This window comes from Antechinus flavipes, chromosome 2, assembly GCF_016432865.1.
Source record: "Antechinus flavipes isolate AdamAnt ecotype Samford, QLD, Australia chromosome 2, AdamAnt_v2, whole genome shotgun sequence".
NCBI lineage: Eukaryota > Metazoa > Chordata > Mammalia > Dasyuromorphia > Dasyuridae > Antechinus > Antechinus flavipes.
This window is the reverse complement of record NC_067399.1, coordinates 228,951,440-229,513,812: the sequence shown is the minus strand read 5'-3', so window position 1 is coordinate 229,513,812 and position 562,373 is coordinate 228,951,440. Positions and strand designations below refer to the sequence as shown.

The following is a 562,373-nucleotide window of genomic DNA, read 5'->3' as shown; positions in this document are numbered from 1 at the left end:
AGACCCTGAAAAATGAAGAAATAAGAATCCACAATCAGATTCACTAGTTGAAGAGATCATTTGAGTTTCATGGTCCTAGATCATTACCACCTCGCACACTACAGTCCTATACTTTTATTCTTCCTGTATTGCTTGGCATTTATTAGTTATGAATCATGGGATACAAGGCAGCTTAGTGTAAAGAACCTTAGATTTGGAGTCAGAAAACCTAGGTTGGAATTTCCAGCTCAGCTACTTAATGGCTGTATGACAATAGCTAGGCAAGTCACTTAGCTTCTCTGAAACTCAAGTTTCTTCATTTGTAAAACAGGGCTAATGACTCCACTACCTCTCCCCACAACTGCTATGAAGAGTGGGTTTTTATAAGCATAAAATGCCATGTAATTGTGAATAATGATAAAACTGTACTAGTAATACTGCTGAAGTGATCAATGGGCTTGGGGGGAAGGGGGGTCCTATGTTAGGGTGTGTATTCTGGATAAGACACTATTTAGATTGGAAACCCTGAGTGGTTCCAAAAAAGTGTGGTAGGAAATATAAGCTGGATAACTATTTTACAGGAATGTACTTTGGGAAGAAAACTGTCTTGTTAGGAAATGTTTGCTCATTGTTAAAATAATATAAACAAAATAATTGTTAAGACATCCATTTAAAAAAGATATGACCAGCTGGAGAAGATAGCAAAATTCTGCGAACCACAAATTTCATCTGCTACAACTGAATGACCATTGTGATTGGACACTCTTGGTTTTTTACTCACTGCCATCTATGTATGTAACAACATGCATATCACAGGATATGTTCGGATTCTGGTCAAACAAATTAATTCTCTAGGACCAGTGAAGAGACTCCTAGAAAATCCTGAATGGACCTTTGGTCCTTCTTGTCATGACAGCAAGGAGAAAGGATGCTGAATCAGCGCAAAGAAACTGCCAGCTTTTCTTGCCTTGACTTTTCCTGTAAAGCAACTAGTGAGCTTATTCTCAACTGTCTATGAGGTATTGTGTGGAGAAGGGATGTGTGCTTTCCTCCTATACACACATGGAAAATGAACTCAAGTAGGAGAGCTTTTATCTGGACCTTTGGCTGATTGGTATTTGCTTTTTCGAAAAAGGTAAATTATCAACCTCTGTTGCTGGGATTTAAAATCTGGGTAAATATCACCAAATTGCCTATTAGAAGTGTGTATCAGTAAATTGTAATCCCTTTCTCCCATCAGATTGCTTCTTGGCTGATCATGAAATCCCATTGGATTGCTTCTATTACATGATCAGCCAAGAAGCAATCTGATGGGAGAAAGGGGTCACAATTGGGGAGAATAGAGTTTTATGTAGCTAGGACTACTGATATCCTCTGAAGAAGCGAAATATGTTCTTGTCTGGCCTATGGATCCCTTGCCTCCAGGCACAGTAGGCTTGACCATTTCATCTCTTGAAAATGCTGATAAAACAGTGTTCATCCATACACTGATGTGGGAAACTGGGGAAATGTGTAGCTAATATCCCAGTCACTAACACAGGCAATGTGTGACATTAGCCAGGACAAGTAGTAGCATCAGGTTTACTGGTAAACACACTCCTGATACGCAATTTGGTGATATTTGTTCAGATTTTGACTCCCAGCAAACCTCAAGGTAGAAATATTGAGGCTTGAAGCCAACCTTGAGCCTAAGAGGTCTGGGTTCATTAAGTAAACTACCCGACTGCAAGGGGACTCTTATCAAAGATGACAAAACCATTATTGAGTCCATTTTTACCAGATGTTATACTGGGAGTGTCCAGACCACTTACATATGTCCAAAGTACCTCAGAGTGGAGAAGGGAGTGGGTAAAGTGTGCCAATCTCTATAGGCCCCAAAGGAGTTCCTTATGGTTAGAGAAGTCATTTTTCTCTTAATCTGATTCCCCCAGAAAAACTATAAGAGAATATTAGGGGCTTAATATGTAAGATTATCTAATATTAGTAGGAATTTAAAATGTCATTACCCACAGACTTTAAAGAATCCATCAGTTTTTTGGAGATGGTAACTCTGGGTCCACTACTAACTCCTTCCTCTTATACCAGCCTCCAGATCTGCCTCTTTGTTCTTATCTCTTGTACCTGGACATTAGCCCGTGTTTCCTTCTTGATTTCCTTAATTATGATCTCCACCCCTTCTTAGAAGCATCTTGGAATAGACCTTTACAGGCTGAATACTTATATGAAGCAAGGTTACCTTCATTATATTATATCCGGAGGACTTGCCTCCAAATACACAACTTGTAAATTGTCTTAAGAAAGTCTTTCACCTGACCCTGGATTCCTTATCCAAAGATATGGTGTTCCTGGGATTATATTCAGAATTGGAGGATTAAGCTCTATATTTCCCAAAGCTGGCAAATGACTAAGCCAAGATTAATTACAGAACCAGAGTTAAAAATGTGCATCTTCTCACTCCAGATCCAGAGCCATGCAAAGATCAGAATGTTGGAAAGACTTTGGTGGAATGTTAGAATTGCAAAGGACCTTAGAGATCTTCTGTTGTTCAGTCATGTCTGAGTCTTCATGCCAAAGATATTGGAGTGTTTTGCCATTTCCAGCTAATTTTACAGATGAGACTGAAGCAAACAGGGTTCAGTGATTTGCCCAGGGTCACATAGGAAGGATCTGAGGCTAGATTTGAAATTGGGAAGATGAGTCTCCCTGATTCCAGGCCTGATACTCTATCCACTGGTCACCTACCTGCCCCAGATATGTTCTGGTATAAGTCATTCATCCATCTTACAAACAAGGAAACTGAGCCCCAAAGAGGGAGGGATGGTGACTTGTCTGAGTCACAGAGATAGTACACAGCAGAAATGGGGACCTGAAACCAAATCTTCTGATTCCAAACCCGTGCCAATTATATCATCTGTCTCCTCTCCATCTTGAGTATAATCCTGTTTCCAATCATGCTAATACTTAATTACCCAACGGATCCAGAATACCTGTCCTGTCACTGGGAATAGAATTAATAAAAGAAAGAATCCATCTGTTTTTCTGAGAATGTTTGTCCCTTGAACTTTCAGAGTTCAGAAGGATTTCAAACCCAATGAGATTTATACAGATGTTTCATTTTTATTCCCAATCAAAAATAAATTCCATATCTTGTTTAGCAAATATCACCAGCTTTGTGACAAAAGACACAGACTCAAAATGAAACAGCAAAACTTCCCGAGAGTCAAAGTTATAACAATGGCAAAAAAAAAAAAAAAAAAATCACAAAAATATACAAATTAAAATCTCGCACAAAATAAATAGGAGTTATTTGCAAAGTTGGATATGACCTGTCTATTGCATTTGGATGCTGTCTATGAAGGTCGCTTTCAGTTTGTGGGAAGAAGCAAAAAAAAAAAAGGACAATTCCAGTATGTAATTCAGGCCCAGGAATAAAGCGCATAGAAGAAAAGGCAAGGTCAGGTTGTGGGAAGTTGGAAAGTTCCTCCTTCCTCCAGTAGAAGGAGGAAGTTTTTGGACCAGAAACATTTGGGAATGCTGCCTGACCATCAGCAGGAATATATTGTCCAGAAGTTGGGAGTAAGGAGCATCTGTTGGCAGTAACCATATGTTTAAAAAGAGGTAGGTGTGGAAGTATGTGTGATCTGCCTCGTTCTATTCAACACACATCCATTTGGTTCAGACCAATGAATTTTGCTTACCCTGGCTATACCATAGGATTCCCTTGCATTTTTAACAGGTCTCACAAGAACTCAAGTCTTATCACTTCCTGATTGAGGATGGTCACAGTTGCTCCTGGAGAATTAAGGTAGTATTTTCCCACAAAAGGTCTGGTGACTGCCAATCTATGGAGGTAATTTACTCTAGTAGGACAATGAATGATGCAAAACTGGGGAAAACCATGCCCCCTTTGTTTTCAGATGACCCAAAAAGGGGCAGGCATCCGTTGACACAAGATATTTCTTGGTCCCAAGAGATGGGATTCTTTAGGCATCTGGAGATCAGAGTACCTGAGGGTAGGACTCTGTTGGTTGGGAAAAAAAATAACACCTCAAAGAAACCGTTTCTATTTTTCATATGGTTGTTGGGCCCTGGTTCTTTGTTCCTCTTGAACAATAGGTAATGAGCAACTTGGTCCCAAGGCATCCTCAATAAGAAAATCTAGAGTTCTAGGACAGGGCCAAAAAAAAGAGACCTGCAGAGAGTTTTGGGGAAAGACTTGAACTTCAGGGTTACAGTACCATTAATAACATCCATAGAATTCAGGATGATTGTCTTAGAGCAGGAATATCCAGACAGGGCTTTGTAGATGGTACAATTAATTCCCTCCCTGAAAGAAATGCAGAAGCTGTTGAGCAAGGAAGAGCATTCAGCCTTCTGTTGCAGTGTAACCAAAAAGGGGAGCTCATCCATCTCACAGTTCTCATCTCCAATCCTTAGAGGGAAGGCTGGGGGGGTTTGCCCTGGTAGAAGGATAAAACTGGATTGAAAATAGGGAATATTGAAATTTTAGATGGCTTCTCCCAGGTCAGGAGTCTGTCTTTGACTTGGCTTCTAAAGAACTTGTTGTCAGCAACACAAATACCCCTGAACAATCTCTGTTCTTCCCATTAGGGCCATGACTTTGGTTCAAGAAAGGAAAGGGGCGGATATTAATGACTCTGGACCCTAATACTTTTCAGTTCTCATCGTAACGGGGTCAGAGTAAAGGGTAGTTGCAGGGGAGCTATATAATCAAAAGGCATGAAAGTTATGACCCAGTTTACTAAATATACCATGGAGCCATTCTGCACAACTCAAGGAGTTCTGGATTCAGGAAGATTCTGGACCCTGACTTTATAGAAGCTCCCCTCCATAGCTTCATTTAATGCATCCTTGATCAAAAATGCAATCAGATGCCAAATGTTGACCATTCAGAAGCACTCATCTTCCCCAGTTCTCAGGAGTAATCCCTCAGTCACATGCCTAGGTAATTCTATCTAAAGATATTAAGTTTCTTGCCTGATATATAGGGTATTATCTCCTTTCTCTAGCAAGCCCTCTAGGATGTGATTCATCAAGAAGGCCTGGGCAGGAGGCAGGTGGGGGTCCCTGAGTCAGGGAAAATAAGCTAGAAGCTCAAGCTAAAGGGAAGGGGATTATGGCTATTGCTTCCTGGGGGAGATACCTCAGGTGAGGCAGTACCCCAACTTTTTCTTTAAAAAAATTTAATAAAAACTCCTAACCCCATTATTAACCCAAGCCTATCCCACCCTCTCCCCAAAGTGAAATTTAGAAAGAGCAGCAATGAGCTTTCTTTAGAAATCCTCTCAGTTTAAAAAACAAAATCCTTGCCCCTTCCTAATTGTTCCAGGGATCTGCCCCTGGGCAGTACTACCCAGGCAATCCTACAGAAATTCCAGGAAACTGCTATTCCCTGGAAATTCTGCTAAGGCTCCCTGTGGAAAGGCAAAGCCTCCTCCCTGCCTAAAACAAGCTGGGGAACATCTGTTTGGAGAGCCAGACAGGTTATCAAAGGGGTGGCTGGGGCCATGGTCCCCTGTCTGCTCTGCTCCCTCTGTGGATGTGGGCCCACTAGGGAGGCCCCCAAGGGATTGATAGGGGGCCCCGGGCCCCCCTGTCACATGGGGCTCTCATGGGAGTTTTGAAAGGTTTTGTTCTGGAGAGAATTTTGCTCATGGAGAAGGCTTGTAGTCTCATCAGTCATCTGTAGCTCCACCTTCTCTAACAATATGCCTTCAGAAGTGAGGTTGTCTATAGGAGTCTGGGGGCTGCTCTCCATTCTTGAGGCCATCAATCCATTCTGGTACTGCTGCCGTGTGATCTGCAAGGGGAAAGAGTCAGAGTCATGGAAAGCAGAGATCTAGCTGATAGAACAGATGGGTAGATTTCAAGGGAAAATGAGGGATGGAAAAGCTAATCAAGAATGAAGTATAGTCATTTAATAGAAAAAAATAACATCTTGAGACTAGAAAAGGACAACATAGACAAAGAAATCCACGTAGCCTGATCTAGCTGGGCAGGGGAAGGAGGAAGCCCAAGGAGATATGCACGAAGTGCTAGACTGCATGGTCCTTACCTTAACATACTGCAGATCTGTAAGAGCCCGGACACTGAAGTCTGAGACATACTGGGTTCCTGAGTTGCTGGTGGCAGCGGGGGACACACTGGTAATCAAATTATCTGTGCGCTCTTGATAGTTGACAGAAGGTGAACGGCTGAGGCTATTTGGGTAGGACGCGGAACGGTCTGTAAGCAGAGTTAGAAACATCAAGACCAGGATTTTCTCTTATCTCCCAATCTTATTGTTAGCAGACAAGAAAGCAATGTCAATTTTGTCTACCCCAAGGAATTCAACTCTTCCATGTCCATGGGACTCATTGCTAAAAATCTCCCATAATTACCACATATATTTGTCTTCCCAAAATGAACAGGATAGAGTTCTCCAAATCAGACAAAAAGCATCTGGAAGGTCTATTATCTTTGCAGAAAGTCCCCAAGGTGGATTGATATAACTATAGATTCCACAGTATGCACTCTGGCCTCTAATGATAAGTATAGAAAGCCCACTTTTCCTTTAAGCACAAAGCTCTAAGGACAGACAACAAAAACCAGTCTAACCGTGAATCCCCCAGTCCTTCTAGAGAGTCACATTGAAAGAACCTAGAGAAATGAACAAAATCACTTCAGCAACATGGTCTAGCTAAGTGTCCTTCTGACCACCAGCTCATACCAGTATGATCTATGAGGCAAAAACAAATATCTCAGATTTGTGGGATCTCAGCCATCATCTCTCCAGAGCAAAACACGTTATGGAGGGATGGAGGCTTTGGAAATGCCTCATTTTATACATAGGGAAAATGAGACTCATAAAGGTTGAGTGGCTCAACCAAAATCATACAACTAAGAAGTAGCAGCCACAGGATCAAAACCTATCTAGACCTTTGTTTTATATGTATTACAGCTTATAATGGGAAATGAGTAGCATTAACTAATCAATTTAAATCTGGTTGAATTGGTTAATTCAATCTCTATTTCTGCATGCCCAGGTTATAACAATTACTGACATTTATACAAAGCAAAGTTTGCAAAGTGCTTGACATAAATTACTTCATTTGAATGTCACAACAAGCCTGAAAAGTAGGCATTATTCCCTTTTTACAAACTGCGGCTCAAAGGTTGATTGCTTGGCCCAAGTTAGTAAAAGAGATGAGGTGTAAACTCAGAGCTTCTTGATGCCAAGTTCAATGGTCTGTCCTCTAGGCTAGTAGTTAAAGTGTGACTTCTTTCATGGATAGCTACAGAAGAACTACCAGAGCTTTTAGCTTTCAAATCACTGGATGAGAAAGTGAAAACTACTTTTCCTACTACCTGTTTCTACCCTTTTATTGATCCAACTTAGTTCTACCCCTTTCCCAGAAACCATCCTTTTATTCATTCTCTAGGATCAGCCAGACTGCATTATAGATAAGAGTTCTGGGTCTGGAGTTGGGAAAGCCTAAGTTCAAATCCAGCTTCGACACTCATTATCTCAGTGTCCCTGGGCAAGTCGCTTCATCCTGTTTGCTTCAGCTCCTCATCTGTAAAATGAGCTGGAGAAGGAAATACTAAACCACTTTGGTATTTGGTATCTTTGCCAGGGAAACCCTAAATGAGGTCACAAAGAGTCATACTGAAATAACAAACAATAACAACAATTCATTCCCTATTATTTCTCTTACTCAGAAACAAATCTCCTATGCTGTAACTTCCCCAGGCTCCTTTGGAACTCGCCTTCCTCCTAGACATCTTCCTCATGTCTTTTCTATCTTGAGCTGTCTTTTTCTGCAAGGGATCACACACATCTTAAAGATATCCCTGGTTCTCTTCTCTAGCACTAGTTGGACAGTTCTCATGGCCCCAGAGACACCAGGCCTAGATGCTGAGGTAGCATGGGGAGGCAGTGTGAGGCTCTTATTAGCTGTATGATTCTGAGTAAATCACTTTTCTCTCTCTGTCTCAATTCCTTTCTCTGTAAAATGATGTGATTAAGATCCAATAGCCCCTTCTAGCTAGAAATCTAGCTATAAATATGTAATCCTATTATCTTCCCCTCAACTACCATCTCTTAGCAACTTCTTTGATGTTCACTCCATCAGTACACTCTACATCATCCTAATCAAATCCTTGTTGCTGTCACCTATCAGATAACCTGGGTATTCTTCCTTGCCTCTCAAGGTGCTCAATACATGCCCCCATAATTTCCTCCCTTCATCTCAGCTCCTACTGGCTTACAAACTTCACAATATACATAATGCTAGCCTCTCCGACATCTTGGCCTTCAAGTTCATCATTCCCTTCAGCATCAAGGGATGAAAAGTTTAAGATAAACTTTTACCCAATCTCAGTTACTCAAAGTTAGGCATAACTTAAATTTCAGCATTTCCCATCATTGTGACATCTCCATGATTTTAAACTCTGTATTTCTATTCTCTAGTCATAATCTCCTATATTTTAATTTCTCTATTACATTCCTTGTTTTCACAGAATCTATAATCTTAAACTGTTCCTCGTCTCCTAGCCTTGATCTTATATTTAAAAACTACTTAAACTATGCAATGTTATTGTCCTTTGTTCTGGACTCCCTTGCACCCTTGACCTACTCCATCCCACCTGCTGCCACTTGCCATCCACACTCTCATCAAATTCCTGAACTCCTCATGAAGGAAGTCATATCAACTAGCACCACTATGCTACTAAGATCCACTACAAATTCAAGTTATTAGATCTCAAATGGATACTTAAATTTGCATGACAACTCTTTTGCTCTTGCTGACCAACCTTCTAACACCCTCTCCATCTCACTGGTTCCAAACCTCTTCTTTCTTCAATTTTTCAAAGTGAAAACATTTCCTCTGATTCCTTTTGAACTATCATCACAAACAAGCTCAACTCTGGTCTTTTTCAGCGTCCTTTCCTTTACCCTCCTGCCCATTTGTGATCTCTGGAATGCACTCTGTTATTAAACAAATAAAAAATATTTCTTTCCATATTCTTTCCATCATCTGACATTTATAGATTCTCTCTGGACTGTATCCTTACCTAGCCTCACTCCATCTCCCTAGCTCCTCTGTCTCAATACTCTGGACCACCTTGCTATCTATCTATCCATTATTATCCTATTCAGATCCTGGCTACTATTATCTTGATCAAATTCTTCCTCTCCATTCCAGTCTCTGTCCTAATATTGAGGGAGTTTAGCATATATTACACATGCCCTTGAAAACATTCTGGAGTCCAACCTCATCAGTTTTCTCAATTCATTTGACCATAGCTACTCATAGGGATGGTCAAACCCTAAATTTCACTATCATAAATAAGTGTACTGCCTTTAGGGATAATCCTGGACTCTGAAATTCATCTCTGGTCATCACTTCCTATCCTTCATCTCTTCTGCCACGTTTCCCCAAAATGTATTCCTCAATTCACTGTGCAGGGCTCCCTGTTGTTCTAAGTCACTCCTACTTGCTTTTGGGTCCACTTCCTTGCTTCAGTGCGACCTTCAGTGCACAAACCTGTGCTTTAAGCCTTTGGCAGTTGTGTGGAAGACAGACTGAAAAGGAGATCCTTTAAGCAATTCCAAGGCTATTGTAGTAGTACAGGTAAGAAGGGAAGAAGGTCTCTCTTAGTATAGTAATCATATGAATGGGAAAAAGAGTATGGATCTAATAGAAGCTGTAGAAGTAGAATCAATAAGACCTGGCAAGTGATGGATTTTATGGGGTGAGGGCGATTGGGTAATCAGGAATGACCTGCTTGTTGCAAAGCTGAATGCCTGGAAAGAGAGGGGTGTTCTTGGCAGAAATTGGGAAATTCTAGTACAGGGCTCAGTTCTAGGGTAGGATTCCTAGAAAAAAAAAAAAAGCTACTTATGCCAATTTTTTATAAGAAATGAAGGCAGATTGAAAAGGATTTTGAGAATTGAGTGAGAAAAGAGGAACTAGAAATTAGCATAAGTAGCTTTTTAAAGGAATTTGGCTGTAAAGGTAGAAAAAGAAGTTTTGGAGACTTTTGTAAAAGATAATCAAATAAGGAGGAATAAAAGAATGGTCTTGGCACAGTGGGAGTACATTTGGGCTATCTAATGACTGTCTGTAGAATGTCTAGTTCTGTCTGAGATTTCTCAAGGCATGATGATCATCAGTAGGAGAAGGGGCAGGCGATCCATGAGTTGAATTGGTTAACTATAGAGTCACGATTGATTGAGAAGGGAAGAAAGAGGAACAAGAGAAAGATAATAATAGTTTGGAAGAGTATTGAAGAATTAAGAGACTTGAGTCAATGAAAGAGATAAAATGCAAAATAGGAAGAGATGGAAGAATGGAAAGTTATGATTAGATAGAAGAATTTCATAAGTCTTTGTCACGGTCAACTTGGTCAACTCTTAGTTGAGTGGAACATCAAGAGTGAGACTGTCTCTGTGTGTGGCTGTGATTCCAGAAGTAGGACATGTGGGGTAAGGAGATTGTAGAATTAGGAGGTCTGGGTATCTAAGGAAATAGTAATATGCTGTAGTCTCCTAGTATCTGGACAGAATTTGGGGCAGAGAAGAAAACTGTGAGCCAGGTAATGAATTTAAGAGAAAAGAAAAGAATGTCTTGAGAGTCAGGGTATGACTGCTACCTGGATGTGTGCTGGATGACATATTTAGATAGACTGAATCTTAGAGAAGGGGCAGTTGCTGAGTGATGGAAGCAGAAGGAAAGTCTGGAAAAAAGCAATAGGAAGCAAGGAATACTGCAACTCTCAATTCAGTAAAGGTTAAACTTGAATTGGAAATTAGTGGAAATACTCAATTATATACTATTCTCTGTTCTTGTACCCCTTTGTCCCATCAGCTACCATGCATTACTAAATTATACCTTGGGTTATTCCCATCATCACCCTTCTTTGTTCTTACTGGAAAGTTACAAAACAAAGTTGGACAAAGTTAGGCAACCATGCCAAATAGGCCTATTTCACATTATTTAATCTCAAAGAAGTCCTCACTACTATACAGCAATTCTTTTTATTCTTTGCTGATTAAGTCTCCTACTTCCCTTGCAATAATTGTAGAGATTTCTTTCTTTGCTGTGACCTTATATTATGCCTACCATGAGGGCAGCTATCTACAGAAGGGACGGTAACAGTAAAGAGATCGGCTATCTTTCTGACCATGTATCTGGAAAGTAAGAGAACCTTCCAACACTTATCAAACCTGATGACTACCATACATTTCTGGTGATTCACTTGGCAATACATCACAGCAACACAAGTAACCCAGAAAGCAACTCTTTGGATTAAGTTCTGAAAGAAATTGAAGACCATATGGGTACAGATAGTATTTTAACTACTACCAACTGAAGTTAGGCACTTCTAAGAAAAGAGCAGATTTGGGAAAATGAAGAGCTGGTTAAGAGGATAGTATCTGAGACCTGGAGACTATATGGCCAACAATCATAAAAAGGACAAATAAATTATAATATGTGACCATAAAGGAGTATTTGTACCACAGGAATTACAAAAGTGAAGAATTCCAAGAAATATGAAAAGACATTTATTAAGGGATACAGAGTGACTAGAAAAGATGAAAAAGAACAACATACACACTAATTACAATATTGGAGGTAACAGTGATTATTAGAACATTCAGTATAATAAAAACGTATTTGCCTAAAATCTTGAAAATACAATCTAGAGGGTTTTAAACTGAAAAAGAAGGGAAAGATAACTGCTTACAGCTAAGTATCAAAGTAGATAAATATCTACAACACAAGAAGAATAAAGATGTCCAATTATTTTTAGAGACAGAACTTATAAATAAACAACTATGACTGGAATAGAATACATAATCAAAGAAGGAACTGAGAAAACCACAAAAGATAAAATACTTTTGGTAATGACGTATTGAAAGGCTTTTGCATGAACAAAATCAATACAACTAGAATAAGAAAATGTCAAATAGAAAAAGAACAATCTTTGCATCAAATACCTCATGAGAAGGAAAAGGGAAAAAGACTGATGTGGAAACTCTTCAACCAATTCAGGGATAAAAAACCTTTGTAATACAAGATGGAAGCAAAGGAAGGTAATATAGGATGAATATAAAAATATGGTATGATCCTATAAAAAGTGTCAGGTATACTGAAAGTCAGTATAATCTGAGCCTGGAGGAAAATATCAAGGAAAAGAAAATATAACTTAAAAAAACCCTTTTGGGGAAAAAAAAAAGAGAGGATCAAAGAAAGGATACTGCATAAAGTAAATGAGTCAATGATAATAAAATATAAGCAACTTGAGAGACAGGGCTATTTAATATCTTTGTATCACTGGTGCCTCATACAGTGCCTGGTGTACAGCAGCTCATTTAATAAATATTGTTGAATTGAATAGTAATTGATGATGTTCAGCTCAACTACTTAACTATTATCTTGCTTCTGTTTTCTCTGAAAAATGGAATAATACTTGAAAGGACAGAACAAAAATCAAGAATGAGTTGGAATCCAAAATAGGCCACGAAAGTACCTAGTTGGCCTTGATGAGTTTAAGTTCCAAGGTCCAAATGAACTAATCTGACTCTTTCTAAGGGTCATAGTGTTCTATGATTCATAGTTACATAGTAGAACCAGAAATACATCACTGCTCAGAAGATAACTTTGGTATGGAGTAAATTGAGTGTTGTTGCTAGAGGAACTGTGAAATTTCCCAATGCAATCACCATCACTCTCTCTGTTATGCCTCCTGGGCTCAGTTCACAGCCAGTTAGCAAGGCCCAAACCTGAAGCAGGAACTGATGGATCAATTTAAGGATTATATAGTCAACTATATGTAATTAACTAAGCAATATGGATTCTTTACTGTCTTGGATCTTTTCTCCATAGATTGCTAGGTTAATTTCTTCAAAGGACATGAATCTCACAGAAAAGATCCAAAAGTGGTTTGATTGATGCAATTAGTACAGTATCATTTGCAAATGTGAGTAAGTAAAATACCTGACCATGTTTTCAAGAATCTCTCTTCTATTCAGTCTGCACAGGACATCTTCCATTACCTTAACATTAGTGAGCACTTTTTAATCAGGTACACTTCTCTATTTTATGCCTTAAATAATATTTTTTTGGTAATCAAAAGATGATTAAACAATTTTCTCTATGATTACCATCATGGAAAGTTGTATGATTTTAAGACATAAAAAGGCCAAACCTTAAAATACATATATATATAGGTCTTTATATCTGTGTGGTTTGCTACTGAATCAAACTTTTCTGTAATCAACAAATTATAACCACAGAGGAGGTCTTGCATTCAAAGTGGCTTATCTTAACAGAAAGGAAGTGATTGTTCACAAATGTTGAAGTCATTTCCAAATTGGTTTATCCACAAGAAGTCAGACCAGAAGGGTCAAAATCAGTACCAAATTACACTGGTAAAAATGAAAAAAACACTATATGTAATTACTAACTAAAACATGATCCATGTCTGCTTTCTCATCTCATTGGTCTAGGTACATATTGAAGATATCCTTAAACAAAGTATAAAAAGGGAATAAGCTTCCTACAGATCACTTTCTACAATAAATCACATCTTCAACAAAAGCATTCTTTGTATAATTACTTTAACTCTAATAGTAACAGTTTTCAATCTAAATCAAACTTCAAATCTAAAATATCTACATTCTCTAGTTAGCTCAAGAAGGAAACTCTAGGTGAGTAAATGGCTTAGGGGATGGGAATAGAATGAAGAAAAAGAGGAACTTGAGAGTATTTGAGATTACTTTTGAACCTTACTATGTCCTCTGTATTATCTATTGCTCCAAGCTTTATGTCATCTGCAAATTTGCTAAGACAAATTTGTAGTTTCCATGAAAGCTTATTTTAAACATTTCCTATATGAGGCCTTTCTTGATCCCCGCCTGTAATTATTAGTGTATCCATCTCCACCTACCAAGATCTTGTAACTCTGTCCACCAGTGAATATAAGGCTGAAGGACTGGTCCTGAGTCACAAACAGTACTTGAAGCCCGGTCTTCCTGGGTTTAGGAATAGCTGTCTAACTGCTACACCATAACACATCTCCATTTACTTTGTATAGACATGGCTGTGCATTTTATCTCTACCTAAAGAATATAAACTCCTTGAGGGCAGGATCTATTTCATTTGCATCTTATATCCCAGCACTTAGCACAATGTTCAGAACCTATCTGGTGCTATGATCAACTGAGCAACCTGCAAATTTGATAAGCATCATTCATGCTTTCATCCTGCACTGATCCCTATAATACCTCACTATATATGTACCTGTCTCCAACTTGGCATCCAAGCATTAATTATATTATTTCCTAGACCATATTACTTTTCTTTGTCCACATAATTTGATGAATGACTTTGTCAAATGTTTTGCTGAGATCTAGGTAAGCTAGCTCTATAGAAATATAATAAGCCTGTCCAAAAAAAAAAGAAAGAAAATAAGTTTAGTCTGTCATGATCAGTTCTTAATTTTCAAAGATCACTGAGCAAGATGATCTTTGAAAATATCACAGGCAGGGGCAGCTAGGTGGCACAGTGAATAGAGCATCAGCCCTGAAGTCAGGAGGACTTCAGTTCAAATCTGGCCTCACACATTTTTAACATTTCCTAGCTATGTGACCCTAGGCAAGTCATTTAACCCCAATTGCCTCAGCAAAACAAAACAAAACAAAACAAAAAACCCAAAAAACAGAAACAAAAAATAGACCAAGTCTTACATATTCAATCTTATTAAGGTCAGGAGGACCTGAGTTCAAATCTGGGTTCACACACTTAACACTTCCTAGCTATGTGACCCTGGGCAAGTCACTTAGCCCCAGTTGCCTCAGCCAAAAAAAAAAAAAAAAAAAAAAGGAAAAAGAAAAAAGAAAAAAGAAAAGAAAATATTACAGGCAACGGCCTAATGACTATCTATGTTTGTTCTTTCAAGACCCAATGATATGTTTCATAGTTATCATGGACAGCATCAACTCCCCATGAGCCATTTTACTTCCATCTTATTCTATCTTAAGATCTTTTTTCTTGTCAGAAAATATAAACGCAATATCACATCTGAGAGTTGTGCCTTCAATCAGTCATCTACTCCAAAAAGCTGTCCTATGCCCTCTCTATCCACCATTTTTCTCCAATATTTTATAGCTTAAAAAAAAATTTCTGTTCATCTCAGATTTCTTTTCCATTCTCAGCTCATTCTGTATTTTAGCACTCCTGACAATTTAATAGGACCATGGCAGGCTTTTGTATTCATTCTTGTCAGTCCTTGGTCTCATCTTTTGTGCATGGCTTTTACACATCTAAATTGGCTGATGAGTTCCTCTACATTTATACCAGTCTCTTAAAATCATCAATTCCTTTTCTTCCATATGAGAATTGTTTCTTTCTCTGTCTTCAGAATTTCATTCACGAGAATTTTCCATCCTTCCTGAACAGACTTTCCCTGTAGGATTTTAGGTAGAATTTAGGTTAAGCTATCTCTGGGTCCTTTGTAATCCACTTTTCCAAAATCTAGGGTTCATGTCAGACTGCCCAACTCTTCTTCTGTATCACAAACTCTTTAAAACAGATTAGTCACTTACCCCTGAGGTTCCCATCATTTCCACCCAAGCAACCAGTTCTTTCTTGTAGGTCTGAATCAGGTCCAGAATAGAAGTTTCCCTTGATGATTTCTCCACCTTTTGAAGGATGAAAGCATCGTTAAAGAAAGTCAAGAAATTATTAGTGGCTCAGCTTTTGGCAGAAGAAGACAGCTCCGACAGATTTCTGGGTAACTGAAGTCCCCTGTCACTGCCACCATGACAAGCTTGTGATCTGTACCACTGATTCCTCATCCTTTTTCCTTCTGCTGTATAGGTAGACTGTAGGATCAATACTTCAATGTTATCACTTCTGCTCTGCTTCCCCCACTCTTCATCCAAAAGCTACCATACTTCCTTCTTTGGTTCCTAGATTTCCTCATGTAAGTATACTTAATATAGAATGCTAGTCTGTATTACTACCACCTTGAGTACCATGTCTCCTCAGATCTTGATGGTATCAAGATCCTGGATCCAAGAGCACTGGGAATAGTGGTGTACCCCAAACTACCCGACCTGCTTCTTTTCTAGGCCCTGTAGACATCAGTGAGGAATCTTTCTCACTGCCTCCAACAACAATTTCTGACCAATTGCTACTAATAGACAAATAGGCACAACAGCCCTGGGAATGGCAGCTCCTCAGACTGCCAATCCTGCTTCCAGCCAAGCTCCCACAGCTAGTAGCTGAAAGCTGGCTCTTCTGCCATTCACATGGCAGGTAAATCAGCCTAGCTGAAGGAGTAAGGCATCCTGAGAGACAGAAAGCAACACGTACCAGGCAGGTCAAATCACCACCAAAACTTGAACCATCATTTCTAATGGAAACACACCAGGGACCCTGAACCAAAGGGTCTTTGGAATAGCAATGCCTCTAACTCAGACCTTCTGCTGTCATCCTAGGAAACATCTGTACAGTAGCCTAGCAACAGTTCTCTTTATGCTACAGCCATCTACTAAAGACCCAGAAAAGAGAGTTCCTATTACTGAAGACCTGGGTACTTTCATATGATTGAGCATCAGGAACTGATAGAATTTTTTCAGTGGAAATGACATTAAAGAAGCAGCCTTACCACCTGCTTTGCTCCAGAATCCTAAGGACCACTGGCCTTTTCTATAAAAATTGCAGCCTGTTAGAATATAAGCTGATAGCAAAATAACGGTTTGGTCATGTATTCTTATTGTGTATCTAATTTATACTGTAATATATTTAACATCTACTGGTCATCCTGCCATCTAGGGAAGGGGGTGGGGGGAAGGAGGGGAAAAATTGGAACAAAAGGTTTGGCAATTGTCAATGCTGTAAAATTACCCATACATAATAACTTGTAAATAAAAAGCTATTAAAAAAAAAAAAATATAAGCTGATATCTCCAGGACTTAGCACAGTGCTTTATATATAGTAAGTGCTTAACAAATGCATCATTCATTAATTAATTTCACCTTGCTTCTTCCTTTCCAAACAAGGATGTGTGTGTGTGTGTGTGTGTGTGTGTACAGAGAGACACACACAAACACAACCTTTACCAGAGTCCCTATCCTACCAAATTTAAAATTTAAATGACATCTATGATATAAAAAAAAAATTTTTTTTCCATTAGGATTTTTAGTTCACCTTGTTTGTTTTATCCATCCTTTGTTTATCTGTATATAAATATTTGAGGCTATTGGTTTGGTTTTATTGCCAACTCTTTTCTTGCATTTTGTTTCCTGAGAATTTCTGGATATCTTTACTGCTATATGGAACATTTAGAGGAGCAGTTCGTTCTTTCTGATAACCTTGAGAAGGGAGAGCCATTTTTTGAATCCTTGGCTCTTTTTTCTATGTTTTTATCTACAACACACCTGATAACTGATCATCCAGGCTTTACCCAAAAATTTCCAATGAGGGTGTGATCCACTATCGTCTAAGACAACCTTTTCCTCCTTTAAGTAGCTCTAATTGTTAGCAACTGTTTTTTTACATCAAATTTAAGTCAATTTCCTTCTTTTCCCTAAGTTGTCCCCACTCCTGGGCATCAGAAGATAGCAGTGTGGCTCTTGGAATTTAGTTTGGTAATTAAACATATGTAATTTTCTCCTCCATCTCCTTTTTGATTTATAAACTTCTTTGACTAGATTTTTAAGAATCTAAGTAAATATATTCTTACGACTCATTATTAAAGTACATTCCCTCTCTACCCAAGAGTCTATCATCTCTATTTTTAACTATGGTCCATAAATTCACATCACATCCTCAGATATACCACCTTCTTAAACAGCTGCTTACTTCCCACATTTGTCTTTGTCTTCTCTTGAAGTCCTTGCCTTCAACTTGTGAGATATGATGAAAACACTATCTGTGTTCTTAAGGTCTTCAGTCCTTTGCCTGACATTTTATATATCTTGGCAATTTTATTAGATCCTTTCTGGTAGTCTTGTTTATGCTCTAGGAATCATTAGAAATCGTAGTCATCAGGTTTCATAAGTCTTGGGATGAAGCTCCATCAAGTCCAGGAAAACTGCCAGTGGACTTCTTTTTTGTTATCATTAACTCAACAGATAACTTCCCCAGCAGCCCCTGAACAGGGAGTCATCAGCCAGTACTACTTGTCTCTTCTTTGTATACTTTTTTGGATACTCTCTTACCTGATGAAACTGGATCCATGAAATTGAAGGGCAAGGAAAGATCTACTTCCTCCTCAAAGGATCAAGCTTACTCCTTTTAAGGAAGAAGTACATAGATTCTTAGATATAAGTGCAACTGGGACTATGTTTTCCAAGGTCCTTTCCAGTTCAAAAGCTATCATCCTTTGTGTCACAATTCTTCATCTTCAAGTTGCCTGGAATAAGCTAGGATTCCTTCTCTGCTTCTTCAGATATATTCTTTCTTCTCTGTTTATACATTCAAATTCTTCTTCCATTTTTTAAAAGAACACTTCATTTTTCCTGATAATCTAAAGAATAGAGAGCTATTCTTTGAGCCTCTGGGCCTCTTTTCCAGAAAGAAGATAAACCTGCACTTTAGACATAAATAGCAATCACTTAACCATTTCGAAAAGACTAACATTATGCATTCTATGTAATTCACTGCAAGACCTGCCTCTGTTTTCCATACTTTCTAGGAAGCAAGATCCTTAGTCCTTAATCATTATTGCTAGGTCAGGATATGATGTTCCAGGCTTTGTTCCTGGATCACAAGATGACTGACATAGCTCATCTTCTCCTTGTCCAATTTCCCTACCTAAAAATTAGGCAAAATGATATAGTGAAAAGAGCACTGGCCTGACATAGGAAAACTAAATTCTTGTTTGTACTAGCTCTTCCACTACTTAGCTTATATGGTGTAGGAGTTACTTCATCCTAAGGCTAGTTTACTCATTTACCAAAAGGTGGAAAGGAAGGATATTGGAGTAAATAATCTCTTTCTTTTTTTTTTTCCTCTCTTTTTTTACTGAGGCAACTGGAATCAAGTGACTTGCCCAAGGTCTCACAGCTAGGAAGTGTTAAGTACCTGAGACTAGATTTGAACTCAGGTCCTCCTTACTTCAGGCCTCGTGCTCTAACCACTGTACCACCTAGCTACCCCAGAGTGAGTAATTCCTAAGATTTACTTCTAAAACTGTTATTCTATGGGTTGGACAATGAGGCAGAAAGGCAGAATGGTAAAATTAGGGATCATAGAATTTCAGAGATGAAAGTATCTTCAGTAGCCATTTGGTATAAATGATTTTGGAAAAGTAATCCCTAATTATCTGACAATTGGTCATCTAGCCTTTACCCAAAAATCTCCAAGGAGGGGTCAATCCACCACCAACACCATAGAGTTGTCTTCTCTATTTATAAGTTTTTCCTTACATTAATTTTTTTTTAAATAGCATTTTATTTTTCCCAATTACATGTAAAAGAAATTTTTTTTTAAATTCTGAGTTTCAGGTTTTCTCCTTCTCTGAGACTGTAAGCAATTTAATATAGGTTATAGGTTGTACATGTGCAACTTTATAAAACACATTTCCTTATTAGTCACCTTACATCAACTGTGTCAATTTTCCTCTTTGCCTTAAGCTGCCCCACTCTTGGACATTAGAGGGCAGTAGAAACCCATTCTCTATTGGTTCCTTGACTTTAGATGTCTATCTAACTTGTGAAGGATAGTTAATATAGGTCCATACCCATATAGAGCTGCTATTATTTTATAAATTCTTTTTCTCCTAACATTCCTGTGAATCTTAAAGTATAAATGTTATAATCCTCAACTATAGGTGAACCAACAAACTCAGGACAAGTAGCTGGTGGTATAAAGAACCCTCAAGTCAGAAGACTTGGTTTTTAGTCCTTTGCCATTGACTCAGGGAAGTCTTAGCAAATTAATCTATTTTTATGGGCCTCAATTTCCTTGTCTGTAAAATGAGGGATTGGACTTCATGATTTCTATTCCAACTTTATATGCTAAGATTGAATAACTGGACCAAGACCACCACACAGCTAGATAAGTAAATGGGGAAGGAACATTTGTCATTATTTTGAAAATCTGGGCCCCAGTGACATGCATTCACAGCTACTTAAGAACTGAAAGAAGTTTCTGGCAAAAGAATTAGCTGTGAATTTTGAAAATTACTAGCAAATAGATTAGTAGGCATTAAATACAGAAAATGACACAGTGACCTACTTTTAAGGAAGTGAAGGGGAATTAAAAGGCAGATGGTTCTTTCCCAGTTCTATAAAGACACTAGAGCAAATCATTTTGTAACTATTTCAACACTCACAAATTACTGGGTAAAACCAATGACTGTAACCAAAGAACAGATGTTATAAACGAAGGGAAAATAACACATCTAATGCTAGACACCCAGGTTTTAGTAAAGCTTCTCTTACTCATTCCAAAATTAGACCAAGTAGGTTTTGTGTACAAAGACATATTCCCTTAACAGCTTGTTAAAGTCATCCCAAAGTGATCTGGAAGTCCAAAAGAATTACTCATTTTTTAAACTAGTGATTAATCTGATGCATTTGTTCAGCAAATTCTTATTAATAGTTCAAAAGACATCAAATGAATTGAAAATGACAAATGAGGACAGCTAGATAGCATAGTGGATAGAGGACCAGTTCTGGAGTCAGGAGGACCTGAGTTCAAATCCAGCCTCAGGCATTTAACACTTCCTAGCTGTGTGACCTTGGGCAAGTCACTTAATCCCAATTGCCTCTCAAAACAAAGACAAATGAGCAAAAATGGTCAGCTGAAGATAAAAGGAAGTTTGATAGAGTTAAAAATGAAGTAGCATATACTCCAAAGGAAGAGGCATTAATGGCATCTGTATGGACCACATGGGACAAACAAATAAGTTGGCAGAAGTGTAGCTAAAAATATATATGGGAGTAAAGCTGAATGTCAAGTTTTATACCCGAATTTTTAAAAATCAACTTCACAAGAATAAGATGCCAAGGCAAGGCGACATAATATTTCTCTGAGAAAAACTGAAAGGTTTTATGGAGCTTTAAGCTCAAAATGTGTCAATGACATGATATAGTCATGAACAACAACAACAAAAATCTGATGTGATCTTTAGCTCCATTAAATTGGGAGGTGGGGAAGAAGGGGACCTACTATATATCAATCATTTGACAAATAAATAGTATTTCATTTAATCCTCACAACTATTATTAGTCCTTTTTTACAATTAAGGAGACAGTCAGAGGTTAGATGATCTTTTAAAAGTCCTGTACATTTAATTCTGAGGCTGGATCTGAATTCAGGTCTTCCTGATCCAGGCCTCATGCTCTTTTCTTATGCCTCTGAAAGAGTTCTAGGAATAGATAGTGCTTCTGCCCAGTCAGACTAAATCTGGAATATTGCATTCAGTTATAGATGTCTTTTTTTTTTTTAGGAAAGATAATGACAAGCCTGAGACTCCCCAGAAAAGGGCAACCAGAATGGTGAGAAAGGCTTTGAGTATTTGTCACATGAGCTTCAGCTGAAAAAGTCACAGACTTTGAGGTTGGAGGGGAAGCAGGACAGTCATCTTCAAGTATCTGAAAATATTAAATTTATTTTGTTCATCTCAGAGGCAAACCAGAACCTGCCACTAGGCAGATCTAAAACTGATGTCAGGAAGTTCTTCATAGTTAGAACTGGTCCAAAAGTTCAATGAACTGCTTGGAAAGGTAGTGGGTGCCCCATCACTGGAGGTTTTTTGGCAGACGTAACATAGGGTTTTTGGGAATTTTTTCTCAATTTCAGTTGAACTAAGTAGGCTGAAGTCCCTTACTGTTCTATTATTTTTGTCATTCTGTGATCCTCAAGATGAATGTAATTCAACAATTTGCTGATATTATTTCTTGTATTTTTTTTTTAAAGTAGATGAAGTACCCAATCTATGGTCACAAAGATTTTCCAATTCTAGCTTCCATGTTTTTAATAATGATGTGGACAAATCAGAGGGGATCCTGGGAAGAACAGCCAAACAGGAATTAACAGAATGGAAAAGCAGGTAAATAAGGTGATTAAGAAACTGTAGCCAAATGTCCAGAGGGTTACCCTAAAGAAGATGACAACAAGCTGTTTTCCATCTCCATTAGAAGCAAACAAAAGCAAGCTTACACAAACTCCGGCAGCTTAGGTTTGGTGAGGAGGGAGGCTATGGTCCCTTCCTTCCCTAGAAGGGTGAAGTCAGTGAGCAGAACCAATAAAGGGAGGGAAGATGCAATTGACCTATCTGGATTTGTTTTAGCAGAGAGAACAGGGTGACCTGGATAGGGCAGGGCCAACAGAAAGCCATGCTCTTTAACCACAAACCATCCACAGAAACAACTAAGCAATAATATATTTAAGATCCCAGAAAACAGGTAATGAAGTCCACCTCCTTTTTTATGGCAAAGATGGAGAATACGTCAGCTACTGTCTTTGTACTGGATATTTTTGCTTTGCTTGTTAAAAGAGAGGGTTCAATTTCGAAGATGAGGTAGGAAATGATTGTGATATAACAACAAAAAGCTCCAATATAAAGTATGTGCTTTAAAAAAAAGATACTAACCCACTTGGCTACCTTTCATGGCTATGGCTGAGAAAGAATTCTTATAAATACAAAATACAGAGGTAATCAAAAAGGATAAACCAAATAATTGATTACATGAAAACTTTGCCACACACAAAATTATGCAAATAAGAAAGGAAAGAAAAGTTATCTACTGAGAAAAATATTTGCATCAGCTATCTCTGATAAAGTTGCTAAGATATAAAAAAAAACACAAATATATAAGATCATGAATCTTTTTGATAACTGACTCATGAACATTGAACAAGTAGTCTAAGAATATGGACACATAGTTCTAAGAATTAAAAATTGTTAACAAACGTATTAAATACTTATCTAATCACTAATAAAAATTTATTTATCCAAATGTTTTATCTCATATCCAACAAATTGACAAAGATAACAATATAAATAAGGAATAATCAAAGTTGAAGGGATTATGGAAATACAGGTATACAAAGATAATACAAAGCTGTGAATTGGTCCAACCATTCTGGAAAGCTATTTGGAATTATGCTGGTTAACGCGACTAAAAGACCCTTTGACACAGAGATCACACTGCTAGTTGAATCACCTCAAAGATATCAAAGATCAAAAAACCCTAAATACACCAAAGTATTTACAGGAGTTTTGTTTTTTTTTTTTTAATAATAACAAACTACAAATAACATAGGTACCCAATGATTGGGGAATTGCTAAATACACTGTGCAACATGAATGGAATTAAATATTACTGTGCTGTAAGAAACAATGCAAATAAAGTGAACTATATGAAACTTTTTTATGAACTGATACAAAGTGAACCAAATAAAACCAGAAAAAGAATACATTTAGTGATAACAACAGAAATGGAAACAAAAACAACTAAACTATATGAAAGGACTAATAAAGCTTGTTACTGAAGAGAGAAGAAATTGTGTCTCCTTTCCTTTTTTGCAGAGCTGGAGAACTACAAGTGTGGAATATTGCATGTACCATTAGACTTGATTAATGCATTGTTCACCTGGCTGAAATATTTGCTTTTTCCTTTTTTTTTTTTTTTTTTTTAAATTCTTTGTTACAATGAGTGGATCTTTGTGTGTGATGGTGGGGACTTTTTTTTTTTTTTTTTTTTTTTTTGCTGAGGCAATTGGGGTTAAGTGACTTGCCCAGGGTCACCCAGCTAGGAAGTGTTAAGTGTCTGAGACCAAATTTGAACTCAAGTCCTCCTGACTTCAGGACTGGTGCTCCATCCACTGTACCACCTAGCTGCCCCTGAGGGAACATTTTTAAAAGATATTAATATCCCTTCAGGTTAAATCTAGGTAAAAAGGAAGGAAATAAACCTTAAGGACCTACTATATACCATTATGTTGTACAGATTATTATCTCATTTGATCCTTACAACAACTCTAGGAGGTAGGTACTATTATTAGTCTCATTTCATGCCTCATGAGGAAATTGAAGCAAGTAGATATTAAATGACTTTATTAAGATTACATAGCTACTAAAAAGCTGTGGTAGCATTTGGACTCAAGCTTTTCTGACTCTGGATCCAGTTCTTAATCCAGTGTACCACCTTACTACCTAGTGGGGAAGTGATTGGTAAGGTTGGGGGGCAACCCCAAGAAGAAGGACTTCTTTAGCCATGCATTTTTTTTAAAGCATTAACCTTTCCCTGAAAGCAGGAAAATCAGAGGTCTGCTTGTCAGAAGGATGCCCAAGATAAGCTGAAGACACTGGCCCACAAGAGAAAGACCAGTGAACATCTGAGTACAAAAGCCATGATACAGAACTATGAGAATGGGACCTGGAGGCAGGCATAATGGTCCATAGACTATGATCAGCAGAAAAAGGAAACTCAGGGTAGAGCCAAAATTAAATTGAGTTCTGCCTAGGAAAGTATCTAAATCCCAGGGAGACTTAGTGACAAACCTCCCATTAGGTTAGGAAACAGGTAATGAGTAGTTAGAACTAGAGAAGAGTAATAGTAGCTGATAATTATAAGGCATTTTAAAATTCATAAACTGAATATTGTTTCATTTGATCTTTATGACAGTCCTGTGAGGTAAGTCCCACAGGTATTACTATTCCTGTTTTAAAGATGAGGAAACTGAGGAGATACTGAGGAATTATGTACAATATTTCAGATGCCAGATGACAAAATGCAGGGAAACTATCCTTCCTGTGTTCTGGACACTATTCCTCCAAAGTTAGTCAAAAATCACATTAACTTTTTGGTTCACTAATAATCCTTAATCTCTTTTAGATAAATTTATTGTCAGGCACACCTTCCTTCACCATCCTTTGTTAGTGGAGTTGATTTTTTTTTTTTCCCCAACTCCCTAACATCTTCTGGGAAAACCCATTATCTACCATGGTTGGTTAGTCAGTCAATAAACACAAGCATACTATTTGCTAAGCAATGGGAATACAAAAAGAGGCAAAAGGCAGTCTCTCAGACATAAAAAGGTTACATTCTAAAAATGGAGACAACAAAATTAAACAAACAGGCTACATACAGGATAAACATGAAATAATTAAGAGAGGAAAGGGTTTGGGAAAAGTCTCTTATAGAAGACGACAGGACTTAAAAGGAAGCCAGGAGGTAGAGATGAGGAAGGGAGGCACTCCAGATTATGGTTAGATAAGGAGATTTCAGAATTCTTGAACATGGAGATGGTTTTTAGATGACTAATGGCAAGATCAAGGATATGACCATCTTTGTGTGTGTGATTAATAAGTAACTAAGTGATTAGGAACTGAGTTTGAGGGCGAGTCACTATGTATGGTGAGGTCTCCTAGACTGATGTAGAAATTGGGGAGGAGAAAAAAGTGTAAGTCAGATATCAAACTCATAGAGAGAGGAAGGGGAATGACCTGGGGGTCTGTAGTCAACAACTACCAGGATTTTAACTCGGTGGTAGATACGAAAAGCATGGATCTCAGAGGACTTATGGAATGACAGAGAGAAGGAGAGAAAGGCTGTGTCCCGGGGGAGGAAGAGTCAGATTTTAGTAACAGAGGGTCAGACAGAAATCACTCTGATTGCCCCTAACAGCTTTCTCTCAGGGGACTTAAGCAGTCAAAAGGAGGTTTATCCCAAAAAAGGGAGTAAAAGAACTCAAAATTACACAATATACAAATTCCTTGAGGGCAAAGATTGCTTAATTTTTACGACCCTCTCTTTACCACCTCCCTCTGCCCTCAGCACAGTAACTGTCACTTGTAGGATACATAGATATGTAAACACCAGTCGATTAACAAAAATCCTGAAAACATCGAAGTATACCGTTAGCACCAGCAGAGGGTGCTCTTGTATGTCAAACCACTGACATGAGTTCAACAGCACCCCAACCTGATACTCCCCCAAAAGGTTAGATATTCCATGTTCTCAAAGGAACCAGAAAGTGAACTTCAAGTTAACCTTAGAGATTAATCCAATTCCTTCAGTTTTCAAGTAAGAAAATTAAGAGTCGGAGGAGTTAGGGGGTTTTCCCAAAGTTGCATGAGTTAGGAAAGTAGCCCCAGGGTCAGCTCTTTCCATAGGGTGTCCAAGACATAAGAGTACAGAAAAGAGAATGTCGGGCATGGCCCCAAGGACTGTGAAGGGAAATGGAAAGGAAGCCTGATGACTTGTTTGTGCTACCAAGTTTAACCTGCCACAACATTACCCACATCTAACTCCTTTTCTCAAATGTCTAGTTCTTTCTTCATTCCTTAATCCTTGACCACTGTATCTATGCTCTGTCACTGAGCCTTTCTAAATCCTTTGCTTCGTTTTTTGCTATGAATTTGTCTAATTTCTCCTCCTGAATTTTTATACCATTAGAATAAAATGTTAGCCATAGGAAATACCCAAGCCAACTGGAAATTGGGACTTACTCATCTTCTTGTCCATCTTGAACTATCTTAACAAACTCCTGCTCCCAATCCCATTGTCTCCATCATTACTACTTTCCTAGATACCCAGGCTTGAAACTTTAGAATCCCTTGGCTTCCTCCCTCTCAATCCCAATCAATCAATCAATACTTACTAGGCCCTTCTCTGTTTAAATCTGTGCTGTTCCAAAAGATCACCTTCCTGAGTTGTTGAGCCTCTCCTACTCTTTCATTCATTTTGTATATTGATGTTAAATCAATCTTCCTTAAATACTGCCTTTCTTATGTCACTTTTTCTGTTAAAAAAACAAAAACAAACCATCGACAACTCCCTAATTCCTTCCTAGCACATCAAGTCTAATCTAAATCCCATTTCTTGGCTTTCACGCCTCCCCATTACATTCTGATCCTCCCTGCCTATCCAACCCTCCCAATTTTGAATGTCATGCCCATTATCCAAGGATCCCACCTACTTCGTGAAAGTTTCCTTGCCTACTTTTAACTTCCATGGTTTCCCCTTTTCCTCTAAATTCCTATTACTCCTTATAATTTATACCATTCAGCTTAGTATTTAATTATATGTCACTGTGTATGCTATGCTATTGATTCATGTGTTTTTATTTCTGAACTATTAGAATGAAAACTCCTTGAGGAAAGGGCCCAACTCATATATTTTTTTCTACATATACATTAAAAACTTGTGGTTATTTAACTTGACATTCCCATATAAACCCAAGTTTGGAGTCAGCTATAATATGTCAACTCACCCATGCTAAGAGGCGTGGTAAGCGCCATGACCCCGTAGTAGGAGAATGCACCTGTCTCAAACTTCATGTTCTCCTTCCCAGCTTCCACTTCCACCTTTCCCTGAAAGGACATGGGTATGAGGGCTACAAATAAAGGAAAAAGGAAAACAAGACCAGAAAAAGAAGAAAAGCAGAAAGAAGGTAGGGTAATTTGGTTCCATCTAGCTGAGATGAAGAATAATATTTTTAGAGCCTTAAAGAATTGGGAATAAGTAGCTTTCTTAAGGATAAGAGACAATGTGACAAAGAAGGGCCTCTGTAGCATTGTGCCTTAAAGTTTTTTGTGATCAGGATGACAAAGCTCAAAAAAATGGAAGGGCAGAGTTCCGAGTTCCCTATATACACATGACCTTATTATGACAGGAGAGCAATATGCAGCACGACATTGGGGAAGAAGTAAGGTTAAAGGAGATCAAGCCCAGAGAGAAGGCAGGAAGGAATGGGAACAGGGATCATGAAGCTGCCTATGTAATAAAAGGGAGAGCTTACCTGTAATATGAGGATGAAATAGTCAGCAGCTTTGTTTCGAACATAAAGGTAATGACGGGCAGCAAATTTATGGCGTTCATCAAACTTTAGCTCTTGAATGACATCTGGGTACTTTAGCAAACGAAGGAGGATCTTCTCAGACATGATTGAGGAATTGAATAGGGGCAACTCTATGGAAGATAGGAAACAATGCTGTCATTAGAGTTCCCCTGGTAGTTGTTTACAGGAACCTTCAGAATGTGGCATCTAGTTAACAGTTTCCTTGCGTATACATTTGTAAGGAAGGGTAGTTAAAAGTTCCTGTTTAGATCCCCAACGGAGAGATCCAGATCCCTAATGTTCCATCACTATTAAGAGGAAATGCCATATATTCCTGATCTCAAAGAATTCTGCCAGGAAAACTACTGAAGGAATGATGAAGGAATCAATTTGGAGGCAGGGGGAAAGAAACTGAGAAGATGGATGGGAAGGGGAAAGCAGCACGAGGAGAGGAAGGTATTCCACATGGGGCTTCAAGTTCCCCTGACATAAGGGCAAGAAGTCAGGAATGTCTATTTTGTTAGCTCTTTCCTGAAGTAACTATAAGATAGAGGAAGTGTTAAGGGAAGCAAAACAAAGAACTACTCTTACAATATATAAGGGAGGATCATAGGTCTGGTCAAAGGCCACACAAGTATTACAAACATAACTCTATTACATGAATATGAAAACATGTATCTTGTATGCATAAGCACTAGGGTTATAAACACCTCCTCTTCCTTTTTACATGTCTTTGTATAGGGCCAAAGCCATTCATCACCAATGGACCTACACAGACCATCCCCTGCCTGATACCAACTTTCTCTCCTCCCCAGTGATCTGACCCACCCAGCACCATTTTCATTAGGGTCCCTTCAGATCTTTAACTCCTAATTCTACATTCTTGATGGAAATGTGGAATAGATCCTTGTTTATAATGCAAACAACCTACAATCCCAGGGGAAAATCAAGCTTATCCTCTCCAGAGGCAGATATACTGTCCTTAACCCTTCACATACTCTTTACATTGTGTTACTTCTTACTACAGAGTTGGCCAGAAGTTAAATGTTTGTTTGTTTGTTTTTTTAATCACCATCTCTAAATTCCTTGAAAACTTCACATTATGTTTCATAAATGAATATCCCATCCACCCTATCCCATCATTCTTTTCTCATGGGCTTACCCGTTGCCAGGAATCGATGAGCAGCCAGAAGCAGCTGAGGTGAGATTTTCACTGTCAACTCATTGTCCTTGAAAGCTGAGAAATCTCGCTTGTTCTTTTGATTGGTTACTCGTTTTCGGCTCCGGTTGTCAGCTGCAAGAGAAGGGGTATGCATTCAGTTTGGCCTGATGGTCTTGTCACCCTGAATTGTCCCAAAAAGGAAGAAATTGTTTCTCCCACGTTCTGACCCTCTCAACCTAAGCATAACAAACTCTAGGTCAGTTCATAGCGCCAAGGTTGTGGCCAATATATGAAAATAGGAGGAAATGTACAATAATGCTTTCAGTTAATTGAACATCAGGCTGTTGACAGGGCCTCCAATCCCCTTGAAAGGATGGTGGCCTTGCTGCCATGCTTTTAATCAGGATTCTTTTGGGTTTTTTAGATGTCTGTATACAAATATATTATCACAGAATCACTGATTTTTATTTAAAATCTGAAGGGACCTTAAAGTCCATCTAGTCCAATCCCCAAATTATACAAAGGAAACTGAGGCCCAGAGCATATGGGCCTTATACAAAGCTCAAATACATTATATATCTGTTCTTAGAGATTTACCTATGCCTTTATATGTATGTATTGATATGTGCATGTATTTTCTTTTCTTTTCTTTTTTTTAATTTTATAGTAACTTTTTATTGACAGAACCCATGCCAGGGTAATTTTTTTACAACATTATCCCTTGTACTCGCTTCTGTTCTGATTTTTCCCCTCCCTCCCTCCCTCCACCCCCTCCTCTAGATGGCAAGCAGTCCTATATATGTTAGATATGTTGCAGTATATCCTAGATACAATATATGTTTGCAGAACCGAACAGTTCTCTTGTTGCACAGGGAGAATTGGATTCAGAAAGTAAAAATAACCCGGAAAGAAAAACAAAAATGCAAATAGTTTACATTCATTTCCCAGTATTCTTTCTTTGGGTGTAGCTGCTTCTGTCCATCATTTATCAATTGAAACTGAGTTAGGTCTCTTTGTCAACAATATCCACTTCCATCAGAATACATCCTCATACAGTATCGTTGTTGAAGTGTATAATGACCTCCTGGTTCTGCTCATTTCACTTAGCATCAGTTCATGTAAGTCTCTCCAAGCCTCTCTGTATTCATCCTGTGCATGTGTGTGTGTGTGTGTATGTATATATATATATTATAACATATACCTATTATAGTGCCAAGAAACCAGTAGTCACATGTTTGTTGCATTCATGTAGCACAAGTTTTTTTTAATTTATTTTTTCCCCTCAATAGTATTTTATTTTTCCAAATACATGTAAAGATAAATGTAATATTCATTTTTGCAAGACTTTCTGTTCCCAAATTAGGACTAATATATTCTTTTGAAAGGTAAGAGGAAGGAGAAAATAACTTTTGGTGATCAGTTAAAAAAAAAGAAAGAAAGAAAGAAAGAAAGAAAGAAAGAAAGAAAGAAAGAAAGAAAGAAAGAAAGAAGAAAGAAAGAAAGAAAGAAAGAAAGAAAGAAAGAAAGAAAGAAAGAAAGAAAGAAAGAAAGAAAGAAAAAGAATGTGCCTTACTGTACATATCGGACTCATCCAGGATCTCCGATTTAATGATCTCTTCAATGACATCTTCCAGAGTCACCAATCCCAAGACTTCATAAAATGGGTCACCCTCACCCTCATTGTTCACCTTCTGCACGATGGCCAGATGTGACTTCCCTAGGGAAAAAGACAGTGATTCAGAGCAGAAAGAAATATCAGAGACTAAAGGTTAATCCTTCCAGTTGGAGCACAAATTTCCCTCCAACTATCTTCTTTAAGGAACATTTATTTGTATACAAGAACATGTAAGCTTAAAACAGATACAATCACCTAGAATAAAAGTTTCTGCCTTGATGAGTCAATAAGTAGTTACTTGGTACCTACTTTATATATCAATTGGAGACCATGCTAGGCACTAGGAATACAAATACAAAAGTAAGACAGACCGTAACCTCCAGGAGCTGACATTCCATTAGGAGATATATTTTACAGGAGACAGTCTACAAAAGGTCAGAGGGTATCAGGGTGAATGACATTCAGACTTATCTATGTTTTGTTCTCTTAAACATATAGAGTATACTGAGAGTTACTAATGACAGGTAGGCACCATGTCGAAAACCTTACTTATGCTTGGACATGCCCTGTGTACCTGTGTGTGTGTACACAACGTGCAGACAATCATTCATTCATTTGACAGGAATTTATTAAGCACCAACTAACTGTGCTGGGTGCTGGGAATACATTCTGGGAGTTTTCATTCTATTGGACTATATGCCCACAAATAGGGCATAAGGGTGACACACATTTCCAAATAGCTTTCATTTTTCCACAAAATTATAATTTTCCCATGACACATACATAGCCACATATCTATTGCCCACAAAATAGTTCAAGGCACATTTTCTTAGTTCTCAAAGTTATTAACAAATTAGCCCAGGCTATGATTAGACCATTCAAAGGCTGCAATTAGAGAGGGGGCTGTCCACTTCACACAAGGACAGGAGGGCATGAACTAAAAGAGCCCACAAATGACCAGAGCTATGGGAAACTGCTTAGCTTCCCAGCTTGGGCTTTGGAGAGCAGGCAGAGGCTTGTCAAAGGATTTCTCATTCATCAGACTTTCATCTGCAGAGCAGGGAAAGTTTATTTCTGACTCTCTCCCAGAACACTTGGGAGAGTAAACAGATGATAAGGACTGGCCTAATCCATAAATGGGACCATGTAAATCCTATACACATACAGACATATGGAAATATCACCAAGACAAAAGGACTTGTGAGGAAAATGTCAATTCCATGCTGGTGCCTACCTTTTGCTAAGTGTATCAGACAGAATACTATACTGTAAATCTTAAATCAAGCAGCAACAAAATTAGTGCCTATTCTTCGTCATAGGGTCCAGCTAAAAAGCCAGAGCCCTTCCATAATTTTTCCTGACATCAGGAGAATTCTAGTGTTAAGTCTACGGTAAAGACAATTTAATGACAGCAATGTAAATCTATGGTAAAGACAATTTGATGATAGCAATCTAATTATAGACTTTTTTCCCCCAAGTTTCCCAGGTCAAGAAAGACCAATCCTCCTCCCTGTCCAAGGTAGAACAAACTTGTTTAGTAGCACTTGCTACTATTTCCCCAAGATCCTCCTCCCTTCTACCCAATTCTCCTCTTTCTGTCCAGACCACCACCATTCTTGTAGTCTCTGAAGTTTATAACCTCAGCATCATACTGAATTGCTCACTCTCTTTCACTTCACAAACTGGCTAATCTTGCTATTTTTATTTGTATAGCGTCTTTTTGTCGGATCCCTCCTCTACACTTACACAAACATCACTTTCAGCTTAGGCCTACATCTTCTCTCATTGCACCACTGAAAAAGCCCCCTAGTTGGCCTCCCTGCCTCCAGCTGCTTTCTTCTCCAAGCCATTCTCTACACAGGTACCAAAATCACTTATATACACATATGTTTATTTGACCATATTCTCTATGGCTTTTTTTAAAAAGCGAACAGTTTGATCTCTTCTGTTTCATTATGCTATTATGCTGCTTCTCAAGCTGGCTAAACTCCTTTCTTTCTGATACATAACCATCCATCACTCAAGTCTGTATCTTTGGCCCAGTCATGCCCCATATCCACGAGCTCCTTCCCTCTGCCTCAATGAATCCTTCTGTTCTTTCTTTCTTTTTTTTTTTTTTTCTTTTATATTAACTTTTTATTGACAGAACCCATGCCAGGGTAATTTTTTATGGCATTATTCCTTGCACTCACTTCTGTTCCGATTTTTCCCCTCCCTCCCTTCACCCCCTCCCCTAGATGGCAAGCAGTCCTATATCTGTTAAATATGTTGCAGTATATCCTAGATACAATATATGTTTGCAGAACCAAACAGTTCTCTTGTTGCACAGGGAGAATTGGATTCAGAAGGTAAAAATAACCCAGGAAGAAAAACAAAAATGCAAATAGTTCACATTCATTTCCCAGTGTTCTTTCTTTGGGTGTAGCTGCTTCTGTCCATCATTTATCAATTGAAACTGAGTTAGGTCTCTTTGTCAAAGAAATCCACTTCCATCAGAATATATCCTCATACAGTATCGTTGTTGTATCGTTGTTGAGGTATATAATGATCTCTTGGTTCTGCTCATTTCACTCAGCATCAGTTCATGTAAGTCTCGCCAGTCCTCTCTGTATTCATCCTGCTGGTCATTCCTTACAGAACAATAATATTCCATAACATTCATATACCACAATTTACCCAACCATTCTCCAATTGATGGACATCCTTTCATTTTCCAGCTTCTAGCCACTACAAACAGGGCTGCCACAAACATTTTGGCACATACAGGTCCCTTTCCCTTCTTTAGTATCTCTTTGGGATATAAGCCCAGTAGAAACACTGCTGGATCAAAGGGTATGCACAGTTTGATAACTTTTGGGGCATAATTCCAGATTGCTCTCCAGAATGGTTGGATTCATTCACAATTCTACCAACAATGTATCAGTGTCCCAGTTTTCCCGCATCCCCTCCAACATTCATCATTATTTTTTCCTGTCATCTTAGCCAATCTGACAGGTGTGTAGTGGTATCTCAGAGTTGTCTTAATTTGCATTTCTCTGATCAATAGTGATTTGGAACACTCTTTCATATGAGTGGTAATAGTTTCAATTTCATCATCTGAAAATTGTCTGTTCATATCCTTTGCTTCTGTTCTTTCAAAATGCAACTCAAACACCATTGTCAACATGGTACTTTCCTGATCTCCCCAACTGCTCTCCTCTTTTAACTTGCATTTCCCCATGCTGCATTTCTTTCTTATTTATTCTGAATATGATTCCACATGTCTAATATTTGATGATCAATTTATACACGTGGTCTTCCACCAGAGAATATAAGTTCCTTAAAAACAGAAATTGTTACATTTGTTTTATCTTTGTAATACCAGTGCCTTGCCCATAATAGTTGCATAATAACTGCTTGTTTGGTGATAGGCAGACTTTTATATGGCACTTTTATGGTGCTCAAAATCACCCAGCAGGGCCTACAAAAAAACAGGAAAGTAAAGGGTGCCTATCGGAGATAAAAAAAAATTCCAGTATTTGAATGTAATAGAATACTACTGTGCCATAAGGAACAATGATGAGGATGATTTCAGAGAAACCTAGGAAGGCTTACTGAACTGAAAGACCTCCAAATAGAAAGAGACAAATATAAGGAAAACTCCAAGCAAATTAAGAGTGGCCTGATGGCCAGAGAAACTTGGGGCCTGAGAAGCTAGGTAGGGTAGAGAGCAGAGAAGAGTACATAATTTCTCAAGTTAGCAGACTTGAGCCTATCAACTGAAAATGAAGATCATGAGGAAGTGGGGATGCTGCTGCAATGTGTTAGGAGTCTCTTATCCCAAAGGAGATCTCAGCTCAGTTTTATTTTTTCACATATATTTTACAACTGGGAGGGTCTTCAGAGACCAACCAGTAATTTTACCCCAGGAGAAAGTGGGGCTCAGAGAAAGGTTCTACAAGGCAGCTAAAATGGCAGACCTGGGTAGCTATGTGATTAAAATCCAAGCCTCAGTCTGCTGAACATTCTTCTGTGCAACATTAGAATCCTCTTTTTTTTTTTTTTTGGTTTTGTCTTTGTGGACAATTTTCCCCCTTCCCAAATTCACTCTTCTCCCTCAGGAAGGTAGCTTTCTACTTAGTAACATGTCTCTTTAAGGGAAGGAGTGATCCTTCTTATCCCAGGGTCTCAATAATCTGAGAATACTTCATCCCACCCACAAAACCCTCAAGCCCCACAAACCCACCCCACAGGCTCTTGGGGAGACACACATCAGGACAAACAAACAATTTAAAAGTTGAGTTAGGTCTCTCTGGCTAAAGCTATGATTTCAGCTTTAATGACAGTAATTATACGTTATAGAGTTAAAATGAGCTAATTCTTTTTGTGGGATCATTTTGCTGTCCTCAGCCAAACTGTCTTCTCTTTGGTCCATGTACTATAGTAGATGGAGGCAAGAAGACTTGAGTTCAAATCCACCCTCTGACACTTATTGGCTGTGTGACCTTTCAAGCTCCTTTTTCTCTCTGTCTCAGTTTCCTCCAATGTTAAAGAAGGCCTTGGAGGTCCTTTTCAGCTCTAAATCTGTAACCCTGCATATCCTCTGGGAACCTCTTCAGTTGCGTTGGATTCCCTGTTGTCCATTCCTCCCCCTCCTCCCCTGCCCTTCACAAGAAAGAGCCAAGTCTCTCACATTTAAATTCCAAAAATCAGGGCATGGACAATGTATTGATGTGCTAGGGTCAAAGGAGAGTGTGTGCACACACACGAGCACACACACACACAAATCTCACACACACACTCACTCCCCTCTGCAGGCCCTCGTGACACCATCAGATCTCATTACGCTCAGTGTCAGAGAACATTAGAGCTATGTAATTCAATCTCCTCGTGTTCATAACAACATTGGTAATACCTGATGCCAGCCTGCCACTTACGGCGAGTGTGACGGGAGGACCTAAGTTCAAACTGCCCTCAGATGTTCATCAGCTGTGTGACCCAGGGCAAGTCACTTAACCTTGTCTGCCTCAGTTTCCTCATCTGTAAAATGAGCCAGAGAAAGAAGTGGCCAACTAGTCCTGTATCTTTGCTGAGAAAATCCCAAATGGAGTCACAGAGTCAGACACGACTGAAATGACTTAGCAACAGCAAACTGAAGCTCAGAAAGGTCACCCAGCAGACAAGTATGAAAGGTGTGGTAACCTCCAGTCTTCCCGACCTTCCTTCAGTATTCCCCACACTGCTGCTCACACCCGCCCGCTCTAAGGCCCAAAGTCACTGGCAGCAGGAGAAGCAGACAAACCAGGTAACCTGGACCTGCCTAGTCCTCTCTCTGCTACAGTACGATTATCTCCATATTCTATTACAAACATCTGGTCTGATAATGTCCCCTTGGGAGAGAAAAGTGATGAATAAAATATAACTGTGCTAAGCAGGACTATAAGAGTTCAGGATTTGTATTAATTCTGACACTGGCAAATGTTACTCAGCAAAAGTATGTCATAGATGGCATTACTCAGGACTTGGATGTTTATGATACATTAATATGAAACATAATTGTTAAGTTCTAATGATAGTAATTTTGATGAGCTCAGCCCATTTTAATTAGCTGTCTTTTATAGTTTATTTTATTGTCTTTTTATTTATTATAGTAATGGAAAAAGAATAGTTACATTTCTTTTAAAAAATTGCCTGCAACTTGGAGAAAAAACTCTTCCACCTTCTTTTCCACCTAAAAAGTGAGCTTTCATTGAACACCTTTTAAGAGCAGACCAGGAACCAGTGATGGGGCTGGGGAAAGAGATGAAGCAAGCCTCTAAGTATTAGTTAATACATTCTCCATTCCACAAATGCTGATAAAACAGCTACTGTATGACAGGCAATCTCAAGGAGTTGGAAGCCAGAAGTCATTGCTCTAACCTAGGCTCAGTGAGGGGACTTGCAGCCAGGTCACACAACAGAGGTCACAAGTGATAAACATGAAAGGCTGGTTTTCCTCTCACAGCAGCAATGCAACCCTCAGTCCTCAAATACCTTAGAAGAAGAGAAAGGATGACTTCAGAAACCAAATTGGGGAAAAGGGGAAGAGGACTTTAAGACAATGATTGCTCTGCAGTTTTTCTGCAAGCTTTACCAGGACTCCTAGCCTTAAGAGTCAGAAAGGAGCTCAGAAGCCATCTAGTCCACTCCCTCATTTTGCAGCTGAGTAAATGGAGATCCAAGGGAGGTGAAATCATTTTTCCAAGGTCACCCAAGGGTGTTAAGCATCTGAAGCTTGAACTCTGCCAGGTCTGTCCTTTATTCAAGTCCAATCTGCTGCTCTTCTCCCTGCCCTCCTCATATTTTACCCAGTGACCTCTTCTTGAAATGACCTAGTCTGCTAGTGTTCCTTTTTTTATTAGAATGGAGGGAATATAAAGGGTAAGAACTGGGGACAAATCAATAGGTTAACTCAAACATAGTTTGAGATATCCCAGCCTCCCATAAATTCAGATTCTGCAAACTCTACCCCATGGAGGAGAAAGTGTGGAGAACCATTACTGATGGTCCCTATTTCTGGGCTAGCTAAAAGTCCAAGGCCGCTTTCCCATAAAATTCTTTACAAATAGTTACAAGATACGAAGGCATAATCAGACACTGGGTTTCCAAGTCTGTAATATCTTTTGAAGAGAACCATTCACTTCCCTCTCATCTCTCCTGCATATGGAAGGAAGTGTCCTAAAACTTACTATACTTTGATCTCCCTGGCTCATCTCTACCTGATCCTAGAGACCAGTAAGAAAAAGAATTCACAAATTTCAATGGTTCCAATATCACTAAACTACCCTTCTCCACTATTAGCATCTCAGATTCCTTAGTTCAATTTCTGATTTTGTCCCCACCTAGCAAAGTCTATAAAGTAAATCCCCTTCAGGTTATTCCAATAAGGGAGGTGGGGGGAGGGGAAATAACTGATCCACCCTCTGGCATGTTTCTTTAGGGTTTGAATTCAGGAATTGTATTTTCTAAATTTTCCTTGAAGTTGAAAAGTTATTAGATGATTAATCATAAAAATTATTTTTGTGAAACTAACGAATCTTTAAAAACCAATACTGATTTTAAGAATTAACTAAAATTTCAAAGTATCAACTTCTAAATGATAACACATTGAAGATACTTATTTGGGCCTGGGCATAACTCCTGTGCCTTCACCAATGATTCCAAACCAATCTCTTGAGGGGCTGGACCAGGTCTGAGCACTTTAATTCCAAATCCCATAAGAAATAATGAACTAAAGGTTATTAATCCCTACGGTATGAAGACATGGCAACAACTCTAGCACGAGTTCAAGCAGGAGGAGGGTTCGCTCTGCCTTCCCAGGACTTTCCCCTCCTCTTCCCTACCTTCTCTCCAGCCCAAAGGAAGGATTAAACTGGCTAACTCCCTAGCTATTAATAGGTGCTGACTTCAACCAGCAAGAGGGCCTGCAGGCAAAGGAGGGCGAGGTGAGGCCCAATCCCGTAAGAAAGCCCAAGGGCGGCTCTCACTCCAAAGCAGCCCGGAGGGTGGAGGTTGCCCCAAGGAAAACCTTTGCTCTCCCTCTTTTCGAGGTTCAGTCTCTACTTTCCCGCCACTCCCGAGCTCTCAAGCACAGCTGCTCAGGTTGGTCTGGCTGTGTAAATCTGCAAACAAAGCCCAATCCATATTATCTCCAGCTTTCTGGAAAGGGCACAGTTGCTAAGGCTGAGAAGCACGGTCAAGAACCAAGGGCATCAGTTGCCAAAGAAGAGCACGATTGATTAGAATATTTTAATAAAGATTTGTTGACCGAGACAAAGTTATCCCCCTTCCCCAAGGTTCACTTCTCCCCAGAGCTCAGGAAAATCTCTTTGGGGCTGGCCTCGAGCCCCCGACCAGACATTCCCTGGATATGCAGAATTCCCAAAACAAGAACACAGACTGATGAAGAGCGACTACAGCAGGCTCCAAGGGCAGTCTAGAAGCTCAGCCAAGGAGGCTCCGGGATCTAGTGATAGCCCTGAAAGTTGGAATCAAAGGCTGGGGAGAGCCGAGGGACTACACTCTAACTGGCAAGAGCACCGGAAGGGTTACCAGCCCCTCCAGAAGTGGACCGGAACCACAGAAGCCCTAGGGCAGGCTTCTCCCACCCCTAACCAAAGATCTGAAGGAAAAATCTAGAAGATGCAAATTATCTCAGCTCTGACTCTAAAACAGGAGATTGAATCCACCCCAGGAGTCAAGGAAGGGAGTAGAAATAAGCCACTGTCTGGAGCAAAGATGGGGTGTCTGTTTTATTTTTGCATATTAAAGACCCAAACTAGCTCAGAAACTGGATGGTGCAATGGATAGAGGGCCAAGCCTGGAATGGGGAAGACTCGTCTTTGGGAGTTCAAAACTGGTCCCAGATACTTTCTAGCTGTGTGACCCTGGGCAAATCCCTTAATTCTGTTGGACTTAGTTTCCTCATCTCTAAAATGAGATGGAGAAGGAAATGAAAAACCATTCAAGTTGGAAATAAAAAAAACAAACAAAAAACTGCAAAATGAATGTTAAAAAATTGTTTTTATATGTAATTGGGAAAAATTTTAATATTATTTAAAAATTATTTTCTGTAAAAAAAAAAACTGTATTTTAAAATGTATAGCCAGTTAAGGAAAAGAGAGAAAGACAAGAAATTCCAAGGGAAAGAGAAAGAGACACAGAGAGGGAAAAGAGAAAGACAGAAACAGACTCAGATGAAGATTCACCAATAGAAAATGAAAGAGAAACAAACATCAAGCGTGCTAGAAAACACACGCAAAGAAATATACATGGAAAAACTGAGAATAATCTAATGGCCTAATTAGACTCTCAGCCTCCAATTTCTGCCTTTCAATCAATGGAACATTTATTAAGTACCTACTGTGTGCCAGGTACTAGAGCCTTCCTATCTATCCAAAATCATCTCCCTCCAAAAGCACAGATCAGACCCGATTCACTCACAGCAGGGTTCTCTCAATGCCTCCAGGCCACAAGAAAAAATGCCTCAACTTGACCCTCAGCTCTACCGGCCCCCCTCCCATTGATGTGGGAAAGATTCCTTTCTAGATTCCCATCCTCTCCTAATTAATAATGTAAATTTCCCTTTAACTCACAAATCCTGGTCCCTTTGAATTCCAATAGAAGATCTGACCTGTTCCCAGCCCCACCCGGATATGAGCCAACTTTGGGGCTACACCTGAAAGCCCCTCGAGCTAAGTCTCCTATTATAAAAAGGCCGCGCTGGGAACCCCTCTTTGCAGATTCCAAACATGGCTACCATGTGAGGACCCTCTGTCCAGTGCCCTCTTTATCTCTACCTTCTCCTATACTTTAACTTTGCTTATCTAATAATAAACCTCTTTTATCAATCTAGCTCTCTGGGCCAATAAATGCTTTTATTGGGAACTCGCGCCGCTACTAGACTCCCTTGCGCCGAATCTGTACCCCAAACCTGCCACTAGACCTTAACCCTAATTTCATTTAGGTACCCCAAAGCTAGACCTCAACACCATGACCTGGGTATCTCCCCGTTTCTCCAGCTTATCTTCATGTAACAGTCTGTTAGCTGTATCCTGAAGTTGATGCTGCGTTTATCACCTCTGAGCTCTTGGGCAGAACCAGTCCCTGCATTTCTGGAAATGCATACCTCCCTCCAATTTTTGGAATTTTCTTCCTCCAAGGCTCAAATGAGACTTGCTTCTCTGCAAAACCTTTTCTGATCTTCCCAGTTGTTGGTTCCCTTTCCTTCTTCAGATATTTCCTCTGCAATACTTGGATTACCTTCTTACCCATTCTGTCCCTAATTTATGGAGACTAAGGAAAGACTTTAGCTTCAAAAGGTCTCCCATTGCATCCAAGGTCTTCTCCAATTATCTTGATCTTTATCTGGCCACGGGACCCGATGGCTCAGGAGAGGAAAGTGAGACAGGTGACCATGCCCAGCCTTCCCTTATTTAAATCCAATTCACCTGCAAGTAACAGCATCCCTTCCCTGAAGTCCCGATCTTCTACACCAAAAGACGAACAACAACCAGCCTAACTTGTGTACTGTCTCCCTCCAGAAAGCTTTCTGATGGTGGATAGCATTTCATTTTTTGAATTGGCATCTCATGAGCACTAGCTCACAGTTGGTTGCTTAGAAAAAATTGTTAAATGGAGTTGGATTTCACAAGGTAATGTCTCCTTTCTTGTGGCCTTTTAGCCAGTGTGTGTAATGGTTAGAGCCCTGGACCTAGCAGCTTGGTTTCCAAGGCCACCAGAGATCTGGGTTGGTGACCTTAGGCAAGCCACTTAAAACTCTCACAACTTTGAGTTCCCCTCTGAAGAAACGAAAATTAGCACCACCTTCTTTCCTTCTTGGGGGGGGGGCAGCAAAAAGCAAGACAAACCTCACAAGCCATACAAAGGTAAATTACTGTCATTACTACCATCCCCAAAGGCTTTGAAAGTTTAGCAGCATTTTCGTAACTACAGGCACAAAAGGAGGAACCATAACTAGTATTTAATAAAGGCCCCAAACAAATCAAGCCAAGGGCAAAATCTAGATGAGATTTGGTCTGAATCCTAAATTTATTAATTTGGGGGCCTTCTTTTCCCCCTAACAGGATTCCTGGTCAATGACTCTAAAAGACAAACCTGACTACAATGTCTAATCTAACAATTGTCCTGCACGGTCTGATAATAGATAATCTTCCTACAGAACCCTGTTGAAAGGAAATTTATTTTTTCTTGAAAGATGTATAGCGACTATAAGCATGAGAGATTTTAGGGGAAAAAAGCTCAAGCCCTAGAAAAGGAAGAGATCATTTGCGTAGGTCCTAAACATTTTCCATCAATGTAAATCTTAAAGTAATATGAGGCTATAAGGCTTGGGACTATTTGGAGAGAACACAAGGGTGGGAGTAAAGCCTCATTCTAAATATTAGTCCTTCATGTAAAACTCAGACTAATGCAGGGATTGGGGGTAGGGACTTCCAAAGCTCAAGAGACAGTCGTTCAGAAAAGCCCTCTAGATTACAGGGGACAGTGGGTAGGTGAAGGACACAGTTTATAACATGTACAATGGGGAACTATTGAAATCTAGCCAGAGCTTGGGACTCTGCAGAAGCCTGCCTGACCTTTTTTCATTTTTTTCTTGTAACCTGTAAATAAACCCTTAGGGGAAAGGAAAACCAGACTAACTCCTCCGGAGTAAACCCTGAGGATCCAGAGTTCATTTGCACAATTTCAAACCACAGCCCAGATAGAAACTAGACGAGCCGCACCCCTTTCCCTCCAGCTCCCTTCCCTCTCCTCATTCCCACCCTCCCAAGGAAACAAAAAAAGTTGCCATTCTGGGACCAACTAGGGAAGAAAGTATTCAAATGGTTGCTTCCCAACCTCCAATCCCGGTCTGTGCCCGTGCCCCTGCACTAGCTTTAGCTTTAAGCTGCTACTGTAAGACAGGTCTCTGCTTCTGCCTGTCCCCCCCATGGAGTCTGGCCCAATTCCCAGCTATCTACCAGGGAAGAAGGCAAGGAAAAATCAGGGGAGAGCTCCCAAGAAAATAAAGTGTCTGCAGAATTTCCAACTACAACTCCTCAAATCTCTGCTAGGCTTCTAAGCAAGAATGTACTCTCCTAAAGCATATATACTAACAGGAAAGCAGACACTCATATTTGCAGGTGATCAAAAGGTAAAGAGCACGCTGCAGGTTAATTTATAATCATTTGAATCTTAGAGTTTTTAACACTTGACTTTTAATCTAATTCTAGTTAGCTTCCTCAGCTGTTAAATGGATATTGCTACAAACAACCTCTTCCTGGTTTCTTTTGCAATTCAGGAGGTGAACAAAATCAGAAAGTAGGGGTTGGTTGGTAAAGTGGCAGCCAGACTGAGAGAAGTTAAAAGGTACTATTTCTATCCTAAAGTCAAACGAACTTTTGTTATTTTATGCAGAAGAAGAAACTAAAGAATTACGTAAGGAAGAGTGAGGAAAAACCTGTGGACAGCTAGTATGTACCAGATAGCCAAGCCCTGTTCAAACAGCTCCAGGAAGGTCCCCAGCAGTTTGGGTGGATTCCTGATGGTGAATTTATGAGGGGCCCTGAATAGCACAAACCCCGAAGGGCTAAAGAAGTTGCAACCTGAATTAGTGAAGGGAGTACATAGAGAGGACCAGGTTATTATCAATTTAAAGAGGGAAAGGGACTTCAAAGGTCATTTAATTCAACCCCCAGGTTTTACAGAAGTAAGGAAAGCAGAGAAATGAGGCAACTTTTATGGGATTACATAAGTAACATAAATGAAGAATTAGGATTAGAACTCAGATTCTCTAGACTCAAAATCTAGCATTTTCTCCTATGCCAAACAAAAAAGATTAATATAATCCCTTAAATATCAATGAGAAAGTGAACAAGATGCTATTGTCTTGCTGTATACTTTCTATTACCTTAGAATAGTATTTTCCTCAAAAGGAGAAAGGGGACTGCTACCTCCAAAATGAAATGAATAGGTTTCAGGGCTCAGAGACAACACAGCTATGGTTTTAGATAACATTTATTCATCACAAATTCTTCTCTGAGTTTGTAATATTATACTTAACTGTGAATAAATTTCAGTTACCATTTTTCATTTGGGTTTCAAATCTTCTTACTATCTTAATCTTTTAGTATCTTAAGTCTTTTTTCACAAACTAAAAGTTAGAAACGTTCTTGAAAGTCATAGATTCTAAGTTCAAAGGGCTATCAAATTGTGCATACCTTTTGATCCAGCAGTGTCTCTGTTGGATCTGTACCCCAAAGAGATCACCAATAAAGAAGAAAAGACCCTTGTGCAAAAAATGTTTTTAGCAGTTCTTTTTATAGTGGCAAGGAAGTAGAAATCGAGTGGATATTCCTCAGTTGGGGAATGGCTCAGTAAGTTACGGAATATGAATGTAATGGAATATTGTTCTATGAGAAATGATCAGCAGGATGATTTCAGAAAGTCTGGAGAGACTTGCATGAACTGATGCTGAGTGAAGTGGCTCTTTTCAACAATGAGGTGATTCAAGGCAATTCCAATAGTGGAAAGTGTCATCCATATCCAAAGAGAGAATAATGGAGACTGAATGTGGTTGATCAAAACATAATATTTTCACTTTTTGTTTTTGTTGTTTGTTTGCTTGGTTTTTTCTCCTCTCCTTCTCCCCCTCACCCCCCCTCCCCTTCTGATCTGATTTTTCTGGCATAGCATGATGAATATGGAAATGTTCAGAATAATTAACACATGTTTACAGATTGCTGGTGAAAGGGGAGAGTGGAAGAAAAAATTGCAACACAAGATTTTGCAGGGGTGAATGTTGAAAACTTTGTATGTATTTGGAAAAACACTATTACTTTTTTTTAATGCTTAAAAAAAAGAAAGAAAGAAAAAAAGCATAGATCTAATCATCCACTCCTTGTAGAAATCTCTTGTCTAGCTTTACCAAAAGATGTCCTATCCAGTCTCCTATCAAGTACCTTGTTTCTGACTTCTACATAAATTAAAGTTTCCCTATCAACATGTTTATTCCTTATGTAATAGTTAAAACTATAGGGAGCCCACTACCTCTTCAAGCAGCCCATGTCATCAATGGAAGAATAGCTTTAATTATTAAAAAGAAGGGATTTCCTTTTCAGTTGGCTCTGGGGGTGTTTTCTTATGTGTAGAATAAGCAAGTTGGGAAGATCAACTCTAAGGTATCTTCCTCTAGCATTCTTGCTCAGTGTGAAAAATTTCAAGATTTCTAGCATTCTTTTTATCATTTATGCTTTCTGATATAAATATATATTAGGTGGATTAAATATAATAAACATTGTCTATTACATGCAAGGAACTGAACTAGATGTTGAGGATACAAGTGAAACAGTCCCTGCTTTTAAGGAACTTATATTCTTCTGGGGATTAAAATGTGTACATAAGATTTTAAAAAATGATACCAAATAAAATGATAGAGGAAAATGGAAAGGGAATACCTAGACAAAGTGCTCTTTAAAAACTCAAATTTAATGAAAAACACTGATTCAGGAGTTATCTGGGAAGGCTCAAATAGGAATTCTTGGGGTCTCTCTGCAGGTGGCTGTACTATTTACAATCTGAATAGCCTTAGACACTTACCTAACTTCTCTATAAAATGGAAAGGGGCAGGTTGAACAACATGAACTCTAAGGGCCCTTCTACATCTCCATGTATAGGTCTATGAATTTACTAGGACCAATGCATGGTACCTTGAGAGCTAGCAAGCAAAAAGGCACTGTGCCCAGCACTCAAAAGCTTTCTCTTTTTCATATTAAATTCCTCAATCCCTTCACTGTTTTTTGCTTTTCCAAGAACATGCTTTCCTGGTCCCACATCATCCTAAGTGCATTACTATGAATACACTTTAACCAGATCTTTAGGGTGGTGCCCAAAACTGAACACAGTATTCCAACACAATATGATACTGTTTGGTATAGCATTCACCTTTTTATTACTTTATTACACCTTAACCCCTCTTTATTATTATATAACACTGTTTTTTTTTTTGTTTGTTTGTTTTTTTTTTTTTTTTTTTTACTAATGATGCCTGACTCATCGAGACAAGAAGGTGACACTGGGTTCTTCCTCGCCTCGGCCAGAAATGTGCTGATCCAAGGACCAACCTGGCTAACTTTGCAATGTCTCATTACCAGTTTGGTAGCAGCGATAATTTTTTTCACCAAAGCTACTTTAAAAAGTCAAGCTCTCCCTGTCTTTCCCAGGCTGGCACAGAAGGGACTATTCAGTAGCCTGATCCCACTTTGACTTGCTATGTTTCACAGACAACTTGAGGACACCCCTACTCCTGGGAGGCTCTTTATATTAATGCCAAATTTGGTGGAAACATCCAATCAGTATAAGCCCATCATGGTTCAGAACTCCTGAATTCAAGAGATCTGCCAACCTCCCTCACCCAGGGAAACAGAGATTAGGCTGAGTCTCAAAGGCAGTTCTTCGAAATCACAGCTCCTTAAAGTATTATTCCATCAGTCAATAGCTCCTCTTATGCTTATACAGCTAATGACCCCAGGTCTTTTTCACATAAAACGCTGCCTCATCTTGTACTTGTGCAATTGCTCTCTGAAGTTCAATGCCACAGATACACAGGCCCACTAAATCTCATCTCACCAGGATTACAAATGACTGGGGTTCATAGATCATGGTCCAATATATCACCATGAATCTTGCTTCATTAGCTACCTCTCCCAGTTTTGACTTATGTGTAGAATATTATATATATAATAAATATTATTATTTATATAAATATATTATATTTAATATAATATATTATTAATATATAAATATATTATATTTAATATAATATATTATTATTAATATATAAATATATTATAATATGTGTAGAATATCTGAAAAGTTAACTCTGGTATCTTCATCCCAATCAATGACAGTGACCTGTAGAACTTGACCCCTGATGTTCCAAGCCAACATCTGTTGCCATTAGACAACAATCAGTTACAGGGCAAAGTTGTACAACAACCAATGAAAAATCCTGCTAATGATACTAGAAAGCAAGCCAGACTTCATTATCATGTAGCATCCCCATTTTACAGATGAAGAAACCAAGCCCTTTTCAGAGCTGCTAATCCCTCTTTGGTGTCTATCTTTCACTCAACTCCCTCAGTTGCTCTAAGTAGTTGTAGAATGCACAGCAGCCATACCCTGGTAAAACCATCTTGGCAGATGGGCTAAACCAGGCTGAGGGTAACCAACAGTCCTCATTCAGTGAGTTGGAGGAATGTCTACCCCAAGCACTTGAAGATTTCCCCAGTGGATGGATGAGAACAAGTTGTTCCAATGGCCATCCGCACCTGGGCCATCACCAATTTCTTGACTTTTGCCTTGCCCTCCACTAAGCGCCCCTCCCACCCCACCCTGCACTCTGGAAGATCCAGTGAGTTTGATGATTTTGCATAACCCTGCCTCAACTAAAATCCAATTCATGTGCAAGTTAAGATCAAACACTGCCACCCTCCTAATTCTAAGTCACCATTTAACTCAAATCTTAGACTTAAAAGAAAACTGGTCACTTTTAAACAAAGGAAAGACATTATTACCATTCCACCCTTCTTAATGGCAAAGAAAATCAAGCTTCTTTTCCTATCCTAGCCAAGATTATATACAAGTCCATGGACATTTCAGGAGGATAAAATTGGCAAATTACTACTTTGAGCAATCCTCCAATGAGAAATTTTTTGCTCAAATGGGATGCTCATCATTTTTTTTGTCCCCAGCTAATAGTTTGTGCTATTGATGATGCAGAGTTGCTCACTCATGACAAATGCCTGATGAGAAATATGGATTTAATGGGGGAAAAAAATCAAAGAGTGGGGAAAGAAGGCCACAGAGGCAAAGGAGGCACTATCCTCAATTACCAATCTTCCCTTAGAGAGGACAAAGTCCATCTAATCTCCCTCATGATTTCATAAGCAATAGCTCAACAGTCAACCTTGGAATCAGGAAAACTTGGGTTCAAGTCCTGCCTGATATATATACCTAATGACTTTGGACAAGTCACTTCACCTTTCATGCTGCAGGCAACTTTCTCATACTTTAAATTCTACCACTAGTGAATCTGCATTGGGAAGATGAGTGTTCTCACTGGGAGTCCCCTACACCAATGAAATCACAAGTTTGATTTTAAAAAAAATTTTAGTCCCAGTCTGAAAAGTAATTTTTTGGAATTTCCCAATGTCCTGCAAGACAGTTGAGGATGGGTTGCGGGATAGAACGATTACTACCAGTCTCCCAGTATACAGAAGAAGCATGGGGGTTCACAGAACTTTTTGTTTCACTGAGGATCTTCTCTCCCAGACAATGCTCAAGGCCCCGGCAGCACTAGATCCCTGGGCAAAGCATAAGCAGGATCAGGTCTGGCCAAAGGCCTTCCAGGAGAATTGGGAAAACAGTCTGATAAGTGACCTGCTTGCCTGGGTCCTGATTGTAAAACAGAGGGGAGTACTAAATCTAACAGACCTGTCATAAGATTGAATCTCTAACAAAACAGTACCCCTGGCTGTAAAAAACACTTTTTGGCCTCACTTCTTGGTTGGGATAGAATACAGTAATAAACCACAGAAAGTGTATGGCATCTATCTTTAAGGGACAAGTGTTAGAATTCTACAGCTACCCATACTTCTGACTAGAGTCTACTTCTCAGTGAAGGAGTATGAAGACCAATATAAAATCAATCCACCAAAATCACAGAGGATCCATAATATATTTAGATGTGATTGCTCTAATGGGAGTGCTGTAACTAAGAAAACTTTTTTACAAATAGGATGCCATGGAATACTGGGGCATTAAATAAAGGAAAAACTGAAGCATGAGATGAGTGTCTATCAAGTTTTATGAGGCAAATGTGAAAATCTCACAAATCTAAGTACATGGATGAAAATGGTGATGGGTGAGGATGTTTATTCTCCTAATAAACATTTTAAAAAGAGGAAGGAGAGAAAATGTTTTTTTAATAAAGCAGAATTTAGAGGCAGCTAAGTGGCACAGTGGATAGAGCACCAGCCCTGAAGTCAGGAGAACCTGAGTTCAAATCCGGTACCAGACACCTAACACTGCCTAGCTGTGTGACCCTGGGCAAGTCACTTAACCCCAACTGCCTCAGCAAAAAACAAACAAACAACAACAACAAGAAGCAGAATTTAATTCTAACTATTAATTTCTTCCCAACCTGAATTCAGCTCATTGAGCACTGTTCCTTCCTGGTAAGCAAATAAGGAGCTTACAAATCTCAGACCCTGAAAGGTAGTGTGGTACAATGTTTGCTGGACTTGAAGTTAGGCGAGGCTTGCTCAAATCCTGCCTTCAATACCTGCTAGTTATCTCAATTTCTTCATCCTAAAAATGGGGATAAAATGGGGCTTCTCACAAGGTTGTAGTGAAACTCAAGTGAAACAATGGATGTAAACAACTACATAATCCTTAATGTGCCTTATTTTTACTATCTGTTGTTATCATCATCATTGCAAGTTATCTGGTGTTTTATTCCTCTGCTAAGAAATGAGCAGATTTCAACAGCTCCTAAAGGACAATCAGTACAGTTCTACCTAGGATAAATACTGAGCCCGGGCTCATGGATAGTACTTGAGAAGCAGCCTAGTAGGAGGTGACTGCCAACTGGCATGACAATTCAAAAAACTCAGCACCTTTCCCCCTAAAGCAAACAAATCCTGAGGTTCCACTAGCCCATATATTTTTCCACAGATCCTTCCTTCTCTCTCATCTTCCACAAAGCCAATACTGCCAAATGGTGTTCATTTGGCTCCACAAAATCTCATATCAACTTCCTTCTCACTACTCATATAGCCACCAATTTTTATTAGCTCTAACTGCCTATTAATGGGCTTTCCCCCCTAGTCCATTTTACAGGTGCCAAAAAAATATTAAAATATGACAATCTATAGCTTCTCTGCTCCAAAACTTTCAGGAGCATCCCATTGCCCATAGGGTGTAGACAAGTTCCTGAGTATGGCTTTGATGGCCATTCAAAAATAGCTCTAACCTCCTCTTCTAGCTTTATTTCACATTATTAATTCTAGTTCCATTGGACTACCGATTAACCCCAGAATTTAAGATTCTACCTCTTTCCTCTGACCATAATCAACCCCCCATACCCAGAATGTGCTTTTCCTCTTCAAATGGAATTTCTCTAATTTTGTCTTCCTTCAAGGCTTCCTTGAAGCCTTCTGTAACCTCTCTCACAAGTATCAGGATTCTCTCCCTTCTCAGTTTATCTTGTTTATTCATATACAGTTTGTCCCTTCAGAATCTAAGTTCTTTGAAGGCAGATATGACATTTTTTCTTTGTGTTCCCAGAGCTTAGTGTAGTGCCTTACATATAAGAAAAGAGACTACTAGACTTGTGATTTCACTGATGTAGAGCTCTCCCAGAAGAAATTCCCTCTACTGGTGAAGATTATCTTCTGTCTCCTAGACTTAGGAGAGTTCCAAGAGTCTGACTCAAAGTCTCAGAGCCAGTAGGATTTTGAAGTGAATTCTCTTATTCACTGTGCCATACATGCACTCAATAAATGTCTTATCATTATGGAAATCTGCCATTTTCCCAATTTGTTGGTACTATTCTTCTTTATCTACATACCAGTCTCTAAGGCTATTTATCTCTCTTAACTTCTCTTCTTGATGTTCAAATAATCTGGTTTAGCCAGAAGAAAATGTCAAATGTGTATATGTTGCAGGGAAAAGGAAGAGGCTCTAAACATCAATCTTCAGTAATTGACTCTCATCTCTACCTCTAGGAGGTTGCTGAGAAAGGAATAATCCCACTATGAATAAGAAGTTTTATCTCCAATCTATTGGTCACTTAGACATCAAAGTGACTTTGGTTTTTTGTTTTGTTTTTTATAAAAATAACTTTTTATTTTTCAAAATACATACAAAGATAGTTTTCAATATTCATCCTTGCAAAACCTGTGTTCCAAATTTTCCTCTCTCTCTCCTCCTCTATGTAGCAAATAATCCAATATAGGTTAAACATGTATAATTCCTCCAAACATATTTCCACACTTCTTATACCACACAAGAAATATCATAAGAGAAAATAATTACAAAGAAAAAAACAAGCAAGCAAAGAACAACGACAAATAAGATGAAAATATTATCTAATGTGCTAAGTGAAATGAGCAGAACCAGGAGATCATTATATACCTCAACAACTATACTGTATGAGGATGTATTCTGATGGAAGTGGATCTCTTTGATAAAGAGAACTAATTCAGTTTCAATTGATCAAGGATGGACAGAAGCAGCTACACTCAAAGAAAGAACACTGGGAAACGAATATAAACTGCTTGCATTTTTGTTTTTCTTCCCAGGTTATTTATACCTTCTGAATCCAATTCTCCTTGTGCAACAAGAGAACTGTTCGGTTCTGCACACATATATATACTGTAACCTATTTAACATGTAAAGGACTGCTTGCCATCTGGAGGAGGGGGTGGAAGGAGAGAGGGGAAAAATCGGAACAGAAGTGAGTGCAAGGGATAATGTTGTAAAAAAATTACCCTGGCATGGGTTCTGTCAATAAAAAGTTATTTTAAAAAAAATTATCTAATGGTCCTCATTCAGTCCCCATAGTCCTCTCTCTGGATGCAGATGGCTCTCTCCATCACAAGTCTATCAGAATCACCTCATTGTTGAAAAGAATTAAGTCCCTCACAGTTGATTATCACATAATCTTGTTGGTGTGTACAATGTTCTCTTGCTTTTACTCACTTCACTTAGCATCAGTTCATGTATTCTATAACTTATTCAGCCATTCCTTAACTAATGGGTCAAAGTGACTTTGTTAAAGCACAGGTCTTACCGTGCCATTCCCCTACTCAATAAACTCCAGTGGCTCCCTCTCACTTCTATGATCAAATATAAAACTGACATTCAAAGCATTTCCTAACCTAGTCTCTTCCTGCCTTTCTAGTCTTCTTACAACTTGATCTCTAATACATCTTCTTTGATACAGTGACACACTGGCCTCCTGACTGGTTGCACACACACACACAAAAAAAGCTATTCCATCTTTTAGCTCCGGGAATTTTCTCTGGTTGTTCCTCCTGCCTAGAATATTCTCCTTCAACCATTTACTCAACTTCCCATATAGAATAATAATACCAAGCCTGGAGTCAGGAAGACCTTTTTTCCAGAGTTCAAATCTAACCTCAGTTCCTTACTATGCTGGGCAAGTCATTTACCCTTGTTTTCCTCAGTTTCCTCATCTCTAAAATGAGATAGAGAAGGAAATGGCAAACCGATCCAGTATCTTTGTCAAGAAAACCCTAAATGGGGTCACAGAGAATAGAACACAACTAAAAAACAACAAACACTTTCTACAGGAAACGCTTTTCAACTCCCCTTAATTCTAGTGACTTCCTTTTGTAGCAATTATTTCCTATTTATCTTGTATAGATCTTGCTTTGCCTATATTTGTTTGCATGTTGTTTCCCTCATTAGACTGTAAACTCATTGGAGGCAGAGACTGTCATTTGCCTCTTTTTGTATTCTTAGTCCTTATAGTGCAGTGCCAAGTACATTATAGTTTAATAATAATTATGAAAATTAAAAGATAATTATTATGAAAACTCCAACCTGATGGACCCTGTAAAAGGGTTTCTGGGGCCACCATCTTTCTTAAGCCACTTTAAAAACCACTGCCTTTTAGCATGTGGGGGTGAAAGCATAAGCCTTTAAAAAGCACCTTGCTCTTCCTAATGACTCAGAAAGGAAATAGGTAGGAGATATCCTGGGACTGGATTCCTGTTCTTTATAAGCAAGCTGTTTTATTAAAAAAACATTGGGAACTATATATTTCTTATTTTCATTATGCTAAAATAGAGCCAGATGTACTGAATTTCATGATGGTAAAACTGAATTTTCAGGGTTATATGAATATCAAGAAGGAACATTGTTAGAGGCCATCCAGTACAACCCTTTCATTTTATAAATGAAGAAGCTAAAACCCAGTGAAGTTAAGTGACTTTTCCAAATTTATCTACATTAAGGGTTAGAGGCAGAATTTAATCTATGACACTTCTGAGTCCAGGGTACAAAGAAGATACTCTAGGTGGGCCTCTGAATGTGCCTCAGATAAAGAAGTCCAATTTTAAACTCAACAAAGTTGTACTATAGGAAACATACAAAAGATTTTCTACAGTTTTTGTGCTTCGGAGTTCCAAAGCTAACTTTATGTGCTAATTAATAACAATAATAACTAGCATTTCTATACTTATCTCTGGTTAAGCACTTCACAAATATGATCTCACTTGATTCTTAGTGAAGTTAATAATAGCACTAATGAAATTAAGTGCTATTATTGTCTCCATTTTACATGTGAAGAACTTGAGGCAGAGAGAAAATGACTTTCCCAGTGTCAGGTCCTCCTGACTCTAGGCTCAGCATTCTATCCATTACACCCAACTAATTACCTCTCTCAGCAATAGTACCACAGAAAAAATGGTCCTTGGTAAACTATGACCGCTGCTGTTGCTGCCACTACAACTATTGCTATTATTATTACTACTACCACTACTACACTACTACTACCACTACTAAACTAGTAGTTTACTGCTAAAACATTCCTAGTCCACATCCCCATGTAGAAACTCCTTTAACCAATACAGATCAGCAACTCTGTAGTTTCTAGCTAGTCTTCAAAATTTGCCAGAGGAACACCACAATCTCACAACTAGCTTGGGTCAGGGGGAGTGCCTGAACCCAGCCAGGTCACAGTACCTTCTTGGCTGCCTCTCACAGCTTCACACACTGACATCAGCTGCATTAAGCAGGTGGTATGGCAGCTCTGGTATAGATCCAGACAAAATACATATTCAGAAAAAAAAAAAAAAAACTAGCTAGTAGGAAAAAAGTCAGAGAACAAAACCAGACAGTGAAACTGGCTACTGAAAAGATATAAGTATTTAATTTTAGTATTTGTAGGCATTTCTTTCTATTTGACCTACTCTAATTTTTTATAGGAGGCCTGGCCCAAGAAGAAAAGATAGGTCCAAGGTCACATTGTAAGTCAATGGCCCAGATGGGCAAGGGACAACAAAGTTTATACCCTGTACCATACCAGATAGGTGGGTGGAGGCAGATAAGATGGTCAAAAGACCTTACTGTCAAGGAGGGGCAAGAGTAAATTGGAAGAGAAGTAGGGTAGACTGATAAAAGCTGGAATGTGGATTTTAAAGGGAATCTAGAGCTTTATATCTCTAACAGTGCAAAGCTGAGAGGTTCATTCTACTGGTGTGCCCACAGGGCCTAGGCCCAGGTATAATCTGGAACAGAAAAAAAAAAAAATGGGAAAACAGAGTTTGGGTTGTAAACGTGAAATCTTCCTAATCTACAACACTGCAGGGAAACCCAAATTCTAACACCAGAAACTTATGCCTACAGTTAGACTCTAGCAAGAAAGATTGAAAATGTTCTCTTCATATCAATCAAAGCTAAGTACTGAGGGTATAGAAAGAGGCAAAAGAGAGTCTCTGCCCTTAATTGAGGGGATGGGGAGATAAAAAGCAAAAAATATATATATACAAACAAGCTATTTTCAGGATAAATAAGAATCGGAAAAAATCCTATAGAAGACGGGATTTTAGTTAAGATTTAAAGGAAGTCAAGGAAGCCAATGATGAAGAAGAGCATTACAGATATTATTGTTCCTATAAGAAATAATGAACAGGCTGATTTCAGAAAAGCCTGGAAAGACTTACATGAATTGATACTTAGTGAAGCAAGCAGAACCAGGAGAAAATTGTGTAACAAGATTCTGTGATGATCAACGTGATGGACCTGGCTCTTCTCAACAGTGTGGTGATTCAAGGCAATTCCGATAGACTTGGGATGGAAAATGCTATCTGCATCCAGAGAGAGAACTAGAGAGACTGAATATGGATTAAGGGATAGTATTTTCACCTTTTTATTTGTTTTTTTTTCCTAGTATTTTACCCCCCTTTGGTCTGATTTTTCTTGCACAACATTTCATGACAAATATGGAAATATGTTTAAAAGAATTGTACGTATTTACAAATATCAGATCTGCTTGCTGTCTTGGGGAGGACAGAGATAGGGGAAGAAGGGAGAAAAATGTGGAACATAAAATCTTATAAAAATAAAAGTTAAAGACTATTTGTACATGTATTTGGAAAAATAAAATACTACTGAAAAGAAAAAAACAAATGAAGAGTATTCCAGGTATGAGGGACAATGGGGAAAAATGCCCAGAGTTGGGGAATGGAATATCTTGTTTGTGGAATAGTAAAAAAGTCAGCATCACTGGATTAAAGAATATGTGGTAGGAATTAAAGTGTAAGAAGAATGGAAAAAGAGACAGGCCTAGGTTATGATGGGTTTTGAATGCCAAATACAGCATTTCATATTTAATGCTGGAAGCAATAGGGAGCCACTGGAGGTGACTTGCAAGGATGGAGAGAGACATGGTCAGACCTGTATTTTAGGAAAACCACTTTGGTGGCTGAGTAGAAACTGGAGGAAGGCAGACTCACAAACAGTCTATATTACTATAATCCAGATGGGAAGAGCTGAGGGCCTACACTAGAATAGTGATAGTATCATGGGAGAAAGAAAGTGAGACATGTTACAAAGGTGAAACTGACAACCGTGTGCTTTCATTCATGTTTGCTGATGTTGACTACTTTCTTCCCACAGATTGCAGAGTGGTCTCCCGTGCAAAACTCAATCCAAAGACCATCAACTACCTAGAATCTTTTTAAATTCCTTCCAGTGTCCACTACCTCCCCCACAAATTTACCTTCCATTTATTTCACTTATTTAAGTTATTTCTCCCAATAAATTGTAAGGGAAGGGAATGCTTCATTTCTGTCTTTTTATTACTAATATCTAGTATAGGACCAGGCACATAAATGTTTTCTGAAAGGGAGAATGGCTCTTCCAGCTTGTTCAAAACAGTTTCCAGGACATTCAGCTCAAAATGCACACACAATACTCTCCCAAGCCACATATTAGCCGCTTAATCACTAACTGGTAAACCCTTATAAAACTTCTGTTTGCTGAGGCTTCTTTTATCCCCAAATAAGAGAAACTAAGGTATAAACAGGACAAATTCCAGGACCAAAGATAGAAGCCTCTGAGTCTCACTGGTCCATTCCTGGCCCTAAATATCTCTCTAAATTTCTTCCTAATAGTTTCTCTTCTTTTCTTACAGCCAAGCTAGATATTTTTAGCCCTTGGCTGATACATGAAAAATCTGCTATAAGCATCTCCATCACAATAAATTTCCAGACTACTTGGAAAAACCTTCTAACTTTGATGTTACAGTCTGAGGCTACATCTTCCCTTTCTTCCTTTTTCCCAAGCAAGGTCCCTTCAATCTTTCCATCTTATCCCTTATATTGCTTGCTGATGAAATGACTAGGTTTTTTCCCTCCCTCAGTGTCCTCCCTGGGTTAAAAGAGTTCCAGAGGGCTAGAAGAGTTTCTAAAGTGATGGTGTGACTGCCTTCCCTATGTACATGATAGCATCACAGTTGGCCTTTCTCCTGCATGGCTGAGGTTAGAGGACTTACTACCTGTATGACTTTGGGTAGTCTGGGTTTACCCCACCTGTAAGATCAGGAGGTTGGACTAGACCACCTCTAAGATCTCTTCCAGCTCCAGATCTATGATGCTGTCATTCTTTGTACCACAGTACTCTCTCTTCAAGGTTGTGCCTAGAACACTGTGGATTCTAAGGAAGGAGAGATGAGCAATCTGACATTCTGGAAAGACTAATTCTGGCTTGTCTTTGACTTTATATCTACTAAGATTACTTCCCAGGTTGGAGAGTAGAAGGGTGGCAAGGGTTGGAAGAATTCCTGGATTTTCCTTAAGAGATTAGATCTTAGAGTTATTTGCTATTTTTTGTCACTAACCAAACTGAGATTAAGTTAAATATTCAAATTTAGTCCCTCTGAATCCAGGGACCTGGGAAAATGTGACAAGGACCAATCCAATCTAGTTAAATCTTTATCTAGAATATAAAGAGGGGGAAAGGAAGTTTTGTGAATGACTCTAGTTAGTCCCTGGGTGTTTTAAAGATAATAATGGATGAGGGATAGACTTGGGGAAAGGGAACACTGAGTCACTTTCTGGAAAATATTTTTGGTAAAGTCAAATCCTTCGAGGCTGTTGGGAGTCAGTGGATTAATAAACTGGCCTCAGTGTAAAGGAAACGTGGGCTAAGGTCCTTGCTCTGACAATAATAAGGGCTATTTAACCTTGGGCAAGTAGCTCTTTAAGACTATAAGGTCCAGAGGAAGTCCTAAACTGCATCCATAAGGATTCTCCTTACTGAGAATTCATACACCAATGAAATCATAGGTCCAGTCCAAAAAAAAATAAGTCAAATCAGCAGAAAAGGCAAGAAATCCACACATAATCATAAAATTTGTAAGATCATTGACCTGACATGACATTTGCTTGGATCTGAAGTAAGGAGGTTATAATTACAAAAAGTTAACTTGTTCGTTGCCTAACTAGTGATTTAATTATAATAATATTGAACTATAGAAATTCTGGATTCCAATCCTGATTCTGTCACAAACTGTTACAAACAGGGGAGTCTGTTAATCATTTCATCTATATAAAACTGTACTAGGTCAATTATAAATTCTTATGTACCAGAGCAAGGCTGATTTATCAAACTTGTATACTCCTCTAAAAGTTTCTCTTCAGGCTATAGGTGCTCTGGTTTCTTTCTGATGAATTTTACACCCAGGCTTCCACTTCCTCTGAGAAGTACTCCAGGAAGACAAGATCCCATTTTGCAGTGGGTGGGTCCCAGCCAGTTACTCCTTAGTTCCTCATCTTCCGTATTGCCAAATCTAAAATAGGATTATAAATCACAAATAATAGATCCAGAGACCATCTAGTTGGCAAATTACAGCCCTTGAAGGCCTCTGTGGCTGAAAAAATTTTTTATATTTTAAATGCAATAACTATATTTGGAACTTTATTTCAAAGTGTAAAAATGGTCCCCCAGGCCATACAAAAAAGCTTGCTTGCTCACCCTTCACCTAATCTAACTCTCATTTTATAGAAGTTCATGGATATGAAGAAGATTGGCAAGTCACAGTCAGTGGTTGAATCTGAATTTGAACTCAGATCCTGCCTCCAGATCCAGTGCTTTATCCACAGTACCATGAAACCTCTATCCCAATATGTGAATTTAATCTGAATAACTATATAAAAACATCCTTGGAATCAGGAAGGATTCTGAGCCTTCCTGATCATCCTGAAACTCATCCTGAGTTTTAAAAAGTCCCTTTCCAACTTTTCTAGTCTTATTATACTTCCTTCTCCATATACCCTAAAATACAGTGTTACTAGTCTCCTTGCGATTTCTGGAAAAAAAAATCAAAACATTCTATCTCCCTCCCCACTCAAAGCCTTTTTTTCTTGGCTATCCCACATGACTGGAATGCACTCTCAATGAAGTTGGGAGACATTGGCCATTATTTACATGTGGTCTCCTTTAGGGCGTAAGTTCCTAGAAGGCAGGGACTGTTTTGTCTTATCTTTGAATACTCTGACCTTCTGGAGGGCTTGGTAAACAGCAATCGCTTAATAAAAGCTTGTTGACTAACCTCAGGGAGAAAAAAAATCACTTAACCAGTTTAGAGTCAAATCTATAAGAAATCACAGTTGGGGGGCTAAAAGTGGTTTATCCTTCAGAAAAATAACAAAACAATCCTGAGAACTGCCTAATCACTACAATTCCGGAGAGCCAAGTGTTATTTGCCTGTCATTTTCAGCTCCTGCTAGTCCCCTTTTTAGCCCAACAGCAACAATCCAGTCAGTTCCCCAACTTGACTCCACTCCATGTTCCAGAAATAACTTGCCGAGTTCCACCTCCCTCCCAGTCCCAAACTAATGTTCGGAAGTCATTCCAAGGATAGTGGGTACAATTCAATCTAAGGTTACATTAGCCAAAAAGGGATTAAGTCCAAAAGCAGGTGTCCTTACCTATCAGGAATGAAACCTGGAATGAGAGACAACTGTGATTTGCAAAAAGAAGCCTCAGAAAAATCCTGCCTAATTCAGGTGAAAATTTTCTTTTCATCTCCTCCAAAAATATGTATGTTTCCTTCCCTTTCAGTCTCCTTGCTGATGAAACTCTAGGGTATGTTCCAGTACATAGATGACTCTGTGACAGTGTGGCTTGATTCAGGATGAGAGCTTTGATGGAAGAAAGGGGATGTGTATGCATTGAGTTTGAGACTGGTGAGTAAAATTCTCCTGCTGCCTTTCTAGTCAGTCTCTTGAGAGGTAGCCAAGAACTGATGAGTCGGAAAAGTACAGAGCAAGTGAAGGCCCATTAAATATGTCTAAAAGACCAATGATGAGAGGCTGGTATCTGTGGCCTATGAAGTTATGACACTACTATTCCAAACACTGAATAATCTGCCTGCATTCCACTGAATTTTTAAAGCCTCCAAAATGTTATTTGGAACCTCCCCATTCCACCACCTGAAGTAATGAAACAAGGGTTAGATTCTCCTAAATGTTTTTTTTGGTTGTTGTTCATCCCATCTGCAGTCTCTCCACTAAGAGGAGGTAACGGAGAAGAGAACACAGGTTATATACAAACAGAATCTGTCATAACAGGCCCAACTAGATCCCACAAATCAACTGAATAGATCAATGGGGCTTACCCTTCTTGAACTCCTCTAGCATGGCGTCCAGTTTGGTGTCGTGGAAGACAAAATGAACTGGATGGTTGTAGAAACGAGTGATGGTTTTCAGAGGAGTGCAGTCATCCGGGTCCACAAAGGCCAGATCCTTGACATAGAGGATATCTACAATATTGGACTGCTCCTCCTCATACACGGGGATGCGTGTGTACCCACTTTCCATAATCTCTGACATAGTGTTAAAGTCCAGGATAGCATCATTTCTGATCATGAAACAGTCGTGGAGCTGGGTCATGACATCCTCCACCGTTTTGGTCCTTAGTTCCAGGGCACCCTGAATCATATTGAGCTCCTCTTTCACCAGATCGTTGTACGGCTCGGTCACCTTTAGCATCTCCATCAGCTTTTCCCTGTTGTAGATCGTACCAATCTCCTGACCAAGAACATAATCCAAAACCTTGCTGATGGGATAGCTTAAGGGGAAAGTGATTATCATGAACAACTTAGTGACATTGAGCGTGTTGGCCCCTACGGCCAGGCCATGGCGGGAGCAGAACGCCTGGGGTACAATCTCCCCAAAAATGACAATGCCAATAGTGGAGGAGGCCACCGCCACCACTCCCGATCCGAGGAGGTTATCCAGAAGGATTGTGAGGGAGGTGTTGACCAGCACATTGCCCAGGAGCAGGGAACAGAGAAGGTAGTTACCCTTACTTCGAATGGGCTCAATCTTTCGGGCATACCTTTTCTCTTTCTCCTTGCCACAATTCTGTACAATCCTTAGCTCCATGGGATCCAAGGCCATGAGACCTAGATTGAGGCCTGAGAAGATTCCAGAGAGCACCAGCAGCACCAGTAGAAGCAAAATGTTCAGCCAGAGGGGCATTATCCTTTTCTCACCCTCCATGAGGAAGAGCAAGGTGTCCGTCCCGGGCCACCTTAGCCACTGCCCCGCAGCCCAGGTGCACAGGCCGTAAAGCCTCGAGTTCTCACTCCTCCTTAGGTACTTGCTTTCCATGAGCAGCAACATGATCGAGTTGTCTGTGCTCACGTTGATAATTTTGTGGATCAACAGGTCCCTGGAGATCCCGATGCAGACGTTGGTTTCGTAGATATCCTGCACGGTCTCCAGCTCAGTGAAGGTGATGTGGCCAAGGGAGTAGTCGTCTAAGTTGATGCCATACAGTCTCAGTCTCACCATGCTGCCCTCGGTGACGTACAGGATGCCATCTGAGTTGATCCCGCACGTACTGTTGCAGGTATCCAGCCTCATGCCAAAGATTTTGGACTGGTCTTGGCCCCAGGTACCCCGGACCCACAGCAGCAGCCCCAGCGCCGCCAGGAGGAGGCGCCCTCGGGCTCGTCCTCCCGCCGGGCCCGGGCCCAGGCCCCCGCCCCCGCTGCCCGGCGCCATGTTGCTCCTGCTGCTGCCGCCGCGCCCCAGAGCCCCCAGCCCCCCGCCGCGCGGCACCTCTCAGCGCCACCGCTGCAGCCGCTCCGCTGCCGCCGAGCCAACTGCCCGGGCCGCGGGCCTGACGTCACACCGGTGGCCCGCCCCCCCCGCCACAAGCACACGCCCAGTACCACGCCCCCTCCGCCGGGAGTCACGCCCACTCATTTGCATGATACTGCCTCCTTAAACCCCTTCCTCCTTCCTCCATCTCCTCCCTCTCTTTGGAGGTACCGGCACCTATTACCCTAGTTTAAGGGGGTCTGGGCTTTTAAGGTGGAACTGGGATGGGCTGGGATCGTACGATTTTTGAAGTTGAGATGTGAAAAGGACATTAAAGGTCATCTAGTCAGTTCTCTTTTTACAGATAAGAAAAGAGAGAGAGACCCAGAGAGAAGGGCCCAAGGTCGCACGCAGCGAGTGCCAAGGTTAAGATTTGAACTTGGGACAAGTTGGCGTCCTACTCCCGCCTCTTTTAATTTGTTCCATAGAATCATCTCAAGATTATGGAACTCTAGAACCGAGAGAGACTTTAGAAGTCCTCAGGTTCAATCTTGGACCATTGAGAGAACCTGCTGGCTGGTTTCTCTGCCTCAAGTCTCTCTCCACTCGGAGTCGTTCCCCGAATGGCCGCTAAAACACGGGGGCGACCAGATACAACCCCAAAGCAAACATACCAACAGTTGACTTCGTTATTTCCAAGATTAGATAGAAAATCCTATGTTTGATGCTCAAAATCTTCATTAGCTTTCCCCCCCTTTCCCGACCTTATACTTCATAACCTCCCGTCACATCCCCCATTCTTATCTCTCGACTCGGGGCTTTTTCACTAGTGGTGGAATTCCCTCCTTCCCTATCTCTGCCTCCAGGCTTCCCTGGCTTCTACTGGATGCCTTTTCCAATTGCCTTTCATTCTGCAGTGGTTCTCAAAGTATGGTCTAGAGACTGCTGGGGGTCTCTGAAACCCTTTTAGAGGGTCTACAAATTCAAAAACAGTTTTTATTTCCAATATGGTAAATGTCTATACATATAATCCAGATAAACAAAAACGCTTTGGAGAGATCCTCAATAATTTTTAATAGGATAAAGATACTGAAAACAAAAGTTTGAGAACCACTGTTCTAGTGCTTTCCCTCGGTTTATTATCTCTAATGTATCTTGTCTGTGTTTTGTTTGTAGACAGTTATTTGCATGTTCATGAAATCAAATTTGGCTTCAGACTTACTAGCCGTGTGACCCCGGCCAAGTCGCTTAACTCTGCCTCAGTTTCCTCATGTGTCAAATGAACTGGAGAAAGAAATGGCAAAGCCCTCCTGTCGCTTTGCCAAGAAAACTCCAAACCGGTCACAAAGTCAGATGTGAGTGAACAATAACAACATTTATGTGTTGTCTCCCTCATTGGATTACCAGAGCCTTGAGATCAGGGCATTTTTTGTTTTTTGTTTTTTGTCTGTCTTTATATCCCTGGTACATAGCCCAGTACTTAGGTAGCAGGTGCTTAATAAATGCTGATTAGCTGCCAGCTTAGGAAACTGAGATCCACCCAGAGAGGTTAAATACTTTGGCCAGGGTTATACAAGTAAGCCGAAGGAGCAGCAGGGTTTGAAATCGGTTCCTCTGATTCTACAATACTTCACCTGGATCCCAAAAGGGACACTGCTAAATCTATGATCCTACACAACTTCTTACTCAGTTTCCACATTTGTAAAATGAGGCAATCATTGATCTCTAAGGACTCTTCTGCTTTTTGTAGATGCCTGCATATACCTGAATCTGTAATAAGCAGCCATATTAGAGGGGAAAGAATGCTGAACCCGGCTTCAAATTCCAACTTTGTCACTTGATGGAGAAATGGACTAGAGTACCTATAAAGTCCTTCTTTTACAGCTAAGAGAAAAGAGAAAAGACAGATTAAATTTCGGCCACCTTACATTCAGTCCAGCACTCCATGACATTGCATTTTTTTTTGTTTCCTCATTCTTTTCATTACATTCAAAAAACATCTATTAAGCATCTGCTGTGAATACAGAAATATGTTAGGAACTAGGATAAATAAAAAAAATTGTTAATATCTGGTTGATACCCCCTTAGAAATTAGGCTATTTTTTTCTCAGCTTTTCCAAAATCCCACTGTATTTTCTACTTTACTGTCCATCATGCTGTATACCTATAACATTAATATGAACAAATCCTTCCAGAAAAGGGCCACAAATCAGAGAGACAAAAGTTAAAGTATCCCATTTATCAAGGTTCCTTTATACCTCTGCTCTAGGACTAGTTAAATTTCCAACAACTGCAGCTTACCCTCTTTTCTTTCAAAATTAATAATTCACTTTTATGTTGCTTATGTCTATCAAAAGATACATACATTTGAGGAATAACTGACAAAAGATTTTCTATTTCCACATTTTCTTTTCCACATCAAGAAAATTCCAGGAAAGCCTCACTGTGTCAAATTTATGGAAGAATATGGACAAGTCTCATAATAGCAGAAAGCATGGATGTCACCTACTTCAATGGAAGGATTAACCATATCAGTAAGACCAGAGATTATTTGGAGTAGTAAAACTGGAATTATCCCCTTTGGTTCGATAGTGTTAGAATTCAGAAAATCACATTCATTTCACTGGACTAATCCAAGGTCAAGACTAGTTTCTAATTCTAATCTTAATCAGGACTAGTGTGTGTTACTATTAGGATCACAGAATCAGATCTACAGCCAGAAGAGACTGTAGAGGCCATCTTGTGTGCTTGAGGTCACACAGATGGCAAGGTGATAAAGGGCAAAGCCTCCCTGGGAACCCAGCATTTACTAAGTACCAGTACTAGGTATTTTGGGGGGAAACTGGGATTATTAAAAAAAAAAAAAAAAAAGATTGTCTGCCCTTAAGAAATCAGCTCCCATTCATCAGAGCAAAGGGGAGTTCATTACTGGATTACTTGAGCATTAGGTACTTTGTAATTTGCAGTGTTTCATCAATAGAAGCTAACCATACTAATCCCAGTATTTGAGGAAAAGGAGTTCGGAGTGCCATTGCCTGCACCTTAACCCTATTCCCTCCTCCTTCCTCTTCCCCTTCCTCCCTCTCTCTCTCCTCCTTCTCCCTTTCTCCTTTCTCTCTTCCTCTGTCTCTCTCCTATCTTTAGACTTCCCTCTCTTTCCCTTCTTCCCTCATTTTTTCCCTTCCTTCCCCACTCTCTCCTTCCCCTCCAAATTGTATGGGGCAGCTAAAGAGCTAAAACACTTTGCAGTGAGTGGGCTGGCAGGATGAAGGATGAGAGGTGTTATTTTAGATCAGGAAAGTCAATTCCCTGAACTACCAAGATTAAACCTTTGTTCTCACAGTCTGTACATTTATATCTTGAATACTAGGCACTTTAAGTGTGAATTAAAAGTTGATCTGCCCTGATAAATTCAGTTCAAAGGAGCTCCAATACATATAAATGTAATTTCAGGAAGGCACACATACTTTTTGTCTTAAGGGCTTCCACCAAAGATATGGGTAAAAAATACATTCTATCTCCTCTACCCCCAAAATGCTGATACTTCAGTTTATTTTTTTAATCCAATTAGACATTAAAACCAACGCTTGATGGGGGGGGGGGGGAGAGCAACTATTCGTTGTCATAATATCCATGGATTAGGGAGGAGGAAGAGACAGAGAGAACTATGGATAAATGGGGAGCTGGGTCTCCATGCCCAACTCTGCATCTGGTAGGACATTATTGGATGGCCCAGAAATACAGTAGTAGCTTGTTTTTAGTGGGAGGGCCTGACCTAAGCAAATCTGTTTGACCACACTTTCCCCAGTTCTCATTTTGTTGAGCAAGAAGCTGATACCTAACTTGAGGAATGTGCATAGAGTAGACCCTGCTTGGGGGGGGAGGGGGAAGAGGAATACAAAGGAAACAGCTGGAGTAGGCAGGTATAACCTCTGACCCTCAAAGAAGTCATTCCCCTCCCCCACTCCAACAGGCTCTAACCCTGGGCCTCACAAGGGCATCTGAAGTACTGTATTCTGAGAGTAAATCCCATTCTAGAGGACCAGGCTCAATTTTAAGAGAAGATTCTCCAAGCTCACTCATTCTGAGCTATTTTGAGCAGATCTTATTTGAATGCTATTTGCCCTTTTCCTCTTTCACTATGCTTAGAAGTTTTCTAATTCTCATGATTATTTACAGTTTGGTTAAATATATATTTGTCTTTTTAAAACATGTACTATTCTAAGAGACTCCCAGATATCAGCAGTGTTTATAGGAACAAAGAGAGAAGAGAGCTGGAGTTTTGTTTTGTTTTGTTTTGTTTTTTAAGATCCTTAGGTTTAAAAAAAAAAGTTGTCATTTACTGGCAGAGGATAAATTAAATACTATTTCCTTATCACGAAAGGGCTGTGTAGGATGGGATAAGGAAAATTCAGTTTCTGTTAAAGCTCAGTCTAACAACACCCACACTCAAAGGGAAACAAATAAATAAACTTTTATTGAGTCCATTCTTGAAGAATTTGGAAAAAAGAGTTTGAAAAATCATAGCTCAGAACTGGTGGGAAACGAATTCAACACTTCATTTTACAAAAATGGAAAGCTGAAATTCAAAGATTAAATACCTTGCCTTGATTCACACAACAAGTAAGTAATGAAGTCAGTGGTGAACCCTCAGTGCTCTTTGGCATAATCCCAAGGTCAAGAAACTTCAATTTCTAGCACTTTAAGTAAACTGCCAGTCCAAACTGGGGTTAGGGTGTAGGGTAAAATATAGATAAAAGTCTCACCAGATCAGCAGATATGAATGCATTGGGAATACCTGACAGTCAATAATCATTTATTAAGTGCCAATAAGTGCCATATTACTATGTGCCAAGGGCAGTTAGGTGGTACAATATATAGAACACTGAGCTTAGAATCAGGAACACTGATTTTCCTGAATTCAAATCTGGCCTCAGACATTAGCCATATGATTTTAGTCAATTCCATTTGCCTACATTCCTCATCTGTCAGCTAGAATTGAAAAGGAAATAGCAAACCACTCTAATATCGTTGCCAAAAAAACCCAAAATGGGGTCACAAAGAGAGGCTACCAACTGAAAGGACTCAACAATTATGTGCCAAGTACTATGCTAAGCACTCTTAGGGTAAAGACTACCATTCCTTCTATGGTTTTATAATACTGTTTGAAGAGAAACTATATATAAATTCAAAAAGATAAATAACAATAGGATAGAATGATTATTAGATAAGTGGCAAAGATATGTGAATCTCAGAGAATATGATCATAGTGTTATGCCACAGTTCTTTTTAACTGTCCTGACTCAGTTTCCTTGTACAAGTTTCCCTTATCTTAGTCTCTCTAATTACTCCCCTAAGCTGTAAATCTCCCTCTGGTCCATTAAGGCTGAGGACCAATTACTCTAAGGTTATAAATTGTTAGCCCAAGCAAGATAAAAGAGAGAGTAGACCTCCTGATTCTTTTCTGTCCTCTAAAATATTCCAAGATATTTCACTGACATCTTTATCTCTGTGTATTCAGACATCCTGTCTCTGGGTTTTTTGGGGGGTTTATGGCCTTTTCCATCCTGACAGTTTTCCTGCGCTTCTCACCCCTTCCTTTGTTCAGAGAAAAGGTATTTAAGAAGTTGGGGTTCCTCCATTCATTGCTGGAGGATGGTGGCTGGCGGGTGGATGGTGGACACTGAATTCTTTGAGATGACAGTCTCCTCCAGCCCTGGGACCAACATGAATTCCTTGGTTCCAGTATATCTCTATCTCTGTCTGACTGGATAATTTGAGACGAGAGTCCTGTCCAGTCAATCTTACTCTCCCATCAATAAAATATTAAAAACTCTCTAATCTCTCTCCTGCCTCAGTTTCTCTGCCATTACAATAGGGCTGATATATTTTTGACACTTTCTATCTGGCTATCAGTGATAAAGAAACAGATATGGAGCCTCATTTCTATTCAGTTAACAAGTTTATGAAGTATTTACTACGTGTAAGCCACTATGCTAGGCACCAGGAATACAAAAACAAAGACTACAATCATCCCTGGCCACAAAGAACTTCCATTCTCTTATGGAAATTTTTAAGAATGCATCACACAAGGTCCACAACTTCTTTTTAACTAGATGGTGACCATAGTAGGGACAACAATCCTTTAATGAAAGAAAGGAATCTGGGTAAGTGAAGAAGAGGAAATAAACAGAAATAGGAAATAGAAGTATCAATTTTGGGGAACTAGCAGTTCAATATGACTACAACATTTAATTCATAAAGGGGACTAGAATGAAATAAGGCTAGAAACACAGGTGGATAACACTTTGCAAAGGGCCTCAAATGCCAGACTAAGGATATTTAGATACTTCAGTGGTTCCATGATGTAAATATTTCCTTCAACAAAATAGATTGCAGCCTGATTCAAAATACACTTTTTTTATCTCATATGTCTCTTGCTTATATCTCATGATAAATCTTCTACGGTGGGTCCATCCAGCAAGCTAGGACCTTCTTCTAGATCTCCTGATTTTTGTTGTTCAGTCATATCCAACTCACCATGACACCATTTGGGATTTTTTTTTTTTTTTTTTTTTTTTTTAGCAAAGATAGAGAGGTTTGCTTTTTCCTTCTCCATCTGAATGATATATGATAAGTAAGAGGGAAGAAAAGGAAACTTTCATTGAATGACCCAGATTTTTTTTTCCTGTAAAATATGAAGCAAGATTTTTAGCTGAGAGAGGAGGGAAAGGGGGAGACATGGAAGGTTTGAGGTAGAATGAAAAATTTTGGAAGAGACATTGTGGAGAATAAAATGATGAGTTAAGGGAGATATGGAATTGCCTAGCAGAGCAGTGAGGGCCCAATTCAAGGGACTTCTATTTTTTTGGGGGGGGTGTATAGGGGGAGTTTGTATCCTCAGTACTTAACACAATTCTCATCAAATAGTAAGCATTTAATAAATGCTTTTTCATTCATTCCCAGCAACATTGTGTGTGTGTGTGTGTGTGTGTGTGTGTGTGTGTGTGTGTAAAATAAGATTAAGAAGCAAAGCAGGTATCCATCAATCACAAAAAGGTTAAAGAAACCAAAATATTTAACACTGTAAGAAACAATATGAAGAATTTTTAGAAAAACTGGGAAAGATCTATAGGAACTGATACAGAATAAAGTACACTATGATCACAATAACGTAAGAAAATAACATTGAAAGACATCAGAACTCTGATCACCATGACCCATCTTGACTTTAGAGGAATGATGATGAAGCATCCCTCTTCTTGAAAGAGAGGTGGTAGATTATGGGTATGAGATGAAGTATATATTGTGGAAAGAGGCTAATGCAAATATTGGTTAATCATACAACAAGTATTTATTAAGCTTTTATTATGTACTATTCATTGTACTAAGTGCTGGAGATACAAAAAAAGACAAGATAGTCCCTTCCTTCAAGGAGCTCACAATCTAATGGGGGAATACAACTTGTAAACCACTACATACAAATAGTTTATATGAAGATATATTGAAAATAATCAATAAGAAGCTGTTCCTAATAGTAGAGGAGAATCACTGGGAAATGACAGCAATGTAAGAAGGAAAAATGTTTTTTAAAAATGAATTGAAGGAAGGCAGTGAGATACAGTGGAAAGAGCAATGTCTGACTCCTCATGATCTCATTTGGGTTTTTCTTGAGACTATTATTAAGTATCTGAGACTGGATTTGAATTTGGGTCTTCCTGATTCCAGGCCTTGTGCTTTATGCACTATGCCACCTAGCTGCCCCCAGAACCTGTGTAATCCTGGTCAAATCATTTAATCTTCTTAGCCTTCAGTTTCCCCATCTGTAAATTGACTAAACTGTACTATATGACATTAGCCATCCTTCCCAGCTCTAGTTCTATGATCCATTAAAATGAATTGAAGTATGTGCCAACTCAAGCATTATCTTGATTACTCCACCTAAAGTCTTTTCATTCATAAATTCTTTAGCTCTTAATACTACTTACTGCCTGAGTCTCTCTGGCTTAGCACCCAAACCTCCTTCCTACTTCACCCAATACTGTCCCTAATTTGGGATTCTTCCCATAGTTAAACTCTGACCATCCTGATCATGAGGAAGGAAAATAGTCTGGAATGTATCTGCCTCCTAGATAAATAACCTTTTCTTCCTTCTCCTACTTAATCATGATGTTCTTTGCTATCCCATTGCACCCTTCAGACTTTCCTGCTTATGTGACCCAGAGATGAAAGGAGAATTCAGAGACTGCTTTGAATTTACTCTCTGTCAATATACATTGGCCTGCCCAACAGTAATAGAATAGGATGTACTTGTAGGAAGAAGACAAAGAAAAGTACAATAGCATGAGTTGCTCAAAAGAATAGGAATAAATACTGGCTCAGTTTGGGGGCTGCAGACTAAAGAGGCAATGAAACTTAAGGAAAAGTATGTTGTACGTAGATCAGGAAGAACTTTGGTTGGGGTAGGAATAATAACTTACGAATGAAAAGCATTTATAAGCTGCATGACCCTGCATGTAAAAGTGCTTTGGAAACTTTGAAGTACTTCATAAGTTAAATGAAGTACTTCAGCTATTAAATAAGATCCATATTTCTCTTCTCCTGGAGTGGGGGAAAAAAAAGAGCAGACGAAGAAACCAAGAAGATATTCCTTATAGGATTTATTTCTGAAGTATTCTTCTCACTTAGGTTTGACTTGTCCAGAAGAAGTAATTAGTCATAGTTTCCAACATAAAAATAAAAAAAAACAACAACAAATTGATGATGATAAAACAGGACTATCTATAATTTTTGTGATAGAATACAGATCAAGCCAATCAAATATTTTAAAGTTTAATTCAATTGTTTAAAGTAGTATTTTATTTTTCCAAATACATGCAAAGATAGTTTTCAACATTCACTTTTGCAAAACCTTGTTTCAAGTTTTTCTTCCTCTCTCCCTGACTCCCCCCTTCCCTAGATAGTAAGCAATCTAATACAGTTTAAACATGTGCAATTCTTCCAAATATATTTCTATATTCATCATGCTGCCCAAGAAAAGGATCAAAAGGGGGGAAAAAAAAACAAGAGAAAGAAAAAAAGCAAATAAACAACAAAAAAAGGTGAAAATACTATGCTTTGATCCACATTCAGTTTCCATAGTTCCTTCTCTGGATAGGAATGACACTTTCCATTCTAAGTCTATTGGAATTACACTGAATCTCCTCATTGTTGAAAAGAGCCAAGTCCATCACATTTGATCATCACATAATCATCTTGCTGTGTACAATGTTCTCTTGGTTCATTTATCATCAGTTCATGCAAGTCTTTCCAAAGCCAATCAAATTCTGCCTGCTTGTCAGCTCTAGGCACAGATATCACCCATAGTCCATGCAAGCTCTCTGGGTTCATTTGGATCTGGCTTGATCCTCCTATCAACAAATAGTCCATTCTTTCTTTAACTCAATGTCTGTATGCACAAATAAAACAGAAATAAAGTTTCAAAAAATAAAGTAATAAAAACATAAAATATGAATAGAAGTTAGTTGTTGTCCATATACAGCTTTTCCCAAATAGGGTAGAGGGGTTCCTACTCCTGCATAGGTACTCATACAATATAGGGATTATATATTGTATAGTTTTTATTTCTTTCACCATAGAAAAAGCTTAAGAGCTAAAGGATTCAACAGAACACACCCAAATAGCATATTAGACTTTCTCCAATCCTGAAAGTAAAGATACTTTGTGTGATTGATGAATACTTATTTCTCATTCATCTTAGACACACACCATTTGAACAATTCATTGCAATGTCCATGATGGTTTGGCAAGGTCCATATGTCCTGCCTCCTATGTCATGGCTATAGTGTATCTATAGGATAATTGCCAAAGAAGCAGAGTTTGGAAGATCTTCTCCCTCTGGGAGACTTCCAAACTCAGGATTATCTATGAAGAAATGCCCAAGGTTGGAAATAACTTTCTCAAGATCTCTAATCTTTGACTTGTACTCAAAAAATTAAAAAAAAAAAAAAAAAAAAAAGGCAGAAAACAGTTAAGGAATTGGAGGTTCAGGAACTCCCCTTTTAGGCATGCCTGGGCAACCATAGGCTCCTGATCCTGTGTTTCTCCTGTAAATTGCCATTTTCTCTTTCTTGGGGCTAGAAAGGGTCAAATGCTCTCCTTCCTTTGCTTCAATCTGTTCTATAACTCCAAGAGAAAGAAAACTTGAGTTGAGCTTTATCATATTTTCCTCTTATCAGGGAAAGGATAACTCCTTTGATAGGCGTCTACCACCTCTGATTCTCATTCACCAATTTTTTTTAAATTTTAACTTCAATTTTTTAACATTCATTAAAATTCAAATTGTTTCCCTTCTTCCATTCTCTCCCTCTCCCCTATATACTGAGAAGACAAGTAATATGATACTCATTATACATGATTCACCAATAATCTTGGAGGCAATGGCAATCACAAGAACCAGAGTAGTTCTTTCTATCTTTTCTGCAAGGAGCTATGGCACAAATCTCTCTCCACGGGAAATGCCCTTCTAATCAAGTTTCAGGCCTGTAATCTTGTCAAGGGGACTTGGACAATTAATTTCAGCAGAGGCTTCCCTTCACTCCAGTCACAGAGATAAAATATCAGTCTATAAACCTGATTAAATTATTCTATTATTAGTTAACTCTTTCAAGTCCAGATTTGGTAATACTTTTGTAGGGGTGAGAATTTCCTATCAACTATCAAGAGATAGTATTCAGAGAGATAACTAAATATCCTAGACCATCAAACAAACAAGTCAGAGATAGGAATCTCTTCTTTGATTGTAGAATAAGTTAATCTCCAACAATCTTATTCAATACTCCTGGAATTACTTGGGCATATTTTTTAAAATAATTGATCATAAAGTGATGGGTAGTGAATATGCATATTATATTGATCTCTCAGGCATTATATATCAATTTCAAAGAAAAATGGTATCTTGGATAGAATGTTGAGCTAGAGATCAGGAAGACACAGGTTATAGGTCATAATATTTATGGCAGGCCACAGATACTTACAGGCTTTGTGATCACAAACAAGTCACTATCTTTTTATCTCAATTTCCTCACCTAAAAAAAGGGGATAATATTAATGATAGCACTTATTTCATAGAGTTGTTATCAAAAAGTAAAACATTTTGCACACCTTAATGTGTCATGTAAATGCCAGTTAGTTAATAATTATAATAAGAATTCTAGGATATTAGCTCTGGAAGAGATGTTAGAGGTTTTGTGATTACAGATGAATGAGCTGAGATCCCTGAAGAGAAGTAAAGACCTAAACCCACACAGGAAGCTGGTAATGGGCCTGTGAGGAGAACCATGGACCCCATTCTAGCATTCACAGTTTCTATCATGTTGTTTCTCATTTTGTATCTATTATGTAATGTTCCATCCACTATTCCATGGTGGTTTCTCAGTCCCTTTTAAACCTCGTGCACTCCAAACCTAAGAAGGATTGTTTGGGTAATATCTCCCTATATATCTGTAGCCATCTGGAATCAAGGTCATGGGTTCCATGTCTAGTGAGACACAGTCCTCACAGAAATACCATTAGCCTTATAGTCCTGAGGGCTGGGTAGAATACTGGAGATATATTTGGTGGATAGAAGGATGAGACCATGATCAAGTAAAGTGACCTATTTACTGGCTAGGAGGATGTAATCCCCAGCATTTACAGATTTCACCCTTGTTATTAAGTCAGAGGGAAGGGCTGGTTATATACTGTCAGAGGGAGGAAGAACTGATTATGATTTCATGGGTCAAAGGAAGAGAGTGACGTGCTTGAGGTGATCTGAAAGCGTGTGTGTGTGTGTGTGTGTGTGTGTGTGTGTGTGTGTATTTCTCATCATAGGAATGGAGTTAGAGAGATTGGTTCTTTGGCTCAAATTCCAACTCTAGTCATTCAATGGACTTTGTGGTCTCTCTTCTAAACCTCCAGGGGCAGTGACTGATATCATGGTTGCTCTAATTGATCAAGATGGGAAGCAACAGCAGTAAGTCTTAGATTGAAGAGAAATCATGTCCTTATCAGAGATTTCAGCTAAAGAAAATGAAAACTCTAATATTACTCTAGTGGAAAAGATATATTTTCTCAGAAAAGTATATCCTATAGACTAAAATGAAGTTCAGTCTCACTCAATAGACTCCAATTGTCCTCAGAAACAATTTCAATTAAACAATTCCATCAAGATTTACTAAGTGCTTATTAGGTGCCAAGTAACTGGAGAGATAAGCACAAAAATGAACATATTTCTTATCCTCAAAGAGCTTACACTTTACTGAGGGGAAACAATATGTACAAAGATATATAAATGCATATATTTTATATGTACACATACAGACATATATTACATATACATATAAACAAATGTACATATGCATACATATGTACAGCTGTGTATATGTAGAAATATTCATAAATATATGCACAGATGTATATATGCATGCATATATATATTCATATACATGTACATATGTATGTATATAGTAACCTATTCTGCCTTAAACTTCTTGCTTTTTCACTAGCCCAAGAGGGCTGGGGATACTCTATACCAATAAGGGGTCCAAATTCTGACGTCAGTCAGACATACCTGATATCTTTTTTTCTAGTTTCAATACTAGGGGAACTTGGCTTCTATATAGATGGGTCAGGCTTTTTCTTATGCACTCTTTATGTCCTCACTACTATAGAGGACCAAAGAAATCACTTAAAGTTTAGGTTTAACTCATGTCTAGAGCCTCTTAGGGAAGCAGAAAGTACTCAAACACAAATGACTCAAAAATGTACACTAACAAAGATTTAAACCCTTTTAAGATAAAAGTCTTACCTAACTGAGTTTCAATTGATAAATGACGGACAAAAGCAGCTACACCCAAAGAAAGAACACTGGGAAACGAATGTGAACTATCTGCATTTTTGTTTTTCTTCCCGGGTTATTTATACTTTCTGAATCCAATTCTCCCTATGCAACAAGAGAATTGTTTGGTTCTGCAAACATATATTGTATCTAGGATATACTGCAACATATCCAACATATAAAGGACTGCTTGCCATCTAGGGGAGGAGGTGGAGGGAAGGAGGGGAAAAAAAAATTGGAACAGAAACGAGTGCAAAGGATAATGTTGTAAAAAAAAAATTACCCTGGCATGGATTCTGTCAATATAAAGTAATTATTAAATAAAAATTAAAAAAAAAAAAGATAAAAGTCTTATAATATCCTATGAGGTTGATATTTACAACATTAAAATGTGAGACATTTAGTAGGATTGTTAAATAAATAGTTTGGCTTGGATAAATATCTTCAATGTCTGAGCAACCAACTACTTCAAGGTGAACCCATTTTGATCCCAAGTGATTCCATTTTATCCCATCTTCTTTAGCATATTATTGCCTCAATCACCCCAATCTCTTCCTGGCCATCAATCTCTCCTAGTTTGCTGGTTGTTTCCCTACTTCTTACAAATTTGCCCACTTCTCTCTAATTCTCAAAACTCCTTCACTTGATCCATCCATTCCCAACAGCAATAATTCCAAATCTCTGGGGAGGATTCTGGGAAGATAGTGGAGTAGGTTGTTAAATTTTGAGCTCTCCTGATTTCCCCCACAAATAGGACAAATTTACACCTCAGGGTGAATGTAGATTGGTGAAAAAGCAAGAAGTTTAAGGCAGAATAGGTCCTCTTGACACAACCGGAAAAGATCTGAAGAAAGACCCTAGGCTGGGGAATTACCTGTATGAAGTGTAAATACTTCCAGGCTAGCTCTGAAGAACCATCAAGTGAGGACTCCTTGGGCTAGCTGTGTGTGTCTGGAATCACAGAGACTTCACCGCTCTGACTGTTTGTGAAGTTGGGCTCTGAGTCTGGGAAGGCAAGAAGGAATCGGCATTTAGCAAGCGCAGATGAAGCAGGGAAGGAAAGCTGCTGACTTATGTGCACTTGTAGATAGGTAGAACTCTTGGTTTGGAGATCCTGGTCAGAGAGGAGAGCTGAAGGGAAGTTTGAGGCGGCATTCCCCCCACCCCATGATTAAAGGTACTTCCCACTAATATATTTTATTTTTTAAAAAATGAACTGGCAAAGAAGAAAGAACCCCACTATTGAAACATACAATGGGAACAGGGAAGACCAAAGTTCATCTTCAGAGGAGGACACTTTAGTAAAAAAAAGCTTCTACCTCAAAGAGTAATGTGAAATGGCTTCCTGCCCAGAGAAAATTTATAGAATTCAAAAAAGAATTTAAAAATCAAAGGAGAGGAATTGAGGGAAAACTAATTAAATAAATATCATGCAAGAAAAAACAAGATTATGAAAAAAAAGTTAACCAACTAAAAAAGGAGGTACAGAGTCTCAAAGATGAAAATAATTCTTTGAAAATTAGAATTGAGCAAGGGGAAGCCAGTGAAGATATGAGAAACCAAGAATTGTACAAGACTTATCAGCAGCTACACGTAGGTCCTGGAATTATATCTACTGACAATCAAAGAACTAGGCCTGCAGCCAAAAATATCAGATCCAGAAAAATTATCTATAATTTTGAATGAGAAAAAAAACGAACCTTCAATGAACTTGTAAATTTTCAGAACTTTCTGTCAACCAAATAGAAAACTTAACATATAAAAGTCAATATCAAAGGTCAAATTTAATGAATTCAACATGGACAAACTGTTTAAACATGGACAAATTTGTGGGGGTTTTTTAACATGGGAAATGTAACCTATATATTTAAAATTTATATCAACAATAGGGTAGCTCAAAAGAAAGATTGGCAGGCTCAAGGTAAGAATAGTAATCATGTTATACAGAGGAAGAATAGACACAGAGACATTAGGGGCGGGGGATAAAGGCTCACAATTCTGAAAATCTACTTACATCGGGAATGGTTCAATGGGCAACACTACATAAATATCATGAAGTATCGATATAGTACCCTCCAAAATCTATAAAGAAATAAGAGGGGAAGGATGGATGGATGAGGAAGCAAAGGATGAGGGAAGAAGACAAGGGAGGGATCCTTGGGTGGGGGAAGATTAAGTAATAGAAAGGCAAGTTATGGAGCAGAATTTAATTTCAGAACCAGAAGGTATAGGAAAGATGTATATATATGTGGAGTATGTGTGCATGTGAGTGTATGTGTATATCTATATAAATATATTTTTTTCTTAACTGTAGCTTGTGTGGGGGTGGTGGGGAATGAAAGGGGGGAAAAGAATAAAGTAGATAAGGTGTGCAGCAGAGAACCAAAGAACAATTTACAAGAAAATAAAGAAAAAAATTGGACATTCATGAAAATAATTTCTTCTACTGATATATAGATATACTTTCTTGATCTGATAATTTTTTATTATATATTTTGAATCCTCCCTGATGTTCTGCTGGGCATATGACAATGTTCTCTTTTGTTTTGCTTTATTTTGTTTTTTATTCCTTTTCTGTTTTTTTTTTTTTCTTACTTTTTTTAAAAAATAAAATAAATTTAAAAAAAAATCCCAAATCTCTCTTCTCTTTTGTGGCTAAATTCCTTGAGAAGATCTTCTATAAAATGAGCCTTTATTTCATTTTCTCTCCCTCTCTTCTTAATTCTCTGTAGCTTGACTTCATATTTCATCATTGAATTGAATTTTATATTTGATCTTGGAGGTGATAAGGGAGTCACTGGAGTTTTTGAATGTGTGTATGGGATGACAATGATCTATATGGTTAGATTATTTTGACAGCTGAGTAGAGGATAGATTAAGAAGAGACTTGTGGCAGGGAGACTGACCTATTGCAATAATCTGTGAAATGACCATGGCCTGTCTCACAGTTTTCTGGCAAGTCAGCCTAGGGTTTGGGCTCATCCTGCCATTGGAGATCATCTTTGTCCAGAAACATTGTACTAGGTGTAGAGAACATCTCTTAATTTTTTCATTTACTCTCTTCTCATGATCTACTTCTTTACCTATCTGAGCTAAACAGAGAGACGACTATACCCTTGTTATTACCCATAAATATGCCATGTTTATGTTTATGAAGTCTGAAAGTCCTATATGTCATCACAATCTGTTGTCATTTTACATCTGTTTTGCAATTCCAAATCTAATCTTTGTTCTCACCATACTTTCAGTGTTTGTATCCCTCAGTTATTTTCTTGGCCATCATTCCTCTATAAGTCACATTATCCTTCCTTACTATCTTGACCTCTTGGTAAATCACCTTTACATTGTCATCTTCTCTTGAATTCCTTGTCCTCTATCTTATCTAAAAGCTTATCCTGATATGCCTTAGTCTTGGATTACTTCTATTCCCTGCAGCTTTTTCTTCTATATACATGCTACTGAGTAAAGCTAGAAGTCAAAGAAAATCACAAAATCATTCTAACTGGGTCCATTGCAAATTTGTTACACCACCTCAGCTGAGCCCTTACTGTACAAGGTTGATGACTTTGCACAACTCTGCCTCACTCAAATCTAATTTACTTGCAAGTCAAGAGATGACGCTCCTAAAGCCATTGGTCTTCTTTGAGAAGGAAGGATCAACAACAGTTTATTTTAAAAGAGTAGTATTTTTCTAATTACATGTAAAGATGGTTTTCAACATTCTTTTTTTTAAATAATAACTTTTTATTTTCAAAATATATGCAAAGACAGTTTTTAACATTTACCTTTGCAAAACCTTGTGTTACAAACCATTCTTCCTTTCTCTCTCCAAACCCCACCTCTATACAGCAAGTAATCCAATATATTTTAAATATGTGCAATCTCTCCACACGTATCTTCACAGTTATCATGCTGCACAAGAAAAATCAGATGAAAAAGAAAAAAATGAGAAAGAAAGAAAAAAAAGGAAACAACAAAAAAGGTGAAAAACGATGTGATCCACATTCAGTCCCCACAGTTCTCCTTCTGGATGGAGATGGCTCTCTCCATCACAAATCTATTGGAATTGACCTGAATCATCTCATTCTTGAAAAGAGCCACATCCATTACAGTTCATCATATAATCTTGTTTCAGCATTCATTTTTGTAAGATTTTGAGTTCTAGATTTTTTTCTCCCCCTTTTCTCTTACTTCCCCACTCCCCATGGTAGCAAGCAATCTGATATAGGTTATATGTGTACATTCATTTTTAATATATTTCCAAATGAGTCATGTTAGGAAAGAAAAATCAAAACAAAAGTAAAAAATGACAAGAAAATAAAAGAAAAGAAAGGTGAAGAGAGTATGCTTTGATTCACATTCAGTCTCCATAGTTCTCTCTCTGGATGAAGATGGCATTTTCTGAACAAAGTTTATTGAAATTGCCTTGGATTTCTGACTTGCTGAGAAGACTTAAGTCTACCATTGTTGATTATCATACAGTCTTGCTGTTGCTATGTACAATGTTTTCCTGGCTCTGATTGCTTCATTCAGTATCAGTTCATGTAAGTCTTTTCAGACTTTTCTGAAATAAGATTTTTCATTATTTCTTATAGAATAATAGTATTCCATTACATTCATATACCATAACTTATTCAACCACTCCCAATCGATGGGCATCTACTCATTTTCCAATTCTTTATCATCACAAAAGATGCTGCTACAAACATGTTTGCATATGTCCTTTCCCATCTTTTATAATTTTGGGGGAATACAGACCTAGTAGTGGCACTGCTGGATCAAAGGGTATGCACAGTTGAATAGCCCTTTGGGCATAGTTAAATTGTTCTCCAGAATAGTTGGATCGATTCACAATTCCACCAATAGTATATTAGTGTTTCAGTTTTCCCACAACCTCCCCAACATTTATCTTCTCCCCCCCACATATTTTATTTTGTTTTTTACATGGATATTAACTTTTTAAATACACATTTCTTTACAAGTTATGTTGGAAGGGAAAAATCAAAACAAAAGGGAAAAACCATGACAGAAAACAAACAAACAAACAAAAAGTGAACATAACATGTACTGATTTACATTCAATCTCCATAATTCTCTTTTTGGATGCAGATGATGCTTTCTATACAAAGTTTATTAAGATTGCCTTGGATCATTAAACCACTGAGAGGAACCAAGTCTTTCATATTGATCAATGCACAATCTTGCTATTACTGTACACAATGTATTCCTGGTTCTACTTGTTTCACTTAGCATCAGTTCACATAAATCTTTTCAGGTCTTTCTAAAATCAGCTTGTTCATCATTTTTTAATAGAACAATAATGTTCCATAACGTTCACATATCATAACTTATTCAACCATTCTCCAATTGATGGGCATCTATTCATTTTTCCAATTCTTTGCTACCACAAAAAGAAGGGCTACAAACATTTTTGCACATGTAGGTCCTTTTCTCTTTTTTATGATTTCTTTGTGTTCTACAGAACCAGTAGAGACACTGCTGGGTCAAAGGATATGAGACAGTTTGAGAGCCCTTTGGGCATAGTTCCAAATTGCTCTCCAAACTGTTTGCATTAGTTCACAACTTCATCAACAAGGTATTAGCATCCCAGTTTTCCCTTATCCCCTCCAACCTTTATCGTTATCATTATCTTAGACAATTTGAAAGGTACATAACGGTACTTCAGAGTTGTCTTAAATTGCATTTTTCTAATCAATAGTGATTTAGATAATTTTTTAATATAACTAGAAATGGCCTTAATTTCTTCATCTGAAAATTATCTGTTCATATTTTTTGACTATTTATCAATTGGAGGTTGACTTGTCTTCTTATACATTTAACTCAGTTCTTCATATATTTTAGAAATGAGGTCTTTACCAAAAACACTGGCTACAAAAATTGTTTCCCAGTTTTTGGCTTTCCTTTTAATCTCAGTTGCATTCATTTTGTTTGTAACAAAGCATTTTTATTTTGATGTAATCAAAATCATCCATTTTGCATTTTATAATATTCTCTAGTTCTTTGGTCATAAATAGCTCCTTTCTCCAAAGATCTAATAGTTAAACTATTCCTAGCTCTCCTACTTTGCTTATATTATCATCCTTTATGTCTAAATCATATATCCATTTTGAATTTATCTTGGTATAAAGTTTTTGCCATACTATTTTCCCAGTCAATTTTATCAACTAGTGAGTTCTTATCCCAGAAGCTAGAGTCTTTGGGTTTCTTAAAGAATCGATCACTATAGGCTCTCTTCAACAATGAGATGATTCAAATCAATTCCAATTGTTTAGTGATGAAGAGAGCCAAATACACCCACAGAGAGGATTGTGGGAATTAAGTGTGGTTCATAGCACAGTATTTTCACTGTTTTTGTTGTTTGCTTGCATTTTATTTTCTCTTTTTTTTTTCTAGTTTGATCTAATTTTTCTTGTGCAGCAACATAATTGTATAAATATGTATGCATATTTTGGATTTAACACATATTTCTACCATGTTTAACATATACTGTACTACTTGCCATCTAGGGAAGGGCATGGGGGAAGGAGGAGGGAAATTGGAGCACAAGGTTGTGCAAGGGCTAATGTTGAAGAATTGTCCATGCATGTGTTTTGAAAAATAAAAAGCTTTAATAAAGGGGGAAAAAAAAAAACCTGAGAATAGATTATAATAGTCATTGACTATTGTGTAACTAACTTATTACACTGATCCATAACTTTTTTTTTTTCCTAGTACCAAATGGTTTTGATGACTGCTGCTTTATAATACAGTTTTAGGTCTGGTACCAGCAAAGCCACCATCCTCTGCATTTGTTGTTGTTGTTGTTAATTCCCTTGATATTTGTGACCTTTTGCTTTTCCAGACAAATTTTGAAATTATTTTTTCTCTCTCTATAAAATAATTTTTTGGTAGTTTGTATGTCACTGAATAAGGTATAATTTAGGTATAATTGTCATTTTTATTCTATTAACTCAGCCTACTCATGAGCAATCGCTATTTTCCTAATTGTTTAGATCTGACTTTATTTGTGTGAAAAGTATTTTGTAATTATGCATCTATAGTTCCTGTGTTTGCCTTGGCAGGCAAACTCCCAAATAGTTCATGTTTTTCACAGTTATTTTAAATGGAATTTCTCTTTCTATCTCTTGTTGTAAGCTTTGTTGATAACACAAAAATGACAATAATTTATGTAGGTTTATTTTATATCTTGTAATTTTGCTAAAATTGTTAGTTGTTTCAAGTAATTTTTAAGTTGATTCTTCAGCATTCTCTATCATCTGCAAAGAGAGATAGTTTTGTTTCCTCATTGCCTACTCTAATTCCTCCCCTTTTTTCTTCTCTTATTATTAAAGCTAACATTTCTAGTATAATATTGAATAATAATGATGATAATGGCCATCTTTTTTTTAAAATTTTATTTTATTTAATAATAACTTTGTATTGACAGAATTTTTTACAACATTATCCCTTGCACTCGCTTATGTTTCGTTTTTCCCCCCCTCCCTCCACCCCCACCCAAGATGGCAAGCAGTCTTATATATGTTAAATATGTTGCAGTATATCCTAGATATAATACATATTTGCAGAACCAAACAGTTCTCCTGTTGCACAGGGAGAATTGGATTCAGAAGGTATAAATAACTCGGGAAGAAAATCAAAAATGCAAATAGTTCACATTCGTTTCCCAGTGTTCCTTCTTTGGGTGTAGCTGTTTCTGTCCATCATTTATCCATTGAAATTCAGTTAGGTCTCTTTGTCATAGAAATCCACTTCCATCAGAATACATCCTCATACAATATCGTTGTCGAAGTGTATAATGATCTCCTGGTTCTGCTCATCTCACTTAGCATTAGTCCATGTAGGTCTCTCCAAGCCTCCCTGTATTCATCCTGCTGGTCATTTCTTACAGAACAATAATATTCCATAACATTCATATACCACAATTACCCAGCCATTCTCCAATTGATGGGCATCCATTCATTTTCCAGTTTCTAGCCACTACAAACAGGGCTGCTATCAACATTTTGGCACATACAGGTCCCTTTCCTTTTTTTAGTATCTCTTTGGGGTATAAGCCCAATAGAAACACTGCTGGATCAAAGGGTATGCACAGTTTGATAACTTTTTGGGCATAATTCCATATTGCTCTCCAGAATGGCTGGATTCGTTCACAACTCCACCAACAATGCATCAATGTCCCCGTTTTCCCGCATCCCCTCCAACATTCATCATTATTTTTTCCTGTCACCTTAGCCAATCTGACAGCTGTGTAGTGATATCTCAGAGTTGTCTTAATTTGCATTTCTCTGATCAATAGTGATTTGGAACACTCTTTCATGTGAGTGGTAATAGTTTCAATTTCTTCATCTGAAAATTGTCTGTTCATATCCTTTGACCAGATAATGGCCATCTTTAACAACAGTTTTAAGGCAATCCTTTTACATCCTATTTAACCAATTCGTTATTCCAGTCACCACATAATCTTTCCCAAACTTTTGCATCCCTCCTCAAACCTTGTACCTCTTCTTTCTGCCCCCTCAGCTGAGAACCCTACCTCATATTTCACACACACACACACACACACACACACACACACACACACACACACGTCTATTTTCTGAATTCCCTCTTGTTTTTTCTTCATCTCACATCACCCATATGCATCCTGAGGCTAATTCCTTTTATCTCACAAGAAGTGGCAGCCCCTCTCCTTCTGAAGATGAATGCATCTGATGAGGTTAGTGGCAGTGCAGAGAGTTGTGGGAACCCTTTTTTGGTTGGTGCAGGTCCAACGTGAAATAATTCATGAACCCGAAATATGAGACTGGTAAAAGGAAGTTTATTGGCATTGAGAAGTCAGCTTTTGCTAGGAGACTGACTTCTTCAGTGGCAAGGTCCTGACAGAGAGATAAAGGTCCTAGCAGAGAAATCCTGGCAGTCAGAGGTTCCTTGACAGGGCAAGGTCCTGCTTTGTGGCCTCTGCAAAGAAATGAGCCCCAAAATTGCCCTTTAAATAGGAAATCTGAGACTGAAATTTTAATTGAATAAAATTACTTCAATGTTGTCACTGCTCCTCAGGCTTAGATTTCCAGTAGAATGAGACCACTTAAGTTTGAGCTAAGTAGGAGTGGTCCTGGACTAATTTTCAGCTCAATAGAGGGTGCAGTTACTCAATAGAAATATCAGGTCCAGATCGCCAGATAAATGAGACCACTTAAGTTTGAGCTAAGTAGGGAGTGGTCCCAGACTAATCTTAATGGAACCACTTAACTGCCCCAAGGGTGGATCCCTGTCAGAGGGGAGTTTCAGGGCTCACCCCAAAAATCAAGAAGGACAGTTTTAAAGAGGACAGTTTCAGGGTTCCCCTCTTCACATCCACAGGTCAAGTCATCCCTTTTCAGCCTGTCTGCTCCAGGAGATTATTGCCTCTATTTCTCCATTCCCTCCCTGATTTTCAATCTCTCCTAGTCTACTAGCTGCTTCCCAATTGCCTGCAAATATTCTCAGGTTTCCCCATTCTCAAAAAAACTCTGATTTAATCCATCCATTCCCAATAGATATCATTCCATTACTTCCCTTTTGTAGCAAAATTTCTTGAGACAACCTTTTACAAAAGGCTTTCACTTTTCTTTCACCTACTTCTTAAATTTTCTGTCTGTCTTTCTCTATTTCTTCTTCTCTTTCCTTTCTTCCTTCCTTTTCCTTTCTTCCTTCTTTTTCTATTCTTTCCTTCCTATTCCTGTCTCTCCCTCTCTCCTTTCCTTTCTTCCCTCCTTCCTCCCTCCCTCCCTTCTTTCTTTCTTTCCTTCCTCTCACCTTCCCTCCCTCCTCCTTCCCTCTTCCCTTTGGGACCAAGGGACTGCTGAGTCATTGCCTCAGATTTTTTTCAGCCCTGAGCACATGTATTCCCTAAAGTGTCCAGGTAGTTTAATATTTACTTTATGGAAAGGTTCCTTATTGATCCATCCCATATATACTTCATGGAGTATATTTCAATTCAACCCCTGTTATATTTGCAAAATAAACATTAAGTTTATTGTGTTTATTACACCCCACAATGGGGTGAGGAAGCAGGAAAGGCTTCCTGGGAGGTGATTGGAGCTGAGTCTTGAAGGGAGCTATGCATTTCATAAGGAGGGAGAGCATTCTTGGAATGGGGAACAACCTATGCGAAAGTATGATGATTGAAGATGGAATGTTCAGTATGGGGAACTATAAGTAGGCCAATTTCATCAGAACTTAAAGTACATAAGAGGGAATAATATGTCATCATTCTGGACAGAGATTGGAGTCTGTTTATGAAAGGCTCTAATGTACCAAAAAAAAAAAAAAAAAGAGTATTTATTTTAATCCAGAGGCAGTAGGGAACTATTGAAGTTTCTAGGAAAAGAAAAAGAACAAACATTTACTAAACACCCTATATGTGCTAGATACTGAGTTAAGCACTTTACAAATATTATCTCATTTGATTCTCATAACAACCATTATTATTCTTATTTTACAGTTGAGAAAGCTAAGATAGAGTTTAAGTGACTTCCCAGATTACATAGCTAGGAAGTATCTGAGGCTATATTTGAATTCATGTTTTCTTTACTCTAGGCCTAATATTCTATTTCCTGTGCATGGATTTAGACTTGCAAGCGACCTTAGAATTAATCTAATCCTACCCCATATTCTTATTAATATAGTCCATTGTGCTTATAGTTTTCCTAATATTGAAACCAGCCCTACATGTCTGGTCTAAACGCAGCTTGGTCATAGTGTATAATCTTTGTGATATGTTGCTATAGTCTCCTTGTTAATGTTTTATTTAAAATTATTGCATCAAAATTCACATTTATAATTTTCTGTTTTGATTCTTCCTGGTTTACTTATCATGACCGTATGCAATCTTCTTACTTTATAGATGAGAAAACTGAGTCTGGTGAAATAAATTGACTTCCTTAAGGTCACACATAGGTAGTAAGTGATAGAGGCAGAATCTGTATCCAAGTCCCCTGACTTCAAAGCCAGTCCTATTTCTACTATACCATTTCTCTTGTCCAGCAGGGGAGTTATCTGACCAGAGCTTTACTTGAAAGAGAATCAGGCCATATTTTGGAGAGGAAGGATTGGGAAGGAAGTGTAACATAATAGAAATAGTAAGACATGACACTGTGAGATACAGACTCTAGTTGCTATGGATTTGTGGTTTTGGACTTTAGTGCAGCCTCTCTGGGCCTCAGTTGACCCATAAAAGTGTTTGTTTGTTTGTTTTGCCAAGTGTACATTTAGCATTAGAACAATGTGGCCAGCCCAAAAGAGATGCACTCTCTGCAGTAGGGTTGGAATATGTGGCAGTTTAGTTCAAGAACAGACCTCAGTGTTTGGTATCTTGTCCTACCAGGTGATCTTCAGAACTTCCTAAGACAATTCAAATGGAAGTGATCCAATTTCCTGGCATGTGCTAGTATGTTTTTCAGGTTTCATAGGTGTACAACAATGAGGTCTGCACAACAGCTCTGTAGACCTTCAGTCTGGTAGTCAGTCTAACACCTCTCCTCTCCCACCCTTGTTTGGAGACTCCCAAATACTGAGATACTCTGGCAAAGCCTGTGTCAATTTAATTATCAATATGGACATCCCAGGAAAGTGTATTGCCAGGGTAAGAGAACTTATCCATAACATTCAAAACTTCGTCATTTACTGTAACTCATGGTTCCACATATGGATGGCATGGTGCTGGTGATGGAGAACTGTGTTTTCTTGATGTAAATTTTTAGGCCAAAGTTTGCACAAGTAGCAGAGAATTGAGCTATACTTTGTTGCATCTCAGCTTCAGAGGCTGCATTGAGTGCATGATCATTAGCAAACAAAAAAAATCATGCACCAACACTCCCTCCACTTTAGTTGTGACTGGTAGCCTTTTCAAGTCATTTATCATCAGTGCAGTAGCTGACTTTGATTCCATGTTTATCCTCATTGAAGGCTTTTGACAATATAGCTGAAAACAACCTGCTAAAAAAGCACGGGAGCAAGCACACAGCTTGTTTCATTCCATTGGTGACAGGAAAAGCTCTAGGGCATCGTCCATTGTCCAGAACCCAGACAAACATGTCATCATGAAATTCACTATACTGATGAACTTCTCTGGGCAACCGAATTTTGACATAATTTTCCATTAGCCCTCACAATTGACAATATCAAAAGTTTTAGATCTACAAATGTTGTATACAGATCTCTGTTCTGCTCCTGGAATTTTTTCTGGAGTTGCCAAGCAGTAAAAACCATATTAACTGTTCCTTGGCCCCTTCTGAAGCCACTCTAACTCTCAGTTGACCCATTAGTAAACAATAGGAATGTTGAAGCAGATAATTTCTAGCTGATGAACAAGAGTAAGATTAGAGAAGTAAAGGGGAATGACAATCACCTGTAGAGTTGAAAGGGTCCCTCAGAGGACCATAATGGAATCCTAAACTCAAGAGGAGTGAGAACTACTTAGGTAAAAAGATAAAACCAGTTGGTATAATCTTTAAAGGGCAAGGGACCTCCTAGAGTAAATGAGAAGAGGTAAAAGGTTAGTAACAGAAGAGAGTGGGAGAGACTAACCAGCTCTTGAATAGGAAGGAAGCCTCCAGTTGGAGTTATAGGAGATAGAAGTGGGGAAGCAGAACCAAGATGTCAGAGAGCAGCAGGACTTTGCCTGAGCTCTTCCTGGCTTCTCTCAGAATCAACACTAGATCAAACCTCTGAACAGATTTTGGAGTGACAGAACACACAAATATTTGGAGTGTAACAAATTTCCAGCAGAAGATGTCTTGGAAGAACTTCAGGAAAAGTCTGACTCATTTGGACAGGGTGCAGCGCAGGGAGCCAGGCAGAAAAGTGGGAAATCTAGTGAGAGGTTCTTAATCAAAATGCAGCAATATTGGCTATTCTGTCCTGGTTCAGAAGGCCACTGGATCAGCAGGACAGCAAACTAGCTGTGAAACCTCCAATGCAACTACAGAAAGCAAACAGTGAGCTCCTGAACCCCAGCATAACAAATAAACCTCGGACAGGCCCATCCATAGGTAATGAGGAAGCCTGCAGCACCGACTCCAGTACAGTATGAATCCTATGTCACCCTATGGAACTTTGGGACATTCTCCTCTGTTCCTTAGAAGCAGACCTCAATCTTTTAAAATGAGCAAAAGTTCTGACCATAGGTAGCTATTATGGACACAGGGAAGAACAGAACTCAAACACTAAATACACTATAGGCAAAATGCCTCCAGATAAAGTTTCAAATGGGGATATAAACTGATCTCCCACTCAAACGGCTCTCTTGGAAGAATTAAAAAAAGGATCTTAAAAGAGAGAAGAAAAATAGGGAAAGGAAATGAAAGCTTTACAGGAGAGTTTGGAAAAGGAAATAGAAATTAACTGAAGAAAACAACTCCTTTAAAAATATATTTGGTGAAATTGAAAAATATATATACTGAAGAAAATCACTTCTTAAAAAACAGATTTAGCAAAATGAAAAAAGAAAACAACTTCTTGAAAAATAGAAAAAGAGAACAACTCCTTAAAAAATAGAATTGGTGAAATGGAAATAGAAGTGAAAGGAACTTTAGAGATTACAAATGCCTTTTTCTGGTTACCTACCCACTGAATGTAGAAGGAAAATGAGACCCAGAGAACCTGTCAGCCAATCAGCCAATAAAGATTTTATTAAGCTCATCCTATGTGCCAGACACTGGGCACATGACACTTCTGGAAGGTGGGGTGATGTGTGGAGAAGAAAGGTAAAGAATATTTCCTGCCCTCAAGGACCATAAAAACTAAAGGGACAAGCAACATGAGAACAACTATATACAAAGAAGCTATGTGTAGGATAAATTGGAAATAATCAATAGAAAGAAGCACATTAAGCGATCAAGAAAAACTTCCTACTGAAGGTGAGATTTTAGTTGGGACTTGAAGGAAGCTAGGAAAGTTAAAAGGCAGAGAAGGAGAACATTTCAGGTTAAGGGCAACAGCCTGGAATTTTTTGTTCGAGGAACAGCAAGGAGACACCGGTGTCACTAGATGACAGAGTATATGGTGGAAGAGGGGATAAGGTGTAAGAAGACTAGAAAAATAGGGAGGTGGTAGTTTAGGAAGGGTTTTGAACACTAAACAGGATTTTATAGTTGACCTGGAAGATGATAAGGAACCACTGGAGTATAAAGGGAGAGGAGTAACAGGAACACTGTGTTTAATAAGATCACTTTGGCAGCTGGGTAGAGAATGGAGAGGAGTGAGGCTGGTGGCAGGGAGATCAATCAAAGGCTATTGCAATAGTCTAGTTGTGAGGAAATGAGGTTCTGAATCACAGGAGTTGGTTGGTTGAGACTGACATTCCAGAACTATAGTGATCTTTCTTGGTTCATTTCCTTCTAGTATTTTTAGGAGTAATTAAAGGATTTCTCCCTCCAATCAATATTTTAATCTTTTCTGAATAGAGAAGAAGGCAAAGTCTCTTGATGAGAGGAAGTCTAATCTCTTCTGGGGATAAAAAAGGCCAGGATTTTAAAGAGAATAGAGATATTCCTTGTTAAAGATTTGGCTTCAATCAATCAACAAATATTTATTGTTAGGCACTATGAATACTACCGTGTTTCCCTGATAATAAGACCTATCCTGAAAATAAGCCCTCCCCTTACTGTGTACGATTCCTTTAAAATAAGCCCTCCCCCGAAAATAAGCCCTATTGAGATTGCTACTGTAGTGAAGGTGATCCCCTGCGCTACACACTACATTACGGTACCCTCTGTATGCACCGTCCCCCCCCCCCCCACCCTGGGTGAAACGCACGCTGCGCTCCGAGCTGCATCCAATCAGAACTGCAGCAGTGAGAGCGTCATCCTGTTCTTCCCCAGTGATTTGCTTGCTGGCGTCATTGAGAGCAGTGCCGCGGAGGAGAGCTGAGGCAGGATGACATAAAAACCCGGTATGTAAGCGGGAGTGAGGGGGCATGATGGAGGATAAAAGAAGAACTCAGGGGGCATCACGGAGGATATAAGGAGCACTCAGGGAGCATGATGGGGTTAAAACATTATTGAGGGCATGATGGAGTGAAAAGGACTGATGGTCATAATTTTATTATTCTGTCTGCACGGGTCACCTGTGTTTTGGCAATTCATTTGGATGGAAAGAAAGCCACACCTCTAATCATCAGTAAGGGCAAGAAAGATAAGATTGACCGTATATCAGGCATTTACATTCTTGAAACCAAAAAAGCCTGGTGTACACAAGCCTATAAGAAAGTGGGTTGATTTAATGCTGCCACTTGTTATGCAAGGTAATCAAAGAGGTCTGATAATCTGGGATTCAGCCAGCACTCACCGTGCTAAAGAAATGAAGAACTTCCTTGCAAAGAGAGAAGAACAGATCAAATAATGATTCCTGCAGGAATGACTGCCTATCTCCAGACCCTTGATATTGCAATAAACAAGCCATTCAAGGACCATTTGCGCATGGAAGTCAATGACTACATTGAAAATAGAATGGAAAGAAATCAGCGTGGAAACTTTGTGAAGCCGTCTGCAAGAAGTCGTGACTTGGGTGAAGAGTCATGGGATAAAATTACTGACAGCTGTGTCGCCAAGGCACTACGAGCAGGTTACCTGGACAAGACATGTTCATTTACAGAGAGCTATATTGCTGGACATGACAGATTGGGTCCACTTCTTCTGAAGGAAATAGAGGCGCAAGACATCCAGGTTGGAATTCAGGGTATGGACACTCATGACGATGTTGTTGAAGAAGATGACATGATCATTATTGAATAAAGGTACTTTTTTTTGTTCACATTTACCTGTTTATTAAAATTGCTGTCAATGTTCATTAAAATGAGCCCTCCCCTGAAAATAAGCCCTCTGGTGTTTTTCTGTCCAAAAAAAAATAATAAGACAGTGTCTTATTATTGGGAAAACACGGTATAAACAAATTAGGAGAGCAAGGGATAGTTTACCTATCAGATTTTTGGAGAAGGGAGAAATTTATTTTTTTATTAAAGCTTTTTATTTTCAAAACATGTACATGGATAATTTTTCAACATTGTCTCTTGAAAAATTTCTCCCTCAATATTATTGTTCTGTAAGAAATGACCAGCAGGATGAATACAGAGAGGACTGGCGAGACTTACATGAACTGATGCTAAGTGAAATGAGCAGAACCAGGAGATCATTATACACTTCGACAACGATATTGTATGAGGACATATTTTGATGGAAGTGGATTTCTTTGACAAAGAGACCTGAGTTTCAATTGATAAATGACGGACAAAAGCAGCTATACCCAAAGAAAGAACACTGGGAAACAAATGTGAACTATCTGCATTTTTGTTTTTCTTCCCGGGTTATTTTTACCTTCTGAATCCAATTCTCCCTATGCAACAAGAGAACTGTTCGGTTCTGCAAACATATATTGTATCTAGGATATACTGCAACATATCCAACATATAAAGGACTGCTTGCCATCTAGGGGAGGGGGTGGAGGGAGGGAGGGAAAAAAAAATCGGAACAGAAACGAGTGTCAATATAAAGTAATTATTAAATAAAAATTAAAAAAAAACAAACAAACAATGATACTGTTAAAAAAAAAAAAAAAAAAGAAAAATTTCTCCCTCCCCCATATTCCCTTCACCCTCTCCCCTAGATGGCAAGTAATCCAATATATGTTAAACATGTTAAAAATATATGTTAAATCCAATAAATGTATACATATTTATACAATTATCTTGCTGCACAAGAAAAATCAGATAAAAAAACCAAATGAGAAAGGAAACACAATGCAAGCAAACAACAACAAAAAGAGTGAAAATGCTATGTTGTAATCCATACTCGGTTCCTACAGTCCTCTGTCTGGATGTAGATGGCTCTCTTCATCACAAGACCATTAGAAGTGGCCTGAATCATCTCATTGTTGAAAAGAGTCACGTCCATTAGAATTGATCATTTTATAATCTTGTTGTTGTCATGTATAATGTATTCCAGGTTCTGCTCATTTCTTAGCATCAGTCCTGTAAGTCTCTACAAGCCTCTCCGAAACTGTCCTGTTGATTTTTTCATATAGAACAAAAATATTCCATAACATCCATGTACCATAACTTATTCAGCCATTCTCCAACTGATGGTCAACCACTCAGTTTCCAGTTTCTTTTTTTTAAGCTTTTTAATTTTCAAAATGTATGCTTAATTTTCAACATTCATCCTTGAAAAACCTTGTGTTCCAAATTTTTCTTCCTCCTTTCCCTCACCCTCTCCCTTAGATAGCAAGTAATCTAACATATATTAAACATGTGCAATTCTTCTATGTATATTTCCACAATTATTATGCTGCATAAGAAAAATCAGATCAAAAAGTTTTTTAAAAAATGCAGGCAAATAACAACAAAAAAGTGAAAATACTATGTTGTGATCCATACTCAGTTCCCACAGTCCTCTCTCTAGGTGTAGATGGCTTTCTCCATCACAAGATCATTGGGACTGGCTTGAATCACCTCACTGTTGAAAAGAGTCACATCCATCAAAATTGAGCATCATATAATTTTTTAAAATGTTAAACATGGCAGAAATTTGTTAAATCCAATATATAAATACATATTTATACAGTTATTGTGCTGCATAAGAAAAATCAAATTAAATCAGTAAGAAAAAAAAAGGAAAAAAGAAGCAGAATAAAATGCAAGCAAGCAACAACGAAAAGAATGAAAATGCTATGTTGTGAATCACATTCAGTTCCCATGGTCCTCTCTCTGGGTGTAGATGGCTCTCACCATCACTGAACAACTGGAACTGGTTTGAATCATCTCATTGTTGAAGAGAGCCACGACCATTAGAATTGATCATTGTATAATCTTGTTGTTGCCATGTATAATGATCTCCTGGTTCTGCTCATTTCACTTAGCATCAGTTCATGTAAGTCTCTCTAAGCCTCTTTGAAATCATCCTGCTGGTTGTTTCTTACAGAACAATAATATTCCATAACATTCATATACCATAATTTATTCAGCCATTCTCCAATTGATGGGCATCATTCAGTTTCCAGTTTGTTGCCACTACAAAAAGGGTTGCCACAGACATTTTTGCACATGTGGGTCCCTTTCCTTCCTTTAAGATTTCTTTGGGATATAAACCCAGTAGGAACACTGAGTATACACAGTTTTTAAGCATAGTTCCAAATTGCTCTCCAGAATGGTTGGATCCATTCACAGTTCCACTAACAATGTATCAGTGTCCAAGTTTTCCCACTTCCCTTCCAATATTCGTCATTATCTTTTCCTGTCATCTTAGCCAAACTGAGAGGTCTGTAAGTGATATCTCAGAGTTGTCTTAATTTGTATTTCTCTGACCAATAGTGATTTAATTTTGATTTTAATTTCTTCATCTAAAAATTGTTCATATCCTTTGATTATTTATCAACTAGAAAATGACTTGAATTCTTACAAATTTGAGTCAATTCTCTATATATTTTAAAAACGAGACCTTTATTTGAACCCTTGAATGTAAAAATGTTTTCCTAGTTTATTGCTTCCCTTCAAATCTAGTCTACATTAGTTTTGTTTGTACAAAAACTTTTTAACTTAATATAATAAGAATTATCTATTTTATGTTCAATAATGAACTCCAATTCTTCTTTGGCCACAAATTTCTTCCTTCTCCATACATCTGAGAGGTTAACTATCCTTTATTCTTCTAATTTGCTTATAATATCACTCTATGTCTAAATCATGAATCTATTTCAACTTTATCTTGGTATCTGGTGTTAGGTGTGGGTCAATGCCTTGTTTCTGCCATAATAATTTCCAATTTTCTCAGCAGTTTTTGTCAAAGAGTGAGTTTGTATGAAGGGAGGAATTTATGACTAAAGAGCAATTAGAGAACATTATAAAATGCAAAATGGACAGCTTTGATTACATTAAAAAGGTTTTGTACAAACAAAATTAACTGCCAAGATTAGAAAGAAAGCACAAAGTTGGGGGAAAATTTTTAGTTAGTGTTTCTGATAAAAGCCTCATTTCTAAAACATAAAGAATGGTGTCAAATTTATAAGAATACAACTCATTCCCCAATTAATAAATAGTCGGTTTTCTAAACATCTGTTCCATTTCAGCTGAAATTCTACTTTAACTCTTTAACAAAGTTTCCCCTACTCACTCTAATTTCTGGGTCGAGGAGACTTTTCTACTGAAATCAGGATCGTGTCTGTCCCACATTTGGGTGCCCAAATGTAGTGTTCTCTTCTCTAAAATATAATTGTTCTCTGGGAGCAGATTTCTTGGGAGGCTTCTGGGAGGCAGCCTTCATTTCAGTTCAGATCAATAATCACCTCAAAAGCAGCCAGGGAGTTAAAGTCCAGTCCTTTATTGTCTCTTCCAAAATAGCCCAGTTAGCTTTCTTAGAGGCCTATCTCTCTCCTTGGTTTCAAGAGCTCCTGTTGTTAGTCCTTTTGCCTCTGCCAGCTTCAGCCTCCAGCTCTCTCTAAATCCTGGCTCTGAATCTCCCTGAAGTCTCTAGTTAGCTTGTGGGAGCTCCTTATATATGATATCTTAAAGGTATGAACTCAAAGGCTGACTCCTCCTCTGAGAGTGGGATTGTGGGAGCTGTGACTTGTGAATCTCCTGGACTTGTGAATCTCCCGGACTTGTGAATCTTGTAGAACTCCAATGAGTAATAAACACATTAGTAAACCAGAGAACTGCTAAGCACAATGTTAAAATTAGACAACTGGCTTATTACTTTGTGAGAATCCTAACAATTGTTCTATAAAAAATGATGAACAAACTTACTTTAGAAAGACCTGGAAAGATTTTTTTTTTAAATTTAATTTTTATTTAATAATTACTTTATATTGACACTCGTTTCTGTTCCGATTTTTTTCCCCTCCCTCCCTCCCTCCACCCCCCTCCCCTAGATGGCAAGCAGTCCTTTATATGTTGGATATGTTGCAGTATATCCTAGATACAATATATGTTTGCAGAACTGAACAGTTCTCTTGTTGCATAGGGAGAATTGGATTCAGAAGGTATAAATAACCCGGGAAGAAAAACAAAAATGCAGATAGTTCACATTCGTTTCCCAGTGTTCTTTCTTTGGGTGTAGCTGCTTTTGTCCGTCATTTATCAATTGAAACTCAGGTCTCTTTGTCAAAGAAATCCACTTCCATCAAAATATGTCCTCATACAATATTGTTGTCGAAGTGTATAATGATCTCCTGGTTCTGCTCATTTCACTTAGCATCAGTTCATGTAAGTCTCTCCAGACCTCTCTGTATTCATCCTGCTGGTCATTTCTTACAGAACAATAATATTCCATAACATTCATATACCACAATTTACCCAGCCATTCTCCAATTGATGGGCATCCTTTCATTTTCCAGTTTCTAGCCACTACAAACAGGGCTGCTACAAACATTTTGGCACATACAGGTCGACCTGGAAAGATTTACATGAATTGATGCCGAATGAAGTAAGCAGAAGCAGGAATACATTGTATACAATAACAAGAAGAATGTCTAACTATCAACTGTGAAAGACTTGATTCTTCTCAGTGCTTTAGTGATCCAAGGCAATCCCACTAAACTTTAGATGGAAAATGCCATCTGCCAGCAGAGAGAGAACTATGGAGACAATGTAAATCAACATATATTATGCTCACTTTTTCCCCCTTTTTCTTCTGTTTTTTTTTCTTTTGCGATTTTCCCTTTTGTTTTGATTTTCTCTCCCAATACGATTCATAAGGAAACACAGACACACACACACACAACGATTGTACATGTATAATCAAAAATTAAAATAAATAAATGATTTTTAAAGTTAGGTACTTACTATGCTAAAGGCCAGAAATTAAAAAAAAAAAGGCAAAGGGCAGTTCTTTTCCTCAAGGAGTTCACAATTTAATAGGGAAGCAATATATAAACAAAAATAGACAAAGTAAGTTACATACAGGATAATTAGGAAATAATTAAAAGAGGGAAAGCATTGTAAATAAGAGATGTTAAGGACAGCTTATTATAGAAGATGGGATTTTACTTGGGGTTTAAAGGAAGTCAGAGAGGTCAGTAGTGAGAGTGAAGGAGGTAGAGAATTCCAGGCATGGGAGATTATCAGAGAGAATATCTGGGACAGAAAAATGGAATATCTTGGGCAGGGAATTAGTCAGGAGGCCATGTCACTGGATCTAATAGTATATGCTGGTGAGTAAGGTGTAAAAAGACAGGATTATGAATAAGACCCAAATAGCATTTTGTATTTGTTCCTGGAAAGAAGAGGAAAACACTGAAGTTTATTGACCAGGTGTGAGATGGGGTGAGGGGGCAGAGAAGGGTGACATGATTGGACCTACATTTTAGGAAAATTACTTTAGTGACTGAATGAAAAATGAAATGGAGTGGAGAGAGACTTGAGGCAGCAGACCCACTAGTAGGTTACTGCAATAATTAAGACATTAGATGATTAGGACCTGCCAATTCTAAAGTAGTAGCAGTGTCAGACCAGAAAAGGGGGGATGCAATTTTTACTTTCTTTACCATATTCATGTTTTTTTCCTTTTGATCTGTTTCTTCTTTCACAAGAGTACTAACATGGAAATATATTTTACATAATTATACAATATATAACCTATTTTAAATTCTTACCTTTTTAGGGAGGGAGGAAGAAAATGTGGAACTCAAAAAAATTTTCAATTGAATATTTTGAAATTGTCTTTACATGTAATTGGAAAAAATAATAAAATTATAAATATAGAAATAAATAAAAATTGTAATTAAATATATTTAATGTAAATGATAAACAAATATGTTATACTGTAATATATGATATAATGTGTTATATATAGCATAAATAAACTAAATATAAAAATGATAAAATAGAAGTTATTAAAAATGTCCCCCAAAATAAACAAAGCATCTACTATGTGTAAGGTGTTGTATTCAGCATTAGAATACAAAGAAAGGTAAAAATAAATTAAATGAATGAATGAATGAATAAAAAAGTAAATAAAACAAACCCCTCAAATTATGCCTGTTTTCAAGAAACTCACATTCTATGTGTGTGTGTGTGTGTGTGTGGTGTGTGTGTGTGTAGGGGGCAACATATAAACAACTATGTAAAAATAAGATATGAACTGGATGAATTTGATTTAATCAGCATAAGGAAGACACTATCATGGGGACTAGGAAAAACTTGCAGAAGGTGGGACTTGAGCTGAGACTGGAAGGAAGCCAGAGAATCCAGGAGAGAAACCTGAGGAGGTAGAGAGTTCTAGGAATGACTAGATTGGAAGTATAAAAAGGGGTAAAGTTATGAAGGACTTTAAGAACCAAATAGACTCTAGAGTCAAGAATACTTGAATTCAAATCTAGCCTGATATCTATTTGACCCTTGGCCAGTTCCTTAAACAAAAAACACACAAGAAGATTTTATATTTGATCCTGAAGGGTGGGGATCCATTGATTGAATGTGAGAGGGGCAACAGACATGGTCAGATCATTGTCCTAGGAAGATCAATTAGATAGCTCACTAGGGATGGACTGGAGTCAGGAGAGGCAGAGGAACCAATGAGCTGGCTATATTGCAAGAGGTAAGGACTAAGGTATTAAGAACCTTCTCCATGATGGTTGCAGATAGGTGCAAGGAGAAGGAGGCATATAGGAGAGGCAGTATGAAGGCGGAAAGTGCAAGACTTGACAACTGATTATATGGAACAGGGAGGGGTGAAAGAGAATAAAACATGGAGGATGACACTACTAGATATAAACCTAGGTAATCAGAAGGATCATAGTACCTGCAATAATAGGGAAATTAGAAAGAGGGAAATCTTGGGTATGGGGAAAGAAGATAGGGAGTTCAGATTTGGACATATTTAGTTTAAGATCAATAGAATATTGGTTAACAGAATATTGCACAGTCAGGAGGACCTGAGTTCAAATCCAGACACTTATTAGCTATGGGCAAGCCACTTAGCTTTGACTGCCTCCAAAAACAAAGTTGTCCATAGAATAATATCTAGTTTGAGATATATAATAGGCAGTTATGGTAAGATGTTAGCAGAGATGTTAGGTTTTGATAAATATATTTAAGAAGCCTCTGAATCAAGATGGTAGTTGAATCTATGGGAACTGATGAGAACACCAAGTGAAATAATATAGGAGAAGAGAAGAAAAGCAGGACAGAATGTTGGGGGATCTCCATGGTTAGCTGACATGACCTGGATGAAAATCAGTGTCCTGGAGACCAAGAAAGAAAAAACCTCCAAAGAGGGTGATCAACAATATCAAAGGTGGCAGAGAGACCAAGAGAATGACTTGGGAATAGGCTATTTGGCAATTCAGAGGCTAATCTGGTAATTAAGAGATCACAGTCAACTTTGGAGAGAGTTGTTTGGGTTAAATGATGAGGTCAGAAGTCAAATTTCAAAGACCCCAAAAGAGTACGAGGTAAGGAAGTAGAAGCATCTATTATAGAAGACCTCAAGGATCAAACCACAAAAAGAATAAGAAATTTAAGATAATAGTTCAATATAAAATCATCTGTTTGGTTTTTTAAGGCCTTTATAACCTGGATTCTTCTTATCTTTCTTGTCTTCTTATACTTAACTCCCCTTCAGGCATTTCTTGATGTTCTTGTCACAAGATATACTTATCTCCTGACTTTAACCATTTTCATTGATTGTCCCTTATGCTTGGAATTCTCTCTCTCCTCATTTCTACTTCCTAGCTTTCCTGACATCCTTTAAATCTCAACTAAAATCTTAATTTCTATAAGAATTTTTTCTGTGATTATTTCCAGCTTTCTCATGTATAGCTTGTGTATATATTGCTATTTGTATATTGTCTCTCCCATTGGATTGTTTGTGCCAGGAGAGTAAAGTCTGTTCATTGCATTTCTTTCTATTTCTAGTGCTTAACACAATGCCTGCCACAGAGAAGATGCTTTATAAATGCTTTTTGAAAAATTGAGACATAATGGAAGGTAAAAACCAGCCTAGGAATTCAGGAAAAAGGCAAACAAAGTCCAAGTTGGAGGCAATGTGAACAAAAAAGAAGTGATGAATAAAAGAGACACCATAAACGTCTCTGTGGTGTTTCATTTCACTTTATAGGTTTGTGTTACCCAGGGTAGTCCTTGTGAAGCTGTTTATTAACCATTAGTCCCTTGAGCAACAATTAAGGTAAATTGCCACCAGGTGGATGATTGACCTTTGGTTATTTATGACTCAATGGCCTAAATAGCTTGGCTTCCCATAGTTGTGTTTACCTCAATTGAGTCTCATCTACCATGCTTTTCCTTTTAATGTACTTTTAAAAAATCCAAACAAACCACTCCTTTATTTATTAAAATAGACAACAATAAATATTTTAAATATTATACTTATAAAACTAATACTATATAATGAAACAAGACAATAAAATACAAGCTCTTGCTATAGTAAATTTTGTGGATTTGTTGTTCAGGTGCTTCATTCATGTCTGACTTTTTGTGACCCCATTTGGAGTTTACTTGGCAAAGATACTGGAACAGGTTGCCATTTCCATCTCTAGATAATTTTAAAGATGAAGAAATGGAAGCAGAGTTAAGTTATATGCCCAGGGTCACATAAGTATCTGAGATCAAATTTGAACTCACGTCTTCTGAATGAGTCCATTGCTCTATTCACTAAACCACGTAGCTGCCTCCCTACTGATTTGTACTGTTTCTGTTTTCAAGGTGTAAATACTCATGCTGAAAATTTAACCATTATAGTAAGGATAAACTGAGAGTAGAATGAACAATTCTATCTTTTTCTTAGAGAACTTTTTTTTTAAAGAAGGACTTTGATGTTTCAAGGCAGACTGGCTTCAAAACATTTATTCAATAAAATATTTACTAAATTCCCATATGATGGCATTTTTATATCATTTTTTCCCATCTTTTTGGTAGTCAGAAAGATTCCAGAAGCTTACTCACAAAGGGAGAATAGAATCTTTTACGCTTTATAAGAAATCAAACTGCTCCAATATTCTTTAACAAAAAGCAAAGATTAGGAAGTAAAACTGTCTAAAGAATACTCTCGAAATGGAAAAGAAGTAATGTGAGAACAAGGAAAATTACCAGATTTGTATGGAGGCATTCAGGTCTGGGGTCCTCTTCTCCATTTACCCTTGAGTTACAGAATGTTCCAGTGGAACAAGCAGGACGTGGAAATCAATAGTCATTGCAATCATATTGAGACCTGGGATTAGGACTATTAGGTATCAGGGTCTTAGATTCAATTTATTGATGACCAGAACCAGAAAAGGAAGAGGAGTCAAGACAATAAACAGCATCTCCCAGAATTGGAAGTATCCAAATACTAAGCTAATTATAGATCAATGGGAGGCCAGATTGGTTGGGAGTGGTAGCTATTGAAATTTTGTTTGCCTGAAGCAGGAGAAAAGGCTCTTCTTTATGTGTTTTCTTCCTCCAGTAGAATTTAAAGTCATTGAAGGCAAAGACTATCTTGTTTGTTTGTTTCTTTAACTGTAAAATCAAGATAATAATAGCATCTCTATCTTGTAGAGTTGTTGTGAGGATCAAATGAAATAATATTCTTAAAAAGTGCCTTAAATATATTAAGGGCTATATAAAGGCTTTCTGCTTTATTGTGTTTATAGTACTTGACCCATTGATAACATTTTCATGATAATCTTTTTTTTTTCTTTCTTTCTTTTTTTTTTTTTTTGCTGAAGCAATTGGGGTTAAGCAACTTGCCCAGGGTCACACATATAGGAAGTGTTAAATGCCTAAGGGTAAATGTGAACTCAGGTCTTCTTGACTTCAGGGCTGATGCTCTATACACTACACCAATTAGCTGCCTCTATGATCTTTTCTCTGTGGAGTATTGGCAGTTGTGAATTAGAGCTGGTTTGAATTGCCTCAGAACTAATTGTTAAATTTTTGGTGTAAGCATTTGCAATTTGGAAATTGGCAAACTACTTGTCAGGATTTGATTTATTGTTTTGTTGATTTAAGAAAGTGATAGAGAAAATTAAGCTTACAAGTATATTTTGGATACTTCACTCAGCCAATTAAACTTTTACCACATTTCTGAGTATATAAATACTGTCCTATTGACATCTCCAACATTTTGGTAGCTAACAAGAGTATTTTCAGGATCTGTAGGGGGAGGATTACTCTGTATAGGAGTATATATACTTTCCCCATTTTTTGGTTTATATGTTAAAAATGAACAAAACAAAACTCTGTGATCGCAAGAGGTTGTGTGAATGAGAAGGCAGATAGGAGCAGTAAAGCAGTAGTACTCAACATTTGGTCCAAGTACTGGGACCCTGAGACCATTTTAAGGAGATCTGTGAGATAAAAATTATTTTTATAATAATAATAATAATATGTTTCAACCTTTAATACAATAAATATTGATAAATATAACTCAACTAAGTTCTTTGGGGCATTCTAAGAATATAGAGTTGAGATCAAAAAGTTTAAGAATTGCTGCTCTTAAAGACTACAGTCATATCACAAATTTTCTTTTAAAAAGATATTTTGAGCATTATTCTCTTCTATTTCTAATAGTATATTGTTTTTCCAATTACATGTAAAGATGATTTAAAATTTTTTTATTATACTTTTTTATTTACAAAACATATGCATGGGTAATTTTTCAACACTGACCCATGCATAAAGATCATTTTTAACATTCATTTTTGTAAGATTGTGATTTCCAAATTTTTTCTCCCCTCCTTCCTTCCTTCCTTATTCTCTTCCTATGTTAGCAATCTGATATGATTTATGTACATGCATTTTCAACATGTTTCCATATGAGTCATGTTGGGAAAGAGAAATCAGAACAAAAAGCAAAAAAAAAAAAAAAAAAAAAATCCAACAAAAAAACAAATACAAGAAAAAAAAAGAAAAAAGAAAAAAGGTAAATATCTATTATTTCTTAATGAAATTCTGGTTAGCCAGAAGCACTCAAAGAAAATCAAATATGTTACTGTAGACCTTGGGTATGCCTAAGTATTAGAAAGGAATTGAGATATCTACTGGCTCAAGGACAGTGTCACCTCAAGGACAATTCAGATGAAACTCCTTCTCTAGATAATTACTATAGTGACACACTACCTTTCTATAGTTTTAAGGAAGGTTTTTGGTTGCCTTTCCTATAAGATGAGAGAGCTGGACTAGATGGACTCAAAGAACCTTGTTAACTCTTAATATTCTGGGACTCTTTGGGTGCTCTATGGTTTATCCATGTAAAATCTTTGAACTTCTAAAAAGGTAAAAGGTAGAAATAAATGATTGTCAAATTTAAAGGACAAGAAGCTCTCCAAAGCAAAAAGATATTGACAACTAGGTGGCACAGTGGATAGCATGCCAGTCCTGGAGTGAGGAAGATTCATCTTTGTGAGTTCAAATCTGACCTCAGGCACTTGACATTAGCTGTGTGACCTTGGGCAAGTCATTTAACCCTGTTTACTTCAGTTTCCTCACCCATAAAATGAGCTAGAAAAGAAAATGACAAACTACTCCAGTATCTTTGCCAAAAAAAACCCAAAACCCAAATGGAGTCACAAAGAATTGGACATGACTGAAATGATTGAATAACAAAATAGTACTTGTGAGAAAGGAGGGAGGTAGACAAGTTTACTAATTAAGATCTACTGAGAGAAAATCAAATTCAGAGTTTGTTTCTCAATAATATTTTATTTTTCTAAATATATGTAAAGATAGTTTTTAATATTGATTTTTGTAAGATTTTTTTTTTGTTCCAAATTTTTCTTTCTTCCTCCAATACCTTCCTCCTCCCCAAGACAGCAAGCAATCTGATATAGGTTAAGCATGTGCAATTCTTTTAAACATATTTTTGTATTTTTTTCATGGATTGCAAGAAAAATCAGACCAAAAGGGAAAAATACACAATTACAGATACACACACACACACACACACACACACACACACACACACAAGCAAACAAATAAACAAAAAAGAAAATACTGTGCTTTGATCCACATTCAGTCTCCATATTTCTCTCTCTGGATATGGATGGCATTTCCCTTCCCTAGACTATTGGAATTGACTTGAATCACTGCATTGCTGAGAAAAGCCAAGTCCATCACAGTTGATCATCGCATAATCTTATTACTTTGTATGATGTTCTCCTAGTTCTGCTCACTTCACTAAGAATCAGTTCATGTAAGTCTTTCCAGGCTTTTCCGAAATCATCCTGCTGATCATTTCTTACATAACAATAATATTCCAATATATTCATATACCATAACTTATTCATCCTTTCCCCAACTGACTGGCATTCACTCAATTTCCAGTTCCTTGCTGCTACAATAAGAGCTGCCACAAACATTTTTGCACATTCTCTCTTTTATGATCAGACTCAGTAGAGACACTGCTGGATCAAAGAATATACACGGTTTGTTAGCCCTTTGGGCATATTCCAAATTGTTCTCCAGAAGGGTTGGATCATTTCACAACTCCATTAACAATGCATCAGTGTCACAATTTTCCCACATCTCCTTCAACATTTATCATTATCTTTTCCTGTCATCTTAGCCCACCAGAGAGGTGTAAAGTAGTACCTCAGAGTTGTTTTATTTTGCATTTTTAATTAGGCCATATTGGATGAAAATGCTCCTTACAACATATTTGACAAGTGATCATTTAGCCTTTGCTTGAAAAACCTTCAGTGATAAAGGCTTCATTTCCAAAATACATAGAGAACTGACTCTAATTTATAAAAAATCAAGCCATTCTCCAATTGATAAATGGTCAAAGGATATGAACAGACAATTTTCAGATGATGAAATTGAAACTATTACCACTCATATGAAAGAATGTTCCAAATCATTATTGATCAGAGAAATGCAAATTAAGACAACTCTGAGATACTACACACCTGTCAGATTGGCTAAGATGACAGGAAAAAATAATGATGAATGTTGGAGGGGATGCAGGAAAACTGGGACACTGATGCATTGTTGGTGGAGTTGTGAATGAATCTAACCATTCTGGAGAGCAATCTGGAATTATGCCCAAAAAGTTATCAAATTGTGCATACCCTTTGATCCAGCAGTGTTTCTATTGGGCTTATATCCCAAAGAAATACTAAAGAAGGGAAAAGGACCTGTATGTGCCAAAATGTTTGTGGCAGCCCTGTTTGTAGTGGCTAGAAACTGGAAAATGAATGGATGCCCATCAATTGGAAAATGGCTGGGTAAATTGTGGTATATGAATGTTATGGAATATTATTGTTCTGTAAGGAATGACCAGCGGGATGAATACAGAGAGGACTGGCGAGACTTACATGAACTGATGCTAAGTGAAATGACAGAACAGGAGATCATTATACACTTCGACAACGATATTGTATAAGGATGTATTTTGATGGAAGTGGACTTCTTTGACAAAGAGACCTGAGTTTCAATTGATAAATGATGGATAGAAGCAGCTACACCCAAAGAAAGAACACTGGGAAACGAATATGAACTATCTGCATCTTTGTTTTTCTTCCCGGGTTATTTTTACCTTCTGAATCCAATTCTCCCTGTGGAACAAGAGAACTGTTCGGTTCTGCAAACATACATTGTATCTAGGATATACTGCAACATATCTAACATATATAGGACTGCTTGCCATCTAGGGGAGGGGGTGGAGGGAGGGAGGGAAAAATCGGAACAGAAACGAGTGCAAGGGATAATGTTGTAAAAAAAAATTACTCTGGCATGGATTCTGTCAATATTATTATAAAATAAAATAAAATAAAATATTAAAAAAAAAGAAAAGAAAAACCTTCAGTGAGAGAGAACTCACTATTTCCAGAGACAGTAGATTCCATTTCGCTTTGGGATTTTTGTTTGTTGTTCAGTCATTTTTCAATCATGTCTGACTCTTTAGGACCCCATTTGAGGTTTAAGATATTCCAGTGGCTTGCCATTTCCTTCTCTTGCTCATTTTACAGATGAAGAAACTGAGGTAAACAGGTTAAGTGATTTCCCCAGGATCACACAGCTAAGAAGTATCTGAGGCCAAATTAAATTTAGGAAGAAGAGCCTCTCTGACTTGGGGTCTGACACTTTATTCACAGTGCCATGTAGCTGCCTGCATTTTGCAATAGCCTTAATTAATTCTGGCATTTAGCCTACATTTTTTCTCTTTTCAGCTTCTATCCATTATTTTTAGCTCTGTCTTTCTAGGCGAAATAAAACAAATTTGATCTCCTGAGGCCTAAGAGGCAGCTGGTAATTTGAGATTAGAGCTCTGGAGAGAAGTTAGCAGTGGGTATACAGATTTGGGAATCATCTTCACATGGATAATTTTTGAACCCATAGAAACTTTTGTAATCATCAAGGTCCTGACTGGCTGTTTTTGGGTGCTCTCTAGCTTTCTTAATTTGCTAAATTCTAGTGTCCAGAATTGAATATAATGTTTCTGATGTAGTCTGATCCAGGCAGAGTCCAGTGGGATTATCATCTCCCTGGTCTGGGGATTCTATGACTCTCCTAATGTAACCTATGATTGCATTATTATATATATTTTTGACTTTCATATTAGATGATTGACTCATTGAGCTTGTGGTTTACTAAAATCTTCAGATCTTGTTCAGACACACTGCTCTCTACCTGTAGCCCCCCTAATCTATCTTGTACTTTGGAAGTCAATTTTTTAAACTTATAACTTAGATTTTTTCCTATTTTTTTTTCAATTTGACCTATCATTTGGTAAATTTTTTTGGATCCTCCTTGATATTCAGTGTATATTTAGTTGTTATCCTAAGTTTTTTACCATCTGCAAATTTGTTAAGTAGGTCATTTTTACCTTTAAGTAATTAACATAGATATTAGATATAAATGTTCATCACTTTTCTCAGGAGCACTCCATGGGAATGTCCTTCTAAGCTAATATTATACCATTCACTATTTTCTGAATCTAGCCACTCAGTCAGTTCTGAATCCATCTAACTGGAGTATTGTCTAATCCACATCATGCCAACTTTCCCCTTGGAATAGCATGAGATTCTTCATCAAACATTTTAAAAAAATCTAGGTCAACTATATTTATTGCATTCTCCTGATCTAGTAACTTAATAAAAAAAAAGAGAATAAAGTTAGGCTGGTTACAGATACACACACACACACACACACACACACACACACACACACACACTCCCAAGCAAACAAACAAAATCATAACCTTTGCCAAAATAATGGGAATCAATCATTTAGTAAATTAATAATTATTAATTAAGTATATACTCAATGATAGGCACTATGCTAGGTGCTGGAGATACAAAGGTATAATTTAAACAGTTCCCTTTCTTGGAGGAATATATAGTCTATTAGGGGATATATATCTATGTATATAAAAAATTCATATACAAAATAAATTCAAGGTAATTTGGAGGAAGAAGCACCAGCATCTGAGGGAGATCAGGAAAGTCTCATGTAGTATGGGGCAGTTAAGATGAACTTTAAAGAAAGGAAAGTTAGGGATTCTAAATAGTGAACATAAAAAAGGAATGCATTCTAGGGATGGGAAATAGCCTATGCAAAAATTGGAGACAAGAAGCTGAATGTCAAATAACAGAAAGTAAGTCAGTTTGACTGGAGCTTAGAGTACATAAACCAGTATTATGTATAGTAAGGTTGGAAAGGTAGGTGGGAGTTGTGCTCTAAAAGGCTTTTAATGCTAAACAAAACAATTTCTATTTTTTTATTTTTTTATAGAACTCTGCTGGAGCTAGTACAGAAAAGTGACAGTGACATGGTCAAGTCCTGTACTTTAGTAACATCACTTTGGCTATTGGATAGAAGAAACTAGAAATTGAAAGGGCAACCTGGAGTCTTATTGAGATAGTCCAAACAAGACATAGAGTCTAAACTAGGATGGAAAAGTAGTCTAACCTGTTCTGGGTGAAATCATGCTGACTTTCTATAAACACTGCTTTCTTTTCTAGTTATTTGTGAAACCATTTCTTTAATAATATAGTTTACAATTTTGTCAGGAATTGACATAAAATTCACAGGTCTACAATTTGAAGTGAAGGGAATTCTCTTAACATAAGTTCTCTACAAGCATGAAAACCCAGGCCTATATACACATATAGGCATATACTTTATATATATATATGTGGCAGTGAATGATATACAAGTTTCAAAAAATCCAAAAACATTGCTCATGATGAACCAGCTTCTTGGCAGTTAGGTGATGAAGTGGGTAGTGTGCCAGACCCTAGAATAAGGAAGATTCATTTTTGTGAGTTCAAACCTGGCTTCAGATAGATACTTAGTAGCTGTGTGATCCTGAACGATTCAATTAATCCTATTTGCCTCAATTTTCTCATGTATAAAATGAGCTGAGAAGGAAATGGCAGACCTCTCCAGAATCTTTGCCAAGAAAATCCCATGTGAGGTCATGAAGACATGATCGTGACAGGTACAAAAAACAAAAAGCCAGTCTCTAGCTCTAAATTTCCACTTATAGGATAGTAACGGTTTAATTAGTTGGGACAAAGAAAGATCCTTTTCACTACAGCTCTCTTTCATCCATCCCAAATGAGGCAAAAGCAGTTCTTAAGCATATTCATATGGCCCTTCACCAGGGCCCTTGAGATTTGATTAGGGGGGAAGAAGAACAAGAATAAACGGTACTATTTTTTTAAAATTGTAACGAATGAAAAGACTTCATTCCCCAGAAGACTTTGCGGCCCCCAAGAAAATGCAAATTTAGCACAGCATTTGTACTACCACGCCTCTCCTTTGGGTTGGCAGGGCAACTGATGCCCAAGGTACCCAATCAGCGAGATGCTCACCTGTGCTGGCGGGGACACATTGACAACCAATAGCATGCGGGGCGGGTGACCCTTCGGGCCAATGGGCCAGGAGAGAGGGCGGGCGTTGGGCTAAGCGGTGTTAGCGAGGAAGATGGCGGTGGTTCCCGGAGCCTCGGGCTGGCCGTGGTGGTGGCGGTGGCGATGGCAAGGGCAGGGGGCTCCGCCTGTCCGGACAGGCTTCGGCATTTTGCTCTTGTTTCTTTTTCTGGGTTCTGGGCCGGGGCTGGGGCCGGCCAAGGCAGACCAGACCGACGAGTACCTGAAGCGGGAGCACTCGCTGTCAAAGCCGTACCAGGGTGAGGGGGCCGGTGTCGCTCCGGGAGGGTCTGGAATGCGGGGTGGACGCGGGGCGGGCCCTAGGGGGAGAGGTCATTGAGCAGAGGTCTCTGGCCAGAGGTCAGGAAAACTCAGGACTGGGGACCGGTGACTCTTCCGCATTTCTGATCGGATGTGAGCGCCCCGTGGTTGAGCAGAAGCGTCCAAGTCAGTTCGGACTGACCCCAGGTTTCTCTAGTGCCTCCTCCGAGTCAGGAGCTCTGCGGGGTCTGGAGCCGTAGTTGGCGAGCAGAAACAGCCGCAGAGGCAAATAGTTATTTGTTACATGGTATCCCTGGATGTGAAGTCAGAAGACTTTGATTCAAATCCCAGTTCTGCCACTTAACTCCCTGAGTGACCTGTTTGGCCAAGCCACTAAACCTCTCGGGACCTCATTTTTCCTCTTTAGGAGAAATAGATGGTTATACTAGATGACCTCTGGGGTCCATTTTAGCCTCAGACTTATGAGTCCAAGGACTTGATTCATTTTTCAAGGTTGGTTAGAAACTTTCCCATTCATAGGTTCTGAGTAGGCAATTCTTTCAAAGACATCCAAGCTGTAAACGACTATAAGAAAAAAAGCTCCAAATTACTAACAGAGAAATGCTAACTAAATAACTTAGATTCCACTTCATACCCATTAGATTGACAAAGATGGTAGAAAAGGGAAAATGACAAATGTTGGAGGTATTGTGGGAAAATGGACACATTATTAATGAATTGGTCCAGCCATTCTTGGAAAGCAATGTGGAACTGAGCAAAATGTCACTAAATTATGCCTGTCCTTTGACTCAGTGATATCTTTATTAGGCATACACTCCAAAGAGATCAAAGAAAGGAAAAAAGGATCCATCCGTACCTAAGTATTTATAGCAAATCTTTTTGTAAGAGGCAAAGAACTGGAAAGAGGATGCTGATCAATTGGGGAATGGTTGAACCACGTGTAGTAGAATACTGTTGTGCTGTAAGAAATTATGAAGATAGAGAAACTTGATAGAGAAACTCGGAAAGACTTATATGAAGATATGCAGAGTGAAGTGAAAATAACCAGAATAATTTGTATAATAACAATAGTATTGTAAAGAAAAAAAAAAGAAAGAATTAAGATCTCTGATCAGTATAGTGACCATCCATGTTTCTAAATCCATATTACCTCCTAACAGAGCAAGAATGGGTTCAAGATTTGAAGTGAGATGTACAATTTGGACATGGAAAATGCCAGAATTTATTGTCCTTGACTGCATATTTATAACAAGGATTTTGCTTTTATTTTTATTCTTTCATTTAAAGGGTGGGATGGAAAAGAGAAGAAAATAACACTTAATTGATCAAAAAATGAAGTCAACACTTTCCTCCTTGCCCCTCCCTCCTCTACTTTCCCAGAACATTTTGTCTGCTTCACTTCTTTGCTACCATCTTTGGTCATATTTGAGTGTAGGGAGATAATTTGATTCTAGTGCAAAGAATAATCAAGAGTATGGACCTTGGTTCTACCTAAGTAAGCTTTTAAAATTATATAGTTTTGCAGGCCTCAGTTTTTCTCAGGGGTAAATTGAGTGATTGGACTAGATAGTCCTAAATTTCCTTGCAGCTCATCTATGATCTTTCCTACTCTTCAGATTATTAAAAAGTGCTTCATGGGTAAGAGCTATCTTTTTTTCATCTCTATATGTCTAGTATCTAATAAAATATTGTGCCTCTAGGAGACACTTAATAAATCTTTGTTGAATTTAACTTCATTATCTTTGTCTTATTCAGTTACTAAAGAGTATTCAGAACTTTAATCCTAGGCCGCTAAACAATGGGAAGAGAATTGTATTTAAAGTAAGAGTACTGGTGTTCATAATTTTGACTTTTACTACTACCTTATCACTAATTCATTTTACCTCTTGGATCCAGATCCTTGTGTTCCAAATTTTCCCCTTCCCTCATCCCCCCTCCTAGATGGCAGGTAATTCACTATATGTTAAATATTAAAATATATGTTAAATACAATATATGTACACATATTTATACAGTTATCTTGCTGCACAAGAAAAATCATGTTAAAAAAAAAAAAGCTGAGAAAGAAAACAAAATGCAAACAAACAACAACAGAAAGAGTGAAAATACTATGTTGTGGTCTACACAGTTCCCACTGTCCTCTTTCTGGGTATAAATGGCTCTCTTAAACACAAGATTATCAGAACTGATCTGAATTATCTCATTATTGGAAAGAACTAGGCATTTTCTAAATAAAGATAAAAATGAAAATCAGTCCCTCAAAGAGGCTACATTAAAGCCAATGGATACAATATTTAGATATGTAAGTAAAGACAAACTAATCTAAAGAGCAAGAGAGCATCAATCCCTAGGGAGATTACAAAATCTTTGCTAAAATGTATCACCTGAGTGGAAACTTGAAGGAAGCTAAGGATTCTAAAAGGGATTGGTCAGGATGGGAGCTAGAATGCCAAGTCTGAGGAATAGCAAGTAGTCCAGATTGATTGGAATATACAGACTGAAAAGGAGCAGTCATTTTCTACACACACACACACACACACACACACACACACACACACACACACACATACACACACACATGCTTACATCTTTGTGCCCTTCCTATAGTGCATTTTCTTTCTTTTTTTTTTTTTTAATTTTTATTTAATAATAATTATATTGACAGAATCCATGCCAGGGTAATTTTTTTACATTATCCCTTGCACTCGTTTCTGTTCCGATTTTTCCCCTCCCTCCCTCCACCCCTCCCCTAGATGGCAAGCAGTCCTATATATGTTGGATATGTTGCAGTATATCCTAGATACAATATATGTTTGCAGAACCGAACAGTTCTCTTGTTGCACAGGGAGAATTGGATTCAGAAGGTATAAATAACCCGGGAAGAAAAACAAAAATGCAGATAGTTCACATTCGTTTCCCAGTGTTCTTTCTTTGGGTGTAGCTGCTTCTGTCCGTCATTTATCAATTGAAACTCAGTTAGGTCTCTTTGTCAAAGAAATCCACTTCCATCAAAATATGTCCTCATACAATATCGTTGTCGAAGTGTATAATGATCTCCTGGTTCTGCTCATTTCACTTAGCATCAGTTCATGTAAGTCTCGCCAGTCCTCTCTGTATTCATCCTGCTGGTCATTTTTTATAGAACAATAATATTCCATAACATTCATATACCACAGTTTACCCAGCCATTCTCCAATTGATGGTCATCTATTCATTTTCCAGTTTCTAGCCACCTGTAGTGCATTTTCTGAGCTTGTATTGGACATGCTGTACCATGAGCCAAACAGTGATGCCATTTTTGATACTCTTTGAAAAGGAAGGACAACAACCAACCAAATGTGTATATATAGTGAGTGTATGTATGTTGTCTATACAATTGACCATTTGGAAAATATATGATCTGAGGCATGTTATCTGCCTTTACTCATTTTTGCATCTCAATATAATATTTGCTAGTATTTAGATAATGTTTTAATATTAACCAAGTTAGTATATATTTCTTTTGATTCTCATAATCCTGAGAAGTAGGTGCTATATATTTATCTCCATTTTTCAGATGACCTCGAAAGAGCTTCAGTGACTTGTCCAGGGTCATACAACTGTTGTGTCTGAGGCAGAATTTGAATTATGTTTTCCTGATTCTGAAGTCCAGCATTTCTATCTACTTTTTCACCTAGCTTCTTTAATTATGGGCACTTTTTTTTTCTCTTATGATGCCCTGGTTTTTTTCATGTGTAAAATGGGAAGAATGATCCTGATTTCTGATCAGTGTTGGATGGATAGAATGATGAATAAATGAATAAACTAATAACTCTAAAATTCTTTGGAATCCACGGCTGAAAGGGGCAGCATGATGTTGCACAGTTAAAAAAAATTTTTTTTAAATGTATCTGTGAGATGCAGAGGTAAGTTAGTAAGAAAGTAATAGCTGCTTAGGGCAATAGGAGGCAAACAATTGATACAATAGAAAAGAAAGTGTTGATTTATGAGAACTTTTCTACTTTTTTCCCTATAGGTGTGGGCACTAGTAGTTCTTCACTGTGGACATTGATGGGTAATGCTATGGTGATGACCCAGTATATCCGTCTTACCCCAGATATGCAGAGCAAACAGGGGGCCCTGTGGAACCGGGTGGTAAGAATCTTTCTCCCTATTCTATTGGTGATCAAGCAGGCTGTCCAAGAAATTTAAAAGGTCATCCTATAGGCCATAACCCAATCCTTTATTTCTGACAATGGATCTAGGTGATCCATTTTCTGGGAGAGGATGATAGTTGTTTTGAATAACACTTGTATGGCTAAAGGAATACTATAAATATACTTTTATTCTTTCTAAATAGTCCAGTATGGATTTATCATTTGTGACATTATTTAAATCCTTGTTTGCATTTTGAATTTGTAAAACCTGTCAGGTTCGACATATTTATTACTTATCATTAAAAATAGCTACATACCAAAAAGGACATGACTTCAATTTTGTGTTAAAATTACTGCCTTTAGATTTTTAGAATTCTTTCATTATACTGACCAAGAAGTGTAATCTTATTGTTCTTTGGCATTTTTCTCACTTCATTTTGTCTTTCTTCAGAAGTGCATGCTGTATTCCTAGTGTGGACCTGATTTCATACAAATGTAACATGAGGCTACTGGTTTTTAATATGCTTTCAAATCCTTTAGGACTGTTTAGTTTCTCTGCACAATTCTTAGTATCACTTTAGATTTTCTCTTGAGCTCCTGGAACCTGAGCTTGCTTTTTCATGTCTGTGTTACAAACACTAAAGGTGATCCTCTGAGCCTGCTAATGATTTTCAGCAAAATAGATCTATTGCAACATCTCTTAGGATTTTTTGGCAGAGAAGTGAGGAAGTTCATTTACTCAAGAACTGTCTCACTAATTTAAGTTTTGATAATATTGCATCATTTTTTCCCCTCGGTCTTATTTTTAGATATAGTCAATAATAATGTAATAAGTCTTGGGAATACAGAGACCTGGCTTCTAGTTCCAGTTTTGTCATTGAATCATTGTGTGATCTTGTCAGACAAGTTATTTCTCTGTACCACAGTTTTTTCTTCTGTCAGATTGGATTCTAACTTCACAGGGCTTGTTAGGATAAAAACTATAACAGATGTCAAGAACTGTGAAAAAGTTATATTTGCTATATAGTGATGTTAGGTATTGGTATTCATATGATCATGTATGTGTCATCTACTGAAGTTTTATGAATTGTCAAGTGGCAGAATCTTAGTAGTCCTTTTGATGAGGTTTAGATTTGGGAAACCCAAGTGAAATTAGGGTTTCTGGTAGTCAGGGAGTTAAATGAGGTCTAGTGGCAGGTTCAGGGTTCAGGGAATCAAATGGAGGGGTTTGGCTCCCCTGTAACCCCTCAAGATTTGGCACAAGGGTAGGGAGTTTTGGGGAACTCCCTTCTGGCGGTGCAGAAACCCCCTGTAAAGAAATTTACAGACCCGAAAACCTAGATTGATAAAAAGAGGTTTATTAGGTTTATTATGGGTATTGGAAGTAAGGTTAAAGTCTAGTTAGGAAATAGGTGAGGGTAAAGAGAGGATAGCACTGGAAACAGTATTTCAGTGGGCAGAAGCCCTTGGTGTGCCAAGCTTAGTATAGCATGGCATTTTTGGAACCTCTGCAAAGAGAGGATTTTCGTTTGGCTCTTTTATAATAGGGGGCTTTGGCTACAAGCTGAAGGGGGCTCGTGGGTAGAGTCCCAAGTTGACTCCTAGCTAGGTTTCAGCTTGGAGCTGGAATTTGAATTGAATTCTATGAGTTTCAGGACTGAGCTGACCCCACCCAGGTAATATGGAAACTGTTTGTCCTTGGGACAGGGTCCCTCATTGAGGCAGAGTGGAAGGAAATTTTCTTCTTTAAGGATTTTCAGGTTTTCAGGGTCCCCTCTTCACTTTGACATACTCTTTAAAAATTTGATATGTTTTGGCACAATTCATTCCCATTACATATCTAAACAACCTCCCAACAAAGTACATTCCCCCAAAATAATTTGTTAATTGCTAACAGAAAGGATGTAGGTCATTATCTTTTAAAAATAAGTTTTTAGTTGGAATTTTTGTCACATCCTTTAACTTTGACTACATGACACTAATATTGTTCATTTGGACAGTTTGCCTATTCTGTTGATAGAGTACATCAGAAATGAGTTAACAAATGGTAGCTCTCCATGGTTTTTGTTGTTTACTTTGTTTTGGCTATTGTGTATATTCTTTTGACTCTATTTTCAAAATTTCTCATACACATTCTCCTATATGTCTCTGAATTCTTCATCTTTAATCCTTAAATTAATTTTAAGAAGCCTGTATTGTTAGCCTGGTGAAGTGGAAAAGGCTTTGGATCAGTAATCAGGAGCCCTGCTTTCTAGTTCTGCTTCTACCTCTAGTCAGTATATGCCTTAGGACAAGCTATTCTAAATACAAAGACTTCAGCTTCCTTACTAGAAACTGTAAAAATGAAACAAAAGACAAAACTTCAGTTGGAGAAATTAACAACATGATTTGGGATATTCCTGGATAACTGTTTATATAAAAAAGATTTAGGGGTTTTTAGTTGACTGCAAGCTTGATATAATCAATATTATCAAGTGCTTACCAAAAACCAAATGCAATTTTAGATTGCATTCATAAAAACTGCATTCCAGAATACAGGTGATTATAATAGTTTCATTGTATTCTATTCAAAGCACATCAGGTATATTGTAATATTCTGTGTTAGGTGCCACATTTTAGGAAGGATATTCATAAATTGTAGTGTGTCAAGAGGAAGATGACAAAGGTGATGAGGATACTTAAAACTATGCTGTATAAAGAGCAGTTTAAGGTATTTGCAGATATTTTCTGTTTCATGCCTTAGGAGAAAGAGACTTAAGACCAATGGTTAGAAATTGTAAGAAAGTTGATGATGTGGGGAGGAGGAGGTCTTTTATAAAAGATGAGATTCTGCAGTTACCAGACTAACTCAGCCTGGTTTCAGACATCCCTTTTTTCCAATTCAACTCTTGATTGTAGTTATTGTCATATATTTTCTGTCATACAAATTTAAAATGAAAATTAAAACTGACTTAGTATGTTATAAGAGACAAAAGCTGACCTGTGTTTTCAAATCTTCTGGGATGAATCTGGTTGGCATTTTTATTCTACTGCCTAGAGATACTTTTGTGTTATGTTATACAGTTAGGAATCAAAGGTCCCTTATTAAAAACTCATTTCCTTAATATCTATAATCATATTTATATGTGATAGCTTCTTCACAGCGACATTTTTTCTTCTAAATTTTCAGCTCCTTATTTCTATTTATTTATACAGCAGAGGCTTTTCCTATAGTAATTGTTCAGTAGTATTCTTTTCTGATACTCTTTGGGTGGGAAATGAGAAGGAGATAAAAGTAATAGAGACATGACTTGTTGATATCTGCATCTAGTTTTAGGAACTTTTATTTACTTCTCAACTAGTAAGGGACCAAGAGCTGGTTGGAGTTATTTATGTCATTTGGTAATTATTCCCCAAACCAATTCAGGAGACAAGATGTTCTCTAACTTGACTTTTTTTGGTCTTTTATGATAAGTGAAAACTTTAGCTTTCCCACTCAAAGGTTGATAGAAGAAGATGTAGGTTTGTTGAGGTCTAGCTTTGGGGTACCTAAATGAAATTAGGGTTAAGGTCTAGTGGCAGGTTTGGGGTACAGATTCGGCGCAAGGGTGTCTAGTAGCGGCGCGAGTTCCCAATAAAAGCATTTATTGGCCCAGAGAGCTAGATCGATAAAAGAGGTTTATTATTAGATAAGCAAAGTTAAAGTATAGGCGAAGGGAGAGATAAGAAGGGCACTGGACAGAGGGTCCAGTGGACAGAGGGTCCTCACATGGTAGCCATGTTTGGAATCTCTGCAAAGAGGGGTTCCCTTGGGGCATATCCGGGTGGGGCTGGGAACAGGTCAGATCTTCTATTGGAATTCAAAGGGAGCAGGATTTGTGAGTAAAAGGGCAATTTACATTATTAACTAGGAGAGGGTGGGAATCTAGAAAGGAATCTTTCCCGCATCAGGTTCTTTAGAGTATTTCAATTGAGAGAAACTGATGGAGTCACTTTGGGCTGAAAATGAATATTCAAAAAATCCTTGGTTTAGAGCTGGAATAGATTTAAGAAGCTATCTGGTCCAACCCTTCTTTTTATAGATGAGGATATGGGGTGTAACATATTTAGTGACTTGACCCATAGTTACGCAAACTTTGGATTTGAACCTAGACTCTCTGACTCCAAATCTTAACATTCTTTCTTCTTTGCCATTCTACTTACTCATCCACAGTACTAGCCTTATCTTTTCTTGATGATTGAGGGTGAAGGTGGTGAAGGCTAAATTTCCTTTTGACAGATGAGGAAGTTAAGACCCCACAAGACTGGATGACCTGTGCAAGTCATATGGTATGGTACAGAGGAAGGCATATTGAACTAAGAACCAAGAGACTTAGGTTTGAGTCCTACCTTTGACTCTTACTCCTTAGGTGACTATGAGTAAATTTGGGTTGCATTTATAGGACACATCTAAGCCAACAGGACCAATAATTTATGATAGTCTTGATTCACCCTGTTGCTTCTGCCTTGTTCCAGCCGGGGGAAAAAAAAAAACACAAAATAAGAAAAAATTAGCAGGTTTTACATGTAAGAAATGAGTGTGATCAGGCAATATAGCCAGAAATGCTTTCCTCAGTCATAGGTTTATAGAATCATAAGTTTAGAAGTAGAAGGGACCATAGAGATTATTTATTTCAACTCTCATTTGAGAGATGAAGAAACTGAAGGTCAGTGGAGTTAATGGCTTTGATGAGGATAATGCAGCCTCACCCAGAAGAGCATTTCATTCCCTGGGAAAGACTCTGTTCCCAACATTATGCACTTTTTGGATGCAAAACCTACCTTCCCTGGGAAAGACTCTGTTCCCACACTATGCACCTTTTGGATGCAAAACCTACATTCCCTGAGAAAGACTCCTTTCCCACACCCAATCTCAAGTATGTTCCTTTCGGATGTAAAACCCGAATTGTTTTGTTTCTGTATAAGAGTAAGCCCTGAGAAAATGTTTTTCGGCAATTCTTTGACATTGTCCACCAAGAGAACATCTTGGTATCTCTCTCTTTAATAAAGCCTTTTCTTATCACAGCCTTTTGTGTAGCGTTTCTCACTGCGAACCCACCCTAACTTGGTGTTATGGAGAACTAGGAGACCAACCCATTTCCCTGCCACGATCCATACCTCATCAGCTTGTCCCAGGTTCTATAGATAATAAGTTGGCAGAGCAGAATTTTGAATCTAGGTGTTTTTGACACCAAATCTGTTGCTGTTTTTATACCTTATTGTAGTCAGGTCAGTTCAGCACCTCATGGCTTTTCTGGCTCTCAACTCCCAACTTACTGTTGCTGCTTCTGTTTGGGAAACAGTCAAGTGGGAGACTCTTGAGATAGAGATAGTGGATGACAGATATTGTACCTTTTCTTGGATTACTTTGGTCCTTAAGTGAAGGGAGCATGCCATTTCTGTTATATAAAGAATCTGAAAGAATTTGTCTCCATTTAGTTGATTCTCTTCTCTTTTAACATCTTTTTTAATATAATAAAATAGGATTTCACATAAATTTAGTAAGCCTTAGATCTCAAGTTCTAGTTTTTCTATAGTGTAGTTGTTATTGTATTAACTATATGTTAATTTTCCCTTTGTATAGCTTGCTGTTGGGGAATTGAGAGCCTGAAAATTCATCCTTCTCTTGACTCTTATACTTTTTATTTTGCAGCCTTGCTATTTGAGAGACTGGGAATTGCAAGTGCATTTCAAAATCCATGGACAAGGAAAGAAAAATCTGAATGGGGATGGCTTTGCAATCTGGTATACAAAGGATCGGATGCAGCCAGGTATCAATACTTTTGTTTAGAGTCTCTGTGGGATGTGGAAAGATATGCACCTTTGCAGAAGACATAGAAGGCAGCTCTCTTTATAGAATGTGAATTACTTTGCCATTTGTATTTGTAACCAACAAGTCTCGGCCTTAGAATGGGTCTAAAATCCTGGCTAAACAAATGGGTTTGGCTTAATCTCTAAATGGCTTGTTGTTCTTTAATAGCCTCTAGGTTTTATATTGGAATGTTGGCTATTGAAAGCACAGAGAAGAAGAGCCCAACCCAATAGTGACATACCCTAAAGAATCTTAACAGAACTAAGTCATAGGGGAGAATTAGAGATTTCTGCTTATGGAACCAGAGTTACTATTGCTAATTTTTCTTTTTTTCCAATAACATTTTATTTTTCTAAATAAATATAAAGATAGTTTTCAACATTCTTTTTCCCCCGAGGCAATTGAGGTTAAGTGACTTGCTCAGGGTCACACAGCTAGGAAGAATTAAGTGTCAGACCAGATTTGAACTCAAATCTTCCTGACTTCAGGGCTGGTGCTCTATCTACTGTGTCACCTAGCTGGCCCTCAATAGTCATTTTTATAAAACTTTGTGTTCTAAGTTTTTTTCCTCTCCCCAAGTCTGCAGTCAATCTAATATTGGTTAAACATGTGCAGTCCTTTTAAACATATTTCCATATTTGTCAAGTTATGCAAGAAAAATGACCAGAAAAAAAGAAAAAAACCCATGAGAAAGAAAAAGCAAGCAAACAAAAAAAGATGAAAATACTGTGCTTTGATCCACATTCAGTCTCCGTCATTCTCTCTCTGGTTATGGATGGCATTTTCTATCCCAAGTCTATTGAATTGTCTTGAATTATTGGAATTGTCTTTTTTGCTGAGAAGAGCCAAGTCCACCATAGTTGATCATCACATAATCTTGTTATTTTGTACAAAATTCTCTTGGTTCTGCTCACTCTGCTCTGAATGCATTCATGTAAGTCTTTCCAAGCTTTTCTAAAAATCATCCTGTTGATCATTTCTTATAGAATAATATTCCATTACTTTCATATACCATAACTTATTCAGCCATTCCCCAACTGATGGGCATCTATTCAATTTCTAGTTCCTTGCCACTACAAAAACCACAGATAACAGAAACCTGGAGCTAATGTCTTTATGGCACTAGAAAAAAGAAAGGAGGGGAAATAGGATGCAAGGGTATGTTTTGATGTAAAACTTTTGTCATTTCCTTTGATCTGCAAATAAAGCCTCACTACTACCAGAATGGGAAGCAGTGACAGAATATTCAACTTAGGATCAGTAGCATCAGTTCTTGGGTTTTCAGGAATGTTTTTTGCCTCCTTTTGGATTCTGGATATCCTAAACCATGAAAACAGCTGAAGTTGCTTTAATCTTTGGTGCATAATTTCCATTTTGGAGAGTTTTAATAAGTTGTGAAGATGAGACAAGATGCTCTTGTTGCTTATTGGGATCCTTCTTTAAAGAGAGAGAGGACTTAACTTGATCTAACTTCTTAAGAATTAAAAAGCTTTGTCCCACAATTTAGAACTTTCAAATTCACCTCCATTTCTTGGGGGTGTGATCTTCACAGAGTGTTTTTGAAGCAGAAATTGGTGAAATTGGGGGTCTCTTGACAGCCAGGGTTTTATCTCAGAGAGCTTCTGTATGGTTAATGAAGTTTGGGATGATATTGTTTCTTTTTGCCTGGCTTTTCCCTCCCCTCACTTGAAATCTTACTACTCCAGAGAGAGGAGAGAGGAGAAAGAGAGAGATACAGAGAGAGATTCTTTGGAATGTTCAAAACCTTGTTTTGATTCATCTTTGTTTTTTCATTCTTTTAGGACCTGTTTTTGGGAGTAAGGACAACTTTGTAGGATTGGGAGTATTTGTAGACACCTATCCCAATGAGGAAAAACAGCAAGAGGTAAGGACAAGTGGTAAAACATACATCAACAATACTGATTTCACAATTCCTGTTTCTTAGGAAAGTTGATTTGACAAAGGTTTGGCAAGGTTATTGGATAGATTAGTTTGCCTCATTTGCCTACTCTTTTAGACTTTAGATATTGTCTTTGTTTTTTGTAAAGGGAAAAGAAGAGTTGTTAAAGATTGGGGACTTTTCTCTGGTATTAACAATTGTCTACATTTCATACGTGAACTAGTTTTCATAGTTCTCATTAATTATTGTTCATATATTTCTCACTAATTATGACGCTTCATACTTGTCTGTATTCATTTGTGCGTGCATGCACACATATATAAACTAATGTGAATGATCTTTTCTTTTCTACCGCTATCCTTATCATACCCTCAAAGTTGAGGGGCAACTATTGTCTTCCATGTGAAAGTCTAAATAGGAAACTGGTCTCAGAATCCCAGAATTCTTTTCCTTAGAGATCATGTGAGAAAACTATTGTTCTTCAGTGTTTTTCAGATCTCTTTAAATAGGCAGCAGGAGGTCGGTTGATTGTCCATTTTTGCTCTGTGGAGACTGACATTAGGAGCAAGAAAGATTATAGTGTACCTGGATTTCTTTTACTGATTAAATAAATAAAAGGGTTGTATGAAAAGAAAGACAGAGATGGTAGTAAACTAAAAGGTCATTGTAGAAACTGGAAAGGGAAGCCTGAATGGGAATGTTCATTTTGCTACATAGCAATGGGATGATTTGATATTTTTGAGTTTTAGTTTCTTTGTGCTTCATTTCTGGGATCAGTGTGTCAAAGTTATTTTATATGCCAAGAAGAGGGATTATTAGCCTTGAAAAAGGATTCTAAGATCTAGAGGTTTAATTGAATTCAATAAGCATTCTGTTAATGTGATTTACTGATTATGTCCTGAGTTTGGGAGATACAAAGGCTAAATGAAATAAAACTCTGCCTATAAGAAGCTTACATTCTACTTGGAAGATATAACATTTTACAAATGTGTGTGTGTATGAAATACACAATGATTGAGAAGGGAAAAAACAGGAACAACTTGAGTAAGTTGAATCTTGAGGAGGAGAAAGATTCTACCAAGTCAAGATAGGAAGGATGCATATTATGGATATGTGGAATAGCCTGTACGAAGATGCACAATTGGGAGGTATAATTTGTTGCTCAAGTAGTAGCATGTAGTGGGTCATTTTCATTAGAATGTGATGTCCAGGGAGCAAGATAGACCTAAGGAAATTTGCAAACTGCCATTTCTTTTTTTCTTTTTTTTTAACTGACCAATTTTCCATTTATTCTTTTTTTTTTTAATGGCTTTTTATTTTAAAAATATATGCAAAGATAGTTTTCAACATTCACCCTTGCAAAACTCTGTGTTTTAAATTTTTTCTCCCTCCCTTCCCTCATCCTCTACCCTAGGCAGAGAGTAATCTAATATAGAGTTAAATATGTGCCATTCTTCTATATATATTTTCACAATTATCATGCTGCATAAGAAAAATTAGACCAAAAAGGGAAAAAATGAGAAAGAAAACAAAAAGCAAACAAACAACAACAATAAAAGGTGAAAATACTATGCTGTGATCCATAGTCAGTCCCCACAGTTCTTCCTCTGGGTGCATATGGCTGTCTCCCATCAAAAATCTGTTGGGATTGCCCAGAATCACTTCTCTGTTGAAGAGAACCAAGCCCATCATAGTTGATTATCACATAATCTTCTTGTTGCCCTGTACCATAGTCTCCTGATTCTGCTCATTTCTCTCAGTATCAGTTCCTGTAAATCTCTCTAGGTCTCTCTGAAATCATCCTGCTGATCATTTCTTATAGAAAATAGCATTTTATAACATTCATATCCCATTACTTATTGAGCCATTCTCCAGTTGAGGGGCATCTATTCATTCACACACTGCCATTTCTTTAAAGACCATGCTGAGTGCATGGTGTTTCCTCTCACTGGACATCTCATTCTTCTAATGGTTCATTATCAGGATTCCCTTTCTCATTAGTTGGCATTTCTGTAATTTTTTCAAAGTGATCCTCAATATTTTCAATAGCCAGGTAGCACAGTTGCTGTTTCTTTTTTGGTAGAATACGCCAAAAAGAGGAGAAAAGTCGTAACATGGTAAGTGTAAAGTACACTTGGATAATCAAAATGTTGCTTAAATAAAGATTTAGCTTACACCTAAAAGATTTCAGCTAACCCGACCATTTTGAGGTAGATCTATTCCTACATATAACGTGTTGCTTTCTAACTCCTCAGGTTATTTTTCTCCATTTGGTTTTGACCTCTAGGGTTAAGATGGGGGGCGGGGAGGGGAGAAGCTTCCTCTTTGAGATTTTGAGGCTGCTTGTTTTAGACATACTGATGATTTGGTAAAAGGTTCATAGGAGTAGAGTCAGAAAGGACGTCACAATTTTCTAGTCTAGCCTCATAGTTAAGGCCCAGGAAATTTATGTGACTTGTCTGAGATCACACAAGTAATAGTCACCAGAGAAGGGATTTGAAGGTTTGCCATTTGACTTTAGGCCCTGTGTTTTTTCCACTACATGGTAATTCCCTATGTTGAGTAGATAATTGTTATCCAAACTTATATTTTATATCCATGTCTTAGAATATTATTTATCAAGCTATTAAGGTCACTTGAATTGGGAGGCTAACAACTACCTCTCCTCTTCCCTCCCCCTCCCCCCCCAACAAACAAACAAACCCCAAACCCAACCAAAATGAAAAGCAAAAACCCAGCAACCAAAAATACCCTTAGGTATTTTGTTCATGGCATGATGTACTTTCTTATACTCCACTGACAGAAGCAGAGATGGGTGAGCATGCACCAAACTTTTGGATTCTTGTGACCTTGGCTTTGCTGTACAGTAAAATGAGGCTCAGAAAAATGGTAGTGGGTGGGAAGTAGCCCTTCACTGCCATAGCACAGCACTGACTGAGGCTCCTATGTGAGAACAAGGGACTTCCTCTCTTCTCTATTTCCACGTCATGTGGTATAGTGCACATTGCAATTAATATCTCAGTTGTTCTTCACAATCCATTTTACAAATGAGGAAATTGAGGCAAATAGATGTTAAGTGACTTGCCCAGGCTCACAGAGCTAGGAAATGTCTGAGTCTCCATTTTAATTCAGGTCTTCCTAACTCCAGGCCTGACACTCTATCTACAATGCTCCCTAGCTATTTATCTGGGTAACTGGAAGCAGCTGGGAGACTAGTTCCTTCCAGGGCTAGATTTTTGATTTTATGATCTATTACCAAATCACAAATGTTTCGGAGAAAAGCCAATTCTCAGGCCTTAATAATAACAGCTCCTATCAATGAGATATGTTATGTCTAAGGCATTTTGCAAACTTTAGAATGCTATGTAAACATCTCCTATTCCTATTATGATTTTAGAGTTATAATACAAAGAAGTTGATGCTGATCAAAAACTTATGAGAAAAACACATGAAGGGTCAGTACATGCCTGGAGTTTTAAGCCTCTCCCTGGCATCACTCTTTTTCTTCCTCCAAGGCACTCACTCAAATTTCTATAACTTAATTTCTCTATCAGAGAGAAGGGTACTATTTGTTAACCATAAAGACCACGTAAAAATTGCCAGGGTCATAAAGTGCTGTGTAAATACTAATTAAATTCTTATTCTAGTTTTATCCTTCAATAATAAAACCTTCAGCTGATGGTCAGCATTTTCTCCCATGAAAGTAGGAACTTTTACTTAAAAGTTTCAGTGCATTCAAAAGTGTTCTTTCAGAGTGTGAATATAGACTTTGCTTGATGGAAAAGGCAGAAGTATAGCTCTTTATAGGATCTGATGTCTCTCTTTAAGAAACTGGGGATGGATGGATAAATGAATGAATAAAAGAAAGATCATTTATTAAATACTTACTATTTATAAAGTTATGCTAAGCTCAGGGTTTCCAGATAAAAAGGTAAGGTAGCTTTTGTTCTCAAGAAATTTATACTCCAACTGGGGGAAATCACATTTAAAAAGTATATAGTTTTTAAAAAGTATATAGTAAGTTCAACCTGAAGCTTTCAGAAGTGTCTTGTCTGTACTTCTTTCTGGTATTCCTTCTATTCTTTTCTCTGCATTTCAGTATATATATATCTTTTTAAAATGGTACCTTTAAAATATACCTTTCCTTCTTAGTTTCTAACATAACTCCTGCCTTGGAGGAAGAAAAAGAAAAAGAAAGCCTATTAACCAGTATGCATAATCAAAACAAAACAAATTCCCATATTGTTTATTTTTGAAAATATATTTTATTGCTGGCATCTTGGCATCTCTTTCAAGAGAAAAGTATGCTTCATCATTAGTCCTCTAGAATCATAATCATTTTAATGATCAAAGTCTTCAAGTCTATTAATGTTATTTTTCACAAATCTTGTACATATTTTGTCTTTTTTTTCTTTAAATTTCTGACACTATAAGCTTCATAATGGTATTGCGAGGTCAAAAGGTATGCACAAATTCTAGTGATTTTTTTGGTGTGTGCATATTTCTGAATTTACTGAATTCCAGATTAGCTGGATTGATTCACAGCTCAATTAACAGAATCTCTTTTAACATTGCTTCTCAAATTTTCTGTTTTCTTTTTTAAAAAAAAAATTTAATTTTTCGGTGACACAATGGGTATAGTGTTGGGCCTGCTATTATTAGGAAGACCTGAATTCAAATCTAGCCTCAGTCATGTACAGGTGTGTAACCTTAAGCAAGTCACTTAGTTATTGTCTTCCTCATTGTCCTTATCTGTAAAATGGGGACAGTATTGGGATCCAGTTCCTAGATTATTATAAGGATAAAATGAAATAATATTTGTAAGACATGTTATAAGCTTTAAAGCACTATATAAAGGTTAGCTTTTATGTATTTATTTTAACCTATATGATGGTTATATGATTGGTGGAACTTCAGAATTGCCTAAATACCAATCACTACTTAGTAGTCACTTGTAGCATTTTTTCTTTCTTTCTTTTAAATTAAAAAAAAAAATTATAGCTTTTTATTTACAAGATATATGCATGGGTAATTTTTTAGCATTGACCCTTGCAAAATCTTCTGTTCCAACTTTTCCCCTCCTTCCCCCCACTCCCTTCCCTAGAAGACAGGTAGACCGATACATGTTAAATATGTTAAAGTATATGTTAAATACAATATATGTATATATATCCATAGTTATTTTGTGCAGCATTTTTTCATATGGCTATTAATAGCTTAGTTGTCTTCCTTTGAAGAAACACTTTTTCCTTTGAATAAAACTGCCTGTTCATATTTGATATTTTACCTCTTAAAGAATGGTTATTTTTAACATTTTAATTGGTTATTAAGATTGAGATTTCCCCCATTACCTGTTTCCCCTTTAATTTTAGTTGCTTTCGCCTTGTTTGTGCAAAACCTTTTATTACGTTCAAAATTACTCATTTTGTCTTTTGTGATTCTCTATTATTTCTTGCATGGTCCATTTGCCCAGTTCTAGTTCTTAATGCATTATTTTCTTTAGTTAGTTTTTGTATATCTTTTTCTATTTGATTAATTCTACTTTTCAAGTTGTTGTTTTCTTCAGTGGATTATTTATGCATTTGACCAATTGTGTTTTTTAAGGAATTGCTTTCTTCAGTCAATTTTTGTCCATCCTGTTTCAAGGTGCTGACTCTCTCTTGCATACCTCTTATTTCTTTTCCGTTTTTCTTCTATCTCTTATTTGACTTTTTAAATCCTTTACGAGCACCTCCAAAAAGCCTTTTTGGGCTTGAGACCAATTCATGTCACAATTCATGTTATTATTTTGTCCTCTTCTGAGTTGGTGTTTTGGTCTTCCTGTCACCATAGTAGCTTTCTGTGGTTAAGGTTCTTTTCTGCTTCCTATTCATTTCCTTCCTTCCTTCCTTCCTTCCTTCTTTCCTTCCTTCCTTCTTTTCTTCTTTCCCTCCTTCCTTCCCTCCCTCCATTCTTCCTTCTTTCTCTCCCTCCCTCCCTCCTTCCCTTTTTTCTTCCTTCCCTCTCTCCCTCCTTCCTTTCTTCCCTTTTCTTTCTCTTTCTTTTTCTCCTTTCTTCCTTTCTTCTTTTTTCTTTCGTTCCTTCCTTCCTTCCTTTCTTTTTCTTTTTCTTTCTCTTTCTTTTTCTCCCTTCCTTCCTTTCTCTCCCCCCCTCCCTTTTTAATTTTTTTTTTCTCTTTTGTGACTTTTCCTGTTCTGCTGTAGGGTACAGAGGGGTACTGTCTCAAGCTTCTTATGCAGCTCTAAGCCTTGGCTTTAAACATAGGAGCCCCTTGTGTTTGATGTCTTGCTCACAGCAGGGGTATCTGCTTTCCCCAAGCAACAGCCTGTTTTCCCAGACTGGCAGTTTGCCTTCTGCACTGGGACTGAAGGCTTCCCCATTGGTCTGCTTTGCTACTGAGCCAGGACCTAGGCTCTCAGTTGCTGATCTGCTGTGATAAGATCTTCTCACTGGTTTTCTGGGACACAGTCTTAGCTGGACTGAACATCTCTTTCACCCCATTGATTCTGACTTTTCTTCCTTGAAGAAAATCTATCTTGAGCTAGAGAGTGGTTTCATTCCATCAGACTCTGTTCAGAGGCTTGGTTTCATGTATTTTTTGAAGGAAACTGGGAAAACTCAAGTATCTTCCTGGCTTCACTCCATCTGTCTCTGTCCCCAGAACATTTTGTCTGTTGATTTATTGAGTGGATGATGGTTTTCAGCAGTATAAGGAACTAACACCTGCGGTCTTTCTTTTTCTGCCCTCACCCAATCTTGGCAGGTGTCAGGCTTAATAGATTGTACTGTAGGGTGGTTGTAGATTTGGAACCTCTAAAATGTTGGCTTTTCAAAGCCATGTGATGAGAAATGCACACAACTATTTACTTCCTTCTGCCTACTCTGCTTTTGATTACCACATTCAAGATTGATCCTGTTGAGATAACATCCATCCATTTTCCCCCCCATATATTTCCCTCATTCAGAACTATTGTTGTAGCCTCCTAATTGATCTCCTTGCCTTTAGTTTCTTCCCTTTTTAATCTATCCTACATACAACTTCCAAATTGACATTTAAAAAAATATATATTATTATTTTTTATTAATAGCTTTTTATTTACAAGTTATATGCATGGGTAATTTTACAGCATTGACAATTGCCAAATCTTTTGTTCCAATTTTTCCCCTCCTTCCCCCCACCCCCTCCCATAGATGGCAGGATGACCAATACATGTTAAATATGTTAAAGTGTAAATTAAATACAAAATAAGTATACATGTCCAAACAGTTATTTTGCTGTACAAAAAGAATTGGCCTCTGAAATAGTGTACAATTAGCCTGTGAAGGAAATCAAAATTGCAGGCATGCAAAAATACAGGGATTGGGAATTCGATGTAATGATTCCTTGTTCCTACGTCATCCTAGAAGATCCAGAGTTCTTTTGCTGGGTGTAGCTGTCAGTTCATTACTACTCCATTGGAACTGATTTGGTTCATCTCATTGCTGAAGATGGCCAAGTCCATCAGAATTAATCATCATATAGTATTGTTGTTGAAGTATATAATGCTCTATTGGTCCTGCTCATTTCACTCAGCATCAGTTCATGTCAGTCTCTCCAGGCCTTTCTGAAATCCTCCTGCTGGTCATTTCTTTCTTTCTTTTTTTTTTTTTTTTCATAATTATAACTTTATTGACAGGACATATGCCTGGGTAATTTTTTACAACATTACCCCTTGCACTCACTTGTGTTCTGATTTTTCCCCTCCCTCCCTCCACCCCCTTCCTCCAGATGGCAAGCAGTTCTATACATGTTAAATATGGCACAGTATATCCCAGATACAATATAGGTGTACAGAACCGAACAGTTCTCTTGTTGCACAGGAAGAATTGATTTCAGAAGGTAAAAATAACCCGGGAAAAAAAAACAAAAATGCAAACAGTTTACATTCATTTCCCAGTGTTCTTTCTTTGGGTGTAGCTGCTTCTGTCCATCATTGATCAATTGAAACTGAACTAGATCTCTTTGTCAAAGAAATCCACTTCCATCAGAATACATCCTCATACAGTATTGTTGTTGAAGTGTATAATGATCTCCTGGTTCTGCTCATTTCACGTAGCATCAGTTCATGCAAGTCTCTCCAAGCCTCTCTGTATTCATCCTGCTGGTCATTTCTTACAGAAAAATAATATTCCATAACTTTCATTTACCACAATTTACCCAACCATTCTCCAATTGATGGGCATCTGTTCATTTTCCAGTTTCTAGCCACTACAAACAGGGCTGCCACAAACATTTTGGCACATACAGGTCCCTTTCCCTTCTTTAGTATCTCTTTGGGATATAAGCCCAGTAAGTAGTAACACTGCTAGATCAAAGAGTATGCACAGTTTGATAACTTTTTGAGCATAATTCCAAATTGCTCTCCAGAATGGCTGGATGTATTCACAGTTCCATCAACAGTCAACAGTGTATTAGTGTCCCTGTTTTCCCACATCCCCTCCAACCATCCGCATTATCTTTCCCTGTCATTCTAGCCAATCTGACAGGTGTGTAGTGGTATCTCAGAGTTGTCTTAATTTGCATTTCTCTGATTAATAATGACTTGGAATATCTTTCATATGGCTAGAAATAGTTTCAATTTCTTCATCTGAGAATTGTCTGTTCATATCCTTTGACCATTTATCAATTAGAGAATAGCTTGATTTCTTATAAGTTAGAATCAGTTCTCTATATATTTTGGAAATGAGGCCTTTATCAAAACCTTTAACTGTAAAAATGTTTTCCCAGTTTATTGCTTCCCTTCTAATCTTGTCTGCATTAATTTTGTTTGTACAAAAACTTTTCAATTTGACATAATCAAAATTTTCTATTTTGTAATCAATAGTGATCTCTAGTTCTTCTTTGGTCATAAATTCCTTCGTCTTCCACAGATCTGAGAGGTAAACTATGCTATGCTCTTCCAATTTATTTATAATCTCATTCTTTATGCCTAAGCCATGAACCCATTTTGACCTTATCTTGGTGTACGGTGTTAAATGTGGGTCAATACCTAGTTTCTGCCATACTAATTTCCAGTTTTCCTAGCAATTTTTGTCAAATAATGAGTTCTTATCCCAAAAACTGGGGTCTTTGGGTTTGTCAAACACTAGATTATTAAAGTTATTGGCTGTTTTGTCCTTTGAACCTAACCTATTCCATTGATCAACTAGTCTGTTTCTTAGCCAATATCAAATGGGTTTGGTAACCACTGCTTTATAATATAATTTTAGATCTGGTACAGCTAGGGCCACCTTCATTTGATTTTTTTTTTCATTAATTCCCTTGAAATTCTTGAACTTTTATTTTTTCATATGAACTTTGTTATTTTTTCTAGGTCATTAAAATAGTTTTTTGGAAATCTGATTGGTATAGCGCTAAATAAATAGATGAGGTAGTATTATCATCTTTATTATATTTGCTGGCCCAATCTAAGAACATTTAATATTTTTCAGTTGGTTAGATCAGACTTAATTTGTGTGGAAAGTGTTTTGTAGTTTTGTTCATAAAGTTTCTGATTTTCCCTTGGGAGATAGATTCCTAAATATTTTATACTATTAGTAGTTACTTTAAATGGAATTTCTCTTTGAAACTCTCTGCTGGTCATTTCTTACAGAACAATAGTATTCCATAATATTCATATTCCACAATTTATTCAGTCATTCTCCAATAGATGATCATCCACTCAGTTTCCAGTTTCTGGCCACTACAAAGAGGGCTGCTATGTGTGCTACTTTCTAAACAAACAGAACTACTTGCCATTCTCCTGTACTGTCTTGCCTAGTGCTATTATTTATGTGATTATCTCTTTCTGGAATGCCTTGGTCACTACCTGTTGAAGTCCTATCTTTTTTTAAAGATCACATATCATCTTCTAACCAACTCACTTTCTGAACTGATCTACTTTCTCCCTGGCAATTTTACCCAACTTTTTCTGAATGACCTCAGGGCTGTTCTACTGATTGGTGACCTCCCAGATGGAAACACCACTTCATGAAGGGCCTGAGCCATGCTTACTTACTAGCAATATGTCTGCTTTGTTTTGTTTTACTTTATTTTCATTTTTGACTCTTAGCACAATGCCTGATACATAATAAGCAACTGCTTTTATCTATCTATCTATCTATCTATCTATCTACACTTTTTATAAAGCCTTTCATTTTGATGACAATTTTTCCCACCTTCAGACATTATATTCTAGTTGTTTTCACTCCAATTTTTGGCTGTCACAAAAGGTGCTGCTATAAATATTTTGGAATATATGGAGAATTTTTTTCTTATTTATGGCTTCCTTAGCCCAGTAATGGAGTTTATTGTTCAGAGGGTATAGACATTTTAGTTACTTTATTTGTATAATTCCAAATTGTTTTCTAAAATAGTTGTACTATTGCAACAATCAACAATATATTAGTCTACCTGTCTTTCCACAACTCCTCTAGCATTGACTATTGCCATTTTTGGGGAGTTATTTTTTTGCCAATTTGGAATGTGTGAGGTGAAACTTCAGGATTGTGTTGATGTGCATTTCTCTTATTATTAATGATCTGGAGCATTCTTTGCTGTGGCTGTGAATAATTTACAATTTTTTTGAGGAACTGTTTCTTCATATCCTTTGAGTACTTATTTATTGAGGAATGGTTGTTAATTTTCTATGTATTTACTAAGTGTTGCTATAAATTGGATACCAAACTCTTATCAGAGAAACTTGATACAAAATCTTTTCCACATTAAATTACTTTCTTATCCTAAGTGAATTTACTTTGTCTGTATAGAAGCTTTTCTATTTCAAGTAATCCAAGTTAACTGCCGAATTGGTGTTAAGGAGATGTATTCTTAAATACTGGCAGTTTAGAGCTTTGCAGCGATGGTTCTGTGTGCCCTGAACAAACTTCTGCAGCTTGGAGCTGGATTTTTTTACAACTCTGAAAGAGGGGAGGAGGCACACAAGAGAGAAAGAGAAGGGTATAGGTTTTATTGTAAGCTTGTATCAGGCCCTTGGTAGAACAGCTTCATTGCAAGTAGCATGGGAGGTGGAGGGATGCTGAGTATTTTTTTAAACCTTTTTAATTGAAGTTTGCTTTTTCTTGGGGGCATAATTTCTGTTTTAGAGAGATTTGTGAGGTTGTGGGAATCAGTGAAAATGTCTAATCCTCCTCTTGTTACTCAGGTCATCCATCTGGTTCTTAATGTTTGCTAGAATATTTGGTGAAAGTCCTGAGTTATATTGCTTCTCACTATACCATCTTTCTACTCTTCTGTTCTTATATATTTGAATCCGTTTCCTACATATGTGGAAATATCAAAGGAATATCACAGATATATTTGTGGCAAAGATTGTTCCCTCTACTTAATTGCTTCTCCTGTTTTACTTGCATTGATTTTATTCCCACAAAGGCTTTTTAATTTAGGTAATCAGAATTTCCTATTTTATCTTTTATGATTACTTTTATCCATTAATTAAGAATTTCTCTTTCATTCTTCTCTGCTAATTTCTTAAAATGATATAACCTTTTATATTTAGGTTATATATCTGTTTTGAACTTATTGGGTTTGGCAAAAATTGTTCAGTGTGAACTTAATTTTTGCCAAATTGCTTTCCAGTGTGTTGAATAGGGAGTACTTGTCCTAGTTATATCACTGTCCCTTGAGCTTACTGCTTTTGTCTTTATTTTTGGTATCTTAATTTTTTCTAAATTAAAAACTTATCTAAATTACAATAGTTTGAAATTTTTAAAAAGTTGTGTTTATTAGATTTCAAGCCTGAATGCCTTTGTTAGCACCTTACAATCACCTTTTCTGAGACATACCTGTGAAAAAATTACTTTATCAATTTTTTCTTCTCTGCATCCATTGCATATCCCATTCCATAAGAATTCAGAGTCAAGGATTCCTTAATAATGGTTTTTTTTTTTTAAGCAAATCTAATGCTTATTTTTTTTGAGTTTATGGTCAACTGTAAATCATTCATTTACTATATTTGCACCATAATAAAACAATGTCTCTCATTTTCATGTTATTAGCAATGTCATATATTCCTTATCTGCTATTACCTAGACCTGATAGACTGTGGAATTCTTCTCTAAAAGATTTTTATTATTGTGTTATGAATAACCCACTTAATACCCATGGATTATAGATTATTCATATTATACCTATAAAAATGGACTGCTGATTTCAAGAAATGGTCTCTGCTTCTTCAGCATATATGGGGTCTCATGGGGAAAGGTGATAGAAACTATCTAAAACATTTTGCAAGCCTCCTAATATAAATCAAGCCTACTTTTTCAGGGAAACATTAGAACCTATCATAGTGTCCTGAGTTAGCAATGAACTCTTGGTTCATACAAATTAAGTAAATAATTATTTGTTAGTACATACTCTTTGTCAGTATGTTCTTAAACTAATTTGCTCCTTTGACTTTTCTAATGACTAATAATTTCTTTGTAGAAAAAGAAAAAAACTATGATCATGAGTGCCTATATAGAGAGGCATATATTATGTTCATATTATTTCTACATATTTATATACTTACTTAGATTTAGATACTTACACACATGCATGCATCCTTTATTCTCTATCATGTACACAGATGTGAATGTCTACACATTTATTCATATGCACTCGTGCTTATAAACAAACATAGTACTATTAAATTTCAATTACATGATTCCTTTGGTCTTTTGATTCTTTATCATCAACATCTCCTTTCAGACTTTTATTCTTGTTAATCAATATCTCTGTTTAAAAGGACTATGTCCCTAAACAAATGTACTCTTGCTTCCATTGGTATGATCTTATTTTTATACCTCTTTATATGGATCAGTTGCTGCATCTCACTCTAGACTTTCTGAATGCCAGTATAATGTACAGAGATCCTTAAAGTTTGATTTAAAGAATTTTTTGGAGTGACAATCTCAGCGGAAAAGTCAGATCTGTAGATACTTATGTTTAAATGACCTGAGAAAATCTCCATTTTATAGGTTTTAAATACTTTACCATCCTTCACTGGGTTTCTGAGCTCCTTAGGTCTGATATCTCTGCCCCTTAGCTAGTCTTTTCAGGGCAAATTGTCTGTCTGCACAGATTAATTTACGTGTGGACCCTTACATTCAGCTTGACCCTGTATCCTATTAACAGAGTTAAGATCAGGCTGGTTGGAACAACAGATCCAAATTACATCATGTAGAAAATCATTGGTATATGTTTTCTGTCAGACCTCCCGGCTGGTTTCAGTGAATTAAATACTATTTGACATCTTAATACTAATTCCATGATTATGAGATTAAGATAAAGTAATGAGAGTGCTAGAGTAGACTAAACCCAACCATGTAATCACAGAATCCACTTTCTAGAATTAGAGATCAGCTTTGCCAGTAGCAAAGGTTAGTGGTGATCTTTCAAGTCTTATTGTCTCTGGATGTGATAAATGTGTGACTTTGGGTCAATGGGAACTCCCAACTGGTTTTGTTGTACATAAAGGGGAATAAGATAGTGATAAGATGTTCTAACTTTGTGATCCAATTCTACACTTGTCCAGATACTTCCAGTTTTACTTCTAGTCCCATTGTTCCCACTGGAATATTCCTGTATTCATTATCTTCTGTATGGATAGTTACAAAATTGTGACCGTCTTTCTAAATTCTAACTGTAACTGTTTTTCTAAATTTGCTGTGCTGCCTTTCTCAATTTGAACTTCATCCTTGTGCAAGTGATATGGGACAGAAAATCACAGGTGTGTGCCCATAATGGTTCAGTTGGGTAAAGAACTGTCTCTTTGGCCTTAATTTGTTGATACCAGGTTTTTTTTTTTTTTTTAAACTCTTATGAAATTCTTGTGTTCTAGACAAAAGTTGGAATCCTAAGTTTGAAACAGTAGGGCAAAGAAAGGAATAAAGTTTTCAAGGTCAGAAGAATTCAGCTTGACATTAGTCTCTTTAATGTGGAAGTACTCCAAGTCTCGGTAAAGGTTTCAGACTTTCTGATCCTCTAAGATAGGAGAGGAGACTAGATTCTCTTATACTCTCTGCATGTGTTGGTGAGTCCCCTAGTCCTGTAGGGAAGGGAGGGAGGAGGTCTAAGGTTAGGGTTCTCATCCTCCAAAACTTGGCCATGCTCTTTTTGTGGCCAGTTCTTTCTTACTCTGTCTCCTGTTCTGTGCCCTCTCTTTTGTAATAACTGCTGGACCCCTCCAGGCCCAGAAGAGGAGATATTCTCCAGGACTTCAGGTACTCAGTTCTTCACACATCATTTCCATCCCTCATCCCCATTTATTTGGTCTTGTTTAGAATTTGTATTGGTGTCCTAGGTGCCACTAATCCTTCGTCTTACAAGATTAAGATAAAATAATGGCACAAACCTGCATGTTGACTTTTGACATCAAGCTTTAGCTGGGATGCTTACCAGACAAAATATAGCATGTTTTATGTTTCTGTAACCATCTCATCATCCCTGCCTCTCTCCATCTCCAGAATTGTCTTGTTCTGGAATGGGTATTCAGCTATCTCTATTCAAAGAATTGCTAATAGAAATATTTGTTGAACTATTTTGGTGTTAATAACATCTCGATTCTTTTTTTTTTTTTGAGGTCAGAAGCTGTGGAATAGATGTAAACACACATTATTTGTTAGGAACCTGGCACTGTTTAACATTTTGTGAAGGAATTTAAAAGGGATTTAGAAGACAGAATTTCTGTTAAAAAGATTGTCAAACTGGGATGTAGCTCAGCAATAGTAGTACTAGCAGGACTATCTCTAAATTGGAATCTTTTTAGTATTCCCTAGTATTGAAGTTGGAAGGAATCATCTTAAATTAAAAGTTGTCATGAATAACTAACTAATCAGTCAGATTTCAGAGGCCTTTGAATACCTACCGTTCTAGTAGACATGATTTGAGATGTCAAGAGACCATAAAATACAAGCCTTGCTCTTGAGGAGCCTAAAGTCAAATTAGGAAGACAACCATACAAATAAAAAAGACAAAGCACACCAGGACAGCATAAAATGTACTCAAAATAATGTTGGTTAAAGTGTTTTTTTCCAGAGGGAGACCCTAGTAGGATTGAGGATTTTGAGCCTCTACTGGTTCAAATCATTCCCATTTTGGTGACAAGTTGAAGTTAGTGTCATGAAGTGGGGGTGACCTTTCCCTCTCAGAGCAGGAGTCTGTACCTCAGTTGGTTGCCTAAGCATGGGAATGGGGAAATTGATTATGATGATGCCCTCTCTTGTTTGCTGCAAGGTTGTATGGCTCCTGCTTCTTCTTTCTGCATTTCCCATTCCTCTGAGTGTTTATGTGCACATGTGCCTCCTTAAAGAGCTCTGCCAATGTGGTCTTCTACTCTTTTCTGCATTGTTTTTCCAGCGGGTGTTCCCTTATGTCTCAGCCATGGTGAGCAACGGTTCCCTCAGCTATGACCATGAGCGGGATGGGAGGCCCACAGAACTGGGTGGCTGCACAGCCATGGTTCGAAATCTCAACCATGACACTTTCCTGGTGATTCGCTATGTCAAGAGGCGTCTGACGGTGAGTACCTATCCCAGACAGGTTGGCTTTGGAGAAAGTAAGTGTGGGCTGTATCTCTCCTTTTCTCCCCCATGGGAGAGGGTACGCAATTCATCCCTTTGTCTTTTTTCTAGATTATGTTGGACATTGATGGCAAACATGAATGGAAGGACTGCATTGATGTACCTGGTGTCCGCCTGCCTCGGGGCTACTTCTTTGGCACCTCTTCTGTCACTGGGGATCTCTCAGGTACATCATAAGCATTCTTTTCTCCCTAAATTTGAGTCATATCTCCATATCCAGACCTTGAATATACATTTTTTAATTTAACATTTCCCCCCATTACATGTAAAAACAGTTTTAACATTCTTTTTTCAAATTTTCCAGCCATAGTGACATTGGGAATTGTCTCAGTTATTGATATGCCAGAAATTCTAGTCTCTGGTTTAAGTATATTCCCTATTTGGTAGATTTTGATGGAATCCCTTCTATCATTATGGGGCCACACAAAAATCTGTTGTTTCTTTAAGGATTGTATCTCCAAAGGCAATATGCTTTTTAACTGTCCCATTTAAATGTTTCAATTTAACTATCCTAAGACTTAGTATCAGGCTTCTTAAAGCATTTTTTTGTGTTGGGAGATATTTTTTTTTTGCTTCTTTTATCTTCCTTGAAATGGTCTGCATCCTTTTATTTTTCCTTTACTAGATAACCATGATATCATCTCCCTGAAACTTTTTGAGCTGACAGTAGAGCGAACTCCAGAAGAGGAAAAGCTACATCGAGATGTGTTTCTGCCCTCAGTGGACAATATGAAGCTGCCTGAGGGTAAGGAAATGAGGGAAATTATATTGTGGAAGAAATGGGGTTAAAATATATGGGAATCTGGAGATGGGAGGGCTCAGGTTCCTTCCCAACTCAGTAGCACCTGCAGAGAAGCCTTTCAGCTTTTCTCCTTTCTGCAATTATTCCAATGCTGATTTCCTTCTAAGGAAACCAGAATACTTCATAAATATTATCCAGAACATCTTTACAGAGCCACTCTAGGTAGCAGAGAGGGATAGGGTGGTTATCTTTGGAGGTACCTAGAAGAGGAAAACCTGTCCCTGGATTCCTAGGACAAATTTAGGAATGAGATTAATAGTTAAATGCCCTTACTGCTATTTGACTGAGTTGTGCTATTCCTGACTGAGCTCTCTTGCTTGTGATTCCTCAGTGACACTCCCAATGGAGCCCTTAAGTGGTCTGGCCCTCTTTCTCATCGTCTTCTTCTCTCTCGTGGCTGCTGTATTTGCTCTTGTCATCGGCATCATTGTCTACAACAAATGGCAGGACCAGAGTCGAAAGCGTTTCTACTGAGCTCTCATGGCTGCCACCGCTGTGGTTATAACGCTTAGGCACTGGGTGAGAAGCATTGGCCCCAACGTGCAGCCCAAAAGGAGGACTTCTCCCGTCTTGGATATCAGAGCCCTTGACTTTGTTTTGTAATTGGAGCTTCAAACCCAGGGACACTGCCACTCATTCCCATAGGAATCTGTGGGGACATCTAACTCTGGGACAGGAACCCCATTCACAATGGGGACTGTGCTGCTGTGATGTGCCTTTCCCTGAGGTCCTACTGGCTGGGAGCCAAGAAGGGTGGGGAGAATGTACTCTTTGGGGTTTTTGTGAAATTATAATCACAGGCCAAAATTTTATAGTGCAGGATACCTTGAAGGCCAAAGCAAAAGGGAAATTGTACTTAAGCTTCTAAATCCCTAAAGCACTGAGAAATCAATAACTCCTGGATACTTTCAGCCATCCATTCACTGATCTTCATTGTGTCTTAGAATTTTTTTGTGGTGAGATTTTTCTATAAATAAATGACTCTTGCCCTGTCCCTCCCCACTTCCCTGTCATGTTCCCTCTCTCCTTTTCCCAAAGTTCTCTTCCAGCTGGAAGCAGACTGAATTGCTTCACCCTTATGGATGGCTGAAAGTCTGGAGCTGCAAGAAAGCACGGCTTTTCCTTAACATTTCCCTAAGAATCAGGAGATCGAGCATATTCTCTCCCTTTATTTCAGTGAAGGCTTACCTCAAACTTCTATCTGTTCTGTGATTATGGGTCTTTGTTGAGTTTACCTGATGGTCTGGCAGTGGGAGGCTCGCTGCCATCTACCTGTTAAAATACCTTGAACGTTTTTGCTGGGGAATGGTCACTGTGTAAATAAGCTGGCTGGAATTTAGGATACTTTTTACTTAAGTGTATAAAAAGACCCAATTGCTCCAGGTTTTTATATACAACAGTTCCTTTAGTCTGTCCTGATGCATGTTTTAGGTTTGGTTTTTGCCATAAATGTTCAAAAAGTATGAAGGCTTCCTCCCATATCCCAAGCTGGATCTCTATGGAGGATTATTTGGCCTTGTTATTGGGAGAAACAAAAGCTTCTCCAAGAAATATTGATCCAACTTAATCTCTCCTTAGAGGAGGTTTAACTATATTATCAGGAGAAATGTTCTCTGTAAACCTCCCCGTTGTCTTACCTGCTAGGGAGTCATTTGCCTCCTTGTCATTGATATGACTAATTTGATTAGTAGTCCAAAGTCCCATCTAAAGAGGGAAGCCTTCATCCTGTTCTATGTATATCATAAAGGAAATTCTTAAAGTGACTAACGGGTAAAAAATGAGATGGTGCCTCAGTGCCTTTCCACTTGGGGGTAAGTCTTGGGAGATATTTAAGCCTAAGACTCTGAATGTGTCTCATATAGAAGTAATCTCAGGATAGGAAAGGGCCTGGGATTCATCTGTAAATCCTGGCCCTTTTTGGCTTGGAGCCGTTTTCTAGTAGTCCTGGTGGTAAATGAAGCCACCATTTTTCATCAGAGGTCTATTAATAAAACCTCAGGTGGGACTGAATCTGAAGTTTGGCTACATGTACTGACTGGTACTCTTCCTTCCTATGGGTGGGTAGTTTATGCAGCTTTGGTTTCATCTCCCTTTTGCCTTGCTTTCTTTCACGTTGAGCAGGCTTTCTATGAAGGGTTAGGCTTAAATGGTTTGGAGATTTTGTCAATAACCCATAGCAACCGTATATACTTGTGAACTGTCGTCCTATTGGGTATGGTGAAAGCTAATTGCTCAAAGGTATCGGTTCTCTTCTGTGGGAGAAATTTTACCCTGCTCAAAAAAATTCCTACTGCATGGGAGCTTAGAATCTAATCCATAGTTTTAATTACACATAGCATTTAAGAAGGTAGAGTTTTAACTGGATAAAATTGTGTCCAGTTTATAATTTTTGGGTTACTTTTTAGTTTGATTAGAGATTATGGAGGAGGACATCATGGCAAAGCATATAGGTAGATTATTCTGAATTGGAACACTAAAGCAGAGATATATTTGATGGAGACCTTTGCATGTATATGTACCAGGAGTAGGCTTTTTGTAGGCTCACTTCTTCTGTCTGGGGAATTAAGAAAGCAAAGTTCTTTGGGGAGATAGTTTAATGGGCTAGCAATAGTAGCTCTGTTGTACCTATTCTTTTACCTTTTTCCTCCCCATAACTGAAATTGAACCCTTCAGATTCTACCAGAATAAGAGTTACAGGCACATAGAATACCATTTTATCACTCATCATCATTGAACAACTTGAATTTGTAATGAAATTCTCTGGCACCAGACATTTTTATTTGGGTGGGAATTTCCTGTTCAGTCTTCTCATATCACTGTCCTGCTTAAATGGGAATTTATTCCTTAGCCAAAGTAGCCAATTATGGACCACTTGGGCTATTTGCCTTTCATTTTTGAGATTTTTCCCTAAAGATGATATGAGGAAGTATCTGAATTTGATTTTTCTTAATAAGCCTAGGAATCTCAGGACTTCAAAACAATGAGAGAAAGAAAGATTTAATGATAGGAGGGATGTGGACAGGAAAGTCTCCTAGGCGAGTAGATTGCCCTCATGGGCCTAAGAGATGAGAAAAAATATTCAAGTAGTTGTTGGATTTTTTGGTGGTCAGTTTGTGTTTGTATTAGTCTCTGAGACTGACTGTAAGAGGCCTTCCAGGGTGGTTGTTGGTATCTCTTTGAAACTTTCTTCCGACAATGCAGGTAGCGGTCTAGTTAACCGAAACTCAGGTTTGATCAATTTCATAGCTAAATAGTTCTGGAAAGAATGGGGACAGGATCAGATTAAGGTACCTTGTAGGCTCTCTCCCTTTGGGAGGCAGTCACTAAGGAATTATTCCTGTGGAATCATTATAGATGGAAGATAAAGACTTTACAATTTTGTTTTTCCCTCCCTGCCCTCCACTTCCCATCACTTACAGGAGTAGAATAGATAAATATTATCACCAAGAGCAATAAGCTCATTATTAAAAGAGAGAGTGTAAATTTCCAGCGGTAGCGATTCCAACAGATGTGTTGGAAACTGAGCCACGGTGATAGGAACCATAGGAATGAGGTTTCTGGTCGTCTGTCTCCCCATTCAGGAAATACGTAAGAAGCCAGGGATGAGAGCATAGTGAAAAAAGAGACAAAAGAAATTTCAACTAGAAGAAACCTAGAGTAAAGAGGGTTTTTTAAGCATAAAATAATTGTCTCTAATCTTAGTGTTAACTGGCCAGGCTGTTCTGGGGAACGAGAAAAAGCTCTTTTTCCCTCTATAGGCTTTCCAGTACTCCCCCTATGATATTAGGTTTTTAGGCCATTAGCTAAGGATAAAGAGGAGAGGAAAGGTATTTGGGAGCTTTTGTGCCTTTTCTTTGTGTGACCCTTACATGGGTGCATGAAGCGTAGGGTATTGATTGGGTTCAGATCGGCCTCTCCCAGCTGGTCTTTCCTCAGCCTCCTTCCTTGTCAGCACTTCCAGGGTCATCTTCACTTTGCCCTGGAAACACCATAGGTAGTGATAGGGACTTAACGAGATCAGTCACCAGGAACCTCAGATTTCCCAGGACCCAGAGAAGGAAGGGGAAAAAGTGTCTCTAGTTGCTTGCAAACAAGGTACTGAAAGTGTAGCCCAACAATCCCAATATCCTATACAGTGCACTGAACAGAAAATCCCTGGGCTCCTACCGACAAACGCCATTTGTTGTCATCCAGAACCTGACAAGGCCACCAGCCAGTGAGAGTTTTCTGCCTGAAGAGGGAGACATGCTTGTGGAGGAACTTAAATGGCCACTTAGGTTTGTTTTCTATCATGTTGAGGGTGCACTCATGGGAACTCCGGGCAGGAGTTGGCATTTCACACAGGTCTAGCTCTAGAATTCCTGAGAGCAGAGAGAAAGGCCATCAGAGAAAAAGAGTCTTTGCCGTTAGGGTCCCAAGGCCCTCACCTAAACTCAGGCCCTTACCTAAAAAGTCATCAGGAAGGAACTTGTCATTGTCCCAAACCTGGATTAGAAGTCGGGGTGGGATCTTCTCCACTGTGGGGTCCAGGCTCCAGATGAATTCCTAAGTTGAGTGGGAGATGCTTTACTCAGTCAGCAAGTATTAAGTATTTACTATGTGCCAGGCACTGTGCTAAGTACTAGAAATGCAAAAATGAAATGGTACTTGAGCTTACATTCTTTTGGGGAAGACAAGGAGAGTGATCTCTCAGTTGCTGAGAGGTCAAGAATAATAAGAGGTAAGAAAAAGCCATTGGAATTGGCAGTTTAGAAAGCTTAGGTAACTTTGCAGACCTGTGACAGGGGGTTTGGGTTGTCCTGCCTGTCAGAATCCAAAAAGAGTTTCTACAACTTTATTCCTTACCTTCTTGCTCAGAATGCAGACCTGTTCTGTGGGCAGGTATTTAAAAGTGAAGATAAACCTCCAGTTGAAACTCGCAGACCCAGTAAGTGATCGATAGTGAATATCTGTCTTTTGCATGTCTTCCTCCATATCATGCATCCATCTATATCCAAAATGCACCATCCTAAGTCCACATATACTCAATCCTTCCTCCTTTATGTACCCATTGGCCCCCTAAATCCCAGTTTAAAAAAGGGTACCATTTAATACTGGGTAGGAATAAAAGGGCCAAGGTGCCATCTCCAGGACTGGGAGAACTTAGATAGCATGAGACCGACCAGAGAATTTAAGGAGAGTGGGATCCTGCTTGTAGGATCTAGGACATGTTGGGCATTGTAATTCTTAGTCATCTTCCCATCTCCTCTCCACTCCCCATGCTCTCACCCTTTGATGTAGATATCACTCATCCTCTCTCCAGTTATATTGACGTCCTGCAGGTCCACATTTCTTGTTTCCCAGATGATGCAGCGTAGTTCGTACCTATGGTCACTATATTCTGAGGCCCGGCTACTGAGCCATGACCTTGGGGAGGGACTGGCTGTTTCTCTACATGGCTCAAGATTTAGAGCATGCAGAGACAATGATGGCCTGGATTCAAGGTGAAACACTACCTTCTGAGTCTGGTGGTGGGATCTAGGGAGGATATCTCCACACATCACCAAGAGTGGAGAGAAATTTTGGGGATGGAAGGGTGACATTCAAATCCAGTGTCCAAAAGTGAGATCGGGGGCAGGGAAAATATCCCCCAAATTGCTTGTGAAATAGTATGTAATTGTATATTCTGGCCAGATGTCTATAGAGGGAAACATAACTCACCCTTTGGCCTTTCGAAGACTGATGTTTACTGCAGGCCCCGGAGGCCCAAGATGCAGGGGGAAGATGTCTACCCACAACTGCACCTTTCCCTAGAACCAAAGATAGGATTGCCAGTGGTATTTGCTATCCATATTCATAAGAGCCTTGTTTCTAAAGCCTGATTGTACCTTTTTAGAAGTCTTAGAGCCCTTGAAATTGAGTTCCTAAAATGGTAGTCAAATGTCATCTCTGAAGTCTCATTATAGATACATAAACCCAAACATGTTTGCTCATATGTGTATATACACAAATCTAGAATTCTTCCCATACATTTACTAAATAGAAGTGTCCCCTGTCCTTTTCTGATTGGTGCCTATATTTAACCCTTTTCTCTTCCATAAAATAAGAGTGTGTTCATTCACACGACCCACAACACATACCTGGTCAATACCTGGTTGGGTGTTTGAGTATAGAGTTCGAGTCTCCACATGCTCAGGCACCTGTCCCTGAGCTTGCAAGAGATACAGGGCCAGACGCTCTTTTGGAGAACCTAAGTGCTTAATGGGAGGGGTCTCTTGTTCTGAGAAGTGTGGAACAGAGAGATTACAATGGTTAGACTTAACATAGTCCTGCTTTGTTATTCCTCCTAGGAGAAATGACTTTCAGGGCCAAAATAAAGGGCCCCGGGAGCATTTCTTTGCCCTCGCAACCTCAAGTTTCATGAATGCACCATTTTTCCAGGTTGTTGTCTTGGCCATTTATGCCCATTTTGTGTACTGGTGGCTTTAGGGGCTAGACAGGGTTGGGGATGAAAGTAGTGCTTCTTACCAAAGTTTTGCAACCTGAAGATTCTCCCACTGAATATGATACAATCTTCATCGCTGAAATCAGGTGGTGGCAGCCCCTTCCTGTGGGCATACTGCTCCAGGAGGTGACTTGGTGTTAGCTGGTCCCTCCACTGAAAGGGCCCTGCCCTGGGGAGATGAGTGTGGAAGTAAAGCTGTTAGGATGTTTTAGGTTTCAGAAGTTAAGAGCAGGGTTAGGAACCCCCCCTTGGAGCTCTGGGTTGTTAATAAGAGATATCCCAGTAGGTCAGCCTAGCTAGGCCGCAGGGTTCCGGTGAATGGGACACAGTAGAAATTGTGCCATGAAGTAAAAGGAGAATTACTCCTCAACACCTCTGTTGTCTGAACTTGTCACTACTCCCTTCACCTTCCCAGAATGATAGATTCAGGGTTCTTTTCTCACAGGCAGTAGGATTTGGGAAGCCCACAACGAGCACCAAAGGTGGACAGGAGCCGATCCTCCAGGTCGATGACTGTGGACCCAATCTTGTCATCAGGTGAAATTAAGTCAAAGTCAAAAAGAGTGATTTCCAGATCTTTCTCCAGGGGAATGGTGCAGTTCATCTCAAACATCCTGGGGGTAGAGGGAGGGAGGGAGTGGAGAAGACTCAAGATTATAGAAATCTAAGTCCCAGAGCAGGAATATGTCTTTAGAAGTCATCAAGTATGTACCCCCTACTTCCAGGCAGGCCTATTATCTTTTACTTTGCAGCTAAACATATGCCTGAGTTTTCCTAGTAATCCTTGCCAGTGTCTTTGCCATTTACTGAATAGTCTGCACATCAGTACTAAACCCCCTTCATCTTGCTCTCATTAGAGATGGAGAACATCCTTGATATATGGGACATGACATCACCTTATTTTCCTTTTATCAGTGGCCTTTTCACTTTAGCCTCTAAGGGCCCAAGTATTTCTGACTGAATTAAAGCCGGAGATGGTAAGCCCTGAATCCCAGGGAAAGGCTAGTTTTGGCAACAGGGAAGAGCAGAACTTGATTAGCCAATTCAGGATTGGGGTCAGTAACAACACTAAGTTCCTGCTTCTGTGCAAGGCATTGTAAGAAAAACAGACCAGTCCGGGGTGGCCTTTGGTTGAGGATTCCAGCCCTCAAAGAACTTAAAGGTGTCTTAAAACTGTGTCAATATTGTCAGAGAATATGGCCAATTGGAGGAGGAGAGGGAAGCTTACATGCCAAAGACGGGGTCCACAGTGTTGGGTTTGTAATGGTGCCGGTTGCCCAGCATCGTCTTGCCCAATTTCAGGATCACGTAAGGGTCGCACTGGTGGGGCAGAGACAATGGCACAAAAATAGAGTTGAGTTGGTGAGCACAGCTTAGGGGACAACGAAGGAGAGGAGCTTGTCATAGCCAGAAACAGCCAGGAGGAGGAGGGGAGAAGGCTCTGAATTTGTTTCTCCCAAGGGTGGAGGGTAAAGGACTTTAGGGTGACTCACAATCGTGGGCTCCCTACAGGAAGGCGGAGTGCAGTTTACAAGAGAACTCCTATCCCCATGCCCCAGTGGGAAGGAGGGCAGACCCCAGGGAAAGGCGTGATTACCAAACCATTGTTGTCCTTCGGCTGTAGCCCAATGGCCCGGATTACATACACCCGCACGAGGCACTGCTGCGGGCAGCTCTCTTTCTCAGGTAGATTCTGGAACTGGCGTGGGGGGCTGGCTTGTTTGGGATTCTCAGGAAGTGGATAGACCCGGAAAAGGCCCTGCAGAGGGTAGGGCACAGTGTCACAGCCCAGTAGCTCCCTCTCGGGGCAGTGTCCACAAGGGAACAATTTGGGGAACAGTGGGAGGTTGAGCCGCAGTCATGAGCAAAGACCAACCCGTGGTGAGACAGAATGGTGTAAGGGAAGCTCTTGGTCACTAGTCTTAATCCAACCCTTACAATCTTTTATAGTTGCCATACTTGAATTTATCTTTGTATGAAAGTGTGCAGAATTGTAGTCAAGGGATGGAGCTGAGAATATAAGCATCCTCATTGTAGGATAATACGGAGCTGGAAGGGACTCAGGGGACATCTAGTCCAACTATCTCACTTTAAAAGAAATCTCAACCCAGAGAGGTCATGGTTAAGTGACAAAGGTGAGATTTGACCCTAGGCCCTCTAACTCCATATCCAATATTCTTTCCATAGTACCAACATTACGTGTCTGGTTAGGTTAGCCTGAATAGCTGTGTCCCCATTCTTACCGGCTACTCATTTATTTTCAGCTTGCTGTTTTCTTCCGAGAGCTTATGCTGTCATCTTTGTGGAGAAAGAAATAACTCTCTGGTGTCAGAGAAATCATAAAATGGAGTAATAAAAGAATGGGGAAGGTTAAATGGGAGTAGATGCAAAATTGATTGATCAACTTCACCTTGAATTCACCAACGATGGGGCTGTCTTTAGTCTTCTGCCCACTATAGAGGTTGAAAGTCTGGCAGAAATCCTGCAGGCCTTGGAAGTCTGGTACAGCTTCTAGCTCACAGTCATATATCTGGTGCATATGTAAGTATATGTATGTGAGGGAGGTTAAAGATTGGAATAAGATTTAGAAGGGAGGCAAGATATTCCTCCTAGGCAGGGGCCTAAATTCTATTCCTTCTCTCATTTCACAAGGACAATGTAGCTGCAAGTTCTCTATGTTTTCCTAGCTTGTTTTTAGCTACCAACTTTCAAGGCCTCTCTAGGAGGCTCACATAGGCCTAGGGTAAATCTTCTCATATAGGGCCCCCTCTGAAGACTGAAGAATTCTCTTTTACAATGCACACAGAAGATTTGGACGGAGGCATGGGGAGACTGAGCTTAGAGTCTTTTTACATTTTATGTGCCTGCTAGAAAGGGCAGAGGAGTCCATTAATCCCTTGTCCTCTTCTCCAATGGGATGCCCTGGAGAAAGGGACAAAGGGAACTTGAGGGAAACCTCATTCTCTTGATGATTCTTTTAGAGAAATTACTAGGACCTCTAAGATTCCTCATAAATCTGAATCTCCTTTGTGAAAGGAGCCAAAATGCATTAACTGAGTATTGCTAAAACCAATTAACAAAGGGGAAGGGAGTCATTTATAGGTAGATGGAGATGAGCTGTCAGAACTGGATGTGAGAGCTAATCCTAATCTTGCACCATTATGTTTTATGAGTTTTTGATTCATTTGGATCTCTTTCTCTTTTATTCATTCTCCCTCTCCCTTTCTCTCCCTTTCCTCTACACATTTTGGAAAGCAAAAAAATGTGGCATTGGAAAGAGTGATGGAGTTTGGAGGCCCTGAATTTGAAACCTGATTCTACCACTTAAGACCTCTCCCCACCCCATCCTTAGTTTCTCCATTTGTAAAATGAGGGACTTGCCCTCAGTGACCTCTAAGGCTCCTTCCAGCTTTCAATCTTTGATCCTATGACCCATAATCATATGAAATAATGCTGGGACAAGACTTTCCCTGGATTGAATTGATCACCTTCAGAGCATAGTAGTCCTTGTGGTTCCACGTCTTAGAGTTCTCTCCTGTTGCCCAGAACATTTTGCTCCACCAGTCCACTTCATGCATGTGCTCTTCCTACCAGGACAAGGGGATCTAAAGCTGGCATTGTTATCAGGGGCATCCAATACAACAACCCATGCCAAGGACAGTCCTAGAGCATTCCTTTTTAGAACCAATCTAACACTTAGCTTCTTGGGATCACCCTGTTTCTCCCCTTCTCCCCCCCATAAGGTGGGTTCCCTGGTTAATTGGCATTCCTAAAGGGTGGATCCAGGTCACCTCAGTATGGATAGACTTCAAGTGCTTTCTGTTCTTGTGATCAAAAAACTGGAGAAGAGGAGGAAAGGAGAGAGATGATATAAAACACCACCCCGCACCCTTAATTTGAAATAATTTGCATTTATTTAGCAATTTAAGGTTTGCAAATCACTTTACATTCATTATCTCAGTTTCTCAACTATGAGATGCTATTATCCCCACTTTATAGGTAAGGAAACTGAGGCCTGATCACAGAGGTTAAATAACTTGCCCAGAGCTGGCCGTGTACTAGTTATCTGAGGCAGAATTTGAACAAGTCTTTCTGACTCCCACCTCCAGTCCCCTGGATACCATATCATGCTATCTTCTTTTTTTTTTTTTTAATGGTATTTTTCCAGATACATGCAAAGAAAGCTTTCAGCATTCATCTTTGCAAAGCCTTGTGTTCCAAATTATTCTCCTTCCACCCCCCAGATAGTAAGCAATCCTATATAGGTTCTACATGTTATGCTATTTTCTAAATAGGGAAGAGATCAGTGGGGCTAGGACTTTCCTCTCTTTTCCTCTGTCTAAGATTTTCCTTTCTTTCCTGCCTGGAGAGGCTTTGCCTTTTTAGCCATAAAGACTCCATGGAAATTGGGAGGTTGTAGTGATGGTGAAAGCACAATTTTCAACACTCATGAGGGAAGTGAAGTCTTGAAGTAGAATGGACTTGCCTCCACTTCTCTAAAGGATTGTCTGGAATTGGAACCCAAATGCTCCTATTTGTTTTCTAGATCATATCCCCTTGTATGAGAGTGGTTAAACTCTGTTGAATACCACTTTTGGGCAGGGATTCTGGGTCCTGGGAAAATAGGAGCAAAGAACGCTCCCCCGATGGTTCAGAGGAAAGATGAAGTATGCAAGGATGGGGTAATGTGGCCTTCACTCACATTTCTTTTCTTCTTGAGTATAACTGTGGGACAGAAGTAGAATTGAGAATATTTAGCTTGGAAAAGAGAAGACTAATGAGGTGGGGCCACCAAGATTGCTATCACTAAGTATTTAAAGGGCTGTCACATGGAAAAAAAAGGTTTGGGCTTGGTCTCCTTGACCCCAGAAGGCAGATGTAGAGCAGTAAAGCAGCAAATGTAGGCTTGATGCCAAAACAAAAACTTCCTAACAATTAGAACTGGCCAAAAATGAATTAGCTGCTTAGGGAAATAGTGGGTTTCAATAATATGGCTCTCTAAGTAAAGCTTGGGGGCTAGCCATCGGTTATATTGTAGAAGGAGTTCTTCTCACACATGGAAAGATCTCTTTCAGCTCTGACACTGTTTGATTCTGGAGTAGGGATGACTTTACATTCCTAAGGATCCATTTTGGAATGGGAAGGAACTTCAAGGACAGGTCAGGGATTGCAGACAAAAGGGTAGCTGGGAAGAATTAGAGGGCCATAGAACCCAAAATGAAGCCAATTTCTTTCAGAGGGAAGATTGAGAAAAGGACAAAAGGGGAGAGGAGGGAAAGGAGGGAGAGGAGAGCAGTGAAAAGAAGAAAATTTCATACCAGGAAGGCGTGGAGGTACATAGTCTTCAGCCCAGGGGTCACAGAAATATGGGCGCAAGCAGTAGACAATGGCCTGGCCAATCACCATCTGGATGCCATAGTTTTGTTGGTCTACCACCTTCAGGACCAGGGGTGGGGTATACGCTTCCTCCTGAGGCAGGAACTGTGGGCCCAGACAGGAGATAGATTGGTGCCGGTTCCCAAGACTTTCATTATCCCGATTCATTTTCCTTCATGCCTTTGTCCTCAGTTCTTCTCAAAGTCCTGTCCCATTTCAGGACACCTCTTCCCCTCTTCCTGCCTCCCTCCCTCCCCATCCCTTCCTTCCTTACCACAGTTAATAGGAGGGCAGCCTGGGGAAAGTTGGGGTTGGAGTGGTAATCTTTGATCGGAGCTGTATTCAGAGTTTCCTCACCACATTCCACCACTAAGGAGGGAGAGTATGCCTTGTGTATATTTCGTAGCCCCCAAGCCAGGATCTGCCAGAGGAAGAAGGGATAAGACAGAACTAGGAAAGGGGGTGGCACTAGGAGACTGGAGTAAGGAAACAAAGATCCATGTTTTTATTGGAAGATTATCATGCTCTGGGAACTTTATATAAACCAGAAGTCAGATAGCATAAAGTGAGCTGGGTAAAAGTAGACATTACAACTTTAGCTGGGTGCTTTATTCATATGTGTGGGGAAGGGGGAAAGGACACATAGCAAGTCCTAAAACAGCTTGAACACTCCCATATCTCAGCCTTCACAGCCTAGCTCAATCCCTGCTACTTCCCTGAAGCCTTCTGGGATGTCTCTCCCTGCTCTGACCTAAGACCCCTAGTGTCTCTCCTATACATCTTCAGACCTGATGTCTCCATTATTGTATTACCATCTAATCATTTCATGTGCCTAAGTTCAAACTATTGCATGTATCTAAATTTGGACTCTGCTTCTGGGTGGCAAGCTCCTCGAGGCAGGTAGTATGTCTTTCCTTATATCATCCACTGTACCGAGAACAATGCTCAATAAATACTATACAATAAATAAATGATTAATTCATGATTAATAATAAATTAATAATCTTCTACCTTCCTCCTCTTCAACCAGTAGGTACTATTGTTGTAAAATTCAGGTGTAATACCAAAGTAACAATGCAAAAGACTTTGGATTAGAAATAGTCTCTGCCTGAGGAGGTTCCAATTTATCAACAAACATTAAGTGCCCATTGATGATACAAAGAACATATTCTCTCTCCTCAAATAAATCAGTCCCTGTGTTGGGGGAGCTTACATTCAAGAGGAGGAGACATTTATATACAGAAGTATTTTCAGAATAAATCTTTATTTTAAAAAATGGGTGGTTGGGGAAATTAGGAAAGGCCATGTGTAGAAAGTGGTACTTGAGCTGAATCTTGAAGTAAGGGGTTTATTGAATAGTGGTGACCTAGTACATTCTAGGCATAGGGAGTGGCCAATGCAGAAATAGGAGGAACAGAGAAAAGCTGGTTTGGCATGTTCATAGGGTGCAGGAAAGTCAGTAATATATAGTGATCCCATTGAGGACATTACTCTTTCCACTTTTGTCATGTATCTAGGCACATAGACTAATGTGTCCTGGAAGAGTGGACCTTGAACTCGATCCTAAATGGAATCAAGAGCCACCACATCCTAGAAGAGAGCAAGAGAATCTCCAACCCTGTTCTCTCCTTCCCCAATTCAGCTTTTATACTTCCTTTTAGACAGAAGGGCTCCAAGAAATGTGAGATAGGGAATAAGAAAGGCCAAAAGTAGTGTGTGAAGAGAAGGAAGATTCATCATTTCTGCGTGGAGTGTATCATGAGCCTTTTTTCTGGACACCTATACAAATTCCTGTTAGCATCTTTCAGGATAACCATTCCCTTTTCCCCCAGCCCTTTCACCTCAATGGCAGTTTTCTTCAAGGAAGGCTGGATGTTTTGGGGAAGGGTATAGTAGCCGTTCTTCCAGGGAATACTCATGAGTGGAGATTTCTGATTATCTGTCATCTGAAGAGTGAAGGAGAGTAACCTGTAAGGTCTCTTTTCATTTCTCTAGTTATAATTCAAGGCTCCTGAGTGTAGGACAGACATTAAGGACTCATTGGAATTGAAACCAGTTTTCCCTTCGCCTAAAGTAGGCTGTTTGGGTCCCTGGAAATTCCTTTGAGAAGGCCCTAGAATCTCCAAGCTTGAGAGCTTCCCATGTCATTCCTTTCTAAACATGGGGTTAAGGAGACAACCAGTGTTGTAACATCTAATTCTCACTTCTCACCCTCAGTCCCCTCAACACCCACCCTAATATTAGACTTGCTCTTTGTCCCTCCTATGGAAAATATTGGAAAGTTGGAAAACATGAGGCCCTTCACAACTGGTTAGACACTCTCAGTACCTCGGTCTCCAGGATAAGCTCAAAAGAGGCCAGAATCTCTCCCTCTTCTTCCCCTGTTTCTTTGCTGATGGAATGCCAGTTTAGCGGAGGTAGGGTTCGCTTTTGAAGATCTAGATAGACAACTGGTGAACACATGCTCCTTCCCCATAAGCTCCTCTTGCCCTAGAATATAGGAGGATTGAAACCTAAAAAGTTGACTAAAAAGTGAACAGGGATGACTCTTGGGGTTCTATGGATTGAGATATGTAACAAAGCAAAGGGGAAGTCATAGGCCAACACTGGCTCTTTAGGATGGGCATCTGCCTAGCATGTGCTGTCAAAGAATAAACCATGGCCAAGGCAGGATTTGCAGGAAGAGCAATGGAGACTCCCACTTAATTCATGACTGTCCACTTACCTGGGAATTTACTTGCCAGAGTTCTAGGCACATCGGGGGAGGATTTTCTTCTATATCTTGGGGTTTCTCATCCAGTAAAATATGGTCAAAGATCAATGTCTCGCTCCATGTTGGGACCAGGGAAGTCTCTAGTGTCCGGGTGCGTTGACTATAGTGTAGGAAGATCACCTGAATGAAAGAGTCTAAACAAGGAAAGGTGAGGCATGAAGGGGAAAAATAGAAAGGTGAGGGATTCTTTTAGCCCAGAGTACACATGTCGTTTATCTACTGGTTTGCCCTTTTTTCCATTTTTAAAGTAGCACTGGGGAGTTAGGACGCATCTAAGACTTCTCTGTATCTCAGAAAACTCAACTTGATGGCTTTGACACCATAGAAAGTTGCCCTAACTCATTTGTGGAAGTGGTGGCTATTTCTTGGGCAAAGCCCATAGGTCTCCAGAGAATTCCATTGTCATTAAAGCTCTGGGTTCCTTAGAAAAATGAGAGATTAGTGGGAGAGGAGGGGGCTTACCTGAGAAGGTCTGGATGTGATTAGATATCAGGTTTCTGACTTGGTAGATATAGCAGAAAAGCTGGTAGTACTGTGGTTCTGGAAGGTACACAGAAGAGCCCACAAATCTGTCCTCTTTTCCTATGTCCCTCAACCCTCAACCACTTTTCTTATGCTTTTTCAGAGTTAGTGCCCATGAGAATCTCTCCCCTCACCCCCACCCTCAGCTCCATGTCTCAGATGCTCACTGTAGATGATGTAGGAGATGAAGGGAGTACTGAGTTTTAGGGGTGCCTCCATTAAAGATTTTTTTGAAGTCATGAGATTCTTCTCTTCCTTTTTAACCTCTCCCTGTTCTTCCTCCTTTATTTTCTTCTTCTTTTTCTCCTCCTTTTCCTCTATTTCCTGTTATTCAGGATAGATTCTTACCAAAGTATCTCAGGCTTTCCCTGGATTCCCTATTTGCCTAGAATCAGGTTCAAAACTAAGGCCCACTATAGGAATCATGAAACTGTGCTACAGGAGAAAGGCAGAGGAGTTTTTGGTGGTAGATCCATGAAGATTCTCTTTTTTTATTATTGTAGCTTTTTATTTACAAGATATATGCATGGGTAATTTTTCAGCATTGACCCTTGCAAAGTCTTTTGTTCCAACTTTTCCCTTCCTTCCCCCCACCCCTTCCCCTAGATAGCAGGTAGACCCATACATGTTAAAAATGTTAAAGTATATATTAAATACAATATATGTATACATGTCCTCCATGGACTCTTAGGAGCTAGGATTGGCATTGAGTATCCTGAGTCTTTTTATGGTCTGTTTTCTACCCTATGATTTGTGCTCTGCTTTGGGCTAGAACTACAGGAGAGAAAAGGAATGGAGCAAGAAGGAACCTCGTATCTGTTGTCTTTTGCCAAGCATTCCTCCAGGAAGAAAATGGGAGACATACTGACATCCTCAGTGGGTACCATCCTACGATGCCAGCAGCGGCGGCGGAGTACACTCTCTGGCTTTGGATCTGGGTCAAATCTGAAGCCAAAGGAATCATATTCCCAGCCTTCATCTTCCCCATGTAGGTCCGGTGACTCCTGCGACTAGGCAGAGAAGAGATTCAGTCCAAGACTTGATGGGGCTTAACACAGTAGTTCAGCCTCTTTTGTCATGACCCCTGATGGTGTCTCCTCTAGGAGACACGACCCAAAGTACAGAAGAGCGGTGGGCTTGTGGGAGTGTGATGTGGGACAATGAAAAGATATGAAGACAGAAAAGAAAAGGAGAGAGGATACTAATACAGTGAACAGAAGTGGAAGGTAAAATGTCTTACACAAAATACTTTATGGTTTGCAAGGCATCTTACATACATTATTTCAGTTGATCTTTACAACAGTCCTATGAAGGAGGTTATTTTACAGATGAAGAAACAGGTTCAGAGAGATTAAGGGACTTCGCCCAGAACCAGATAGGAACTGAAGCAACATTTGGATCCAGACCATCGGTGAAACAAAACAGAATTTTTTATGGGGTTTGTGAGGTGAAGGCCCTCTTGGCTCAAGTTTTTTCCTGTTTACCCCCTTCCTTGCCCATCAGGAGGCAGATACCTTCTGTTCATCTTGCTGGTCTCCAGGGTTTTGGTATCTCTGTCTCACCCAGCGGCGGCGGCGCCAAGAATGATAGGTCTTTTCCACAGCAGTCCAAGCTTTGGGGATTTCGGAGGGAGGATTTCCCACACCGTATTCCCAGCCTGTAGGAAGCAGGACCTATAAGCCTTTCAGCTGTCTAATGCGAGTGAAGCATAGAAAACATAAAGAAGGTTTAGGAGAGGACAAGCAGGTTGATTTGAGTACCAAGAAATAGAAACCTGGGAGGTACAACTGGGCTGAACTCAGTATTCCTCAGTATGAGGAAACTTGTTTAAACTCCAGGTTTGTGATTTCACAATCTATGTGATTTTAGAAAAGTCATTTCTCCCTCCTCCCCTCCCCCCCACTCCACAAAGGTTTACAAACCAAATAAATGCAAACCTATAAGCACGTGTTAAGCGCGCACAGTGTGCAAAGCAAAAGGCATCATGGAATGATGGATAGATGGCTGGTATCAGAATTAGCAAGATCTTGGTTCCTGCCTGTGATATATGTATATTAGCTGTTTGGTTACTTAAACTATCGGTATTTCTGGCAACTTTCCAATACTGTGGAAAGAATTTCTAAACTAGATGTTCCCTATATTGATATAATCAAAGATTTGGGGGATTTGTATGTGTGTGTGTGTATATATGTATGTACATGTGGGAGGGCATAAAGGCATTTAGGTTCTGGGGATGCAAAAGCAAGATGAACGCCTGAAAATCAATCCTTGCCCTCAGGGAGTTTACATTCTACTATGGATGAGAATTTTTGTACCTGAAAAATGAGAGAGTTGCCAAAGATGAGCTCTAAATGTTCCTCTAGTGCTAACAATCTTAAGAATCTATGAAAAGCTAATGCCCTGGAGAAAAGGAGAAATGACTTAATTGTGAAGTATTTGGAGGTATAGGCGGGAGAATACAAATAACCTTCCCTCATTCTCTTCTCATTTCTGTTTCTTGGAACCCCCAGCTCCCTTAAAAGCTTAGCTCACATATCACCCACTATAGGAAACTTTCTTGATCTTCCCAGTCTTTGGAGCTTCCCCTGAAATTTCTTTACATTTACTTATTTGTGTATTCATTCTTTTCTCCTCTTCCTACACATACACACACACACACTCTGAGAGAAAGACAGAGACAGAGACAGAGTGACAGAGACAGAGACAGAGAAAGACAGAGAGAGGGACAGAGATAGAGAAAGAGAATATAAGCTCCCTGAGTCCAAGGATGCTTTAATTTTTTGTTTTGTTTTAGTTTGTTTTTTTGTGTGTGTTTCTAGTGACTAACAGTGCTTGGCTCATGGGAAGACTCTAATATTTATTGAAAGAAAACGAATGAAACAAGAAATGAATTTGAATTACAGCAGAGGAGTCTCATTTTAAAGCCTGTTAGAAAGAAACAAAAAGGAACAGGACAGAATGGAATAGAACAATACAAAACAGGTCAAGAGAGAATACAAAATAAGAGACTAGACTGGAATAATACGGTAGAATAGAGTATGGAATTTTATCTTTAGGACTCTCATCCCTCTAGCCCATTTAGTTTATATCCTTAGTCCCACAAGTAATTAGGGGCAAAATCAAGATAGATTTCCTAACTCTTAACTAACTTCAGAGACTTTCTAGAAATATTTAAGAAAAATTCCAAACCCATTGCTCTTTCTACTATAAAAGTCTCCTAGACTTAGTATCCCACTATCTAACTCTTATTAGGATGGGATGGTAGGATTGTGAGATTGTGGACTGGCTCATACTTCCCTCCTGGTCCTGACACCATCCTTCACTTGTTGGCCTGGTTTACATGCTCATAGTTAGAATTATAAGATACCTTAGGGACCATTTAAGTTTTAATAACAATAGCTTGGGAGCTGAGGCTCTTCCAGAAGGCAAATATTCCCAAAGATAACAGGACCTGCCTTCCTTATCCACTGCATCATTTAACTCCACATTCCAGTTTTCCTTGATGGACCAGCCTTCTGGGCACTCCAGTTGTTCCCTAGCCTGTACAGGCTGTCCAATCTATAGAAGGAATGAATGGGAAGAAAGTGAATTGAGAAATTTAGAGGAAGGGCAATTCAGGATTCTACCCATCTCCCACACTCCTAGCTACCTTCCTCTTTTCCATCTACACCATGGTAACCCTGATTTGTATCTTCTGCCTAGCTTTGGTTAAAGGATACTACTCTTACTCACCATATCAGTATTTGGGATGGCAGCTGGAGCCCAACTTCCCCAAATGTCCCGTGTCTGGTTTTCGTATACTTCCTCCAGAATTTGGTTTTGGTTAATGTCTGTGTCTACAAGGAATCTGGAGGGGAGAGGTTGACAGGAGAGAGCCCTTGTACTCATACTTCTTGTTTGAGTCCGTGGGTCTGGTCTCTCCCCAGCCCTTAGGCCCATATAATGTCCTTTTTGGATTTCCTCAGACATAACTAAGGTGGAGTATCCACAGTGCTTTTTTCCCAAAGTGTCACAGTACTTCACAGCCTATGCTGTGCAATATGACTCTTGCCCAACCCAGGACTGCCACTTGGGAATTGTTATTACTGGACATTTTTCTTTGGGAAATGGGCTGGGAGATGGGCCTCCCTCTTCTGATGAGATTTTATTGTCCACAGTCACAATTTCTGTGCTGCCCTCTTCCCCCATCCCCTCCCCCATTGGAGTCCCCATTGGACTATACTCTTTCTCCCTCCACCAAAAAATTTCCAAGTATAGCTTGGTATCCTGATTAGACAAGATCAGGTCTACCCCTAGCTTCAGCAGCAGGGTGGTTATCCCATGGCCATACTTTCCACCAAATTGTTAATTACATACTGTATTTCTCATAATTTTTCATTAGAGCACAGTATAGACTGATTCCATAGTGGGTCATAAAAAGGTCTGGATTAAGAAGCTGGGCAGGATTAGGGACTAAGATAGGATAAAATCAGTGGTATATATCCATGGACATTGACTTAGCCTCTCTCCCCTTACTCCCACAGTTTTCTCTGCCCCATCCTCTGTCAGACTCACTTTGTCTTGGGTTCCACAAACCAACTCCCCTGCCACTCCCATCCTTGAGGCACATGGAAGTTCTCTTTGGGGAGAATGTAGTTTCCACTGGCGTCAGAGAAATTGGGATAGTTTTTCAGCCCCTCTGGTCCCCACTTGCCCTGGAACATAGCTTGGTTCTCATACTGATAAAGGTAATAGGTACATATACAAAGAAATATTAGATTAAGTTATAAGATGCTATCCTTAGAACTAGAATGGATAGACCATAGAGACCATCTAATATAACACCCCTCTCTTTTCCCCACAATGCATCAATTTTACAGATGAGGTCAGGCTCCAGAAAGATTCAATAGCTTGCTCAAAAGTAAACAGTTAAGAAATAACAGAGCTATAGCATTCAAATCTAAATATTTTGTTTTAAAATACAATATCCTTACAATAATACTCTACTTCTCTAATTGTCCTATGCTTAACAACAACAATAACTGACATTGTCAGAACACTTTAAGGTTTATAAAGAACTTTATATGTATTTGGGGATTTCACCCACCCAATTTCCTTCTTGATTGCAGAATGAAGGAAGGCAGATAGCAGAGTCTAGGTGAGGAGAGGCCCTAGATGAACAGAATTTGAAATAGAAGACATATGCCAGATGGCAAAGTGACCAGGGGTGAGTAGGTGGTAAAGCAGGAAAGGCAAGGATGTAAAGATCTTTTTCTGGAAGTTTAAGAGGAAGAGACAGGTAAACACAAGGCTAAGGGAAGGATTCTTCATTAGAGAAGAGTCCTGAATATCATGGGAGATGACTCTATAAACGATATAGTTTGAATCAAAAGAAAGGCAAGATTTCATGAAAAGGAGGAATACTTTGTAGGGATGGCATGGACAGGAGACAAATGCACAGGTTATACTGGTGAGGAGAGCCGATGCTGGGAATGGTGGCGCTCAGGGATAGTGGGGACCTCAGGCAGTGAGGTAAGAGCAGGGAGCAGTTAGAATACACACAGATCTTGAAGTATATCAACAAAAGTCACCTGGAGTGAGTGACAGCAGTGTAGTAGATAAGGAGCCTGCCTCAGTGTCAGGACTGGCTTCAAATCTTGTGTCTGATATTCTGTCTGTCCAAGTTACCAAACTTTTGGTGCCCCAGGCATCTCTAAGATTCTAAATTATAAAGCATTTCTGGAGGGTTCCCTATACAGATTAATTCACAGGTCAGATTTTTACTCCCCCCCCCAAAAAAAAAAAATCCAAGAGAGAATTAATTAGGATAGGAAAGGCAGAAGAGAGGAAATGGTTTTGTACTGTATCTCTTCCATGTTTTACTCTATTGTCTAAGGGACTGAGTTTCCTTCCCTTGGCCTCCTACTTCATCTTATTCATGATTCCTCATTCTCTAAGAAAGATATTTCTCTCTAGGCCTTAGTTTGCTCATCTGTAAAATGTATTAGCCTCTAAAGTAAAAATTCTGTTAGTAAAAACACAGGGCACCTCATCCTCCCAGATTTCTTTCACATTCTTTTTCCTCCCTCTCTCCCTACTTTCTCCTCCTTCTTCCCCCTTCCCAGTCCCATCACCCGGTGGCTACAATTCCCAGCCAGGCTTCTTACTGTCTTTGAATAGAAGATGAAATCTTTATAGCCGATCTTCTCCAGGTCACTGCTGTCCGAGACGCTGCCTAGCCACATGCATACTCGGAGCTGAGCAGCCATTATTCCCTTCTGCTCTTGAGCCTCTAGTAAGTTCTTTTGTTTTCGTTCTTTGGAGTACTGAGCCAGAGATAAGATCCTTCTTAGAGGAGGCAATAAAATGAATGAATCTAGTTTTCTCCTCTCAATGGCTTTTAAGCCTGGCCCACTCTTATCCCAGGCTACTAAGCCTTAGTTAACTTAAAATGTTAACTTGAAGGCAGTTGAATCCAAGGCCTGCAGAGCTCTCTCTGGAATATGGTCACTTCGCACATAGTAAGGAACCAAGAGGCAGCTGGTGAGGGAGAAGCAGATGATGAATCTACTGCTTGTGTTTGAAAAAACTCCAAATGACTCATCCTTCAGCCACCATTGCCCTTTACAATGGGGCTCGTTACCTATGAACATCCTTCTCTACAGGCGCTATTATCTTTTTGTGACTTCTTTCCATTTTAAGAAATGCACCCTCTCCCCATCTTAATTTTCATTTTTTAAAAATAAATTTTTATTGACATCTTTTGTCTTCTTCCCATATCCCTTTTCTTTATCCTTCCCAGAGAGTGATCATTTATAGGATTTTTTTTTAAAGAGGAAAAGATAACCTTCCCAAAAAAACCACCAATACATAATAACTAGCATTTATATATCACTTTATGTTTTATAAAGCATTTTGTAAACATCATTTTGTTTTATCCTTACAACATCCCTGGGAGACAGGTGCTATTATTATTTCTGTTTTTATAGATGGGTAAACTGAAAAAGACAGTTTAAGAGACTGACAAAGGTTACAGAGCTAATAAATATCTGAGACTGGATTTGAATTCAGGTTTTCCTGACTTCAGGTCCAGGGCTCTATCCACTCTGATACCTAGCACCTAACTGCTCCTCCAAAAAAATAGCTCTATAAATATAGGGATGAGAATTGATGAACTCTGATTGAAACATATTTTTTCACTTTATTTGTCTTTCTTCCCTCCTCCCCAACATCGCTAAGGTAAAAATATATTTTGCATGACTTCATATATATAGTGAACATTTTATTTCCTGCCTTCTCCATGGGTTGTTGAGGAAGAGAAAGAAAATTAAATTAAAATTTTTAAAATGTATTATGGTATATTAGGTATTCCAATTAAATAAAAATTAAAAAAAATAAAAAATATAAAAATAGTATATAAATAACTATATATATACATACATATGTACATATATAGAGTGTTTCAAACCTCACATTAAGTTTTATAAAAAGTTTATGTGTATATATATACTATATATATTATATACACATATAATGATATAATGTGTATATAATGACATATACACATGCATGTATATATGTACATATTTAGTGATATATAGAGTGTTCCACACCCCACACCTTCACCTCCACAAAAGGAGAAGGGAAATGTCTTCTGTCTCCTCTTTGCACTCAAGTTTGTTGTATCATTTTTCAATATTATTAATATTTTAATATGCTTTTGACTGTATATGTAGAATGCAGGGGATAGAGTACTGTTGGACTTAGGGGTCAGGAAGATGTGAATTCAAATTCTCCCTTCTTGTATTACCTCTCTGGCAGGATTGTTGTGGGCATCTATCTGCATGAGATCAGAAGACTAATATTGACCTAGAGCTGGAAGAGATCTCAAAGGCCATGTGATCCAACCCTTTCATTTATAGATGAGGAAATTGCAATTCATTGAGATTACAGAATATAAACTGAGGTAACTCAGATAGCAGACATTGAGGCTTCATGTGAAACAAAGATCCTCTGATTTCAGGGCTGTTTTCTCTGCCTATCAGAGCATGCTGCTTCCTCAAAGATAATGCATATAAAGTACTTTATAAACTTTGAAGCCTGTAAACCAGTGCTTATTAAGGTGGGAGATCACTTGATATAGAGTCTTAGTTTGGGAGTCAAAGGACCTGTGTTCAAAGTCTACCTTTCCTACTTATACCTGTGCAACCTTAGGTTTGCCCTTTCTGAGCCTTAGTTTCCTGAGATGACTTAAACTTGATGACCTCCAAGGTCCTTTCCAGTTTGAAATCTATAACCTTCTAATCTTCTGACATGACTCTGGACAACGTACTTCCCTTTTTTAAGGCCTCAGTTTCCTTAATTGTTAAATGAGGGCACAGGGCTTGATGACTAAGGTCCTTTCCATCTCTAACTATTTAATCTTCAAATCCTTGTACTGTGTCTTCTTGGACAAATCATTTAAACTACACATCTCAAGCATCTCTGGGATTTATCTTTAATAGAATGACTTTAATAGTTGACTTGTCTAATCTGTTGAAGGGAATTCCCATACGGAGAAAATGACAGATCTTTTGGATGAAATTACCTACCTACCATTCATAATCATAGGGAGAGGGGCTCACACAATGAGATTTGTTCTCAGTCCAACTCTAATACATCTCTAGGAGCTTGCTGGGCAGAGAACATTCAGGGATGCTGTGAATCATCATAATGAACAGAAGCAGTGAATTGAGTGCTAGACCTGGAATCAGGAAGAAATTCAGATCTAACCTCAAATACTTTGCAGCTTTGTTATCCCTGGCAAGTCACTTTGCTTTAACCTCCTCACCTATAAAATAGAGATAACAATAGCATCTAATTTCCAGGGCTGCTGTTAGGATAAAATGAGATAATATTTGTAATATTTATTAAGTGCTTTGTAAAACTTAAGGCATTATATAATACTAAATCATTTATTAATAATTAGTATTATTATACCATAGGCTATATTCTAGACTCTATTCTCTAAATTTCTTTACCCTCAGTCTCTGGAGGAAGATGCCAAAGTCCTTCTCACCTTCATGAAGAGGGTCTGAGCCTTGCCACAGAATTTGCCACCATAGAAGGGCCCAGCCTGGGAGAACAGGATGGTATTGATGGGCACCCGGGTATAGGCAACACGATGTTCTTTGCACAGGAGCCAGATCACAACGTCAGGGATGCTAGATTGAGGCTGATGTGGGAAGATGATAAGGGGTGGAAGGATTGAAATGGAGAGAGAGGGGTTTGGGAAAACATGTAAGACACTCAGAAGAGATTAGGCTTCTTAATCCTCAAGATTTTTACTTAGGGCCTTTATACCTCTTACCTAGCATAGTACCTGACATATAGTAAGTACCAATGAAGAATACCATACCTCCACTAGGCCTTTACCCCCAAAGAAATCAAAGAAAGAAGAAAGGAATCTAAAGTATACAAAAATATTCATAACAATTTTTTTAGGGTGCCAAATATTGGAAACCAAAGGAATTTCCTACTGGGAAATGGCTAAATAAATTGAGATACATGAATGTAGTGGAATATTATTGTGCCATAAAAATAATGAAATGGATAATTTGAGAGGAAACCTGGAAGGAGCTTTATGAGCTGATTTAGAGGACAGTGAGAACTAGGAGAATAATTCAATACAATGACACCACCACCAAAGAGAAAAACAACTTTGAAAGACTTTTTAGAACTCTGTTCCAATGCAGTGACAAACTACAAGTCCACAAGAAGATGAAACATGTCACTCCCCTCCTGAGAGTGATAAACTTGAAGAGTGAGACAATTATATATTTCTGGACACAACTAATATAGGAATCTGTTTTGCTACACTGTGTATTGAAGGGTTTTTCTTTTTTAAATGTGGTCAATGAAGGAAGGAGTAAAGGGAGTAGCAGGTTAATAAAATTTTACAATGCTTTTTTAATTGAAAAACAAAAACCAGGGGCAGCTAGGTGGTACAGTGGATAGAGCACCAACGCTGAGGTCAGGAGAACCTGAGTTCAAATTTGACCTCAGACACTTAACACTTCCTTAGCTGTATGACCCTGGGCAAGCCACTTAACCCCAATTGCCTTGGGGGGAAAAACCCAATCAATGGAAAGAGTCTTAGTTCTGGACTAAGGACTTTTATATGAGATATCCCCTGAAAAGAGAAAAGGACCAGCAGTATTGAGGGGTCTAGCAAGTTACCCCTCTATCGCCCTCCAAGGAATATGAGAGGATGGATAACATAGCAAATGCCCTACCTCTAGAGTCACAGAGTTGAGCCGATATAACCAATTCTCAGCTGCAGGCAGCATTTCCGTGTCTTTATGATTGCTGTTCATGGCTTCATCTGCCAATTCCTGAAGGACCAGTTTTCGAAGTTTCCATAAATTCTGGTCCAAGATTGTGGAATAGAGTTGGTCTGAAATATGGGGCAAAGGCCTCCTGGGGTAGGGACAACAACAGGGAGAAGCTAGCATAACTGTTGACATCCACACCCATCTATTCTTTCCCTCTCCTCGCCTGCAACATAGTACTTCCACAAAAGCTGGAAGTTTTTTTAAAAGTTTATTTCTGGATCATACAACTTGACTTTCAAAATACTCTGAATCTATAGCTGGAAGGAACTTGAAAAATGTTTTTTGAATCTAGGATTTAAAAAAAATTTTTTTTCTCTCTAATAAATTTATTTAAAGTTTTTTTTTTTATTTTGAGTTCCAAATTCACTTTCTCCCCAACCCATTGAGAAAGCAAGCAATATGATATTAATTATATATGCAAAATATATTTTGGGAGGGACTTTAGAAGCCATTCAATTCAATCCATTCATTTAACAAGGAAAATGAGACAAAGGTAACATAGGCAAAAAATGATAGAGCCAAGATTTAAATCTAGGCTTTCTGAAGTCACCTCCATCATGGGGACTCCTACCTGTCTTATGTCATATTGAAAGCTTTATTCTTCTGCAGAAGAGCTGGTCCTTCTTAACAAAGCCAGCTCTTCTTCCCCTGTCATCTCCTCCTGTCTTCCCTAGCAGACTGCTTGTTATCATCCCTATTCTCTAAATATCATTTATTATTATTATTATAGCTTTTTATTTACAAGATATATGCATGGGTGATTTTTCAGCATTGACAATTACAAAACCTTTTGTTCCAATTTTTCCCCTCCTTCCCCCCACTCCCTCTCCCAGATGGCAAGTTGACTAATACATGTTAAATATGTTAAATACAATATATATCATCCCTATTCTCTCTTTTTATCTATTTATTTATTTATTTTTTAAAATAACTTTTTATTGATAGAACTCATGCCAGGGTAAATTTTTACAACATTATCCCTTGCATTCACTTCTGTTCCGATTTTCCCCCTCCTTCCCTCCATCCCCTCCCTGAGATGGCAAGCAATCCTTTACATGTTGAATAGGTTACAATATATCCTGGATACAATATACATGTGCAGAACCGAACAGTTTTCTTGTTGCACAGGGAGAATTGAATTCAGAGGGTATAAATAATCCGGGAAGAAAAACAAAAATGCAAGCAGTTTATATTCATCTCCCAGTGTTCTTTCTTTGGGTCTAGCTGCTTCTGCCCATCTTTGATCAATTGAAACTGAATTAGCTCTCTTTATCGAAGAGATCCAATTCCATCAGAATACATCCTCAAACAGTATCGTTGTTGAGGTATATAATGATCTCCTGTTCTGCTCATTTCACTTAGCATCAGTTCATATAAGTCTCTCCAACCCTCTCTGTATTCCTCCTATTGGTCATTTCTTACAGAACAATAATATTCCATAACGTTCATATACCACAATTTACTCAACCATTCTCCAATTGATGGGCATCCATTCATTTTCCAGCTTCTAGCCACTACAAACAGGGTTGCCACAAACATTTTGGCACATACAGGTCCCTTTCCCTTCTTTAGTATCTCTTTGAGGTATAAGCCCAGTAGAAACACTGCTGCCATCCTTATTCTCAACCTAACCTTCAGTCTCCCTCTAAATTTACTTTTTGCCATGGTTTATAAATGCGCTTTTTCTCCCAATCGATTTTTAAAAAATTCCAATAGATCCTGCTATCTCTTTTATCTGTCATCCTATCTCTCTCTTCCCCTTCCTGATCGAAGTTTTTAAAAAAGGTATCAGCACTGGGTGCTTCTCTCCATTTTTTTTTTTTTCTCTTATTCTCCTCTACAACTTAGGTCTCATTATTCAACTAAAAAATTCTCTGCCCAGAGTTGACCAATTATCTCTTAATTGTCACATCTGATGTCAGTTCTTTTGCAGTTCTCATCTCTGTTGCCCTGAACACTGTTGACCCCTTCCTCCTGAGCGCTCTCTCCTCTCTGGGTTACATCTCTATTTCACAAAGTCACTGCTTTTATTACCTCTTGCTTAGACTATACTGTAATCAGTTCCTATCTGTACTCTGTACCCCAAATATCTTTGCCAAAAGAATCAGACTTGAGGACTGATTTGATTGTGCCATTCCCCTACTTGATAAACTTCAGTGGCCAGTTACTGGTGCCCTCTAGGGTAAAATGTGAAATCCTCTGTTTTGGCATTTAAAAGTTCTCACAATCTGTCCTATTATTATCTTTCTAGTCTTTTTTCATATTACCTTTTTCTATACACCCCAGTACATATTGGACATTTCATTCTTCAGATACATCAGATATATCTCCATGTTTCTGGACTGTCTATATCTCATTTGCTTTAAGGTTATCCACTCTGTATGTATCTTATTCACGTTGATGTAGTCTCTCCCATTAGAAGGGAAGTTTCATGAGAGCAGTCACTGTTTGTATCCCCAGTACTTAGCCCAGGGCCTAAACATATAATACAAGTTTAATAAATACTTATTGATTAATTGATTGACTTTGAGTCTGACTTCCTGATTAAGTTCAGCTCATAATGGCATGTTCCTCTTGTTCCCAAATACACTACTACATTAGGTCTTTGGCTTCATCCATAGCCCAATACAACTCAACTTTCTAGATATTTCACCAAAGCCCCACACCTTCAGCTCATTTCACCTCCCCTTCCCAACACTGCCTACTTGCAATCTTCCATTAATTCCTCCAGCAATTTCTTCCACACTCTAGATAAAGCTGGGTTCTTAGGATTCTGGAATGACTTCATGGCCTCCAGGTTTGATTTCTGCTCCAGAGAGAGAGAAATAGAATCAAGTTGGTACTAAGCCATTGCAAAGCTATAGAGGTAGCTTGTCCAAAATATTATCAGCTAGTGTCTGAAAATCCTCAGATTTCCAGGAATCCTAGTGGGAACTTCAAGACTCCACGGTAGGGTTCCCTTAGACCATATATTCCAAATCTTGCATGAATAGTACTTCCCTATTCTGTCCTCTTAGCATAGGTGGCGGAAAAATGTAGAACATAAATTCTTTGAAGTCAGAAACTCTCTTTTTATCTTTGTATTCTGGGCCCCTGACACAGTAGTATAGCAACTAGGTGATACAATGGATAATAGCTTCAGGTCTGAAATCAGGAAGATCTGAGTTCAAATCCAGCCTCAGACATTTACTAGTTGAGTAACCCTGGGCAAGTCATTTAATCCTGTTTGCCTCAGTTCCTCATCTATAAAATGGAGACAACTGGAGAAGGAACTTGCAAATCACCCTAGTTATCTTTGCCAAGAAAACCTATGGACAAAGTCCATGGGGTCATATAGAGTTGGACATGACTGAATAGCAACAAGGAGTTTGATAGATGCTTATTGAATTGAATTGGGCAGCAGGAATTGCAACTAGGAATAATAATCTAGTATATGTATGTGTGTGTGTGTGTGTGTGTGTGTATGTGTGTGTGTGTATATATATATATATATATATATATATATATATATATATATACACACACATACATACATACTACTTATATAGTGCTTTAAAGTTTACAAAACACTTTGCATACATTATCATATTTGAACCTCACATCAACCTATGAGGTAAATACTAGAGAGAGACATTTTAATTCCCATTTTATAGGTGAAAAAAAATAAGGCTCGCTGTGGTTAAGCAACCTTTTGCCCAAGTAGCTAATAAATGCCAAAGGCAGGATTTGAACTCAAGATTCTCTCCAATCCAAGTCTATCTCTTTTCCTGAGTATTCTACAGCCCTTGCTCATTTATATGTTTCATGTTTTTGCCCTAACTGTTCACCATGAGCATTTGCTCATCTCTGTACCTCCAATTCTCGGAATGATTTCCCTCAAAATAAACTTAAGCATTCATGTCTGCAGGATGACTTACCTGGTCTCTTCAGCTTATTGTTACCACCTTCTCTTTTTAAGATTTTCTAATTTTTGTTTTGTAAATATACTGCATATACCTCTATGTAAACTTATTCTCTCCCCCATAAAATGTAAACTTCTCGAGAACCTACATGGTTTTAATTTTGTCTTTATATACCCACTGCTTACTTAGCATGATGTCTGGCCTGGCCTACTGGAAGGATTTAATAAATATTTTTTGACTGACAAATTTAATCCAATTTGCTCAGATGGAACATAGTGTGGTATAATGGATAGGGGACTAGATGGTTTAAGGGTGACTTGCCCTTAAATCCTATCTCTGACACTTATTAGCTGTGTGATTATGTGCAAGTCCCTTGACCTTTCTGAGACTCAGTTTCCTCATTTGTAAAACGAGGATCATCATCACCTCTATTTTGCTGGGTTGTTGTGAAAATCAAATGAGGCAATGAACATAAAAAAATTTTCAGCCCTTAAAATGTCACATAAAAATTGTCATTATTATTTTATTCTTCAGTGAGGCAGCTAACTAACTGAGCTCAGAAGCTTTTTGCCAGAACATTTAATCACAAAGAGAAGTTTGTTTTTTCTGCAGGGGAGAGGTCACTGATTTCTTCTAGTTATGCTCCCTTATCATGGGTCTCATAGATTCCCTGCCTCCATCCTACACTGTGTTCTCAGCCAAGGCACTTACCAGTCGGTCCCGGGCCACATGGAGGACATTGAGGGAATTCATCCGGAAGCTGACATCCTCCCAGGTGGAGGTCAGAGTCACTACTGGCTTGGAATTATGCCAAGGGACATAGTGGTATGAAGTATCTGGGGCACACACAAAAGAAATGGAGGAAATTCAGCATTGGTATCCTTTCACTGATTTATCACAGAATGTGTGGACTATTTCATATTTGCTAATTAAAACAGCTCAAATAGAACAACATATATGTTTATGTATAAAGCATTTTGCAAGCCTTAAAATGTTACATAGATGTTACTAATAGTAACTATAATGTTCTGGTTGGTTTTCTGGAGGTCTTGGACCAGTTTTCATTTCAGCTGAGTTATCACCCACGAGAATAGCCAGGTGATAAAGTCTTTATTGTCTCCTTCACAGTCTGTCTCCTTGCCTGGAGCCTGGGCTAGCTTTCTGGAGGTCTTTCATATGGGACTTGGTTTCAGTAGAGAAATGAAGGAGGACAGGCCAGCCACCACGGTGGTGGGAGAGGGAGTAAATGTCTCTTCTCCAGTCCATGTTGGCTCTTATATACTCTATTATAATTACATCATCATAGGTGTGAATCTTGTAGAATAGGTGTCAATCTTGTAGAACTATATTAAATATTAAGTACATGTACTGAACTAGAGAACTATTAATCACCATGCTAAACTAGATAATCATTGTCTTATCAATTCCACTGACTTAACACCTTGTTGTAAGAATTTCTCCAGAATTCTGGCCCATTACATCTCCCCTCCCCCCCTTTTTTTTTTGTTTTAGAACATAGGTGGTTATATCCTCCTTGACTTCTCTGGAAGTGGGGATGAAAACACCAGAAAGGAAGTGATCACGCTCTCCCTGATGTCTCAGGAAGGGAGATGAAAACACCAAAGGGAAATGAGGAGTCAAACCAGATTAGCGGGTTTCTGAAGGGTCTCACTTGAAACAGGTATACATAAATATATCAACATAGGAGGCATTACACAAGCACATAGCAATATATAATGATAGCAACATAAATATAATTATATTTAATAATAATGATAAACAAGAGACAACTTGGCATAGTAGTTTTGATATCAGACCTAAGTCTTGCCTCTGACACATACCAACCAATGACCATAGAGCAAGTCAGTTAAACTGAGCTTCAGGAAACTCTCCAAGACTTACCTAATTCAACAAATTCAAATCAAGGATTATTCATTTAAATTGTAGACAGGATGAGCTCTGTAGAGGAGAGGGGAGTTCCTTAACTAAAGAGATTATTGATCTTTGTTATAGTTATGGTTGCCTATTTCAATACATTTTAAATATTAATAATAATTGCTAACAGTTATATAGTGCTTATTATGTACCAGGGACTATACTAAGTGTTTTACACTTATCTCATTTGAAATTCACAGCAACTCTGTAAGGTAAGTAGTATAATTATTCCCATTTTACAGATGAGGAAATTGAGGCAAATAATGATTAAGTGACTTGCCTGGGGTCATCTCTAATGTCTGGGGCTAGATTTGAACACAAGCCTTTCTGACTCCAAGCTCAGTGGTCCATTTCCTGAACCACTTAGTTCTGAGGTGTGCTAGGCTTTAACACTGGTATGCTAGCATCTGTATATAGGATGATACAAATCTTGGCAGAAATCTCAAGCTCATGTGAAGAACAAGAAAGAGAGTGATGGAAGACAAGGATGTAAAACATTGTAAAAGTTTGGAGAGAGAATGAGGCTGGTGCTTTTTGACCTTTCTAATTATTCTGATTTTTCTAGGCCTGAAGGTTCAGGCCAATTCCGTGCCTTCAAATATAACCTCTACATAAATATATTTACATAAATGTATATGTAACAACTATGATGATATAACAGCTATATCTATATAATATATAACAATATAACAATATAACTGTTACCACAAAACAAATATAACTACCTAACAATTTGTAATTATATAACATAGAATTATATAACCATGGAATAAGTAGAACTTTATAAATATATATAATTATAACAACATAACAACTACAAATATATAACTAAATAACAAATATATCTATATAACATTTACAACTATATAGAACTATAAACAAATAGAACTATATAACTATATAACAAATATAACTATATAGCAACAACAACAAAGGTAAAAATTCTATGCTTTGATCCACATTCAATATAACTATATGAAACCATATATCAAATAAAACTTTATATAATTACATATAACTATAGACAAATAAAATTATATAATCACATAACAAATATATATACCCACATATATAACTATACCTATATAACTATACAAATACAACTACAACTATATACAAATAGAACTATTTCTTTTTTGTTCTCTCTCTCTATATATATGTATACACATGTATTTTAATACATACATACATATAAAACTCCTTAATCTATTATTTTCAGTCTAGAGCTCTCTCTTGCTCTTCAGAATGCAGTAGCCTAGAAAGCGGTACTGAATTGGAGTCGGAAGGATTGAGTTTGAATATTAGACCTGTTATTTGCAGCTAGGTAGTGCAATAAATGCTTGGCCTGGAGTCAGGAAAACCTGAGTTTAAATCTTGCTCAGACACATAATAGTTTGTGTGATCTCATATAAGTCACCTAACCTGTTTACCTTAATGTCCTCAATTGTAAAAAGTGGATATTAATAGCACCTCCCTCCAAGGGTTATTGTGAGAATCAAATGAGATAATATTTATAGAGTACCTAACATATAATAAGCACTATATAAATGCTATCATCATCATCATCAGCATTTATGTGCTTAAACAAATTACTTAATCTCCCTGGGTCTCAGTTCTATGATTTATAACATGAGACAGTTGGAGAGAGACCTTTAAGGTTCAGTAGTTCACTGGAAAGAACACTGGCTCTGGAACCTAAGGATGGGAGTGTTAAATTCTGCTTTTATTATTTTGTATGAGTTTAGGCAAGTCAATAAATCTTTTTGGGTTTCAGCTTTGTCATATGTAAAATGAGGTGATTGGACTGGATAACCACTAATGTTCATTAAAGCTATAAATCTGTAATCTTAAGAAGCTCTTCTTATCCCTGCTCTTAGGACAGTCTCAAGGACTCCTCAAGCTTAACACATGGAAAACAAGTTATCTTTTCCTCTAAACCTATGCCTCCTTATGAATTCCCTATTCCCATTAAAGGTATTACCACCCACTCATCCATTTTCAATTTCTTCTTATTCTATTCTCCTTTGCTGATTTATTATCCACATACTATTCCCTAACGATGGGTGTGACCAAGGCTCTATCCTTGATCTTATTTCCTTATTACTCCTTTCATCTGATAACCTCAGTAATTTCCCAGGATTTAATTAGTATTGGTATGCAGATTATTCCCAGACCTAAATGTTCAGGCCCTAATTTCTCTTGAGTTCTAGTTCTGTGTTACCAACATTCTACTGGATGTTTCAAACTGAATATCTCACAGATTTCAAACAACACACACAACTTAATACTTTCTCTCCAAGAAATTCACCCATTTCCCAAGCTTTCATAGGCTTTACTGAGGACTTGTCCATCCCTCTGATCTCTCAGGTCTGCACCTTTGGCATTATTGTTTTTGTTTTTTTAAATAGTATTTTATTTTTCTAAATACATGCAAAGACAATTTTCGATATTCATCTTTGCAACTTTGTGTTCCAAATTTTTCTCCCTCCCTCCAAGATAGCAATCTGATATAGGTTAAACATTTGCAATTCTTCTAAACATATTTCCATAGTCATCATGTTGCACAAGAAAATCAGATCAAAAAGGAAAAAAAAAAAGAAAAAAAGAAAACAAACAAAAAGATGAAAATACTATGCTTTGCTCCACATTCAGCCTCCATAGTTTATTCTCTCTCTCTCTCTCTCTCTCTCTCTCTCTCTCTCTCTCTCTCTCTCTCGATGCAGATGGCTCTTTCCATCCTAAGTGTATTGGAATTTCTTTGGCATTGTTCTTAACTCCTCAGTTCCCCTCATTGCACATACCTTGCACAGTTGCCAAATCTTAACATTTATAGCTTCACTATCTCTCAGGTTCAATCCTCTTTATGTACATGGCATACCCAGTCCTTACCTCCCCAAGCTTTTATCACCCTATCATCCTTGGACTATTTCAATAACCTCAGATTTGGTCTTTTTGTCTCCAATCTTTCCTCAGGCAGTTAGGTGGGTAGAGTATCAGGGCCCATTTGGAGTCAGGAAGACCTTTTCAAATCTAGCTTCAGTCGTTTATTGGCTGTGTGATCCCCTGCAAGTCACTTGATTTCTCTATGTCTCAACTTCTCAATGCTAAAATGGGGATAATAATAGTAATTATCTTCCAGGGCATGTTATCTCATAAATATGAGATAATATTTATAAAGTGCTCAGCATGGTGCCTATCACATAGTAGGCAGTATAGAGTATTCTTTCCCTCTCATTCTAATAGAGGTTCCACAAAGCCATCAAAGTAATTTTCCTAAGGCACAACGACCATGCCATTTTTCTACTCATATGTTATAGTGATTTTCTCATTGCTTTAAAGATAAAGTATAAACTCTTCTATTTTAGTAGTTAAAACCCTATCTTTGCAATCTTTATAACACTCCCCTTCAATGGATGACTATTATCCTTTAAAAGTGAGAAAGCCATGGGTTTTAAGCATGGGTTCAAGAGTTAGCAGTTCTTGTAAATTTCTCGGGCATGCAAGGAGATTTAAACTCCTAAATTTAGATTCACAGTCTAATGTTTTACATCCCAAATCCCCGTACATAACACTTATCTCCTGCCTCTGTGCATTTGCACTGGCTGTTCCACATTCCTGGAATGCCTTCCCTCACATTTCTGAATCTTAGAATCCCTTGTTTGCTTCCAGATCAAGCTGAAACACAACTTCATGATCCCCTCCTCTCCCTTCCTACTTCTGTCCCTTTAAAATTTGCCTTTTCTTTTTTTTCCCCTTCTATTTGATATATATCCTATATATACTTAAGTATATATTGTTCCTATCATACACATACCTCTCCTACTCATAAATTTGAGTTCCTCAAGGGCAGAGATTTTTTTTGTGTGTGTATTCTCAGAGTCTGGCACTTTGAGAAACTTATTGAGTTGTTTCAGTCATTTACAACTCTTCATGACCCCATTTGGAGTTTCTTTGGCAAAACAGTGGAGTGGTGTGTCATTTCTTCTGCTTATTTTACGGATGAGGAAACTTGAGTTAAACAGGGTTAAGTGACTTGCCCACAGTCACTTAGCTAATAAATTTGAACTCAGAAAACTGAATCTTCCTGACTCCAGTTCTGGTACTCTATCCTCTATGCCACCTGCCTGGCATCTAGCAGGTGTTTAATAAATTCTTACTATTGGTTGATCTTTTTTATCTTTGGCTTTTCCCTTTCCTTTATTTCTTATATCCAATGGAACATGTCCTGTCAATCCTACCACCAAAATGTCTTTCACAATTCTTATCTTTCTCATCATTGTCATTATTAAGCAATCCTTTTTCTTGTTTTCACAAGTCCAAAAGTGAAGAGAGGTTGGTCCATGAATCACATTTAGTATCCTCCAACAGTCTAGATGTTAGGACAAAAAAATAGTTTTAAAAGGATGTTAGGAGACATCTGTCCAAAGACCAGAAGGAATCCATCTCCAGTATTCTAGTTTCCTTGATAATGTCTGAAGAAGGCATGACCATGATAGCACTGCATTTGTTTTAAAAAGCTAACAATAAATACTGGAGGATTCATGAGTCAAAAAAAAAAAAATTGAAATGCTTGGTGTTTTTAGCTCCAGATTTGGGGGAGAAGGATGGAGACAGATTTAGAACTTGGAGTAGAAGGAATTGATTGGGTTCTAGTGACAGTCAGAGAGTTGTGAAAATCCCCTTTTGGTTGGAGGTGCAGGTTCATGAACCAGAAGAGTTTTAGGTGGCAAAAATGGAAATTTATTGTTGGATGAGAAGTCAGCTTTGCTAAGAGACTGACTTCACAGTGGTAAAGTCCGATTAGGGAAATGGAAGCTGGTGTTAAGAAGAGAATGTCTTCTCAGTGGGCAGGGTCCTGACAGGCAGCTATACCAAGGAACAAGACATAGTCCTGCTTTGGACATTCTGCAAAGAAATGAGCAAACAGAAAACTATTATATGAATAGATCTTGGTGGAGGTAGGGTGAGATGGGAGTTGGGGGGAAAGGGGAGGGGTGGGGTAGCTTGAGCTGATCAGACCAGGATCTCCCAAAAGAAATTGCTTTGAAGGCTTTTTCAGCCTGAATTTGAATGGAGATCCGGCTATTAATGGAGATAATTTGCCTTAGAAATGGCTCAGTTGGATGACACCACTAAACTTGTCTGGGAATATGCTTCCCAGGAGGGCCTGAGACTCCAATCTCCCTTCTTTACACAATTTTAGAGTGTTAATTTTACAGATTAAACACACAATTTCACACCTCCCCTCAGAATGAAGGGGGGTGGGGTACATAGGAAATAAGGAGAAACAAATGGGAATGAAAAGAGATAGAGTAGTGAGGAGGAGCTAGGGAAGAGTTTGGGAAACATATGCAAGGTGCCAGGTGGAGAATGAGTTAGTTAGACTAGCAAAGATGGAAGAGTGGAACATTTAGGGCATGGATCAAAGGAACAGAAGAGAATGGAACTGGGCTATTTACCGTCAACCACTGCTTGGCTGTACTGGGTGGTAGAGGTCAGCGGCTTGTAATTCAGGTCCATTTTGCTACCATAGTGGCCAAGGGTGACCTCGAAGTGAATCTGGCTCTTAAAGGCTGGCATCATGGTAGAGGAGAGGAAGATGATACACAGTCCATAGTTTTGTTGGTTCAGTTCATTCTGTTTAATGAAACACATATCACTCCCACACCCCAAATCAGTTAAGCAAGGGAATCGAAAGACTAAGGGGAAGGAAAGCAGAGAGACAAGGATGCGATGCCCATGAAGAGTTACTGGGGCATAGTTTGCCTCCCACAGGAGTCATCCTGAACTCTCTTTAGATAGTCTAAAATATTATTTTCATCATGTATTACCCTTCTTCAAAAGCCTACAATGGATTCCTATTGACAAATGGATTAAACACACATTCTTTTGTCTTTCATTTAATTTCATATTCACCTCTTACCTAAATGATCAAAACGGTATTTTAATTGGTCTTTTTGTCTCCAGTGTCTCCCTTCTCTAATCCATACTCCTCTACACAGCTGTCACTCCCTGCTCAAAAAGTTCTGATTCATTCAACTATTGATTCAGGATCAAATAAAAATTCATCAACTGGACATTTAAAGTGCTTTACCTAGACTCAAATTCACCTTTACATATTGTAGATCACTCCTCTTCATATACTCTATGATCTTAATCAAATTAAGTCTATTTGCTATGCTGTGAAATGACCTTCAGAACCCTAAATTTGCACATCTGTTCCCAAAACAGAAATGTACTCACTCCCTTTTATCTTTGGCTCTTAGAATTCCTAGTATCAAAAGGGATCGATTCAAAGCTCACCTTAAGGGCTAGCTTCTACATGAAGCTGTTCCTAAAGGTGGGAGGGAAGGAACTAACAATTGGGGAGAGCTGGCAATTTGTACTATAGAATGTGGTGCTTTACTTGAGTTTTAAAGGACCTAGAAATTCTAAGAGATAAAGGTCTGAAGAAGAGCATTCTTGGTATGAAGAACAGCCAGTAAAAAGCAGGAGACAAGTGTTACCTCTATGAAGCCCGCCAAAGTCCTAGGGGGAAGTGCTTTTGCTTTCTTATCTTGTATTCCACAGACTAGTTCCATTAAGACTCTACCTTGATAAATTAAGCCTTCCTCAGTTGAGTCAAGAAGGAACTAAGACAAAGTTGAGAGAGGTAGAGTGAAGAAAAGGTGGAAGGCTATTAAAAAATAATAATAAAAACTCCCTTAGTGCAGACTCAGTATCCCAGTTATTTCTTACCCAGAGGTGATCTAAGAAATGCATAGTGTAATTGATTCCCCACCCTCAGAAGGTAATTCTGGATGCTAGTAGACACAGGACTCGAAGAAGGGTCTAGGGCTTCAGCAGATAAACTGCTTCTAATGCCAGGATGATAGTAAAGGAGATGCAGTAGCATGTTTCTGCATCTTTCAGTATCTCTTACTGATGGTCTAAGGGTTGAGGGTTATTCCCTACCATAGTTCTCTAAAAATGGACTCACGGGTTCTTCATCAGAGAAGTTCCAGGATAATGCCTTCTCTCCCCCATGAAGAATGAGATAGCTAGGGCCAAAACAGGGCAAGAAACCTGAGAATTCTCCTGAGAACAAAGGGAGAGGAAGTGTCATTGGATTGAATGGAGGGTGGGAAGTTAAGAAAGTAGAGGGCTCTACTAGGATTACCTTTAGTAAGAGCTCCAGTAGAACAGAGATGTGTGATATTCAAACTGGCTGTCCCAATCACTTCATTGTGTTTTCTTTTGTCCCTGAGAATGAACATAGTTCCAGCTGAGCTCTAACAGACCCTCTTTTCATCTCTCACTTCATCCTGGATGAACTTCAGTCTCAAATTCATTCATTCATTTAACAAGCAACTACTATGTACCAGACATTGTGTTAGATGCTGGGGATAAAAAGACAGAAATCTGCCCTCAAGGAGCTTTCATTTTACTAGGGACTGGGGTGAGAAACAACATATATACGGATGAATAAATTTCAAAAATACACAAAATAAATCCAAGACCACTTTTTTTATTGGGGAGCATTACTGGCTGGAAAAAAAATCAAGATTATTTTCACAAAGGAGGTGCCCATGGAGATTGAGACCTGAAGGAAACTAGAAATTCTAAGAGACAAAGATGGCAATGTAGAGTATTTCAAACATGGGCAGAAGCACTGAATTGAGAGATGGAATGTTGTGTACTGGGAATGACAAATAGATATTTTGGTTATGCTACAGATACTTACCAGTCAAGAACCCTCAGCTTGATGTGGTTAGTCATGCAGGGCAACTGCAATGGGAAGTTTGGAATAATAATGGGTAACGTGCTCAAATTTTCAGGATTTCCAATCCCCTGTGGTGCCTTGGTGAATTAATCAATACTAAGGACAATACATTAGTTCAAATGAATTGGATTCCAATTTTAAACACCTACTGTGTGCAGAGTACTATCATAGGCACTGAGGGAGATACATTTTAGATATAATGTAGTCCTTACCCTCATGAAGTTTTGTGCCATGGACTGCCTTGGGAGGCAAGGAATTGCTCTTCTTTCTGAGGTATTCAAAAGTTGGATGACCACTTGATTATGTTAGAGAGAGAATTCTTTCTCAGATAAGTATTCAACTAAATGGCTGCTGAGCATCCTTCCAATCCTGTAATTCTCTCATCTTGGGATACAGACTAAGCTTTACAAAAGCCTAATGGTTCAACTCCTGATGTAGCTTATGGTATACAAAGCATCAGCATTAATTAACCAGTAATTTGGATGCTTTTCTATCCCTTGTACTCTTGGTTTCATTTCCTTCTGCTTACATTTTACCCTTGACTTCTTCCTCTTTGCCTGCATACATTCAGATGTCTTCCCATTCTAAAAATTTCCTCCAGTACTGCTAGCTTCTTAATTATAGTTCTTCCTCTGGAAGGGATGGTCTAATTGTTAATCTTCATTTTTTTCACCAACCACTTGTTCTTCATCTCCATGTAGTTTGGCTTCCATCCTCATCCTAATCTTGAAATGCCCTTTGCTAAGATCTCCTATAACCTTATAATCAAACTCAATGGGCTCTATTGAAATTTCATGGCTCTCGATTATCTAAGAATTCCTTCTCTATTCCAGTCATTGACTTGCTTTCTCTTCCCCATCTTTTTAATGATATTAGATTGAATGAAGCCAAGGGGTTCTGACTTAGCTAACTTTGTTGTTAGCACAGTAGTTTGTGTGTAATTAAGGCTTAATAAATATTTGCTAAATTTCAACTGAAGTAAGCAAATGAGAACTCTGAGCTTTCATTGTTACAAAGCTCAAACAAGAGCATTTTTTTTAGGACTGGTTGTTCTTATTCCAGAGATATTCTAACAAGTTTGATTTTTCTGGTTTTCCAATTTTAGATGGGAAGCAACAAATTAATAGAGGGGCTGGTGAAATGTAAAATTCGAAACATTTACAAAAGCAAGAAGTGATAGCTGACAGGGAACACAGAAATTTTAAAGAACAGACTCAAGTACTTATAAATTGCACTATCATGGAGTCAATTGAGCTATAGGGCCTACAATTTTTCTATTTGGAGCATTATTATCACTGTATGACCATGACTACTAATTAAGTTTGGCCTTGATTAAAAGGCAAGCTTGAGGGAGAGAGAAAAAAATTCAGAACTTAAAATCTTCTAAAAGTGAATTTGAAAACTATCTTTACATATAACCAGAAAGAATAAAATACTATTAAGTATTTGAGGGGGAAGGCAAACTTATGTTGTGATCATTTTGTTCAAGAAGTCAGAGGAGTATTTAAATTATCTTAAAGACTTTCAACAAAATGGATTTGAGAAGAGAAAGTTGTAAAGGATAAGTTTTAGTTATTTGCCAAAAGACCAGAATAATTCCTTCTTGACAGTGAGGTCTTACTCTTGCATTCTTTTAGTCAGAACCCCTAATCTCTACCTTTATTTCCTTTTCCACTCCTTTCACTCTGAGGCCCATGTGAAGAAAGAGCCAACTGCTAAATATCTCTTCTGGTTCTATTTCCAGGGCAGCATGCATGGATGGGGAGGAGGAGGGTGTCTTGTGCAGGGAAAGAACCAGATACTTTACCTGAACAGAGAAGATCAGAGTTTCGTCCCATCTGGGACTCTCCGTTTGGAGCTTCGGATTAGTTTTGAGCTGGGAGATATTCAGTGATAGAATTAGTTATTGTAACATTTCATCCTCCTGTTGTGGGTTATTCCCTTTCCTCACTTCCCCTTCCAATCTGTCACTGACTACTTCAAGGAACCTTTTCTTTCTTTTTTTGGCAAGGCAATCCAGATTAAATAACTTGCTCAAGCATCAAGGGTCTACTTTGAACTCAGATCCTCCCAACTCTAGGGAGTTGTATCTACTGTATCCTGAACCTTCCTTTTCTAGGCTTCTTGATGTATTTGTCTCAATGTCAAGCTAGGCTCAGGTATCACTATTAGGACCCTCTATTATCCTTAATGGACAGCTAAATGGCAAAGTGGATAAAGTGTTGAGCCCCGGAGTCAGGAAAATTTTGAGTCAAATCTGGCCTCAGACATGTATTATCTATGTGACTCCTACATAAGTCACTTAACTCTGTTTGCCTCAGTTTTCTCATCTGTTAAATGAGTAGGAGAAAGAAATGGCAAACCATTTACTATCTTTCCCAAGAATACCTCAAGGGGGTCACAAAGAATCTACAACGACTGAACAATAATCCAATTCAGAGAGGTTGGGTAACTTGTTTGAGGCTGTACAGGACCTAAGCTGGAGAGGCAAAGTGGTAATTCAAGTCTCATGACTTCAAATCCAGTGCCCTGTTCACTGTATCATACCACTTCTTAATAGATATGGGGAAAATAGTCCTAACTATTCTAACAGTGATCTTCACTATTATTAACAAGACTGAGGGAAAGCCAGTGTGGTGAAGTCCCATGAGGTGAAGATGGTGATGACTGGGTAGGGATAGTCTATGTGACGATAATGAACCTTGGGAGTTTAAATATAATCTAGGGTTCTCAGTTCCACACCTGGAGTGTATAGTTGATAGGATCCAGAACCTAAACAGAGGGTTGGAAGTTTAAATTCTAGGTCACTAGGTCAAGTAGAACCTCTGCCCTTTGCTAATTATTCATTTCAATTAATTAATATTAAAATTAGTAAATGGTAAATACTAAACCTTGGGCTAGGTGCTAGGGAGAAAAAAACAAAATGAAAAACAGTTTTTGGATCACAAATTTAGACTCCGGGGTCTCTTTCCATCTTGTTCAACCTCCTTATTTTATAGTCAAGAAAATTGAAGCACAGGGAGGTTAATATGCCCAAAGTCATACAAGCAGGGAGAGGGATATAATCATAAATCAAACATCTCTAAACACAGTGGTTTCAATCTTTCCTTGAGGAGGCGTCCCCCTCTCCCCTCTTCTCCTACTAATAAATGTTTAACAACTGGCTTTGGGGAGAAAAAAAGTATCAGAACTTATTTAAATTTCATCAGGATTATTATTTTGTTGTTGTTGTTGTTGTTGAGGCAATTGGGGTTAAGTGACTTGCCCAGGGTCACACGACCAAGAAGTGTTATGTGTCTGGGATCAGATTAGGTCCTCCTGATTTCAGGGCTGGTGCTCTATCTACTGTGCCATCTAGCTGCCTGAACTCATAGTTTCAAAAAGCAAATAACTAAAGGGGATGAGAGCTTATTTTAAAAAACAATCATAATATTCAAAGGCTCCTTAGATACTGTCTAGTCTAATGCCTACATTTTATAGAGGAAGAAACTGAGCCCCAAACAGTTTAAGTGATTTTTCTGAAGGTTACAAAGTTGTTAAGGAGAAAATATAGGAAAAATCTGAATCTCCTGTTATCTTGTCTATGTCTTTTTCTGCTATACTATGCTATTCCCCACCACTTAAAGTGAGAATATAGATATCACCTTCCCCTCAGAACCTATTTTTCACTTACTATTTTCCCTGCTATTTCCACCTCCAGCATAGGATTCATTGAGCTCTTTTTCTCCTTGACCACACGGGAAAAAATCCTAGAAGTCACAGTAGTTTCTGAGGAGCAAGAAATGGGGTAGTAAGAGAACTTTTACATTCTTTAATGTGATACATTAGGATTTTCCAAGCAGGCACTATCCTCCCTGGGGATAATTCTTCCCCCCAAATGGGATAAACAGGAAAAACAACAGGGAAGAGAAAATATCTTGGGATGTTCCCTGAACTAAAAAGCCCAGGGCAGACCTAGGAAGGGGGAGCCATCTAAGAAAGTCACATAAAAATCTAAACAAAGATTTATGGGAAAGTTCTCCCTTGACAACTTTCTTATTCTAAGGTTCAATGACAAAATCATAGTTGGGATGTAGGACTATGGTAATAAGATGAAGTATTGGGAATCAAGCAGATAATGAAGAACTTTACTGGTTTTACTGAAGTGCAGGTCTTCAGCAGAATAGATATAGAAACAAAAAGTAGCTAATTGGATAGGGACTATGGCTGACATAAAGAGATTCTTCTCCATTTCACCAGTCTCATGCAGATGTCCATGATCCACCTGGAAAGATCATTGAATTGATGGAGACAGGGTCTCCTCAAAAGTCTGGGTTGAAGCCAGGAGACACTGACCTCTACCCTCCCACTCATGGACCTCCATCCCCTAATGCCATCTCCTGTGTGGAAGAGGACTGAATGAGTCAAACCAAGGCCCCACAGATGTACTGCAGAAAGTGGCCCTGGCCAATCTGGGTGCATAGTCTCACCGGAGCTTCGTCTCCAGCACCGAGGACAGAAACGGTGACCTTCAGGTAGCCTCTGATCCCCAAGTAGGGTTTATTAGAATGACAGAGGCCTAGCCATTTCCTCATGAGTGTGTGTCCTGTGTGGAGAGAGAGGAATATGCTTCTATTGACAAGTTTCAGGGCTCTCCCATTTCTCCCTTGGAAGCCAGTCTGGGTATATTGGTGTAGGTCTAATTTCTTTCTGGTTCTAATTGAGTTACAGTATTAGCTTCTTCCTAAAACTTGGAAGAAAAGAGAAACCATTAATGGTGGTCCCTTCAGGCAAGATATTCTACTAAGATGGCCCCTCCAAGGAAAGCTTGTAGGAAATAGAACATTATATTAACTTTCTAGGATTGAAGGTTATTTATATTGATTACTGACACAGGCTGAATCCAAACACTTAAGATGAAATGACAAAAATAATTACATAATCCTTAAATACCATCCAATCTTTAGCTGCAAAGTTACAATGCTAGTAGAACTCAATTCTCATCATCTAATTCCAATTGAACCTTGTCTCTCCTTATCCCTCCACCTCCAATCTCAGCCTAAATTTGACCTATAACAGAGAAATTTGGACAGTTTATGATTTTTGTCTAAGGTGGAGACCCTATTTGGAGAAAAGGTACTGGAAATGTTATGTGGAATCTTCTACATTATTCCTAGTCTAAGGGATTAAACTAAACATGTGTGAATTATGTCTTCTCCATTGGAATCTAAGCTCCTTAAAGACATGGGATATTTCTCCTAAGCTTCTGTGTTCCCAACCCTTATCACAATGTCTTGACACATAATAGATGCTTAATAAATGCTTGTTGATTAACTGATTGATTTCTAGATATTTTGACTCATAGATTCACTTTTTTTCATAACAACCATAGTAATCATCACCTACCTGGAGATTGGTAGATGATCCAAATATCTATCTAAAGAAACAAAAGAGACAAATTAGGGACTTCACTCTCTATTTTAATTGTACTCATATAGCTCATGGGTTTGTCTTGGCAGGTAGATACCCAAATATTTTGTCTACAGTTATTTTAAATGGAATTTCTCTCTCTCTTGCTGCTGGACTTTGTCAGTCATATATAGAAAAGTTCATGATTTGTGATTGGTTTCTTTTATATTCTGCAACTTTTCTAAAGCAATTGTTTCAAATAAGTTTTTAGATAAATCTCTAGTTATATCATCATATCATCTAAAAAGAGTCCTGTCTCTAGGTAGAGCCCTAACTAGATAAGGAGGGGTTTTCCCCATTATCACCAGAGAGAGAATCTATTCATCACTGAAGGCTCATATGTATAAGGATGAATATGGCAGAAGTTGGTTGTCAAGGTAAACTTTGTGAAGGGATTTTGGATTTGAGTTCATTTCCTTCTAAGATAAAGACTATTAGAACACATTAACTTCATGAGATGGGCCAGAGCCATTTTCTTTCTGGTTTAGTATTCTGTCTCTGCTAGAGACACAGAGGGACATATATTAGGAAGCTAGTATCTGTCCACCTTTACATGGACCTCAAAAGTTAGGAAAGGCATCCCCAAACATCTTAAATTTCCCTTAGACATTCTGGTTTGATAATTCCATTGCTCATGTCAACCCTAGAATATTCTATATTTGGGCGCTTGGGATTTTGGTTCAACTTTCTGCTTAGATCATAAAGATGACCTTTCATGGGATGTTATTCCAAAATTTTTTGAAGAGCCTGTGGCTTTTGCATGTGAGTTTGGTTTCAGCCTTTATTACTTGCTATGAAGTTGTAATCTGCCAGTCTCTCAAACTTTAAATAAAATTAAGCCTTTCTACCTTTTGTGATTAATGGATTCTCTTACTGTATGGCGGAAAACTGTCCCTTTCCTTGAAGTTTTCTTTTCCTGATTTTCAATGACCATTCTGATTTTGTTAGTCTTAAATTTGAAATCCATAGTGTTTGAAATCCATAGTAAACACTTCATCACTGTATGGATTTTCATCCCATTTCACCTTAAGCCTTCTCCTTTCTTGATTGAAGATTCCTAATCTCTTTAGTGTGTTCTATTGCAACAAAATATCCTCTCTTCATTTGTTCACTGTTTTATTTGCTTTAATGGGCACTTTCTCTAGTTTTATTGTATTTTTTTTTAAAAAGGTACAACTACAAAAGAACTAGATACCTCCTTCTAGGCTTGGAGGGATTGTTATGTTAGTTGGTTAGGGATGATAAGCAGGGTCAGGTAGACTGCTTGAAATCAATGTAATTGATGATTCCTGAGTTGGGTTTACCAGGAAAAGTTCAGTTGTTTGAGGGCAGGGGCAGTTTTATTTTTGTCTTTATATTCCTATTACCTAAAAGTGACTAACATTGTGATTAATAAATGTCAAATGAACGAATTTGACAAGGGAATTATAGGGCAGATAGAGTGTTAAGCTACCAGAGCCTTGGGCCAGATCATTATAGTTTTCTGCAATTTCTCCTTTATCCCTTAGAGAAAAGATTCTTAATCTGGAAGAGGGTTGGAATCTATGAACTTAAAACATATCTTATTAATAACATTTCCATAAAATTGGTTTCTTTTATTATCTTTTAAGATTTTACGTATTTAAAAACATTATTCTCAGGAGTCAACAGGCTTTACCAGACTGCCACAGGGGTACATCATACAAAAAAGCTTAAGAATCTGTGATCTATCAACTCAGTTGCTACTCACCTTGCACCCCCCAATCTCTGATTTGGCTCTCCTTGCTTTGGAGTCTACCACCTGTGGAAGAAGTTTCCAGAAAGATTCAAATTCTTTGTAAATTATCTAGTCCTCAAGAAGGGCATGGGATGTGGGAGAAGTGGATAGCACAGGAGCTCCTCAATTCTTTAATTCTAGCCTTGGGTCTCTGGGGGATTGGGGTTGAGTTCCTTTCCTTCTTGGTCAGAGGAGAGGACATAAGAAATGGCTATGGGGTATAAGAAATAGGAATTTTGGAAGAGAAGAGGTAGGGGAAAGTCAGAGAAAAGATTAAGCATTCAGAGAAGCTGTATTCTAAACACCATACCTAAGCAGTGTAGAACATAGGAAACTCATGGTCTTATTTTTATACTAGTCTTAGCAAGAGAGCTGAGGCAAAGATTGTCCTTTTTATAAAAGGGGATGAAATCCAAGAGATCTCAGGCAAAGAGCTTACTGGTTCAGGTCATATACCCAGTGCATGACCATCAAAAATTAATTTCTATAGTGTCTCTTCTTCTAGTCCATGTCTCTTCCCAGTAAATTTCTGTTGCAAAGATTCTTAAACTGTGAGTCATGACACCATGGGGCTGCATAATTGAATGGGGGAGGTTGTGGAATTATGATTTATTATCAGTAAATGTTTGATTTATATAACTATTTTATATACCTATATACCTGGGGTCATGTAAAAAATTCTCAGTTGAAAAGAGGCCAAGAGTAGGAAAAAATTTAAGAATCCTTGCTCTTTTTTATATGGAGGAAAGAAGGGTCTGGGGGTGGGGATAGTGATCATTTTTCATAGACAACAGGAAAACATCCTTCCTCTTTCTCTGCAGTGCCAACTTCAAGACTGTATGGAGTACTTTCCAACATGTCTCTTAAAAGAAAATCTTTCCTAACTACTCACTCCTTATGCCTTTCTTTGATGATCTTTTCTTTCTTTGAATTCCTTTGATATTTGGAATTTGTATCCCAAATCTAACACTTCATTATATTGTTTTATATTAGTATGTAAGGAGGCAAAGAATTATAGTATATAGAGAGCTGGTCCCAAAATTCAGGAATCAGTTGATCAATCAATAGAACAATATGTATTTATTAATTATCTATTCTGTGCCAGGCACTAGGTCTTGGAAGACTGGGCTCAAGTCCTGACTTTGATACACATGGCCCAGATGACCCTGAGCAGGTCATGTAACCTCCTATAATCTTAAGTAGCTCTGAAAGACTTCAAATTCTGGATACTGAATATGGATTGAAACATGCTATTTTTGCTGGTATGCTCTGGTAGAGGGACTTTTGTCACTGGAAGTTGACTTATTCTTAAAAGAATAAGGTCTGTGTCTTTTATTCAGCATAGGTAGACCTACCTGTATCTATCTATCTAGATGTATAGGAGATATTCAATCAATACTTGTCATTTCTTTTGGGATCCTCTAATACTTAGCACAGACCTGGGTATTTAGCATAATTGGGAGAAGAGTGCCCAAACCATTAGGGTTCATAAGGAATTCTTTCCTCCAAGGCAAATAAGTATCTACTCTGCAACTTATAGAAAGTTGCCTATGCTAGTAAAAAGTCAATTGATTTCCCCAGACAGTATTTGCCAGAGGTAAGACTTGAATCTAGACCAGCTCTTCATCTATTATACCAAGATGCAGGTCATTTAACAAATGCATTCTTATGTTTCAAATTATTTGAAGATCCATTATTTCATCAATGCAGATGCTTCCTTCACTGATGCAGATTGCAGGAGTCTCTCTATACTTGGGGTGGGATTTCATGAGATATAAACAAGAAAGCTTTTTAAATAGTGGCTAACCTTAGACAAGAGACATATTGAGCTAATTATTGGAGTCACAATTTTCCAGCTTGACTTGTGCCTTCCAAAATCCAGGCATTGGTGACTTCTATGCCTTAATGAGGCAGAAGAATTTTTGTTGACTAAAATGAGATATTTATAAAGCACTTGGCACAGTGCCCAACACATAAATGTTTAATAATTTATTTTATAATTAATTCATATAATTTATATATATTAAAATTTATATAACATATAATTAATTTAATAATTAATAGTTTAATAAATGCTTTCTTCTTTCTCCTTCTCTTCTCCCTTCTTTTTCTCCAATATTACTAGATCCTCTTTGACCAGGGAACATGGATCTGTGTCAAGATCCCAGAACATTGGATCAAGTTCATGGTATATGAGTCTAGACGATCAGGTGAATGAAGGAGAAAGCACAAACTTTTATTAAACACCTACTATTTGCCAGTCACTGTGCTAAGCATTTTATATATATTATGTCATTTGATCTTTCCAACAACTCTAGAAGTTAGATATTATTATTATCATCATTCCTCATTTGATCTTCCCAACAACTCTGGAAGGTAGATACTATTATCATCATGCAGGAAATTGAAGCAAACAGATGTTAAGTTACAGAAGTTACAGAGTTAGTTATAGAGCTAGTAAATGTGTGAGATTGAATATGAACTCTATCCATTGTGTAACTTAGTTATTTGATGAAATCACAGACAACCTTGGATAAGTTAATTTCTGAGAGTGACCCCCAGAAAAGTAAGAAGGGAGGATGACAGTTTGTTCAGGAATGAGGTATGATGGGAAGTCATTCCCCACACCATCGAAGAGGGTAATAATGCTGGAGGTTAAGGAAAACTAATTGGCTTTCTCACCCGGATTGAGAGGATTTCTTCAAAAAAGTCTTGGGGATACCGATGATGGAAATTATGGAAGAATTTCTGGAACATAAAAGAGGTAGTGTTACATGTTGGGGGAGGGAGGTAATAAGAAGGTGGAGAGTAGGCAGTTGAGCGAGAATGGTTAATTCTAAAATTCACAGAATCATGAATCATAATATCATCACAGATAATAGAACCAAAAGGGGCCTCAGAGGCCCTCTAATCCAAATCCTTCTTTTTAAATTTGAGAAAACTGAGACCCAAGGAATTTAAGTTACTTGTTCAAAGTCATGTAAGTAGTGTCAGAAGTAGGATTTGAAGTTCTCATTTTCTTAAAAAAAAAAAAAAAAAAGGTTTCCTTGAATTTTCAACTTGTATTGATATACGTGGCTGCTCATCTACACCCAAAAAGAGAGGATTGTAGGAACTGCATGTAGATCACAACATAACATTCTCACTCTTTTTGTTGTTTGTTCAGTAGCATTTTGTTTTCTTACTCATTTACTTTCTTTTTTTGATCTAATTTCTCTTGTGCATCAAGAGAATTGTATAAATGTTTATATATATTGGATTTAACATATATTTTATTATGTTTAACATATATTGAATTGCTTGCCATCTAGGTGAAGAGATGGGGGAAAGGAAGGGAAAATCTGAAACACAAGGTTATGCAAGGGTCAATGTTGTCAAAAATGCATATGTTTTGAAAATAAAAAGCTTTATATAATAAGTTTTTATAAGCTTTTATAAATAAAGCTTATAAAAATCTTTTATAAAAATAAAAGTACAAAAAATACAAAATTAAAAAAAAAGATATATGTAGCTGTTCAAATATATGAACAAATAATGTTGTCACTTTCAAAAAATGTGGTGACATTATCATTTTACTTTCTCTAAAGGGGCAGGGATCAGCATCAGAAACCCAAAATTTAGAAAAATGTGCCTACCTTCCCTACCTATTTAGGAGCCTCAAGTGATAGCAGCATTTACTTTGGCCAAAAAACCTGTCTCATGATCCATTACTTTATGCTAAAAGCCTTGACTTCCTTTTCAGTCATGTCTGATCCTTTGAGACTCCATTTGGGGTTTTCTTGGAAAAGATACTGGAATGGTTTGCTATTTCCTTCTCTAGCTCAGTTTACAGATGAGGAAACTGAGGCAAGCAGGGTTAAATAGTTTGCCGAGGGTCACCTGGACAGTTAAGGGTCTGCAGTTGGATTTGAACTCAGATCTTCCTAACTTCAGGCCTGGCATTGTATCCACTGCACCACCTAACTGTCAAATAATAAAAATGATGATGATAAAGATGACAACAGAGCTCACAGAATGGAAAAGAATAGAATGGAAGGCACCTGAAGGAGAATCTAGTTGAGTCCCTTTACTTTACAGAGAGGAAGTTGAGTTTCTTTAGAAACTTCTCAAGACTAGACCTGGAAAAAATAGTAAGCCAGTGGCCCTTACTTCCCTGAGAAATCCATAGCTGATTCTCATGATCCTTCTGGGCTAGAGCTTTTATGCATTGCTGGCTATAGTTACTTCCAGGAAAAAAAAAAAAAAGAAAAAAAAAAGCCTGGTATCCAAAGCTGATTATTCCCCATCTTCCCTGTCTTTCCTTCCCCTCTCCCCATGCTTCCAAGCCAACCTCATTGAAAAAGGGGTTATTTCCCTTCTTGATCCGAGTCCGATGCTCATGTTTTCCAATTAATATCTTCACCACTGGCTCAATGTTGTTTCCGTGGAGCTGGCGGGCTTCAAATATTCTCACCTGGACCTGAGGGGAACAAGAACAGTTGTTAATAGTCTGGGCCAGATCCTAGCACCCTTGTCAGACAGGATCCTGGGAACCAGCCGTTGGCCGGTCCACTGAGTGGACATTAAGCTGTACCTTATTTTACAAAACAAAACAAAACAAAAGAGAAGCCTCTGAGAACACAAAACACACTTAAAAGGATGGATCAGGTAGGGCCTGGAAACTACAACAACTTGGGTCCTTCTTCCTGGGGATTTCTTAGCCTCCACCCTTGTTCAGGCCCTGGTTATAAGATCACAGACTTTGGGCAGGAAAGGGACATTGGTGGTGATTGAGTCCCAGACTGACTTACTCCTTTACTTGACCCCAGAGCCCATAACTGAGAACCAGAGGAGTGACCAAGACAGTGAGTGACAGGACTGAGATTCAAAATCAAAGCCTCTATAGTTACATCCAGAGCCCATGCCCTTATGTACTGGTGCTTCCTGAGCATTTTCAAATTATTTCTCTCCTCCATGTGACCAGATTAATTTTTCTGAGTTATAGCTTTCATTTGGTCACATCCCTGGTCAGAGTCTTTCAATGGTTATTATTGAAAGCAAAGTTTCTTAAATTGTGTATCGAGATCCCATATGGGGTCCTGTAAACTGAATGTAGGGGTTGTGAAAAATTTGGCAACAATAAAAAGTATCAAACATTCCATCAAGATTTAATTAATTCTTTATGTAAAAATAAACAAACATGTTCATTTTATTAGTATGTAAATTTGTTTATATCTTCAATAAATGGTAAAATTATATGTATACCAAAGAATTGTTATAAATTTCTTTATGATTTATTAGCTAGTAAATGTTTGGTATACTTATATATCTGGGGAAATGTAAAAATTTCTCAAGTGAAAAGGTATTGTAAGTAGAAAAAGTTTAAGCCCTAGTCTAAAGTCTAAATGGTCTCCTGATAGTGTTTGTTCTCCTAATCTTTCTATCTGGCCTTATCTCCTATTATTTCTCTTTATGAGCCCTCTACAAAATCTCCTTTATTGTTATTGATAAAGTGGTACGTGAAAGGATGTGTATTGTTTCCTCCATTAGACTACTAAATCCCAAAGAATAGTGGAAATTTGGTTTGTTTGGGATTTTTTGGAGGCAACTGGGATTAAGTGACTTGGTCACAGTCACACACAGCTAGTAAGTTTTAAGTGTCTGAGGTCACATTTGAACTCAAGTCCTCCTGTACCATCTAGCTGCCTATGGATTCTAGAGTATAAGGATCTTCACCTCTGGGCCACAGGGTTTATTTGCAAAATGAGCCTAGATAATTCTAAAATGAGTCAATCAGCAAGCCTTTATGTACCATGTATTTTGCTAAATCATGGTGACATAAAGAAGTCCAAACCCATGATATTAATAATTTGCTTCTTGTTCTTTGGGAAATGATGAGCAGGATGCTCTCAGAAAAAAAAAATAAAGAAAAGAAAAGAAAAGACAAACAGATCGGAATAATTTACTTCTTGGTATTCCCAACAGTGCCAAGCATTCTGCTGAGGACTCTTATTTCCTATCTTTTAAAAAAAAAATTCAATTCTTTCCCTATTTCTGGAATGCCTTCTTTCTTCTTCTAAACTAGGGCTAATTGTTAGTTGTTCAGTCATTTTTTCAATCTTCAATTCTTTGTGACCCCAATTAGGATTTTCTTGGCAAAGATACTGGAGTGGTTTGCCATTTTGCACTCCTGCTCATTTTACAGATGAGGAAACTGAGGCACACAAGGTTAAGTGACTTGTTCAAGGTCTCACAGCAGTAAATGTCTGAGGCTAGATTTTTATTCAGGAAAATCATTCTTCCTGATTTTGGCCCAGCATTCTATCCACTTTACCATCGACCTGATCATATATTTAGGGTATGTATATTTGTTTCCCTTGTAGGCAGGAATTCCTTGAAGGCAGGAATTATTTAATATAGGGTTTTATGATTTTAGAGCCTAGTTTGGAATCAGGAAGATTGGAGCTGAAATCAGTCCTTTGGCATTTACTAGCTGTGTCACCCTGGACAAGTTAATTAATCTTGTTTGCCTCCATAAAAACAAACAAACAACAACAACAAAAACAAAAACAAAGACAGGCAATCTTAAGGAGTTCACAATCTAATGTAGGAGACAACATCCGAACAACTTTGTACAAATAAACTATATACAGGATAAATTGAGGATAATCAATAAGGGGTGGCACTAATATTAAGAGAGATCAGGAAAGGTTTCTTATGAAAGGTGAGACTTTAGCACAAACTTGAAGGAAATCAGAAGCTGGAAGTGAGAAGATGAGCATTCCAGGCCTGAGGAATACCCAATGAAAATGCCCAACCAGAATCAGAAGACAGAGTATCTAATGCTAGGATGAAGAAGGACGACATTGTCATTGGATTGTATAGCAGTGGGGAGAAAGTCTGGTGTAGCAAGACTGGTAAAACAGGAAGAACTCAGGTTATGAAGAATTTTTTTCAACATATTCCTTTGGGCTTTATTTTTATACAAATAGTTTTTTTATTTTTTAAAATATGTGCAAAGCTGTTTTCAACATTCACCCTTGCGAAACCTTGTATTCCATATTTTTCTCCCTCCCCGCCATCTCCTGCCACCCCTAGATGACCAATCCAATATAAATTAAACATGTGTAATTCTTTTAAAGGTATTTCCATATTTAACATGCTGCCCCCCCAAAAAAAACAGATCAAAAAGGGAAAAAAATAAGAAAAAACAAGCAAACAACAATAAAAAAATTAAAATATTATGTTATGATCCATATTTAGTCCCCATAATATAAAGTTTTAAAAACCAAATAAAATATATTTGCTCCTAGAGGTAAGTGGGAGCCACTGGAATTAATTGCAAAAGGGATGGCTAAAGGGTCCTAACATGGTCAGATTGTGCTTTAGGAAGATCACTTTGAGAGTTGGGTGGAAAATAGAATAGGGAAGTACTTGAAGCCAGAAGACCTATCAGCAGGCTATTGCAATGTTCTAGGAATGAAGAGATGAGGGCCTGCACCAGGGTAGTGGAAATGTCAGAAAAAAGGAAATATATCAAAAATGTTGTGAAGGTAGAACCAGCAAATCTCAGTAATTGGTTGGATATGGGGGTGTGTCCGTGTTTGACAGTGATTTCCATTTTCTTGAGTATTCAAGCAGAGACTCTATGACTAATTGCAGTTCTTGTTTGAACTTTGGTTCTTCAAGTGGACCATGACATCAAGGAGATAATGAGGATTTAAATGAGATGGGGCTAGGCAAGGTCATCTGCCTCACTTTTCCCTCCAGAGTCATCTGGGTCCAATGGTAAGATATAGATCAAGACAGAGCTGGTCCTGGATGCAATGGGAGATCCTGGCATTTGTAAGGCTAAGGTCTTCAACAGTTCTCAATTTGACTGAGCTGCCCCCATTCAGTGATTAATGCTATGTAGCTATTGAAGCCAAGAATCTCCTGTTTCACTGAACCAAAAAAAAAAAAAAATCTAATAAATTTGAGAGCAGAAGACTCTCAAGGTTTCAGACTGAAGCAGAAATGATTTTATTTACATTCAACCAGAGTCAATCAGGACCCAAAAAATGACCAAAAGGGGCCCTTAATATTTTTTGATTGACTATCAATAAATATTTGAATGGTTAGTTTTCTCCCAAAGCTATAATTGCCCAGCTTTAGTTGCAGCCACCTGCAGGACAAAATTTCTTGGGCCATATTTCTGGCTGTAAATACAGAGTAATTTTCACTGGGATTCCATGGCAAGGGATCTGGGGAGATACTTGGAATAGAGCCTGGGAGGTCCCTCTGCATGTTTTCACAAGGCAACCTCTACAGAGGCAGCCTCCTGTAAGTAAGTGTAGGCTTGGAATCTCTCCATCACCTCCCAAGGAGTGCCAGCAGAGGCTCATTAGGGAAAGCTGGGACTGCTTTAACCTGAGCATTGAGACAAACAGCTGGAGCCTCCTTACCTGGAAATCCTGTGGCTTGAGGGTCAGAGGCATTCTCACATTGTGGCCAGTCGCCATGATTTCCTGCCCTTCAGCCTCCTTACAGCCCATGCCAAGGCTTTGCCAGCTTTCTGGGGAAACACAGACATCTTAGATGGGTTGGGGCAGGGAGAAGGAGTTGTTCTCTCAAAAGCAGCAACCACTAACGGGAAGGGGGAGAGATGACCATATCCTGTTCTCTACATCTCTCTGATTTCCTTCTCCCTTGAGCATCCCTGTACGATCTTTTCATCCAACTGTCTGAATTCTACCATCTTCCTCTTGTGACCACTTTCTGGGCTCTAGAATTGTGGTAAAGGTGAACCTCATAAGGGTTGGCAGTTGAAAGCTTATGAGACTTTTTTCTCTCCTTTCTTGTTCTATCTCCACTAGGATCTGGAATCAGAGACTCAGGGGGATGATCATGGGCCAGTGTGATGGCTTACCTGACTTATGTTGGGCCATCTGAGGCAAGTATGTTATTTTTAAGGTGATGGTACTCTGCAAAAGAAAAGAAAGTAAAACTATGGACAAAATGTCAAACTTCTGATACTAATTCTAAACTTAACATCATCCCATTAAGTTTATCTCTGATCTCTCCTGAATGGAACTGGTAGTGATCTAGGTGTGAGATATGATATTAGGGGTGCATTTGTGAGATCTGATGGAGAAATTTGGGGATAAGGTGAGGAATATAAATAATAGTAGTGGTAGGAATGATTATAAGAGGAAAAGGACTATATCTGAAGCAGAGTCACAGTTACTATTTTTAATGTCTGGGGCCAGCAGAATGGAGGGTGCCCTTAAGAAACTGTAATTTGTGTTGTTAAATGTATGAAAATCAGGATTATGCAATAGTTTGTATAACAATACAATAGTTTGTACAATATAGTCTAGATGATATGCTCAGTTGTTTCTATAGCTGAGGAACATGTGTTAAATTTTTGTGTCCTCTAAATTTCCAAGGTCCAGATCACCTCACCCTAATCGTAGCATTGATCTTAGATATAGAATCTGAGTGCCAGTTGATGTTAATGGTTATGACAGTGCGCCAATATTCTGCCTTAAAAAAAATGAGTTTAATTCTCCACCAGTGAGGAGAGTAATATAAATATCTAGGCTTGAGATCTGAGTTACACTTTCATTTCTCAAAAACTCTTGAGACAGACAAAAACCTTTCATTCTGGAGGTATTGAATCCTATTTTATTCTCTGAAACAGGCAACCCTCTACCTTGTCTTTCTTTCTTCCATGCACATAGTACATGCAATTCCTTCCCTTACTTACTTTTGTGGGATATGTAGTATGGCTGACTAGGGGCAGTTCAGTTAGATCCAGAGGCTCATGTGGATTTTCTGCCAGTGGCCTAAGGAATACAGTGCTTACACCAAAAGTCCTGGGGATGAAGAGAAACAGATCTAGTTAGGAAATGCCTACTTTTCACTGGAAAGAGATAAAGGAAAAGAGTTGCAGAGATCAAATCACCATTAAGGCTGAACCATATTCTATAATCTATAATTTAGGTAGGGGATATCCAGCTGACAGAAATTCCAGGAAATTCACCAGAATGTGCAAGATTTACCCACCACCCCACCCCTGGCATTCTGGGATTCCTTAAGGCTCTTATTCTAGTAACATTTATAGATGCCAATCTTGCATTAGGGTAGGGTGGGGATGTCCCATCTGCTGTTGCTAATTAAGACCTATCTTGATTGATTTTCCCACCTTTCACTTTTTTTTTGACTTATATCTCGAAGGATGACTTGCAAGAAGGAGTCAGTTTCCAAGAGCTGTGGGCCTAGATGCCATACGAGGGTCTATGGAGGAACAAGAGGAAGGTTAATACTTTACAGACATGCTTTGCATGCTACTCAGTTGTTTATTCTTGATATATTGCCATCTGCCCTGCTGCTGAAACTTCCCGGTCACCACACCTACAAGGACAGTGGCCTGACTTATATAATCCACCCAATTTATCCCTCACTCTTGACCAATGCCAACTCATCCCTAGCTGAAGTCCCATCTTTTGCAAGAAGCTTTTCCCAGCCCTTCTTAATCATAGCCCCCTGAAATTGTTTTCATTGGTTCATAGATCGTTTATTCATAGTTTATATCTTTTCTCCCACATTAGACAATACTTCCTTGAGAGAAAGAATCCTCTTTTGCCTTTTTTTGTATTACCAGTTCTTAGTAAAGTGCCTGGCACATAGTAGGCACTTAATAAATGCTTATAGACTCAACAGAAGAACTTAATCCACTTAATTTACAACTTGGGTGAGTGGGTACACCTCAAGCTATTAGTGAGCATATACTCAGAAAGCACACTATATATCTAGCCCCCAGCCAATGCTTCACATGCCTTACAACTATCCAGCTCAATTTTCTTTTTGCCATATACCCTTCTTTCCTTCCCTCATTCCATAAATCTTTAGCTCTTGCTTTGGAAATTGTAATTAAATCAATACTATCATTGATTTTTTAAGGGGCATGTTAGTCACCTTCCTTATGGCTCTGATTGCCATCCTTGTAACTTTCTAGAACAGAACACCCACTTTTAACTCCTTCTCCTCTATTGGTATTATCTTTGATAGGATAGGATATGACTCCCTTTTGTATCTATCACCAGCACTCTCAGCCCCCGTACCTGGTACTGAATAAGTGCTATTTATTCATTCAGCCCCATCCCAAACCTCCAAGGAACTTGAAAAATGAAGACTCTGGCCAGTCTTTATGACCACCAAGATTTTTCTTTTTCTGAGATGGATGGGAGGTAGGTGGTAAGTTGAGACAAACTTATCATCTTTCCAAATTGGGATGGTATTCATTTGCTATACTAAAGGTGGTAAGGTAATTCTTGCACTTTTTTTTCCCATTTTCTTTGTGCCCATAGCTTTGGAGGATCTTTCATGGGCAACTCATGTGGATAGTCCAAGGTGTGCCAGGGGTTTTGTAAGAGGGCAGAAACAGAAATGAGAGAAAAAGAGTCTTCTGAAGGTAGCCTTGCCCTTGCTTTAAGTTTCTAAACAACATCTGAGCCACACACTGGACATATTCTAGGATCAGAGACAGATTCCAAGTGGAAGATTTATGGAGGTGTGGACTCCGTATATAGCAAAGATGGTTGTTGTGGGTCTTTAGGGCATTGTAGATTCTGTGAAGACCAATGGGCGAATGCTTGGACCCATGATTTTCCTACCAGAATCGGGTCTCAAATTGGGACAGCTTGAGGTGATTATGAAACAATGCTTAGTAGCCTGCTCCTAAAGATGGCACATCTGTACCTGTTGAACGGCTAAGTAGAACTCTATTATTAGGCTAAGATCTACTAGTCTTTGGGCAAAGAGAACTGAATTTCCCCTTCCTCACAAACACACTTCACCCAGGATCTCTAGGAACATCCACCCTTCCCCAGCCCTTGGCTCTCCAGGCCTCTGGAATTGGGAGTCTTTTCTGCCCTTTGATGATTAAGCACCTCATTCCATGTGGGATTATTGTCTTCTATGACTCGAGTTTTCTTCTTGACATCTAGAGGAAGAAACCAAATAAGGGAAAATTGGTAATTGATTCATCTCTGTGCTTTAAGTTTATCCTGGCAGGTATAGCCATATATATATATATTTCAGTTTTAGCTTTTCCACTTGTTCTTCTTCTTCTCCCTATCCCTGTTCCACAGCTTAATCTGTAAATGGGAAGTGGTATTAAAGATTTCCTAGCATTGATGTGAGTGATTATGATAAAGTACCCTGGTTGTTTGTGAAACAATTAGTCAATTAACAAACATTTGCCACTATTGTAGGGACAGGTATTGAAGCACTGAACAAAATATATATAAAGAATTCAGAAAAACATGGAAAGAATTGTGTTAGCTGGTGCAGAACAAAATAGGCTGAACTAGGAGAACAATATATGCAATGACTAGAATAATGTTAATGGGGGGGAAAGGGCAACTGAATTCTGGTAAATTAAAAGAATCAATCTCAGTCCCAGAGAACAGATGATAAAACATTGCAGTGGTGGACTAAGAGTGTGGAATGCCATGCATGTGGTCAGATACAGCCCGTGTTCATTAGTTATGGTTAGCTGTTCTTTGTTATGAGGAGGAGGGTTGAAAGAGGCAGCATAGTTCAGTGGCCAAAAGACCTAGAGTTCAAATCCTGCCTCTGATAGTTCCAGCTTGTGTAACCTTAAGCAAGTCACACCCTATGCCTCAGTTTCTTCATCTGTAAAATGTGAATACTAATATTTGGAGTACTTTCATCCCAGGATTCCTGTGACACTGAAAAGAAACAGATGTACAAAAAGGAAAAAGGTAAGAATAAATAAATATTTTTTAAAAACCCAACAACAAAGGAGGGTTCAGTGATTAGGGGAATGTATAAGGAAATGATTTTTGTATACAAATGAAAGGCATCAATAAAATTAAAACAAACTAACAAATAATAAAGTATACACCAGTCCATGATCTCAAGGAACTTAGATCTAGTAAAGAAACAAGGCACAGAAGAAATATAAATTTGTCACTCTTTCTACTAGATTGTAATATCAATGTCCATCAACCTTTTCCAAAAATGTTGAAGTATTTTAGAGTTTTTTTTGTTTTTGATTTTTTTTGGTATGTATATGTATGTATGTATATGCATTGTATAGAATGGTGATTTCCAAACTTCTTTCATCATATACTCCTATTAGTAAAAATGTGAGCAGAACTTATATGCATATTTTCTTTTAAATTATATACATGTATTACTGTACAATAGTATGTTACTAAACATTCACAAAAAGAAGTCAACAAGGATGAACTAAAGATGAAATAGTTTATTTTAAAATAAGTTTTTTTTTAATTAAAGCTTTTTATTCACAAAGTATATGCATGGGTAATTTTTCCAACATTAACCCCTGTATAACTTCCTGCCACAAATTTTCCTCTTCTTCTCCCCATCCCCTACCCCACCCGATAGGCAGTCCAATACATGCCAAATATGCCAAAATACATATTTCATTTTATTTATGAGTGGCACAAAAACCTTTTTTCTCTCATCAAAAATATTAATAAAAACATTAGTGTTATTGAAACCCCACAATGTTATAGAACTCAATCTATGCTGAGGACGAAATGACAAATTGTAAAGCACTTAGCACAGAATCTGTCAGATAACAGGCATTATGCTATTTAAATGCTTATGTATATTATTATATACTTATATATAATATATCACATATATGCTTTCCCCCCCTTCCTTTCTTCTTCCTTGAAGATATTTTGTCTACTGTCAATGCAGGATCATGTGACATTCATCCTGAGGTTCCCTACGTCAAATTTATGTTAAACATTAGTGAGATTTACTTTCTTTCTATTTTTCTTCCAGAAATTTTAACATTTTCTTTTTGTACCTGCAGTTATCTTACTATACCCTTCTGGTATAGAGGAATATTGGGAGATGCTTCTTAGAAAAAGAAGTTTAAAAAAGAAAGAGTTAAAAAAAAAAAAAAAGATGTGTGTACTGAGTAGCAGAGGAGAGACTTCAACCCCCAAACTTCTTCATGTACCTGTTTTTACAGAATTGAAATGGTTTAGGAAGATAGGAGGCTCTTCTACTAATTTCTTCATTTTCCTTTTCTTTAATCCCAAATAGCTCCATAAAGAGGATTTCTCTAGGGTTCTATTATATAGCACACATCCCAAAGGTCATAAGATTTGGAAAGGGAAGAATTGATATGACTAACTAATGCACATGTGTATACATATATATGTGTATATATATTCAAATATGAGACAGAGACAAAGAGGAAAGGAGAGAAGAGAAGGAGCTTTAAAGTTTTCAAGGCATTTTACATATGCTATCTGATTTGATTCTTATTTTATAGACAAAAAAACTGAAACTGAGATTTAAGTGTTTTACACAGCTAGTAAATATATGAAGCAGGATTTTAATGTAGGTTTTCTTTACTCCAAGTACATTGCTCTTCCCACTATATTGTGCTATCTGGAGCTAAAAAGATTCTAAGAAAATGAAAAGTACTTTTAAGGGCAAGCACTAAGGGGAGAGCTAAAGCAATCAGTAAAAGTAGGAGATAATGCCTGAGCCAAATCTTGAAGTAATCTGCAGATTATTAGAACTAGATATGAGAAAAGATTAATTCTACAAATGGAGAACAGTCTTAGCAAAGAAGGCACATAGGTGGGAGATGAAATGCTGAATTAAATAAACAGCAAGTAAATCAATTTGACTAGAACACAAGAGTGCATGAGGAAAAGAAATATGAAATCTGGAAATGTGAAGTAAGTCAAGGTAATGGAAAATTAAAAAAATAAGATGGGGAAGTTATTTTTTATCCTAGAGATAATGGGGAGCCCTGAAACTTTGATCAGAAAAGTGATTTAGGGATATTTGTTAAGAGTTAGTATGACAGATGGATTGAAAAGAGGAGACATTAGAAGCAAGGAAACTATTACATGTCCAGGCAGATTATAGTATCTAAATATAGTGAAACATTGTCATAAGAAACAACTAATGGATGAATACAGAAAGCCATGGAAAAATATATAAACTAGTGCAAAGAAAAGCTATTAGAGCTAGAGAAAAAATATACACAATGCCTACAACAACATATATAAGCAGCAGCATCAAAAACTTGAAACAGAATGTTGTTGTAACCCACCTCTTCTTTTTCCAAACCTCTTTTCCATATCACTGTCAAAAAACAAACAAGTATATTACTACCCTAACCAAAGCTTCAGTGCTTCTACATTGTCTCCAGAATAAAATATAAACTGCTCAGCTTGGCATTTAAAACCTTCCAAAATCTTTCTTCCATTAACCTTTCTATACTTGGCCCCAAAGAAGCGAAATAAGAAATGGCCTGCCTCTCCAACTCCTTGGCAAAGGTGAGGGTCAACATGTGCAGAGTATTGGCTATAATATCAGACTTTTTCAATGTGTTAACTGTTTTTTCTGATTTTTTTTCTGATCTTTATTCTTTGTTCTTAGGATGACTCTCTGGGAAGACTAAGGGAGTGATGCTGGGGTAAGTATAAATGATACAAATACAAACAATATAAATAAGTTTTTTTTAAAAAAACAAGATTTACCATAGGTAACATCCTAACAGAAGTGTTGAGGACTTACCTCAGGATAATTATTGTATGACCAAAGGGGATGGATACAATAAGTTTTATAGAAAGAATTGGTAAAACTTGGGCACTGATCAGCTATAAAGAATGAGGACAACAGAAAAGCCCAGATAATTATAGAATCTAGAACTTGGGTAATAGTGGGTAGAAGGATAGTGGTTACTCTTTTAAAAAGTGGGAAATTTGGAAGTCACTGGATTTAGGAGGAAATGATAAATCCTTGGGATACAAATGCAAAAGCAAGATAGTTTCTGCCTTCCAAGAGCTTACATTCTAAGAGGAACCAAACAAATAAAGGAAAGTGAGGATCATGGAGGGACACTGTGGTCCAGAAAGTTAAAGTTATGATGAATGATCGGCATGGAGGACTATTATCTACACACAACTCAGAAATAACAGCAGGAGAGACATGATTAAGGTTTATGATATGCAAATTGGAAAGATGAGGTGGGGGAAGGGATAAGGAATGAGCTAGGAAGCAGTCCAGTTAGTAAGGCTGTTGATGAGGAGGTTGTGGAGAAGTGAAGTGAAACATGACTGGGAGTTTCCTGAAAAAGTATTGTGGGAGAGGCAGAATTTCCTCCAGGAAATGGTCTTCTATGAGGCAGTTGATGAAAAGATTGTAAAGAACATATCTGCAAAGGAGAGTAATAGTCCATTTTCAAGAGGCAAGGATAGTTTTGATTTTATTACAGTTCTTACCACAAGGGAGATGGAGAGGACAGCTAGTCATGGGGGATTCTGATTTGTGAGTCTTAGCTCCCTTCTAAACATAGGCTAGAAGTCCGTTTTAAGAGAAATGAGAAAATAAGTATTTGGAGATGCAGGCCCAGAGTTTAGAAGAAAAGTGAAAGGTGAATATATACACACAAAGATATAATTTATATTATAAATATAAACTAACAGGAGATAGAGTGATCTCTATTGGTGTAGGACCAAAATCTATCAGTTATTGCCTTCTGTCAAACATGGGTTAAGCTAGTTTTTTCCTAAAAGTTGATATACCAGAATGAAGAAAGTAGTGTAGCAAGGTATTGTGTGCGGCAGCATCTGTTATTGTGTGGCTTAAAGGGATTTTTAGCATCTTCTTCCCCCATGACTTTCATAAAAAGCAGAGATTGAGACCGGAGGTCTCAGAGAGAGGAGGGTCCCAGGCTAGAAGTATATTGATCTGTTCCCTCAAATATATTTCACCTAAGGAATATGACTGGGTTTGAGCTAACTTTTGGTCACTTTGTCATTTTGTGGAAAGAACCCTAAGTTCTATATACATAGCTTGACCCTTTCCCTGATAATAATTCCATAATGAACATACATTGCGAGTAACAAAGAATTATTTGTCCAAATTATAGCAAAACAAACATCAAAAAGGTATCCCAGCCAATTAAGAGTGAAGGAGTTCTCCCATTAGAAATGAGGTAACAACTCAAGCAAGAGAGTCTCAGATCTCATCTAAGGGGAATTTTACCTAAATCTTTTAGAGTAGCAAGGTGTAAATAGGGATATATGGTGACTTCCCTCTCTCTGATGTCTTCCCACAGTCTTTTCCTTTAGCAACCTGGAGTTGGCTCCATCCATGTTCTCTTTCAAAGTTGGAAGTCATAGGAACTTGAAGCTGCAAGAAGACTAGAATCTGACTGAAGAATCTCAGAGTGACTCCCACTTGAAGAGTGGACAATATCAACCATACTTCAGGTTGCTGAAGAGAAATAAGACTCTGCAAAGAAACTGACATGAGAGGAGTGGGCAAGTCTTTATCATGTCCCTAAATCCAATTTGCCAAACCCAATTTCACCCTTGGATGTGATGGGGGACTCTCATGGTTGAGCAGAATTAAGCTCCCAATAGTGAAAGCTCCTTCACTCTGCATTGTCTGGTATATATTTTCATATATATTCATATATATATATATATATATTCTTTAATTTCTCCTTTGCTATTGGCTTGGATAAATGGGTTTCTTTGCTACTTGCTATATTCATTCATTGTAGAATTGGAATTCAGAGAAAGAAGTCAAGCCTGGGTTCTCCTTTCCCCATTAATGGATAGCAATTAGAAATTTAGCTTGAACCTGAAAACTACATCTCTTAGACTAGCAATATTTAAGGAAACAGATAGATATAATTCTACCCCACTACCTCCTCTCTCTGAGGCAAGCAGAGTCCTCAAACCATCTTCCCTGACCCCGTTTCTCTTCTTGGCAGGAATTAAAGGAGCCCTTAGAGAAGAGTTGAGAGAAAAGAGGCTAAAAATATCTGTTTTGCCTCACTTTGAGTCACACAATAACATTCCCCATGCTACCTCTTAGGGACACCTTAGCTATATGTATTTACTTTTGCATCAAAAGACATTCTACCAATTCCTATCCCTTCTAACAATGAAAAATGACATTAAGAAGGAGGAAAACCAAAACAGTTCACATGTCAACCAAGCCTAATATATGATATATCTAAATCACTTGTGTCAGACTCAAATAGAAATGGATTCCTGTGAGTTTGACATCTTTGCTGTAGACTCAATCTGTTCCCTCTGAAAAGAATAGGGGGGAGATGCCTTTTCTCTCCTTTTCTTCCAGTTCAATTCTGATCAGCATTCAATTTTATTTTTGTTGTAAGAAAACCCTAAATGATGTCATGAAGAATCAGATACAATTGAAAAATGACTGGACAACAACAACAAATCATTGTATTTATTATTTTTTGGTTCTGCTTATTTCACTCTGTATCATTCATATAAGTATATTCACATAAGTTTTCCTATTCTTCTCTGAATTCTTCATATTTTTTCTTATGGTATAGCAATATTTCATTATATTCAATTATCACAATCTGTTTAGCCTTTCTCAATTGATGAGCATCTGTGTTGTTTCCAATTTTTTTGGTCTCTTAATGGTATTTTATTTTTCCAAATATATGCAAAGATAATTTTCAACATTCACCTTTGCAAAATCTTGTGTTCCAAATTTTTCTCCCTCTTTTTTTCCCTTCTTCCTCCTCAAAACAGCAAGCATTCTCTTTATTATAAGTTAAATGGGTGCAATTCTAAACATATTTCCATATTCATCATGCTGAGCAAAAAAAAAAGTCAGATCAAAAGGGAAAAAACATGAAAAAGGAAAAAAAAATCAAACAACAAGAGCAGAAGGTGAAAATACTATGCTTTGATCCATATTTAGTCTTCATAGTTCTTTCTCTGGATGTAGATGACATTTTCCATCATAAGTCCATTGGAATTGCCTTGAATTACCTCATTGTTGAAAAGAGCCAAATCCATCACAGTTGATCATCACATAATCTTGTTACTGTATACAGTGTTTTTTTGGTTTTGCTCACTTCACTTAGTATCAGTTCATGTAAGTCTTTTCAGGCTTTTCTGAAATCAGCTTGCTCTTCATTTCTTATAGAATAATATTCCTTGTTTCCAATTCTTTGACATAAAAATCTTACTCTAAATAGTTTAGCGTATATAAGATTTGCTTTCTATTTTTGACCTTATAGGGATATATACTTTATAATGGGATCTCTGAGCCAAAGGTGTATGGGTGGACATTTTAATCATTTTCTTAGCTTAATCCTAAATGATTTTCAGAATGGTTGGACCAATTCACAGTTCTGCCAACAGATATAAAGTGTGATGTCTTTCCATTGCTCCTCCAACACTAGTTATTCCTATCATTTGTCCTATTTAGGAAGCAATAGAGTTTTGAAATCAGAAGGATTATTTTTCAAGATATCTCAGAGAGGGGAGAAGTATCAGTTGGAATAAATCATAGGAAGTATTATGCCCTCCCAATATTGTCCAAAAGAACATCAGGAATATTCAAATGTTGTGCCTACTCTCTAAAAGAATTTTAATGAGAATGATAGATGTATGTACTGAGAGTTGCTTAATACAAACATGAAAAAAAAAAAAAAACCCTAAAGACTTTCACAGACACTTTTCTACAGCAAACCACATCTCTATAATCCTATAGAGAGTAAAGTATTGAGGATATAATATGTCACTGTATTTAGCATTTGTTGATAGTATACATGTGTGTATAGCAGGTGACCTGGAATTAGGGAACCTGGATTCCCTCCTGGATTCCCTCCTATGTATAAGACCCAAGGTCAATTATTCAATTGCTTGGAGTCTTCAGTTCTCTCTTTTGTAAAATAGGGATAGTAATATTTGCTCTACTTATTTCAAAGGGATGGTTGTGCAGAAATTACTTTGCAAACTTTGATGTGTGTATAAATGTTAATCATTTCTTGATTTTAGGTATTTAGTCATGTTTGACTCTTTGTGACTTCATTTGGGATTTTCTTGACTAAGATATTTGGAGTAGTTTGCTTTTTTCTTCTATGAGTCTTTTAATAGTTGAGGAAATTTAGGCAGAGTTAAGTGATTTGCCCAGAGTCACACAGCTAGCTAGTAAGAGTCTAAGGCTGTATTTGAAGGCATGAAGATGAATCCTGGGTAGCTAGGGGCCACCGTGAATATAGCACCGGACTTGGAATCAAAAATCATGAATTCAAATACTCAGACACTTATTGTGTGAACCTAAAAAACTTTTCCTAAAAAATTTCAAATGAGGTCACAAAGAGTTGAACTTAGAATCAACCACCAAAGGAGTTTTTCCTGACTTGTTTAGGTACTCTTTTAAATGCCCTATTATTGATTACAAAAATATTTCACTCAGTGAGTAGAATATAGATTTAAAGAGATTTTTTAACAAGGTATCTACAAAGATAGTAGAAGATTCCTTGATAGAACAGTGTTTAATGAAATTCTATCAATATTAAAGGAAACATTGATATATATATATATATATATATAGATATATATATATATATATATTCTGAGAAGGGATCCAGAGAATTACCCACATGTTAAAATTCTCCACGATACAGAAAAGTTTAAGAACACCAAGTTTTCATGTTATCTCCTCCATCCTTCTTTTCTTCCCACAATAAACTATTTGAGAAATGGGACTTTTTGCTGTCTGGTCTTTGTATTTAAAGGCTAGGCACTTAAATGTTTGTTGGATTGGAATGGATTATAGGAAATCAATAAGTGGATGTTGAATGAATGAGGATTCTGGCTCTTACCTCTGAAGTATACTGTCACACAAAAGCTTGGTGGGGGAGTTTGAGGGGGCTGGACTTTGGCCGACTCTACAATGAGCTGCAACATTTTTCTCTGACTTCTATGGAACCACAGCTCACTTGTTTGCACTCTTCTGATCCCAAGTCTTAAATAGAACTAGGATGTGCTCTTGCTAGGCAACAGAGTGATGTCATAAAAATTAGAGAGTCTTGGTTCTGCAGGATCCTTTAGGAAACAGTTCTGATGCATGGGGGAAGGAGGTAACTGAGGCAGGATGATGGAAAATCCTTTTTAAATTAATGGTAGTCTTTCTATAGAAATAATGTAGTGAGGATGCTCTCAGAACCAGGCTGGTTGCCTCTGCTCCTCTGAGTTCTAGGACATTCTAAGAGCTCTCTTTTCTGTCATAATCTTAAATCTCTATTGGTTATGTTCCTTTTACTGTTAGGTGCCAGTTATTAGCACTCTAGTTCTATTTAACTGTTTAACCTCAATTAACTTTTACAAAAGGGTATTTATTTCAAAGTTATAACAAGAATAAAAGTACAAACATTGTCCCTTAACACTTCTGGAATGCATTCTTCTTTTTCTTCTTCTTCTTTTTTTTTTTTTTTGTTAAGGCAATTGAGGTTAAGTGACTTGCCCAGGGTCAAAAGCTAGGTAATGTTAAGTGTCTGAGGTCACATTTGAACTCAGGTCCTCTTGACTCCAGGGCTAGTCCTCTATCTACCTAGCTGTCCCTTGGAGTATATTCTTTTTTTTTTTTTTCCCTGAGGCAAATGGGATTAAGTGATTTGCCCAGGGTCACACAGCTAGGAAGTATTAAGTGTCTAAGGCCAGATTTGAACTTAGGTGCTTGGAATACATTCTTTTTTATTTTTGTATTTATTTTTATTTTTTATTACAGCTTTTTATTTACAAGATATATACATGAGCAATTTTTCAGCATTGACAGTTGCAAAACCTTTTGTTCCAACTTTTCCCCTCCTTCCCCCCACCCCTTCCCCCAGATGACAGGTTGCCCAATACATGTTAAATATGTTAAAGTATAAGTTAAATACAATATATGCATACATGTCCATACTGTTATTTTGCTGTACAAAAAGAATCGAATTTTGAAATAGTGTACAATTAGTCTGTGAAGGAAATAAAAAATGCAGGCAGAAAAAAATAGAGGGATTGGGAATTCTATGTGGTGGTTCATAGTCATCTCCCAGAATTTGTTCACTGGGTGTAGCTGGTTCAATTCATTACTGCCCTATTGGAACTGATTTGGTTCATGAACTTGTTGAAGAGGGCCACGTCCATCAGAATTGATCATCATATAGCATTGTTGTTGAAGTATATAATCTCCTGGTCCTGCTCATTTCACTCAGCATCAGTTTATGTAAGTCTCTCCAGGCCTTTCTGAAATTCTCTTGCTGGTCATTTCTTAAAGAACAATAATATTCCATAATATTCATATACCACAATTTATTCAGCTGTTCTCCAATTAATGGGCATCCATTCAATTTCCAGTTTCTAGCCCAAATGAAAAGGGCTGCCACAAACATTCGTGCAAATACAGGTTTCTTTCCCTTCTTTAAGATTTCTTTGGGATATAAGCCCAGTAGTAACACTGCTGGATCAAAGGGTATGAGCAGTTTGATAACTTTTTGAGCATAATTCCAAATCATTCTTCAGAATGGCTGGATGTGTTCACAATTCCATCAACAATGTATCAGTGTCCCAGTTTTCCCACATCCCTTCCAACATTCTGCATTATCTTTCCCTGACATTTTAGCTGGTCTTAATTTGCATTTCTCTGATTAATAATGACTTGGAGTATTGGAATACATTCTTAAAGCTGCCTGTACATGAGTTCTGCCAAACCCATGTTCAAATGCAGTATAAATGTCAGATTAGTTGTTTCAACTACCTCTGAACCAGATCCCAAAAGTTGTTCCTTGCTCCTTTGGGCATTAATTCTGAACTTTCTATAAACCAGGCACTCTTAATATATTGAAACACATCAGAGGATATAGTCCTTGATCTAGAATGAAAAAAAACAAACAAACAAATTGCAAGGCAGTCAAGGGATTGTATTCACAAGGCCACATGGATGCCTTAATGGGGAGAGCCCAAGTCCCCTCCCCTTACAGCATTGTCTCTCTAGAGGTGCATCAAGGTCACAGTTAAAGACAAGATGGCCACAAAGAAGAACTGAAGAACAGTATGAAATGCAAAATGGATAATTTTGATTATATTAAGTTAAAAAAAGTTTTGTACAAACAAAACCAATGCAGCCAAGATTAGAAGGGAAATGGAAAATTGGAAAAAATTTTAAATCCAGTATTTCTGAATTTCTGGATAAAGGCATCATTTCTAAAATATATAGAGAATTGACTCAAATTTATAATGCAAGCCATTCCCCAATTGATGAGGAAACTAAGACAAACAGTGACTTGACCAGGGTCACATAGATGGTAAATATCTGGATTAGATTTGAACTAAGGAAGAAAAATCTCCCTAAATTCAAGGTCCAGCACTCTATTCACTCTATTATTTAGCTGCCCTTGGGTAAACCTGTACAGCTAAAGAAAGCCATCCTCTTTTCCATCAAAATCACATTGTATATATGTATTTTTGAAAATGTTATATCTTCCCAATCAAAAATAGACTCCTTGAGATCAGGAATTGTCTTTGCATCCTCAGAATCCAAGTACCACTCTTGCTAAGCCCCCTTTGCTGGTTAATTATGCATCAGTATCCAGCAAGCCCCTTAACTATTGTGGGTTTACCCACAATATTCTATCCTCAAAAACTCAACAAGATGTCTGAAGATATTTATTCTTTCTCTAGAATGAGAATATGAACTTCCATTTTTCTGTAAGTTCATATTCTCATTCTAGACATGTCCCAAACAGAAGTCATTTTGATTTTTTCTCCCCAAACCTGTCTTCTGAAGTTCCCTATCACTATTGAAGGATGTTAACTATATTTCTAGTCAACTCAGATTCAGAATTTTGGTGTCACAAGATTGAGTTCACAATCCCTCATATCCAATCTGAAATTATGTCAATATTATATTTAAATAGCTCTCCTACTATGGGGATTGAATGTGGATCACAACATAGTATTTTCCCCTTTTTTTGTTATTGTTGCTTACTTGCTTGCTTGGTTTTTTTTTTTTTTTTCTTTTTAAATTTCTCCCCTTTGTGATCTGATTTTTCTTGTATACCATGATAAATGGAAATATGTTTAGAAGAAGTGCATGTGTTTAATCTATTTTGGATCATTTGCTGTTTAGGGGAGGGAGAAAAATATTGAACACAGGATTTTGCAAGGTGAATGTTGAAAACTATCTTTTCATGTATTTTGAAAAATAAGAAGCTCTTATTATTTAAAAAACTAAATAAAAATGCAGGCCTAAAAAAACATAATCTCTCTCCTATTCATTCCATTTCCCTTAGTCATAAGATCATCACATTACTTCAGGCTCTTATAACCTTTCTTATACTATTTCAGTAGTCCCCTAATTGATCTTTTAGCTCTCAGTGTCTTCTCATTCATCTTTCACTTAGTTGCCAAAGAGATATTCTTTGTTTATGCCATTTTCCCACTTAAAAAGTTTCAGTGGCTTCCTATTTTATTTATAATAACATTAGGATACTGCTCTGATTTAAAGGGTGTCTTGGTGGTGACGTGAATAGAGTACTAGGCCTAGAATCAGGAAAACTTTTCTTCAAATCTGGCTTCACCTTGGGCAAGTCACTTAACTCTACCTCAGTTTCCTCAACTATAAAATGAACTAGAGAAAAAAAATGGCAGACCATTCTAATATCTTCACCAAGAAAACCCCAAATGGGTTACAAAGAACTTGGCAGGACTTAAAAATAAATGATTTTTAAAGTACTTATTCTCACCTGAATAGAAAACCTCTTTTGTACTTAATCAAATTCCAAGGAAACAAAACACTGCATTGAAATTTTTCTAAATTGATGACTTTCCTTGATTAAACCAATTAACAGTTAATCTTTTCTTGATTATTGATCAGATTAAAAAGTTTTAGGAAGATTCTATCAGATATCCCAATAATGAAGTCAGAATAACAATTCCTAGTTGGAAATATACATGTAACAAAGTCACAAGGGTTTTCTTTTAGCCAAAAGACATCTATTTAGAAGAGATTAAAGACAAAATGAAAAGATAAAATAAACACTAGCATGGTAAATATGAAATAGATTTGGGAGAGCAATTGGATTACCAAGGAAAGGAGTTTGAAAGAAACCATTACAGAAATATGTCCTGCGTTGATTAGAAGATTATATCCATTGGGAGTTTAGTAGACTAACCAGAGTTAGTTATAGTAAGGAGAAAGTAAGAAGTAGTAGTAATAGTAAGTAGTAAGGAGAAATATACCATAAATGAGAAATTGCTATATAGAGGGAGAAAATATCTCATAGCGGATTTAGTCCTGAAAAAGCTTAGTAAAGATCCTTATAAATTAACAATTTTATAGGGGAAATATAACCTTGGGGATTTCTTAAAGGAGGAGGAGAAATAAAGGCCAGGATGGGGATGCATATTGAGATGTTGAAATTGCCTTGAAGATACTAACAAAGAAAGTCTGGGGAAAATCTGGATTCTCATCATAGATATCTTAAAGATCCTAACCAAGTCAGCTTAAATATATCATAGTTGCCTTAACTATGGTAATAAGACAGTCTGGGAAACTAAGTTCCCAGGATGAATGTTTTAATATTTTATGAAAAAGGGAGAGATTTTAGGATTCATATAAATAATATTTGAAATTGTTTTGTTAAATAAATTTTAAAAAACTTAAAAAAAAATAAACATTAAGAACTCAATATGAGCCAGACACTGAGTTCAGTGCTGGGAGTACAAATTCAATTAAAAAGAAAGCAGAAAAGCAAAATCAAAGACTGTACTCTTTCAAAAAATTTTCTGTAGAATTTTTTCTTAACACTAGAAATTATACATGAAAATGATTTCTTGTAGAAAAAATTTCAGAGAATAAGGATGAAAATCTGTCCTTTGTTTTCCTTTGAACAAACATACTTGGTTAAGCAATTAATAAACTGGTCTCTGAGAACCTGTATACCAAATGAGTATTGTTTTTCTTCCAACTTATTATCTATCTCTGGGATCAACTATAAATTCCTTTCTTCTTTAAAGTGCTGGACAATCTGGTTCTAACCTACTTTTCCAATATTGTGTGAGAAATAATTCAATTGACCTTGGGACAGGTGAAGTTAAAAGTCTTTAATTTCATAACTGCAGAATTTATACGTATCCCTTTTTTAAACCTGAAAAGCAAACGTCTTTTTTGATGCCCTATTGGCTAAGTACCAAAGATCAAAATCTTATCAGCAATATAATCCCCCCACATGAATGTGAATCTCCATCCTCCATTACATCCTCCCATGGTGATTACTTTATTTGGAAATAGTTGTCTTTTCCCTGATTCCCTATTGGTTGAGTGCTATCCTATCTAAATAGTCTAATTCCCTGATTTAAGTCTAAGTCTCCTCCTCTGAGCACATACATCTGACCTCCTTTTTTACTCTCCCCTCCACTGCATATAAGTGATTCTCCACTTCTAATTCTTATTCTAATTTCCCACACTAATTACATTATCCTTTTCTTTTAAAAAATCTCCTTTCTTTTATTTGTATTTCCTTTTCCCCTGTCCTAGCTTCCCATTTCTTAGGTTTCAATTTTCTAATTTATTTCATTTCTCTGTATTTCTCTAATTCAATTTTCATAATGCTGTGGAAACTAACACTCCCCCTTTTTCCCCCCAATTCTCACACTTTGTTATACATCTCATTCTATTGTGTAGACAAATAGGCTTTCCTACTTTTTTTTCCTCATGTATCTGAGATTCTAATCCATAGCCTCTCTGATGTCTGTGCCTTTGCCATGTCCATGCTTGGAATGCATTTATTTTTTGGTTTTGCCTCTTAGAATCCCTAGCTTCCTTCAAAATTTAGCTCAAATATTATCTTGCATGTGAAGCCTTTCCTGATTTCCCCAGCTCCTAGTGTCCTTCCCAACAAATTACCTTCTACTTATCCTATATCAACCATAATTAATAAATAGATTAACCACATATATGCTATATACTGTGCTAAGTACTAAGGACAGCTCCTAACCTAAAGGAAGTTGAAAGGATTCATGATGGTGGGAACAACATGGTGAGTAGGAACAAGATATGGTGGAGAAATCAGTCAGAGACATTCCAAAGTAATGCAGCCAAGCATCAATTAACAAACTTTTAAATATTTATTAAGCCCTTCCTAAGTGCCAGCCTTTAACTAAGTATTGGGGTTTGTAAAAGTGAACACTTTTAAAAATTCTAATTTTAAGATTTAGTCATGCTGGCACAGATTTTGATACTCTCCTAAGTCTTCTAAATCCAAACCCCCTATTTTTGTAACTTCACCCTTCACCTACATCCCAGAGAAATTCAAGCTTTTTTTCTTGCAATTACTTCATTACTTTGTAAAATTTTTCTTTGACTTTATTAAGGCTCTTCATGGTGGGAGCATAGGCACTGATGGTGGTATGGTGATATAGCATTTTCATGCAAGTGGCAATTGCATTGTCATGAGCCTGTCCACTTTTTTTGATAGGCATATAAGCTTGTTGACTAAATTAGTTTTGATTGCAAAACCAACACCAGCTTCCACTCCAGAATCACCGCACTCCAGAAAACCATATAAATAAAGCTTCAACTTCACTAAATTGGCTTCCATTTTCCAGCCTTGTTTCACTCAGTGCTGCAATTTGGATGTGATGCCCCTCTGAGTGCTCTCACAAAAAGAATTATTTATAAGTGTGCATACCACACCATCCATTTGTGGAACCATTGGCTACAGCAAATGGAGAAGTTTTGAATACTGTGGATAGGTTCAATTATCTTAGCAGATACTTTCCAAGGATGTGTAAGGATGTTCACATTGATGATGCATTTGACTCGTGCATTGCCAGAGCTAACTCAGTGTTTAGGAGTTCTGAAGGAAAGTGTGGGAGAGAAGAGGTATTAGTCTGACTACCTAGCTAAAGGTCAGAGTTGCTATGCTAATCTCACTGTATGCCTATGACACCTGGACAATATACCGATGCTATGGCAGAAAACGGAATGGTTTCCATTTGAATTATCGGAAGATCACCTTGCTGGGTAAGACACCAGCCACTGAAGTCCTTTCTCCACTAAGCTGTCAAGCATTTAAACTCCACTGTGGAGAGTGGAACTCCAGTGGGCTGGGCACATTGTTTGATTGACAAATGTATCCTTGCCCAAAAGATTATTTTATGGAGAACTCACATCGGGCAAGCACTCACAAGGTGGTCAGAAAAAGTGATACAAGGACATTCTCAAGGTCTCTCTTAAGAGCTTTAGAATTGATTGGGACATGGGAAACACTCACTGGCACAGGACCACCCAGCATGCTGTGCTCTCATCAGACAAAGTGCTGTGCTCTATAACCAGAGCAGAACTGAAGTAGCTCAAAAGAAACCCGAAAATCCACCCCCATTGTTTATGCAGATTATTTGTGTCTGAGCTGTGGTAGAACATTCCGAGCTCCCGTTGGTCTGATCAGCCACAGTGAGACATACTGTACCTTGATTCTAACATAGTGATGTCACTTTCAGAAGGAAGGTCAGCAACCTACCTACCTCCATTAAGAACATAATTTTATTATGAAATGAATCTCTATATCTGTCTTGTTTCTCTTTGTAAGCTCATCCACTGTGAGAAAAACTGCATTGAATTTGGAAGGGGTGAAATTAAAAGTCTTTAATTACACAACTGCAGAAGTGGATATCCTATAGATAGGAACACTTGGAATCAATAGACTTGTCTTTTTTTCCACCCGAGATGCAAGTCCTTCCCCTGATGCCTCATTGACTGAGTATCACAGAGGTCACCACTGAGTGGTAATCCCCTCACATGAGTGTGAATCTCCAACCTTGATTACATCATTACTTCTCCCTTGGTGGTCACCTTATTTGGATGTAGTTCAGTCCTTCTGATTCCCTATTGGCTGAGTATTATAAAGGGTATGATAGGGTATGATCTATTTGGAGAGTCTAATTCCCCCACAAAAGTCTAAGTCTCTTCCTCAGATTACATCACCACATCTTTCTTCCAAATCCTCACCTCTAATTATATTTTACAATTTGTTTCTTATTCTAAGTGCCTACCTCTGGGGACCTTCTTCCTCCTTTTTCAAGTCTGAATTCTCTACCCCTGATTACATTTTCCTTTTATTAGTTTTGTTTCCTTGTCACAGCTTCCATTTTCCAGGCTTCAACCTCTCCTTTCTGATTTCAAGTTTCATATCTCTCCCCTCTCCAATTTAATTTTCATAACTCTGTGGAAACCAAACCCCTATTCAATTCTCATATCCACTACCCACTTAACTAAATATTAATGAATATTAATTCATTCAAATCTATTATAGACTACAACCTACTCTGAAGACAATCCTATCTTTTGAGGATTACTCCTGTTTCCTAAAAAGGAAATAATGGGGAAGAACTAAATTTTCCTGGCACCCAAGTCTTCATTAAAGTGTTTTATTAATCAGGGATGCCTTCCCAGTAGAGGTCCAAATAATGTTATGTCAGGTCAATCAGAAGGAAGACAACTAGATTTAAAAGTCAGCCCACTGCAAATACCTTACACATATCTGGCCAAAACAAAAAGCAAGCAAATAAAAAACAACTTCAGATACCTTTGGAACCTAAATCATGTACTTAAAAAAAGGTTTTATTGGTATATATATATATATATATTTTTGCATATCATGTTATTCTTGGTATCCCTGGGGAGAATCATCCCATGCTACAAACCAATTTTTTTTTTTTAAAGAGGGAAAAAAAATCAGATACATTGAAAAAGACCAGTAATACATGCAATGTGTAGTGCCTGTGGACCTCCCTCCTTTGCGAAGGCTTATCATGCTTTAAAATTTTGTTAAGAGTTTTGATGTATGTGTGTGTGTATAATTGTGCTTTCCGGTTTTATGGTGGTAGTTATCGTATATATTGTTTTCTTGGCTTTGATCACTTCACTCTATATTAGTGCAAATAGAAAATCCTGTGCAAATTTTTGTAAAACATGGTACATCTTCACCTTAACCTTTACTGAAAACTACCTCCCTCAAAATGATTCTGGCTCATCCCCGCGGGATGCCGCTCCGAAAACATAAAGGTCGTTCCTCCGGGTTTTCTAGCTGGCCACACAATTTTCGCTTCTTGGTTAGTATCCAGTTCCGAGTTTTGTAACTTACTCTAGCTGTAGGCAAGGGCGGTGGCGCGCATGCGTACGGCGACGGGGCCCGGGCGTTGCGCCGCTGGGCCCCGGCGCGGCTTCGGGTGAGAGTCCGGGCCTGGGCCACGGAACCGTCGAGGGGGCGGGGACGACGCTGGGGGCCGGGCCCTGGGGCCTGTGGGGCTCCGGGGACCGGCCCGAGTAGTGCCTCTGGGAGGTATCCTCGGGGGACCGGGCTTCTGGCTTTGGGCGGTGGCCTGCGCTGAGTGGAAGGGAGGCGGGGGAGGTGACTGCGAAGGTGGGGGAAGGGAGGCGGAAGGGAGCGAGGGGGGAGGGGTGGGCGGAGGCGAGCGTGTAGGGGAGGGGGTAGCGGGAACGCTGCGTTCTGTGGGGTGGGGTCGGGAAAGAGGAATAAAAGAAAGAGAGCGCAGGCCTGGAGGAGGGGAAAGGAAGGCGAGAAAGAAAGGAGTGGAATTTAAGGAAGAAGATGGCCAGGGGAACTCGTGGGAACTAACTTGGAAGTATCCCAAAATTGGAAACTGATCCCCTTAAATGGCCAGTTCGGTGTCGTAAAAAGAGCTCTGGTTCAAATCTCCACGTTGCTATTTGGGAACGTGTTGGTTTAAAAAGTTGGGAAGGTCCTGCGAGGTCTAGTCCGAGCCCCTACTTTTTTTTTTTTTTTTTTTTTTTTCCCCTCTCACGGATGAGCAAACTGAGGTTCAGACAGGTGAAGTGAATTCTTGAAGGTTCCTGAAGTTAGGGAGTAGCAAAACTGAGATTTTAATCCGCGGCCTCCGATTCCCAATTCAGCGACGCTTCCACTCTCACGTTCCTATTTGACCTTGAACAAATCACTTGTCCAGTCTTTGCCAGAAATGGTAGTGATCTCAGTTTCTTTCCGGCTCTAAATCCCTGAAATCCTAAAAGCTCTCTAAACTATGAAGTCTGAGCATTAGAGACGGAGTCTCCCTTTGGAGTGTGTGGAAAGTGGAGGGGCTGAGGTGATAGATGGTGGTTGTAAAGTCAAGCATGGGCATAGGGATGGTACTGGTTGTAGCCCCTTGGGCCATTGAAGGGTGGTGGGTGGAGGTGAGATTTCCACAGGAAAATGACTCCTGAGTTTTTAAAGCTTAAGAATTCTTTATGATTTCTTATATAATAGCTGCTTTACGTTTTACAAAAAGCTTTATATACAGTACCTTATTGAAATGCCCAGGTGAGGAAAGTGGCACGATTATTATTATCCCCATTTTATTGATTGATTCACAGTTGAAAGCGGCTTGCCCAAGGTTAAATAAATAGGTGGTGAATGGCAAAGCAGGAATTTGGATGCAGGTCTTTTGATTCTTTAAAAAAAGCAGTTATCTTTTTGCTGTAAAATGTTGGCTCTTTTCAAGATACATATAAAATTAGAAAACAACACGAGATAGGAAATAAACACTCAATTATGAAATACAGAGTATAAGTGCCAACCTTTTTCTTTTTTTTGGCAAGGTAATTAAGGTTATTTGACTTGCTTAAGGTCACACAAAATGCTAAGTGTCTGAGGACATTTTTGAACTCAGGTCCTCTATCTACTGTGCCATCTAGCTGCCCCTAGTACTAACCATTTTCTGAGAAAAAAGGACAAGATTTGAGTCATAAGTTCTACTACTGGAATTGAATTTTGCCCTCTTTCCATTGCAATTTGATCTCTTCTTGCAGCAGACTGATGGCATGCTGACTCCCAGACTCTGAGACACTGTTGCTTCTATAGAGATGTCACACCGAGGTGGTGAACGAGACTTCCAGACTTCAGCCCGGCGCATGGGCACCTCTCTGCTTTTCCAGCTGTCAGTTCATGAACGGGAGCTGGACCTGGTGTTTTTGGATCATAGCTATGCCAAGCCATGGAGTGCTCACCCAGATGCCAGCAGTGCCCGCCCAACCCGCATGCTCTTTGTCACCCCCAGGCGTCACCAGGATAGTACCATGTGAGTTTGTGGTCTTCCTCAATTAGGGTGCTGAGAATGCCTTAACAACAGGAACCATGGTTGTTGGAAGGCGTTCTAGGTTTTCTAGAGGAGGTTGGCTTGCAGGATTCAGGGATTTGAGATAATTCTGTAATGTCTAGCATATCAGATTAAGATGTAGGTGTCTAACATATGACAAAATGGGCCTGGCTAATTCAGCCTGCCTGAGATTTTTATACTTAGAATTCTGTTGTTTTAAAAAAAAAAAAAGTTTTATTGATGCCTTTTGTTTTTATATTACAGTTATTGCTAGATATACCCCCACCTCCATTGAACCTCACTTGTAATAAAGAAAATTAGTTAAGCAAAAAACAATCAACACAGCGTCTCACATCTGATATTCTGCACCTGTAGTCCCCAACTCTCTATTAAAAGGAGGGAACATCATCTGTGTTTTCTGAAACCAAGATTGGTCATTGCAGTTTCTCAACATTTGGCTTCCTTTTAGTGTTCTTTTTGTTTACATTGTAGTTGTATATATTATTTTCCTGGTTCTACTTATTTTACTCTGCATCAGTTCAAAGACATCTTACCATCTTTCTCCTTTTCATTGTTTCTGGTGCCAATAATAATCCATTATATCCAAATACCATAATTCATTCAGCCTTTTCTCAATTAGTGAGCACTCATTGTGTTCCTCTTTTTTTTTTTTTTTTTTTTGTTTGTTTTTTGCTGCTACAAAAAGCACACTAAGAATATTTTGGTATATATAACTGTTTAAAGTTTTTAAGCAAAAAAAAAAAAAAAAATTAAATGAATTACCTACCCATGAAAACTGATAAGAGTTCTGGATTTGGAATCAAAAAACCTGACTTAACTCCTTACTCTGTCACTTAATACCTATTTGATGTTGGACAAGTTACTTAGCTTCTCTGGGCCTCAGCTATCACACATTAAATGTTGAACTAGTTGATCTCTTAACCTCTAAATCTTTGATTCTAGTAGCTCCTTAGAATTTACCCAGTGAAATTTCTGGTTATATGACTAGTCTTTTTCATGAAATTTCTGAAAATCTTTTGAATCACTACCAGACAGGTTAAACCTGGATTCAGGATTCAGATATTTCACAACTGAATATATGTCATAGTTTTCAAGACTATTTCAGCCTATTAAATACAGTTTTCTCAATTAATGACTACAACTTGAATTGTAACTGAATTTTAATAGGATTGAGTGGATGAAATTGCTTTTAAACTTCAATATAAGTAGTATTTCAGCTAACTACTCAAAATCATTATGAGGAATTAAAATGGTTAATTTTTAACCACTTAAATGGTTAATTTGATTATAATTATAATCCACCATTGCTAATAGTATAAGATGCACATATACTAAGCCTATTCTAAGTATTGGAAAGACTTGGATTCCCTTGGCCTTAGTGTAAAACTTATATCTGAATTATCTTCATAAAATAGATATGTTTCTGTCAGGACCTATATTTATGTAAAACATAGTGTGGAAAACATTGATATTAGATTTTGGGCTTGGGGGAAAATGTTTGAAAGGAGAGTAAAATCATTAGATAGTTTGAAAAAAAGGGTTAGAGTTAGAATGATATAGAGAAACAGAATAGGAAGAGAAAATAATTAGTTGAGTAATAATTAGTGGTGTGTCTGCCGCAGGTCCAATATCTGGTGATGGGCTTTGTATGTTCAAGAAATCAATTTCATCAATTCCTCCAAGGGAGATAAGGTTCTGGGGGTTTCAACAAAGTACTGTTTAAGGCATCAGAATGTAATCTACAATTTGCTGTGATGGCTATATTCTTTCTGGAGTTTGCATAATCCAGAGACAACTCTTATGTTCACTTCCTCCTCCTCTTCTACTTTTTTTCTTCTCCACCCCCCAACTTCTCCATTTATCAAGGTACTTGGGGAAAACCCCAAGGAATCAGAGCAAAAGGAATTGAATAATCTTAAAGGTTGTAGAGCCATAATTACCCCTCATTTACCGTAGAATACACGAAATTTACAATTTTTGTAACCAGAATACTCATGTTTCCAGATGTATTGTCTTTTTTTCTTATCCAGTGGTGGATATACTTTACAGATTCTTACCAATTGACTTTGCTTTTCTAGAATCCTGAATATTACCACTCTTCTAACACTATTACTTTTGGCATATTATAATTTTTAGATCACAGCTGATTTTGCTTTACTTATATTTTAGTTGTCAGTGGAATTTTGAGATGGAGCAATGTGCTGGGCTGAGCCTAACTCAGTCTAATCTTTTGATAATTTAGGCCTCTTCATTAGTTAACAATAGTAGATTTGCTTAGCCATAGCAGGAAAAGGATGTTCAAGCTAAGCACTGAGAATACCTTCTGTTGATTCAGCTGAGGAAAAAGTCCCTCTCTGCTCTCCAGCCAAGCATCTGAGAACTCCTCCAATTTTTTATGACTGCTTTTTACTCAAACACTGAAAAAAGATATCGGAAATCTGAATTCTTAAATCTCTGAAACAGAATCTCAAGGAATATTTTAATACTTTCTAGTAAAAACTAGTCTTAACTTGCTTGGGGGACAGGGAGAGTGTACCACAAGGAGTTTCCTGAGATTAAGAGAACTCTTAAATATTTATCTACCATTCATATCCCTGAAAGGGAGGGAGTATTTACCATTCATTTAAAAACTGGAAATTAAAATATTCATATTTACATTTGAATAACATTTGTCATATTTCTAATTGTTTTGTTTTGAACAGCATTAAGATTTGTCTGTTGTCCTTATACATATATCTTCAAGGCAGTAGAATGTGCTGAAAATCTCCTGGATGGGAAATTTTATGTGGAAAATATACAGTTGGGTAATTGAGAACTGACTGTATAAAAAAAGATTTATAAACAACTGAGCAAACATTAAGTTCATGCATACATTGAGCAAAATAGCTGTGGTCTAAATATCCTTCGTTTATTTGTAGTGAGGCAGACATCCCTATCGATGTGGAGACTGTTACGTCTACCCCAGTGCCACTCTATGACAACCAGAAGGCACGAAGTGTGATGAATGAGTGTGAACGCCATGTCATCTTTGCCCGGACTGATGCAGATGCTCCACCCCCACCTGAGGACTGGGAAGAGCATGTTAACAGGTGGGCTGCCTCAGGAACATTGAATCCGATGGGATAATGGGCCCAGGTTCTGAAAAAATATTCATTTTTATTATTATTATCTCATTCTTGTATTCTAAAACACAAATTCAAGTTGAATTAGGCAGACACTGTCTTAGGGATATGATATGGCAGAAAACACTTGGAATCACAAGATTTGGGTGTGGTTCTAAGTCAGGCAAGACATTTAGTTTTTCTGAGCCTTACTTTTCTCTTCTGTCAAAATGGAAGTAGAGTTTACCTCACAAGATTTGAGGATCAAATGGGATAATGTATGTAAAGTTCTAATCCTCAGTTGCTTCATCTATAAAATGGGGATCAAATTTCTACTTACCTCACTGAGTTATGAGAGTCAAATGAGATAAAATGTATGTTAAATATTCTGCAAATGATAAAGCATTTTGTAAACTGCTACTAAGATAAATACACCAATTCAGATAAATATTTAGAAGACATACAGATTATAGAATAGCAAAACATTAAATTTGTATATAAATAAGTAAGATTAAGAATTTACATCATTTAGAAATCTAGGTGATAAAACAAATGAAGGGATTCCTATCTTCATACAATGTAGGTCTTCATTAAGATTGGGAAATGTATCGGCCTCTAGAATACTTTATAGGAAAGCAATTTGTAAACTTTCAGATTCTCATAGTTGGAAGGGACCTTATAGATCATCTAGTCGAACCATAAATGAACTAGAGTATCTTTTACAGCATAATCTTACTAGTGTTCATCTACTTCTTGCTTGAAAACTTCCAATGAAGGGGAATTATTCTTTCTTTCAAGGTTTCTAGGCTCAACTGCAAATTCCTCTGTTTGGCATTTAAATGATCTGGCTTGAATTTCTCTTTCCAAACTTATTATATGTGACTTTCGTTTGTGAATTCTATGTTCCAATCAAATCGGTCCACTTATGTATTGCATTCTGTTTCCTGCCTCTGTGATTTTAGGCTGTTTGTTCCCCATGCTTAGAATGTCCTTTCTCATTTTCCCCTTATATAATCCATAGCTTCTTACAAAGTCCAGCTCAAATAGTATCCTAAATAAGGCCCTTTTTCATACCTCTAGTAACTAGTATCTCTCCTTTGAAATTTAGTGTTTAATTAGTTTAATAACTAAGGATTACATGTATATTTTTATATATGTGTATCTTCATTCTATATGTTCATGTAAGAATTTTAAAGTACATTTTAATACATGTATACACATATACAATATGTATACATACATATACACATGCTTATATACACACATAAATATACATGCAAAAATGTATATATACATATTTTTTCCCTCAATAGATTAGAAACTTCTTGAGGCATTGGTTTGTTTTTGTCTTAACACAGTGCCTAGCATGGCATAGAAACTTAGTAAATATTTGTTGAATGAATATTTATTAATGATAGTCTTTTTCTTCTGCAAACTAAACATTCTCAGTTCTTTCATCTGATTCTCATATGGTATGGACTCAGGGCACTTTCCAATGTTTTGGATGCTTACCAGTTTATCAAAATTTTTCCTAAATGTGGTGCCCCAAATTTCCATATATGGTCTGATCAAGTTAGAATACAGTGATACTAATGCCTTCTTGATCCTGTTCATTATGCCTTTCAGTGAAGCCTAATGTTATATTAGATTACATAGAATTGCCATGTCACATTTGGACTCATGTTGTGCTTGTAGTGTACTAAAAACATACAAATCTTTTTTAGTAAACTGTTGGATAGTGATCTCTCCCCCATCTTATTCTTATAAAGTTAACTTTTTGAACACTAATGTCAGCCTTGTATTAAAATTACTTGAATGTCAGTTCATGTCTTATTTCATGGTAGATTTTTTCCTACATATTAACTTGCTATTCTTTCTTCCCTGAGCAGTGGTTGTACTTGATTTTAAACTTCTATTTTACTTTGTGCATTTAAAAAATGCTTCACTGGACCAATTTTTTTTGGTCACTATTGCCGCTTCCTATTATCCCTTTTCCATTAAATAAAGATATTGGGGAAGAAGGAGACTCAAATACTTAGAAGTGTTTCTTCTAAAGAAGAATAATAAATAATAAATAAGGGATCATGCAGAACAAATCCCATATTCTAAGATGTATGTCTCATTTTGCACCTTAAAGTTCATCCCATCTCAATCAGGAAGTAGGTATTCTTCATTATAGGTCCTGGGCAAACTTGATTGGGCATTGCATCAATTAGAGTTCTTAAATTTTTAAAAGTTGTTTGTCTTTGTGTTGTTATGTAAATTGTTCTCCTGATTGTGCTTCTCTGCACCTCATATAAATTTGAATTTCTTTGAAATCATTGCCTTCATCACTTCTTATAACATAGTAGGATTTCATTACATTCATATACTATAATTTGTTCAGCCATTCTTCAAGTTGATGAGCCTGTTTGTCCCCCTCCACACCCAATTTCAAATTGCCTCTACAAAAATTAACTGTTATAAATATTCTTGTACATATGGATCTTTTTCCTCTTTATTTGATGTTTTTGGAGAATAGGCCTAGTAGTGGTGTCACTGGGTTTAGTGACTTTTTTTTAGTGATACAGTTTAATGACTTTTTGGTCATAGTTCCAAAATGCTAACCAGAATAGCTAGATCAATTTACAGCTTTATTGTACTTAGCGTTCCAGTAGATATGAGCATTTGTGAACAAGCTATCTTGTCATAGAATATCTCAGTTCTTCAATACAATGTTGACACACTATAGCAGGCTGCTAATTTGTTCCTTCTATATATGAGGAAGATTTCATTTTACAAGGAAGATTCTTATATGATTATCGATCTTCAAACACTTTCTTGTTCTTGAGCTAAAATTTCTTAGTGTTTCTATTTGATGAAATCATTCAATTCCATATATTTGGAGATTATTCAGGGGTAATGTATATTGACCAGGATTATTAATAAAATAGCCTCAGTGGCATTTCATTGTTAGAAGTGGATCAAAATATAATTATTATAGCATTAAACTACATGTAAGAAGGCAGGGAATAAGCATTTATTGTCTTTAATGTGTCAGGCACTTTCTTACTTAAGAACTTTCCAGTTATTCTGTTTAATTTTCATAGCAATTCTCTGAGGTAGGTGTTGATTTTACAGTTGTGGAAACTGAAGTAGATAGTGTTTGAATGATGACTGCAGAGTGTTACATATATAGTAAATATCTGAAGTTGAAGTTGCATTTGAGCCTCTAGAACTAGTGTTCCATCCACTTAGCACCTAGTTGCTTTTAATTATAATTCATCTTATAGCTAAAGAAGAATACAGAAACTATAGAAACATCCGAAAAGCAAGAAAAATTAATAATCACTTGATACTTTATAGGTTTACTAGTTCTGTATTTACTTGAATATGTCATAGTAACAAAATCAGAATATATGCTGAACATGTTTTGCTAAGATTTCATATACCTCATTTTAATTTTGAAATACCTTAAGAATTGGGTGTATGTGTCAGAAGGATATGTTCTAAGCTATGGGTGTACCTGGATATTTATAAGGTTGAATAAATTAGAAAATATTTCATATTGAGAGGTTGAATCCTTAAGGTTACTCTCCATCACCCCCAGGAGGCTTATAATTGTTAATGTTCAAAAATAGGTGCTTTAAAATTTTCTAAGGAAGAGAGAATTATGATCATGACAGTGTCTTTGTCTCTGGATTTTAATTCTTTTAGGTATTTTCACATAAAATAGACTCTGCACGATAGGATACCAAAGGATGCACTAATTTAAGGCTTCTCCAAGACTGAGTGTGGGAATTGGCATAGGGCAGAGGTCAGCATAAACAGTCAATTCTACCTCCTCCCTTTCCCCCTACACCCCCATGAATGGCTCATTTGGGCTTACTCAAAGCTTGAGGTAGGAACCTAGTATTGCTGTCTGGTCTGAGAATTCAAGAAGAGACATTATATTCTTGTTTAAAATTGAACTGGTGGGAAACATTTGGGAAGGGAGCCAGTTCAGTTCACCACAGTCACCATCAGCAAAGCCCAGTGGGGCTTATCTGCACTATAAACTTATATTTAAAATTTCTTTAATTACATCTCTCAAGCACTGTTTATCTTGATCCTTGGGTTAGATCATATTTTTCTTGTCCCATTTTAATTTTTCAGACCTCCCATAGAGCTGACATAAAACATTGAATAGTTATTTTAGTTCTTGGAACCTGTTTGGCATGTATTCAGTAACATCCTTAAAATCTTTTCTTGGTTTTTGATATATCAGCATTGTGGCTTTTAATGTGATCTCAGCTGTCATCAGAGTATGATAGTAATTTCTAGGTAGTTGAATTTTTTTTTCTCTTTTCCAATGTCTGCATCATTTCTATCCCTTTCCAATTTGGGTTTCAGAATAAATATAGTAAAAAAAAAAAAAAAGCAAATAAGGAAAACCTCTTATCATAAAATAAATAGTAATAGTTGAAAATAATATTTTGTAGCATCTTAAAAAACAAATCAGATTCTAGATCTTGGTCTTTGAAAGAAAGTCTGTACCAAACTCAGAAATGTGAAGTGGTGTATCTATAACCTTAATCAGAAGACCTGTGTAGAAGTCTTGCCTCTGATGCACATTAGCTTATTGGCCATGTGACTGAACAGATTACTTTACTTCTCAATATCCCAAGCAATTCAGTATATGAAGTTACTGATTAATCACTAAAACAATGAACATCATCAACTCCTTTATGTCATAACTAGGCTTCATAATTTCCAGGTTTTAGCAAATCCCTATTGAAAATCAATTTCATGTTTGTCTATTTTGATAAAAATCTTAAATGAGTAGTCATCAAAAGGTTAAAAAAAATCACAAATAGTGGTAAAAATAATAAAGTGTACTTGAATACAAAATAAAAAAAGAAAATGGCATTCCAGAGTAACTGAACCAGTTCACAGATCTGTCAATAGTGTAAGAGTGTGCTTCTCCCTCATCTCCTTCAACAATTGACACTTTTCTCTTTTGTTATCTTTGCCCACCTGGTTACTATAAATGGAACTGGAGTTTTTTAAATTTGAATTTCCCTTATTTGTAATTTGGATCATTTTTTTCATATGGTAGTTTTTCTTTCTTTAAGAACTACTTGCTTATATCCTTTGATCATTTATTTCTTGGATAATGGCTCCTGTTCTTATTTTTTAAATTAGTTCCTATAGTTCTAGTATGGTAGTGGAAAAAATGTTGGTCTTGGAGCCAAAAGACCTGAGTTAGACTCTTGCCTCAGTTTCCCCATCTATAAAATTGGGAGATAATAATGATACCTAGATCACCTACTTACAAGGATTTAAAATAATAGCAATCTATAGGACAGGAATTTTGTGAAGATTAATAAATAAGATATTAAGCAATTAACACAGTTTAGTATGTAGTAGGAACTTAATCAATGCTTATTTCTTTTCATTCCATACACTCAAGAAGCTTAAATTTTATTGTGGGAAACAGCATATATAAATGTAGATAGATGTAGGCATGTACTTATAGTAATAAACTTAAATGACTAAGCTTGAAGAGTTTATGACTTTTCTCTTAATTTATGTTGTGGTAGGTAATGAGAGACTGGTGAAGTGAAAAGACTACTGTTACAGTCATAATCAGACAAACAGAAGTTCAACTCTTGACCATAGCTATTTAACTTTGGGTGAATCACTTAATCTCTGTCTTGTTTTTTTTTTTTTTTTACCATAAAAAGGATTGTAATCTCTTCATTTTATACCTCACTGGGCTATTAATAAAGAAGGGGCTTTAGGCAAATCTTAAAAAATAACTTATATATTTAAATTATAATTACTGTTATTATTCATTTACTTGTGCTGAGATTTCCTGTGGACTGAGTCAACTCAGGTTTATTGTCTTCCAACTGGCCCTCATTCTATTCTCTTGTTTCTTCTCAGCTCATCTTCTTAAATCATCCTTTTATTTTCTGTTATCTTTAATCTTTTTTCAACTTCAAGTTTAACTGTTGGCTTTTTTTTTTTTTTTATTGCTGCCAATGAACATACCCAGATCTCTCCCTTCAATTAAAAAAAACAAACCCTTAAAATGACATTTTATATCTCTTCTGCCTTTCATAGAAAAAAAAAAAAAACTTTCTACTTTCATTGCTTTTTGATTCTTCCTTTTTACTTTTTAGCCCTTTTAAACCTGGCTTCTGACCTCACCACTTCACTAAAACTACTTTTTCTAATCTCGTTTGCAAAATATAATGGCCTGTTTTCAGTTCTCATCCTTTCATATTTCTTGAATACTCTGTGGTATTTGACACTATTGACTACCTTCTCTTCATGGATGCTCTCTACCCACTAGGTTTTTATGACATTTCTCTCTGAGTTCTTGTTATATGAATCCTCTGTTATTATTGTTTTTTTTAATTGAATTATCATGTGTGTCTTTCACCCCTCCATCCCAATTATACATTTGTGTCCTGAGGCTTTGTCTTGGGCATTTTTCTCTCATATTCTCTTTCTTGATTGCTTCAGTTCCTGTAGATTCAGTTTTCATTTCTAGGGAGATAACTTCCAAAGTTACATGTCTCATATTTTCTGAGATTCATTTTCACAGCTACCAGCTGAATGGCTCGATTTGGATAACCCTGGGGGTTACAAACTCAACAAATCCAAAACCAGATCTTCTCTTTCTCTCTAAAGCAGCTAAACATATTCTTCCTCCTAACCTTCTTGTTCTCAAGAGCACCGCTATCCTTCTGATTTTTCAGCTCAAGGTCAGAATCATCCTCTATTCTCTCTCTTCAACCTCAGTCCCCATCTAATTGTTGCCTAGCCTTACTTATTTTTCTCTATAACATCTCTTGAATCCATCCCCTTCTTTCTACTTAACTTGATTACTATTTTGGTTCAGGCCCTTTATTCATTTGCTATTTCAGTTATCTCCCAATAGTTTTTTCTGTCTCAAGTCTTTTCCTTCAAAGATGTTCTCCACTCAGCTGCCAAATCAATATTTCTAAAAACACAAGACTGATTTTGTTACTCTTTCAGCTCCCTATTGTTGTGACTTACTCTCTTACCCAGTCTAAAAAAAGTTATCAAATAATTCCCAGACAATCCTAATTGCATAGAGTGATTGTGAGGAAGGAACTCTTTATCAACCCCCATCTGCTGTCCCCCAACCTCTAGGTATCTTTAAATAGCCTTTGAGATATTGATTAGCATATCTTTAGATGGGTCTAGGACTTGGTCTTCAGGTGCATTTCATCTGACGCCTTGGCCCTTCCTTCTGAGTTCCTTCCTTTACTTCTCTGGTCTCTCTGAGAAAAACCCCCAAAGCTGTATTTTCTTTATAAAAGATCTGCTTATAAAGCTAAGTTCTTTTCAGGACTAAGACCACTATGAAGTACTCTCTTTCTCTTCTTTGTAGTGCCTTCCCTTTATGGTCCCTTTTTCCTTACTTTAGCTAACTCTGGTCAGTCTAACTTGCCAATCAATAACTTTCATGGAGTATTTCCTTTCTCCTGGTTAATTGTGAGTTCCCCTGAGGAATTTTCCTTTTTCCTTGCTAACTATATGCTCTCCCAATTTTATTACACATTTGCCATTTCTGGTATTTGTTTTATCTCTTATTTTTGTCATTAACCTATTCTCCTAAATAAATCTACCTTTTTCCAAAAAGAATGGCCATCGTGAATTTGTCACATGTTTATTTTGAACTAGGAATTGCTACCTTGACTCCATCACCATTACATCTAGAATAAGATACAAACTTTTCTCTTTAGCATTTAAAGCTCACCACAGTCTGCCTTCCATCTGTCTTTCCAGACATATCTTATATTATTATCCTTTGGCTGAAATACATTATATTTATATACATTTCATCTTCTGCTGTTGTCCCTTTGCATAGACATACATCCAGCATCTTCCTATTCACCTTCACCATTTGAAATCCCTATCTTCCTTCAGGGATCAACTTCACTTATCCTGTGATAATCTTTTCTTGATCCCTTTGTTAGCTTATTCTCCTTTCTCTTCAAATTATGAATATATTTAGATTTTTTATTTTATATTTCCTCAATAGATTGTAAGTTTCTTGAAAGTAGGGACTATTTTGTTTTGTATTTATATCTCCAGTGTCCAATGTAGTATCTTATACATAGCAGGTGCTAAATAAGTGTTTGTTGAATTATATGCCATTTCTAATTATATAGTCTTATAGTAGAAATGGGTCATTAGGTTATCAGGTCATTTTTAAAGGGTGTAGAGAGATGATAGATATTTTACTTTATCTTTGCAATTTCTTCTTCAGGACTGGTTGGACAATTGCTCAGAACAAACTTTTTAACAAGATTCTCAAAGCCTTGCAATCTGACCGGCTGGCCCGGCTAGCCAATGAAGGGGTAAGTTTGAAAGATTGGTAAGCCAGTGAAGGGGTCGAGCCCTGTATATTTTAATGTCTTTCAAATACTGTTGACAATAGCTAAGGTGAAATTTTAAAAAAGCTTGGTCCTCAAAACTTGCTGAGCATATGATATTCCCATCCATACTGTATAGCCCACGCTTTTAAGATCAGTTACTAAAATGTGATGGTTCCCTTTATCGCTTCATAACTCTTAACACACATTGTTGTTTTATAGGCTTGCAATGAGCCTGTGCTGCGACGAATTGCTGTGGATAAGTGTGCAAGGAGAGTTCGGCAGGCACTGGCGAGTGTGAGTTGGGACATTAAACTTGTCCAGTGGTTGCATACAACATTGGTGGAAACCCTGAGCCTACCCATGTTAGCAGCATACCTTGATGCTTTACAGACATTGAAAGGGAAGGTAAGGATACTGATTTGGTTTGCTTCACTGTGAAGCAGAGATCACTAGTCTGATTTAAAGAGTTCACTAAAGAGTTAGGAATGGTCTCTATCCAGTTGTGCTATTTGAATGGTCATAGAATATCAGGTAAATGAAAAAAGGAAGAATTTATGTCCAGAGTAAGAAAGAAGTTGGGTAAAAAAAAAGTTTTCCCTTTATATGTTCTTCTCCTTATTTCCTTCTCTCTTCAGTGTTTTTTAATCATTTCTGCCTCTAGGATAAAGTGTAGGTGTTTGAAAAATGTCATGTGTTTTTCAGCTTTTAAAAACTGAAACTGGAGGAAGGTGAATGTGATGAAAATTACATTATTTCAGAAGAGATAAAATATTTATCAGAGAGAAATTCCAGGCAGGAAGATACTATTAAATAAGGCTTTCTGACCTTAGGCTACAATATTTAAGTATTAAAAAAAAAGATACAGTAATATTTTGCATTATCAAAGAATGTGCTAGTCTTTATGAGTTTCCATTTAACTGATCTTCCCCTTTAAGGATTCCCCTCTTGGGAAAAAAAAAAGGCAATTTTCTAAAATGTTCCATACTTCCTTGGATATATCCTTATAGATAATAAAAAAAAAAATTCAGTTTTAAAAAGTTATTTTTCAAAGATAAGGTAATTTTAGGACTTAATTTATTTAAAATAAGTTGATGCCTTTTGTCATTTCCAGATATAGCCTCACCCATTGAGACTTCCCTTATAACAAAGAAAATTAAGACAAGGAGAATGAATCAGATGTTTGTAACAGTCCTCTACCTCTACCCAAAAGGAGGGAGATGAATTTATCTATAGCTCTATATCAAAATTACTCTGCTGCCTTTTAAACATAGTTTACTGATTTTTTCCCGATGCTTTCTTTTTTTTAAATTGTAAACTTAATCTCCAAAAAAATTTTTCACATACATTGTAGAACATAGAGGATTCCATATGAAACTGCATCTGCATTTCATGTTATTTGCATTCTTTGAAAAGTAAATAATAAATTCTACTCAGTAGCTTCTTGATGCATGTTATATTTATTTAACAAACTCCAAATACTAGATGTGGGGATTATGCTAGGCTTCAGGGATTCAGAAATAAGATAGCCTTTGCCTTCAGGCAGTTTATAATCTTACAGAGGGAGACATTAGATAGCTTCAATGACAGACAGTTTCTTATAAGTAGTACAAGTATATGGTGCCAAAGGAATTGGAAGAGCTTGAAAACTTCTTAATATGGTGATCAAGGCAGACCTCATAAGAAAAGGGTAGCATTTGAATTGGGCTTAAAAGGATAAGTAGCATTTCGAGATGTAGAGATAGTGGGTTGTGTGGGGCCAAAGGACATTCTAGGTAGGGAGAATGATGTGAATAAAGGTCAAGCACTGGAAAATTGAAGGGCTCATGGAGACAATATAGATACCACTTTGGCTATGACACTAGGTTTATATAGGGAAAAAACCTGAAAGGATCATGGAAGACCTTGAATGGCCTTGATGTAGGTATCAATGATGAATCTCAGATACTTTGTGTACTGTAGTATTAGGAGGCTGTCGAGAATTGGAAACTTTTTTGTTCCTTCATTAGTTGGTGCCAGACTATAGGAAGGCTTTTTTGATTTTTACATGCCTTTTGTATTTTTTCCTATTTTTTTTCACTATTAGGCTGTCAGCTTTCAGCTTAGTTTTTGTGTTACCATACTTATTTTGGGCAAACACTTGTCTTTTGACTATGTGAACTAACAGACTATAAGGAAATATTGAGAAGCAGCATAGAGTAGTGAAGAGTTCTGAATTTGGAGTTAGGAAGACTTGGGTTCAGATGCTATATTGGCATTTACTTTCTTTGGGACCATGATAAGGTCATTTAACCTTTCTGACTCTCAGTTTCATCATTAGTGGTCTGCTACCATCTCCCTCGTAGGGTGGTTGTGAGAGTCATAGATTGAAAACCACATTCTTAGTTGAATAAGAATGAGGAATGAGGAAACAGAAGCTCAATCAGCAGGTTTTTAAAGTCCTACTATATATCCTCAACATAGGTGCTGGGGATATAAAGACAATGATAAAGCAGTTCCTATTCACAAAGAACTAATTCTAACGGGAGACAACAAGAACATATATAAGTTTATTCATATTAAATGTAAAGAGAATACATATAAACAAATAGAAAATAATTAAATACTTAGTTTGAGAAGGTGGATACTAGCAGTTGAAGTGGTCAAGAAAGGCTTGAAGATGGTACCTGAAGGAAGATAGGAATTTTGTGAATTGAAAGTGGAGAGGGATTTCTATCCAGCCCTAAAAAGACTGCCAATGCAAAAGCCCAGACATGAGTGAGCAAGTGTGTTAGTGAGGAGCCAAGAGAAGGTCAGTTTGGCTGTTTCAAAGCATGTGGGAAGGGTGATTATATACAGCAAGACTAGAAAAAGAATGCCAGATTATGAAACTAAACAGATGAGTTTATATTGATTTTGGAGATGATGGGGAGCTACTGATTGAGTCAGGGAGCAGTATGGTCAGATCTGTACTTAAGGAAAATAATTTTGTAGGATATACAAGGCTTAAAAAAGCTGAGTTAGGAAAAACAGAAGGCTGTTGCAATATTCTAGGCAAGAAGTGAGAAATCACATGAGAATATATATAAAGCATTTGACAAGCTTTAAAGCTCTATATCAGTGTCATTTACTATTACAAACTGTAATTTCAGTTTTGTCTCACTCGTCGTGACCCCATTTGGAGTTTTCATGGCCAAGATAAAGAAGTGGTTTGCTATTTCTTTCTCAGTTTATTTTACAAATGAGGCAACTAAGGCAAATAGGATTAAGTCATTTGCCCAGGGTCATACAGTTTAGTAAGTGTCTTGAGTTTGGATTTGAACTTAGATTTTTCTGACTCCAGGCCTGGTGCTTTATCTGCTGTGCCACCTAGTTGCCCTCTTTATTTTTGATAGGCAGTTTGTATATTAAAATACTTGAAATAATGCATTAAAATATTAGGAGGTTTCTTCTGGTGTCTTGGTTTTTTTTAGTATAATATATTCTTCATCAATTAGGGAGCAAAATTAGTACAATGAAAAAATCTCATGGTAAAAACTATGTATACAGTTGTATAGAAATAAAATATTTCTAAAACAATATATACATAGAAATATATTTATCTCATGTTTTTAAGAGTTATATTACACAGAACTTTTCTCACAATCTTGTGAAGCAAACATTAGTGTGTGTAGATATTTTTATAGGATCATAGATTTAGGCTTCTAATAAGATCTTAGAAGCCATTAAAATTTAGGGTTCTTCATTCCCTCCTTTTACAGAGAAACTGAAGCACAGAAATTAAATGACTTGCTTGGAGTCATACATTTAACAAGTGACCGAAGCATGATTTGAACCCCTCATTTTCCTGTTTCTGGGTCTATTACCTTTTCCATTCCACCTTTGTGCCACTTATTTTATATGAAGAATTCTAATTAAATAAAGACTTTCTGACTTATTTGTAGTCACATGGCTAGAAGATGGTAATACCAGCCGCTAGAACTCTTTGAACTTGAAAATCCAGTGCTTGTTATGCCTTCACAATGCTCCTTTTCATTTAAACTCGTTGGAATTGATTTTTATACATCAGAGCTTCTAGTCAGTTATTTCCAGTTTCATTTCCTTTGGTTTCTGCTGCCAGCCCAGTTAAAGTAATAGGTCACTGAGGACATGAAGATCTGTCTTATTTTTAAGAAGGCCTGATGGCTAAACTCTGACTGGCCTGTACTCATCCTAAGTGGCATTACTCCTTTGATCTTGTTGAATTAATCTTTTATGGGTACACTGTTTTTGATCATTTTCCTTGAGTTTTTCTTCCTTTACCTTAACCTTGTGTCAAATCATTCTCTTTTCTGTTTTCCAGTTTCTTTAGTATTTTTAAAATCTTAGTTTTCTAAAAGTTGCTTAACTTTAAAAATGTCCTATAACAATTTTCAGATGAAGAAATTAAAACCATTTTTAGTCATATGAAATGGTACTCTAAATTACTACTGATCAAAGGAATGCAAATTAAGACAACTCTGAGATACCACTACATACCCCTCAGATTGGCTAAGATGACAGGAAAAGATAATAATAATTGTTGAAAAGGTTGAGGGAAAACTGGGACACTGTTACATTGTTGGTGGAATTGTGGTGGAATTGTGAATGGATCCAGCCACTCTGGAGAGCAGAAGTTATCAAACTGTGCATACCCTTTGATGTAACAGTGTTTCTATTGGGATTACATCCCAAAGAGATCTTAAAGGAGGGAAAGAGACCCACATGCGCAAAAACATTTGTGGCAGCTCTCTTTGTGTGGTGAGAAACTGAAAACTGAGTGGATGCCCATCAGTTGAACAATGGCTGAATAAGTTATGGTATATGAATGTTATGGAATATTATTGTTCTGTAAAAAACAATCATTAGGATGATTTTAGAGAGGCCTGGAGAGACTTACATGAACTGATGCAGTTCACGTTAACAAGATTATACGATGATCAATTCTGATGGATGTGGCTCTTTCTAACAATGAAATGATTCAGACCAGTTCCAATAATCTTGTGATGAAGAGAGCCATATATACCCAGAGAGAGAACTATGCGAACTGAGTGTGGATCACAACATAGCATTTTCACTCTTTCTGTTGTGGTTTGCTTGTGTTTTGTTTTCTTTCTCGGTGTTTTTTTTCTTCTTGATTCGATTTTTCTTGTGCAGCAAGATAGCTGTATAAATATGTATACATATATTGGATTTAGCATATATTTTAATATATTTAACATATATTGGATTACCTGCCATCGAGGGTAGGGGGTGGGGGAAAGAAGGGGAAAATTTGAACACAAGGTTTTGCAAGGGTCAATGTTGAAAAATTACCCATGCATATGTTTTGTAAATAAAAAGCTTTAATTAAAAAAAAAAAAACATAAAAAAGTTAAATTGAATAGCCTTTGGGGGGAAAAATGTCCTATCTATCATGTGAATCATTGACCTTTGGTATGGAAATTATGATAGTCCTCTTTTTCATTACTGCAGATATTAGCATATTTGAAACCTACATTTAAATAGATATAAGACCACCTTTTGAGTTTATGCTAAAATGAGCTACATTTGAAATCATAATATGTATTTGACAGTAGGCTGTTTTACTATAGAAGTAACAGTGTTTTATCAGTATATATACATGCTGTAGCTGGTGGTCTATGTATTTTGTTTTTAAGAGCAGCCTAGATGCAGATGGTATTAGATTAAACTGTCTGAGAAGCTGGGGACTGTTTCAGACAACAAGAGTTCAACTTACTCTCTGCTGGTGAGAGGCTTCCCACTTCCACAATAATAGCATTTTTCTGGTCTTGTCTTTTAGATACCAACCTTGATTGACCGAATGTTGATGTCCTCCACCACAAAGACGGGTGCGGCAGGAGCTGAAGCCTTGTCTCTTCTACTTAAAAGGCCCTGGGATCCTGCTGTAGGAGTGCTTTCTCATAACAAACCAGTAAGCTGGACAAGTAGTTACTTATTTTTAAAGTTTTATTGATGTCTTTTTTTTCTTACACTGAAGTAATTTCCCATTACCTCCCCCTCTCCCCAAACCCCCAAGCCCCCATGGCCATCACTTCTTTCTCAACCCTTTTGTAACAAATAAAATAGAGAAAACTGATGCAGCAATAAAGCACTTATTTTAACTTGTAAGCTTCAGGAATTGTGCCTATTAAATAAGCCTAATGATACCATCAAATAAATTGATAACCAAAAGATTTTTTAAATCATTTTATTAAAAGGGGGAAAATGGAGACCTTGATACTTGAAAGGGCAAATTAATAACTTTCACTTATCTGTGAGTGGGTGGGGTTCTTTCTCCTTAGAGCAAACTTCCTGGATCTCCACTGATTCTCATTGCCTCCTCTGGTCCCTCAAGCTCCATGTTCCCTACCTCTCGAAGACACCGCTTTTGGCAGTCACAACTCTCCTGCTTGGGCAAGGTATGTTCTGGAAATGATGACCTTGCACATAAGATTTTTTTCCCTTGAGGCAATTGAGGTTAAATAAGCTCAGGGTCACTAAGCTAGTAAGTATTAACTGTCTGAGTTCAGATTGAATTTAGGTCCTCCTGACTTAAGGGCTGGTGCTCTATTTACTGCACCACCTAGCTGCCCCTGCACATAAGGTTTTTGAAAAATAAGGCAGAAAAAGGGGGAAGAATAATGAATAGTGCTTTTGATAGATATATTCTAGAAGTTTGTACTTTAATGAGGATATATTTTGGTTTCATGTGGAAAAAGAAATAGTCATAATGAAAGATAGTTGAGATCTGGGTTAGGAGTTAGCGAGTCTTTGAGAGGAATTGAAGAAGCATAAAAATTTGCTGTTGTGTATAGTCTTTATTATAAAGACACCCTCATCTTCTGTAGGTCATCCCAATTGCCACCCATCTCCTAAACAATGGGAGTGGAGTAGGAGTTCTTCAATGTCTTGAGCACATGATTGGGGCTGTTCGAGGCAAAGTACTAGAGGTAAGAATATTCTCTTATCTCTGTACCAAAGCAGGCTTTAAATTGGCTCTGCAATTATCTTACTCTCTTTTCTTTCTTTTTTTTTCTCCTCAAAGATTCATAATCATTTCCCCCACAAACCTATCATCTTAATTGGCTGGAATACCGGAGCCTTGGTGGCATGTCATGTAAGTAATTTTTCATCTTTTTTAAGGATCGTTCTTTAAAGATTTGGGATGATTTACAATCTTGAGGTAGAAATTTAAATGTGTGTTTTGAGATTTGTTTACTCTCCAGCAAAATTTGAATACTGGTTTAGATAGATTTTCCAGATGTGCTGAAAAGTTTTATTCCTCAGGAAGGTAAAATAAATATAATTAGTGAAGTGTATCATTTTTTAATTTGAGCTCAGTGTTTAGGAGTGATGCACCTTTTTTTATATCCTCTAATTCTAGAAGTAGTGTAAAAGAGGGAAGGAAATATTAAAGGAGTGTTCCAAAGAAAGAGGGAGTAATGGGGAGTGGTCATATATTGGATTAGAGATTGAAAGTTTTTCTTATTTGAGATAGAGAACTGTTTTTTGAAGTTGTCCTGATCTCATTTACTAACTGGGGAAGAAGTGAGCAGGCCTATTAAAAAGGGAATTAGAAGATTGTGGAATTTATAGCTTTAATATTCTTCCAGGTTCACTTCAGGGCCAGGTCTTTTAGGGTTATATGACTATTTGCAAAATGATACCCTTTATATTCTTTACTATTTAATCCAACAATAATTTATTAAACACCTACTTTATGAAAGATAATGCCCAGTGATGTCATGAATGGAAGACCTAGAGATCAGAATAATATTGTAGAAGTTAGGATTAATTAATAGATTGGATTACTTAATGAATTTTTGTCTCTTCTTGAAGAGCCCTACACCAACAATTGTATTATTTTCAGGTGTCAGTGATGGAGTATGTCACTGCAGTTGTCTGCCTTGGATTTCCTCTGCTTACAGTGGATGGGCCCAGAGGGGTAAGGATAGGATTGAAATTATGGGCTGTTTATTAGAATGGGAATGGAAAAGTCACTTATCACTACAGTCTCCCTCTTTTGCTCCATTCAACTAAAGGAATTTTCGTATATCTAAGAAATTTTCTAGTCCTACTCCCTTTTCTGTCTAGATTTCCAGTCAGCATTTACTGAATATGTGTTGTTTGGTTAATATCTTTTAAAGATTTTTCTCTTGTCAGGATGTGGATGACCCTCTCCTGGACATGAAGACTCCAGTTCTCTTTGTTATTGGCCAAAACTCCCTACAGTGTCATACTGAGGCCATGGAGGACTTTCGGGAGAAGATCCGTGCTGATAACAGCATGGTGGTAGTTGGAGGAGCTGATGACAATCTCAGGTAGGCACATTTGGGGAGTATTTGCTGCTTCTTGATGGATTGTAAAGAGTTATGCTAGAGTAGTTCAAGTGAAGTGGAAGAAAACATCCTCTAAATATGGGCTCTCTGGGTCTCAGTTTTCTCAGAAGATTGAGCAGCTAGGTGATATGGTGGCTAAAGTTATCATATCTGGAGTCACAAAGACCTATCTGGCTTTAAACACTTCCTAGCTGTGTCACCCTGGGCAAGTCACTTAACCTTGTTTGCCTCAGGTTTCCTTATCTGTAAAATGAGCTGGAGAAGAAAACGGCAAACCACTCCAGTATCTTTGTCAAGAGAAGTCCAAATGGAATCATGACCGAAAAAAAAAAAAAACCTGAACAGTGAGGAGATTGGAGGAGGTGCATTGCTAAAGATTCCTTTTAACTCTCATTCTATGATGACTATATTGGGAGGCAGTATGAAGCTCTGAGTGGACAGAGTACTTGATTAGGAATTAAGAGTCCTGCGATAGAGCTCCCAATTCTTCCACTATCACATTTCATTGTTCCTAGGTCTCGGTTTGCTCCTCTGTTAACTGATGTTGTTGATCTTGATGGTCTCTGAGGTCTTTCAGCTCTGAAATTTTGTGAGTGTGTCTTTTAGAGAGATTGGTCCTATTTTTCCTAACAAATGTTTCTTAATGTGCTCAGAAAATAAATTGACCCAGACATTCATGTCATATGGTAGATTTTTTTTAAGTGAATGATAATCTTCATATAATTTCCTTCTTCCTTTCTCTTAGAATAAGCAAAGCAAAGAAGAAGTCAGAAGGTCTGACTCAGAGCATGGTGGACAGATGTGTCCAGGTAAACATGGTTGTTTTGTTCTTTTCTTTCTGCTTATATCATATTCTGAGGGCTGTTTTATTTTTTTTTCAATCCCAAAATACTAAGTTTTTTTCTATTGGGGCTACTGGGAAATATAAGGCATAGTCTGGGGAAGAAGGAAGAAGAGAAGGAAAAAAAATAGCTTGAAGAGGAAAATAAAAATTCAGGTGGATGAAAGTGGTACAGTAGTGTCAGTTTTAGGTGCCCCTGAAGGGCCCCTCTGTTTAGTTTCAGGAGAATGACTGAGAAGATTTGTTTCACGCTTTGCATGGGAAGGGAAAAGACCTGCTCATCTTAATGTCAAAAGCAGGATGGAGTTGATACTGATTTGAAAATGTTTCTGAGATTGTATCTCAAGGGTGACACTGATTGACACTGATAGGCATTTCCTGTTTGAACCAGGATGAGATTGCAGACTTTCTGACTGGTGTGCTCACTCGTGCTGAGGGCCACAGTGGCTCAGAGCCTCGAGATCAGGATGCTGAGAAGAAGAAGAAACCGCGTGATTCAGCCCGCCGAGACTTAGCTTTTGAACTTCCTGAACGGGGAAGCAGGCCTACCTCTCCTTCTGCTAAGCTTCCTGCTTCACCTTCTGGGTCTGAGGTATTTCAGCTCCAGGATAACATATGCTTGAATCTGGGGACATTGGGAAGGGAGCTTGTTGGGAGAGAGTTAGGAGCTAAGTGTGTGTGATGAAAAGTGGAAAGAACACTGGATTTAGAGTTGGAAGACCTGATTTAAATTATGGCTTTATTACTTAGGATGTTTATTATCTTGGGCAAGTTACCTAAATACTGAAGCCTTAATTTTTTCATTTCTAAAATGAAGGACTTGTATTCTATGACCTCTGGGTTCTTTTTTAGCCTTAATCTTTTTTCTTGAATCTCCTATTGCTTCAGATTTTACATATTCATTAAAAGAAAATTCCTGCTTGTGGTCTAAGGAGTCTCCTGAAATTATGCTTCTCTCTTTATAGTACCAAATACTGTAGCTTGTTCTTGAATTTAATTATTATAGTCCAGATGACATGTTTTTCTTTATCTCTAATCCCATCCAGGATCTGTCAAGTGTGTCTAGCAGCCCCACCTCTAGTCCCAAAACCAAAATGGCTACAATGACTTCTGCTCCTAAGTCTAGCCAAATTGGCACTGCCCAGCTATTGAAGAGACATGTACAACGGACAGAAGCTGTCTTGACCCATAAACAGGCTCAAGGTACAGATTCCAGGCCTAATGCCAAATGGGTTTCTTTCCCATTTTTTTTGTAATTGTTTTTTAGAACTTAGATTTTTTAAATGACTGACCTCCTTCACCATCCCTAGAGAGGCATAATGTGGAAGATTATTTGTGTGCTCCCACTTCTCCTTTTTTAACATTTTAAAACAGGTTAAATATCAAGGGTAGTCTTGAAATGAAAAGAAGTTATAAAGAGATGTGTTTGGAGAGTGGGGAAGGATAGTCTTCTTTGCTTTGCCTTGTTAAATGGCAGAAATTTTGTGTGATGAAGCTCATCTCTTTTTTACTAGCAGAGAAAGCGATCTCCTTGCTCTTCTTACAGATACCTTCCCTGAATTATTGTTTGTAGAAAGTAGCTTTCCAGAGACTGGACTTTTCCTTTGCTCTGTGACTTAAGAGTCATGATTTTCATGGGTAGAATTTGTAACTGTCCTTACTTCACATTTGATTTGGAGAATTCTGAAATGTGGTTAAACTGAAAAAAATTTTTTGATAACAAATATTGCAAAGGAAGAGGCAAGAAGGAAAGTGTTAGAGAAGGAATTGCTTAAGGGAAGGTAATACTTTTTAAGGGAAGCTGATAATTCTGGCTTTGGTTTGTCAAAGATAGGGTTCTGGTATTATGAAAATTGATTGTTTAAATCAGAACTTTTAACATGTTCAGAATTTCCCTGAGGGATTGAGTGCCTGGAGATAACAGAATTTAATTCCTGCTGTAACTTATATTCTGAACTCAGAGACTGCCTGTCAACCAGGATTCATCTTATCTGCTTATGTACTTTATATTTCTTTATTTGGTGCTTCAGGGGCAGAACTTAAATCTTAGATTCCTTCAAAGTAGTCTAGAAAAATAGTGTTAAGAAGGAACAAAAGAGTGCCATTTCTGTGCTTGAATGTATGAGAGAAAACAAGTTCCCCAAGTTTTTGTGATAGTATTTTTGTGCTCTGTATGTGCTTGGTAGCTTTGTGTTTCATTTTGTTTTTGGCAGAAGCAAAAGTTGAGATGTTAGCTATTACTCCCATTTGGACCATCATGTAAGGCACAACAATTCAGGGAATGTTTAGAGATTGCTTCCTTATAGGCATACTATTATGACACTTATCAGTTAAGAGAATCAAAATGGGCCCTCCCTTTTGCTCAGGGTTCTGAAATGTCCTGAGTGATATTGGTAACTTTAGAACCCTATTAGCAGTGGTTTCAGTTAGCAAGAAGTAATGAGGAGACATCTTTAGGCCCCTTCCTGGTTCCCTCACCCCTTCCTGTCTTCCTTGGCCGGCTGTGATTCTGTAATTCTTTCTGATTCATTCCAGCGCAGTTTGCTGCTTTTCTGAAACAAAACATGCTGGTGAGGAAAACTCTTCCTCCCGGCACCTCCTCCTGTCTCTTTGGTGAGTATCTTTCTCTTGCTTGCCTGTTTCTTGCTTTTTCTGAATCTGCTGCTCAACTTGCTATTCTCACATACAGTCTAGTATGATTCTTTGCACAAAGTAGGTGCTTAATATTTTAGTTGAAATTGTTTGACATTTTACTCAAGTCTTTCTTCTCATTTGCCTTTTATTATATCCTCTCTTCATGTCCCCTTCTCCATAGCCCTATTTCTCATTCAATAAATTTGTCTCTTTGAAACCCTCTTGCCTTGCCATTGAAACCCTGAATTTCTTTTATTTTTTTCTTGTTCTTTCTCCTTCTGCTGCTTTTTATTCTCTTTCACTTCCTTCCCTCCCTCCATCTCATTTTCTTACTTTATCTGCATGACCCTTTTTTGTCTGAAAGCCTTTGCATATGTTGACAGGGTTGTGTTTCTGTTTTTGCTTTTATTTTCCTGTTCCCATTGTGGCCACTAAAGGAAGTAAACCATTTGCAAGCTTTCAGAGCTTTTTAAAAACCTTCCCTGTCTCTCCTCTACTCCTTCCCATTCGGGCTAGTACATCCAGGTCTTGAATGATCCATTTTACCTCTAATTGTACTGTGATAGTGATCAGGAGGAAATGCTTGTGGTTCTAAATCCTGCTGATGAGAACTGATATTCCCCTTTGTGCTTGAATTGGGAAGGAATGGAATGGGATAGTCTCCTGAGGAGTTGACAGCAAACCTAGAGGAGGAGTGAGCCAGTCTGCAGATGCCTATGTGGAAGGAACTTTGGTGAAGAGAACAAGGAAGGCTTGGCCATTCTTGTAGATATGTTTGATTTTCAACTATTCATCAATTAATGAAAATAGGGTGGTTTGTATGACAGGGAGAAGCAATTTCTGAAGAAGGTTGTATGGTTTATTGTTAATCCTGGTCCCTTTGGAACTGGAGCTTTGGGATGCATATTGGGACTCCTCTAGCTTAAGGACATAAAAAAGCCTATTTTTTGGGTTTTTTAAAAAATTTTTATTTAATAATTACTTTATATTGACAGAATCCATGCCAGGGTAATTTTTTTTTTACAACATTATCCTTTGCACTCGTTTCTGTTCCAATTTTTTTCTTGGGGGTTTTTTTAACAGTAGAATTCCTTTAGGTCTCCTACTTTAATAGAGGAAACCCCACAAATTATAGGGACTGGGCAAAACTCAATGTTTCCATGGAAATATTAATTTTTAAAGGAGGCTAGCCTTCCTTCTCTTCTTAGACAAGGGTAGTGGCCACATACTGTGTGATCCTCATCTATTACTGGGGACCTTCTTCTGGTCATGCTCATTTCTCTGCTTTGCTGTGCTCTCTGCGATATTTAATGTCCCTGAGGAAACTCTAGATTTATCATTTGAGAGACAAATGGGATGAATAGAAGGATGGAACTGTTTCAAACACTGGGAAGTATTATCTGTATATGTTCTTTTGCTGGACCCAATAATGATAAGGAGAAATTACCTCATTTTTTTCTTTCTATACCTTCACATTCTCCAGGGTCCACATTCAAGACACAACAGAAGTGTAATATGGGATTTTAGGGTCAAAGTGCTCCTGTGGGATAGAATCTGAGGTCAGGCAGGTAAAGGCAGAATTGACTTTAGTAAATATCTTGGGTGCAAGGCCTTGGACATGGGCTGATCATTCATTTTGAGTATATATGTATGTATATATGTTCTATATGTTTGTGTACTTCTTTGAGTCAGTTTCTATTGTACCTTCCTCAGTTGGAGGAGATCTCAAACAGATCATCTTCATTTTTCAGTTCCCATCTCCTCAGATCAAGCTGAGGAAGCTGACAAAGAAGACCTTCGGGGCCAGCTGAAACGTCAGCATCCTCCCAGCCCCCCTCCAGGCAGCAAGGCTTCCAAGCGAGCCAAGATCAAAGTAACCATTGTCTCTCATGGGGATGGAACTAGTGGACCAAGTCTCCCATCCCAAGGAGGAACCACAGAGGGCAAGTATCTAGGAAAGCTATTACTGTACTAATTAAACACCCAGAGAGCACAGGCTGCCCAATTTATGGCTCTTGCTTTGGGGTCTAGTCTTCATTCTACCTTATAAGAAGCCTATAGTAGAAGCAGACATAGAAGTGAAGCTGAAGAAACCAGGGATTGTCCATTGATGAGAGATTGGAGTCACAGATTTAAAATGGACTTTTAGAGAAAATTTAATTTCAGTCTCTCATTTTACTGTTGAAGAAACTAAAGCCCAAAAAAGAAAAATGACTAACTACTAATTAATGTTCCTAAAGCACAAATTTGATTATGTCATTCCACTATTCAAGAAGCTTCACTGGTTCCCTTTTGCCTCTGGGATAAAATAGGAATTTCATTTGGCATTTTTATACCTTTCAAAATTTGGGTCCAGCCTTTCTTTCTAGATTCATATCATATTACTTCCCCTCATTCATTTTATGTACCAGTCAAATTAAGCCATTTGCCATTCCTGATATGTAAAATGCCATTTCCTTTTTCTTTGTCTTTCCTCAGGCTCTCCCCCATGTTTAGAATGTTCTATTGTTTCTTAAAATATTTTATTCCCTTTGAGACTCAGGTTGCTTTCCTTTTTTAGAATGTAAATTTCTTAGAGGGCAGGGATTTAAAATTTTTTTATACTCAGTGCTTATTAGTGTTTGGCACAAGGTAAGTGCTCAGTAAATGCTCTTTGAATTATCCATGGTCACCTAGTAAAGGGTAGAATTGGAACTTGACACCAGGTCTTCTGACTCCTAGTCCAGAACCCTTATCATTAAGCCATAGTTCAGTTTGAGGTGGGAGTGGTGAGATCAGTCCAGATTTCTTGCATTTTCCCAAGGCTCTGTGATTCTGAAAGGTAGAGGCAGAAGTAGGCATGAACGTGTCAATGTATTTAGAAGCTGTTGTTGTGTAGTTTCAGGAGGAAAGCCCATTACTGTGACTCGTGGGCAAGCTGCTGTAGGTGCCAAGGAGCTAACAGGGCTGCTCACCACAACCAAGTGAGTCTATTTTTTTTTTTAATGTCATTTCTTTTGGTCTCTTCCTGATAAATCACATAAACTGTGGCCTTAGTCAAGTTCATTTTAGATAGCTTTCATGAAGCATTTCCCTGTGGGTTAGGCCTTCTTGGATTTGTATACACAAAAAGTGAAGGCTTTTTGTTTGAAGATCTTCAACCTTATTACCATTACTCATTCCCTTCTTCCTCCCCCTCAAAGGGAGATCTAAAAGTATCCTTCATATCTTAACTGATTTCTACATTTGGTTTCATGCCCTATTGGTAGAATTTGGTTTAGGATATTTGTGGGAATTGTGAGAAGTGGAGTGTCAGAAGGTCAGAGTAATATCTGTGCTGAATATCTCCTGTGCCTTACTTGACTTCCTCTTTATTCCTTAATTATCCTCATAAGTCAGTCTGCCCTGCTGAAATTTGGAACAGTACTTCAACTGTTTTCTTTTCTCTCCAGATCAAGTGCGGCTTCTGAAGCAGTGTCAGTGAACCCCGCTTCATCCTCCATTATTCCCAACAGTACTGCTCCTAGTGCCTTTCACACTCTGCAGAGTCGCTTGGTGGCCAGTGGTGGTCACTGTGTGGCAGCCTCCCCTGGCAGCACACTCCCAGGTACTTCTTGTCCCACCTTGTTCCTGTACTTTTTGGTGTGCAGTTGGGTGAATAGGAAAGGTAATGCTTTCATAGGAGAGAGATCTTATTTGGCCCAGCTTATAAGTATAGGGTTTGTGCATGATGCTGTCATTAGGAATTGGCCAAGACTTCATTCATAAGGGAATTTACTCAACTTTATTTCTTACTGTCAGTGATCCCAATCTACACTTTTGTGCTGTCTGGAGAATTTTGTGAGCTGCAGGTCGATTTTTTCCTTTAAAAAATTTTTTTATTCAATTTGAACTTAAAAATTACAAAAAAAATTTCCATGTTCATAGCATAACATAAAAAAAGACTATGAATTCCCTTTTCATAGTTTTATTTTAAAAAAAAAATTCATATTGTTTATTTTAAATAACAATCTAATAAATATTATACATCATTTTCAAAACTATCCTGCTTTTCTGTGCTTCTGAGTTTTCTTTTGTTCTCTGCTGTATACTTTTTACTTATTTTTCCTCCCTTCTACCCTACCCTGCTCAAGAAAATTAGACATTAGATACAAATAGGTATATATGTAAAACTCTGGATATGGATAGCTAACATCTTCATAAATACTTTGTAGTTGATTTGAATTTTTTTAATATTCATAAACATTTAAAGTTCTTAAGACAATATTGCTGCTACTTTCTCTTTATTGCAGTGCTTTCTTGGTTCTGCTCATTTTATTCTTCATTATTTCATGCAACTCTTTCCTTGTTTTTCTAAAATCAATCAATTCATCATTTCTTATAGCACAATAGTATTCCTTTACAATCATGTATCACAATTGGTTTAGCTATTTTCCAGTTGATGGGCATCCCCTCCATTTACAATTCTTTGCCACTACAAAAAAAGTTACTATAAATATAGAACATATACATTCTTTTCCTTTTCTTTAATCACCTTGGGAAACAAACCTAATTATTGGTATTATTGGATAAAAGGATATTCACAGTTTTCTAATTCTTTGGGCATAATTTCAGATTGTTCTCCAAAGTGATTAGATTTTAGTTCATAGTTTCACCAAGAGTGAATTTTTCCACATCCCCTCCAATGTTTGTGGTTTTCCAAAAATTTTTGCCAGTTTTATACTTGAAAGATTTCTCAAAGTTGTTTTAATTTACATTACCCTAGTCAGTGGTGATGTAGTGCATTTTTTCATATTGATTTCTTCATTGAAAACCTGTCTGTTCCCATCCTTTGACTATTTATAAATTAAAAATGATTCATATTCTCATAAATTTGACAAAATTATTTATATTTTTGATATATGAGATCTTTTTCTGAGCCCATTGAAACATTTTTACACTTAAGGAATGGAATCAGAGATATGTTCCATTAAAATGTTAGGGATTAGCAAGACTAAATGCTTTTCTTCCTTCTTTCTTAAAGAAGGTCCATTTGTCATACCAATGTGCCTCTTCTTTCAGATCTTTTCCCTCTTTCATGCTGAGATTGGTAGTAGAAAGTCTTGGCAAGGATATATATCAAGCCAGGGAAAGCTTGTAGATGGTAAGCCTTCTTTGAACTAAAGTATGAGTAGCTAAGCCTATTGTATCAGTGATGTTCCTCTCCTTCCAGGGTCCACATCTGCTAGTAGCCTCCTTCAGGGTCTCAGCTTCAGCCTGCAAGATATCAGCAGCAAAACTCCTACCCTCCCAACTAGTGCTTCCCCAGGGCCAGCGACTCAGGTAAGTGGTGAGCAGTCTAGAGGTTCTGGGATGGGAAGGTTAGGAGAGGAGTTGTCACAGTCAAGTTGGGATCAGGTCAATAATATTAATAACAATAATAATAAACATTAAATGCAGGGATGGGGAATATCTGGCCTATATGCTATATAATAAGGCCTATGGAATCATTTGCTGAGGTAATCACAGGCAATAAGGAGTTGAAATCTAGACACAACAACCTCCCATGGCTTGAGTTGATAATTTTGTATGGCCCACAAATGTGATGACCGCGTTAGCACCCTGGATACCTTAGAACAGCCAGAGTCAGGATAAGCAAAAGTCCTTGATTTTTATTCTTGGTCTTTAGAGGTAGGATTGAATTGGATGGAAGCAGAATCTACACGACCTCTCCTCTTCGTCTCCCACCCAGAAGTAACCCTGGCTAGTCTTACTTTACCCCCTAGTCCCTCCTACAATTTTCTGTATACACCAATTATCGAGCCAGCACAGCATAGGGGGAAGGGCCATTTTCTAAGCATATGCTTATAGAGTATTGTCCAATCAGTAATTAGCCTTAATTTTTTGGTTGTCCGACCTCAGTGCATCGACTCAAGAGTTTCAGCCCTTTACAAACAAATCTTATAAATAGCCAAATGGTCTTTGGCAGAAAAAAGTTTCTCTACCCCAATATAGTATTTACTATGTGCCATGCACCTTAGAATTATTTTATTTACTCTCACAATAGTTATGATGAGGATTGTGAGACTATCAATTGCTATTAGGGCTTCCCTTATCCATCTCCTCAACCTGCTGTGGTTCTTAGAAACTCAAAGAATGTCATGAAGTGATAAATGTTCTTTTAATACCTGGGCTTATATATCCCACAGACCACCAGTGTGAAGTTGCCTACTCCTATGCAGAGCCTGGGTGCCATCACCACAGGCACTGGCACCATTGTGCGTACCATTCCTGTGGCCACCACTCTCTCCTCCTTGGGTGCCACTCCTGGCGGGAAGCCTACAGCCATCCACCAATTGCTGACCAATGGGGGCCTTGCTAAATTGGCCAGTAGCCTCCCTGGCCTGGCTCAGATTTCTAATCAAGCAGCAGGTGAGTCTTGAGAGAACTTGTGGGAACTAGAGATGGCTAGCAGTATTCAACCAGAAATGGAATGAACCTGGGTCAAGTATAATGAAGAGGGAATTTTTGCTTTGGATGGGAGCTTGGACTAGATTTTTGAGGTCCCTTCCTTTGGTTCCTCCTTTAGAGATTTTGAGAACACAGGCTATTTACTGTTGCTTTTTGAACTTTGAGTAGTGCGGCACAGTTGAACTGGATAGGTGAGCAGAAAGAACCTGATCAGGAAAAAGATGGTGTTGAGAAGACCCCATTCAAATTAGTAGGTTGTGATAATAACTTGAATCCTATTTTTTCTTAGGCTTAAAGGCCCCAACTACCATTACAGTAACTCTGCGAGGACAACCCAGCCGTGTCACCACACTGAGCCCAATGGGCACAGGAGCTGCCTCCCTAGAGGAGTCCACTTCTCAGGCTCTGCCTTCTACCCCACAGGTGAGTCTTTCTAGTAAGAGGTCCCATATGATGTGGAGGACATAGACCTATGTAATAATGCTAGTGGAATACTCTAGCCATCTTTATAATCCATCACTCATCAACTATAGAGAGGAAGGCTTTGCTGAAAATATTTTTTCTTTTTCCAGTAATATTGCAGGTCAGGAGTTTATACAGACAATAACGTCCCCATTTGAGTTAAACAGAGGAAAAAATATAAATGCTTCAAGTTATACCTCTGTTGGGGGCAGCTAGGTGATGCAGTGGATAGAGCACCACCCCTGAAGGACCTGAGTTCAAATCTGGCCTCAGACACTTCCTAGTTGTGTGAGCCTGGGCAAGTCACTTAACCCCAATCACCTCAGCAAAAAAAAAAAAAAAGTTATGCCTGACTTTGCTTCAGTTCTAATGCTTTTTGTTTCTTGCTTCTTTATTTGATCTGAATCGGCTTTTGATCTGAAATCTTTAAGATCACAGAATGGAGCTCAGGAACGCTCTCCACAGATTGGCCCCCCCAGAGAAAACTGGCTTTTACTCTAATCTTGAACATACATTTGCTGGGAGCATAGTTCATATGGGGAGTATCCAATTATTGCATATGGTTCTTGGTTTGATTAGTAAATAAGCTTGGGAGTTGGTGGTTGCAAGTAGTTGGTGGTTCAGAAGCTTTTCATAGACAGCAATCCTGGTAAAAAAGCAGCATCCTTTACCCTAAGACATCAATGAGAGGCCATTCTAGGAAATGTTAATGAACTGATATAGGGAGGAGTCTTGGCACTGTCAGCCATTCAGTACATATTTAGGACCTATTGAGTGCCAAGCATGATGCTAAAATCGGGAGGTACAGACTCAAGAATGAAACATTCCCTAAGGAGCTCCCATTGTTAGTTGATACAATGTATACACATCAATAAAACTAAGTAATTTCAGGGTAAGGGCAAGAGCATTTGCAGCTAAACTGGGTAGGATCCAAAAGAGCTTAATACAGGAAGTGGCACTTGAGGTAAACTTTGGAAGATTCCAGAAATTCTAAAAGGTGAAGATGAGAGAAGAAGACCTTTTAAGTATCAGGGTATGTAAAGTCAAGGAAATGGGAACTAAAACAAGAAGAGCAGTTGGACTGGATTTTAAAATGTGTGGAGAATAATGTATAATAAGCCAAAGAGAGGCAGCTGGGAGTCAGATTAAGAAGTTTGTTAAATATTAAATAGAGACACTTGTATTTTTTATTTATTTAATTAATTAATTTATTTCTGGGGCAATTGGGGTTAAGTGACTTGCCCAGGTTCACACAGCTAGGAAGTGTTAAGTGCCTGAGGTCAAATTTGAACTCAGATCCTCCTGACTTAAGGGCTGGTGCTCTATCATTGTGCCACCTCACTGCCTTTTCCCCCCCCAAAAAAAAAAAAAAAAAATCATGTATTTTATTTATTTATTTATTTTGTGAGGATAGGTAAACATTAGAACTTTTTAAGCAAGGGAATTTTGTGATTAGAACTAAATTGTAAGAATGTCACTTTGTTATCTGTGGGAAGAATAAAGAGTAGAGAGAATGAAGGCAGGACAGGCAAATTATTGCAGTAGTTTCGGTGAGAAGTGATAAGGACCTCTGAAGTAGGGTGGTGATTATCTGAGTGTGAAGAAGGAGATGGAAGCATGAGAGATTGTGTAGAGTTGACAGGATTTGGCAACTGATTGCATATGGGGAGAGAAAAGGAGCATGAATCTAAGATTTTGAACCTTAAAGATAAGAAGTATGTTTGTGCCTTTGACAGAAATACTGGAACAGTTCCCAAGTTTAGAACTGGTGTGGATTTGGAAAAAATATGAGTTTTGTTGTGGATGTATTGTGTTTGAGATATTTATAGACTATCCATTTGAAAATGTGCAATAGCAACAGTTCATGATATATGAAGATAGCTCAATAGAAACTAGGTCTGGTTTTATAGATCTGGGACTGTCCTATGCATAGTGATCATAATTGAAACCATGAGAACTGAGAATAATTCTAAGAGAAAGAGAGAGAAAAGTGTAATGCCGGAGAAACTGAGGCAGGAGAGAGATTAGAGAGTTTTAATATTTTATTAATGGGAGAGTAAGATTGACTGGACAGGACTCTCGTCTCAGATTATCCAGTCAGACAGAGATAAAGATATACTGGGACCAAGGAATTCATGTTGGTCCCAGGGCTGGAGGAGTTTAGCATACAACTACCAGACGCCATACTCCAGCAATGAATGGAGGAACCCCAACTTCTTAAATACCTTTTTGGAGACAGAGAAAGGGAGGGAAAGTTTTTATCAGGGAGGGGAAGCCATAAAACCCTAAAAAATCCGGAGACAAAGAAGTAAAGATATCGTGGGTTATCTTGGAATATTCTAAAGGAATATTGTAAATCCTTGAGGACACAAAACAGTCAGGAATCTACTCTCTTATCTTGCTAATTTATAAGAGATTGAGACAGAACAGTTAAGGAAACTGAGACAGGGAAACTGAGTCAGGACAGTTAAAGAGAACTGTGGCATAACAAAAAGGGCTCAGGATAGTGTTGGATTATGCTCACTCTTAGGGGATTTCATATGGATATTGAACCAGAAAAGGAGAATGAGGAGTTGAACATAGGGTGAATTGGTGAAATTAGAAAGAGAGGAACAATTTTAGAAAAGGATAAATATACCAATTCTCCCTATGCAACAAGAGAACTGTTCGGTTCTGCAAACATATATTGTATCTAGGATATACTGCAACATATCCAACATATAAAGGACTGCTTGCCATCTAGGGGAGGGAGTGGAGGGAGGGAGGGGAAAAAAAATCGGAACAGAAACGAGTGTCAATATAAAGTAATTATTAAATAAAAATTAAAAAAAAAAAAAAAGAAAAGGATAAATATATTGAATGATCCTGGAGTCAGAAAAACCTGAATTCAAATTTGACCTTAGACACTTAACTAGCTCTGTGTTCTTGGCAAACCACTTTTTAACCTTTGTTTCTTCCATAAAATAGGGATAATAGTAGCAATTGCCTTACTAAAGTTGTTGTCAGGATCAGATGAGATAATCGTAAAGCACTTAGTACATTGCTTGGTATATAGTAAACACTATATATAAGTGTTAACTTAAAAAAAAAGATGTGAATCAAAAATTGAAAGTGAATCACCAAGAAAGAGCTGTTCTAAAGGCAGATGATTCTGGGAATTTTATATTTATTCTGTGAGTTAAGCTGTTGTTTTTTATAGAACTAGAGACTAAGTTAGGCATGTTTGAAAACTAAATCAGAGGAAACCCTAGGTAGCAGAACTGTGCCATGATTACATATCATTCCAGCTTGAGCCCCTTGTTTTCAGGGAACTTTTCTGATGCTTTGGATCACCTTACAGGTGGCCTAGTCTCTTGCTCTGAAAAGCTAAACTGAACATAATGCTCCAGTGACTTTGTAGCAGAGTTCTTTATGCCACATATCCTAAATTTCATGAAACCTGTTGGCCAGGAGATGCTAAGGGTTAATAAGAACTGTGAATGAAGAAAACAGTGTGGGTTCTGCTCTCTTGCTCCTTTTATCCGACTATTGTGGGCTTGGTATTTTATGTGAATTTTAATACCTGGTGACTTATGAACTTGCTATTTACAACCATGTGTAATTGGGATTTTGCAGATAGTATTTTTCTTCTTTATTGAATAAGGAAAGTAAGCATGTAGTCTTCATAGATAATAAATTTAATGTATATTGTGTGAGTGGAAATGAATGTTGACTGGCAGTCATTGAGGGAAATGGGGAAAACTGCCTTGATTAGGATATGGGTTTTAGGAAGGGTCTTGCTTCTCTGACTTGATTAGATTTTTATGATGTCTCTAAGAATGAGGATATAACTACTAACCTTGACTCCTGATCCTCCACTTTACCCTTACCTTTCTTCTTGAACTATAGGACAAAGGTTCCTTTGTATAAGTCTTGACTCTGTGCTTTCTCTTTTCCTCCTATAGCGATTGCCACCAGCTCCTTGAAGACCCATGTGTAACATTTCCATTCTCATCATCTGTGATGGCTGCCTTCCAATAAGCCCACAGGCACTCAGATTGCTTTGTGATGTTGCCTGCCTTCTTGAAGACTTCTTTTGAGACTGTTGTCCTTGTTTGCCTGCTCAATCTTCAAGGATAGGCATCTGAGTCTTATAGAGCCTCTGGGCTAGGTAACCTCACTCTTCAGCAAATGCAATACCACCCTCTGGGATCTGCAGATTTTGGCCTCCAGGCCATCTCCTCCTCCCTTTTCCTCCTTTGCCCTGACCCTAATCCCCTTTAAGGCAGCAAAGATCTATACCATTGGGGCTTGCCATTTTGTAGGCAGATTTACCACATGGGATTAGGAGCTTTGATTCTCAAAGAGAAAAAAGCTTCTTCCCCTTTAGTAGGATTACCAAGAGGAAAACAAACAAAAGGTGACATCATTAAGAAGTCCTGGCTTCCGTGATAAGATACTAGCCAAGCCATTCAGGTGACATCCAGGCTGGTCATTAGCCCTTCCCATCCACCATGACTGAACCATGAGTGCGAATGCTGCATTTTCGAGATTGTTTAATAAAGCTGTTTCTCTTTGAAGGGCTCTGTTGCCCTCTGTGGCAAGATTGGGAGGAGGCTTTGTGTGTAAGGATAAGAGGAGAGAGAGCCTAGCTTTCTGACCCTACATGTGGTCACAAAGGCAATACAACAGCTTTCTTCTCAGTACCTTAGGGTGTAGGGCAGTGAATCCAACACAGCTCTTTGAGCTAGAAGTCAAACCAGGATCCCTGAAGTCCTGAAGGCTCGTTTTCAATCCAGTTATAACGAAGGTGATGAGAACTCAGCTAAGCCCTCTAGCCCCTTTTGACTCAACCCATCTGTCTGCTAAGTAAGCAGCAGCATCTGAAGGTGAGGAGAGTGCCCTCCAAGGCCCATTTCATTTCACTGTGTATTGGTTACTTGCAGGAAATAGAGGGCTAGTGAGTCAGGAAGCACTGTAGAGAAGGAAGTAAGTGATAGAACAGTCTAAGGGAGCAGCAGGAGACAAGTTTAATCAAATTATTTTATTCTTGGGCTTAGCATCCCGTTCAACTTTACTCAAACATTGGTGTTTGTGTGAGTTGTGGGGACAGGCTATTAAACCTCAGGAATTATTTGGTCAAATGAATCAGAAAAGGGATTGTTACCAGAGGATGACAAGAAGCCAAGCTGATCTCTGCTACCTGGTGCTGTGGAGTTTAACCTAACATGCCAAATTCTGGACACCTCATGGTGTATGGGAGTCAGGAATGCCGCTCCTTATTTTCTGGGTGACTATATTTTTTATCTCATTTGGAAGTTGGATATTATTAGCTCTAGAGATAATTAAGTAGTAAGTGATGATTATCAGGTCCAGCGCAGTAAGGAGAAATGTCTCTGGGGAAGTTTCATGTTGGAAATAGAGACCATCTTCTTCCTAATTATTTGACATTGGAAAGAGATTTCGGTTTGATATCTTATCTCCTCTTCTTCTCCAACCTCCCTAACAAATTAAGGTGAACTTGGGAGTGAAGAGAACCAGGCTTTTGCTGCTCCAATCAAGCAGCCCAACCTAGTTATTTAGTGGTGGAGGAGTTTACATCTACTGGTATATTATGCCAGGTGGAGGATGGTTTTTCTTGTGCCTCTGTGCCTATTGGACTAAGAGCATGATCAACTCCACTAAATTAGGGCTCTGCTTTTCCTTTGGAAAGGAGACCTCCAGAACAGTTCTCTGTTGACTCCTCAGTGCCACAGCACATACAGAGGGCCCATTCTTTTTCAGGTTGGTAGGTAGCAAGTAGGACCTGCAGTTTTGCTTACGTTTTGTTAATCCTGTGGCTCACAGTGCTCTTTAGATGTGAGGTTGCTAAACTCCTGATAGCACTGAAATGCTGAGTCCTACAGAAGGCAAATTGTAGGAGCATTTGATGGGGAGGAGGCAGAAATTCCAGGTATACTTCTATGGGAACAAATATAAAGCAGAAGATTTAGTTGACAGTGATCCAGACTACCTAGAATTGACTTCTAAGCTAATTATCTACTCCATTCATGTCCCAGGAAAGATCTATAAATTATTGGAGACTGTTCCCTGACATATTAGGTTAGGGTACTGCTGGAGCCAAAAGGTTCAGTCAAATGATGAGCACCAGCCTGGACACTAGGGAAAACAAACTAATACATCATTTAGTCTGATTTGTCTGTACATGTTTCTTGTTGCCATAGCTTGAAAAAGATATGACAGAACTAGAGAAGAATATTATAGATTTGATAAAAAATTAAGTGGTTCTCCAGGTTGGAGAGCAAAGTTAAAAATATGGCAGTTGAAGTCTATAAAATTGTGAAGGGTGAAAATGAATTTGTTCTCCAGAATTGTTAAAACTGAAATGGAGCAATAAAAACAAGTGCCCTTTAGCATAACACAGTAAATCTTGAGGAATTTGTTACTGTCTGTAAATGGTCCTATTCACATATGTAATTGAGGATCAGGAATAGTTTAGATAAATGCATGGAAGATAGATCTGTTGTCATTAAAGAAAATAAGAAGTGCTTTGGAGGACTTCCCTCAACACTGAGGGACCATCGTTAAGAAGAACATGTACCCTGGCTGGAAATGGGGCTGACCTGATGTGGCAGTTCTTATGTTCTATTAACAATAAACTGTGGCGTGCTGCTAACTTATTTTTGGAAATTATTTCATTTTTACCTTTATAGCAACCCTGTGCTTTAGCCCGGATAGGTAGTCTCTTTTCACCATGGAAAAATAGGATCACAAAAATCTGAGAAGAAACTTTATAATATAGAGACCTTCTATACCAACCCCATATTAACCAAAAGATTCCATCTCTGTAGTTAAAATGTCTTACTCAGAAATGTATGCAGTTTACAGCACTCTACAAATGCTAGTGGTGGTTTGACTAGGGAAGAGTGTACATGTTCTGTATAGCCAAAGAAAATACTTAACTTTTTTTTATTGCTGTAGTTCCCTATTGACTCCTTTTGAATTTAGAATGTGGTAAACCCTCCAGATCTTTCAGATAAACTGTTGTCTAGTAACACTTTCCCTCTCCACAACTAGCAAAGTTGTTTTCTCCCAGCTTATACATTATTACCCATCATTAAGCTCTTGGTAATAAGAGTATTAAAATTTCCTGAGAACATTGTATCTTTTTCAACAGCAGAGGGTGCTTTTATGTCACTGTAGAAATGGGTTTAATTCTCAAGAGAAATCAGAATGAGGAGGCCAATGACATTTTGGGGGATATTTAAACTTTATGGATGAGTAAGAGACACATTGTCAGACTTGCTCCAAGTTGTAGAAATGCCAAATGATGGAACTTGAAGCTAAGAATGACTTAGAATATTAATTCAATATGAGACAAAGTGTCAAATATGCTGAGCAACCTCCTGGTGAAGATACTGTGTCTGTTCCCTATACCTTCACTTGGAGGAGAGAGTGGTGGATAGGATGAATAAGCTGAATTCAGTCTAAAAATCTAAGGGGTGAGATGATGTTTTTGTCTGTGTTTTGAGATAGTATGTATCCAGGTAAGACTAACTTTCTCATCAGATTTGTAATTCAGACTTGTGAATTAAATTTTACAAAGGAGCTTGTCCATCTCATCTTTACCCCAGTAAATTAATTTACCTTGGGTGAAGAAGATCCCAGGAAGGATTTGTCAACTGCTTTGATCTCTTGGAAAGAGGAAAGGAGAAAGAATGGGAAGGGATGGAGCTGGATGCAAAATTGAAGTAGATGTACTTTTGGTATTCTTTCCCCTTCAAAGTCTTGTAGCTAACCCAAAATTCTTCACTTCACTTCTCACTTTAATCTGCCTGTTTGCTTTTCCTTCAGTTCTTTATGCTTCAGAATTGTTTCTTGTATCTTCTTAGTGCTAAGCCCCACTTCCCTACTTTTTCCCAAAACTTCTCTACTAGTAAGTAGTTTTTTTTTAATTGTCAGATTTAGACAATCTGAATTATTGGAAGTCTGCAGTATTTTTAAAAGTTACTTTTTTGAATTATTGTTGTCTTTTGTTCTTGAAGAGGACCATGACATCAGGGAGTGATACCGTGGCATGCAAATGAGTTATATTGAAGTGAGGAGCAGCTGTACAAAGTCACAATTTCATTTGGTTCTCCAGAGTCATCAGGGTCCAGTGATCAGATTATGATCAGGACAACTGGAGATGGTCCTGGATACTGTGGAAGACCTTGGCTTTTTTGAGCAGTGGTCTTTATTAACAGGTCTCAGTTTGACTGAGCCAATGCTCAGTCAGTTATTTAGGCGAGGTAAGAATTGGCCAAGAAAACTTCCCAGAACCAAATCTGGGAAGGGAAGACCTTGAAAATTTCAGTTGCTATTTACATTCACTCTTGAGTCAGTCAGAGCCCAAACAGACTAAGTGGGCCTTGACCTGAGACTTATTGTTGACTAATCTATGAGAACCAGAATCATTTGGGATTTAAAACTTGGTCCTTAAAAAAGAAACCTATGGGTAAATCCCAAGATACCTTGGGATATTTCAGTGATCAAAGGGGAAAAAAAGTTTGGGCAGAGCACACACAGGTAAGGGTATTATTTTGGAGAAAAGCAGATTAAAGCAGCATATTCTCAGTAACATGATTATGAATTTGTGTTATTTTCCTGCTCTTCTTGTATTCAATATTTTTCTGGACATGGCATTATACTGTTTTTAGTGTCTTAATGAAAATATAATTATTTACAGTTTACTGATCTTTCACCTATTGCCCTACTGCTTCAGAAGCCTTATAGGTTTTTTATTATGTTGCTCACATTCATTTGGGAAAAATCTTACTGAACCTACTATGTATAAGTCTCTGTCAGGTGTGGTGGGGAAGGCAGAGGTAAATAAGGTGAAATTCCCACCCTTGTAGAACATCAGCCATCATTTGATTCTGGCATGAGCTTAGTAGGAGATCTGTAATTCAAGCCCTTTTGGGAAACTTGTTTAAGGAAGTTTGAAGGGAATTTCAATGCAAATCCTTTTACTATCTAGCAAATATAAAAGGGCAGGAAGGAAAACTACATGCTGGGCTGGTTTTACAAAAAGATCACTTCCAGTTAGGTTCTGAGAAGCTCATATGGAGAAAGGACTTTTTGGTAGGGAAGTGATAGCAATTGGGCAGCCAGATTTGTGGAAATTGCTTGGGGGAAGCAGGGAAACAATTTGATCAAACTCCTTACACATCTGTTTCATCACTATCTGAGAGGACACCACTCTGAAACTTAATTTTTGGGGTTGTGATAAAGGTTGTTGATAATCTATCTGTACTCATTCCTCAATTATTATCAAACTCTCACCCTGTCATATACTCCAGTGATTCTGAAGCTATGGTTGTCATTATTTAAACTTCTTTTAGACCCCCATTGCCTAATCTCTTTATTACTCTCAACCTAACACCTCTCATGTCTTACTGTAAAGTTATGCTCTTTTCACTGTGCCCTTTGGAATGCCTGCTCTATAGGTAATACGTTTATTTTTTTAATTAATCCACTATCTTCACCATTGACAATTTTCCAGGGTTTTTTTTTTTTTTAATCTTTTTCAAAATCCCAAATCTCTTAAAGCTTTCTTTCATTCTTTCCCCTCACTTGAGAATCTGGCTTATTAGTTTATTGAAAAAAAATTGAGGCTGTTTGCTAAGAGTTTACTGATCCCTGTATTCAACTTTAGCTAGCCTAATAATAGTTGGATCCAATGGGATCTGGGGTTGATGAATTTGTAAAGGGATCTAGTTCACCTTGAATATAAACTAATCTTGAAGAGGGGACCCCGAAACTAAAAATCCTTAAAAAAGAAAATCTCCTTCAACTCTGCCTCAGTGAAGGACCCCCACCTCGAGGGACAAACAGTTTCATCCTTGTTATCTAGTGGGGTTGATTCAGTCCTGAAACTCATTGAATTCTATTCAAATCCCAGCCCAAGCTGATGATCCAACTCGGGCTGTCCCAGCCTCCACTAAGACATTCGATATAAAAGAGCCAAACTAAAATCCTCTCTTTGCAGAGGTTCCAAACATACCAGCTATGCCATGCTTGGGATGCCAAGGGCCTCTGGGAATATTCTTTACCATTGCCACCCTCTCTTTACCCTCACCTATTTCCCTAACCAGACTTTATTATGCCTCTCTGTCAGAATTTCTAACCTTACTTCCCAATCCCCATAATAAACCCTTTTATCAAGCTAGGTTTTCGAGTCTGTAAATTCCTTTACAGAGAACCTCTGTGCTGCCAGAAGGGAGTCCTCAAAACTCCCTACCCTTGCACTAAATCCAAAGGGGGTTTAGGGGAACCAAACCTCTCCATTTGGTTCCCTGACCAGGAATCCCGAATATCTGGACCCTCAGAGCCAAGTTGGGTTTTGAGCTGTTGGAGGAGTATTCTCCCTGGGAGAATATCTGTATTTTCTGACAAAAGGCCTTCTTTTGTCTCAATCTCTAAAGGAAGTGGACACCCAGACCTGGTTTTGGACTGTTGGGCCCACTGGCTCAAGCAATATTCTCCAGGGGAGAATATCTGCATTTTCTGGCAAAAGGCCTACTTTTTGTCACACTCTTATTTTTAGAGATAGTGGGTCCAGGAAATCTAGAACTCTAGATAAGGTAAAAGACTTTTTTCCCCCCCTATTCTATAGTGAACACCCAAGCCACCGGGGTCAGGATTGGGTCATTGTTAGAGATCTATGCTCATGCACAATTCTTTCTCAGGGACGCCCTATGTGAATTGCTGTGGACTGACAAAAGACCTCCTTTTGTCTCACTCTCTGTCTCTAGAGACATCTAGACACACAAGAGATGCTGCAAGAATTTGGGAAAACTAAAAGCTTTTACCTTTCCACAATCTAGAAACACCTCTGCCTCTAAAGATCCTTCCTTGAGCAAAGATACTTAGCTTGAGTAAATTCCCTAGGCCTAGCTCTCCAGAGGCAAAGGGCCTTCCTTTACATTTCAAGGTACTTCTAAACTCCTTTTTCTCTCACCAGAAAGCCCTGCCCTCAGGCAGGAACTCCGAGACACTAGAGGAAGTGTCTCTTGATATAAAGAGCTGAAACTCTGAATAGATGCACTGGAATCAGACAACGGAGCACTAAAGGCTAATTACCTATTGGACAATAACTCTATTAGCATATGCTTGGAAAAATGGCCCTTCTCACTATTCTGTGCTCCAAATTTTAGTGTATACAGATAATCATGGAAGGGATTAGGGTGTGGAGTGAGACAAGCCAGAGTCACTTTGGAGGACTACGAGAAGGGAAGTTGGTGGAGAGTTTGTGGCAGTTTTGTCTATCCCCTTCACTTCTCCCTCTAAAGACCAAGAACTTTTGCTTATCCTGACTCTGATTCTGAGGTCTCCTGGGAGCTAACTTGGACTTTACATTTTGGGGTCTAAAGCCAGTACTCTCTTCTATCTGTCCTGGGGAGATAAATGGAAATATTTAAGAGAAGTCAAGTTTGAGCCCTCAAGCTTCTCCCACTCTGCTGTTAAATACAGCTCTTTGGATCTCTAATCATCAGGCTGTAGCTATGAGGAGAAAGGTCAATGAATTGCAGTGGAGCCTTGGAGACATCTCTCTACCCTTGCTTGCTACTCCCAGGAACTACAGGGGTTGAGCCAATTTCCCTAATGCCCTGTCCTCTGACAGGAGTTTGGGATTGTTCAGCTCCCCCTCCCTCAAGTTCCATCTTGGAATCGAGAGGGGAACCCTGGGGTAAGAACATTGCATTTCTTTCTCCCTCACTCTCGCTGGGCACCTCTAGTCTTTCCTCCCCCTCCTCCATAGAGTGGGGATCACTAAAGAATCAAAGCCTTTTTCAGACCTCTCCCATATGGCTTGGTAACCTGTCATTTAAATGCTCCTATCCTGTCCACTTTTTGGGATACCGTACAATGGGGAGGTTGGGGACTCAATCTTATCTTCTCAAATCTCCGGAAAAGTTTTTCATCAACTTCTAAACTAACTAACAGAAGTTTATTAGCATTCTGGACAAGCAGGCCACTCCTCCCAGAACCTCTGTCTGGCTCTTAAAGGAGCCGAAGCTTCCAGCCCCTTCAGGAAGCATGCTTGTCCTATACATTTTAAAACTGGGCTTGGTTTCCCTAATTTGGTCATCCTGCCTTAGAGCAGTGCTTCCTGTCACAGCTTTTTAACTGAAGAAGCCTCAAAACTATGCTTTTGCATGCTTATGGGGCTGTCTACAAAGATGGGGGATTCCAGACTGCTCTTGGTTTTTTTTTTTTCCTAGTTTCAGAGCACTTAAAGTGCCACTTCCTCAGCTCCTTGTGGAGAGATGAATAGCCTAGATGTGAAAAGCAGGCTATGTCCTTTCTCTCACTTTCCTACCCAACTTTTCAGGTGGGAACTTTTCACTCCTAATTTTCTCAGTCCCAAGAATTTTTGCTCTTAGCATATTCTCTCCTGTTTTTCTGGATTGGCATTCTATGTCCCTACCAACAGTTACAGGTTTCTTTCCTAAGCTCCAATCCTAGCCAGGTTGCAACTACAAGAAAGACCTTTGTAATGATGGTTGGGAAATAAAATTCCAAAGCAATTTAATTAAATTGTTAAGAGAATGAAGATAGCTTCTTTCTTTGTTTTCTCTTCTTATTCTCTGACTGCAGTGGGGCAATAAGGAGTTAAAGGGAGATAATGAAACTATTTGAAAACTCCTTAACTACTTTCAATTTGGTGCCTCTTAAAAAGGAAAAAAGGCCTTTTCTGTTGCCTTTTCTCTAGCTTTCAGAGTTCCCTTGTGGGGATTCCTGTGGTGTCTCTCTCTAGACTTGTTCTCTATTCTATAGCTAGTCCCTGACAAATTCTGCCTTGCTCTGTTGTGCCACAGTTCTCTTACTGCCTCAGTTTCCTAAATTGATCTCTATCTTGCCACAGTTTCTCTGGCATTACAGCTCAAGGAGCATTTTGTTGCTTTCCTTCTCTAGAAAAGGGCGAGGGGCTATAGAATCTGGATACTGTCTAGTATTGGGTGAGGAGCTATTGAATGAAGAACACTAAAGCTTTGTTTCCTAGAAGTTAAGGATTTCAGTCTTTCTAGTGATGTTTGATTTTCCATTTGGTGACTGTTCACAAGGTTTTTTTCAGTAAGCCACCACCCAGCCCTTTCTATAGCAAGGTGGACAGCTCGACACCCCAGGGCATGGTCTACCGCTGTCTGAAACTTCTATGCTCAGCAGAGTTTTTCCACAAGGACACTTACGGCCTAAAGCTCCTGCGAATTGACAAAAATTAAGGTTATCTTTCTCTCTTTTAGGGATGCCTATAGAAAACGGAAAAAAACCACAGAATTGGAAAGCTTGGAGCTTGGGACCTTTTCCCCTATCCCCAAAGACTCACCTTTAGGTTGTCTCTTAATGCAGAGACACTTGGCTTAAAAAATACCTCAACCTCAAAATTTGAACACTGATTAGATTAGCTGAAAGGGATCCAATCTCCCTCCACACATCAATATCTCAGTGTGCTCTTAAAAGTGCCTTCTTTTTTTCTTTCAAATCCTGGGATTGATTCTGACTTCTGCCCCAGTGGAAGTGTCTCTTTCAAAGCTGAAAAAAACTCCCAGCCTAAGGAGAAACTTGGGACTCACCCCCCCAACTTTTTCAGGGGTCCAAGGCCAATATACTAAGGCCAAAACTGGATGAGCGCATTTTGAGCCCTTGATGTTTCTCCCACTCTGCTGTTACAAACAGCTGTTTGTTTTTTTTTTTTTTTTTTTTTTTAAACTCTCACCTGAACTAAAACCCGAGATTCCCAGCTCTTTTTCTTCTCAGGGCAACTCAGGGCAGAGTTGCCTTTTTAATGCAAATCCCTTCCAGACTTAGGCTGGGAGCCCCAGAGGTTTGTCCTATAGGCCTCACGAAACCTGTCCGAAGAGACCCCAGCGTCCCGCTCTCTGCTAGGAATTTGGGATCTGGCCCTGTTTCCCCTTTTTCTCACCAGAACAGCCTGAACACCTCAGGGGATGGTAAGCTGGGTAGGTAATGCTGCTACTTTGCACTCCCTTTGGCCCCTTCCACTCCTTCCCATAAAGAGTAGGGATAGGTAGGGGAAAGGCTCAGGATCTTTGCCTAAACCATCTTGATGATTTTATGGTGAGCTTGAGGAACCAACTCTGTATTTAAAACAAACAAACAAACAAACAAACCAGCACAGACAGTTAAGCCATTTCTAAAAGCTTAAACTGCATTCTTATCTTTATCTACAGCCCTGACAAGTGGGGACACGCCCATCGCTAGACCCTGCCTCACAAAAAGATCAGCGGCTGTTTTTAATCAGCATCATATGCATATATATATATAATAGCACATATAATAATAAAAACAAAATTTTGTTTTTAATCAAAAGCCTCTTAATTGAAACGGTCTAAAAATTAACCCTGGGATAGCCATTAACCCCAGGGATTCAGAGCACTTTTTTTAAAAAGCCTATGGACATCAGTGGCTTTTAAACATAATAGGTATCAAGACCTGAGTAATCCCTGCCACCCTGACACCACCCCAGGAGAAATTAACTTTCCTGGAAATTGGAGTGAAAGGACTAAACTCTAGGCTACTTAACACTTTTTACTATAAACAATGAACTTTTTGCTCCTAACATTTTCTCCTACTTTTCTTGGGCATTAGATATTGTTAGATGGGCCATCAGCATTCTTACAGACAGCCCATAGAAGGGACCTGAGGCATTTCCTGTTAAAAGGCCCCATTCCCGAATGTGGCCATCTCAACCCCGGATGACACCCCACTTTTAATCTGCTCCTGAGATCTATTTTCCCTGGACTTCAAACTTTGGATTCTCATCTGTCCTTCAGCCTGGACAACATGGGATGACTGACCGGGACAAACACCCCTTAGATGCCCTGCTGCCATTCCCAGACCCCTCACCTCACGCATGAACCCCCAAAATCTTTACGACCCTTGCCAGCTCGAAGCAGTTACATGAAGGAGAGATCTTCACCCCTTTATCCCAATGCATTTGGAGGTGACTGCTTGAAGGAAAATGAAGAGGGGACCCCGAAACTCAAAATCCTTAAAGGAGAAAATCTCCTTCAACTCTGCCTCAGTAAAAGACACCGCCTCCAGGGACAAACAGTTTGATCCTTGTTATCTAGTGGGGTCAATTCAGTCCTGAAACTCATTGAATTCTATTCAAATCCCAACCTCAAACTGATGAGCCAATTCGGGCTGTCCCAGAGTGGGAAAAAAATTCAATATAAAAGAGCCAAACTAAAACCCTCTCTTTTCAGAGGTTCCAAACATGCCAGCTATGCCATGCTTGGGATGCCAAGGGCCTCTGTCCACTGGGATATTCTTTACTAGTGCCACCCTCTCTTTACCCTCACCTATTTCCCTAACCAGACTTTATGTCTGTCAGGATTTCTAACCTTACTTCCCAATCTCCATAATGAACCCTTTTATCAAGCTAGGTTTTCGAGTCTGTAAATTCCTTTACAGAGAACCTCTGCGCTGCCAGGAGTCCCCCAAACTCCCTACCCTTGCACTGAATCCAAAGAGGGTACAGGGGAGCCAAACCTCTCCAGTCTTATCTATAACAGCCACAAACCACTCAGAATCAGCCTGTGGTTCTAGATGTTTTCCAGAGACTATTATACAGACCATTTCCATTTCTTAGGACTCCAGGAACCTAGGTAGGGGGAGAGAAGTTCATATTTCCTTGTGCATGTCATTGTCCTACCAGTGATTTGTAATGATCAATAAACTCCATAGATTAGATTAAAAGAGTGTGAGTCAAGAGAGTAGTTGTCAAAGCTTCCTTTTAGCCATCAAATATCATTGGACTGAGATTTCTTGCTTGTGCAGGGATACTTTCTCACCTTAGTACTCCAATCATTTTAAACTTTTGATCAACTTAGTATCATATCTTTCTTATTAGACTTATTTCTTTTATCTTTTCCTTTTTTTAAAAATACCTAAGTTCTAAAAGCACTAGCCTTAGAAAAGTTCTAATTTCTCATAGTACAGAGGTAACCAGGGCCATAACTAACACAGAATAAAGATATTCTAAGTGCCTATTACAAGCCAGCCACTGTGCTAAGCAAAACAAAGAAAAGCATAGGATAATCCCTACCTTCAAGGAGCTCACAATCTAATGGGCAAACACAATACAAAAAGAAGCTGAAAGGAGGAAATTATGAGTGGTTGGTGAGGGGCAGGAGGATGGAACCCAGTGCCTGAGGGTGGGAAATTATTGGAGTACATAAGAGTTTTAGAGTTTATTTTATCTTGCAGAATGATGAGTTTCTGGAGATGATGAATTCCAGGAGAGCAACCTGGTGGGAAATGATGAAGTAAATGAATACCTGGGGTAACCTCAAACAGAATCTGGGAGAATCTCCCTGACTATCTCTCCACCCTTTTTTAATAAGAGGGAGGAAGGGACCCCAGGAACAGGTGGTACTGAGAAGATTTGGGTTTCAGAGTTGTTTTTATTTAATAAAATGATGAGTTTACAAAATGAAAGGGGGCTTTGTCCCAGGGCTCCAGAATCTTCTGGGGAAATAATGCTTTTACCCTGAGAGAGCTTAGTTTTCCATGGTGACCATTGTTTGTTTGTCTTGCTTTGTATTCCTTCACTGGCCCATACTGCCACACAGTACCATCATGGGGATTTTACCATTAAAATGCTCTTTTCCAATGCCCATCTTTACCTCCAAAGTCTCTGCAGGAATGAGGGCCAGATTTTAGCCTTCTGCCATAACTGCATCTGCTCCCTATCTTCAACTGTTTTGCCTTAAAGTTTAAAAAAAAAAAAAAGTCTGAGATCTGTAGGAAAGGCTTTAATTAAGGTCCTAATTACAAATTGTGTCTACTGCAGATCAGCCAAGATGGTGGAGTAGAAGGATGTCTGTCCCCTACAACTCTACAAAGATTTATAAAATGCATCAGAATAAGTCCTGATGGGGAAAAAACAAGAAAAAAATTATACTCCTTAAATTTCTACAGTTGCCTCATGAAGCCTAGGAAAACAAAAGTCTGAACATTGGGAATAGGGTTTATCTAGGATTAGCCACACAAGAGTCTTCCAAAATGGGGATTGAACAAAATTTTGATTGCAGTTGTGCACAAGGCTCCATAGTAGTATTTATCTGGTACAGAGGGGTCTGCCTTTGTGCAGAGATCAGGATCAGGTGCCAATTGTCTGAATCATAGATCCTAGGCAGATTAAGAACCCACATCTAAAACCAGGGAAGACATGGTAAAGCGTTTTAGGCTTGTGTCCTCAGCTAGGAGAAAGTATAGAAGCAAACAGTAACATTTGTGGCTCTAACCCTAGGAGCTGAATGGGAACTGAGATCCATTCCCTGGCCAGCTCTGAATTTTGTAGGCCAATACCCAAGTCAGGAAGTGGGATACACTAGGGGAGAAAAAGAAGAAAGGAAAATTATCTTGGGGTATATGTATAAAAGTCCATATAAACTAGGAGGAAAGTGGGGGAAGCTGTCAACATTTAAATCTCACTTTAAACTGATCAAAGGAGAGAAGAATACATGTATAATTTTGGGTAGAGAAATACATTTCACTCTGAGAAATAGAGGAGTGCTGTAAAATGGAGGATAGATTAACAGAGGGATTATTACTAAGTAAAGTAGACTCTAATCACAGAGGGGGATTATGGAAGAGAGGTTTAAAATGAAAGGATTAGAACCTATATTTGGGTTTTAGGCAAAGAATGCAATGACCAACCATGATTTCAGAAGACAAATGATGATGCATGCTATTCATTCCTGACAAATAGGTGAGGGTTTTGGGATGCAGAATGAACTGTGCATTTAAAAAAATAATAATGTATTTTAATATACTTTGCTTTATAAATCATGTTGAGCTATACATTTTTACATGGATTATATAGAAATTTGCATATTTTATAGGGTTTTCTTTTTTTCAAAGGTGGAGGTGGAAATGGAAAATAAATATTAATTAGAAATAATTTTTTAAAAATTCTATGTCTACTAAGGAACAGTCTATACATAAGCATGTGCACATACTTGGAAATATGGAAATATGGAAATATGACTAATAGAATGGTTACTAGATGGTGTATTCTTTAACCATGAAAAGTTTGAAAGAAAGAAAAATGCAAAATGGTCTTCAGTTTCATGTGATTTTTTCCTTTCCCCCCCCCCCAGTTATCAGCAGAGTTGCAAAAAAGAAATGAAGATGCTAAGAATTTCACTATTTTTCATTTGTCTATTAGCATTAAGTATGAGATCCTTCTTCAATATTCACTGAGTTGACATATTAGTATTCCTGATATAAATGAAACTAGAATACAAAGGCAAATTGCCTCTAAGTGGATCACAAGCTCTTCATTTTAACTCTGAATGGATTTTCATGTTCAAAATTTTCTTTAAACATAAAAACAAACCACCAAGGCTTTTATTTTTTATCTTCTTTTTTTTTTTTTTTCATTTTAAGTTTCAAATTCCCTCTTCCCACCCCCACCTACTGAAAAGACAAATGATATTATTGATATCAATATACAATAACTCATTAAAAACACTTCCATCTTGGGTTACAAAAAAAAAAGGCAGAAAAATAAAGTAAAAAAATATTCTTTGATTTGTACTCAGTGCTCATCAGTTCTTTATGTGGAGGTAGATAACATTTTTCATTATAGATTCTTCAGATTTATTTTGAATTATTGTGTTGATTTAGAGTAGCTAAGTCTTTCACAAATGATCAACAATACAATAGAATGTCTACTGTGTATATGTGTTCTTATACTGCTCACTTTACTTTGCATCAATTCAAAGAAATCCAGGTTTTTCAAAAAGCATTCTGCTCATCAGTTTTTTTTTTTAATTTAAAATAGTATTTTATTCAAATTACATGTAAAGATAGTTTTCTTTTTTTTTTATTTTAGTAAAGATAGTTTTCAACATTCACTTTTATAAGATTTTGAGTTACATATTTTTTCCCTTTCTCTCTTCTCCCTCTTCCCAAGATGGCAAGCAATCAGATATAGGTTAAACCTTTACAGTAATATTAAACATGTTTCAATGTTGGGCATGTTGTGAAAGAAGAATCAGAACAAAAGGGAAAAAAAACACAAAAAGAGCGAAAATAACATGCTTTAATCTGCATTCAGATTCCATAATTCTTTGATGTGGATTTTTTCTAATGGGTTTTAATTGTCTCTTATTATTGCATTGCTGAGGAGAGTTGTCTATCAGAATTACCATTGCATAATGTTGCTGTTACCACAGTGTTTGCTTATCATTTCTTCTAGCATAATAATATTCCAAAATATTCATATACCACAACTTGTTCAATCATTCCCCAACTACAGATTCAATTTCTAGTTCTTTGCTACCTCAAAAAAGAGCTGCTATAAATATATTTGAACATATAGGTCATTTTCCCTATCTCTTTGGGACACAGATGTAGTAGTAGTGGTATTGCTGACAATTTTATAGCCTTTTAGGCATAGTTTCAAATTGTTCTTCACAACTGTTGGAACAGTTAAGAACTCCACTAACGATATATTAGCATCTCTGTTTTTCTACATTTACTCCACGATTTGTCTTTTTTCCTTTTTTGTCATGTTATCCAAAGTGATAGATATGAAGTAGTTATTAACTAAACCTAATATGCTTTTCTCTAGTCAGAGGTAATGATTTGATTTCTTTATCAATTGGTAGTGACTCTTATTTATAGAATTTAGGCTCAGTTACCTAAATATTTGAAAAAGTCTTTATCAGAGAAACTTGCTTTAAAATTTCTCTGCTAATTTCCTGCTTTCCTTTTAATTTTGGCTACATTGCTTTTGTTTGTGCAAAATCTTTTAAATTTCATATAATCAAAATGATCGATTTTACTTCCCATGATCTTTTCTCTTTTTTTGGTTATAAACTCTTTATCTATAGATCTGGCAAGCAAAATTTTCTATGCTTGTGTAATTTGTTTATAATATTATTCTCTTATTTTTAACAATGTATTATTTAAATACAAAATCAAAAAAGAAAAAATATTGCCATGTGCATAGCAAAACATGAGAGGATTCAAAATATAAAACAATAAATTTACATTTTAAGAAAGCCTATATAATAGATACTGTAATGTCGGAGAAACTGAGGCAAGATAGAGATTAGAAAGTTTTTAATATTTTATTAATTGGAGAGTATAATTGACTGGATAGTTTTCTTGTCTCAAAGTATCCAGTGATGAATGGGAGAATCCCAAGTCTTTATATATCTTTTTCAAACAAAGAAAGGAAAAAAGCAGGAACTTTTTTACAGAACCATTTGGTTCTGTCAGGATGGGGGCCTTCCCCCCCTCCCCCAATTCTTACTAAATTCTTACTAAAAGCCAGAGTCAGGATGTTTGAATAAACAGAATTAAAGGTGTCAATGTGGTATCCGGGATAGTCTTATCTTTTGGAATATTTTAGAGGCGGTAGTGTCATGAATTCTTGAGGGCAGAAGGAGTTAGGAGCCAGGAAGTCTGATCTCCCCCTCATCTTGAGCCTCACATTGACAATTTATAACCTTAGAGCAAATGGTCTTCAGTCTTAATAGACCAGAGCGGGGTTTTACAACTAAAGGGGATTGAGGCAGAACAATTAAGAAAACTGAGGTAGAACAATTCAGGGAAACTCAAATCAGGACAATAAGGGAAACTAGTGCAGGGAAACTGAAGTAGAACAATTCAAAGAGACTGTGGCATAACAATACTACACATTATATTTAGATTTTTTTCTTTGCTTCCTTGTAAGTTTTCTTTTTGTTCTCTGTGTTGCCCTTTGTAGTTTATTCTTTTTCCCTCTTTCCCTCCTCCCCTAAGAAAGTTACAATAAAGCTTTGATATATACATATACACAGACATACACATACATATATGCACATACATATGCCTATAATCATACACATACACACATACATTTATATATATCTATGTAAGACTGTGCTTATTTGTCCTCTTGTTTCTCTGATGGTAGATAACATTTTCATAAGTTCCAAGTCTTTCCATATTTTTCTAAATCTACCAATGCATCTTTTCCTACACCACACCAATAATCCAACCTTAAATAGTCTAAAATAATATTGAGTAATATGGCTAACATCATATTTCTCTAATTTTCTCTTTTGATTAAATCTATTTTAACTTTAACTTTGAGATCATGATTGCTCTCCTGCTTTTTTTTTTTAAACCTAATAAATTCTACTCCTAATCTTTATTATATTTGTGTGTATTTCATTCTTTCTGACTCCTCAGCTTTATCATCTCCTCCCATCCTTCACCTTTGCCTTCTTGTTTCTATCTGAATTTGGAAAACTTTTGTGGCTTTCCAAATATATCTATATATCAATATACCTATATCTGTATCTTTATCCCATCCCCATTAATCTATATACCTTTTTATATCTTATTCCTTTACTTTTATTTATTTCTAAATGTATATGTTGCTCTCTCTTTAAATTTGATTTGAGCAAGATTCCCTCTAAAAATTATCCTCTCTTTCATCCCTATTGCCTTACCCTCTAATTTCTTTATGAATTTAGAATTTAGAAGATTTTTATACTCTTCTAGATAAGTGTATTACTCCCTCTTTAACTCATCTCAGTGAGAGTGGATTTCCAGAACTACCAGCCCTCCTCTTCCATCTAATTCTTCTGTGTCAGTTCTTCCTCTTGTACCTGGTTTGTATAATTACGTTTTATCTTTTTCTGCAGTTTTGCTTTTTAGACTCACATGGCATTCAACTCTATCCCAATTTTTCTTTTGAACTGTCTACTTACTAATGATAATTTTAGACAAAGGATTTATGTTTTCATGTATAAAAAGTAAACATTTTGTTCTTATTGAGTCTCTTGTAATTATTCTTTGATGTTTACCTTATATTTCTCTTGGATCTTATATGTCAAATTTTGTGTTATATTCAGGTCTTTTTGCAAGAAAATTCTGAAAGTCTGCCAATTCACTGAATGTTCTTTTTTGTTTAGGATTATGCTTAACTTTGTGGGGTGTGATATTTTTGGATGCAAACCTAGTTTTTTTGCTCTTCGATATATATACCTTTCTGGTGTAAGTTTTACCCACCTGAGTAGGAATGACCCAAATCCAGAACTAAATAAATTTCCAGCCTTGAATTCATCAGCTAGTCTCCTTAACTTTCTTCTTTGAATGCCAGGGTAAAATGAATAGCCAATTGGATGGGGTACACTGTGCCTGCTCAGTTCCCAGGCAAAGCAGATTTGAGAGTGCTGCCTCCACAATACCCTCTCAGAGTTGGGATGTGGTCATGCCTGAGAAATTGTCAGAGCTTTCAGACTCAGGTATATGTCTCTAGATTTTGGAACCTTTCACCCTGCCATGAGAAGCAAGTTGAGCTGAGATAAGGGTCTAGTATATCCTGGTTTATTCTCTCACAGAAGGGAATAGGTAGAATACAACACTGCAATTCTTCCCAGGAATGTTATGTTAGGAACCAAAGGATCCTGCACTTGAATTCACTCTCACATTTTTCCATATCCAAAGGGAATGGTACTATTTGGGCATGAGACAACCTGTAGACATAGAAAGTGCTTTTGGTTCAGAATCTTTGCAGAGGACTTTAACAATTCTACCCAGGCATTGGTGTCTATTGCTTAAATCCTTGACTTGATTCCAAATCTTCCTAAGAAATCTATACCTCTTACATGTATTCCTAAGTTTCTCTTTGATCTGCATTTTCTAAATGTCCAGCCATTGGAGCAAACCAAACATTATTCCAGATTGAACAGGAAGTCCCATAAAATCCTTTATCAGGACACAAGTACTTATTCAAGCCTCTATAATTCTATAATTTGACAAGCATCAACTGAATTATATTTGCAGTACCTTTTTCAGTAACATGAACTCAAATCTTAACCCAATTTCTCCAGCTTTAGTCCCAAATATTATTATAGCAGGGGAGTAGCATTAATCCTTTATAACCTCCCCTCCTCAGAGGATTGATGAACTCCTTATAGGGAATCAGACATTGGATAGTTTGGGGTCCATTTGCCAATCAGCTCAAGTTCATTCAACTAATAGGGGTCCAAATATCTTTTTTGTGGTATGGGGTGAGAGTCTCAACTTCTGAAACTACTTCTGCTGTGAATGGGTGTTTTGAGGTAGGTCCTCTTACCATCTGGAGGACTTTGAGCTGATTGAAGATCCAGTGAGTTGAGTCAGACCCCTGAAATTGGTCAAAACAGCTGTATGGTGCTCAAAACCTAAAGGAAAACAAACCTAAGACAACTTAGAGAGTGCTAAGAGCAAAACCCTCATTTTTGGGAGGAATGCTTATATCTTCCCTGAAGATTCTGTAAATAGCTAATTAAGCATCATCTCTTTTAATAGAGACTTTATTACAACATAGGCAATTTTGTGAAAGGGGGAATCCCATCAGAATAACAGAGGTATTCACAAAATCTATCCTTTACAAGTCTCATTTGCCTGTACAAACTAAGATTTTGTGATAGAGATTTAACCCAAACTTCTACAGGAGGCATATGTGAAGCCTCTCTGCAAGTTATTTATTTTTTACCCTCTTCTGAACAGGTTTCAGGAGAAGGGAATTGATTCAATGGCACTTTCAGGATTCACTTGGGCTCCTAGCTGTGAGCAGTGAAAATAGATTTCACAAGAACCTTTGTAACCTGTTGCAGGCCTAAGAAAAGTTTCCACTAGCTTGGCTCTGGGATTAGAAGCTGGCCTGAAGGTGTTTACCATTCAGATTTCTAGATTGGCCAGCAGCTTTTCATATCAAATAAGTTATTCAAAAGAAAACATATTTGTGCACAGGACACACAGAACAAATATGCTATTCCCATATTAGTAACAGATAAAATTGACTTTTCCATTGATGTAGCAAAATATTCTATAAGAATCTTTCTAAAAAAACTTGAATACACTAAAATCCTCTTCTTTAAACCACAGGAGAGATGTTTTAGCTTTAGTTTCAATAATCAATAAGATAACAGATTCTACACAATTGGATCAATTGTTCTTACATTATTTTGAAGGATCTTTTATACGACACAATATATAGTAACATCACTAGGCCAAATACTCATTTACCTAATTACTTAGGACAGGGGTCTTCAAACTACGGCCCACGGACCAGATGCGGCCCACTGATGATATTTATGCAGCCTGCTGGGTTATGGCAAAATCAAACTGGAAGTGATGTTCGACCTAAACTCACGTTAGCAACCCACACTTCTGACACTGGGCTGAGGTGGTGGAGACAGAGTGTGAGGCGATACCGAAGTGAGGTGAATTTCCAGGCTGAGGTATGTGGTGTGGGGAAGGGAGAGAGATGCAGAAGATGGAGAACTGATGGCCCATGTCCTTGTACAGTAATGGCAGCCACCACAACAGACAGCCATGGGGGATGTACAGTGCATGCTGCGCATGTCACAGCCGCTGCAGGGGGAATTCACTGCAACAGTGAAGGTCGGAAGCAGGAGCTCGAAGAGCAGGAGAGAGTGTGGGAAACGGAGGCGTCACAGCACAGAGGCAGCTTGGAGGAAGTTGGGCATTGCAGTCTGTATGTCTCTGTGTGGGCAAAGTTATTGCTGGTATAGTTTTGTAGCACTGTATATAAAAGATAAAATATCAAAACTGAAAAATACATTGACAACTCAGCAAAATACTTTTGTGAAGCAGAAGCAGCTAAATATTTCATCACTGCGAGCAAGTTTTCAAATTGCCAAGCTAATAGCATGCTCTGGCAGACCATTCATAGAGGGAGAATTTGTTAAAGAATGCCTTCTTTCTGTTGCCAAAGAGATGTGTTCAGAGAAGACCAATTTATTTAGTACAGTGAGTCTTTCAGGACCTACAATTACATGGAGGATTGAAGAAATGGGAGACAATCTGCATCAGCATTTGCAAAACTCCATAAAAAAAATTTCATATTTTTCCTTGGTACTCGAAAGCAATGATGTTTGTGATTCTGCACAACTTCTAATTTTTATTCCTGGGACGAATGATTATTTTGAAGTCATAGAAGAGCTTGTTGCACTGCAAAGCATCAAAGGAATGAGTACAGGAGAGAATATCTATGAAAAGGTTTGCCAAACTATGAATGGTTTGGAGCTGGACTGGGCTAAACTAGCCAGCGTGACAACTGATGGTCCTCCTAGCATGGTGGAGTCTAAGAAAGGAGTAATTGCTCGCATTTACCAAGAGATGGACAAACATAACCATTCACATCCAATAGCCATACACTGCCTCATCCACCAACAAGCGCTGTGTAGTAAATCACTGAAGTGGGACTCTGTTATGAAAATTGTGGTATGTTGTGTTAACTTCATTAGAGCTAATGCACTAAATCACAGACAATTTCAGGAATTTCTGTCTGAGCTAAATGTTGAGTATGAGGATGTTCTATATCACACAGAAGTCCATTGGCTGAGTCGAGGGAGAGTTCTGAAACGTCTCTATGACTTACTTCCACAGATCACAACTTTCCTGCTTCCAAAAAACAAAAAAGTACCAGAGCTCAATGATGCAGAATGGAAATGGCACCTTGCCTTTCTGACAGATGTAACAGAGCTACTCAACAATTTCAATATGCAACTTCAAGGAAAGGGGAAGCTCATCTGGGATATGCAATCACATGTCAAAGCATTTGAAGTAAAGTTAGGCCTCCTCATCAAACAAGTGAAGGAGGAAAACTTCTGCCATCTCCCCACAACTCAAAATCTGTTAGCAGAAAAACTGCTGATTGCATTCCCCAACAAAACATGTGTGGATTCACTGGAAAAATAGCAAAAGGAGTTCCAACTTAGATTTAAAGAGCTTCATCTCCATGAATAGGACATATAGCTTTTCCGTAACCCATTTTCTATTGAGATTGAAAATGTGGATACAATTTACCAAATGGAACTGGCTGAACTGCAGAATTGTGACTCTCTGAAAGACACATTCAAGTCAAGCAGCCTTCATAATTTCTATGCATCTCTCCCCTCTGAGACATATCCTTATCTCAGGAACCATGCATTCGAAATGGCAACCATCTTTGGCAGCACTTATATCTGTGAACAGACTTTTTCTAGAATGAAACATTTGAAATCTCCAAGCAGATCAAGACTAATGGATGCACACTTGCATCACTTGTTATGACTAACAGTGACAAATATGGAACCAGACCATTTACCATTTACCATCTCTTTAGACAAAAGCAGGCCCATAGTTCCCATTGAAATATTGGTAAGTTTGTTGATTTAACTTTACTTCATTTTAAATATTGTATTTGTTCCCATTTTGTTTCTTCACTTCAAAATAAAATATATGCAGCATGCATAGGAATTTGTTCATAGTTTTTGTTTTACTATAATCTGGCCCTCCAACAGTCTGAGGGACAGTGAACTGGCCCCATATTTAAAAAGTTTAAGGACCCCTGACTTAGGATATAAAGACTACATATTTTCAGATTGAAAATGACAAGATAGAATTTACTAAAATTGTTCTTGTGGCTTCTATTGACCACTTACTCTGATTATAGAAATTTACCATAAGAAGAAAAAGCAGAAGCATGATAATAATAGCCAACAATCCCATCTTAGCCAATTCGGGAATCCATTTGAGTAACAATAGTATTTCTCTCAAATAGTGGATTAGTAACTTATTCAGATAGTCATTTCCAAATTCAAAACTGAAAACAATATCAGTTTTAATTCCAAGAGATTTCATCTCAACAGCAAGTTTCACTAATCAGAGGTCTTTAGATCCTAAACTATCTATTCCATGTGCCTGCAGAGCATAGCCAAAACTATATGTAGTATTGTTGGGTTGAAATCCTGCTTTAGAAACTTCAAGAAAGCTATAGATCATATTTACTATCATATTCATTAAACATTGAAACTGTGATGCACTTAAATAATTTTGCTGATGACAGATGGAGATCTTGGTAGAAGTAATCATTTTTAAAAAACTTGTAGTTCCTAACTCTGTGATCCTGGGCAAATCACTTAACCCCAATTGCCTCATTAAAACAAACAAACAAACAAAAACCAACTTGCAGTTCTGGCAAACTTCTCTTAAAAGTTCTTTGCATTGCTAAGCAGTAGTGATGAGGTGTGGTAATGAATGAGTGAGGTTCTTTCTGCTCAGAGACCAAATTCGGAAGCAAAAGAATTCACTAACCCCAGAAGCTATGGCAAAAGAGGAGGCTTCATTGTTTAAAAAACACCAAGAGGTATTCTCTTAGCAGGCATATCTTTCTCAATGGAGAAAGATCTGCAAAGAATCAATTTCCAGAAGATCTTTTTTATGAGTAAGTCTAGGGGAAGTTTAATAATTCTCAATTGAATGTGAAATCTTTCCTGGGATTGTGACTTGATCATAATCAAGACTTGTGACAAGATCAATAGGAGTTTAATTTGCTCTTGAATGGTACAGCTTATTGAACTCTGAGAGGATGTGAGACCATTTGGAGCTATAGATCAAAGGGGACATGGTTTTTGTGATTTTACATAATTTTACAGAGTTCACTTAGGTCATACAGAGTTCACTCATGTCAGTAGAACCTTTGATACAACACCACAAATGACTTGAAAAATAAAAACAAATATTCAATTATTAACACCATGTAAACATAAGTTATTCTTTTAAACAATAGAGGCAATTGATGTTAAAGGAATTTCATTTAACCAGCTGGAGGGGACCACAGAAGGGTAGAGATTGAACATGAGTGAATATGATGAGGTATAGAGTGGTCTAGATTTCTGGTGGTCTAGAGGTTAGTGGCTATGAGATAGTTATTAAGAATCCCCATTAAATTGGCTGCAGGTTCTAGGAGTGAAAGAATTCACTTATTCCCTAATATCAGTTGCAAAATGAAAGTTTATTGTTGTATAGAAATCAGTTTAACCAGAGACTGACTTCTATAGTGGCAGATCTAGGGGAAAGAGTTTTGCACTGAGGATGCAGTTCTCAGTGGACAGAAAGTAATGGCAGCTGAGGGAGCCACCGAGGTCTATCTGCAAAGACTTTAGTTGATGGATGCTTATTATATTGGTTATCTTAGTGGGAGGTTGGGAAACCTGAGCAGATCAGAACCAGTGGAGTCTGGGAGAGCCTAAGTTGGCTCAGATCCAGTGGGGACTGGGAGAAGCCTGGATTTCCTATTGGAATTCAAAGGGATGCTTTTGACCAGGATTTGTGAATCAAAGGCTCTGGCAAGGCAACTTGTCTGGGGAAGATATGTCTCAGCCAGGAGGGCTGGGAATCTGAAAGGAATCACAGATCAATAGGAAATACAGTTTTTTAAAGGGACCCCAACCCACTTCAAATGGACTGTTTTTCTCACTTCTCTCCACCCAGGGGAAAGGGCTCAGATGCTGCAGCCACATCCAGTAGAGGAAGGATGGACTATGCACCTTCCCTAACCAACAGATCTACAATAAAAATATCATGTAAATAATTAGCATAGTTTCCAATCCTTAAATACCAAAAAATCCTAATCAAGATTTTTTTGGAAATTTAAAGATTGAGTAGATTGGAATTTTATTCTTAGATCCAAGCTTTTCCCAAACTTGACAAGTTTATGAATTAGGGGAAGAAATCCCAGAGCAGGGGCTGAGTCTGCTTCCCCTTTCTGTCTAACCCCACCTTTTCTACCCTTAGAGTTGCTGGGGCTTTCCAATACACAATAGCAATTATCAATATTAGATTTCAATATTATTACAATAACCTCAATAATTTAATTAACAATCTCACAATTTTCATAAGTGACAGCCAAATAGAAGTGGCCTATCACAAAATTGGATAGGAATCTCATGTAATTTATGGTCAAGTTTCTAATTTTAACACACTCCAATTGAAAAAGTTATTTTAAACACTGGGAAATGAATATAAACTGCTTGCATTTTCGTTTTACTTCCCGGGTTATTTATACCTTCTGAATTCAATTCTCCCTATGCAACAAGAAAACTGTTCCGTTCTGCACACATATATTGTATCTAGGATATACTGCAACCCATTCAACATGTAAAGGACTTTTGCCATCTTGGGGAAGGGGTGGAGGGAGGAAGGGGAAAAATTGGAACAGAAGTGAATGCAAGGGATAATGCTGTAAAAAATTACCCTGGCATGCGTTCTATCAATAAAAAGTTATTAAAAAAAAAAAAAAGAAAGAAAAAGTTATTTTAAAAATCAATATGTTAGTTTGTGAATCTAACTGGATGTTCCATTCAAACTTGATTACCTTAGTTGTTTCCAAATTCATATAAGCCAGGAAAAGAATCCCTTCTCAAGAATGCAGACCTTTTCCTCTTGAGATTATTACCAGAATAGCCCCACAAACCTGACTCCTGTTAATGCCAATACAAACTTCTAATTGCCCTTTTTAGTCTTAGCAGTTACTTTTACAACCAATCTTTTTGGTCCTTGTTTTTTCTTAACCATCTTTTTTTTTCAAACTTTCTATAAAATTTTGTAAACTTTACCCTTTATATATCTTTGTAAAATGGAAAAAGCAAGACAAACCTTAAGATTCAGAATGTAGGTAATATCTTTATTTAGAACAATTTTCACAAAATCTATATGATGTTCAGCAAAGTTGATAAAATTTTAAAACATAGCTCATATAATTTTTACAAATTGCCAAATATACAATTTTTAGAAAGCAGCATAGTACCTTAAATATATTTCATCTAATTAAGAATGTATCTCTTAAATAAGTTATCAGGCAATTTTTTTTGAGATAGCCCAGGCAATAAAATTCAAGACAGCCAAAGTGTTTGTAATTTAGAGACCATTTATTTACTGGCTGGGATGGACCTCTCGGTAGAGTTCCATTCCGAACAGAAGTAGGGACAATTTATAAGCATTCTTGTTTAGCCTTACTGTTATATTTGACATTAAACAGTGGCTCATCTTTCTGCTTACAGGGGAAAGATACGGGGCTTACGGGATGTAAGGAGAATGCACAAGGCAGATGTTTGACATAGATTATTTTGGAATAGATCAGGGTTATTGAACGTTGTTAGGCAGGCATCCTTATGGAATAAATATTCCTCGGAGCATTACTGAGCAAGCATTGTAGAGCAAAACACCTCTTTTAATCTAGCTGAGCAAACATTCCTCTGCGAGCCCGAGACCCTTGTGGAGGAGGGAAGGCTAGGCTAGTCCTTTGTCCATTTCACTCCCCCCTTTTTATGTTCATAGTTGTGACTCATTTGAGGCTAACGGGTAATAAGTCATCATGAGAGTGAAAAGTTTCAGGGAATGTTTGCGATCCTGAAAGTGAGAGGTGAGGCACTTAATTACGCAGGGAGCTAGGAGGAGGAAGAGGAGAAGGAACAAGAGGACTGGGCCTATAACTCCCGAGAGGAGGGTGGTCAGCCAAGGAGACCAATTACAGAGACAACTGGTCTCCCTGTCATCCAACCTCTTATGCAAGGAGGTGAGCGATTCTAAAAAAGGCAAATGTAAGGCCAGGGAAACTGAGGCAAGATAGAGCTCAGAGAGCTCCCAACATCCTATTAGAGTTTTGATTGACTGGACAGACTCTATTCTCAAAAGTATCCAGTGGTGAGTGTGAGTTTTCAATGACATGTAGCTACAGGGGTAGACCAAGGCAGTGTGTGGGTGGTGGGGTGGTGGTGGTGTCAGAACATTGAGAGTGGGAACAGACTATCAATCTGGTTCTGATAGGGTAGTGGCAGACACTGGACATTCTGATAGGAGCCAGTAAGTCTGAAATCCCCCTTATCTTGAGTTTCACATTAACAATTTATAACCTTAGAGCAAGTGACCCTCAGTCTTTAACGTACCAGAGGGGGATTTTGCAACTAAGGGGAATTGAGGCAGAACAGTTAAGGAAACTGAGACAGAATAATTTAGAAACTGAGGCAGAACCAATTAGGGAAACTGAGTCAGGACAATTAAAGAGAACTATGGCCCAACATTAACTAAAACTAGAAAAATGCAAGGACAAGTCTCTTCCTGATAACCCCAGAGTTAACAGCAGTACAAAAGATCCTTGTTGCAAGCATGTCAGGCCCTCTGTAATTGGGGCACCATCTCAGCCAGAGAATCCAGTTTGAGATGGACAGTTCACTGTGAGTTAGATGATCTGCAGTCATTTGTGCACTTAACTCAGTCTTTGCTTACAGAGCAGCAGGTCTCAAGGGCTCAAGGCTCATTCAGAGGGGCAACCCACTCCAGGGGAGAAGGGCGAAGCTGTAGTAGCTCCACCTATCCTTGCCCAGAAGAACAGACAGGGCTGCAGAAAGGATCAGATTTCTGAGCAGATTATGCACAGTTAGACTATCAAGGCAGGTAAACCCAGAACTTTTAGATGCCTGATATCAAACTACAAGGTCCTTTGAGATTGCTGAAGTACTAATTAAGGAACTGGAGTTACAGGGCTGGAAAAACAGATCAGAGAGATTGCCAGTCACAAAATAGGTGTCTGAATTCTAAAATTTTTCTTGTTTGTTTCTAAAAAATAATCCTAAGAACTGAGTCTGCCAGGGCAATTTTAACAGAATAAGGGGTTTCAAAGCTAAAGCATAATAAAAAAGAAACAAAAAAGAACTGTTTAAAAGACTTCCAAATTCAATCTCAACTAGCGAGATAGGCAGAAGTGCCTAAGGCAAAGTGAATAGGAAAATTCTTTCAGGTATTTTGAGAAAAATGTACCGGTTTCCCCAATATTCTATCTCTTCCTCCCCTGTTTTTTTTTTTTTTTCTCGTGGAAAGGAATTATCAAATGACCATTCCACATATAAATCCCAAGAGTGAATCAAAACCCATGTACATAACAGACTTGTACAGCAAGTTTCCTAAAAATCTCTCAAACATAGCAGTAATAGTTACACAGTTTTAACAAATCCCATCCTAAATCTTAAGCATACAGTAATAGATGACCCAGGCAAGGTTTAATAGTCAGTCACAAATCATTTCCAAAGTCCCTCATATCAGTCCATCAGGGGTAAAGGGATGAACTGCCTCCTGCTGAGAAATGGTCAGAGGCTCTCATTCCATGTAGAGGGTCTGTGTGCTGTGCTGACAATCAAAGCTGATCAAGATCCCAGAAGCAAGTCAATATCTGCAATTTGACCAAAATCTAAAACAAACAAAAACAAACCACAAATCTAACAAATAAAGATTAGATCTGTCTCAGATAGAAAGACTCGGTTCACCAGACTGCTGCAAAATATGGGAAGGCCAAAATAGATTGGCCACCAGCTTCCTATATGAAGAGATGAATTTGCTTTACAGGACACACTGTAGTCTCAAGTCTCAACAGCAGTTAGGTCTTACAGACCTCTGTTAATTGTCTTCTTATCATTTAAAAACCTTAAAAAAAAACCCAAAACACAAATATACAGTAACAGACAGATGACCAGGCTAAATACTTATTTGCCCAAGCATTTAGGATACAATGATTATATATAATCAGACTGAAAATAGCAAGGTATAACATAATTGAATTGCATTAACAATTTCCATTTACCATTGCTCTGATCATAGAGACCAGCTACAGGAGGAACAATTGCAAGAACATAATTACAACATAATATAAGCAGTCAAAACTCAACCTTCAGCACATACAGAATAAAATAGCTTTAATTTAGTTTTATTCCAATCAATTGTCCCCTTAACTGTCAGAGGATGGAGCCTTAAAACTCCCAAATAGCAGTAACTAATTAACTATAAACCCAAGAAATTTTGCCTCCAATAACAGATTCCATTAATCAAATTTCTGATAAATCCTACACAGATATTTACCATAACCTTATAGTGATAACAGTAAAAAAAAATCTGTCCTAATAAGTTTACAACTTAAACAATTATCATATCCAAGTAAATATTTCATAAGTGAACAAGTTTTCTTTTAAAATACCCAATACATAGGGGGAAAAAATCCCAACTTGCATATTATCCATAACAGAAACATTTTCAAAAGGACAAAGAAAAAAAAAACTATTATTTTCAGAGGCCCTTCAAATAATCTCAGGATGACCTAATACAATCAATTAAAACTTATTCAGAATGTCCAAATACCACATAAAAGAACCTGAAAGATTCTTAAAAATAGCAATTAAACTTTTAGGAATAATCCTACCAAAACATGGATCACATTTATGACCATATTCCTCAAACAAGAAAATCATTATGTATCAAAAAACAAATATTCAGTCAACCTAAAATTAAGCCTATCCCTTTAAATCACAGTTTGCTGCACTGGCAGTAACTTGATAAAAAAGACTGGCTGGAACACACTTAGAGGGGAGAAGAGGATTCCATGTGGCCACCCTTCCCCCACTCCTGCACCCTGGACAAAAATTTCCTTCAGGTACCCCACTCAATTTCCTACACGGGAATCCTTCTCAAGATTTAGCCCATCGGTTTATTTACTTTTTCCCAATATCAAGTTTCTTCCCAAGTCCACCAGTTTCCCAACAATCTTCAACAACTTTCCTAACTAGACGCTGCATTGCTAAAGTAGCAGAAAGCAGTGGAGGGTGGGTGAGTTGAATCTATACCTTGGAAGACAAAAGATCTGCTTCCCGTTTTCCTTTCCCCCTCCTCTTCTTTCTGCTTTCTCTTACTTCCTAAAACCATGCAAATCTTTAATTGCTCCTACAAGTCAATCCTTCCTAAATTACCTGCATTCCTCTTTTCTTTTTCCTTCAAAACCTGTAAGATTCACACTATATAGCAAATAGCTCAAAACTCCACAAAACCCACACATGTCCAGTGGAGATGGATTTAAAATATAACTTATGTTAACAAATAAACCGAATCAAACCAAACTTTTTACAAAAGTTTTTTTTTCTGCCTGAGTATTGTCTGACAGCAATTAACATCTCTCTCTTATCTATCTAGGCAGCTTTTATGGCCCAGCCCAGATTAAGTTTGAATTTTATTGTTCTTTCCCTTCCTCTTTAGTAATAAAGGTATTAACATTCAAACAAATTCCAAGATCTTATACTCAGAGTAAACAAATCTAGCATGCAAAGGCAATAGCAAAATTATATTTCCCATAATTTCAGAATCATCCCAATATTCCTAATCAAATGTTTTCTCCTGCCTGAGTTTTGATCAGATAAGGTTTTATTGCCCTTACTCTAGCAGTCTCTTAAAACTTCTTTAAGGGAAACACTTTCCTGTCAGTTTAAAAGTAGCCAAGTTCCATTTACTTACAAATTAGTACAACAGGTTAAAAAATTTAAAATCACAAGCAAATTTTCAAATAACCAATCCCCAAATTTCTTAATCATCGTTCTTAAAACTTAACAAAGCTTTTAAATCAGCAAAACAGACCAAGGGCTTTTTCCAGGATCCCCGCCCCCAGGGAAAAGTTTGTTTCACCTTGAAAATTCTTTCCTCCCAGAATCCAAACAGAGCTTCTCTAAACTTCCAAGCCCATTTAGTGCATTACTCTGCCTTCACAGAGAATGCCTACATATTCCATTCAAACTTCTTTTCTTTAAATGTTAGCACACTGCTCTTCTATATTTTTTAACTTTCCAAACTTTCAAATACCTTTCAATCTATGTTTTTTTTTTTTTAATTTCTTCCCTTCTCTCCCTTTTCTCCCTTTTTCCTACAAGACTGCTGCAGTCAGCCAGAAACAGAGAGAGAGAAAGATTTTTCAAACTTCTTTCCTTACCTGAGCCACTCTTGAAAGAATTACTACTCTGAATGAATTCTACTTCAAACAATTCAGCCTGATATTTTCTAAGCCTGCAATACAGAGGCTGAATTCTTATCTCTTACAAACTTGCTAACTTTTATCACAGAACAAAATGCAAAGCAAACAAACATATACACATAGACACATGCAGAGCTCTATTTTTACCTTTTATATTTTTTAAAAATTCTGTTGCTTTTGCTTATGAATTAGTGCAACAGATTAAAAGTTAGAAATCACTATTTTATACTATGCATGTTGCAATGTTGTTCTTAAAATTTTTAACAGAGGTCTTTAGCCGACAAAAACAGACAGACAAATCACATAGAACACAGAACCAGATGTGTCCACATTTATTATCTAGGACACCCAGAGTTATGCCAACTGGCACCCAGAATCAGATGTGTCTTAAGACACCCAGGACCATCACAACAGCGTCCTATGGAGGTCAGCAAGGGTGTTTAGCTTAGCCACTTGCTACAGATACAGGAATACTTACCAGACCAGACAGGTGGCTGCAGGATAGTTAGGCAGCTGCAGGGGCCTCTCAAAATCTTATTAACCAGAATTGGCATTTAGAATGCTCTATGCCAATTTTGGAGCAAATTCAAAATTTGGGTCTCATTCTCCTGGTCTGCAGAAAAGATTACTGGATACTAAGAGCTGAGGATAGTCTGTTGGTGGCCACCCGCTAGGATCCTTAACCTCCTTTGCCCTCTAGGGAGAGGCACTGGCCATCAAACTGAGCCAAAGGGTTATCTTGGTAGGACCTCCAAGTGAGATAGCCCAGGCAATAAAATTCAAAACAGCTAAGATGTTTGTAATTTAGAAGGCTTTTATTTACCAGCTGGGATGGACCTCTTAGTAGAGTTCCATCCCAAACAAAAGTAGAGATAAGTTTATAAGCATTCTTGTTTAACTTTGCTGTTACACTTGACATTAAACAGTGGCTCATCTTTCTACTTACATGGGAAAGATAGGGGGCTTACGGGATGTAAGGAGAATGAACAATGGCAGATGTTTGACATAGATTATTTTGGAATAGATCAGGGTTATTGAACATTGTTAGGCAGGCATCCTTATGGTATTTATTCCATTGGAGCATTGTTGAGCAAGCACTTTGTAGAGCAAAACACTTCCTTTAATCTAGCTGAGCAAACTTTCCTCTGCGAGTCCAAGGCCCTTGTGGAGGAGGAAAGGGGAGGCCAATCCTTTGTCAATTTCAGTTTTAATAACCAAATTTTAAAAATCAAATAAAATATAGATTTAAATTTCTAGTAGCAATACTTCAATTTTAATGCACACATATTTCTAAAATCTTGTTTCCAAATGCATCAATTGAAAGTAATTCTTTTGTATACAATTTAAATTTAACACACAAAAATTTTGGTCACATTTTTTGGAGAAAACTCCTCTTTCCCTTCAAAAACTCTACTCTTTTATACTTTCCATAATTTTTGAAATGACAGTAAACTATCTGAGACCTGAGATGAAGACACAGGCTTCTGGGAGCAAAATAGCAATGGCTCCAATTCCCCTAAATTTTATATTCAAAATCCATGTGAACAACTCATATAGGGAAAGGAGAAAGGTTTTAAAGTATAAAGGTGATTTCCCTCAATTTCTCCAACCCACATGGATAGACAACACCATTTTATAGAATCCAAAGTCCCCTGAGAAGAGTTTGGGGACTGGGGGGGAAGGAGGCAGGATTGAGGGACTAGGTGATGCAGTGCGAATGGTAGTGAAGAGGTGTGAGAATTGAGGTGGGGAATCCCCTCTGGTCTGGGAGAGTCTAATGCAAAAGAATTCACAAACCCAAAAAGTCTGAATGGCAGAAAGGGGAAGTTTAATGTTCGCTAAGAAGAAGCTCTCTTAGTGGGCAAAACTCATTAGGAATTTTGGCAAAGGTTAACACTGAGAAGAAAATATCTTCACATTGGCAGTGTCCTGGCAAGTAGCTTTGCCAAGAAGAGAGCTTCCTAGAAAAGCAAGTCAGACTTCTGCAAAAGATTTGGAGTTCAGAATTGTCTTTTTTATTAGCCATCTGGGACTTGGGCTTCCATTGAATGAGATTCCTTCAATGTTGTCAATGCCCCCAGGCTTAGATTTCCAGTTGAAAAAAGATTAATTATCTTGGAGTTTCAAGCCACTCAGGGAGATCACTAACTGAATAAAATCACTTAACTGGGAGTTTGAGCTATTGGAATAGTCCCAAGCTAATCTTCAACTTAATAGAGGATGGGACCACATATCTGGCTAAATCTCCAACTGAATGAGATCACTTAACTGCCCTGAATGGTGTGTCTCTGTCAGAGGAGAGTTTCAGGGTTCACCCCCATCTTAGGAACCCATCTAAAGAGAAAATGAGGCTGACTCCTAGAGTATGGGGTTTTGGGGCTGCCTACTGTTCTTTGGAAAAGCTGCACTGGACATAAATTCACACACAATGAATTTTCTAGCCATTCCCCAATCCCGTCTAGGGAGAGAGGCTCAAAAGCTTAAGAATAATTCGGGTAAATTTGCATTAAGATGACTGACAGGTAAACAGAGACTAAAACAAGCACTTTTAAATCTTAAAATGGCCAGATATCTTTTTCTTTGCTGAAGTTAAACTGAGTTTTTCCCATGGCTCACAAGTTCTTGCTTTCCCTAAAGAAAGGGTCGATGATGTTGTCCCAACCCTAACTCTGTGATCACCCAAGGTCACCAGTTCTTGTCCTCTAGAAGAACTCAGTAGGTCTTGTTCTTGGGTTTATGTGCAGCAATTTCCATGACCATTGTAATTTAGCCTCTCTCCTACGCGACTTCACTAGCATGATAGGAGCTCTCAAGATAGTCTCTCTTCTGGCACTTGCCTAATCAGCAGGGAGAGTTTTCATAGATGGAGTCTACAAGCCACCGGGAAGTCTCTGGTGGGCACCTGCCTTAGGACTGTTATGGAAAGACCTCCCTTCCAAAAAGGGGGATCCTGGAGAGACTCCATAACTGTAGTAAGGGTCACTGCTTATCCTTTCAATTAATCAGAGATTTGTCTCAGGAGAGGCAAAAAGTAATTTATTGGTTTCTCGTGAGAAAGGACACACCCAATGTCAAACAAAATAGCATCAGTAGGGGAGAGCAAAGCTGAGTGTTTATATAGACTCTAAAAGTGGAGTCCCTACCCACCCCCTAGCTCTTCCTTCCATTGGCTGAGCTTTAGAACTTATGCAGGATCTTTTCTCAGCAACCAGAGAAAAGAGAATGAAACAAAGGTATTTGCTCAGCTCTGAGGTGTGGGATGTGGGATGGCCTGAGAGGGAACAAGATCTGGTCAAACAGGATCTTGTGGAACCTCAGTTTTTAATCCCATTTGCCATTCATGGGAAGAATTGTTAGACAAGTGGTCTTGGAGGAGGATGAATGTTTGCAAGGACGTTCTGAATGCTTTCTGAAGGGGCTTCACTATTTAGGGATTTTACTCAGGCAGTAAGTAGCAGGGTCTTTCATCCATGTCTGGTTGAATAAAAATGGGTATTATAGCTATCTGTTCGCTCCTTTCATTTCTGATTTATCCTGGTGAGACTGGCTCAACTCTGTGTTAGTTATAGTAAGGTATATGAGAGAATAGGGAGGAAGGCAGTCAGGAACATAAATGGTCTGCCTATGTTTTCTTTAATGTCTTGTATAATACATGTACCATTTGAGAACCAGGATGCAGAATATAACAAAGAAAAGATGTAAGCACTGATGACATGAACTCAGATTTTTATCAGATATATATCTGATCCTTCATGAGAAAATTCAATCACCCATTCCTGAGGAAGAATGGCTAATGATAGGTATCTTTTTGAAAAACATTGATACTATTTAAGGTGATGAAATTTGGAGTAATCCTGGGTTAAAATCCTGGCTCTGCTACTTACTATGGATGTGACCTTTGTCAAGTATTCTTACCCTGACCTTGGTTTTTCATCTATAAAATGAAGAATTTGGACAAGAAGGTCAGTTACATTTTTATTTTTGGTGAGACTGGATCTCTCTGTCTTGTCTGGAAGCCCTTCAGCTTCTATCAGCAGTAATCTTTGACCTGTTCTGTTTCTGACCAGACTAATTCTATACTTTTGGGGGCAATCAGCTGGCTCTCTGTTCCTGCAGGGTTAGGGTTCACCAAATTGGTATTAGACTTAGTTTGGCCACTTAATTTTATTTAGTTCTATTGTAACTCAGAACTCCTGAGCTCAATCATGTTATTCTTTGAATGGGCAAGATGTTTGGGATATTCATCCTGAAACCATCTACTTGTAGGAATAAATTAGGGCCATGTCTAAGTTATTAATTTGATTTCTTTCATCAGCCCTAAATTAAAAAAAGTAATTTAAAAAGAAAAGGAAAAACTCAGAAGAAGTCAAAATCTTGGGGAGGAGTTTGGCATAAATAGCTTTCTTACAGTATGTTGGTTTCACTTCTCTTTTTCTAACTGAGGCTTTGCAACTGTGGCTACAAAATTAATATGAACTTCATGGTCCCCAATATCTGCACTCCAAGGCAAAGTAGAGTGAACCGGTTACAGTTCTTCTTGATGCTAAAGAGTGAAAAGTGAATTTTCTCTTCAGTGACGAATTGGTTAGTATTCTTCTCTATGCTTTGCTGTGCTCTATGTAAGGTTTTCTTATCGAGGGAAGAAGCAGGTAATATGAATTAAAAAGCAATGGGGCACAACAGAACTATGGGGTGGCAATCAGGAGACTGGGGTGCTAGTCTTGGTTCTTGGTTTTTCAATGAACTTGGTGTGTAAATTACAAAGAAATCATTTCATGTCTCTGGGCCCCAGGCTCCTAAATCTCTAATGAGGATATTAGGTGTGAGGCTGTACCCCATGCTTTGAAAGGCTCTTCTTTCATTGATCATTGGAATATTTAACTTTCTTTAAGGCCCAGCTCAAAGACTTTTATTGATCTCCCTAATTTTTTGAATTCTTTCCCCAACATTATTTTGTACTGACTTTGAATATAGTTTATATTTCCATATCTGCGTCCATGTTGTTTCCTCTCACTAGAATGTAAACTCTTTGAGGATAGAGGATATTTCATTTTTGCTTTTTATTCCCAAGACTTTGCACAATGCCTGGCACAGAAGAACCATTTAATAAATTCACACTGAATGAATAATAAATAAATTTATAGTCCTGCCCCTAGCTAGCTATATAATTTTGGGTAAATTATTTTATATCTTTGGGCCTCGGTTGCCTTGTTTGTAAAATGAAGAGATTAAAATATTTCTATCAAGTCCTTTTAACACTAAAGCACTAGAGGGCCAGGTAGCCTATAAGAAAAATCAACAATTGCTTTTGTATTTTCATTTGACTATATTGGGCCATGTCAAATGAGAAGGTTGCATTGTGATCCTGAATGTCTATTTTAGTTTTAAATCTGTGATCATATGATCCAAGAGCAAATTTTAAGATAAAATGGATAAAAAGTCAAAACCAAATCAACAGATAGGATGGAGAAAAGTGAAGGCAGAGAAAGGGCATTGAGGGACAAATAAACCAACCTTTTCCCCTTCAAGTCATTATTGCATATCAATGTGTATTTTGTACCACTCCCAATCACAGCACTATTTAATCCAGAGGGTTTCATTTTAAAAAATGCTATTTTCAGGTTCGGTGCTCACCAAGATAAATAAAACAATAGAGGACATAATAGTAACTGTTGACACCGGATGCTGGGTTAACCATAGTTTTATAATAGAGAAAATAAGCAACAGGGGCAGAGTCATGCATGTCTGAACATCTGGAGACAGCAATCATTTTTAAAGCAATAATTTATGACAATTTTTAGTTTCCCTAACATCGGAAGTTAGTACTTTTTACCACATTTCCACAACCATTGCTCAGGAAAAAGGTTAATCTCATGATAACTGTCCATACTAAGTGTCTCAAGGGCAGATCATGCTCAATTTGTCCCAGAGCTGGATCTTCCTTAATAGTTTTCTCCTAATAAAAGGTAAGAGAATGTGGTAACCAGCACATTTCTCTACTATCTGGCACCAAAGTAGGAAACAACTTTCATCTTGGAATTAATTTGCAGTAATTCTAAGTGGTTGTGTGATCTTTGTATTGAAAGAGGGAGAGAAGAAGAAGAAAGGTAGTGTTAATGGTGATGGAGCTAAGCATATACTCAGGCCACTTTTAATGACACATGAACTCTGGCCTCTTGCTAAAGGGTAAGTACCAAACAGAAATCTTATGTATTATGTGACTTTTATAAAGGGCTGAATCATTTAACGGTCATCTAACAGAGATAATAGGACTCAGCTCCATTATACATACATACATATATACACACATATGTATGTTTAATGGGACTGAGCTCCATTATCTCTGTTAGGCAAAAAAGAAGGAAGGAAAGAAGAAGAAAGAGGAAGGAAAGTAGGAAAAGAAGGTGACAGAAAGGAAAGGAGGAAGAGAGAGAGGGAAGAAGAAAAAAATTAATTCATCTTTGCTCTACATGACCAATGATTCCATGATACAACCTCAAAAACAATTTTTTTTTCCTTTGAGCATAATTCTTACCTATGAGTTTATGATTTCCCTAAATCACAGAACTTTAGAACTAGAAGACTTTCAAGGTGAACTATTCTAATTTTTTCATTTTATAAATAAGAGAACTGAAATTCTGAGGCTAAATGATTTTCTGCTCAAGGTCACACAATCAGTTAGTGGTGTGGTTAGTGTGAATTTACACAATCAGAATAGGTCTAAATCTTCACTTAGTGAAAAATCCTATTGCTTCCCCAAATTTTCTATATTTCATTGAATTCTACTCATACAAACAGCGTAATGGAGTTGGTCTGTCACATGAAGTCACACTTGGATGGAATCCAAGTTTGACTTTTTGCATAGATGAAATAAAAGCAGTATGTATTAGAATAACTGCCATAAGGCTGTGAATCCAAAGCTTCTCTTAGACCTAGACTATCCACAGACAGTATACAGACATGCTCAAAATCCAGGAGTTTCAGGAAAGACATGGTTCAGTCTTTTTGTCTATCTGTAGCTTCTCTTCCTGGGAGTAGGCTAAAGAATGCAGGAAAAAAGGAGGTCTCAATGTTGCATTCATAGCATCAGTGGAACAAGTAATTAAGTGACAAACTCAGGAATTCTGGATTTAGGGGCTAGCTCCTCTTTAACAGCACAAGAGATGAACTTGGAAGAGTCTTGTTATAGATGAAGCTTCTATAACTGATAACTTTCCTGTTTTATATCCTGTGGTTATCAGGGACCTTGATGGCTTTCTGTCACTAGCTTATTGCTTGGGAGCACATTGCAGGCCCAAAAGGAGGCTTTGGCTGGAAGAGCCAGTCATCTTTTCACTCTTGTGTCTTTTGGACCTGATGATTCCATTTTGGGGTGTTGATTATTATGTCAGCTTGTATTTGGGGATTAATAGTATGCCAGAGAGAGTTAGGTAGCATATTAGTTAGAGCACTGGATCTGGAATCAAGAAGATCTGAATTCATGTTTTTCCCTATTTTTTCATTTTTTTTTTTTTTTTTGTTTGATTCTTGAAGTCTTATTGGGTCATTCACTTCCATTTGTTCAATTCTAGTTTATAGTGTATTATTTTCTTCAGTTACCTTTTTTTTAGCTCCTTTTGTAATTGGCTAATTGAATTGTTTTGTTCATTGCATTTTTTTTCCATTTCACAAATTTTGTTTTTCAATGAATTGGTATCTTTTTCATATTTATTTTGTAAGGCATTATATGCTTTTTCCATTCCTTCTTGCAATGATCTCATTTCCTTTCCCCATTTTTCTTCTCTCTTTTAAGATCCTTTATACAATCTTCCAAGAACACCTTGTGAATTGGGGACCAGTTCATGTCTCCCTCTGGGGCTTCATCTGGAGTTGCTTTGCCTTTAGAAACCTCAGGATTTGAGGTCTGTTCCCTCTCTCCATAAAAGCTGACTATGATGAAAGTGCTTTTTTTTTTTTTTTTTTTTTTTTTTTTTTTTTTTAAAGGCTTGAGGTCTGCTCAATGCAAAGGAGTGACAGCTGCTTTAATTTGCCCTGGGGCATTTCTGCTGATTGCTTCCGGTGTTGAGTAATCTCAGCTAGGTCCCACATTCTTTCAGGGCTCAGTGGTTTACAATTTGCCTTTTATAGCAAATCTGCCAAACCACCTGCTTGCAACCAGGACAGAATAGCCCAAGAGACTCACAGAAAATTCCCAGGTGCGTGGAAGCTGCAACACTCCTATTCTCCACTCCAGCTACTTACCCTGTCTCCTTTCACTGTGGTCAAGTCTCATCATACTGCACCCCCCCATGTTTGAAACAGACTTGTTCTGAAGTTCTTCCAAGGTATCTTCTTCTGGAAATGTGTTGTATTCCAAATATTTGTGGTTCTTTGATTCCAAAACCAGTTTAGAGGCTTAATCTGCTGTTGGTTTGAGAGGCCAGAGGAGGTCACAGAAAGTTATGTCTGCTCTCTTCCATCCAAGAAGATCTGAATTCAGATCCAGTATTAAACACTCCTAGCTGTATAACCTTGGACAAGTGACTTAACTGCTGTCTACTTCAGTTTCCTCATCTATAAAAAACAGGAACAGTAATATCTCCCAGGTCATTGTTAAGGTAAAATGAAATAAAATTTCTAAAGTCCTTCATAAACCTTAATGTGATGAATATTATTATTATTAATGATATTGTTATTTTTTTCACATCCCTTCATAAGCTTTTACTCTCCCCAGTTTTTGAGCTTAATAAACTAGGCTTGCTTGAGCCACAAAACTTGGTGGTTCATTGAGGCAAAGATATTTAACCACATATTTCATCTAGATTAAAAAAAAAAAAACAAACCTTGATATTTCATTAGATAGCCCCAAGAACCCTGAGTAGGAAGTGAAAATCCATTACTTTTTTTTTTTTTTTTGCAGGTGATAAAATTAAGAATCATAGGAGTTTGAGAGTTGGAAGTGTTAAATTAAGAAAATAGTTTTGTCTATTGAATTTAAATTAATTTAATTTGAATGCATAAATTAAATTAAAAACCACAGAGTAAAATCCCCAGAGAGATCATGAGCAAGAAGTGTAAAACTGAGCTGTGATTTAAAAAATATATATATATTCCATTGTTCAAATGAGTTATCATGGTCTGTTGCTAGTGAAAGATGGCCAAGTCAGGTGAAGATTTGCATATTTTAGTCACTGATTTCCTGCTTCTGAGATGCTATAATGGAAACAGAAGAGCTAGACTTGAATAAGAAATCACTCTGCTCTCTGGGCTTATTCTCCCTGGCTTCCTTTTGATTGTTTAAGAAAAGCATTAGATTGTTCCCATCTCTCCTATTAATATTTTTATAATTTGTTGTTGAAATTCGAGGAGGAAAGGATTGCCCCAAATAGAGAAATCCCCTTTAATTCTATAGCTGCTCAAAGTACAGGGCCTGCATTCCTTGTCTTCCTTTCTTCCTGGGTCAATTAGTTGACTAATTCAAACATCTGATTGGCTTTAGTTTTACTTCTGCTCAGAACTTCAGAACTCATCAGTTTCAATGTCTCCAGTAGCAAAGCTGCTATGATAATTATGCCATTGTCTTTTCAAATTTCTCAGTGGTTTAAATTGATGTAATATGATATTGTGGTCCCCTGATTTTCAGGAGCCTTCTGTTCTGACAATGCCAATAATTCTAGATTTTCTGCCTCAGGAAACTCCCATGCCCAATCTGTCTGATTCTGACCAATTAATCATGCTGCAAAACCTCCCCTCCCTCTTTATCAGAATATTTGATAAGGATAAAAGATCTTATGTTTTAGAATATCAGAATGCCTCTTCTTAGGCATTATAGTCAGATAGCTTCTGGCCTTAGGAAACTCCCCCACATCAAACTCTTGAGACAATAATGAACAGACCACTCTTCAATTCATTGCTGACTGATAATCTGGTCAATGAGAACCAAATTTCTTCCTGCCTATAAGCCATAGAATTAGCATATCAGTGATTGGAAAGCTGCATAAATGTATCTTCTTGCTTTTGTTTCTCTACTAAATTCCCTTACAACAGCCTGATTTATAATGGTTTTGCTATTGCAAGAAAGCTTTGGCCTTTGGCCTGTAATGCGGGAGACTGAGGCAAAATAGAGATAGAGAATATTTAATAATTTATTAAATGGGAGAGATTTACTGGGATCAAATGGATCCATAGTTTGGTCCCAGGGCTGAATGGGACTATCATCTCCAAGAATCCAGTAAACAATGAGAGTTCTCAATGACCTATATATACATGGCTAAGTCTCAGGGGGTAAACTGAAGTGGGGGATAGTGTCAGGGTGCTGAGAGCAGAATGAGACTCTGACAATCTGGTTCTGACAGGGTGAGGGGAAATGGGGAGAGGCATCTTGATAAGAAGGTATCTGACATTCCGGTAGCTTGGGATAGGGAGAGGCATTCTGATATTCTAAAACATAAGATCTTTTATCCTTATCAAATATTCTGATAAAGAGGGAGGGGAGGTTTTGCAGCATGAGCTTTGAGCTGGTATTATAAACTGAAGCAGAGAATCTGGGTCAGGACTGAGGCAGGAAAATTATGGAAAGTGAGAACTGTGGCATAACAAGCCAAAGAGATGGGTTCAAGCCTGCAAACTCTTTTGAAACACCTTGGGATGCTGTTCTGGGACCCCAAACTTTTGGGGTTCCCCTTTTCCAACTTCAACAAAATGGTTAGTATACAGAAAATATTTTCCTAAGCACTGGGAGGATACAGAGGACATGATCCCTGCTTTCATAGACCTTATGGTCTAATAGGGTAATATAACACAAAACATAATCATAGAATGACAATTCGAAAGTTGGAAGGAGCCTCAGCAACCATCTAATTCAACCCATAAATGAAATGAATCCCACTACAATATAACTGATAAGTATTCATCTAGCTTTTGCTAAAACATCTTCAAAGACAAAGAATCTATGACCTCTTAAAGCTAAATAACTGGATCATAGATTTAGATCTGGAAAGTAGTTTAGAGGCCATTGATATCAATACCTTTATTTTTACAAATGAGGAAACTTAGATTAAGTTATTGGCTCAGAGTCCCAAAGCTTGTAGATGTCTACAGTGGTGTTTGAACTCATGACTTCTTGACACCAAGTCTAGTACTCTCTCTGCTGCACCATTCAGCCCATTTTATTTTTGTATGATTCTAATTGTTACCAAATTTTTTCTAACACCAAGAAATACATTTAATTTATTTCATTGTATTTTTGTTATTATTGTTGCATTTTTTACCTGTGTTCTAAAATAGCTAGTCTTCAAGAAAACCCCAAAAGGGAGGTTATAAAGAGTCAGGTACAACTGAAAATGGCTTAACAACAACAGTTCTAGCATCTAGCCCAGCCTATAGAGAAATAATCAAGTCAGAAAACTGAGACCAAAGAGGAATCTACAGGCCTATTTCAAACCAACAGAACCTTCTTGCTGACTGTTATGGGTGGAGTTTAGCATTCTGTATACTAGCACAGACCTAAACCCCAGATCAGGAATTTGCAAAACTCAAAAGAAAAGGATGATAATCAGACTTTATCCTGGATCAACTCCTCTGGGAGCACTGAATGCTTTCAAGTTTCCAACCTCTCCCTAAGATCCTGGAATAATACAACATTGAATATTCCAAGAAAGCAGCAAAAGAACCAGTCCAAACCTTCCTCCCAGAAATATGGCAGAATCCAGCCTTCATAATGAACAAGATGAGGTGAGATCTTTCAAGACACTTGTGAAAATTGAGTAAGACTTCATCTATTTCAGAGTTTGAGTAGGCCTGAAGGACTTTAAGCATTGAGTCAAGAGCATACTTAAGTCCCCTTCCTCCTATCCTCCTATGATATCAGTGTCTCCCTGTTTCTGTCAAATATGGGCAACTATGTACTTATCGGTCAAATTCAATTTCTTGGGTAATTCCTGCATTTAGAATGTAAGATCCTCAGCCAATAAGGATGATATTGACCCTACCCCAACGGTGCTTCCTCCCTTCGATCGTCTGCTCGATAGATGGGTCACCCTTCTCGGGAGAATGAGAATGTATGATAAACTTTGCTTTGCTTCTAGAGAACTCTCTAGCTTTTTTTATTAAATGGTGACCCCTCACCATTTCTGAACCACACAATAACAAATCCAATCAAGATACAGGCTAGAGGAACAGGAAAATAAAAAAAAGAACTGAACCTTAATGAGCTATGGAGACATGGAGACACAAATGCAAAAGAAAAGAATGACTCCCAAAATCCCTAAGCAAGAGAAATCTAAATGAGACAAGAAGCAAGAAACATCCATAAGAGAAAAACACAACGGCGACCCAAACTCAACTAGAATTTCTATAAGAAATGAAGCAAGAGTTAAGAAAAAATGTTTTAAAATGTTTTTATGTTAGTGAGACTTTTCTTTACATGTAGCATGGGGATATCATTGTGCAATGTGAAGGGAGACAGAATAGACAGCTCTAGCTTCCCCAAAATTCAAATGGATCAAATAGAACACAGTGATTTCATGAAGCAGTAAGAAATACTGAAACAAACTCAAAAGGCTGAAAAAAAAAAAGAACAAATTCATTTCACTTAACAGATTAGGAGATTAAAAGGTAGATTAAAGTGGAGGCGCAAGAAGTCCTAAACAAAACAAAGTATAGTGATCTACAAAAAGTGTTACTGGTTTTTGTTGTTGTTGTTTTGTTTTTAATAATGGCAAAGGATGGGAATCTAAGTGAGTACTCACAAACTGGGAAATGACCAATAAGACCAACATAAATATGATGTAATATTATTGTGCTGAACTCTAATAAAGTATAATCACCAACCAGGATTCCAAAGGACTAATGATGAAACATGCTACCTATCTTCTAGTAGAGAGCTGATGAAATCAATGCAGAACAAAGCAAAAAAAAAAAAAATAGTTTTTAGACATGGCTAATGTGGAAATTTGTTTTGATTGACCATGCATGTTTACATAGGTTTTGTTTTTCTTGTGCTTTTAGGAAGGAAGGTGGATTTTACCTTTTATAAATTCAAACCCAATTAACTACATTGAGATGGACTTGTAGTATAACTGGTTTGACTATTTCCTTTTCTTATGTAGATCACATGCACTTTTCATTCTGTATAATTCTTGTTTGTGTCTTTTTGTAAGTTCTTTTTGTAGAAATAGTGGAGTGCTATAGTGGAATTGGCTCTAGATTTGGAGCTTCACTTTCCTTCATTGCTAAAATGGAGATAATCTGATGAGATTAAATGATCACTTGTTGGCTATATTGTAGTAGGAATTATTTTTTTCAGAAGAGATTGGGTCAAAAGACCACTGGGTTTCCAATTCTAGGTTCTGTGATTCTGTGAACATGTAATATCTACTTACAGGGTGGTTGTGATGATCAAATGAAATAAAATGTATAAAACTCTTTGTAATAGCATTTCCACTCCTGTTTTTGATTTCTTTCTCAGATTATTTTTATCTTAATTCTAAGTCCGATTCTTCTTGTGCAGCAAAATAACTATATGGATACATATACATATATTGTGTTTTTAACATATTTAACATGTATTGGCCTACCTGTCATCTAGAGGAAGGGGTGGGGAGAAGGAAGGGAAAAGTTAGAACAGAAGGTTTTACAAGGGTCAATGCTGAAAAATTACCCATGCTTGTAAATAAAAAGCTATAATAATAAAAAAAAGAATCTTAAACTAAAAAAAAAAAAAACAAAATAAAAACCCTTTGTAAATTTCAAATATATAAATATCAGTTATCATCATCATCATAATTATTGAAAAGTCTGTCCATCTAATATAACTTTCTTCCTTTAATGATTAGACTAGGTTCTAGTCATCCATCTGTATGGAAATTTTGACAGCTGAAAATCACTAGCCAATCAGATTAGCAGGTTGTTTTTTTGTCATTTTCAAGCCCTGTTCTCAATCAATCTATAAATCTGCCAAGTATTTACCATGGATCTACATACAAGGCAATTGGCTAGTTTCTGAAGATTCAAAGACAAAGATAAAGTGTTTTTTTCATTCAATCAGACAAGACAGAATTTCAGTGAATAAAAAGATCAAGTACATTGAAGGGGCATATGTGTGTCACTAAGTTTGGTGTTATTAGGTATACAAGTCAAGACAGCAAGTGGATAAACATTTATTAAATAGTTACTACTTATGAGATTTTGTGAAAAATACTGGAATTGAAAAGAAGGAGCTCATAGTCTATCAGGAAAGACAACACTCAAATAACTATGTGTAAACAAGCTATGGATAAAATAAATTGATCCTTACCAACAAAGGAACTATTTATATATTTTTTCCTTTTTTCAAAATTTTTAAAATTAATTTTATTTGAAAAAATAGAGTAAGAAAAAAGGAAAAACAGAAAAAACAAAACAAAACAAAATAAAGCAAAACAAGAGAACATTATCATGGGCCCAGCAGATTATCAGAGAGGATTCAAAATATATTACAACAAATTATCAAATCAAGAAAATGTATATATTTATAGAAGAAATTATAATCACAAATGAGAAACTATTTTAAAGGGGATCAGGAAAGGATTCTTGAAGGTGGGAATTTAGCTGGGACTTGTAGGAAGTCAGGGAATTTAGGAATTGGATATGAAGAAAGAAAGCATTCCAGAAATAGAGGACAATCTGTAAAAATCATTTAAGTTGGGAAATGGAGTGTATTTTGTGAGAAACAGGAGGCCAATATCAGTTATACAAAAATGAATAAAATGGCATCTCCTCAAGGAGTTTCCATTCTAAATGGGGAGGCAAAATAGAAGCAAACATTAAATAATTCTTTATTCCTCCTTATAGTTCATATTGTTTTTTCTTTTTTTGTTTTTAGATCTTGTATTTTCCTGCCTAGAAAAGGTGGATCTACAGCCCAGAGGCAAGAGTCCCACTGCATGAAATGGCAGAGACTGAAGACTTTGTCAGTCAGGAACCACATTTAGGTGTCATGTGTTGTTGATGTCCCTTCTGTCCCTTCTTAAAGCTGGACCAATTTGGGGGCTGGGAATATATACTGCTGAGTAGGGACCAACTCTTGCTATGCCATCATATAAAAGTGATTGTGATGGACTTGTCTAGGTTTGATTTCATATATAATCAGTGAGGTTCCTTGCAGATCTTAGATTTTAAAATTCTGTGTTTCTTACTTCTTTATTCAGATTTATAGCTGTGGAAGGACAATACATTGAGTTGTTAGCCAAAATGGCTTAAAATTAAAGATGGGTACCTTTTAACATAACATCCTACTTTACTGATTTTTCCAGGTGAATCTTTATTTTAAAGTTGAGTCAATAATAGCTCATATTTATGTAGTGCTTTAATACATTATTTCATTTGGCCTTCATAAAACCATGTGAATTAAGTGCTATTCTTATTGCCATTTTTAGAAAAGGGTAAACCATGGCCTAGGGAAGTTAGCTAAATTGCCTAAGATCAAACAACTATTAAGTGTCTGAACAAAAAGGTATAAACTCAGGTTTTCTGATTCCAAATCTAGTATGCTAGTCATTTTATTGCATACTTCTTTGATACTTCCTTGAATTTTATATTAGCTGAGAAATAATTATCCAAACTCTTTAGATTTGCTACTGGTCTATAGAATTGAGATTAGAGATGATGAAATTTTCATCCTTGAGCCTTCATGGTGCTAAAGAGGCTAAGATATTTTAATAGCATGTCTTAAAACAATTGAGAGGATGCTTTTAATTGGCTTCTATGTTGTACATCCTCCCAATTCTACTCAGAGTAGTCATGGTAACACCTAGCACTTCTTAAGATAACTCTGAATTACTTTGGACCAATTCCTAAGTATTCTACCCTAACTAAATTGACACTCTTAAAGCACAGATCTAATTATGTCATTTCTCCTCTCAGAAACCTCCAGTTCTGCAGCTCCTTATTGCCTCTAGGGGATCAAACACAAATTTCCCAGTTTAGCTTTTAAAACTCTTCTCAATCTGAGTCCAGGCTATCTTTCCCAGATGATTACATGTAATTCGCCATTTGGCCAAATTGGCCTATTTGATATTCTTGGATCTAGTATTCCATCTCTTGCACAGGCTTTCCCCTCATTGTCTGGATGCACTCTTTCTTCATCTCTAACTCTTAAAATCTCTAGTTTCCTTCCAAGCTGATCTAAGAAGCCATCTTCTCCATGAGATTTCCTTTCATGTTCCTGCTACACAGAAAATTATATTTACTTTGTATTTATTTTACATTGATTTTTTTTTCCTGTGTACACATCATCCCCATATATATAGAATGTAAGCTCCTCCAGGCTACAGACTATTTTTGTCTTTGTATTGTAATACCAGAGAAACTGAGGCAAAACAGAGATTGGTTTTTAATCTTTAATGTGAAAAGTTTAGACTAGAAGACTGAATGGAACTCATGTTCAAAATCATATGGCCCTGAGGAACTGAGTCAGGGAACTTATATAGGGTTTTAGCTAATTAGGATTTGCAGATGGGGGGGTTATGTGTGAAGATGCTGGGAGGATTATAACTTATAGGGTCAATATAAGATAGCGAGCCAATACTCAAAAGGAGGGGGAATTATCCCAGCAAGAATTGAGTTAATGCACCTGGAGTTTATAGCACAATGGTATATAAAGTTGACCAGAACTTCAAGGTTTTTTTTTTTTTTTTTCTTCTAACTCAATTCTCCCAGTTCTAATGGCAAGGAAGTGGGGAGGGCAGCCATAATAAATTTTTTTCATGGCATAATAGTATTCTAGTCTACAGTAACTGGTGACACATAGAAGTGCTTGTTTCATGGAATAGAAGACATTCCTTTAGACTACAAATTTTTGGAGGAATTTGATTGATTCCATTCAACAGATTCCTCTACAAATTTGAAAATTTTCCTTAAGATTTGGTCTCCCCAAATGACTGTAACCTGTAGTTTAGCTTCTACTGCTCTATCTTCCCCATTGGTCTATCTTGGACCTCTACTTGGAGTTGGGGTTACTTTAGAAATTTAGGATAAGAGTGAAACTCAAAACTATTTGAAATATATCACAGAATTATACATGTAGAATTGAAAGGAACTTTAAAGATCGTCTAGTCTAACCGTTTCATTTTATAATATGTAAAGAAACTGAAGACTGCAGAGGAAAGATATGATTTGCTTAAGATCCCACAGATATTAGACATTAGAATACAATTCATGGTGGAATCTCTGAAGAGACTGGCAGGGAAGTCTTTCTAGAGAAGCTAAGTTCAAAGGTTTTTTAGTAGGATACTTCAGTGGTGTCTCAACATGGAGAATACAGGAATGTATGACCCAGGTCTTCTCTGGCCATGAGATCCTAAATACATAAAGGCTAATGTCAGAAGAACCTCAGAGACCTAATGTCCTGAAATACCTTGTAATTCTTGTCTGTTTCTGTTTAAAAAAGCTGTATTCAAAGGATCACCAAGAAAGAGGAGAAGATTAGACCAGAAGTGCAGAGTGTTTCCTCCAGCAGAACAAAGTGCTCTTAAGGAGTGTGAGTATGAAAAAAACACCTTTTAAACCTCTTTTTTCATCATGCTTTTTTCCCCTGAGAGTTTCAGGGAAGATGAATACTTGCAAATCATTTGCAAAAAGAAGTTAAGACTTGAATCAAGCTTTCTCCAGCAGGTTTGTAGGTAGAGCTGTGCCAAATACCTAAACAGTGCCACCCAAAGGAAAGGAGAGTGAACTTTATTTTAGCCTGGGAAGGTAACCCAAGAGTGGATTTAAATAGGGATAGGTTATTAATAGCTAACATTTAAGAAGCTAAAATCTTCAACTTATACTTAGGGATTTGTATTTCTTTACAATTTCTTCAGTTTTACCTTACATTTTTAATGCAAATTTTTGCTAATTTATGAGCAGCTAGGTGGTATAATGGGTAGAGAGCCAGATCTGGAGTTAGTAAGATTTGAGTTTAAATTCCACCACAGGCTGTATATCCCTGGCTTCCTTTAAGTCCCTATTAAGATCCTATCTTCTACAGGGAATCTTTCCATAGAGCAATTCCTACTAATTCCCATGTGTTCCCTCTGTTAATTATTTCCTATTTATCTTGAATATAGCTTATTTTATATATATTTGTTTGCATATTTTGTGTAGATTTGTCTTCCCCATTTGATTGTAAATTCCTTGAAGGCAGGAATCTTTTGCTTCTTTTTTTGTGTTTCTAGCTGTTAGCACTGTTCCTAAAAAGTAGGCTGAGATGTTTTTTGATTAATTGATCCAGAGCAAGTCATTTAATTTTTATTTGCCCTAGTTTCTCTTAATTATAAAATGAGATAATAATAGGACCTAACTCCCAGAAGTGTTGTGAAGATAAAATGAGGTAATATTTGTAAAGTGATTTATAAACCAAAAAGTACCATAGAAATGCTAGTTATTGTTATTATTTCAGTTTTTTATTATTTAATAGAATTACATTTTTATTTTAAAAAAATGTATTTGACTAAATCAGTTACTTAGCTAGCTACACAAATGAAAGGTCTAATAGCCACTAAGCTGTTAAAATTTATAATCTAAAACCATCAGAATAACTTTGTAGAGAAGCATTTAATTAACTCATAGTATTTACCTAACAAATCCAAATTAATCAATAGCTAATTAACAATAGATAATGATTGCGAATGAAAGATGTCAATATTAGGAAACTTCACTAAGCATTCCCAAATACTTTTGATAAACAGAGATCTAGAAAAAAGTTGTGATTCTTATTGTGTTGTGCCACAGTTCTCTTTTAATGTCCTGACCCAGTTTCCCTAATTGTCCTATTCAGTTACTCTGCCTCAGGTTATAACCATTCTCTCTTAATGTTTGATAGGATAAAGGTCTTATATCATAGACTTTAGGCTATAATCATTCCCTCTTAGTGTTTGATGGGATAAAGGTCTTTATCCATTTTCGATGTCATTAGAATATCAGGAGCCTCTCCAGTACCTCCCATTATATCATCCTAGGTGCCTCCCCCAATTAGGTCATCCCCATCCAGGTACTTCCCTCATTATGTCATTGTTCTTGTTACCGTATAAAACATACTTGTATCTGACATTCACTGATAGATTCTTTGAACCAATAATCTCGTTCATCCCTGGCACCAAACCATGGATCCATTTGGTCCCAGTATATCTCTCCATTTAATAAATTATTAAATTGTTTTCTAATCTCTATCTTGCTCTGTTTCCCCGGCATTACAATTGCACTAAAATTTAAACCATCCAGAACCCTTAGAGAATGAATCACTCAGGATAGTTAAAGGTTTACCTTTTTGAGTGCTCAAACTTTTAAAAATCATTATTCTTTTATCATTTTGTATGGGGGAACCTTTGTAAAGTAGATTTCACTAGCTTCTTTAAAAAGAGGAAACTAAACATAGACTAAGGACTGTTACCTAGTTATTAGTGTAATTAGTCTAAATTAGTCTCATTTCCCTCATTTTACAGATAAAACTGTAAAAAACTGCCCAAGGTCATGTAGATAGTAACAGAGCCAACATTTGAATCCGAGTTCTCTGGATCTAAATTCAGCACCATTTTCATAATACCACACTGTTTTTGTATTTTTCCTAACATGTAATCTCTTTGAGAAAATTCTTGTTGTATTTCCACGTCAAATTGTTTTGCTGAATGTAGTTCATTTGCATTTATTTTATTTTTATTAGTATATTGAGTCAAATCCCTTATTTTAATATGGCAGTTTTATTAGATGAGCCTCACACAGACAGAAGGTACACGTAGAGGTAATCCTGTACGTGTAGGTGAGCTTTTTGCTAACATATATGTATCACTATCACAGATTAGGATATGACATTGTGTAAAAAGGTGCTCTTAGAGACAAAGACATCGACCTCTACCCTTTACTCTGCTACTTTAGGTATTATCTTATTTATTAATTCTCTTAAAATGTACTCAAAGGTAACCAAAGATTATGTTGATATTTTCTCATAAAGACTAAAATTACATCATCCTTAATCAATTAACTAATTAGCTTATCTTTTAGTATCCAAACAGTCTTATAATAGAATTAAACATAGATACTACTGGTTATATAATTTATTAGCAATGTAACAAAAAAATTAACAATGTGACAAATATATTTAAATAATTCAATAATGTATCAACTATTTAAAAAATATCAGTCACCGCCAACCAGTTGATTTCAACTGCTGACTTTTCCTTAGCATAATAACCAGTATCTATAATAATGCAATTCTCTCAGCCTGATGGTCAAAATCTCTCAATAATTCTCCTCAGGCTTTCTTTTCTACAGCAAATCTTTTCCTTAGGCTGTTCATCCATGATCTGTCATACATGGCAATCAACAACCCCAAACTCTCACAAAATGACAGTTGACTTTTGTAGTCTTTTCACAAACTCTTCAAAGAATGACAAGCTGTCAACCTTCTTAAAATTCTACTTCCCTTTCTTTAATTATTTGTAACAATATTTGGACTTTGTGAGAAAAGCCATTTAATCTTAGAGTTACAGTAGTATTCAGGAAAGTTCATCCCCTACCTTCACTTCTAGGGAGCCAAGGTTGGGTTCTCAACTGTGTATACCAAAATTAACATATTCTCTACTTATTTCAGATGAAAAGCTGGAGTTAAGAACCAGGAGGGTTCTGAGTAACACTTACCAGAAACTTATCCAATCTGCTTTCCTGGATGATGACATCCCTGGTGGGGTCAAGTATCTCATGTGAGTCCATGTGTTTAAAACAATTGTTTGTATCTTATACAAAATTTAGAGTATGGGAATATAAGAGGGAGAAAAGAAAGAGGAGATCTTAAAACAGACACTCGGGAAGCCAGGAGGAATCAGGAAGGAATTCCTACGATATTGGTTTTGAGGTCTGGCATCTGCTGCCATTTCTTTTACTCTAGAAACCATGTTATTGTTACTACAATTTTATTTCTATGTAGATAAGACAAAGCAACAAATCACAGATGTATAAAAACTTATATTGAAAAAGCCCTCAGGGATCAAATTCAACTCAATGAAGGAGTTATTTCTATAGCACCCCTGACTGGACATTTGCTTGAATAGATTTTTTAAAAAAATTTTATTTATTTATTTTTAAAATTTTAATAGCTTTTTATTTACAAGTTATATGCATGGGTAATTTTACAGCATTGACAATTGCCAAACCTTTTGTTCCAATTTTTCCCCTCCTTCCCCCCATCCCCTCCCCTAGATGGCAGGATGACCAATGCATATTAAATATATTAGAGGATAAATTAAATACAAAATAAGTATAGATATCCAAACCATTATTTTGCCGTACAAAAAGAATCAGACTCTGAAATATTCTACAGTTAGCCTATGAAAGAAATAAAAAATGCAGGTGGACAAAAATATAAGGATTGGGAATTCGATGTAATGGTTCTTAGTCATCTCCCAGAGTTCTTTCACTGGGTGTAGCTGGTTCAGTTCATTACTGCTCCATTAGAACTGATTTGGTTCATCTCATTGCTGAAGATGGCCAGGTCCATCAGAATTGATCATCATATAGTATTGTTGTTGAAGTATATAATGATCTCCTGGTCCTGCTCATTTCACTCAGAATTAGTTCATGTCTCTTGGGCCTTTCTGAAATCATCCTGTTGGTTGTTCCTTACTGAACAATAATATTGAATAGTTTTAATAATGGAGAATTCTCTTCCTTACAATAATAATAGATTTCATTTATATAATATTTTAAAGTTTGTAAAGTGCTTTATAAATGTTTTATTTATCCTCAAAACAACCTTGGGAAGTAGGTACTATTATTATAGTTGAGTTAGATAGAGGAAAGGGAGTTGTTTGGGGTTACACAGCTAGTAAGTGTCTGAGATGTATTTGAACTCAGACCTTCCCGATTCCAGATCTAGTGCTGTATCGACTGAACTACCCAGTTACCTATCTTTTTGGCAGTTTTAATTGTTAGAAATTTCTTCTTCATATTGAGATAAAATATTCCTCTCTGCAATCTCCAACTGTTAGTTTTAGATGAGGGATTCTTGATCTCATTTGTGTCATGATGGCAGTCTGGTGAATGCTTTCTTAAAATAATGTTTTTTAAATTCATAAAATAAATACTTAGAATTTAGAAAGAAACCAATTATATTGAAGTAAAGATGTATTTTTTCCCCTTATCCTACCTCAGGGTTTCCCTGAATATTAAAAACCCTTTTAGGGGCTTCAGGAATTTTATCCTTTGGAAGTACACTGATTCAGTCCAATTCTTCTTTCAAGGGGCAGCCCTTTCAGATGGAAAAATATGAGTTCTAATTATGCAAAGAAATTGATCAAAATGTCCATGCCCTTTTGATTCAGAGATCCCATCATTAAAGATATATCACAAGAAGCTCAAAAAAATAAACAGTTCTATGTATAACATAACATTCATAACAGCATTTTTTGTAATAGTAAAGAATTGAAATCAAAGTAAATATTCATCAATTGGAGAATGGCTAGACAGACTGTGGCATATGAATACAATAAAATAATAATGTGTTGTGAGAAATTATTAATATGAAGAATTCAGAGACATGGAAAATGTTATGTGAGCTGATATATAGTTCAGTAAGCAGTACTGAAAGTATACATATACAGTGAATGAATGAAAAAGTATTTATTATGTTTTTTCTATGTGCAAAATACTGGAGCTATAAAGAGAAAAACAACACAATCCCTGTTCATCAGAAGCTCACATTTTAATGGAGGAGATAACATATATAGGAGATAGCTACAAGTCAGCTAGAAAGACCCCATGTTCCATATGGCGCAGTGCCAAAACAGATGACAAATGATCCTTATTTAATGGCATTTCCATCAATAAAACCGTATCTCCTTCTGATATTAGGTCATTTGACAGTATTAAGGACTTTGGTGGTGAAAACTTTCACGTCTTCTATAGTTTCATAATAATACTACAATAATGTAAATAGAACAGAAAAAGAAAAAAGAAAAGAGAAAAGAAAGTATTAAAATAGTTATAATTATATTAAAATTATTATTAATATAATATAATTATATAAATTCATTAATATAATAATGATATTAGTATTAAAATAGTTATAATAACCAAGTTTTGCCCCAGAGGAAATATATGAGAAATTGTATCTCCTTCCCTTCTGTATAGAGGTGGGAAAATATGGTATATATTGAATGTACTGATGTGCTAGGGAAAAAAAAAAAAAACTTGCCTTTCCCCTTTTCCTTTCTCTCTCTTTGTCTCTTTCTGTCTGTCTGTTGATTGATCTCTGTCTCTCTCAAAATCAATAACATTTAAAAAATCCATTTCTGTTTTATTCTTATAGAAATCGACTTCTTGCTCTGATTGAAAAGTCATCCTTGGATCCCTTTTATATCGGACTCTTTGGAGCAACTGGAGCAGGCAAGAGTTCTCTGCTCAATGCCATCATCCATCAGGCAATGTTTCTGCCCCTATCAGGAGACAATGTATGTACATCTTGTATAGTCCAAGTGAGCTCCAGCAGCTGTGAACAATATGAGGCCAAAATCCATCTTCTTTCTGACCAAGTAAGTAATCCACTCCCCTTCTGAGTATCAACTATTTATACTGATATCTTAAGTCTCTAAAGGAAATTAGGAGACCATCAGGACAAATGGTAGCCAGCTTTTAAATTATTATAAAGAGAGCTTGTGCCTTTTTGAATGAGAGCTATTATTACAGGAATGTAACCAATCAAAGAATCACAGCTTTAGAACTGGAAGGAAACTTAGAGGTCATGGAGTCTGATTTTCTCAATATTGAGACCTTATGGAATAGATTGAGAAGATCACATATAGAATCCCAGAACATGGACCCACACTTAACATCATATAAGATAAGATCAAAATGAGTCCATGATTTAGGCAGAAAGAACAAGATTATAAATAAATTAGAGGAACATAAGATAGTTTACTTCTCAGACTTGTGGAGGAGGAAGAAATTTGTAACCAAAGATGAACTAGAGATCATTATTGATTACAAAATAAAAAAAATTTGATTATATCAAATTAAAAAACCTTTGTACAAACAAAACTAATGCAAATAAGATTAGAAGAGAAGCAACAAACTGGGAAAACATTTTCACAGTTAAAGGTTCTGATAAAGGTCTCATTTCCGAAATATATAGAGAATTGACTCTAATTTATAAGAAATCAAGCCGTTCTCTGATTGATAAATGGTCAAAGGATATGAACAGTCAATTTTCAGATAATTAAATTGAAACTATCACCACTCATATGAAAGAGTGTTCCAAATCACTATTGATCAGAGAAATGCAAATTAAGACAACTCTGAGATACCACTACACACCTGTCAGATTGGCTAAGATAACAGGAAAAAATAATGATGAATGTTGGAGGGGATGCGGGAAAACTGGGACACTGATGCATTGTTGGTGGAGTTGTGAACGGATCCAACCATTCTGGAGAGCAATCTGGAATTATGCCCCAAAAGTTATCAAACTGTTCATACCTTTTGATCCAGCAGTGCTACTTCTTATATCCCAAAGAAATACTAAAGAAGGGAAAGGGACCTGTATGTGCCAAAATGTTTGTGGCAGCCCTGTTTGTAGTGGCTAGAAACTGGAAAATGAATGGATGCCCATCAATTGGAGAATGGTTGGGTAAATTGTGGTATATGAATATTATGGAATATTATTGTTCTGTAAGAAATGACCAGCAGGATGAATACAGAGAGGCTTGGAAAGACTTACATGAAGTGATGCTAAGTGAAATGAGCAGAACCAGGAGATCATTATACACTTCAATAACAATACTGTATGAGGATGAATTCTGATGGAAGTGGATTTCTTCGACAAAGAGAAGATCTAATTCAGTTTCACTTGCTCAATTCTGGACAGAACAGCTACACCCAGAGAAGGAACACTGGGAAATGAATGTAAACTGTTTGCATTTTAGTTTTTCTTCCCGGGTTATTTTTACCTTCTGAATCCAACTCTTCCTGTGCAACAAGAGAACTGTTCGGTTCTGCATACATATATTGTATCTAGGATATATTGCAACATATTTAACATGTATAGGACTGCTTGCCATCTAGGGGAGGGGGCAGAGGGGAGAGAGGGGAAAAGTTGGAACAGAAGTGAGTGCAAGGGATAATGTTGTAAAAAAAAAAATTACCCAGGTATGGGTTCTGTCAATAAAAAGTTATAATTATTAAAAAAAAAAAGGAACCCCAGAAAGTTCAATCTATACCTGAAAAAGGCTCCCTGGTACAATACACCGAATGATTGATTTTTTAGTGTTTGCTTCAAGACCCACACTAAAGATTTTTCCAAGACAGTCCATTCTATTTGGGGATAGTTTTAATTTTAAAGAAGTTTTTCCTGATATCAAGTCCAAAGTTACCTGTGCAACTCTCAGCTGTTGTGTTCTCTGGGGCCAAGGAGAATAAATTTTTTTTTAAATTTAATTTAATTTAATAATAACTTTGTATTGACAGAATCCATGCCAGGATAATTTTTACACAGCATTATCCCTTGCAATCACTTATGTTTCGTTTTTTCCCCTCCCTCCCCCCCCCCCCCCAAGATGTCAAGCAGTCTTATATATGTTAAATATGTTGCAGTATATCCTAGATACAATACACATTTGCAGAACCGAACAGTTCTCCTGCTGCACAGGGAGAATTGGATTCAGAAGGTAAAAATAACTCAGGAAGAAAATCAAAAATCAAATAGTTCACATTCATTTCCCAGTATTCCTTCTTTGGGTGTAGCTGTTTCTGTCCATCATTTATCCAATGAAACTCAGTTAAGTCTCTTTGTCAGAGAAATCCACTTCCATCAGAATACATCCTCATACAATATCATTGTCGAAGTGTATAATGATCTCCTGGTTCTGCTCATCTCACTTAGCATCAGTCCATATAGGTCTCTCCAAGCCTCTCTGTATTCATCCTGCTGGTCATTCCTTACAGAGCAATAATATTCCATAACATTCATATACCACAATTTACCCAGCCATTCTCAAGGAGAATAAATTTAATCCATGGTTTATATGCACTTTACATGCTTTAAATCAGTTATAATAATACCTTCAGGCTAAATACACAATTTCTTCAATATATGTTCACAGGGTATGAACTCAAGGCACTCACTATTCTAGTTGTTCTTTGCTGTACATTTTCCAGATTATCAATGTGCTTTCTAAAATGTGGCTCCCCAAATGGAACAAAGTACTTTAGATATGGTTGGATCAGGCAGAATATGGAGGGACTATCACTTCCTTATTCTTGGAATTATTGGGGTTTTTTAAATGCCATGCTGAGATCATATTACTTTTTTTTTTAAATTCAGTTTTATGTGGAAATAATAAACATAAGCATATGTTTAACATATATTGGATTACTTGCCATTCAAGGGAGGAGGGGGGAGAAGGAGGGAAAAAAATTTTGGAACACAAGGTTTTGCAATGGTGAAGGTTGAAAAGTATCTATACCTATATTTTGAAAATAAAAAGCTTTAAAAATTTTTTAAAAAAATTTCTGCAAAACGGAGTTGTGAACAAATCCAAACCATTCTGGAGAGCAATCTGGAATTATGCCCAAAAACTTATCAAACTTTGCATACCTTTTGATCCAGCAGTGCTACTACTGGGCTTATATCCCAAAAAAATACTAAAGAAGGAAAAGGGACCCACATGTGCCAAAATGTTTGTGTCAGTCCTTTTTGTAGTGGCTAGAAACTGGAAAATGAATGAATGCCCATCAATTGGAGAATAGTTGGGTAAATTGTGGTATATGAATATTATGGAATATTATTGTTCTGTAAGAAATGACCAGCAGGATGAATACAGAGAGGCTTGGAGAGACTTACATGAACTGATGGTAAGTGAAATGAGCAGAACCAGGAGATCATTATATACTTCAACAATGATACTGTATGAGGATGTATTCTGATGGAAATGGATTTCTTCGACAAAGAGAAGATCTAACCCAGTTTCAATTGATCAATGATGGATAGAAGCAGCTACACCCAAAGAAAGAACACTGGGAAATAAATGTACACTGTTTGCATTTTTGTTTTTCTTCCCAGGTTATTTTTATCTTCTGAATCCAATTCTCCTTGTGCAACAAGAAAACTGTTTGGTTCGGCACACATATATTGTATCTAATAATATATTTAACATGTACAAGACTACTTGCCATCTAGGGGAGGGGGTAGAGGGAGGGAAGGGAAAAGTCAGAACAGGAGTGAATGCAAGGGATAATGTTATAAAAAATTACCCATGCATATGTTCTGTCAATAAAAAGTTATAATAAAATAAATAAATTTCTACAAAACAAAGATTGATTAAAATGATAATCAAAAAATTTAAAAACAAAAAATTCAATTTTATTTTATTTTTAGTTCCATATTAGTTTTTTTTTTTTGAACTGACATCATGCTATTATGAAAGATGGAATAATTTACTGGATAGAGAGCTGACCTCAGATTCAGGAAGATCTGGATTTAAATCCCACCTTTGACACTCACCAATGTGACTCTGGACAAGTCACTTCTGCCAGCTACAAGTCAACTAGAAAAACCAGGATCCACAGATTTATTTCCCTCTGCTGACCTGGACTAGAAAAATGACTTTTTTCCACTTGGATTCCCCAATCAAGTCTCTGATGTATTTTCTAGACCCATTTGGAGGTGTCATGTGAGGAGTATTCTTGAGGAAATTAGAGATCATAAGCATCAATGGTGACAACTTTTACATCCTTACAAAGAAAACCTCTAAAATGTTAAGAAACAGAACAATCAGTATGGGTAGAAGGAATTTCTTTATTCAAAGCTCTCTGTACTGGTAAAGTCACAGTTCTGATTTAAAAAAAAGTTGTGCTAATTCATATTATTCTTTTACTCCCAAAAAAACCTGCTAGATTTAAAAAAAATTTTTTTTTCAATCAACAAAAATCCACCTTCTCTCTTTTCTCCATTCCCAAATGGAGGAAAATCATCCATAATAAAACAAATTCCTGCCTTGGCCATGTCCAAAAACCAGGTGATGGATTGCACATTTGAGTCTATCACATCTCTATTGGGAGGTAAGGAACAAGTTTACCAGGAGTCCTCTGGCTGATCATCTAGTTGACCAAAATTCCTGAGTCTTTAAAAGTTGTTTGCCCTTTCCTCTCCTGAAATATTGTACTCAGTTTTAATGAGTTAGTAATTCTTGGTTGTAAGCCTATATTATTTGCCTTTTGGAATATATTCCAAACTCTCTGCTCCTTTAAAGCCTCAAGTTAGAAAGTAGGGTAGAAAAACAAGTAAACAGAGAATTTCTCTCATTATGTCTTGGACAACTCTAAAACTGAAATAGTTTTTATGATGGGATTCTTTTTGTTTGTTTATTTGCTCGTTTTCCTAGACTGCATTCTAACAATGGACTTGATATAGGGGCCAGGTTCCATATACTTCTGAAGGAAAGTTCTGGACTGGTGTTGTTTCTTTTCTTTGGTAATTAACTGTTATGTTATTCTAAAATCTTAGGGATCTTAGGGATAGTTCAGACTGGAATCTACAAGCTTTCAATGATTCCAACATTGTCTGATTCAGGACAAAGTCTGATTAGTGGACCTCTGGACTGAGTTTTGCAAATTCCTCAACTAGGTTTGGATCTGAGAAAAACACCTGTGGATGTGCCTTGGTTGGAGCTCCTATAGACTGGATTCAGTTACTGTCAACAGTAGTTGAAAAACTGCTGGCTCAGTGTGATAAAAACTTGTAAGCTTCCCTTTGGTCTGGGATTCCTGACAACTTGTAAGCTTCCCTTTGCTCTGGGATTCCTGTCCTGATTATTATAAGCTGATTTTAACCTGGAATGGAATATGAAACTGAGACCGTGCTCTACTCTGGAGGTCAGAACTATATAGCTGCTGCTTAGTTCTCAGTTTTCTCCCTGTTTGGTATATAGCCTAAATACCCTCACTCACTTCTTATTTTATAGTACAGTTCTCCTCCTCCATCATTTTTTGTGTTTGTGACCCAGAATTGGATAGTGAACAACAACTGCTGTGGCATCTATTCCTGTATCCTGTACAAGGATTGGGCCACTCCTTGGTGGGTTGAAATTTCTTTTTATGCTAATTCTTTTTCTATGATGGAATTTTTTTTAGCAATTCCTGTAACCAGGGTCCACAGATTTATTTCCCTCTGTTGACCCAGACTAAAAAAATGACTTTTCCCCCTTGGATTCCCTAATCAAGACTCTGATGTATTTTCTAGACTTATTAGGAGGTGTCATGTGAGGAACTCAGTTGTACTTCTTCCCATTATTCTACCATCTTGCCTACTGCAATCAGATCTTTTTGAAATTCATATGGAGTTCTAACAGAACTTTCCAAAAGTGAGAATCAGTTGCCTCCAGAGGTGATTTGTCTTCTTCCCTGGAGGTTTTAAAGGAGAGTCTGTATGACAACTTGGTGAACATATTGTGGAGGGGATTCCTGTTCAGGTATGGATTAGACTAATTGGCTCCTGATATCTCTTCTAGCTATGATTCTTTGAGTCAGTTATATTTACATGGAGCACAGCTTAACCTAGAGTTCCTTAGAGACCTGGAAGGTCCCCTAGAAAGGAAATGAGAGTGGGAATAAGGCAGGCAGGTGATAGAGCAAGTTACGCTGTTGAGCTGAGATTGTATCCTGAAGCCTGTATTCTTGGTTCGCTTGAACAGGAGTGGAAGGAGGAGCTGCGGAATCTCACCACACTCTTACAAAGGCCAGAGGAGGAGGATGGGGAAGAGGACTCTTGGGACAGAGATAATGCAGTGGAGGAAGCTACTTGGAAATTGCAAGTGCTGTATGGAAATGGAGCAGAACGGAAGAGTTATGAGGAGTTACTGAGGGCAAAGCCCCGAGCAAAGATCCCTGCCTCTAGGATCATCACCCTCAAGGGAGAAGAGGTAACTTCCAAATTTTTTTGACTTATATATCACATATGTGCCCTTCCATCATGTAGAGTGGTTGTTGTCTCTTCAGTGGATTTTTAAAAAAAATTGAACTTATCTCATTTAGGCAGATATTTTGGATCTGCCCTTTTGCATTATAAAGTTAAAAAAAATACCAGTTTTGAAATACTGAGGATTTAAGTTAAAAGTCTAATTTTGACACTAGTTGTGTGACTCTGGAAAGGCATTTAACCTCTCTGGAACTTAGTTTCCTCATGCATAAAATGAACTTGATGATGCTTATACTACCTACTTTGTTGGGAGAAAGGGATTCATAAAGGAAGGGAAGACATAAAGCTCAAAGAAAGTTATAACTGTGAATCTTTAATAATAATTACACTTAATAATCATTTATATTTTTATAGTACTTTGAAGTTTGCACAGTACTTCACATATATTGATTGTACATGAACCTCAGCATAACCTGAGATGGATGCTATTATCATAGATCATAATAATAGCTAGCATTTATATAATGTTTTACAATTTACAAAACACTTTGCAAATATTTTCACATTTGATCTGCAAAACAATCCTGTGAGGACAATCCTGTGAAGTAATTCCTATTATTCTCACCATTTTACTGGTAAAGCACTAAGGCTCAGAGAGGTCATATGATTATAGATCTTTATATTTAGAATTGAGATGGAAATTTTGAAGCCCTTTTGTCCAAATTAAGTGACTTGCCTCCATGGTTACACAGATAGTAGTAAGAGCATGAGATTAGATTGTGGATCTTCCTGATGCCAGATTTAACCTTTATCCACTGTGCTTCTCTGTACTGAATACATGTGATAGTAAAAGGAAGGGCTTTAGGCTAGGTACAGAATGTTAGTGGATGCTGTATCAGATGCTATTTGGCTAACAGGACAAATCATTTTTGTGTTCATGCACCAGGTGGGGCAGGTACCTTTGGCTGCAGGTCAAATTCAGATATAGTTTGAGTGGTTGATGTCCTTTGTTCTGAAGAGGACCAAAGTGACATCCCTATGTTAGAGTCAAATTACAGTGTGTCTGGGCAGACCGGTATGAGTTTGGAATGCCCAGATCTGCCACAGATATATTGTCCATGTGAACATTTGAGGTGGATTCTCTAAATTTGCACATCTCTTTTTCTTTTGAGCTACTTCAATTCTGCTTTGTTCATAGAACACAGGCCCTTCTCTGATGGGGGCACACATGCTGGGATCTTGAGAGTGTCTTTATATCACTTTTTCTAACCATTTTGTGAGTGTTTTCTCTGTATGAGTTCTCCATAAAAGTCTTTTTGGCAAGTGTGTGTTTGGCATTCAAACAATGTGGCCAGCCCAACGGAGTTGTGTTCTTTGGAGTATAGTTGGAATGCTTGGCAGTTTAGTTCAAGAGAAGACCTCAGTGTCTAGTGTTTTATTCTGCCAGGTGAACTTCAGAATTTTCCTAAGTCAATTCAAATGGAAGAAATTAGGTATCCTGACATGGTATTGATATACTGTCCAAGTTTCATAGGCATACAACAATGCTCTGCAGACCTTCAGTTTGATAGTTTGTGCTTGTATAGTTTGGAGTAGCCCTGAATTGCTATCTGTGAAGGGGGAGTTTATGGGAGGCTGCCCTGGAGTTGGGCCACTTCAAGAAGATCTCTGGAAGTTTTCTTTGGTTCAAGAGCCCCTGGATCTAGGGGGAAACAGATCTGTCTGTATTTTTATGGAAGGCAGCTGGATGTGGGCAGAAAAAACCAAACCAAAACAAAAACCACTGGTCTTGGATTCAGTAGACTTAGGCACTTACCCCTTCAAATTCCAGCGCTCACTAACTATTCATTTTTGTTCATCAGCAAATACTTGTACTGCTATATAGGGATGTTGTGAGGAAAATACTTTTGGGGGGCTGGGAAGGGAGAGAGAATTTGGGTTAAGTGATTTGTCCAGGTTCACACATCTAGTTAGTATCTCAGGTCAAATTTTAACTCAGGCCTTCCTGAGTCCAGAGCCAGTGCTCTTATCTTGTATCACCTGGTTGCCTTAAAGCAACTTTTTAAACTTGAGAGTTCCAAGTAAATATGAATAGTTATAATTATAGTAGTTCAAAACTGATCTGTCTCTAGGGGATTCTTCTTCATTCAGCAGTTGCTGAATAAATTAGCTTCATAAGTACAAGATGGGGGAGATATAACTAGGAAGCTGCTCATCTGAAAAAAAGATCTAGGCATTTTAGTAGACCACAAGCTCCATATGAATCAGTGATGGGGCATCCATAAAATATTAATAATAGCTAGAATTTATATTAATTACTGTATGCCAGACCTGTCATTATCTCATTTGATTCTCACAACACTCTTGAAATATTTTTCTCCCCATTTTACAAATGAGGAAAATAAGGTAAATGAGGGTTAAATGAATTGCCCAGGAGCACAAAGCTAATAACTTTGGATTACTGGATTTAAATTTGATCTTTCTGATGTTCTACTCCTACAGTTATCTAGCTTCTAATTCTGCCATAAGCTACAGTAATGGGGCCATAGCTTCAGAGAGCAGGTAGGCAACAGTCTATTCAGATTACATCTACAAGAATGTATTCAATTCTGGGCATCACATTTTAGAAAGTATTTTGACGAGCTGGAGAGCACTTTTAAGAGAACAATAAGGGTGGTATAAACAGGAACCTCAAACTTAGGTCATGTGAGGATTTGTTTCTGGAAGTGGTCAATTCTAGCTTCAGAGTCTCCAGTATCGGTCCCCTTCCTTCTACTTATACAGACATCACCTTCGCTCATTGTTTGACTTGCTACACTAGCCTTCTACTTGGTTGGTCTCTGTCCTTCACAGCAGGGTGGAGCTACCTACTCACAACCTCCACGGAGGGTAAACTATAAGGCTGAGTTGATCTCCATTAAGCCCTTCTCTGCTTGCCTCGGGGAATAATTTTATCAGTAAGTACTCCAAGCTTTCTCTGCCAACCCCACCTAGTTACTCAGTATCTCATCACTTGTATTTTTATCTAAATTCTCCTGTAAGGCTATACATTCTTTGAGGATATCTCATTCAGTCTTTGAATCCCCTTGAGTTTTTACTTCGGTACAAACAAATATTTGCTAAATGGATGTATTAGATAAAGAATAAATGCAAACTATTGACTAGAAAAAAAAATTAGTCTGTCCTCCATACAAATTAAATGATAGGACTAAAACACAGCTCTGGCTGTGCTACCTCCCCTCTTCTATGACCTTCTGTGGTTCCCTATCGCCTATAGGACCAAATAAAATTTCCTTCATTTGGGCATTTAAAGCCATTCATAATCTGGCTCCAACTTCCCTTCCCAGGCTTATTATGCAATATTCCCCACAATGGACTCTGTGTACCCCTGTAGATACATTCTGTCTCTTCTGTTTGTGCATCTTTGCACGGAATGACTCACCATACTTGAAATGTTCTCCTTTCTTACTTTAACTTCTTCAGTTAATCAGTAAACATAAAACTAAACATCTGCCAAGTGCCAAGTACTGTGCTAAGCACTGAGGAAGCAAAAAGAGGCAAAAGGTAATCGTGCCTTGAGGAGCTTACAATCCAATGCTTCATAGAATTCCTAGTTTCTGTTTAGGTTCAGCTAAAGTGTCACCAGCTATCTAAGGTCTATTCAGATTCCTCCAATGACTAGTGTTTTCTTTCTGAAAATTGCTCTGTGTGTATATGCATATATATATTATGTGTATATATGTATATATGTTTGTGTGTATTTGTGTAGATATGTATGTGTATATACTGTAATGCCGGAGAAACTGAGGCAGGAGAGAGATTAGAGAGTTTTAATATTTTATTAATGGGAGAGTAAGATTGACTGGACAGGACTCTCGTCTCAGATTATCCAGTCAGACAGAGATAAAGATATACTGGGACCAAGGAATTCATGTTGGTCCCAGGGCTGGAGGACCCAAAGAATCCAGCGACCAGCATACAGCTGCCAGACGCCATTCTCCAGCAATGAATGGAAGAACCCCAACTTCTTAAATACCTTTTTGGAGACAAAGAAGAGAAAGGGAGGGAAAGTTTTTATCAGGGAGGGGAAGCCATAAAACCTTAAAAAATCCGGAGACAAAGAAGTAAAGATATCGTGGGTTATCTTGGAATATTCTAAAGAAATATTGTAAATCCTTGAGGACACAAAACAGTCAGGAATCTACTCTCTTATCTTGCTAATTTATAAGAGATTGAGACAGAACAGTTAAGGAAACTGAGATAGGAAACTGAGTCAGGACAGTTAAAGAGAATTGTGGCATAACAATACATAATATTTCTTCTTAATAGAATCCCTTCCTCTTTGAAGGCTATTTGTTTTGTTTTTGTTTTTATCTCCTTGGCACCTACTGTGGTACTTGATACACAGAAGAGGTTCAATATATATATATTTCCCTTCCCCCACCCCCGAGGTAATTGGGGTTAAGTGACTTGCCCAGGGTCACACAGCTAGGAAGTGTTAAGTGTCTGAGATCAGATTTGAACTCAGGTCCTCCTGACTTCAGGGTTGATGCTCTATTCACTGCACCATCTAGCTGCCCCCAATAAGTGCTTTTTTGAATAAATGTTTGAATTGGGGATATTTAACTTGGAAAAGAGAAAGTTTAGGGAAGACATATTATCTTCCTAATTTGAAGTATTGTCACACAGACAAAGGAGTAATCTTGGCCTGGAAGGAGTTAATGTATGGAAACTGAAAAGCAAATTGAGATTTAAAATAAGGAAGAATTTTCTAACATCAACAAATGTGACATAGGCAAGCCTTTATTACCTCAATATTACATGTGAAGTAACTGAAGCCCAGAGAACCTCCTAAAGCACAGATCTGATTATGTTATACTCCACTATATGATAAACCCTAGTGGCTCCCTTATCTCCTCCAAGATCAAATACAAAATCCTGTTTTTGGTGCCCTCACCTTTCCAGGCTTCTTATACCTTACACATATTGCACATTCTTCCATCTAGTGCCTCTGGCAGCTTTGATGTTTCTTGAACAAGAGACCCCATCTCTCCATTCTAGGCGTGTTCATCTTATTTCCCAACATGTACTCTTCAGTCTAGTGACACGAGTTCCTGCCTGTTCTACAACAAGACACTCCATCTCTCAACTTTGGACATTATCTCTGGCCATCTCCTATGCTTGATGCTCTCTCCTCCATGTCTCCATCTTCTGGCTATCTTGGTTTCCTTCAATATGTAGCTTGTTTGTACTTAGTAATTTTCATGTTATTTTCTCCTTGAAGGCAGGAATTGTCTTTTGTATTTCTTTGTATCCCCCTTGCTTAGCTCAGGGTCTGACAGATAGTAGATGCTTAATAAAAGCTTATTGGCTTACTAAGAAGTATAACCAAATTCTGGTCATCATTGTCATCTTAGTTACCAGAATTTTCCTATTAGCCACAGGGAAAAAGAAGAGTCTTATTATAATATCTAAATAAGTTAAGCAGTACTCTAAAGAGAATTGGGTTCAAATCTCTCTTATAATACTTTCTACTTTTCTGAAATTGGTTAAATCACTTAACTTCCCTGGGTTTCGGCTTTAAAATAAGTAGATTGGACTAGATGGTCCTTGAGGTTCCTTCCAGACTGAGTTCTATGACCCCATGATCATGGAATCATTGAATTATAGAACTTGAAAAGATTTTAGAATTGAGTTACAACAGAAAGTAGCTAATTGGATAGAGTGCCATGTGTGATGTCAGGAAGACTCATCTTCCTGAATTCAAATCTAGCCTCAAACACTTACTATCCTGGACAAATCACTTAACCCTGTTTACCTTAGTTTCCTTACCTATAAAATGAGCTGGAGAAAGAAATGGCAAACCATTCCAGTATCTTTGCCAAAGAAACCCCAAGTGAGGGGTACAAAGTGTCAGACACAGCTGAAAATGAACAACACAGACTTTCAAACTTACTCTGAGGTAATTGGGTAGAGACTGACAATTACTTTATCAGAGAGGTAGCCTTGCCCTGCTCAAAGTTGCTTTGTAATCATAGACTAAGACATCTTCCTATAAATAACTTCCCCAATTCTCTGCTTCAGATACTGGACTTCTGGGGAGGGAGAAACACAGTTACAAATGGTTTCTCCAGCATTCTTCCTGCTGGACAGAACACCAGAGAAATGACATAAAGACACTCCCATCCCAGGCTTCTCAGGGATCTAAACAAATAGGGATGTGCTAAGCCAGTTTTTACAGGCTCTCAAAATCCATTATTAAATTTTCATTGTGAGCATTCACGCCTCCAAAATCATCTATCTACAAATCAGGGTTTGAGTTATTGTTTTGTTGATTGTCAAGACTTTAAAAAAGTGATGGAAAAAATATTAACGCGGCAGATTATACTGAAAAGTGTATTGTGTATACTTTCCTCCTTGAATAGCTGGGTAGTAAACATTTACCAGCATACCACAAAATGCATCCCCGACTTCCCTGAATCTCAGAGAATTGCTTAGACCAGATTCTGCTTTCTGGAAACAACCCAAACTGATTTAGGGCCCCAATTGTGGCAAGCCTAATTATCTACAGCACCTTTCTCACTAAGTGAGTGCTCTCAACGATACACTAAATGTCACTCTGTTGCTAGATAAAAGTGATATTTCACCTGGCTCTAGAACTCTGTTGAGGTTTCCCTAATTAGAATTCTGTCAGAATTTATTTTGTTTGTACTACAGTCCTACTTTGTAGGTAAGGCTATACTAAGGCTCAGGGAGAGGATTAGCTCTTTAGATTAAGATAAGTGACTTGGGCTCCATTTATAGTGGTAAAGAAGTAGAAACTTAAGATGCCCCTCCCCTCGTTGATCAAATTAGGTTATGAATACAATGGAATATTACTTTTTTTTTTTAAATTCCAGATAGTATCCTTTTTAAAAAATTTTTATTTAATAATTACTTTATATTGACAGAATCCATGCCAGGGTAATTTTTTTACAACATTATCCCTTGCACTCGTTTCTGTTCCGATTTTTCCCCTCCCTTCCTCCACCCCCTTCCCTAGATGGCAAGCAGTTTTATATATGTTAGATATGTTGCAGTATATCCTAGATACAATATATATTTGCAGAACCAAACAGTTCTCTTGTTGCACAGGGAGAATTGGATTCAGAAGGTATAAATAACCCGGGAAGAAAAACAAAAATGCAGATAGTTCACATTTGTTTCCCAGTGTTCTTTCTTTGGGTGTAGCTGCTTCTGTCCGTCATTTATCAATTGAAACTCAGTTGAGACCAGTTGGTCTCTTTGTCAAAGAAATCCACTTCCATCAAAATATGTCCTCATACAATATCGTTGTCGTAGTGTATAATGATCTCCTGGTTCTGCTCATTTCACTTAGCATCAGTTCATGTAAGTCTCGCCAGTCCTCTCTGTATTCATCCTGCTGGTCATTTCTGACAGAACAATAATATTACAATGGAATATTACTATGCTATAAGAAATAAGAAAGGAATGGGTTCAGAGAATCTTGGAAAGACTTATATGAACTGATACCAAATGAAGTAAGCAGAACCAGGAGGACAGTTTAAATAATAACAACATTGTAAAGAGAAATAACTTTAATAATTGATCAACTCAATGACTAACCATGAAGACAAATTATGTTAGCCACCTGCTGACATGATGCAGAATGAGGCACACATTTTTGGACATGGAAATTGTAGAAATTAATTTTGCTTGTCTATGTATATATTGTTATTACAATAGTTCTCTTTTTCTTTTGAATTGGGTATGGAGTTAGGAGAGAAAATAAATGATATTTAATTAAAAAATAAAATAAAATGAATTAAAAAATTAAATGACATGGTTATGCTTATGTAGCTAGATTGGTATGAGATTTCTCATGCCTGCCTCATTTGATTATGTATGATACTTTTTTGACACACCTGGGCAGCCATCAATCCAGGAAAAGATAGGCTGTTGAAATATGAGAATATAGTTTCTCTTGAAAACTACATGAAACCAAGCCTCTGAACAGAGTCTGATGGAATGAAACCATCCTCCAGCTCAAGACAGAATGAAAAAACTTCAAGAAAGGTCAGTCTCACTGGGGTGAAAAGGGTGTTCAACCCAGCTCAGACAGACTCTAAGAAAGCCAATGAGAAGGTCTTAATCACAGAAAATGAGCAACTAAGACTCTCAATTCTGGTTCAATAGAGTCCTGCTTCAGGGGGGCATCTTTTAGTCCCAGCTCAGAAGGCAAACTCTGGGAAACCAGGCTGTTTTCTGAAAAGAGTAGCCAAACTACCCTTTACAAGCACAAGGAGCCCCTGTGCTCAAAGCCAAAGCATAGAACTGCATAGGATGCTTGGGATAGTGCCCTCCTTTACCCCAGGAGCAGAACTGAACCATTTAAGTAAAAAAAAAAAAAAAAAAAAAAAGAGGAAATACCAAAAGAAAAGGAAAGAAAATGAGCAAGAAACAGAAAAGAACCTTGACTACAGAAAGCTACTATGGTGACAGGGCAGACCAAAATACAAACTCAGATAAGGACAGAATGTCCACAGAAGAAATCTCAAAGAGTGATATGATTTGTTCTCAAGCCCAAAGAGGCTTCTTGAAAATGTTCATAAAAGACTTAAAAAGGCAAATAAAAGAGAGAGAAGAAAAAATGAGGAAGTGAGAGGTATGCATAAGAGAGTAAACAGTTTGGGAAAACAATTGTCTGAAGAAAACAACTTCTTAAATAGTGGAATTAACCAAATGGAATAAGATATATAAAAGATAACTAAAGAAAATCAAACATTAAAAACTAGAACAGGGCAAATGGAAACTAATGACTTTTTGAGACAGCAAGAATCAGTCAAACAAACTGAAAAGAATGAAAAAAAATGAAAGAAAATGTGAAATATCTTATTGGAAAAACAGCTGACCTGGAAAATAGATCCAGAAGAGACAATTGAAAAATTATTGGCCTTCTTGAAGGCCATGATTAAAAAAAGAGCTTGGATAGCATTCTCTAAGAGATCATTAAGGAAAACTGCCCCAATATTCTAGAAACAGAGGGGGAAATACTTATTGAAAGAATCTATCGATCACTTCTAGAAAGACATCCTACAAGGAAAACCTCAAAGAACATTGTTGTGAAACTCCAAAACTATAATCTCAAGGAAAAAATACTGCAAGCTGCCAGACAAAAACAATTCAGATATCAAGGAGCAACAGTCAGAATTACCCAGGATCTGGCAGTTTCTACAATAAAGGATTGGAGGGCTTGGAATACCATATTCTAGAAGGCAAAGGACCTAGGATTACAACCAAGAATTATCTACTCAGTGAGATTCAGTATCATCTTTCAGGGGAAAAGATGGAGTTTCAGTGAAATAAGAAACTTTCAGTCACTTCTATTGAAAAAAAACAGAAATAAACAGAAAATTTAATCTACAAACACAGGACAAGAAAAGCATAGAAAGGTAAACAGGGGAGGAAAAAAATATATATAATGTAAAGGTTAAACTGTTTACATCACTAGATGGGAAAATGATATCTGTAACTCTTGAGAACTGTATCTGGGGCAGAGACAGAGAGAGGGCCATCACATGGACTGAGAGTACGGTTGTTAATGGACTCTGATGTGATGACATCAGAGAAAAAGACATTAAAAGGAGGGAAAAGGCATGTATTGGAAAAAGAGGAAAGGGGAAGTATAATGGGACAATTAGTTCATATGAAGAGGTGCAAAAGACCTAATACAATCCAGAGAAAGAAGAGAGGGGGATGAGCATTGTCTGAAGCTTGATCTCATAGATTTTGGCTCTAAAAGGGAATACTTTAATCATTAAGTTGGGTATAGAAATTTATCTAAACCTATAAAGAAATAGGAAGAGGAAGAAGAAAAGAAAAGGGAGGGACGGGATAGAAGGGAAGGCAGAAAGAGTGAAGAAAAAGGTAAAAGAAGGGATAGGGATGATAGAAGATAAGGTAGTGGGTGGGGTGGGTTTAAAAAAAAGGAATAGATGGCTATTATACATCTTTCTTTGTTTTTCAGGCAAATGAACTTTCTGCAAAACTGGACCCTTACATCCAGACTCAGATGAGGAATACAGATGGGGGGCCAGTTAGGACTCAAATCTGGCCTTTGATCAAATATGTAGAAGTGACTCTTCCCAGGTCAGGAATGATTCCAGAAGGTGTGGTGCTCGTAGACATACCTGGAACAGGCGACTTTAACAGCAAAAGAGATGAAATGTGGAAAAGGGTAATTTCTCCTTATTTTTGGACTCTTTTAATCTCTTCAATCATGTCTCTTTCTTCAAACTTTAAAGGGAAATTTGCTTTATTGATGGTAGAATACTAATGTATGATCTTCTTATCCTGGTCTCTGAGTATTAAACCTGAGTTTTGATATATATTAAATATCTGAATGTTGATATATAGATAGAGATTATATACAGTAAGAGTTGGGAGCAGTAGGGGTGGACATATGCCAAGAGCCAGAGACAGAGTAGACCACAGCCAGTGGGGCAAGCTCAGCTAGTAGAGGGCAGAAGAGTTTAGGAGTTAGCAACAAGGAGGTTAAAGAGGAAGGTGGATGTTATAAGTGGTTGCCTGACCCAAAAAAAATCTAATCTTTCTTTAATCCAGGTAATCAACAAAGCAAGCTGACAATATAGAGCTGATTTCCAAGGTATAAATGCTCATATTGAAAATATAACAAAATTTATATGTTTTTTTGCTAGAATTGGCTCTAGCCCATCCTTGGCTTAGACTTAGTCCTGCACGTGGCACTAATTAGCAGTGTGAGCTTGGGTTATACCACCGTAATAACTGTTACAAAGCCCTTTGTTTTATCATACACTTTATCTTATATTCTCATATCTATATCATTGTGTATCATGTAGTGTATATCATACACTGCTGGTGTTAGAAGAAAAGCTTGAATTCAGCATTTCCTGACTTCCTAGCCAGCTCTTTATGCTGAGGGGAGTAGAGCTGCTTTTGTAGCCAGGAAGACCCAACTTCAAACTTGCCTATGACACATATCAGACGCATGATCATGGGGAAGTTCCTTAGACTCCCAGTTATCCTGGAAGCACTGTGACACCATCGGTGGCAGAGAAGTGGCAGCTGGTACTATTGGAGGGAGTGCTTTATGCTAATGAAACCATTGGTACAATTCTTATTCCTAAATCTTATATGTAGAGACATTTGTGTAGCTCTCTATCGTGTGTGTGTGTGTGTTCCCACACACATGTGCACATATATTTGGGTGCAGGTATGTATACCTAATAGTATATGTATTTTGTATATATGTGTGTGATATGTTTATATCATATTTATATGTGGCATAAGTATGTTTTCCTGGTATATATATATATAAATGTGACATATATAATACCTTTATATGTGAGATGCACACACACACATAGGTATAGGTATGTATATCTGATATTATTCTGTTAATTTTCAGTCATGTCTGACTCTTCATGACCACATTTGGGATTTTCTTAGCAAAAATACTAATGTGGTTTTCTATCTCTTTTTCTCTAGCTCAGCTTACAGGTGAGGAAACGGAGGTACCTTAAAAGACTTGCTCAGGGTCAGAGAACTTGAAAGTATCCAAGACCAAATTTTAACTCAGATCTTCCTGAATCTTGGGCACAATTCACTGGGCCACCCAGGTGCCTTCTGTTAGTCAAGAAAATGGCAAATCACTCCAAAAAACTCCAGATGGGGTCACAAGTAGTTGAACAAGACTAAACAATAACAACATTCCTGAATATCATGCGCACACACACACACACACACACACACACACACACACACACATTCTCACATTTATATATGAATTATATGGGTGTGTATATTTGGTATATATGTATATATATATATGCAAATATATATATCATGTCTATTTCTGATATATGTGTACAATTGATATTTATATAAATATCACCTTTATCTGTGGATATGTCTGATATATGATAAATATTCATATAACACCACACATATTACATATATATATATATATATATATATATATATATATATATATATATATATATATATATATATATACACACACATATATACACACACACACATACATATACATATATCTATATGTATCTATCCACAGCCACAGCCACATACATAAACACTCAAGTATATATCTATATGTATACATACCACTCTCTGTGCATGCATAAAAGTTTGTCAGATTTGTGTTTAGAGACTGCACCTGTAAAGAACTCCTGGTGAGTAACCTCCCTCCTCCAATGCAGATGAACACCTACTCTGTAACTCTGAGTCTTTAACCTACTTCTACCTGACTCTGAGAGTGATTCTTTATGATCCCCCAAGACTTTATGGCTTGGCAAGCTTGATAGCCAATGCCTCTTGGGAGGGAGGTAGTGCAGTGTAATCATATATATAATATATAAAGAAGACCCAGAATGGCTTGCTTCTCTGCTCCTCAGTTTTCTCATCTCTTAAACAAGGAGGGTAAATTGTTCATTGTCTAATGTCCCTTCTAGCTCTCAGATTCTATGATTCTGGAGCAATGGTGACATTGGCCAGTCTTTTGTTCCTTGACCATGACATTCTATCTCCTGACTGTACATTTTCTCTGGTTAATGTTGGGAATGCTTTTCTTCCTCATCTCTTTCTGGTTTTCCTGACTTCCTTTAAGGTCCAGCTTCTAGAGGAAGTCTTTTCTCAATACATCTTCATTTTAATCTTTCCTTTTTTTGATTCTCTCCAATTTATCCTGTTTATAGCTTATTTGTTCATAGTTGTTTGCATGTTTTTTACCCCCTTAGAATGTAAGCCTCTCAACAACAGGGACTGTCTTTTACCTTTGTTTGTGTCTCTATTGCTTAGCATGGTGGCTGAAACATAGTGGGTGCTTAATATCTTGTCACTTGATGACTTAACTAATGGCAAGTTGGAAGAATACTAGCTTTGGAATCAGAAGATGTGGTTTTGAATTCTGGCTTTAGTGCTTAGTAAGCAAGTTATTTCACCTTTTTGGACCTCAATTTCCTCATCTGTACGATGGAGGCAATATATATTCTTACTACCCTCTAAGGTAGTAATGAGAAGCACTATAAAAATGTGAGTCATTGTTATTTGAAGGAGGGTGAAAATCAGAGTACTTGTTTCTTGGGGAAATGATTCTAGGATTTAGGCAATCTGTGGGGCTGTGGGGCTTTTATTTATATTCAGTCCAACTGGCTTTGGTTTGGAGGAGGCAGCTAATTTTTCTTGTCAAGCCAGGCTTTCTTTTAGGATCTTTATGAGGAAACTGAGGTTCTGAGACTCATGTTATATGACTTGTCTGAGGTCATCTGGGTAATTAAATAGTAGCAGAGGGGCTAGACTCGTAAGTCCCTGACTCCAGAGCTAATTCTATTTCTATTAAATGGCATCTCTATACGTTCAAGTCTGGACTCTGAATAAGAATGGCTATAAATTCAATTAAATCCAATCTCAGAAGTATTGATTAAATCCTTGCCATGTTCTAGACACTCTGCTAGGTGCTGTTTGGGGATACAAAGAGAAAGTCCCTAATCTTAAGGTCAGGGGGATAAGGAAAGGAAGATAGGGAAGAGAACAACCATTTATTAAGCTCCTACTATGTGCCAGACATTGTGCTAAGTGATTTACAAAAATTATTTCATTGATCTCCTCAATAACTGTGGGAGGGAAGTGCTATTATTAGTTTTGTTCTTCCATTGAAGAAACTGAAGCAGATAGAAGTGAGGTGATTTGCCCAGAGTCACACAACTAAGTAAATGTCTGAGGATGGAGTTGAACTCGGGGCTTCCTGATCCCAGGGCTATCTTTGTATCCACTAGATGTCTCTGGGTGGCAGGTGGAATCAAGTAGAGAGATAAATAAATGCAAATTATATACAATGTAAATTGGAGGGTGGTGATGGTTGTCAAAGGTCATTTAATCCAAACCCCTCATTTCACACATGAGAAAAATGGATCAGGAAGATAACTGAAATCACTCACATAATCACTAATAGTTTGGGGTGTTAGGACTCAGATGACCCTTGAGCTGAGCCCTAGGGATGTCAAGGCTTAAAGGGTGGGAGAGAGAGAATTTCAGAGTGGACAGGGGCGGGAAGGAATACCTGATTTCTGCCAGTGTTGTGTTATTTTGACTTGGCCATGCGCCCACATGGAGCACTTGCCTTACTCAGTTAGGTAGTCTTTCAGAGGTCACTAAAAGCAGAAAAATAAACTGATCCAAATGGAAAAAAAAAAAAGCCCCAACAAGAACAGTCTGAACTAATTCCCTAATCCTGACCACAGTACATTTGGACTGCTGCTTCCTAGCATACTTGTGGTTTGGGGATATCATCTACATATTGAGGTAAAAAATGCTTTTCCTTCAAACATTGTGATCTGAGACTGAGACATAAAACCCTCCCTCCTTTCTTCAGTCATCTCTCCCTCATCATCTCCTGCTGAGTTCTGGCATTATTGCAACTCTGTTGGTTGCCCCTTAGGATAAAACTACCCGTGTGACCTTGGGCAAATTTTTTTAAACAATTGGGACTCCTTGTCCTTTTATTTCTAAGTTCTTCATCAATTGTCTGGCAGAATGATCATAGGAAAGTCACTCCTTTCTGGGCCCCAGTTTTCTCATCTTTAAGTTGAAGTCTATTTATTTTACTTGGTAAGACCAGTCCAATAATGTATTTTGAACTACTTATTGCTTCCCACCTAAATAATTCCTTAATCTTCTCTCATGTATTATTTGGACTAGCTGGCTATTGAGGTGCCTTCCAGCTCTCAAATTCCATGATTTTGTAAGCCTTTCTATCTTCCACAAACATGAAGGATGCCCAAATCCTGATGTCACCCTATAACCCTGTCCCTTTGCCCCTTTATGCTTCCATAAAGAGTTTTCTCAGGAAAATCTTCAGTGGCGGCATATGTCTAACTTGTGTCTAGGTTTCCATAAGTGTAGGTAGCAGAGTCACTGCCTCTTTTATGAGCACTTATGGCAATAAATACTTAAGAAGAATAGGACAATCTTTATTTCATTTTACATATGATACAAAAGATTCACATACACATACACACACACACACACAAATGCAGAAAGCATATAAAAGGACCAGGAATGTGCTAATCATTATTTAACAATAGCTCTCTAAAAAAAAATAACAAAAAAGTATGCATGACACATTTTTATAGTATTTTTTCTAATTACACATAAAGATAATTTTGAAATTCATTTAAAAAAATTGAATTCCAGTATATCTTCCTTCCTCCCTTCCTGTAGCAATTGTATATACAATCAACATATTTTCATATTAATCATGTTGCAAAAGAAGAAAAATAACAAAAGAAATTAAAAAAATTGAAAAAAATAAAGTGAAAATAGTATGTTTCAATATGTATTCAAACTCTTTTATCAGTTCTTTCTCTGGATGTGGATAGCATTTTGCATCATGAATTCTTTGGCATTGTTTTCGATTATTGTGTTACTAAAAAGAGCTAAGTTTTCATAGTTTTTCATTGCACAATATTGCTGCTATTATATACAATATTCCCCTGGTTCTGCTGACTTTACTTTGCATTTCAGATTTTACCAAAATCTACCTGCATGGCATGAGACATTTTAAAATTTCATCTCTATTACTAACATTTTCTCTATCACTTTCTTAAATCTAAGACCTTTGGTAATGTCCCCAGATGTAAATGCTCACAAGGAACATTTCACAATTGACTTTCTAGCAGTCTGAGATAACTCCAGTTTACCTCAGGTGGCAGTCTCAAACTCAGTTTTCTGGGTTCCTGGACATTGGCCAACATCTAACTCTTTGTGTTATACATTTGTTGTTCAAGTGTATTTGTTGTTGGTGCTTTTCAGACCATTGATAAGTGTTCTGTGATCTGGGTGATCAGTGACATTGAGAAGATTTCCGGGGGAAAAATCCATGAAGAGCTTCTCTGTGAAAGTATCAAAGCCTGCCAGCGGGGAGTCTGCCAAGATATTGCCCTGGTGGTCACAAAATGTGATAAACTCTATCTGCCAGAATACTTAAGGTATGGTTTTAGATTTTCCATTGTGCAGTTCACTTACACTTCTTTAGAGAGTCAAAGGGGTGAAATGGGAAGAGAGGAGTCAGAAGATCTTAATTTGAATCTTACCTCTAACATTTTCTGATTGTGACTTTGGGTAAATGATTTAAATTCTCTGAGTTTTATTTTTCTCACATATAAAATGACAGTGAGGGGGTTAGATTGCTAAGATCGGATTCATTTCCAGGAGAAAATGAAAGTTGCTCAACATGTAAAATATAGTAGGAAAGAACTCAAACTATTTGATTCTAGTTGCTATTTTATTCTTAACTTATTTTGTCACCTTGAATAAGGTCATTTAAAACTCACAAGGATCTGTTTCCTTATCTGTAAAATGGGAAAGACTAGACTAGGTGATTTCTGAGATCCCTTTCATTTCTAAGGTTCTTCAGGTAGGACCCCATCTAGGTTGCTTTCCAATATGATACTTAAAGATTTGCAGGTTGGGTTCTCAGAAAGGCATCTGTTCTAAGGATAACCATTGGTACTTGTTTCTGGAATATTAGCTGAAGCCCTAAATTAACATATGCAAGCAGCCAATAAATGTACTAAGGCATGTAATAGATGGCATATTAACAAAACAAGACAAACAAACAACCCAAAAAACTATATAGTGTTCAAAACTTTTCTCCCATAAATATAGGATGCTTTTAAAAATTAAAAAAAAATATTTTTAAATACACATTGCTTTACGAATCATGTTGGGAGAGAAAAATCATAGCAAAAGGGAAAAATCATGGGAGAGATTAAAAAAAAATAGATGTGGACATAGCATGTGTTGATTTATATTCAAGTCTCTTTAGTTCTTTTTCTGGATGCAGATGGCATTTTCTGTCCAAAGTCTATTGGGATTACTTTGAAAGGGTACTCTCTTTAACAAATACACACAGCATTGGTGAACACATGCAATACAATGGCAGCGAGGCATACATGTGGCTGAAGTAGTCAAGATCTCCAATGTTACAGAATCTTGATGTCCTCCTCTTGGAGTCCTACCCTTAGCTCTTCCCTGGACAAAGAAAAAGAACTCTGCAGGGAAGCAGTCTCAGCTGGCCTCCCCAGGGTCTGCTCTTCTGCAGTTTTGGCTCTCAGCTGACAGATAGAGTTCTCCAGTGAATTCCCAGGTTAAAAAAAAATAGCTTAAAAAAGAATATTACCTACCTGTCTCAATATAACTTTCTTTGTGCCTCTTCTAGAGTGCCATCCTTTGTAACAAAGAATAAAAAAACCCCAAATAAATGTTAAACAATGTGAAGACCGAGTTAGCACCCTGATACCTTAGAATCATCCAGAGTCAGGATAAGCAAAAGTCCTTGGTCTTTATTCTTAGTCTTTAGAGATTGAAGTGAACAGGATGGACGCAGGATCTCCACGACCTTCCTTTTCTTCCCCTACCACCCAAGTGACCCTGGCTTGTCTTACTCCACCCCCTAATCCTTCCCACAATTCTCTGTATAAAAGAGTGAATCTGCACAGAATAGTGGGAAGGGCCATTTTCCAAGCATATGTTAATAGAGTATTGTCCAATCAGTAGTTAGCCTTAAGTGCTCGGTTGTCCAACCTCAGTGCATCAACTCAGAGTTTCAGCCCTTTACAAAACAAAACTAAATAGCATATCAGCCAACTCTATGTATACTATATGTTACATGTTATATTATAAATAGAATTCTATGTATGTTCCAAACTTAGAGTTCCCCATCTCCGCAAAGAAGGGAGGGAGGTACATCCTCTTATTTTCTCTTTGAGGTAAAATTTTATCATTATATTTAAGTAGCATTCAATTTCAATTATTCTTTCCATTTACACTGTTGTATTCATTGTATACAAGTTATTTTTCTGATTCTGTTTTTACTTTATTGGACAAGTAAGAGATGCACAAGATAGAGCACTAATCTTAAGAGTTAGGAAGACCTGAGTTCAAATCTAATATCAGAGTTACTATGTGTGCAATCCTGAGCAAGCCACATAATCTCTGGCTGCCTCAGTTTCCTTATCTGTGAAAAGGATAATAATAGGATTTCCCTCCCAGGGTTAGTATGAAAATAAAAAGAGTTACTCCCCCTCTCTCCCCCCTTCCCCCCCGATGATAGATTTATTTATTTATTTTTGTTTTTGGTTCCAAATTCTCTTCTTCCCTCCACCTTCCCTTATCCATTGAGAAGTCAAAAAATACAATACCCCAAATGACATAAAATTTGTAAAGAGCTTTGCAAACCTTAAAAGTGCTATATAAATGCTAACCATGAGGATAACATTTTTCCATCCTTATATTCATTGTTTCATCTTCTCTTATAATGCAGTAATATCTCATCACATTCAGAAGTCTTTTGGAGTTCTTTTCCTTTACATTATTATGATCATGTAAATTGCTTTTAAAATTTCAATTCAAAAATTTTATTTTTCATCAATTCATATGTTTCCCTAAGTTTTCCTGAATCCTTCCTATTTTCTATTTCATATGACCTACTGCTGTTTAGGGCAACTAGGTGGAAGAGAAGATAGATCTCTGCTCCTGGAGTCAGGTGGACCTGAGTTCAAATGCAGCTTTAAAATACTACCTGTGTGAATGTAGTAGGCAAGTCACTTAATCCCTTGGCCTCAGTTTCTTATCTATAAAAAGAGCTAGAGAAAGAAATGACAAATTACTCCAATTATCTTTGCTAAGAAAACCCCAAAAGGGTCATAAAGATTCAGACAAGACTGAAAACTACTAAACAATGACAACTTTAGGAACTCACAATTAGGTCTGGAAACCAGATATGTAATTGCCATGAATGGGGAAGTTACTTCTGAGAGAGAGTTGCATCCCACTTCAATTTTCCCCTTATCTTTCTGCCATGCTGTATCCAAATTACTCCACATTCTAGATGATATTTTTCTTGAGAATGTTCTCTCCTAAGCTCCAAATCCACTGTTTTTCATAATCACCATTTCCTATATCAACATCTTTTTTTCAGCTTTCAAATCCTCTTGTATTTTCATTAGTCATCAAGACCCTAGGTCAGTATTTTGAAAAAAAAAAAAAAAGAGGAGATCTTGAATGGGCACATCCAATCCAATTCAATCCAATCAATATTTATAAAGCACCTGTTATATTTCAGGCACTGTGCTAAGAGCTGGGGATACAATTAATAAAAAGAGAGACAATCCTTGCCCTCAAGGAGCTTATAATCTATTTTTTAAGCTTTTTATTTTCAAAACATATGCATGGATAATTTTTCAATATTAACCCTTGCATAGCTTTGTGTCTCAGATTTTCCCCACCTTCCTCCTACCTCCTCCCCTAGATGGCAAGCAATCCAATATATGTTATACATGTTAAAATATATGTGAAATCTAATATGTGCAAACATAATTATATAATTCTTTTGCTGCACAAGAAAAATTGGATCCAAAAGGAAAGAAAATGAATAAGAAAACAAAATGCAGGCAAATAACAACAAAAAGAGTGAGAATGTTATATTGTGATCTACATTCAGATCCCACAGTCCTCTCTGGCTGTAGATGACTCTCTTCATCACAAGATCATTGGAACTGACATCAATCAATTAATTGTTGGAAAGCCACGTTCATCGGAATTGATTGTCATATAATAGTCATGTTGCCGTGTACAATGATCAAGGAGCTTATAATTTAAAGGATATGGCTTATGGCTCATCCAAAGCCAAATTGGGAAAAGAAAAGTGGATTGTTACCTGAGGTCTCTGCTGCTAGAGGAGTTTGTCCTTTTTTTTTGTTTAAGATCATAGATACAGAACTGGAAGAAAGCTTAAAGGCTATCTAATCCAATCTTTCCATTTTATAGATCAGGAAATCAAGGTCCAGAGACTTTAAATGATATCTCAAGATTACATAGATTATCAGTGACAGTCAGAATTTGAAATTAAATTTTCTGATTCTAAATTCAGAAATCTTGCCAAATGATTACTTTAGTACATACTAAAACCATAATGTGTTACTAAATTTTTATTTTTATTTTTTTTTAGGGAAAGAAAAGGGAGAGATGTGAGTATGAATTATTTCCTTTTAAATGAAATCTTCCTTATAATTCAACACAATTCAGCAATCATTTATTAAATCTCTACTTTGTGCCAGGCACTGTAGGAATTCCAGGGAATAAAACAAAGTATTCCTTGCTTTCAAAGAAGTTACAGTCTAATGGGAAGAAATTATTTACCTGTATAAGCAAGTACGAAATCTATACAAAGTTATTTAACAGGGTGGGGAGGGTAGGAAGAAGCACTAGCAAATGGGGAAACTGAAAGAGATTTGAATAGGAGCTTCTATGGTTTCAAAAAGTTGGGGTGAAGAGAAATATGCCAAGCATGGGGCACAGCCAGTGCAAAGGCACAGAGGCAGATTTCATGTCACCAAGTATAAGGCTCACCAATAATCTACACTATATGTAGGTTCTAAGACCAACTCTTACCTGGATGAGTGAATCCTTTTCCTCTTTGGATCATGATTTCTTTCCATGAAAAGGACTATTTTTCAAGAAAAAGGTCTATTAATTTCATCTTAGTATTCATAATACCTACTACAAAATAGTGTATATAGGTACTTAATAAAAACTGGGACAGGGGTGGGGTAAGAGAACTTTCTTATACTGTACTCTTGCAACATTCATTTAAAAAAATTTTTTGGTTACCATTTAATTTTTTCTCAATAGTATCCCCCCCCGCTCCACCCCCACCTCCCCATTACATGTAAAGATAATTTTCAACATTCATTTTTATAAGATTTTGAGGTCCAAATTTTTTATCTCTTCCCTCCCTTACCTCTTTTCTCCTCAAGATAAGAAGTAATCTAATATAGCTTTTACACGTATAATCATTTAAAACATATTTCCATATTAGTTTTGTTGTAAAAGAAAAATCAGAACAAAAGGAATAAAACACAAGAAAGAAAAAAAATAATTTTCTATCCTAAATATATTGGAATTGTCTTAGATCATTATATTGCTGAGAAGAGCTAAGATATCATAGTTGATCATCACATAATCTTGCTGTTACTGTGTTCAATGTTTTCCTATTTCTGTTCACTTTACTCAGCATCAGTTCATGCAAGTCTTTCCAGTCTTTTCTGAAATCAACCTGCTCATCATTCCTTATGGAACAATACTATTCCATTATATTCACATATCATAACTTATTCAGTCATTCCCTAACTGAGGGGCATTCACTCAGTTTCCAATTCCTTTGTAACATTCATTTTAACCAAAGATAAAGGGAGATAGGATAGATATTTTCAAATATCTAAAGGGCTGTCATTTGGAAAAAGGCATAAATATGTTTTGTTCTGGATTCTGGAAATAGAGCTTAGTGGAAATTAAAGGGAATATCAGCATATTCTAAGAAAGAACCTTTTCATAAAAATTAGATCTATTTAATAATAATGATTACTTTGTGAAGCAGTGAACTGCCTTCTACAGGAAATGTGCTAGATGATCCTAGGGGCAAGTAGGTGGTGCAGTGGACAGAATGCTGGGCCTAGAGACAGGAAAACCTGAGTTCAAATCTAGCCTCAGACATTTACTAGCCATGTGACTCTGAGCAAATCACTTAACTGTTTGCCTCAGTTTTCTTATCTGTAAAATAAGATGGAGAAGATGGCAAACTACTATAGCATCTTTGCCAAGAAAACCCCAAGTGGAGTCATTAAGAGTCAGACATTATTGAAACTACTGAACAGAAACAAGATAACCGTCTCTTTGGAATTCTGTAGAGGGACTTTCAACCCTGGACTGAAGGTCAAAGTAGATTATCTCAGAAGTTCTTTCCTTAATTCTTAAGATTCTATGACTTCAGAATATAAATCATTCTATTTATATAGTCTGTTGTAAAACAAATTACATTGAATATATAAGTAGTATGGAATATATCAAATAATAATGTATAATCATATATTATATAATATAAAGTATATAAAGTTCATTTTGTCTGGTAATTCATCTTTATCAGTTACTTGTTATCTGTGATTGTGGAAATATTCAATTAGCATTTAATAGACCATTGGAGAGGCAGCATAATATAGTACATGACAAGCTGGAAAAGGAATCTAGAAATTTTAGATTCAAATCCTATGTCTTAACACCTGCTTGGTTCATGGCCTAGAACAAATTATTCAGCCTTTACTAGACTCCCTTTCCTTATGGAAATTATAAAATATGTTGTTACTACCACACAGAGTTGTGAAATTCAAATGAGGTTATGGGTGCATATATGTAAAATATCTTGTGAAAACCTTAACAATACCATGCAAATGACAGCCATTATTATTTCACATACTTAATAGCAATAGCTAATATTTATTCAGCTCTCTAATGTTTTCATCTTATGTTATCTCATTTGATCCTCACATCACTCCTAAGAAGTGGCAGATTATCCCCTTTTCACAAGTGAAAGATCTGAGACAGAGGAAGTCTTGCTGAGGGACTTATCTAGGGTCACACAGCTAATAGATATCTGAGGCTAGATTAGAAATCAGATCTATTTACTTTAGACTCAGCGTTCCATCCACTGTGCCATGGACCTACCCCTAATAATGATAGTGCTATTACAAAACATCACTGCTTATACAGCACAATTGTATAACCATTAATAATAATAAATTATTATTCAATTGTTTCAGTCATGTCCAGCTCTTTGTGACCCCATTTTGGGTTTTCTTAGCAAAGATGCTGAAATGGTATACCATTTCCTTCTCCAGTTCATCTTTACAGATGAGAAAACTGAGGCAAATGGGATTAAGTGACTTGCCCAGAGTCCACAACTAAGTAAGTGTCTGATACTGGATTTGAATTCAAATCTTCCTGACTCCAGGCCCAACATGCTAGCCAGAACACTACTTAGTTTCCTCAATAATAATAAATACTATTATATAAATAATTTATATTAGTGTCATTAGTATATTAAGGTATAATATAAATAATAACATTACATAGAATAAATGACATCATAAGTTATTTGTAATAATAATTATTAGTGTACTTTTATTTCTTTTAATCATCTAGAAGGTGATTGAAAGTCAGCGTGAGGCAATTTTAGAAAGAAATGAAACAATGAATATGCAAAATAACAGGACTCTCAAGGAAAAACTAAAGGTGAGTTCACATGTCCCCTGTGTATTTTGTCTTTTGTAAATTAATCCCTCTTCAACATCTCCCTTTTCTCTGAAATTTTGAGGATATCTCTAATTTTTTTTCTCAAAATAATCTTTTATTATTATTATTCTTAGTAGCTATTATTACTCTTAGTAGCAGCAAGAGCTTTTCTAGGGACTATATAAAACTGATTGAAAAAACTGTGGATGGCCCTGTTAGTAGCAAGGGAACAAATAGTGTTAGCTGTTTCCCCAGCCTCTAGACCCTTGGCTTGGTGAGCTATTGACACAAATTGAGTCACAGCTAGAGTGTTTGAGACCAAATTTGAATTTAGGAAAGCGAGTCTTCCTGACTCCAGGCCTGGCACTCTATCCACTGTGCCGGCTAGCTGCAGGTCAGCTAGGGCTCACGTAGCCGTATAGTATGGGAAAGAATATTTGTCACGTGCTTTTTCTATTAAAATATAATTCTCTTCTTGGGAGAGAAAGTACAGCCTAGGGGTTCCTCAAGGTCTTTATACTCTAAAAGTGTGGGCACTGAGGGAAGTAAGCATACCACCACTGGCACGGGTACAGTGAAGAGGGGAAGAAGTGCTCCCAAGATTATGTGTTAGCACCTCCAAATTTTCTAGGTAGGGACAAAACCCCAACTGTTCTATCCTTGTTACACCCCTGTCTGTCTTGGAGCTCTGATGTAGCTAGAAATGAGTCTGTTTAGATTTGTTGGTTTGTAAGGACTTTTACTTTCTAGAAGTAAGTCATTGCATTTAGTGTATATCTCTTTCATTTTAGAGAAAACTTCCTACTGATTCCAAGGTTTTAGAAGCCTCAGATCTGGTATACACAGTCAGTGCTCAGGAATATTGGCGGCAGGACTTACTCAATGAAGAAGAAACTGGTAATATGAGCTTTTTCACTTCCTTTTCCCCCAAGTGCTTGACCGACTAGGGTCAAACTTGATCTTTAGTATTTTTTCTTTCTAAGTATATATCTCATCAACCTATCATGTCTTAGCTTCTTAACCTGTTGATAAAAATTAATATCTTTTTATCATTTCTGTAGTGTCTATACAGTAATTTGGGACTAAAATTCTAGCATTGCTGGGTGAGGAGAAGCATGAGATAATGGAAATAAAACTGGGGCTTGGAGCCTAGAGAACTAGCTAATTAACTCTTAGACTTGATAAAAACTGGCAGCAGGTTGAATTTGGTCTGTTGACCTATGCTTTTCTGATTAGATTATAAATTGCTTGAAGGTAGGAGAGCACATCTAATTTAAACTTTAATATAACTTTATTTAGATTAAATTTAAATGGATTAAATTTAATATATTTTAAACTTTCTTCCCCAGTATCTAGCATAGTCTCTGAATAAGTTGACATTTGATAACTAGATAAGCTAATGAGTAGCCTGCTTTCTTACCTGTGTATAATGAAATACCTAGCTTGGAAAAAAGTATGGGCAGGTAAGTAAGGTTGGTATTAAGAGTCTTAGTGGCTCTGTCTACTTCTTTGAATAATGATTTAAATATGGAAGCAATCTTAGGGACCATCTTTCCTGTTCTACTTATTTTACAATTAGGGAAATTAAGTCCCAGAAAAGTTGTTACTTATACCAAATTGCAGAGGTAGTAAGTATCAAAAGTAGAATCTAAATCCTAGGTCTTAAGTCTCCAAAGCCAAAATGCTTTCCATAATTTCATTAGGGGAAGTGGATAACTTAAGGGTAATGATGGGGTTCAGTGTGGTGAAAACAAAGAATGGAGAAGTAAGTCATGGAATATAAAAGGATTTGGAAGTTAGTTTGAAGGCATATCTACCAGGATATTAAAGACCTGTAGTATAAGAAGAGCAGAAATGGGAGAGGAGCCTAGGTGCTGAACTCATCAAAACAGAAAGGATAGTGATTGAGGGGCTGGTATATTAAAGCCACCATATAAATGTGCTATTGTTATTATTAAAGTTACTTAATGAAAAATTAGAGATAAAATGCTTTCCATACTATGCTGCTGCCTTTGGAATGAGAATGGCTACAAAATCTTGTGAATTCCAATATGGTGGATGTTTAGGACTGAATTGGATCTCTCTACTAGAAAGCTCCTGCGTAGGGATTTTTGCCTTATTCATTTTTGACAAACGGAGGTTATTTTGAAATTGGAGTCAGACAACTTGGATTTAAATCTCAGCATCTGTGTAATATTGGGTGAATTATTCTCTAGAGTCCAATTTCTTCATCTATAAAATAAAGAAGTCAGGTAAAATGGTTACTAAGATTCTTCTTAGGATCTTATGATTCTATAATATTACATACCCTGTGATTCTGTAAGGCTACAAGTATATGGAAAAACAATAATTATAGCAACCAAAACACTCTGTCTATGTATGGCCTTAGACTAAACTGTTTGGTAAATGATAATCCACACTATTTTGAACATCACAGTCTTAGCCTAAAAATGCTGTCCAACTGAATTTGAAATGGAGGCCACTAAACTGTACATTAAGGATCCCTGTGGGTCACATATTTAGTTATAAAACCACATATTAACATTATCTGTATTTTATTATATTTTTATTTATTTCATTAAATGTTTCCCAATTACATTTTAATCTGGTCCCACAGCCAAATGTGCGTTTGATACTTCTGCTTTTTTCTATGCAGATAAATATACAAGATGAATATTGGGTATGGATTAATCTTTCATGTTCTCTTATAGATTTTACATATGGAAAAAAGTGGCTCTCTGCAGGGTTAGGGTAGTTGGTGCCATACCCTAGTAGACACTGGGCAAAACCTGACTCATCCTGTGGCAAACAGACCTTTCAATTTCCATGAAAAGAATGTTGAATTTGGAATCAGAGGACCTGGGTTCCTCTAGGTGATGCAGGGGTTAAATCAGTGGACCTCTTTGGAGTCAGAAAGACCTGAGTTCACTTCATCCTTCGACCCATTAGCCACCTAACCTCAGTCTGTTTGAGTTTCCTCACCTATAAAATGGAGATAATAAATGACACCCACTTTCAGGGTTGAGGGGATAAAATGAGATATTTGTAAAGTACTTTGTAAACCATAAGATGCTATATAAATGCTAGCTATTAATATTATTATTCCTAGTTATGACAGGTTTTTGGTTCAGTAAACTATGCTAGTGATTCTGGTGATATTCCTAATTGTGGGTTTGTTTGTTTTTTTGATTATAGAAATCTCGAAATTAAGAGATTATATCAGGAAAAAATTTCTGGAGAAGAAGAGAAAGACTGTGACTGAGTATGTTACAGAGGCTTTCGGAATCCTGTTACTCATAGACACTTTTAACTCTCAGGATGGTCTCACGGTATGGAAAGACCTAGATGCAGTCCCCTGTTGCTTAGGAGGTTGTCCCTATCCCATCTGCTAAGTGCTCACTGAAAACTACCTTTTGATACTTTCTTCTTTCTCTTTCAAAGAAGGAGCTAAGTTCAAAGAATCTAATAAAGGACAACAAAATTGATTAGAGGCTTGAAAAATATCCCCAGAATGGACCAGGGAAAAGTGACATGATTTTTTTTGTAGTTTTGAGACAGTCATCCAATAGTGAGAGGTGGAGGCAAGAGACAGGAAGCAATCAGAAGAGGAAGGCAGTTTGAGGAAAGAAGCTACATACTTTTTTTTCTTTCTCCTCTTTCATTTTATTTTTTTTTCTCAATAGTATTTTATTTATCCAATTACATGTAATTTTCCTAGTCATATGTAATTTTCCTAATTACATATAAATGGTTTTCAACATTCTTTTTTTTTAATAATCTTTTTTTTTGTTGTTTTGTGAGGCAATTGGGGTAAGTGACTTAACAATTAGGAAGTGTTAAGTGTCTGAGACTGGATTTGAACTCAGATTCTCTAGACTCCAGGACCAGTACTCTATACAATATACTATTTTACTAATCCTCAACATTCATTTTTTAAAATTTCTGAGTTTCAATTTTCAACAGCCTGCTCCTCAAGACAGCAAGCACTATGACTATATACTTTCTTTTTGATTTTTTAAAAATTTAGGACTTAAAAACAAAACAAAACAAAATCTGTATTTCTACATATAAAGTGGAATAAAAAATAAAGATTTTACCCTGAAACTATTAATCCCTATTATTTACATATTGGTTTTCCTTTTAGGCAAATAATTAATTCAACAGATCATTTTCAAAATTTCTATTCCTCTTCTGTGTATTTAAAATACTTTAAGGATACTCTTTCTTTTCTTTAAAAAAATCATATTGCCACCCTCTTTCCTCACTTCCCCACATCCTGCCTAGTTGAGAAAAAACAAAACAACAAACCTCCACAAAATCATTGTAACAAATATACTTGCTTAAGATAAGCAAAATCTTGCACCGTGTCCAAAAATTTATGACTCAGTTTGGCATCTTGAGTCCATCACCTTTCTGACATGAGGCGGGTAGCATGCTTCCTTATGAGATTTATAAATGAGATTGCATTTATAAAAGTTGTGTCTCAAAGATACTTTTCTTTATGAAATAACTTCTTTTCCTAGTTCTGCATATTTCATTTTGCTTCAATTGATACAAATTTTTACAAGGTTATTTGAAACCATACTTTTTTGTCATTTCTTATGGTAATAATATTCTATTGCATTCATATGCCATACTTTGTTAGCCATTCTTCGATTGATGGAGACTCCCTTAGTTACCAGTTATTTAAAGTAAAAAAAAAAAAAAAAGCTCCTTGAAATAATTTTGTATGTCTGAATCAATAAGACTCTTTCTTTGATCTCTTTGGGGTACAAGCTCAGTAGTGGTATTTTCTGGTTCAAAAGGTGTGCACAGTTTAGTGACTTGGAGACATTTTTCAGATACTTTCTTTCAATGATTAACCAGTCAGTGACTTTTCTTTAATTATCCTTCTTTAATTCCTTTTCTTGTATAAATTCATTACAAATAATGAGACAGTTTAGATGAGAAACTATGAATGGAGGATTTTTGTGAATGTGCCTAAAAATTAATTAATTAAAATTAATAAAATTCATAATTTTATTGAAAAGATTCAGCTATGGAGACTGAATGTAGATCAAAGTATACTATCTTAACCTTTTTTTTTTTGGGGGGGGGGTTGTTTTTTCTTTCTCATGGTTTTTCCCTTTTGTTCTGATCTTTCTTTCCCAACATGACTAATATAAAAATACATTTAAAATGATTTTATATGTATAACATATATCAGATTGTTTGCTATCTTGGAGAGGGGGAAGGTAAGAGAGGGAGGGAGAAAAACATTGGAACTCAAAATCTTACAAAAATGAATTTTGAAAACTATCTTTAACTGGAAAAAGAAAATATTCTCTGTGTGTGTTTGTGTTTGTGTGTGTGTACATTAAAAGCATTTCTTCAAATTCTTTTTTAAAATTTATTTAATATTTTCCCCAGTTACAATTAAAACAAATTTTTTTACATTTGCTTTTAATATTTTTGAATTCTAGGTTCTCTCTCTTATTTCCTTTCACAATTAAGAAACCACATTTGAAGTTATGCAAAAAATTTTTATAACAGTCAAGTTGTGAAAGATAACATAGATCTCCCCACCCTAATGAAAATTAAAAACCCTCAAGAAAAATTAAGTTAAAAATAAAGAGAGATAGAGAATGCTTTGATTTATATTCAGACTCGATCACTTCCTTTTCTGGGTATTGATGGGATTTTTCATCATAAGTCCTTCAGAGTAGGTGTGGTTGATTGTACCACTGAGAATGACAAAGTCATTTACAGCTGGTCATCCCAGAACATCGCTATTACTTTGTATATCATGGAGGACTTTCCAGGTGGTGGTCTTTTTTTTGTTTTTTTATTTGTCATTGTTGTTGTTGTTTTTTTCTGAGAGCATCCTGCTCATTATTTTCCAGAGAACAATAGCATTCCATCAGAGAAACTTGCTTCAAAAAAAATTTTTTTTACAATTACTATTGCTAATTGTATCTCCCCTCCCTCCATTTATTTTCTCTCTCCTTTCACCCTATCCCTCCTTAGAAGTGTTATGCTACTGACCACTTCCTCCCCTAATATGCCCTTTCTTTTATCTTCCATATCCCATTCCCCTCCTATTTTCCTGCAGGGTGAGATAGTTTTCTATATTCCTGTTGAGTATACATGTTATTTCCTCTTTGAGCCAATTCTGATGAGAGTAAGGTTTGCTCACTGTCCCTCTTCTCTCCCTCTTCCCCTCCACTGTAAAAGCTTTTTCTTGCCTAAAAGAAAATATTCTTAAGTAAAAAAAAAGAAAGAAAAAGCTCAGTCCTTACTCCCATTAAGATTCTTATCAACTTTCTAGTTTTACATAACATATGCTCATTCCATAGATTAAATCACATTTACTGAATGGATGGAATATATATATATATATAGTTAAAGTTCTTCAAAACATCTCTCTCTAGAAGGACTATCAAACACAGCCTCATAACAAAGTCACAAAAAGGGTACCTCATGGTGAACAGCAATCTCTATTCAGCATAGCATTTCCTTTTTTTACTGATGCCAGATGAAATCTGTAGTCTGGTATTCTCTGGAGTTTCTCTCTCTCCTCCTCCTTCTCCCAATTGTCCTGTGCTACCACTATGGCTGTGTCCCCATTTTCAACTGATTCAACATTTTCATTTTTTAAAATACTCCATGCTGCAAATTCTCTTGCCCACAATAAGTCTCATGCATATTTTCTGTTAACTCTCTTCTGGCAGATTATCAATAAACCAAGTGTCTGGTTTTTAAAAGTTCCTCTGTAGCACTCTTTTATGCTATGTGCTTTTTTGCATGTGAGAGATGAAAGAAGTGGGAAGACAGTTTCTGGGAAAAGCAAGGAGACTTTATTTTACCTTGTTCAATTACTGTCTTCTAAATTATCCTTTCTTCTCCTCTCCCCATTTTTTCCCTTGTATCAATGAATTTATTATGCCATTATGATTTATTATGCCTTCCTTTTTTTAGATGCCAGAAGAGGTTCAGGACATTATGAACCTCATAAAGAATATGGAATAGGTTTGATGATGAGGTAGGAGAGAGGAAAAAATCCTACGTTGAGAATCAGAAGGGATTGCCCTCAAACCTCCTAATTTGTGATTTAGAGCAAGTGACATAACTGATTTTTTGCAACATTCTTCATATTAGAAGTCATGGGTAATTCAGTTCCTAGACTCCCTCATTGTATTTACTCTGGAAGTGATAGGAAAAGAGAGAGGAAAACATTGAGCACCAGAGACTTGCTGCAACTAAATGATACATGTGAAATAAAATGATCCCTTTGATTTTAATGTGATTTAGTGTTAGATGCCCCTTACCCACCATGCTGCTTCCTTCCTTTCTCTCCTCAGAACTGCATTTTAATTGACTGTGTTAAAACTAAGCAATAAAATTTGAAGATGGTGCAAAAAAGAAATGAGGATGGCTGGCCCCAGTAAAATGGCCAGAATAATGGGATGGGAGGAGAAGGGAAGAAGGAAGGAGGGATGGCTACCATACAATATTAATTATCAGCATGTCAATAATGGAAAGGAAATAGTATTCAATTCAACTGCCTTTAAAACAATTAACCTTTGATTTAGTTGGTTTAGCGGCACTTCTGATGAGGAAATTCCTCTTACCAATGCAGACTGATATCTTCCCTGTAATTTATAGTCTTTAGAAAGTTGCCTAGGAAAGAGTACCTTATTTATCAGATAAAGAAATTCAGTCTATGAGATTGAAGGGACTTTTCCAATGCAACATAGCTGGTGATAAAAAGTGACAATAGTTAAATAGATGTGCTCTGAAGTTTCAGTAAAATGTTGACTTTTTAAACTGGTTTATATGAAGCCAAAGAGGGAAAGTGAACATGAGGAATGTTTAAGGAAAATCTGCATTTTCCTGTCTACCCTCATCCCCCATCTAAATCATAGATTGAACTTAGATGATACTTAAGGAAAACCACAAATATTTGAAGGGTTTTCATGTGTAAGATGGATTAGTCTTGTCTCACAGAGAGACAAATGTCAACTCAATAAAAGGGAGAACTTCCTAAGAATTCAAGTTGTCTTTCTTTAAAGACTTCTAAAGACTGAGCTTTCTGACACTAGGATGTTTAAGCAGAGACTGGATGACCACTCTCTGAAAACATTGTAGAGAGAATTTCTATTTTAAGTAGTTATTGGGTTAGATGACCTATGAGATTCTTTTAGGTATGCTGACATTTGATTAATCAATGATTTACAGTTTATTAAGTAACAAAATGTATGGGGTTTCTTAAAAGTCTCATGTTTAAAGGGCTTAAATCCTCACCGAGATTTTTAGTATACTCTGTATTTAATTTTTTTTTTCCTTTTAAGTTCAGTTCTTGTGATCTTAATTTGGATATAATCTAAAAGGGGAAAATCCTTGGGAAAGAGCATGGTCCATATCCATCCTTGGTTCTCTGCAGCGGTTCTCTGCAGCTTCTGGAAGAACATTTGAACTTCTTTCTGGGAAAAATTTCATTTGGGATGAAATCACGTTTTCCACCAGGCAATATATTGCTTTTGGAAACATTTTTGGAAAACCATGCAGATGTGGTCCCCTGCAAGGCTAGTTTATTTTTATAAATACAAGGGAAAATATCTCACAAAACAAATAGTGAAAGGTCTGCATTGCATGCCATTCTCTCCTAATTTTGAGGTGTGACCAAGTTCCAGGACATATTTCCATCCTTGGAGCTAGACACTGGGTGATGAGAAGCAGAGGAATAGAATAGGAGTGATGGTGGGGAAGGTAGGATGATGTGTTCCATAGCACTTTTTTAATAGCCATCTGATTGCAGTGAACAGTAAATTTTCCAAAAATTTCTTGGCCTTTGATTTGGGTGCTTGGTCTCAATCTTTTGTTGGAAAGTTTGGAGTCAGTTATTTTTAGTTCTAAAGATATGCAAGGTCAATTTAAAAAATACAACTCTTTACATCATAACTCAGATAAATTGAGAATTTAGGAACTAAATGATTTTTAAACATCAGTGGTTTTCCTTCCTTCTTTTCCCCCCAGTTGTTTACTGTGTTTTTTTTTTTTTTTTTTTTTTGAGCACCGAGAACTCACTCTCTTGATCATTTCTTCCTACTTGGTACAGGGTCTTGTATGTATAATCATTGAACATTAGAATGAGGAGGCAACTTCAAGATCATTTGATTCAATGTTTTCATTTTACAAAAAAAAAAAAAAAAAAAAAGAGAAAACCAAGATAAAGATTGATGTGAAGTATTATTACTTCTTCCCAACAGAGTGGTGGTGGACCCTAGATGCAAAATGAGGCATCAATTGTTAGTCAAGGTCAATGTGGTCATTTGTTGTGCTTAATTGAACTGCTTTGCTATTCAGAGTCAGGAAAGTCTGAGTGTCAAATCTTCCTCAAACACTTACCCACTGTGTGATCCTGGACACGTGATTTAACCACTTTGAGACTATTTCCTCTTTTATAAAATGATTATAACAATAATACTCCATATCATGTCCAGCAAATCATCTGTCCCTTGCTTTTTGAATTCCAGTGAGGGGGAATTCAGTCTCTCCCACTCCATTCTTAAATTATTAGGAGGTTTTTCTTGACATCAAATTTCAGTTTGCCTCTTAGTGCTGCTACCTTTTGCTTCTGGTCCCAGCCTTTAGGTCAAATCCCTCTTTGGGATGATGACATTTCAAAGGCTTGAACACAGATCTCATATTCCTCCCTATATCTTCTCCCCTACAAGTTGAATGTTCCTGGTACTTTCTTGTGGCCCTTACATGAGGAAAACTTTGAGTCTCTTCGTTATATGATCTTGGTCTTCTTTCTCTGAACATTCTCCATTTGATCAATGTCCTACTTAAATTGTGCCACACAGAACTAAACAGAATGCTCTGACTGGGACAGAGATTACAATGAGATAATCACTATTCTCATTGTGTTCACCGTGAGTTTATTATGTATGAGTCAGTGTATTCCAAGATCCTTTTAGTTCTTTTTGGCTATCACATTGTTAACTCATGTTGAGCTTGACTCAAAAAGATCCCAAGATCTTTTTGAAATTAACTGATGATTAGTAGATCCATAGCTAGGAAAACTGATAGCCAGAACAAATTTGGTTGAGGAGATGAGATGGCATTTCTCCTTAGCAGGGTACAGCCCTGACCCCTAGCCCAGTAACCCTAATTCCTCAAACAATAATAGGAAGTGGGAAAGGAAAAATGTTAATAGGACAGGGAATGTGGTGACAAGGAATCTTGGGAAAGAACCCCATGGTGATTGACCCTCAAGGCCTGATGGCCTGGAACTAGATAAGGGAGCAGGATGGTCAGGTAAACATTATGGGATGATAGGCACCTGTGAGGTCTAAAGACAGAGGACTGCCATGTAGAGGAAGAAGACCCTCAGATAGTTTTCTAAGGTACCAGGATCTAATTATGTCTTCGTTGATTAGCCAAGAGAAGATAAGAGGCTGTTGTGGCTTTCCTTTGGGGCTTTGGGGTAACATTTCTTGTGTTCTCCTCTGTCTAGAATGAATACTTGCACTTGAGCAGTCTTCGGAGATTTGTGGAAGAGAGCATACAATTGTTGGAGAAGGATGTGGACCAGTGCTTTACTCAAGTAGAACAGCCTCTGCAGGAAGGGGTGAGCGATGCAAGGGCCTTCTACCGAAGAATTCTCAATGGATGTCTAACTGTGAGTGATATTTCTTTTTCCCTGTCTTCCAGAGAAAAATCATGATATAATTAAAATTGGGGCTGAGAAAATCCTATTTGTACCTATTCTAGGTGCTTCCTTGGAAAGTCATCTGTAGTCTTATCTGCACCTATTAGTTTTGACCTTCTATTGAGATGTGTTGGATCTATCAACTTGAGTGTATAAAGTGATTGTAAAACTTGCTGAAATTTTACAGGTCTGATTTTCAAGACTAATTCCCTTCTTGGGGCAGCTATTTGGCTCATGAATACAGTGCTGAGTCTGGAGTCAGGAAGGTTCAAGTTCAACTCTGGCCTTGGACACTTACTAGTTGGGTGACCCTGAGGTCATTTACCCTCTATGGGTTAACTGTAGCTGTAAAATGGAGATAAGCACCTACCTCACAAGGTTGTTATGAAGATCAAATGAAATAATATCTATTTTCAAAGCACTTAACATAGTGACTGGTATATAATAGTTGCTATATAAATATTTATTCTCTTCCTTTTTCTTCCTTCTAAATGATTTAACCTCAATTCTAGGAGCTTTTACTAAGAAAATATTTGTTTCTTGGATTTAAGCCCATAGGCTAAACTGTTTAATTAACCTATGCATTAGTTTAATTAGCATGGATTCCATTTAGTTGAAAAACTATTAAGTGTAAAACACTGAAGTAGGTGAGTTCTATTTGGGAAATGTTTGAGTGGGACTTCAGGTGGAAATGTTTGATGAGCAGTTGGTGATGAGGAGATTAAAGAAATTTGGGCTAGATACATAGATTTGGACATCATCTACATAGAGATGATAATTTGACACATGGGAGCAGATGATATCAAATGAAAGTTATAAAGAAATAAAAGAAGAAAGCATAGGACTAGTTCTTATGGAAATTTGTGATTATGGGTTGGGAGATGGATGCTGATTCATCAAAGGAGACTACAAATGAGATGCCAGGAGACATACAAAAAAATCATAATACATATTAAGGCTTATAAGGTGATTTTCTCATGATAATTCCCATTTGATAATGCAAGTATTATAGAGATAAGGTAAAAGACCTTAGACACATCCTGTGGTTAGTAAATGTCAGATTTGGAATGTAAATACAACCTTCATGATTCAAAGACTAGGACTTATTTTATTATATCACACTACCTCTAGCACAAATTATGATTCTGCTATAAAAAGAATATTCTATTCTATTTTCTATATTAAAGGAACAATATAAATTATTTACCTACTTATTAATTAGTAATAGTGCTATAACATATGCCTGGATATAATATAGAACAATTATTGAATTTCAAAAACAAATAAAAACACTTAGGTACAGGTTAAATATCACCTCTCTCAACTTCACATGTTTTCTTTTGTTGCTTATTCTAACTCTTCCTAAAGAAGAAGGTTTTAATTTATGTTCTGGACTTTATTTATAACTGTTTAATGACAGGTTGTACCCTATACTTCTATAGTTACTGTTTAAAAGCCTTTAATTAGCTATTTGCTATTACCTGAGGGGAAAAAGTACTTTTTAAATACTTCTTTAAAATATATATATGTGTGTGTGTGTGTGTGTGTGTGTATAATTTTATTGGTACCTTCTGTTTGTATATTACTTCTGTTCTCCCAAAATATCCCCCTTTTCCCTTTCAGAGAGCTATCTCTTTTAACAAATAATAAAAGGGCTGAACAACAGTTCAACCAAATTAACTGACTGAGAAGAGTCTGACATTTTCTATAGTGTTTCATATCCATAGTGCCTCACCTCTGCAAAGAAGTGAGTAAGGTATCTTCTCATTAAACTTTTTTGGAGTCAAGTTTGGTAATTATAATTTCATATCATTTGGTTTTTTTTTTTTTTTGTCTATAGTCTTTTCTATTTAGAAAGTACATTGCAGTTGTATATATTATTTTCCTGGTTCAGTTCACTCTTCCTTACAACAATTCATAGAAGGCTTCCCATACATTTCTGTATTCATCATATTCATTGTTTTTTTTTAGCATAGTGGTATTTTACTGTATTCAAGGACCACAACTTTAGTTTATTTTTTAGAATTGATAAGCATCTACTTTGTTTTTAGTTCTTTGCTACAATAAAAAGTACTGTTATAAATATTTTGGTATATATGGGGCCTCTTCTTCCATTACTGACCTCCTCGTGCCTCACTGTGGTATTTCTTTATCAAAGGGTATGGATCTTTTACTCATTTTATTTGCGTCATTCCAAATTGATTCCAGAATGTTTAGACCAATTCATAGCTCCACTAAAAGAACATTAACATTCTCAGTCTTCCCACAAACCTTCCAACATTGATTATTTACATCTTTTAGCATCTTTGCCAATTTGCTTCCAGTGAAGTAAAGCCTCAGATTTGTTTTGATTTGCATTTACCTTATTATTGTAATTTGAAAGCATTTCCTTATTTGGTCATTAATTGCTTGCAACTATCTTAAAAATTGTACATAGTCTTTGATCATTTATCTATTGAGGAATGATTTTTAGTCTTTTATTTTTCTGCTACTTGCTTATTTGTCTTTACTATCAGACCCTCATCAGAGATTTTTGATATAAATACTTTCCTTAGTTGACCTTTTTCTTTTTTTACTTCTCCTAGTTGGATTACTTTTGTTCATGCAAAAGCTTTTCAATTTCCTGTAATTGAAATAATTGACTTTTCCCCTAATCACCTATATTTCTTCTTAAGAATTCACCCCCAGTCATAGTTATAAAAGGGTCCTGATATGGTTCTCTTCTTGTTTTTTAATAGTATAATCTTTACTACCTAAATCACATATCCTTTGGAACTTATTATGATATGTGATATAAGCTGTTAGTTTAAAGCAAGGGATCTTAATTGAGAGTTCATGAACTTATCTTTGTAATATTTTCATTTCAACATAATTGGGTTTCTTTGTAATCTTACATATTTTATTTTATGCATTTATAAAATTTACTCTGAAAAAAGATCCATAGACCTCAGTAGACTACCAAGAGAGCTCCATGACATAAACAAGGGGAAGAATCTTTGATTTAAACCAAATTTCTACCCTTTTGCTCTCCAATTTTTCTAGAAATCCTTGTCAAATAGGATCAATACTTCTATTTCTTTCTCATGCTGGAGGTCTTTCTCTTGCTCCCAATTTTATAAAGAGAAATAAATGTTTTTTTTTTTTTTTTAATGCATGATTCAACTATAATAAACCCCTGTGGCTAACTGAAAAGAGATTGGGGGGCGGGGGCGGGGAAGAAGGGAAATCAGTTATACTCTATTCCTCTCATTTCCCATGACAAACTTAATTTTTTCTTAATCAAAAAAAGACTATTCTGACAATCACACTTGCTCAGCACTCCATTATTCATTCCCTTTCTCAAAAGGGAAATTGTACATAGTTTTGTTAGCAGAAATTAACATAGAGAGGAACAGAAGAGTATTGCAATTTTTAGGTGCTCAATATCTATATAACCTACCAAAATCTATTGTTGAAGAGCCACTGCGAGGCCTAAGGGGCTTTGGCAGTACACCCATTCTCTAAGGAGCTCCTCTCTTATGGACTCATACACTAGGTAAATTGGGCTAATACCAGTTAATAATGGCCTCTAGAAAGAAGGGTTGGGCTCTCTTTTCTCACACTCGGGCTTAGTAAGTGCCTCTTAGTTTCTAGGGGGAAACTAGCTTAAGACTTTGTTTTAGATTTATGCTCACAATTTCCCCAAAGGGGTGAGTAGAAAGCTACCTGACTCAGATAGGGGACTGGTAATTATTTCCTGTACACTAAAGAAATGTCAAAGGATTCAAAACACTCACAGTTCAAACTGACAAGACTTACACAACTGGTAATTTATAACTATTGTCACAATCTTCTGGGAGGTTTTTATTGGCATTGGAATAGGAGGCAATTTGTGGAATGAATCAAAGGGCATTCCACATTTCACATTGGCTCTGCACTGTGTAACTAAATTTCTATTGACCCATTTTCTCTAGTTAAGAAGTTCCCCTTGCCATAAGTTAGCTCTTTTCAAAGGACTTAGGATCTTGGATTTCTTAAACCTCTGAAATTATTTCCAAGCCTAGACATGCATCTTAAGAATCATGCTTGGTTTACTCAGGAAAGGAAGTTACAAAGAATAAAAGGCAGACAGGCTCTAGGTATAAGTTGGTAGGAGAGAGTGGGGAATGAAGGAAGAAGGGTACCAGCCTTTCCTCCACCTTTCTGGCAAGAGACCAAGAGAAATTCAGATGCTCAGCAGCTGAAAAGAGAAGCAGCATGGGCAGAGCTGGTCCCTCTTTGAAGGTCCAATGATTCATCTCTTTTTTCTGTTTAATGGCCAATGAGAGGATGCTTCCTCTAGCTGCTTCTGCCATTTCTGGATATAGCATGCCTCAGTCAGACAATACAATGCTATTGAGTGGATAGAATATCAGTTTGAGTGAGGAGGATTTAAGTTGAAATTATGCTAAGTAGCTCTGATAAATCGTTTTATTTTTGTCTGCCTTTGTTTTTTTAAAGTGGAAAAAATAAGAATAATTATAGCATCTATCTTACAGGGTCAGTGTGAAGCTTAAATGGGGTGATATTTTAAAGGATTTTTCTCATTTCTGAGGTAGAAATGCTCATACTGAAAATTTAATCATTGACACCTCAAACAGGTATGAGTCGGCTTCAGCACATGCCTCAGAGCAATTCTGTTACATTTACAAAATCAGCAAATGCTACAAACCAGGACTTGATTTATGATTTTGTTGATTGTTTAGGCTTAAGGAAGTGATGAAAAAAATGAGATTAATGCAGATTAAACTTTAAAAGTGTCTTCTGTGTTTTTGGAGAGCTCACTGTGAAATATTTACCAGCATCCTCCTGAAATGGTGGTTTGTTGGCTATCTGATAATGCTCTATCATTACCCCTTGAGTTTCATGGACCAGGAACTATACAACAGGGGTCCAGGTAACAAAGGGGTATATGATGATCAAGTTGAGGGGACAAAGGGTTCAGTTGACCCAGGTGAATAAGCAGAAATATGGAGCAGGATGGTGTGATGGAAAGAACACTGATTCTGGAGTCAAGGACCAAGTGACACTTTGGTTTTCAGGGTCTTCATCTGTACACTAAAAAGGTTGTACTGTGACCTTTGACATTTCAATTCTAAATCTATGATTCTTTTTTTTTTAATTTTTATTTAATAATTACTTTATATTGACAGAATCCATGCCAGGGTAATTTTTTTTTTTTTTACAACATTATCCTTTGCACTCGTTTCTGTTCCAATTTTTTCCCCTCCCTCCCTCCACCCCCTCCCCTAGATGGCAAGCAGTCCTTTATATGTTGGATATGTTGCAGTATATCCTAGATACAATATATGTTTGCAGAACCGAACAGTTCTCTTGTTGCATAGGGAGAATTGGATTCAGAAGGTATAAATAACCCGGGAAGAAAAACAAAAATGCAGATAGTTCACATTCGTTTCCCAGTGTTCTTTCTTTGGGTGTAGCTGCTTTTGTCCGTCATTTATCAATTGAAACTCAGTTAGGTCTCTTTGTCAAAGAAATCCACTTCCATCAAAATATGTCCTCATACAATATCGTTGTCAAAGTGTATAATGATCTCCTGGTTCTGCTCATTTCACTTGGCATCAGTTCATGTAAGTCTCGCCAGTCCTCTCTGTATTCATCCTGCTGGTCATTTCTTACAGATCTATGATTCTTTAAGAATAAAAAGCAGCTCAGTGGACAGAATCAGGAAGACATGAATCCAAATCTGATTTCAGATCACACTAGCTGTGTGATTCTGCACAAGTCACTTAACCCTGTTTCCTCATCCATAAAATGAGCTGGACAAGGAAATGGCAAGCCACTCTAATATTTCTACCATCAAAACCCCAAATAGGTCACAAAGAATCAAATATGACTGAAAACAACTCATCATCAACAATAACAAATATCATCTATTTAAAACTAAATGCTAAAAACTCCAAAAGCTAAGATGTCAGAAAAGAAGGAAAGCAAATATAAAACTCCAAAGGCCAATAAAGCACATTCCATTTTCCTTAAGCATTGTGATATCCAGACTGCGGGTGAAGGGCAGGAGCTAGGTACATAGGATCTCCATTTCTAGCAATAATACGTAAGATGTTATTTGGTTTTAAAATTGGGTTGTTGGCCATGAAATAAAGTATAAATATGATATTTTATGGTTTTTGTATTTCTAAAGATTTTATCATCCATAACATTCCATGAAATGACCTGCATTACACATTTCTTTTCAGGAAATTGCCTATTATGTATTTTATGCCAATGAATAGTTTAGGTATGCAGATGAATAGGAGTTAGGAGCCGATTGGCATCTGGTACAACAATATTGTTCATCAGGGAGATATTAGAGATGAAAAGTTAAAAGCAAAGTAATAAAGGAAAAAAAGAAATGAATGAATTGAAAGGATTTTATAGAGTGTAGAAAAGCATAATATAGTAGGAAGAATATTGAAAGGAAGCACAAGTCCAAGATCTATGTGAACTTAGGCAAGTTGCTTATTGCTTTTGGGTCTTAATGTTCCTCATCTGTAAAATAAAGAGTTTGGGGCAGGGGTATGCTAGTAAATATTTAATAACCAGCTTGCCTCTCTCCCTTCCTCTCCAAATAAAGTTATCCACTTTTATGTTGAATCTGAATTGTTAACATTTTCTTCACCACTTTCTTAAATCTAGACAAATTAAACAACAACAAGAAGAATAAATGAAGTCCTGATTGGTAGTGGTTGCTCATTTCTAGGTTGTAAATGCACGGATTGATCATTTAACAACTGACTCATGACAATTTGAGCTGGTTCCAACACTGTTCATTTGGACTCAATTATCTTTACAAAACCTTCCAATTCCAGATACTATGATACAATAAACAGAGTTCTGCTGCTTAGGAACTCAAGAAAATTAGAATTAAGTAGAATCTCAGAATTGGAAGGAACCATAAACTGATCAGGAATCACTTTTACAATATCCTGTAATAACTGACCATTCAGCCTCTACTTGAAGACCTCCCACAATGGCGGGCACATTGCTTTTGGAGGCAGCCTGTTCCACAATTTGATAGATCTCATTTGTTTTTTCCTAACTTCTATTCCCTAATATTTCTACCATGTCATGCTTCCAGAACAAAGTTATGCATTGCAATTTAGCAAAGTTCAGCTGCTTTTGATGCTTATGTTATTGTAGTCCTATCTGTTGATCTTTTGGTTCTCCTTTCTTTATTTTGCATCACTTCATACAAGTTGTCTCATAGTTCTTTGTATTCTTTATGTTTGTTATTTCTTACAATACAAAAAACACTCAATAACATTCACATATTATGATTTGTTCAGTCATTCCCCGCTCAATGGCATTCACTTGGTTTCCAGTTTTTATTTTTTTTCTACAACAAAGAGGGCTGCTATGAATCTATACTCATATATCTCACATACTCTTATATCTGAGACTTTTATTTCTGTCTTTGGCCTTCTTGAGTCACATGCCTTTGTTTATCCATCCATCTAGTTGTCTGTCTGCCTGTCTATTTAACTATTCATTCCATTATCTTCCTGAGCTTCAGTCCCATACCACCAATTATCTATTGGATAGTTCAATTTTGAAGTCCTAAAGACATCTTAATTCAACATATCCAAAATTTATTCCTGTCCCCTGAAAACATATCTTTCCCCCCAAACTTCTCTAGTTCTGTTGAATACACTACCATTTTTACAGTCTTAGGTTCTCAATATTGACATTGTTTTGGACTCCTCATTCTCCTTAACCCCATATTATCAACTGCCAAATCTTGTTGCTCTCACATTTCTTGTAGCTGACCCCTTCTCCTCACTCATCTTCAGGTCCTCTTCATTTCTTACCGACGTAATTGCAAAAGTCTCTCAATCAGTTACTCTGCTATTATTCTCTCACCATTCTAGCTCAGGCTATATGCCAAAATTTCTCTTAAGCAAAGATATGACCATGTGATATTCCAGTGGCTTCCTGTTACTTATAAAATAAATCCCTTTGTTTAGGTTTTAAAGCCTTTTACAACTTGGCTCACAGGACATTATTTCTCCTACACTGCAATTCAGTCACAATGAATTTTTTTTTCCTGTTCTTCACACATGACATGTCATCTCCTATCTCTGGGTCCAAAAAAAAAGATATATATCTTTCTCCCTCTTTTACCTAATGGGCTGTATTTTGTAGCAAAGAATGAAAGAGAAAGAATTTAGCAAAATTGATTAACACATCAACTGAATCTGACAGTATGTAACAGTTCATCCTCTGCAAAGAAGGAAGAGAGGTGGATTTTTATAAGTTTTCTCTGGGCTCAAACTTGGTCATTATAATTATGCAGCATTCAATTTTGTTTTTCCATTCTTTCTATTTACATTGTTGACTTTTTGACTTTTTTCTAAGGCAATATTTAACCTACTCTGAAATTTTTATGATGGCTTTTGCCCAAAAGCAGTAAGATTTTGACTCTCATCCTCACTATGTTTAGCTCAGTGCTTGGCATATGATTAGTGTTTAATAAATACTTGTTGCCTGCCTTCTAATTTTCTACTTTCTTATATAGAGGAGCAAGGGAAATCAAGGTTTCCACCAGACTTTGAAAGCTGTTTGTTTGAAAGATGGTATCTACGCCTCTAGGACTCTTGCTAGAATAGACCTGAATGAAGCCATTACTCAGCCTATTTATGATAGAGTGGACCCTGTTTTTGGAAACATTTTCAAGTAAGTTCATTATCTCCTTCCTTTGCTTCCTTTTAGGAAGCAGAGTTACTATGTATATTGAAGCAGACACATTTCTAGGACTTTTAGTTTGCCAAATCTTGAAGTATGTTTTTTGTAACTCAGAGATTTTGGTACAATTAAGGACTGGCCAATGTCAGGTCAAGGCTGTTAAGTAGACCGTGCCTCCTGAGCGATTTAAAAAAAAAAAAATTTCTTATTATGAACTAGTGTATAGGCTAAGTTGTCACATGAATATGAAAATTTTGGTTATCATAACCTGATAGCTATTTTATGAGAACAGCAGGAGATTAACGTTTCTAAGTTCTGAGCCTAATAGAGGGTATTTCAGTTGGAGAAAATGAAGTTAAGAAAAACACATGAGCATTTTTAACCAAATTAAAGATAAAAACTAAAGTAGGCTTTGGTTCTGTCTATCCTGTAACATACTGTGTTTTTGTAAAGAGTGAAATGAACTCCTTAGGAAAGTTATCTTTAGGAAAGATATTCTATTTATATAAACCATTTCCCTATACAAAGGTGAAAGTAATGCTGGTAAATATTTAATAAATATTTTATAAATATTTAGCTCCCCAAAGATGGAGGGCACACTTTTACATTTAATCTGCATTATTAAACTTTTTTTTTAAAATCAAGTTCCGAAATCTAGATAATCAACAGAACCATAAATCAAACCCTGATTTGTTGTGAAATTCTGAGATTTAATTGCTCATACTAAATATTTAACAACCAGCTCTCACCAGTCAGTTTGAGCTGGCTTTAGCACTTTCTTGCACAGATGACTCATAGTCAGCAGAAAATGTAATCTAATTAATTTTTCCACTCCCATTAGCTCTACAAATCATTTAGTCAACAATCATATATTAAGTATCACCAGGTGAGCACTTGTGATTCCTTGAACAAACCAGTAAGGCTTTCATGGACAATTGAGAAAGAACATAAATGCCATGTCATTCAGTTAATTGTGTTTTCCCATAAAATATAGGAAAAATTATTAAATCAAGTTATTATATTGTCAGATTACTTTTAAAAATCAATTACTATCAGTGTATCTTGATTTACTGTATGTAAACAAAAGTATACACGATGTAAAGCAAGATTTAGGAAATATAAACATCTAGGTAAATTATGGTATATTTTTATCTACTTCAATCACTTTCAATTAGTGTTTATCTTAATTCTGTTTTTTTTTTTTTTTAACCAGGGCTAAGCAAATCTTTATAATTAGAAATTTATATAAATTTATAAATTGGAATATAGCTTTAGCAACTCAGAGGTTTTGGTACAATTAAGATATAGGAAATGTCAGGTCAAAGTTGCTGAGTTTAGCATATCTCCTTATTGATTTTGTTTTATTTATAAATAGTTTATAATGAAAAATAGTTAGAAATTAAAATTCTTCACAATTAGAAATTTTCTTGGAGATATGCACTATTTTTACCTCTTGGGGGAGTGATATTAAGAAAACATTTATTAAATACTGACAGAACAATGGGAATGATACAAAATTTAGATAAAAAAAGTTTTCATGATACTTATAGTCTAATAGAGAAGAGCAAGACCAAAAGCACAGGCCTCAAATCAGGAAAATCTGAATTCAAATCTTGCCTCAGACACTTAGTAGCTGTGTGATTTAGGCAAGTCATTTAGTTCTGCCTCAGTTTCCTCCTCTGCAAAATGAACTGGAATCTCAAATGGGGATATGATTAAACTATTAGACATGGCTGAAATGACTTAAACGACAAATGTGTAGTATGTTATGGCATGAGGAATTATAGCATAATAGTTAAAACTATATATGCTATATAATTATATTATACTGCTTATTCTAATATAAAGAATAATAGTGTAGGAAGAAAGAAGTAGCACTGTCTAGGCTGTACTTGTTGGTTTTGCTGGTTCTTGCCAGTGGGTAAAGCATACTCCTTATACCATGTTTGTTCTCAGGTTTTTGTTAGCTCTTTCTCTTTTAACATCTTAACAACTTGGCATCCCTCTATAGAACTGGGAAGGACACCAAGTCTGCACTGATCCATCACATAGATACTTTCAAGCAGTCTCTGCAGGAGAAAATGACTGAAGTGGTCTTAAAAAGAAGGTGGGAATCTGCCAGCTGCCAGCATAATTTTCTGATCCAGGAGGTGAGAACAAAGTTCAGTGTTATTGGTTTATGAATTCATGTTGTTCAGCAAGCTACATAAATTGACCTTTTAGCTGATATCTTGCTCCCTTGGAACTGGTTAGGGTCTCACAAGTAGGGAGAAGAGAAATTAATGAACTACCAAACTAATGAAATACTAGGTGGTGTGGTAAAAAAAAAGTACTGGGCCTGGAGTCAGAAAAATCCATCTTTACCCTGAGCAAGTCACTTCCCGCTGTTTGCCTCAGTTTCTTCATCTTGTAAAATGAACTGAAGAAGGAAATGGCAAACTGTTGCAGTATCTTTGCCAAGAAAACCCTAAATGGGGTCATACATGATTAAAACAATTATATAATAACAAAACTCTTTACAGTTTGAAGGAAATAACTAGCCTTAAGATTGCATTTGAAATATAAACCAAAACTGAATCTCATTCCAACATGAGATTAGCTGGTGGTAAATTCTGCCTCTATATGTTAGAAACAGGTTACACTTTATAAAATGGTTTACAGTGCTCCTTGACCCACAGAAATGTTCATTAATGTGTAACATTTTCAACCACTTTTCTTACATTTTTGCCGTCATAGAGAGATTGTGCTTTAGAGGAAAGGGACCATGAGATCTGGGATGTAGTGTGGATGGCCACTAAGTAGTCATAAGGAACTTTCCCAGACTTTATTTCCTCATCTGGGAAATGAGGAGGTTGGGTTAGATGGCACTTGAAGTCCCTTTCTGGATGGTAAGCCAATATATTGTATGAGGATCAGCTTAAAATCATAGGGAGATCAGATCACTGACCTAGAACTGTAAGAACTTTGGAGGCCCCTTCATTTTATAGATGAGGAAACTGAGGAGCTAAAGCTGCTACCCTAGAGAAGAGAAAGCTAATGGGGAGATGGGGTGGCTTTCTTCAGTTATTTCATGGAATGATAGATTTAGAGCTACACAGGACCCCGAAGGCCATCTCCTTTATCAATGAGAATGATTCTGAATGCCCAGAAAGTGAAGAAATTTGCATGAGGCCTTCTGGATTGTAAATGACAGTGTTTTAACTTGGGCACTGATTCTAAATTCTGTACTTTTTTCACCAAAGTAGGTTGGAAAGTGGAAGAAAAATGAGAATTATTCCTCCTGGCCCCAGAGAGTAGAATTTCATTACAAAAAAGTAGATGTTAGGTCAAAATAAGAAAGAATTTCCTTACAATTAGGGCTGCCTGAAAAATTTCAAAAATGGGGTAGTGAGGTGGCACAGTGGATAAAAGTGCCAGGCTTGTAGTCAGGAAGATTCATCTTCCTAAATTTGAATCTGATCTCAGACATTTATTAGCTAGGTGATCCTAGTAAATTCACTTTACACTGTTTGCCCTGGTTTCCTTATCTGTAAAATGAGCTGGAAAAAAATGGCAAACTGCTCCAATGTCATTGCCAAGAAAATCCCAAATATGGTCACAAAGAATCAGACACAACCGAAAAATGACAACAAGAAACAACAAAAGTAAAATAGGCTACTGAGGGAAATGGTGGGTTGAATGACCATTTATTAGAAATGTTGTAGATCAGAGGTCACTAAATATTTATTAAGTGCCTATTAAATGCTAGTAAGTGCTAGGGATACAAAAAGAGGCAAAAGACAAAATATTCCTGCCTTCAAGGAGTTCGCAGTCTAATAGAGGAGATAACATGCAAACAAATACATACAAAGCAAGCTGCATACAGGATAAATAGGAAATAATAGACAAAAGTCACTAGAATTATGAAAGGTTGGGGAAAGTTTCCAATAAAAAATCAAATTTAAATTGGGACTTCAAGGAAGCCAGGAGGTCAATGGTCAGAGTGGAGGAAAGGTCCAGGTATAAGAAACAGCCCGAGAAAATTCCTGGGGCCAAGAGATAGCATGACATATTCATGGAATAGCCTAGAGGACAATGTTATTGGATCAAGAGTACATCTTAGGAAGAAAATGTAAAAATACTAGAAAGGTAGACAAAAAAAGGAAGACGAAAAGGTATGAAGGTTTTGAAGTAACATTTGTTACTTAATGCTAAAGGCAATAAGAAATCACTGGAGATAACTGAGTAGGGTACTTTATAGTTGGACCTGTGCTTTAGGAAACCACTTTAGTGGTTGAATGAAGTGGGGAAAGAGTAGAAGCAGGTTAGTTATTAGTGGGTGTGATCTGGAGAAAGATATAGAAGAGGAAACAGGGGAGAAGGAATTATATGGATGGAGGAGAAACAGGAGACAGAGGTGCCCTGAAAACCTAAATAAAAGAGAAATTGATTGATCCTTATATGTGTATTTTCCATTTGAGTTTGATAACATTGTTGTAGCAGTTGATTAGATGGCATCTGAAGTTGTTTTTTTTTAACTCTGGGATTCTGATTCTATGATTCTGGCTCTATAATTCTAGATGGTCTGTATAATTAATAGTGTTGTGTAACTTAAAGGGGGTAGCGGGCTTTGTGTGGGCAGCTAGGTGGTACAGCAGATAGAGCACTGGGCTTGGAATCAGAAAGACCAGAAAGGATTTCAGACATTTACTAGCTATGTAACCTAACCAAGTCACTTAACCTCTGCCTGCATACAAATGGGGAAAGAAATGGCAAACCATTCCTGTATCTTTGACAAGAAAACCTATGGACAGATGGTCCACAGGGTCACAAGAAGTTAAACACAAATAAACAACAAAAGACTTTGTAGTCTTCTTAACCTGAGCAGTTTCATATATTATAATTTAGGATTTGGGTGGGTCCCCTTTGGTTCATCTTTGCAAAGTTTTAGGGAAGAATGGCATTTTTACCCCCAAAGTCAGAACTTTCCAGGCATCAGAGTTTAATTGTTGTTCAGATGGGACTTTACTTTCTTATAAGCTCATCCCTGTTTTTTCTAAGCCTGAATTAGATCAGTGGAAAAAGGAAAGAAACAAAAGGTGTTATTTATACCTATTTATCCATTTAAAAAAAAATTTCCTCTTTCTCTCCTTTCTTTTCCCTTTCTTTTCCTCTTTAAGGTTGTAGAAGTTTAAAAGGGCCAGCTTTGAATAGAGCTTTCATAATTCTTGTATTTTGGAGGAGTGATGATGTTTTTGACTCTATGATGTGTTACTTATAGTCTGTGTAATGCTGGCCAAGTCCTTTTTACTACACTGGGCCTCAGTTTCCTTATCTCTAAAATAAGGAGGTTAGATTGTTTGACCTCTGAAGACCCTTCTAGATCTTGATCTATGGTCTTAGGGAAGATGACTTGTCTAGCACATGGTTGAATAAATGATTTATTCATGTTTTCTGAATATAATTTCTCATAGATAAATGCTATCTTGGGAGGTCTGGAAGGACACATCCTCAGAAAGAAGAAGAAGATCTATGAATCGCTCTGCAACTCTGTTCAGAATGATTTGAAGCCATGTTATGAAGGTATAAGCTTGTGGAAGCCTGGTGTTTGCTTTGTGCTTTTTCTCATTAACTCCTCCAAGACTATTTTCTTCTTAGATTACCCCAATAGCTTATTTCACAAGTAAAAATCAGATAAAAAGAGAAAAAATAAATACAAGCCATCTATCTTGTCTTTTGTAATTGACTTTCTAGTTTTAAACAAATTAATCACTAGAATTGTAACTAGGATGTAACTTTTTCTCAGGATGCTTGAATTTAGAGGGCACTGAAAACACTTTCAGTCCTTCAGCAGAATAGTAATGTCAAAATTTTACCACCTAGTTTTCAAGAGCAACTTGAATAGGAAGCTAACAGATGACACAGTTTGGAATTCTTCCTTTCTTCCTACAGGCCTTTCCCACAAGTGAGTCTGTGCTTTTTGTCTTGGGTATAGTAGTTTGTGGTACTTCCCTTGAGTGCAAAATTTCCTAGTAATGCTCTACTTTTTGATACCTTGCTCTGCTGATCTTATGTATGCCTTTCCTACAGCTTTGTGCCTTAATTCTTTTCTTTTCTTTTTTTGCCTTAATTCTTTAAAACACAAATAATTTAAATGTGAACAGCTGGTTATCCAAAATTTGAGAAATGATACCAAGCAAATGCAGCAGAGGAGGGGGAATAAGCACTTTTCATACACATACTCCCTATCTTTAGATGGAGGTGAAATTGATTCTTCCTGATCATTATCCTCTCTATCCTCAAAAGAATGACTCAATGAATGATCTCACTCTTTCTCTTTCTTTGCCTCTCTCTTTATTTTTAAATATTGAAATAAAACAAGCATTTTCATAACATTAGTAGAATAATAAAAAGATGTTTGCACATGAAACCACAAATCTATTATGTAAAATTTTCTATTCATTTAAAATATATAATAAATTAATGATGTAAATTTCTTTTGTTTTCCCTTCCCTCCCTTCTCATCTTCTCTTATGTCTCCACCTTTACAGTATGGGAATGGTATGGTTGTTATAAAGAGTGGAATGGATAAGGTAGAGAAAAACTCAAGTCTCTAGAGTAGCGATACCTGTCTGTCAGTTTAGAGGTAGTGATCTTAGTTTGTAAAGATTTTAATCTAGGGCTAGGGATCCTCTTATACTTCCTCTTCTCTATAAAGTTAAAAAGATTGAAAGGAGATATTAACAAAATTCAAAAGATTCTGAGGCCCCAAGTGATTCTTTTGATTACCAGCTTGGAAATATTTCAAAGATAGTTGAATATGGGGAAATCAATTATCCACAGGTTTTCTTATTTTTCCTCTCTCTCCTTATCTCACTCTATATAACAACCATACCAACTCAGAATATACTTAAAATGATTTTATTTTCTAAAAAGTTATTATTAAAAACAAAACAAAACTGATAAGCAAAATATAAAACATTAGATAAATACTTAATAATAAATCATGCTATCTATTTCATATCTGCATAAAACAGAAATGAGATACAGAGAGTACGGTAAATTCACAATTGTTCTAGTAGTTTCTCAACTAGGTCTAATCATTGCTTCCTGCTCAGACAAAGAGCTAGTCAGGTCAAATTCATATAGAAAAAGGGGAACGTAAGGACTGCCAAAGACAGTGTGTTGATTTAAAAAAACCACAAATTAACAGTATATTCTATTGTATTTTCATATATTTTGTAAATATCTCTTGATTGCATTTTAATCTGGCTGCACTAGGGAATATTGCTGGAAACAACATGCCCTCTAGACCCTGTGTTTGATACTCCTGGCTCAGTTCTCAGATGCTTTTACTACTGTCATCCTCACTTTCCCAATTTTCCTCTTCCCTCTCCAGAAGGAAAAGCTGCTGCCTGTAACAGAAAGTTCTGTTCTTCACTGGGAAATGAGTGTGGACCACAACATAACATTTACACTCTTTCTGTTGTTTGCTTGCATTTTTGTTTTTCTTCTCAGGTTATTTTTGTCTTCTTTCTAAATCCAATTTTTCTTGTGCAGGAAGATAACTGTATAAATATGTATACATATATTATATTTAACATATTCTTTACCATATTTAACATATATGGGACTACCTGCCATCTAAGGAGGGGGGTGGAGGGAAGGAGAGGAAAAGTTGGAACAGAAGTTTTTGCAAAGGTCAATGTTGAAAAATTACCCATGCATAGGTTTTGTCAGTAAAAAGATATAATAAAATGAAAAAAAAAAAGAAAAAAGAAAATAAGAGAACTCTGTTCTCTAGTCTTGATCTTTTGATAGCACACAAATGTCTTCCTGAGCTAGAAAGAAATATAATAAAGATATAATAATAATAATAATAATAAATATAAACCTCCATATATAATAATATATAATAAAATCTCCATATATAATAAATATAATCTTCAAAGTCTTTAGTGACTTAACTCCATTCACAAAACAACCAGTCTTGCCTTGCTAGAATGATTGTTATAAAGATTTTTTTTTAAAAAAAAAGGAAAGGAAAGGACTAGATTTCTCTTTCTTAATGATGGAAAATAATCTTTCACAGCCCTTTCTCACTATAACTAGACCAGATTGGGTGAGATTAATCAACAAATATTTATTAAGCTTGTATTATGTGCCAGACACTGTTAAGTGCTGGAGATCCTGATTAATTTTAAATAAATTAATTTTAATAAAGATTCTCTTAGTGACAATTGTTATATAAATAACAAAAATTATAATTTCTCACCCCACCCCCATTTTATAATCTATTTTCACTGTCACAGAAAGAGTAATTTTTTTTTCTGACACTGGAGACAACCCATAAATATATTTTTCCCTCCAACTGGAGTGTAACTATGGTTGGTTTTGTTTTATTTTGTTCTTTTTCACCAGAGGCAGCTCACATAACTGGCAAGAAAGCCTGTGAGCGAATGAAAGATGCCATTAGAAGAGGTGTGGACAGACAAGTAGCTGAGGGTTTATTTGAAAGGGCCCAAGAAAGAATGAAGATTCAATTCCAGCAACTAAAGGTATTTCACATCCTGTTCTTGATTTCTAATTCTAAGGAGGTTGCAGGATGATATTGGGGTTCCATGGAAAGGTTGAAATGTTGGCCTGAAAAGCTTTCAAGAGCAAATTTCTATGGTACCCAATGAATGAAGGTGGCCAGCTTGCTTTCTGATTTCTTCTTTCATTACCTTCAAACCTGGTTTTGTGTTCTTGGGACAATAATCTTAGGAATACAGCTCCACCCATCCTGCTTTCATTCTACTCTCCCTAAATGTTGACCCCAGCCACATGTCCTCAAGTAGAATAGAAGCTGTTCTATGTACAATAATGGTAATCATCTGGGTACAAATTATTTGTAAGTTTGGCAAATAGATATATACAACATAGGTTTTATGTAACTTTATCATTCATTCAGTACACATTCTTTCAATATGCATTTATCAAATACTATACACTGTGCTAATTGCATATATATGGAATCTAGCTTGCATTCTTTCAACAGGCATTTATTAAGGGTCTATTCTGTGCCAGCTGGGCAGCTAGGTGGCACAGGGGATAGAGTGCCAGGCTTGGAGTTAGGAAGATTCTTTTTCTGAGTTCAGTTCTGGCCAGATATCAGCCTGGGCAAGTCACATAACCTTGTTTGCCAATGTTTCTGTAAAATGAGTAAAACAAAAACTGTGCTAGGCACAGTGTTAGTTGCTTTCAGCACAAAGACAAAACATTAAACTAGTCCCACCTTTTAGGAATTTATATTATCTTGACTTTAGGACACAGTTCTTTTTTTTTTTTTTAAATTTTATTTAATAACTACTTTATATTGATAGAATCCATGCCAGGGTAATTTTTTTTTTTTTACATTATCCTTTGCACTCGTTTCTGTTCCAATTTTTTTTTCCCCTCCCTCCCTCCACCCCCTCCCCTAGATGGCAAGCAGTCCTTTATATGTTGGATATGTTGCAGTATATAGGACACAATTCTTAGTGATTTTTCTGATTTAACACATCTGGGTAGCAGACTACCTGCTTACCTAATTTTAGTACTTCCTTCTGGGACTGGGAACTGGGGAGTTCCATTTATTCTACATTAGACTTGAGGATCCATTTTTTTAAAATTTAAATTTTATTTTATTTAATAATAACTTTGTATGGACAGAATCCATGCCAGGGTAATTTTTTATAACATTATCCCTTGCACTCGCTTATGTTTGTTTTTTCCCCTCTCTCCCTCCCCCCCCCCCAAGATGGCAAGCAGTCCTATATATATTAAATATGTTGCAGTATATCCTAGATACAATACATATTTGCAGAACCGAACAGTTCTCTTGTTGCACAGGGAGAAATGGATTCAGAAGGTAAAAATAACTTGGGAAGAAAATCAAAAATGCAAATAGTTCACATTCGTTTCCCAGTATTCCTTCTTTGGGTGTAGCTGTTTCTGTCCATCATTTATCCATTGAAACTCAGTTAGGTCTCTTTGTCATAGAAATCCTTCCATCAGAATACATCCTCATACAATATCGTTGTCGAAGTGTATAATGATCTCCTGGTTCTGCTCATCTCACTTAGCATCAGTCCATGTAGGTCTCTCCAAGCCTCTCTGTATTCATCCTGCTGGTCATTCCTTACAGAGCAATAACATTCCATAACATTCATATACTACAATTGAGGATCCATTTTTGAATGGATCATGACTTTCATAGCCATTACAGGGTTTACCAGGTATCAGTTTACATACTCGCTTTCTGGGAAGTGGGAAAGTTTCTTGGCAAGGTCCCTTCTTTTTGAACAGGAATGTTCTAACAGAATGCTCCATGTTCCTTAGAATGGAATCATAGAAAAAGTGAAGGGAAGTGTGTCCACTATGCTGATCCTTGCTTCACCCAGGGGAGAAAGCCTCTACAAGGAACTATCAGGTAAAGACATGGAACTTTCTAAAAATGAGTGACACTCGCACCAAGGGGTGTGCTTGTAAATGTTTAGCAACTGTCATTCCAGGGAGAAAAGTATATAAAACATACATATTAGTTTAATCTGCACTTTTTCCATTACTTGAGTCTAGAGAAACAATAAAATAATAAATCAAGCCCTGATTTGTAATTACTTTTTTGTTTCTTTGGTGTGTTTACAATGGAGTGAAAATTTGGCTTTACATCTAGCTCTGCATTTTCTTCCCAAGTAGGATTCAAGTGAAAGAGAGAAGAAGAAAAAATAATGGCTGACATTTAGATAGTGCTTTAAGGTTTACAAAGCATACCCATTAGCTCATCTGATCTGCCTAATAACCATATAAGACTGGTGCTCTTATTTTAGAGATCTCTTCAATTCATTGAAGTTCAATTAATGAGTATTTATATCAAGTGGCTATTATGTACCAGGGATGCAAGTACAAATAATGAAATTATTTACAATTAACCTACATTTTAATGGGAGGAGACAACAATTGCCTATGAAAATACATGCAGCATAATTATAAAGTTTGCATATACATAAATATATACACAAAGAGTCCTGTGGGAAGGACCATTTTGGGAGGCTCAGAAAAGATTTCTTACAGAAGATTATATTTGAGCTAGATCTTAAAGAAAGAAGGAAGCAAGAGGTAGTATATTTCAGAGGAGTTCAGTGACATGTCCAAAGCCACACAGTTATTTCTGAGATGGGATTCAAATCAAAGCATTCCTGACTCCAAGTCTAACACCATTGGATTTGGCCTAAAATGCAAAGTTTTTCTGGGATAGCTAGGTGGTCCAGTGGTTAGAGCTCCAGGCTTGGAGTGAAAAAGACTTGAAGTTAAATCTGGCCTCAGATTCTGGGAAAATCACTTAACCATGTTTGCCCCAGTTTCATCCTTTGTAAAATGCTAGAAGGAAATGGCAAACCACTTCAGTATCTTAACCATGAAAACCCCAAATAGGATCACTAAGAGTTGTACTTGACTGAGAAACAACAAAACAAAATCCTTTGGCTTTTAAAACTTTTCATAAGTGTTTTTGGATATGGATCTCTGGAAGTTTTGGGGTACAGATTTCTGGGTAGATTGGGTTCACTCCATGAAGGAATTAGGTACCTAGTATGAACTTGTCATAAACTGAATCCTAGTGTCAATCTCCACTGAATAATTCTTATATACATATATAGATAATGATAACAAGCCTTGAGAGAGGTGAGATCTGAATGGCATAGTACTGAGCCCCCCTCAGCATATGGTATATGGGAAGAGAAGAAAAATGAGGGAAGTGGGGCCCAAGAAGATTCAGAACAAGATAGTCCAGAATCTGTGACATCTATGAGTTAGATAGTACAAGAACTAATCTTTCATTTTGTAGATCTACAGATTGCCTAGTATCATCCAAGTAGTAACAAAGCTAGGATTCAAACCAAAAACTCCATATATTATGTTCTTTCTATCATGCCAGATCATTCGATCAAAAAGAATCTACAATGCACCAAGCATTGTGCTAAACTAGCACAAAAGTGAGACATTCCCTGCCCTCAAAGAACTTATGTATATTATATATTTTAAATATATAGGTAAGTTTAATATTGATTCAAAAACTAACTGCATTTAAGAACTACATTTAAGAAGTGGCAGGGAGAGAATTTCTTAGACTGAGCCTTAGTCTGTTTTGATAGATGGGGTCACTTCAGATCCAAAACTTGGTCCTTAGTTTTAATTACCCTGGAACTTGACTTGATTATTTCTCTAAGGGGTCAACAGGCATTTGGAGGACTGATTCATACTTGCTAAATTCATTGGAGACAGATTTATTAAGTCAAAATCCCATTTTATCAGCTATTTCTCAGTGTAAATTAACTTAATCAAGCTGGAATACAGCTGTTGTCTGTTCAACGCTTCCTCTTCCTAGTAGGAGAGATTTCCTGGGAAACCAAAAAATTAGAAGGTTGTTTGGTGAGCTGAGTAGAGAATTGGATATTTTAAATGAATAAAACATTAAAAATGTTTAAAAGGAATAAAACATTAAAAAAAACCCTCCAAATCATAGTCTGATAGATCCTTCTCTTCTATAAAGTTATGCCAGCCACGCACATTTCCTCAGAGCACTTTCTACCCCACACTCTTGTTCTTATAGTAGAGAATCAGTAATTAGGGGAATTAGAAGGAGGTGAACAATTTGGGAGAATTAACAAGTTTGTGGAAGCGGAGTAGGAATCAGCCCAAAACAGTGACAAGGAATCAAAACACTAATCAGTAGCAGAGTCAAGGACAGACATTCATGTGCTGCCAGATCCAAGCCAATAGGTGGGAACATATGTTCTGAGTTTAGATGTAATGAGTCCAATTGGTGAGGATGGGAGTGGTCCACACAAAGTGGAGTTGGGAGAATAACACCAAGGGAGGAGTTTGATACTTAATGCAAAAAATCAACTTGGGGCAGCCTGATTTTATGGTGGTGGGTGGAAGCCACATCTTTTTCCCACTCAGCTTAAGGAAATGACACAGTGTTACAGATCTATAGACTGATTTTTTCCTACCCAATTATTTTTCTTACCAAGTATGCAAGAACAAGCTAATACTTAATTACACTTAACACTCCCCCATTTTTGATGGAGTTCAGAGATGACCAGGTTGCTCTGGATCCAAACCCTTATCTTGGGTCTTGAACTTTTTTTTTGTCATGAATTCCTTTGGAATCTCATGAAGTCTATGAGACTCTTCTAAAAATAATGTTTTTGAATGTATAAAATACATAGAATCACTAAGAAAGCCAAAACTTAATAAATACTAAGATGCAATATTTTTTTCTCTTAAACAAGCTCATCATGTATGCTACCATGTGCTTTTAGGGCCCACTGTGCTCCAAGCTAAGAATCTTTGGGCCAAGATTAAAACTCTCACTAGTGAATCTTTTTACTTCTAAGCAGACAGGTAGATCCCTCTCCATTTGAGATTTTCCCACAAGTACTCCCAGGCATGGTGAGGGAGAAACTGGATAATTGGTGGAGACCTTATGAGAAAGTCATGCTCTGAGCTGGCCCCAGTGGGTGGAGACACTTATGGTCAGGGAAAATCAATTCCACCCACTTCCTCAAAGGGAGGGATGTGTATGTGTGTGAAAAATGTTGCTCATGGGTTCCATTTCTTCCCCTGGCTTATTTAAGAGATGTCATGACAGCAATATTGGTTAGAAATGAGAGTATGAGAAACTGATGCCTGAAGCAAAAGAACTGTAATTATGATGAGGTGGTTTGTGAGTTGGTACAGTGTGAAAGTAGTCATTTGGGAGAAATGAGTCTATGTATGCGGGAGAGAGTCAAAGTGTCCAGGAAACTTGGAGCTCCATGATTCTTTTCCTTAGCTTTTCCATCAGTCTTCCACAAAGGGTTTACTTGGTATTTAGAGGACTTCCTTTCATTTAAAATCTTGTGGCTATCAGTAGAATTTTATTTCTACTTATTTATTTTTAAAAAGTATTTTATTATAACTTTTTATTTACAAGACATATGCATGGGTAATTTTTCAACATTGACCCTTACAAAACCTTCTGTTCCAACTTTTCCCCTCCTTCCCACCAGCCCCTCCCCTAGATGGCACGTAGATCAATACATATTAAATATGTTAAAGTATATGTTAAATACTACACACACACACACACACACACACACACACATACACATACACACACATACACACACACACACATATTTATACAGTTATCTTGCTGCACAAGAAAAATCGGATTTAGAAATAAGGTAAAACTAACCTGGAAAGAAAAACAAAAATTCAAGTAGACAATAATAGGAGGAGTAGAACTATGTTGTAGTTCATGCTCATTTCCCATAGTTCTTTCGCTGGGTGGAGCTGGTTCTCTTCATTACTGAACAAATGGAACTGATTTGGTTTATCTCATTTTTGAAGAGAGCCACGTCCATCAGAATTGATCATCATATAGTATTGTAGTTGAAGTGTATTATAATCTCCTGGTTCTGCTCATTTCACTCAGCATCAGTTCATGTAAGTCACTCCAGGCCTTTCTGAAATCATCCTCCTGATCATTTCTTACAGAACAATAATATTCCATAACGTTCATATACCATAATTGATTCAACCATTTTCCAACTGAGGGGCATCCATTCAGTGTCCAGTTTCTAATCTCTACAAAAAAGGCTGCCACAAACATTTTTCCCCTTTCCCTTCTTTAAGATCTCTTTGGGATATAAGCCCAGTAGTAACTCAGTAGAACTTTTAGAGGGTTCATCTGTTATAGTTCATCCTTGCTACATGACAGGTTTACCCCCATTCTGGTCAGTCATGCTATACATGTTTAACTTAAGTTTAACATTTCCCATGTAAGTCCTCGTTACTAATGTGCAATGCCCTACTTCTACCCACCATATGTTTTTCCGTTGATGTCTGGGTCATCTGAAGTTCTGATTCTTTGGAAAATATAATACAAGTGGGATAATGCTAGTGTTAAAAAGATGGGTTTTTACAGCAGGAAGTGGCTTTGAATCATTAAAAATATTGCACAATTTCTCAGATGGGATCCAGCCAGATCTCCTCCTACCATTAATTATTGGGCTCAGTTCATGTTCCATCTGCAGTGTCTATTCAATAGGTTGTCTATTTCACTGGATTGTTTATCCCATTGCATACAATAATCTGGGCTATACAGATTTCTCATCAGTTTTATTTTTCTTGTATGTATGTGGATTTCATTGAGAAGACTTGATGTTATACTGGGGCTTGTTGTCAATGGAATAATGCTACCTACAAATAGGAGCATCTGGAGAAGCTCTTGATCCCCAAAGACTCCCTCTTCCATTTGAACTTGATGCATGACATCCTCCAAGACACTGATGACCATTTTTTGCAGTATATATCTCTATATATCTCCCTTGTTGGATAATGTTCTTAATACTGATAATCAATGGTTGATTTAACAGAATTATTTCTATAATCCTATATGCCACGGGACTTTTTTTTTTTTTTAATAATCTTAACATAGATATGACACATTATTTTAGGATAACCTTTCAAGCAGAGGTATCAATTATGTGGTCCACAGAGTCTATGCTAGATTAAAATGTAATTGGAAAATATTTAACAAAATAAATAAGAATACAGTAAAATGTAGATAACTTTACATTTTTAAACTTAAGTTAACATACAGGCCACAAGGATCCTTATGTACAGATTAGTGACTCCTGTTCCTATTTGAGTTTAATGTCACTGATTTAAAACTTCTTTTTACTCTGCCAAATCATTTTTTCTCTATTTAGTAATTAACAAATAATATAATACAATGGATTACTATATTCCCTACATCTTCCAATCAACTGTGTAAATCTGAAGATAAAGAAAGACTTTATAGGGGAAGATATATGATAAAATATGATAAAATTTGGTACTTATATGACTGTGATAAATAAGGCACACAAATATACTATTGGTGGACCTGTAAATTGTCTCCACCTTTTTTGTAAACAATATAAAATTTTAAAATGAGAATGATTTGGCCCAGTGAAGCACACTATTAAAATTACATTCAAAGGAATTAATAATAATTAACTGCAGTGTCTTTTTTATTATAACTTTTAATAGTTATATAAATATATATTTTATATTTCTTTTTATTTCTTTTTCCCCTTTTAGTAATATTTTTATTTTTTCCCAATTCCATGTAAAGATACTTTTCAACATCAAAAAAAAAAAAAAGATTTTTTTTTTTTTGTGAGATCTTGAGTTTTTTTCTCCCTTCTTCTGTTTCCCCCTTTCCAAGAGTGCAAGCAATCTGATATAGGATATTTATGTATGATAAAATGATTTATTTCTGCAAAAATATTTCTTAAAGCATCATCTCACTAGAGATATGTCATGATATGAACAATCTATCAGTCAATATGAATTTAATAAGAAGCAACATGACAGAATGTAGAGAGAACCAGCTTCCTTTATTGTTAGGAAGATTTAGTTTAGGTCCTTTCTTTGGCATGTACTATGGCTATGTAACCCCACAACCTAACTACAATAATCAATATATTTAACTACTTTGTGCTGAGAGAATCAGTATATAACAGGCAGACTTTCTCAGGTGATATTCAACAATGTACTACATTGTCGTTTTTTCATAATTAATTGGAAGATGTAAAGAATATAAAATCCCATTGGACCAATTGTTTGTGACCATGAAAAAGTATTTAATTCAGTAAAACAGAGTGTCATTCGAATTGATGAGATGACAGATCCCTTGGAGTACTGAATATATTTATTCTGTGAATATTTATATATGTACATTTTGTTTCCCTCAATAAGATATAAGCTCCTTGAAGGTAAGGATTATTTCATTTTTGTCTTTGTATTTTCAGCGCCTGGCATGTAATAGAAGCTTAACATATGCTTTTGACTAATTGATTGAACAGTTGCCTATCTGCATTGGTAGAGATCTTTCCTCACCTGGAATTATGCACACTAATGAAATCAAAGGCCTGAATAAAGATATATACTATGCACAGTTAATAATGACTGATTGTTATATAGCATTTGAAAGCATGTGGTATACTTTAACCTACCTTTTCATTTGAGTCTCATGACAACCTTGAGAAGTAAATAATCTATGATAGAAATTATTCTCATTTTTCAGTTGATACTCAGAGTGATAAAATATTTTATGGCTTGTCAGTCAATAGTGAATAGGATTCAAATCCATGTCTTTGTGACTTGAAGTCTACTTTTCTATCTACTATTCCATGTTACTTTTTTTTTTTTTTTTTTTTTTTTTTTGCCGATGCAATTGGGGTTAAGTGACTTGCCAGGGTCATTATGCTACGTTTTTTAAAAATTATAGCTTTTTATTGACAAAACATATGCATAGGTAATTTTTCAACAGTGACCCTTGCAAAACTTCTGTTCCAACTTTTCCCCACCTTCCCTCCACCCCCTCCCCTAGATGGCAGGCAGTCCCATATATGTTAAACATGTTAAAGTATATGTTAAATACAATATATGGTATACATATTTATACAGTTATCTTGTTGCACAATCATGTTACTTTTTTAAAAGATATATGCAAGCCTTATAGAAAGTAACATAGAGTGAATACAACAGACCCCAAAGACCAATGTGCCTGCTCATTGCAATAAGTAAAAAAAATTAAGGAAGTCTAATTCTCTATTCATTTTGCTACATTGACTTTTATATTAAATTTGTATTGATTGATTAATTGATTATTCATCTCATGGTGTAGTAACACTATATGATATTAATATGCCATTATACCTAATGAGAGAAATAAAGGTTCCTCTATATTATTCATGCCTCATCAGGCCACATCTAATATACTGTGTTCAGTTTTAGGATCCACATCTTTGAAAAGCTAGACCTTGAGCAGGATGGTGAGAAAACTAGAGAACTTGCCAATTGAAAATCAACTGAGAGGAATGGAGAAGCTTAGCCTGAAGAAAAGAAATCTTGGGGTTGGGAAGGATGAGGTGACATGATAGCTCTATGGGAGGTAAATTAGGTGAAGTTCCTTGGCTTTAGAGGGTGGTATTAATGGGTGGAAGTTGCAGAAAAATAGATTTGAACTCACTGTAGGGAAAAGTTTCTGAATAATTGGAGCTTAACCTAAAAGTAGAATGTGCTTCTTCAGGAAGTAGGAGGCATCTTTTCTTTGAAGGTGTTTAAATAGACATCACTCACTGGGGATATCATAAAAGTGTCATTTTGTATGGGAAAAGTTTCAGTTCCACAGGTCAATGTTTCTTTCTACCAGCTGTATTTGATGGGACTTCAGGTCCCTTCTTGGGAAGCTCTATTGGTGAAAGCCAGCAGATGGCACTTGAAGCTTGATCTTCCTACTGTAGGAGCATAGAAAATACCCAGGCAGCCCAGCCTTCTGAGCACTCCTGGGTTATATGTTTAAAATCTAGGCCAATTGATAAATTTCAGCAATAGCTTATAATACTCTGGATTTGTGTCCCCACCATTATGGATTCTAGTCTTGCTCCCCTTCTCCCTTTTCCCCAAAGAATTCATTCAGTCAGGATATAGGCTTTTACTGTGGGGAAAACAGAAAATAAGGTATTATAGTGGTGCATCACAAGTGATCCCGGCCTAGTTGAGTTGTCCACTGAACTGACCCTGTTTTCTGTAGGTTTCTTTGCTTTTGTATAAGGAGGAAGCACAGATGTCCAGCAGGACTTTCTTAGTAGATGGGCATTACCAAGTATTCATGATATTAAAATTACCAGGGAAGGGGAGGTCCTTTGACCACGTTCCATCTCTCTCTACTAATACATATGGCCAGTGGAAATCATCACCAGTCAAGTAAAACCCACACTCTTATACTTTAGCCAGTGGCCTTGGGACAATAACCAAGGCTGGGAATTTCCCACATGGTTCAATTTCCTTCTTCACTTTGACTCCCAAAATGTTTTCGATATGACTGGAAGTTTGAGAGTGAGTCAGCTACTTAGTACTTCCATGGACTGGTTTTGCGAAATTCTATCCTTACCCCCCACCCTGGTTGCTCAAGTTGTTAGATGCCTGAAACCTCTCCTAGTATTATGGCTTCACTACAAGAGAACAAGTCATCTAGAAAGATTGAACTAAAGTGAACACTGCAAAAATACTGCCCTTTTAAAAGTCCTTTCAGTTACTGTGATATTAGTGAGATCTCTGGCAGCTGGGCCAAAACTATGCCTAATACTTCAATTTGTCTTTGATATATAAAGAGCTAGAAAAATGCAGGGGGAAAAACCATATAGCTTTCATCAATTACAACAAAAATTATATCAATTTGAATATTTCAACTTGTGAATGGAAGTAATTAAAATATAGAAAATTAAAAAACAGATTTTATAGGCATGAGAAATTGGGTGTGTAGGTCAATAGTTGTTGATGTGTTTTGGTTTGTGAAATAATATTGGAAGCTTTTTCATCCTTTTGGAATTGTCTTTTCTTTTGAGGTATATTGAAAATTGAACCCTTTATCTGGCAAGTGAAGTTTTTCACAGCCTGATTCCAGCATCCTTTACTAAGCTTATTTCACTTTATTTCCTTTTATCCCCTCTACATTCCAGTTAAACTGGCCTCATATATAACATCCTGTCTCCTGTATCCATGCCTTTTCATGGGCTGTCTCCCATGTCTAGGATGGATTCTTTCCTTACTTCTGGACAGCTACAGTAAACAGAGCTGGGCCTGGAGTCAGGAAGACCTGGGTTCAAATGTGGTCTCATTCACTTAGTAGCTATGTGACCCTTGACAAGCCACATACTATTTGTTTGCCTCAGTTTCCTCAACTGTAAAATGGGGGATAATAATGGCATCTACTTTATAAAGTTACTGTGATTATTAAATGAGATAATAATTATAAAGTGCTTAACATAGTTCTGGACTATTACTATAAGTTAATAAATGCTTCCTTCCTTCCTTCTTTTTGCCTGGTAGAATCCCGGCTTCTTTAAGTGCTCAGCCTAAGTATCATTTCTTATATGAGGTCTTTTTAATTTCCCTGGCTAGTAGTAACCCCTGTAATTGCTTTATGATAACCTTGTAGATCGTTTTAATTTACTTATAGATATATAGATTATATCACTTGAGAGAGTGTAAACTCCTTGAGCATAGGGACTACATAATTTTTGTCTTTAAATCTACCATACCTAGGTCAGTGCTTGTCATTTAACAAATACTTTCTGATAGATTGATCCCAAAGTACCTTTAAAATTATTCAATCATCAGTTGATTTGGAATCCAATATTGATTTGGAATCAAAGGACTTGGATTCAAATCTTGGCTCTTTTCATTAACCTGTTGTCTTGGGCAAGTTGGGAAAGTCTTAATAATGATATTTGTTAATTGTTAATTAACATTATTGATAATTACTACTACTACTATCAAAATATTAATCACTGATAATGATAATGAGAGCTCTGTGGCTCATTTTACCCTCAAAAAACACAGAACAGATTTATTAAAAGCTATGGAAAGAATATAAAAGGGGCTCATATCTAAGCCTTGTTAGCAAGGAATTAGAGCTTCACAAAATTTATAGTATTAACTAGTCAAGGATGTTGGTAAGGATGATCCATTGTTAGCTTTCCTCATTTTCATAATTTCCTCAAACAGTGCTAGATTCAGGTTTTCATATGTATATATTTACAAAGTAATGTTAAAAATAAGAGATTTTAGCTATAGCTTTAAAGTTGAAAAGGATTATAGTAGCCTTGTAGTTTGAACTCCTAAGAGTGTATCTACTACGAAAAAGGGTCACCCGACCTTTGCTGGAAACCTTTAGTGTGGAGTAACCAATTATATTTCAAAACAGCATGTTCATTCTGCTTTTGAATAGTTCTTAATTTCAAGAGGATCATCTCTAGTAGTCCTGAAATATATCTGACCCCTGGACCCAGATAGCGCAGGAGGAGAAAGCGAAGCAGGTGACCTTGCATAGCCTCCCTGTCATGGCATCCCCTCTCTGTGTCATGAGCCCCTGCTAGAATAAAGGACAAGCAGCAGCATTGTCTCTGGGATCTTTATAGCTGCAGACATCCAACATTTGTGCTGCTTGCACCTCCCATTCCTCACAGCCACCATTCCCACAGGCCCTTTACTTTTCTTGTGCAAGTCCCTGTTCAGAGTTTTTGTTTACTCACATGTGTCCTTGGCTCCTCATCAGACCAATATAACCAGAAGGAAAGGAAGAAGCAGACCCGACTTTTTTTTTTAAACAGGTTCTTTCCTGATGTTGTATTTTTATGGAATCAGTTAATAATGTTAGGCCAGGTAAGCCTGGATCTATTGGCTATTGCTCCTGAAACTTTCTTTATGAAGCCTTTATGTTAGTCAGAGGACCATGATGCTGGGATAAGGAGTTCATATATAGAAATGAAACTCATGATCTTTTTTCTTTGCTCTACTCCAGAGATGCAGCTAGATTTGCATCATCACCTTAACGTTTACTTGCTTTTGATTTTGTACTTGATTTAATCTTATTTGAACACTATCCTCATGTGTCAGTTTAAAGCAGTTATTCCCAACTCTTATTAGTATAGACTTGTTATACAATTGTCTGAAGAAGTCAGTTATTCATTCAGTAAGCATTTATTAGGTCTTACTATATATCAGATACTATGCTAAGCACTGTGGATTAAAAAAAAAAGATAAAAGTATGGTCCCTGACCTTAAGGAGCTCAGATTTTAATTGGGGAGATAATATGCAATTAACTTAACACCAAAGCTCAATGCAACTCAATATATATGGGAAGTATTCTCAAAAGTCTCACTTCAGTGGGTCCACAATGTAGATTATAATTCATCCCTGATTATATCTCTGACATGACTCTTGTCCATATATCTTCCTATATCAAGTTTAACCCAGGCATTTCACTTCATGTATTAGGATCTCTTTTACTTTCTTTAGTCATAAGAATTTCAGTGGAGTGGACATATTTTCTATCAGTTATCTTTGTTCTCTTCATGGAACTAGTTTATCTTTCCTTTCACTCATTCTTAGATTAAATCCTTTGCTCCATCTCTACCTAATTTTTTATTCATGATATGTCACAGCATGCTCTCATGTAAGGATGCAAAAATTAAAGATTACGCAGTTGTGTTTGATTGTAAGTGTATGCAATTGCTATATTTCTAAAGATAGAATATGATCTGGAGTATAACTGAATCTGTGGAGGAGCTACAGATGAGGAACTAGGAAACCTGGCTGCTATAATTTGGCTCATTGTTAAGTGACCAAGTTAAGAATTTTGAAAATGAAATGAACCACAGGCATCATCTTCAAACAATGGAAAGCATATTGAATTTGGAATCAGAATAACTGATTTCAAATCCTTTTATCTTATAGATTGAGGAATCCAGAATGTTTAGATCAGAAAAACAAGGCTTAAAAGAGGATTTGATTGATAACTTTCTTCAAGTATTTCATAATATCATGAATTTAGAATTTTGATTAGACCTCTCTAATCCAATCCCTTCATTCTACAGATGAAGAAACTGAAACTTAAGATGTTGTGACTTGATTATGGTTATACAGAAAGTGAATATAAGAGCCAGGATTTTCAAGATCTTATAATACAATAACTAGCAATGTACCAGTGTAGTCCTTCATGCAGATAGGTTCTTTGTGGTCATCTGTGACAAAATTAAACTTCGGAAAAAAACCCCTAATTCCTACATGTTCTATTTTTTTTTATTTTGTAGATGTCAAGAATGAATACAAAGAAATGGAAAAGTTGTATAAAAGCCTGAGAGAAATTGCAGAGAATGCGGTGATGAGGAGAGGAATGCAAGAATTTCTTATGAAGATGTCACCTAGAAAAGTTGACTCCCAAAAAAACTGAACTCTTGTTCTTTGTGATTAGGCTGCAGGATTTAGAAATTGAGCCTGAAACAAAAGAAACATTGATTTTTGCATGCTGAAATATCAGAAGAGAATTTTTTCCAGCCTTCTAGTCAAGATATCTTTTATCCATTGGGATAATCAGGGATGTCTTTGTTCTCTAATGAACATGATTTTGTTTTGCGTCTAACTAGCCCAGATGTCCTGCATCCCTGTGAATAGGGTGCAGTTTTTAGTATCTGTTCTTTGTTCCACCTTTGACATTGGCAGATCCTTGGGGAAGGATGAGCAAACATCGGTGGAAAAAGAGGCAGGATTGTATTATATGGGGACTAGCCTGGGAATTGGGAGAACAGTTTTGCTCCTAGCTTTGCCACTGATGCACTTAGCCAAATCATCTTAAGGGCATCCTCTGTAAACTTAAAGTACTGGGCTGATTAGCTTATCCCCAGGATTCTTTCCAGCTCTGACTTACAACTATCCCCAAATGCCTCCCTTTTCATTGCTTTGGTTTCTTCCCTTCTGCAAAGGGTGTGCCGGGTTCTGAGCTGTCTCACTAACAAGGGTGAGGAACTTGATTATAAAGTCCTTTTCCCATTCAAGCCCTAAATAAATAAACTTAGCTGTGGAAAATTGGATGGCTCCTTTTACTGAGACTCTGGAAAAAATGTGTGATCTAGTATTGTGTTAAGGGGATGGGTTTGAGGAATTGGGGATGTTAAGCTTGAAGAAGCGAAGACTCAGGGTAGGGGATGTGATAGCCATCTTCAAGCACCTCAGGTGTGGAAGAAGGAAGAAGGTGGAACTAGGGGCCACCCATTAGTGTAAGTTGCAAAGAGATGATTTCAGATTTGATGTCAGGAAAGACTTACAATTAGAATAGTCTGGAGTAGTAAATTTTCTACCACAAATAGTCTCTGACCAAAGCCTGGATGACAATTTGCTGGGTATCTTAGAGCCAGAATTCTTTCCTGAGTATGGGCTGAACTAAACTGCTAAGGTCCTTTCCAACTTTGTAATTCTGTGGGAGTTCTGAGTAGTTTTTATTTCTGTCTCCAGATCCTAGATAGAGGATCTGGACAGAGGCAATGTAGTAAAATGGAAAGAATATTAGATTTTGCTCTAGAGGGACTAGATTTGGTATCAAAAGAACCTAACTTCAAATTTTGAGTGCAGCTTGCTGCTTGACTCTGGACAAATCACTTCATCTCTATGAGTCTCAGTTTACTCATCTGAAAAATAAGGAGTTTGGGCTAAATCACCTCTAATATGTCTTCTGGTTCTAAATTTTAAATTTTAAACGTACTTCGGGGGAAGGTAGAGAAAGGTAAAACTATGATTAAAATTTCTAGTAACTGACTTCAAAAAACAAAACCATACTTTTGTTTCCCCTTTTCACACAGTATGTGGGAAAAAACTATGCATTTTCAAAGTTAACCTGCTTTTCTGTGTTTCCTTCTAAATTTTCTTTTATTCTCTTCTACACTTTTTTATTTTTTTCTCCTTCCCTTTCCACTCAACTCTTGAAAAGGCTACTATCATATACAAATATGTATATATGTGTAAAACCATGTTATACATACTTCTATTTGTTATTTCTTTTTCTGGAAGTGAGTAGTATCTTCTTTGATAGGTCTATCATAGTTGGTTTGAGTATAATTCTCAAAATGGTTTAGTCATTTCAGAGTTATTCTTGAAACAATATTGCTGTCACTATGTACAACATTCTCTTGGTTCTGTTTGTTTCAGTCTTCATTATTTCATGCAAATCTTTCATGCAAAACCATCCTGTTAAAGTCAAATCATGCCCTAGGCTTCTACGGCAGATTTCTTGAACGTTGAAGTATAGTCACATTCAGTCTCATAGTGGGATCTCATTATCACAGACTTCTTGTCAGCCAATGTTTTCCATATGCTTCCTGAATTTGTGTTGTTCCTGTAGATGTTTGGTGGGTTGGGCTCTGTAGAACATTATTTCACACATTTACCTGGCCTGTTCCCACCTTTACTTTCATTGATAACTCACTGTGGGTGATGCCACTTAAAATTTACTTTTCCATAGGAATACTTCTCTGGGGGGAGGGGGGGAAGTGGAAGGATAGATAAGAGAAGAAGGGGATGTTATGTTAGAATAGCTCCCTGTAACACTGTAAGGACAGTGTTAATATGGTATGGTAACTATTAAATTAATATGGTAAAAGTAATTACCATATTAAAAGAAGGATGCATTCTACTTATTTAAGACCATAGAACTAAACTGGGGGCTTTGAGAATTTGCCTTAATAGTTTTTCTTTCTACAAAATCAGGAGACAGTGAAAAGGAAAAACAAAAGATGTCTAAATTGCAACAACCACCAAAAATGTAGTGGTGCCAAAGGAAGGGATCAAGCTTTTAATAGTCCCAACAGCTGAATTTTCCCCAAAATGATCATCACCTAATTTTTATCCATTAGTTGTAAATAAGAGCAAGACCATAGTTAATATTAACTCTGATGGCATCAAACAGCAAACAGATGAAGAAATTGGGAAACTTTTGCCAGTAAAGACTCTAGTAGTTTCCACAAAAAGTTTCACCTTCAGTCAGAGCAAAGGATACTTATTTAGAAAATTGCCAAAAGATCCAGAAACCAGCTGAAGTTGATTTAGCATTCTCTTCATTTGACTCAGATAATAGAGAAGATTGTGTCTCAGAAATTGTCTTGAAACAGAACCAAAGGAAAGTTTTCACAAAAGAATGCTTTTGAAAAGAGGGCCCCCCAAATTTGAGATTAACCAAGAAGACCCAGTTCCAGAAAGCATGCATGGACTCTACATATGTGGAGAAATCTCATCAAAGATGAAATTCACTGTTGAGTGATCAGAAGTTTATAAAGAACCTAATATACCCAACTCAGAAGTAATAGTTTCTTTTAGAGAGCAAAGTACAAAAAAAGCACATTTGCAGAATTCCTTAATTTGAATTAAATGACAAAAAAGATAGTTGAAATTTATAGGAAGTTATCTGAACAAATGGAAGGAAGATTATCAATCTAGTTAGATATAGAAACAAAACTGTTGATAACAAAGGAAGAAAACAGGGAAAAGAAACCAACAGCTGCTGATTTTACAACAGATCATTTTAAGAACAAAGATATTTTAGAGCAACATGTATCTAACCTAAATTTGGAAGTATCTCTTCCTCAAACTAAAGAAGATATCTTAGAGGAAAATGTGCCTGCAACAAATACTGTTACAAAGGAAGAAGTCTTTCAAGGGCAGTGAAGTTGAAAAATCAAATTATCATACCAGGTTGCTTCAGCCATCCTCAGGATGTCACCTAGACACTGAGTTAAAAGAAAAATTTCAAGTTTCTCTTTGATTCAACTTAGAGTCGCTGTATTTTTTCTTCCATAAATAAAATAAAATCAACAGTAAAAAATTAAAAAGTGGTTACTTCATTTGATCCGATCAAGGATTAGTGAGTTTTATTCCTGTAGGAGTTTCAACCAATTGGTCCTTCATTTTTCTTATCTATACTTTTAATAGAATTGAAATGATATCTAGAAAATGACAGTTTTTATTGGGATGAGAGGGTTAAAAGATTTCTACTTTTGGAAGATAATAAAGATAGATAAAAAGGAAAAGAAGGTAATTCCTAGTGTTATCTAGATTCTGACTTTTGAGACACTAGTGTCCTTAACTGCTCTGAAGACTTTTTTTCTGTTCTTGTGTGTACTCAGTTTCTTCAATTTAGAAATAATTAAGTGAATCTATTCAACTTTTAATGCTGAGCCAGCTAAGTGGTATAGTCTTACTGATCACATCCCTGAAGTGACACAATCAGATGTGTATTTTTGGATAATTGCTTTGGAAGCTGTGTGGAGTATGGAGTGGAAAGGAAAGAGACTTGAGCAGAGAAACCAATTAGGAGATTATTGCAAAGACCCAGACAAGAGGTGACTGATGGTCAGCTTCTTTTTTCTTTTTCATTTTTTTAAACAAAATATATTTTTATAGTAGCTTTTTATTTTTCAAAATACATTCAAAGATAGTTGTCAACATTCACTCTTGTAAAATCTTATGTTCCTTATTTTTCTCCCTCTTTCCCCTTTCCTCCCCTAGACAGGAAGTAATCAATATAAATTAAACATGTGCAGTTCTTCTTTTTTTTTTTTATTAAAGTCTTTTATTTACAAAGCATATGCATGGTAATTTTTCCAACATTGACCCTTGCAAAAACTTCTGATTTTGTAGAAAGAAAAACTATTAAAACAAATTCTTGAAGCCCCCATGCTTTTAGTTCTAGAGTCTTGAATAAGTAGAATTCATCCTTCTTTTAATATGGTAATAACTTTTAAGAGAAGCTTCTCAGGAAGCTTTCATTCTGAAAAAGGAAGACAACATATAGGAAAGAATGGTGGCCAAAGAAGGATATTTTGGTCAGAGAATTCACAAAAATGGTGAGTAGAGGGTCTGTATCCCAAGGAAATCATAGAGGAGGGAAAAAGACTTACATATGCAAAAATGTTTGTAGCATCTCTTTTTGTGGTAGTAAAGAAGTGGAAAATGAGAAGATGCCCATTAATTGGACAATGGCTGAATAAATTACTATATGAAGGTAATGGAATATTAGTCTATGAAAATTGATGAACAAGCTGATTTTAGAAAGGCCTGGAAAGATTTATATGAACTGATGCTAAGCAAAACAAGCAGAACCAGGAATACATTGTACACAATAATAGCAAGAATGTGTGATGATTAACTATGAAAGGCTTGGTTCTTCTCAGTGGTTCAGTGATCCAAAGCAGTCCCAATAGACTTTGGACAGAAAATCCCATCTGCATCTAGAAAAAGAACTATGGAGATTGAATGTAAATCAACACATACCATGTTCACTTCTTTTTTCAGTTTTTTAGTCTCTTCCATGGTTTTCCCTTTTGTACTGATTTTTCTCTCCCAACATGATTCATAAAGCAATGTGTATTAAAATAAACAAATTGATTTTTTTTTTTAAAAAAAAAAAGAATGATGAGTAGAATTAGGGGTTGATTGGCATGTCCTTTTCAGGAATAACACTGCTGATTTTATCAGTTTTCCCAGAACTAGAAGTGGTAAGAATAGGCACACAGTATGAATGTCTGGGGGGTGGTGTGGTGGGTCCAGATCAGGAAATTTGATGAAACCTTGCCAATCTAAAGCTAGGGTCCCAGGGCAGATACTGTAGTTGAGTGTGGGGTCTAGAGGGAGAGGATGCAGCACAGGAATATAGCATGAAGACGGTAGGGGAGCAAAAAAAGTACTATTGACCAAATGGTCTGATTTCTTGTCCAAACCATTACAATCCGTTAAAATAGTAGCATATCAAAATAGCTTTTCTTCCTTTTCCTGCCCTCATACATGACATCAAGTTAACCAAAAGTCTTGGTTAGGAAGGCAAACAGAGCAGTAATTAGCATGGGATAAATGCAACTTTAGTCCAGGGCACTAATATTCACCAGGGAAAGTTGCTTCTGAATATGAAAAGATGTTTCCTCTTAAGAAACATGAATTCCAGCCCCATGATGATCTCAACCCTTGTGCCTTAAGTCATGGTCCTTCAGATTCTTGTCACTATGTTGGCCCTGTTTTGGATCTGATTTTCTCCACAAAGTGCCATGGGTTAGACTTTGACTTCTCTTGAAGTGATGGCACCCAAAGTCAGACTATCTTTTGTGTTGCCATTATTTCTAGCCTGTACTCAACTGTTCTTTAAAAAAAAAACTAATTAACTAATTAATTAGTTAATTAATTTTTATCTATAACTTTTTATTGACAGAACCCATGCCAGGGTAATTTTTTTTTTACAACATTATCCCTTGCACTCCCTTCTGTTCCGATTTTTCCCCTCCCTCCCTCCACCCCCTCCCCTAGATGGCAAGTAGTCCTATATATGTTAAATATGTTGCAGTATATCCTAGATACAATATATGTTTGCAGAACTGAACAGTTCTCTTGTTGCACAGGGAGAATTGGATTCAGAAGGTAAAAATAACCTGGGAAGAAAAACAAAAATGCAAATAGTTTACATTCATTTCCCAGTGTTCTTTCTTTGGGTGTAGCTGCTTCTGTCCATACTCAACTGTTCTTATTCTAATGAAAAATATTATTAGGGCCTGAACTTCCAGGATTGGTTTTTCTTTTCTTTTCTTTTTTTTTTTAATAATTTTCTTTTTTTTTTTATTATAGCTTTTTATTTAGAAGTTATATGCATGGGTAATTTTATAGCATTGACAATTGCCAAACCTTTTGTTCCAATTTTTCCCCTCCTTCCCCCCGTCCTTTCCCCACGATGGCAGGTTGACCAATACATGTTAAGTATGTTAAAGTATAAATTAAATACAATATAAGCATACATGTCCTAACAGTTATTTTGCTGTACAAAAAGAATTGGAGTTTGAAATAGTGTACTATTAGCCTGGGAAGGAAATAAAAAATGCAGGCATACAAAAATATATGGATTGGGAATTCTATGTAATGGTTCATAGTCATATCCCAGAGTTCTTTCTCTGGGTGTAGCTGGTTCCATTCATTACTGCTCTATTGGAGCTGCTTTGGTTCATCTCATTGTTGAGAAGGGCCACGTCCATCAGAATTGATCATCATATAGTATTGTTGTTGAAGTAAATAATGATCTCCTGGTCTTGCTCATTTCACTCAGCATCAGTTCATGTAAGTCTTTCCAGGTCTCTCTGAAATCCTCCTGCTGGTCATTTCTTACAGAACAATAATATTCCATAACATTCATATAACATAATTTATTCAGCTATTCTCCAGTTGATGGGGACAGGATTGGTTTTTCAATAAAAATTATTTCCATTTCTTTTTGTATATGTTTTCAGAGTAGCCTAAGGATCTAGCTGGTTTTCTAAATAGCTGCAGCAATTTAATCTGTTCTCAGTCTCACCTTGTTTTTGAAATCCAGGTGGATAGAGGTGGGAGATGAAAGAATAATAGCAACAAACTGTTCAGAGGTTTCTTAAGTGGTCAGGGAGACTGATGAATATACATTCTTTAGTCAGCCAAATGAAGATATTCCCTTTTGACTTTCCCCTTTCCCCTACTAAAAGTGCTGGATGTCATGTTTATTCTGAATACTAAAATTAGTTCAGATTCATCTTGTTTAGAGATCTCATTTTCTGATACAGGTTGAGGTCACTGGAGACTCAATGCAATGGGCCCTATGCTATCACTGGAGTCACAAAGACAAAAAACAAACAAGTGAACTTGCTTTCATTCCACTGGAACACACCACTTTAAGGAACTGATAGTCAGTCATTTTGTTTTGGTGTGATACAGACTTGTAACCACCATGCTTGATTATGTGGACATTCCCCCAAATCTCCAGTAACCTCAATTGACATTAGAAAATGAGATCTTAAACATGTTAGCAGGAGGAAAGGAGAGTGCCAAAGAGCAGCCAATGAAGATGGAGTGCAGCATGCAGTTCCAGGAAGGTTGGAAATAACTGGTGTAGATAGAGATTTGGTTATCAAAATTTTTTTGTTCTTTTTCTCTTTGTTTGAACAGAATATTGATATTTTGTTTTGATGTAATCATCACTTTCCCACCAACATTCAACCCCCTGACAAAGCACAATTATTATTTTTTTAAGTTAGTTTGGTAATTGTTGCCAAAGATGTATCCTTTAACTTAAAAAAAAAGTTAGTTTGGTGATTGTAGCTAGAGCTGTATCCTTCAACTTGCAATTTGTGTCCTTTCTGCCTATGACACTCCCCTTGGCTGTTGCAGTTTACCAGTTGCCCCATCGTGTTAACTTTATTGTTTTAGTTGAATTACTGTATTATTGTTATCTAGGGTCCGCTTTCTTCACTCTTTATCACTCCATAGATATTTTTCTAGAAATCTCTCCCTTTCACTGAGGACCTATATTTGTAACAAACCAAGAACATGGACCCTGCTCTTTTCTTTGGAAATAACTGTGTTGCTCTCTGGTTTAGCAATAGTCTTTTATGGCAGGGCATTCTGGAAACTATCCCAAATTCCCTAGTGAAGGCTTTAAAATTTCCAGACCATACTATTACCAGTGTATTACTTAGTGCATAAGTGAGATTTGGAAAGAAATTTCAGAGATATAAGAATGGTTCATCCAAATAACAGAGAAATAAGATGGCTAGCGCTGACACATTTTAACTGTTTAGTAGGATATTTTAAAATGTGAAAGGCAGTATGGAGTAATGGATAGATAGCCTCAGAGTCAAGAGGTTCCTGGTTTTCAAGGCAAGAAGTTCAAGACTCGCCTCTGATTCATCTTGGCTATGGGTCCATGGCCCAGTGACAGTCACTTCTCAATGCCCCCAAGCAACTCTGCAGATTACTAACACAGTTGCTGATCTACTTTGGTAGAAGGAATTTTCTCAATGGAATGTCCTTACTGTGATGAAATCACAAATCTGGGCAATTTTTAAAAAGCCACAGCAATGCCCCATTTACATAAAACATGAAACTTCTGGCAAGTTCAACCTGCTAGACCACAATCAAGCAATCAAACGAGCATTTATTTAGCCAGAACCTTTGCTTTTCTGGTTTGGGTTGGACTAGATGGCCTTTGAGGTATCTCCAGCTCTGCATGACCCCATGGACCATACATTGTTTGCCATTTTCTTCTCCAGTGGATTAAGGCAAGTAGAGGTTAAGATATTTGCCCATCTTCACAGTGCATGTCTGAGGCCAAATTTGAACTCAGATTTTCCTGACTCTGGGCCCAATGCTCTACCCACTGAGCCACCTAGCTGCCTTATATTGGAAATAGCAAGTTAGAAAGGAATATGGATAGACAGACAGAATTGTAGTACCAAGTAGGAAGACGTCTCAAAGGCCATCTAGTCCAACCCAAGCCAGAGTAGGAATCCCCTTTATAATATCGTTGGCAAGTTGTGCAATCTTCACTTGAAGATTTCTCAGTGACAGGGAGATCGCTGCCTTTAGGACAGTCACTTGTGCTCTGCTCTGATTATTAGGAAGTTTTTCTTAATGGAAAATAGAAGTTTTCTTAATAATTTAGGATTGACCTCTTTCTCTAACCTCTGTCCATTGCTCCTAATTCTTCCTTCAAGGATAATGCAGGACAATTCTAATTTCTCTCTTATAAATAGTTTGGGGCAGATAGGTGGCACAGTGGATACTGGAGTCAGGAGGACCTGAATTCAAATTCTGCCTCAGCACTTGCTAGCTATGTGACCCTGGGTAAATCACTTAACCATGATAACCTCAACAACAACAGCAATAACAATCAAGATACTTAAATAATTCTTCAAATGTCTAATTATTTTATTTTATTTTATTCTGCCAGAATCATGGGGCTAGAAGCCACTCAGTTGCTTTCTGTATCATAAAGAAACCCCCATTATAGAATCTGCAGAAAGGGAACATCCAATCTCTCTTTGAATAACTAAAATGAGGGGAAACTCATCAAGGCAGCCCATTTTACTGATGAATAGTTCTAATTACTGGATAGTTTTCTCTGACATCCAGTTTAGTGTTGCCTAGAGAGAGGACTGTGGGAACTGAATGTGGTTCACCACATAGCATTTTCACTCTTTTCGTTGTTGCTTGCTTGCATTTTCTTCCTTTTTTTTTTTTTTTTACTGGCTTGATTTGATTTTTCTTGTGCAGCACAATAATTGTATAAATATGTATGCATTTATTGGATTTAACATATATCGGACTAATTGCCATCTAGGGGAGGGTGAGAGGGAAGGGAGGGAAAATTGGAACACAACGTTTTGCAAAGGCTAATATTAAAGAATTGTCCATCCATATATTTTGAAAAATAAAAAGCTTTAATAAAAAAAAGTTTAGTATTGCCTTTTTGCAGCTTTCATCCATTACTCATGGTTTTGACGTCTGGGATCAAATAATAAGTTGAGTCTTTCATCTGGATTCCTTAAATATAGTTATCATATTCCCTTAAGTCTCCTCTTCTGCAGGCTAAACATCCCTGGCTCCTTTAATCAATACTTATATGGTATCATCTCCTCTGGACTTCCTGCAGTTGACAATATTCTTCCTGTAATGTGGTATCCAGGATTTACTACAGAAATCCATATATGTCCTGATGAGCAGAATACAAGGGTAGACAGCTATCACTTGATGCTGCTAAGACAGAAGTGACAGTAGAAAGTTTGGATAGAAGAGGGACAAAATGACGATAAAGTTTAAAATAGAACATTGCCTTTTGGGGCCATTCAGTTCCAAGGTAAAGAATCTATATTACTCAGTAGTCTTTGAGAGCATTAATATACAGTGGAGTTTAAGAAGGCAGTGATAGCTTATAGTAAGCAGGAGTATATTTAACAAAGAGATATATCCCAAATGTTGACTAAAAAAAATTTGGTAATATTCAGGTGAAACCTCTTCCTTTCCTATATCATTGAAATGTGCCACCATTATATTTCAAGCTACACTTGCTCAATAATATTGTCAAGAAGTCAACCTACTCCTTCCATAACAGTATTCAAGTCTTTCTGATTTGTCCAGTTGAGCCCATTGATCTTCAAATGTTGATTCCTTTGCAGCTTTTTCCTCTCCATCTGAATTGCATACATCTGTTCTGACTTCTGCTGCTTCTCTCTATAAACGATGTAATACTGTGGTCCTCCTCCATTCATTCTTCTCTAATTTCCGCCAAAAAGGAAAACTGACTAATCCCTGAAATCTGGACAAAACTATTCATTAGATTTCACTTGAGATGAAACCACTTTAAGTCTCTGCTTTAAAATCCTTGTTAAATTTTTTGTATAAAAATTGTTTATAAATGTTTTATTCTTGTAGAGACACATAAGTTTATAATGCTGGAGATGGATCTTGTTACGTGACTATGATCTTCCTGTCCTGGCAACAGCTAGGATGAAAAGGCAATTTTTGCCTTGTGCCAGGTAACAGAGAGAAAGGTAAGAAGAGTGCTAAATTGTGACAATTATCTTAGACCCCTACTGATTCTGATTCTTCTTCTTCTTCTTCTTCTTCCTCTTCTTCTTCTTCTTCCTCTTCTTCTTCTTCTTCTTCTTCCTTTTCTTCTTCTTCTTCTTCTTCCTCCTCTTCTTCTTCTTCCTCTTCCTCTTCTTCTTCTTCCTCTTCTTCCTCTTCTTTTTCTTCTTCTTCTTCTTCTTCTTCTTCTTCTTCTTCTTCTTCTTCTTCTTCTTCTTCTTCTTCTTCTTCTTCTTCTTCTTCATAAAGAAGACTATAGGAAAGACAGGCTAATGAGTAAGCCTTGCCTGTTGATGGTATTGTTAAATCTCTGAAGATATTATGAAGTAAGAGAATTCAGGGTGAGTTGAAGGAAGCATCTCATTCAAACCTAAAGTATGACATCTTCTGTGGCAGTTTATGAGCTGGTTGCTAGTGTTATTTCAAAATAGAAATGGGAAAGAAAAGTAGGATTCATTTAGGATTATCCAAGAGAAACTTTTGGTTGTGAAAAGGGAACACCTAATTAGTAGAAGAGGGAGGAGAGCTCTCCTATTTTATACCCAAAATCCAATTCAGGAAAATCACCTCTGCTCTTTCTTACTATTTAGGTGAGAGAATAACAAGGGGATGAGAGTTGGCAATAGTGATACTGAGATATTATCAGTTATAATTTTTAAAATTCTAAAAACAGCCACAGACTGATAGATCCCGATGCCTTGTGACTGACCTCAGTCAGACATAAGGGAGGATGCAGTAAAGTAGGGTGAAGAACATATATTGTCCTAAATGTTAAGAGACTGAACTTCTCTTGCTTGCAAGGAATATACACTGAATGTATGATCTCTACTTGTCCTTTCTCAACTAGACCTATGAGTCTCATATGCAGGAGCCAGGAGATGGTATGGGGTGATAGAGTAGTAAAGAGAAAAGGAGAAAGAATGGTCTCACAATGTCTCCTTTTCCTCAGAAATAATGATAAGATCACATAGACTCTTTGGTGAATTTTCTTTCTTCCAAATGTAAGGTCCTTAAGGAAAAGGTCTCTTTTGTTTCTGTATGTCCCCTAGACATAGGTATGGCATCTAAAAGAGCATTTGCACATTAAAAAAAATTAGTCATTTCATTGGTATGAGGAACTCATAGTCAGGGAACTCTCCTTATCAGTTAAGCTCAGTACCTACTCCATAACCTAGAGTCTTAAAGAATTGTGTGGGGTACTGAAAAGTTAAATGACTTTCCCAGAATCATGCAGTCAATATATGTTAGAGGAGAGATTTGACAGTGTAGTGGATAGAATATTGTGCATGGAATTAAAAAGCCCTGTTTTTGAATGCTGCTTCAGACATTTGGTAGCTGTATAATCTTGGGCAAGTCAATCTCTCTGGGCCTCAGATGCCTCATCCATAAAGTGATGAGTTGGATTCAGTGATGTCTAAGGTCTCTTTCAACATTAAATCTTGTACCCTTTGAGATCCAGCCATTTCCCAAGCTGCTTCTTATGCAAGTGTTTAACAAATGCTAAATTTAATTAAAATAGTCTCATTATAGGAACCTGGGAGAGTACACACACACACACACACACACACACACACACACACACACACACGTGCACGCACGCGTGCGCGACAAAGAAAGAGTATGCATCAATATTCTGAGACTGACCATTTACAAACAATTAGCTTGAAATGTTATAGATAAATGTTTTATTAAAAGAGTGAGGGAAAGAAAGCTAAATTTTATCTAAATGAGAAGCAATTAATTCCAAAGATATATGTAGATATCAAAGTCATTTCCACTTCTGAATATGGTAGCTTATTTGGGGGAAGCGCTTTCCTGCTCCTAGAACCATAACCAGGAATAATAATGGGAACTTTTCCTCAGAGCACTGATTTACAGGGTGTTGAAAAAACAGTCCTTCAACATGTAGATCCAATAGAGCTTAGCACCTAGTTAGCAAGAACATTCAGTTAAAATAAAAAGCCTCTAGTCTATTGTGACTTTCCCAGTAATGGATCCCAAGATGCTTCAGCTTAAAAAGGCAATATAGGTGCAAATATTTCTTTTTTAAAATTAATTAATTTTTTATTATAGCTTTTTATTTACAAGATACATGCATTGTAATTTTTCAGCATTAATCCTTGCAAAACCTTCTGTTCCAACTTTTTCCCTCTTTCCCCCCACCCCTTTCCCCAGGTGGCAGGTAGACCAACATGTTAAATATGTTAAAGTATATGTTAAATACAATATATGTATACATATCCATACAGTTATTTTGCTGCACAAAAAGAATCAGACTTTGAAATAATGTAAAATTGACCTGAGAAGGAAATCAAAAATGCAAGCAGACAAAAACAGAGGGATTGGAAATGCTATGTAGTGGTTCGGTGCAAATATTTCTAGTGAAAGTTATTTTTCATCTCTTCACTTCTCCTCCTCTAAATCCTTTCTTGATTCACTGCTACTTGCTTAATAAAGAGGGTTTTGAAAGGTAGAGGGTTTTCTGTTTCTCTCTGTCTTTGTCTCTGTCTCTTCCCCTTTTCTCTTTCTTTCTCCCTCCATCCCTCTCCCTCTTTCCACCCTTCTCTTTCTCTTCTCTTTCTTTGTCCCTTCTTCCCTCCTTCCTCCCCTCCTTTTTTCTTCTCTCCACCCCCACCTTCTCTTTCCCATTCTATAATCTCTTTCTCTGACTCCTTTCTACTGTTCTACTGTTCAGTGAAAACCTGGTTATTATACTTCCCCTCTCTGCCCTCCTTTCTTCTCCATTGTCTCCCTGGGAGGCAGTTCAACACAGTGGAAAGAGTAGCTGGTTCTATAGTCTGAAGACCTAGGTCAAACTCTACTACTTAAACATACAACCTGTATGATCTTGAATAAGTCATGTAATGCTCTCATTTCTTCTCATCTGTAAACACAGAAGGTTAAACTAGGTGGTCTCTGGGGTACTTTCTACATCTATGAGCTTGTAATCCACTTACTGGGTGACTAGGTGGTGCAGTGGACACTGTGCCAGGTCTGGAGTAAGGAAGACTCATCTTCCTGATTTCAAATCTGCCCTCAGATACTTACTAGCTATGTGATTTTGAGAAAGCCACTTAATCTTGTTTAACTCAGTTTCCTCATCTGTAAAATAAACTGGAGAAAAAATGGCAAACCACTCCAGAATTTTTGCCAAGAAAATACCCAAAAGAGTCATGAAATGACTAAACAAAAACAATCTCATCTATCACTATACATGCCTCCTTCCATGAACAACATTTAATCTCTTCAGTGACTTGAACAAGGGAAGAATTGGGGAAGGAGGGAATAAGATCTATTCATCAAAGCGAACTAGGAGCAAATGATGGTATGATTAATGACATGACTTTCTCCTAGCACTTCCTGCCACTATCCACTCCTCCCCCACTTTTGCCCCAGGATGAGTTCATCCCCAGCTAACCATTGCTTCTCCCCAGTGCTAGATTGCATACTTCCTAGTGGCCAGTATTGACACAAAGTTCCCTTAACAAACAGATCATGAAGTCTAGGTGAGAATCAGGGCAACCCATTCTCTCTGTACCCTGGCTTATGACTTCAGGGAGAGAGAGGAAAAAGAAGTCTGAGAAGAGCATGGAAGAGCTGGATGGGCTTTAGGAATTTCAGAACTTTTAATTGGGCCAAAAGAGTTGGAGGATCTACTCAGTTCTAGGGTCTGATGACTCACCTCAAAGAAAAGAGGGTTTAGGATGATTGGGATAGACTGGGGGGAAAGGAGAGAGGAAGAGAGAATTTACAAATACAATTTTTATATAACAAGGAATTGCTTCTAAATCCACTCCTTATCCTTGCCATATGTGTGTCCCAAGCAGCTGCTGCTTTCCCTCTTTTTTCCTTTCCCTTTTTACTTTATGTATTTAGAAACCCTTGGGAAGACTTAACTCTCCTTCTGAGTCCTGGATTGCATCACCAACTGCCCATTGGATGTTTCTAATTGGATATCCAGTAGCCGTCTCAAACTCCATATGACCAAAACAGGTCTCATTGTCTTTCTCCCCAAAACTCACCCCTTTTCTAAACTGCTTTATTTCACTGAAAGGCACCACCATTGATCCAATCACCTAGGCTTCCCTCCTCAGAGTCATACCTGTTCATTCTCCTGTATCATCCATAATCCAACTTGTTGATAAGTTTTGTTGATTCTACCTTCTCAATATCTTTTTCCTCTCTCCTCTTCTCTTCACTCACATATTCATCACATGGTTTAATCCCCTATTACCTTCCACCTAGACTATTATAGTAACAGTTACAATATAGCACTTTAAGATTTGCAAAGCACTCTACATATATTATCTTATTTGATCTTCTGATATTATGAAGTAGTTGCTATTCTATTAAAAAGAATACTGACAGAAAACTGAGAGTTTAGGTTATTTGTCCAGAGTCATATAGCTAGAAAATTTCTGAGGCTGAATTTGAACTCAGATCTTCCTGATTCCAAGTCTAGCACTCAATCCATTGTGCCATCTGTCTGCCCCATTATATAGATAGAGCCCAGACCTTTAATTTCATTGATAAAGAGGGGAAAGTACTATTTCCTCTCAGGGAGCAAATACTTTCTTCAAGACAAGTCTGTACCTTTTCTTCTATTTACAACCTTATGGAGTTTCCAGGCACTGTGAGGTTAAGGGATGTACCCACAATCTCATGGTTCAGGGTCACATACCTATATGATAAAAGCAAGACTAAAATTCAAAACTTCCTGACTTATAGGCCAGCTTTCTCTCCACTATCCCATACTATCTTGATAGAACTAGTATAAGCCTTGATATTATAGCTGAATATTATAATTTATCTCATTGCTTTCTAATCCCCCCTCTCTAAATCATTTGATTATGCTATTAATTTTATTCTTCGACCTGTTCAAGATCAAAATTCCTTGCTTAAGGAGATTCAGTGACTCCCTAATGTTTCCATGTACTATAAAATCTGTCCATCTTTTAAAGCCTTTCAGGGTTTGCTCAAGCTCAGCTCGTACAGGAGGCTTTCTTTGATCTTCCCAGTTTATCGTCACCTCTCCCCAATTTTTTGATATCGGTATCGTGTTTATTTTATTCATACCTATCTGTGTATGTTTCTGCCTAAGAAAACTGTAAGCTCCTTGGGGTGAAGGACAGTTACTTTTTCTTGTCTTTGGAACTTAGTGCCTAACACAATGCTTTTATATCCTTTCTTCCCATCTTTCAGAGTGCTCCCCCATACCTATCCATGCTTTTATAAGTTTTTTCCTCATCACTTTCCATTATATCAGCCAGGAAAAGGCAATCAATCACAAAGCACTATGACTGTCCCTTTTCAAAAAGTTCTGACAAATAGAATGTAGCATAGATGCATCGTGCATATGCATCAGATGTGTTAGGTAGTTGGTTAACTATTTTTCTTCATTATAAGAAATGATTCCATTTCAAAGGGGAAGAGAGAGGAAAATGGTGTTATTCCAGAAATTACTACACCATAAAGACAAAAAGCATCAATAAAATTTCTTTTAACAAAAGTGATAGTGATAATGATGGTGATGGGTGGTGATGATGATGATGATAAAGGTAATGATGATGCTAGGAGATATGACAAAAGGAAGAATATAGTAATGAAGACCTGGATCTAAATTCTACTTCAAATACATATTGCTAACCCTAGCAAGTTATTTCATCTCTCTAAGCAACTCTCTCATATTTCAAATTTCCTATCTGTGTTTGTAGAGGAATTTCATAAGTAAGAGTTCTTAGAATCAATGAAATCTAGATCTGGACAATCATAAAGAGAAAGAAAATGGAGGGAGGAGAAGAAACTTAAGGAAGAAGAGAAGAAAAAGAAAAAAAGAAAGAAGATGGAAAGGGAGGAAAGAAAGAAATAGTGAAGAAAGAAGAAGAAAGAGAAAAGGAAGATGAAGAAGGAGGAAGAGGAGGACAAAGGGAAGTAGAAAAAGGAAAAAAAATGAAGGAGGAGAAAGAGTCCTGATAAAGAGACTAACAAGACTTATGAGAGCTGCTTTTTGTATTGGTATCCCAGGATTATTTAGTTTTATACTTCTATCTTCCTTTTATTCCTAAAGATCTAGAAAATGTAGGGGAATTTGGCAAGCTGAAGCAGAAAGCTGCCTCTGACAAGCACTACATTCACATGTTAATATTTAATTTCTTCAAAAACTTAAGTGTTTAGAAGAATAGCTAACTAAGCTAACAGGGGATGGATGTCTAATCAGGGCTCAAATGTTAAGAAGCTACCAAGAGGCAGAAGAATATTTCTTCATACTCTTCAAGGTCTCCTTCCATCCTCCTCCTACTTGTACCATTCAAAACATAAATGCTCTCCTCTTTTCTAACTTCAAGTTCAGGAGAAACAATGAAATCCTGGGATTTGCTTTGGTTTCAGAAATGGTACGATTGTTTTCCCCTTTTAATAGGATGGGTTTGATAGGATGTATGGCTTGCATTCCTATGATTTCCCTTTACAAAGAAATCAAATGAATCTTATTAATTTCTCATATTTCTTAATCTATTTATCTGAAAAATATCATGATATCGGGAAATACCTGGACCATATATTAGTATTTATACATAAATACATGTATATTGATGTGTTTATGTGTAAATTACAAATATCCTTTCTTCCAAGATCCTGAACTTACCACTTAAATCTAAGTTTTTCTTGCCTTCAAAATTTACAACTTCCTCAATTTCTCTTACATTATAAAACTTGACATTATGATATATAACAGTTGTGAAGAATGGAAATGAGAAAAATAGCTTAGGACATTTTTATTTAAATGGTTTAGTATAGGAATGGGGAAAAACTCCTGAATTTTCTCTCAAATATTTAAGTTCCATTAAGTTTCTCAATAGGAAAAACTGTCCTGACATAATAGGCAGCATGACTGATAGATGTGCTAAGTCACAAGTGTTCTGGATCTTACCCAGGAGTTGTTCTTAGTAAATACTGTGTCCTTGAAATAGATAAGGATGAAAAAACTAATAGATGGAGCACCCCAACCATTCATCAATCAAAGCTTCCTTACTTTGTATTCCATTATTCATCCCCCATTCCTCTAAATTCTTTCATTTTCTTAATTAATGTTTGCCTTATATCACCTTGTTCTTATCTATAAGTAAATATAATTTTTGTAACAGAGACTATAATTTTGGGATCCTCTCCTGATTCATTTATCTTCTCTCAGCTAACATCTTGGAACAGTTCCTCAAATAGCAACCACAAACTTCCCTGTATAAGTGCTCCCTCTCACAAGGCACTGAACATAGGAGAGGTTTTATTTATTCCACAAAGATAATGGAAAGGATCTGAGGCCATTGAGAGTGAAGAGTATCCATTTCTCTTTTCTGCTTAATATCTTTTGCTCTCCATCTCAGAGAAGATATGTACTGTCTCTGTGCCAAAAAAAAATTGCCCTGGATGGAGATCCAGCTGGCATGAAAGACCAGAAGTTCACCACTTGGTTCCCTTCCCAGTTATGCACCACTGGTTGGCCCTCTTTTGGCAAATACTTGTTTCTTTTCTGGGTGGGGTGAGGGGACATGTTAAATCTGTTTTTTTGCAACAGATGCTCTCCAACAGTTGCTCCTTCTTAGGAAATGCAGCCAACACTCCAGCAACTGCAATAAGGGAGAAACTATACTCTCACAGCCTTAATAATCAGGACAAAATGACTTGGGATTAGTTGTTTTTGCTGTTATTCTTCAAAGTTAGTTTCCACAGATGCCCACAAAAGAAAAGACCTCCTCAGATGCTGTAGAAACCACCTACTTGTCTTTCTAAATTAAGTCAGATAGTTTCTACTCTAACAAGTGTTTGGGTAAATTTTCTCATTTGTTCTCCCATCTCTCATTTCCCATCTCCTGGGGAGGGTGCTTCTCCTATATTCAGTAAACATCTGTGGTTTCCTATTATCTCCAGCATCAATAGTCAGTTGATAAGCATTTATAAAAGTACCCACTATATGCCAGACATTGTGTTAAGCCATGGGAAAACAAAGAAAGGTAAAAGAAAATCCCTCCTCTTGAAGAGATCAGTTTATTGGAGGAATCAGCTTGTATCATAGAAATTTGCTGTAAAGATTTGTTTCCCATTAGGTGTTTAATTTTAGTATTTATTTGTGAAAAAAATTATTATTTGTGACTTATTTGTGAAAAAAATTAATTTTATGTAAGCAAAATAGATTATTTTATCTTTAATGCTCTTCTCCATGCCTTGTTTGGTCATGAATTCTTTACCTATCCATAGATCTGAAAAATGATCTCTTCCTTATTTCTTTTAATGTGACCTTTAATATCCAGGTAAATATGCATTTGAACTTATCTTGGTATAAAGTATAAAGTGTGAGCTAAACCTGATTTCTGCCAGACTTTTGTTTACTTTTTCCAGAAGTTTTTGTCAAATAGTGAGTTCTTACCTTTAAATCTGAAATTCCACTTTTCTTGAATTGAATAAATTTCATTTTCCACTGTTTTATGTTTATTGGTTACTTCTGAAGGACTTTTTTGAGGTTCTTTATTATGTTTTTTTCCATACTGATTATTTTCTTTATTACTTTCAATCTTTTTTAAAAGCATGTTTTATTGAGTTCTTCTTGTATTTTAAGGGAAAATGTTTAATATATTTTAAAATTTGGTCTCATAATTTTTTTTTACCAGTATTAATTCTGGTTTTATTTCTTTAAATATGTTATTAATTCATTTAATGAAATATTTTCATTTGTTTTCCCTCTACTTTGATGCTATTGGTACTTTCATTATTTTGGTGGTAGTTTATTGTATCTAAATTTCTCTTCCTTTTGCTCATTTTCTGTTTTAGTTGATTTATATTTTATTATATGTTTAAAAAAAACAAGTTTTTTTTTTCCTTTTGTTTTTTTTTCCTTGTTCCTTCCAGCCCCTAGGTTATATAAGAAGCTTAACTCCCTTCAAACTACTTCTTCTGCCATGTTGATATTTATCAAAATAAATATTAAAGCCTGAAGGATGTCAGAAGACAGTGGAGTAGAGAGAAAAGCGATAAGCCAAGTACAAGTCATTCTACACATGGAAAATGACCTGAAGATTGGTAGATAACAACAAGGCTAAGGAGAAACAGAAGTAAAAACTTTGTGTGGACCTCAAAAGAGGGAAAATCATTGAGCAATGATATAAAGGAATAAATGACCTAAACATGCAATATGAAGCAATGAGTATGCCTATTTTTCCTCCAGACTCCTTTTTCAATTGAATAGAGTAGAAAAAATGATTTCTTTGGACAGATCTGAAAACAAGAGAGCCAAATTTCTATTAAAGTGGGATAGCACAAGAAATATCAGTAAAACATTTGAGAGTATAAGAGAATTTGCTTAGAATGCAATAGATCTTTCAGAAAGCACCCATTGTCTTGGAAAAAAGTCAAGCTTTTTAGAAAAGGGCCGAGTTTTAGGAGGAGGTAGTGCTAGCATGCTGCTTGTACCTAAAACAATAAGACTAGATTTCACAAAGGAAAAACCACAATAGGAAGCAGTTATACATTGTATAGGGAAAGAAGTGCCCTTGATATTCAGTCTGAAATATTTCACTTCTATATAAGTATCTTTGTGTTACACATAGGATAATTTATCCTGGGTCCTGTAGCTCCCAAGGGAAAAACCCTAAAACTTTTAAGACTTGGTGTCAAAAGATTTAAGTTCAAATCATTATTGTCAAACTTACTAGTCTTGTAACCTTGGATGAGATTTTAAACCACCCTGAGTCTTAGAGTACTCCTCTGTTAAATGGAGTCACAAATACATGAGCTAATGCATATTAAGTGCTTGGTAATTATAAAGCACAATAACTATATAAAAGGTTGGGTATTGATCATGGGTGTTTAATCTGGGAGATTCTCTAATCAATTTGATAAGTTTGACTGAGCCTTTTCTCAAGAGTTCATAGTCTTAAGAGATAAGGACTCATTATTTGATAAACTGGTGAGAAAAGTAGATTGTAGACAGGTTGTGTTTTGTAATCCAAACTTTAGAGCAACAACAAAAAATTCTGTGTTCTTTAGAACTAACTGTCCTGCTTTTAGGGCTAAGATCTTAGAGTTAGGCAGAAGTAAGTAGAAGAATGGACCAGAGATGTAAGACACAGGGAGAATCACTGATCTTAAACTGGAAGGGACCTTAGAGACCATCTAGATCCTGGAATTTGGATGGGAAAAAAAAATTACATCTTCATTTTTCATTGACTTCAAACTGAATTTTAGCATTTCCTTCCTTGTTGAAAAACATGATACCAAGAAGGTGTCTGTAAGCTTTACCAGACTCCCAAGGTGTCCAATGACACATAAAAGGTTAAGAATCTTTGCTCCTGCTCAATCTCTTTATTTTGCAGGGAGGAGTTCATTTTTTTAGCTTGTAGATTTTAAACAGGAAAGACTCTTGGTAGTAAAAATTTTGCAGACCAGTAAAAATTTCATCATGCCCCAGTGTTGGACCTAATTGGCAGTTGGGAAATACTGAATTAGATGAGCTCCAGCTAGAACATTCTATATGTTATTTTATAGGCCCAAACCCCAGGGAGTTCTTTGGAGAAATCCTAAAATAAACTATTCCCCACCCTTTAAAAAACTTCCAAATCAAAACACTTAAAGTTATCTACAGACAACAGTGGTAAGAACCTGCCTTCAAAAATGGATAATAGAAGTAACAAAATTAAAGTTGAGATAATCTCTAGGTACAGTTGACTACTCTGCTCTCCAGCACTTGATGATAGGAAAACAGCTCACCTGGAGTCATAGTATCCATAGAACAAGATAGGGCTTCCTCTTTTTACTGATTGCTAAAAACAGTTGGCCCAATCTCTGGCTTCCAGCAGAGCTCTGGCTTCCCCCGCTAAGGCAACTTGTACCAGCCCAACTGTTCTCTGTTGACCCCTTATTATCCAATCTCTTCTGATGGTTTGAAATGGCTAGTGGTATGGAGATCTCAATAAATCTAATAAAACACCTTTAGTGATCAAGCTTCTTATCCTGATTGAAGCCTGTAGTAGATAAGTTCACCTCTCACCTCCTGGGGAAGAAATGTCAAAATGTGCTCATCCCCGAGAAAGGGTAACGATTGACAGTGTGCACTCTTTTAGCTTTTCTATAACTGTTTGTCCACTGTTGTCATTATTTGAGTGGTGTGAAGGGACTGGAGTTTAGTTTCCAGTAGGTCTCTGTCTTAGACTTCTATTTGGATTTTTCCAAACATAAGGAGGTGATTATCTGGATGTCTTCTGTCTTGTCCAAAAGTATTAAGTTCAGTTCTGGGTACCATAGGTTAGGAAATATATTGATAAGGCAGCTGGGATAGTGATAGACTTTAAAACCATGTTCTATGAAGATCAGAAGAATGTGGAAATGGTTAGCCTGTAAAAGACAAGATTTAGAGTGAACATGATTGCTGTCTTTAGGCATTTAAAGTTCCTGGTGTAGGGAAGAAAAATTAGTTGTAGAAATCAGTGTTGACATTGCAAAGAGGCAGATTAAGGTTTGGAGTCATGAAAAACATTCTAACAATTTGAGCTATCCTAGAGTAGAATTGGCTGTCTTGGGAGATTATGGGATTCTCTTTTACTGGAGCTCTTTAAGCTGGGTCTGACTGTCCATTCATCAGGTATATTGTAATAGGAATTTGGGGGAGGGCAGGATTGAATCAGATAGCTATCAAGATTTCTTCCAAGTTTGAAACTCTGTGATTCTGAACTTCTGGTCCCCATATGGGGAGCTAGGTGATGCAGTTGGGTCTAGAGACAGGAAGACTCATCTTTCTGAGTGGCCTTGGACAGTATGTGGCCCTGGGCAAGTCACTTAACTTCTATTTGCCTCAGTTTTCTCATCTATAAAATGAACTGGAAAAGGAAATGGCAAACAACTCCAGTATCTTTATCAAGAAAAACTCAAATGAGGTCATGAAGAGTTGGACATGACTGAAAATGATTGAACCCAAGTCCCCATATATCAATACTGCTCAGTTTTTTAGAGATGGAGTTTGAAAATAAAGCTATCTATTGGGTTAAATTATGAAATTACTCTGACAGAAGATAACCACAAATATACATAACTCAGAAACCATACTAAGAAAAAAAATGACTCAGGACAATAATATTTATTTTATTTCATTTTCTACAACTGACTTCACCTTCTACCAAAGAATACAAAAACATTTAGGAGCAGAGTTGGTGGTACAGAATCTGGGAGCTAAGGAAGGTCTATCCTAAGTTTTGCTTCTGATTTATATCCAGAGGAGAAAAATAGCAAGATGAGTGTTTGGGCCACTTGGGCAGGAGGAAGAGGTGTTGTTATATGTGTGTGTGGATCCAAGTTCAATGTAGAGGCCAGAGACAGAGTTGTGTAGTCTTTTAGGAGTTTCCATCTGCTACCCCTCTCACTGGCTATTGGAAAAAATGCTGAACAAAGACTTTTGGACAGGGAAGCAATGAGAAAACTGAGGGAAGCAGAAAGAGCACTGGCCATGTCAGAGGACTGGAATTCAAATCCTGTCTCTTACTTTACTCCCTGTGTGACTTTGAATAAATGATTTCATCTTTATGGGCTTCAGTTTTTTCATCTGTAAAATGGGTTGGGCTGCCTAGGAAAACTTGCATGTTGAATTGCTGCAGACAAATGAGCAGAATCAAGAGAACAATTTATATAGAGTAACAACAATATTGTAAAGACAGCTTTGAAAGATGGGAATTCTGATCAGCACAATGACCATTCATTACTCCGCAGGATATATGATAAAACATGTTGCTCATAGCTTGATAGAGAAGAAATTGATTCAGTATCAATTTAAGTAGATTTTTTGGGGACAATATTTTTTTTTTTTGCTTGATTGTATACAATTGTAACAGAAATTATGTTTTCTTGCTTTCTCAATGTAAGGAGAGTCAAGGTGGGAGGGAGAGAAAATGGAATTTCATTTGATAATAAAATGAAACAATTTTAAAAATTGAGAGGGAGTGAGAGAATCTTGCTAGTCAGCCACTTCCTTATCTCTGGCATGAAGACTTTTGGATATGTTAGCAGCCTTATCTCTCATTTGCCCTGCTAAATAGACTTCTCTCAGGACAGACTGTAGCCAAGAGGGATTTTAATATGTCAGAGATTTCAGGATCTAGGTCAGGGGCCTGAGAAACAGCACGAGTGGAGAACCCATAGGAGTCAGGAAAACTTGGGTTCAATTCCTCCTCTGACACAAACTTCTCGGTGCCCCAAACACCTTTCCAGAGGTTTCAGAGAAGGTAGAGATCTGCATGTGGAAAAGTTGTTTACTCATCAGGAAATCCCTCCAACAATGAAATCACAATTCTAGGTCCCTCCTTCTCTTTCTCTCTCTCAAGATCAGGGATATATTTTCAGATACTGATGATTCTCCCTGGAATGTTTTACTGAGTAGGAGCTGGCATGCAAGGGTTTAGAAAAAAAGGTTTTAGAAGAACTGTTTCTTGTCTCTGTGTGTATGTTTCTATCTCTTATCTCACTCTTTGCTTTTTTAGATTTGTGAAAGCATCTTGTAATGGAAGCAGATGCTATAGAGGCTGCCATTCATGCAGACTAGAATGGACAAATGAAGTTGTACTGTGAGACAGAAACATAACCGGGGCTGCTGTTCCCAAGTAGTAATGATTCTTTAGTGATGCTGTGTGGGCAGCTGTGTGGGCATCCTGGGAAACCAAGCATATGGAATGATTTTGTGGTTAAGGGGTACAATGTGCCCAAGTCAACATGCATTTATTAAGCCCTTACTCTATACCAGGAACTGTATTAAGTATTGGAAATACAAATATAAGCAAAAAGAATGACAGTCCCTGCTCTAAAGGATCTTATAATCTAATAGAATAAAACAACACACAAAAGGGAGCTAAAAAGGGGGAAGGTACTCATATTGGTGAAGTCTGAAGAATTAGAAATGGGTCACGAGAGGAATGAAGGATGGCTGGTTTGAGCCAGTCTTCAGTTAGAGGTTCCAGAAGGACCTCACCGATTGAAAGAAGGAGCCACAGGACAGAGAAATCCTCCAGGGTGAGAAAGCTGCTGAGGAATGGTGTCAATTCAGAGAACTAGAAACAAAAGCCAGAATGACTAATTCATCATGAAAGGCATTAACACAGGAGTGAGAACAGTGAAAACAGGAGGGAGCAGGGCACAAAAGGGGATAGCTAACCCTTCTACCCATTTGGCAATTTGTTTTCTGGGGCAGCTCTGTGAGTAGTTAGTTATATCAGGGATTCTTACATTTTTTTCCAGTCACGACTCTTTTCACTTGAGAAATTTTTACTCAATTTCAGATAAGTAGGTACATAAAATAGATAAACAAATCAAACATTTACTGATAATAAATCATAAAGAAATTTATTTTAAAACATTTTTTTGGTATACAAATGATTTTACCATTTATAAAAGAGGAAAGCAAATGTCCATACTAATGAGATGGACGTGTTTGTTTATTTTTACATAAGAAATTAAATCTTGATGGAATATTTGATACCTTTTAATGTAGCCAAATTTTTCATGACACCCCCCCCCATTCAGTTATATGAACCTATATGAGGTCATAACTCATAGTTTAAGAAGCTTTGGTCTATGTAATAACAAATCTCTCCTCACCATAGCAAGTCTTCTTGCCAAGAAAGGTTTACCTAACTCATTTCCTTACTTTTTCCCTTAGATTTTCATCATTTTGGTTTAACTTCTATTTTCTCCTGTAATGCAATACGCTCTGAGTCAATCAGTCGGTCAGCCAACAAACATTTAAGTACTTACTATGTGCCAGGCATTGTTCTAAGCACTGGGATACAAAGAAAAGCAAAAGTGCACTAACTACCCCAAAGAAACTCACATTCTAAAGGAAAAGAAACTGTACAAATAAGTTTGTACATTTAAGTTATATACTGTGAAGACAAGAGGTGATCTTAGGTAGAAGGCATTGGCAGTGTGAGGGAAGTGAGATCAGGAAACACTTAAAAATTAAGTTGTATTATCCTTCATTCATGCCTCAGGGTGAAGACATTTAGAAATTATTTTAAGATTATAGATCTAGAGCCAGAAGAGATTTCATAGGCTATTAATCTCTCTTTTAAAGTTGAAGAAAATAACTCGTTAAATGATTATCCAAGGAAAGGCAGATAGTATCAGAGACAGAACTTGAACTCAGATCCTCTAATTCTGAAATCAATGCTCATTCTACTTTTTTCCAGGGAAGTGGAGATGGAGAAGATAAAAGGCAATTTTGGAACAAAAGTCATTGAAAAACTCCCTCTAATTCTATACCCAATTGTGTTGTCCAGCTATCTCCATTCCACTTACCCAAGGAGAACAGTCCAAGATGGGCTAGTTGATATCAATACTTTCATCAATACTGGGAGCCTGGAAGTGTGGGAAAGGGAGAACAGTCCAACTAAATTTTGAGGGAGAATAGAAGAGTACCAGAGGCATCCTAAGTTATGAAACTGTTGGTCCGAGACTGCTTTGAAGAACATATTCCTGAGCAATTTTGAAAAGCCCCTTTTCTTCCCTCCAGCTAATTAAGTAATGCTGTGTGGGCAGCTATGTGGGCATCTTGGGGAACCAGGCATATGGAATGATTCTGTGGTTAAGGAGCACAATGTGTCCAAGTCAACATGCATTTATTAAACCCTGATTCTGTATCAGGTACCATACTAAGTATTGGGAATACAAGTGCAAGCAAAAAGAACAACAATCCCTCCAGCTAACCAAATCCTAGTCCTCCTTTAAGCGTTTTTTTTTTTTTAAGCTGGCATTTATATACTCTTCAAAGTTTGAAAAGTGGTTTACATATATTATTTCATGTGTCATTCACAGCAACCCTGTGAACCAGCATTAGCCCCATTAATTTACCCCCACTTTGTAGATGAAGAAACTGAGGTACAGAGAGATGAAGAGACTTGCCCAGGATAACACAGCTAGCAAGTGTATGAGGTAAGATCTGAACTCTCTGCCTACAAGTCTAGCACTATTTTTTTGCATCAGCTAGCTGGAAGTTTAGTTATAGTCCCTCCTTCTTGATGGAACTTTTGCTGAGAATCACTAAAAGCCCAATCTGCAAATTATCTGAGTTTTTCCCAAACTCCTAGAATTTGACATTCCCAGGCAGAGGAGCAAGTGTGAAGCAGGCTTCCACTGGTCAAAGGTTTTGTGAATAGAAGGGAAGAGAAAATGGTTGCAGCAGCAATAATGATGATTAATGAAGGATACATTGACATTGATGATGATGATTATATCTGAATAATATATATCAGAGTAGCTAGGTGGTATAGTGGATAGAGCACCAAGCCTAGAGTCAGAAGGACCTGAGTTCAGATTCAGAGTCAGACACTAGACATAACACTTAATTCCAATTTATCTCAGTTCCTCATCTGTAAAATGGGAATAAACTGGAGAAGAAAATAGAAAAAAAAAAACCCTGCAGTATTTTTGCTAAGAAAAATCCAAATGGGGTCATGGAGAATTGGACATGATTGAAAAACTACTAAACAACAATGTATATTTCAGAAAGACACAGCCGTCCTGTGTTCTTGTCTGCTACTTGTATTGTCCCAAAGGTGTTTTCCATGAGCCTCCATAGAGAATGAGCTCATATCCCAGTGTTTTTATTCAATGACCAAACCCTACCCTGCAACTCAGTCATTTTATTCACCTAAATGAACCATGATTTGTTAAACATAAAAGCATTCTAGCAGGACATGGACTGGTCCTCAAAATGTATCTATCTGATTCCCATTGGACAAGCTGAGAAAAATGAGATGAATAAGAATCATTAAGGACAGCTTATATATTCTTTGAGATTTGCTAAGTGCTCTCTACTATGTTTATTAATCCTTATAATGATGCTTTGAGGTAGGTGCTATTATTATCCTCTTTTTACATAGAGAAACTGAGGCCCAAATAGATTCTGAAACTTGCTACGGGCCACACAATGGTTATCAGTGTCTGAAGCGGGATTTAAACCCAAGTCCCCATGATTCTAATTCTGGCACCAGAGTGATGGGGAAAGATGAGGAAGGGTGGGGATTTTATATTGACCTCAGCCTGCTTAGATATTAGCTTGATGGAGAGGAGGAATTGAATTATCTAGAAATAGGCTGAGTCCCTGCAATTAAATTCAATTTAGCAAACATTTATTAAATGTCTATTATGTATAGGGCCTGGAGAGTAGGAGCTGGATAATCACAGAATTAGAGCTGAAAGGAATGTTAGGGAACATCAAGTCTAACCCCTTCATTTTACAGATGAGGAAATTGAGGATCAAAAGTTAAATGATTTATCTAGGGAGGCACAACTGATAAGTGTCTGAGGCGGGATGTGAATATATAATATTATGGCTGAACTAGAGATGAATTAGGTTGGAGATGTTGATTAGGGTTGGGAAAAGCATATTAAAATGACTGTGGCAAAGTGAAAGTCTCTAGTAGAAAGTAAGCTCCTTGAGGACAATGACTGCTTAATTTTTTCCTTCTATATCTGCATCACCTAGCATAATATCCCCCACACATTTAACAAATATTTGTCAAATTGAACTGAATTGCAATGGACCAAATTGTTGGGTGAGAGCAATAAGTGCTATAAACTCAGGAGAGCAGAATGTGGAGAAGTTACAAGGGAAATAGTATAAGGTAACATTGTACTTTCTCTTTAGCTTCTATTTTTTTTGCTCTGGATTGACCCATTTCTTTTCTTCCCTTTATTATTCATTTTCTCACCTTGTATGTATTTTCCTCTCTGTTCTTTCCATTTCTTTTTTCTTCAATTCTCCTATGCATCTCTTCATCCTTTCTTTCCTTTCCCTCTTCCTGCCTTTCCCTGTTTCCTTCATTTGACATGATAATCCTGTAAAACAGAAACATTTAAAATAATGTGCTGTGTTTCTCAAACCCACCTTTGTATTTTCTATTCTTCATTTTTAAAGTTCTTGAGTTGAACATTTCATATTCTTTCTTTCAAAAAATAAAGTATCTAAACTGTTCTCCATCATACTTTTGTTTGACTTGAGAGTGAAAAAAGATTTCTCAACTCTTAAGAGAAGGCTCATTCTTAAAGGTATTTATATTGAATGATAATCTCATAGGATCATAGGATCGTAGATTTTGAGCTAGAAGTCTTCAAGTTCACTCTTCTCATTTTATGCATGGGGAAAATCAGTCAATTAACATTTATTAAGTGCCCTCTTTATGCAGACCCGTACTAAGCCCTTGGGATAGAGATAGAAGCAATAAAAAAGTCAATCCCTGCCTTCAAAGAGTTTACAATCTAATAGGGAAGTAGGATTCAGAGATTTTGTTACCCAACTAATAAACATGAGAGCTGGAGCCTGAATTTATACCTTCTTGACTTAAAACTGAACCTGCAATATTACTTTCTAGGGGGGGAAAACTAAGCAGAAATCACTATAGAAAATGTGAATAAGTGCTAGAATCCTAGACTGATCCCCGCATAGCACCATACATCTATCCTGTTCCCCTTTTCCTGGATTGGGTTAAATGCTCCATGGAAGAATTTCTGGAGAGTAGGAGTTATAAATTCTTTCTCCCCCACCTCATCTCCTCAAAGGCAGAACTAGCCCTGCCCCTTTGGTCGTAGGGCATGTAGGACATCAGACATATGTATGTAGGACTAGAAGGAAGCTCATTCTCCTCAAAGCACCCGGTAGAATCAGAAAATCTGGGCATTCCCAGGGAATTTATTATCTCCCCACCTCAAGGAGGCGAAAACCTGGAGCAAGGCAAGCACAGGGAAGAGGAGCAGATGGCTGGACATGTTCCACGGTGAATGCATTCTGGGGACACCCTTTGAGACAAAAGAGCTTGTTCCTACTCTCTTGCAATAAGCTGATTGTCAGCATCAGGACCCATGAGGAAAAAAAAAACACCTCACATCCTTATTTATACTGTATTTGTCATGGGCTGTTACGTATGAAAGGCAATGAATCCATCCCCTGATATGGATCATTGAGCCTCTATTCTATCTTCAGGGTCACTCAGGCTGCCATCAGCCATGATCCAGTGAGCCTGCAGTCTACTTGGGAGGAGGAACTCACCCATGCAAAATAATCAATGAGAAAGAAGGGGCAGTCTGTCATCTGTGGTGTAAAGGAGCAGCGTGCTGTCTGCCTTCAGGAGGATCTCAGAGATGGGAGAAATCATTCTCCTGCATTCTGGATCCCAGCCCTACTGGCCCACTTGCTGATGTCAGTCCAAGAAATGACATTTCCTGCCTCCATGTCTTTGCTATGACCTTCTTCTGTCTCTGGGATGCTCTTCTCTTCACCTTTGCCTCTCAAATCCCTAGTTTATATCAAGACTCAACTCAAATGCCACTTTATAGATAGTTTCCCTACAGTAGAATACAAGGTCCTGAAAGGTGGGGATATTATTCATTTTGTTTTTGTATCTCTAGTGCCAGGCATTTAATAAATGCTGGTGGAATTGAAATCAATTGATTTTCTTTCACACTTTTATTTTACAAAGACACATTGCTGAGAAAAGCGCTGCTCTGAGTAGAGTCCAGAAAGCCAGGAATGGAAAGAAAGAGAATGGCATCCCAGAGAATGTTGTTGTTTAGTCATTCAGTCATGTCTGATTCTTTGTGACCCCATTTGGAGTTTTCTTGGCAGAGATAGTGGACTTATTTGCCATTTCCTTCTCTAGTTCATTTTACAGATGGGGAAACTGAGGCAAGCAGGGTTAAATATCTTGCCCAGGGTCACACGGCTAGGAAATGTCTGCATTTGAACTCAGGAAGATGAGTCCTCCTGAGTCCAGACCAGGTGCTCTATCCACTGGGCCACTTAGCTGCTCCCATCCCAAAAAAGAGAGAACATCACCTCATGGTGCTTCAGGAGGAAGAGGAATGAAAGAACGAAGATCAGTACCTATAAGATTTAGAACAGCAAAATCCTCATAACACTTAAATCAACCCTCATTTTAGAGATGAACAGTACCCCCATTCATTCCACATCACACTTGGATTAAGTGGCAGAGCAGGGATTAGAACCTGGGGCTTCCCTCCAGCCAACGGCTCTTTCTCTTACATCCTCACAGAGAGGAGACAGAATCCTAGCAGCTATGTGACACGGTCTTATCCATACCCTTTTTGGGCTGCCTGGGTCTTAGCTTGGGGATAGTGGGCGAGTGAAGGGAGAAGAGTTCCTGTTCTGAAAATCTTGCTCCTTCTATGCTCATACCACAACTGATGGGCTGAATTACAGAATCACAGATCCTAAGGGATTTCCCTAAGATTGCACAGATAAGTGGCCAAGACAAAATTGATTTTTTCCATTGTCTCACAGATAATTTCCTAGTAATTGGTAGTAGTGGACAGGGTGGTAATGGTTTGGGGAGATGATGTATTTGTGTACTAATGGAAGGCAAAACAGGTCTTAAATCCCACTTTTTCTTATCACTCATTAGCTATATGACATTGAATGAGTCACTTCACTTCTCTGAAGTGTCTTCACTGTCAAATGAGGAGGGTCCGACTACGTGGCCTCTCAGGTTCCTTTTAGCTCTAGATCAGTGAGCCTATGAAATCTGTTCCCCTCCATAGACCTCAGTTTACTCATCTGTCAAATGGGTGGGTTTGACTAAGTAGCCTCTGAAGTCTTCCAGTTCTAGATTAATGATTCTCTGAGGACACCACTCTTCTCTGGACCTCATCTATAAACTGAAGGGATTCAGGTAGCTGATTTCTAAAATTCCTTCCAGTTCTACTGTTAGGAGCTCAATCTTTCCTTTTACTCCCAACCCTCTCCATCAGCATGAACACCCAGGCTGAAGAATTTCAAGTCACTAAAGGGTCAACAGAAGTCTCCAGGAGCCCAGAAGACTGTTTCTTATCGGCATCTTCTGTTCTGAGGGAGAGAACACTCTGGTCCAGCTTCCTAGATAGAATGTAGCAGAAGGCAGCTCCCTATCACGCTTCTGGGTACTGCCTCTCCTCCTACCATGACCCTGTTTGGGGATCCCCTACATTTGGCACCAGGCTGAAAAGGCATACTTTTGCTTTAGTTTTTCCATCTGTAAAATGGAAATTGATGGTTATACCTCTTTTTCAGAGAGTTATTAGGCTAAACTGCCAAGAGACACAGGGAGGTTTATCTGGGAAGGGAAAGCTGAGTTTTGGAGAATGTTGAACTGGCTTAATAAATGGTTTGAGCTTCTTGAACATGACCATGAAATGTTAAGATGGAATTTACAAATATGCTTTTGTGCTGTGGTATCATCAATGTGGATATTCCCTCTAATGAGGCAGGTCATATGAACACTGGTGTTTAGATCCCATCTCTGATCCCATCTTTGTGGCCCTGGACAAGTCTCTTTATCTATCTGATCCTTTGGAATTATGGAATTAAGAGTTAAGCTAGATTGCCTCTGCTTTAAATATATGATACTTTACCTCCAACCATGGCTGCCCATTCTGGGTAACTATTTATTGTTCATGTCCTCATGTAAAATTTTCACACGAAGTCTACTCTTGCATTTAGCATTGCATGGCTTCCAGTGGGACATGGGAGCTATTTAAAAAGAAAAATTAAAAAAAACAAATCCAATGACTGCTATTCTCTTCAAAATGATCACCTTGGACATTTATGTACTTCTTCCAACTTAAATGCTCTTGCTCAAAATAGCTTTATAACTAGTCTAAGAAATGTCTCCAGAACCTGAAACTTAATTCTTTGTATAGCATCAGCGGAGGCCAATCTGTGTCCTATAAGGGAGGATTTGATTTTTGGAAACAACTAAAAATCACTTGAAGCCAGGTTTAGTGAAGAGGGATGATGATGAATCTGGGGAATACTGCATTTGGTAAAACAAATAAACAAGGAAATAAAAAACCAATCCAACAACTGAGGTATAATTATAAATCAATGTGACATTTCCCCCCATATCTGGGCAGCAGACTGACTCTACAATTTCCAAAGAAGAGCTATGAATATATATATTCCACAATCAGGTCATTGTTGGAATAAATTCATAATCTCCCAATGTGATTACTATGAAGAACATAACTATATTCTGGAATCATTATTAGAGCAGGGAAATCAGGGCTTTGTCCCAGGGCACCCTCATATATATACATATATATACATATGTACATTCCAGTCAGACTGACTTGTTTGCTGTTCTTCATACATGACATTCCATTTCTCATCTCCATGTCTTTGCATGTCTAAAAGGCTCTTCTTTCTCACCTCTATTTCTTAGTAGCCCTAGCTTCTTTTAAAGTGCAGCTCAGAGGTCACCTACTTCATTAATGAGACCTTTCCTAATTCCTACCCAATAGTGCCTCTCCCTCCCTGGAATTATCTTGGATGTGTACATACATGTATACTTATATAAATGCAAAAAAGACATAGTATAAAATAGTTTTTATTTGTATAGTGCTGTTTTATTCCTAAAATGTAAGCTCATTGAGCATGATAAGTTGCTTTCTTTCCTTTTTTCTCTCTTCTTTCTCTTTTTCTCTCTCTTCCTTCTCTTTTCTTTTTCTTCTCTCCCTTCTCTTTCTTCCTACCTTCCTTCCTTTTCTGTTTTCTTCTCTCTCTCCTTCCCTCCCTTCCTTCCTCTCTTCCTTTTTTCCTCCCTTCTTTCCTCTCTCTCTTCCTTTCTCCCTTCCTTCTTTCCTTTTATCATAGCACAGTGTCTAGAATATCATAGGTGAATTAATTGATTAAACATTCAGATGAACTCTTCCATATTTTGGCTCTCCTTTGCTCTGTTGAACATTGTTTGGGGGCTTATGGGGTACCAGGATCTCTGTTTCTTCACTGCAACAGCAAGGCAAGGTTTTCATTCTCTCTCTCTATCTCTCTGTCTCTGTCTCTCTGTTTTTCTCTGTCTCTCTGTCTCTCTGTCTCTCTGTCTCTCTGTCTCTCTGTCTCTCTCTCTCTCTCTTTCTCTCTCTCTCTCTTTCTCTCTCTGTCTCTCTCTGTCTCTCTTTCTCTCTGCCTCTCTCTGTCTCTGTCTCTCTCTCTTTCCCTCTGTCTCTCTCTCTCCTTTCTGTTTCTTTCTTCTCTCTCTGTTTCTCTTTTCTCTCTCTGTCTCTGTCTCTTTTCCTCCTTCCCTCTCCCTCTTTCCCTCTCTCCCTTTTTTCTTTTCTCCCTCCCTCTCTCTGTGTCTGTCTCTCCCTGTCTCTTTCTTTTTCTGTCTCTGTCACTGTCTCTCTATCTCTGTTTCTGTCTGTCTCTCTTTCTGTCTTTGTTTCTCTCTCTGTCTCTCTCTCTCCTTTCTATTTCTTTCTTCTCTCTCTGTTTCTTTTTTCTCTCTCACTCTCTGTCTCTTTTCCTCCTTCCCTCTCCCTCTTTCCCTCTCTCTCTCTCTGTCTCTTTTCTCCTTCCTCCCTCCTTCTGTGTCTGTCTCTCCCTCTCCCTCTCTCTCTCTCTCTCTCTCTTTCTCTTTTCTCTCTGTCTCTTTTCCTCCTTCCCTCTGCCTCTTTCCCTCTCTCTCTTTCTTCTTTTCTCCCTCCCTCCCTCTTTCTGTGTCTGTCTCTCCCTGTCTCTCTCTCTATTTCTCTTCTCTCTGTGTCTCTGTCTCTGTCTCTTTTCCTCCTTCCCTCTCCCTATTTCCCTCTCTCTCTTTCTTCTTTTCTCCCTCCCTCTTTCTGTGTCTGTCTCTCCTTGTCTCTTTCTCTCTCTGTCTCTGTCACTGTCTCTGTCTCTGTCTCTGTGTCTGTCTCTGTCTCTCTTTCTCTCTGTGTATCTGTCTCTGTCTCTGTCTCTCTCTCTCCTTTCTGTTTCTTTCTTCTCTCTCTGTTTCTTTTTTCTCTCTCTGTCTCTGTCTCTTTTCCTCCTTCTCTCTGCCTCTTTCCCTCTCTCTCTTTCTTCTTTTCTCCCTCCCTCCCTCCTTCTGTGTCTGTCTCTCCCTGTCTCTCTCTCTCTCTGTCTCTCTCTCTCTATCTCTCTCTCTATTTCTCTTTTCTCTCTGTCTCTGTCTCTTTTCCTCCTTCCCTCTGCCTCTTTCCCTCTCTCTCTTTCTTCTTTTCTCCCTCCCTCCCTCTTTCTGTGTCTGTCTCTCCCTGTCTCTTTCTCTCTCTGTCTCTGTCACTGTCTCTCTTTTTCACACACACACACACACACACACACACACACACACACACACAATGCTTTTAGTCCCAAGGTCAGCCATGTGTGTAGAGGAAGGAGCCTTATTCTGGAGCCAGAGCCTCGGGTTACAATCCCACTTCTTACCTGGCCAAATCTTTTCCCTTCCCCAGGCCTCAGATTCTTCATCTATAAAATGAATAACTTCAAAGACCCTTCCAGAAAAAATCCTTCTCTATATCTATGAGCCTATCAAGCATCTCCCCAGCGGCTAGCTACCACCCCCAGCTGACTTTGTTCCTGCTTTAAGTGCAACATTTATTACCGCTCAGTTAAACATCTAAGTTCCAGTCCTCTAACCATCCGGGCTCATTGCTTTATATTCCCCCAAGTGCATCCTAGCATAAGGCTGCAGTACTTCTCCTTGGACACAAGAGGGGGTTCATACCCTGGCCTCTGAAGTAATAGCTACTCCTCCAAGAACTTTCTAAAGACTTCCAGCTACAGTTCCCATCTCAGGACCCAGTAGAGTTGCTGGGTGTCTCCACAAAGCATCTTCTGAGTGCTGCTCCTTGGTAAAAGGTGGCTGAGGACTCCAGGAAGAGCTGACAGCTTCTCCAGCCACAGGCCTTGCCTAGGGTCGCCTCCCACCGCTCCCACAGTTTTTAGAGAATGCTGGGACTCACCTATTGACTTGGCTGTCTTCAAGAAGGGAACCTTATTTTGCAAGTCTGTGCAAAGAAGGCAAGACCAGCAGGTCTGCAAAGAGGATCCACTGGATCTCTGCTTCTGCTTGGGACCTTTCTATGACCCCCACTGGATCTGACTGGCTTTGGAAGAATTGCCTATGTAAGCAAGCAATCTCCGACCTCCACTCTGCTCATTGCTGTGACAGTAGCTAGTTCTGTTCCTGCCATGGCTCACTCTGGAAACTAAAGGGATCCCTCTGGTCTGCAGAAGACAGACACCCACAGGTAAGCCTGACATCTACTCAAAGCCGCTAGGAGGCTGTGGGAAGGGAAGAGAGTGCTTTAGGAAGTCTGGCAGAAGCCAAGCAGCCAACGATGGTGGGTATCTCTTTGAATGTTGGCTTTGCGTGCAGAGCATCCGCCTTCTCCTTTGGCCCCCTCGCATTGACCAGGTCAATGAACAATTTAACCCTTGAGCCCCGGTTAGCATAAGGAAGCACCCGGGTTTGGGAGGATGATGCTTACATTTGGCAGCCTAGATGACAGACCAGTAGCTATGAGAGGTCAATTGGGTCTTCTGAGAATGGCCTGGGGATGATCTAGGTTATAACACATTGCTCTGCATGCTCATCCTGCATATATGTGTATGGGGGCAGGTGACAGGAGTACAGGATTCTAGTTCCTGGATCTGGAACTAGAAGGGACCTCAGAGGCCATCTGGTCCAATCCCCCCACATTTTACAGATAAGGAAACTGAGGCTCAAGGGAGGGCTAAATGATTTGTCAAGGTCCCACAGATACTGGAGGGAGAATTTGAAATCAGGTTTCCTGACTACAAAATCTACAAAATCTCCTTCCTACCATTGGATGGAACTTGGGGACACACCATTTAACAATCAAAAATTTTGAGTTATGATTCCAAGCTCTACTAAGTAATAGTAAAGATATGGGGCAAAGTAATTCCATCTGTTTAGTGATGTTCCCTCCAGAGGAAATCATCATTCTTGCTTATTTTCTTTGGGTCTGACTAGTCTAATATGAGAAGATCCAAGGATCAAGGAAAAGTAACAAGTGCACCTGAGCAAAATCCTAGACCAGGGAGAAACTCCAGTGAGGAGCAAGGCCTGTGCCCCTCCCCAATCCCAAAGGGGTGCAGGAACCATTCTCACTAATGTTGAGAGAAGGGGACTGAGAATCTGGGTCTTAATCATAGAATTATATTTATTTAGAACTAGAACTCACTTTTATAGATATGAAAACTGACACCCAGAAAGGGAATGTATGTTTCCAAAGTTATCCAGGCAGTTAAATATTAGGGGCAGGATTTGAACTTAATCCAACTCTCTCTATGTTTGGGCAACAAACTTTTGTCCCTGGTTTTTGTCAAATAGAGCCAATATGACTTGTAGGTGAAAGGTAGTTTCAGCCATAGGTAGATGAAAGTCTTACGAGAAAGAGAGAAAACCATCAGCATAGATTGTTTTTGCATAGTAATAAGGATTTGTTTGGAAGTTGAGTTTTAATATCTGATTTATCTTTTTAAATGTCTCAGAATTTTTCGAGTGCTGAGCAGCGTGGTCATCATATTTATAAAAGATCCCTTTACAAAAAGAGGTCCCTTGCCCCTTTGCTTTAAAAGCTGCTGAGTTTGAATTGACATGTTTTCCCTCTATAATCTGTTGTCGATTCTGCATTAAAATCTCCAGTATGTGCTCCTCTCCTTCTAAAGTACACAATGGCTACTTTTTTCTCCCAGCATTTTTCCTGACTTCCAAAAAGATCAGATGAGGCTAGTCCTGGACAATCCTACTTATTCAGTGCAGGGAAGGAGCTTAACGATCATACAACCCAACTTCTTCCTTTAACAGATGAGGAAACTGAGATCCAGAGAGCTTAAGAGTCTTGTCCAAGGTGCTATATACTATCCTCACTCTCTTCGCTGTCTCTGGCTCTTTAGAGGGGTATCCAAAATGGTGAACTTGTGTTCCCAGGACTGGACAGTTGCCAATAACCTGTCTGCAGAGAAAGTACCATGAAACTGGAAGGTGTGTGTGTGTATGTGTGTTTATTATCACCATCATCATTGTTGCTATTAATATAACACTGTTGCTTGTTGATCCATCCCTAAGAACAGATATTTGGAAGGGACTGATAATCTTAGGGTCCAAAATACCCCAAATACAACTTGTAGTAGACAGAACATTCTGATGCTTTCCTTCCAAGTTACAAACTTCCAACAGAATTAGCCCAGCATTGCCAAACTCATCTCACTAACATCTGGCCTCTGCTTTGCAAAGGTTCTCTCTCTTCCAACACACACACACACACACACACACACACACACACACACACACACACGCTCCTGCAAGCTGGGATGCTTTCCTGCACCGCAGCTGGGAGGTGGGGAGGAAGGGAGTTATGAGGAAAAGACTATGGAGGAGGGAAAGGCAAAAAGTGGCTTTAGAGTTATATGATAACAAGGCACACATTTCAGCTTCAGTCTAAGCTCTGAGGGGAAGGCAAGAAAAGGAGAAACAGGGGTAGGGCAGATGAGGAGTGGGAGGATCTGTATGTTTTCAGCATGTAAACATAGCAGAATTCATGAAGGCAGCTTTCTTTATTTTTGGAGATGCCCACACATCTGATCTCACCTCGACCTTCCCTCTGGCTGTCAGGGGCTATTGTTCTTGGCAAAGAGAGCCGCCAGGGCTGGGTTTAAAAAGAAAAATGTCTTGTGCTTTGCACCTTCAGTGCAGAGAGTGGCCAGAGAGGAGGGGTGTCGGAGTGTTGATGAAAGGAGAGAGGAGGCCCCTTCCAGCTCCGCCACTATGTGACTGTGCAGACCCCACCAAACCCTCCTCCCTGGAGAAGGGGTGGAGGATTTGGAGAGAAAATGCTGATCTGCAGGAACTCAGATTCTGACAACCTGGAGGTGGGGGTGAGATGACTCAGATCTTATAGGGCAGGAGAAAGGAATCATGGAGAAAGGCAGGACTGAAAGAAGTGGTCAGGATACAGAATCATCTGTATGTTGGAGTGACCAGTGGGGAGATGGACGTTACATCTAAGAGTGGCCTGAGAGGATCTAAGGGGACCCATCATCTAGTCCTGTTCTGCCTCTAGAAGCATGGAATGCTTAGCTATGGACCTTAGGGAAATCACTTAGCCTTCCATTCAATCCAATCCAGCAAATATTTACGAAAAAGCCTTAGAAGATAAAGATAACATTTGGATGTATGCCAGTTATTTTGTTGGCTTAGGGAACACCTTGTTGAAGAAAGTATTGCTATCAATGTAGATTAGTACCTTCTCTGAAACTTGTAATCTTATAGGACAGAAGTAGGTTTTCAGGTTCAAAGACCACCTATGTAACCATTATGCAACACTGCCTTTTGGGCACTAGGAATGCAAAGACAAAAAAAAAAAGGAATAATCCATGCCCTCAAATAGTTTATCTTCTATTAATAAGAAACAAGAAATAAACAGACAAGGAAATAAAGAATAATTTTGTTTGGGGATAAAACCACTTATAACTGAGGGAGGACAGGGCTTGTGAAGATAGCCCCAGAGATAAGCTTTGAGAAGAGATGGTGTGAGAACATCCCAGTCATGTGGACAGCTGGATGGAGGGGAGATGTGAGAACCTCCCAGGCATACCGGAAAGTTTGTACAATGGCTTGGCTTATCTCTTTTAAGTTCCACTCAAACTAGATGCCCAAGGTCTGAGATGGCTGAGATTACAATATGTAATTACATGGGACTCCAGCTCTAAGCCTTGCCTTTGCTCTTTCCCTTTGCCAGCTGAATGCCTACCCACTTTTTAAAACACAATTATAATGCTGCTTCCATGAGAGAGTCTTTAATTTCTTCCACCCCCAATTTCCTTCAGACCTGAAAACCCATCTCTTTAAAGATAACAATTTACCTTTTTTTAGCATCTTCCAGTATTTCTCCTTAAAACATGACTGAGAGGAAGGTACTGCAGGTAGGTGTCAGGGAGATGCTGTCCAGATTATGGGAATTTATTGTTAGTCTTAGAGGGAAAAGAATAAATTTAAAGGGAAAGGATGATCCTGTATGTCTTTTCATCTTCCAGGTCCAAAATGGACAAGAGAATGCTATAAATCAGGGCTTCTTAGATTTTTTTACATTCATGCCCCCTTTTGACTTAGAAATTATTGCATGATCCCAGGTATATAGGGATATAAAATAATCATACAAATCAAACATTTAGTGATAATAAATCATAATTTCATAATTCCCATATTCAGTTACACAACTCTATATGGGGTCACTACCCACAATTAAAGAAATTTTGTCAAAAATGACTTTACAAAAAAAAATAAAATAAAATAAAAAACAAAAATGACTTTACTTGAAAGAAAAGGAAATGGCACACTGAGGAACTGCAAGGAAAGAATTCATGCTTTGGATTATCCCCATTTCACAGATAAGGGATCTGAAATGTTTCCTCATCTGTAAATTTTAGACATGGACTGATGATCTGGAAGTTAACTTTCAGCTTGGCCATTGAAATAGGCAAAGTTTATGTCCCTAAACTATATTGGCTAATCAACTTAAGAAGGAAAAACTGTACAGGAATGAGGAGGCAAGGTGGCAGAACTTTGTCCTTTGACTTCGAGTGCCAGAAGCATCTCAGATTGGAGCTAGATGTGTGGGTTTTGGAGGAGCCACAGGTTTCTGATCCCCTTTTATCTGGTTCACCTGAATGGAATTAGAGCATTCCTCCTTATTGGTTGCCACATCTACTAATTGGGTATTATATTAATGTTTTGCCTTCTAGAAGGCTGAACTAGAAATATTTTAAGATTCTATGAAGCTCTAAGAGTTTTGGGTCTATAATTCCTATATCATTTCACTCTTTTCTGATCAATTTTACTCCCTCCCAAGACATGCACAGGAAAGGACAGTAAGGAAACCCAGCCCAACAATCCTTAGCTCAAATTCCAGTTGTTATCTCTCTCCTCTTGTGTTCCATTGAAACCCAGAACCAGCTTCTAGCTCATTCCATGGGGTAGAGGAGGTTTTATCCCTTCTGTCCCCAACATAGGACAGAGTGTGCTTTGAGCTTTGTAAACTTTAGCCTCACTCCTGGGATTGTAAAGTAAAAAAGGAGCCACTCCAAGGATATTGAAGCCCCTGTTGCCTAGAAACTTGGTTCTTTTAAGACCTGAGAAGTCAATGGAATAGGCTAGGAATGACGAAGCTTTTCTGGAGGCTTTTCTGATTTGAAGATTCCAAGCAAGCTTGGGTGACTACTTGTTGTTGTGATGTTGGAGATCCTTTTCAGGTAGGCATCATACTGCTGAGGTCCCTTTTAACTTCAAAGTTTTATGATTCTGTCATTCAGAAATTGGGGGCTGGTGATGGAAAAATTGCTGAGGCAACTATTGGCACAGTGAATAGAATGCTGCACCTGGAGTTCAGAAGACTTGAGTTCAAATTTTGCCTAAAACATTGATTAGTGTATGACCCTGGGCAAGTCACTTAACCTTCATTTGCCTCTGTTTCTTCATTGTAAAATGGAGATAATAATTGTACTAGCCTCCCAGAGTTGTTGTGAGGATTAAATGAGATAATGATTATAAAGTTCTTAGCACAATGCCTGGAAACTTAATTAGAACTATATAAATGTTGGTTACTACTACTACTACTACTACCACCACTATCACTAGTACTACTATTACTAAACTAAATTACTATCACTACTACTACTAAACTACTACTATTATCACCACTATTACTACTATCACTACTACTACTACTAAACTACTACTACTATCACTACTACTACTATTACTATCACTACCACTACTACTATTAAACTACTACTACTATTACTACTACTAAACTACTACTTCTATCACTACTACAACTACTACTACACTACCACTACTACTACTACTAAACTATTACTACTACTACCACCACCACCACCACCACTACCACTACTACACTATGACTATGACTACTACTATTACTGCTTCTACTACTGTAGCCACTGTTGCTGCTACTATTACTGCTGCTGCTGCTACTGTTGCTACTACTACTCCTATCACTGCTACTTCTACGATTACTATTAGTGCTGCTACTACTACTGCTTCTGCTGCAACTATCACCAACATCACCTCACACTATTGTTATTAATAGTAGTAATTACTCAACTTGGAGTCAGGAGAGACCCAGTTTCAGGATCACAGAATCATGAAATCTTAGCACCAGAAGGGATCCTGGCTGCCAACTAATCCTATTCTTACCTAAAAGAAATGTCCACAGGATCCAACAGAGTAAAGTTAGACCCTCTTCCATATGACAACCTCCCAAGTATTTGAAGACAGCTATTATGTCTTCCCTCCCCAGTCAGCCTATCCCTTCATTCCCCTCCCTCCCACTCATCCATAACCCATACTGTCTTCTGTTTTCCAAACTAAGCATGCTCTGTTTCCTCAATTGATCAACAAGAATTCATAAAGTATCTAGTATGTGTCAGGCACCGTAATGGGTTTGGGGAATATAAATAGAAAGAAAGAATGAAACAATTGTTACTCAGAAGAAGCTTACATCCTAACAGGGAAACAACAAGGACACATATAAGAACATACAGAATAGATAGGAAAGTAATAAAGCCAAGGTAGTTCAATATAGAGTGGTTGGGTAGATAAAACACTAGAATATTTGGAGGATCATGTAAGTGAATGTGGGAGTTGCAAAATTATGATTCATTATCAGTAAATGTTTGATTTGTATATCTATTTTATGTACCTATATACCTGGGATCACATAAAAATTTCTCTGGTGAAAAGGAGTCATGAGTGGAAAAAGTTTAAGAAGCCCTGGTATAGAGGTGATGATTGAGAGGGAAATCTGCAGAAGCCAAATAGGGATGGAATCAAGGCCACAAAGTTGGCCTTGGCAAGGAGAAGGGACAAGTCTTTATAAAGAAACTGGAATAAAGGAGTCAGGAGACATTCAGGAGACATATGTAAAGGGGCTTTTCTATGAGAAGAAGAGGAAAAGAGGGATCTAAAAATCAACTGATCCTCATATGCCATGAACTCAAGACCCTTCATCAACCTCATTGCCTTCCTCAGGACCTTCCTCAGTTTGTCATTATCCTTTCTAAACCCTGGTTCCTAGAAATGAATGTGATATTCTAGATCGGGGTCCTCAAACTATGGCCTGTGGGCCAGATGCAGCAGCTGAGGACGTTTATCCCCCTCACCCAGGGCTATGAAGTTTCTTTATTTAAAGGCTCACAAAACAAAGTTTTTGTTTTTACTATAGTCTAGCCCTCCAACAGTCTGAGGGACAGTGAACTGGCCTCCTATTTAAAAAGTTTGAGGATCCCTGCGTCTAGTTAGTTCTGTCTGGGGAAAGGTATTATCATCTCTTTATTCTTGGAAACCATGCCTCTCTTAATGCAACCTGGGATGCCCTAGCTTTTAAACCTCAATGTCAATTTCTTCATCTGTAAAATGAGGATTATTTTATTTAGAATATTTTCTTTATAGGATTGCTGTGAGGATCAGTTGAGAGAGTGTATGTAAACCTATTTGTAAACCTTAAAGGGCTATATGATATCAGTAACTATTATTCCTGAGTAGTCTTTTATTTTGATTTGGGAGAGTCTTAGGGGACAGAAGTAAGGGTGGAGTACATTTTTATTTTGTAGTTTGTATTTTTCATATCTCTCTCTCTCTCTGTCTCTCTGTCTATGTTTTTCTCTGGGTGTTTTTCTCTCTTCCTCTGTGTCTATCTGTCTCTGTCTCTCCCTCCTTTTCTTCCTCTCCCCTCTCTATACACATCTCTTATTTTTTTCTACCATGTTTCTCTGTCTGCAGCAGGACCCAATGGAGAATAAAGGGATGTATTTGCACAGCTTTGGGGATCGGGAGAACGGCTCCATCTTTGAAGAGACTTTCGAGGGCAGGAGCTTGTCCAAACTGAATCTATGTGAAGATGGTAAGTACTACTGTTCTCATCCCTCAAGAGTAGTACCAGAATCTGTGCTGGAAAGAGCAGCCGGGGGTGGGGGGGTGGGGGAGAAGACTTTGTGATTTAAGGTCTCAGCTCTAATCCTGAAAATGTTGTGACCATTAGATCTAACATTAGCTTTGCTTTTGGGATACTCAGAGCTCTAATGCACATGGAGTACTTTATGCTTTGCAAAGCATTTTTTGCATGTGTTTTCATGTTTAATCTTCATAAACTGTTAACCTCTATTTCTTCTCCCTTTGACAGCCAGATTCCTAGAAAAAAAGCTGTATTGTTCTTGCCTCCATTCTTTTTCTCTTACTACTCAACCACTTGCAATTTGGCTTCCTATCTACTAAAACTACTGTCTCCAAAGTCATCAATGATCTCTTGTTTGTCAAATTTGGTGGATTAATGAATATAATATCATTCAAAGGATCATAGATATAGAGCTGGAAGGGACCCTACAGAAATCATCTGGTCCAATTTCCAGTCCCAGATTAAAGCACAATGCTAATAGATGTGCCATACTTATAGTAAGTGGCAGAACTGGAATTTGACCCCAGATCTTTTGGATGATATAGCACCAGTGTTCTTTCTTTGTACCATGCTGTACCAAATATTCAAAGTAATAAAAACAATCATGGTCGCTGCCCTAGTGCAATTTCAAGGAGATGGCATAAATATGGAAACAAATGGACCAAAATGTGTTTTCCCCAAAGCTTCCTCTATTGAATTTTGTTCTTTCCATCCCCCCTGAATTCTATGTTCTTGGCTATTGTTTGGGAGGGAATAGGGAAATATAGCTGAGGTCGAAAGTTTGGAGAAGCAGGGGAGCTGGTTTAGAGTGGCAACTTAAAAGTTTGTTAAACTGGGATCACAACTTTCCCCATTTCTTTAGTTTCTAAGGGGATTTAGGGGAGATCCTAAGCCAACCATGATCTGCTTTCTTCTTGCAGGTCCACAAAGCCCCAGCTAGATTGTGACATCCCCTTCTCCAGAATCCCTGTCTCATAAGAGGGAAATAACTAGGGAGAGGGAAGGAAAAGGGGTGAGTGAGGGGCAGAGGAGAGCAGTCAAGGAAGAATAATCATGGAGAGTGGGGGAGAGAAAGAGGTAAAACAAGACAGGAAGGAGAAAGAGGGGCACAATGCTAAAAGAATTGGGATGACACAATAGGCAGAAGAGGCTTAAAATATCAGAAAGTCAAACCAATTCAAGAAGCTTCTTTTTTTTTTCTTGTAGACCTTCCAACTAGAACAATAGCTAGGGTGAAGATTAGAGGCCTTGCAAAATGGAGCATCTTTTTTAAAACTGTGATGAAGAAAATTATGGCAGCTAGTGGATAGCAGTAGACAGAATGTTGGGCCTGGAGTTTTCCTAACTCCTAAGTTTAGACCTGGCCTCAGACACTTATTGTGTGACCCTGTATGCCTCAGTTTTCTCAATTGTGAAAATGAGCTGGGGAAGAAAATGTATTTTTTTATGTATCTAGTATTTTTGCCAAGAAAACTCCGAATGAGATCACCAAAAAATGACTGAACAACAACAAGAAAAAGATGTTAAGATCTTCTTAGAGCAGGACCATTTCCATATCCTGGCTGTCCAGGACTTCATTACAGACCCTTATTTAGGACTGACTGGAACCCAAGACCTCCTAGCTAGACTTCTGGCTCCTCCTAAATCATATAAGCCTTATGGGGGGCCTTGTCTCAGATAATTTCACAGAAATAGATCATTGGGTCACTGGCTGTCCTCCAGACCTAGAATTGGCGGCAGTTTTAGAGATCATCTAATTCGACCTCTTCATTTTACAAAAGAGGCTTAGAGGTGTCATGATTTGTTCAAAGTCATTCAGGTATGAAAGGAAAAAACTGAGATTTGAACCCAGGTCCTTCAAACCTTTCTGGTTTCATGCTACCTCTAATCTTACAGCCAACTTTGGAAACAAATTTAAGCTTGATGAGAGGAAAAACTTCCTAAAAATCAGAGCTGTACAAAAGACGTTTGGCTTGTTGTGGAAGATGGCTGGTTTCCCCTCACTTGAGGTCTTTAAACAGGCTTGAAGATGACCATATGTTTGGCCTCCCCTTCCTTCCACAGTTCAGGCAAACTGGCCTTCCTAATGTTCCTCAAGCATGAACCTCCAGCTCCCTGCTCTGACTCTGTACTGGCTGTCCTCCATGCCTAGAGCACACTCCAACCTCACCCGGGCCTCTCAGAATCCCCCATTTCCTTCAGAACTTCTCTCAAGGTCATTTTCCTTGGCAGGGAAAACATAAACACCAACTCCCACTTCTGGGGCCTTTCTTAATTATAGCTCCAGCATCATGAACAATACCTGGCACATAGTAGGTGCTTAACAAACATGATCATTGATTTTTTTTTTTTAATGTTATAGTAGGGATGCTTTTTAAGATACCAGCTGGCTTGATGGTTGCTGAACTCCCCTTCTGATACTAAAAGTCTATAATTGTGTGAAATCTCTCCCAGATTTGTCCTAACAGTAGTTGGTTGTCATCGCGGCCCTTTTTGGGGACATGGAAGGACAGAGCTTAAGGGAGCACTGTTTAATTTTTTTCCCCCAATAATGTCTGACTCTTCATAGCCCCGTATGGGATTTCTTGGCAGAGATACTTGCCATTTCCTTCTCCAGCTCATTTTACAGAAGCAAATGGACATAAGTGACTTATCCAGGGTCACACAACGATTACATGTCTGAGGCAGGATTTGAGCTCAGGTCCTTCTGACTCCGGGCTCTGTACTTTATCCCATATATTACCTAACTGCCCCTGAAGGGACATAAGAAGTCTTCTAGTCCAATCCATTATTTTATAGATAAGAAAACTACAGCTCAAGATCTTTCAACCCCTAAGTCAGTCCTCTTCTGCCTGTAGTTCACAAACAGCACATTTGAGGAAGGATCATAGGAGTTGGAAAGGACTTCCAAGATGCTAATCTTACAGATGAGGAGATTAGGGCTGATAAGGCCTAATGGTACAAGGTAGCAGAGGAAGCCTAGTTGAAATCCAGCAAACTAGAGATACTGGAAGTTACTCAAAGAGATGTGGTCAGGGTGGATGGAGAGGAGGGGGAAGAGGGTTATAAGAGGTTCCAGGGGATTTTTCTGAGACTATGAAACCTGTAATAGCAAAGATGGATGTAGAAGATTGTTCTAGAGACTTAATAAACAAGAACCTAGGGAAACTCAGATTTTGGGGGTTTGAGTTTTTTTTTCCTTAATTTGCTTAATGTTACGCAGGTAGCAAATGTCAAAGATGGGATTTGAACCATGTCCTCTGTGTCATCCTGAGGATGTACCACATAGCAGATGTTGCTGAGAAAATCATCCTTTTTGGCAAAAACAAGCAAAGATTCTGAAGCACATGGGGAGGGGGAGGGGGAGATTGCCAAGTGAAGTGCTATCCAAAACAAATGGAAGAGTTTTTGTTCTAAAGTATTCTCATCTGAAAAATGAAAGGATTGTTAGATTAGATGATTTCTAAAGTAGTCCTGTGACCTTGAACAAGCCACTTCCCCTTCTCTATATCTCAGTTTCCTCATCTGTAAAACGAGAGGTAATTGGATTACATGACCTTCAAGGACCTCTTCTAGCTCTAACATCCTGTGAACCTAAATGTCTTTTCCTTTGGAAAAAAAAAAAATCTAAAGAAGGAGCCATCTGGGTCTGCTCCCTATTCCCTTTTCTCTCTTTGCTTCTCCACTTTCCTCCTCTCTCTTTCCCCCTCCCTTTTCTTCATTTCTATCCATTGTTTTCGTGCCTGTACAGCTGTGAACCCTTCCAGGCTGGCGCCAAGGGGAGGAGGAGGAGGAAGAGGCAAAATGAAGGAGGAGGAGGTTTGGGCGTGGGTGGTGTTCTGGCTGAGTCCAGCTCCTCTCCACAGCCCCCTTCCAAAGCTTTCTGAGGGCCAGAGAGAGGTGTTAGTGTCAGAAAAATATAGCAGTCATTGCTTCCCCTGAGCCCCATCCCCGTCCACTAGGCTCGTGACATCACACAGCCCAGACTGCAAATGAGAATCTCGTCGTGGTAATGAGTTGCACATGCTTTCTGAAACTGCATGCTGCCTGCAAAGAGACAGCCTCCTGAACTTGGCGAATGGGCTCCCCTTCCAAAGTGTCTCAAAATCAAATGCTCCTCCTAAGAATCCTGACATCTATCAGCTAATCAGTTAGAGCACCCCCTGCACTCCCCTCTCCCCTCACTTTTACTCCACTGACCACTAGTGGGTCAGCAACTGACAAGGATGGGATCTCAGGGAAGGGAATTATTTGTTTAAAGTTACAACTAATAAAAGGAGCTCAGATTTAGATGGAGCTTTGCAGAAAATTTTACATCCATTAAATTTTCCCAACAATCCTGAGAAGTAGCTCCAATTTTTACTCCAATTTTTAGGTGAGTCAGCTGAATCTCAGGGATGACTGGGGTCATGCAACTAAAAAAAGCCTAGTTTTGATCCAAGGCTTTTTGACTCCAAGACCAGCTCTCTATACACCATGTCTGTAGGAATTAACTGAAGTAGGATTCAAACTCAGTTCTTCTGACTTCAGATCTAGTGTTCTAGGGTTTCTATGTATTTCAGCCGTTTACCACCAGATATTTTTCTCTCCCTTCCCCTGATTTCCTCTTCTACTTTTACTCTTCCTTTCCACTTTTTCCTTCTCCTTTGTCTCTGCCTTGGTTTGCTAAAAGCATCCACAAACTTCTTTTGGTCCTACTGAAAAGACTCTGAGTCAATGAGATCTGAGATTGAATTTCTCCTTGAGGATAGGACTTGGTAAAAGTCTAGGTCAGGAGTGTGCAGGCTTTTTTTTTTTTTTTTTTTTTTTTTAAATGAGCATCATCTCAGAGGGAGGGGAAAACTTTTTTTTAGAGACAGAAACTGACATTAAGAGAAATAGCATGGCGTGATAGATATATAGCACTAGAAAAACTCAATAAGCATTGGGTTCAAATTATACTTCTAACACTTAATAGCTGTGGGCATGTAATTTAACCCTTTCGAGATCTATTAGACCACTATTAGACTTATATAAATTATATATAGGTTGGAATCTGCTATTATGGAGGTACTTCCCAGATCATATGCATGTAGATCTGTGACCTACTGTTAATAATCAATTGCATGAGCCAGGATAGGGACATCCCTTCCAACTGCACTTGCCTCATTTCTTAGAATGTCAATAAGCTTTGGGTGATAGGATTTGGGGAACTAAGAAAGGGGAATCTGGTGACAGCCTCAAAGAGCTTAGAGATCTACCACGATAAGACTACAAAATACACTGCTTGGGAACTGCTGGTCTAGGACCTTGAAACTGCACTAAGGTTTTTAAGTTATCCTGTACTTAAATGAGTGTTTTTTCCCCCTTTTTCCTGTTTGAGTGGATCTGAGTGTTTGTAAGCACCACTAGAGGGCAGGATTCCTCCTGGAGGTGGAACCATGGAGCCCAGAGAAATCCAACAAAGTCTTTCAGCTCGGTTTCTCCTACGTATTTTGTATAAAACTATATCCACAGAAAGATCTTTGATTCATCATGTATTCGTCCTTTTCTTCCCACCTAAGAGGGAGATTGAATGCAATTCCCTAAAGATGAGACCTTGCTGTAGTTTGTTTTTATAGGGAGCAAAACATCTCAGTAATGAGATAGCAATCAATCAATCAACACATTATTAACCATCTACTCTGTGCCACAAATTCTGCTAGAGATATATATCACAGAGAGAGCAAGGAAGAATCCAGAGGGAAAAAGCACTAGATCTCTCAGGGACATCACAGTGGGACACTCATCTTCTCCCCCTTGTCCAAGGTCCTGATTTCCAGGTCAGGACTTCAGCCTCCTAACCTATTCTATAACTAGAGAAAATGAATGAAAAAGTGGTTATTATTATTTATTTTATCAGGAAATGTACTCAGTTCTGAAGTTACAAATATAAAAAGAACTTATATTTTACCAAAGAAAATAGCACATATGGGAGAATAAAGGCCAGGAAAGAGAATTTTGGTCTGGAGAATTCAAGAACATTGCAGATTTGATGCATAAGACAAGCAATTGACATGCCCTTTCTAGAAGGGAAGACTTTATTGATTTGATTTTTGGGCCCAGAACAAGAGATGGAAAAGGGAGTGCAGAGTTCAGGTGCTAAGGGAAATATTATGTGCAGGCAGATTTCCAGTTGGCCCAGGTGGGTGATTGAGTGGAAAGTGAAACCTGGAGTCTGGAGTCATCCAGATGTAGGGGGTTAGTACGCATGCATACACATATAGCCACAAATTAAGAGAGTAGAACCAAAGGTTAGTGCATTAACTTCTCCAGGTATTGGGGGCATGTTTTTTTTTTAGGTCCAGTGTTTAGAATTCCCAGTCTAGAATGCAGAAGTCTGATCTAAATGGAGAAAAAGTAGGTGATGTCAGAAGATAGATGTCAAGATGGTCATGGGGTGAATAGATAGACATTTTGTGTTACTGCATCTTAAAAAATAATTGTTATCTCCTATTCTGGGAAAACATCATGGGGATGATGAGTTTTGAGAAGAACTTTCAATGAACACAGAGATGTGACTTTAGGAGGTATTTCAGGCATCACATCTATCTTATTTGTCATGGCTTCATCTTCACTGGTACCAAAAAATAAAAGGGAAAGAAAAAATTTTCTATTGAAAGACTTTGATTCATTCATTCCCTGATCCAATCTTTTAAAATTTATTGAGCCCTCGTATGTGTGGCCCTGTAAGTAAACAAAGATATTTAGACTATATCCCATGACTTCTTGAATCTTACAATTGAGCTATTCCCTATCAGTTCTTTCCTTCACTTGCTTCCAGATCTCCCACTTTGTCCATTCAGTCCAGTTTAAACAGGCAGCTTAGTGTATGATTCAACTTTACCACAAGTCAGGGAATTTGGGGGACAAAATACACATAGCCCAAGTAATACACAATTACAACTTCACAATTGTTTAGAGCATTAAACTATCATTCCTTCTAGGCCTACTGCCCATTCTATTGTTACCCACACTGTCATTCCTCTTTGTGTCACAGGTCTTTCCATTTGACTTCTGATCTTAACCTGGGAGCTATAGTTTTAGAATCTTGATTTTGGTTTGTTTTCCACAACATGATATCAGAGGGAAATTTGAACTAGTTATAGCTATTGTAGAAGTTAAGCTATATATTACACTGATTAATTATTTGCTTTCCCAATCCTATCTACATCACTTTAGATTCATTAATCTACAATTAGCCTTAAATCCTCCAACTACCACATAATTAGTCAATTAAATCGCTACTTACTTGAATCTGAATGGACAACTCACTTTAATCTAAGTTGAATTGTTACAGACATATTATAACAATGGCATATGTTTCTTTTAAATACAAAGCTCAGTCCTAAGTATAGTTTCATATCAATAGGAATCCTTATTTAAAAGCTCTAGAGTTAGTTTTAGAGTCTTTACCCACAGTTCTATTGTGAGGTTTCAGATCAGGCTCTGAGCTTCAATCTTAATTCTGGTCTCTGGAGAATTCAGGTTTGTTCCTATTTGGACCTCAAATACCTCAACTGATAAGTTCTTCTATTGTTCCCTAGTTTAGGCCCTAAAGAAAATGAATGAAAGAATGCCTAGTTCTAGGGATATGGTCTTGAAATGAAAGAACTTTCCCTTTCTTTCTTCTCTTGAGTGGTGACAACAAAGATTGAATTTGTAATGTATCCTAAGTGAGATAAGATGATATTCATTTTCTTGTCATTTAACTACCCTCTGCTCACTGAAAATTCTCCAGAACTAGAAAGTATATTCCATTTGATCTTCATCATAGACTCCATAGAGCTAACCCTCCTTCATTTTCTTGCAGTAGGCAATTGATTTTCTTATCCTATTTTTATCTTGGTTATTTTTTAGTAAATACCCTTTAATCTCTCATTGTTGTTCAGTCTTTTTCAGCTATGTGTGACTCTTGATGATCTCATTTGGGGTTTTTTTGGCAAAGATACTGGAATAGTTTGCCATTTCCTCCTCTAGCTCATTTTTCAGATGAGGAAACTAAGGCAAGCATGGTTAAGTGACTTGCCCAGGGTCACACAGTTAATAAAAGACTGAGATAAGATTTGAACTCATATCTTCCTGATTCCAGGCCAGATGCTCTGTCTACTGAGCCACCTCATTTCACTTTTTTTTTAAAATAATTGTATATTTAGGGGCTGCTGGAAGGAAAAGTGGATAGAGCACCAGCCCTGCAGTCAGGAGGACCTGAGTTCAAATCTGGCCTCAGACACTTAAAACTTCCTAGCTGTGTGACCCTGGGCAAGTCACAACCCAAATTGCCTCAGCAAAAAAAAAAAAAAAAAAAAAAAAAATATATATATATATATATATATATATATATATATATATATATATATACATATATATATGTATATATATATATATATATATATATATATATATATATATATATATATATATATATATATATATATATACAGAGAGAGAGAGAGAGAGAGATTCAGAGTTGGAATTTCAGAGGTTATCTAGTGCAACCTTTTTATTGTACATTTGGAGACACTGAGGACCAAAGTGGCTAAATGACTCACCATAGTGACACAGTATCAATGGTAGGATTTAAACTCAGGTCCTCCAACTCCAGAGTCAGTGTTCTTTCCATCACATCATCCTACTCCATCTCTCTGTGTATTCACCTGAACCAAATGAACTTTTTGTCTCCTCAACTTGATTATCATGTACCTCTTTATCAGTGGACCCCTGCTGGATATTTCCTGGTCCATGTTACTTAAGGGGTAATGATAGAACATTATTTATTAGTGATCAATTGGTGGTCATCAAACCATCATTTCAGGGGGATGCTGGTCCAAAAACACAGGAAACACTTTTAAAGCTTAATCTAAATTATTTTCATTTTCTCCATCACTTTCTTTAAGTCTAGACAATCAAAAAAATATAAATCAAACCTGGTTTGTAGCATTTGCTGATTTTGGAGGAGTAACAGACCTACTCTGAGAAATGTGTAGAAGTCAGCTCAGACCTGGTTGATGTGCCAAAGTTTAAATTTTCAGTATGAGCATTTCCACTTCAGGAATGAGAAAAGTCCTTTACAAATATTATCCCATTTAATCCTCACAACCATGAAAGCTAGATGCTATAATTATCTTTATTTTTCAATTTAAGAAAACAAAGCAGGCAAAAATACGATTCACTAGGGCCACATAGCAGAATTTGAACTTGATTCTTCTTGACTCGAATATTCTATCTACTCAACATCACTGTGTTGCCTATCTGGGGCATGCTGAAGCCAGAAAGAAAAGACTTTCTGGACTGCTATGAAGTTTTCCTTACAATTTTTAGTAATCTGCTAAGTCCTGGAGCCTTTGACCTTACTCACAATTCAACTCTAGCTCCTATTCTCCGCCCCATTTCAGGAACGTTCTTCTCAAACTTTCTCCCTCCCAGACCACCTGGCCAACCCATTTTCTGAGTCCTCTCAGCATTCATGCTACCTCCCTCCCTCCCCCCTGGTCACTCAGAATTGATTGATTCAATTTCCCCTTATCATGTTTTCCTTGGAAATGTGTCTGTCTCAAGTCTTAGTCTCTCAGAACCAGACTCTCTGGATTTTCCTCGGTGACTGATACTTAGCCAACTTCTCTGATTAGCTAAAATACTGATGGAAAAGGGCAAAAGAAGTGATCCATGGGCCCTTCTCTGTAAAAGTGGCTTGAGCATTAGCTGAACTTGGAGGGGTCACCTCCCATCTGAAATGTTGCATTGAGAATCCCTCTGCCTAGAATTCATTTCCTCCTTTTTTTCTGCTCTAGTTTCCTTCAAGATTCAGCCCAAATGGCATCTTCTTTGTGAGACCTTTCCTGGTCTCCCCAGTTGCCGCTGCCCCCCACTCCCAGTTGACTTGTCTATAGTTTATATATGCCTAGATATGCATAGATGGCTGTTTTTCCCAGTCGGAGTGTAAGTTTTTTAAAAGAATGGCGTTAAGTTTATCTTTGAAACCTCAGTACTCAGTATCTTTGAAAACTCAGTACTTAGTAGGAACTTAATAAATGCCTCTTAATTTATTGATTGATTTGTCTCTCCCCCCCTCTCTCTACTATAGAATTAAGGAATTCCCTGAAGCAGAGAGTTTCCCTCACACACACCCCCACCCCACCCACTGCTACACCCAGCTTCTCTGGCCATGTGTGAGCTTTTACAGTTACAGTTGTTGGAACGGTAAAGGCAGGCTGACCTTTCAGGCAGCTTGGCCCACTGGCCTGGCTGCCTACCAGAGGGGATAGCTATAGTCTCAGGGCATGAGCTAATTTAGTACCTAAGAGTGAACAGTGAAAACACAAGCGTTACAGTTCTCATTGTGCCCCTTCCCTTCTTCTTTCTATTTCTTCTCCTCTCCCTGCCCCCAAGGCTGCACATGCGCTTATACAGATCCCACCCTCTGTCAAGGGAAGGCAATTTTGGGGTCATAGAATCATAGGGATTGAAAGGAATTTTAGATGTCATCTAGTTTAATGGCTTCGTTTTACAGATAAGAAAACTAAGACCAAACAAGTTTGTGATTTGTCCAAGATCAACAAGCTAAGATTTAAAATCTATTGGAATTAGTTGGCTTGGTTAGAGTGCACATCATCTTTAGACACCTTAAGCCACCAATGTAAGAGCACAGAGTATATACTTTGAGTGTGTGTGTATATATATATTAATATAGTATATATATTGAGTATATACTCCCTGGGAAAGATGTATGCTCTTACATATCTTAGGGCATGGGCCATGCTGTGGTCTCCCTGAAGTCTGGGACAGAGGAATTTCGCTCTTTTTGGGTCTCTGACACATCCCTTCAATTTGAAGCTCAAGTCAATACTAGGAAGTAGTTTGTTCAAGCATATTGTTCTCCTTTTTAAAAATAAAGGAGCTGAGACTCAGACATTATGAATAAGTGGTAGAAACAGGTCTTCTGAAACCCATTCTAGAATTGTTTTGTGATTGAATCATAAGGATTATGTACCATCATTAGTACTCCATCCATGGTAAAGAGTTTGAACGTCTCATCTGTTCATTCTCCTAAGGAGGTATTGCTACTGCCTGAAAAAGAAAATCAGTTTTTTGGCAGCTGTGTTAATTTCTTTTCTCTCCCTTAGTTTGTCTTCTTTCCTTGCACATATCCTAAGTGCTTTGCCAGGATAATTCATATTATCCTTTTTTTTAATCATAGGTGGAGAATGATCGTCTTAAAAACCTTATGGCAGACCATTTAAATTGTTTTTAATGTATATAGGGATAACTGGAAAGGATTAATCCTATATGGGCTGCTTGGTAAAGGGAGCAATTAAATGTAGATAATAAAAAATCAAAATTTTAAGACAATAAAGCACCCACTCATTTGCATTTCACAACAGCCTTGTGAGGTGGGTAATACAAGTTTTGTGCCCATTTCAAAAATGAGAAAACTGAGGTTTAGGAGGTTTGTTTGTTTTTTTAAAACTGTCTTGTTTATCTTTGTATCTCTGTAAATGACAGCATTGTGACCTTGAAGGGATCTCGGAGGCCTGGAAAAAGTGAAATGACTTACCAAAGATCACATAGTGAGTTAGTGGCAGAGCCAGGTTAGCATCCAGGTTGGCTATAGATTCAGTGCTGGCATTTAACAAGATAGATCAGGGGAAACCGGGGGCAAGCTAGTTAAGTGAAGGGACAGTAAAATCATTCTGTTCTGAGTGGATAAAAGTGTTTTTCATACCAGGAGTATTTGAATATATGCCACACCCAAGTCAACCCTTGGCCCCTCAGAAAAGTGATGGAGAAAGCAGGAGTTGAAAATGGGGAACCTGGAAAGGATAATAGAAATTTTCTTTCTGCTATTTTAAGCAAACAGAGGTGTCTTGTGAACAAATTTATGTGACTGGGAGGATGGTGATTCAGTAATAGGAAAATAATAGGAAAGTTAGGAAGAAAGATGAGTTTTGGCGGGGGGGAAGATGAATTCAGTTCCAATACTTATGTAGAGTTTAGGATGTCTACAAAGCATCCAGTTTGAGATGTCTAAAAGGCATTGGAGATGTGAGACAAGGTCATAGAGAGACTTGCTACAGAGTCACTAAGTGTCTATGGGGGATTTGACTCCAGTTGCCACGTCTCTGTGCTAAATTCTTTTTTTCATTACTCTTCATACCATAATATACTGCTTCCGCTACTACACATCACCCCACTTTACATCACAATATATTGCTGACACCCACTGAACAGCACTTCTCCGGTATGTGCCTCTCTTCCCTATTACACGTCACTACATACCTTAACACACCAATATTTACCACTTCAAACTGCTACATAGTGTCTCACACTACTACATCCCGCTTCTCCTCACCTATACCCCCTTATAGCGTTATATGCCCCTTCCTGGCCCCTCTACCATCTTAGACCACTCTACACCACCATATACCATTTAATATTACTTATCACTTCATACCATTACTCACCACCATATACCACTATATGCTACTTTACACTACCACACTCACTACACACCTCTATCCATCACTATATACTACTATATACTACTTCACAGCAGTGCTTACCACTTCTTACCATTACACACCACATTATATTACTATACACACTTCATACATTGTGTACCATTCTATTCCTCACTGCATAGTACTTTATCAGATGTCTCTGTTTCTCTCTCTCTCTCTCTGTCTCTGTCTGTGTGTGTGTCTCTGTTTCTCTCTCTGTGTTTCTATCTTTCTGTCTCTCTGTCTCTTTCTCTATTTCTGTCTTTGTCTCTCTCTTTCTGTCTCTGTTTCTCTGTCTCTCTTTCTCTCTCTGTGTCTCTGTCTGTCTGTCTCTCTCTGTTTCTCTGTCTCTCTTTCTCTCTCTGTGTGTCTGTCTGCCTGTCTCTGTCTCTGTTTCTCTGTCTGTCTCTCTGTGTTTCTATCTTTCTGTCTCTCTGTCTCTGTTTCTCTCTGTATTTCTGTCTGTCTCTTTGTCTCTGTCTCTCTCTCTATCTCTGTTTCTCTGTCTCTGTCTCTCTGTCTCTGTTCTCTCTCTGTGTCTCTGTTTCTCTGTCTCTGTCTCTCTCTGTCTGTCTCTGTCTCTGTTTCACTGTGTTTCTCTCTCTCTCTCTCTGTGTCTCTGTCTGTGTGTGTGTCTCTGTCTCTCTCTCTGTGTTTCTATCTTTCTGTCTCTCTGTCTCTTTCTCTGTTTCTGTCTTTGTCTCTCTCTCTCTGTCTCTGTTCTCTGTCTCTGTCTCTCTGTGTCTCTGTCTGTCTGTCTGTCTCTCTCTGTTTCTCTGTCTCTGTCTCTCTCTTTTTCTCTCTCTGTGTCTGTCTGCCTGTCTCTGTCTCTGTTTCTCTGTCTGTCTCTCTCTCTGTGTTTCTATCTTTCTGTCTCTCTGTCTCTGTTTCTCTCTGTATTTCTGTCTGTCTCTTTGTCTCTGTCTCTCTCTGTTTGTCTCTGTTTCTCTGTCTCTGTCTGTCTCTGTTTCTCTCTCTGTGTCTCTGTCTCTCTCTGTCTCTGTCTCTGTTTCGCTGTGTCTCTATCTCTCTGTCTCTGTCTCTGTTTCTGTTTCTCTCTGTGTGTCTCTGTTTCTCTTTGTCTCTCTCTGTCTCTCTGTCTCTCTCTGTCTCTCTCTCTCTCTTTCTGTTTCTCTGTCTCTCTCTCTCAAACCAACAAGCATTCATATATTCCAGACACTATGCTAGTTCCTCAGATACAAAGCAAAAAGGTCAAATAGCTTCTGCCTTCAAGGAGTTTGCATTCTTTTGGAGAATCAATAAGTACACACATAGATAGATAGAAATGTTGTATAAAATAAATGTAAGGTCATTTTGTGGGTGAGGCTCTAGTAGTTAGGCGAATCAGGAAAAGTCTTATCTAGGAAGTGGTCCTGGAGCTGAGAAGCAGGGATTGTAACAGGTAGAAGGGAGGAGAGAGAGCATCCCAGAGAGGGAGGCGCCTCTATGCCAAGGCAGAGAGATGGGAGAGGGAATGTTGCACATGAGGAGCTGCCAGAGGGCCTGTTGGCAGTACATCTAGTGCATAGAGGACAATAATGTATAATAAGTCTGGGTGGATAATAATAAGGGTGGAGCTAGATAGACTGTGAAGGATTTTAAATGCCAAATAGTGAAGAAAAGATGCCTGCAAGGACTTATGGCTGAAAGCCAAATAGAGGGCTTGGAGTCTTGGACAAATGCCTGATAAACCTGGGACACCAAGAAAAGCCTAGGATGAATTAGAAAGATGTGTTCTCCTCAGGCCTCAGGGAGAAACCAAGGTTAGTCCAAGCAGCAATTAGCAACAATTGAGGTTTAGGGAGAGTGATAATTGTATAGTGCTCCAAACCACAAGTCCTGTTTAAGTCCTAGTAAATGCTGATTTATTGAAGACATTCCACAAGCAGCTTGGCTGCTGAATGGAATGCAAATATTTAAAAAGACTTTTTTAAAGGATATAATTACACCTGTTCTATGTTCTTTCACTAACTGGTTCTATGGAAAGTCTAACCTATTCAGACCATAAGGCCATAGCAAAATCACCACTATCCATCTTGTGGCAGTTTGTTTTAATTGTAAGAAAAGTACTTCCAAGGAGGATTCTGGAGACCCCAAACCTTAGTCATTGGATCATAGACTTAGAGCTGTAGGGGATCTGAGAGATGATCTAGTTCAAGCTTCTCGTTTTATAGATGACTAAAATGAGGTTAAATGATTTACTTAGGATCTCACAGCTAATAAATTGCAGAGCTAGGATTGGAAGTTAGATTCAATGACTCAAATATTGCTTTTGCCAATATTGTTTTTAAAAAATTATTTTAATTGATGCCTTTATTGTCATATCACATTTACATCTGAATATATCCATCCCCTCCCCTACTCAATAAGCCATCTTTTGTTCCCTAAGATTAAAGAACAAAATGGGGGAAAATCAGTCCAACAAAACCAATCAACACTCTGATCACAAATGAAAGTGTATATGATATTCCACCCCTATAAATCCACCTCTTTAATGAATGGAAGGAGATAATATCATTATTTTAAAAATATATTTATTGAACATCAATAAGGCTTTTCCAAATTTCTAAGTTGATAATGTCTCAGCTATGTGGGTTCAATTTCTGGAGAGTAAGTTTCCTTGGCAGACTAAGGCCATGAAAAGAACCAGGTTGGACAGCAGAAAATTTGGCTTCTTATTCTGTCTCCTCTTCTAACTGGCTCTATGACTTTGAGTAAGTCATTCAACATATATATCTGAGCCAGGTTCCTCAGCTGAAAAGTGAAAGGGTCGTATTAAAGTCACTGCCAGCTCTGAAGATTCTGTGGCTCTTCCTTTTGGAAGCTATGGAGACTATGGGAATTTGCAGAGGATAGAATGATGTTGTTTTTCTTTCTGCCTAATCTAAACTTCCCCTCTTCCCAGATAGACCAGCACAATGAAGCTTTGTAAAGGCTGATCCAATCTTACTGCAGTCTTTTGCTGTTGTTTGAATTGGCTTAAAAAATGTGTGTATTATGGTAGCAAGGGAGGGGAGAAGAGGAGGGAGGGAGGAAGAGAGAGACAGAGACAAAGACAGAGAGAGAGGGAGAGAGAGACAGAGAAGAAGAAAAGAAGATTAAAAAAGGAAGAGGAGGAGGAGGAGGAAGATAAGGAAAAAGAGAAAGAGGAAGAGGAGAAGAAAAAGAAGAAAAAGGAAGAAAGAAGGAAGGAGGAGCAGGAAGAGGAAAGGAAGGAGAGATGAAGGAGGGAGAGGGAGAAAGGGAGAAGGAAAGAAGGAAGAAAAGAAAGAAAGAGAGAGATGAGGGAAAGAATAAGAGAAAAGGGAAAGAGGAAAAGAAAGAGTATGTGAGTAAGAGTTGATAATTGTGTCATTGAGATTGATCTGCATAGGTATCATGGAAGTGTTGTAATGCGCATATATCAGAGGAGTGTTTGGGAGTAGGAAAGTGTGTGTGTGTGTCACATGAGGCTCATGGAAAAGATGGAAAAAATACACCATCCTCCCTTCTTTGCAGAAGTCAGGGATCATGGGTATGGAATATTCATACATCATCAGTCTCCATTGATGGGTTGGTAGTTTTGCTGAAATTTTTTTTACTTTCTTTTTTATGAAGGATGGTTCATTGTGGAGGGGAGGGACACAAAAGTAATGTTAAATTTTGAATTTAAAAAATTAATTTTTAAAAAAGAAACAAGGCTCATGGAGTTTTCATATCTTCTCTCCATTCTCCTCTTCTTTTCTCCTAACCTTGTTTCCTAGGTCCTGGAAGTAAGAGGCGATCAGGGAACTGCTGTGCCCAGCTTGGATCCTTGACCATGTTGAAGTACGCTGTCGTCGGCCTCTATCTGCTGGTCTTCCTGATTCTCGTGGGCATTTTCATCATGGCAGGCAAGAGTAAATCTTTTTTTTTTTTTTTTTTAATTACCATAGGTAAACCATAGATCCTCAGGGCAGTGGTAAGAGCAAAGAGACACAGCCAGGACAGTACATCAATGTAATGAGAAGAATGTAAGCTCCTTGAGGGCAGAGATTGATTCACTTTTGTCTTTGTGTTTCTAAAGTCCAGCACAGTTCCTGATTGTTTGTGAATGTTTTTTTTGAATGATTGGCTCTCAGGGGAAGTGACATCTATGACTTCAATTCAGCAAATATTTATTGAATGACTACCATTTATAGATATTCTGGTGATATTGGTGATATCAAGACAAAAATGAAAGAATATCCTTAAGAAGCTCCCATTTTAGTAAGCTATATATTACCACTATATATTCCCTCCATTATTCTTCAGCCTCATGCAATCCACTTGATTCCTGGTGCTTCAGTTTCTCCATTTGCAAAAACAAAGAAAACCCCCAAACAAACACACAAGCAAAAAAAAAAAAAATCAGCAACGCCAGCTTAGCTTTAGAGGACTCCTTTACCTCTACAGGATGGCTGTTTGCAAAATGCTTTCACAAATCTGGGGAGATTTGCACGAATGAATTCAGAGTGAAGTAAACAAAGCCAAAAGAACAATATGCATAAAGATGATAACAATGTAAATGAAAAGAAAATTAAAAAGAAGCCCAATTCAGAATAACTAAAAAGCCCAGAATGGTCCTAGAGAACAGATAATGAAATACACCTTCTTCCATATGATAAAGAGATGCAGTCATCTAGGACTCAATGTCATATACATTGTCAAATATGGTCACTGTGTCCTTTATTTAACTGGGTCCTTTTTTTATTATTCTTATAATGGGAAGATTCAGAGCAGAAGAAATTTGGAACAGAGAAATATAAGAAAACAAACCATCACATTGACTCTGTCTTACAATCTATGTTCACTGAGCACCTATAGTCTTCTACCTTCTTGCTGAAAAGAGAAAGGTTTCGTCATCAATTCTTTTTTATTTTTGTATCTCCAGTACCCCTCAGAATGCCTGGCACATACCAGACTCTTAGTAAATGCTCATGGCTTGGTGACATGATTACCATAATTTAGTGATTTTTTAAAAGAGCCTATTTGTAGACAGCTTTAATTATAATTTTGAAAATGGATGATACCTAATATTTCATAGCATATTTGCAAAGTTTTTACATATGTTTTCTCACTTGATCCTCATAGTGACCTGGTGAGGTAGGTGCTATTATTATTATTTTTTGTTTTGTTTTTTTTTGTTTTATTTATTTATTTATTTTTAAATAACTTTTTATTGACAGAACCCATGCCAGGGTAATTTTTTACAACATTATCCCTTGCACTTTCTCTTCCAATTTTTCCCCTCCCTTCTTCTACCCCCTCCCCAAGATGGCAAGCAGTCCTATAATGTTAAATATGTCACAGTAAGAGGTGCTATTATTATCGTTCCTATTTTCCATTTGGGTAAACCGAGGTTCAGAGAGTTTAAATGCAACTAATATCAGGAACATGTTTGAAACCCTAGTCTCTTCTGAGCCTGAGTTCAATGCCACCCTTCATATGTGAAAATGAGCTGAATTGTGAAAATAGGTCCATATTGTTTTTTTTCTAGTCAAAGGGATGAGTTTAAACTAATTCACCCATACTTTTTAAAAACAATTCCTCCTTGTGACCAATGGTATGTGATGCAAGGTGGATGACTGGGTTTAGAAGTTCTGGAACAGGGCAAGCTCTATCCTGTATATGGTATTAAACCCATGATCTTGGGTAACTAATGCCATATTCTTCCAAACCGATCAATTCAATTAAACTGGATTAAGCATTTATTGAGTGCCTACAATGTACCAGTTATTAACCTGGGTTCTAGGAGTAAAACAGGTCACATTCTACTCTCAAGGAGTTCAAAACAATTAATGACACACTTTAAAGTCTGCAAAGTGATATACATATGCTATTTTACCTATGAGTAGGTTTTTTATTATCCCCATTTTACAGAGGAGTACACTGAGGCTAAAAGAAATTAGGGTCATATAACTAGTAAGAGTTTGATTTTATCTCTCCCATGGTTTTGCTCTGATTTTTCACTTCCAACATAATTCATAAAACAATGTATATTAAAAATAATTTTAAAAAAAGAGTTTGAGGAAGGATTTGAATTTAGATCTTCCTGACTCCAGGTTCAGCACTCTGTTCATTCTGTTACCTAGCTGTCAGTAAGGAGTTTACATTCTTTTAAGAACATAAAGGCACAAATGATCTTCTCCGCTTCCCCGATCCAAGGGTCATATTCTCAAGCCTCATCTTCCTCAGTAGAAGTATGAGTGTGCTTTAATTGGAGGATTTAGTGTCAGAAAACCTGGCATGAACTAAACATGAATCCTGGCTCTGAATGAATCCATCATCTATCTGCCTGTATGACCCGAGACAAGACAGTAATGTAACCCTTTCAGGCTCAATTTCCTCATCTGTGAAATGAAGGACATGAAGGAGGAAGACCCCTGGGGGTCCTGTCCCATTGGGAATCCCTGATTCTACACAATCACACTATGGGAGGCTCAGGCATGGCTCCAGCCTTGTCCAAAGGGGTGAAACCATCTAGAGAAGGGTGTGGTTGGTTAGAACAGGGCATTTAGCCAGGGAGGAAGGGTGGGTCCTCGAGTTAGCCTTGGGGTAGGAATCCAGAGGTTAACATGGTGCTGGGACCCAAGCAGGGCCAGTGACTCTTCCTACTAAATATTGGACAAAAAGCCAGGCAGGTCTTCCCGTAGGTAGGCTCACTTCTCACCAGGTGGGGCTCTTCCCTCAGCCACAGATAATGAGGAGGCTGAGATCTCACCCATGCAAAGTTGAAGGCCTGCAGTGTGGTGGTGTCTGTACCCCCAACCATTAACCTGGTCGGCCTCCAACACTAACAAAGGCAGCACACTGGTGAGTCATCCCTCAGCCCGAGGGATGGTGTCCAAGGAGGGATGTGTGACGGCCAAGTCAAGCAAGCCGATGATTTGAATGCACTCTTGGGCCGCCCAGACAGAAAAAGGGGTCTTGGTTTTTGTGGGCTTGGCTGCCATGACCATAACAAATTTTCATAAGGTTTGGAAAGTGTCTCAGGTCAACAGAGAAACAAAGTTACCGTGCTATAATCCCGCAATTTTTAAAAAATACAATTAAAAAAAAATTTATCGATACCTTTTGTTTTTTACATACATCACCTTCATTTTCAAATAGAACCTTCTACCTCCCCACCCTTCTATATTCCTTGTAAAAAGAATTTTTAAAGAGAGACAAAACAGAGTTTAACAAAACTAGCCGATACATCAATTAAGTCAAACAATATAGACAACATTCTACACCTATAATCCCTCTCCTCTTCAAAGAAGTTAGGCTGATATATTTTCTCATCTCTTTTTCAAGCCAAGTCTAGTCGTAATAATGACCCAGCATTCAGTTGTTGATGTTCTTTCTACTATATTGTCATAGTCTTGTATACCGTATATTGTTTTCTTAATTTCTTGTTCTGTTTCATTTACTCTGTATCAGTTCTTATAAGCCTTCCTATGTTTCTCTGTATTCTTCACATTGATTGTACATTTAAATACCATTATTTGTTAATCCATTTCCCAATTGATGGGCATCTTTTTTGTCTTTATAATAATTTTTGGTACTAATTTAAACAAGAAGTAGTATGACATAGTGATTAAAGAGCAAGACTTGAAACCAGAAAGACTATATTTGCATACACATCCACACATATGCATATATGGTTAATCAATAGTCAATAAACATTGATGAAACACCAGCTATGTGCCAGGCACTACCCTAAATAAGAGACAGTCCCTGCCCTCAAGCAGCACAATCTAAAGGAAGGAAACACAAAAGAAAACTGAAGGGATAGGGCAGATACTTGGCTATGGGGCAAGGTCAGAGAAGTCCAAAATGAGTACTTCCTGGTAGGAAATGAGGAAATATCTGTCCTATCCCCATTTCCTGAAATAGAATTTGAAGAGTTAATGGCCACACAACTCTGCTCCTGACAAATGATATTTCAGCCTCCTCTCAAGTCAGATTGTGCAACTCTTCATTGGCACACAGTTGTGTGACACTAGGAAAGTCATTTATCTTGTCCTCCCCTTCCCTATTCCCCCAAGCAAAAATAAAACTGGAGCATAGAGAGCTTTTACCAACATTGAAATGATGATCAATTATTTGTTCCCATGGCAGAAGTAGATCTGAATCACATCCATTATGTACAGAACATATTCTGTAGGATTCAGATTCAAGAAGAGCCAGAAGAGATTCAAGATTTAGCTGATGTTCTCCATGCCCTCTTATAGCTTCTAGTCTAGCAACAGCTGGACACTGATTTAGTATGAGTGACTTGCTTAGGGTCACAGAGCCAGGATAGATCCCTGCCTAATTACTTCCACTTATTCAGTGAATCATTGAATAAAGACAGAGGACTGTCCTTGGGCAGGCACAGAGGACTTCCATGTTTTATGGGTTTCTAATAAACAGATCTGGGAAGCCTAGAAACTTTTCTTTGGACTTATCATGACAAAGAGTATCTCACTGAGCCAGGAAAAAGGACAGTTTTTCCAATATTATAGCTATAAAACAAAACAAAACAAAAAGTTCTATGATACCAGTCCTACTCCCAGGGCAATAGAAAGGAACTTTAATGTTCTTATTATGCAATCTCACACCCATCCTTCAACAATCAACAAGCAATTATTAAGGTTCTATTTTGTGCCAGGTAATATGTTAGGTGCTGAGAGAGAGAAAAAAAAAAAAGAAAAATGAAAGAGAGGCATCCCTTAATGAGCTTATATTCTGTCAGGGGAAAAAACGTGAGTGAATATGTGTGTGTATACACACATACAGACATATAATAAAACATAATTTGGGAGGAAGGGCACTAGTATCCAGGGGCAGTGGGAAAGGTTTTATATAGAAAATGGCCCTTGAAATAGACGTAAGAAGGAAGTTTTCCAGATATGAGACACAGCAAGGACAAAAAACACAGAGGTAGGAAAAGTATAGCAAGAAGGAAAGGGAAGTAATAAATGAGGTCAGAAGACTAGTTAAAATCACAATAGTGAAGGGCTTTAAAAGTCAAACAGGGTAGTTTATAATTGATCCTAAAAATAAAAGGGAGTCATTAGAGTTTTTTAAGTAGGAGAATAATAACATCTTTGACAGGTGGGAGGAGTTCTCAATTTTACAAGACAGTTCATTTCATTATTAGACACTTTAAGTCATTATTTCTTAAATTGAGTAAAAAAAAAATCTAACTCCCTATAAGTTTCACTCATCATTTCTTGTTCTGTCTTTTTCTATATCAATGCAAGATAACTTCTCTCCCTCCCAACCTTTAAATGCAGGATAACCCTGAAATCATAGTTACTTTTTAAGCCTGAATATCTTTAAAAGGCACTAAGACTGTTAGGACTTTCCTTATACATAAAGACAAACAGCTTGGTTCAATGGAAAGATCAGTAGCTACAGAATCAAAAGATCTGGCTTCAATAACTACCTCTATGATTTACTAGACATTTGACTTGGGATCTCAGTTCCTTGTCTATAAAAAGGGGGAAGAGGTTGACTAAATGGTCTCTCTGAAGGCCCTTCTGTTTCTTAATCGTGATCCAAGGAAATATATGAAGACCAAACTTGTCTTTTGTTTATCAGACTAAACATTCCTAGTTTATTGAATGACTCCTCTCCTGAAGTCATGAGCTTCTTGATCCATTGCCATTGTGGCCACCCTTTTTTGTATGTTCTCTAGTCTGCCATTGTATCTCTTCAAATGGAATATTCAGAACTGAACACAACATTCCAGATTTTGTCTGACCAATACAAGTCTCTAAGGGATTGTTATTTTCTATGATCAAAATATTATCCTTCTATTCACCATTTTTTAAAGGAGTTCCATAACACTGTTGACTCATTTAAACCTCTTTCAAAGCCAGGTCTCCCCTATCCTTTATTTCTATAATTGATTTATTAGGCCTCAATGAAAATTCCCTGTTAAATTTAATCTTGATGGTTTTCTGCCCCATGTTCTAGGTTGTTGACATACTTTTGAATCCCTACTATCCTCTTTCAGCTATTTTTCTTTTCCTGTCATCCAGAAATGATTAAAACATTCTTTTCTATGTTTTCATTTAAGTCACTGATTTTTAAAAAGGATCAAATTTGACAAAGCAAGGACACAGTTCTGTGGTATACCACTAGACACCTTTCATCAGGTTGGCCCCAGAGCCATTTGTCACTCTTTGGGTTACTCAATAACTGGTGAATATTCCCAACAATATTATTATCTAGTCCTTGTGTTTTCTAAGAAGATGTTGTGGGGTTACTGGCAGATGTTTTCACTGCTTTGCTAGGGTCTTGGCTCCTTTTACAGCTGAGAAAGCTGAGACCCAAAGAATTCAAATGACTTACACAATATTACACAGAAAGCCAATTACAGAACTCAGATTCAAGCCCAGTCTTCCATTCTTGCATTAAAGAATCTTAGATTTGGAGAAGACCTTCAGGGTTATTTAGACCAACTAAAACCTTAACAAGTGTTCCCCACTACTCTGTAGTGCTCCTGACAAATGATATTTCAGCCTCCTCTCAAGCCAAATTGTAACCCTTCATTGACACATAGTAAATGCTTAATAATTGCTCTGCTACTGACTCTCTCCTTTCTCCCCTTGGACAGCCCATTCTACTTTTTATTGTTGTTCAGTTGTTTTTCAATCATGACTGACTTTTCATGATCCCATTTGGTATTTTCTTGGTGAAGATATTAGAGTGGTTTGCAATTTCCTTCTTCAGCTTATTTTACAGATGAGGAAATTGAGGCAAACAGATTAAGTTGCCTAGTCCAGGGTCATGCAGCTAGTATGTGTTAGAGGCCAGATTTTAACACAAAAAGATGAATTTTCCCAACTATAGGTCTGATGCTATATTAATGTGAGCTAAAACTATAATAGATGCACCTAAGTTGCACATGGATAGAGGTCTGATGCTCTATCCATGTGCAACTTAGGTGCATCTATTATAGTTTTAGCTCACATTAATATAGGCACATTATTAAATATGAAGAAGATGATAGCACCCCATGTATTCTGTCCTGACCAGGTTAAGTAGAGAGCAATATGTTCCCTTTTTGGCAGGACATCGACATGTTGGCAAAAAAGGGTTTATTGTGACACTGAGAGTTCTCAATAGGCTAGAATCCTAATTCGGAAGATTGCAGAGAATTGAGAGACAGAGTGCAATTTTATTTAGTCTTCTGTAGCCCCAGACTAAGGAGTGATCTCTAGATGAATTAAAGTAGGCTAGGGAGAATTTCCAGATGAATTAAGAGTGGTGGGTGGTAAGCTGAAGAGTAATCTCCAGGGGAACTAAGGGTGGGGGTTGGTGGGCTAAAGCCAAAAGATTCAGGTTTTTCTTACCCAGGTCCCCCACAAAGATCAGGGGACCAAAGAGTCCTATTACATCAACAACAGACTCTATCTTCCGAAGTTGTTGTGAGGATCAAATGAATTAATGTGTGTACAGTAAAGTATGTACAATCCTAAAGTGCTATAATAATGCTAGATATTATTATGACCCATTGTCTTGTGTCCATCCACAAGCCTGATATTTATTCAGTAAATTTATCTGAAAATTATGTGTGGGCATTTTACATTTTATCATATTCAGTTACATTTCATTACATTTGTCTCATTATTCTAAACTGTAGAAATCTTTAGGGATCCTAATTGATATCCTGCATGATTTATCCCTCCCAACTCTGAGTCATTTGCAAATGTATCAAGCACCCTCCCCGTGCTTTCATCCAGATCATTGATTAAATGTGGAGTAACATAGGGCATGGCAGAGGAGAGATCCCTGATGTTCTTGATGAGGTTAGTGGTGATGAGGTTAGTGGCAGTTAGAGAGTTGTAAAATCCCTTTTTGGTTGGCGCAGGTTCTTGATGAAAGAATTCATGAAACCTGAAATATTAGTTGGCAAAAATGAAAATTTATTGTTGGATAGAAAGCCATTTTGCTAAGAGACTGACTTCTTTAGTGTAAAGTCCTATTAGGGAAATGGAGGCTGACACTGAGAAGAGAATACCTTCTCAAGGGACAAGGTGCTAAAAGCAGAGCAAGCTGCTTTGGACCTTCTGCAAAGAGTGAGTTCAGCAATTGCCCTTTAAAAGATGTCTTGAGGCTTCAGATTTCAGGTTGAAAGAAAGCCAAAGTTCCCAGGCCTAGATGCTTATCGGTATCTGGCCCAGATCTCCAATTGGAATTCAAAAAGTCTGATATCCTCAAAAGATCAATGAGGTGCTCTAACTTATCTGGGGGGATATGCCTTCCCCAAGAGGGCTTGAGATCAAAAGGGAACACAGTTTCAGAGTGATAATTTTAAAGGGAACACAGTTTCCCTCCCTCTTCATTCCCATTCAGAGAGCTTCCTTCAAGATGATATTAATTCACTGAATCCTCCTAACCACATAGACATTTAATGCTCATTTCTATGTCTTTTCTAATAGGAGAGCATAAGAAATTTTTTTCAAATGCTTAGCTGAAATTCAGGCACATTATGTCTCAGACATTCCTCTGATTTACAAGGCTAATAACTGTTTAAAAAAAAAAATGAGGTAGACTTTGATAAATCCATGCTGGCTCCTAGTGATTCCTGCCTACCTCTCTTTTTAAGTCTCCCCAAACTCTCTTTTCAATAATATAGTTTAGCACTGTGCCAAGAATTGATGTCAAGTTAACTGTGCTTTAGTTCAAAACTTTTATTCTTTTCTCCTTTTTGAAAATTGTGCTAGCATTTATTTGATTCCAATCTTATAGTCCTTACCCCATTTTTTAGAGATCATAGGATCAAAGATTTGGAACTGGAAAGGACCTTACAAGCCATCATATTTTACATTTTTCATGTGAGGAAATTAAAGCACAGAGAGCCTGGCTCATAAAATTTGAACTCAGATCTTTTGGGGTTCAACTTCAAGCATAATACCCTATCCACTACACCACACTGTCTCTACATCACCAGTCGTGGTTCAGAAATCATATCTGCCTATTCTTTCAGAATCCTAAGATATAGTTCTCCAGACCTGGTGATCTGGACTCATTGAAGGAAGCAAAGTGCTATCTTACTCACTCTTTATTTTTCTTTGGTTTCATATGCATATATACATACACACATATACATATATATGTATCTGTTTGTGAATGACTTCTTTATGCATACTGGACTCTCTAATTAGTCCTCTCTCCCTATTTATTGGAATTATTTGTGTTTTTGGTTTTCTGAATATGACACTTGAAAATATCATATTGTTCTGGAGCCAATGCTTTATTAGAAAAGTACATTGCCCTCCATTAGATTATAAACTCCGTGAGGATAGGGATTATACAATTTTAAAAAATAGCATTACTTAATAAGTGTTTAATTAAATTGCTGAAAGTAGGGAGAGGAAAAAGAAGGTGCTAATTATGTGTTATTGGAAAAATAAATTCTTCTGTGCAGTTCTAGAAGAATGACCTTAAAAGCCCCATTAAACCTTAGAAAGTATGCCTTGGATGAGTAGAGCAATTAGACACTCTCTAGGAATAGGTCTATCGTCATCTCATCTTTCACATCATGAGAGTTGGTGAGGTAGTACAAAGAACACTGGACTTTAGCTCAATCAATCAGTCAGTATCATTAAGCATATAGTGTGCGCCAAGTACTGTACTATGTCCTAAGGATACAGAGACAAAAATGAGGGCACAGTCCCTTCCCTCAAGGAGCTTACACTTTATTAAGAAAAAATATTCATAAATAGACACAAAATATATACAAATACAAAGTGGTAGGGGATAATTTTAAAGGTCTGTGGTATAAAGTATAAAGTAAAGTCGTTTAAGCTGAGTTTTGAAGAAAACTAGAGATTCTTAGAGGTAAAAGAGAAGGAGGAATTCATTCTAGGCATGGATCTAACCTGTGCAAAGACACAGAAGTGAAAGAGGGAATGTCATATCTGAGGAACAGACCAATAGGCTAATTTGGCTGGATGATAGAGTGCATGAAGGGTAATAATATATAAGTTGGAAAGGTAGACTGGAGTCAGATTATGGAAAGCCTTAAATATCAAAATGTAAAATTTGCATTTAATCCTAAGAACAATAGGGATTTAATAGAGATTTTTGAGCTGGGAAATGATGTGGCTAGACTTGTGTGTTGGAGACTCCAAATAGGAACCTATTGCAGGAGTGCAGATGAGATATGAAGAACGATTGAAATAGAATGGCGGCTGTTTGAGTAGAAAGAAAAGGACAGATATCATAAAGAGGAGTGATAAGAGTCAGCAACTGATGGTGATGTGGAGTCTGTGAGAGTAAGAGAGAGGATGACTTGAAGGTTTTGAACCTGTGTGACTAGAATGAGGGTCAACAGAAATAGGAAAAATAAGAAGTAGAGTAGATTGGGAGAGAGGGAAAATGATGAGTTCTTCTTTGGGACTGTGGAGTCTGAGATGCCTCTTACAAATACAGTTTGAAATGTCCAATAGGCTCTTGTTGAAACATGACCCAGCCAGGGGAGATACTATATATATATATATATATATATATATATATATATATAGAGAGAGAGAGAGAGAGAGAGAGAGAGAGAGAGAGAGAGAGAGAGAGAGAAAGAGAGAGAGAGAGAGAGAGAGAGAGATAGGTATATCTATATCTATATCTATATCTATGTATAGAAAGACATCTGCCTAGAAGTAATAACTGAACTCACAGGAGTTGATAAGATCATCAAGAGAATGTAGATAGAGAGAGGAGAGAAGAAAACCCAACATGAAGCGGAGGGGGAAACTCCTAGTTAGATCAGACCAGGTAGTCTTCAGCAGAGGAGATGGAAAAGGAATATCAAGACAGCAAAAGATTCAAGAGAGTTCAGTCTCAAGAAAACTCAGAGGAGAGAACAGATCAGGAGGAGGTGATCCATAGCATCAGAGAGGTTGTTCACTCTATGACCCTGCCAGAAACTTGAGTTCTTCAGCTGTAAAATTCAGGGTTTTGATTAGATGATCTCTAAGTCCCATCCAGCTCTCCCAATGCTGTGGGATCCAACCACCAGTAACATTTAGGGGGTATCATGTCATTGTGTAGCAAAGCCAGGGGAAAAAAGGAACCTGTAGCAGAAAGGTCAGGAGGGATGTCAGGATGTGCCCTGGGGCAATGATGTGATTGTTCCAAAGAGGGCTATCCAAAGGATAGTAGCAGGACTCCATAATCAGGACAGAGCTTCTTGCATATCATTTTTACAGCACATGCCATATCTAACAAAAGGGACAAAGGAGCTAACATAACACGAGTGAGATGATAAACTGAGAATGCACAGGCACGTTTCCAATTTCTTTGATCCAAAATGGGGGTTGGGGAAGAGCCCCTACCCCTTTCCTGCTGCCTGTTAGTTAGAATTTGTGCTTATGGGGTTGAAACTATGACTTTTCTTTATTTTGATGACAGCCTTGGAAGGCATTTCTCAACTAGGATTGCTGACTGTCTGCTGTTTATTTTCTTTTCTTGGGGAGGGACTGGAGCTGTCACTCATCAGCTTTTGGGAATGACTGGTTTGGAGAGCCATGAATCCCAACACACACACACAAACAAACACACACACACACACACACACACACACACACGCAACAAACTAGAGTAGTTGGCTAAGATTGTCTTCAAGGACAATACTTTTTAGTCTAGTCACAATCCCTGGAAGTTGTTTATAATAACCATAATCATTACATGATTATGATTATTATTGACATCATTACATTATTTTGGTTATGATTATTTGGGCTGGGGGAAAGTAAAGTTCTTAACACATGAGCTCCAGGGCAAGCCTAAAATTGACCAAGGAATTAGTTGACTGTTTAATTCCCAGTCAGCTAATATATCTGGGCCCAGTGGAGCCCCTCCTAGGTGGGGTAACTATACATTTGGATAGCTTCTTTTAACTGAATTTGACTTCTTTCTCTTAGATCTCCACCCTCACCCTAAGGGGTTGACGGAGTCATACAGCCCTTAACAGTCTCCTCCCTCAAGGTCCCTTCCTAGTTCCTTTCCCTCTAATCATTGTTTCCCCTTTTAGGTTAAGGCCTGCACTAGGGTGGAAAATTGGACATTCTGAGCACCTGGTTACTTTCCCCCTCCCCCCCGACCCTCCTAGAGGTAGCTAGAAGAGTTTTTAGAGGGAAGTAGTTAAAAATAAATTGAAAAGTGGTTTTAAAAAATCGTTGTACTAGAATTTCAGCACAGTTTCTATCTTCTTACAAGAAAAGGTCTGTGGCATAGTGAACTTGAATTTGAGCCTTGGCTCTGCTCCTTACTAATTATGGGGCCTGAGGAAATAAAAGTAACCTCTCTGGGCCACAGCCTTATCATCTACACAAGGAAGAGTTTCGATTACTTCAAATATTCTTAACCCTTTTTTGCATCATGGATCTCAATCCCCACTCCACCTTTCCTTTGGAAATCTGGTGAAGAAACCTATGGACCTTCTCCAAATAATGTTCTAAATGCATAAAGTAAAATGCATAGAAAACCAATTATATTGAAATACAATTACCAAATTTATTTTTATTTATTTATTTATTTTGCTGAGGCAATTGGAGTTAAATGACTTGCTGGGTCACACTGCTGGGAAGTGTTAAATGTCTGAGACCAGATATGAACTCAGGACCTCCTGATTGCAGTGCTGGTGCTCTATCCATTGCTCCACCAACTGTCCCACCTCCCCCCAATATTTTTTTAAAAAACAAATTCACAGATTTCAGATTAAGAATCCCTGAAATGAAGTGTTCTTTAAGATTCCTTTCAGATTTAATGAATCTTTTAAGTCTGAGTGATTGGGAAGGGTGTGGGAGGGCACTGTGATTCACATAAATCATTTCTTCCTTGCTGTCCTTCCACAGCAAGATCTTGTCACAACATTTAATTGTAACCTTATGCTAAGTATTTTAAAAAATAATAATCAATAAAATAATAGTTGTTGTAGCCCATTAGCTATCATAGATACAGTTGAATCTTGAAAATTCATTATAAAACTCTACCATTCATCCCCATCTCCATCCCCACTGAAGTCTCCCAAGTAACATTAATATCTGCCTCCTATATCTCCATGGGCCAGAATCCCCACAAGTAACCAAATAACATTGCTATTATGTCTCAGTGACTCCTCCCTCTAGTAGAATTTTCCATTGGTAGGAACTAACGAATATAGTTAAGCAGAACAAAAATATTGGTCATATCTTATAATGTATGTCTCATTCCACACTTGTGGTCCACAGCCTCCCTACTGAGAAGGAGTTTTGCTCAGAATCAATCCATTGAAAGCCTCAAGAGTGGTCACTACGTAGATCACAGCTCTGATCTCTCTGTATTACTTTCCTTTACATTATTGCAGTTAATGTGTAACTTGTTTTCTTGTTTCTGTTTACTTTGCTGTGCATTAATTCACACAAATCTTCTGCTATTGTTGGGTCATGTACAGACAGTTTGCATGGCACAATAACATTGTATTTGGAATCACAGATCTAAAGTTGGCAGGAACCTCAGATACTACATATAAGGAAACTAGCGTACCAAGGGACAAGTGATTTGCCAGTCTCACAGCTAATGTGTCAGCCTCAGGATTTGAACACAGGGCCTCTGACCACATATCCAGTGTTCTTTCCACCTCACTGTGCTACTTCCACTGGTGATATTTGTCAACACAGTTCAGACCAGATTGCAAGTTGGAAAGGAAAGACTATGAGGGAGAAAAAGAAAGCAGTGGATATAGAGAAATGAAATGTGACATGATCACACCGGTAAATGAAGGGGATTTTTTTGCAGGTGGTTTTTACTTTTTGTTTGTTTGTATTGTGAGGCATTCAGGGTTAAGTGACTTGACCGGGATCATACAAGTGTTAAGTGTCTGAAATCAGATCTGAATTAAGGTCTTCCTGATTCCAGGGCCAGTACTCTATCCGTTGCATCATTTAGCTGTTCCTCCCTCTCTCCTTTTTATTTTGTGGTTTCTGTTTTGAATATAAGGGAGGCTTGTGCATGGTTGAAGCAGCAGGAAAAGAAACATGAAAATAAAAGATGCTGAATATATATAAATTACAGGAGGGAAGCCTGTGAAGAAACAGGAAGGGATGGACTCAAGAGGCAGGTGATGGGATTAGTCTGGCAGGGATGAGGGCCATCCCTCCTACCGAGGCAGGAAGGAGGAGATGGGATGGGAAGGGTGCACAGGCCAATATTTTGGGGTGGAGAGAGAGCGCTTGCCAGATGGCCTTGATTTTCCCAATGAAGGAGAGGTGACGTCATCTACTAAGAAGCTGGGGAAAGGGGTGGGATAGGGAGTTGAGATCTTGTTGAGAAGATCTGAAGCTGTCTTTGTGGGGAATTTGGTAGAGAATCAATAAATAAATGGCTAAAAAAAAGTCCACGTTGCATCAAAGAGCCATTTTGAGGTTAGATGAAAATGAGTGGGTAGTAGATTAAGTCTGAGCTTATTCTAGAAGCATTCTGGGGCCTAGGACAAGATGTGAAAGAGCAGATAGAGGAGGATGATCCAGGGCTGGATAACAGCAGGAATAACTGAAGAGGACGAAGACTAAGGTCTTAGTAAAAGTGCTGGTGAAATGGTTTCTCTCTGGTAGGTAGAATGCTGGGCTTGCAGTCAGGAAGATCTGAATTTAATTCCTGTCTCAGGTATTCCATCTGGGTGACCCTATATAAGCCCCTTAACCATCCTGTACCTCAATTTCTTTATCTACATATGAGAGAGCTATACTTGATAGCCTCTAAGATAACTTCTAGTTCTAACTTTATGACCAGAGGCAGAGATTAAAGTTTGTTGTGTCTATGTGCATTTTTGTTTATGTGTGTGTATGTATGTATAGTTATATATCTATATATGTGTGTATGTGTAGTTATATATCTACATATATATGTGTATACATACATATAAAATAATATGTATATCTTGGTATTGTGAATTTACTTGTGCAAATACAAAAGCAAAAGATGAATTGCTAAATACAACTAGGTTAGTTGAAACAGATTTTGTGAAAGGGGAAAATGGGAAATGATTTCAGAAAGGACTGGTGGAAGCTCACTTGTTAAGGGGATTGGATACATGTTTATTGCATTGCCTTAAATTGAAAGAATATAGGAAAAAGAGAAGATGGTGGGTAGTCCTATTTAACAGTGTGCAATAGAAGACAATCTGATAAAAGAATCTGAAAAGGAATGATTAGACAGGTTGGAAGAGAACCAAGAATGATTAATATTACAGAAATCAAAGGGAAGAGAGAATATCAGGAGGAAAAGGAGAATAGTAAGTGGTGTTGAGAGTTACAGAAAGGTCAAAATAATTGAGAAAAGGTCATTGGATTTAGAATTTAAGAGGTCTATGATAACTTTGGAGAGAGAAGTTTAGTCGAATGGTTGGGTCAGGAGCCAGATTACAAAGGGTTAAGGTACAGGGGTAAGACAGTGAAGGGAAGGGATTTTTTTTTTTAGGAGTTTGGTGTTGAAAGAGAAAATACACTTAGGACAAAAGTTCAAGAGGATTCTAGGGCCAAATGACTGAATAAATGAAAAAGCATCTATTAAGTACTTACAATGTACTAAGCAAACAATTCAAACAATTGCTGCTCTCCAATAATTCATATTCTAAGGAGAAGGATGACAGAGGAGACCTCAACTTCAGAACCAATGGCAAAATCCAACAGTCCTTAGGATGTGTTTTGAGATTTGATCAGAATCTAACCTGGGGAGTCTGAATTTCTCAAATGGAGGAGACCTGAAGATATCTGTAAAGATCGGAGAAATAGATAGGAAGAAGAAAATAAGAGATGTAATGTTTTGATGAATCAAAGTCCTTTAGAAAGGAGAGAATAGGATTAGAGTATAAATCTAAAGGGTAATCTGTCCAAGAAGGATCACTAATTGCCCACCTATTTCATCTTTTCCTTGAAATATTTTAAAAGCTAGAGAAAGAGCTCTAACATGTTGGCTAAATTAGGGAGTTAGATGGCCCAATGAGTAGTGGCTGTGAAGTCAGAAAGAATAATTTAAATCTTGCCTTAGATCTCACAGGGTTATTGTGAGGATCAAATGAATTAACACATGTAAAATGCTTTACAAACCTCAAAAAAAATAGAAGAAATTCTCAGTGATATCTCAGGGCCACATAAGTATTGAATGTAACCTGTAACTCAGAACCACAGTTCTGAACTCATGGGAGTTAAATTCATGTATTGGAGGTATCTCAATAGTTATACAGATTTGTGCCTCCACCCTAGAAACACATGAATTTGACTCATTTTGGCTTTCCCCACAGGGTATTCACTTCCCTTTGCTAGTACCAGTTAACAAGATTTGGAACACAGAAAAAGTTTATTCTACATAACAAAAAATATTGAAAGGACTGAGTCCAGTGGCAGTCAAGAAAACTTTCAATATATTCAGTCATTCCAGATTCAGAATAGCCTTCTGTGATTGAGGTTACCCCTGACCAAAAAGGGGAAAAACTTAGGGTTGCTGGGAAATATAACAATCTACTCCTCTTAAGTTCCAATAGGCCAGGAATCTACATAGTACCATACTGGAGTTGAGACCCTCCTAAGTAGAGAAAGCATTTGAGCTTACAAGAGAATCAAATCACTCTTTGCTCCTACTCCCTGACCTACACAGCTCACACAGTTGTGGAAACCAGTGAAAGCACTGATTTAAGTTTGCCAGATTATGGCTCTTAAGTCAAAACACATTTATTAAGTTTTTACAGTGCACCAGTGATGCAGTGCTAGTAGTGTGAGAATTTAGGTGGGGAATCTCCTCTGGTCAGTGCAGGTCCAATATGAAAGAATTCACAAACCCAAAATCTGAATGGCAAAAGGGATTTTTATTGACACTGAGAAGTCAGCTTTGCTAGAAAGACAGATTTCTTAGTGTCAAGGTCCTGTCAGAGAAATAAAGGTTATCACTGAGAAGAGGGTCTCTTTACAGTGGGCAAGAGTCCTGGCAGACAGCTGTTCTAAGAAGAGAGGTTCCTTGGCAAGGCATAATCCTGCTTCAGACTTCTGCAAAGCTTTGGGGTTCAAAATTATCTTTTATAGCAGTCTGAGGCTAGGGCTTCCATTGAATGAGATTCCTTCAATGTCAACAATGCCCCCAGGCCTACATTTCCAGTTGCATTGAGAGTACTTATCTTGGAGTTTCAAGCCACTCAATAACTGGGAGTTCAAACTACTGGGAGTGGTCCTGCACTTCAACTTAGTAGAGGATATGACCATATCTCTGATCAGATCTCCAACTGAATGAGACCATTTAATTGCCCTTAAGGGTTGGTCTCTGTCAGAGGAGAATTTCAGAGTTTACCCTCATCATTTGAACAGTTTCAGGGTTCACCCCTGTCACCAGGTTCCATGATAATACTAGGGATACAAAAATAAGCAAAAAGAAAGATATAACTTGCCCTCAAGAAACTTAATTCTAATAGAAGACGATAACACATAAAAGAGAACTAAAGGGGTAAGAGAGAGAGAAGGTACCTACATGTAGCCATGGTGGCAAAGTCTGAAAAATGAAGAATGCCTGTTCTGGACCTTTCCTTAAAATGGAGTTTCTGGAAAGCAGTCTCCCCATGGGGAGAAAGGTGCTACAAGGGCAGAGGGGAAGGCAGCTGAGGCATGATAGTTCTGTGCTTTATACGCCTTGACTCGGAATAGGAATTTAGAATAACTCTATTGATGCTATTCTATGTAACTTCTGCTGCCTTTATCCAGCCACCACTCTTATTTCCTCATTTTTACTACCCACTTCTGCTTTCCAAAGAAAGTATTATACCTATTATAGTGAGACAGCCAGTAACAACATGCTTGTGGGCGGGTTAACACCTTCCTAAGTCTTTTATTTATAGCTCCTGCAACAGCTATCTCTGGCCAACACAAAAAAGGATCCCTCAGACAGATATTGCAGATCTTCTCTGTCTCTTGTCACAACCAGTGGTTCCTAGTCTTTAGTCCCAACTTAAGTAAGGGTGACTGAATACTATTCATGTCTTCCTTGTCCAGGGGATGTGATGTCCTCCTCCTTTTCCCTCACCAATGGTCAGCACCATTGCTTAGTCTTTTTGAGACTAGGGAAATTCCTTAATCTTTCTATTTATCTCTTCTAAATCCTGTCCACCCTCACTTCCCTATGACAAGAGATTGGTCATGTAAATTGGCTGGGGGGCTTACACAAGCCTTAGGAAAGCAGTGGGAATACTGAAGAGTGACCAATGACAACCACTTAAAGCTTATACCTGTTAGAGAAATATTCAAATGAAGGATTGATTGAAGAAGATAGAATTGGAGGCAGGGAGGCCAGTTAGGAGGTTATTTTAGTAGTCCAAGCAAGAGATGATGGAGGCTTGAGCAGGAGGTACATGAGAAAGATGCTTCAGAGTGTTTATTCCACAAGAGGCAACTGACTGGATGTAGCAGCAAGAGTGGGAAAGGAAAAAGAAAAGTCAAAGATGATTCAAGAATTAATTACTGATAAATCTGACATGGCCAAATATAAAATTAAAATGGATTTACAGAGCATATCCAATTGGCAGCTAACCCCGATAATTGTCAACACCACTTATTGTAAGGAACGTACACACCCAAAGCATGTACTAGTGAAATAGTCCCTGCCTAAGCTGTTTGGCTGGAGAGGAGAAGGCATTCCTTGATGTCTTTTCATCTCCCTTCTCCTTTCCTGTCTACCTCCCCATTTCCCGTCAGAAAAAGGAAGAAAATCAGTGGGATTTTGTGAAAAGTCCCAATGTATTCTCTCCATCAGTATTTTTCTCTTCAAGGAAGAAATAGAGCCAGGGGAAAAATATGAGCCTGGAGAAATGGAATGCATTGTTAGTTAAGGAAATTCCTGATAAGTACCAAGTTAATTAGGAGATTTTGTTAGTTAAGGGGATTCCTGGTGAGTACTAGGTTAATTAGAAGATTTTCCTCAATGCAAAGAAAGATTGGGGCAGGGGATCTTGGTTGGGGATAATTTTTTCCCATGCTCTAACACTAATTCACCTTTCTATAGAACTTGGAATAGAACATGTGTTTGGTAAAGAAGACTGTTGGAGCAGGAAACCTGCTGTTTACCTATGTTGATCAATACCTAGACTATAATTTAGTCTTATAAAATTGTCTAGAATAGTTTGAGGTTAAGCTACTTGGCCAGAGACACAGTTTATGCCATTCAGTATTAGAATTCAAGTTCACTAAACCATCCTTCCTCTCTACATAAAACACTCAGAAGTTTACAAAACATTTTTCTCTTAATCACTTGATGTAGTAGATGAGATGAGTATTCTTATGCTCATCTTGCAGATGAAGAAACTGATCACAGGATCATAGATCTGAAGTTAGAAGGAACTTTGGGGTCATCCAGCCCAACCCCTTCATTTTTATAGATGAGGAAACTGATCCCCAGAGAGGGTAAATGATGCTGAAAATCATACAGGCAGCAAGTAACAGAATCATTTACTACACAGAGTTCCCAAACTCCAAGCTCAGCGTCCCACAATCATAGTTCTTTTCGCTGAACCATCCTGGGAAGTGATCTGTCCATAGTCACATGGCTAGATAGAAGTAGAGTGGGAATACAACTTAGTTTTTTAAAATTCCTGATCCAACACTGTTTGTATTCTATACCATTGTTTCTCCAAGACACATTATGAGTGGTTCCAGGACTGTCTTTTTTTATGTTAAAGTATATATTAAGAACTGTCTTTAAGGAAAAAAATGGAATAGGAAGTGAGAGGGCATCAGGGCCAGCCTTATAAGTTGGAATAAAGCACTATCCAGTGACATAATTAAACAGGAAACTCCTTTCCCCATCCTACTTTCTTAAAATTGTTCCCCCATTATTTTGTTATAGAGCCTGAAACTCAAACATTAGACATTTGGGTCTGAAATTGCAACAATAACCAGTTTTTTAAAGTTCTTGCTGTATATCATGATGATATTCAGATGTTTCCAGTTGTATCCAATTCTTTGTGAGCTTTTGGAATTTTCTTTGGCAGAGATACTGAAGTAGTTTGCCATTTCTTTCTCCAGCTCATTTTACAGATAAGGAAACTGAGGCAAACAGAGTTAAGTGATTTGCCCAAGGTCATCTAGCTAATAACTGATTTAAACTCAAGTCTTTCTGATTCCAGGACCTAAGCTTTATCCACTGAACCTCCCAGAATGGGCAATACAAATATAAGAGTAAAGAAAGACAATCCTTGCCTTGGGAGAAGACAACACAAAAGGAACCTGAAAAGGAGGAGAGGGCAGTACCCAGACAGGAGCATGGAAGAGAAATCTGTAGAATTAGGAGCAAAGCCAGGGGAGGATTGAAGGGGAAATTGTGAAGCTGGTCTGGAAAGAACTCATCCATCAAAGGAGGGCAATAGAGATGGAGGAATCTTCCAGGTGAAAAGGCTTCTAGAAGTATGGCATACCTGGGAGAGAAGTGAAAGAGTAAGCATCAGACTGGCCTGGGTCTCACAGATCATAGACCATTGATTTAGAGATGAATGGAATTTCAAAATCTCCAAGTTCCTCCTTTTCTCTTGCAGATGAAAAAACTGAAATGAAATGACTTATCTAAGGTTACATGAGTAATGCAAAAAGTTTTTTTTCCTTTTCTATTATAAAACTTCCTTAGTCTTTATGAAAATGCAAATACTCCTGTGTAAAACTGTAAGTAGCCAGTGAAGTACCTAAGATCAGTAATCTGAAATGTATCCTCAAATCAACTTTGTGATTCATGACAGGAAAAAAATATAAGAATTAATTAAGAAAAGTTAAATTGATCAAGAAAGGGAATAAATTATTATAGTAGTTTCTGTATCACTTAAGGAATGCATATGTTAAATGTTAGGCCCTCTAAATTTTTTTTTGCAGAGGTTAGAAGTTCTGTTTGCCTCATTCAGTTACAGCTTAACTCCTAGTAGAGGAAAACTTAAACCACTGTTACCTAATATCCTTAGCAAAGGGTGTGTGTGTAGGGAGTAAATTTAAGAATTGAAAGAACAAGTTTTCATGGTTTAATGAATAAATGCCTAAATAACATGCAGCCTAAACCACTGGAGGCAAAGCAGATATAAGAATTAAAGAAGTTAATGGAATTTATTCCAATTTTTTCTTAAAGACAGTCCTGAAACCACTCATAATACTTTATTTAATAGAGCCATTATATAGTACTTTCAAATAGATTCTTCTGGTATTGATTCTCTTCTCCGTTAATTTCACTGGCATTCAGCTTTTTTCTCTCTTTTTTTTAAAAGTATTTTTTAAAGCATTCTTTAAAAAAATTTTGAGTTCCAAATTCTCTCCTTTTTTGTAGTCCCTTGGCACCCATTGAGAAGACAAGAAATATATCAATTATACATGTAAAATCATGCAAAATATATTTTCTTGTTATCCATCTTATCAAAAAAGCAAGAAAAATAAAGTGAAAAAATTATAAATTAATTTGTACTTAGAGTTCATCAGTTCTCTCTCTGAAGTAGGATATCATTTTTATCATAATTCCTTGGATCAGTGTACTGATCAGAGTAGCTAAGTCTTTCATAGTTGATCATCCTTATAACATTGATATGAACGTGTACAATGATCAGCTGGAAAAATGTCTCACTCTGACTTCTGTTGGCTACAGAATTTCATTTGAGGTGTTATTTTAAAGTTCTTCAGAGGAAAAGCTGGATTGCTGCCTTTATTCTACCATCATAGCTCTGCCCCTGATATTCATGTTTGAAAGCATTCTGAGTAAGAATGGCATATGAATAGTCAAATGATTCTCCTATTAGGACAGTCCCTTATTCTATTCCTCCTACTTCTCTTTATGGCTTCTCTTTAATGCTTTTAAATATATGAAGCTAACGTCAAACAAGATAGCCAAATCTTTGAGGAGTTTATGTGCTCTACATGGACCAGAATACCTGGGTTTAAATCATGTCTCAAACATTTATTGTTGTGTGAACAAAGTCAACTCCCTTAACCTCTCATAGACTCAATTTTATCATCTGGAAAATGGGAATTTTAATATAATATCTCTTTCAGGATTTTTAGAAAGCCTAACCAAGTTCATATTTTTAAAGTCCTTTGCAAATCCTAAAGTGCTACCTAATTGTTCACTATTATTATTATATTGAGGAGATGGAACTCTGAAGTCCTTTCTAGTTCTGAGATTTGATGACCATGAAATTCCAAATTCTTCTTCCATTTTATTCTTTTTTTCCTTTTTTTTGTAGTATCTTATTTGTATCAATTTGGGAGAAATTATAACATGATTTTCTATTGTTACAAGATGTGACAACATGTCAAGCATCTCTCCCTTTTAGAGAAAAGTCTCTACTGAGTCATCTTATGACTGATGAGACTTCACATGACTCTTCTGTAATAGTTCAAATACTCCAATCAGTTTCATGATGCAAGGACCCTGGAAACCCAATTAGCCTTGCACATTTACTATTGTCTGAAAATTTACTTGTATGACCTTTTCAAAATGGGAAATCTCATCATTTTGGGGGGGCACCATATGAGTCACCCTGATTTTCTCTGACATTCAATTCAATTTTTATTACATTTTAGGGGCAATTGGGTGGTGAAGTAGATAGAGCTCTGGGGAAGATCTGAATTCAAATTCAGTCTTAGGTACATTCTAGTTGCGTAATCCTAGGCAAATCACTTAACTTTAGTTTCCTCATCTGTAAAATGGGAATAATAATAATAACACTTACCACTCAGGGTTGTTGTGAAGACCAAATGAGAATAATTATAAAGTGTACAAGGTCTGCAATATTAAATGCTATATATATTCACTATTATTATTATAATTATAAGCATCTATTATATTTTAGATACTGTTCTAACTTCTAGAAATGCAAAGACAAAAATAAAATTAATCCCTACCCTTAAGGAACTTATATTTTGTAGGAACATAGGTAGAGGTAAGGGATACAGCGAATATACAAAGAAGTAGATGCAAGTTATGTTGAAATGATGAGCAATAGTATAGTGCTGAATTTTGAGTCAGAGGAAATGAGTTCAAATCCTTTATCATCTTTTTCTGGTCTCAGTTTACTCATCTGTAATAATAAGAGTTTTGGACTAGATACTTTAAAATGCCCTTTCCTCCTCTAAATCTGTGATTCTAATAAAAAGTAACTTCATGAAGAGGAGACTGTCCCTACTGTGGCCATGAGGAAAGGCTTAGTGTAGGAGATAGTGCCAGATGGTACTTTCAAGGCAAGGCAAGGCAAGGAGGGGATCAGTTCTCTGAAGAATGGCAATTAGGGCTCCAAAATCAAGGCAGTGAGAAAAGAAAGCCCAAAGAATACAAGTCTGGCTGGGATTCCTCATATCCTCAGCATCCTTTGAAATCTCCTTCAATATTTTCTAACAGGATAGAGGAGTTCAGACAATCAGCCAAGAGAGAGAATCCTCTCTGATCCAATGGAGTACTGTGTGAAAATCCTGAGGGAGCAATTGTTGAGCTGATTGCAAACAAGTGTTATGGAACGAGCTGTCCAGAAGGATAATAACAAGGAAAAAATGTTTGGCTGCAGGCTTATGACCACATGTTATATACCATGTCAGGCCCTTAGTATCAATGTGGGAGCTGGCTGGCAACATCAAATAGCATTCTTCACACACAAGGAGGGCATTCACTTCATTCCATTCATTCATTCAACAAGCATTTATTAGTATGTACAATGTTCCAGAGTGCAGAGGAGGGACTGTTTCCTTTTTGTATTTATAACTCCAAGGCTTCTTGGCAAACCATAGGTGCTTAAGAAGTGCTTGTAGAATGAGTGATCTAGTAATTGCAATGGACTGTGTGAAGATACTAAGAGAAAAAAACAGATGGACTCCTGCCCTCAGGGAGCTTATATTTTACTGATGGTATATTACATGAAAACAAATAAGTGTATACTTACACCATCCCTTTGAAGAAGGAGAGATCAAGAATCACTAGGGGAGTGAAGAAAAGCTTCCCTTTGAATAAGAGGAGGTACATGTACTAAGCCATAAAGCAAGGGTTGAAATTGCAGAGCTGGGAAGATCCTCAGAACTCAGTTAAGTTACTATCTTTCTACAGGCAAGAAAATTAGCTTAGAAAAGGCAAAATGGGGTGGGGGTGCAGCTAGATGGTACAGTGGATATAGCACCAACCCTAAAATCAGGAGGATTTGAATTCAAATAAAGCCTCAGATACTTAACACTTACTAGCTGTGTTACCCAAATTGCCTTGAAAAAAAATGAAAGAAAAGTAAAATAACTTGTCCTGAGTTGAAATTATTGATCAATCAACAAATACTTATTAAATTCCTACTAAGTTCGAGATACTTTGCTATGGGATAAAGATAACAGAAGCTGAAGGAAAAAAAAACATTTATTAAGCACCTACTATGTGTCAGGAACTATGTTAAGTGCTTTGTTGTTGTTGCTATTGTTCAGCTGTGTTTGATTCTTTGTGACCCTGTTGGGTTATTTTGGGGGCAGAAATACTGGAGTGGTTTGCCATTATCTCTTCCCCCTCCCCCCTCCCAGTTCATGTTAGAAATGAGGATACTGAAGCAAACAGGTTAAGTGCCTTGCCTAGGGTCATAGCTAGTAATTGTCTGAGTCCTGATTTGAAGTCAGGTCCTCCTGATTCCAGGCCCTACACGCCATCTAGGCCATCTAGCTGTCCCAAGTGCTTTAAAAGCATTATCTCATTTCATCCTCATAACAACCTTGGGGGTGGGTGCTGTTATTATTCCCATTTTATAGTGGAGAAAACTGAGATAAAGCTTAAAAGACTAGACCAGAGTCATATAATTAGTAAGTGTCTAAGATTGAATTTGAACCCATCTTACTCACTCCAGGTTACCTGACTTTGGTGCCATCTAATTACACAAGTACAAAGAATGAAGTAACTTATTGATTTAAAATAGAAGACAATGTTAGAGGCAGGAATAGAGCCCAGGTTTCCTGCTTCTCAGTCTGAGTTACTTTCATTACCCAATGTAAATGTAAGCGCAAGAGGATGTTAGGTCTCTGATGGAGCATGGTCTTAAAGGGAATGATGTTTAGGTCCTGAGGGCACTACCCACCTATAGCCCAGGGAACCTTTTAGGATTTATTCCTACAAAAGATGAATATTAGAAAAACAATGGCCATTATTCAGCTTATTTACCCTCTTCCTTAGAAGGTCCTGCAAATATGTTCTTCAGTTTTTCTGACATTGCCAGGATACAAATGCCCACCTCTTACTTTTGCCACATAAATTAATTTTCTTCTAATTTTCCATTGAATTGCACAAAATTTAATAGTTGAAAGGGATCTTATTGGGCCACACTCACTCCAATGGAACTCCTAGTATAACATACCTAAGAATGGTCATCCAACCTCTGCTTGATAGCCATCATGTAAAGGGAATCCCTCATATTCCACCACACTTCTTGAGGCAATCCATTCCACTTTGGGGCAGTTCTATTTGTTAATAAGGTGTTGTTATTTATTTTCTCACAATGAACCTAAATTTTTACCTTCACAATGCTTACTTGCTCCTTTTTCTGCCCTTTAGGGCCAAACAAAATATATCTAATACTTCTTTTTCATTAAAAAAAATCCTTCATCCTTTGTTTTAAGCTAAACATCCCTAGCTCTTTTAATCAATCCTGATATGACATGAACTCAAAGTCCTTCACTACCCTGTTGGTCTTTCTCTGAACTCCCTCCAGTATATTAATACCCTTAAACTATAGTTCCCAGAACTGAATACAATACTCCAAGTAAGGATTCATTTGGACAGAGTATATTGAGATCATTAATTTCTTATTTCTGAAACTCTAGAGTGTGGTGAAGTCAATTGGAACTGGCTCATAAGAGCTGATTCTTAAATTTTCAGTGAATATACTTACATGTGAGAAAGTGGCAAATGCTACAAAAATCAGGGCTGATTGTTTTGTTGATTGTCCAGACTTTAAAAAAAGATGAAGAAAATGTTAATAAGGCTGGTTAAACCTAAAAACGTGTCCTGTGTGCATCCCCTTCTCCACTCCCAGAGAGCTGCTTGTTAAATATTTATCAGTACAGCCCTGAAGCCATTTTTTTCTTAATGTGCCCAAGATCATGTTCACATTATTTCTGGCTGCCAAACTACACCACTAACTCATATTGAACTTATAAGTTCTGAAACCTTTAGATCTTTTCCAAACTGCTATTTAATCATGTCTTCCCCATTTAGATTGGTGAAGTTGGTTTTTTTGGCATCCATGTTCACACATTTTTTTGATGACATTATTTAATCTGTTTCTCTTGCATAATTTCTTGTTTGCAATGGGTTATGGCCTATATTCTCCCAACATGCACATATCTATGGTCTTTTGGATTGTCCTCTGTTTCAGCTTAGTACATGAGACACAGCCATATAACATCACAAGGAAAGACGTTCCAATGTATAATGGCATGGAAATTAACTGAAACAAAGTAAAATAATTAAATATATCAACATACAATAAATTTTATAGCTTTCTACATTTAAAAAAAAAACCTTCGATATGTAATAGATCTTCCTTTTGTTGCAACCACTTGTTTTTACATAATTTGGCTCTGAGTTATCAGGATTTTCATACCTATTCTTTACATATATTTTATAGCTATTCCTTAATCCTTCATTATGAAATCATGCCTTATAACTGTACTTTTGATGAATAGTCCATTTTTTCAAGTCTAGGTTTGATTATATCCCATGTATTTTTAATAGAGTTTAAATCAGTCAAGTTCCCAAGCTATTGAAGCTCTCTCCCAGGCTACTTCTTTCCATCTTTTAGAATGACATAAGGCATGGTAATAATACTGTATTGCAGTGTTCCATTTTCATTTTCATTTCATTTCATTTCTATAATTATGGAATAATTACACTTCTTACAAGTTCACCTGGTCTTCTTCTTTCTGAGCAATGATTTTAGTCTAAGCTTGAATGAAAAATGGAGTTTTGTCAGTAAAATAACCTTTCCCCAATATTTAGTATTGTAGTGTTTATCTTATTCATGACAAGCAATTTTTTTCTCTCATAGCAATGAATAGCTATTAGTTGGGATGTTTTTTTGTTTTTTTTTTAAAGTGGTCTCACTGTTCTTCCAACTTCAAGAAATCTATACCACAAAATTCCTCCAACTTTCAAGTCCTTCTAAAGGTCATTGTTTTTTGAAGATTTATTAGGTTGCTGTGCAGCAATAGTTCATTAGTTCTTAACTTTTTTTTGTTTATTTTTGACTGAACCCTCCTTTGTACTTTAGTGTAATTGATCATTATGGGCTTGGATGATCCTTAAAATACTTAACTTCCCCATAACAACAGCTATCGCAATATCATTAATAGTCATTGAAGTATACACTTTAAGAGGTACAATTTTGGCATATATCCTTGCATTAACATCCATTTTTTAAACCACAGAATTAAAAATACAATAAAAGGGAATAATGAAATCCACGTGTATGACGCGAAATCCTAGAATAAACTGACAGTGAACAACCCTCAATCTGGTTTCATCTGGTCAAGGTCAGATGTTCTGAATTATTCTAGTGTCAGTAGAAATACACGTGCATAACCATTACTATCACAGAATGAAACAAGATCAAAATTATTGCTTGTTCCAAGGAACAGATTTTTTCACTTTAACATCTTTTACTACATTGATCTTGACTCTAATTTTAAAAGAATTATAGATTTAAGACCGGAAGATTCTAATTTATAGTTAAGGGAACTGAGGCCTAGAAAAGTATTATGACTTATCCAAACTGGCAGGAAGAAGCTGGGACTTGAACCCTGTTTCTCTTTCTCCAAGTCCAGTGCTAAGTGAAGTGTCCCACCTCTTAATAGCATGACAAAAATGAGTTTGAGCACTGTCTGCTGGCCAATAGCTATGTGACTTTAGGCAAGACTTTTACATTTTTGCTTACTGAAAGACTATTTTTCTATACTAATCCTTCCTTTAGCTACACTTTTTAACTTCACTTTCTCCATAGACTCTGTTATATTTTCAAATATGTACAAATCTCTCTTTTCTTTGACATGAAACAAAACCAAAATTCTTGGTAGTTCTCTGGCTAGTTCTTACTTCTTTTTAATCTCTCCTTTCTAACACTTCTAAACTTCACACTTATTTTATATCTTCTCAAATAAATATTTTATACTCCTTCTAATTCCTTTCTTAATTCTCTGAAAGCCTGATTTCCATCTTCATCACTTTCTTAAAATTGCTCTCTAGAAAATGAAAAGCAACCATTTCCTTATTATTATTTCCAATGACAAGATTATGTTCTCATTCCTCTTGATCTTGGCAGCATTTGAAATTGCTTACTAACTCTTCCTTAAAACACAATCCAAGTCTTCCTTTTCATTTTCTGAACAATCTTTTTTAATATCCATTGGTTCTTTCTTCTCCCTGATAGATAATTTTCCTTAAGATTCAGTCTTCAAGCCTTTTTACTCTTTCTTTGTATTTTTTTCCTCCAAAAGTTTATCTACTATCTTTGTCTCAGTTATAACTTTTCCTAAATGTGCTCATTTCCCTGTTAGGCTATAAGGAACTATCTTTACTTTTGTACTTATATCCTATTGCACAGAACAGTATAAACACTTAATAAATGCTTTTTCATTTGTTCTATGTTTCTTAGAAGCTGGACACTTCATCAGAAATATTTGATGCAAAGATTTTTTTTCCTCCAGTTGATAACTTCCCTTCTTATCATAGTTGTATATATTTAGTTATTACAAAGTTTTTCAATTTTATGTAATTAATCTAACTTTTTGTGATTACTTCTATCTCTTGTTTGGTTAAGAATTCTCTCTTTAATCACAGTAATAAATTGTACTTGATCAGATTCTTTTCTAATATGATAGTGTGATCTTTAATATTAAGGTTGTGTATTCATTTGGAGCATATTGTAGTATGTGGTGTAATATGTTGGTCTTAATTTCTTCCAAACTACTTTTTGGTTTTCTCAGCAGTTCTTGTCAAGTAGGAAAGTTTTCCTCCCTCAAATAATCTATCTTTATTTGAACACAGGATTATTGAGTTCAAGTGATTTTGATTCGTCTGTATCTAGCACAGTATAAACTTTTATATAATTTTTTTTCTTATCGTCCCCAAAGCCTTCCTCCCTTAACCCCATGAGAGTTTTCTTTGGTAACTTCTGGTCTTAAAGTAGTTTAGTATCCAGATTTTTTGTTCTTTGATGTAAAAGCAACAATTTTAGGATCAGAAAGCATTTGGTGCTATCTGACCCACATTTCTCAAGGCCAGAACATATATTATGTTCCCAGGGAGCCTGGGCTATCTAATACTAGATAACTTTATAATCTGGTACCCAGTAAACCTTATGCCAAGATTTTTAAGTCCCAGTTTCAATAGAGAAAATATGCTTTTGACAAGGATTTGCAAAAGAAATCTCCTAAAGAACATGGTCACCATATAGATGTAGTATATAAGGGCAATTTAAAGGTGGTGAACATTTTAAAGTAGAAAGAAAACAGCACGAAGTTGGAAAGATCACTGTACTCATTCCCTCTCAATACCAGAGGTTATGTAGCCAAATAGGATGCTTCTTTGAGACCCCTTTTTTTCTTTTAGCATTTAGCTTAATACCTCTAAGACATGATGTATTATTGACTGTTTTGGCTGTCTCCCCAAGGTGATCTGGGCTTGGATAGACACCTGTCTATATTTCTGTTCTAACTCTAGCTCACTATTTTTCTGGAAATATTGGATTTGGGGTTTTCCTTCCTTAAAAGGCAGCATTACAAATGAGCATCATTAATATTTTGTGTTCAGTGACATAAATGCAAGGGTAACAGTAACTTCCTAACCAATTCTCAACATAGTAGATATCTCTTTGTTGATGCCGACCAGATAACCTTGTACACATGCTGTTGTTTAGTTGTTTTAGTCGTGTCCAACTCTTTGTGACCCCATTTTGGAGTTTTCTTGGCAAAGATACTGGAAAGATTTGCCATTTTCTTCTCCGGCTCAGTTTACAGATGAGGAAACTGAGGCAAACAGTATTAAGTGACTTATTCAGGGTCATACAGTTAGGGTCTGAGGCCTTCCTGATCTTCAAATCCAATATGCTATCCACAATATTATGCTGAGTCTCTTTGGCTCTTTATCTCTAAACTGAGGGGGTTGTGAGGATGATACTAATTGCTTTGCTCTCCTTGTGATGTTTCCACAGGGTTTGCCCTTGTTCCCTGTGGCCATCTTTTCTTAGCACACCTGATCCCTGTCCATCCCTATCCTGACTATCCTATCCCCTCTCAAGAAGAGAGAGGGAAATTGGAATGACCAACCTAGTCAGAGGTCCCCTCGGCTTTAGCCATGACTGCTCAGCTTCCTCCTTAAACCTGTGCTGAGGACTTGTCATGAGATCCACTCAAAAACCTGCAGCTGTAGTTTGTCCCAAGAGAAGTAAAATGTACATACATACATGTTTGTGGATATATATATATATAATATAGGTTTATGTATATATGTATATATAAGTGTATATGAATATATATATATATATATATATATATACACACACATACATATATATATTACATAATTCCTGAAAAGCATCTGAATACCTACATTCTAGGAGTAAGAAAGTGGCTTATGGTATAAAAACCTCACTTTCCATTTTCCTTTGAATGGTATTGCTATGACTTGCTCTTGCTTCCCAAGTGCAAAGTTTAACTCAGTAGGCCTCAGGGTGTCTTTAGCATATCACTATCATAATTAGCTGTGAAAAGATAGGCTCTTCCCCTTTCATACTGACTTTTAGATTCTTGCTCCTGTTGGAATGTTCCTAAGCCACAGAGTGACAGGCAGAATTGGACTTGGAAAACAACTCAGAGGCCATCTAATCCAACTGATCCCAGGAAAAGAATTCTCTCTAAAACATAACTGATTGTTCTTCCTATTTCCTCTCCTTATATTTTCTTTCTTTTCTTTTTAAACTTTTCATTATTAACTATCTCCTGTAGGAGGGAGAAACTGCCAATCAGAAATAGTTTCCAAGAAAATACAAAATATAGGTATAAGATACTCTGAAATGAGCTTTTTAAAGCTGGAGGTCATTGGTTCCCTCATTTCACTTCAGTACCACAGAAAAACTAGGATTTGCTCCATACAAACTACTATGATGAATTTGCTATTAATTATCTTCACATACCTAAGTAATAATTTTGTTCACCATTTTCTGTTAGTCTTTGCAAACAACCAAAATCTAGGAAGAGACCCCATATGAAGCTGTTGGAATGTTGACATAATAGACTCCACATTCATATGTATAAGTGATTAAGTTGATGGAAAGCATCATAATTATGTGAAAATTAGGGTTATTTGGTTCTCAGAGAGGCAGATTTCATCTTTATATAAGGGGAAGAATGGACATGAATAAGCATTTATTAAGTACCTTGCTTTTATTAGGTGCTTTGAGAGATAATGAGATTAATAAGACTTTTTGAAGTTATTAAGTAAAGGTTGGATATTGACTTGTTGGATATATTCAAGAAGGAATTCTTTTTCTGACTAGGAATCCATTGTGTTGATTTCATTCAGAGTTCTATTCATTTTTGAGATTTTTGTAATTCTGTGACCCAATTTGCTTGGACCACAAACACGAAAGACTTTCAAAAAGTCTAAAATATTAAGCTATTTATCAATGGCGTTCTTCTTGGAGGTTTTCCCAGGGCTTCCTATTTAGTCTGTAAGTCCCTATCAAATTTCCATCTAGATACATCTGCTGGAGCAGAGTTTGGCTGTTATAATGCCCCTCAGCTTTAGCATTCTTGGATTTATAGTTGGAAAGGAATTTGGTGTAAAACTTTGGGAATGCCCAACTTGAAAGGCTGATACCTGTGGAAGCAAATATGTCTCACAGCTGCCTGTAATTGATCATTATTGCCTGGGCTATAAAAGAAGATCAGGGTGTTCTTTTTTGTTGTTGTTGTTGCTTTTTTAAAAAATATATTTATTTTTAATATACATTGTTTTATAAATATATTGGGAAAGAAAAATCAGAGCAAAAGGGAAAAACCATGGGAAAGATAAAAAAACAGAAAAAAAGAGAAGTGAACATAGCATGTATTGATTTACATTCAGTCTCCAGAGTTAATTTTTTTTCTGGATGCAGATGGCATTTTCTGTCCAAAGTCTATTAGGATTTCTTTGGATCACTGAACTACTGAAAAGAAACAAGTTTTTCGTAGTTGATCATCACACATTCTTGCTATTATTCTGTACAATATATTCCTGGTTCTGCTTATTTCACTAAGCATCAGTTCATATAAAGCTTTCAAGGCCTTTCTAAAATCAATTTGCTCATCATTTTTTATAGAACAATAAAATAATATTCTATTATCTTCATATTATCACAACTTGTTCAGCCATTCCCCAGTTGATGGGCATCTACTCATTTTCCAATTCTGTTACCACAAAAAGAGCTGCTACAAACATTTTTGTACATGTAGATCCTTTTCCCTCCTTTATGATTTCCTTGGAATACAGTAATGGCACTGTTGGGTCAAAAGATAAGCACAATTTTATAGCCCTTTGGGCATCGTTCTAAATTGCTCTCCAGAATGGTTCAATCATTTCCCAACTCCATCAACAATGCATTAGTGTCCCAATTTTCCCACATCCCCTCCAACATTCATCATTGCCTTTTCCTGTCATCTTAGCCAATATAAAAGGGTGGAGGTGGTGCTTCAGAGTTGTTCTAATTTGCATTTCTCTAATCAATAGTGATTAAGAACATTTTTTATATGACTATAGATGGTTTTAATTTTGTCATCTAAAAATTGTTCATATTCTTTAACCATTTATAAATCAGAGAACAGGATGTTCTTTTGACTGTTGGTGATCAGAAGGAAAAGTCTTGCTACGAATGTACTCTTGAGTATGAAAGAAAGGAAGGAAGGAAAGAAAGAAAATTAGAGTACTTGTGGAAACCAAGAGTATGATACTAGGGTGAGAGTGAAGAGTAATATGAATCTCTGCTGACAGAGTGATTAGAGAGTAACCTGACTAGATGGAAGCTAGGAGTCAGGGAGGAATGTTCTTTTGGGAGTTCAGGTGTGGGCTCTCTGGGAGCTCATGGGTAAGTCTAAATACAGATCCCTTGGGAGTCTTATTTCATACTCTGAATGAACTTTGATTTAGGGAGCAAGGGGAGCCTGAGAATTAAAGTGGTAAAAGGAACATCTCCCTTCTTTTCTCCCTCCATCCCTCACCCTGTATTTAGCTGACAAGATTGAAAGTACTTGGGGTGTAGTGCTCTCCTTGTAGAGCAATTCTAGCATTCCAGGGGTGGTGATAAAAAGAACCCTAGGAGATTTTCTATTTGGGTGGCAGAAACAGGAACTCTTGGGTGCGGAAGGAAGAGTGGGAAGGAGAGAGGAAGGAAAGGAGGAAGGAGGGAAGAAGAAAAGGAAAAAGGGAGGAAAGGAAGAAGTGAAGAAAAAAGTCTCTAGTAGATTCTGTGTGGAGAATTCAGGGTGGCCTAAACAGACCTTGGAGAATGTTCCAGTGGCAATAAATGTACATGGATCAGTGTGTACCACTTGAAATTCATATAATACAATCTCCTCATTTTACAAATACAGAAACTGAAAACCATGAGAGCAAAGTGGCAGAGTCCTCTTTAGAACCCAGACCTGATCTACTGTTAGCTCCTCCCCAATGAATTTCCTTCCTCATTCAGCTCCCCTTGCCAGAGAAGGTAAAGGTGATCATACAGCTGAAGCTTTCCCTTATGGGAGGAAGTACTCTCCTGGGTCTCTAGCATATTAAAAGCATGATCAGCCTATGTGGAGAAAGCAAAGGTCCTTCTGGCCTTTTTTTCTTTTTCAAATGGGCCTCTTGCTGTTAGAGACATTTCTCCCCCCATCCGCTTAGCGGGAACAAAACCTTCCTCACCTCCTGTTTATATGAGAATGGGACTAGCAACAAACAAGAGAATTCAATTTCCCACACTGTAAATATTTGTCCAGTAGAACTGAAAGTATGGAAGGGGATGTGGACTCTAAAAAATAACTCTCTCCTTCCTCCTCCCCAGTGAATGAACCTTTGTTTTCTGTGGCAAGAAAGCTTTTGGAGTTGAGCCCTGTTCATACCTTCTGCTTTCAATGTCTGGCACCATTTTTCTGCCTAACTGAATTTCATTTTCTTGGATTTTCACTGGGAACTGGTTAGAGGCACTGCAATATAAGTAGAAAAAGCAATCGATTTGGGTCTGAAGACCTAGTTTGGATCTTGTTTGTTATTTACTAGCTGTACTAGCTAAGGTGAGTCTCAGCTTCTGTGATCCTTGGTTGTCTCATCTGTAAAATGGAGATGTCAATCTTCATCAAAGCCAATGTTGAGTTAAGTTAGCCATGTTAATAGTTATTAAGTAGGAGATGTGGCACTCAGCCTGGGCTGAGTCAAACTCATGTCACCTTGCCATGCTGATTATCTGCTTTAGCTTACATTTACATAATACTTCTGTAGTATGAGAAACATCGAGGCAAAAGTAAGCCAGTGGTTGCTGCTATTGTGCTCTCTCCCTTTCTTTCTTTCTCTTTCCCTTTCTCCCTATGGCATTAGGGAGGCAACATTCCCAAATGAGGATCACACTAAATCAAAAGGACAATTAACAGGTTCGGAGAAAGAGAAAATGGAGGAGAGGAGACTAAGGAAGATGGATGGTGGTATGAATGGGTGGAAAGGTTAACCATAACACCATTCAGAGGTCTTGGTATAAACTGAAGGATATGATCAGATAAACAAATCCAGAAAATGGGGCAGGATTGAAAAGCTATTGGATCATCAGTTCAGATTTGGGGGAGGGATAGCTCTGAATAGTTCAGATAATGCTATGGATAAAGCAGCATAAAGTGGTCTTTCAAGGTGGACTTCCCTCCCTTCTCCCACACTCTCCCAAGTGAACAAATGCTTTTTGGACTGCAATAGTCTTGGACACTTCTTTGGAGAAGCAGGATGATTAACAAGGGGAGCCAGTTGTCTAGGTTGGCTTATATAACATAAAAGATTCTTAAGGTAACTGTCTGACTTAATACCTAGTGTGCCCAGGAATCTTCAATATTGTGCTTATAGAAAAGGTACTAGAAAATATAAAAGAGCAGAGGGCAGAGGACTTTCCATTTTGGGGCTGTGTGGTAGAGAAGAATAATTCTTGCTAATGACATAAGGAACCCAAAGAATTGAGGAACTGCTCAGAAAGAAGGCAGGGTAAAGAGGGAAGCTGAGGAAAAATCCTATCAGGAGTCAATGCGAATGATATGCAGAACTATATCAAAATTTGGAGTTTTTATTTCATAAGGCTTAAAACTCTAGTTTTTGACTTTTTCCAGGTGTTTTATTCCTTATTGGTTTTTCATGAAGTTGCTAGAAGTGAGAAATTCTTAGGAAACTTGTTTTCTTTCAGGGATACTGGGGAGAAGGAAAGAGGCCAGAGACTTGGGAGTCAGTCAGTTAACTTGCATTTATTTATTAAGAGCATTTTAAGTATCAGGCACTGTGCTAAGAGAGGCAAAAAAAAGAGACAGTCTCTGCTTTCAAAGAGCTCATGGTCTAATGAGAAAGAAAACATACAAATTATATTTAAAATATATATGCATGTATATACTATACATATATATGCATGTGTATATAGTATAATATAAAAAAAGGTACTAAGATTAAGGAGGACTGGGAGAAAATTCTTGCAGGACATGGAGCTTTAGCTGAGATGTGAAAGAAGCCAGAGAAGTTAATAGGTCGGGGTTAATTTACAAAAAGAAATATTTATCTGGAGGTCAAGTCAGGGAAGTAATTACGCCATGCTTGCAACCCAAGAATAAGTATTTTGGAGGAAGGATAAATAATAATAATAACAACTAGTTTTTACACAGTGTTTTAATATTTGCATAATGCTTTACACATATTATCTCATTTAATAATAACAACAATAATTACATTTATATAATTCTTATTATATATCAGAGATTACTAAATTGGTGCTGTGGATAGAGCACTGGGACTATAAGTCAAGAAAACCTGAGTATAATTCGGGCCTGAAACATTTACTAGCTGGGCAAATCCTTAATCCTCTTTGCCTCAGTTTTCTTTTTTGTAGAGTGAGCTGGAGAAAGAAATGGCAAGCCACTCTAATAGTTTTGTTAAGAAAACCCCAAAATGGGGTCATGAAGAGTCAGACATGACTGAATGACCGCACTCTGCTAAACACTTAACCATTATTATATTATTTGACTCTCACAACAACCCTGAGAAGGAGATGCCATTATCTCCATTTTACAAATAAAGGCAAACAGAGGTCATGATTTACTCAGGGTCACATTGTCTGATATGGCTGGGGATTTTAAATCTAGGCTATCATCTTTGATAAAAAACCCTGACCCTGGCAACTTCTTCACTGGCAGTGAAATGCCATTTGGCTAATTGCATGATAAAGACCTTTGTGGACCTGTGCTCTCTAATCAGCACAGCAGAGACAGGAGTACTCCAGGAGATACTCCAGGCAATGAGATGGAAAGTGGTTGAAGGGGAGTAGGATTGAAATGCATCAGACATGACTGCTTCCATTGTCAGTCTTTTCACGAGGATCTTTGGCTCCTGAGATGGGTGAGATAATAATCTTTTATGTGGAAATTTGTGGGATTACCAAAGCTTTGACTGAAAGCTATTACTAAAGTCTAGAGCCTAAAATGGATCTTTAAATGAAATTAATAGATGTTTGTAAAGTAATATCCACTATGCATTTGTCTGTGCAAGAATATCCTTAATGAAAATGTAAAGGGGAGAGTATACTTTTTATTGTTTTTAGTAAAGCTTTTTATTTTCAAAACATATGCATGGCTAATTTTTCAACACTGACCCTTGCAAAACCTTGTATTCCAAAATTTCCTCTCTTCCCCCAACCCCCTCCTCTAGATGGCAAATAATCCAATATATGTTAAACATGTTAAATTGAATATATGTATACATATTTATACAATTATCTTGCTGCATAAGAAAAATCAGATTAAAAAGGAAAAAAACCAAGAAAACAAAATGCAACAAACAACAAAAAGAGTGACAATGCTACGTTGTGATCCAGAGAGAGCATATTTAAAAAAAAAAATCATCAGTGAACAATCATGGTAAGCAGATCACATTTTCACATTCTTCTCATTGAATGAGCTATAAAGAATTCAAATCCTACCATATTTGCTGATTATTAAAAAAAAGTTATTTGACTCTGTAGTGATAATAAGTGCAGTCTTAAAGACTCTTTTTCACCAAGCTGTCTTCCATGTGTTCATTAAAATCATACAAGATCCCTTGACAGATGAAACCACAGTGATGATTGTATTCAATCATCTTCTTGATATTAATGCCAAGTGAGACACACTCACCAAGTTTGTTCGTGTCATAGGCGATGTTCTATGTATGGTCCAAATAGGAGAGAGTTTCTCTGTGGATGGCAAGTCCCTCCAGATGTTCCTGTTTATGGGTAATATTGTACTGCTTATATCATCAAGTTGAAGAGCCCTTCAGGACTTCCTCAGTGAAATTCTCAACCACATGAGAAAGACCTGCTTAGCACAAGAAAATTTAATAGATTATAGAGGGAGCAGTTGGAAAGATGGCATTTTGCATTAGTCTACCCTTCTTGTGAAGGAGTCCAACCAACCAATTGGAACTATGCCCAAAGGGCTGCTAAATGTGCATACCCTTTGATCCAGTAATACCACTACTAGGTCTGTATTCCAATCTGATCTAAGTAAAAGGACCTTTGTGCACAAAAATAATTCTAGCAGCTCTCTGTGGTGGCAAGGAATTGGAACTTGAGGGGATGCTCATCAATTGGGGAATGGCTGAACAAGTTGTGATTTATGATTGTGATAGAGTACTGTGGTGGTTTCAGTAAAAACATGGAAAGACCTAAATGAATTGATGCAATATGAAATGAGAAGAACCTGGAGATCATTGTGCACAGTAAAAACAATATTGTAATGATATTTAACCGTGAATCTTGGCTCTTAAACCATTCCAAAGGATTTATGGTAAAAAAAAAAAAATGCCTTTATCCTCCAGAGAGAGAACTATGAACTCTATCTGCAAATTGAAGTATAGTTTTCTTACTTGGTTTTTTGCTTCTTTTGTGATATGGTTAATGTGACAATGATTTCCATGATTACACATGTATAATTAATTTGATATCATTTTTCTTGCTTTCTTCATGAGTGAGTGAAGGGTGAGAAGGAGCAACAGGATTTGGAACTCAAACATTAAAAAGAAAATAATGTTTAAAATATTTTTTAAAAAGAGAGAGAGCTGGTATATCAATACATATTTTTGGACATGTGTTAGCAATGAACAGTGCATTGGGCCTAGAATGAATAGGAAGAAAGCAAGTTAGAGTAAACTTGAGAAATGATGCAATGCTGTGAATAATTTCGTCTCTCATTAAAACAAAGTGAGAATAGCATTTAAATAATTGCTGTACTTATCTCGAGTTTATCTTATAAACAACTCTATGAAGTAGGTGCTGTTATCTCTATTTTACAGGTGAGGAAACCAAGACTGAAATGTTTAATTCTATACCCACATAGCTAGCAAAAGTCCAAGGCAGTATTCTAACTTTTGTTTTCCTGATTCCAAGTCCAGTGCTTTTTATACTATTTAACTGCCTCATTTTTTTTTAAATTAAAGATTTTTATTTACAAGATATATGCATGGGTAATTTTTCAACATTGACCCTTGTAAAACCTTCTGTTCCAACTTTTCCCCTCCTTCCCCTCACCTCCTCCCCAGCTCGCGGGTAGTCCAATACATGTTAAATATGTTAAAATATATGTTAAATCCAATATATGTATACATATTTATACAGTTATCTTGCTGCACAAGAAAAATCAGATCAAGAAGAAAAAAAACTGAGAAAGAAAATAAAATGCAAACAAACAACAACAGAGAGTGAGACTGCTATGTTGTATTTCACACTCTGTTCCCATAGACTACTTATCTCTGGGTATAAATGACTCTCTTCATTACTGAACCATTGGAACTGGTTTGAATCTTCTCCTTGTTGAAGAGAGCCACATCCATCAGAACTGATCATTGTCTTATTGCGTTGTACAATGATTTTCTGGTTCTGCTCATCTCACTTAGCATCAGTTCATGTAAGTCTCTCCAGGCCTTTCTGAAATCATCCTGCTTGAAATCATTTCTTACAGAACAATAATATTCCATAACATTCATATATCACAATTTACCCAGCCATTCTCCAATTGATGGGCATCCACTCAGTTTCCAGTTTCTTGCCACTGCAAACAGGGCTGCCACAAACATTTTGGCACCTGCATGTGCCTTTTCCTCCTTTAAGATCTCTTTGGATATAAGCCCAGTAGTAACACTGCTGCGTCAAAGGGTATGTACAGTTTGATAACTTTTTGAGCATAGTTCCAAACTGCTCTCCAGAATGGCTGGATGCAGTCACAATTCCACCAACAATGCATCAGTGTCCCAATTTTCCCACATCCCCTCCAACATTTGACATTATCTTTTCTGTCATCTTAGCCAATCTGACAGGTGTGTAGTGGTATCTCAGAGTTGTCTTAATTTGCATTTCTCTGATCAATAGTGACTTGGAATACCCTTTCATATGACTAGAAATAGTTTAAATTTCTTCATCTGAAAATTGTTCATATCCTTTGACCATTTATCAATTGGAGAATGTAACTGCCTCATTTTTAAAACACAAATATTCTCTAGGTGGTTTTCCCTAGTTGGAGTCTTAGAATACCATGAACTATGAAGAAATTTGTGGATGACCTAAAGGGATACCTAATACACACAATGTCTCTAATAAGGTCACAATGAACATTTGCTGGCTCTGAGTGTCTTAAAGGACCTTATCAAAGACAAATGACCAAAAAAGGAGGTGGGCCAATTGTGTGTTAAGAATAAGGAAAAATAAGGAGCATGTTCTGAAGTCTACAAATCAGTAAAAGAAAGTCTTCTAATACATTGGATAGATCCCTCATAGAGGATTTGAGGAAGGATATGGGCCTGAGAAACTGAGCTGTGTCTTTCACCAGTAGAGAGATGAGACTACAAGGTTATGTGAAAGAATAGATAGTAACACAGTAGTGACAGAAAACTTCAGTGTCCCTCTTTTGCTTTTGAAAAAATCTAACTGAAAGATAAACAAAAGGAAAACTATGGAGCTGACCTATTGTGGCAGAAACTAGAGCTAAAGTGGTATCTTCTAAAGGGAATTGCAAAATAACATATATATTTTTAAACACAATCTGGAACTTTTACAAAAAATGTCCTATATACAATTAAAAATTATATTGGCCACAGAGTTATTAAAAACAAATACTAAAAGATAGAAATAATTAATATATTTTGTCTATCACAATAAAAGTGGTCATTAGTTCAGGTACAAACAAAAGACAGAGTCCCAAATGAAGATATAATAAGAAATCCTTATAACAAATCATAACAATTAATAATTATGTGAAAAAAATGATAATGATGAAACATATACCAAAATTTCTGGGATACAGTTAATGCAATCCTAGGGGAAAAATTGGATGCCCACAAACATAATTAACAAAATATCAAAAGGAAGGATTAGTAAATTGAATTTTAATTTTTAAAAATGAGAAAGTCAACAAATAAATTTTAAAAATTTAATAAAATAAACACAAAATAAAATAAAATAAACACAAAACCCCAGATAAATTAGAAGAAGAATAAATAAACTAGAAACAAAAAAGGCTGGTCAATGAAATGATGAATAAACCAAAGCCTACTTGTAATGCTTATTCCCTATGTTACCTTAGGTAAGTCATATCTCTTTACTTTGCTGAATCTGTTTTCTCTTTTGTTCTAAGGTATGGCTTCTAAGATCCTTTCAATTCTAGATTTATGTTGCTAAGAAATTTCAATTTTACTCTTTTCACTATTTCTCAGAGACTTGTTTCTGCCTCACACATTGTTTTATCACAATATTCCAAGATGAAATAGAAGGTAAATATTTTTGTACAAAAGTGTGAGTTTTGGCTAAGGACCATGGAGCTTGTATAGCTTAAGTACCAAAACAACCTAACATCTAAACTAACCTATCTCTGGTAATAATATTAGTTGAAATTGATGTAGTTTTATAAGATACTTTTCTTGAAACTATATTGTGAAATGGGTAATGCAAATATAATTATTCCCATTTTACAGATAAAGATCTTACAGCCTATAAGCTTTCTGCTTTCATGGGGAGCTCAAAGACTGGGGGATCCTAAAATTTTGTTCAGATATACATCTTCAGAAATGAGTGTGTCTGTTTTACTTGACTATATTTATTTGTTATAAGGGAAAGATTTTAGAAGGATGGGGAAGTAGTAATAATTATAGTGGAGAATGGAGGAAGGATAATAGAAACAGAAAGAATGGCAATGTGACATTTAAAAATATACAGAAGAAATTTGAGAAAGTTCAGAAGGGGCCACAGAAAAGCAGAGCAACATTAGTCTTACTATATTAGATTTAATATATACTTAAAAAATAAACTATGTCTGATAGAGATTCACAGTTTCCTTTACAGTCTTTTTGCTGTTCTTTATATGTGGAAACAGTAATGTTGATGCTTCTCAGTTTCATAATAAAAAAAAAAGAGCTAATCTTGTCACAATTAAATATTCAGTTACTAGCCTGTTAGATTTTAATAAGGACATCTGGAAACTGGAAGAATATCACACTCTCTTTATTCAACTTCTTTGCTATCAAACATATGGTTTGTTTTCAAAATTCTAAGTTTATTTTTGAAGCAAACTTTGATTTTTTTCATGGTATTTGCTTTAGAAAGGCAATTTTTATTGCCTTTATATAAATAACAAAGAAAAAATTAAAAATATTTGAGGATATTTTTAGATTTGGAAAATTTATAGTAGGACATAAAGCGATTGCTGTGTTCTTAGGTCATTTTCAAGCAAACTCTGCTTACTTGCCAAGGGATTCTTACAGGGACTTCTGAGACTCAAGAGTAGGAGTCAGTAATAGTAGACTATTAAGCACTTACTTTTTTGCAAGGCATCTTCCTGGGTACTGAAAACACAAGTTCAAAGAATGAAAACTCCCTACTCACAATGAGCATACCTTCTAATATAAAACACAAGGGCATAAAATATATGTGTAACTTATACACATGTGTATATGTATTGTATGTATATATGGACAGACACTTAACTATATAAGTGTGTGCTTATATACATATATATGTGAGTATATACACACACGCTAAGTATAAGGTAGTTTTCGAAGGAGAGCATCGGGGGCTTGCTGGTAAATACTTACCAACTGGCCAGAGGCACACATTAATCTGCAGTGCTGACATTTTCTCCATCACTTCCTTAAGAATAAATATTCACCACTTCTCCAGCAGAGGCTTGGGGGCAGTCTTACTGAGTGAATGGGGTTTGTAGCATCCCAAAGAGCCTGGGGAGGAGCTGTATGGAGCCATGGATCATCTTTCCTGGCTGATACTTGGGCTCAGCATTGGGTTTGGGGAGAAGTTTGTTGAGCTTTCTGGTTTGTTTAATGACATAAATCATTGTTGTCTTTTTAAAAAAATGAAATAAAACATCAGAGCATGTACACAAAAATTTTTTAAAAAGAAAACATTCAACGAAACAATAATTCAAACACGGGGGATTTCTGATTAGTAAATGTTCACACTGAAAAGTGAACAATTAGTCACAGGTAAAGAGAGCTGGTTCATAAGACCTTTGGAAGGCACTTAGTCAAGAAGCTTTTACTAAGTGTCTCATGTCCCAGGCACTAGGCTAAGCCCTGAGGATACAAAGAAAGGTAAAAGAGGGGCGAGAGTGAGTCAGGGCAAATCAGAAAAAACTTTTCACCGAAGATGGTGCCTGAGCTGCATCTTAAAGAAAGACAAAGAATGACTGAATTAAAGGTGAGAAGGGCTGAGGAGGAGGAAGGAGGAGGGTAGGAAGTTTGTGCAAAACCATAGAAATTGAGAAATGGAGTATTTTATAGAAGGAGCCTTAAGCAGGCCAGTTGGACAGGACCATAAAATGTATGAAGGATATGATATTTAATAAAGCTGAAAAGGTAAGTTGGAATCAGATTATAAAGATATTTCACTGCTGAATATTTGATCCTATGGGAAGCCACTGGAATTAATTGAAGAGGGGAATGATATGGTCAGACCTATATTTTAGAACTATCAAATTCCCTGTGTGCTGAAGTTTTATATAGTTGGGAAAATAATCCTTAAATATTCTGCTCTGGTTAGACAACACCTAGAGTATTATGTTCAGTTTTAGCATTTTATTTTATGAAGGACATTGATAATCTGGACATTGTCCAGAGAAAGACAATCAAATATTTAAGAGTGTTGCTAGAGATCATGCCTTATGAAAATATGTTGAAGAAAGAATGTTTAGCCTTAAGAAGAGGAGAGTTAAGGGAGAGAAGAATGAAACAAGATGATAGCCACAGTAAGAGCTTAATAAATGCTCCCTGGAGTGAAATGAACTGTATGACTTTGAGCCAGGTATCTTGTCTTTTAGCTTCAACTTATTTCCTTTTTTGAAATGAGAGAAGGGGCAGGTGCTTTAGAGGATATCTGGAGTGTTTTGTAAATCTTAAGACGATATAAATGTGATTTATTTTCACTTCGGTGGAGCCATGATCTCACTCATGTAGGGTTTTTTCTTAAGTGAATGTCTGACCCTGTGATGCTTTGACTCCCACCACCCTTTCCTCTACTCCTAGTGTAGCTCTCCAGGATCAACCATAAGATCCTGGTCTTATAGATCTTATAAGATCCATATCTTATATTGGATAAGTTATTATCCATTATAATGGCCCCTTCCTACCTTTCCAGTCTTCTTATACCTCTCTTTTGTGCTTTAATGACCCTGGTCTTCTTGCATTTCCTCAAACACAACATTCTGCCGCCCATGTCTGTAATGCTTTGCCCCATCACCTCCACCTTTTAGGTTTCCTTTACTTCCTTCAAGACTTAGTTCAAAACACCTTCTGCAGGGGACTTTTACCCATCCCTTCATCAAGGGAGGAACTCAATGAGTTCCCTTTTCATATTCCCTTCCAGCCACTTTATAGGTATCTTACATACTCTGGCTAATTACATGTTGTTTTCTCCTATTGGAATATATACTCTAGAAGGCCAGAACCTGTTTTTTAGTTTTTAGTTTTTTTGGTTTTTTTGTTTTTTTTTTGCTTTTCTTTGTATCTCTAGAGTTGAACACAGTGCCTAAAGCTTCACAAATGCTTGTTGACTGACTGACCATTTCCTCGATAGAAGCATGTTGCAACAATCTATGCCTTCTTCTCCAAGCAACTGGTCCATGCGCTCACATAAATATTCCATTATTCAAGATGCCAGTGACTTTATTTTAGCTACAAACATATTTCATAGGTACAAACAATGTGCCTGGCTTACCTCCTTCTCTGATCAGATTTTTCCTGGATGGTATCTTTTATTCTTCCTCTTGTGCCATAAGTCATCACTAGTCATATCCAACTGTTTCTTCCTATGAATTTTTTCTATTGTCCTTTGAGTCATCCAGAGAATTATTATTATTATTGTTGTTGTTACCTAAGACCCTGTGTGCTCAAAAGTGCTATGATTCTGTGCTTCAGTTTTCTGGTTGTGAAATGGAAGGGTAAAATGCCAGGAATTATTAAAAAATGCTTTGCAAGCAATTTTATAGTACAACAGAAAAGTGTGGAATGTTTGCCTAAATACAAATTAAGAAAGTCACACTCAAAAGTTGTTCCCGGCTAAGGATACCGGACATCTGGAATGAGTTTTTTTGATGGGGGATATTTTAGGGGAATAGAATAGAAGGAGTAGAGATAGAACATACTGTGACTATTGCAAAAAGATAACTAGATTAATATCTGAGGAGAATAAATTTTCAGGAAATTAACCCTGGATGGGGGAGGCTGGGACCTCTGTTACACTTTGGAGGATTCAGGAAATGCTGTCCAAACATAATTTTCCTAGTGATCTAGTGAAGATGCTTTGGGGTGAAAGTATTGTTTATGGAATCTAACTGTCAAAATGTGAGTCCCAACAAACATGTTGACAAGGCCAACACATTAATGGCTACTAACAGATAATAAGATTGTACTTATCAGTTCCCTAAGTGAAAGCAAAGGAGTTATGATCATAACTTCAGAGTTGGAAGCGGCCTCAAAGATCAAGGTGGAGATAGCAAAAAGTTAGGGTTACCTGGGAAAGAAGAGCAGATGTTTTTAGGGAGGGAGGAGTGGGCTGGGAAGTGGGAATTACTGGGAAGAGGAAACAGAAACAGAAGGAAAGGATAACTAAAAGGAGGAAGAGGATGCCCAATTCAATAAACTTCATTTAAGTGTCTTCTGCGTACATGTTGTATCCTTTCTAAGATCAACATCAATTATAAATAATTGGGAAGAGGATCTTTGCCCTCAGGAAGCTTTCTTTCTATTGTGGGGAGGAACATGTGCAGATGAGTAAATAAAAAGTCAACAAGATAATTTCAAGTAAGAAAGAAGGTTGAAGGTAAGGTGATGTATTAGGAAGGACTTCTTGTAGGAGGGGGTACCTGAACGGTGCTTAGAAGGAAGATTGGGATACTGTGAGTGTGATCAATTCAATTCAGCATGCCATTTATTAAATGCCTACTATATACAATGTGTTGTTCTAGGAAATGGGGACAGAAGGACAAGACCAAAAGGTGCTTTAATGAACTTCCATTCTGCTCAAGGGAAATTCAGTATTTAAAAGACTTAGTGAATTCTTGGGAGTATTTGGTGATTAAATATTTTCTCAATTGACTGCAGCTAATAACATAACTACTTTCATGAAAGTCTGTGTATTTTTTAAAGGTGTTCCCCTACTAAAAATAATAACTAATAATAATATAATAATTCAGGGTTTGCAAAGTACTTTATGTATTATTTGAGTTCTTTTTCACAGACGAGCCTGTGATTGTTACCTCCATTTTATAGATCTGGAAACTGAGGGTGAGAGCAGGTCACTGCCTTGCCCAGAGTCACACAGATATTCGGTGACTAAGGCAGGATTGAGATTTAGGTGTGTCCAAATTCACATAGTCTATTCACTAACAATATTTGGATGCCTCATGAGAAGCATGGAGACTGAGAGTAAGGTGAAAAGAATGCTGAACTTGGGAGGCAAGTTTTCTGGGCTGCAGCCTTGGACAAATCAGATAATTGTCCCGGGCCTCGGTTTCCTCCTCGTGAGCGTACAAGTAGGCTAACAGCCGCTGTCTCTTCTCTCGGCAGTCTCTCGGACCCAGAGCTCCCCCGATGACCTGAAAGCCCTCACCTGGAATGTGAACCGCCTGAATGAGAGTTTCCGGGACTTGCAGCTAAGGCTCCTGCAGCTCCCACTCCGGGGGGACATGATGGAGCACATCTGGAAGCTTCAGGACTTGTTCCAGAACCACTCCGATTCCCTGCGCCTGCTGATGAGCTCCCTGCAGAGGCTGGAGGGCAACGTGTGGAGCCTGGAGATGCAGGCCGGCCAGGCGGAGCAGACCGTCTCCCTCCTGCGGGACAGTAGCAGCCAGCAGCACGAGGCCGCCCAGATGCAGCTCTACCAGCTGCAGGTGGAGCACAACAGCAGCCAGCTGCTGCTGCAGCATCACGCGCGGCTCCTGTCCGAGCTGGCCGCCAGGGCCAGCAGCCTGGGAGAGGAGCTGGCCGAAATGACCGGGGCGCTGGGCGGCATCAACCAGAGCCTCTCCTACGACGTGAGCATCCACCACACGCAGCTCCGGGACCTGCAGGTGCTGGTGAGCAACGCCAGCGAGGACTCCCGGCGCATGCGCAGGGTGCACATGGGCATGGAGCTGCAGCTCCGCCAGGAGCTGGCCATTCTCAACAATGTCACGGAGGAGCTGAGACTCAAGGACTGGGAGCATTCGGTGGCTCTGAGGAACCTCACCCTTCTGAAAGGTACGCGCCAGCAGGGGGCTCCGCCGTTCGCGGGCTGGGCGCCGTGCCTAGTTACCGCTCGGTGCCAGGCTCCAAACTGCCGGGGGTCAGTAGCTTTCGCGGCCCCCCGTGCTGCTCTCTTCCAAACAGCATTTACCTTTCTCCATTCAATCTTCAGAACGACCCTGTGGGAGAGATCACGTGGGAATTATTCTTCTCTTACAGATGAGGAAACTGAGGTTGAAACTGATTTATTGCCCTCAATTACTGCATTGAGCTCAATGGCCCAGTGTTCGCTCACAAGTAAATAGGAGTTAAGTGACTTGCCTGGACTCCCCCAGCTAGTGTCCGAGGAGATAATTAAATTCAGATCTTGCTGATCTGTTCCCTGCATTACCTATTGCCCTTCCCGACCACTAGCCTCTCCTCCAATCCATTGTGTACACTTTCATTGTGCCATCACCCTGCACTTAAACCTTCAGCAAAGCCCCACCATTGCCTGGGCCAGCGGGCTCCAAACCTTTGTGTTCCTGCACAAGCATTTTTGAACATGTACCCCCAATATGTATAGACTTACTTATTTTAATGTCATATACACACGCCATTATGCGCATCATAAAACATGTGCAAGAACAGAAATGAAATAGGATGAGTTAAAGATAGCTTAAGTTTGGTCTTTGACTCAGGAGTAAGCCCCCAGAGCTTACTAAGTGACAAGTGCTTTAAGAAGTTCATTTTTGTTAGGAAGTTCTTTTGAGGACTGAGTGGAGGCTGGAGCGACTTGGGGAGACTTGAGGAAAGACGACCCAAAAAAGTCTGTTGCAATTTCTAGATGAAAGGCGATGAGGGCCTGAGCTAAGATAGGGGCGCATGAGTAGAGAGAAGACAGACAGGAGAGGCACTGAAATTAGAACAAGTTTGGGCAAAGGATTGAATATCGAGGTGGTAGAGAGTGAAGAATGGAACATGGAGTGACACGAAGCCTGCATGATCTGGTGCTCTTGACAGAAATAGGGAAGTTTTGAAGAAGGTCACTTTGGGAGGAACTACTAGGTAATGAGAGCTGCAAATGTTTGCATGCTGTTGATGCTCGATTATCCTCTGCCCCAGCCCAAGTGAAAAGATGGAAGCAGCTCTCTTCCTCACCAGTTACTGCTGTAGAGAGCAAAGCTTGCCTTTCTGAGGGGGCCTTAAGGAGATTTGGGAGTGGAGAGTGGCTATATTTGGGCTGGGACATTGGAGTTTCCCAGATTTAGAAGGTGACAGATATTGAGAGCTGGAAGAGGAACTGAGCATCAAAATATCAGTCAAACAACATTTATTAAGCACCTACTATATGCCAGCTATGTACTAAACCTAGAGAAACAAAAGTAGCCTTGGGCAGGCAGAGGGACCAGCTGGCTATTGTGAAAGTCCAGGCCTGAGATGGTGAATGTAGTAGGTTAGGGGTTTAGAGGGGTAAGGATAGATGGGGTGGGGTTGGAGATAAATTCCAGGACTGATTATCAGTTTCTACAAACTCTCTGGGGTCAGTCTATACCTTGATTCTCATTCGCTACCCCCAGGACCCATCCCTTATTTTAGAGACCATTGGCCTTACTGGTAAACTTTTTTTTCCCAGAGGAAAAGTTTATTTTGCCATTGTAGTTTAGAAAGTATCATGCAAGTTTATATCCTTGAAATTTGACCGGTTACCTAAGAATTTGTGACTTACACAGCCAATGTGACAAATGTGGAACTTGAAAACAATCCCTCCTCATTCTGAGGTTAACTCTCTAGTGGTAATCCCATACTGTCTCTCACATTATCAACTTTAATTCCTTGAAGATAATTATGACCTCATCACTATCATCTTTTATTTTCTTAGCTAAACATTTACTGGTAAACTTTAGACCTGTTACTCTGGCACTCAAAGCTCTTCACAAGCTAGCCTTATCTCCTCAGTGATCCCTAATACGAGTTTTTAGACTGAAGTCCCAGTTCTGGTCATTGCGACTAGTGTGTCCTTAACACAAGTCCTTTCACCCTCTTTACGTCTCTCAGCTCCTTTATCTGTGAAATGAAGTGACTCTGGTCACCACTGCCCAGAGCTGCTTCACTGCCCATGTCTAGGATGCTTAATAAATGATTGATTGATTGAAAGGGATTGCATTCTCAGGATTTCGGTTTCTTAATCCATAAAATAAGAGTTTTCAGATTAATGAACTCTAAGGTATTTTCCAGACAGCTTGTGGAGCAATGGATAGACCTTGGAATCAGGAAAACTTGTCTTCCTGGGTTCAAATCTGGCCTCAGACACTTTATAGCTATGTGATCCTGGGTGAGTCACTAAACCCTGTTTACAGTATCTCTGCCAAGAGAACCCCGAATGGGATTATGGAGAGTTGGGAATGCTGGAACAATGATAAGATACTTTCCAGTGCTAAATCTACAAGCCCAAGAATTTTAAGAAGGGATATTCTTATCAGAAGGGGTTAAGCAAGAAGGAGATGGGGCTGAGAGAGGGGAAAAACCTCCATGATCAAGGAGGAGTATATTGAAGATATGTACAATTTGAGCCAGCACATATTTTTTTTTTCTTTCTTATAAAAATTATATTCTCCTCCCTAATATTTCAATGTCCTTGTCTTTTATCCCTTTTATCCCTTTCAACGTTTACTGAAGTCTCATTGAGACATCCCTCTAGCACACTGATATTCTTTGAAAACACATACATACACAGAAGTTACTTCCCACTGAATCACTTTTGTATTTGTATCTTCAGTGAACATGGGAGGTACTTGATATTGCTCAGTGATTGATTCCCAATTCTCCCTACCTCAAAAGAAAAAGAATTTCCCTTGTAACAAAGGAACATAACTAAGAATAAATCCACACTTAGCACTTATCTGGAATTCTTGCCTCATTCTGTTCATATTCTATCTCCTCTCCTCTCCTCTCCTCTCCTCTCCTCTCCTCTCCTCTCCTCTCCTCTCCTCTCCTCTCCTCTCCTCTCCTCTCCTCTCCTCTCCTCTCCTCTCCTCTCCTCTCTTCTTCTCTCCTCTTCTTCTCCTTTTCCTTCTCTCTCTCCTCTCCTCTTCTCTCCTTTCCTCTCCTCTCCTCTTCTCCTCCTTCTCTTTCTCCCTCTCCTCTCCTCTCCTCTCCTCTCCTCTCCTCTCCTCTCCTCTCCTCTCTCCTCCTCTCCTCTCCTCTCCTCTCCTCTCCTCTTTTCTCTCTCCTCTCCTCTCCTCTGCTCTGCTCTTCTCTCCTCCCCCCCCCCTCACAACACACAGTATTTCTTTAGTAGGTAAGACCAGGAGAAAACAATAGCTCCCTAGTTCTAGAAAATTTCTCCCTCCTTCAATCTTCCCCTTATGTTCTCTTTCCCTTTCGGCCTCCAACACTGATAGAATAAACACTTTTTTCAACATAGAGATGGATTGCATCAATGGATGTAGTCCATGTTCTCTCATCCAGGTCCCATGAGCCCAAAGGCATGATAAAGAGATGATCCCAAGCAAGAAAGGGGCCAGCACCCAGATTTTCCTGTAATTGTTTTATGTCAATGATTTGTTTTTTATATCTGATACTCACTTTGAATTTCTTACTCCTTTTTCTTTCCTTTTCTTTCTTTCTTTGTCTTAAGTCTTTTTTTATTGCTGTATTTTGCTTTTTATAGCACCTTTATTTTGACTGTGTCTCTTCCTTCTCACAAATAATTAAAAACTTTTTTTAGTTTTTCAATCAATCATTTATTAACAAAACACAGGGCATTTAGGTGGTGCAGTGAATAGATACTGAGCTTGGACTCAGGAAGATTTTTTTTTTTAATTTTTTATTTAATAATTACTTTATATTGACACTCGTTTCTGTTCCGATTTTTTTCCCCCCTCCCTCCCTCCACCGGACTCAGGAAGATTCATCTTCATGAGTTCAAATCTAATCTCAGATACTTACTAGCAGAATGATCCTGGACAAGTCACTTAACCCTGTTTGCCTCAATTTCCTTATCTGTAAAATGAACTAGAGAAGAGTCAAATTGAAAAATGATTGAACATATGCTAAGCAAGACATGATGACAAAAATAAAATAAGTTCTGCCCTCAAGGAACTCACATTTTAACAAAAGAGACAACATACATATATCTAAGTATAAATAAAACACAAAGCAATTAAGGAAAGAAACATGTATTTATTAATCACCTTCTATGTTCCCGGCATTTGTGCCAAACAGTTTACAAATATCTCATTAGATCTTCAATTGAATTACTCAACTAGAAGTATTTAAGGAAAGATTTGAATCCAGATTTCCCATGTTGCCTTTCTGTTTAGAGATGACATATACAGGGCTTTAAGGTTTTCCAGTTTTTGTTAAACAATGTGTTTTTGTTACAAAAGCTTGGATCTTTGGGTTTATCATATACTAGATCACTATGGTTATTTATTATAATGTATCAAATCTATTCCACTGACCTATCATTCTACTTTTTAACCAATACCAGATTGTTTTGATAATTACAACTTTATAATACCATTTGGGATATGATATGGCTATAGCACCTTCTTTCACAATTTTTTTCACTGATTGCCTTGATATCCTTGAGGTTTTGTTCTTCCAGATAAGTTTTGTTATATTTTTTTGTTAGAATTATCCAGTTCTGAGAGGAGAAACTTGAAGTCTCCCACTAGTATAATTTTATTATCAATTTTCTCCTGTAACTCATTCAACTTCTCCTTCAAAAATTCATGCTATACCATTTGGTACATATATGTTTAGGATTGATATGACTCCATTATCTATGATACCTTTTGACAAGATATAGTTTTCTTCTTTATCTCTTTTAATTAGATCTATTTTTGCTTTTGCTTTATCTGGAATCATGATTGCTATTCCTGCTTTCTTTGCTTCATCTGAAGGATAATAGGTTTTGCTCCAGCCACTTATTTTTATCCTGCATGTATCTCTCTGCTTCAAATGTGTTTCTTCTAACAACATATGGTCGAAGTTTGGTTTTTAAGCCATTCTGCTTCCACTTCCATTTTATGTATTAGTTCATTCCATTTCCATTTATAGTTATGATAATTAACTGTATATTTCTTTCCATGCTATGTTTCACTTATCTTCCCCTCTCTTTTATCCCCCATCCTTGCACCTCTTCACAAATGGTTTGCTTCTTTCTGATCATTGCCTTCCTCAAGATACCCTTCCTTTTATCAGTCGTCCCTTCCCCTTCTATTATCCCTGTCCCTTTTTAACTTCCTTATAAAGTAAGATATGTTTCTGTATACAACTGAGTGTGTACATTACTGCCTCTTTTATATAATTTTGATGATAGTAAAGTTGAAGCTTTACCTGCTACTCTCACTCCCAATCTTCCCTTCTATTATAATAATTCTTTCATATCTTGTATGTGTGGGATGATTTAGTCCATTCAATCTTTCTCTTCTTTCTTTCAGTGCAATTTTCTTTCTTACCCCTTTAGGTTTTTGGGACATGTATCATCCCACTGAAGTGTGTGTGTCACTGGGGTGGGGCCTTGCTGGGTTGTACAAGACTACTCACTTGCTTATGGGGCTGCTGCTTTGCTGGTGGATTGCCCCAGGCTTGGAACCCTACTGGTGGACTGGCTGGCTGCCAGTCTTGGACTTCAGCTCTCCTCTCTCCTTAGTGAGACAGAGCTTTCCTGCTGTATTAGTAACTGCTTTCCTGATTATAAATCAATTCTGAGGTGGTTTCCTAGTTGTTTGGAGGGGAATATTAGAGGACTTTGGAGAGTTCCTTGCTCACTCTACCATCTTGGTACTGAAAGTCCTCCCTTTCTTTTCAAGATCCATTTGTGAAACAAATTCTCATTTGTCCACTGGAAACTAGATTCTAGAAAACAGTGTCTAACCCCTGTACCATTTTTCCATTTTAGGTCCCCCAGGACCCAAAGGTGATCCAGGGAATGAAGGAAGAGGAGGAACACCAGGTGCTCCTGGTTTGCCTGGACCAAGAGGTAAGTGAGGAGATATTGCTGCTGTTGCTGCTGCTTCAGAGGTGCCACAAGCTTCCAAGTTCCCTGAGGTCATATGGCTCTCCAGGGAGATCTGCAATTACTCAATTTTGAATTTTTCTAGTTTTATCTTAAATAGAAAATTAATGGGGCTTCCCAAGACATTATGTTCTGCCAGCATAACCAGGAATTGCTTGCCTGCTAAGAGAACAAATACAAAAGTAGATTGAAATGAATACTTTTTTTTTTTCCCCGAGGCAATTGGGGTTAAGTGACTAGGAAGTGTTGTCTGAGACCAGATTTGAACTCAGGTCCTCCTGACTTCAGGGGTCATGCTCTATCCATTGCACCACCTAGCTGTACCCTCCTTCCCTTTTTAAAAATCATAACTCTAGGAGGAGGGAGCTATTATAAAGATAAAGAAACCGAGACAGACAAAGGTGGTGACTTGCCAGGTTTACATGGCTAGTAAGTCTGAGAGGACGGATTTGAATTCAGGTCTTCCTTACTCCAGGTATGGTGCTCTGTCCATTTCACTACCTAGCTGCCATTCAGAAAGGAATGAGATACAAAAACAAAAAATATCAATTAAAAATATAACTTACCAATTTGGGAAGGGTAGACCTGAAGGATAAAAATTCAAAATCAAGAAGAGGCCTGAAACCAAATTTGAATGAATAATAACTAGCCTTTCCATAGGACTTTAAGGTTTATGAAGCATTTTACATATATTATCTAATTAGATCTTCACAATCTATGTGACCTCTGAGTTCCCTTTCACCTCTGAAACCTATGACTTTATTTTATGCTCCATCTGTAGTAAGGGCCCTGATGAAAGGATGGCCAAAAGTGCTTTGGAGGAGAAATGGGCTATTACTCAGTGTTCATGAAGATGCACATTGTGAGTCGATATCCTCACATTTCTTATTTTGCAAAATCGCCAAAAGAATCAATCTAAAACAATGAGGAATACTCCCACCACCACTTAAATATGTTTTCTTCTTCCTCTAGGTCTTACAGGTGAGAGAGGCTCTCCTGGGCTGCCTGGCCTGAAAGGAGATGATGGGGCATTGGGAGCCCCAGGACCCATGGGAATGCGTGGATTCAAAGGTACTAATAATTCTCACAAAGATTGTGTTTCCCCAGAGCTTCTGTTTGTGCCCAAGCCACTAGCTGTTCCTCAGCTACAAGTGCCCCTGCAAGAGAATGATGACCTGTCAGAAAAGGACTGAAAGGCGTCAAAGTATAACCCCTCCTCCACTCCCATCTAGACTCCTCACTATTCCCCCCCCACACACACACACAAAGTACAATAGCAACAGCTTGTTCCCAGTCTTGAGAAACCACATTTGGCCTTTCTCCAGTGGTTACATATTCTTAAAATTCAATAATATCCTTTCCCTTTCTTCATATTCAATCCATTCCAAGAATTGATTAAGTTATACAAGATATTGGAAGAATAAAAGATATATATATATATATATATATATATATATATATACACACACACATGAATATAAATGAAAAGCAGTTTAACATATTTGAGTGGATTTTCTCTCTTATTTTTTACTCAGAACTCCCAACCAGGAAATCCATGCAAATGTGTGCATTGTATTTAGATAGATAAATAGGTAGAAAGGTAGAAACAGATCAGTAGATATAGACAGATGGATAGATATACAGATACACACACACTTTTATATGCTTTTGAGATATCTATATTTGTCTATCTCAAAAGCAGAGGGAAAGCAAAAATCTTTGAATCACAACAGTTAGTTCTAATTAGGCATAAATCAGATCCCCAGAATTCAGTTGCAGGTATGAGAGTTCCTGTAACAGAGATCCTCTTATTTTATAACTCTTATCTTAATTGGTACTCACCGGGCTCCTGGCTCTGTAGCACTTAATTGAGATCCATCAAATTCTCAGGCAAAGCAAAGACAAGTCTCATTTTTCTGTCACACCTTTTCCTCCACTTAAAAAAAAAAAAAACTCTGTAATTCCTTTTTTTCTTCCTCTTTGCTGTTCTTCTTCCTACCCCATCTTAGCCTATCCCAGTTTCCAATCCTACTTATTTTAGTGAATTTTTATTTTTCCTAATGACTCAAGCAGGAGAAGGTCAAAGGTAACAATACCTACTAATACCTTCTTATACTTGTATGGATTTGTTTGTTTTTAGGAATGTACTACACTTAGGTCCCTTAGTCCCTTCCTAAAAGTCTCTACTGTTTACCTAAAGCCTGAGATGTTTTTCCATTGGATAGAAAAATATGTCTTTTGTCAGTAACCATTTGTTCTTGGACTGCATTCGATTCAACCTGACAATTTGTCTTTTTTTTTTTTTTTAATTTTTGTTTTAGGTGAAAGGGGTCCTAGAGGAGAGAAAGGAGAAAAAGGAGATCGAGCTGGTGACACTGGTAAGGAGTTTATTAATTTTATCATCAGGATGATACAATGATACTCCCACAATGATATGTATGATATGTATCTGAAAATCAGGAAACTGAAAAGTTCCTAAGAAATTCTATCTCTCCCTTGCTGCCAGAAGTTCTGGTAATCTTATTCCTCAAGTGTTCAGATAAGGGACAGAATGTTCCCATGGACTTAGAAACAGCACCACAGAATGTTAGTGCTGGAAGGAACCTTAGAATTGCTCTGATCCAATCTACTTTCTTTCTACCATTTTATAGATGAGAAAAACTGAGGTTTAGAGAAGGGTGAATTTGTCTAAATACATATAGCAATGTAAGTGGTAAGGCCAGGATTAGTACCCCAGCTCCTGACTCCTCCATGTAATAGCTCTCTTTCCCCCCTCTCCCTCCCAATCCCCCAGTCCAACAAAAGTCCTGTCTAAAATTATACATACTTGCTATAGTGAAATAATTTCGTCTTAGTGTCTTTAAATATTCTTAAAATTTTTAATAGATTCCCCTATCTGTCTACTCTCCCTCCTCAAAGACCATCTTTCTATGTAGGCCTTGGTATCACTGATCATTGAACCTCAGAGAGGCTGGTGAGTTTCTTATTTTATCATCAATTAAGGTCATGGGAACCATTTGGGAGAAAAATATACAAGAAGCCTAAATTGCATCCTCAGTATCTCAGGATTTCCCAAGCACCAGCTGTGGGCTAGCTGAGATCATTAGAGTTATAAAGAGCCTTCAGGTTCTTAGAGGTGTAAAATGATTTTCTTGAGATCCCACGAGTAATAAGCATTAGAACTGGGAGAACATAAACCTGGCACCTAGGGCTACAATGCAGTGCTCTTTCTACAGATTGTTAAAAGGTGATGAAAAAATAGTCTTTGCATCAGAACTCTAGATATCAAAGGGACCTCAGAGACCATTTAATTGAGCCGCCTCATTTTATAGATAAAGAAACTGAGATCTCTGGATATTAGTATCTTGCTTAAGATCATGTAAGCCTCGCTTCCTTGGGATTTCCCTCCTCTTTATTGTAAGGATTAGAGGGCATTTAAGGGCTTCCATACCTAAGAAGCTGTTAATTGACTCTGCATTCAGACTGGCTGCCCCTGAAGCATTCTGAGTCCTTCTGCTGGAGCCCAGGCACAGACACACTCAATGAAGACCCAGTGGTTTGGCCCCGGCCATTGAATTATTAGTTTTGTTCTCTATTATGATGATGATGATGATGATTAGTATTTAGGTTTTGTACTTTCAGGTTTGCAAAACACTTTAGAAGCAAGATGGCTCTGTGGGTAGTGCTGGCCTGGAGTCAGGAAAGCATGAGTTCAAATACAATCTCAGACACTTATTAACTGAATGACCCTGAGCAAGTCACTAAACCCTATTTGTAAAATGAGCTGGAGAAGGAAATGGCAAACTACTGCAGTCCCTTTGCCCAGAAAAACCTGAGGTCATGAAGAATTAGATGGCAGCAGATTTAATAGGGGTAGCCGATCAGCTTAAGCCCTGTTAGAGCTCAAATCTCCTGAACTCAGGCAGTCCACCAGCTTCAGCCTCCCCAGTCTCAGAGACTATTAGGCATACCACCTGTCTGGCAAGAATACTGTTTTTAAATACATAAAATAAAAATACATGAGATTATGAAGGCACCCAATTACATTTTAAACAGTTATCAAAATATGGTGTTGGTGGTGTTTTAAACAAGTTCATGGGGCCCATGGTTAAGAATCTTTATCATTAAAAGGTTATTTCCAATCATCTACTGCAAAACTAGGAAGGAAAAATTAGAGGATACCATAAACAGGTGTTATTATAGACCAGAGAATATGAAAGAATTGGGTTTTCTCTCTTCACATTTCCCTATTGTCTTCCAAATGAGCAGGATTACTGTAGTGACTGAGGGGCAGCATTGCAATCAATAATCTTTCACTTTATTGCAACCTTTATCCTAGCTTGGGGTTCCAGGCATCTGGAAGGTACCTTCTCTCAGGAAAGGTGCCCCAGGCTTCAGGCTCCAGATTGGAAGCAAGCTATGGAAAAATCATGCATTACTGAGTAAGCTAACTAATCAAAAGTCTATCATAATTATTATAATTCACAAAGCTCAGTCAAGTACTTCACAATTTTCCTGAAGCTACATATAATTCTCTTTCCATGGCTGCCTGGGACTTCTTTGGGAGTGACCCAGACAAACTGGGTAGTTTGGCCTCTTACCTTAGAGACAAAAACATTTTTTTAGAAGAAACAAACATAGCCTGGGGATTATTTGTGATCTCTCTGATGAATCCAAGTCACACCCATGTTGGTTGAAAACTACATTCTGGATTTTTTTTTTCTTTTTTTGTGACCCTGTTTGGTCATCCTTTCTCTGCTGGTATAACTTTTAATTCTGTATAGTAAATAATTCTATGGAGAGAAACAATGAAGGAAGAAAGCACTGAGACTGTTAAAAGGGAAATATAGAAGTTTCTTGTACAAGATAGAGCCAGGATAAAGTGTTTATGTGGTCTGCACGAAACTTGAAAAATCTCTCTCTCTCTCTCTCTCTCTCTCTCTCTCTCTCTCTCTCTCACACACACACACACACACACACACACACACACACACACAACACGCGTTCCACCCTGTGGCTTTGGGCTTTTACTGTAATACATTTGATTTTACTGATTATAAACACATACACACAAATGCAAATGTGGCATATATTTATACACACATACACATATACGCACATACACACACACACATATCCCTATGTGCCATAGAGCAGAATTTTCTTTTAACATTTGCCAAGTATTTTTCTCATAACAACCTGTGATGTATAGGTTTTGCAACTATCATTATCTCCATTTCACAGATGAGGAAATTGAGGCTCATAGACTTACCCAAAATTAAATAGCTTGTAAATATAAGAGGTAGAGTTAATGACTCACCTTTCCTTCCTTCCTTCCTTCCTTCCTTCCTTTCTTCCTTTCCTTCTTCCTTCCTTTCCTTCCTTCTTTCCTTCCTTCCTTCCTTCCTTCCTTCCTTCCTTCCTTCCTTCCTTCCTTCCTTCCTTCCTTCCTTCCTTCCTTCCTTCCTTCTTTCTTTTCTTCCTTTCTTTCCTTCCTTCCTTCTTTTCTTCCTTCCTTCCTTCTTTCTTTTCTTCCTTCCTTTCCTTCCTTCCTTCCTTCCTTCCTTCCTTCCTTCCTTCCTTCCTTCCTTCCTTCCTCCTTCCTTCCTTCCTTCCTTCCTTCCTTCCTTCCTTCTCTCTTTCCTTCTCCCTCCCTCCTTAGATTTTTTTAAAAAAATAATACCATGGTTATATTCTATGTATTATTTTTAATGTAACATTTTGGAGAGCAATTGAGTAATATAATGAATAGGCCCTGGAATCAGGAAAACTCATCTTTCTGAATTCAAATCCAGCCTCAGTCACTTTGCTCTTGCAAGAGTGAGGTGAAGAAAGACTGAAGTCCTTCCTAAAATAGTAATCCCAGGAAGGGACCCACCAATGGGAAGAGGAAGACCCGAGGGCGTCTTTGAGCATAATTAAATCAACCTTCAGACTACAGACACTTTAGTCTATCAACAGACTATGGAAGGAGATTTTAGTAGGATTTTCTGGAACTCATATTCCATTGATATAGCTTTTAGGAGCCCAGGAACCTTGTGATGGTTAAAGTATCCAAATAAGACTTCAGCCTATCCTTAATTGGAGTGCTTTACATGGCAGAGCACTTTCAAGCTGGGGATACTCAAAGTCTTATTATATACTGTTTTGTGGATCAGACTCACCATCCATTCAGAGAAATTCATGACCAGAAGAATGGTTCTCTTTTAATGAGATGGTTCTGTCTCTATAATTCATGAAGCCTTGTCCTGGAAGGCTTGGGAAGATCCAACAAAATCTGTGCTCCATTGGTGCAGCCTTTAAGATCCAAGGTTCCCCTCCAGGCTCCCAGTGGAAGAAGGACTTCAGTGGTTCCATCAAAAAATGGTATATGACAGGACTTTCGCTGTGATGACATGGTTTAGTCCCTGTAATTCATGAAGGCCATCTCCTAAAATGTCAAAAGATTATAATTGCCATCTATGGGAAGAATAGAATATGTACAAAATCCTTTCTGTATTTTATTTATGAGGAAACTGAGCTGGATCAGACGTTGAACAACTTTTCCAAGGTTATTGTAGTGAAAAGAGTGCTAGATTTGAAGTCAGAAAGACCTGAATTCAAACCTTGCCCCAGGCATTATTAACTGTATGACCCTGAGCAACTTATTGGACCTCAGTTCTAGAAAGGATCTTAGATGTCATGAAGATCCCGTAGTCCTAAATTTATGACCTGATGATGTCATTGAGAGTGTGAGAGATCAAATAAAAATCCATCCACCTGAGTCTGTCAGTTGAGAACGGACAGACAAAACACAGTGGGGCAGAGCTGAGGAAGGGAGGTGTTAGGGAGAGACATCTTGGTATAGGCCACAGAATGAAGATCCCTCTCTAGAAAATCTCTCTAATCACCCTCACTTTTCCCATTTCTTGAGGGTCCCAGAAAAAGGTTTCACTTGTTGGAATCAGGCCAAAGCATGTGCCATTGGCTCTCCAGAAAGCCCCAGGTCACAGAGCAGAGTGTGTGGTAAATCTCAACAGAGATGGAAACCCAGGGCTATAACTTGGACATGGCCCCCATGGGGATGGGGTGGAGCTACAGAACTGGGGGAAAGGGTGAGTCCACATTTGCTTGGCTGTGGAATCTATTTGCTGGCAGGCAAAGCTGCCTTACATCAAGGCCTGACGTGCCATTCTTGAGAGATCGCTTGTTCTTTCCCTTTCTTAAGCAACCTACATCTCCTCTGAGTTTGAGAGTTCTGCTCAGATCTGAACTGAACTGCAAACAGCCCGTGCCTTGGACTGCACTACTCACACACATTTTTGCCTCTTCCCTAAATCTCAAGATAGGGGTTTTGTGGAACATCAATGAAACTAACCAAGAGCTTTCCGTAGAGAGATGGGGTTTAGAACAACAAAGTCTGGGCTGAGATGGAGGTACAGCATCTTAAAGTGAAAGGGGACATTAGTGATCATTTAGTCCAACCTCAATTTACAGAGGAGGAAACTGTTGGTGGTCACACATAAGAGTTAGTGGCAGACAGAACTCAGGTCTGCCAACTCCAGCTCAGGCTTTGGAACAAAGGCTTTCATCATTCTGCTTCTTGAGGACAAGGCTGGGTGTTTTCCTTCTTGTTACTCTAAAGCCGTGAGTGAAAGAGAGGTTTTTCCATTTCTGTGTGATATTAGAATTTACCTTACATTAAATCATACATTTTATGCCAGATTTTCTCTGGGACTTTAGTCACATGCCCCAAAAGAACTAAATTATCTGATATTAATCTGGTAGATGTGTTTGTTGAGCCCTTATCGGTGATCTGTGGAAGATCAAAGAAAACCAGAACACTGGAAAAGGATAAATATCTCAGTTTCAAAGAAGGAGCAAGTGTATAATCAGCAAAAAAATCAGTGAGTTAGTCAGTCGATAAATATTTGTTATACACTTGCCATGTGCCAGACACTGTGCTAAATACTGGAGAAACAAGAAAGGCAAAAGATAGTCCCTTTCCTCGAGGAACTAATATTTTAATAAAGGAAACAACATAAAAACAATTACCTTGAGTCTGACTTGGTATTAGAATGTGTTATTAAATAGCTGCTTAGTGAAATTCTAAAAAAGTAAATGGCAGTCATATATAGCTAGAATGGCTTCTACAAAGATTTATCATGCTAGACCAGAGGTTTTCAACCTGAGGTCTATAAACTCGTTTTCTAAACATTTTGATAATCATATTTGAATGTAATTGACTTCCTTTGCAAATCTATGTCAGTTAGTCAATAAACATTTATTAAACATCAACTGTATGCCATATACGTATCTTTAGTTACGTATTAAACACTAGGGAAGCAAATATGAAAAAGTATAAAGATAGCTTCTATATTTAAAGCACTTACAATCTAATGGGGAGGTTGAAAGAATGACCTATAAAGTATAGGGAAAGTACCCCGTGTCAGAAAATGATGGAGAAGTCCAAAGGAAAACAGTCTAGTGGGAAATAAAGATATAGCCAGCCTGGTTGCCCTCCCTAAATGGAGATTTTTATGAGGAATTCTTTGCTCCACTCTCCATTCATAATTGTTTCAAGGTTAGGGGCTACTGATGAAGTGTGAGTACCAGAGCTGATATGAAGCTCCTGGGGGTTGATGGAGTAGTTTAAAGCAGTGAAATCTGTATCCTTTGTAATCCTATCAGGCACCATTTATTTATTTAAAAATTATTATTTATTCATTTTTAGCATTCATTAAATTTTTTTTTTGAATTCCAGATTCTATCTCCCTCCAGTTCATTAAGAGGGAAAGTAATATGCTATCAATTATACATGTGAAATCATGGAAACACATTTCCATGTCAGCCACGTTGCCCAAAAAAGCAAAAAAATAAAGTGAAAAAAATTATATTTCAATTTGCTATCCAAATGCTATTTGGATAGCATTTTTCATCATGAGTTCTTCCAAATTGTTCTGAATCATCATATTGATCAAAATAGTTAAATTGTTCATAATTGATTATCATTACAATGTTGCTGTCACTGTGTACAATGATTTTCTGGTTCTGCTCGCTTTTTTTCTGCATCATTTCATATAGATCTTTTCAGATTTTTCTGAAACCATTCCCCTTATCATTTCTTATAGTACAATAGTGTTCCATCACAGTCATCATAGTATTCCTAGTTGATGGAGATCCTTTTCAGCTCTAGATCTCAAACCTATGATCTTAATCAAAAGTTATATTAAAAATGAATGATATCCAACTCAAAGTATGTCTTTCCAAAGTTAATAATTAAGAGCCACATGCAATTCTCTAGCGACCCCTTCTGGCTGATTATAAATGGATAATCATAAAAAAGGAACAAAGGGCATAAAGAGGTAAATTTCTTGATCCCAATGACTATGTTCTTGGAGATCAGTCAATCAAAAAAACATTTGCTAAGTGCCTACGAGACACTAGACACATATTGAGACAAAATTAAAGCTGACCTCAAGGAACTTATACTTGAGTCATTCAATTCTGTCTGTCTTCATGATCCCATTTGGGATTTTCTTGGCAAAGATGTGGACCAGTTTGCCGTTTCCTTCTCCCGATCAAATGATGGGGAAACAGACAAATTGGGTTTAGTGACTTGCCCAGGGTCACACAACTAGTAAGTGTCCAAGGACAGTTTTGAATTCATGAAGATGAATCTTTCTGATTCCAAGCCCAATGCTCTAAATTGGTAGATACACAATAGATATCAGGTGATTTTGAAGGGGGGGGGGCACCAGCAGGTGCTTCATGTAGAAAATGGCACTTGGAAAGATAATGGGAAACAGATTACATTATGTAAGGACAATAAGAAGACAGATTTGACTGAACAATAGTATGTAAAGAGGAGTAATATGTAACAAGGTTGAAAAAATAGGAAAGGACCAGATTGAAAATAGCTTTAAATGGCAGAGGAGTTTATATTTGATTCTAGAATAGGGAACCACCAAGGTTTGTCGAATAAGACAATGGCATGATCATTGGCACTTTAGAAAACTCACCTTGGAAGCTGTACAGAGGATGGAATGGAGGAGGGAGAGAGAGGTGGGAAGACCAAAAATCCAAGCAAGATGATGAGGGCCTGCACTGGGTGGTAGCTATGAAAATGAATAGACTTGAGAGAGGCTGTGTAGGGAAGGATGGCAATCTTTGACAACCCATTGTATTTGTGGAGTGAGGTTTATGAATCTGGATGACTGGAACAATGTTGGTGACAGAAATGCAAAAATGTGGAAGAGAAGTAGATTCGGGGAAGAAAGATAATGAGTTCTGATTCTGAGATATCTCCTTTGAGATGCTCATGATATATCCTCCTTAAAATGTCTGAAAGTCAGTCTGAGATACAAGTTTTGAACATAAGGAGGAGAGTGGGACTCAAGTGTAAATCTGTCCCCACAATGACACGGAGAGGAGGTTTAGTTTTCTAGAACAGATTTTCAAGGGTCATACCTCAAGTCTTTATGTTCAGACTAAAGTTCAGACAAGTTCAAATCATTCAGATTTTCCTGTAAGCTCTCTCATGTCTGAGCTCAACCAAACCTTAGTGATTGAATATGAGAAAAGTTTGTTTAGCCCAAGTTTTGGTTTTGTTTAATAATATGAAGATGTTCTAAAGGAATTAAAATCTGATTTCTTTACAAAGTGAAATGGCCCTGGGCTAGCAGATGAGTCCTGAGAGAACAGGTTAGGAAAGCTTAGGCCAAAGGTAGTTTGTTTTATATTTCAGGACCCATGATCTCAGTAGTTCATGTGCTCATTGCCCCACTATAGATTGCAGACCTGATCTTTCTTGTGTGATTTGGGGCTGTCTTTTTATAAATTCTCCTTAGCACATTGCCTTGGACATAGTAGAAAATTAACTTTTGTTGTCTTAAAATGGAGATTGCATCTATCTTTTTATTCATCTATTTACTGCATCTATTTATTTAATGTCTAGAAAAGTTCCATGAAGTAGTATATAGAGTGTCATATTTAGGGCTGGGAAGGTATGGGTCCAAATCCCATCTGTTTCATCCTGAGCAAGTCACCTAAGTTATCTAAATTTGTTACCTTTTCTGTAAAACTAAAGGATTAGATGAGATGTCTTCTAAGGTCCCCTTCAGGCTTAAATTTATGGTTCTTTAACATATCATGGATTTTTATTGATGTTCAGTTATTTCAATCATATTTCACTCTTCATGATTTCATTTGAGGTTTTCTTGGCAAAGACACTAAAGTAGTTTGTCATTTTCTTCTCCAGTCCATTTTACAGATGAAGAAATTGAGACAAGCACCGATAAATGACTTGCCCATAATCATACAGCTAGTAAATATTTGAGGTCACTTTTGAATTTAGTTCTTCCTGACTCCAAGTTTAGCACTCTATCTTCTGTGCTCCCTAACTGCCCATATTATAGATGCCAAAGCAATTTGGGTTGTCTTTTTATTATTTCAGACTCTGAATATATGACCAACTTTTTCCCGTTTATATCATTGATGATGTTAGGACCTAAAAAAAAATTATTTCATGGATCACTGTGGCTAACATGAATGAGTAAATCAACTAGCAGGCAACTCTTGGTGATGAGCCTAATCATAAATAGCTAAAGTTTGTCTTCTGATCACATAGATACAGTTTGCCTCCAGAACCTTATTGAAATTAATAATCTGTCAACAAACATTAATCAAGCATTGATTGGTATTCTGTTAAATCCTTGGAACACCAAGACAAAAAAATAAAGCAACTCCCTTCAAGGAGCTCATGTGACAATTTTATGGGTAATATGTACTCCCTTGAAAATCAATTTATCATCAACAGAACAAAAATAATTTGAAACAAGATCACTTTATTAAAAAAAAAAAAGAGCAGGTAGTACAGTGGATAGCGCACTAGCTTTCAAGTCAGGAGAACCTGAGTTCAAATTTGACCTCAGACACAACATTTTTCAGCTGTGTGACTGGACAAGTCACTTAACCCCAATTGCCTCAGGAAAAAAAAAAGAAGATAATGTAGACCAGTGCTTTTCAAAGTGTAGTCCAAAGAATTGTTGGGGTCTCTGAAACCCTTTCAGAGGATCTACAAATTCAAAATTAATTTTTATTTGTAATATAATAAATAGCTATAAATATAACCCATGTGAACAAAAACTCTTTGAACAGATCCTCAATAGTTTTTTTAACAACATGAAGATACTGAGAACAAAAGTTTGGGGAACCACTGGTATAGACAGTTAAGAGTTATTCTGAGTAGTGGGGTGTTGTGGAAAGATCACTGAACTGGGAGTCAGGATACGTAATTTCCTAATCCTAGTTTTGCTACTAATGCACTATATAATTTTAAATAAATTTGTGACTCAGTCTCCATATCTTTAAAATGAAGAAACTGGAGCCCAAAGGTCTTTTATGGAAAAGTGCAAAGAGCAGCAATTGGCTTTGGAATCTGAAAACCTTATTTCAGTTGAGTTCAAATCCTAGCTCTTCTATTTACTCTCTGTGTGATTTTGGGCAAACCATCGAAACTCTCTAAATCCCAGTGTCCTAATCTATAAAATTGGAAGAGTTGGCTTTAGATTCCAACTGTGATATTCTAAATTTCTCTACTGGTTCTCCCTGGCACTCTGTAGCTTCTCTGGGGCCCTTTCCAACTTCAATGAGTGAGTAAGACTAGTTAAAGCCTTTTCCCCTACAGAGGGATTGTTGCTATTGTTTGTCTTTTGTTCTCGAAGAAGACATGACATTAGGGAAGTGATATTGTGACCTGCAAATGAGTTGGATTTAAGGGAGGGAGAGCTGTGCAAGCTCACATGCCTCAGTTTCCCCTCCAGAGCTGTCTGGGTTCAGTGGCCAGATACTGATCAAAATGAAGGAGATAGTCCTGGATGCAATGGGAGACTAAGGTCTTCAATAGGTTTGACTAAGGCTGCTTCCATTCAGTAATTAAGGGTAGATAGCAATTGAGGCAGAGTCGCTTTTTCACCTTAGTCCAAAAAAATCTAAATGAATGAATGAATCTGAGAGGGGAATATTTTCAGGGTTTCCAGCCAAAACAGAAATGACTGTTATTTACAGTAATCTGAGTTAATCAGGTCCCAAACAATGACCAAATGATTGGTAGTCAATTAGAATCAGATTGGTTTTGGTTTAAAGCCTGGTCCTTAAGAAAGAAATCTAGCCAGTAAACTCTAAGATATCTTGGGAGGATTCAGGAGTGCAAAAAAAGAAAAAAATGTTTGATACAAGAGATACCAATGAGGATCAGACCAGCAAAGGCTTGCAGCTGGCTCCCAGATTCCATTCTGAATCTAAGCAACAAGATCAAGTCTTAGACATCTGACAATAATTGTCCATCCCCCAGCCCCACTCCAATGGGATAGAGCTTGTCTTGTAGGGGGTTGTAATTCCTAGTCCAGGTCATCCTTATTGGCAGGCAGTCAAGATCACACTTGTAAGGGCAGTGTAATCATTATCAGATGTCTAAGAACAGAATTCTGCTCTTACAGGCCTTTGTTGACATCTTGTAGTTGAGTAAGTCTTGTCCCTCAGAACAGTGGTTTGTCTGTAGTTACTGAGGGCAATGTATTAGCACTTGGTGATAATGATAAAGACCAGTTAATTCATCCTTCTCTTAGCCAAAGGCTACATCCTTGGTCTTCTGGCTAACCAGCCTAACAAGATGCTGTGGCTTGTAAAGGAAACTGGGTGTAGATGGTCTGCATTCACTTCAGTGGAGGAGAACTAAGCAGGATTTGAAGCTTGGAAAATATGATTTGATCTCTGGGCTCTGGAGGCTACAGCCATCTAAATAAATCCCATGACTGTCAAAGTCAGGAAGGAGAACCCTTGGGAAGTGATGTTGGCCTGGGTCATTGACCGCTGATTTTAGTACTGAGTTGGTAGAGAATCTGGAGCTCTGCCTTCTTCCCTCATACCAGACAAAAGCCGAGGTGGCCTTCAGGACACTAACAGGCTGACCAAGTTCTCGGCCATGAAAATTCTCTCTTAGGCTCCTGTCCTTTCCATATGGCTCCTATTTCCCATGGATGTCAAGAAAAAGAGGAAGGGAACAGGGCTCAGTTCCTCCCTAGCTACACAGGAGGTCTCAGCCATTCAGCAAGAGAGAGGCCTCTTCACTGCAGGCTTACTGGGGCATTGGGAGTTCTTTCTTTACAAGAGAATAAAAGTTCAACTTCCTTAATGGGCAGATGGTCCAAATTATCCCACAGGCTCTCTGCTCTGTGCAGCTGCAGAAAATCAGAGCCTGTTTTCCCAGCCCTTGTGTTTATTTCTGTTCCCTCCAAACTCCTTTCTCCTCTTCATGTTTTGGTTTGGTGAGGGGTTTGGGAGGCAGCAAAAACAAACACTAAAGAACTCAAAAAGCTCGGAGTTAGGCCATTATTTTCTCTTTTCCTTTTTTCTCAATAGAAAAAGTTTCCTACACACAAGACAGGAACTGAGTGGGCCTTTCTAAAAGCAACAATCCAACAGGATTCAGTATCACTCCTTTATTGAGGTTGCCCCATAGAGATTAAACTGATATCTAGTGCTCTATTCAACACTAGACTAATGAGGAAGCCTGCACTTGGGTTGGGTGTATCTCAAGGCATGATGCAGATCTGTCCATCAAACTTTTCCTCTTCTTAGCCCCTAGAGAAGAATTTTCATATTTTTTAGAGTCCAGAGATATGTTGGCTGTAAATGCCATTGTAAAGAAATCAGCAAACATGTCTGGGCTTAATTTATTGTTTTGTTGATTGTCTAGATTTAGTTAATAATGCAGATTAAACTCACAAGTGTGTTTTGCAAACTTTTTTTTTCCCATATAGAGACAATTGTTAAACTGTTAAAAGAAAATAAATATCAGCATATCCTGCATGGCTCTGAAGGTTTAAGATTCAACTCTGGAGCCTCCTGCTACATGTGGCCTTTCAGACTGTTAACTTTGTCCCTCCTCTCCCACAATTCTTTTTTTTTTTAATTTATCCCTTTTTATTTTCAAAATGTATGCAAAGATTGTTTTCAACCTTTACCCCTTGCAAAACCTTATGTTCCAATTTTTTCTCCCTCCCTTCCCCCACCCTCTCCTTTAGACAACAAGTAACCCAATATAGGTTAAACATGTGCAGTTCTTTTAAATGTATTTCCACACACAATTATCATTTATATATTTTGTTCTTATGTTTGCACATGGTTTCTCTACAATATAATATAAGCTTTATAAAGGCACAAGACCTAGCACAATCCTTGGCACAAGGTAGGCATTTAGTGAATGTTTGTTGGATTGAATTAAGGTAGAAGATACTTTTCCCACTGAGAAATTATCATTTGTTCCTTCATTTAGGGTAGCATCTAACCTAATACAATGCCTACAATAGATGCTTAGGAAATAATAGAATAATAAAAGAAAAGTGGGAGCTAGCACCTACTGAGGAGTTTGAGATTGGAATCCCTCATTTTATTCTACATGGGGCTGTAAGAGTTTAGATCTTAGTTTTGGATTTTGGTTTTATTTTATTTTTGAGAAAATAAAATAGTACATAGAAACTAGACTTGGGATTTGAGTCCTAGCTCTCTGCCTCATTTTTATATAACTATGAACAAGGCACATCATCTTCATTTCCTCATCCATAAAAAGAGTTAACAGTGTACCATTGTTGTTAGTTATTTTCAATTGTGTTGGATGCTTTGTGAGCCTTTTGGGTTTTTGTTTTTGTTTTTGTTTTTTTTTTGTAAAGATGCTGGAGTTGTTTACCATTTACATTTTTTTTCCAGCTCATTTTATAGATGAGGAAACTGGGCAAACAAAGTTAAGAAACTTGCCCAGGTTCACCCAGCTAATGTTTGAAGTTGGACTTGAATTCAGATCTTCCTAACTCCAAGGCCTGAGCTCTATCCACAGCACCTCCCAGTAGGGGCAACACAAATGCAAGAATAAAGAAAGACAATCCTTACCCTGGGAGAAGACAACACATAAAAGAGACCTGAAAAGGGGAGGGGGGGCAGTATCAGACAGGAGCATGAAGGAGAAATCAGTAGTCAGGAGCAAAGTTAGGGGAGGATGGAAGGACAGGAGGAGAAATTGTGGGGCTGGTCTGGGAGGAATTCCTCCTCCAGAGTGGGACTACAAAGGCGCAGGGCTTCCAGGTGAGAAGGCTTCTGGGAGCATGGCAGAGTGGGAGAGGAGTGAAGGAGTGAGCATCGGGCTGGCCTGGGATTCACAGATCATAGGTCATTGATTTAGAGATGAAGGAAGCTTGGAAATATCCTAGGCTCTTCTCTCCTCTTGCAGATCAGAAAACTCAAATGAAATGATTTATCTAAGGTCCCATGGGAAGTGAGGAGCAAAAATATTTTCCTTTTTTTTTTCTTTTCTATTTTTAGGATGAATTAGGAAAACACTAATAGACACAAATACTTCCATGTATAAAGAATAGAAAAAAAAGGAATAGGAATGTATATGAAATCAGGAATCTATCATGATTAGCTTGTCCATATATATATAAATTTGACACAATAGTACAGCCATGAAACTTGAGGCCCAGAGTTTGAGGCCCGCCTGAGGCAATGGAATAAGCAAGGATGTGAGTAGCAGAGAAAGCTGGGAACAGAACTCTAGTCCCTTTGCTGGGACCCTGTACCTCTTCCCACTGGTTCCCTGGAGTGCATTTAATAAAAACTGAGGAGGCCATTAAAACATTAGTTCTGGGGAGGGGAATCCCAACCTATTAAAGGTTTACAAGGTCTTTTGCAAATGTCTCAGAGACAGTGGGTTGTGGAGGCTGAGTGGCTGCATTCCTGGCCCAGCTTGCTTAAATAGAAACATCCAGTTCATATTAGTTCTCTTGGAAACTTGCTGACAGCAGGAGCCAGTCCCTCTGCCCTCCAGCCCCAAGTCCTCAGCCCCATTCCCTTTCTCAATATATGGAGGAGGTTCTAACAAAACTCTGAGGGAAGCCAAGGAAGTTAGTCAACTAATCCAATTGGAGAAAAGATAGAGAAAATTTTTTCTTCTCTATTCCCAAAAGGAAGAAAAATATAACTTAGTTACTGGCTGTGAGTCAGAGAGAGGGTATGGGGGAAATTTAAATTCTAGTATAGGTGGAGGGTGGGAGGTAGAAAACAAGGAGTGATGCTGGTGCTGGGCAACCTTGTAATAGGGTTCATAGCTTTCAACAAGCATTTATTTTCACATTTATTTTTTGACTGGCTCTCCCTACCTTGCCCAGGCTGAAAGTGCTACCTAGTCCCCCTCTGATCAACATGGAAACTTTAACCTGATCCTTTTCCAACTTGGGCCAGCTCATCCCTCCTTAGACAGGCTGATGGATCTCTAATTTCCAGAGCTCACCATATTGGTTCCAGATTTACAGCACTTACCAATACCCAACTTGCTATAGTCCTCCTGTAGCTCAAAACTCCCAAATTCAAGCCTCAGTCACCTGTAATAGGGACAACAGAGCTCAACAAGTATTTGTCAAGTGCCTACTACTATGTGCAGATACTAGGCTAGACAGTGGGGTTACAAGATTAATAATAAATAATTATTATTACTATAAATAATAATAAATAATAACAAAAGAGTCCCTGTCCTCAAGAAGCTTACTAGCTTCTCTAGGAAAGTAGTATGTACACAAATAAGAAATACAAAATATTTGCTTTTCTTTGTAAGTTCTTTGGTGGAGGGTGGGCAGGGAGGACACCGGCCTCTGGTGGGAGATCAGGATAGGGCTTGAGTAGGAGGTGGTACTAACCTTAAAGGAAGTTATTTTGCTTTTTTGAAGGTACAGAGGCAGGACCAAGGTACCTCCTGATCCTTTAGTGACAGAGATGGAAGCTCTGAACTTCCCCAGAGCTCATACTTTCCCCCAGCAGCTGTAAGAACTCCTTTGAGTATCCTGTTATTTTGTCCTTACATCTATTAGTGTTAGACACATTTGTACAGTTGTGGTGATGGGAGGTGACAATGGCCTGCCCTGCTGAGCCATCATTCCAGATATGGCTATTACAACCAGATACTGATCCACGGTAGGAGACAGCTTGTTTCCCTCCATCATGCGCTCTGGTTTCTCCTACGCGACTTGGAGATGATCAACCTGTCATCACAGGGCACCATCATTCTCTTGGCACAAGAGGACAAAGTTAGCGACGCCAAACCCATCCAATCATGGCTTCCAGAGGAATCACTATTAAAATTTTTTTGGATAGGAATACTGACATGAGAGGTAATTCTGGTCCCAGTTGTGTTACTAATCAGCTGTAGGACTGGGACTAAGTTACTTACCCTCAGTGTCTTGTTTGCAATAGGATTGGAATTAGCTTTCTGCAGAAAAGGGCACCGACAGCAAACTCTTTCTACTTTACAATATTTTCTAGGAATGTTTTGTTTTTCACCTTCCTCTCCTCATGTTGCAGTTAGGATAATGGATAAGGGTGCTGGACCTGAAGCCAGGAAAACCTGGCAGTCTCAGACACTTACTAGCTCTGTGACTCTGAGTAAGTCACTTAACCCTATTGCCTCAGTTTCCAAATCTGTAAAATGAGCTGTAGAAGGGAATGACAAACCATTCTAATATCTCTGCCAAGAAAATCCCAAATAACATTGCAAAAAATAACATTGGGCATGACTGAAACAACTGAGTAACAACATCCTTTAATCATTATGTTGATTTAAGATATTCGTGTGTAGTAAAGAAAAACAGCTTTGTGGTAATTCATGTGCACAGCAAATATATGTGAGCAAGGGCAATTTATGATATGCTGCTACAGATTTGTAAGAAGGTAGTGTAGATAGTGCTCTTGGAGTCAAGAAAACCTGGATTCAAGTTCATCTCTGACATTTACTATCCAGGGAAATCATTCAACTTCTAAATGTTCCAGGCAACTCCATAAAGATTATAAATTGCAGAGCAATTGCTAGTCTGCATTGGTAGATGGAATTTCCTTACTGACAGTTCCCTGTACCAATGAATCACTCATCTAAAAAACCAAAATTTTAGGCACTTAAGGAGTCACAATACACAGCCATCATGTGAAGGATAGGCTTGGATAAAATTTGATAATCTAAATTGCAATATTTTCGGTTTTTGAAATGGGCTTGTATTGATGCCTCTTATTTTTACATATCTATTATTTTTATAGCCCCATCCCCCTACAGAAAATTAAACTTTAGTCTTAGAACAAAGAAAAACAGCTAAGCAAAATCAGCTGCTAGCATGTTTGACAATGTACAAACATCAGACATTGTAGCCCTGTTCCTCTTTAAAGGGAAAGAAGCATGTTTCTATAGCTTTTCTCTGAAATTGAGGTTGGTTGTTATAATTCAGTTTAGCTTTCTTTTAGTCTTCTTTTCATTTACATTATTGTGGTTATTGCGTATACTGTTTATCCTTTCTTCTTATTTCACTGCATTATTTCATTTAGATTTTCTCATATTTCTCTAAATTTTTCTCATTTGTTATTTCTTCCTACATAATAATATTGCATTACATTCATATCCCATTACATCCTGTCATTCCTTAATCAATAGGAACCCACTTTGTTCAAAGTAACATCAGGTTTTTGAAAAATTAATACATCATTACACTTGATTATCTTCTTTAATATTAAAAATGTAGCTCTTTAAATAGCTAGGCATAAATGCTAATCTATGTTATTGAACATTATTTTTAAAAATACACACAGGGATATTTAAAGAAATAGTTTTATCTAAGTGTTTTTCTTTGGATGTATGTAATCTTGTTCATAGATTGTTAATTCTTTTTAATTTATCAAATACTGTTTAATCTAATCCCAGTTTTCCCCAAAGTTGAATATAACATGTCTTTCAATACTCCCTAAATATCTTTTTTTTTTAGTTACTTTATTTATTTATTTTTATAATAACTTTTTATTGACAGAACCCATGCCAGGGTAATTTTTTTTTTACAACATTATCCCTTGCACTCGCTTCTGTTCCAATTTTTCCCCTTCCTCCCTCCAACCCCTCCCCTAGATGGCAAGCAGTCCTATATATGTTAAATATGTTGCAGTATATCCTAGGTACAATATATGTTTGCAGAATCGAACAGTTCTCTTGTTGCACAAGGACAATTGGATTCAGAAGGTAAAAATAACCCGGGAAGAAAAACAAAAATGCAAATAGTTCACATTTGTTCCCCAGTGTTCTTTCTTTGGGTGTAGCTGCTTCTGTCCATCATTTATCAACTGAAACTGAGTTAGGTCTCTTTGTCAAAGAACTCCACTTCCATCAGAATACATCCTCATACAGTATCGTTGTTGAAGTGTATAATGATCTCCTGGTTCTGCTCATTTCATTTAGCATCAGTTCATGTAAGTCTCTCCAGGTCTCTCTGAAATCCTCCTGCTGGTCATTTATTACAGAACAATAATATTCCAAAACATTCACATACCACAATTTACCCAGCCATTCTCCAATTGATGGGCATCCATTCATTTTCCAGCTTCTAGCCACTACAAACAGGGCTGCCACAAACATTTTGGCACATACAGGTCCCTTTCCCTTCTTTAGTATCTCTTTGGGGTTTATAAGCCCAATAAAAACACTGCTGGATCAAAGAGTATGCACAGTTTGATAACTTTTTGGGCATAATTCCAGATTGTTCTCCAGAATGGTTGGATTCGTTCACAACTCCACCAACAATGCATCAGTGTCCCAGTTTTCCCGCATCTCCTCCAACATTCATCATTATTTTTTCCTGTCATCTTAGCCAATCTGACAGGTGTGTAGTGGTATCTCAGAGTTATCTTAATTTGCATTTATCTGATCATTAGTGATTTGGAACACTCTTTCATATGAGTAGTAATAGTTTCAATTTCATCATCTGAAAATTATCTGTTTATATCTTTAACCATTTATCAATCAGAGAATGGCTTGATTTCTTATAAATTTGAGTCAATTCTCTATATATTTTGGAAATGAGGCCTTTATCAGAACCTTTAACTGTGAAGATGTTTTCCCAATTTGTTGCTCCCCTTCTAATCTTGTTTGCATTAATTTTGTTTGTACTCTCCCTAAATATCTTAACTTAGAATCAAATTCTTTGAGCTTCAGGATGGTTTAACATCAAAAAGTATTTTGCTTTTTTCATCTGCCTTCAACTTTCCTCTTTCACAGATAGAAGTCATCTATTTGCACTCTTAAGCTAAACCAAAAAAAAAAAAATATTTTACTTTTCCCTTTGGCTCCCCCTTGTTCTAGCTTTCCTGCCATTTGGGGACAAAAGTAGAAGATGTGGAAGCCAAAGAATTTATTCTCTCATCTGCAGTCTTTACCTCAGTTTGAAGAAGCTACTTTCACTTCTTGGCTGGCTGACTCCAAAATTCCTCCTAATAGAGATGACCAGATATTATGTATTGGCTGATTAATTTAAATACACTTTGACTGGGGCAGCTGGGTGGTGTAGTAAATAGAGCACCAGACCTGAAGTCAGGAGGACCTGAGTTCAAATGTGATCTCAGACACTTAGCACTTCCTAGCTGTGTGACCCTGGGCAAGTCACTTAACCCCATTTGCCTCAGTGCACTTAACCCTAATTGCCTCGGGGCAAAAAAAAATACACACTGTCTGGTAACAACATACCCTTTAGCTTTTTTTCACAAACTTGGTTTAGAGCAATCTACTTTCTCAGCCTACCTTTTTCTGAAAGGGACCAGCTCCTTCTTCAATCACAACTCTAAATTTACTAAAGCATAATTAAAAAAAAAAAAAAAACAGAACATAGCAAGGTCCTAAAAAAGATTTAAGGTAGTTTTATCAGAATTGTCTTTTTTTAAAAATTAAAGTATAGAAGCTGTGGGTAGAAGTTAAGCATTTTATTAATTGAACATTACCTAGAGAATAGAAACCCAGTATGTTAGTGTTTAGGGAAGAGTGGAAAAGATGAGTTCGACTTTTGGCTCTGCTCTTAACTCATAATTAATGATTCTGAAGTCACCTTAGGCATGTTGTTTACCCTCTCTGGACCTCAGGTATCAAATAAAAAAGGTTGGACAAAAATCTCCAAGATTCTCCTCAAGTCTCAACTTTCTAACATTTGAAATTTTTTGAAATACATTCGGTATGTATGATAAGGGAATTGTTCATCTTTAATTTCACATATATGTGTCTGATCTTAGGACAACTTCTTTTTATTGGCATGTTTGGGGATGTTTGTAGTGTTTTGTAGAGTAAATCAGTTTTTAAAAATAATGAATAAACTAAGCTAAATCATTATCTTCACTGCACTCAATGTGGATTTTGGCAGTTGACCCTATAAGCATTAGTATACATTCCACATGTGCTATCATCACTGCCTGCAAGAGGGATAACTAAATTTCGTTTATGCTTCCCTTACTTTGAAATGTCACTACAGTTATTTGTAATCCGTGAAAGGCTTAGTGATTATTGCTTTATAATAGCACCCTCTACTGTCTCATTCCTCCAACTTTCATAGGAGATGTAAAGCTGTTTGCCTCAGAGTGGACAAAACTCTGAAATTTTAAGCATAAATCAAATGTTTTTTTTTCCTTACTCGTAATTGTAATTCTAACGCTATCTTGCATTGAGGCTCAAAATAGAGCATTTTCCATAACTCGAGTCACAGGGGGAATACAGGGTTCTGCGACATCTGTGACTTACTTGGGCAGGCATGCAGACCATATGATTCCCCCATTGGTATGATGGAAAGTAGATAATTAATCCTTCATTTAACATATGTGTTTGTTCTCAGAACAATCTCATTTCATTGGTATGTTTGAAAATGTTTATAGTATTTTTGTAGAAAAAAAAAGATCAGTAAATAGGGTTTGCTGAGCAGCAAGAGAACTGAGACCTCCTCCCCAAATCTCTTAGGGATTCTTCACTCTTTGCTTTTCAGAGATACAGAATAATGAGAGCCTAGGTTCACAGTAGGTTCAGGGATTGTCATGATTCCCATACCAATGTTGAAGCAGGGAAGGGAGAAATGAGAAAACAGGGCATTGGGATATACTGCCTGAAACACAGAACATTAAAAAGAGACCCACTTAAAGTTTGGAATGAGCGAATTCAAGTGGGGAATGACTCTAGCTGTGACATGGAGCAAGAATCACAAAGCATGTTTTCTCTTTATTTGGATTGTGGTGAGGTAGAAGATGGCATTTATTTCAAAGATTAAGACTTTTCCCCCAGCCCAGAGATTTTCTGATGTTATTGAGAAGACAAGGTGAGCTTCAGAGCTCTGCTCAAACTCAAACCTAATTAGTTTTGTCTAAAAGCACTTCTTATCAAGGGTTGTAACCCTCCACTACCTATCCAAGGTCAAGTTTATCCCTCAATTTCTTCCTATCACCCATCCATAATAAGTCTCTTACTTTCCTGTTCTTCTCAACCAGTGCTCCTCTCTCATATAGAAAGATAGATCATCTCTTCCTCTTGTTAGTTCCTAAGGCTCTGACTTAGAGGAAAAGACACAAAATACAAGAGAAAAGGCTATGTAGGAGAAGAAATCCTCAAGTTACAAATTTTTGTGAGAGCATTTTGTTTGTAGAATCTTATAGATTTTCCCATTCTGCTATAACCTAGAGTTGAAAGGGATGGGAAAACACATCACTAGCATTAGACAAATCCCTAACATTGATAAAAATAACTGCATGCTATTTCCAATAAGAGATGGCAGCTGTCGAGAAACAACTTTATTTGAGTCATTTGCAAGACTGTCTTCAGAATATAAAATGTCTGCAATCTTGATTTCCCCAATCCATTTAACTTATACTGATCTGGTTATGTAGGTCACAGCTGATGATTTACATTGCCTGAAAAGCTAATAAAATACCTAATAAGGATCCTGTTGTCTCTAATAATCTTTGTCTTCGCTGCATCAAGAAATTGTATTATAAGCAGGAGTCCCCAACTAGTAAATCTTAAATAAATTATCTTTATAGATCTGGAAACCTTAACTAGAGGATCTTATTCTAGATGACTAAAAGAAAATTCTCCTGCCTTCAAGTATCTTATGTTCTTCTATAAAGGAAGAAAATACATACATATATAAATATGTAAAAACATATGCGAAATAAATGAACATAATTTCAGCACTAGCAACAGGGTGGAATCCACTTTTACTATGTGTAGGATCCCAGTGAGATCTGCTGGAAAGAGGAAGGGGAGGAGGGAAAGAGAGAAAGGATGAAAGAATGCATGACAACCATTTTTTGTTTACATTTCACAATTCTCTCTATCTCTTATTTATTCATAAATTCTTCTCCTATCTATAAGTCCAATAGGTAATTTTTTTCAATGTCTTAAGATTTTTGTTTAAAGTTTGAGTTTCAAATTCTATCCCTCCTTTCCCTCCTTCTTGAGATGATAAGCAATCATATATAGTTTATACATGTGCAATTATGTAAAACATTTTCATAAAGTCATTTTGTACAAGAAGATTGACATGAGAAAAAATGAAAAAAAGAAAATGAAAATAGCATGCTTCAGTCTGTATTCAATCAATATCAGTTCTGATTCTGGAGACAGATGGTAAGCTTCATCATTAGAACTTTGGGATTGCCTTGGATCATTACTTTTCTGAGAATATCTAAAATCATTTACAATTTTTCATTGAACAATATTGCTGTTCTTGTGTATAACATTCTCCTTGTTCTGTTCACTTCATTATGCAACAGTTCATGTAACCTTTATAGGTTTTTCTGAAATAATCCTGTCTGTCATTTCTTATAGTAAATGAATATTCCATTACAATCATATACCACAGCTTATTTAGCCATTCCCTAATTGATGAGCATCTTTTCAATGTCCAATTCTTAGTCACCACAAAAAAAGAGTTGCTATCAATATTTTGTGCAAATAGGTCCTTTCCCCTTTTTTGATGTCTTTGGGATAAAAACCTAGCAGTGGTCTTATAGGATCCAAGGGTATGCACAATTTTATAGTCCTTTTGGCATGGTTCTAAAATTCTCTCCCAAAAAGTTGTATCAGTTTACAATTCCACCAACAGTGCATCATATCTGTTTTCCCACATCTCTTCTAATATCCAATATTTTCCTTTTTTGTCACATTAGCTATTCTTGATAGATATGAGATGGTGCCTCAGAATTGTTTTCTCTAATCAATAGTGATTTAGAGTATTTTCTTATATGACTATAGATAGCTTTAATTTCTTTGTTGGAAAACTATTTATCAATTGGGGAATGACTTGTATTTTTATAAATTTGACTTAGGCTGCCATATATTTGAGAAATGAGACCTTTATCAGAGATGCTTGTTATAAAATTTCCCCCAAATTTTCTACTTTCTGTATAATTAAGGTTGTATTAGATTTGTTTGTGTAAAACCTTTTAATTTTATATAATCAAAATTATCTATTTTATATTTTGTGATGTTCTCTATATCTTTTTTGATCCTAGATGCTTCCCTTATCCATAAATCTGACAGATAAACTATTCCATGCTCTCTTAATATATGATATGATATCACCTTTATGTATAAATCATGTACATTTTGTACATGTACAAAATAAGGTTCATCTTATTTTGGTATAGGGTGTGAGATGTTCAACTACACTTAGTTTCTGCCACATTGTTTTCTAGTTTTTTCCAAGCAGCTTTTGTCAGGTTTTATTCTGAAAGCTTGGATCTTTGGGTTTATCACATACTAGATTACTATAGCTATTTACTATAATGTAATTTATAGCTAATTTATTCCACTATTGCACCATTCTTTTTCTTAGCCAGGACCAGATTGTTTTGATAATTACTGCTTTATAATACAGTTTGAAACATGGTATGGCTAGACCACCTTCTTTCTCATTTTTTCGTCAATTCCTTTGATATTTGAGTTTTTATCCTTCCAATTGAATTTTGTTATTATTTTTTCTAACTATAAAATAGTTTTTGATAGTTTGGTATGGAACTGCACAAATAAATGAATTTAGGTAGAATTGTCATTTTTGTTATCCAGGCTTGAGCTTGAACAATTAATGTTTTTCCAATCATTTAGATCTCAGTTTATTTTTATTATTGTTTTACTTGACCTATAAAGTCATTAGTATAGGGAACTTCAGGAAAAGGATTTCTACTGTAGATTAATTAGCACCTACTCTTCAATCAATCTTAGAGAGTTGTTTGGTGGCGCTGAGAGTTTAAGTGACTTGTTTAGCATTACACAGAAAGTACATGTATGTGGTGAAACTTGAATCTAGGACTTCCTGACTCCCAGGCTATCTTTCTGTTCATAACGCTGGGTGCACCTCTATTCTTTGATGGACTCATTCTTTAATAACAACAATTTTGGCTAACATGTATACAGTACAGCAGTTACTATGTGCTAGCACTGTGCTAAGCATTTTACAATTGTTACTTCATTTGATATTCTATTGAAATATTGCAAGCAGTACTGCCTTTGATTTTATTACATTTCTGATACTTTCTATAAAAGTTTCAACAAGATGTGATACATGTTGAGGTTCAGAAAGAGCGTTTCAGCTTCTTCAGGTTTGGAGTTAAGGGGGATAAATAACCTTCACTGAATGGGCACATGCAGTGTTGGGTTTGTAAGTTCTGGGAGTACTTAAAAACTTCCAAAATTATGATTTCATCTTTGTGGTGCCATCTCCCTTCACTGTTACTCTTCAAAATTCTAAAAATTTTGAATTCATCAAATGGTTCAGTTAACGGTTCATTACCCTACTACTGCCAAAGTTCAGATGAGCCTCTCCAGGCTTAGCAAAACTAGTCTTCCAATAACAAATGTTCAGTTCCTTGCTGGCCCTGTATCTGAGGTCTTTTCATCTCTAGAAGAACTTTCAGAACTTGGACTCAGATGGCACAGTATTAGAGGGATCAGGATCAAGCCCACATCATTAGCAGAATTAGAGGAGGGGCTTATATTTAAAAAAAAATTATTTCCATGGTATCCTAAGAGGAATAAAGCTAGTCTATTTTTTAATTTAAGTAAGTCATCACCAAGATGGAGAGTTTGAGTCCTTGTAAATTTTCAACCCTGCAATAAAGCAGCTTTTGATGTACTTAAAATAACAGTTCCAAGGGTATGTTGCTATGGAAAGTTTCTGTGAAAGAATGTAAACTTCTCCAGCGCCTAAAAGTATTTGACACATAGTAGGTACTTAATAAATGTTTACTGATTGAAAAGGGATTTCCTTCTAGCCCCCTCCCCTCCAGTCCCTGGTTCCATTGAAGGCTAGACTTAAGCACTGTGTCCAGGAGAAAGCTTTTTGGCACATGAGGAAAGAACATATACTTACTGGACTCAGCACACATTCATAAAGAACTTCCTAAGTGTCAGGCACTTTGCTAAACAATGAAAAAGATTTAAAAAATTTTTTAAAGATTTAAAAAAAACCCAAAACACCATAACTACACAACCCAAGTCCTTAACCAAGAGGGTGGTACATGTATACAGTTAAATATAACACAAGATAGGAAGTAATGGAAGCAGAGGAGAAAGCCAAAGTGTTCAAAGAAAATTGAAACAGAAAGGATGCTCTTAAATGATGGGATCAGGAAAGGCTTCCTGAAGGAGGGTGATACATGATCAGGGTTGTGAAGTATTTCACCAGGCATTGAAGGGGAGGGATCACAATTCTGGACTTGGAGATGGGGGGATAGGTAGGAAGGGAGTGTCCAGTACAAATTCTTCATTGGGAATATAGGATAAGATTGAGAAATGGATCCCAGTTTGGCTGGAATATAGAGTGCCAAAGTAGAACAATATGAAAGAAAATTCAAAAGGGAGGCTAAAGCTAGACTTGTAGAAGGCCCAAAATGACAAACTGAAGAACTCAGGGAAATTCAGAATATTTGAAGGTTTTTGAGTAGGGGAGTAACACAGGCACTCCTGTGAATTAGGAAGAGTAATTTCTCAGCTATGTGAAAGATGGACTGGAGAAAGAAGAGGTTAAAAGCATAGAGACCAGGTTGGAAGACATTACAACAAAGGTTATTAGAGATGATCGGAAGATGAAGGAGGGTGATAGCAGTGGGAATGTAACCCAGCAGACTGATAGAATGGAAACATCTAAAGATCACACAGTTTGCCTCTTTGCCTAATATGCTAGACGGTACCAAAATTATTATTACTCAGTCATTTTTTATTTGTGTCTGACTCTTTGTGACCCCATTTGGGATTATCTTGGCAAAGATACTGGAATGGTTTCCCATTTCCATCTCTAGTTCATTTTACAGATGAGGAAACTGAGATTAAGTAACTTTGTCAGCTAATGTCTGAAGCTGCATTTGAACTCAAGTCTTCCTGTTCCAGGTCCATTATTTTATTCACAGTATCACTTGGCTACTTAAATTCAGAGGATATTGTTATATTCCTTCTGCTTACCAACTTCCCGATAGCTAAATTATTGGAATTTGGGGGGTCCAAATTTGTTAATTCATTGGAAAAAGGAGCTTCTGGCATGGAAGTGCCCTCTACCAATGTAGATCAGTACTACCTGGAGCACTGAGCTGAAACTTGCCTCAGATCACTGAGCTTGTATGTGGATTAGAAATGGGATTTGAACTCAGGTCTTCTTGCTGTGGAGGCCGGCTTTCTATGTACATCCCTATTGTGCTTTTATTCTCAGTCCTTTGTAAAAGATTCTCCAAGTTCCTGGCTTCCAGCTAGTTGGAAGGCCTATTTTGATGAGCTTGAAGGGGTCACTAGTGATACATCTCACATAGGAGAACCTTTGGTGAAGCAGTAAGTTTGCTCAGGGCCACCAGCCAGGCTTGGGCAGTCGCAATGGCACTGGGTGTGATTAATTAGAAGCGGAAACATTGCATTGTGTGATTTCCAAAAGCTCTTGGTTGCTTAGTGGGGAAGTTTCACCCCAAGGGTAAGGACTGTTGACACAAAGCCATCACTTAAACCTTCCAGCCACAGAAACCCAAGGTTCCTAACTCATCCCAGGCTCCCCACCCCAGGCTACAGAGAGAGCCACGGTCTGAGTCCATCTGGAGAGATTCCAAGCCCTTTGCTGGATAACATGTCAATCAGGCATCTAGCCCAGCCAGAAGAGGGGCCAGAAGCCTGAGAAAAGAGCTCTCCAGTCTGCCTCTCCCTGCATCCCTTTCCTGGACCTTCTCAGTGGATCTTGTGTATTGGGCATCCGCCTGCACACCCTAAATCCCCAAGATGGGGCAATCTGCGTCATAGCCCAGATTGTGTTGCAAGCCCACATCTTGCCCAAGGGAGGTGTCAGCAAAGAAGGGGTCCGGGTGGGAAAAAAAGAAAGCAGCTTTACAACATGAAACCATGTCCTGAAAAATGGAAGCAGAGCTGCAATATGTCTATTCTGTTAGATCTATCTCTACCAGAACTATTTTCCTTCAAGGTAAAGTCTAAGCCTTTTTTAGAATTCTAGATAAGTTCCATCAAGTGACCCTCAGAAACCAAAAGGCAATTGCTGGGCAATCCACCCAATATCTTCAGTTTTCTTATTGTCACCATGGCAGATAGCCTCAGAATCTTAGTGGTTAGGGGGCAGATAAAGGAAAGAATAGTTCATTCTATTCTGGACAGCACATTTTAGAATGGAACTTGATAAATGGGAAGGTATCCCTCTGTGATATGGAGAAGTGTTATTTCATTTTATAAAATATTTGTATCTCTAGTCCCTCATACGATGCTTGGTGCATGGAAGACTCAATAAATGCTTATTGAATGGAATGGAATCATAGGGTCATAAATCCTTAGAGGTCACCCAATGAATTTTACAGATGGAAAACTGAGGCCCAGAGAAATTAAATGATTCATCTAAAGCATGTGGACAATAAATCTCTGGACTAAGATTCAAATACTTGGATTTTCTGATTCCAACCCAGAATTTTCATCCTGATGAGCTTAAAATCCTTGAAATTTCCACAATGTATCATGATACCAACATCATAAGATGTTGAGCTGCTGCCTTCACATTTTGATTCTTTGCCCCAGTCTGAGTATTATGTCTAAGTTCCATCTTGTAATTTCTCAAATGTAAGAGTCCAGTTAGGTGTTCTAAAATGCCATGAAAATGATAACAATAACCTAATTTATATGACACACTTTATGCCAGGCATTGTATTAAGCACTTTACAATTATTATTTCATTTGGTCTTCACTGTAACCCTGGGATGTAGGAGTTATTATTATACCCATTCCTTCTTTAAAGGAAATTGAAGCAAATAGATATTTAAGTGACTTGCCCTAATCACATAGCTAGTGTCTGAGGCTGAATTTTAACTCAGGACTTTCTGACTTCAAGCTGGTGCTCTATCTACTGAACCATCCAGCTGGGTGGGAAAGTGTCATCAAGCATACATACTACATGCCCATATGCAAATTCCAGAGCCCAACAGTATAAGTATCTGTCTAGCCACCACAGTATTCCAAAAAGCAGTGAATAATTTAGTTCTTCCTTCAGTCTTTTCTCTTCCACCTCCTGGATTTGATTTGGCTTTCCTTTATTCCTTCCTAATCTTCTCTTTCTCTGCTTTGAATGGTGCATTGTGAACTGAGAGCATCGCATTGAAGGGGAGTGAATGAAAAGTAGTTACAATATAAGAGTTATGAGTGTGATTTAGTGATAAAGGCTCTGGATCTGAGCTAAGATGAGTTTGAATCATCTTTGCCACTTAATTCTTGTGTGACTTCAGGTAAGTTTTCAGTTTTCTGACACTCATTTTCCCCATCTATAAAATAGAGATCATAATACTTGCTCTCTTGACCTCACAGAGTTGTTATGAAGAAAATGTTTTGCAAGTCTCATAGTGTCATGTAAAAGGAAATTGTTATTAAGAGTGTGAAAACTCTCCAGATGGTTTATTAATTCCATGAATAGCTGTTTATTCAATGAAGGAGCCATTTACTTCTTGAAATTCCAGTTACTTTCATCACTGGGGAGGAATAGTTTACTAAATATTATTAGCAGCAGGCAGCTGATTAGTTAAATGTGGTCTTCTGTTCTGGAGAAATCAATCTATTATGAGGACAGAGAGAGAGACAGAAACGTGTTAATTGAATCCATGAATAACCATGAATTTCACCTTCTAAGGGCCAATTGAAGATAAAACTAAGGAAGTTGAAGTTGGTCTCCACCTACCCACCACCTACCCTTTCTGGAACTTTTTCTCTCTACACATATTCCTCCCTCTCTGGTATCCAGTAACTTCAGGTTATCCCAAGAATACCAGAGCATCCCAATTTGCAGCTCTACCCAGGACATAGGTTGTGTTCTAGATGTTCCATTCCTTCAGGACAATGTTCTCAGTTAGTTGTCATGGTTTGGAGAACAATCTAATCTTTGGATTCAAACTCTGGTGTTAATAAAAAAGATAAAAATATGCCACTTCTGGTGGTAGAGAAAGAGATTGTCAATGAGAAGTATCTAGAAGTTTAGAACTGGATGGAACCTCAAAAGCCTAAGAAGAGTAAATCTTCCCTGGGAGCTATAAACAAAGTGAATTTTGAATGATATCATTCCAATCTGTGATATACTGACTGAGAGAGAGCTTTGGAAGCAAGAGGACCTTCCTAAGACCTGTCAAGTCTATACTGTATGTTCCTCTCTGGCTAGACAGGTGCTCTTTTCTCACTTAAACCATTGATCTTGGCTTCCTCTCCCCAAAAGTATTAACAATATCAGGATTTTTTCTTCTTCCCTCTTCCTCTACACATTTTCTAGTAGAGTTATTGGTCTCCAAGCAAATGGTCAGAAGATAACGCACAGAAAACAAATGGCTTTTGCATGAACAAAATCAATGAAGATCAAATAAAAAGAAGCTGTCAAGTGAGGAAAAAACACTTTGCATTAAATAAAACTGACAATAATTTGATATACAAGATAAGTAGGAAATTGATATAATATATAAAACCAAGAGAGATAGAGTTTCTAGAGAGTTGGCCTTGAGGGCAAGACCTGGGTTTGAGTTTTACTTCTGACAAGTAAATGGATGAGTGAAAAAATATTTATTACTAGCTGCCAAGCACTGTGCTAAATGTTGCAGATACAGGTATAAACAAGCAAGACAGAACCTCAAGGAGCATACATTTTTATAGAAGATGAGAGTATTTTTAAGAAAGAGAAGTCAGAAGGAATTGGGTTTGAAACCAGAAGGCAGATGGCTGACATGTTCTTTTCAGGAATGGTAGCATTAATCTGATCAACATTCTTGGGGATAGAGTTAGAAAGAGGTGTATGTATGGTGGGGAAGGTGGTCATATGGTGGTATGACATGGGGAAGCCAGGAGAGAGTGAACCTAAAGCCAGGTAGCATGGCTCAACTATCCAAATCCAGAACCATAAGATGGGAGTCCAAGATCCAGTCAGAGTTGGGAGATGAAGAACAGATGTCAGGAATACATCTGTAACATATTCATATTGTCTATGTGATCTGAGGCAAATCACCTCTCTCAGGGCTTTAGGAAACTTTCTAAGATTACAAGTTGCAGTGAAGGTACTGACCTGTGTTGATAAAAGGGTGTTTTGCCATTTTGAAGTTCCATATACCAACAAATTCATAGTTTTACTTCATATCTAGCTCCCATCTTATATAACAATAATTATTGAACTTTTGTTATTAGAAATTTAAGTGTCTGAGTTTTATCATGAAAATAATTTGATCACATGGCCCCCAGAAAGAGTCTTGGGTACCACCAGGGATATCCAGACCACATTTTACATCTCTGCTGTTCACCAATAGATAGATGGTCAAAATATATGAAGTTTTAAAAAGATCTGTAATTATTAAGCTTCCATATAAAAATGAGATCCAATATGAGAGATGCAAGTTTCACAGAATAGACTACAACTTGGTAAAGAAAACATCAACAAAGGGAACAATCAACATTGGAGGAGAAAAACAAAACTGAATTGATCTAACAATTCTGGATAATAGCTTGGAATTAGTCCAGCAAACTATTCTTATTCTTTGACCCAGTAAAGAGTCACCCTTCAACTTTTACTCCAGGGAAGTCAAAGGCAGAACTAAAATTTGGACATAAACCTTCCTGGGAATGTGGGACTGAATGGGAATGAATGGAGAACTCACCTCAAGATGCCCTTGGACAAATCACAATATCTCAATTTTCTTGGCCACTTTCTAAATCTACAAATTACAGAGCAGGTGCTGATCTGCATCATCATCCTCTTCCCTCTCCCTCCCCCTCCCCCCCCCCCCGAAAAAGGGAAAAGAAAAAAAATCATAGCCGCCCTTTTTTGTGTGGTGACAAAAAAACTGGTAACCAAAGTGAGCAGCCATGGACTGGAGAGTAGCTAAACAAAGTATGATATATGAATGCAATCAAATATTATTATGCAATGAGAAATAGTGAGTCTGGTGGAGTCCCAAGAAACAATTCATGTGAATTGTTACTGAACAAAATAAGCAAAACCAAGAAATCACAATTCTGTGATTACAAGAAGGCTAGTGAAAAGGAATAGAAAAGAAACAGACCTCTGAGTAAATGGGTCCTTAAAGATAGATAATGAAACAAAACTTCCTGCTTTTAACATTGGAGCTGGGCTCTCGACAGAAAATTGCTTATGTTGTCAGGGGAGATCATTCGTCTGACAGTGCTTTGTCGCAAGGTAGGTTCCTTTGGAAGGTTGTCAGGGAGTGAGGAGGATTATATAACCAAAAATGAATATAATGTAATTTAGTGTATAAAGACCATGAATAGAATTTTTAAGGGGTGAAAGACAATAAAAATGCATGAACTATTCTATCTATCTCCTTGAAATCAAAAGAAAGTTTCAATGGTCAGTTTAAGATAAATTTTTAGAATTTGCAGATGTCCCAGGACAAAGTCACATTCTGCCCTTGGGTGAAAAGAATAAGAAGGGACAACTGGAACTAAACCTGAAAGGTGCCTGTAGTGTGGGGTGTTTCGTCCCCTTAATTTAAAGTTGGTTCTGTGGAAGTACAAGGTTTGGAATTGTAGGACCTGGGACTGAATCCTAGAAGCGGCTAGGAAGCACAAGGATCTGAAGCCAGGAAGGCTCAAAGTCAAATAGGCTCTGAAAATTACTATAAGCTACTTCAATTCCAAATGCCTTAGTTTCCTCAGTTGTAAAAAGGGAACATAATAATAGTACTTAGAATTGTGGTAAGGTTAAAATAAGATAATCTTTGGAAAGTGTTTTTCAAACCTCAAAAGTTCATATGAATTATGGTTGTTATTATTAACAGTTCAGACTTGCCACTTGCTAACTGTGTGGTCTTTGACAAATCACTTGGCTTCCTTCAACCTCAGTGTCCCTTCACTGGACTAGATGGATTATCAATATAACTTCTCAGTTTACAGATCTATGATCCTATAACTTGTGAATTCTCTCCCTGCAGGAAGCCCGAAGGGTCTGATGATCCGGCTGGTGAATGGCTCTGGCCCCCATGAAGGACGTGTGGAGGTGTACCATGACCGACGCTGGGGGACGGTGTGTGATGATGGATGGGACAAGAAGGATGGCGATGTGGTGTGCAGGATGCTGGGCTTCCGAGGAGTGGAGGAGGTGTACAGGACAGCTAGATTTGGGCAAGGTAAGATATTAAGATGGAAAATGGAAGACTAGAGTTTTCTCAGTGAAGTACTGACCCTTCAATTTGGTACAGCGAAGGACAAAAGAGCCTTACCTAGAAAATCCAGGACCTGGATTGTCCCAGGCTTCCCACTTACCATAGGCATGTCGCTGAATTTCTTCAAGGTCTCAGTCTTCTCATCTAGAACATGGGAAGAATAGACTACATCCTTCTACCTCTAACAGTCAGAATCTTGTTTTGTGGATTTAGGTTTGAATTTCAGCTTTGTTCCTTCCTACCTGTGTGATCTTGAACAAGCCACAACATCTATATCTTCAAGGAGTTCAAGGATACCCATTTGTGAGAGGGATTCTACTTCTTTTTGGTTTTTGGCCTCAGAGGGTAGAACCAGAAGTAATGGCATAGGGTGCATTAGGCAAATTTAGGCTCTGTGTCAGGAAAAACTTTCTAATAATTAAAGCTGTCCCAAAGTGGAAAGAGCTGCTTCAGGATGCAGAGGTGGTAACAGCTTTTTTCATTGGCCAGAAACCCTGAGGGTCTTTCCCTTCCAGATGGATTTTTTTGGACTAGTTAAAAGAGGCCATTCTCTGCCTCATTTCTCACTTAGCTTTAATCATTAAATGGGTGTTGCCTCAGTCAAACTGAGACCTGTTAAAAACCTTAGCCTAAAAAGGCCAAGGTTTTCCACTGCATTCAGGGCCATCTCCAGTCATCCTGATCTCTAACTGGCCACTGGACCCAGAAGGCTCTGGAAGGGCAAGTGAGGCAGATGACTTTGTACAGTCCACTCTCACTTCAGTCCAAATCACTTGCATATCTCAGCATCACCACCATGATGTCATGGTCAAGGACAAACAAAGGCATGTACACAAGGGAGGTTTTAAATTTTTTTTTAATTAAAAAAATTTTTGATTTAATTTTTAAAGTGAACATTTATTATTTATTGAATATCCATTATTTAATATATTTTTATTCATCAGACATACTAAAGATACTAATGTAACAATTTTCAGTAACAATTAAAATTCACTTAAAAATCAAGATGCAACATACCAATTTTTTTTTTTGAGATACTGTATACACACACCTGTGCTCAGAACATTTCCTCCTCCTTGGAGATATTCAGGAAAAATTGAATGACTCTTGCCTGGAGTGTTGTAGTGAGAATTTTTGTTCAGGTAGGGGCTGGATGAATCAAGAGGCCTCTGAAATCCTTTTCAATTGTGATTCTCTCTTTCTCCTCTATTTTCTGTTTCTTCAGTTAAAAAGGAAGATGTCAGAAAAGATGATTTCTAAAAATCTCTTCTAGCTCCAAATCTATGAACCTCTAGTTTCCAGAGAGCAAACTGAAGCTGGACCAGGTGGAATATTTTCCATCCTTCCAATCCTTTGTACTCCTTTCTCTCCCCTCCGCCCATTGCCAAGTCCCTTAACGTTTGGGTGGCATTTATTCAAGCAACACTTGTGAAGTTCATTGAGAACATCTGGCAGAAAACCAGCTGGTTTCCCATGATGTGTCCTCTCCCCTCTTTCCAGTAAAATCTAGAAACTGACAGCCACCTGGGGAGTTCAGAAGGATTTTTGAGTTTTGAGGAATTCTGCCCTGAGGAAAAACCAGTTCTCTCTCTCTTCCTTTTAAAGCTTTGGACTTAATTTCAACAGATTTCCTTAAAAGAAATAGATGTCACATTGTTTACAAGGGGAAGAAACAGAAATAGTTCCCACTACACTATGGGGCCCCCACCATGACCTGCCTTCTAACAAATGACAACAAAGCCATTTGTGAAATAAAATCATGAACTTGTTCCGAAGGTCTAAGTAATATAGGTTTGTTCAGAACTGGCGAGCACCATCAGCCTAAACCTGTGCAATCAGAGAGGAGCGTAGCTTCAGGAAGGGTCTACTTCATTCCCCTCCTTTTACAGAAGAGGAGACTTGCCAGGGAGATGGATTGAGCAGTTGCCATCCGAGGTCAGGCAAGTTAGTGTCAGAAGTCAGAGTTGAAACCCAATCCTCTGGCTCCAGGTCCAAGGGGATCTTTCTATTATACCATACCCCTCTCCCCTGCTCTAGATGTTGGCTAATACATTTATATAATCACCTCCACAAAACGCTCCAGGCTTTTTAGATATTTGTGAGAAGTATCTTAAGGCAATTTGGATTTTGGGGGCAGGATATTAAAGTTTCTGCCATGTGACAAATTATTCCCATAGTTGAAGCAGCTGTGGGGAAGGAAGGAAGGAAGAGAGGGAGGGAAAGAGGAAAGACAAAGAAGAAAGAAGGAAGGAAAATGAAGGAAAAGAAAAGAGAAAAGAAGGAGAAGAAAAAGGAAAGAATGAGGAAAGAAGGAAGAAAAGGAGAGAGAAAAAAAATTATATCTATTTCCTGCCAGGAACTGTACTGAGTGCTTTACAAATATAATGGAGTAATATAATATGTATAGTGAAATAAAATCATGGCTAGAGAGACAGCCTTGCAGTCAAAAATACTTCTGTTTTGTCCTGCTTATGGTGTATGATACATATTTAAACTTTCAATGACTCTAGGCTACTTTTTGAATCTATAAATTACAGACCAGTCCCAGCTTTGCTTTTTGTGAAGAAAATTTCCATAAAAGAAATTCCCTGTTTCAATGGAATCACAAGTTCTAGCAAAAACAAAAATGTCCCTAGCATAGGTCTTATTTTAAAGATAGAGTCCCTGAATGTTAGAGCTGGAAGACATCTTATGGATCCTGTAGTCCATACATACACACATGTATATGTATATATATATGTTTATGTGTACATATACATGTGTGTGTTTATTGAGAGACAGAGACAGAGAGGCAGCTAGATGTTGTAGAGGACAGAATATTGCATCTGGGGTTAGAAACACATTGGTTCAAATTCATCCTCAGCCTATTACTAGCTATGTGATCCTGTGTCGTTTAACTTCTATCTGCTTTAGTTTTCTTGATTGTAAAATGGGGATAAGGATAGTACCTACTTCCCAGAGTTGTTATGAGGATCAAAGGAGATAATATTTATAAAAGACTTTGCAAATCTCAAAATGCTATAAAAATGCTAGCTATGTTTATTGTTACTATTATATGAATTATTATGTATGGTAGAAGAGCAGATATAAGGATTTGGAGAAACATGGGAAGTTAATAGATGATAGATATGTAAACAGAAAGAACTAAAAGAACAACATACAAAGTTACTACAATCATGTAAATTAAAAGATCACCAAAAAGAAACTAGATCCAATATCTAGAATCCTAGACCAGATCTCTAAAAGGTACTATCTAGTCCAATCTCCTCATTTGGTTTTATTTTTAAATATATTTTATTTATTTTGTTAAATATTTCCTAATTGAATGTAAAAAATTAATATTCTTTTTTAAAAAAACATTTTGAGTTCCAAATTGTCTCCCTCTTACCCAGACCTCCCCCACCTTGAGAAGGCCAGCAATTTGATAATTAATTGTGACATCATGCAAATCATATTTCCATATTAGCCACATTGCAAAAGAAAACACAGACAAAAAAATAGAGAAAGTTTAGAGTGATGCATTGAATTCATCACTTTTCTCTTTAGAGGTGAATAGCATTTTTCTTTTCTTTCTTTTTTTTTTTTTTGTTATACATGTACATCCATTTTTTACATATTTCCTCATTAATTTGTGTTGAAAGAAAAAAATCAACACAAAAGGGAAAAACCACAATAGGAAAAAAAAAAAAAAAACAGAAGAAAAAAAAGTGAACACGGCATATGTTGATTTATATCCAGTCTCCATAGTTCTCTCTTTGGATGCAAATAGCATTTTTCATCCAAAGTTTATTGGGATTGCTTGGATCACTGAACGGCTGAGAAGAACCAAGTCTGTCATAGTTGTGAATAGCATTTTTCATAATGAAACCTCTTAATTTTACAGATAAAGAAAATGAGCCCAGGAAGATTGATTCACTTAGCTAAGGTCACAAAGGCAATAAGCATCAGGAGTAAAATTCAAACTCAGATCCTCAGACCACTGAGCTAAAATTCTTTCTGCTATATAACCCTACCTCAGAGAAAGTGAAAAACCAATAATGCTCCTTGTGAAAAGAAATGAAACATGACAATGAATTATATTTTCCCTCTTTTTGGTATAAAGACAGGCAACTATGAAGGCAAAAATGTTATGATAGTCTTTTTGCCCAACTCTTTGTTATAAGAGAATTTCCTGATCCAACCTTTTTGGAGAACAATTTGGAACTATGCCCAAAGTGCTATAAAATTGTGCATACCCTTACTAGGTCTGTATTCCAAGGAAATCATAAAGGAGGAAAAAAGGATCCATATGTGCAAAAATGTTTGTAGCAGCTCTTTTTGTGTGTGCAAGGAATTGGAAAATGGGTAAATATCCCTCAATTGGGGCATTATTATGCCCTAATTATGAGGAAGTTATGAAAGTAATGGAATATTATTGTTCTATTAAAAAATGATGAACAAGATGATTTTAGAAAAGCCAGGAAAGATTTACATGAACAGATGTTTAACGAAACAAGTAGCACCAGGAATACAGAGTACACAATAACAGCAAGATTGTGTGATAGTTAACTATGAAAAACTTGGTTTTTGGTGGATCAGTGATCCAAGGTAATCTCAATAAACTTTTGATAGAAAACTCCACCTGCATCCAGAAAGAAGACTATGGAGAATGAATGGAAATCAGCACATGCCATGTTCACTTTTTTTTCTTTTTCTTGTTTTTTTTTTTTCTCTTGTGCTTTTTTCCTTTTGTTCTAATTTTTTCTCTCCCAACATGATTCACAAAGAAATATATATTTTAAAAAAAATTGATGTACCTGTGTGGCCAGGAAAAAAAAAGAGAACAAGGAAAAAGTATTTAAAGATTAAAAAAAAATTTTAAGGGAAATTTTCACTTTAAAGATTAGTGGAAATGATTGGATTATTTCCATAAATGTCACTGAGTTGTTTTTAAATTTTTAATTTTTAAAATACATTTCAATAGTATAATAATATATCATACTATATAATGTATAATTATGTATATTATACAATACATGTGCATTATCAAATTATATACATTATATAATATATAAAAATAATATTTTGTTTTTTCATTTGCATGTAAAGATAGTTTACAACATTCATTTTTGTAAGATTTTGAGTTCCAATTTTTTTTATTTCTTCCTTTCCTCCCTGTCCTCTCCCCAAGACAATAAGCAATCTGATTTAGCTTATACATGTACAGTCCTTTTAAATATATGTCCATATTCATCATGCTATGAAAAAAAATCAGAATAAAAGGGAAAACCCACGAGAGAAAAACAAACAAAAAAGAATAACAGCAAAAAAGGTGAAATTAGTATATTTTGATCCACATTCAGTCTCCATAATTCTCTTTTTGGATGTGGATAGCCTTTTCTATCCAAGTCTAATTGGCATTGCTGAAAAGCTAAATCTGTCACAGTTTATCATCACATACATAATCTTTCTGTAACTGTATACAATGTTTTCCTGGTTCTACTCATTACATTCAGCATCAGTTCATGTTACTCTTTCCTGACTGAGATTTTTTTTTTTTTTAAAGAGTAGTATATCCATTTATTTAGGGGAGAAAAAGAAGAAGAGAAGAAGAAAGGTGAAAAGGGTAAAGAAAGACTGGAGAGGAGGTTAGAAGAGGGGAGAAGGCAGGGAAGGAAAGAATAGAATGGAAGAAAAGGGAAGAGAAGGGAGAAGACAAAGAGAGGAAATGATTTCAGTGAATTGGAAGAACTGAGGAGTGATCTTTGTCACTTGTTGGTTGTGTGATCTTTATAGCAAGTCATTTAAACACTTGAAATAATGGATATAATAGTGCTTTGAAGCCATTGTTCAGTCGTATGAGACTCTTTGTGACCTCATTTGCTGTTTTTTGGGCAAAGGTCCCAATTGAGACAAACAGGGTTAAGTGGCTTGGCCAGGTTAATCCAAGTTAATCCAAAATATATTTGAACTCAACTCTTCTTGACTTCCAGACCTATTACTTTATATACTGTTCTACAGAGCTACCCCATTTGTAGCCATCATGTGCTGTATAACTATTTGGCATTATTATTACATCCAAAAAAAATGCAAATGCCTATAATCTATGATCTCTTTGTGAGAACACTAGGAAATCGCTCACGGCAATTTTAGTGACTTGTCCAGGGCCACACAGCCAGTGTCAGAGGCCAGGTTCAGATGCAGGTCTTCCAGATTCCCAGCAAAGCATTCCATCCAGTTCTTAACAAGTGTGAGGAATAAAGTAAGACTGTTTAAGGCCAACATTGGTCCCAACATTCTGATGAGCAGAAATTTTATGGAGGGTTTGCTCTCATTCATTCACATATTTAAAAGTCTATTAATCGCTAATCAGTGATTAGTATCACTAGTTTAATGATATAAATAAGTGATACACCCTCATAAATTGCTCTTTTTTCCATGATTGAACATTAGCCAGATGTTTTGGATGAATTAATGGAGTTTGGACTTTAGCTAAAATATAAACAGCTTAACTCAGTTTTTTCTTGGTCAAATCTTCTTGGCTATCTTTTATTTATCTTGGGTGTCATTGATTCTACACTGCCCTTGGGTATGCAACTCCTTCCTGAGTAATTAGTTCAGTGATGTACTTTCCAAAAGATATTTAATCTGGGCATTCTTTATCTTTCTGAAAGAGAGTTTGTGTAAGATCTAGTATCTAGGGAAGAAAAGAAGCTTGGGTGGATAAAAAGAAATAGCTATTCATTCTTCTGGCCCTAACTTAAATTCAGGTCAAATCTTACCACAATAAAATCTGTAACCACAAAAATCTCTCTGTAACAAAACTAGTTCCAAGCCCTAGGCAATCTGTCATTTATTTCTAGACATATTCAGTGTAATTTGAGCTTTGAGCATGCGCAGTTTGCCTAACATGGAACCCACCTGAAACTCTGGAATGGTTTTGGAAATGATCAGTCCTTTTGGACTTGAGTTAATCCAGTTGACTGAGAGGTAGTGTGAAATAGAAGAAAAAATGCTGAGTTTACAGCAATAGAACTTGGGTTCAAATGTTGGCTCTGTCACTTTATATCCATGTGATTTTGGGCAAGTTTTAAAATTATTCTTGTCTCACTATTTTTTAATCTTTAAAATAAAAGAGTTAGTGTAGATAACTTACAAAGTCCCTCTCATTTGTCTTTCTATGATCATTTAATTTTAATCTACTTTAGCTCTAAATTGAAAGATCCTTTCCATCAGGCTTTCCCTTTTAATGTCCACATTTCTAAAATACCCTTGATTATGACTTGATCTCTAAGACCAGAGTAAGTTTTAGAAAATGTGCTATATCTTTTTGAGAAGGATGTCACAAAGTCCTAAAAGTAGTTTCTGGTTGCTAGAATAGCTAACTTTGGGAAGTGCTGGAACCTAGATTCTGAGATCATTTGTTTAGCATTTTAAAACACAGCTTTTTGGAGAGCCCGTGAGGGGTAAGTAGCATGTAGAAGATTAGCTATGGAGTCACAAAGACTTCAATTCCGATCCGATCTCAGATACTTCCTAGCTACGGGGTTCTGAGTGAGTCAGTTCAATCTCTGTGATTCAGTTTCCTCATCTATAAAGTGAGCAAGTTGAACTTAATGATTTCTAAGTTCTCTGGTATTTCTAAGGCAATGATCTTATAGTCCTTTGAACTCCATGATTTCTTTCTCACTCTGTCCACAGGCTTCCAGAAAGTTTTGCAGTATATCTTTTAAGAAACCCCCTTTTTTAACATGTTTCCACAGGCACAGGACAGATTTGGATCGATGATATTGCCTGCAAGGGGACAGAAGATAGCATCCTCCAATGTAGCTTCTCCAGCTGGGGGAAGACCAACTGCGGCCACGCGGAGGATGCAGGGTTGACGTGCAGACACTGAGAATGGGCGGGACGGCCGCTGCCCCAAGTGCACTGGCGATGTAGCTGCTGGCCTCCGATGTCTATCCCTGGGGAGGCTGGAACCTTGCACCCAGGCAGCCCAGTAGCATTCCTGCTCAGCTCCGGCCCCCTTCCCTGCACTGCACCCCTAAGCCTACCGCTCACTAATGAGCCGCCATAACTCTTTAGTTAGACAGCTGCTAAAAACAGGGCCTCTGGGATTGACTGCAAATCTTTTCCCTCCTGGACCAACTGGATCAACAATTTGCTGACCTTATTCAGTGCCAAAAGTAGCTCCTTAGAATCCATATCATGCTTGTTTTCATTCTGTCGGTAACAGTTAAATGCTGGGAATGTGTCAAAAGCAACTCCGTCATATGTGGTTGTGGGAGCGGGGTTAGCACGGATAATTAAATCGACAGAGAGTTCCCAAACTGCATTTGCACTGATGATCTTGACTCCCTGCTCTGCAACATCTCTGTCCTGGCGAGAGTCACACGTCCTTTTCCTTCTCTGAGCCTCAGTTTGCTGATGTGTAAAATGAGGGCCGTGGGAAGAGTATTAAAGCTGAGGGAAAGACCAGATAAACATCAAAATATCTGCACCCAGAACTCTTGTGAGTGGGTGGCTTGGTACTGAGCTGCCTAAAATTAAATATGACTCCCACATACTGGAAGATGCTGATTCCAAAGCCCTGGTGTTATGGAAAGAGCACTAGGATTGGAATCAGAGATTCTTAATACTATCCAGGCTTTATTTCTCACTTGCTATGGGCCCTAGGCAAGTCACTACTTTTTTAGCTCTCCCTAGACCTACATTTCCCCATCGATAAGATAAGAAATGATCCCCAAAGGCCCTTTCTGACACTAAATTCTATGATCCTATCACTAGATGTCTCTGAAGTCAGAGTAGCTAGCAGTTGGTGAGTGAGTCTTTGCTCTGTCTTAGATTGTTGTATGATGGGGATGGAGCATTCTACTATTTATTACGCAGTTGGGAATGTCAGGCACTTGGGAGGAGCTGGGAATAGAGAAATAGTCAATGGGTGGCCATGGGAAAGAGGAGACACCACTGACCTGTGGCTCAGCCCCTAGACATTGGAAAGTCTATGGTTTTCAAATTTACAAGTTACTAGTTTTACCACATATTTGGGTAGTGAGGGCTGTCCCTCACATGTAACATGCGTCCATTGTTGTAAGGGAGGCAGAAGAGACATCTTCTAGTCTTCTCCAAGGAAGACTTTCATCCCTGCCAGGAGGGGAAGCAAGAGGTTCAGGCTGGAGGCCACTGCTCTCCTCAGGAAGATGGGACACCTGGCTACAGTTATATCTCTCTGCTCCCTTAAATATTGTTAATCCAGGGCATGTGATTTTCAGGTGCAATCTAACTTCTGCTGGATGTTTCATTATGAGCCCAAACTTTACGGCCAAAGTTTGACTCCCTAAATATCAGTAAATACACAACACAAACTATAAAGCCTTGTATCTAAGTAAATAAAAAAAATAGAAAGAGAAAGTATTCATAGGCAAATATATACCAGACAGCACGGAGTAAAGGAGCTCTCTCTTCGAGAGCAAGGTTAGTCAGCTTTATAGAGACATGTTCTCTATCTCACCCAAGGGGAAGTTCCCTGAAGCCTCCAGTATAGCAAGCTGGGATAGGGACACACTAGAGCCTGCCAGCTCCTCTCACATTCTTCCCAGTCTTTTTCTTCAGCGTGTAAGGTTGCAATCTTCCAGCTTCTCTAGCTGGAAGCCAGAAGCACCCACTATAACTGCCGACCCTGAAGAGCTTGAAGCACAAAGCTTCCTCTCTCAGTCACTGTGCCATATCTCTCATGCAAGTCTGATGCATTGATCCAGACCAATGTGGGAAGAGCTTCCTTCCAACAGACTCTGGCACTTGGGTTATACTTCAGTGTTTCTTCACTATGGGGGAAATGGGCACATCTCTCAATTTATTCATTCAGTCTGCTCTAGGATTCAAATCCAGTCCCTACAACAAGCATTAAGAGCCTATTTATGTACCAGGCACTGTATGAGACCATAGGAATAGAAACACAAAAATGAAGCTGTTCCTTCAACAAACTGACATCCTATTGAAAGAAACATGAATGCAGATATATATATATATATACATATACATATATATATATATATATACATACATACTTTTGTACACATACATATGAAGTAATTTGGGGAGAAAGTACATCTTGGAGAAATCAGGGATTCAGAAAAATCTGGGATGGCCGTATCTAAGCTGTGGTCAAATATTAGAGGCCATGGAAACTGGAATCTATCTGCCTCACCCCACTCAAATGAACTCTTTGCTTAGTTCAAGGAGTCCTTCAAAAACCAGCTTCAGAAACGAGCAATGGCAAGAGGGCATGCATGACTAGAAAGAGAGGAAGTTTGGGGTCCTGTAAACATGAGCCAAGGAACAAACAAAGCTCATTGGCCCTTGGAATTGAACTGTTCAGGGCCCTTGCACATGTGCCATTGTTGATTCAAAAGTTCTATCTGCTCTAGGGGAGCCCTGGGTGGTCAATAGTTTCAAATCAAGACCAATGGTGGTGTCTCTAAAGTAGAAAAACTTAAGAGAAGAAAAGCCCAAAGACAGTCTATGCCTTGAAGTGATTGTTTAGTCTCCCATTCACACTGCTGAATTAGAAACTTGCTGTTTAAGAAGAAAAATAATAGTCCTGATGGGCTCTTTGGAAGTGGAGTCAGAATGAATATCCTCTGTGAGGATGAAAGGAGGGGAGTCGATAGGATCTCGGAAAATCCCGTTTTCCAGCCAGAATCCTGATTCCATCTCTGTGCCTCCTAGAGAAGAAGTGTGGGAGAATGGCCCTATTAAAATATTTCAGAACCCCTAGGACTACAGGAGGTTCTATGTGGTCCATAAAGTGAAAACATTCCCTAAAGTAAAACCACTCTAGGCCAGCCCAGCTGCTACTGAGGCACATTTTGAGACTGCTAGCTCCAATTAATAGAGTTATTACACTCTTGCCTGGTAGCAGTAGGACATCAGAGGTAAGGATAATCCTATTTTAAGATCCCTAGCTGGTACTTCAATATTTCAAAAATCCACGATTATTTCAGTATGGGTCCTCCCTACATTAACTCCACTGCCATCCCTCCACAACTCTGTATATAATCTTCATGAGTTGCTAGGGCTGAAATATTCATCAGTCTGTGGCCAATCTGGTGATGAGTTTGCTAGCTAGTTGGTCCTTGGCTTATGGATATGGAGTCTATTTGTGAACCTATATCCTAAAAATCTTTCCTGCTCGGTAGGAGCCTTTGCTCTGTTAGTGCCTTTGAGAACTCAGGATCTTGCTGAGTCATTTAGAGAGGGTGCTAAATGAAAAAGTTGGCCACTGATTACAGAAATGCACGCTATTTGGTTATTGTTTACATATAGTTTATGCCATTTGCTTAATGTCACAATTTTGAGAAACAATAGTCTAGTTCTTTTCCCTTAAAATTCATCAGCCTCTACTGCTATTTCCTCAACATCCTCCTGTCCCTTCTATGTTACAAATGGGGATCATAATGGTTAGAACATACAGAGACAAGGGCTAATACAATTTCAGAAAACCACTGATTAATGAACTGTCCTCAGGTCCACTTGAAGTTTCATTCTTGCATACCATGTGATGGTATGAGAGAGGAAATGGAATCTGCAGTCGATCTTGGTCTGCTCCAGATATTCTGCTTCCAGCTTCCTGGTTATGTCGGTTACTTAGTCACCCCATTATTCTTTCACCTTAAAGAGAAAGGAGGAACACCAATATAAAAATGGAATCATCCTGCCTTTTCTCTTCCATCCTAATGAATGCATGAATGAATTAAATCCATTTGTTAGGGACACTTACTAGATATCAAGCACTGTGCTAAAGCAGGAGAGACAAATGAAAAAGCATGACAGTCCCTATCCTCGAGGAGCTTACATTCTAATGGGAATTACAAGAGATGTGGAGAAGTAAGGTCCAGAAAAAAAGTTCTGGTCTGAAAACTAGCATTACAACGATGGTGAAAGGAACAGTAGAGCAGTACATTAACACACTTTCCAGATTCTTCTAGTAGTGCTGATTTGATTACAGTTTTCAGAGAAAACTATCATCAGTCATCTTGATTATGTGCCCGAAACAAAATGCACTGTGTTTGTACCCCAGCACCTCACTTTAGGGACTCTCCAATTACTGCCACCATAGCTCTTTCAGCTGGAGAATTTTTTCCACCTGCGAGGGCTGCATGGAACACAAGATGGGGTGGAACCTCTTCAGAGTGTCTGGAATTCTCCTCCATGGGAAAAGTCTCATTGCAGGAGATGTAGTTCTATATTCAAAAGAGTTTTTCTTTCTTTTTGTCCTCTATTTCATACATTTCCCTAATACCTTCTTAAATCTTTTATTCTTGGTTTTCTGATTGTATTATCTTTTCTGTCTTGATGAGAGAAGGGATTTTTCAAGACTTTTCTTCTTTGTCAGAGAGAGGAGGAGTAGCTATGGAAGGAATCCCTTTTAGGTTTTATCTGATAGGAACATTGGATTTTACCAAAGGACTTTTCTGTATCTATTAATATAATCATACAGGAGCCCCTTATGAGTGCCTTAAGGCATGAAAACAAGTCCACTGCTCATCCTGCCTATAGCTGCATTAGTTTCATCTGAATCCGTATGTTTTGGAAAATCTTTATGTCACTGGCAATTAGGGCTCCTTGTTCTCAGGTGTGTTGGAACAGCTGTTTTTAAGCCTATTTAGTCCTTTTCTTCCTTGCTGCTAATGTGCTGCTGAGTACACCATATGTTATCAATTAATCTAACTGCCCCTTTCTGTCCCAGGAGACGGGAATAGAGAAACCTTCCCATATTTCATTGGCACTCCTGCCACACAGCAATGGAGCCATACACAGCATCTTCAGAGTAATACCCTATTCATCTGCAGCTATTATCCTGGTGCTCCAGCTCAGTCCTGCTTCTCAGCTCCAATCCAAAAAGGGACCTAGCATCTTAAAACTGCTAAGAGTTGGAACCTTTCAGAAAAAAAAAAAACACATACAAGTACTTTAGGAAGATTACATATTGTATCACTGAATAAGATGAAAACCACATATATAATTCCAACTAGACATCTTGGAGCAGGAAACCAAGGCAGAGTTAAAAAAAAAAAAAAAACAACCCAGAATTCTTAGTATAAAGCTCCTCTGCACATACACTTTTTTTCCACAGCAAGATAAAATATTTCTTTTTTTCTCAATAGTATTTTATTTTTCAATTACACATTAAGAGAATTTTTAACATTCGTTTTTGTAAGATTTTGAGTTCCAACTTTTTTTCTCTTTCCCTCCCTCTCTGCCCTCCTTCCAAGACAGCTAGTATCTGATATAAGTTATATATGTATAATCAATTTAAGCATATTTCCATATTAGTTATATTATGGAAGAAATATCAGAACAAAAAGGAAAAATCACTAAAAAAGCAAACAAAGAGGTAAAAATAGTATTCTTTGATCACATTCAGTCTCCATAGTTCTCTTGCTGGATCCATTGGAATTGACTTGGATCACTATATTACTGAAAAGATCTAAGTCTATCAAAGTTGATCGTCACACAATCTTGCTGTTACCGTGTGCAGTGTTTTCCTAGTTCTGCTCACTTCATTCAGTATCAGTTCATATGAGTCTTTCCAGGCTTTTCTGAAATGAGCCTGCTCAACATTTCTTATAGAACAATAATATTTCACTATATTCACATATTATAACTTATTCAGTCACTCCCCAATTGTTGGGCATCCAATGAATTTCCAATTTCTTGCCACTACCAAAAAAAAAAAAAGCTGCTATAAACATTTTTGCACATGTGGGTCCTTTTCCTTCTTATATGATCTCTTTGAGAGGCAGACCCAGTAGTGACACTCCTGGATCAAAGAGTATACACAGTCTTATAGTCTTTTGGGCATAGTTCCAAATTGTTCACCAGAATGGCTGGATCAGTTCACAACTCCCTCAACAATGCATTAGTGTCATGGTTTTCCCATATCCCCTCCAATATTTATTAGTTTTCCTGGAAATGAATACTTTTAAATTTTTTTATATTTTATTTTTTATCCTCAATAGCATTTTATTTTTCCAAATACACATAAATATAGTTTCCAATATTCATTTTGCAAAATTTTGTGTTCCAAAATTTTTTTCCCTACTCTATAAGAGAGGAAACGAATATAGGTTAAACGTGTATGAACTTTCAAAACATATTTCCAGATTTGTTATGTTGTGTGAGAAAAATCTGACCAAAAGGGGGAAAAAAATCACAAGAAAGAAAAAGCAAACAAATACTATGCTTCAATCTACATTCAGTCTCCCTATTTCTCTCTCTGAATACAGATGGCATTTTCCATCCTAAGTTTGTTGGAATTGTCTTGAGCCACCACATTCCTGAGAAGAACCAAGTCCATCACAGTTTATCATCATATAATCTTGCTGTTACTGTGTACAATGTTCTATGGTTTTGCTACCTCTCAGCATTAGTTCATGTAAGTCTTCCCCGGCTTTTCTGAAATCAGCCTGCTCATCATTTCTTTTAGAACTATAATGTTCCATTATATTCATTATTATTCATATTATTCATATATACTCGTTATATTCATATTATTCAGCCATTCCCCAACCGATGGAGACGCAAGTACTTCTATAGGAGGCAGTATTGGGGGATTGGAGGAGAAAAATAAAGGAGCTCTGAAAAATCTCACTATGTAAGCCCACCATGGGGCGAATTCTAATTTGTTTCTCTAACACTCATGTATTTACATAGTGTTTTTTCAAGAACCCAAAAGATGTATACATAGTCACATACGCCCATCTGCTACACAGTCTTTCTTACCACATAGATCATGTCATTGCTTGGCTTATATAATAAGTTATAATAGAGAGGTATCATGAGACTAAATTATAAGAACCAGCTTGCCAAAGTCAGGTTGACCCCCTACATAAATACAAACCACATATCTTTTTACACTGGTGTTTTCATTTGTCAAAACAGATTTTATTACAAATGAAAAAAACAAAGAAAAAGTGCTTGAATCTCAAAAAAAATTTAAAAGAGAAAATATACCCTCATATAACAATTGAAAAGTTATGCTGGGCCCATAGTTCAGGGACTGAAGGAAATCAGGCTACACCTAAAAGAAATAAGATATTAAATAAGGAAGAATTTCAGAATTTGAAAATATAACCCATAGCATTAGTACCATTCTTCAGGTGATTGGCAATTATTGCTGCCACCTAATCCTTTCTCAGTGTCCCTGCTACTGATGGGTTACTGAACATGCCTCCAATTAATGTCAATTAAGTTTCTGAAATATCTAGAAGACAATTATATGCCTGAAAGAGAAATTTGCTTTTATATTACAAAAAGGCAAGATTATATACACAAAACTCTAGAGAAAAATGCAATAAAATGGAAATAGTTGGTCAGGAAACTGTCAGCATTTACAGAGAGAGTATGGATATTATACTGTTTCAAATACACTTGATCTTACTCATTACACAGAAGAATATTTGATCAATATGCAGGGTTGAGTCATCTCTAGTCACTCTTATCTATATCTGGCCACTGGACCCAGATAACTCTGGAGGGGAAGGTGAGGCAGATGACTTTGCACAGCCCTCCCTCATTTAACTACAATTCACTTGCATGTTATGGCATCCCTCCCTGATGTCATGGTGTTCTTTAAGAATGAAGGAAAATAATCCAGCACAGAAGATAATTCTCATTGAAATCAGCAAAGAAAAGATCTTACTTCTCTTGGAAAGTGGAGGAGCTCTGGTTTGTGTAGCATTTGAATTTCAGGTAAAACTGAAGGATTCGTGGCCCAGGACTACCCTCCTTCTTTACTTTTTTTTTTTTTTTTTTTTTTTTTTTTTTTTTTTTTTTTAACAAAGTCAATGTCTTTTTAAACAAATAAATAAAAAATTTCTCCAAGGAAGCAAATTTTAAAATGACTTCTATTTCTGTCATGAACTTACTCTCTCTCTAATCTTCTCCTATTCCTCTTGTCCTCCCCAAACATGCAACTTTCTTCAACTTTTGATCAGGGCAGTTTGGAGCCAGGTTCCACACAGGCCAGACTGTACCTCAGGCTTCATAGCCCAAATATCTCCTCCCTGCCCCCTTCAAATACCCAATCAAATGAAATTAAAATGATGGTTATCATGAAATTTGGAGTTTGATTCTCCTCCAGGAAGCTGGAGAGCGTCCAAAGGACAACCAAAGTAGTGGAGGGCCTCATGAGGATTGGCTGAAGGAAGAGGGGATGTTTAGCCTGAAGAATCAATAACTTTAGGGAGGACAGGTTCACTATCTTCAAACATTTGAAAGATTATTTCATGGAAAAATTCAATTTATTATGCTTTATTATAGAGATCAGTTATAGAGACAAAGCAGATCTAGATTTGATGTAAAGAAAAAACTTCTTAATAATTTGAGTTACCCAAAAGTAAACTAGGCTTCCTTGTGGTTGCCTGATAATTGCCATCTTAACTTCATAGACTCAGCTTCTCTTGTGGGTAGCAGTTTTCCCTTCATTGTTCATCTTCGGATAAAGTTAAATGCCTACTTGCCAAGTGTTGTTGTAGAAAGGATTGAATTAGAGCCCTGAGGGTCCTTTCCAGCTCTGAGATGATGTAATTCTATATATTTCCCCCATCACTATTATGTCCCTTTGATCTCCTTTTTACTCTCTTGCTTTCTTCCTCCTTATTGTCCACATTGCTGCCTTGGGTACCCATCCCTGATGTTCTCCAGCACTCTCATCCCTATTCAGCTTGTCTACCCCTCTCCAGAACCACCGGATTCCTGCTGCGCCCTTCTCCAGAACCACTTCCACACAATTAATCATACATAGTTGATACAATAAATGTTCTTTGAACTGAATATCATTATGTTCTGCAAGTAAATTCCCCTATAATCTTTGGCTTTTTCTACAAGCATTCCCTCTATCTGCCTCTTCACCCCGTGAGCAGTCTGGTTTTCCCTTGATGATTTTCCTGGAAATTATCTGTAATGAAACACACTTGCATTCCTCTTCATTCCAATTCACCCAAAGTAGAAGAAGGGTCAGTATAGCCTTTACTTCCCCTCTTCACTCCAAGTCTGCATCTCTACTCCTATTACCCAACAATTTTTCCCCTCCTGAAGGAAGATCTTGACATCCATTTTGAATATTCTCCCGAATCTTGTCATTTTTGCTTGCCCATCTCCTGGCCACTTTCCCACCTTTTTCATTAGTGTCAGTGCCTTGCACAACAATTGTCCCCTCTGTCCTCATGTCCAGGGACCTCAGCCTCCAGAATCATGCTCCACCCAGCACTGCAGCCCCACAGTTCCTTGACCTTCCTAACGGGGATAACCCACTCTTCTCTTTTCCATTTCAGTCGCCTACAAGTACAGCTATCCCCTAGGCTTTGTTCTCACTCAAAATCTTTCCAACTCTCCAATTCTAAGCTCTAAAATGTTCATCCTTGACCACAACCTCCTTTCTCCCCATTTTTCTCCTTCCTACTAAGCTTGTTCTGTACCCTCCTCACAGCACCAAATCATAGAATCTCAGAGCTGAATCAGCCATTTGACAAGCATTTATTAAGACAAGCATCAATTAAGAATTAAGTACTAGGTTCTAGTACTTTGCTAGGTGCTGGAGATATACAAAGAGCCCCTACTCTTAAGCAGCTTATATTCTTTTGGGAGAGATCATGTACGCACATGCACACACATACACACACACATATCCAAAATATTTTGAAGGGAGGGTCCTAATAGCTGCAAGGGCGAGGGGTAGAGCAGCATCAAATATAGAATATGCTGCTCAGAGGCAGACTTGAGAAGATAGTTTATTCAGGCCTGAGGGAAAAGATTTTAGAGAATATTTAGTCCAGTCTGTTCTAAAACAAGAATCTTTTCCATCACATACCTGACAAACAGCCACCCAATCTCTGCTTGAAGATTTATAGGAAGGAGAACCTGTTACCTTCCTCAGGGATCCCATTCACTAATTGCCCTGAAAGTTTTCCTTTTATCAAGCCTCTTGGTACTTCCTGCCTACAGATCTTTGATCCTGACCCATTTTCTCGGGCCATCAACCTTCTTCTTCTCTCCTATTCCAACCTGGATCCCCTAGGCAATCATTTCAATGATAATTGTGCTGGTATCCTAGAATGTCCCATTTCCTTGGGATAATTGTGCTGATATCCTAGAATATCCCATTTCCTTGGAATAATCGTGCTGGTATCCTAAAATATCCCATTTCCTTGGGATAATTGTTCTGGTATCCTAAAATATCCCATTTCCTTGGGATAATTGTGCTGATATCCTAAAATATCCCATTTCCTTGGAATAATTATGCTGATATCCTAGAATATCCCATTTCCTTGGGATGTCCACTAGTTATCTCAAGCTCAACCCACATAAAACAGAACTCATCATTCACCCCAAATCTGCTCATCTTCCTGACCTTTTTATTTCTGTTGGAGACACCACCCTCCTTCCAGTCATCCAAGTTTGCAACCTCAAAATCATCCTGAACAGTTCCTCTCACTCATTCAGAATTCAAACCAGCTGCTGAGTTTTACTTATTTTCCCTCTGCAGCATCACTCACTCACCCCTCAAGTTAAGGTCTCTGTGTCCAGATTGTTCTGATAGCCTTTTAAATGGTCTCCCTGCCTCTGTTGTCTAATCCATCCCCCACAAAACCACTAAACTGATGCTCCTAAAAGCACAAGTCTTACCACGTCATTTTCTTACTCAGGAGTCTCTGATAGTTCCCTCTTGCTTCTAAGATAAAATCCAAATTCATCTGTTTTGATTTGTCTTTGCATCTTTATTACCCAGCCCATAGCAAACACTAAATAAATGTTTGTTGAATGAAGACATTTAAGACGCTGCTACCTACAAATGCCCATCATGTCTTTTCCCATTGCCCTTTGGGTAACCTTTGTGATTATCATTAGTATTATTACCTAAGATCTCTTCAAGCACTAAAACTCTATGAATCTATAATTTGATTTCCTGGTTGCGAAAGGAGACCATGAAATGCCAGGAATAATTAAAACACTTTACAAACAGTTCTAGAGAGCAATGGGATATTCATATAAACAAGCAGAAAGTCTCACTTAAGTCAGAGTTACTTCCAGCTGAAGACACTGAACATCTGGAAGGCATTTGGGGGTGGAGGTGGCTTTTATTTTTTTAAATTTTTTGATGGGTGGTGTTTTGAGGGTGGTGAACATAAAATATACTGTAACTATTGCAAAGAGATAACTTGATTAAATTCTGGGAAGAGTAAATGTTCAAGAAATTAATCCCTATAGGGCAAGGGGAAGGGTCATTGGACTTAAGAATATTTTGATAACTTCATTTCAACATAATTTGGTTTCTGTTGTAATCCTATGGATTTTATTTTCTGCATTTAAAACATTATTTTCAGGAAGTTTATTGGTTTCCAGCTGGGTCCATGACACACACACAAAATGTTAGGAACACCCTGCTCTAGGGAAATACCAAGACTAGCCCTAGGTCTATGTCAATGCTTCAGAATCAAAGAAATGCTTGCCCCCAAATACTGTCCATACTTGTCCTTTGGATAGTTTGTTGGATCAATGATGACACTGATAGAGATTCTTTGTCAAGTCAAGCAGGTACAAACTCTTCCTTCTGTTTTTTATCTTGTGGGCCTCCTTTCCATGTCTCTCACAAATCTTCACCAAATGGCTTCCCTCACTCCACGAAGAGCCCTCTCCTAGATCCCTGGCCATGGGACACATGCGATGTCCATTGAACATCACTTGCTCTCACCACATGATTGACTCAATTTCTTTTCCCATATCTAAAGCTACATTTAGGACTTTTGGCAGTAGAAAGACAGGCTTTACTAAACAAACCCAGACTATGCCTAGGGATGGTAGATGAACTGAGCCATTGACTCATCTTTTTAAAACAAATCCAAACAATGGAGAGATCTGTTACTGTAAGCAAAGACTGTGAGATATCATGAAACTGATGTTTGGGAATCCATTGTACAGGTATGAAGGGAACCATGATATCCAAAAGCTTCCTATTTTAACTAATTATTCTTGCTAACTAGGTGCTAAGCCCAGTTGTTTCTATTATTTTCTGGTGTGAAGCATATTGGAAATAGAACTGAAAAAAAAAGGAACTAGAACTGTATTTGGAGTCAAAGGACCTGAGGTTGAATTCTGCCTTGCTATTTAACTACCTGTGTGACATTAAGCAAGTCATCTGCCTTCTCCTGATCTCAGTTTCTTCATCTGTAAAATGAAGAGGTTGAACTATATTATCTCTGAAGTCCCTTCTAGTTCTATATCATATGAACATATGATATAATATATATGAATATATGATCCTATTCGTATAAGTGGTGACAATATCATATAAATTTCAGTGCCCTGAGACAAAACCCCTGTGACACAATCTTAGTTACAGTTCTCCATCTATCTCTGATAACAAAATGTATATGCCTTCTCTTGTGTGATGCTTCTTAAATAATGTATCGTGACATACTCATATTCATCATGTATTTTTTCAGTGCCCTTTAGTTGACTCTCAACTTTAGTCTCTTGGAAATTCTGGCATTTATTTCTTTTTTTCCCCTTTAATTAAAAGTTTTATTTTTCCAAAACATATACATGGACAGTTCTCCAACATTAGCCCTTGCAAAACCTTGTCTTCCAATTTCTCCCCTTTACTCCACTCCTTCTCCTAGATAGCAAATAATCCAATATATGTTAAACATGGTGGAAATACATGTTAAATCCAACATAGGCATACATATAAATATATACAATTATCTTGATGCACAAGAAAAATCAAATCAAACCAGAAAAAAAAAATGAGAAGCAAAATAAAATGCAAGCAAGCAACAACAGAAAACATGAAAATGCTATGTTGTGAACCACACTCAGTTCCCACGTTCCTCTCTCTGCATGTAGATGGCTCTCTTCATCACTGAACAATTAGAACTGGTTTAATCACCTCACTGTTGAAGAGAGCCATGTCCCTTAAAACTGATTATCATATAATCTTGTTGAATGGCATTTATTTCATTACTCACAACTATATACCATCACCATGAAATATTGTTTAAAAAAACCCAAATCTGGGCCTTTTATTTTAAGAAGAAGGTTGGGATCATTAAAAGCTCTACAGAATGTCTTTTCAAATAATAACTATAATTACTGACCTTTACACAGCTCTTTAAGCTTGACAAAGTACTACATGATCTTATTTGAGCCTCCCAACAACCCCATGAGGGAAGCATTACAGATATTACTATGCTCATTTTACACAGGAAGAAATAGAGGCTTAGAAAAGGTTAAGGAACTTATTTGCCTACAGTCACCCAACTAATTAAACTTCTGAGGAGCAATTGGAATCCAGGTCTAGTCCTGGTGGGCACTGTGTCTAAAAGGGACCACTAGTCACAGATGGGTTTCCTAGGCATCAAAAAGATTTTGTAATCTGGAAGGAAATGTTCACTTTCCTTTCTTTTCTTTTCTTTTCTTTTCTTTTCTTTTCTTTTCTTTTCTTTTCTTTTCTTTTCTTTTCTTTTCTTTTCTTTTCTTTTCTTTTCTTTTCTTTTCTTTTCTTATGAGGCAATTGGAGTTAAGTGGTGACTTACCCAGGGTCACACAGCTAGGAAGTGTTGTGTCTGAAGCCAGATTTGAACTCAGGTCCTCAGTGCTTTATCTACCACTCCATCTAGCTATTCTCTTTACTTTCTTTTCTAGAAGACTGTTTGAAGGAAGTATCTTCTTTAATATTCACTGACAACTTCAAAACACATTTTCATGTGTGACTTTGCTAGGCCATTATCTAAAAAACTCCAGAAAAATTGTAAAATAAAGAAGAAATTTTTAAAATTGGAAAACAAGAAGAAGTCACCATTTTGTCTTTGTTTTCAGTACCATTATGGGCTCTCTAGCGACACTTCTTAGTTGATGAATGGAAATGGAGACTAGAAGGAATAGAAATCAGATCTCAGAGCTGGAAGATCGACCTTGTCTAACCTATGACTCATTATGAATTCCTTCTAAGTCATTCTTGACAAGTGGACACAATTTCTTGTGAACTCACTACCCACCATGACAGCTCATTCCATTTTGGAATGGCTCTAGTGGTTAGTAAGTTTTTCCTTCCACTGACTAAAAATCTGCCGCTCTGAAACTTTCATTTGTTATACCCAACCCTTTATTTATAGGTCAAAGAAAGTACATCTGACCTCTTCCCCACAAGAAAGCTCTTCCCAGAATTCAAAGACAGTTATATGTCCCTGTTAAGTCTTTCCTTCTCCAAGCTAAACCACTCCAAGTTCCTTCAATTCATCTTTACATGGGATGTTATCAAGTTCCCTCACAAACCTTGTCAGCCATTCCCTGGGCAAGTGTCAACATGTAAGTGTTCTTCCTAAAATATGGCAATAATTTAGGTAAATTGATGTTTCATCTGCCTTGACTATTTCAGAGTTGTTTGAAAGAACAATAAATAATCAGTTAAGATGCAAACTCTTCTTTGGCTATGTAAAGCCTTTCACTGTGTAGTTAAGACTTTGAAAGCCTTTCACTAACCTCCAGTGGTTACTAGCTAAGTGACTCTGGATAAATCATTTAGGATAGACCAGGGTTTGTGTGAGCATCCAATGAGATAATATTTGTAAAGTGCTTGGCACAGTGGCTGGCACATAGTAGGTACTCCATAAATGCTAGATATTATTATTGTTGTTTTTATCATCATCATCATCATTATTATTATTAAGTGGCTTCAGCCTGTCTTTCTAGGGTATTTTTGCATACACTCTATATTCCAACTGACCATCCTATTTGTCATCCCACCCTCTCCATCCTGTCCTTCCCTCTCTCTACCTCTAGAATTCTCTGCCTCCTAAGGCTGAGTCTTAGGCTTAGGAGGCTCTCCCTTTGCATCTCCCCTTTTTATAGTTCCTATCTCCCTTCAAGTTTCTGCTCTAATGCTACTCTAAGATTTTCACTGATTTCCAATTGTTAGTACTCCTCTGAAAATATTTTGTATTAATTTGATATATATTTCATATTGATTTATCTATGTTTATGTTAGTTATCTTCCTCCATTCCAATAGAATGTAAATTCCTTCAGAAGAAGAAATTTTTCATTTTTGCTTTTGTATCCCCAGTACTGAACACAGTGTCCCTCACGTAGCAGACTTGTTGAAGTGAATTGAATCAAGATTTAGCTGTGTACTTCAAGTAGGAACTAATCAGGTCAAATTACAATAAGTCAGAAAGCATTTGTTAAATGTCTATTATTGTTCTGAGTGCTGGAAATTAAAAAAAAAGTAAAAGGCAGTCCCTGATTTTGAGATGCTAACAATCTAATGAGGGAAACTACATGTACACAACTATGTACAAATTGTGTGCAGGATAAATTGTATGTAATCAACAGAGTGAAGAGACTAGAATTAAGAGGGATTGGGAAAGGCTTCTTGTAGAAGGGAGGATTTTAACTAGGACTTGAAAAAAATCAGAGAAGGCAGAAGATATAAAGAAGAAGAGAATTCTAGGCATTGGAACTAGCCCGTGAAAATGCACAGATTATAGAGTTTATGCAAAAATACTCTAGAAAGACAGGCTGAAGCCATTTAATAACAAGGGACTTGTTTGAGGAACCCAGGGAGGCCGGTGTTATTGGATCATTGAGTATGTAAGGGTGTAGGTAAGGTATTAGAAAAGTGGGGAATGGGAAACAGACTAGGAAGAGCTTTTAAATGTCAAACACAAGATGTTATATTTGATCCTGTGTATGATAGGGAGCTACTGGAGTTGATTGAATGGGAGGTAAGATGTGCTTTAGGAAGAGCAATTAAACAGCTGAGTGGATAGAGAAGCATAGGGAGAGACTTGAGGCAGGGAGACTAACTGGGAGGCTATTTTAATAGTCTAGGATGAGAGGGGGAGGCCCTGCCCTAGGGGATGGCAGTGTCAGAGGAAAGGAGGATGTATAACACCTTACAAAGGTAGAACCAACTTGGCAACAGATTACATAAGGGCAGGTGAGAGAAAGTGAGGAGCTGGGGATGACACCTATGCTGGGAGCTTGGGCACCTGGGAGGATGGTGAGACCCTCCACAGTAATAGGAAAATTAGGAGCAGGGAGGGCTTGGAGGAAGGAAGGGGTTCACTTTTGGATACATTGCATTTAAGGTATCTATAGCATAACTACTTCAAGATACCCAATTGGCAGTATGTGAGGAACAATAATAAGTTCTTCATTTATTTTTATCTGAGCCAAGTTAACATTCTTTTAAAATTTTATTAGAACATAGATTAAGCTACCTACTTAACAATCCATCCAAATAACAAGGACTGTAGCCTAAATTCCAAATACTATAGTCGAAAATCTCCACCCTTGCTATATATTTTTGCTGACAGCTTATGTCTGTTTGTTGTTATAAAATTAGCCAATAACTTACATTTATATTTATTTTCCATTCCATTATGTTCTATTTTTCTCCCTATCCATTTAGAGGTTTTCCTATATCCATTAAAATAATAATAATAAATAAACCCTGCATATCCATTTCCACTTTATATATTTTGCTTTTTCTAGTTTTATCTATAAATGATTTCAGGAAACCCTGACTTAGTTGAGTTTCACACTAAACACTCTGAGGATTCAATTTCTACTCTGAGTCTCACTATTTCGTGAGTCAATACTACATATAACATCATAAATTTGGAGGTGAAATGGATCTTAGAGGTCATCTAGTTCTCTCCTGTCAATTTACATATGAGAAAACTGAGCCCCAGAAATGTTGTGAGTTGTCCAATGTCAGCTAACAAGGAACAGAGATAGAATTTGGACCTCAAATCCCACCCTTTTACCACTTTACCACACTCTCAGCTTGGAACCATTGTCATTCATTATATGCAATTTTTTCTTTTATTTATCCCTTGTTCTCACTTGGCATAAGTTTTGACCTTTGCTCTAAGTCTAACTAGTTGATGTGCACAAACAGATGAGTCTGAAATCAGAATTCACGCTAATAGAGAGTTATTTCCTGCCTGCTAAAATATAAATTTTCTAGGTTGTTTTTCATTTTCTGGAAAGTTTTTTTTTTTTTTTTGATATTGCTCTATGCTTACCATGTCCAGAGCCTTTCCACTCTCTTCACGAAGTAAATATTCATGACATGCAGATGTGAAGTTCATGAGGAATCTACAATCCTTGACCCCATTCAATTCCCAATCTCAGGTCATATTTTGGAACCTCTTCATCACCATTCCCTTAAGATTTTCTGTCAAAGTCATTAAGCAAAAATTATGGAATAATGTGGTCTAGGTAGATAACCTGACAGATTGTCTATAATTTGACTTTATCCTCTGGAACAGATATTGTCGTATAAGCTGCAATTACTTTTGTAACAATGTTCTTGCCCAAGTTCATTGTGAACACTCCAAGGCAAGAAGAAAAAGGATTCAATAGATTGACTTTTCTTGTTGTCCTTTGGTTCGTGACAAAACGATCTCTATCAATTCCCTTATTTGTAGATTGATTATTCTTTTTGTCCTTTGGCACATAACAAAATGATCTCTACCAATTACCTTATTTGCCTCTCTAAGCACAGGGGATTTGTAGGTAGATATGACCATAGAGACAACTTTACTCAAAAATTCCCTGATTTCAATATGAAATAAGGCATGAAACAGACAATCAGCAAACATTTATTAAGTATTTACTATATGCAAGACACTGTGCTAGGAACTGAGGACACAAAGAAAGACAAAAACGTGGCCCCTGCCCTCAAAAAGCTTACATTCTAATGAAGAGACAAGAAGCAAAAAATTGCATATATAAAAAATATATGTGTGTATATATCACATTCATATGTATATAAACATATATTATATACATATATGTGTTAATATATTGACACATTAATATATACATATATTTTACATTCTATATCAATACATATTATATTGTATATAACATGTATATAATATAATATATTAATATATATTATATGAAACAGGAAGCTATATCTCTACCACTAGTGTTAGGAAGGATGTCTTATACAAAGTCCAGATGAAAGAGGTTTCCCTATAAAAAGTGAGATCCTGTCTAGGAATCTATGAATTGCCCAGGATCACTCCGCCAGAATGAATCCCAGGGCTTGAATCCTTCTCTTTATTATACCAACTCACTTCTCTAAGGTCTGTCCCTTCCTTTACAAGAGAGCCATAGCTCTCTTGCCTTGGGGATCTGTGATCATGGCAAATAAATGGGCAAAGAGTGGTCCTGGAAAGAGCACAGGGTTTTGAGTCAGAGGACTTGGAACAAATTCTAGGACTGCTGCTGCTCCCCACTTGTGTGATCTTGGGCAAATTATTTCTCTCATCCGTAAAATTAGGGCCTTGGATTAGATGGCCTCTGAGATTCCTTTCAGCTCTAAATTTATGAGCCTACGGACTTGGAAAGCTGAAACCTACTCAATAAAAAAGGTAATTTTGAAGCTGAAGCCAAAATAGAGAGGCAAGGACAGAGAAATCCAAAAAGAGATTTAATGGGTATTAGAGAAATTGGGAAAACTTCTGGCTCAATAGAAATATACAAATCCATCAAAATAACTTGGAAATATTGGTAATAGAATCATTTAGTAGAAATCCTAAACATGTGAGACAAACAACTCTCCTGGAGGGATAGAAATGGAATCAGCCTATTCCTATAATCACAATTCTTTGCCAAGGTCAATTTTTCTTTCTATTTTTCTGCAAGGCATTTGGAGTTAAGTGATTTGTCCAGGGTCACACAGTCTGTGTTAAGAGTGTGAGGTCAGATTTGAATTCAGATCTTCCTGACATCTAGCTGCCCCATGCCAAAGCTGTTTTCTACCCTGCATCATATGTCTTTTGTTTTCACCTCTTCCCCAATTTCCAACCATTTCACAAATATCACTGAGCCAATTTCCTCCTGTCTTCACTAGCAGATTATCCCCAATCTCTCTCTTGTCCTCTACTAATATATTCTTGCCTACCTCATCCTTAAAAACTCCTCACTTCTCTTTTCAAGTCCTCCTGATTTCCTTCATGTTTCAGCTAAAATCTTACTTTTGCAAGAAATCTTTATTCCAGTCGCCCTTCACACCAATGCCTTCCTTCTACTATTACCTTCCATTTAACATATATGTGTAGGTATGTAGGTATATCTGCATATATCTATCCATCCATAGATGTATATAGATAGATATAGAACATGTTATCTCTCCCACTAAAATGTGAGCTCCTGTAAATTTTGGCTTTGTCTCACCAGTGCTTGTCACAGTTCTTGGCCACATAGTAATTGCTTAATAAATGCTCGATCACTGTTGACTAATTTCTAGTTGTCTAACTTCTAGATATTGCCCTATGTCTGTCTTTTCCTTAGTTAAACTCCTTCAGAACTCTATCTGCATTAAGTACCTCTACTTCCTCTCCTCTCACTCTTTTCTAAACCATCTGCAATCTGGTTTATAATAACAATGGTGGGGATATCTAAACCAGAAAGAGCAAAAACAGAAAAAGAAAATTATAGATCAATTTCACCAATGAATACTGATGCAAAAATAAATAAAATGCTAACTAGGAAACTACAGCAATATATCACAAAGAGATTTTATATTATAACCAAATGAGATTTATACCAGGAATACAAGGCTGATTCAATATAAGAAAAAACTATCATTAGAATTGATTATATCAATAACAAAATCAATAAAAATCTATATGATTATATCAAAAGATGCAGAAAATTTTTTGACAAAATATAACACTCATTCCAATTTTTTAAAAAAGCCCTTCAAAATATATGTATAATTGATTTTTCCTTAAAATGATAAGCATTAAAATAATTGTATAAATATGTATGCATATATTGGATTTAACATATATTTCTACCATGTATAATATATATTGGACTACTTGCCATATAGGAGAAGGGGTGGGAAAAGGGGGAGAAATTGGAACACAAGGTTTTACAAAGATTAATGTCGCAGAATTATCCATGCATATGTTTTGAAAACTAAAAAACTTTAATAAAAAAAAGAATGTAGAAGAAATTGACAAAGAAGAAAATGAAATAATAAACATTTAACTAAAACCATCAGTGAGCATTATCTATAGTGAGGATAAGCTTGAAACCTTCCCAATAAGATCAAGAGTGAAATTAGGATGACATATCACCAATATTATTGAATATTCTACTAGAAATGCTAGCAATAAGAGAAAAAAAATGAAATTGAAGGAATCAGAATGGTCATTAAGGAAATAAAACTATCTCTTTTTTGCAGGTGATATGGAATACTTGGAAAATCACAGAGATTCAACTAAAAACAATTAGTTGAAACAAGAATTTTAGCAAAGTAACAGGATATAAAATAAACCCACATAAATCATTAGCGATAAATATATTGCCAATAAAATTCTACAAGGAAAGATAATAAAAGACATCCTATTTAAAATAATTGTAGATAGCATAAAATATCTGGGAGTATACCTGCCAAAATAAACCCAGAACTATGTGGCCATAATTATAATTATTTTTTTACAAATAAATTCGGATTTTAATAATTAGAGAAACATACATTGCTCATGGGTGAGCTGAACTAATATAATAAAAATGACAATTCTTCCTAAACTAATCTACTTATTCAATGCCATCCTAACTAAATCATTAAAAATATTTTATTGTGCTAGAAAAATAATAACAAAATTCATTTGGAAGAACAAAAGCTCAAGAATTAATGAAGAACAATGTGAAAAAGGAAGTCTAGCAATATCAGATCTTAAACTATATAATCATAAGACAACAGTTATCAAAATTATCTGGTACTGACTAAGAAATAGAGTGGTGGATCACTGGAATAGAGTGAGTATACAATACACAATAATAAAGTATTATAGTAATCTTGTGTTTGATAAACATAAGTTTTGGGATAAGAACTCTATTTGGTAAAAATTTCTGGGAAAACTGTAAAGCAGTTTGGTGGAAATTAAATATAGAACAATATCTTACATTGTTTACCAAGATAATGACATACATAATATAGACATAAAGTAAGATATCATAAATTAGAAGACCTCTCAGATTTATGGATAAACAAGAATAGAGAACATTGTAGGGTATGAAATGGACAGTTTTGATTATATTAAATTAAAAGGCTTTTATACATAAATTCAAATGTAGCCAATATTAGAAGGAAATCAAGAAATTGGAGGAAAATGTTATAGACAATTTCTTGATTAAAGATTTTATATCTCAAATACAAATTTATAAGATTACTAATCATTTTCCAATTTGTAAATGGACAACAGATATGAACAGGTAGTTTTTGAAAGAAGAAATCAAATCTATAATCATGTGAAAAATGCTCTAAATTATTATTGATGAGAAAAATTCCAATTAAAACAACCTTGAGGTACCAACTCAAACATTTTAGATTGCTAAAATAATCAGAGGAAAATGACAAATGTTGAAGGGGATGTGGAAAAATTGGGACATTCAATACATTGTTGGTAGACTTGTGAACTGATCTATCACTTTGAAGAACAATTTGGAATTATGCCTAAAACATTATAAAACTGTGTATATTCTTTGATCCAGCAATACCACTATTAGGTCTGTTTCCCAAGGTGATCAGAGAAAAAGGAAAAGAACTTAGAAATTCTAAAATAGCAGCTTTTTTATGATAACAAAAAATTGGAAACTGAGGGGCAGCCATAATTGGAAAATGGTCAAACTACTTGTGACATATATTTGTAACAAACTACTATGTTGGAAGAAAAAATGAGCAGATTGATTTTAGAAAAACATGGAAAGGCAAGCATAAAATAATACAGAGTGAAATCAACAGAACCAAGAGAACACCATATACAGTAACAGCAATATTGTTCAAAGTATAACTTGAAATCAATTACAAAGGACTTATGAAGGAAAATACTATCCACCTTCAGAGAAAGAAGAGATATAAAAAAGTATGAATTATATGGTTTTTATATCAAATGTTAGCCTTCTCTAATCTGGAGTTGGTAGTAAGGGATAGAGACAACTCAGAATGCAAAATGTAACAAAATAAAATAAATATAGTTCTTTTAGTGTTCTTAATGCAGATTGCACTTAAAAGTATCATGCATACATATTTTTTGGAAGAACCATTTGGTAAGCATTTGCCAATACATCTCAGTACTCAACCCTCTCACATTTATTCAACTTATGATTTTCATCTTTACAAGCTGGCTTGTAAGCATCTCCTCCTCTCCATTTACATAGCTACCAATTTTGCCCCTTCCTAGGGTAATTTCAATATCTTCTAAATGATTTCTTTGTTCCAAGTCTCTTTTCACTCCAATCTGACCTCCATACTGCTGCCAAAGTGATTTTTTTTCTGGCCATATCATTACCCTGTCCCCTCCTCAATAGAGATTCCCTATTACTTTCTCTCCTCTCCATGCCTTATAATCCATTCCTGGAATGTCTTCTGTTGTCATCTCCCTCTACTAAAATCCCTGACTTCCTTTATGACAGTTCAAAGACTGTTTGTGCAGGAGTCCTTCCACCCCCATAGTTGCTAGTTATTTCCCCTCCAAAGTTATCTTCTATCTTTTCTTTATATCTAGTTATCTACATGTTATATAAGATTTTTTTCTTTGTATCCCCAGTTTTTAACTTAATTAAATTGTACTTAATAAATTCTTGTTGACTAACTGATCATCTCTTGTTTGGGGAGATATTATTGAATTAACCTTACCATTATCCCTGGAAAAGACATGTCAGTTAATTGTATTATTATTCCATTCACCATCCTATAACTCCCCAAAGTAAAATAACCTTTCCTCTCTTTTATTTTAATATTTTTTTGTTTTCCTCAGTTACATGTAAAACAATTTTTTACATTTGTTTTTAAAACTTTGAGTTCTAGAATTTCTCCCTTCTTCCTCCTTTGCCCTCATTGGGAAGGCACATGTGAAGTTATGTAAAATATTTCCACAAAAGTCATGTTGTGAAAGAAAGCACAGAATCCTCCCAACTTCACTCCCCAAAAAAGCCCTCAACAAAAATAAAGTTTAAAAAAGTATCCTTCTACATATATTCAGAATACAATCAGTTCTTTCTCTAGGTACGGATAGTATTTTTCATCTTAAGTCCTTCCGAGTAGTGTTAGATCATTGCATACTGAAAATAGCAGTCATTCACAACTGGTTAACCCACAACATTGCTATTATTTTATTTTTTACTTTAAGTAAAGTACTAAAAGTACATTTTACTTTACTTGAGCTCATGGTGGACTTTCCAGGTTTTTCTGAGAGCATCTTGCTCATAATTTCTTATTGAACAATAATATTCTATCACAATCACATATTATAATTTACTCAGTCATTCCTCAATTGATGGGCGTCCTCTAAACTTCCAATTCTTTGTCTTGAGAAAAGAGATGCTACAAATATTTTTGTACATATTGGTCTTTTTCCTTTTAAAAAAAAATCTCTTTTGAAATCCATGTCTATTAATGGTAGTGCTAGGTTGAAAGAAATGCAAATTTTATAGCCTTTTGAGTATAGCTCATATCTTTTGATCATTTATCAATTGGGGAATGATTCTTATTTTCTATAAATTTGACTTAGTTCCCTATACATTTGAGAAAGAAGATCTTCATCAGAAAAACTTACTTCAAAATTCTTTACATAATTAATATAGCTAACGGTATTTCCTCCTATTCTATTTTCTCTCTCCTTTTATGCTGTTCCTCTTCAAAAATGTTTTGCTTGCAATTATCTCTTCCCCCAATATGCCCTCTCTTCTATCACCCTCTCCCTCTATCACCAACTTTCCTGCAGGATAAGATAGATTTCTATACCCATATTCAGTGTGTAGTTATAAAATAACCCTGCATAGTCACAATTTTCTCTATGTGGTATTTCCCTCTAGTAGAATATAAATTCCTTCAGGGTAAAGACTTTTTAGATTTTGTATTTATATCCTGGAGCTTAACACAGTATCTGACACATAATTAGCATAAATTCATTCATTCATTCATTCATTCATCCATACCTGTCGTAGGCCCAAAAGTTTCTCCATATAGCTACCAGAAAATAGTAGGAAACCCAAGGAGAGGTCCTTCTCCTAACAGGAAAAAGAAAAAAAATGGAGCTTTCTGCTTCTCAGACTCTGGAAAGGAGAGAGAAGAGCAGAAGTCACAGGGATGAGCTAACTGTTACATTTTCAGTATGAGCATTTATACCTTGGAAATGAGAAAATACTACAAATCGGGGCTTGACCTATTTTGTTGATAAATATTTTGTTTTGTTAATCATCTGGAATAAAGCTCCTTAAATTGTGGATTGTGGCTCCATATGGGGTTGTGTAACTGAATATGGGGGTTGCAAAATTACAATTTATCATCAGTAAATGTTTGATTTATATATCTATGTTACATATCTAATACCTGGGATTGTATAAAAATTTCTTGGGTAAAAAGAGGTCACAAATGGAAAAAGTTTAAGAAGTCCTGATCTAGAAAGTGATGGAAAAGATGTTAAATTTAAGAAGTTGACACCCAAACTTCCCACTATAAGGAAGGGAACTTTTGGCCATGATTGCCGATCTTTTTTTGACAGGTGATGTGAGTTCTTTTGGATGCTTTCATTTAATGGACTAGAGAGGCCACTGAGATTTCCCAATAATGTAGCAGAAAGAGCAAAGGCTTGAAGGCAGAAGTCTGGATTTGATTCCCAGCTCCACCACTCACCAGCTGTGTGACTTTAGGTAAGTCATGTCTATGAGCCTCAGTCTCCATCTCTGTAAAATGAAGTGATTGGGCTAGACTATTTCTAAAAGTTTACTCTATTTCCAATATTCTGTCATTTAAGTATGAACTAGCAATTTGAAAAGCTTCAAAGATAATCCATGGAGCCAATAGCAAGAGACTCCAGCTCAGTTCCCTTCAATAAAACAAACATTTATTGAGCACATAAAAAGAATTTAGCCAGAGACTCCAGGCTTCCAATATCATAGACTCGTTGATTTAGAAGTATAAGGAAACTTAGATATCATACATTCCAATCAATTCATTTTATAGGTGGGGAAACTGAGGTGTAAAGAGTTTAATTGACTTGCCCAACATCACCCAGAGAGAGAGAGCTAGAATTTCAGCACAGATCTCCTGACTCCAAATACACATACTTACCACTGCATCATAAAGGGACTTCCAAGCTAGGTTCACCAGGGCTAGTGTGTCCAATGCCAAGGTCCCCACCAGTGTAAGCAAAAAAGCAACTGGAGACTTAAGTGATAGAGGAGATGGATGGATCAGAGGATGGAGATGTTTATCTGGGGCCAGAAGCCAAGGACAGACTGGGAAAGCACAGAGCCCTGGCTAATTCTGAGCCTCAGGAATGGTATTCTCACCATTTAGCAGAGCAGGAAGGGTGTGCAGCTCCAGAGGAAGTTCATCCCGGAGTGAATGGTTACAGCTGAAGGGAAACCTTTGGGAGAACGGCTGCTTTGGCAGGAAACCTCTCACTAAGCTCATAGAATCAAGGATTTTTCAGTTGGAAGCAACCTCAGGTCCATCCAATGCAATCCAAACCAAAAAAATCCCTACTATTTAGCCAATAAGTCGACCTCCAGTGAAGGGAATCTAAACCCTTTGATTCATAAATACAGGGAATATTAGAACTACAAGGACTCTTGGAGATTCTTTCAGTCTAGAATGTAGAAATTAACATAAAACATCTTTCTACTTTTGCAGAGGAACAAAGGTAGTTAAGGGATGGCAACGGATGGAGAGCTGGGCCTGGAGTCAGGAAGAGCTGAGTACAAATCCAGGCTCAGATACTTACTAGTTGTATGTTCTTGGATAAACTCATTAACCTCTGTTTGCCACAGTTCCCTCAATGTGAGAATGAGATATTTGTTAAGCATTATCACAATATTTATACATATTTACTTACTGTATGTACATGACATAGTAAATTTCATAGTAGTATAGGACTGTAGTTAGTAAATGACAAAGAAGTACTAGATCATATTATTTGCTCTTGGGGAAAAGTGAATCCAAATGACTTTTTGGTTAAATGAGACTGGATCAACCAATATAACACATAGACTGAAAAGTCTCATTTATTGGAAAATAAAATTGACAGGTAGACCCTCATTCAGCTCAGACAAATTGGGGACAAGTCAATGCAATCTGAACAGCAATGTTTGTGTTGCATTAGCTCAGGGAGGATAATTTCTGCTTTGACAAGGTCGGATAAATGTGCCTTTCTGAATGTAGGCCACCAGATGAAGATTTCCTAATCTCTGCTGGCTCAAGGCAAGAAACTTTGGTCAAGATAGCCTAAGGAGAGGGCCTGATCTATAGCTTCTGCACCATGAAAAGGACAATTCATGGGATATTCTTTACAAGATGAGTAATATTAAAAATTGATTTTAATTCTATCTTGCTAAGACTGAATCAAGCTAGATTTAGTAGTTCCTTTTGGGTTCCTTCCCCTTATAAACTTTATCCACCATCCGCAGTCTAGAGAAACTTGTTTAAAGGCCAAACTTTTATCTTGTAATTATCTCCACCCTTGTAACCCAACCCATTACCCACTTTCCAGAGAAATTTGACTGACCCAAAAGGTCAAATCTCATGTGTTTAAACTATTGTAGTTAAATTACTCTAGATTATACTCTGTCGTTTTGCTAATTGTTATAAAAGATCCTATCAACTTTCATTCAAGGTCTTTGGTCACTGAGAGAGGCTTTTGCCCCAATTTATTGGTTACTGCTAGCCTAATAAATTGATCATCCGTGGACTTTTGTCTCAAAGTATCTTAATTTTCAACACATGGCAGATAGGACTTTTAAGTCTTTGTTTCTATCCCAGTCAGGGAAGCTGAAGGAAGGAAGGTACAGGAGCTAACAGTCTGCCCCTCCTGCCTCAAGGAGGGCAGAAATTAGTACCATGCTCTCTAGCACTAATCTGTCCTTCAAGAAGCAGCTAGATGACATAATGGATAGAGTACAAAGATCTGAGTTCAAAGGAAATCTTAGACATTTACTAGCTGTATGACTTTAGGCAAATCATGTCATCTTTTAGCCTCAGTTTCTTCATCTATAAAATGGGGACAACACTGATCTCCAAGGGGTTTTATGAGGATCAAATGAGATAATATTTGTAAATCACTTTGCAAACCTGAAAGTGCTACATAAATATTAGCTACTGCAATCATGATTGTAATCCATGTTTCTTTGAGCATTCCTAGTTCTAAAATAGAAGCATCTTTGAAGGACCTTTTGAGCATGTCTAATCCTTGTTCTATCACTATGAAAAACTTTGCATTTGGAGATAATTGTGGTTTTCATTTGTACATGTGGGGTTTACATAGGATAATGTAATATTGCCTGTTTGGAGACTTTAATGGATGGCATTGAGGAAGTAAGTAAAAGGCTCATGCTTCCTCAGATATGAAAGTGAACTGGTCTGAATTTGGGATGAGTACCACTGGTTATTTGAAGGACAGCAGATTTTGAAATAGGGAGATGTGTAGCCCAGGTTTCTTTGGGCAAGTCCAGTTCTCTAACATGAAGATGCTTTTGAGGGGGCTTTTGAGCATGCCCAAATTGTCTAACGCGGATTCCTCTGCATCTCCTGCCATATGAATAGGGGTAGCATCCTTTGATTGACTGCCTTTATTTCTAAAACTATTAAGACTGAGTCTTTTTTCCTGTACTTTTTGCTGTGCTCTTTTTTAAAATAGCAGCAAAGCCCTTTACAGAGAGGCTAAATACCACCATTTTCCATTAAGGGTATCAGAGGACTCTGGATGGAAAAGAATAATAAAAATCAAACACACCTGTCTGTGGTGGGGTCAGGATCTTCTATGTCAGACTTTTTAACTTTTTCCATTCATGACCCTTTTTCATCTGAGAAAGTTTATGTGACCCCAAATATATACGTATACAAAACAGGTATACAAATTGGACATTTATAATAACAAATCATAATTTCACAACCCTCACATTCAATTACCTAACCCCTTATGGGATCCTGACTCACAGGTTAATAAGCTTTGGTCTTACATGATTATTATTAAAGAGGAGGGCAAAAAAGGAAGAACTAGACATGGGAGTACTGAGAATTTGGTATTAACTTTTACTCGTGCAAGACTAGGAGTAACAATAGGCAATTACCAAGACCTGGGCAAACACAGCAAGCCAAGAAATAAAGAAGGAATGGCTGGATCCTTGCCAATATAAGCCATTTTCCCATAGGTATGTTGTAAGGAAGCCAAATCATACATTCTCACCCTGGGAATGAAAGTGGGGCAGGCAGGTGCTAGAGAGGGGATAGTGCTATACTAATGAGAATGGCAGAGCAAATGGTTCTGGGAACAGAAAAGCAGCAGCTGTTGCCAATCGTGATGAGGACTGGGAGGGGTTCTATCAGCACTACTTACCCCACCCAGCCACAGGATTCACCAGATCCAGCTTGGAATGGTCCCAAGGACCAGGCTACATGGATCAGTAGAGTCACCTTGGCTGGGGCTGTGGGAAATTTTAGCAATGAGGGCTGGGATGGAGATGGTTGAACAATTTATACTGGGCTAGGAACCCTAGGGAGTTTTCTATCACCCTGTAAATGGCAAGGCTCACTCGCAGCACTGCTGGAAGGCTGAACAACTTGCCCTGGCCACTTATGAAAATAATAGGCTTAAAACTGGAAACCATCTGGTCCAATTCCCTCCTCCCCCATTTTAAAGATGAGGAAACTAAGTGAGGTGATTTGCTCAAAGCCACATAAGTAGGGAGTAACAAAGCTAGGATTTGAACCCAGGTCCTCATTTCACACCAAATGCCTTTTTTTGTTGAGCTATACTGTCCTATCAGAATTCAAGGTTTGTATTCCTCAAGACAGCAAATGCATCTTGGAATGCATCCAAAGGTATGTAGGTAAATATTTAACAAGCAGCTGGGGGTGGGGGTGGGGAACAGGGAAAAGGTATGCACAAAACACTCAGGTTTAATATGCATGATTAACATTTTCTGTATCCCTTTCTTAAATCTAGACACGTAACCAAAATAATAAATCAAGTCCTGTTTTATGGCGTTTGCCAATTTCTGAGGTGTTAATGCTCACACTGAAAATTTAACAATCAAGCTGCTTCTATAACAACTCTGAATAAGTATAATTCAGCAGAAGTCTGTCCCAAAGGTTCCTAGACTTCTGGGGTCTATTATGTTCCCAGTTGTGGACTATGGACCACAACAAGTTTGTTTCATTCATTCCAATACTTAGTCCAGTGCCTGGCATGAAATAGGCCTTAAAAATACTTATTGAGTGACCAACTAAGAGGAGCACCAGATTATAGCTCTTATACAGAGGCTTTCAGGTAATAGTGATAAACACATGCGTCTAAGAACTGCCTCCATCCATCCCTGAAAAGTGATAACATCTCAGTTAATATTCAAAAGAATGGAAACCAAAAGTCAGATCAATTCAGGACCAGGGATTCTAAGAAACACCAAAATTCAAGAGTTTAAAACAGTTGAGAAGCCAGAAACTGAAGCAGAAACTTCAAGTCAGAAGTGCTACACATGAGGTATCCTAGTAAAAAATTGGGAGGATCCAAAAAGTTTTCTACTGGACACAGTACTTCAGTTACAGTCTTCAATGGGACCAGGGATTGGTCCCTGGAGAACATTTAGACTTAGAAGGAATGGCCTATGCATAAGGGGTTAAATGTCAATCCCTTTTCAATCAATCAATAAACATTTATTAAGCACCTACTATGTGTCAAGCACTTTTAGGCACTGGAGGAGTTTATATTTTGTCTTTCATAGAAATTGTTTGTCCTCAAACTTTTATTCTAGGTGCATCAAAATCTATTTTATTTTAGGACTGAGGATTTATAAGGACACAAACTATCCATCTTAGATTAGAAAAGAGACCAGCTTTATTCTTCTTAAGAAACCATAAAAATAGTCTTTTAATATAAATCCCTCCTCTAAAGTCATTCTCTAATGATGTGGACTTGATTCTGATTCCTCTAAGACTGTGCCATCTTAAGTTCTAAAAGTTCTTCTAGAGCTGAAAAGGCCTCAGATACAGATCTAGCAAGGGACTGAGCATCTATTATCAAAAGATGAGCCTTGCTAAGTCTGGAGAGGCTCATCTGAAGGCTGGTCGTGGGGTGATGAGCCACTGGCTGCTCCAGTTCTCAGAATTTTGAAAAGTAACAGGGAAGGAGGATGAGACTCACAAAGATGATTTTGGAAGTTTTTATGTACTCCCAGAAGTTACAAACCCAGCATCACATGGGCCCACTGAAGGCAAACAATTTATTCCCCTTAGCCTTGACTCTGAAGAAGCTGAGATGTTTTCTCATTAGTCCATCCTGTACCACACCTTGTTGAAATTTTCATTAAAAGTGTCAGAAATTGAATAAAATCAAAGGCAGTACTGTTTGCACTATTTTGATAGAATATGAAATGAGATAATAATTGCAAAATGCTTAGCACATTGCCTAGCATATAGTAAGTGCTATACTGTATACATGACAGCTAAGATTATTATTATTATAGAATGATTCCATCAAAGAGAGACAGCATTACACAATGAAGAGAGAGATCGCCTTGGAGGCAGGAAGTCCTGAATTCAAGTCTCACCAGACACATGCGTTCTGTGTGATTGTTGAGAAGTCACTTAACCTCTCAATGTCACCAAACAACTTTCTAAGATGGATTGAAAAGCAGATGCCAAACTAAGTGTAAAAGGCACATTCCTTTTTCTGGAATTCCCTATACCAATGACTTTATAGGTCAAGTAAAACAATAATGAAAATATTTGAAGAAATACTGATCATGGGCAAATCACTTAGACTTTCAGTTCCTTCTTCTACAAAATAGTAATATTTGTACAACTATCTCAGAAGGCAGTTGTGCAGAACGTATTTGAGAACTCTTAAAGCAGATATATATATGAGTTATCAAGAATAGCAGCAAAATGACCTCAGACCTTTGCCCTTTTATGGAAGGCATTCTCCCATCCCCACCCTGCTCCAATATGGCAGTTTCTGATGGCTGCTCTTGATGACCAAATAAATAGGGTCTCTGATGGCTGCTTCCTAATGGCTTAAAGTTATTTGAAATGTAAAGGAAGAAATGAGCAAAATGAAACCTCCCGATTTGGGATTGTCTTGGATTATTATATCGCTGAGAATAGCTAAATCTTCACAATTCTTCATCATATGATATTACTGTTACTATATACAATGCTCTCCAGGTTCTGCTCTTTTTAATTTATATCACTTTATATAAGTTCTTCCATGTTTTTCCTGAAGAAAGTTGTCTAACACATTTGAAGAAATGATGAGTGAAATTTCATAAATGAAAAACAGGACTACTTATATTAAATAAGTATATTCTTTATATTAACTATGCTATTAGAAGAAGGTTTATATGTGTTTTTATATGTAGAGATCCTGAGCCTAGAGTCAGGAAAACCTTAGTTTAAATCTGGCCATAGATAAGTACTAGTTGTGTGATCCTGGGCAAATTACTTTACAACTGTCTGGCTCAGTTTGTTCAACTATAAAATGGGGATAATAATAATACTTATATCATAAGGTTTTGTGATGTTCAAATGAGTTAATATTTTTAAAGTACTCAATGCAATGGCTGGCACATAGTGTATTTAATAAATGTGTATTGCTAAGATTTTTCTCCTGGCAAAATATAGCACCAAAACAACTGATTTTGGTGGGAAAATCCTACTTTCCTTACATAATTTTTTAAAAAAATCATATCTATGATTTCATTTATCTAAAGAGCTCCCAGAAAAGATTTTCCTTGCCTCTCCCACTACCATTTTTCCCCATTCCCTGGGAGTTTTCTTCAAGTTTTAGCTAGAAGACTTTTCATAGTTCCTCTCCTCCTCCTACATACTTGCCTCTAGTCCAGCTCCCTTATAATGTCTTTCTTGGGAGATAACTTCCAAATTTACCCTGTATATATCTTGTGTATACATTTCATGTTCTTTTCTCCATGAGAATGTGAACTCCTTGGGGAGAGATACTGTTTTTGTCTTTGCATCTTCAAAATTTATAAGGCATGGTGCCTAAGGACACATAGTTAATTGTGCTGGTGGACTTACTGTTGTCTGGCAGGACTGTGAGGCTAAATGATGTGCCCAGGGTCACTCTGTCAGTATGTGGCTGAGACAGGACTCTTGATTCTAATGCCAGCTTTTTTTATTTTGCTACACTGCCTCTCATTTTCCTACACAGATTTTACTTAAATAGAGTGGAAACCTAAGAGAATTCTAACAGAAAAGGAGCATCACATTCTGGTCTGGCTCATCAGAAAAATAAACATTTATTTCACTACAGTGGTTGCTAATATGCTTGGGTGTCAGCCTTTATGACCACAGAATCACTCTGATATTTGCTGATTTTCTAGAAGCTTTTCTTCCTACTCTTCATCCAAAAGAGTAAGTCTTTAAAACTGCTTAGAAGCAAGGACTGTTTTGTTTTAATTTTGTAAACCCAATGCCTTACACATAGTGGGGGTGTATAAATTATTATCATTATTAATATTATTATTACCTGGCACATAGGAACATGGGATCAAAATAGCACAGATTTTGTGTTGAAAGGGCCTCCAGATAAAGAAAATGAGATTTGTCCAAGATCACACAGGTTTGAAGTGTCAGTGGTTTAATAAAGAGTTTTTGATTGATTTATTTAGGGTTATCCAGTTATACTTGATTACTCCATACTAGTATATTTAGGAAAAAGGAGAGTAGCTTGGAGGCACATCTAGTACTTATTTTAATAACTTTTCCTGGACTTTATAATTGTCACCATATTCACCATATTAATAATTAGAATCTTGTTTTCACACAATGTACTGATATAGAGAATAAAAATGTATATACACATTTATGCTTTCCTGTAGATTTCCTTTGGCCTAGTTTTTGAAAACATATTACAGAGCTAAAATTCTTTATATCACACGTCATACAAACACACACACACACACACAAGCACACACTAAGCAAGTCCCAAACCATTATCTAGGAATTGGTAAATCAATCAATAAGCAGTTAGTAAATACTTATTAGTTCCAGGTACTATATTAGATCACTGAGGATACAAAAACAAAATTCAAACAATCCCTGCCTTGCATTCTCTGGGGGAAACAGCATGCATATACACAGATGTATAAAAACACAAATAAACAGTAGATCCTTTGTTTTCACCCAGCTTTGAATTGAGGACCTTTTGCGTGTGAGGCAAAAATAATAACCACTATGATACAGAAGCTAGTTGGGTGAGTTTAAATGTTTATGCTATTTGCCTTCCCATAATCAATATGTTTTATTATTGGTCAGGATTAAGTTCTTTTCATGAGATCTATAATAAAATAACACATTAAAAAACAGTTCTAGAATATTATGTAAAAAGATAGTTGGTTTTTCTTCTGTTGAGGTCATTAAACAGCGATCATTTTTGATCACTTATTGGGTAAGTTATAGATGGGATTTTTTTTCAGGTACAAGTTGGTCTAGATAGTCACTTTCCACCTTGGAATTTCTATGAATTTACTCATTTCTTATTCCTAATCCTATTCAAAGAATATACCCAATTAGCTCTTAGAGTCACATATA

General features: G+C 37.5%; 6 protein-coding genes and 2 long non-coding RNA genes across 14 annotated transcripts; 4 read left to right on the top strand and 4 right to left on the bottom strand.

Annotated features, from left to right (window-relative positions):
• Window positions 1–3,071: 3,071 nt before the first annotated feature.
• CNNM4 (cyclin and CBS domain divalent metal cation transport mediator 4) lies at window positions 3,072–60,195 on the bottom strand. 2 transcript variants are annotated; one of them, XM_051976414.1, is made up of 8 exons: window positions 58,803–60,195; window positions 30,530–30,673; window positions 28,957–29,088; window positions 27,756–27,925; window positions 27,228–27,327; window positions 15,596–15,691; window positions 6,056–6,225; window positions 3,072–5,800 (listed from the first exon to the last, which is right to left on the bottom strand). In XM_051976414.1, exons 1-8 carry the CDS (start codon window positions 60,193–60,195, stop codon window positions 5,597–5,599), a joined length of 2,409 nt encoding a protein of 802 aa, XP_051832374.1. In that variant the 3' UTR covers window positions 3,072–5,596. The 2 variants fall into 2 exon arrangements, with proteins under 2 accessions (XP_051832374.1, XP_051832375.1); XM_051976415.1 differs by lacking the exon at window positions 15,596–15,691.
• Window positions 60,196–68,879: 8,684 nt separating this feature from the next.
• On the bottom strand, window positions 68,880–71,325 carry LOC127552446 (uncharacterized). Its single transcript, XR_007951390.1, has 2 exons — window positions 71,271–71,325; window positions 68,880–69,682 (listed from the first exon to the last, which is right to left on the bottom strand). It is a non-coding gene; the product is annotated as an uncharacterized LOC127552446 (long non-coding RNA).
• Window positions 71,326–105,929: 34,604 nt separating this feature from the next.
• LMAN2L (lectin, mannose binding 2 like) lies at window positions 105,930–136,539 on the top strand. 2 transcript variants are annotated; one of them, XM_051976409.1, is made up of 9 exons: window positions 105,930–106,233; window positions 110,271–110,389; window positions 116,063–116,180; window positions 118,024–118,106; window positions 132,330–132,362; window positions 133,498–133,659; window positions 133,773–133,887; window positions 134,347–134,466; window positions 134,855–136,539. In XM_051976409.1, the coding sequence occupies exons 1-9, from the start codon at window positions 106,029–106,031 to the stop codon at window positions 134,995–134,997; spliced, it is 1,098 nt and encodes a 365-aa protein (XP_051832369.1). In that variant the 5' UTR covers window positions 105,930–106,028; the 3' UTR covers window positions 134,998–136,539. The 2 variants fall into 2 exon arrangements, with proteins under 2 accessions (XP_051832369.1, XP_051832370.1); XM_051976410.1 differs by lacking the exon at window positions 132,330–132,362.
• A 965-nt stretch (window positions 136,540–137,504) lies between these two features.
• FER1L5 (fer-1 like family member 5) lies at window positions 137,505–201,726 on the bottom strand. Its single transcript, XM_051973601.1, has 46 exons — window positions 201,496–201,726; window positions 192,746–192,798; window positions 190,999–191,090; window positions 190,561–190,669; window positions 189,721–189,775; window positions 189,257–189,366; window positions 184,904–185,292; window positions 178,039–178,318; window positions 177,709–177,893; window positions 173,842–173,924; window positions 172,847–172,944; window positions 172,374–172,499; window positions 171,327–171,504; window positions 164,644–164,768; window positions 162,736–162,836; window positions 159,932–160,115; window positions 158,701–158,871; window positions 155,825–155,983; window positions 154,233–154,396; window positions 153,411–153,525; window positions 153,134–153,236; window positions 151,193–151,335; window positions 150,488–150,688; window positions 149,846–150,002; window positions 149,619–149,696; window positions 149,109–149,290; window positions 148,712–148,873; window positions 148,225–148,329; window positions 146,658–146,804; window positions 146,183–146,488; window positions 144,799–144,939; window positions 144,496–144,594; window positions 143,418–143,537; window positions 142,605–142,766; window positions 142,236–142,327; window positions 141,451–141,621; window positions 141,031–141,176; window positions 140,643–140,782; window positions 140,224–140,312; window positions 139,792–139,887; window positions 139,369–139,510; window positions 138,969–139,068; window positions 138,691–138,884; window positions 138,393–138,502; window positions 137,941–138,088; window positions 137,505–137,779 (listed from the first exon to the last, which is right to left on the bottom strand). Exons 1-46 carry the CDS (start codon window positions 201,578–201,580, stop codon window positions 137,630–137,632), a joined length of 6,546 nt encoding a protein of 2,181 aa, XP_051829561.1. The 5' UTR covers window positions 201,581–201,726; the 3' UTR covers window positions 137,505–137,629.
• Window positions 179,016–183,583, bottom strand: LOC127548810 (uncharacterized). Its single transcript, XR_007950471.1, has 3 exons — window positions 183,516–183,583; window positions 180,807–180,857; window positions 179,016–179,045 (listed from the first exon to the last, which is right to left on the bottom strand). It is a non-coding gene; the product is annotated as an uncharacterized LOC127548810 (long non-coding RNA).
• A 9,094-nt stretch (window positions 201,727–210,820) lies between the features above and the next one.
• Window positions 210,821–249,631, top strand: KANSL3 (KAT8 regulatory NSL complex subunit 3). 3 transcript variants are annotated; one of them, XM_051976407.1, is made up of 22 exons: window positions 210,821–210,883; window positions 212,484–212,752; window positions 215,710–215,880; window positions 224,162–224,252; window positions 224,490–224,675; window positions 230,068–230,199; window positions 230,570–230,686; window positions 231,116–231,217; window positions 231,313–231,384; window positions 232,138–232,212; window positions 232,431–232,588; window positions 233,352–233,415; window positions 233,839–234,039; window positions 234,494–234,650; window positions 235,983–236,060; window positions 237,833–238,024; window positions 238,960–239,044; window positions 239,513–239,667; window positions 241,273–241,382; window positions 242,249–242,471; window positions 242,800–242,933; window positions 246,917–249,631. In XM_051976407.1, the coding sequence occupies exons 2-22, from the start codon at window positions 212,538–212,540 to the stop codon at window positions 246,935–246,937; spliced, it is 2,739 nt and encodes a 912-aa protein (XP_051832367.1). In that variant the 5' UTR covers window positions 210,821–210,883; window positions 212,484–212,537; the 3' UTR covers window positions 246,938–249,631. The 3 variants fall into 3 exon arrangements, with proteins under 3 accessions (XP_051832367.1, XP_051832366.1, XP_051832368.1); XM_051976406.1 differs by lacking the exon at window positions 210,821–210,883 and adding an exon at window positions 210,890–210,996; XM_051976408.1 differs by lacking the exons at window positions 210,821–210,883; window positions 235,983–236,060 and adding an exon at window positions 210,890–210,996.
• An 8,203-nt stretch (window positions 249,632–257,834) lies between these two features.
• Window positions 257,835–373,614, top strand: NUGGC (nuclear GTPase, germinal center associated). The gene is given in 18 exon segments (XM_051973600.1): window positions 257,835–257,961; window positions 295,052–295,141; window positions 298,232–298,340; window positions 300,944–301,166; window positions 307,320–307,547; window positions 317,571–317,780; window positions 323,417–323,592; window positions 327,615–327,633; window positions 330,641–330,730; window positions 331,522–331,627; window positions 333,926–334,059; window positions 341,232–341,396; window positions 349,978–350,135; window positions 352,156–352,294; window positions 355,598–355,706; window positions 358,545–358,681; window positions 360,486–360,576; window positions 372,843–373,614. Coding segments are annotated over 18 exon segments (2,472 nt in total). The 3' UTR covers window positions 373,004–373,614.
• Window positions 373,615–408,157: 34,543 nt separating this feature from the next.
• On the top strand, window positions 408,158–529,064 carry SCARA5 (scavenger receptor class A member 5). Of its 3 annotated transcripts, none has more exons than XM_051976404.1 (9): window positions 408,158–408,990; window positions 416,571–416,688; window positions 432,998–433,132; window positions 479,562–480,236; window positions 486,112–486,192; window positions 487,201–487,299; window positions 488,550–488,606; window positions 520,525–520,719; window positions 528,498–529,064. In XM_051976404.1, the coding sequence occupies exons 2-9, from the start codon at window positions 416,577–416,579 to the stop codon at window positions 528,629–528,631; spliced, it is 1,488 nt and encodes a 495-aa protein (XP_051832364.1). In that variant the 5' UTR covers window positions 408,158–408,990; window positions 416,571–416,576; the 3' UTR covers window positions 528,632–529,064. The 3 variants fall into 3 exon arrangements, with proteins under 3 accessions (XP_051832364.1, XP_051832363.1, XP_051832365.1); XM_051976403.1 differs by having other exon boundaries at window positions 416,568–416,688; XM_051976405.1 differs by having other exon boundaries at window positions 408,159–408,990; window positions 416,568–416,688; window positions 432,998–433,126.
• Window positions 529,065–562,373: the final 33,309 nt, after the last annotated feature.

Coding starts and splice junctions, on each gene's coding strand:
- FER1L5 (XM_051973601.1), bottom strand. CDS start 201,580: ATGTTGCAGCTCATTGTAGAGTCGGCCAAAGTCCAGCCCCCTCAAACT. Junction 178,319..184,903: donor CTCAACTTCCTCTCTGTAAA/GTAAAGGGACTC, acceptor AATTAGAACCAG/AAAGAAATTAGACCTACACC. Junction 144,595..144,798: donor TGAAGTCTATCCATACTGAG/GTGACCTGGATC, acceptor TTGTCCTGGTAG/GAAGAGCACATGCATGAAGT.
- LMAN2L (XM_051976409.1), top strand. CDS start 106,029: ATGGCGGTGGTTCCCGGAGCCTCGGGCTGGCCGTGGTGGTGGCGGTGG. Junction 133,660..133,772: donor ATGTCAAGAGGCGTCTGACG/GTGAGTACCTAT, acceptor TCTTTTTTCTAG/ATTATGTTGGACATTGATGG. Junction 133,888..134,346: donor TGTCACTGGGGATCTCTCAG/GTACATCATAAG, acceptor TTCCTTTACTAG/ATAACCATGATATCATCTCC.
- CNNM4 (XM_051976414.1), bottom strand. CDS start 60,195: ATGGCGCCGGGCAGCGGGGGCGGGGGCCTGGGCCCGGGCCCGGCGGGA. Junction 30,674..58,802: donor GCTAGAGGAGTTCAAGAAGG/GTAAGCCCCATT, acceptor CTTTTTCCCTAG/GGAAGTCACATCTGGCCATC. Junction 27,328..27,755: donor ATTTCATCCTCATATTACAG/GTAAGCTCTCCC, acceptor ATGTCCTTTCAG/GGAAAGGTGGAAGTGGAAGC.
- SCARA5 (XM_051976404.1), top strand. CDS start 416,577: ATGGAGAATAAAGGGATGTATTTGCACAGCTTTGGGGATCGGGAGAAC. Junction 416,689..432,997: donor ACTGAATCTATGTGAAGATG/GTAAGTACTACT, acceptor CTTGTTTCCTAG/GTCCTGGAAGTAAGAGGCGA. Junction 520,720..528,497: donor GACAGCTAGATTTGGGCAAG/GTAAGATATTAA, acceptor ATGTTTCCACAG/GCACAGGACAGATTTGGATC.
- KANSL3 (XM_051976407.1), top strand. CDS start 212,538: ATGTCACACCGAGGTGGTGAACGAGACTTCCAGACTTCAGCCCGGCGC. Junction 230,687..231,115: donor AACTCTCCTGCTTGGGCAAG/GTATGTTCTGGA, acceptor CATCTTCTGTAG/GTCATCCCAATTGCCACCCA. Junction 239,668..241,272: donor CCCTGGCAGCACACTCCCAG/GTACTTCTTGTC, acceptor CTCTCCTTCCAG/GGTCCACATCTGCTAGTAGC.